At 44.5% G+C, this 576,716-nt stretch overlaps 8 protein-coding genes and 1 long non-coding RNA gene across 14 annotated transcripts in view; 7 read left to right on the forward strand and 2 right to left on the reverse strand.

Moving 5' to 3' along the window:
• The window catches only part of LOC128095448 (uncharacterized), a 6,020-nt gene extending 3,234 nt beyond the window's left edge, over positions 1-2,786 (reverse strand). The window contains exons 1-2 of the long non-coding RNA XR_008213247.1: positions 2,681-2,786; positions 1,797-1,951 (exon numbers count right to left, since the gene is read on the reverse strand). This is a non-coding gene — a long non-coding RNA (uncharacterized LOC128095448). The remainder of the gene's footprint in view (positions 1-1,796; positions 1,952-2,680) is intronic.
• Positions 1,432-35,675, forward strand: Onecut1 (one cut homeobox 1). Its single transcript, XM_052714400.1, has 2 exons — positions 1,432-3,020; positions 34,231-35,675. Exons 1-2 carry the CDS (start codon positions 1,916-1,918, stop codon positions 34,521-34,523), a joined length of 1,398 nt encoding a protein of 465 aa, XP_052570360.1. The 5' UTR covers positions 1,432-1,915; the 3' UTR covers positions 34,524-35,675.
• A 62,190-nt stretch (positions 35,676-97,865) lies between these two features.
• On the forward strand, positions 97,866-174,405 carry Atosa (atos homolog A). Of its 4 annotated transcripts, none has more exons than XM_052714435.1 (13): positions 97,866-97,979; positions 98,678-98,794; positions 151,478-151,662; positions 153,020-153,222; positions 153,483-153,608; positions 154,913-156,737; positions 158,131-158,244; positions 160,856-160,935; positions 161,925-162,033; positions 162,843-163,001; positions 167,189-167,257; positions 169,261-169,457; positions 173,832-174,405. In XM_052714435.1, exons 2-13 carry the CDS (start codon positions 98,779-98,781, stop codon positions 173,983-173,985), a joined length of 3,237 nt encoding a protein of 1,078 aa, XP_052570395.1. In that variant the 5' UTR covers positions 97,866-97,979; positions 98,678-98,778; the 3' UTR covers positions 173,986-174,405. The 4 variants fall into 4 exon arrangements, 3 of the variants coding, with proteins under 3 accessions (XP_052570395.1, XP_052570387.1, XP_052570380.1); XM_052714427.1 differs by lacking the exon at positions 97,866-97,979 and adding an exon at positions 98,043-98,233; XM_052714420.1 differs by lacking the exons at positions 97,866-97,979; positions 98,678-98,794 and adding an exon at positions 119,350-119,508.
• A 5,966-nt stretch (positions 174,406-180,371) lies between these two features.
• Positions 180,372-200,845, forward strand: Arpp19 (cAMP regulated phosphoprotein 19). Its single transcript, XM_052714453.1, has 4 exons — positions 180,372-180,466; positions 180,636-180,690; positions 195,127-195,249; positions 199,395-200,845. The coding sequence occupies exons 1-4, from the start codon at positions 180,378-180,380 to the stop codon at positions 199,563-199,565; spliced, it is 438 nt and encodes a 145-aa protein (XP_052570413.1). The 5' UTR covers positions 180,372-180,377; the 3' UTR covers positions 199,566-200,845.
• Positions 200,846-219,916: 19,071 nt separating this feature from the next.
• On the forward strand, positions 219,917-376,804 carry Myo5a (myosin VA). 2 transcript variants are annotated; one of them, XM_052714473.1, is made up of 40 exons: positions 219,955-220,086; positions 264,862-264,972; positions 270,358-270,529; positions 272,484-272,628; positions 278,945-279,101; positions 287,094-287,237; positions 291,472-291,553; positions 292,089-292,196; positions 294,399-294,505; positions 297,215-297,480; positions 298,201-298,282; positions 301,199-301,339; positions 302,781-302,906; positions 305,230-305,313; positions 310,557-310,718; positions 311,221-311,318; positions 314,194-314,280; positions 314,366-314,474; positions 317,362-317,573; positions 318,197-318,353; positions 320,922-321,161; positions 323,663-323,911; positions 326,821-326,914; positions 330,675-330,823; positions 333,276-333,389; positions 335,421-335,564; positions 335,733-335,786; positions 337,228-337,455; positions 341,390-341,490; positions 345,864-346,062; positions 348,095-348,169; positions 349,680-349,773; positions 353,696-353,842; positions 356,764-356,918; positions 361,920-362,009; positions 363,865-364,015; positions 365,867-366,149; positions 368,113-368,287; positions 370,659-370,739; positions 370,990-376,804. In XM_052714473.1, exons 1-40 carry the CDS (start codon positions 220,060-220,062, stop codon positions 371,140-371,142), a joined length of 5,553 nt encoding a protein of 1,850 aa, XP_052570433.1. In that variant the 5' UTR covers positions 219,955-220,059; the 3' UTR covers positions 371,143-376,804. The 2 variants fall into 2 exon arrangements, with proteins under 2 accessions (XP_052570424.1, XP_052570433.1); XM_052714464.1 differs by lacking the exon at positions 348,095-348,169 and having other exon boundaries at positions 219,917-220,086.
• Positions 376,805-389,672: 12,868 nt separating this feature from the next.
• Myo5c (myosin VC) lies at positions 389,673-461,731 on the forward strand. Its single transcript, XM_052730203.1, is given in 42 exon segments — positions 389,673-389,777; positions 394,629-394,739; positions 398,465-398,630; positions 400,133-400,277; positions 403,521-403,566; positions 403,568-403,678; positions 404,919-405,062; positions 405,885-405,966; positions 406,914-407,021; positions 410,304-410,410; positions 412,224-412,489; positions 416,433-416,514; positions 417,160-417,300; positions 419,602-419,727; positions 420,648-420,731; positions 422,990-423,124; positions 423,592-423,689; positions 424,844-424,930; positions 426,238-426,349; positions 427,504-427,715; positions 429,204-429,369; positions 429,631-429,777; positions 430,583-430,747; positions 432,389-432,482; positions 433,799-433,862; positions 435,189-435,369; positions 438,863-438,956; positions 439,184-439,247; positions 440,694-440,774; positions 442,230-442,410; positions 444,336-444,429; positions 444,897-444,960; positions 445,063-445,213; positions 446,818-446,905; positions 448,623-448,721; positions 450,924-451,078; positions 452,164-452,253; positions 453,028-453,178; positions 454,418-454,700; positions 457,485-457,659; positions 458,070-458,150; positions 460,073-461,731. Coding segments are annotated over 42 exon segments (5,289 nt in total). The 3' UTR covers positions 460,226-461,731.
• An 8,780-nt stretch (positions 461,732-470,511) lies between these two features.
• Positions 470,512-504,955, forward strand: Gnb5 (G protein subunit beta 5). Its single transcript, XM_052714488.1, has 11 exons — positions 470,512-470,771; positions 482,526-482,662; positions 487,093-487,134; positions 488,028-488,104; positions 490,340-490,472; positions 493,070-493,213; positions 495,025-495,116; positions 497,536-497,584; positions 500,622-500,718; positions 502,234-502,400; positions 504,054-504,955. Exons 1-11 carry the CDS (start codon positions 470,660-470,662, stop codon positions 504,063-504,065), a joined length of 1,062 nt encoding a protein of 353 aa, XP_052570448.1. The 5' UTR covers positions 470,512-470,659; the 3' UTR covers positions 504,066-504,955.
• Positions 504,956-505,262: 307 nt separating this feature from the next.
• Bcl2l10 (BCL2 like 10) lies at positions 505,263-510,812 on the forward strand. Its single transcript, XM_052714498.1, has 2 exons — positions 505,263-507,490; positions 510,186-510,812. The coding sequence occupies exons 1-2, from the start codon at positions 507,044-507,046 to the stop codon at positions 510,309-510,311; spliced, it is 573 nt and encodes a 190-aa protein (XP_052570458.1). The 5' UTR covers positions 505,263-507,043; the 3' UTR covers positions 510,312-510,812.
• A 26,545-nt stretch (positions 510,813-537,357) lies between these two features.
• Positions 537,358-561,084, reverse strand: Mapk6 (mitogen-activated protein kinase 6). Of its 2 annotated transcripts, none has more exons than XM_052714511.1 (6): positions 560,972-561,084; positions 547,449-548,620; positions 545,284-545,428; positions 543,102-543,266; positions 541,255-541,456; positions 537,358-539,569 (listed from the first exon to the last, which is right to left on the reverse strand). In XM_052714511.1, the coding sequence occupies exons 2-6, from the start codon at positions 548,001-548,003 to the stop codon at positions 538,468-538,470; spliced, it is 2,169 nt and encodes a 722-aa protein (XP_052570471.1). In that variant the 5' UTR covers positions 548,004-548,620; positions 560,972-561,084; the 3' UTR covers positions 537,358-538,467. The 2 variants fall into 2 exon arrangements, with proteins under 2 accessions (XP_052570471.1, XP_052570482.1); XM_052714522.1 differs by lacking the exon at positions 560,972-561,084 and adding an exon at positions 560,237-560,501.
• Positions 561,085-576,716: the final 15,632 nt, after the last annotated feature.

Consider the following 576,716-nt stretch of genomic DNA (forward strand, 5'->3'; position numbering starts at 1 on the left):
TGATGGGATTTCGTCCCCAGGGTTCACCACACCGAACTTTTCTCATAGAGCCCCACCACCACGACTCAATCCTAGCCTCTCTGAAAAACGGTTATGGGGAAGGAAACACAGGCGGTGGTGGGCTCTGTGTTTGGCGACTAGCAGGCCTCAGACACTTTGTTCAGTGACTGAACCCTGGAAGCCCAGCTTCGAGGCTATCCTTATTGTGAACACCGCTAGCCCCGGGCTGAGGCTCGGCGCTGACCCGGCCGTAACTGCCACGGGTCTGACAATGGGCACATCTGTCCTTTCTCCAAGGGATAAAAGCACCTAAGCAGACAAGGCTCTGCCTTTTGTTACGGACTTTTTTCTTTCTTTCTTTTGTAAATAAAAGAAAGCCGCGGCATGTGGCGGCCGGGTGTGTGTCCCACACTGGGGGCCTCCCCACGCGTCCCCACCAGGCTGAAGGCCCGGGTTCAATTCCGGATTGGAGCGTGACTGTGACAAGGGCGCAATTATGCCCAGAGCTGAATTGATTTTCAAATCTGGAGGCTTCTTGCAGGGACGCCGGGAAGAGGAAGGCGTCCCTGCGGGCCAAGCGGAGACCCGCGCGGCCACGTGCACTCTGCCTGAGTGGGTACCCCTTCGGAGCAGCAGCAGCCTCTAGGTGCTCTTCTAGGAAGGCTATGAAGTAACTAAGAGACCGGCCCCCGATGTTAACCAGGGAGCCCATCCAGGCACTCTCTGCTGTCCCCCTCACGACCCCCCAAGCAGGCTCAACCGAAGTGAAACGTCGCCTTAATAGGGAGCATAGTGGAAGACCTCCTCTGAAGTCTGGAACAGCGAGGTGTGGCCTCGATCCGGACTCAAGGCACTGAGTGCTCCTCTGCCCATGGCTCGGATGGGGAAAGATGGATCTAGGAGTACCAGGGAGGATGCGGCCACGCTAACATAGGGCTTGAAGATATACACCTCCCAGGCCCCATAGGCCAGGCATTTAAGGTTGGAGAATGGCCTCCAGCGACCCTCCAGGGAATAAAGCCCAGTGGGCGAGTGGGCGAGGGCCATGGCACAGCCCCCCCCCCCCCCGGCTCCTCGCGGGTAACCTGCACCGGGAAACAGCCACTCAGACCCAGGGGCTTTAACTCTCTAACCTAACTGGCCCACAGTGACAGAAGCTAGGCAAGAGAGTCGGGCTGGGAAGAGAGGGGAAGGCAGTGAGGAAGACCAGGGGGAGGAAGCAAAGCCTCCCGGGACAGTGGCAGCGGCTCCAAGTCGCGCTCTGCGCGCGTCCCGTGCACGTGCGCACCGCCCCGGGGCCATCCGGCGCCGCCTCGAAAGCTCTGCTCCCCCCACTCCAACCCTCCCCCCCCCAACCCGGTTCATTTGTACTGGGACGTCACGGAGCCCGTGCACTGGGGCCGAGGGGGCGGGGCCTGGGAGCGCGCATGCGCGCTGCGCCCGGCGGGCGTGAGGGCGGGCAGCGGCAGCGGCGGCGGCTACCGAATCGCGGCCACAGTCTGCAACAGTAACCGAGCCATGGCTCGAGCTGGCGGGCGGCGCGCCGGGCAAGCAGCAGCCGCGGCAGGCGCACGGGCCGCGTCAAGGGAGCCGGGGTCAGCACGATTCTAAGAAAGAGAGGGGCGTGAGGGGGCCGGGCTGGGCGGGCTAGGGGCACCGCGCTCTCCCAACAGCGCGGATCCTTTTTTGGAAATTAATATTTAAAAAAAAAAAAAAAGCAAGCAAGCAGAGGGGAAGGTGGGAGCAAGAGAGAAGGCGAGACACACAGAGAAAGAGCGAGACACACAGCTCCCCACCGTAAGAGGAAGAAAGGCCACAGTCGCCGGCGGCTGCCGATGTGAAGACTGGACTCCGTGCGCCCCTCGCCGCCTCTGCCCGGCCACATCGATGTTGCAGCCCGCTCGCCCGCATCACGATGAACGCGCAGCTGACCATGGAGGCGATCGGCGAGCTGCACGGGGTGAGCCATGAGCCGGTGCCCGCCCCTGCCGACCTGCTGGGCGGCAGCCCTCACGCGCGCAGCTCCGTGGGGCACCGCGGCAGCCACCTGCCTCCCGCGCACCCGCGGTCCATGGGCATGGCGTCCCTGCTGGACGGCGGCAGCGGAGGCAGCGATTATCACCACCACCACCGCGCCCCTGAGCACAGCCTGGCTGGCCCCCTGCACCCCACCATGACCATGGCCTGTGAAACTCCCCCAGGTATGAGCATGCCGACCACCTACACCACCTTAACCCCTCTGCAGCCGCTGCCGCCCATCTCCACCGTGTCCGACAAGTTCCCTCACCACCATCACCACCACCATCACCACCACCACCCACACCACCACCAGCGCCTGGCGGGCAACGTGAGCGGTAGTTTCACACTTATGCGGGATGAACGCGGGCTGGCCTCCATGAATAACCTCTATACCCCCTACCACAAGGACGTGGCTAGCATGGGCCAGAGCCTCTCGCCCCTCTCTGGCTCCGGTCTGGGCAGCATTCACAACTCCCAGCAAGGGCTTCCCCACTATGCCCATCCTGGAGCGGCTATGCCCACCGACAAGATGCTCACCCCAAATGGCTTTGAAGCCCACCACCCTGCCATGCTCGGTCGCCACGGAGAGCAGCACCTCACGCCCACCTCGGCCGGCATGGTGCCCATCAACGGCCTTCCTCCACACCATCCCCATGCCCACCTGAATGCCCAGGGCCACGGACAGCTCCTGGGCACAGCCCGGGAGCCCAACCCTTCGGTGACCGGCTCGCAGGTCAGCAATGGAAGTAATTCAGGGCAGATGGAAGAGATCAATACCAAAGAGGTGGCGCAGCGTATCACCACCGAGCTCAAACGTTACAGCATCCCACAGGCCATCTTCGCGCAGAGGGTGCTCTGCCGTTCCCAGGGGACCCTTTCGGACCTGCTGCGAAACCCCAAGCCCTGGAGCAAACTCAAGTCCGGCCGGGAGACCTTTCGGAGAATGTGGAAGTGGCTGCAGGAGCCGGAGTTCCAGCGCATGTCCGCGCTCCGCTTAGCAGGTGAGCCGATGGGCGCGTGGGCGAGATAAGGGATTGAAGGTGGGAGGGAATGAGAGAAGGCTGGGCGCGCTTCGTCCCGCTCCGCCTCCCCTTTCTTCCCTAGACCTGGAAGAGCCAGCTTAGGCAGCCGACCTTCTCCTTCGGGAGCTCAGTGCATTGGGCTGTGGGAGGCTTCAAAGACTGAACAAGGCGGCCTCCGTGACTTTGGGGTCGCATTTGTGCTCGGGGACAGAACTACAGGGTTTTGAGCCGCAGGCCGAGAGACTCTTGGAACCTGGTGGAACACTGGGTGTGTGGTTCTCAGCGGAACACAGCGGGTTTAGGAAGGGACGAAGAACGCCTAAAACTGGGTCCGGTTGCTCACGGCACACACCCGGCGCGGGGCTGGCACTACTCAAGCTACCAGTCAATATTTGGCTGAGCTGGCCGCGGCGACCCACTCTTGCCCCCCAGTTGTATTGGCGCCGCGCGTCCGGGGAACCGCACTTCGATAGGGTGTGTGCAGATTCCAAACCTGCAGGCGATGTGTGCATGGCGGGCTGGTTTGGAAGGGTTTCCACACATGCGCTGCGGCTGTGGAAAGGAGAGGGACGGAGACAAACAGTGACCAGGTCCCCAGGAACCTCCCGGTTGAGCCCAAGGACCACCGCTGACAACTTGCTTTTTTGTTTTCGTATTTTTTTTTTCATCTAAATCTCGGTGCTACTGGGTAGGAGTGTGTAAATGTCGCCCCCCCACACCCCCAATCAGCAAGCTGGTCTCCCAGTTCAAAACCCCCAGCAGGCTGTTTGATGTTTGAGCGTTGAAAGTCTCGGCTGCCAAGTGCAAGCGCCAGGCCTGACTCCTCTAGTGGGCCAAGAGACCTAGTGGACAGCTGAGCCCAGATGATGAACCGCACCAGGGATTCAGACACAGCCGGCGACCCTTGAAGACGCGAGAAGAGGGCAGCCTAGGGGCGGACTGTGTTCATGAGACCTGGGTGGAGGTTGCCGCGTTGATTGACTCCTGCGTCCGCGTCCCCCCACCCCCCCACCCCACCCCCCGCCTCAAGCCACACACAGCCTCCTCTGAGCCCAGAGCCCAGGTCTGAGTCTTGGTGAAGGGAAAGGTAAACGCTGGAATCAGGGTTTGTTAATTAACTGATCGTTCTCCATTAATTCGTCCCTAGAGAATGAGAGACAGTCAATCCGCTCTGAGCCGAGGGCACTGAGCCGTTTCACGGACTAAAATCAAAGCATGAGGCCAAACCCCCCTCCCCCCCACCCGGTGCCTGCCAATGAGAAGCTGGGAAGAGGCAGGTGCGGACGAGCCTGGGATCCTAGCCCGCGAGGCTACCCTAGTGTTCCCTGCATCTGGGCTCTAGAGGCCTTTGGTGGTAGGTGCCACCCTGCTTCGGCCTCTGACCGCCCAGAATTTCCGGCTTAGCTCACTCAGTCCTTTGCTCTAAAGTTCTCAAGGCAGGCTCGGGTTAGTGCGCCCAGGATTCTGGTGAGGCGAAGGACAAGGGAACCTGAGCCGACCGAATGCTGCGCCTAAGCCTCACGGTTGCACTATGACTTTATGTAGCGGTGGAGACCCTGGTGGGCTCATTGATTCCCCGCAGGATAGCTGATTCTTGCTGCTCTCCCAACTGCTCCACCTTCAGAACCTTCCATAGCACCGGTACCTTCGCTGGAAGCCAGTGCTCCGGACCTTCCAGGCAGGTAGGGCTCTGAGGCTAGCCAGTGTGGGGGCACGGGAAGTGTGGATAAAAAGCGTACTCCCTCACGAAAGTCCCATCCCGCCACTTGGTGAAGACACTCCAGACATCAGTGCCACTTCACATAGTCTTCTGTCACACCCTGGAAGGAAGAACGGATAGGTCCTGTGCTGAGCTGAGTACCTACCTAGTCCTGGAAACCTAGCCTGTCTACCCTGAGCAAGACCCTCTGACCTCCAGATAAGAAAACTGAGCTGGGGATGGGGGTTGCTTGGTGCTGGGGAGCCCTGTGAAGGAAGGCCTGAGTTCTAGAACCTGCACACCAAAGGCACGAGTTGGGTGCTGAGCAGGTGCTCATGGGACCCAGGAGGTCATCAAAAGGTGTCTGTACACTAGGTCCCAAAGGCTAGCTCTGTTTGTTACTCTTGGCTCCAAGCATGTGGCCTTTTCCTAGAATGTGTGGAAAATGGGAGGCTCCTCCAGCAGACACCAAACCCAAGGACACTGGGTGTCCTGAGACAGAGCCAAGCACCACCTTTCATTTTTGTTTCTGTAACATCCAAGAGTGAGAAGGATCGGGCCTAAGTCTTCAGTGAGGGGGCGAGGTGCTCATGCAAAGAATCCAGAACCATCTATTCTGCCTCGAAAGTCAGTCTATTTTGAGTCACTAAAGAACAACCAACCTGGCTGGCTCGTTGATTTTTCCCCCCCTTTCTTAAGAGAGGTCGGTTTCTGGTCCTTGGAATGGTGACTAGCAGGTCTCAGTGATGGAGTCTAAGGACTGACAGCCTGATGCTTTCCCTTGGCAACTGCAGGAACTCAGGGCCTGCTAACCAGCCCCCGACACACACACACACACTGCAGCTTTTGCTAGTTGTTGCTCTTAAGACTAAACCCTCATCTTTTCTCAACCCCCTTTTAAGGCCGGACCTAGTTCCTTCACTCTTCAGTGGAAGGGCGGTTTCCTCCATTGCCTCTCTGTGCCCCCGTGTTCCACGCAGCATGTTTGGAGGGTCAAAATCCCCTGCACGTGGCAGTATGTTTGGGGAGGCGCCAGAAGGGTGTATAAATTACAAGCGCTGGTGAAAGACTGGAGGAAATTCTCACCAAATTAACTACCTTTTAAAAATCAATATATGTTGCCTCAACGTAATGCTTGCTGCTGCTCATTAAAACGCAGCGTGACCAGACGCTCGCCGCTTCTGGTCCCGAGTGGGGTGGGGAAGCTAAGCTGGGTGCCCCGCCTCTGACGTGGGCGTCTATCAAGACAGGAGGAGATTAGCTTCCAATTAAATATTCCAGAAGGCTTTGGCCCCTCAGCGGGAGCTGACAGCGCAAGAAGAGACTGCAAGAGACCCCCACCAGTGAGTGCCTGCCGCTCTAGCGCTGTGCACCCAGGAGATGGTGGCGGCTCAGGTCCTCAGCCCAGGCAAGGCTGTGTGCTGGGCACACAGAGCCTGCCAGAGGTGAGGAGACCTCCAGAGCCCTGCATGAAGATGGCCTGCCCTTCAGCACCCGGTACTTCGCCCCCTTGCGGTTGGGTATTTGCTCCTCTGTGCTAGAGGCAGATCTAAGCTGGGGGCAAGGGGGGGGGGTTTCTACCTGGAAGTGGCCCTGAGAAAGTCTTGCCCAACCCAACCTGGGCAGTGTTTGCAGTGAGGTGGCCTTGCGGCCTGGTTGATTGATAACTGGCTCTGCACACGTCCATTTGCTTTTGTGTTAATATTTATCCCGATCAGTGACATTTCAAGTGTCTGGTGCTGCCAGGTAGGAGTGCTAGGCTGAGCCCTAGGAACCGCATTTGTTCAACCCCTGAAGAATTCTGGGTGGAGAGAGAGAGAGAGAGAGAGAGAGAGAGAGAGAGAGAGAGAGAGAGAGGCCAGGACTGGGTATGAGAGATGCCAGGGCTGGACCGGCTCCTGGGCTCCCGAGTGGGAGGAGAAGGCGGCAGCACCACACCGATTTCCTGGCGCCCTGCTCTGTGGCTCTCCCGTGATGCAGCTGCTGCTAGCCCTCTGCCGCTTGAACAAAGGGCCGGCAGGGCGCGACCGAGCGTGTCCGCCTTGGAGGCTGAGGTCAAGGCCTGGGATGGCTTTCTCCCAGCATGGCTAAGGGATAACCCGTTATCAGGAGGCAGCCGAGAGTCCGAGAGCCTCCAGGGATGAATGGTGGGGGTGAACTGGGGTAGTCGGAACACACACACACACACACACACACACACACACACACACACACACACACACCAGCCGGTTATAAAGTCAAAAGGACTTGGGGACAGTTACCAGAAGGCTCTGAGCAGCATCTTTCTCACAGACTTTATCTGTCCCCTTGGTGGGACAATAGTTGCCTTTGTGCATTTTTCGTTGGGGCAACTACATCCCATGAGGAGAGGAAGCGCATTGAGGCTGAGAGGTGCCTGTGGCGATAATTAGCGATTGTAGTTTTTGTAGCGAGCTAAGCCTGCTTTCTGAGGCTTAAGGAGACCTGGTGGTTGCGGTGTGTTGATCTTGTGGCTGTCACAGAAGGACACCCACCACAAACAAACCGAATGACATGTTCAGAAGGTGCCTACCTTCCCGCCCGTCCCCCACCCCCACCCCCCAAATGCAGCCTGGAGATCCTTGAATAATTCTGAGTATCATTTCCGAATTCCCAGGGTCAGGGTACTGCGGTCCCTCCAGACCCAGCCGCTTACAACTGACAGAGAACCTTACCAATAGTACAGGTAGGTCGTGGCAGTAAAGCCATCCAAAGCCTACAACGTGACTGTCTTCGAAGCTTTTTGCCCCGCGTGAGCTCGGCAGAGGCAGAGATGAGCTGGCTTCGCTCCCGGACCTTGGAACCTAGGTTCGCTTTGCTGCAGCTGGGGTGGCTGTGCTAAGGACGCTGCGCGTGCCCCCTAGTGGCCGCCTGACGAGGGGACAGGAGATAGATGTTACGCTGGTTGAGGCTTTGTTTTTAGAGCATCCTTGTCCTAAAGATTTTTCTAAGCAGTATTTTGATAGGAAGAAAGTGTGGAGGAGGAAAAGGATGCCTAACAAAAGGCCCATCGAGGAAGACACAATTTCCTTCCCTACCAATTATACCCGGAAATCTAACCTACCCAGAAAGGGTGACTGTTTCTGTTCCATGCCCGAATTATGCTCTCTGACATATTTTTACCTAAGAGGAGCAATGAGTGCAGAGGTGACCCTGGCAGTCTGAAGTCCAGGAAGCTGGGACCAGTATTGTCTGCACAGATTAACAGTTCCTTTGTTTTGCTTACTTCCCAGCAAACTGGCCTGAGTGAGTCTGGAGGCAGCCCCCGGGCCTTAAGCTTGGAAGCCTTTGTTTTCCCATCCCGCGGGGTGAGTGAAAGGGCTGTCGGAGCCTGCAGGCATGGAGCCCTGGCCCAGAGTCAGGACCCTGGACAGAGCCCCACGGCCTCGCTGCCTAAGGCTGAACTCTGTCTCTAAAAAAGCTGCTGGGATGGTACAGGATTCCACGCTGTAGCAAAGAAACACTAAGAGCTAATATTCCGAAATTTGTGAGAGCAGGAAGCCCCTCCCAGAATAAACACTGGCCCTGCCGGGTCGTCGAAAAGATCAAAACCGTCGTCAAAGATCAGGGGCTGATTGGTTTGTCCCTACGTGGCATGGCGCGTGCACACCAGCATATAAAATCGGAATTTGCGTCCCTGTGGGTGTGACAAGAGTTGGATCATTAAGCTAAAACGTTCAATTCAGTCCCTTTGATCCGTGCTGGGGAAAATCTATAGTCATCTCTAATCTACGAGGTCTTTAAGGAGGTTGTTACACTAGCTGTTTGATGTCATCATCTTCCACATCCGTGGCAAATTCAGCTAATCAAACACGCTGGTCCCCCAAGTTCTCCCAAGCAACAGTTCTTTACAGAGCATACTGGTAAAAAAAAAAAATCCATTCTTGGTTTTCTTGTAAAAAGGAAATATTCAACTCTAGTGGCTGTGGGTAATTTAGAAGGAGGTTCCCAGGTGTCTCACTCCTCGGCTTCCATAGTTAGTGGCAGCCATGTCCTTGAAGTGATAATGCCCAGTGTTCTCAGTAAACTGCATAGAGTAGAGTATTTAAACACACACTCGTTTCTGTAACTCAACCTCAGTAGCTCGAAAGTGAAATAACTGGTTTCATTTCAGACCCTATTTAAGCACTAAGATTTTTCACGCTTTGGTAAAATTGAATGCCCCCCCCCCACACACACACACAAACCATGGGTCGCTACAGAAAGAGGATCTCATGAAGCTATGCTTGTTATCAAATACATTTCTAATAAAAAATTCAACCCATATGCATCACAGATCATTTTCTGTGTGTCAACATTTGAACAAGACCAGTGAGCACCTTCAGAAGACTGCCATGTTCTTTCTACATGGAAAATGTCAGTCTCATAGTCCATGAAGAAGGAAGGTCTTATTTCTAATGTAAATGAGTTTAGTACACAATCATATATTCCTATTTCATCCACTTTACAGGTTTTTATTTTGAAACAAGTATATTCACTCTGATAAAGCTTACTTTCTTGCTGAGGTGACAGGTGACTGGGCCAATCATGTGACAATCTGACCATTTGACACAAACATGCAATTATGTATCAGGTCTTACTGTTCTATCATCTACATATGTCTCTTCCCAAAGATGTTACAATGGAACAAATAGCTTCTAGAACATTTCCATTCCTTTAATGTGTTGATTTAATAAGACAACAGCTGAACACAGCCCCGCCCTGGAGGATAATTCATCAGGGCTGCCATACAAGTGAAAAAGGAGAGAACTGAAGTTGGTTGTTCACCTATTTATTGCATGCTGGGGTAGGCATTCCCATTTAATACTCTGTCTATGCCAATGGCTCACAAGTCTTACTACACATGGAAAAAACTTAAAGACTTAAACAACTAATGTCTGGCTGCAACCCCAGATATTCCAGTCTAATAGAGTGGGATGTGACCCAGGCTCCCAGGTGATCTTAATGTGCATGAAGGTCTGGGAATCTATATGGTGTGTGGTAGTTACTTTTGCTTTCTCTGACGCTTTCTGTAGTGGAGTTAAATAATTTGTCTTTAGTCACTCCACTGGAATGTACTGATGTCCTGGACTCAGTTTCCCCAATTTAATGACACTGGCCAAGCATATCCTACACCACTGGCTTCTGTTGCCAGTTCCAGACCATAGTCAATGCTCCCAGAATGTAGACATCTGACTCACTATCTTTTTTTCTTCCTTCCTTCCTTCCTTCCTTCCTTCCTTTCTTTCTTTGTTCAAGACAAGATTTCTCTGTGTAGCCATACCTGTCCTAGAACTCACTTTGTAGATTTGTAGACTAGGCTGGCCTCGAACTCACAGAGATCCGCCTGTCTCTGCCTCCTGAGTACTGGGTTTAAAGGCGTGCGCTACCACCGCCCAGCCTGACTCTCTATCTTAAGCATCCGTTTAACAAGGTCCATGCATCACAAAGCTCTTGAAATTGGAGAGTAAATCTTTTCTCTCAGGCTCTCAAGGAAAGTTTTTGAAACATTCTTTCTTCTCAGATGTATAAGCAAGATTTCTGTTAATTGCTCGGCTCCAAAGAAGCAGCCAGAGTGGTAACAGATGTGAAGCTCACATCTCTCATGGATATATCCACTTGTTCACTTAAACAATTATCGATGGGAAAGGCCCATCTCATTAGACGTGCTCTGCGGGTAAGCTTGGCCCTCTGGGACCCATGCCTGGAGGAAGGCCCAAAGGCCCGAGGCCACCCGTACTTCCAAGGCTGATGTTCTCATCTGCCTTTGGCTCTGTTCTTCCAAAATCAGCTTATTTTAGGACTCTACACATACTTTAGGACTCTACACACACACACACACACACACCCCACATACACACACACACATCACACACACACACACCCCACATATACACACACACACACACATCACACACACACACACACACACACACACACACACACACACACACACACACACAAAGCAAACAGACAAAAAGCTCTGCGTGTATGTTCATGATTGTCTGAGAGCAACTCAGTTTCAGCCAGGCTCCAATGTACCCGCCACCCTTGATTCTTTGCATATGTCATGGGGTAACGAGAATGGACAGTTTCTGCAATAATTCCTTTCTTTTAACAGCTGATGATGTTTAAAAAAAAAAAAAAAGAGAGAGGTTGCCAGAAGAACACAACAAGCTATGTGCTTTTCACTTTCTTTTCTTCTTGCCTTCTTAAGCAGAGGAACTGGGGGGAGGGGGAGGGAGGGGAATAGATATACAAGTGTGTGAAGCAATGCCACCTAGTGACAGTGGCGCTCATCACAGGCGTCTTGATGAGTGGGTGAGGAGCGGCTACCGTGATTCCAGTATTGATGGAGTCACAGAAATCGTTCATTAAGGCAATTTAATCTTTGCTATTAAATGTCCTTTCAATTCATTTGGGGTAATTAAGATGCAGTTAAAGTGATTAAATTCTAATTACTTATGCTAGAGAAAGACATATTTGTCACGCTAATGCTGTGAGACGAAGGACTCAGAAAGAAAGTTAACGTTTACTTCGAATGATGCAGCTGGAAAAATCAGTTCCTCTTTTCATCATTAATCTGGCGAGCTGGGCGATTATGTAATGGCACTACAAGCTCATTAAATAGGAGAAGTGCTGATTAAAATGACTGCCAGGAGGAAAACTTGAACAAGAAGTAACTCAGGACAGTATAGTCAGCATTCTTGGGCAAAAGCACTAGGTGTTCTTTCCCTCCAAACCCTCGCGCCAAAGTAATGAGCACCTGGAAAGTTTTATTCTGGCACTGAGAGAGGGGTGGTACCCAGAAGGCTTTATTACCAAACCAAAGACACTGTCAAATGTAAACATTACCCCCCCCCCCAAAAAAAAGGCAGCAGGATCTCATGTACCCCAGGCTGGTCTTGAACTCACTATGTAACCAAGCAGGACCTGAACTTCTGACCCCCCTGTCTCCACTACCTGGGCGTGTGCCACCATGCCCAGTTTGTGTCGTGCTGGGGATCAAATCCAGAACATTCCAGCATTTGAAGCAAGCCCACGACCAACTCAGCTCCATCTCCAGCCCGGAAGGAATGTTTTTTAAAAGAAGAATGACTCCTTGGAGTAGAGAGAGGAGCAAGGCAGATGAGCAGGAGTGAAGAAGCAGAGAATTCCCAAGGTCGACACGAACCAGCATTTCCCCTGTAGGCTGCGAGCCGCTTCCCATACCGATTCCCAGCCTGTTGCTAGGGCTCTTCCTCCCTTCCCCAGGTGGATTCTTTTCCCTGTAGTGAGCAGGTCAGAGTCGTCTGCACTGGGTTACAGCACGATCAATCTGAAGAGCACTAAGTATCTCCTACATATTGGTCTCTTTTCGATTAGTTTTCCGTGTCCCAGTGTAAAGTAGTTTTACATTATAAAGCTAAAGTTCACTGAGGATGTCCTACCATAATCTCATGGCCCCTAGTCTCTTAGGACAGCTTAATTTGAATGTTCATAAAGGAGAGCTAAATTGAAACTTAAGAATTTGAAGTTTGTTTTACACACACACACACACACACACACACACACACACACACACACACATACACTTTTTAAGGAGATGCCTTCACTTCACATTTTCCTGAGAAGGTGACCCAAAAGTAAGAATCATCAATGAGATAATTGGGGATTATTTTATTTTCCTCAAGAGACCCATGTCTTTTAGTACAGTTAAATTTGCATATTGAAACCATAATTGAAGTTGTCTCTGTCTTCTATTCATCCCATTGAATATTACTCCTGTGCACACCATAAGCAAAGAAGTGCACATTATCAAATTCATCAGTCATTTAAGTTAAACAATTGCCTTTAAAAATAAATCGATTATTTGAATATTTAAAGTCATTATAAATCACATCATGCTGTCTTTTTAATATAATATTTTAATTAATTCTTTGAGAAATTAACACATGACATCATGCTGTCTTCAATTACTAAACGTGGGCAACTCTGGATTAAGAATCAAGTGCCCTAGAGAAAGGTTCACGTAGTAATTACTTCTTAGACTTTGCCAAGTAATTTAACCTTTGTGAGCCTCCGTCTCCTTAAACGTAAAATGAAGGCTTTGGCCTACGGGTCCCTTCCAGGTTTCACTCTGTCATTGATTGCCTCCTATCACGACTGTGTAACCATGGCAAAGCCCAGCAGGCACCTTCATCTCCTGTCTCCATTCAGTGTCCTGTCCACCTATATTAGGGTTAGACAAGATGCAGGCCACGGTTGCTCAATCTGGATGGCAGTGTCTTAGGCTGGCCTCTCTAGTCAGGTGCTTGGGAGCTAACAGCCCATGCAGCCAGGAGCATTGTCTCTCAGCACAGAAGTACTGCAGTGTGAAATTCTATATTGCCTGTGTTCCAGTAACGCAAGCTGACAGGGATAACATGGGTTTTCATGGACACATATACACTACCCTGGGAGTGTAAATAAGCATCTTTGCTACAACAAATTTGTCGTCATCATATAACCATGGATCCACACTCATTTAGTAATTCCACTCATAATTCTAACTCACAGCATTCCTGGAAATGTGAAAAGACTGCTCCTGGAGCTTTTATTCCAAAGAGAAGGAAAAAAAAAACCAGAAACAGCCCAATGTAAGGTGTACACATATGAAGCAGAATGTTCTCATATAAGGCAAAACTCAGAAGCAAGCAAGGCTAAACAATTTTATTTAGAGATGGATACATGATACAAACTATTTTTTTAAACACAAATGGTAGAATTTGAGAGGCTGAGGCAGGAAAATCATGAGTTCAAATCCAGCTGGGACTACAAAAACAGTCCTTGTCTCAAAAGGTTACTAAAATAAATAAATGATAGTTAGATAAGATAGAAGATAAACAGTTGGGTGGGTAGATAAGTAGGTAGATGGCAGATAGAAGATGGTAAATGAATAATAAACAATAAATGATAGGTGGATAGATGATAGATAGATAGATAGATAGATAGATAGATAGATAGATAGATAGATAGATAGATAAGTAGGTAGATGGGTAGGTAGGTAGATAGAGGTAGATGGTAGATAAATGGACAGATAAACAATAGAATATAGATATATTATGTGGGGAGAGAGAGAGAGAGAGAGAGAGAGAGAGAGAGAGAGAGAGAGAGAGAGAGAGAATGAGCATGGATGTAGCTCAGTGGTGGAGTGCTTATCCAAGTACAAGCAAACCCTTGGTTGTATCCTTGGCATCTCAAAAAGAAAAACAAGCTCCCTATGTCTTTATACAACAGCTGTGTTCCAATTCTCCTCTTGAGTGGTGGGTGGGTTTAAGAGCTCATGTTGTAACCTTTTCAGATCTTATATACATGATGCATAGTCTCTTTGAAAACATTAAGTATTAAAAAGCTTAAACATTGGGTAGGAAGATGATGGTTTGGGGAGGTTGTTTGTTTGTTTGGGATGGTTTTTCGGTCTGGTCCCCCAACCTACTTTTATTCTAATACACCCTGAGCATTCTGTATTGTCATTTTTTTCAGGACTTGATCCTTACTAGAGACGAGTTTTGTCAGGGAAAGGTAGTCCATAATGGGCCAAGTGTAGGGAGAGACAGAAGATCTGGGAAGAACCATTGATTTCCTCCCTTACCTGAGCCCCTACTCTATGCAGTCTGCTCAGGCAGACCCAAAGGTACTGCACACTTGTCCAGGAAACAGGACTAGTGGAGAGAGATGACAGGCTATTCATATGCTTCTTCCAGGAGCTGAGGGTGTTCAGCTCAGTGTGTGTTGCAGGAAGAAGTCTAGGTGTAGTGAAAGAACACTTTTAAAGACCTAGAGAATGAGATAGGATTAAGTCCAAAGTCAGGGTGACAGGAACAGAATGCATGGAGCCTGGGCTAAAATCCCTCTATAGGCTTTTTCTCTTTCTTTCTTTCTTTCTTTCTTTTTTTCTTTCTTTCTTTCTTTCTTTCTTTCTTTCTTTCTTTCTTTCTTTCTTTCTTTCTTTTTCTTTCTTTTTAAATAATTTTCTCTGGTGTAGCCCAGGCTGGCCTCTGACTCACTCTGTAGCCAAGGCTGGCCTTGAACCTCTGATCTTTCTGCCTTCATCCCCCCAGTGCTGAAACTACAGGCATGAGCTGCCCATACCTTTTGTTCTCTGCAGATTTCTTGGATCTGAATTAATACAAAGCTGGCAGCTTCTCTCTTCCCCCAGCTCAGCAACACCTTCCCATCAGCAACACCCAGGCTCTGATTTCAATGGTGGAGACCAAAGCACCATACATTTCACATTCCTCCAAGGGAGACAATCAGATTGGTGGAGAAGGGGAGGAGAGGAAAGATTCCCAGGTGCAGCATAATGTAGTAATAACGCACGTCTGTAACCTCTGCAGTCTAAGGCTGAGGCAAGAGGATCAGGAAGAAGCTCAAGGCCAGCCGAGCTACATAAGACCCTGATTTGTTAAAAGTGGTACTGTGAATTTAATACCAAGTGACTTTTACTTACTTCTCTCTTTTTTCTGGAATAGCCTATAGCCTTGCTCAGTGTGCACAGGGTCTGAATATAAAATCTCTAACTTCTTTTCATCTTTTTCAACTCTAAAGTTCACTCAAGATTTTGAGATCCCTGTAGAAGGAGCTAATTCCAAACACGCACTCTTCCAACTTGGAAGCTATTACGATTCTGTGCATCCTTTCTTCTCTGAGTGAATCTCAGAGACCAGCAGCATCACCTGGGAACTCTGGGTTCAGCCCTGACCTCCTGCATCTAAATCTGTATTTTCACAGGGTCCCCAGGAGGTTCCTATATGTGTACAGTCTGGGAAGGACTATAGAAAACCCTTCAGCATTTTCCTATTCCTTCATTTGCCCAAACACTGACTGGCTAGAGACTCATGCACCAGGCACTGGGCAAAGTACAGGCACACAAAAGAGGAACCTTAAAAGTACTGATGGAGCCGGACGGTGGTGGCGCACGCCTTTAATCCCAGCACTTGGGAGGCAGAGCCAGGCGGATCTCTGTGAGTTCGAGGCCAGCCTGGGCTACCAAGTGAGTCCCAGGAAAGGCGCAAAGCTACACAGAGAAACCCTGTCTCGAAAAACCAAAAAAAAAAAAAAAAAAAAAAGTACTGATGGAGACTCTTGTGTCTGTACAGGCCAAGGGCCTCTGGCAGCAGGGGCTAAAGGCAGCCGTGGCCAGTTGTGAAATGAAATGATCAGGTTTGTGGTTTTGAAAGCATGCTGGGATGGAGGGGGCAGATGAACAGCTGAGCAGTAGCTAAGAGAGATGGGCTGCTGCACATGGCAAGTGGTAAAATTTCAGAGCTACCTCTAAAGTAAAATGGAGCGGGGCTCCTGGGAATGGTATTGGTGAGGATTAACTTCTGTGACCCTGCCTTGGGAAGCTGGGCATTTGTGTATACCATTACCCACAGAGAAGCTGTGATGGTGTGGTAGTCAGTCTTTCCCACCCTGGGCCAATTGCTGCCTCCGAGAACATAGGACCTTTAGAGAACCAATGCAAGGGATCAAACACACCCACCCCTGTTGTGAAGGAACAGAAGTAACCCCAGGAACAGGGAACCAATCTGTCAGCAAAGACCATGAGAGGAGAGACTCAGCATGGGCATGTGTGTGTGGTGGGCATGTGTGTGTGGTGGGGGATGTGTGTGGGGTGGGCATGTGTATGTGATGGGGCATGTATGTGTGGTGGGCATGTGTGTGGTGGGCATGTGTGTGGTGGGGCATGTGTGTGGTGTGGGTATGTGTGTGGGATGGGCATGTGTGTGGGGTGGGCATGTGTGTGGGGTGGGCACATGTGTGTGGTGGGCATGTGTGTGTGGTGGTCAAGTGTGTGGTGGGCATGTGTGTGGTGGGGCATGTGTGTGGTGTGGGCATGTGTGTGGGATGGGCATGTGTGTGGGGTGGGCATGTGTATGTGGTGGGGCATGTATGTGTGGTGGGCAAGTGTGTGGTGGGCATGTGTGTGGTGGGGCATTGTGTGGTGTGGGCATGTGTGTGGAATGGGCATGTGTGTGGGGTGGGCATGTGTATGTGGTGGGGCATGTATGTGTGGTGGGCAAGTGTGTGGTGGGCATGTGTGTGGTGGGGCATTGTGTGGTGTGGGCATGTGTGTGGAATGGGCATGTGTGTGGGGTGGGCATGTGTATGTGGTGGGGCATGTATGTGTGGTGGGGAAGTGTGTGGTGGGCATGTGTGTGTGGTGGGGGATGTGTGTGTGGTGGGCATGTGTGTGTGGTGGGGGATGTGTGTGGGGTGGGCATGTGTGTGTGGTGGGGGATGTGTGTAGAGTGGGCATGTGTGTGGGGTTGGGCATGTGTGTGTGGTGGGCATGTATGTGTGGTGGGCATGTGTGGTGGTGGGGGATGTGTGTAGAGTGGGCATGTGTGTGTGGTGGGCATGTGTGTGTGGTGGGGGATGTGTGTGGGGTGGGCATGTGTATGTGATGGGGCATGTATGTGTGGTGGGCATGTGTGTGGTGGGCATGTGTGTGGTGGGGCATGTGTGTGGTGTGGGTATGTGTGTGGGATGGGCATGTGTGTGGGGTGGGCATGTGTGTGGGGTGGGCACATGTGTGTGGTGGGCATGTGTGTGTGGTGGTCAAGTGTGTGGTGGGCATGTGTGTGGTGGGGCATGTGTGTGGTATGGGCATGTGTGTGGGATGGGCATGTGTGTGGGGTGGGCATGTGTATGTGGTGGGGCATGTATGTGTGGTGGGCAAGTGTGTGGTGGGCATGTGTGTGGTGGGGCATTGTGTGGTGTGGGCATGTGTGTGGAATGGGCATGTGTGTGGGGTGGGCATGTGTATGTGGTGGGGCATGTATGTGTGGTGGGCAAGTGTGTGGTGGGCATGTGTGTGGTGGGGCATTGTGTGGTGTGGGCATGTGTGTGGAATGGGCATGTGTGTGGGGTGGGCATGTGTATGTGGTGGGGCATGTATGTGTGGTGGGGAAGTGTGTGGTGGGCATGTGTGTGTGGTGGGGGATGTGTGTGTGGTGGGCATGTGTGTGTGGTGGGGGATGTGTGTGGGGTGGGCATGTGTGTGTGGTGGGGGATGTGTGTAGAGTGGGCATGTGTGTGGGGTTGGGCATGTGTGTGTGGTGGGCATGTATGTGTGGTGAACATGTGTGGTGGTGGGGGATGTGTGTAGAGTGGGCATGTGTGTGTGGTGGGCATGTGTGTGTGGTGGGCATGTGTGTGTGGTGGGGGATGTGTGTGTGGTGGGCATGTGTGTGTGGTGGGGAATGTGTGTGGGATGGGCATGTGTGTGGGATTGGCATGTGTGTGGGATGGGCATGTGTGTGGGATGGGCATGTGTGTGGGGTGGGCATGTGTGTGTGGTGGGGGATGTGTGTAGAGTGGGCATGTGTGTGGGGTGGGCATGTGTGTGTGGTGGGCATGTATGTGTGGTGGGCATGTGTGGTGGTGGGGGATGTGTGTAGAGTGGGCGTGTGTGTGTGGTGGGCATGTGTGTGTGGTGGGGAATGTGTGTGGGATGGGCATGTGTGTGGGATTGGCATGTGTGTGGGATGGGCATGTGTATGTGGTGGGGGATGTGTGTGGGATGGGCATGTGTGTGTGGTGGGGAATGTGTGTGGTGTGGGCATGTGTGTGGGATTGGCATGTGTGTGGGATGGGCATGTGTGTGGTATGGGCATGTATGTGGGATGGGCATGTGTGTGGGATGGGCATGTGTGTGGGGTGGGCATGTGTGTGGAATGGGCATGTGTGTGTGGTGGGGGATGTGTGTGTGGTGGGGGATGTGTGTGGGATGGGCATGTGTGTGTGGTGGGGGATGTGTGTAGAGTGGGCATGTGTGTGTGGTGGGCATGTGTGTGTGGTGGGCATGTGTGTGTGGTGGGGGATGTGTGTGGGATGGGCATGTGTGTGTGGTGGGGAATGTGTGTGGGATGGGCATGTGTGTGGGATGGGCATGTGTGTGGGATGGGCATGTGTGTGGGATGGGCATGTGTGTGGAGTGGGCATGTGTGTGTGGTGGGGGATGTGTGTGTGGTGGGGGATGTGTGTGTGGTGGACATGTGTGTGTGGTGGGGGATGTGTGTGTGGTAGGCATGTGTGTGTGGTGGGGGATGTGTGTGTGGTGGACATGTGTGTGTGGTGGGCATGTGTGTATGATGGGCATGTGTGTGTGATGGGGGATGTGTGTGGTGGGCATGTGTGTGTGGTGGACATGAGTGTGTGGTGGGCATGTGTGTGTGGTGGGCATGTGTGTATGGTGGGCATGTGTGTGTGGTGGGGGATGTGTGTGTGGTGGGCTTGTGTGTGTGGTGGGCATGTGTGTGTGGTGGGCATGTGTGTGTGGTGGGCATGTGTGTGGAGTGGGCATGTGTGTGTGGTGGGGGATGTGTGTGGTGGACATGTGTGTGTGGTGGGCATGTGTGTATGGTGGGCAAGTGTGTGTGATAGGGGATGTGTGTGTGGTGGGCATGTGTGTGTGGTGGACATGTGTGTGTGGTGGGTATGTGTGTATGGTGGGCATGTGTGTGTGGTGGGGGATGTGTGTGTGGTGGGCATGTGTGTGTGGTGGGCATGTGTGTGTGGTGGGCATGTGTGTGTGGTGGGCATGTGTGTGTGGTGGGCATGTGTGTGGTGTGGGCATGTGTGTGTGGTGGGGGATGTGTGTGGGATGGGCATGTGTGTGGGATTGGCATGTGTGTGGGATGGGCATGTGTGTGTGGTGGGCATGTGTGTGTGGTGGGCATGTGTGTGTAGTGGGCATGTGTGTGGTGTGGGCATGTGTGTGGGGTGGGCATGTGTGTGTGGTGGGCATGTGTGTGGTGTGGGCATGTGTGTGGGGTGGGCATGTGTGTGTGGTGGGCATATGTGTGTGGTGGGCATGTGTGTGTGGTGGGGGATGTGTGTGTGGTGGGCATGTGTGTGGTGGGCATGTGTGTGTGGTGGGGGATGTGTGTGTGTTGGGCATGTGTGTGTGGTGGGCATGTGTGTGTGGTGGGCATGTGTGTGGTGGGCATGTGTGTGTGGTGGGGGATGTGTGTATGGTGGGCATGTGTGTGTGGTGGGCATGTGTGTGTGGTGGACATGTGTGTGGTGTGGGCATGTGTGTGTGGTGGGGGATGTGTGTGGTGGAGAGAATGGTTTGTATCATCTTACAACTGACAGTCATCATGAGGGAAAATCAAGGGAGGAATTCGAGGCAGAAACTGAAATAGAAGCCGTGGAGGAGTGTGGCTCACTACTTATCACTAGCCATAGATTGCTCAGCCTGCTTCCGTACACAACCCAGGACCACCTGGCTAGGGATTCTCACGATGGGCTGACCCCTCCCACATCAACCATTAATCAAGAGAATTTCCTGCAGACTTGTCTACAGGCCGATCTGGAGGAATTTTCTCCACTGAGATTCTTCTTCCCAGATGACCCTGACTTGTGTCTAGTTCACAAAACTACCCAGCACAGTAGTTATTTGCATGATTGTCCCATGAGCCCCAAAATGAAAGAAGGATTGTTTCCAATTAATAAATATGTATTTTACGTATACATCGTACAGTCATAATTTTTAAAAAGTTACACATAAATAGGCATACAAAGTTTTCTTCCTAACCCATTCTCCTGTCATTAAAGTTGACACTAAACTTCTGCGTGTTTTCAGATACTCTATACTAAAGTTAATAAAACAGGACTTTAAATTTGAGAACGTATCATCCCACCAGGAATAGGCTGGAAGGATATTCACACACAAAAAGGATTGGTTATCCTTACGGGGATGAGGGACAGGGATGGGGTGGGGGTGGGGAGCTTCTGAAACTTGGGGGTCCTTCTGCACTCTCCAAAGATAACCTGTGGATTTTAAAGCCTATGAACACGTGTGTGTGTGTGTGTGTGTGTGTGTGTGTGTGTGTGTGTGTGTGTGTGTGTAGGGAGGATGGTCTTCTTTATAAATAATTAAAGGCTCTTCATCCCTCAAACTATGAGTTTCCAGGGCAAGTGGAGAAGGCTTCGTGCTTTAGTTCCTTTGGCTGACAGTCACCTCTCTAGAAACGTTTACTCCCACATCGGGCCGTGTGCCAGTGCAGTGGGCTGAGTGACAAATAGAGAGGCAGTGTAGGGTGATCGTGCTCTCGGGAGGTGGAAAGTAATCCCAACTTCAGTGGAGTTTCCTTTATTCCAGGCCAGCTTTGAAAAGTAACTCAGGGGCTGGAGAGACAGCTCACAGGGTCAGAGAGCACACTGCTCTTGCAGAGGAGTTGAACTTCCAGCACCGGCATCAACTGACTCACAGTCACCTGACGCTCTAACTCTAGGGAATCTAACGCCCTCTTTTGGCCCCCACGGGCACTGCATCCACATGCACCTACACACACAGAGGCACAGAGATATACACCTAAATAAATAAATACAGAAGTTTTGAATAAAAATATCTCATGCTATTGCATTTATGGTGGAGTATTTGAAAACACATGAAAGAATAACAGAGGCCATATTAATCCCTAGTAATCCCACCATTACCCCTTCCCAAACTATTATGAGTAGCATTCACTCATTCATTCATTCATCCAATAGATATGTAGAGATAAGGGTGTTCACAATCTGCAAGACAAAGCAGACACTCTGCCTGTGCTCTCCGAGTGCTTAATGCCAGAAAACATTTATGAATCTTCGATTTTATAGTTGTGCTATAATTTATTTAATCAATCTCCTATTTTTAGACACTTACATTGGTCTATAAACTGCTCAGGGAAATAAAGTTTTATGGTTTTATATTTTAGAAGTATCATAATTCACAAGTCCTCGCCAACAACCCTTCCTATCCTTGAGTGTTTCACGGTATTCAGGGCTTTGGCTCGATTTTGCTATTATGGGATGACCGGGCAGCCTGCAGTGTTATAGAAGAAGTTTTACCAAAGGTTTGGTTTTCTCTTTCAAAGATGTTTTTTTTCTCTAAGTATTTGATGCCCACATTAAAACTTTAGAAAACCTGAGATTATAACAAAGAAACAGGAGGAAATTGCTCATTATTCTATAACCAAGAGATAATACCTTTCTATATATTAGTTTAGTTCTTGCTTGCTTGAAAAAAAACTATAACATTGTTAATTTTGAGAATTTCAATTAAAAACTGTATTTCAATCATATTCACCCACACGCACTTCCCCTAACTCTGCCCAGGTTCCCGTTCCCCTCCTTACCCTCCAAACTTCATGGCCTCTATTAAAAAAAAAAAAAAGACACTGAGTCCAATTTATGCTGCCCACATACTTACAGGTGTGAAGCCACCCACTAGAACATAGTAAACCAACCACAACCCCACACTTAAAGGGAACTGACCTCCCTCCCCTAGAGGCCATCCACAATTAATAGCTCCTCAGTTAGAGGGCGGGGCTTGGGAACCGCTTCCCACACCATGCTGGAACATTGACTGGATGATCTTGTGCAGGTCTTATCTTGGCAACCACAGCTGCCATGAGTTCACAAGTGCAGGGGTCCCACCATGTCCAGAAGACATGGTTTTGCTCCAGTCTTCCCTGACCTCTGGATACCGAATTCTTTCCTTCTAGCTTTTTAATAGCATATATATGTAAACAGGTACTTGCCACAAGCCAGATGACCAGAGTTCAATCTCCTGGACCCTCATGGTGGGAGGAGAAAACCAACGCTCCCATATTGTCCTCTGACCTCTACCTACACCCACTCACACGCACGTGCACACGGGCTCGTGTGTGTACACACACACACAATAGATAGATAGATAGATAGATAGATAGATAGATAGATAGATAGATGAGATAGATGATGATGGATGGATAGATGATTGATAGATAGATAGATGATGGATGGATAGATGATTGATAGATAGATAGATAGATAGATAGATAGATAGATAGATAGATAGATAGATGATGGATGGATAGATGATAGATAGATAGATGATGGATGGATAGATGATAGATAGATAGATAGATAGATAGATAGATAGATAGATAGATAGATAGATGAGATAGATGATGATGGATGGATAGATGATTGATAGATAGATAGATAGATAGATAGATAGATAGATAGATAGATAGACAGATGCAATTAAATAAAGGTGCATACGTAAGATAGACCTTAAGTTTTTATTTTATTACAAAATTAACTCGATAGAGTATTTAAAATCAAACATGCCTCAGGGTCATTAAATACCATTCTGAAGCTGTTTAAATTCTTATTTGAAACTCATTTCAACTTATGAAAATCTTCAAAGATAAAGTAGGACAAAGGCCATCAGGATACCCTCCTCACCAGTGAACACTGGCCAATGGTTAGTGTCCTACTTTATGTTTGCCCTCTTCCCATATGGGTTTATTGAAGGCAGGCTACATACATCATGGCCCCTCACCTCAAAATACCCGAGCGTTTTCCTAAGGACGAGGATGGTCTCTTGTGTGGTCACTGCTCAGCTTTGTTAGGTGACTCAGCCATGTCCTCCGAGCGTGGTCCTCCCGTACAGAATTCCGTCTCGGGCTCTGCTGTCATGGCTCCTTTGCTTCTTTTACTGTCAAATGTTCCTCTTCCATCTTCTGTCTTTTACAAAACTCGCATGTTTGAAGAATTCTATTCTCATTTTTTTATCTTTATCCTTATTACATTCATTCATTCGTTCGTTTGCTTGTTTGTGGGTGTGTATTGCACGCGTGTATGTGTTGGGGGTGTGAGCATGCCAGAGCACCTATGTGGAGGTCAGAGGACAGTTTGCAGAAGTTGGGCCTCTCCCTCCACCGTGGGGGTCCCAGACCTTGCACTCTGGTCAAGTGGCCTTTATTATCGGCTCCCTTAGAACGTGCTCGTTTTCCTGTGTGTGCTTCTGCTGTTTCCATTGAGCCTCTGCTCTCTTACCCAGAAAGCGGCATGGGTGGCAGTGTGCCTTCTCTGAGGATCACATCTGGAGGCCCCCAACTGTCTGTTCCTCACTTACCTGGTGAGTGTGTTTTCTTTACCCCAAGTCTTATCTAATTTCTATACTGTGTAATCACTGGGCATTTTTTTTCTCTATCTTCCAACTAAAAAGCGACCCATGGGAGATATTTTAAGACAATGCAAATATTCTACTTCTCCTCAAAATCCCCTGTTTAGTGCCTGTTGATCTTTGCCTGGTCTAGCTTTCCATCCTCAGCATTTCTGCACGTTGGACGATCACTCCTCAGCCTTCTCTCTCTCTCACACTTACTTACCCATTTACTGTTGGTGTGGACTCGCACATTCCTTTTTTTTTTTTTTTAATCAACAATTTGCAAACGTGTTACTTGCTTTTAAGTATTTTGGAGCTCAGGTTGTCCCAGACAACCTGATGGGAGTCACTTTAACATCCTTGGGTGATGGGGGCCCCTTCTATGTCCTGGGACAAGTTCTCACTATTTTTCCTTAAACTTTCCAACATAAAAAGATATTCCAAGTTCATCTGATACCCTCCCTGCCCCAAGCCTTGGGTTTGTGGCTGCTTCGATGGCCCGTGGCTTGTGATGATGGATAAGGTGTTAGAGACTGAGAAGAGCTGGGTACTATGTGCGCATGTGCCTTTAGCATGGCTTTGTTTCTCTGCTCTCTCAGATAAAGCTGGGATGTGTATACATAAATATTTACACACAGATATGCATAGATGCATTCATGGACATGCTGAATATTTACATTTGTATTACATTTGTTTATTTTTATGTGTGTATGTTTGCACTCATGATCACACATACACGTGTAAAGGTCAGAGGACAACTTACAGTAATTAGTTCTCTCCTTCCACCATGTGGGTCCTGGAGATGAAACTAAGGTTGTCAGGCATGATGACAAGCTCTTTTACCCTTTGAGCCATCTCACTGGCTGTGTGTGTGTGTGTGTGTGTGTGTGTGTGTGTGTGTGTGTGTGTAAAATCACAAGTTTATACCAATACCTGCACCCACATAATTGTGAAATATTCCCATGGATTTTTTTTCTTTTGCCTTTCCTCATATCCTAGTTATATATCCTTCAGTCTACAATCAGAAGCCTGATACCCAATAATCAATTCTCTCTCTCTCTCTCTCTCTCTCTCTCTCTCTCTCTCTCTCGTGCGTGCATGCATACACATACGCACGTGCACACATATGCCCGCGCGCGCGCGCACACACACACACACACACACACACACACACACACACACACACACACACACACCCTGCATTTGCTCAGTCCCATAGCACATCTGGAAACAAACCTGTTTAGCTGTTTTTTGATGGGAATAACTCCCAGCTCTTCCTTCAAGCACACACACACCCACGTCACTTGGCTTCTTACAAACCACGCTGAACCAGAAGCCCTGAGGCAGATCCTCCTCATCCATATTTTAACAAGCTTCAAGGTGACCATAACGTACACTAAACTTTGAGAGCTCAAGACTGTAATGTGGGCTCACCCTGTTTGTCTGGTGCCAGCCTGGCAGATGATAGTCACGCCAAAACTGTTCCTTGTCCCTCTGATCCTGAAATATGTACCCCACTCAAGAAGCTGCTTTCTAGTCTCCCTGCTCGCTCTCCTCCTTAGGTGCTTGGCAAAGTTGGGGAGGGTCCATTAGTTAGTGCTGAAAAACTTCACAGCCAGGGGCTGGACTGTGGGTCAGAGGTAGAGTATGTGGTCAGCATGGTGAGCCTTGGGTCCAATACCCAGCATCGAAAGCCGGCACAGCTCCCAGCCATGGCTCTGAGCATCCCAACTTCCACTTTCCTCAGAAGCACCTGGTCCAGGGTAGCACTCAGAATCTCAGGTCCCATCATGATCTGCTCAGGCAGAATCTTCACCTGACTCAGGTCTAAGAAACAGTGGCTTAGAGCATCTCAGCAGTAGCCATGTGACTGAATCACCTGGGTCCTCTGTGAACTGGATACATTGCACATCGAGAGCCAGGTCCCAGGTACCAGCTTCTAAGGCTTCTCAGTTGTTCCAAATTCTAGCCACCATAAGGACTCCTGAAGGTTCCACTACTAGCTGTAGCTGGAGAATTTCTCTCCAGGTCCCACCAAGCCCCGCAGTCCCACAACCCACGTATAAAATAATCACTCAGACACTTATATTATTTATAAACTGTATGGCCGTGGCAGGCTTTTTGTTATCTACTTCTTCTATCTTAAATTAACCCATTTCTATTCATGTATAACTTGCCACGTGGCTCGTGGCTTACCGGTACCTTACATCTTGCTTGTCATGGCGGTGGCTGGCAGGCCTCTCCCCCTCAGCCTTCCACTTCCCAGAATTCTCCTCTCTCCTTGTCCCGTCTACACTTCCTGCCTGGCCACTGGCCAATCAGTGTTTTATTTATGTAGAGCGATATCCACAGCAAATAGCCTTTCTCACTGCAGAGTGCAGGCTAGTAGAGCGCAGGAGAAAAACATGATGCCATCAACCCTGGATGTGGGGAACCAGGAGTCAGAGGGTCCCAAATGGCGAAGTGTTCAGTGACATGCAGCTTCCAGAAAAGAAGCGAAATGGCGTCTTCACGAATTTCCAGCACATGCTCCATGTGAGCACTTCAGTCCCAGAGGCTGAATTTCTCCAAGACTCCTTTCCAGGGACCGTATCATGAATGTATTGTTACAGTTTCCACTACAAAGGAGGTAGATATGTGCTGTCCACATGCACAATTCCAATTCTTGGGCTAAAGATATGGCTCGGTTGGTAGAGTACGAGCTTTGTTCCCCATCATTGCGTAAACTGGGTATAGTAGTTCCAGCACTTGGGAGGTAGAGGCAGAGAGATCAAAAGTTCAGGGCCATTCTCAGATACATAGCAAGCTTGAGGGCAGACTGAGCTATGCAAGACCCTGGCTTAGGAGAAAAAAAAAAATCCAGTTATTTTCTTCTGTACCCTTAACTAGGGATATATTGATCAGTTACACTCCAGGCTTAGCAAGGAAGATCACAGTGTATCTTAGCCTTCTGGGGCATAGAACCTCAACTTGCACACCAGTTGTCTGTGAGAGGTGTGGTTACTTTACTCTCAACTCATTTTGGAGTCTCAGACCAACTTAATTCCTCTTCACCTTCTTCTCAAGCTCTATCCTTCCAACTTGTTCCCTGTCTGGCTCTGAACCCCCTCCTGATTCAGGGTATCACAACTTCCTTCCCCCAAGGACTCAGCTGACTTCCACTGATTTCTTATTCTTTCGTTCTTTCTTGATTTATTTATTTTATTCTTTTATGTGTATGAGTGATTTTCCTGCATGTGTGCATATATGTACTTGGTGCCTGCAGAGGCCAGAAGAGGGTGTCAAGTCAGAGGGGACTGGGGTTACAGACAGTTTTGTCACCACTAGGGTGCTGGGATTCAAACTCAGGTACTCCACAAGAGCAGCATGTGCTCTTGACCACTAAGCCGACTCTCTCCAGCCCTCCACTGATTTTCTAATGCCACTTTAGAAATGTCTCCTCGGTAGTATTAACCTGTTTCAAGAGAAACTGTCCAGGAAAAGGACTTTTGAAATTTGATACTAAATTTTATTTATCTTGAGTGTCTCTACTTCACACAGGCCCACATCTAGCTCATTTATGTAACAAGAATGCTAAAAAAAAAAAAAATTAAAATCTGTAGTCTAGCCCTTTCTTTTCTTTTCTTTCTTTCCTTCTTTTTTTTTTAAACCATGCAAGAGATTTTCTCCATTCTAGTGGGAGAGATTGATGGAAGGTGGTCTGTCATCATAGGAATCAACAGTTTTCCCTGGGACAGAGGAAGCATAGAAAAAGGGGAAATGCTGGAACTTGGTCTTTGCTATGTAAGGAATTCTTTATATGGAGAGAAGGAAGAAATGGCATTCTGGGTGGAGAAAACAGTGTAGGTAAAGATGTTGAAGCATGCATGTGCCTAGTGCATTTAGGCATGGCTTCTGAATGGTGCAATGGGCATGGGGAGCGTGAGGGGCGTGGGGGGTGTGGGGGGCATGCTAGGCAGTGGGGGGCATGCTGGGCAGTGGGTGGGCAGTCATGGGGAGAAAGAGGAAGAGTGGTTGAGGTCAGAGTACCAAGATCCTTGGATGCTGAGGTAGAGTAGTCATTGAGCTTTCTTCATGGGCTTCAGGAGACCTCTGTGAAGTTCATTTTTAGTGCACATTATTGGCATATTATAGAAATTTGCAGTATGATCATATAGACATCTTTCCAGAAATGCAAACAAGGCAAACTTCACTATAAACTATAGTTAATTTGAAATTAACTATAGGCAATTATTTTTATTTATATTTTTGTGTGTATGGTGTATGTATTTGTGTACAAAACTGTGCACAGTCACGCTATCTAGACTCAGAGGCCAGAGGAAGACATCGGATGCCCAGATCTACCACTCTTTACTTTATTCTCTTGAGACAGTCTCTCACTGAACCTGGAGCTAGACTGGCAACCAGTGAGCCCCAGCAATTCCCCTGACTCCACAGCGCTGGAGTTAGAGGTATATGGAGTTAGAGGTAGCCATGTTCATCATTTTATGTGAGTGCTGGGATTCAAACTCAGGTCCCCATGCTTGTAGAACAAGAGCTCTTGCCTGCTGAGTCTTCTCTCTTCCTCGGAAACTGATTTTTATTGTTCTGTTGTTTTGTTGTTGTTGTTGTTGTTTTACCATCTTTGTTGTTATGACTACTATAAAATATATAGCTATTAATTATAAAAAGTGGATCAATAAATTTTACAATTCGCAATAGACCCACATGAACTGAAATGCAAACTAAGCATGGAGTTCATCAGGTCAGCTATATATCTTGCCTGGCTTGTATAACAAGCATCGTTAACTGTAGAACCATACCAATGATTGGACTCCAAACGATCGAAGGGCTTTTTAATGTTTTTTAATTGTGTGTATGTGTGTGGACATGTGGACATGAAGCCCTCAGTTCCCCATCTCTCCTCTTCCACATGGAAGCTAAAGGGGCTTCTTTTCCTAGTCTGTCCCACCTCAATGCTCATCTCTGCCCCCAGGACTAAGGCTGAGGTTGAGGTTGAGTTACGTGAACAGTGAGACAAAGGGGATAGGGAACAGAGGGGCTGACCAGCTGATCTGAGAGATGACCGTTCAACCCACATTTCTTGAGGAGTCCATTTCTTTTTTGGAGTGGGGAGAGGGTTGAGACAGGATCTTGTAATACAGCCCGGGCTTGCCACCCTCAACAATTCCTATAACCCAGCCTAAGTGCTGTAATTCCAGGCATGTGCCACCAGGCTGGACTCAAGCTGTCCATACCTTACACAGAGGCAGACAGTCCTTGACAGGGTCTGCCTTGTCTGCTGTGCCCTGAGGTCATGGTTGGCATCATCAAGCCATGTAGCTGCATTTCATTTTTTTTTCCCTTGAAGAACCTGGCCCAGGTTGTTAGAAGGATTTGATTAGCTCTGCAGCAGAATGGAAGCTTCTGGCAGAGTGGTGCTTTTCTTATGATGTGACCGCCCAGGCCCCTCTGGATTTACAGCACATCCACACTGAAAAAGGGCTTCTCTCTACCCACACAACTCCTCTGTGTGAAGCAACCAGCCCTGGGACAGATAGACTAAGACCACCAGCCAGCACGCTTCAAACCACTGTTTCACACCTGCAATGCAAAAGTAGAAACTCGGCTTCAAAAAGCAGGCACATACGCATACCTATGTAACACGTGTATGTGTGCATATATATTTTAAGACTTGTTTTTATTACTTTTAATTAGGTTTATGTGTATGTCTCTGTGTAGGTACACAGGAGTGCAGTTGCCCTAGAGCTAAACTTACAGGTGTGAGCCTCCTGACATGGGCCCTGGGAGCCAAACTTGGGTCCTCCACAAGTGCGACATGTGCCCTTAACTGCTGCGTCATCGCTCCAGCCTGTTTTCAGTGGTTCAGAGGTCTAGGAAAACAGTGTTGGACTGATAATGGAGTCTGTGGCTTGTCTTTGCTTTAAGCTCTTACAGTCATGAATCAGGAGGAGCAAGAGTCTGTTTTACCACCTTCATCTGGATGAGACTGAATCTGGACTAGCTGATCGCAGAGCCCTCATTGGTGTCTTTTGTTGTTGCTGTTGTTGTTTGTTCCTTGGAGGGGGACAGGATCTCCCTTTGTAGCTCAGGAAAGCCTTGGACAGACAATAGGTGTGTACCACAGGACTCATGGCTTATTTGCTCTTTTTCAAAAACCGCACAGGAGTCTGGGGATGTATGCAGTCAGTCGGTAGAGTGCTTGTCTAGCATGCACGAAGCTAGGCTCAATCCCCAGAACCACATAAATTCGATGTGATGGCACAAATGCCTGTAAACGCCGAACTTGAGAGGTGGAAGCAGGAGGATCTCTGATCCTCATTCTCGGTTACAGTGAGTTCCAGGTCAGCCTGAGAAATTAAATCCTGTCCCAAGCAAACAATAAGAATAAAGAATAAAAATCCATACAGGTCATAGATGGTACAATGGAAGTCAATGGAGTAGCTCTCCACCCCAACAGAGAGAAGGATTACCTTGGACATTATTTAATTAAGGTCATAATAGACTTTGGAAACCAGAAGAGGAGCTTCAGCTCTGAGTGGTAGTTTCAGGGTCCTCAGAGGCCTTGCAATGCTCTTTGTTCAGTTAAAGAGGTCTCCAGGGTCTGTCAACTTTATAACAGAAGTTCAAGTCAGCAAAGACCTGAGCCCAGTGTCTGACTTGCATACTGACTGAAGGAGGAAGCTTGGTAAATGCATATGCAAAATAATTCACAGTGATGGGGATTGAACTCAGGGCCTTGTGTTTGCCACTGAGCTGCATCTCCAGTCCCTAATTTGCTAACTTCTGCACTATTTAAGAGCTCAAGGTTTTAATCACATCTATGCACATATTCTTATTTAAAATGTATTACCATCCTGGGAAGTAAGAAACCAGCTGGAGACATTAAGCTTAAAAAATGGTAAGAGTCTTGCACAGAATTACATATCTTTAGTGACCCCAAGATTATCCACTGTATCTTCTGAGTCCAGGTTTATCTAACAAGTATTCCAAGTCCATCTGGCTTTGTAAACATCCCCCAGGCCAAGATATCCATGCCCACGTATTCCCAGACAGATTCCTGGTAGATTTTTGCACAACTCAGCCAATGCTTCAGACTTAACTTTATTTTTAATTTCTGTGTGTGTATGTGTGTCTTGTGTGGGTATACATGCTTGAGCACAGTGCCTGCAGAGGCCAAAGGAGGGTATCAGATCACCTCGAGATGGAGTTAGAGGCAACCCTGACCCTGCTGTGAGTTCTGAGAGCCAAACACCCAGCCTCTGGGAGAGAAGTATGAACTGTTAATGCTGAGCCATCTCTCCAGTCCCATCAGTCAACACTTCCCATGCAGGATAGGGCTTTGGGTTGTTAAGGAAGGAAAATGGACAAAGTGGTTTTTCAGCCACTGGCTCAGAGCTGGTTCTAGGGTACCACCCCACACCGTGCTTGTAAAGTGTGTTCCAGGGGAAAACACCTTAAAATCTAGGTAGGAGAGCACTACTTGTTTGCTGGGTTTGTTTGTTTGTTTGTTTGTTTGTTTGTTTTAATCCGCATGTGTCTTGTGCCTGCAGTTCTAGAATATAATATGGAAAAAATTTACTGGTAGGAATGCAGTCATGCTTGACCATCCCAGCAATGTCAAGCATCTATAGACAGTTCTTCCTGGTCACTCTCAATTTCCTGCCGTGATCTTGTTGTAGGTCAGTGACAGGTCATAGACCAGTTTGAGGGCAGCCAACCACATACTGAGAAACACTCTTCCAAGGGAAACAAGTCCTAAAATTCCCTGCAGAGAGTGCTTCCTGATAGCGTGAGCTGGGGCACATTCCCACATTACAGGCTTGGAGTGGTGGTAGTGTCTGAATCGAATCACTGCACTTGATCAACTAGCGTTTCCAAACTGACTTGACCTCAAAACTCTGTTCACAGAACATCTTTGAACACCCGGAAGACTCGTGTTTTTCAAAACACATTTGGCTCTGCTTTGCACATTGCAGGCAAAACAAGGCTCCAGACATGGTGCCTCTGGCCTTTCCCCACCTTGAGCTCCCAATCCTCCGGCCTCCATTCCCTGAGTGCTGTAATCACAGATGTGCTACCTGCACACGGCTCTTTTCCTCTTTCTTCCTTTCTCCCCAATGGGCACAATCCATGACTGCATCTGCCTCCTGCACAGTACTCACATGAGTGACCACACCCTAGCAGATCAAAGCTACCTGTATGGCTGAGGCATCTCCCACTACAATTTGCCACAGAATCCTGAAAGCATGTTGGCTTGCCTCCTTCCTGGAGGGGACTCATACTGGGGCCTTCGTGTATCTGTAGTAACCCCTCAACCCAGTTCTGCCCCCTCCCACTGCCTGTGTATAGCTTGTGTATGCCTTCATGTGTGAGTACTTCCCTGCACTGCAGTGCCCCGGCTCCTTCTTCCTGGTTCCCGGGTCCCTCCCCGAACCCCCACATACATATGTGGAGACTCAGACCTCCAGCTGCAGTTTCCTTATCTTGGCCTGGGTTGTCTTATGCTGCAATATCTCCCACAGACATCCCAAAGCATTTCTCTCATTCCTGTGGTCTCTCAAGGACTCTAACAGTTATAATTCTATGTAAGCTTCCAGAAGTAAGACTTTGTTTCTGTAGGCTGTTCCTCTTCTCCTCTGGTAACCTCCTAATCCCAAATGAGCTTGGCTGTTCTTTGTTCTATTGAGTCTACGGTCTTCGTATTTGGCTAGTCTGACTTCTGCAGTGTTCTCTCCAGATGTAACCACATGCACTTACAGGTACCATCTCTAATAGCCCCCCACAGGCTCTGAGCTCCCCTTCCAACCTGCATTGTTCAGGACACTATAGACAAATAAACAAAAAAAAAAAAAAAGAAAGAAAGAAAGAAAGAAATAGAAAGGAAGAGGCTAGCTAGGTCCCTGATCCAGCAGACTTTCACCTCGCTGTTTCTGATCCTACAGTATCTATAGCACTTGAAACCTTGAGGCAAAATATACTGACCTATATTTCCCTGATATGAGTAGCATATAATTTATGATAGACATGCTCCACCACAAAGGGTTTGGGGTTGAATGGACTTGAGAAACAGTTAGGTATGCTAACATACATTGTGAATCTTGAGGAAGCAGCCATTTAGGTAGGGTTTTTCTAGGTGCCCTTGACCTGTAAACCCTCCTTTCAAAGAACTTCTGTGGAAGAGGTTCTTGCTGCTCTGATGCCACTTGGAAAACACTTGCTGTGGGTAGCTACAGGCCACAGAATTCTGCCAAGTACCCAGGACCTCTTAAAGTCCTTCAAATGTGCTTCCTGATTAACTGGAAAATGGACATCTCTTTGTGGGGATTTTCCTTAGCTCTGCCTTTTGAATGATAGATAAGTTGAGACTTTGCCCAATACTGTTATTTACTTTTCCCTAAGTATACGTTGTATAATTTATCATCTAGAGCCCTAATGACTTCCAAGGCTGTATTTCTAGCTCAGACCTCTCCCCTGAGCTCCAGGCTCCATACATCCTGCTGTCTTCTGGACAAGTACCTATCGGAGATCTTTAGCAGAGTGGCCAGCCAGCACTTCCAATGCACTTTGTCCTATATACAAGTAATTACACCCTTATAAAACTCCTTTTTCTGTGTGCCACCATCTAACCAGAAACCTGGAAGTATCCTAAACATTTTCTACCTAGCCCACCCCCCCCACACACACACACTCACCCAAGGCCAGGTTCTCAGTATGTCCCCTGGATGCCACCAGTGGAGAAGTGTGTCCCACTCCTCAGTGGCCACTGTCTAACTTTGGGTCTTCCCTACAGAGTCTGTCATCTGGCTCCTGTCACTGCACAAGGTTTCTGGGGGACAGACTTAGTGTTTCAGAGATTTGCATGCTGGGAGGAGATGGAGAGTGCTTTACCTCCTGTCGGGGGAGTGTGATGTTAGCAGAGTGTGGTGGAGTTACACCACACACACACACACACACACACACACACACACACACACACACACACGCAAGTAAATAAAATTTTAAAATTAAAAAAAAAAAAACCTAAAGACCACATTAGTAGCTAAAGAAACCAACTCAGTGGTTGAGAGCATTTGCTGGTCTTCCAGAGGAAAACCAAGTTTGGTTCCCAGAACCGATGTCAAGTGGTTCACAACCGCCTGTACCTCCAGCTCTAGGGGATCGAACGCCCTCTTCTGACCTCCATTAGCACCTGCATTCATGTGTACATACCCACACACAGACACACACATAATTTGTAAAGAATTAAATATCCGTTTAGAAGAAAAACTCAAGCCTGTTGGTTCGTTTAGCCAGAGGCCTGATGGAGCTACCTGACCTACCTAAGACACAGTGCCGAAACGGAGGGATGCCAGGACCCACCCACAGTGCACAAAATTCCACCTGTCCTTCAGCTCTCTGTACCTTATTACACTTCGTCCCAGCCATCCTCGGTGCTTTAGTCAGGGGTCAGCGGACGAAAAGTGGGCCCTGAGGAATGGCTGGCCAAAATCCCCCACAGGGAATTTGTTCTAAACATCTTCTGTATTTCTTTGCAGCGTGCAAAAGGAAAGAGCAAGAACACGGGAAGGATAGAGGCAACACCCCCAAAAAGCCCAGGCTGGTCTTCACAGACGTCCAACGTCGAACTCTACATGCAATATTCAAGGAAAATAAGCGTCCGTCCAAAGAATTACAAATCACCATTTCCCAGCAGCTGGGGTTGGAGCTGAGCACTGTCAGCAACTTCTTCATGAACGCGAGAAGGAGGAGTCTGGACAAATGGCAAGACGAGGGCAGCTCCAATTCAGGCAACTCCTCCTCTTCATCAAGCACTTGTACCAAAGCATGAAGGAAGAACCACGGACTAGAACCTCGGTGGAAAAGCTTTAAATTTAATTTAAAAAAAGAAAAAAAAGTTTTTAAAGACCAGGACCTCGAGATAGCAGGTTTATACTTAGAAATATTTGAAGAAATAAAAGTGGTATTTATAGTCCAAAGAAACCAAAGACTGGAGCTCACCTGCATTCTGACTTTGTTCCGAGACACTTCAGCGGGGCAAAACTTGGCAAGAGAAAGGATCGGGAAAACATCGGATCTCACGCCTTCAACCCTTGCGCCGCACTGTGCTTGGCTGCTCCGTGGCTCGAAGCACAGTAATGTCTGAGCCATTGAGCGGTCATCTTTTAAGATCAGACATTCTCATCTCTTCCACTACACCACAAAGGTGTATCGTGTCTCAATATCATGTGTGGGCGGGTGTGCGGGTGCACACCCACCCACCACCACCAGTGGTTAGGGACTCAGGCAGGGCTGGTCTTCAGGAAGGGTTGCACCATAGGAGTGTGACCCACACAGTGTGGGATTTCCAAATTCATTGGATTTAAGGTGTGATTTCTCTCTTCTAGCCTAGCGTTTGAACCTGCCAGGCCCACAACCTAAATGCAGATTCAAACCCAGCAAAGATCATTTGAATGGCGCCTAAACCAGTGCACTCTCTTTGTTTGTTAAGAAATGTTCAGATATTTTTTAAAGAAAAGTGAAACAAGAGTCCATCCATTAAAAAAAAAATCACCCAGGTACCAAAGAACACACAATATTATAGTACAGGTATTTTATTGCAATGATTTTAATAACCAAAGCTATTTTTACACAAGATACTATGTAAAGTTATACGTATGAACTGATCTAGCTGTAATCCACATGCCACGTAGATTCAGGACTATTATCTATGACTCTTGAGGCATTTGAAATATGAGTTTTCAGAACTGGCAAGAAAGAATGTGGCTTCGGGGAAGCAGTTACCACCATGGCAGAGAGGTCGACGTGGTGCACATGGGATCCATAAATGTCACTTCCATAGAGAAAAGACATAATGCATCATCTACACGTAGCCAAGATGTGAGGACTCTTCAGAGTAGGTCCCCATATAAACACTAGGAAACTAAAGCTTACCAGGGCAGATAACTGAATTAGAAAAATTGTCCGAAGTGATCATTTTTAGTAAATGCCCCACCCCACCCCACCCCACCCCACCCCCAAAAAAAACTTAGACTAATTTTGCTTAAATTTACTTTATGCATTTGGCACCAAATATTTTTTTTAAATCCTTCCCAAACACGAATGAAGCAAGCAGACCAATATTAATGACAATTAGTTATCTCATGTGTTGTAACCATCCCAGAAAACAATTAAACTGACTTTTTTCCGATTTCAGATGTCCTATCAGGCAGATGTTAGGAAAACAATAGGGCCACTGAGAAATGGTAGCACAGGAGAGCTGCAAACAAAAAGCCAGCGCTCTGGTCTCACACAAGCCTTTCGGTTCCTTCAGAGTCAAGAGGCGCATTTTACTAGGCATAACCTCCAAAGCGTTAACATTCCTTCCTGCTCTAAATGAACCTGGAAGATTTTATCTCACGGCTTCTACTCTCTGGCAGGGACAGATTAAAAATTAAGCCCAAGCTTCCTAATCAAAGTTTTCAATTTTGACTTTTTCTGAACCATTTCACTGGGGCCGCACAGACCAAGGCAGGAAGCCAAAACAAAGTTTTTTTTTAAAAAAAAAAAAAAAAATCATTTGGCATCCAGAAACACTCTGTCTGAACTTGGTAGAACTACAACTGATCTGAACAGATACCTACCTGCTGCACAGGAAAGTCAAGAATGGGGTACCCTCAGTTAATGTCACTCCTGACTAGAAATACAGCACCAAAAGCTATCCTAATAGTAGATGTTCAATACGATTCACTAAAATGCCAAATGAAAAAAAAATAAAATTTTATAACACAATATCTCACTCCTGGGGGTCAAATGTCAGGTACCTAGAGAGAGGCGCCTAACCCAACCAGGGAACCATCCGTCTGGCGATTGAGGGAAGGAAACCAGCATGCACCCCGACATATTTTGTCGCAGTATTTTTAAAAGTTCACCCAAAATTCCAACTTAAAAGTTTTTCTTCTAAAGATGGCACAATTCTAGTTCAATCATGAAGAATCAGTAAATTGCCACCCTTCGAGATTTGCTCAAGTTTTCTGCAGCATGAACAAAAATTAAAAATAGAAACATTATTTTCCCTCTTGAAAGTGGAGGGAGCTGGGGAGTGTAGGTGCATTTATAATTTAAGGGGGGGATAGCCTTATTTACTTAAAACAAGGGAATTAAAAATTCAGGGGAAACCTAATTGTGTCTATACACAGTCTTACCAACTTTCAGTACTCCAAGAACCAGGAAAAAAAAAAAAATTCAGTGTCTTTCCTTTTTTTTACCACGTTACTTCCACGATTAACCCAACTGCATTTGGCATTTTTTCAAACCAATCATTTTGGTACTGTGGAGGCACAGTCTTCAAAATAAAACATGACTACATTTTTAGAATCCCACCATGATGGTTATCTGAGAAATAACCGTGACCCTACTTGCTGACACCAAAGATGATTTCATACCAGCATTAAATTTGCACCAATGACACATTTTCAGGGCCTAGAAATGTATTTTCTCATAAACAGAGGCACAAGTCAGAGCCTGAAAAGCAATTTTCTTACTTGACTGAGCATACTCCAAACTTTCACTTCTTAGAAACCGTAGCAGACACACTCAGCTTCCATACGCAATACCTTCTCACACCCTGTAGGAACAACTCTTTCTTTGCTTTGGAACCAGCACTCAGAGATCATGCTTCCATTCCTGTTTTATGTAGCACTAATTGATGGCTCCCCTCATGTTCTACAGAGCAGATCATGTCCTTTCACACCATTCACCCCAAAACATTATCTCTCATCGCTATGCATATTACAAACAAAACCAGACTTCAAAGACTTCCTTGTTTTCTTTTCCTTTCTCTTTCTGTCTTCCCTCCTTCCTTCTTTCTTTGTTCCTTTCCTTTCCTTTCTTTTCTTTTTTGTGTAAGTTTTTGGCCATAAGTCATTCAGGTCCCAAATAACAGGAAGCTTTTGCTGAAAGTCAACAGGGATGTTTGGAGTCTGGAGACTGTAAAACTCAGATCTCAGAAACTGTCCAGATGGAGGAATTCTGGATACTGGGGACTGAGTACTCCTGTCCTTGAGCGCCTTGGGAATTGATTCCAAAGACCAAAGAAAGGGAATAGGGAGATCTATAAGTTTTGACAGAACTTGCCACCCATCATGCCCCTCAGCCCCCGAAAAACATACTTATTTTCCCAGAACTACATAAAAGCGCTTGCTACATTTAGATCCATCCCACTCCCTTTGCTACCCCAGGTGAAGAACCCGTCTTTGCAGGTTAAATGCAACTTTGCTATACCAAAGAGTCTAAGGACATTTTCCTTACGGTCCGCCTCCCTGCTTTGTACATACAGGATGAAACTATGCATTTAGCAAACAAAGAGAAAGCACTTCTCCCTTTTCTATCTCGTTGTTTAGGGTGCATTCAAATACCAGAGGCTGTTTGGGGGATGCACTTGGCCTTCTGGATTATAACTGTGGTGTGGGTTTGCTCTACAGTGCATTTGGTAACTACTTCCCAAATAGTGTGGACAAAGAAGCAGAAGGTCAGAAATAGTTACTTCCATGTGTTTAAAAAAAAAAAAAAAATAGAAAAAAAAGGAAAAAAAGAGAAAAGAAAAAGAAAAAAAAGTGTAAAGATCTACTATTTATAGTGTGAACCAAAGACGCTACCTCACTCAATTTCCATTGGTGATTTTAATCACATTGATATACCAAAGAATACCAAAGATATTTTCATGCACGGCCATGGTCTGCAGAGGGAACTCCGCCCCTTCCCTTCCCCGCCTCCTCCCTCTTCACTCAGTGTGTGACGTTGTCTTCATTCTTAATAACAATACAACACCGACGACAACAACAACATTAGGAACGCCTACTCTTACGACTGCTACTTCTTGTAAATCTCTAGGCAAACACGTTGCAAAGTTTGTAAACTCCTAGGACGAGTGCCTTGCTTGAACCAAAGTGTTAAACCGCTGTTAACCTCTCTCACCTTATACTCTTTGAATACCTCAGCCTCTTAGAAAGGCCACTAATGAAGAAAAAAAAAAAAAAAAAAGGAATAATTATTCACCGTGGTGCTTTTTCTGCGCAACCATGCAATGAAACTTTCTTTGATACCAAAGGATGACTTCCCCCACCCCCAATTCTTGCTGATAAACCAAAGCTCCTCCTCTTGCTCCTTCCTCCCTGAGGCCCTCCCCAACTCCTTGACGGAGTCCCATCCCCAGGCAGGCCGTGCGTCACCTTTACCAATTCCTCCAAATACCTCATAGTAATAAAGCTTTAGGGTTATGTTGTATAGAGACTCTATGTGATAAGGCAGAACTTACTAGTTTGTTAATTGTTAAGGTTACTTTAAAGAAAAAAAAAAAAACCTTTATAATTCTTATTTATTTTGTAGCTGTGTGTTTGGGTGTTCCCTCCCTCCCCACCCCACCCCACCCCCCACTTTGGTTTGGGGTTTATTTTCTTGGCTGAACTGCTCAGTTGCTCAAGGAAGAGTTAATTTTTGGGAATGATTCCCCCAGTGGGTTAAAAGTTAAGGGTTGTGTAAAAAATGCAAGAATGGAATAAGAAATGATTTTCGTTTCGATCATTACTTAAGAAAGTTTGTGTTTTGTAGAAAATTTGTTTCCACAGGGTAAAAAAAAAATTATATATATATATATAATCTTTTTTGTGAAACTGGTTCCTATTTTTCTCTATAATGTGCTGTGATTTGTTTTAATTTAATTACATTTTATATGAACTTATTTAATCACTTCGTTAATTTATGACTGTGTACTTTTTACAGTGTATATAGTACAATGAAATGGCCAAAACCTTACGTTACAATCTCTTTTGTCCTTGACGCTAAGCTGAAGAAAGAGCCTCTCTTGCCGCCTTCAGAGTGTTACCTTTAGTTTATTCTTGGTGAGCACAGCCGCGTGTGCTCTGAACACTGCCAGCTCCCTCTCAAAAACTTCTCCATGCCAAATGAGTGTACCAAGGTAGAAAGATGGAAGGCATTACCTGTGGTTTTCCTTTAATTTATTATTATTTTTTTAGGAAAAAAAAAATTACTTTGCAGGTAAGACCTGAAATTTCAAAGAGCTTAAGACCTTTCTTTCCCAATGCCTCGCGGCACCTGTGTTTGTGGGACACTGTGTTTCACCCCTGCTTTGGTTTGTCTGTTTTTAACTATCCAAGCATGGGTATAAGAAGTCAAAGTATAAAAACCTGAAGAGACAAGCTAACTTGAATCTGGAAACCCTCTCAAGGCCCTTGTTTCTACACTTCTGGGTGGAAGGCAGCCTCACCGCCAAGCTGCTTTGAGAGAAAGAAGGGCCTGGGGCCGCCAACCCCCGGCAGCCCGTGCAAGAAGCAAAACAAATTCACTTGGCTTACTGCTCACCCTAATTTAGGAAATGCAGTTAAGAGCACCACACCCCTGATCCCCACAGCTGCCCCACCCTCGCCTTCTCATGTGTGCCCTACCCAAACCGGAAGGACTCCAAGGGTCCTTGGGGGAGAGTATACCGCGGAGCAATTTGAATTTGTGCTTTCTCGCTCTCCATCTCACAGACATGAGCCTTGGCCAGGCCCCTTAGCCAAGGCAGGTCTGGTCCTTGATCAGCACACACAGAACCCTCGAGGACCAGGGCCAACCTCCACAGTCAGCTTTACTGGCGTCGGTTGCATAGACTCATTGGGGTACCCAACATCCCCCTCAACACAGGCATTTAGCCTTCTTTTCTTTTGCAGGCGTGTTTGGGGTGGGGAAGGAGAGGGGAGGGTGCAGGTTTCAGTCAAGAGGAACATTTTTATACTGATTATGTATATGAATAGGGTAACAAGTCTGCTCTGAGTCCCAGGAGGCAGTGCGGAGTCAGGATGCTGAGGAAAGGCTTTGAGAGGTCAGCAGTGAAGCTCAAAGCAGAATTATCTTTACCAGGTCACACTTCTATTTCTATGTTAGTGTTGTTTTTTTTTTTTTATATATATATAGTATGTTCTGCATTTATTACATAATCATTGTGGGCTCATTTTAGAATTGCCGTCTGAACCAACTGACAATTAAAAATGAACACTAATAAACTTTAAAACACTGCCTTCCACTTGTTCTGCTAGCTGTTGTCATATCTCGCCCCACCCCACCCCCATTTGCTGTCCATCTGTCTGTCACTCACTGAGACTTGTCCCTTCCCCCCTTTTCTATTTTCAGCACACTTTTGACCTCAGCTACTGTAAGAGTGTGACTCAGTTTCCCTGTTCAAGTTAGCTTGATGGTTTATTATATAAGGAGGGTGCCTAAGACAATCATCAGGTAAAAGTTAAATAAAAGATCAGTAGAGTAGAAAATCTTCCAAGGGCAGGGGGAGTTCTTCCTTAGCAATGAATAAAAAAAAAAAATCAACAGAAAAAGTAAATACGTAATTAATTAACTACACACCTAACCAGGAGGGGCTTAGGAGATTTTTGATAAGAGACAAATAAACGTTAGTGTCCTTCTCTTTGTCAATTAGAAAATGGTGGTCGTGTCTACACCGCATCAACACGTCAGATGAAATGGTTATTGTACCCAGTTACAGTCATTTGCTGATACTTCGTCTGTCTTTCTCTCTGTTGACGCTTCTGTATTTTCCGTGCGTAGCGACAAAAACGTGTCATGTGTTAGGCATTCTTCTGGTTTGTACTGCATTAAGGTTTCTTCCCTTTTCTTTCTCTTCTAATTTTTTTTTGAGCTTCAATACTGTTCTCTCTTTATGCCGTGCAATATCATCTGCTGTGTTTGCTAAAGAAAAAGAAAAAAAAAAAAAAAAAGCAAGTGGTGATGTCATCATGCTCCCAGTGTTACAATGTTCCCGAATTTGTGTAGTCACGAAATGTAGTGAATAAAATGTTGGATTTTCCAGCACTTTACATTTAGACGCTCCTTGCCTGCTTTCGTTTTATTCCACCTGAGGTGCTGAGGAAGCCGTCTGTGGATTTTCCTCTGGAGGAAGGGTGGAAGTGAGAGGGTAGCGTGCTGAAAGAAAGATTAAGGAAACAAAACTTTAAATGTATTTTTCTGAATATTTTTGAGAAGGCCCTACAATGTATTTCAATCATATCCACACCCTACTCCCCTCTTAACCCCTCCCACAGCCACCCCGCCCACCGCTCCATCTTTTTTTTTTTTTTTTTCAAATAGCCCACTGAGTCCATTTCGTGCTCTTCAGGGATGTGAGCTTGGGCGAATGATTCCCCGCGTCCCAGTTTCCTCTCTGTCTAATGGACCTGCCTGTGTAGCAGGGTTGTTATGGGAGTTAGAAGCACGCAGACGCTGGCACGGCCTCTGGTGTGTAAATCCTCAGTGGCTCTTCGTTTACCTGATCAGAGTAGATTTGGTTCGTCTTCTCATTCCCACCCAATCCCTGGCATAGCCACAATGTGAAATGTTTGATGACATTTCTATTAATTTCTTTTATGTGTATGCGCACATACCACACCATTCAACTGGAGACCAGAGGACAACTTGGGGGGGAGGGGGTGGCGGTCAGCTCTTTCCTTCCACAGTGTGGATCCCAGGCATGGAACTCAAAGTCATCGACTGGGCTTGGCAGCAGCTGCCTTCACCCTCTGGGCCATCCTCTTAGAATCAAGTTTTTCATATTGTAAACATAAGAACAGAATTGCTTTCTTAGGCGTGATGGCTCACGCCCTTAAACCCAGCACTTGAGAAGCCAGAGACAGGCAGATCTCTGTGAGTTCAAAGCCAACCTGGTCTGCACGGTGAGTTCTAGATCACAGCCAGGGCTACACAGTGAGACCCTGTCTGAACAAAAGAAGTCAGAAGAAAAATAGAAACCTTCCAGGAATGGTCAGTGTGTCTCTGTCTAACCCAAAGTACCAAAGTCCAAATTCCTCCAAACAGAAACATGGTCAGGCCTACCACAGCAATACCCCAGTCCTGGTACCAACTTCTGTCTTAGTTAGGGCTTCTATTGCTATGAAGAGACACCATGACCACAGCAACTGTTGTAAAGGGAAACATTTAATTGAGATGGTGTCTTGCAGTTCAGAGGTTCAGTCCATTAGCATCATGGCAGGGAGCATGGTGGCGTGCAGGCAGACATGGTGCTGGTTCCATCTGGATCAGAAGACAACAGGAAGTAGACTGTGACTCTGGGAGTAGCTTGAGCATAGGAGACCTCAAAGCCCGCCCACAAAGTGACACACTTCCTCCAACAAGGCCACACTTCCTAGTAGTACCACTCCCTTTGGGATTATGGGGGCCATTTACATTCAAACTACCACAGTCTCCTATCTTTCTTTTTTTAAAAAAGTATTATATTTGCCAGGTGGTGATGGTGGCACACATCTTTAAGTGCAGCATTCAAGAGGCAGAGGCAGGTGGATCCCTGTGAGTTTGAGGCCAGCCTGGGCTACAGAGCAAGTTACAGGACAGCCAGGGCTATACAGAGAAATCCTGTTTTGGGCGAAAATAAATAAAGAAACAAACAAACAAAAAATTACTCTGTGTGTGTGTGTGTGTGTGTGTGTGTGTGTGTGTGTGTGTGTGTGTCACAGTGTACTTGTGGAGGTTAGAAGACAAAACTTTACAGGAATTGGTTCTCTCCTTCCATCACGGGGGTCCCAAGGATTGAACTCAGGTCATCAGTCTTGGCAGCAAATGCCTTCACCTGCTGAGTGATCTCACCACCTATTATTTAAAGCACTGAAACCAGTGTAAGTTCTGGCTGCAGAGAGCAGTCCTTCTAAGGTAGTTCATCCCTGTGTCTACTCTAGGCAGGGCATCAACCGTGTGCAGGGAGGAAGGTCTCCCCCTTCTGTCTTTCTGGGTGCTTAAGGAGCCACCCCACCTTGTGAGAGCCTGTTCTCGGGTTCCTCGTGGCTTTACCCAGCAGGTCCGCATAGAGGATGATTAGACCACGGGCCTGAGTGCAGGTATCTGGGATGGTCTGCACTTGGCTGTGCTGGGGGAGGAGATCTTTTGCTCCACCCCTTGGCCTTGGCGTCTGAATAAAAACCCTGGGGCAGAGACAGTTGGGGGCCGTTGGAAAAGGTTCCAGGCCCTCTCGAGGCTATCCTTTATTTTCTGTTTATCTCCGCAATATAAATCTTTCTATCTAATATTTCCTGCTGCTCGCACTCAAGAAAACTCTGGGGAACTGTGGGGTTGGTGGGTAAACGCCCCACACCACCTTCAGCCCTCTCCTCTAATCTCAATCCAATTGATGAGTTCAGAAACACACAGTGATTGTGGTGTCACCCAGACCCTTAAGGAAACCTGAGGCAGGAGTATTTTGCATTGGCTTCATCTTTAAAGATTTTTGTTTAGGGAAAGAGGCCCCAAAAGACACTGTAAGAACTGTCCTGCTCCTGCTCTTGCCAGCTTGGGCTACTCCCCAGGTTTATTCTCTCTTCCCTCTCTGCCTCAGCCTTTGAAGCCTTCTACCTGGAGTACTATCCCACCTTTCAGCTTCCATCACCTGTAAAACAGCCAGCCACCCACACCCCATCCTTAAGGTACCTTGACTGCCTGAAGTTTCCCATTCCCTCTCTGTGATTGTCCAGCACAGCATCCCACCCCTCATCTCAATACCTGCTTATGTTGAACACATTTTATAACACATGCACACAGGTGCCCACCACAACTCCCTTTAGTGAGTCAGCACAGAACCTGTGTCGTCCGGATAGACATCCAGTGAGATCTTCTTTACAAAAAAACTGCCACCCACCTTGCTTTGCTATGGCTTGGATCTGACACTTATAACAGGGCTTCGTCTAGAATGAATGGACCAGAAGATGTCAGAATCTCAACACAGCTCTCTCTAGGCCGTACAGAGAACCGTGATGTTCTCAAGGAGTGAACTCAGGAAAGGATATATGGAATCCATTTCCCCAACACACTGCTGGGTTACACACTCACATGAAGACACTTGTGTTCGGTCCTGGCAGGAAGACTCCGGCATGAGGAAGGCAGCCGTGGACAAGTATCAGAGCCTTGAAAGAACCTCTGTTCTCTGAAGCTGGTCTCCACTGACCTGCAGCCTAAAGGGGGTCCTGGGTATACCAGGGAAGGCAGAGAGACTCCCCAGGGTCTGTCCTCCATCAAAGCAACAAGGACACTAACAGAAACAACCCAAACAGCTTAGTCACGTGACAGAAATTAGTCTCAGGTCTGCTGTGATCTGAGTAATGTATGTTTAAGAATATCCAAGGGCTGAGAGATACCCAGTCAGCAAAGCCCTTGTCTTGCAAAAACAAGAACCCTAGTTTGATTCCCAGAGCAGTGAGTGTTACCATGCTGGGCATGGCGGTAGGTGTTCATAAGCCCAGCACTGGGGAGGCAGAGACGAGAGGTCCCTTGGGCTCCCTGGGCAACCTAATCAGAGAATTTCAAGCCAGTGAGAGTCCCTGTCTCAGGAAAGGTAGACAGCACCTGAGGAATGATGCCCAAGGGTATTTTCTGAACTTCACATACAACTGTTACACATGCAGATGCACCCACATACATACATGAACACATGAAGACAACTAGATCAACCATCAACTTTGTGATGCTTTAGTGTGGCTGAGCCACTCCAGCTCTCCATTAGCCTTAAGAACCAATAGCTCCCCAGTCAGTGAAAACCAATTTCCTAGCCATGGCAGAAGGGCAGTAGGCTATTGCTCTCTCCCAAAGTGCAGATCTCTGTGAACTGCCATTGTCTGACCTCTCTGGATATTCCCCAGAGATCTCCATTCATAGGAATTGTGTTTATTTGGCCCAACTCAGAGCTCACCCTGATGTCCTAGGGCCATTTGTTGGGAACAGTGAAAAGTAAGAGTTTAATATCTCAGCTGCCTGAGGCAGTAGCCACACAGAGAACCCATAAAGCTGGGTTTAAAACTAAAAGGGAAAAGGCAGATATGACATTCATAACAGGCTTTGGAAAGTTCCGGGACACTGCTGGGAATCTGGACAGTGACATACATCTACAGAGAATAATCTCACTTATTGACATTCACAAATTAGGAATGATAATAGCATGAAGAAAACACCCCTCGATGAGTGCTTGACTGAATGGGACCTGGAGCCAAGCTGGGAGAGTTCAGCTTTAACAAAATTAAACACCTTTGCACTGGTGACTGTTGATACTGATTGTGAACTTGACAGGACCTGGAATCACCTAGGATACAGGTCCCTGGGCACATCTTTGAGCTCCCACCCCACATATGAGTAGCAGCATTTACTGGATTAGTGCCGGGAGTTACATCAAAACAGGAAAGTGAGTTGAGTGCTCCTATCTCCTTGCTTCCTGACTGTGGATACAATGTGACCAGTCGCCTCTCTCCTGCTGGTCCCCACCACGGTGATCTGAAACTATCAACTGAAATAAATATTTCCTCTATTCAGCTGCTTTTACCCAGATATTATATCACAAATATGTTGTGGGATATTTTGATTGCACTCTGATACTCCCAAAACTGCCAATAAAGGTTACCTCAAATCAGAGCTGGCTACTGGCTGACCAGTTTAGCCATAGAGGTTTGAGAGGACCCAGGACATATAGAGAGATGCCGGAAGTAATAGGGAGGGGCTTAGAGAAAGAGGCTCAGCCCTTTTGAATCAAGGAAGGAGAGAGAGGAGATCACTCGTTGATTCTCTACTGCTTCTCTGATCAATCAGATTTTTTACTCCAATATCTGACTCCTGAGTTTTTATCGATAAAAGAATAATTAGAAAAATGTTTCACAACTACAGGAAAAGTAACTTTCCCATTATGCAGAGACTAGACAACAAATGATACAGCTACCTCTCCCAGAACTTGACAATTAACCCAAATTTTTCCTTTGAGGATCCCCTAAGGATGCCGTCACCCCCAGACAGCAGGAAGTAAATTTAAGAACACAACACCCACCTTCTCAAGAGGTGGCGTGGGTGGGTTTTGGTTATTCAATGGAGTATGGATATTTGTCATTGTTTAGGGGGGTTGGTTACAAGTTGTTATTGGTAATGGTCAGGAAAAAAGCTGAACAAAGGAATTTAGATTCAGGAATCTTGTTTTGAAAAGAAAAAAAAAGGGAGATATAGATATGATAGGATAAAAGGGTAGACTGCTGAATCTACTCTTAAAAAGCAACTATTTGTTTTAAATAGTTTACATTGATAAGGATCTTTGTATATTGATACAAAGTTGAGATTATTTTTGTTAGAACATACTGTACATATATTTCTAATCTTGTTCAAGGTATTGTACCTATACATCTCATTTAACAATGTAATGCGAATTGCTAGTCCTTGAAAGTTATAATTACAAACTATTTAGGATAATAAAGAAATGCAAGTTAGTAGTTAGTCACCTATTACAGTTAAACTTGTAGTCATGTTACGTATGTTTTCAAGGTCAAATAGATATATTTTAGGTAGACAGGTGGTCTTCAAACAATTCAGAGGTCTACAGAAAACGGCATTTAAGATGTTTTTAATAATATAGGTTCTTTTTTTTTTTTTATGACAATGAGACGTGTCTGCTCCTGGCAGCACCAGTCTACTTCAGAGAAGATGATGGGCATAGAAGAAACTCCATACGGAATTTGCTTTCTTTGTGGCAAAAGTTAGCCAGTGGGCAAGAAAGTGCCCTTGCCTTGACTACTGACAGTGTACTGTCCAAATGGACAAGCAGGACACGAAAGAAAGGAATGCCAAGCTTTGCCAAGACAATGTAGGACAGCCCTTCAGAAAATCCTGCTTCACAGATAAGTCTGTCAGATATTCTAGACCTGTAGACTGAAGATAGATATCCCAACATTGCAAAGGAACCTTGGGTGACTGTCCAGGTAGCCAGCTGTTTCTGTCATTTCTCACATTTTTTGGAAGTTACTTGCTTGCACTTCCCGCTTACTCAGGTAATATTATTTCCTTCTCAGGTCTATGATGGAGTTGAAGACTTTTTAGTTATAGTTATACATTTCTTTGTTACCAGAGTCAGAAAAAGAAATTCACTAAACAGTTGTAAAGTGTATAGAGTTGAGAGACATTAAAAGATAGTTTTGGTAATGCAAGTAAGATAGAAAGTGAATTAGGTACAACCCGTTGGACTCACCAAGATAGGTGATAGATAGGATAGATAATGGAGTATTTTTTCTGAATTTGTCAAATGTTAATGGATTGGACATTGTTACGTAATTATTGCTTGTATATATTGTATATGGTTATTGTACTTATTATATATAGTTTTTCTTATATTAGTTATAACCTTTTTTAAATTTAGATAAAAAGGGGGACATGTGGTGATATTTTGTTTGTGCTCTAACAAACAAAGCTTGCCTGGAGATCAGAGTGCAGAACTAGCTACTAGAGGCCAGGCAATGGTGGCACACATCTTTAATCCCAGCACTTGGGATTTCATGCCTTTGATCCCAGTACTTGGGGGGCACAGACTTTAATCCCGGTACTAGGGAGGAGGAAACAGGAAGCGATATGGCTGGACAGAGAGAAGTGATGAGGCAGGGTGGAGACAAGAACTCAGCCCTTTCAGTCTGAGGATTCCAAGAGGTAAGAAGACTCTCTAGTGGCTGGCTGCTCTGCTTCTCTGATCTTTCAGCTCTCACCCTGATATCTGACTCTGGGTTTTTATTATTAAGACCAATTAGAATTTGCACTACAAGTAACTTACACAACACTTTAGAAGACACCACCACAACAGTTAAAGACAACCCAGCCAGCAAGAGACATTTGCAAGTCATACCATAGAGAACACAGCGGCTCCAACAGCACAACATATATAGAAAATAACTCAGAAATGCAAATACTAGTCTAAATGGCCAGACAACCTAGGTAGATATTTCTCAAGACAAGACACACAAATGGGTGACAAGCACATAAAATATACTTAACATATTAAGTCATTCATGAAATGAAAATTGAAACCATGATGAAACATCACTTTCTGCCTGCTAGGATAGCAATTTTTTCTTAAAGTCAAGACTTGTGGCATATTCCTGTCATACAGCCCTGGGGAAGCAGGGGCAGGAGGATCACCACAAGTTTGAGGCCAGCCTGGTCTACGTAGCAAGTTCCAGAGCAGCCAGAGTTACTTAGCAAGATCTTGTTTAAGGACAAAAGAAAGAAAGAAAGAAAGAAAGAAAGAAAGAAAGAAAGAAAGAAAGAAAGAAAGAAAGAAAGGAAGGAAGGAAGGAAGGAAGGCAGAACTAATACATTGGAGGCTCCCTAAAGAAGTCTAAATTTTTTTATGCCACTGACAGGAACATTAAAAAGGTTCAGCTGGGTGGTGGTGGCACACGCCTTTAATCCCAGCACTCGGGAGGCAGAGGCAGGCGGATCTCTGTGAGTTCAAGGCCAGCCTGGTCTACAGAGCGAGATCCAGGACAGGCACCAAAACTACACAGAGAAACCCTGTCTCGAAAAACAAAACAAAAGGTTCAAAAAAATCTTCATACAATTTCCATTTGCACTCGTGACTAAAAGACCGAAAAAGGCCTAGTCACCCAGAAGCACGCACACAACTGCTTCTGGCAGTATGGGTTACAACCACCAAAAAGAGGAAGAAGGACTGCAGAGGGTTCAAGGACACCACGAGAAAACAACCCACAGAATCAACCAACCAGGGCTCCTAGGGGCCCACAGACTGAACTGACAATCTGGGAGTCTGTGTGGGTCTGACTAGGTCCTCCGCACACGTTATGGCTGTGTAGCTTGGTGTTCTTAGGGAACTACTAATAGTGGGAGCGGGGGCTGTCTCTGACTCTTTTGCCTGCTTTGGGGACCCTTTTCCTTCTACTGGGTTGCCTCGTCCAGCCTTAATATGAGGGGAAGTGCCTATTGTAACGTGTTTGGTTGATGTCCCTGGGAGGCCTGCCCTTTTCTGAAGGGAAAGGAGGAGTGGGTCTAGGGGAGAGGGGAGGTGAGGAAGAGGGACTGAGAGGAGAGGAGGGAGGGGAAACTGCCAATGGGGTGTAATATATGAGGGAAGAGTAAACAAAAAAGAAAAACAACAAAAGAGAAAAAGAAAAAAATTTCAGATTAAAAAGGGGGGAGCAATACACCCGAGATAGCAATAAACGAAAACTGGAAACACAGTCTGGGCAGTGGTGGCGCACACCTTTAGTCCCAGCTCTCAAGAAGCAGAAGCAGGTGGATCTCCTTGAGTTCGAGGCCAGCCTGGTCTACTTGAGCGAGTTCCAGGACAGCCACACCGGTTATACAGAGAAGCCCTGTCTTGAAAAACTGAAAAAAAAAAAAAAAAGAATGGAAACACAGTTAAAATATTATGAGTTCTGTGGTGTGTGTGTGTGTGTGTGGTGTGTGTGTGTGTGTGTGTGTGTGTGTGTGTGTGGTGTGTGTGTGTGTGTGTGTGTGTGTGTGTGTGTGTGTGTGTGTGTGTGTGTGTGTTTGGTTTTAAAACTGCAGCGTGAACTTTGTAAATGACCACGTGTCCAGGTCAAATGGCTGGACATGCCTGGGCCCTTAATCTTTTCCAGGCTTAGTTATATGTATTTTGGCCACTAGATGGCAGCACTTGACCAACATGCCTGTCAGCAAAACTGGGATGAACCAGGGATCAAAAAGAGAGCTTTATAACAATGAGATAGCTCCTGCTCACACTGGAGCAGGTGACATCATTGCGTGATGTATAATCACTACCAGAAGATGCCGTCTTTAGAGACACTTAGGTGACGAGGTAAAGAAGAATGAGCCAGTAAACAGGGATGTAAGTTCAGAGGCTAAATCCTCCACCCCACCCATTCCCACCCTTCTTCCTCTTGCAGCCTCTAGGGTCCTGAAGGAGCCCCAGGCAGGACTCCTCCATGCTCAAGGAGGGCTCCTCAGGTGCGCAGGGTCACACTGCTGAAAAGTAGCCAAGAGTACTCCCAAGTGTTTAAGTCCAAGAAACTATATACCACGTCATTTTTTCCTGAAGTCATTTTTAAAGCAAAATTATAAACAAATTTATATAAGTTTATATTTGTATTATATATAGCTGTCCTACATGTACACACACACACACACACACACACACACACACACACACACACACACACACCTTTTCCCCCATAACTTTACACCTGAGATGGGTTCATTCTCTCACAAACCCCAGACCTGCTCACTGCAGCATGTGATCGTTCGAGTCTGCACCTGGCCCCGAGAGGTCAGTTCTTTGTTAGTTGCCCCAGCGAAGCCAAAGAATTTCTTTAAAACACTAAAGCTGTCTGGGCATGTGGTGCACACCAAAACTGGAGACTGAGGCAGGAGGATCGTTGTGAGTTCAAGGCTAGGCTGGGATGCGTGGCAAAACGCTCTCTTAATGCCCCATCACCACCACCTCCACCACCACCACCACCACCACCCCCCACAAACCATGCAAGCTCCCAAGTGTCAGATGAAAGATTTAACCTTAATCTAGCTAGGACATCGGATAAAATCACTCCTTGCTCACAACACAAGAACGCCTTGCTTGGTCTTGTCTTTGTCCAGGAGACCCATGCTTTCCAGCCCTCTCAGGACAACTGAACCATAGCTTGTTATTCCTGTTGCTTTTTGTTTGTGGAGCTTGAGATGGAAGCCATGACCTCACACATGCTGAGCAAGGGCCCCCACCACTGAGCCACACTCTCAGCCCTGAAATGCAGGGTTTTTTGTTTGTTTGTTTGTTTTTGAGACAGGGTTTCTCTGTGTAGCTTTAGAGCCTTTCCTGGAACTAACTCTGCAGACCAGGCTGGCCTCGAACTCACAGAGATCCGCCCGACTCTGCCTCCCCAGTGCTGGGATTAAACGTGGCGCCACCACTGGCCGGCTTCTGAAATGCATTTTACTAGTCTTGCCCAGGCTGGCTTTATTGCACTGATTTCCTCTCTTTCTCAGTTTTGGACCCCACCCTGCCAACCTTGTTCTTTCCCCCACTGAAGTGGAAGGGTAATTAATGGTGGTGAAATGTGAGCCCGAAGCCTCTACCCAGAGCCTTCTACTACGTTCCAAGCTCCTCCCAGAGTGACCTCGATCACCAAGCCTCAAACCAAACAAACAAAAAAGGAAATCTATTTAAAGACATCCTTTCTGCCACTCCTAACCCACAGCCCGATGCTAACTGGTGGAGGGGCATCCCTGCTCAGAGAGCCGTCAGCGACCCTGGAATACTCAGCGTTTCCTAGCACCATGAAACACCCAACCCGCCCAGCAAAACCTTGAAGAACAGCCAGAGGACCCAGCCTCTGCGTCAGCCAGAACCCAGGGTATCCGGGAGGCCAGCCTGGGGGGTTTTGTTTTTATTGTTTTCATTTGCGACTGAGTCTCACTACGTGGCTAAGCTGGGCCACTGTGTAAGCCTGAGTTGGCTTCCAATTCTGGATTTTCCTACCCTGGCCTTGAAGTGCTGGGATTTCAGGGGTGCTCGATCACAGCCAGCAGAGATGGGCTTTTTAGATTAGTTTTAATCAGTTGTTTCTTGGTTGGTGTTAAGAACGTCCAGAGCCTGCCCGGCGGTGGTGGCGCAAGCCTTTAATCCCAGCACTCGGGAGGCAGAGCCAGGCGGATCTCTGTGAGTTCGAGGACAACCTGGTCTACAGAGCGAGATCCAGGACAGGCACCAAAACTACAAAGAGAAACCCTGTCTCGAGAAAAAAAAAAAGAAAAAACATCCAGAGCCACTGTCTCTCGGTAAATCTCAAGGTTTGTTCCAAACTGCACAGTCCAAGAAGCTGGCGCCCCAGTTCATATGCGCTCCCTCCTGAGGTACTTGTTAGAGGTTGAAGGCGTTGCTCTGAGGTCTACACGCCTGGAGGAACTAAAGCCCCCAGAGACTTCATCTGCTTTCCCGTCCACGTGTGAGTCCTTTGGTAATATTAACTCAGGGCTTCCTGCTACCTCTGAAGCAGGTCCCTGACTCGGGAGGCCTGGAGCACAAGGTGCAAACAAGGGTGTGCCTGCCTCCCTTGCTGTTTCAGGGTGCCTTGCGGTATCTCCAGTGAGTGTGATAGGATGTGGGTAAGAAGAGAACTCCAAACTGTGGAGCAAGAAGCCTGACTTTGCGTAATGCAGGCCCTGCCTCTGCCTCCCGCTGACTGTGCAGAACTCACGGCTCACAGAGACGGCACAGGAGGGGTGTGTGTGTGTGTGTCCACAAACATTTCAGTTTGCTCTTCTTTCTCTCCACAAATCCGTCCCCACTTGTCAGTAACGCCACCTGTTTTCAAGTAACCAGAACAAAAAACGAGCCCGCAGCACAGCCACACCTACCTGCCTCACCTGGTCACCTCCCTTTTGAAGGCTGAAAATTCCAGGGAAAGGTGGGGGGGGGGGGGGGGGAAGAGGTTTTTTAAAACTCAGTGTACATCTTTTAGAAATAAAAAACACTTTGAGTCAAAATATCACCTCTCACAGTTAACCAAATTAAATTGTATAATTATATCTTCAATACTATATAATTTGCAGTAAATTCTGAAACTTCCCACATTGTCTTTATAGCATGTTTGTGAAAACTAGGATCCGTAGGAAGCCACCCAATGTGCCTGCTCTTTATATACCTGTAAAACTGTCTGTCTGTCTGTCTCAAACCTGAACACGCCTTTTACCCACGTTCTGACTCCTTGAGGACAGGGTCAAGTGACCCTGAGGACGCCAGGCCACGCAGTTGTATCCACTGGCCTGCCTGTGATGCTTCGCCTGCTTTCTCTGTTGACTTCCTGCATGCCGGAAGTTCTGTCTACACATCCAAGTTAAACATTTCTGAAGTGCTAGAATTTTAAGCCCTTAGGCAGGATCTCATGTAACCCAGGCTGGGAAAAACCTATCATCCAGCCAAGGCTGACCTTGAACTTCGGATCCTCCTGCCTCCACCTCCAGAGTGCTAGGGTTACAGGTGCACATTGTCACTCCCAGTTTCTTGTGGGGGACAAGCCCCCACCTTGATGACCAGGGTACTCTTGAGCAGGGAGAAGTGGGAAATATTTAGATAGAAAGAGAGACCTAGATGACGAGAGGAAAGACAGAAACACAGGATAGCCTCGGGAGGGCCTGGGTCAAAACCCACCAGCCCAGAACTTTATTCCAAAGGGCTTTTTATAACAATACGGGGGGGGGGGGGGGGGAGGCAAAAAGATCTCCCCCTGCTAGATACAACCAAGTGTAGACCCTTCCAAACACCTGGTGCCCAGGCCCGTGGTCCAATCATCCTCTTACGCAGTCCTGCTGGGTAAAGCCCCTAGGAAACCTCAGTGGGCTCCAACAGTTTCTGGGGTGCTAGGGATCAAACCCGGGGCTTCATGCACCCTAGATAAGCACTCTGCTGGCTTAGCCACATCCTCGGCCCCTCTGAGAATGTTTTATGAGTAGAAAAAGTACTACACAGAAAAGCTGACTTCCATTTAAATGACAATGTCTGTCTGTCTGGGTCTGTCTGTCTGCCTGCCTGCCTGCCTGCTTGCCTGTATGTGTCTATCTCTCTGTGTGTCTGTGTGAGGAGGTAGATGTGGACATTAATCTTTTGATTTTTTTTTCAATACCAGGGATTGAAACGCATGCTAGGCAACTGTCTGCTGCTGAGCTACAGCCCCAGCTCTTGGTGTCTACTTTTTTGACTCACAGCCTTAACTCCACTCCTAATACTGCTCCTGGGCCAACCCCTCCAGCAGCCACACACCTGTAAGTGACAGACCCAGATACAAGAGAATGCGGGTAGGTGAGGATGGATGTGACACTGTGGTAGTCGGAATATACCTGGCCCCCATAATCTCATAGGGAGTGGCACTATTAGGAGGTGTGGCTTTGTTGGAGGAAGTGTGTCACTGTGGGGTGGGCTTTGAGGTTTCCCATGTTCAGAATAATGTGCAGTATGACAGTTATTTCCCATTGCTTGCAAAATGTAGGACTGGCTTCAGTACCACATCTGCCTGCATGCCACCATACTCCCCTTCACGATGATAATGGACTGAACCTCTGAAACTGTAAGTGAACCACCCCAATTAAATGTTTTCTTTATAAGAGTTGGCATGGTCATGGTGTCTCTTCACAGCAATAGTAACCCTAACTAAGGCAGACATTATACCTTATTCTCCAAGTTTACAAAGTTTCTAGAGTCTTTCTTCTTTGGGTGGTGCTGGGGATAAACCCAGGGCCTTGCACACATCAAGCATATATTCTGCCACTGAGCTATATGTGAGGCTTCAATAGACTCTAACTCCCAAGCTTGGTATGAATCCAGTTATAAACATTTGGTCATGTTTTAGGGAATAAACAATCTGTTCTGTGAGCTTGTGTCTTTACTAACACAGGTCACCTTACAGTGACCTGCTAGCGCTGCCAAGACTCAGCACCTTGGATCACGAGGGCTGGAAACCCCCTTTGTTTCCAGAGTGTGGTGCCTAAGCCTCTGGGTCATCCTTGAGCCAGGCCAACATCTGTGCTCTGTAGTGGTGAGCAGGGAACCAGGCAATGCTGGAATCCCCAGGCATGAGGTGTCTTCTGAGCAAATGAAGCTTTGAAAATAAACAAGAAAATAAAGGGTGGTGGGGTGGGCACAAGGGGTTTCAGGATGTTCTCACACATGGACGAGAAAGGGAGGGCAATAACAGTGGATATGTGCCATACATGTGCCTAAATATATGTACAATACTTCTGGGAGTGGGCTGGGGGATGACTGTGGGTAAAGTGCTTGTCTGACAAGCGTGAGGACATGCTGAGTGGACATCCCCAGCATGCTCATAAAAAGCTAAAGAAGAGGCCCACGTCTATAAATCCCCATGCTGGCAAGTCGGAAAGCATAGGATCCTCAGAGGCTTACTGGCCAGCTAGTCCAGCCAATCAGTGAACTCCAGGTTCAGTGAGTGGCTGAGCCTCAAAGAACTAGGTGGAAGGGCCGGAGAGATGGCTCGGCAGTTAAGAGCACTTGCTGTTCTTCCAGGAGACATAGGTTCAGCTTCCAGCACCCATATTAGGGAGCCCACAACCTCTCATGACTCCAGCTTTGGGGGATTTACTGCCCTCTTCTGGACTCTAAGGACACTACACACACAACTCTTTATCTATCTATCTATCTATCTATCTATCTATCTATCTATCTCTATCTATCTTTCTTTCTTTCTTTCTCTCTTTCTATCTATCTGCATATAAATAAAAATAAAATATTTTTAAAAAGAAGATGGAGAATGATGGAGGAAGACACTAGATGTCAACCTAGATGTCACTAGACGTCAACTCAATGATACTAGATGTACGTCACACAGAGAACATTTCTAGGAGGCTCTGTATGATTCTGATGACTGGTGGGAAGGGATGAGGGGGCAACTGAGGGGACTTGGTGTGTGAACTAGGAAGACTAATTTTAATAAATAGACTTTTGTACTGTTGTGATATTTTTACTGTGTTCACTGTGGCTTTTTGGAAAATGGTAAGTTGAGGTTTTTTGTTGTTGTTAAAATACATTGGTAGAGTTATCATTATTGGGGAGATCTGCATTTTTAGCTTCTGGAAGATAGGGTGTGGTGGGTTGTGTTTGGATTTGTGGTACTCCTGACAGTGTCCTGGCAGGAGTGTGGCTGGGGTCTTTAGGGCCCTGTGCAAGGTGAAGCCCGGCTCCCAGATGGAGAGAGAGAGGTGTTTTTAGCCTTGGGTTTGGCTTACATATAGTTTCAGGCACTCTCTGGGATGTGATATAAGTAAGAAATCTGCGGGGGCAGGGGTGAGGGGTGGTGACAGGTCAACTCATTTGCTCTACCTCTCAGGAAGCAGGGTTATGGACCTTAGAGGACAGGGACAGGAGCTTTCTGAGTAAGAATTATTAATTATGCTTGCCTAGAAGCACTCCTCTGCTCCCTCCTACCCCGTGTGTGTGTGTGTGTGTGTGTGTGTGTGTGTGTGTGTGTGTGTGTGTGTATTGTTTTGAGAGATGATCTCATGTCACCCAGGCTTGAACTCACTATGTGACCAAGAATGACTTTGATTTCCCCCTGCCTCCACCTCCCAAGAACTGGGATCATACCCCACAGTGCTGGAGACTAAACCCTGGGCTTTGGGCAGACTATGCAAGCACTCTGCTACCTGAGCTACACTCCCAGCCCCCTCTGCACAGAAGCAGAGTCTGAGTAGCTAACCTCATCCATGCCCCTGTAGGGCAGAAACAGGAAAGTTACCTCAGCATCAACTGCCTCAGCTAGATGAGGAAGAGAGACCAGACGTGGGCCTATTACCCAAAAACCCGAATGGCAGGTCGGCTATGTAGGGCTGCTTAAGGTGTGCGTTAGTCATAAGGCCGGCCGGCACGTGTCTGGGGCAAACCAAATCAACAGGAAACTGATCACTGTCACAATATGGGCGTATACCGGAGCAGGTGTGCTATCCACGAAAGAATTGGGGGAGGGTTGTGATTTATCTCCCCAAAATAGAATGAAGAATTTGGGCATGGTGACACATGCCTATAATCCTAGGAGATGGAGGCAGAAGGATCAGGCCAGTCTTGGTTACACGGTGAATTTGAGGCCAGCCTGGGCTACAAGAAACCCTGTCTCAAAAGGCAGAGTGAAGGAGTGATGACTTAAAATTGTCTTTTTTTTCCTTTTAGACAGGGTCTCACTGTATTGCCCAGGCTGGCCTCGAATTCCTGAACTGAAATGCTCTTCCAGTCCCCGCCTCCAGGGTAGCTGGGGTTCTGGTGTGAATCACCACCCTCAGTTTTGGTACAGAAGTATCAAGCAAGTGTGTCTCTCCACAAGACTCCCTCAGCCCGTGTGCTGAACTAGAAAGTAATTTTGGTTTGTTCCCAGTCAGTAACAATTGTATTTTCTCTTAAGAGAAAAGCAGGGAATGGCTTTGATTAAAAAATAATACCATGAAACCAATTCTGATTACAAAGTTATGTGACCCCTTAACTCAGCAGCTCTGTGTGTGTGTGTGTGTGTCTGTGTGTATGTTTGTGTGTGTGTGTTTCTGTCTGTCTGTATGTGTGTATGTGTCTGTGTGAGTGTGTTTCTACTGTATGTGTGTGTGTGTATGTCTATCTGCCTCTATGTGTCTGTCTGTGTGTGTGTCTATCTGCCTCTATGTGTCTGTGTGTGTGTGTTTCTGTCTGTCTGTATGTGTGTGTGTTTCGTCTATATGTATGTGTGTATGTGTGTGTATGTCTATCTGCTTCTATGTGTCTGTGTGTGTGTGTGTTTCTGTCTGTCTGTATGTGTGTGTGTGTTTCTGTCTATATGTATGTGTGTGTGTTTCTGTCTATATGTATGTGTGTGTGTTTCTGTCTATATGTATGTGTGTATGTGTGAGTGTGTGTGTGTGTGTGTGTGTGTGTGTGTGTGTCTATCTGCTTCTATGTGTCTGTCTGTGTGTGTGTCTATCTGCCTCTATGTGTCTGTGTGTGTGTGTGTGTTTCTGTCTATATGTATGTGTGTATGTCTATCTGCCTCTGTGTGTGTGTGTGTGTGTGTGTGCGCGCGCGCGCGCGCGCACGCGAGCACTGGATCCCCTGAAGCTCGAGTTACACGTGCTTGTGAGCCACGTGACCTGAGTGCTGGGCCTCGCTAACTGCTGAGCCATCCCACCTGCCACCTGGCTGGAGCTGTGGTGCTACCACACACAGCCATTCAAAGGCCTTTCAGGAAACAGTCCATTCCAGAGTCTAAGTCAAAGTCAGTCTAGGTTTGGGGGTTGACACTGGTCTCAGGACAAGCTGAACTCTCAGAAATCTTTTTTTTTTGTTTGTTTTTTGGGTTTTTTTGTTTGTTTGTTTTGTCTTTTTCGAGACAGGGTCTCTCTGGGTAGTTTTGGCGCCTGTCCTGGAACTCACTCTGTAGCCCAGGCTGGCCTCGAACTCACAGAGATCCGCCTGGCTCTGCCTCCCGAGTGCTGGGATTAAAGGCGTGTGCTACCACAGCCCAGCAGAAATCTTTCACATAAGCTGAGGGCTGGCTTCTGTACTGGAGACATTGCTGGCCCTCTGTGGCCCCACAGGGATGGGTCATACATAGTTCATAGGTCTCTCTCATTCCAGATTCCAAGTGCCTGGTTGGAACCCCTCAGGGAGGCCCGCAGGCTGGAGAGGAGGAGGGCTGTTCCCACATTTCCAACTTCTCTCAGCTGCAGACCCTTCTTCCTGACCTCCTTGCTCTCTACCCACTCCCCCAGCTTCCTCCCTGCTCAGCCTTCCCCAGACGTGTTTTATCTGGTAGCTTCTTAGAAATGCAGTTCCAAGGCCTAAGACTGCTATGACTAGAGGCTATACGGCCACCGAACCACTGAATCTGTCACTTAAGTTCCTGTTTATTCCTTCAACAATATCAAGTGACTCATTTGTTTTCAGACCCCACAACAGGGTTCAGTAATTTTTATTTTCTAATTTAAAAAATTATATATAATGTAGTATTTCTATACAATTTAAAACACAACTACTATATTAAAATATATATTATGTAATATATAAATAATATATATCAGCTCACAACCACCTGTGTGTGTCTATGTATGTATGTATGTATGTATGTATGTATGTATGTATGTGTGTGTATAGATAGATAGTCTCATGGGGGCTGGGTTGACCTCTCTGTGTAGTCAAGGATAACCTTGAACTTTGGAATCCTCCTGCCTCCACGCCTGGTTAGGCAGTGCTGAGGACTGAGCTCAGGGCTTTGTGCATGCTAGGTGCTACCAACTGAGTTGCATCCCCAGTCCCTGCTTTTAAAGATCAGAATTCATTTTCAGACTAAGTCCCCACGCTGGGAGTGACCTCATGGACTCATGGTCTGAACACCTGTTGCCCCACAGGCTCAACCAGACAACCTCTGTCCTTCTGTTCAGCTTCTTAATTGGAAGGCAAACCCGGAAGCCATTACCAGACAGCCCGTGTGAGTCACAACAGGTGGCTGTGCTTTCCCTTCCGGGGGAGCCAGTAACTTCAGTTTCTGTGCCCTGTGCTGTTTCTCAAGAAGACCAGGGCTTGTGGATGATTCGGGGTCACCCACCTCATCCGTAAGACCCTTTCCTTCAGGAACGTTTCTGACCAGAGTGGAAGGTGTTTTCATTGCCTTTCAGAGGCTCCCTGAATCAGGCCCAAGAGAGACAGGACCTTTCCATTGTTGAAACACACTTAGCCCGCTTAGTTAACCACAGCCTACCCTGTGGTTCACGCAGCCTGTGTGACGCAATGTTGACAAACAACAGATGTCTGGTTGTTAAACACGAAGTCAACACACACTGCAGCTGGGATTGCCTTATGGGCTGTGTGAGGGGAATTGTAAGGGCTGACCTCTGTTTTCACGGCAACAGTTGGTTGCTAATTCTCAGGAAGCCTATATGGTAACAAATAAAGTCTGTCCAGGTCTAAGAGCATAAGGAAGGAAGGAGTCCCACAGGGAAGATTACTCAGGATGATATCAGAGAGGAAAGCTAGAACAGAGTGCTCACAGAAGCACCTGAGACAGCAGAGCTTACTATACTCAGATGCCTATGAAACAGCAGGACCGGCCATAAATCCTGCTTTCTTGGGATCACTGGACTGATAGAAGGTACTGGAAAATTCTCAGGGATGCAGCCAAATGTGAGCTGCGTCCATATGTGGAACATTAGGGCACAGGAAAACTGTAGTCAACTGAGGATGGGAATCCCAGCAAACTGTGCTGGAGAGCCTATCTGCCCGAACCACCATTAGGTAGTTAATGCCTGTAATCCCAGCACTTGGGAGGCTGAGGCAGGAGGATTGACGAGAGTTTGAGGCCATTCTGGACTATGTGTTGAGTTCTAGAACAAGAGAGGAAGAGGGGTAGAAGAAGGGAAAGGAGGGGGAAGAATGGAAGAAAGAGTGTAAATGATAAGGCCTTTTTTTCAAATAGATAAAATTCAACCATCTGCGATGGTGGAAGGAACCAACAGGAAACTACTGGGTAAGGAGAGGCTGGAAGAGGGGTTCATGCAGCAGGAAACACTGGGTAAGGAGAGGCTGGAAGGGGGGCCCATGCAGCAGGAAACACTGGGTAAGGAGAGGCTGGAAGGGGGTTTCATGCAGCAGGAAACACTGGGTAAGGAGAGGCTGGAAGGGGGGCCCATGCAGCAGGAAACACTGGGTAAGGAGAGGCTAGAAGGGGGGTTCATGCAGCAGGAAACACTGGGTAAGGTGAGGCTGGAAGGGGGGTTCATGCAGCAGGAAACACTGGGTAAGGAGAGGCTGGAAGGGGGGCCCATGCAGCAGGAAACACTGGATAAGGAGAGGCTGAGGGGGAGGGAGTTCATGCAGCAGGAAACACTGGGTAAGGAGAGGCTGGGGGGGAGGGAGTTCATGAAGCAGGAAACACTGGGTAAGGAGAGGCTGGGGGGGGGGGGCGCGTCCATGCAGCAGGATCTCACAGAGCCGCCAGTGCAGTGGGTACTGGTGGAGGATGGCTGGAGAGGCAAGAAGATGACCTAATATTTGTCTTGTAGATCCAAGAGCCCCAGTACCTTCCCAGCTCATAAATAATTTATTTCTGTGGTGCAGAGTTTTAATTCGGGGTTCATGTTACTAAGCGTATATTTTTGAACCAATGAGACCCCTAAATAAAAAATGTTTAAGTATTTGTTATTCCTGGAAACAATATTAATAGATTAAATATGAGCAGCGAGGTGGGTAACAATCCATTATTCTGAGCATCTCGACCTGCGGAAGATTGGTGTGTTTTGACATGGAGTTTGAGGGGCTGTCAAGGCTGATGAATGACACCTCACCAAGGTAAAGCAGACCCAAAGGAATCCATGTGTTCATAAATCATGATAGTTATTTTTCAGCCCCGCATCCCCATTATGCAAGCCACTTTTGCTGAACTCCAGCTTGGAAATTTTCCATAATGTTCTGATTCAAATCAGCAGGAATAGGCTACTGATCAGAAAATGTAAAGGTTTTTCTTTTGCAAATGAGCCTAAAACTCATTGAAAATTCTTATCGGAATGATTTTTAAGCAAATTCTGTTCCTCAAGTGAGTCCTATTGGGCGCTCCTTATAGACTTCTGTAGGAGGGGTGAGGGACTCACAGTGGAGAGGGGTTGGGAATGAAGGCTGGCAGACAGAGCTGGCTCAGTACGTGGCCTTGGGAGAAGGGAAATAGAGAAGGGGATCCGAGTGCCTGAGTTGCTGCCTTCTTTTTTATTGTCAGCTGCAAAAATGGCTTCGATTGTCAACTTGACACAAGTAAAATCGCCTAGGAAGAGAATCTCAGTGAGGGACTGTCTAGATGAGGGTGCCCTGTGTGCATGTGTATGCTGGCTTGTCATGACAGCCTTCGCTGATGTGGGAAGAGGCAGCCTGGAAGTGAATGGTTGTTTGACTCTTAGACAGTCTTTTAATAAAAAACCGGGAGCCAGATATTGGGGTAAAAGCTGAAAGATCAGAGAAGCAGAGCAAGCCACAGCCAACCCCACTTTGCCAACTCCTCAGCCAATCCTGTTTCCAGGAATCCTCAGACTGAAAACCTTTTCAGTGCTCACTGGAAAGAGTCTCAGCTGAACTGCTTTAGTTCCTGTTTCCTCAGGCCTTATATACCTTTCTCCACCCTGCTGTCACTTCCTGGGATTAAAGGCATGTGTGCTTCCCAGTACTGGGATTAAAGGTGTGTGCCACCACTCCTGACTCTGTTTCCAGTGTGGCCTTGAACTCACAGAGTTCTCTGCCTCCCAAGTGATAGGATTAAGGGTGTATGCCACCACTGCCCAGCTTCTCTGTCTAATCTAGTGGCTGACCCTGTCCTCTGATCCTCAGGCAAGTTTATTAGGGTACACAATATATCACCATAGTGTATGGCGTCACTCCTTGGTTTGTGGCCCTGAACTATACAGGAGTAGAGGAAAAACAGCCAAGCAGTAAGTACCAGCAAACACTTCTTTCTGCTCTTGACTGTGGCTGTGACGTGACTACCTGCTTCAAGTCTCTGATCCCATGACTTCACTCCTGGGCTGTAACTGGAATTATGCGTTAAAACACACCTTTCCCTGCTAAGCTGCGTTTTGGCATCTTGTCCAGGTATTCTATCACAGGAAAGGATGAACGCACTCTCAGAGGACAGGACTTACTTCTAAGGGTTTGCAAGAGAACAGCTCCGCATTCACACTGCCGTCTTCACAGACATCACCTGTGATACTTCAAGATGCCACACAGCCCTGTCACCCAGGATCTCTGCAGCAAGCAAGTCTGCAAATCTGATGTCTCATCATTTGGCCCCTACCCACCAGCCAGCAGATGACCTGACTCTCCCAGCTAGCCCAGCCCCTCCCACCCCAGGGTGCCCTCTCCTCCTGGCTGCACTGCTTTCATGAGGAGTCTCACAGAGCAGTCTGACTGGGCCAGTCATAGCAGTGGTCAAATGGCTCAGCAGAAGCATTCTGCAGGTCACCAGCCAGTCTTCAGATGGCCTTGGCGCTGGTGCCTCGAGTGGAGGGCATGTCTCCACAGCCCACATTAAGTAATCTATAGATAGAGAATTCCTGAGATGAACTGTGAGCTGGCAGTCAACTAGAGGCTTTGAGAACCTTCCAGGACCAGCCCCTTGCCTGTCAATCACAAGCCAGGACAAAAGAAGATGAGATTGTGGATATGGCTTGCTATAGAACAGTGATCAGGGGTCTGCAAGCATGTATCTCATTAATATCCCAACTTTTACCTTGGGTTTTAATATCGGAAGAAACAACTAATATTATTATTGTTGTTGTTGTTGTTGTTGCTAGTGGTCATACGTGAATCTTGAGATTCTATGTGGTTAAGACCACAGTCTTGCAGAGTGTGATAGTACATACATATAATACCAGGACTGAAGCAAGAGGATTGTTGTGAGTTCAAGGTCAGCCTGGGCTACAGAACCTTGCCTCTGCACTCCTTGGGATTACATTTTCAGTGCTGTTATTTACTGACTTGTGTGACTTTGGATAAATTGCTTAACTGATCTGGGCTATGACTCCATTATCTATGAAATGAATAGACTAAAATCTAACTCATCGAGTTGGCAAATATGTCAATATGTTTAAATTGCTTGAGACAACACTAGGCATGTTCCTAACACTATAGGAGACCTTGCTGTTTTACCCTCAAAGACCAGCTGAATGAATCCAGACTGCACACCCAGACTGTGCACTGGGCCCCATTCCATATATCTGCCTTTTTTTTCTCTCTCTAACTTAAGGTATAGTTTCTGATTGCTTCCCTGACTGTCTGATACGATTTTATACCTTAATATATATACAGGAAGTATTTTCATACTTCACACCAAGGCTGGTCTTGAACTTTCTATGTAGCAAGGATGGCCTTAAATTTCTGACCCTCCTGCTTCTACCTCCCCAGTGCTGGGATCACAAACCACCACACCCAGTTTATGAGTGCTGGGGATCAGACCCACAGCCTCATTCACACCAGGCAAACACCATACCAGCTGAGCTACACACACACACACACACACACACACACACACACACACACACACACACACAGACACCTTGTACTTAGAATTTCAAACTACTTCTTAAACTTTCTCAGCCTCTAAGACTTCCTAGTCTGATGTACATGAGGGAAAAAATTCTGGAGAATGAAATAATCTTTGTCATCATAAGCATATTATTTCACCAGCTCTTAGTGTTTGTTCAGAACATTCATTGCTTATCATAGTTTGATTGATTTCCCCACAGAGAAGGTCAAGTTCTCAGGAACATTTGATGTCTTAGTTAGAAATGAAGTAGTTGTTACATGTTTATTAAAAGTGATCTGGGGACTGGGAAGTGTACATTGATAATTTTGCCTCAGAAATCTTGCTGGCATGCTTCCATACTCAACTTGGAATGTGGTTCAAATTAATCTTTTGCACAGTGATCGATACTCAGGATTTACTCCAAGTACTGAAACTTTAATGTCCCATCTATTATGTTTACAAATGTAAATCTTAGCAAATCTTTCTGATGCCATTAGAAGATTGCATGTCCTCACTGTGGGACGCAAGTTTATGTGGCAACAAGCCAGTAGATACACCAGCCAGGGCCTCCAACATCCCTAGGACACACAGTCGGTCCATTCTCAATCTGCCCTCACTCAGTCAGTACAGAGACTTCAGAAGGTTCACCTTTAGGAATGGGACTTGGAGCAAGTGCAGGGGCCTCTCTTTCCTCTTATCCAGGGGTGAACAGGAGAGCTAGGCTGATGACCCACAGGCCATCTCTCTCCAGCTAAACCCGAGGAAAGAGAAGGCCCATCTCTTCCTCCCCAGGTTCTCTCTCAGCCAGATAAATGAGCAGCAGGATACCCAGTCTTCCCAGCATGCCTTCTTCATTATCACCATATTCATCTGATGGCAGAGACATTTTGTTCCTTCCCATCTGGATTCCAACATTGAAGAACTTTTGATTAGTAATGAAGCTTCCATCTCAGAGTCCTTTGAAGTCTCCACACTCTCCATTCCCTTCAACACCCAAAGGAGGTGAATAGACTCACTCAGGAAGTTCAGTCTTCCACACTCACACATGCACAGGGTTCTCCTCACCACAGCAGAGTGTTCTTTCTTCCTTCATTGCTGGTGTATAACCCCTGACCTCCTTCATGCTGGAGGAATGCTCTCCCACTGAACTTCACCCCTAGCTCAGTGAGGCACTTTCTAAGCTCCAATTACACATTTGCTACAATTCTAGAAGCTGAGAAAATACAAACAAAATAAAAACCCTAGTAGAGGTTTCCTGCCCTGAAGAAACCAGTGATCTTACTAGAGAGTCAAATTAGCAATGGGAAAGAGCTTAAAAACACTACAAGGGGTGTGTATTTGAACATCTATATGCTGGAGACAAGGTCTTGCTAACTTACCCAGGCGGCTCTCAACTTCACTGTGCCTCTCCGGCCCCAATCTCCTGAGTAGCTGGGATTGCAGGCATGCACCACCACCCCCGGCTTCTGCAAAACAATCAGAAACTACCAGTTGTGTTCAAACTTCTGACATTGCAAAATGATGTTGTCACCTACAGAGAACTGCCTAGTTCAGTTGTGAGAACAAAACAAAACCCTCAATGATTTAAGTAAGTTTGTGATGTGTTTGGCCACAAGCATACCTGTCCATAAGCCAGAGAGGCCAAAATGGAAGGATGCTGTCTTAGCTTTGGTTTCTATTGCTGTGAAGAGATACCATGACCATGGAAACTCTTATAAAGGAAAACATTTAACTGGGGTGGCTCGCTTACAGTTCAGAGGTTCAGTCTATTATCATCATGGTGGGACATGGGGGCATGCTGGCAGACATGGTACTGGAGAGGTAGGTGAGTGTCCCACATCTTGGCTTGCAAGCAACAGGAAGTGTTCTGACCGTCTGAGCTGCTGAGGGAAGCCTGAGCAAAAGAGATCTCAAAGCCCACCCCCACATACTTCCTCCAACAAGGCCACACCTCCTAATAGTGCCACTCCCTTTGGGGGCCATTTTCTTTCAGGCCACCACAGGTGCCTTACCATCTTCTGAAAAAATTTATTCTTTCTGGATCTCAGTTTACATGTAGAATATTTTAATTGTTTTTTTTTTATTTTTAGGCTGTAATCATACTAATACCTCATCTTTTGAACAATCACGTAACAAATGTAATAGCATGTTGTTGCCATTCTTTGTAATATTCCAACATTAAGGCCTCATTCTTATAGCCATGATCATTATTACTATGAGTGTTATTATTGTATCGCAAGTTCAGACAGAGCTGGTGGCACACACAGGGTGTAATCCCAGATACTTGGGTAGAATGAGCCAGGAGGATTACAAGTTCAAGGCCTGTCTGAGCTACAGAATGGGTTCAAGATCAGCCTGAGCAACCATATGAAACTCTGTCTCAAAGAGTGGAAAGAAGTCTGGGACTGTAGCTTGTTGAGAAAGTCCTTGCCTCAAATATTTAAGAGCCTGAAACTCAGTCCTTGGTATTATGCAAAAATACATTGAGGATGAGGATGATGATAATGAAGATAGATAGATAGATACATACATACATAGATACATAGATAGATAGATACATAGATGATAGATTAGATAGATACATAGATAGATGATAGACAGACAGATAGATAGATTAGATAGACAGATAAAAAAGTGATAGAACCTCAGAGTTCAGAGATCAGGAGTGGGGAGTCCTGGTACTTAAAGTGCTGGAATCTTGAGCAAGCTTTGAAGGATGTGCACTGTTCTGAGGGGCAGAAGGCGCCTTGCTGGAAAGGTGGAGGAAAGCCTAAAGAGCAGAGGTGAGGAGAGAGGAAGGAAGGCTCTGAGGTAAGAATAGAGAAGCAGTGTCGTGAAGGGGAGGGGTTGCCTGGAAGGGAAGGTGTGCTTGGCTAATCTGACCAAGTGCTTACATCAGCAGAAGGGCCACAAGTCCATGAGTTGGCAGCAAGGGGCAGATTCACTTTTCCTTAGTTAAAGACTAAAGGTTTGCTTAGAAAAAAGCAGTAAGTTCAGCAGTTACATGTCCAGGTTAAACTTGGTGACACATGCCTGTAATCCCAGCATTCAAGAGGTAGAAGCAATAGAATCAGGAGTTCAAGGCCAGCCTCAGCTACATAGCAAGTTCAAGGCTATCCTGGAATATACAAGACCTTATCTTTAAAAAAAATATCCGCCGGGCGGTGGTGGCACACGCCTTTAATCCCTGCACTCAGGAGGCAGAGGCAGGCGGATCTCTGTAAGTTCGAGGCCAGCCTGGTCTACAGAGCAAGATCCAGGAAAGACGCAAAGCTACACAGAGAAACCCTGTCTCAAAAAACCTATAAAAAAAAAAAACAGTATTCTAAAAGTTTTTTTTTCCTGACCTCTCAGAAGCGACATCCTATTATTCCAATAAGTATGAGTCTTTCTTCTCTCCAGACTGTTATATGAGCCCAGGGCTTAGCAGACAAACACCCCAAACTCCCAGCTAAATCAAATTCACATGGCATGTTCATCATCGACAGTTTTCCCTAGTTCTTTTAAGTTATCAGTGACCTCATTCTGCACAATCAGTGGTCATCTCTGTGTCTTCACACTTGACCTCTGCCGAGTCTGTGACTGGTCCTTACTCACTCACTGTTTCACAGAAGGCTGTATTGTCTATCAGGGCTGAGAACAGACCTATCTCCCATTCCCAGACAAGCAGCTTCAGAATTCTGCCTGGAACGTAATCCACTGAGCTTATCCCACTGTTCTTTTAAAATACAAATGTGTCTTTGGTAGCTTAGGAAACCTAGGAGTCACACATCACTGTTCATTGCTTTTAATTAATTAATGTTTTAATTTTATTGAATGCTCTCCTCCATCTACCCATGAGCTCCATGTGAAGGGATGAAGGGATGCCTGAAGCCGACTAGCTCAAATGCAAGGAAATGGAAGACTGCATAGGCATGCAGGAAGCTAGGGCCAAAGGGAGGGCAGAGAGACAGGATTAGAAATTTGTCTAGTTTTCATGCTTCTGCCAAAAGTCCAGCGCATTTTTAGGTACCCCATCCAACCCCAGGCTTTTCTCTCTGACGTGCAGCCCCAGGAGGGACACAGTTTTCCTTCCGTCCACTTCAGGGCGAGGGGGATGGGAGGACTGGAGAGATGGGTTTGTGACTAAAATGCTTGCTGCACAAGTATGAGGACCCGAGTTTGGTACCCAGGATCCTCATTAAAAAGAAGAAAAGGCAGATGTGGCGGTGCGTGCTTGTAATCCCAGCACTGAGGGGGTGGAGACAGGACAGTCCCTAAGGCTTGATGGTCTAATCAGTGAGTTCTGGGTCTATGAGAGACACTGTCTCAAAATCCAAGGTTAACAGCCTCTCAAGAGTAACACCCAAAGTCGACCTCTGGTCTACACACACACACACACACACACACACACACACACACACACACACACAACTTTCTTCTCTGCCTCTGGTCTAACACACACACACACACACACACACACACACACACACACACACACACACACACAACTTTCTTCTCTCCAATCCAATTGTGTGGGGCTCCCAGTAGGAAATTCTTGGCTATTTTCCAGAACTGATACCAAGAGTTTCAGCTGCGACAGCCCAGATTGCAAATTACACATGTCCTCTCTTGTCTGCCTCATTCACCCACCAAGAGCCACATGGAGTGGATGCCAGCCGGCCCCATTCTTGTAAAAAGTGGAGCTTGTTTAGAAATCTGGTTTCCAGGCCCCACCTGTTCTAGAATGTTCTGAGAGGGTAAGACTGAGTCGGTATTGGTTGAGGCAGCACTTCTTGTCTCTTCTGCCACCACTGGCCCCGAGGAAAGTGACTTCTGCTCACCCTTTGCCCTGCAGTAAAGGAACAAAAGATGCTCTGGGCTCTGGCCCTGGGGGAGGAGTGACTCATGTTGGGGACAGAGAGGGGTGAAGGTCTATTGTCCGTTGACTCCCTCTTGCTGAGCTCATCTGCACCTTGCCCTCTCTGGGTTTGTTCCCATGTGCCAGGCAGGGATGACAGAGACCAATGGCCTCCCTTGGAGACCTCCCACATCCCTCTGAGTCTCCTCTTCGAGAGGGAAGGATCAGCACTCCCCACCCACAGGAAGAACAAGATGGTAGGATGCTGGCTGGTGGCAGTCCCCTGGTCACAGGTGCAAGCTGTACTCCCTGCTCTCATTAGTGAAGTTGGGGTTTCTACTGGGCTCTTGAGACTGTCCTTCAGCTGATTTAGAGCTGGAAGTGACAGTGCATGTGGCCACCTGGTAGGCCTAATTTGTTACCGGCATCTGCAGGAGAATTACTTACCCAGGAATTCTGTTCCTTTGCTTCTCAGCACTCTCTAAGAAAGAAGAATCTACTCTGTCTGATAGGTCTGTTGCTAACCACTACTGCAATACTATTTTTGGGCCCTGGGATTCCTCATCAAGGCAGTTCCGAGCCTGTGATAGGAGCCAGTTAGCATTTTTCCTGGGGTCCACCTTTCTAGCACACACCTCCTGGTCTGAAGGGTGGACTAGTGTGGGTTTTTCAAAGGGAATGTGGAGATCCAGTTTGAATATGGAAACTGAGGTAGCCAGATACGTGGAGGAACCTTCCTAGTGCAGGCAGTGTCCACAGATGAAGAGTGAGTGGGCTATAAGCGAGGGCCAGATGCCTGGGCCTGGGACCACGTTTGATTTTTTTTCTGTGATGCCCCATTGTGTGTGTGTGTGTGTGTGTGTGTGTGTGTGTGTGTGTGTGTGTAATTCTGAGAATTTTACATTCACACAGCTTTCTAGGTTATTATGAAGATGTATTTGTCATCAGAGCAAGATAGAGAGTGTTTGTTAAAACACAGATTTACTTTCCACTTCTCTGTACTTAGACACAGGGTATGTGAGCCCCTACTTGTACTGTTGCCCTACAGTGTTTGTGGCAGGCCTATGTAACCGGTCTCACAACACCAAGACTATTCAAGGCAAACATTTGATCCTTCAACTAGTAAGCACAGTGGAGAGATAGCTGTGCATGCTTGCTCTCTAGCTCCAAGAGTCCTTGAGCAAGTGCTTTGTGGATTTGCTCTCTTGAGCAAGTGCTTTGTGGATTTGCTCTCAATTATTCATTGTGTGTCATTGACAAAGGGAGAAAAAGAGAATGGCTACTTTGTGGGTTTTTTGTTTTTTGTTGTTTTTTTTTTTGAGAAGATTTCATGTTGCCGATGTTGGCCTTGAACTCCCTGTGTTAGGAGGATGATCTTGAACTTCTGATCCTCTTGCCCCAGCAGAGTTCACAGATTCCAGATATGCACCACCACACCCACCTTTCATCCCAGGGCTCTGTGCGTGCTAGGCCAGCACTTCACCTCACTGAACTACATCCCCAGAACCACAAAGTTTATTTAAAGTGTTTCCAAAGCATTACCTCATCTGACCCTTAGGATTACTCCACAAGTCAGCTAGGTCCAGAATCAATACCATTTTATGGACAAGAAAGCAGAGGCTTGGGGAAAGAGAAATGATGTGTACAGCATCTATAAGATCTAACTGTTAAGTGGAAGGATCTCTTCAGAACTGATGTAATCTAGCTTCTGGTGCTGGAGAGATGGCTCGGTGGTTAAGAGCATATACTACTCTGACAGAGAACCCAAGTTCAGTTCCCAGCACCCACATCGGTCGTCTTACAACCACCTTTAGCTCCAGCTCCAGGGGATCCACCATCTCTGGCCTCTCTGAACACCCGCACTCATGTGCGTATACCCATCCCCCATATACATAGGTTATTAAAAATAAGAAAAACAAATCTACAACCATAACGCTTTGCTTCTGCTGGGTAAGGATCTAGATCTTCCCCCAGCAACACACAAGCACACCGGTTCCTGTCTGGAAGAGCTGCATTAGGTAAAGCGCACTTGGCCCTCGCTTCTGGTTTAGCTGGCATCGACAAATGTTTTCTTGGGGAAGTCGCCCAACAGTAGCTAAGCCTCGGTTTTCATCCTTACAATGAAGGAGCTGAAGGAGATAATCTCTCAGGTTTCTTCCAGCTCAACGGTTCCTTTTACCGTGTATACCCCAGATTGCTTTTCATGTTTGTGAAAGCAGCCTGGAAACCCGGGCGACACAATTGTGTTATATTAATGAGCCTTTATCAAGTGGCCCCAGGTGGCCTTGAAGTCTCCAAATGAATCAGATCAGCTGGTACCGGTTTAATCAGAAATTAAAAATGAACACAGAGCAAATGGCAAGACAGCTCCACTGCAGCCGCTGGTGTTAGTTCTAGAGCTTTCTTTAAGGATGAGACCCACAGCAGTGTTCTCCACCGTTCCAGGAGACAGCAGGGAGATCTCTTTGAAGGAGGAGTCTTTGGCTTCTGGGTTCGAACGTCAAACACCTTTGCTCCTAGCTTTCCTTCTAAAGTCAAAGCTCCCTGACGAATTCCGTGCTGTACCCCAGAGCTACTGCAAGCCCAGCTCCACAGATGTGTTTCCTCTGTGGAGATGTTTTGATTCTCAGTTAGATTTGTCATTAGTTGGATCTGGGAGGAGAACGTCCCATCTCCAGGAACTAATGTTTTGCAGAATAAAGTTTTAGGAAACACCATCAGAGAGCATTTGGGTCAGCCATGGTGGCGCATGCCTGTAATCCCAGCACTCAAAAGGCTGTAACAGGGACTGCGTAGATGGTTCTGTCAGTAGAGTGTGTGCCACACAAGCATGAGATCTGCATTCCTAGCCCCAGCACACACATGAAAGCCAAGGATTGGAGCTCATGCCTTTAACCCTCACTCTGGTCCAGCAGAGACCAGAGGATTCCAGGAGCCCTCCTCTGGCCAGACAGCCTAGCCAGTCAGTGAACTCTGACTAAAGAAAGACTCTGTCACAAAAGCAAGCTGGCTGAACATAGTGGTGTGTGAACCTTTAAGCCCAGCACTCTGGAAGTAGAACCAGGCAGATCAATGTGAGTTCCAGGCCAGCCAATGCTACATAGTGAGACCCTGTCTCGAAAATTAAAAAAGAAAAATTTAAATAATAAACAAAAATTTAAAAATATAAAGTGGAAATAGAGAAAGACATACAACGGTTGACCTATCAGGTTACACATATATGTTTAGTCACATGCACACATATACTCACAGATACACACACCCCAACACACAAATACAAGTAAAAACCCTAAAGCTGTAGTGAGAGAATTGCCAGTATTCCAAAGCCAGCTTGGGCTACCTAAGAACACAGGCCAGCCAGCGCTATAGAGATCCTATCTCAGAGAGGCGGGTCGAGGGAGAGGACACAGGAGAGAGGAGAGGGAGATCAAGAAGAAGTGGGACCTAAGACAGATGGTGGAGCACCCCTTTAGTCCCAGCACGCGGGAGGTAGAGGCAACCAGATCTCTGTGAGTTCGAGGCCAGCCTGGTCTAGAGTCAGTTCCAGGACAGCCAGGGCTACACAGAGAAACCCTGTCTTGTCGAAAAAGGAGCAAACAACATCAGCAACAACAGCAAAAGTGAAACCAGGCTGGACATAGCTCAGTGTGGTACTTGCCTAGGAAGACCCTGAGTCCTTTCCCCAGCACCATATGTCCTGATGTGTGTGTGTGTGTGTGTGTGTGTGTGTGTGTGTGTGTGTGTGTGTGTGTGTAGCACCATAGGTCCTATTATATCACCTATAATCCCAGCAATCATCCAGAAGATCAAGATCATCATCAATGCTGTATAGTGAGTTCAAGACCAGCCTGGGAAGCTTAGGCTACATGAGACCCTGTCTCAAAGAGACCAGTACCAAAGATAACCCAACCCAAACCCTCGTTTATTGATCTATAATATCTCATCTCTACAGAAATTAAAAATGTCCCATCCACAAAATCCCCACAGTCTAGAGGCTCTTGTTTATGAACATGGCTTTTTTTTTTTTAAATGGCATGAGTGTGCCAGTCCACCGGGCAGCTCTTCAAGTGCTCCTGAGAGGATCGATCCTAGGTCTGTACAGGGCCAGATCAACGTGGCCACAGTCACCACTGGAGTGCCACGCTTTGTCTAAAAAGTTTTGTGGGTGTGGGTGTTTTGTCTGGTTTGTTTGTTTTGAGGCAGGATCTTGTTAGCCCGGAGCACGTCCCCACCCTTCCCTGCGATTACAGGCATGTGCCAACAGGCCTGGTTTATGCAGTACTGTGGATTCAACTCAGAGCCCTGTGCGTCGTAGGCAAGCACTCTACCAACTGAGCCACATCCTCAGCCCATAATTCTTAGTTTATAATCCAAACAACTTCATTCCTCTCTATTCTTTATCAAGCTTAACTCCCAAAGGGGTTTTAGCTGTTTCTGAAAGTCAAATCTACAGTTGTTTATTCTGTTCTACCAAGGATGACTGCAATACATCATCTCACCCCACATTCCGATTTTAACATGAGACCTCAAGCCTGGACAGAAATATCTCACATGCCTCTGGCCCTCATCTCTGGGGACACTGGTTCTTGGAAACCAGCTGCTATGTTCTGAAGTCCAAACAGTTCTGAGTAGAGACTCGACTGAAAGACCATGAGTAGATGTGTCCAGCCATCAACTGCCAGAAACATGTGTGAAACTGTCACCAGTGGGTTCCAGCTTTCAGCCTCTGTTTCATGCACCTTCTTCCTGGTGAAGGACCCAGATCTCACAAAACAGAGTTGGGCCATGCCCTTTCTCCTCTGTAAGATTTCCTAACACAGAATCTGTAAGGACAATAAAATCAATCTTTTGCTGGGTATGGTGGCACATGTGTGTAAACCCAGTACCAGGAGGCAGAAGCAGGAGGATTACTTACTTGAGACCAACCTGGGCTATACAACAAGATTGTATCTATAAAAAGCATATACAAAACAAGTCAACATTCCAGCACAGAACAGGAAGGCTACCCCATAGCGATGTCCATGATCTGTGCCTTCCCCGGGGACGATTGATGTCAATGACCCAAGTTGCTTCTGGAAACCATGTGGAAGTCCGTGATTCATGCCGCCACCAGCTGCTATGGGCAAGGAAGCCTCTTTTGCAGTGGTGTTGACTGAAGATTCGTAACTGAGAGTGAGAGACGTTGAAGGTTTCTTCGACAACCTCTCCCCACCCAACCCCCCAAAAAGAAACATTCTAGACAGGAAGCTATTGAAGAGGGTCCTTAAAAATTGTGGTGAAGGTGCTGGAGGGTATCTCTTTACAGTCGTTGGCTTCTGGTGGGGGGTGGGGAAGGACTCAGTTGTTTTTTAAGGGGCTGGCCACTGGGAGTTTGATCATGCTCCAATGAGTATACGGGTAACACAAATTGGACTTGGTGAGGGGTTTTTTTTTTTTTTTTTTTGGTGAGGGGGCACAAGGGTGGGAGGATGGACCTGGTAGGAATGGGAAGTGAGTGTGATCGGGCCGTGTTGTATGAAATTATGAAATCATTAATAAAAATATTATATTGGGGAAAAATTCTCAAAGAATTAATAAAAATTATACTAAAAAAACCACAAAAACAAAGAAACACAACCATTCTTTTATATATAAATCTTGGGGATGGTTTATTGTGCAAACAATTATAACTAAACAAACTATCAAAGATGAAAATTTACTCCTTCAGAGGACATTCAGAGGGATGTGCCCAGAAGTGTTATCTTATGACTCTTTAGATGTCAGAGAGGTAACCCCAGCATCCTTGAGGTTGATTTTTAAGTAAGAATTTTTCCTCCTCCTCTTCTCCCTTTCTTCCTCCTCCTCCACCCTTCTTGTCTTTCTGCCGCCTCCTCTCTTCCTGATTATTATTAGTAGTAGAAGTAGTTTTGATTTTTTTTTTGTTTGGGGTTTTGTTGTTGGTTTGTTTCCTTTTTTGACACAGTTTGTCTTTGCGTGACGCTCCCTGGCTATTGTGTTGATTTTTGAAACAGGAAATTTAACTGGAACCCACGCTGGAACTCCATATATAACCCAGGTTGGCCTTGATCTCAAGGAAATTCTCTTGTCCGAACCTCCCGAATGATTGGACTACAGGTGTAAGCCACCACTCCCAGCTCAGTGAAGGCTTTTAGAATGTTGCCAAGTCACCAGCATGTTAAGGTCTGAGTGTCGTCAGGAGACAGAGGACACAAATGATGGTTCACTTGCAACTCAACAGAAACTTTCCAAGGACTTCCAAGTCTTAAAATGCTCATGATGCTTGGCCCAGTATCTAGAAAGAATGGCTCACAAAGCCAATGCCTTTAGGAGCCGAACTGGTACCGGCTCATATAGAGACCCAGACACCTAGAAAAGAAAGAGGCTTTCAACTGGATGACTGGCAGGTGATTTTGCTTGGAGCAATGTAGCCTGTCTGGTCCTCTCCTGGAGCTTTAAGGGCAGCATATTGACCTCCTGCAATCCCTACCTCCTGCCAGATCTCCCTCACGAGCTCCAAGGGACACACGGAGCCCTAGAACATTCTCAGTATCTGTGTTCTCTGGATGTTGAAATATGGTTTCAAAGGTTATTCCCAAGTCAAATGATCCACCTCACTAGCACGATGTACTACAGCCCGAGCTGGCCATGGGCTCCTGACCCTCCTTCATTAGCCTCCTGTGTTACTGAAAAAAAAAAAAGTTTTTTTCCAATGAGGGGATGCTAGGAATTGACTCCAGGGCATTGTGCATGCTAGGCAAGCGCTCTCCCGGTAAGCTGTGTTCTCAGCTCTCACATACTACTTTGTCTTTTTTGCTGTTTATTTTGAGCCAGAGTCTAAGTTGCCAAGGCTGGCCTTGGACTCACTCTGTGGACCCGCAGGCCTTGATCTTGTGATCCTCCTGCCCAAGTCTGCAGACTAGCTGTGATGACCGGCCTGGGCCCATGGGAGTTTCAACTAAACCTCTTGGTAGAAAATGGGTCTGAAAATTGAATGTGGGTATTTGTTCCATGAGGTCCCATCAAGCTTCTGAGAATAAAATCCTTTTATTCATTCGTAAGCTTGATTCCGTTTCGGAGCTCCCAGAGGTACAGTTTAAGAAGAGAGAATAGGGAGAGAGGGAGGGAGGGAGGGGAAAGAGGGAAGGAGAGGAATGGAAAGGAGAGAAAGGGAGGAATGGAAGGAGGGGAGGAAAATGAGGAGAGAGAAAGGGAAGGGAGACAGAAGAGAGAGGAGGGGAGCGGAGGGGAGGGGAGGGGAGGGGGAGGGGAGGGGAGGGGAGGGGAGGGGAGGAGAAATGGAACTTCACAGCTGCAGCTTTCTGCACTAACTGGCAAGCTTCCCACTGGGCCTTGGCACTTCAGAACACTTTAATGCTGCCTCTCTTTGGGCTCAGTGCCAGCAATACAGCACAGCATCCCATGCGTAGCATTTCTGTAGCTCTGGGCATTTGTAGTTCTGTGGGGCGACTATCAACTCATCAACACAAGTATCAGGGTGTAAAATCCAACACCATTACCTCGAAAACAACAACAAAACATCCCAGAGGGACTTAGACCAAAGGTTCTCAACCTGCGGGTCGTGACCCTGTGAGGGGGTAGAACAACCTTTTTACAGGGGTCCCATATCAGATATCCTGCATATCAGATATTTACATTGTGATTCACAACAGTAGCAAAATTCTGGTTATGAAATAGCAACAGTTTTATGATTGGGGGTCACCACAGCATGAGGAGCTGTGTTAAAGGGTCGGAGCGCTAGGAAGGCTGAGAACCACTCTCTTAGGGGAGCCGGGCCTGAACAGCAGAACTATTTTGGGAGAGCCAGGCTAGGATGGTCAAGGGCCTTCTCCGCTTCAGGCAGGCCAGGGTTCCCTGAGGAGCAGGTCTCTTTTAATTTAGCTCCCTCTGGGCGTCTCCCTGGAAGCCTTGCCCTCTTCAGGATGTAGGCTGCTCTCCTGCACCTGCCCTCTCAGCTCTCAGGCCCCCAGCTCTCCTCCACAGCACAGCCCCTGGCTGCTGTGGTGGACGCCCGGTAAGTAGGAGTCTAGAGAAAGCAGGACCTGCAGTGGGCTGATGGGGGAAGGAGATAAAAGTCAGGAATGGATCAATGTGGTAAAGAGGTCAAAGAACCTGACCAAGATGGAAGATTCGACCAGCTTGGTTACAGGATTAGGTGTCCAATGCCTTTCATCCCAACACAGCTGAGGCAGGAGGATTGCAAGTTTCAAGGACAACAGTGAGACTCTGCCTCAGAAAAGAAAATATAAAAAGGAACTAAACACACTCACACGCACGCACACACTCCCGCACGCACTCACACACAAAGACCCAACTCACCCACATTGGGGTTGACTTTTCCCCTTTCTAATTGAAAGGTATCAGAATTCTACTTCTGCCCCTGAATCCCAGGGTTGTTTTGAAGTGTCACATTTGTCGTGGAAGGTGGCCTGGAGTCTCTCCCAGTGAAGTCCCTGCTCTCTAGAAGTGGGGGGTGCCGACACTGAGTCAATTTACATGAAACAGAACTCGTGCTGTCAGGAGCTCACTTAACCTCTTTCTTTCTTTTGTTCTATTCATTCATTTTGTCCTATTTATGACCCTTCTAAAGTTCTAAATTAATATGCACAGCAATTATTTTCCCAGGACAACTCCATTCTCTCCTCCTCCTCCTCCTCCTCCTCCTCCTCCTCCTCCTCCTCCTCCTCCTCTTCTTCTTCTTCTTCTTCTTCTTCTTCTGTTTGTTGTTTTGTTTGGTTTTGGTTTTTCAAGAAAGGGTTTCTCTGTGTAGCCCTAACTGTCCTGGAACTCCCTCTCTCTGTAGACCAGGCTGACCCCTTGCCTGCCCCTGCCTCCCAAATTCTGGGATTAAAGGTGTGCACCACCACACCCAACCCCATTCTCCTTTCTTGAAGTCCCAGGAAAAAAATCCTGAGCCTCCTATGACAACAACCTCTTATAAGAGGGTTGCTGTGGCATGGGAAGAGAAGTGAATCAGGACAGGATTTTTCCAGGCGACCCAAAGCAAATTTGCACTCAGGGGCTCATCTATAAGAGGCAGACATGGGTTGATTGGTGACGTGGCTCAGTTGGTAGGAAGCCCTGGGTTTGATTCTCCTCTGCCCACACTGCCCACCAACACTACCACTGTTCTGTTTTGTTTGTTTGCTTGCGTGCTTTTGAATAACTTGAAAGCAGATGGAAAGTATACGGTCCCTCAGTCTAATTTTTTGATAAGGAAATTCCTCTGTGTGTGGGGGGGGGCGGGGGAGTGTGTGCTCACCCATGTGGTGGTGTTGAAATGTCCTCCCCCATGACATCTTTATTTTATGCATTGAGACAAGGTCTCTCACTGAACCTGAAGCTCCATATTTCAGCTAGACTGGCTGCTTAGCAAATGCAAGGACTGCCACCCGCCAGTCTCTGCCCCACTAGTGTTGGGAGGGTAGTTTCTCTACTGTGCTCAGCTTTTGACATGCCACTGAGGATCGGAACTCAGGTCCTCACACTTTCATGGCAAGCACTTTCCCCACTGAGACATCTCCCTAGCAGCAAATACATTCTTTTATATGCCACGTGAGCATTAAGCTCTAATTTTTTATAGCAACTTATTGTTTTTATGTAAACTGCAGTCCATATTTCAATTTTGTCAGTTGCCCAAATGATCATTTTTTCCCTCCCACCAGGGTAGCATTTGATCATGTCTCTTTTCCACCCTTAACTTGGAATATTTCCTGCTTCTTGTCACTCATGACATTGACAGTTTTGAAGATTGTGGGCCAGTGACTTCATGCATTCTTGAGTTGGTTGAGTAGTTTTATGTCCTCAGAAGGTCACTGATGAGGCACAGGGTATCTGTCAGTTCCTACGGTAGGATGTCATTTTCCTTCACCTGTCACTGTCTGTGATTCTCTGTGTATCTGTTCCTTGTCCCCTTGTAGTCTTCAAGCAATCTGTAGAGGCAGTAAGGTTATACAAATACCCCGCTCCCCGTGTGAGCATCCCCTCTGGTTTTGCATCCACTCTCCTCCAAACCGATCTCTCCTGGATGTCTATAAACATGGTCACCTTCCAATGGTTGTGCTTAACATGCACAAAGCCTGGATTCAGCCCCCAGCACCAAATTCTAATGATGCAAATGATTGTAATAAACACTCTTGAATTGCCTTTAGTTATGTTTAGAAACTATAAGCACTTTGGGCTGGAGTTTGTTGGATATAAGTTCCTCTAGTGTGTTCTAGGTAAATATGAATAATAATCACTTTGGGTATAAACAATAGGACCAGTCCCAAGGCCTGTTTGTTTGTTTTTGGAGGAACCATGAATCCCGCTCAGCATTGGACTGAAAGCTACTGCTATGGTTCAGATGTGAAATATTCTACTAAAGGGGCTTTGTATCCAGGTGGTTGGTGCTATTTTGAAAGTTTCTGGAAACTTTAGGAGGTAGGAGATAATTGAGGGAAACGGGTCACTAGGAACAGACCCTCGATGGTGTCTTGTCCTGGCCCTTCCTATATCTCTCTGTGTTTCACATCTGCCATGAGTCGAAGACTCTCTTCTGCCATATGCTCCTGCCAAGAGTGTGGGACCAAGCCACCATGCACTGAACCTTCTGAAACTGTGAGTTAAATGTCTCCTTCCTTAAGTTGTTCTCTCAGATGTTTTGGTCATGGCTATGGAAAATGAACTAATACAGAAAATTTGTACCAGAAGTGGGGTTGTTGCTATGGTAGATCTGGTTTGGGGGTATTTGGAGGAGTAGAATAGACACACCCTAGAATGCTACAAGCTTAGACTGACATGTGATTCTGGTGGAAGCTCAGAAGACCAGAATACCTATAACAATACAGACAGTTGAAAATCAGCCTCTGAGGCCTTCAGATGGGAACAAGGACTCTACAAGGAACTGAGCTGCCAGGGGCCATGAATGCTACAATGAGGCAATGAATTTGTTGACATCTTTTCCATGTCCCAAGACTTTGCGGAAGGTTGAGCTTTAAAGTGGCAAACAAATTAACATAGCAGAGGACATTTCAAAATAGCCTCGTATGTCGACTGTGGCATGGCTGTAGCTAGCTACCTTTAGCCAGATTCATAGTGAGATTGGCAGCAAAAGACAGAGGAGAAAGCCTTGAAAATTTGTGGCTTGGTCAAAAGTACTCATACAAAGTAAGGGCTACAAGCAGTGTGATTTGGGGTTGGGGATTTAGCTCAGTGTAGAGCGCTTGCCTAGTAAGCACAAGGCCCTGGGTTCGATACTCAGCTCCAAAAAAAAAAAAAAAAAAAAAAAAAGCAGTGCAATTTTAGAAGTGAGGAGGGCTATTAAGAGGAAGTCAACCAAGTTTCATCAGGACAACAGGGGAAATGCCTGGAGGAAATCTCAATAATTAGCTAGATCATACCTGCCCCAGGCTCAAGGGTATAGAAAATTAAATTAATCTGAGAAACTTTTGGTTTTCTCAGAGAAAAGAGAATACTTTCAAGGGCACCCCACTCACAAAGGACCACCTATGGAGGTGGTTCCCCATGCTCAGCTGCCCAAGCACCCAGAAGTCACTGAAGCCATGCTTCAAGTGGACCCATCTACTGCTCAAGTTGGCAGTAGACCTTGGCATCATCTGAAGAAGGAGAATAAGCATCTATGCTGGACTTCCACGGAGAGTTAAATTGTGAATCTAAACTTTAGGGGTTGGAGTATAACTCAGCATTGGAGTAATTCTCCAGCATGCACAGGGCCCTGGCTTGATCTACAACATCAGAGAAAGCCAGAAAGAGAGAGACAGAGAGAGAGCAGGGGAGAAGGAAGAGGAGGAAAGAAGGAAAGAAGGAGGGAAGGAAAGAAGGAAGGAAGGAAAGAAGGAAGGAAGGAAGGAAGGAAGGAAAGAAGGAAGGAAGGAAAAGAAAGAAACTTAAGGAATCTAAATTTTAGATTTGTACATTGAGAATGCACATACTGTGAATGTTAAAAAAGAGACAATTGTGCTTTAGAATACCTCATGCTTAGCGGGTCACATTTCTCTGGTTGGAAAATCTTGCTCTAGAGCTGACTTTTCTAACAAACAGAATGCAAAAATCTAATTGCTCCTGATGCCTCCAGTGTCCTTCAGATTCTTACAAATACTAAATCAGACTGACACACAAAGGGGAAATAATAGTACTCATCTCGGGAACAAGGAGATAGTTCAGTCTGTAAAGCATAAGGATGTAAATTCAAAAGCATGTTTAAAAAAATCTGGGCATAGTGGTACACACTTGCAATCCCAGAACTCAAGCATCGGAGGCAGGGGAATAGTGAGCTTAAGGCCATCTCAGATGACATAGTAAGACCTTATCTCAAAAAACCAAACCAAAACAGAAAGATTAGCTACACTGAAGGACACGAGCATTCTAGACCTGGAGGTCACACAGGGAGAGCCCTTCTCCCCTAGCCCAAGGATGTCTCTCATTTTCCCGTCTCCTGCCTGACAGCAACAAGGATATGGTTTTCTTCAAACCCAGACACTATCAGTATGAAGACACAGACAAGAAAGAGGAATACAAGGTAGGTAGTTAGAAAAAAAAAAAAACTGCTGGTAGCTCACTGTAGGAGGCCAGCCTACCATGGTGCTTGGTGACTGAGCCTTTGGGTTTAACTAAGCTCTTGTTCACCCAGGGCCAGGGAAAGTTTCTGCTAATACTCCACATTTATACAGTGCTTCTATTTTCAAAATACTTTTGTTTTCACTCCCCTGTTTTACCCATCCAAGAATAGCTTTCTTATTCTTTCCACTAGGTCAAAGGGCAGTTTGTTTTGGACTATATCAAAACCCTTCCCCCAAATTTTGCCACACATGAATCTCCAAAACCATGACCACTGCTGCTGACTTGTTTATTTATTCTGTTGTTCCACGAGTAATAGCATCTAAATAGTAAAGTGACTACATGTCCAGTCCACATTCTCTATCTAGATCGACAGCCACCATCTAGATAAACTACAGAACATATTCTGCATCCATGAGAGTCCCCTGGTATGCTTTTTATTCTGTGCCCTGAAAGAATTATCCCATAATATGGCTTCTATAAACATCTTTTAGATCTGATTTTGCTTAACTTTTATATAAAAGGAATCATAGACTAGAACTCTTTCATGTCTGGCAGGTATCATCATTATTATCATTTTTAGTTGGCACAGAAAATAAAAAATACGCTCCATTAAGACTTTTGCAGGGGTTGGGGATTTAGCTCAGTGGTAGAGTGCTTGCCTAACAAGCGCAAGGCCCTAGGTTTGGTCCTCGGCACTGAAAAAAAAAAAAAAAAAAGACTTTTGCAGACATATGTATTATGTACTTTTTGTTCATCCCCATCACACTCCTTTGTCCCTTTTCTCCCTCCAAATAGTCTCTGATATTCTTTCTCATATACATATATATGCTACTAAATGTAGATTTCACATATGGAAGAAACTGTGAGCTTTATCTTCAGTTCTTGGTGTGTTAAGCCTGCTTTTATTAGATTGCTCAGGCTGACCTTGAACTCCTGATTCTCCTGCCTCTGCCTCTTGAGTGATAGAATTACAAAAGCATAGCACTATTCTCAGGACATTTATTTTTAATGATGGCGTGGTGTTCTTCTCTGTAAATTTACTATCGTTTGTTTTCTGATGAAATTGATTATTTCTTCTTTTGGATGGTTTAAATAAAGCTGTGACCACAGTATTATACAAATGAGAGGACATGTGTATTCAGTTCTCTTGACTGCAAAGAATAGAATTGCTGATTCAGGCCTCAGGGTGCAGGCCTTTAATTCCAGCTGTTGAGGAGGCTGATGCAGGAGGATTCCAAGTTCAATGCTTGGCTGGACTACAGAGTTCAAGTATGGCCTGGGCCACTCAAGGAGACACCATCTCAAACTAATAAGAAAAATAAAGACTGGTAATGTGGCTCAGTGGTAGAGTGCTTGCCCAGAATGTCTAAGGCTGTGGGTTTGATTCTCAGCATTAAATAAATTGGGTGATAAAATAGAGGCAGGTTTAACTATAGTAGAAACTAACGGGTAGTTTGGAAAAAATATAGCATCCTTTTACACATACCTGCAGCAACAGATATGAATTCTACATCCTTGAAAATATTTGATATTGTCAATATTTATAATTTTAGACTTTGGGGTTTCTTCAATCATCTTTTGTATTTTCTGAGTTATTTGTAAGACAGGATGACCCTCACTAACTTTTTTTTTTAATTATTTTTTCTTCTTATATTTTCTTTTAGCCACGTGAAAAGTTTCTTTTTCCAAGTTTCCAGTCAAGTCTTTTGCCTAAGTTTTCTTTAGTATGGGAGACTGAATCCAGGGCTACAAACACACAGAGTAAACACTCTACCACTGAACTACACACCCTTGCCCATTTTTTGTACTTGACTGATTTTCTTTATTTCTTTTTGTTGTTGTTGTTGTTGCTTTGGGTTTTGTTGTTGTTGTTTGTTTGTTTGTTTGTTTGTTTGTTGAGACAGGGTTTCTCTGTGTAGCTTTGTGCCTTTCCTGGAACTCACTCTGTAGCCCAGGCTGGCCTCGAACTCACAGAGATCCCCTGCCTCTGCCTCTTGATTTTTTTTTTAAACAAGTTATAGATGCTTTTTTTTAAACATGGTGGTTCTGAGACTTGGGATAGAGCTTAGTTGGTGGTGTGTTTGCCCAGTATGCACAAAGCTCTGGGTTTGATCCCTAGCAACATGTAAATCAGATATGGTAGCACGTACCTGTGATCCCAGCACTTGGGAGGCAGTCAAGAGAATCAAGAGGCTCAAAATCATTTTGACTACATAGCCAGTGGGAGGCCTTTCCAGACTTTGAGATTTGTCTCAAAAACAAGCAGTGAATCCTATGAATCCCAACCGTCTTCTAGTCTATGTCTTACAAATAAAAATTTACTTATAAAGCAAATAGAATTGCATATAAGAAGATAGGGGCCAGGCAGCAGTGGCGCACGCCTTTAATCCCAGCACTCAGGAGGCAGAGCCAGGCGGATCTCTGTGAGTTTGAGGCCAGCCTGGGTTACAGAGCGAGATCCAGGATAGGCACCAAAACTACACAGAGAAACTCTGTCTCAAAAAAAAACAAAAGAAGAAGAAGAAGAAGAAGAAGAAGAAGAAGAAGAAGAAGAAGAAGAAGAAGAAGAAGAAGAAGAAGAAAAATACTCAGGTGCAGTCCATCGTATCCTTGTGAGCTAAAGAAGTGAGTCAAGGGAGGTGGGAAAATTTCTTGGCGGGTGGAACACATGTCGTGCAAGCATGGGGACCTGAGTTCAGATCCCCAGCAACCACAGAAGTGCTGGTCAAGTAATTTTAGCTGCCTGTAATCACAGTGCTCAGAGAATAGAGATGAGATCACTGTAGCATGCTGGCTAGTTAGACTAGCTATGGTGAGCTCTGGGTCAAACAACAGACTGTGCCTTAACATATAAAGTGATAAAGGACGGAGGATGACAACCAACGTCAACTGGCCTCTACATGCATGTCCATGTATATGCACACACGTGCCCACAAACACTCATACACAACACATGAGCCACATGCACACACACACACACACACACACACACACACACACACACACACACGGAACTGAATCATGTTCTCGAATCAATTATCTAAAAGGTCATAGTTTAATTCAGTTCCACTCACCATTAAAACATCTGTTGACAACCTCTAGGGATTCCAAGGCATGTCAGAGAGTTTCTCTCCATGAGGTGTTACTGTTGAGCAAGCATAGGCAAGTAGGTCAACCAGGACTCTGAAGAGGATGTTAAAGAGCGTGCATAATGTGATGAAGGGAGGAGGAGAGGAGGAGGAAGAGGAGAGGCAGAGACTAACTCATCCTAAGTGGGCGGAGGGGGGGGGGGGAAGGGCACTCCTGGCAGAGGAGAACCCTGGAAGCTAGAACAGGAGTTGTCCATAGTTGGACAGGCTTTGCTGGATCAGGAAACACCAGAAACACCCAGAGAAACAAAGTGGCCAAGGGCCAACAGGGATCTGAGATGGCCAGAAGAGTCTTCATTTATTTCTGTTTTTCTGTAGCTTCAAGAGCCAAGTACTGATGGACGACTTAGCAAAGCTTCTCTGGCTCTTCTGAAACCTACTGAGTTTCCGAAGCAATTGGAGTAGTTTTATTTTCCTCTCACATTTGACTTCTGGCAAGGACACTCACATTGAGAACTGTGGGATTTAGCCATCTGATGCTGTGAGTTAAGAACACCCACGGAGTGCTGTATGAGGACTTATTTAAAGGAGAAATGCTTCTATCAAATACAAGTAAACTAAGTGCAGATGCGGAGATCCCTGGCAGCATTGAAGAGCATGGGACTTGCTAGCTATGGTGGCGATTTTGGAAACTGAGGCAGGAGGATCACTTGAGTTGGCCTAGGCCAAACAACTGGATAATTTTTTGAATGTGGTACAGGCATAAAATGGAATAGTGTATAAGAGCAAGAGTTACGGCTTAGTGGCCGAGCTCTTGCCTAGTGTGTGAGGCCCTGGCTTTGATCCCGAGTCCACACAAGAAAACAAAAGAATCTAGGGATGTGTCCTGTACACGGGCAAGTGTCCGAGGAGCTCCAGGCATGGCACTGCTAAGATCAGGCCAGCAGAGATTTGAAGTGACTGTCACAAAACTTCAGTCTGTTCCGGACTTGAGTTCCTTTGGCAACCTGGTAAAGCCCTTAAGTTCCACAGAATATAACTTCATTATTTTTTTTCTTGTTAATGTTTTTCTTCTTTTGAAATAAGATTCCACTCAGTAACACAAGCTGGCTTAGAATTCATAATGTAGCACAGTTTGGGCTTGAAGTCACAACCATCCTCCTGTCTCAGCCTCCCAAGTACTTAGATTACAGGCGTTGGTCACCATCCTTGGCTGATATTATTTTTAAATGTACAAATCAAAATACAAGATGAGTGTGGCAGCACACCCTAATAATCCCAGCACTTGGGAGGTAGAGGCAGGAGGATTAGTAATTCATTGCCAGCCTCAGCTCCAGGAGACTCTCTGATAAGTAAGTAAATACATAGAAATTAAAAGAAACACAATCTGGTTTGGGTGGTACACACCTGTAATCCCAATACTAGGGAAGCTACGGGAAGAGGCAGGAAGATCTCTCTGAGTCTGAGTCCATCCTTGTCTACATAGCAAGTTCCAGGCCAGTCAGAGCTATATAGTAAGACATATGAAAGAAATACAAAGGGCTGATGTGATGGTTCAGCAGGTAAAGATGCTTGCTCCCAAGCCAACCTAAATCTAACCCCCATATGGAAGAACTAACTTACAATTGTCCTCTGACATCTACAGGCATACTGTGGCATGCATACACATACACACACACACACACACACACACACACACACACACACACACAATTAATGTAAAAAAATTTAAAGACATGCAAAAATGTTCATACACACAAAAAATTTTTTGACAATCTCACTATGTAACCAATGCTGGCTTCAAACTCCCTACATCAGGTGGTCTGACCTGTGGTCTCCAGCTTTCTGCTTCAAGCTCCTGAGAGCTGGGTTACAGGCACATGCCGCCATGCTCAGCTCTGAAATATCTCCTAGGAAAGTTGCTCCATTATAAGCATATGAAAATCTAGCCACAGACCTAATGTTATAATTTCCAAGGGACAGTAAGCAGTTTCTTGGGACAAAAGTGACAACTTCGTTGTAATATGAGGATATCTATCATACCTGCTGGTGACAGGGGCAGGAACTGCTGATATGTTGTGGTCTGGTACATATATACATAATCAAAAGAAATTCACTTCTCATTTCTATGTTAACAAAAATGAAAACGGGCCGGGCGGTGGTGGCGCACGCCTTTAATCCCAGCACTCGGGAGGCAGAGCCAGGCGGATCTCTGTGAGTTCGAGGCCAACCTGGACTACCAAGTGAGTTCCAGGAAAGGCGCAAAGCTACACAGAGAAACCCTGTCTCGAAAAACCAAAAAAAAAAAAAAAAAAAAATGAAAACGGGCCTCTTACAGACTGTGTATATTACACACACACACACACACACACACACACACACACACACACACACACACACACACATCCCAGTTTCAGATCCTCTGTTATCAGAACACCTTTGCCTACCAGAAGTGGGGACAAGCAGGAAGCAGAACAGCCAGTGAGGAGGCCTCGGTGGTCCAGATAAGTCTGAGTGGAGGCTGATTCAGTACAGCATCGAGGCAGGAGGTGGACTCAGGGGGTTGTGGGTTGGAAGACAGCTGGTGTCATGGTTTGAATATGAACTGTCCTCAGCTTGCTTACGAGTTGAACACTCAGTGCCCAGATGGTGGTATTCATCTTTTGGGAGGTTTAACAGCCATTAGAAAGCCTAGCTAGAAGTAGGTCACTATGGACATGCCTCTGAAGATCCCACCTGGTCCCCAATCCCTTCTTCCTCTGTATCTTGTCTCTGTGCAGTGATCTGTTCTGCTCCACCACACCCTCCAGCCTGGTGGATGGAAACGCACAGAAACGTGAGCGAGATCAGTCTTTAGTCCCCTATGATGCTGTCATGGGTATTTGGTCTCGGCAACAGGAGAGTGACTAACACAGATGGGAGGTGGCTGGGTAAACGGCAGAGAAGGATGACTGGGATTGTTCACTGAGGTTTCTAGCTTGGGTAAGAAGGGGCATGGCAGGCCAAGCCATACCAGGTCATTCAGAGACTCTAGTCATAGCCTACTAACCTGCCCTTTGGATCTGCCCTTGTCCTACTGGAGTCTAATTTCAACACAGCAGTTAGAGTGACTTCTACAAAGTACGTAGCTCATATAATGTCAAAGTCAGCTCTGTTGTCACTGAGACCCCCAGGTGATCTAGACCCCTGTCTCCTCAGACCTCATTTCCAACTGTCCTCCATTCTCCTTCACAAAGTTTTCTCCGTCATTGTTGGCCTTAAGCCTTTGCAGGGAATAGTCCACGTCTGGGACAGTTCCTGCCAAGAACCCTCTGCTGTATCCCTTAACGCACCAGGGTATCTGTACCTTTGACCTCCTTCAACTCACCCCAGTTGAGACAGTCTGACAACTCTACCTGAAAAACCCTCTTTAGGTTAAGGGTGTAACTCCGTGATAGAGCGCATGCCTACAGTCCTCCACACTGCTAAATGTAAGGAGAAGGAAAAAACCTTGCTTTCAATAACTGGATAGTCTGGAGGTCAGGGGCTCGGAATGTGAACTTGGCAGCAGATCATCATGAAAACGTTAGTGAGCTGGTCTTGGATTCACTATGTAGAGGAGACTGATCCTGAACTCTTGATCCTCCTGTCTCAACCTCTCAAGTGCTGGAATTATAGGCCTGCACCGCCATGCCTGGCAAGAGAAAATGTATTTTTGAATTTGATTTGAAAGCATGTGGTAGGGTCTTTTCTAGTATTTTGGCACTGGTGTTGTAAAAGAGTGACATTTTTGTGTCATTGATGGTTTATTTTGGCCTTCTTTGTGTATGTGTGTGTGTGTGTGTGTGTGTGTGTGTGTGTGTGTGTGTGTTTCCCCTAAGTCATTTAATACAAAGATGCAGGTCAAATTTCCATGAATTATTTGATCTCAAAGGAGAAATGCTAATAATACCTGCTTTAATTCTAAGCAATCCCATATCAAAGACTTTTGATATAGGGTCTTAAGAAGGCCATGCGAGGGTGGAGGGTGTGGCTCCAGCTGGTAGAGTCTTTGTTTAGCGTGCACAAAACCCTGGACTCCATCCCAGCAGTACATAAACTAAACATAGTGGGCCTATTGTCTATAATCCTAGCATTCGGGAGACAGAGGCAGGGGGATCAGAAGTTCAGTGTCATCCTCGGCTACATAAGGAGTTTTGGACGGCATGGAATACATGAAACTATGTTTCAAAAACTGAGAAAAACAAGAAAAAGAAGGAGGAGGAGAATAAGAAAACAGAGGAGGAGCATACAGAGACTGATACCCAAAGTTGCAAAATTCTATGTGATGTATTTGGGCTGTGTGCTGGGGGCAGGAGTTGTTTTTGTTGATGCTGTTTTGTTCTGGACACTCTAAAGTCCAGGCTGGCCTGAAATATGCTGTAGAGCCCAGGCCGGCTTCAAACACACAGCATCCCGCTCCAGCCTCCTGAGCTTTGGGATTACAGGCATGAGCCACTATGTTGTGTGTGTGAAGGGGCTGCCTTGAAATGAAAATTAGTCATGTTGTATAGTGCACTTAATTTAGAAGCTTTACGTTATTGAACAAAAGAACAATTGAAATGGCTAGGCACACATGTACAGCAGGCCCATTTTTCTATTATCTTTTTTTTTTTAAGTTTCTCTGTGTAGTTTTGGTGACTGACCTGGATCTTGCTCTGTAGACCATGTTGGCTTCGAACTCACAGATATCTGCCTGGCTCTGCCTTGAAGTGCTGGGATTAAAGGCGTGTGCCACCACTGCCTGGCTCTAGTATCTTTCTTGTAAACTTGATTTTTATATGTTCTTCCTCTCTCTCTCTCTCTCTCTCTCTCTCAGACAGAGTTTTCACTATGTGTAGTCCAAGTTATCCTCAAACTCATGATCCTCTTGAATATTGCCATCATCTCAGTCCTGGATGACAGGTATGCTCTACCATGAGATCTCTTCGAGATCTTCCAAGGGAATGCGTATTAAATTTTGCCAACTGTACTTTCAGCCAATGATGGTCATTTGGTTTCTCTTTCCTTTTATCAGATACATCAGTGACGTATATGAATGTATGCGAATGGACTCCACATTGTTAAGCAGCTCTGTACTCCTGTAATACTCAGGTAATACACTACCACTATATTTTTGAGACTCTTGACAGATAGCACAGGCTGACCTTGAACTCCATCCTCCTGCTTCGGCCTCCCCAGTGCTGGGATTATGCAGGTGCACCACACTTGCCTCTACCTAGTTTGATCCCGTTTTATGATTTCCATTTCACTCATGCACCTTAATTTTCCAATGCCCTTATACATAAAATTATAAATGACATTTTCGTAATTAAAGTGAGCAGTCCTCGTCCCTTTCATCTCTAAGGTTTGTGCTCTCTTCGTAGAATGACGCAGACTTTCAGACTGCAGCCTATTTAATTAAAAGCGACAAGAGAGAATTCCCACAGTGCTGCTGTCGCAGGCAGATTAAGTCTCATGCAGCCATTAAAAGCGCTGGTGTTTAGGGATTTGGGTATTTTAGAAGGAAAGGATATAACTAACAGCATTTGTAGTCCCTCGAAGCTCAAATAGTTTAATAGCTGATGAGTCTGAGCGACTATGAACTGCTTCACAGGGTGACCTTCGTGCTGCACCCCCAAACCTCTGATGCTGTACCCCAACTCTTCAAAGCTGTATGTCAACCCCCTGAGTACTGGAACCCAACCCCCTGGGACCACTTTGTTTCCTCTGGGGAAAACTTTCTTAATTCTGTTGTTATAAGAAACAGAGCATTTAGATTTTTGGCTTGGCCACTGAATCACAGCAGGGTCATCTTGGAATGCATCAATGTCAGATCCTGGACATTTCAATTTCACCAAGTATCAGATCCCATCTCCTCCGTCTTCCTTAATCTAGTTTAATGAATTACCCATCTCTTTATTTTTTCAGCCCGTTATCTTGGGCAATCCATGCCATTAATTTTCAGTTTATCTCATTCTTAGGATGAGGAAGGAAGACTTATTACTCCCTGGATTCCCTTTCATTTGTCAGTGGCACTTTTCCATTGATACAAAATGCTAGCCCTAGTAAGGGTCGTCAGCTAGCTCGTAATTGATTTCTGCAAATTTCATCATATTTTATAATTCCATTTCTACCGAGGGACTGTGGTCTAGTTAATAGCTACAGGTTTACTGAGGCTGCTTTCTCCTGCTTGCTTTGTTTCAAATATGTTAGGTTTCAGAAAAATCTTGGCTAAGTTTTATAGTGATTGTAGAAGTATTCTAAGACATGAGTCTTGATAATATGCTGTGGATGTGTCTAGAAAACTATATACATTGGAAAAAAAGCAAGTGAGTACATATGCCAAGATTCTGAGCTCTGATAAGTTAAGGATGGTCCCCAGGGTGCATAGCCTACACATTCCTGCAGACGGTAGCATCAGGATGCAGGGATTACATCAATTTCATTCACTACTAAATTCCTAATGAGTGCAGGTATCTGCCACATATTAGGCAACCAGACATATTGCTGACTGAATAACAGATGTGTGTAGAGAACTAATTCAGGAGTGTATTTTAACTTTTTCATTCATAACTTGAAATTGTGCAAAATTGTTTTACTTATATTTATTTACTTAGACATGGTCTCTTTATATAGCACAGCTGACCTCTAACTCACCACCCTCCTGCCTCAGACTCCTTAGTCCTGGTTTACAAATGTGCACCACCATACCTGGTTCAGATGTTTTCAAGTTTCAGGCATCAGAGATGTTCAGGCTGCCTTTTTCATGGGGGTTTGGTGGAAGGATTCACAGTGTCTTACAAGAAAGAGACACAAGATGCTCAGTAGTTACAGCATCCAAGCCACAGAACAATGGACCATCCATCATCCTCACCATCTGGGCCTGGCACCTCCAGTAGCCTAAGATGGAAGCTCTTAGCTTAAGAGCAATTGGTTTCAGGGCTGAAGAGATGGGTCAGGGTTAAAAGCACTGACTGCTCTTCCAGAGGACCTGGGTTCAATTTCCAGAACCCACATGGCTACTTATAACCTTCTGTAACTTTCGTTACAGAGGATCTAAGGCCTTTTTCTGGCCTCCATGGCACTGTATGCACATGGTGCATATATACACATGCAGACACACACTCTTGCACATAAAATAAAAAATGAATAACTTCTTTTTTAAAGATCACTTGGTATTCTTGGAGAAGTAGGTGTTGTTGTTTCCTTGTCTGTTGCCTACTCTCAGGGAGGGTTCTGTGTTGGAGAGTTAGCTGGTACTCTCTGAGTATGTCTGGAGCACACCCCAGGGCTCCTACCACCATCATCCAGACAAATATGTGTAGTTAGTCATTAATCAGAATAATGCACCTCTGCCTTAGCCATTCACTAACCAGTGTAACACACTCCTATCTGGCTTAGCGAGTCACTAACCAATATAACCCTTGTCTCTTTAGTTTAGCTGTCACTTAACAGCACAACAGACTTCTGTCTGTCTTAGCCAGTCATTAACCAGCACGATACACTCCCTATCTGGCCCAATGCTCTAGCAACAGGCCACTCGGCAGGCCACTGATGTGGCAGAGGGTTGCTTCAGGTCAGGCATTGATCCTTGGATCAATGCCAGTGGCCGGGAGCATCGGAATTCTGGCACAAAGAGAGTCACAAGCAAGGCAGGTATTCTGAGGCATCTTGCAAGGATGAGTGCTGCCTTCCTGTTAAAGGCCATAGCCAGGGCACATGTCTTGTACCCAGGTCAATAACCCAAAGAGCCATGCTGACTTCATGACATACCCATATCTTCACAAAATAACTCTGCGGTGAGATGATCACTGGATGAATAGGACATGGATGCCCAGCCATGTTCCCTGGAATCATCCTGAAGTGTTCTGATGAAGAGCTAGACATGAGTCAGAATCTACTGGGAGGAAAGTACATGTAGCACGATGAAGAGAAATCCCACCCACAGACATTTGTGAGTGAGAGCTGCAGGAATCCTGTAGCTTTCAAAATGTGGCATTCTAATACACCAGGAAACATCTCCCAAGTACATCACTCTTAGAAAAATACTTGCTGTAAAATTTCTGGATGTTAGATTTTCTTCCCAAAGATTTATTTTTAAGTGTGTGTGTGTGTGTGTGCGCGCGCGCGCGTAGATATCTATGGAGGCCAGAAGAGGTCATCTGGTCCCCTGGAACGGGAATAAGAGGCTGCCGTGAGGTGTTTGAGGTGAGTGCTGGGAACCAAGCTCCAGTCCTCCACAATAGCAGCCAGCAAGCTTTCCTAACTGCTGCACCATCTCTCCAGCCCCAACATGTTCGATTTTTTTTTTTTTCTGGAACATTTCACCAGACAATAGATAATAGAATTCCTGTGATTTAGGACAAATGATGTTGAGTTCCCAAAATATGTGCTCAGGATAAACACAGTAGCTCTTCTCATGTTTATATCACATTGACCAATCACATCCACAGCAATGCATGGTAAATTTCCCAAACATGGATTATTCACTGAATGTGTACCCAGTTCCTGTCTCTCTCTTTGTAAAAGCAGTTTCAAAACTGTTCCTTTATATGTGATGTGACCGCCAAATCAAAGGACGTTTTTCAGTCCTTACCTTATTTGACATCTCTGCCACAGCTGAGGTAACTGAGCACCCATTTTTCTAGATACCCAACAGGCCTGCTCATTTCTTCTTCTCCCATGGAATCACCACCATGGTTGCTTAGAGTGAGACCCTAGCCACAGGTCCCAGGGCAGAATATTTTTCTGTTTCTGAATTTCTGTTTAGATGCTTATGGGTTCTTCAAACACAATATGCCTAAAACAAAATTCTCCTAGTCCCCCTTTCCCTTCTCCCCAGCCAACCTGATAGTTCTCTTATATTTCACCTAGATTTTATTCTTTACATTTTATAAATGCACACAATGAAACATAATCATATCTACTTCTATTTCCTCCTCCAACTATTCCCATGTGTCTTCCAACACGCCCCCTTCACAACTTCATTTTTTAAATAACTCCTGTTTCACTCATTAAAAGTAGGTGTTTAGGAGCCTAGAGAGATGGCTTAATGGTTAAGTGTGTGTACTGCTCATGCATAGGCCTAGTTAAATTCCTAGCATTCACATGAGGCAGATCACTGCTGCCTGTAACTCCAGCTCTGGGGGATCTGAAACCCTCCTCTGGCCTCCTTGGACACCTGCACTCACATGCACACCAGCTCCCCATTCACAGAGAGAGACACGTTATTAAAAATAAAATAAGTCTTTAAAAGAATATGGGTGTTACACCAAAGGAGTCTGTGCTCTACCACAGAGTCTCTTTATACCTACCTTTTCATAATAGCAAGACACCAGCTAAGCCTAGATATGTATCAACTGATGAGCTGGTAATGAAATGTGGTACATACACATACTGGAATTTTATCCAGCCAAAAAGAAAACAACAAATTTTTTTGTAGGGAAATGGATAAAACTGAAAAGCAAGTTAAATTATACAATCCAGGTTTAGGAAGACAGATGCAACACATATTTGTGGATGGCAGACTAGGGAATGATGCCCAAGCTTGACTTCTGACCTCGCATACATGCTCACACATGCCGTGACACAGAGACCTCCCATAACTCAGCAAACCTGCAGAATAATTAAAAGTTACCAGGGCTTTAACTGTAGAGGTGTTTGTGTGTCTAGGTACTACAGTCACTTCTGCAGGCAGGAACTGGAACCAGTTTTCACTTCCTTATACCTGTGGTCACAGGGAGTAGACAGTGTCACAAAAGGACAGAGCAGCCAACCAGTGGAAGGAAAGGCACAGGATTGTTTGTAGAAGCTGGTGTCTTGGATATGACTCTACAATCCTTCACTTTTGGAAGGAAATGAACATGGTGAATTTAATGAATGAGCAGAAACCGTTTAAAAAAGACAGCTTACACTTCAGAGAGGAAACATATACAGTTTGGTCTGTCTGTTGTTAGTTACCGGGCAAGACCAGATTTAGCCATACATTCTAATTAACTTTGCATTTCTATTTCCTTATACTTTATGATGAAAAAAGCTACCAAATGCTATATTTAAAAGAGTATATTTTTGGGTACGGTGGCACACAACCTGTAATATCACTTGGGAGGTTGAGAAAGGAGATCTTAGGTTCAAGGCCAGCCTGGGATACATGGCCAGACTCTGCCTCTAAGCAAACAAGCAAGCCCAGTGTATTTGCCTGTGATGATTCTTAAGTATTCTTTTATGATCATCATTTAGCTATAAATAATAAAATTACCTTTAAAAATTATTTTTATTTCATGCATGTGAAATAAAGCTGGAGTCAAAAGCTGCATGTATGCCTGTATATCATATGTGTGCTTGGTGCCTTTGGAGACCCAGAAGAGAGTATCGGATTTCCTGGAACTGGAGTTATGGATAGCTATGAGCTGGGTCCTCTGGAAGAACAGCCAGTGCTCTTAACCATCTCTCCAGTCCATAGACTTACATGTGATATCTGAAAGATTTTCTTAACATTTTCAGCTGGTTTATAATAAATTTTGCGGTATTAAAGACCTTCATGTTTTAGTGACCAGCCTCTGAACTTCTGACCTCTTTATCACATGGCCAAGCTCCAGCCTATACCTCCTTTGTCTTCATTACCTCTTCCTTGCAGTGATGGGATCTCAGGTCAGATAAGCTCTCTACCATGGAGTATATCTCCAGCCCTTTCAAATATGTTTTGTTTGGGTTTTTAAGATAGAATCTCAGCTGGACATGGTGGTACACGCCTTTAATCCCCCGCAGCTGGAGTCAAAAGCAGGCAGATTTCTGTGAGTCTGAGGCCAGCCTGATCTACAAAGTGGGTTCCAGGACAGCTAGGACTACACAGAGAGGTTCTGTCTCAAAAAAAAAAAAAGCAAAAAGATAGAATCTCACTCTGTGGCCTTGGTTGACCTGGAACTCACTGTGTAGTCCAGGCTAGTTTAGGCTAGTCTCCAACTTACAGCAATCCTACTGTCTCAGCCCCTGAGCGCTAGGATTTCAGGTGTTCTCTCAACATCTTTCTATTCTTGCATATAATTATATTTATTATTGCAGAAGGATGTGTGTGTGTGTGTGTGTGTGTGTGTGTGTGTGTGTGTGCATGTAAATCAGAGAATAACTTGGGGGGGGGGTCAGTCTCTTCTTCCACCTCGTGGGTCCTAGGGCTGGGGTGATAGTACTCAGGCCTGGCAGCATCTAAGTCATTTATTTCATCAGCCCGTTTTTCTGTCCTTTATGCTTCCTACACACTAAGCAGGGTGGTGCTGCCGAATCACACCTCTTGCCACCTCTTCATCCACAAGCCTTCTGCAACAGCTGTTATCCGACCCCAGCTGGCGTGCTAAATTATTTTGGATTATCTATAACTGTTCTGTCTCCCATTACTAAGGTTAACTGAAAAGCGATTGCAGAAGAAGTCAAACTTCTGTTCCCATTTTTAAAAAATTGCACAAAGCATTGTTAAAGAACATATATCAAAGAACTCTTTCCATTGCCCAAACGTTCACTTCTCATGGTGGAACATTACCACGACTAGAGTATGCATCTTTCCATCTCTCTTCTGCCCTGCTCAACCCAGCTTTGGAGCTAAAGTTAATAACTTCAGTTGTGTATGTTATTTTATGGTACATGTCTAATCATCTAGAAATATATTACTTATTCACAACAGAAAGTCCATGTATTTGATCTGAAGCAAAATGATGATGATGATGATGATGATGATGGCTGGAGAGATGGCTCAGCAGTTAAAAACACTTGTAGAGGACCTGTATTCAGTTCCAAGCTCACAACCTTCTGTAACTCTAGTTCCAGTAGATCCGACACCCTCTTCTGGCTTCTGGATGCACTGCATGCATGTGTTAACAGACAAAAACACAAGCAAATACTTATATTGTTGAGTATGTATTGTTATTTTACTTTTCCTTTGGTACTAGAGATTTGAACCTTGTACATACTAGGCAAGCGCCCTACCACTGAGCAGTATCCCAAGCCCTCACTCATATACAAAAAAATCAAATCAAATCTTCAATAATTATAGTAGTAATAATAATAAAATTGCCAATTTCGTGCTTTACAAAAACCATGGGTTAAAAATCATACCTCTAGCCGGGCGGTGGTGGCGCACACCTTTAATCTCAGCACTCGGGAGGCAGAGCCAGGAGGATCTCTGTGAGTTCGAGGCCAGCCTGGTCTACAGAGCGAGATCCAGGACAGGCACCAAAACTACACAGAGAAACCCTGTCTCAAAAAAACAAACAATAAACAAAAAATCATACCTCTAAAAATTTAGAAACGGGAAACTATAGAGAGATGAGAGAGAGTCGACCACAGTTCGCTTTAGTCCTTCCTGTTGTGATTCTCATATGCAAAAAAAAAAAAAAATTCTTAAAAAAAAGTGTGTTTTTTTCCAATGAAACTAGAGTCTTGCAATGTTGTACTTCTTCATTTGGGTTTGTCTTAAACTGAGTGGCTAATAGCTGCAGCCTCGGTGCTTTTTTTAGCGACAGCAGATTCTTGACATCTGTTTGTGTTTAAGGGATGATACAACATCGGAACACGCAATGTCACCGTGTCACATTGTTATAGCACAACAAGAAAATTACAGCTCCCTAACAATAACATGGTGTCAGAAGTGTCCGCTTGGCGGTGAGTCAGTGCTTTAGAAGTTACACCAGCTATTTTTAGCTCTTCCAGTGTTTCTGAAGCTTGGGTCCTAGCAGATACGGAAAAATCTAGGGGTGCAGTGGGAAGGGGCCTTCCCTGGTCCCCAAGCTCCTTTCTCTGGTATGTATGGCCCCCATTTTCCTTTCCCGGCCACATCAAACACGGGCTCCATGGGGGAATAGCATGCATTGAGGGCTGGATTCCAGCTCTTCTGCGCCAGGCCAGCATCCCTGTGGAGGAGGAGACACTATAATTATCTTCCCGTCTGGGGTAAGCCCTGGGGTGACATCTCCCTGGTGACCCTGGTGCACTCGGGGCGCAGTTCCATGGCTGCTTAGGTGCGCGGTGCAGGTGGCCCCTGGGGGTCCCGCGTCCTCTGAGACACCCCCCTCCCCTGGGAAGACCGGTCCCCCAAACTCCAGCTCCGGGGCTCGCGGCGGCGGCGGCGGCGGCGGCGGCGGCGTTGCCATAGCAACCGGCGCGCGCAGCTTCGGCGGAGGAAGTGACGAGAGTGGGTTGGCTGTTGTTGGGACACGTGACCCGGGTAGTGTTTTGACAGGGCAAACAGTGAGAGAAAGAGTGGAGAGCGAGCAAACGAGCGAGCGAGCGAGGCGGGCAGGCAGCGAGCGGGGCCGGTGGATGCGCCGGGCGCGGTGGCGTCTGGGCGTCGGGGCGTCTCGGCGGCGGCCGCGGGGTCGCTGCGCGCTGCGCTCGGGGAGGCGTGGCCCGGATCCGGCGGCACGGAGTGTGATGTGAGCGGCCGGGCGGCCGCGGAGAGCAGTGCCGGGAGGAGGAGGAGGAGGAGGAGCGAGGGGGTCCCGGAGGGCGGCGAGCGGGCGGGCCATGGGAGCCGCTCCCGGGTGGGCAGCGCCACGCGTGGGTCGGCGCGGCTGAGGACATGCCCGGGCTCTGCTGCTGCTGCTGCTGCTGCTGCTGCTGACCGGCTCCGGCGGGAAGCCGGCTTACCGAGGCCTCGGCGAGGCTAGCCAGAGGGGAGACCCCGCAGGTGAGGCCCGGGGGCGCTGCGGGAGCTGCTGCGCCCCGGCCCCCGCGGAGGTGCCTCGGTGCCCCGAGGGTACTTGACCGAGGGCTGCCTTAGCTCCTGTAGCCCGACTCTTCCTCCTCCGTGCCTGTACCTCCAGGGCATAAATAGATCCTGCTTGTGCTTCCGAGAGACGCTGTGTCAGTGGAGGACACCTTGGCCTGGAGAGCGCAGGGGCGGGGAGCAGGGGTGCTAGGCCCGAGGACGCCGGGGGAGGCGGGACCCAGACTGGAGCTTTTTTTTTCCTTCAGACCTGCCCAGGGTTCTGTCACTGCAGTCTGCACCAGGAAGAGGCCTAACTTAGTAGTTTTCTTGCAAGATCCGGGGGCTAAAACAAGACCCGATTGTTTCCTTTTTTTTTTTTTTTTTTTTTTTTTTTTTTTTTTTTTTTTTTTTTTTATCTCTTAGCGTTTGGAAAACGAAGCCGAAGCCGTTGCGTCAGCGGGGTGCCGGTTGGAAGAACCCACACCTGTGTTTTACAGCGCTTTGGGTGGAAATTGGATGCGAAAATGAAGCCGGACCGAGGTAAATGATTTATTGAAGTAGGGCCCTGAGTTGTGTTTTGTTTCTCTGTCTCCTTTTAGAGGCGTTAACCTAATTTTCCGCAGGATCAACTATTCCAGTGTCAGACATGACGAACAGTTTCTGTGAAGATACCAGCTGCTCAGGAAGAGATGGGCTTATGGAGTAGGTGGTTGAAGTCAGACGGGAAGGACCTGTCCTTAGAGAGTGTTTGGTCTGTGGCAGAATGTAGGGTCAAGAGTAGCATTTGTGAGCGGCCACAGGCTGAGTATCCGTTTTAGGTGCGGTTACTCATTTTTTAGGTAAAGTCAGTCCAACTTTAGAAAAGTTTCCTAACTTTTGAAACTCGAGTTTGAACTTGATAAAGAGTATTATTCTGTAATCATTTCTGTTTCATGAGCTGTTTTTTGTTTTTTGTGGGATTTTTAGATAGGGTTTGCCAAGTTGTCTAGGCTGGCACTGATCTCACCATGTAACCCAGGCTGGCCCAGAACTCACAGTGTTGGCATTACAGGCATGCACCACTGTGGCCCTTCATTGGTTCATTTTTGTGCTCTCAGTGAATTCCAGTTGTTTTTAGAGTACCCCAGCTTCCGTCTCTCAATGGACAACGAAGGGCCCAATTTTTCCATTCTAAACCTGTATTATTATTATTGTTGTAGTCGTTATTATTTTTGGATTTTTGGGACAGGGTTTCTCTGTATAGCCCTGGTTGTCCTGGAACTTGCTCTGTAGACCAGGCTAGCCTGGAACTCAGGAACTCAGAGATCCACCTGCCTCTGCCTCCTGAGTGCTGGAGTTAAAGTCACCACTGCCTGGCTCTAAACCTACATTTTTCAAGACTTAGAAAATAATGTGTATACCTTGCTCCTCCCTCACCCCATTTTTTGAATGAACAACAAACAAAGAGTGTCACAAGCCCAGGAGATGCCTCCGTGGGTAAAGGTGCCACCATACCTGATGATCTGAGTTCAAACCCTGGAACCTACAGGGTGATGGAGAGAAGCAGAGAACCAACCTGAAAGTTGTCCTCTGGCCTCAACCCATGCACATGTGCACACAGTGCACATCCAGGCCCAGAAAGTGAACATTTTTAACATAATAAAACATATCTTAAAAAGGAAAAGCGTATCACGATGTACCCCTAGCCTGGGGTACATCGTGATTCTCCTGCCTCAGTTTCTTACGTGCCAAGATTACAGCCCCACAACACCACACCAGCCTCGTTTTTCTTTTCAAAGACTTCAAAAGTTGTTTGTTAGCCTTCTGATTAAGGATAAGGACAGCTCTGAGGAGTGTTTGATATAGTATTAGTGGTTAGGAGTGAGCTTCTCAGTCAGATGTGAGTTCGAGTCCAAGAAATTGTGCACTAGGTATTATCGTGTTTGGGAGGAAGGACTAAAAACAGCACTCATTCAAATCTGAGATCTCAGGACTGGAAAAAGGGATTTATCCTCCCGAAGTGGATTTTCAAGAACCCGTGCATGAAAACAATTATTTTTTCATATATATATATATATATATATATATATATATATATATATATATTCTTTTCAAAATGATTAGAAATACAAATTGTCTAGTTTAAAATATGTCTTCTGATTATGATGTCTATTAAAATATACTAGGAAGAAGTGGGAGACAGCTATATTTAAGTTCATGCTCTACATTAGTTTTTGAGTGTTTTACTGTTAATTCAGCTAAGTTTATAGTTCTGTCTGCAGACATATCTATCGGGTGCATTGCCGATGAGAGGGTTGCCTGTGTCCCATGCCAAGTTTAGATTTTTAGATTACATCAGTGACTGTGGAAAACCTGGTACCAAGGTCAGAAGCTGCATCTCAGAATAAACAAGCAAATAAACTCAAAGTCACTGTTTGTCTTGGATTCTTGTTAAAAAGTTGCTTTAAAGCCACTGCAGTCCAATAACAGCATTGACAACAGCAACTTTATAAAGCTTGTTTTGTCTTAGGTAAAACTGTAACTAAACAATAAAAGGTTTAGTTAGGTACTGATACAAGTTGATACGGAAAAGAAATCCACTTATCAAGATTCCCAGAGAAGTAAGAGTGAGTTTCTTTCCCTTGACAGTTGTTGCTCCCTTTTATCATTCTCAGGTTAAAAAAAAAATGAAGTAATCCCAAATCCAGTGTTGTGATTTTATTCCAGAAAAACGTGAACTGTCACTGGGAGGTGGTGGTGAATGCCTTTAATCACAGCATTTGGGAGGAAGAGGCAGGTGGATCTCTTGAGTTCAAGGCCAGCCTGGTTTACAGATCAAGTTCCAGGACAGCCAGGGCTACACAGAGAATCCCTGTCTCAAAACACCAAAACCAAACAAACAAAAAAACCAAACCATGAACTGTCTGGTTCATGAATTTTTAAAAAAAAAACAAGATTCAGAGTAATTACAAAGTCTTACTTAACAAACTACTACAGAAACACTAAAGCAAGTTTTTCATAGATCTTTTTATTATTATGTGCAATGTGATCTTGTACTGTCTCATTTAGCCCAAGCTAGCCCTCAGCTTCCTTTGTCACTGTGGCTGACATCGAGTGCCTAACTCTCCTGCCTCTACCACCCTAGTACTGGCCTTTACTTTAGCAAAAACCAAGAGGGACTGGAGAGATGGCTCAGCCGTCGAGAACGCTTGCTGCTCTCCCAAAGAAATTGAGTTCAGGTTCCAGCACCTACATGGTGGTTCACAACTACCAGTCACTCCAATTCCAGGGGACCCTCTTCTCCACCTGCCCCCCCTCCACCGAGAGAGAGAGAGAGAGAGAGAGAGAGAGAGAGAGAGAGAGAGAGAGAGAGAGAGAGAGAGAGAGAGAGATAAGGGAGCTGCTGACAATTGCAGCTGTGTGCCACGGCAGGCTCTGGAGAAGCTAGGTAAGTTTGTGGTATTTTCTTGGTGTCTCTTCAGCCACTCCGCCATTTCTTACCTGTTTGTTCATATCTGGTTTTATGGCTCCCTGTATCAGCAGTCTCTGATGATAATATACTTATTCTTGTTCCTTTAGTTTTTCTGCTTTTAGTCTGTGTCCTGGAGAACTAGATGATCCTACCTGATGCCAGGATCTCTGTAAAATGAAGATGAATAGGAGACTCTCAGACAGGCATGCAAGAACTAGTGAAGTGTCTGTTTTAATGTAGAGACGTGAAACTATTTGCTTAGTAGGGTACAGCTGTGTCCACCCTCATTTTGAGACAAGAGCTCACTGTGTAGCCCACACTGCCCTGGGACTTGCTAGGATGTCTGTAAGTAACTGCACTGGGAGGCCCTTACCCTGTGACTGGGTGTGGCATTTGGTTAGCTGATAAAAACAGTTCAGTGGGAATCACAGAAAAATCACAGTGCTTTTCATTTCATATCCTCTGTTTTTTCTTCTTCCTTTCCTGTTTTCTTTTTCTTTAAAAAACTTTATGTGTATGGGTGTTGTGCTTACATGTATGTTCCTGCATCATGTGTGTACCTGCTATTCTGCAGAGGCCAGAAGAGGATATCAGATTCCCTGGAACTGGAGTTACACACAGTTGGTTTTTTGTTTGTTTGTTTGTTTGTTTGTTTTGGGTTTTGGTTTTTTGAGCCAGGGTTTCTCTGTGTATAGTCCTGGCTGGCCTCAAACTTGCTTTGTAGACCAGGCTGGCCTAGAACTCACAGATATCTGCCTGCCTCTGCCTCCCCAGTGTACCACCACTGCCCAGCTACACACAGTTTTGAGCTACCATGTAAGAGCTAGGATATGAACCTGGGTCCTCTGCAAGAGCAGTCTGTACTCTTAACCACTGAGCCATGTCCTCGGCCCTTCATTTTTTCTTTTTGGTACTAGGAATTAAACCCAGGGCCTGTACACTCAGTACCCTTGAGCTATACTCTATCTCTGTGAACCTTTGGAGGGTGAAATGGGTCTGCTTTTAGAGTTGGGTGTAATATTTCCTAAGTAAACCAAACCAGGACACAGGTAAGATCTCTAGCTCTGACTTCTATAAAGTGGAAGAAGACTATGCAGGGCAGTCTAAGGTGGGAATCTCACATTTTCAATTATTCCTAATTTTTACAAACAATTTTATAGTTCTTTTGTATGTACATAAATCGTAAGTTTGTTTTAGGGAGGGGGGAGTTTATGTTCATCAAAAGTGTATTTTTGGGGTTTGAGGTATATAGCTCAGTGGTACAGTTAATACACTTACAAGGCTCAGGGTTCAATCCCCGTGCATATGGATGAGTGAATGGATGATGGATGGATGGATGGATAGAGAGATGGCAGGTGAATGATGGATATATTTATGGATGGAGAATGGATAGGTGGGTGGGTGGGTAGATGGATGGATAGATAGATTGGCTGGCTGACTTGTTCCAAAGTGTTCAGTTTGCTTTTCACAGTAGTAGTTTTTGAATGCATGGTTCCTTGGTTTATTTTAATGGAGAGAGTGGCACAAATGGGTTTAGTAGCAAAAGACCAGATTCTTCTAGATTTTTGTAAATTATGTATCTCAAGTAGTAAAACAGAAATGTTCAGGCAACCAGAACATGCACATTATCTGCTGGTGTTGAGTGTATGCATGTGTAGGTAGGTACCTTATATGGTAGGTAGATGTAGTCAACTCTGCCTGTTAAGTAAATTGAAGCTGGAGGTTTTGTTTATATACTCAGTTAACATGTTACTGGGTAGCAAATAGCTACATTCCACTATCTTTGTACAGCAGTATTTTACTAGTAGGTGAAGCATGATCCTAATTAGTCTCTATGAATCCTCAGACTGAATTGGGGTTGGGGAGCTCCTGTCTCCTCCTGCCTTATATTCCTGTCTCTACATCCCAAGTGCCGGGATTAAAGGTGTGTGCCAACACTGCCTGGCCTCTATGGTTAACTAGTGGGTAGCTATGCCCTCTGATCTTCAGGCAAGCTTTATTTGTCAGAACACAAACAAAATAGTATAGAACAAGTAGGCAAAAATATTTTTCAAGTTCCAAACAGTTTATAACATACTTGGGTAACAATGGCAACATAGGTCCTTAATGTTAATTGTTAGCGTGCATTCTGGAGTCAGAGTCTCCTTTCTCATTGCTGCCTGTTCTTCCTCCCATCCGCTTCTGTCTTCTCACATATGACCTCTGAGAGTTGTTGACACATGGTAGGAACTCAGTACACGACTTTCACTGTGGGTGCTGACATGTTGGTCAGTTGCAAACTGCTCAGCAGAGGTAAGAGTCAGTGTGCAGTCAGGAGCCCTTTGTTTTGTGTTTTGTTTTGTTTGGTGTGGTTTTTTTTTGTTTTTCAGATTTCTCTGTGAATCAGTCTTGGCTGTCCTGGAACTCACCCTCTAGACCAGGCTGGCCTCAATTGTTTTGTTTCTTCAAGACAGGGTTTCTCTGTGTAGCCCTGGCTGTCCTGGAATTTTCTCTGTAGACCAGGCTGGCCTTGAACTCACAGAAATCTGCCTGCCTCTGCCTCCTGAGTGCTGGGATTAAAGGCGCCACCACCGCCAGCCTGTAGCCTTTTAATATATAGCTGTCTGGGAAAACATCCAACCTATAAAGAGACACATGACGTAAGTGTGTAGTTTATTTCTTTATACCGTCATCTGCTGTTAGAACTACCTTAATATCTGTCTGAGGAGTACTGTGGTTAGAATAAGTTTTTCTGGATTATAGGTTTTTAACTGGTGTTACCTGCTGAGCCCAGCTGGTTAGCTACAGAGGGTAAGCTGCTCTGCCTTGGACTCAGGGATGTACAACTTGGACCTGGCCCCAGTTATACAAATATGGAGTGTCCGGTGTCTCATGGGAAGTCTTTCAAACATGATCTTTGTGTGGAAGTAATTAAAGCGTATTCCCACATGTTATAAAATACATTAATTTTGTCTATTTTAAGTACTATTTTGGTTCACAGAAACTTATTAAAAAGTAAGACAAACTTTAAGTATCAATAAATCAGTTACTTAAACATACTGTGTTTCAAGTCATAAACGTTTTGCAGATCATGTCTGATGCTTGAATAAGTGCAAAATTTGATCTACAAACAAAACTTCAAACAATTGGATTTTTTTAAGTTAAAATGGGAGGAATATGCTCTGTCTCTCTCCCTTTTGTTCCTACCTTACACACTTTGTCATTAGTCTTTGCATTGCCGTGGCTTTGGACCTGCTTCTGTAGACACAAGCAGTCCTGTTCTCTTCCATTGGTGCTCTGCAGATAGCTGAAACAGAAGGAAGACGTGGTTAGGTCTAGACAGTGTGGCAGGGGACTCAGGTGCATTCCTCTTGTGGTGCGAAAGGTCCATTGTTGGCCTGTGTAAATCAAACAGCAGAAATGACAGATGCCGGAAGAGAAGAAATGCTGGTTATGTTAACTGCAGTCTTTGGCTGAATTCCCGGAGGAAGGCAGTAGTGGTGTTAATAACAGCTGAAACTTGGGCCTTCCATGCAGAGACCATGTTCCGTGTTCTTTCCAGGTGTAACTCATTTCCTCTGCACAGTTACTCATGGATGTATCTGTTAGCACCTTTGTTGTGTAGAGAAGGGAAACTTAGTCACAGAGAATTTGGTTTCTTTTTCTTCTTTGAGACAGTTTCTGTGTAGTCTTGGCTGTCCTCAAACTCACAGAGATCTGCCTGCCTTTGCCTCCCGAGTGCTGGGATTAAAGGCATGTGCCACCACTGCCTGGTCAGAATTTTAGTTTATTACATAAGGTATCCAGATAGTAAAAAAGGTGAGCCCGAGTTCAAAGTGAGTTCAAGTATGTGTTCCTAGCCTCACTGGTAACAGTAATTTACATTGAAGTGTTATAAGATATAACTTAATTGGTGGGGGAAATAGGCTTGAGGGAGTCTGCTTTAAGCCTGACCACCAGAGTTTCATCCTTAAGACCCACATGGTGAAGGGAGGGAACAGACACATGCCCCCCTCATACACACCACAACAAACAAACAAACAAATGCAGATGCTGGGTAAACCAGCAAGTTATCTCTGAGCTGCGTGACTCTGGACGCTGCCTGCCTCTTGGCTCCCTTGTCTTTACAATGGGCTTTTTAATAAATAGTACCTTGGCTTAGAGTTACCCTGAAAATTCAATAAGTTAACATACATAATGTGCTCAGAACAGCAGCTGCCACTTAGGGAGCATGCAAATGTGAGCTGCTGTTGTTGCTTTTGGACATTTTCTAAGGACGAAGCCAGGCATTTAGAGAAAGCTGGGAGAACTGAACAAAGGGGCTGATTCAGCTCCTGCTTCGGAGTGGAGGTGATCTGAGCTGAGAGCCGGCCACCCCGTCAGTCTGTCATGCACTTATGCTGATGAGCCTCGACACAACAGGCGCTGTCAGATAATTGCTGGAATAGTAAAGGGGTGGACAGAGAGGTACCCTGTGTTTTTCTTGTCATCCAGTGAAAAGGAGGTGATTTAGTGGACTGAACACTGTCATTTCTCTGTCCAATGAGGAAAAAAAAATAATCTGAGGGTAGACTTGAAAAGCTAATGTATATGTACAGTGAATAATTTAAAATTTCATTTATCTGTAAACAGTGATGTATCTGTGTGTTTTGAGCATCTTATGTAAAGAAGCCCAGGAAAATTTTAGTTGTTTAATCAAACACCATTATTTCTATTTCTATTTCTTCTTCTTCTTCTTCTTCTTCTTCTTCTTCTTCTTCTTCTTCTTCTTCTTCTTCTTCTTCTTTTTGTTTCTTGAGACAGAGTATTACTATGTATCTCAGGCTGGGCTCAAGCTTAGAACAATCCTCCTGCCTCAGTTTCTGGCGTGTCAGGATCACAGGTTTGCACCACACCTGGTTTTATTTATTCTTTGGCCCCTCTCATCTTTACATCTGATCATGGCGGTGTCTTCTTTCCTTCTTTTTAAAGTGAGAACACTAAACTTAGAGTCACCTACTCCTGGTGTGTGTATGATGGAAGGAAGGTACAGTCTTCCTTTTTTTTTTTTTATTCAATGACTATTTATGATATTAATTACATTAATTGTATTGATTTATTACATTCATGATATTTTGTCCTGATACTGCTGTCCGTTTGTGGGGCTTTTCCATCACACAAGGTACAGTCTTTCTTTGCAGGTGATTCTGTCCTTGCTTAGATGGGGGAAAATGCAGAATAGACCTGAGTATGCCAAGTCAAACATCTCCCAGTAAGTACTCAGGAGACTGAGGCTGGAGAATTGTCACAAGTTCAAGGCCAGCCTGGGGCTACAGAATGAGTTCCAGGCCCGTCTCGACTGAAGAGGGAGGTATTATATCCAAAGGAACAAAAACAAACAATAAAACCAGAGCAGTTCCATGATTATGTCTGAGGTTCCTGTTGGCCTGCCTGGCACAGAGTGCATTTCTTTTTTTTTTTTTTTTTTGGTTTTTCGAGACAGGGTTTCTCTGTGCAGCTTTGCGCCTTTCCTGGGACTCACTTGGTAGCCCAGGCTGGCCTCGAACTCACAGAGATCCGCCTGGCTCTGCCTCCCGAGTGCTGGGATTAAAGGCGTGCGCCACCACCGCCCGGCCAGAGTGCATTTCTTAACCAGAGCCACATGCAACACCTAAACTCCAGGTAGAAGTCTGAGGGAGTTTCCTCAGCAGATAAAATACAACAAGCTTTGTTCACGTCTTCCCTTTGTTTATACCCAGTGCTACTGGCCACCTTTTTGGATTTTGATTATCACTCAGGGTCTTAGATACATTTTTCCTTTTATTGAAAAAGCCCTTCTCTCCAGCATCCCATGGTGCTCCTTGTTTTTCTCTTCTATGTCATTTTTTTCAGAGAGGTTGTTTTTTTTCCCCCTGACTACCCTAATGTTCCCAACTCACATTAACTGTTACTGTTGATATGTCTATTAAACTAGATGTCTCTTGCTATTCTGTGTCAGCATTCTGTGTTCCTTTGGTAGCATTTGCCAAACTTTGTAACTAGTTATCTTTTCCTTGTTTGCTGTCTGTTGACACATGAAGCCATAGCTATATTCCCTGACTCATCAGTTTTGCAGAAGGAAGGTGTATTGTAGGTGCATAGCCTGTACTTAATATACATTTGTCAAATGAACTAACAAATGAGTGAATGGCTAGTACACATCAATGTGGAAGAAATGGGAGCAAGAAAAGGTAGTTATCGTTAACACCAACTGAAATTCTTCCATTCTAGGTGTTTGAGTTATAACTTTGAGGCTATTATCACAACTTTATACCTGATTTTTTTTTCCAACTCATTTTAAAACATTTCTCCATTCCAGGATTGAGGGAAAAGGTTTCATGTCTCTCTCCAGGTCTGGGAATATAGGATGTGGCCACCATGCAGTTTCAGGCAGTGCTAGGGATCAGATCCAGGGCTTCTTGCATGCTAGTTAGCCAAGCCCTCTGCTACCAATGGGCTACATCAGCAGCCCAGGAGCTTCCTATTGAAAAAAGTGTGTGTGTGTGTGTGTGTGTGTACAAGTGCGTGCGCTATAGAGCCAAGTTGAACTGAAATAAAGCAATATAAAATAAGAAGTAGGCAAAGGCTGTTTGGTGTCAAGTGTCAGTGGTCTCCAGGTTATCTGATTAGCAAGTGATCACAAACAGGTATGTAGCGGAAGCTCTGATCACCATCCCCATGCTCAGTTTTTTCCTGTTGTTGTTTCAGGAGGGAGGGAGTAAATAGGTGAACTTCCTGTTTCTAAGCACACGAAGGCAGGGGAGTAGATAGAAGAGCAGGAGAAAGACTTGAAGGATTTAGAGTTGAGATAGGGGCTGCCCTGTCACTTACTGGGTTTTGTGACTTGGGTCAAATCCCAAACCTGTTTTCTCATCTGGAAAATGTACTTGGCTCAGTATCGTTTCTGAGCTCAGGTGAAATGATGCGACAAAGGACTTTGTAAGCTGTGGAATGCTATAATAACACTCCTGGTTTACCCTGAGGGTTGGATCTTTTGTAAGTAGCTGAAGTGTTCCCAAGGGCAGTCATGTGCTTCACAGTTGGGGCTACTCTCCTAATAGCAAATCACACATTTTAAAAAATGAATTACTCCTTGTTCCCTGACTTAAGTTACACCAAGTATAGAGTCATTTAGATTAGTAAATGCATATTTAATTATACTTTTTCTTTATTTTTAAGGTTTGAGACAGTGTCTTATGTAGCCACTTGGACTGGCCTCGAACTAGCTTCATAGCTAGCTAGGACTTGCCCTTTGTCTCACCTTCAGAGTGGCAGCCTGGTTAGATGCTTTTCTAGGAGTAAACTGTGGCCATCCTGTAGTCAGGCCATTTGGACCCCCTTAGCTGTGTGATCTAATGTAACAAGAGTGAAGAACCTGAAACTTCACGATCAAATCTGGACTGAAATGCTATCTTCTGGGGCTGGCTGGAGAGATGACCCAGTGGTCAAGAGCAGTTGCTGCTCTTGCAGAGGACCGGGGTTCAATCCTCGGCATCCACATGATGACTCAGCTTTTTTTTAACTTCCATGCACTCACGTGGTACACAGAGAATAAATAAATGTAATATTCTAATACCAATATTTGCCAGGCCAAAATGACCTTTAGACAATTACATTGTCTGAGTAACAGCTCTTTTTGCTCTAACACTGTCTACCTGAAGCCTTTTGGAAAGTGAACTGAGAATTTGGCAATGGCAGGGGCCATATGCTTCACACAGGCAGGGGTGTGGTTAGCTCACTTGGCTCGTGGGTTTCAAGACCTAGCCCAAGCATGATACAGGAAGGGATTTAGGGCTGGCTCTGGTTTTTGTTTTTCCTCAGCTGTTCTGAAGAACTGAGTATTTCAGAACTCTGTTATAAAAACTAGTTTTAACAGGCACAGAGGCCAACAGACCTTCTGTCCCCATCAACATTGGGTGCGCTGTACAAGCTAGAAGTAGAGACCAGCATTGACTGTGCAGTTTTAGGACAGATGCCACAGGAAAGGGGAAGCAGGGTAACTCGGGACGCATCCAGCTGTTTCTGGGTAGTGGTGATCAGTCTAGAGTAACACTAAGGCAGAGAGGTTGGGGCAGTGGTGGGCACTAGGAACTTGGTGGAAAATACAGAATGATGAACTGTTAATGATTGACAGCATTACCTAGGATTCCAAAGGACTTGGACCAGGCTCCTTTCCTTCTCTAAGCCCAGAATTCAGTCTTGTTTCATGGTGCTGTGAGTAATAGCCAATGTCAGTTAAAACCTTTGGGGGAGAGGGGCACAGAACTGGTCATTAATGGGAATTTCTATGTGTCATTTTGTGATTTGTTAGGGTTGTAATGTAAAATAAAATACTTTAGTGTTGGGTTTTTTCTCTTTTAAATGGGAATATTTATTCCTATAAGGTTATTTGTGGATTGAATGAAATTATATGATAAAGAAGAACTATACACACACACACACACACACACACACACACACACACACACACACACACACACATTCAGCCTTCCTTGATTGTGGAATTCAAAATTTGGATTTTGTGGCATTGGTTTAATGTTAACTAGCTACTTCATCTGTAAAATCCCAAATGATTAGGAATCCCTTCAGTTTTTTGAGGTCTTGCTAAGGAAAGTTATGGTTACATTGGGGAGCATCTGCAGCTCTGACTGTCTATCTTGCCGCAGTCTTCTGAAATGAGCTGATAGCTGAGTGAGTGTCAGAACAGTGTCTCTGTCAGAGTGCTTTGGGGTGATTGATTGCAGCCAGGAAGAAGGATTTAAAGATATGGATCGTCTTTAAGAAGACACAGCAGCTGTGTTGAGCCTTATTTGCATAGACATAGACAGACTTTTTTTTTAAACATAACTAGTAGTTAGTATGCTCTATTCTGAAAGTTCTTGAACTACTAGTGTGGAGCACAGTACTAATAATCGTGTGTCTGCTATTTTATGATACTCGTGTCGGAGCAGTAAGCTGCACTATTATTCAGCCACAGGTTCTAACATGTGAGGAGAAACACAGATGGTAAGGTGGGAAGGGGAGAGGTTCCTTCTCCCGGTCTAGACAGTCGTTTGCAGAAGCTCAGATAAATTCTGTCGAGTTAGATGCCCTGTGAGCCCTGAGCATGGCCGTCCCTCCAACACAGGTAAGCTTCCCTGGCTGTGTTGAGGAGAGGACAGGCACGCATCATTCCTTCCCCAACTACAGAAATCGTCTCACAACAAAGCTTGAAGGAAGGGAAGCTGGTGGCCAGCGGAGGAGGCTTGTTAGGGTAGGAAAAGCGGGAAGCAGGAAGGTCCTGGGTCTTAGTTCTCTCACTGTCTGTGCAAATAGTCACCACCTTCTTTAGCCCTGGCTAAATCCCAAATGATTCGGAATCCCTTCAGTTTTTTGAGGTCTTGCTAAGGAAAGTTATGGTTCCATTGGGGAGCATCTGCAGCTCTGACATCCTCTTCATCTGATGGTTAGATGAGATGACTTCAGGGGGCCCTCTCGGTTCATTGTCCCTTCATTCATAACTCCTTTCTTAAATGTTGTTTCTCTGGACATGTCTACTTAGAAACTGGGAAGGATCTAGACAGACTGTTGAGAGAGTGTGTTTTTATCTTAGTACTGACTATGCAGAGGGAACACTGGTCCTGGAGGTGTAGTGTGCTCTAGCTTCTCATCTAACCTTGACCTGTGCCTTTCTGATGACTTGGGTTGTAGAGTGCAGCTGTCTACCAGGCACTCTGAATGGCTCAGATCAGAGGGAAAGCCTCGAGTGACATGCACAGTGGCACAGATTAAATTCCATTATGAGCATCTCAGCCCCTGAAAGTGCTTTTGTTACTCTGAAATTAGTCTCAGAGTCATTCAGCTTCTAGAAACCCGAGGGAGAAAGGCTTTTGGAGAACGTGAAACTCTAGTTAAGAAAACTAGAATTTGGCTAGGCGGTGGTGGCACACACCTTTAATCCCAGCACTCAGGAAGCAGAAGCAGACAGATCTCTGTGAGTTCAAGGCCAGTCTGGTCTACAGAGCGAGTTCCGGGACAGAAAGAAAGGAAAGAGGGAAGGAGGGAGGGAGGGAAGGGGTGGCGAGGACAAGGTTGGAGAAAAGAAGTATGCTCTCCAGCTATTAAAGCTGGTCTCAGATTTCCAATCTGCCCGGCAGTTTGTTGCAGGACCTGCTTCCCGACAGCGCTGTTGTAGCAATCGGTGGAGGGGAGCTGTGGAAAGTGTTCAGTCTACAACTTGATTCTAGACAGTTTGCAGTTCTGTTGTCTACTGCTGTGAATGTCAGCGTCTCTTTAGTACATAGGTTGAACACTCTGAAAGAAGCATACAAAGGTCAAAAGAGGCTGAGATCAGAGAGAACGTGGTTAAAGAACAGAGGGCAAGAGGGAGTGAGCTGTGCAAGCAGTGGGGCAGAATGTTCCAGGGCAAGGTGTCTTGTACATAGGCGCTGAATTTAGGAAGAGTCTGGCCTCCTCTAGGAACTGAAGGAAGACCAGATACTGACCACACTTTTTTTTTTTGCTTCTTTAATCTGTCTTCTCCAAGGGAAGAGAATGTATCCAAGCCCTTGGCTGTGTCTCTCCTTCCAGCCACAGAATTGGCTTTATATTGTGTTTATAAACCACTCACATGCCCATCTCTTCCTTAGTCAGCAACAGCCAGCACCTTGAATGAGTACTTTCGCTCCCTTTAGACAGGGGTAGGCAGGATGCAGTAAGGGGTTTGATTTGCTTAGCCTTGGTGTGTTTTAGAAGGATCTCACATTGCCTAGCGTGGCCTTGAACTCCCTACATGGCTGAAGATGGCCTTAAACTCCTGATCATCCTAGCTCTACCTCCTAAATCCTAGGATTACAGGCATGTGTTGTTATGCTTGGATGTTCATATGGTACCTTGAAAAATAAAATGAAGATATTAGATCACCTTTTTAAAGCATATTCAAATAATTTCAGAGATAAATAGTCGACATTGCTGCCCTGAGACAACATTTTCTCTGCTGACAAAATCACTTGTGAGTCTTTGTGCATGCAGTGGTGGCTAATGTCTTTTTCCTTATTTATGAGAAAAAAAAATGGAGCCAGAGAGATGTCTTAGTGACTCCTAGCACTTGCTGTTCATGCAGAGGACCTGATTGTGGGTCCTGGCACCTAGGCCAGGAGGCTCATAGGCACCTGTATTTTCAGCTCCTGGGGATCTGGCACCTTCATCTGGCCTCTGAGCACATCCACACTACACACATACAAAAAAAATATATTTCTTTTTTAAATGACAGTTTTGGTTTCTTGGTTGTTTTTCAACACATTAATTCTAGTATCTGCTCTCTGTGGCTTTTTTAAAAATTAGTTAACTAAATAATTTAGTGCAGCACAGTGCAGTGCTGGAGGTGGAGCCTAGGGCCCTGTGCATGCTAGGAAAGTCCTCTACTATTAAGCTGTGTCTCCATCCCTGTTTCTTTTTGTGTGACCCAGGCTGACCTTAGGCCGCCTGCCCTGTCTTCCTGTCTCAGGGTTCTAGTGCTGAGATTACAAGTGTGTGCCGCCACACTAGGCTCAGTAGGTCTGTGTAACTGTTGCCCTTACTTGATTTTTGCTAAAGTTCTTCCAGAATTTAACATACTGAATCTGTCACTGACATCAGCCCCTGTTAATAGAGGTGACAGTATATACATCAGTGACAGGCATAGGCCTTGGAGTTGTCACTCACCAACTGCTTTAGTTTCTTTAGGCAGCCTTTTAATCTTCAAAATACTGTTTCAGGAACAGAAGAATAGGTAATTATGGGCTCTTAGCTCCATGGAAAAGCTTTCAGGAAAAACATCGATTTACCAGCATAAAAAGTCTTTATTGGTTCTAGCTGACTTGAAAGTAGCATGCTTTGCAGTAACAGGTCATTAGCAAACCCCAGAGTGCACCTGTGAGGAAGTAAAGGGGGATCCATGTGCTCCTCAACACACATTTTATGTGATAATGCTGAAATTAACCATGTGTTATAGGGTATTAAAAAGAATTCTTATGCTTGATCTTGACACTTATTATATGTGACTAATGTGTGTGCAGATATTATTAGACAAAGTGTTTGCCCGGTAGCTTAGATTAAAATAACCCCTGTTCTAGCTCATTTTAAACAATGTAGTATGAACGGTGCCAAAAGAACCGGCTAGAACATTTTCTTCTCTCCAGGATCTCAGGTCTTGTAAACAAGGCTCTGCTCCTGCAGCGCATCCAGGTCGTCGTAACCCAGACCGTGCCCAGATGAGGATGCCAATTAGGTCCCTTTGAGTCTTATTATTATTTATGTCAAAAATGCTGTTGGCTCTTAATAACGAAGTATTTCAGGTGCTCTTTTGCCACTCAAACCATCTCAACAAACACAACTCAGCGTGTGCATGGAAGAGGAAATGAATGTGACTGGCATCTTGACTTATCCCTAGACTGTCCCAACAGCATACTATTGCTTTTAATTTTCAGAAAGACTTAGCTATGTCTATAACTGTTAACAATGTTGAATTTTAACTATTTTGTTACCTTTCTTGCAACTTAATCATTGTAAAGTATTTTATGTGATGCTGTTTAAGCAATGTAAAAAATAAGAATAGAAACCTTTGACAGTCAAGATCAGCCTCATCCATTTGTTATTTATCTGTATTGCTCTGTGTGTATGTGTGTCCGTCAGTGTGTGTCTGTGTCTGTATGTGTGTGTGTCTACGTCTTTATGTGTGTGTGTGTGTCTGTCTGTCAATGTGTGTCTGTGTCTATATGTGTCTGTGTGTATGTGTACATGTGAAGAGGTGTTTTGGGAGGAGGCTCTGGATTCCTTTATTGTAGCATGGACCTCATGTATCCAAAGGTAAGGAAACTTAAAATACTTGGGTGGCTCTGGAAATCCATTCAAGGGCACTGTACAAGCACTGACTGCTACTGAGCTGTGTCTCCCTGCCCAAGAAGAGACTTAACATTCTTGAATTGCTTGAAAGCCAAGCACTGGGCTAGATGGTTTGTGGCATTAGAGAAATCATTTTTTATAACTTTATAAATAAATAAGCTCAGGTAGTTTTGCTAGGACAGTGTTTAAGTGGAAATATTGCAAATCCTGAGAGCATCTGCCCTGAGTGATCTTCCCAGTGAGGTTGGAGTTTGTGGGAAGGTGCCTGCACTTCCCTGCCTGGGCTGTCTCAGAAGCCCACCGTGGGAAGTTACAGATTGTGTAGCGCTTTGTAGCTCTCCCGATTGTGTCTTGTTTGGCCTTCACCCTCCGCTCCTGGAGCATTCAGAGCTGCACTTCATGCACAAAGCTGGCTGGAGGCCAAGTTTAAATCTGGGGCTCTCAGGTCAGTTCCTTCTCACTTGCTTCACTCCCCTGGACAGAGGGAGTGACCTCTGTCATGAAGTGCAAGGTTCACCAGCTGACCCTTTTGTGTCCAACTCATGGTCTTGCTGCATCCAGGCTCCCTGTGTCAGAACTGGTGTTTTAAAGATAGATGGTTGGTTGGGTTTCTGTTTTCCATTTATCCTCCCCTTTTGGCTTGGCCCTTGCAGGAGCTTGGAGCACTCTGCCTATGAGGTGCATCCCAGCCTGTTAGCAGCTTTGGTGTGTAATGGGCTGCTATAATGTCAAATATTGGTTAGTCGATAGAAAATACCAATATGAACATTCTGTGTTTAAATCTTATCCTTGCTGGGCGGTGGTGGTGCATGCCTTTAATCCCAGCACTCAGGAGGCAGAGGCAGGCAGATCTCTGAGTTCCAGGCCAGCCTGGTCTACAGAGCGTGATCCAGGACAGGAACCAAAACTACATAGAGAAACCTTGTCTTCAAAAAACTAAAAAAAAAAAAAAGAAAAAAGAAAAAAATTGTATCCTTGTGTGAGGCTGTATTTGCCTTATGGATAGATGAATGCATGTATATAAGAAACATTGGTCCAGCCTGGCGGCACAGGCCTGTAATCATAGCTACTCATCATTCAAGGTCTGCCTGTGTGCTACAGTGAATTCAGGGTCAGGGTAGGCAACATTTTGAGACCCTGTCTCAATTTAAATAAATAAAAATTGCAATGTGATGAGCAACTGTAATCCCAGCACTTATAAGACTGAGGCCAGGGGTCACTATAATCTCAAGGCCACCTTGGCTGTACAGTGAGTGTGAGGTCAGCCAGGATTAAATAGCAAGACAAAAAAGAAAAAAGAAAGAAAACTGTGGCTGTATTTCTGTGGTAATACACTTGTCTAGCATACTCCAGGCCCTCAGTTCAGTCCCCAGTTTCCTCATCACACTCAGGTTCTGGGAAGGATAGCTGTGTTTAAGCTCGAACATAAGACACAGAAAGAACTACATCAGAACCCTAGTTTTGTCTACTTGACTCTGGTTACCTGGGCAGGTAACAAGTCAGTTTTCTCAGTTGGATAAGAACTGCCTGAGAGTGAGAGGAGGTAGCTATGTAACAAGTTGGGTGGCAGCTCCTGTGTAGTGGCTCCCTAATGTATACATATGCATGGTAGTTACTGAACATACCCACATTGAAAGGTCCTTTTTGTTCAAGAAGTATCAAAGCTTGTATCCAAAGTATCTTAGCAGTTATTTCTGCTAGCAGGAAACAGATATCTAAAACAGTTGGCTTTTGACATTCTTCTATTTTCTATTTGGAACGAATACATTGTTTTAAAAACCATCATAAAAGATGAGCTTGCCTGTCAGTTTCCTTGCATGAGGATAACAAAAGTAACTTCCTGAACTGGACCACATAGAGCGCATGCTAGTGTGTGTGTAGGTGTGTGTAGAGGGGGGGCAGAGACCTAAGGACAGAAGCCAGCCCTTGTGTAGCATCTCTGTGTCTAGACTCTTGGCCTACAGATGGAGATCTGCAGAGTTGACGCGTGCTGTCAAGCATATCCATCATAGCTTTGTTTACTAAGATTAGCAACCCAGGGAGAAGCAAGATTCCTTCAGAAAGATGGAAGGTGCTCTTCAAGATGTACTGGACCAGCAGCAGCACAGGGGAGGAACCTTGTAAAGTAGACTTTGTTTGGTTAGTTTTTATTTGTCTCTCTTTTTTTGTTTTTTTCCAAGACAGGGTTTCTCTGTGTAGTTTTGGAGCCTGTCCTGGATCTCGTTCTGTAGACCAGGCTGGCCTTGAACGCACAGAGATCTGCCTGGCTCTGCCTCCTGAGTGCTGAGATTAAAGGTGTGTGCCACCACCACCTGGCTAGTTTTTATTTTTCAAGGTGGTGTGCTTCTTGGAAAAGATTATTAATTTATACTTATAATCTGACTAAATAAATATAATGTATTTTCTGAGTTCTCCCTTTTTCTTGTTTAGTAGTTATTTATTTACTTATTTTGGTCAGAGTCTCGTGTAGCCCAGATTGGCCTCAAAATCTGATACTTCCTGCCTCAGTCTCCTAAGTGCTGGGATTATAGGTGTGCAGTACACCTGAGTTGGGAATTCTTTATGCTGTTGGTCCATACTATAATATCAGTAAACACTCAGTAGCATAAGCCGTTAATTACAGTGCTCAACAGCTGTAACTGAAAGGAAGTGGTCCCACTCTACCTAGGGGTTACTAGTATTGAATTTATTTCCAAGATAGAGTCTCACTGCCTAACCCAAGATAACCTAGATATTGTGACCCTCTTGCGTCAGCCTCTGGAATGTTTATATAGCCGTTGTGTTCTACCATGCTCAGCTATGTTTTATGTGGCTCTTCTGGGTTGTTGTTGTTGTTGTTGTTGTTGTTGTTGTTGTTTTAGAAAGATGAGAAAAAGTTAATTTTGAAATACAAATTTATTAATCCAGATTTTTAATGTGATTCCCTTAGATGAGTCAGTTTTCTTATCTGAGTAGTGGAAATAATACTCTCTATTCATTTGTGTTTTATTCATCTCCAGTAGTTTGGAAGTAAAATTAAATTATGTGGGATTTAAATTGGCATGATGCTGGGTGAGCAATTGTAACATGCAGATGTGATACTGCCATTTGCAGGGCATACAGTGTGATGGAGGAGACCCCATAAAGTGGTCATTTGTCAGCAGCCTAGGTGCATTCTAGGTCCAGTACTTAGAGGGGGCTTGAGACTAGTCTTGCATCAGGGAAGTTTTTAGTGGCTTAGAAATTTTCTTTCTCTTACTGTTAGTGAATAGAAGATTCATGTTTTGAACCCTTTGAGCTGACTTTAAAACCCTGCCTTCTCTATAGTAGCATCCCCTGAGTTGCCTGTGACACAGGCTCATTCTGTGTTCTCAAGCATACCCTATGTTGTTTCTTGGGAGAGTTGGGAGCTCTCCATGCCTAGTGGAGGAGCTAGCAATAGGGTTAGATTTAACTCTTTGGTTGTGTTTACTTGTGTGTTATGAACCCCTGGAATCTAGACGCTTCCTTGGGGTGGTAATCTTGTGGATTCTGGGGCTGTTATGAAACCGCCTGCCGCCGTGCTGTTTGTGGCCTCTCGTGTAAAAATAGCCTCGTGGTGCTCATGGGGTGCTTAGTGGCCAGTGTTTCCATCATCCTGCTGCACTCCCCCCCCACCTAGGACACTTGAGGTAAACAAAGCTCCCAGTAAGAGCAGATTGCAGCAGCTGCTCTACAGATCTCAAAGCTGCCACCAAGAATTCAAAAAGGTTCCGTTGCTTTAACACTCAGAGCCCTGTGCCTGGTTGATGAGATAGATGTTCAGAAAAGCATTTCTGAAATAAAACCATTTGTGATCCTTCCCGTTTGTCCCTTCATACCTGTGTTGAGTTTCCCAGGTACTTATAGGGGTTTGGGGTCTATCTTAGTGGCAGAGTGATTGCCTGGCAAGCAAGACCCTAGGTTCAATCAGCAACACCACTAAAAAATTTAAAATCCAAACAGCTTTGCAAACTGGGGAGGTAGGTGTTTTTGCTGTTGATGTTCGTGGAGATGATGTGGACTAGTATACATGAAACCTGAAAAATATCAATACCTTCCCATGTCCAGGTAATTCTAAGATAAAAGTAAATGAATTTAGAATATGTGTCTTGCTTCATGTAACAAGAGACCTATGCTGGAAATTCCTACCTCCTTCCTACACTGTAAGAGTTTCACTAAGCAGCTTGTGGCTTTTCCCTTTTGGATCTTACTCAGCGACCTGTTAACCTGTTCTTGCCTCTTAAAGGCACTGGGACTTGTGAGGTCAAAAAGATAGGCCCTTCCTGCCAGTTCAGTGCCTCTCTGGTAGTGCCAATCTAGGAGTTTGCTTTAGAGCTCATAGTAGGTAGATTCAGGTCCATGCTGCATTCACATGGTTACTATTTCTGTATTTACACGTTGTTTGAGGGTTTCACTTGGGTGAGAACCTGATTTCCTTGAAGTGGAAGGTAATAAATGTTTCCCCTCACTTCCCTGCTTTGTTCTGGGTTTTATGTGCAACCCTACCAGAGATCAATTTTATCTTACACACTTCTGGTCTTTTAAGAGCAATTAGAAGTGCACGTGTTGGGGCCCCGTGCTGGTCATTGTCAGTTCACTGATCTTCCCTTTCAAGTTGCCTAAACACAGCTGAGTTCTTAAGAGGAGCAAAGAAAACATGACCGTGCTGCCAAGTAGACAGGAAGCCCAGCGAGCGAGTAAGCAAGCCGACCCAGGAGTGAGGCTGAGCACAGCCTGCGTCCAATCAGCTGAGCGCACTGTTGCTATGTGCGCCCTACTCTGCCTTTGTGAGAAGCCTGCCCGGGGAAGCGCTGCGCTCCGCTCTTGCTCCCGTGTTTTCCACCGCTGCCGACATCTGGATCCCTCCGTGGCTGACAGTGTAGCAACTGACAGCCGGAGGCTTCCAGCATGGTTTTCAGTGGGAACAAAGGGCTCCGAAGACAAGGTGTGTAATGAGGTGTTTTCAGTGGTTTTGTTGTCAAGCGGCCAGTTTGGGGTGGTTGTTGCTTGTACGGCTGGTTTACGTGGATTTTTAATAAACAGGTCCAGGGATATGATTGGACTTTGAGAGTCATGGGACGTAGGGACAAATTGTCCTCTGCTTCAGATAGCCTGTTTCCTTTGAACGGCATTGCCTGAAGGATTATTAAAATGCTAATCTGAACAATGAGTGGGAAGAAAAGAAACCAGATACAGTGTGCTCACTTTAATGAGGAAAAATGTGATAGAAATGAGACCATCGGGGAGGGAGGGTGGTTAGCCAGGAGTCCTGGCTGTGTGCACAGAATATATTTTAAAACAAAAGCTGCCAAGGAGTGTTTTGAAAATCTGTTATATATGTTTAGTTGAATTAATTATTTCTGAATGAGATCAAAACTGTCAGGGATTAGCTTAGTGGTTTTTGACAGGAAGAGATCCATCCTGCCCATCCATAATGCACTTATGGAGATGCTCCCCAAAATTATGTAGTCTCTTAATTAGGTCTCTTGACTAGTTTTGTGCAGTTCAGATAGAAAACAGTGATGTAATTCACTAGTAAACCTGGTAAATGTCCATCTAGAAAATAGAGCAAGAGATTTTGAAGCCAACCTACCAATGTTTACAATAGTATTTTAAGACTAAAGTTAGCCTCCCAAGTATAATTCTACACCTGATGAGCTAATTGCAAATGTTAAAAAATTATTAATTAAGCAACACTGATTTAGTAATTGAATAGGATATAAGGTATAGTGTGTTTGAGATCTGAAAATGCTGTCCTATATAATGAAGGTTTTTATTTTTGTTTGTTCTTTTTGTTTTGTTTTTTGACACAGGTTTTCTCTGTAGCCCTGGCAGTCCTGGAACTCACTCTGTAGACCAGGCTGGCCTCAAACTCAGATCCTCCTGCCTCTGCCTCTTGAGTGCTGGAACTAAAGGCATGTGTCACCCCCCACTTTCCCCCGCCCTCCCTTCAATTTTTCAAATACTGTGAAATTAAAATTTATATAATTGATGTAGGTGATGGCTCTTTTAAGCTAATTAAAGCAGGGCAGAACAATTAGCATATTTCCTATTTTATGAGCAGTCAGTGTTGAGCTGTAACTACAGCTCAACAGGTTTTGGATGTGGTTTTGCTTTTATCTTGTGGTACTAGGGATCAGAGGCAGGCCTTGTGCACACTAGGCAAACACTGTCTGAGCTACCTTGTCAACCATCACATTTTCTTTTATGTAATTGTGTAAGTCATCCCTTTTAATTCATTTTGAGACTTGTGTCTGAACTTTTTAATCTTTATAAACATTCTTTGGAAAAGAATGGTTTTCTCTTCTTTTCAAAAAGTCCTTGTAATTAGAAAGTCATAGCAACCAGTATCAGCATTTTTGATAAGTGAGGAAAAAATGTTTCTTTCCTTTGTAAACAACTTAAAACATGTTGGTGCTTTTGTGCCTTTTGTTACTTATTGTTAACAATACGTATATTTGTGTCAGGGTAAAAGCTTGCTGGGTATGGTGGCACACTCCTATAATCCCAGCACTTGAAAAGCTGAGGCAAGAGACTCACAAATTAGAGGCCAGCCTGGGCTACAGAGCCAGACCCTGTGTTTAAAAGAAGAAGAAAATGACCACCTGGGGTCAACCTGGTTGTTTTCTCTTTTTGAGCTCAATCTCATCAACTGCTAATTCCATTATCTAAATTACACAATCAGAAACCCAGAGCATTATTTAAAGTGTTCTGCTCTCCAGTTCCCTTTGGTTTACTTCCTAAGAATTAACTGAACTCTAGGTGCAGGCTGTTTTCACGTGCTATAAAAGATGGGAGAACACAAGGCCGCAGACAGAGCTGATCACACGTCCTCGTCACATAGGCTTTGCTGTATCCAACAGGGATGTTCCTGGCAGATCCATCCACTGAGTCCTTGCTGAGCATCTGAAGATGCTTTCTGTCTGAGAGCACTGAGAATCCTGTTCACTGTCAGAATCTCTGGATGACGGACAGCTAGAAACCAGTGATTAGAGCAGTGTTGCCAGCTAGCTCAACTGAGTTTATTATTTGATGGTAGGAATTCCCCTGCCTTCTGTGTCAGATCTGTAAATCGGCTATATGCCTTTGCACTTTGCTTTATTGAGGCAGACACAGTTCTGTTTATCAAGTACAGTGATGTAGAAATGTACCTGTATGTTTTGAAATCTGTAAGCTGTGATATGTAAATACATCTATCTCATTTCCTAATCCTAAATTCTGTCCCTGGTTGTTGGAAGGAGGGGGGTTGGTGGTGGTGCTGGGGTTTAAGCCAAGTGGACAAGCTAGGGAAGCATGCTGCCACTGAGCCCCTTCTCCAGCCAGGTTCCTAAATTCTGTTATGTAAACGTTTGGGCCAGATGGGTACCAATCTGGCGGTGGTGACTTTTTAGTTTAGGCCTGTGAAATCATTGCTGTTCTAAGTGTCACCACAGATGTTTGCTTCTTTGTCCTTTAAATGTCTACCTAAATGCTGCATGATAAACCTTCAGCTCTCCCCTGCAGAAGCTCCTTCTTATCTGTAGCCTGAATCCAAGAGAGATTGGTTTACATAGTCAGCTAGGCAGGGCAGGTGGATCAAAAGTTTTTCTTTCTTTCTTTGGTCAGCCATTTTCTTCTCTCTTCCCCCTCTTGTTCGTGTTCTCTCTCTGTCTCTGTCTCTCTGTCTCTCTGTCTCTCTGTCTCTCTGTCTCTCTCTCTCTCTCTCTCTCTCTCTGTTTTCCTTGAGACAATGTCTCACTTATTTCCAGTCTGAGCTCAGATGGCCATCCTGCCTCAGCCTCCCATGTTGAGGCCCAGCCTCCAGCGTGGCAGCTCCTAGGCCGTTGCTGAATAGTTTCACACATCAACTGTGCTGCTCTATAGACTTGATGCTTTTGTAAGAACAGAGTGTGTTTTATTTTAGCCTTGAGACGTCACTGTGGAAAGTCAAAGACTAGGGAAATATACCTGTTAGTGATATTAATTGGGTCTGGTTATATAATCCTTTGTGCCAAGACTGTGTTACGAAACTGGCAGCAGAGGACTGTTGGCAGGGAAGCTGGAATTATTACCTTCTTGTTCTCATTCGGAGATTCTGAATATCAAAGGAAGTAATGGTGCACACTGGAACAATGAAATTACAAATTACAGGAAATAGTAAGCATATCAAAAATAACCAGCCAGGCCTCAGATTTTGCTAGGAGTTTCTTGGGTAGTATAAGAGGGAACTGAGGCAGCTGGTTATACATGCCCTGTTCTCCAACTTGTATTGCTAAATACATGGCATTAAGATCGAAGTTGGAAACTGGGCATGGTGGGACAAGCCTGGAACCTCTGTAGGTCGAGGCAAGAGGATTGAGAATTCAGCACCAGCCTGGGCCACACGGTGAGACAGTGTCTCAACTAGTAATGATAATGATGGCAGTAATGATAATGATCTGGCCTGTCTTCCTGTGGAGGTTTGGGGTCTGAGGTATGCCTTGGTGGACCGTGGACACTGGTTCTTCTTCAGTGTAGTGATTTCAATGAAAAAATGTACAAAAGTACCCAGATTTATGGCTCAGTTAAAATACTCAGTGAAGTCTGACATAAATGCCCAAGTGTGAACAAGTTTTCTCAGGATTAGGTAGATGTCAGTTTTCAGTTTTTAAGACTTTGCCCCAAGCTTCACATTTATAGAAATGATACATTTCTTGATTTTCTGAGCTGTGTCATGCTTTGGAAAGGGACAGGAGGACTAAATCAGAAAAGGGAATCAGAGAAGATGGCTGTCAGAAGCTGTGGCCCTAGAGAGCAAGAGAAGTCAGGGAAGGGAAGGAAAGGCCGTGCCAGGGCAGTCTGCTGTGGCCTGTGCTGTGCATGCCCTGCCCTGCAGATGTCTGGCTGCTCTGACCTCTGGGTCGTCACTTGTTTCTCTTTGGGGTTCCTCAGCGGGAACTTAGTAGGGTGACATCGCTGTTGCCTCCCGTTGCCAGCTGTCCAGGAGCCAGAAAGTGAGTATCACAAATGAGTTAATAAGACCATCTCAGTGCAGAAAGTTCCAGAATAGAACTGAATAGAACTTGGGTGCTACTGTGAGGCTAAATTTTGAAAACTCAAACTTCAAAGTGAAAACATTCAGAAAATGTTCTTTTAAAAGATCACTTTAATTCATTTGCAAGATTTTTAATGACTACAATATTTTCACTGTTTTGAGCTATGATAATTTTATTGTGTTACAGGCAAGATTTAGTATGGGTCCCATCCTCACTTGTATGTTTTCTTTTAATACTAAGGTGTGGGGGGGGCGCATGTGTGTGGGGGCCTTATGTATGCGAGATAAATACTCTACTGCTGAGCTACACCCAGCCCTAGTGCTGAGGTGATTCACAGAAACATAAACATCAGTTAATCTACAACCTGCTGAAGATCACGTAGTTTATTGAGAGCCAAGAAGCAAGCAAATTTTAAAAGGAAGCTGATGCCTTCCATCAAAGCCCATCTTTTCACCTTCGGTGAGTCCAGTGGTTCTGCTAGGCGCTGTCTATATCAGGCCCAGGGATTACTTTGCACTTAGTGAAAAAGGAACACAGCCTTTCAGAAGCTGTAATCCCAGCATTTGGGAGTATGGGGCAGTAGGATTGTCACAGGTTCAAAGCCACTCGAGCTATGTTGTTAGTACCAGGCCCTCTAGGGCCACTTAACAAGACCCTGTCTTAAAGAACAAACCGAAACAGCAAAAATATGGCGTGAGTGATTCATACTTGTAATCTCAGCACCTGGGGTTAGAGGCAGGAGTTAAAAGTCAACTTTGGTTACATAGTGAATTCAACCTCAGCCTGGACTACAGGAGACTGTCTTCAAAAATCAAAACAGTGCTGAGGAAGAAGACTCAGAGAGTAAAACACCTGAGTCTTGGTGCTCAGAGCCTGTGTAAAGCTGGGCATAGTAATGCATCTGCAACTCTTGTGATATGAGGTAGATTCATGGACCAGTTAGCCTGGTATACGCGGCAGTAACCATCAACAAAAGAGAAAGGTGGAAGCTGAGAACTGACACCTGAAGTGGACCTCTGCCCTCCACATGCATGCTGTGGTGTGGTACTCTCACACAAGTGTACACACGTGCATACACATACATATATATCATATATATACACACATGCTCACAGACACAAAATTCAGGCTTAAGACAGCTGAGTAAGGATTTCAGGACATGCATGTAAGAAAAATATTAGGTTTTGAACACCTGTGTGGATTTTGTAGCCTCAAAGGAGATGGTGGCATGTGCCAGAGTGTCCTGATGAAACCCATTGTCTGCACTGACTTCTGCATTCTGGGTGAGCTGTGGCAAAGAATCAAGCACAGAAGACCACTTTGGAGCAGCTCTGAGCTGCAGGACACCCGAAGAACACTTCCTTTGGCCTTAGACTGCCATCTGAACTCTGCAGAAATGGTCCTGTTCTAGAAATGGAGGTCCACTGCAAGAATATCACCTTCCTCCATCTTTGTTTAAGACCGTCCAGCTGAGCTGCAATTGCTCTGTGTGGTAATTAGAAGCACGTCTGTATCCCATTATCTTTTGTATTTCTCCAGGAGTTTTAGGTTTCACACATATAAACACACACTCGGTGGAAAATGTGAGTGCTGAGAGTGCTAAGGAGTGAAGGGTCGCCCATGTGGCAGAGGGGTGAATGTTGAAAGGACTGGGTGTGTTTTTTGGGACCAGCCTATGCTGTAACCGTATTCCCACGAGGTAAAAATGCAAGACTAAATTAGGTTAGGCTTAAGGATAATTTTGGAAAGTTATGTGCCAGTTATCAGGGATTAGTAAGGCCGGAACAAAACAAAACAGCACTAGAATAGTAGATGGTTGCCTTTTTAGCACAGACTATTCTCTGAGCACTCAGTTAAATCTAGAGCATGTGGTTCTGAAAGGGGGGTTTTGCTTTCTTCTGTGACAGTGTTCTCTCAGCAACTGCCTCCACGTTCTTTCTGCGTGGGCTGTGGAATAACAATACCAGGCAGTGGGGATGTTTCCACAAAGGACAGTGAAAAGGATACCGTCTACTTGAAGCATTTCAGTCTGAAAGAGCGATATCCTAAGGCTGATGCTTTACTTGGAACATAGAGAAGTGGTATGATGTGGGCTTAGTGCAGGAAGGACAGCGGTGAATCAGAGCTGTGTAGCCCCCCAGTGTAAGTAAGCCCAGGCATATCTGTGACACATAGATGAAAGCATAATTCTCAGCCCAAATTGTAAGGAGGCAAAACTGTATCCTTTAGGATACCAGCAGATTCCCTGAGTGACAGCTTCCTCTGATAAGTCCAGGTCCTTCTGTTTCCCAGTGCTTTGATGTGTGTCCCTGTTAACTTTCATCACATCCCAACTGAGCCAGTCCTTGCCAGCCTCACAAGATGGGCCTCTCCTTGGAGGTTGTGATGGTGCCTTGCTCTGCCCCCTTGGAGGTGGTGATGGCGGCTTGCTCTGTTTTTGCTTTCTTTTTTTTTTTTTTTTTTTTTTTATTTTTTTTTTTATTTTTTTTTTTTTTTTTTGGTTTTTCGAGACAGGGTTTCTCTGTGTAGCTTTGCGCCTTTCCTGGAACTCACTTGGTAGCCCAGGCTGGCCTCGAACTCACAGAGATCCGCCTGGCTCTGCCTCCCGAGTGCTGGGATTAAAGGCGTGCGCCACCACCGCCCGGCTGTTTTTGCTTTCTTAAGAGCTGAATTTTACTCATAGTTTTTCACACCTAAACATTAAGTTTCTCGCTTCTACTCCAGTCTTCGAGCTAATCCTTCGGATTGATTTGAGTTCAGAGGGTTTTCCTGGAGCCTTGGTCACCCCCAACTCCTTACATAAGCATTCAGTAGATTGTATGGTGTATATCTGCAGTCCTGTCAAAGATTACCCAGGAACTAGGAAGAGCTCTCTCATTTTTCATTTTTTATAGATTTGAATGCCTGTGACCCTTGTGTTAGAGACTTCATGGGTGATTGCCTAAAGCAGTTTGCTTATTTTAAAAATGAATGTTTCTTTTTCCCATTTCAGGGAACTTTATTGATAGAATAGAAAGTAGATGACTAGTAAAATACAAAGACCATGAGGATAATAAGGATCATTATTTGAAAAGTTTGATGTCCAAAACCCAAGTAAAGATGGAAGGAGAAAACTTACTCCATAACGTCATCCTCTGATCTCCACATGCATGACATTCACACACACACACACACACACACACACACATTCAGGCACATTCAGGCACATTCAAACACATGGACACACTCACACATACATCATGTACACACAGGTGTGCACAATATACACATGCACACATACAAACCTACACATACACAGATGGTGACCTTATTTCCATGGAGTTTCAACTTAAGGTGTGTTTTATTCATGCTGAGTTTAGCAAGGAAAAGTGCACAGTGCATGCAGTGAGTCCTTCCAAAGACAGTCAAAGCTGCAGCAGAGGGCACAGGCTTCAATGAGATGGGAGACCCAGAGAAGGATAGTGTCTGTGAGCCGAAATGGAGACCTTCTGGGAGTTTTATACCTACTCACCCCATTTTCAGGAAGATCTCATTATATAGCCCAAATGAGCCTTAAGCTAGTCATCCTCTTGTGTCACTTTCCAAAGTACTGGGATTACATGGGAGAGCTACCACACCTAGCCCATAGCATATTTATTGATGTGTAGAATATGAGGAATTTTCCCTTGCAAAGAGAAACTATGTTAGGAAATATAAAGGGGACGTCTGCTTGCAAGAGTAGCTTTTAAACCCAGCTTGATCCCCTCTACATGTTGTGAGAGCTTGACCTTAGAGTTCCCTGTGTGTGTCTTAAGAGGCTCTCACAAACGGTGAGATCTAAGCCCCCATGGCTTCTAGAAGTTGATTGAAGTAGTTTTCATCACTAACTATAGTTATAGGGAACCACTAATGAGTTCATGAAGCATCTCAAGAAAAGCAGGATGAGGATGCTAAAGAATGGGTGTGCTCTTCCAATGCACAAGAGTATGAATTACCTAGGTCTCCATGGTGCAGCTTATGAGACCTTCGGGAGCCAGTGCTGGGAACAAGCAGTGACTAAGGAGGCTAAAGATGAGGTCCATGCCTTGGGGCTTGGTGGTGCACACATTAGATCCCAGCACTCTGGAGGCAGAGGCAGGCAGATCCCAGTCAGGCTGAAGCCAACCTGATCTACATAGAGAGTTCCAGACCAGCCAGGGATACACAGATTCTGTCTCAAAACAAAACACTAAGTAAAGAAAAGATTAGGTTGGGGTTTGGATTTTTCACCCCATGCCTCATTACTGTGCTTCAGGCATCCAGTGCTCCAACTGTCCTGGAAATGGTCATGGGTCAGAATTGCTGGAAAGAGAGCAATCAGACTTCCCCCCAGATGGCAAACTTGGGACAAAGATGGAAATGAAGTGTAGATCAGTCTTAGGTTTCAAGTCACAAAGTGCAAAGCAACTGTGGTTGGGACAAAGGCTTCCACTCCAGCTAGCACCCCTGTGATTATTTTTAGTTTGTTGTGGTAGGATAGACTTAGGGTCAGCCTGTGCCTGTGGCCAAAGTGGTATTAAAAACAACAGATGGAATGGTGCTGTTGCTGATTGCAAAGGACTGAAACTGGAAGAAGCCTGTTCAGTTTCACACACCTTAAATTGTCAGTGGACACAGGGTCAGAGAGTTTGACCTTCACTAAGGACTCGAGGCTCGGTGACTACAGAGCCTGACAGGTGGCTCCAGAGCAGCTTTTCCCATACTGGTCAGTAACTTGAAAGCACTGTGGGAAATGCTGCTTTTATTTTTTTTTTATTTTTTTGTTTTTTGTTTTGTCGTTGTTGTTTGGTTATTTTTTGAGAGATCTATGAATTTCAAGATATTGTACAACTACAAATACAGGCCTAATGGTGTGTTACTTAGCTGTCAAAATTTAGGGAGAGGCCATGTGAGGTGTCACATGCCTATAATCTGAGCACTTTGAAGATGGTGGCAGAAGGATCAGGGGTGCAAGGTTATCATCAGCTACACAGCAAGGTTAAGACCAACTTAAATGATATGAGACCCTCTATCAAAAAACATTTCTTTTTTAATTTAGGGAGAAAGAGCTAAGTATGGAAGTGGAATGTGGGCTTTAAGCACATTGGCACACTTATTGTCAAGATACAGTTTGGACTAATAAACAGTAAATGACTGCTTAATTATAAAAGCTGTGCACATTTGATTGGCTGGCCTCAAACCAGTTTAATCTGGTTCTAGGAAATAGTCAGTGCTTGACTGCCTGAAGTTGATTATAATGACCACTGTGATCCAATAAGACATTAATTAAAAGTGTTGCTTTGGAATTAAATCCCAGGACTTGACCATTGTATTTAGCAAAGGATCCCACCTCTGGCCTCCACCACTCTATAGGGACGATAGTGCAGTTGGAATGGTGTTTGAAGAGAAGAACTGAAAGGAGAAAGCATAGCTTCAGTTCTTACCAACCTGACAGTAAGGTGATACTTTTAAAAGAGAAACTGTAATTAAGCTAAACTGTTTCATCCTAAATGATTGATCTCTGTGGCAGTGTATAAACAGGAATGAATGACTCCCTTGAGTAAGTGAAAGGTTAGTAGACAGCATGGCCTGCCTTAAGTAGTTCAGTCATCATTGGAACCTATGCTTCCTCTTCCCAAATGCTGCTGTAATGTCTCGGTTTCTTTTAGAAAACTTGTTCTCTTTAAAATTTTATTTTATGCATAGGGATAGTTTGCCTGCATGCATGTCTGTGTACCACATGTGTGCCTTGTACCTGCATAAGCCAGAAGAGGGCATTGCATCCTTGGAACTTCAAACAGTTGTGAGCCACCATGTAGGTGCTGGGGATTGAACCTAGGTCCTCTGAAAGAGCAGCCAGTGCTTTTAACCCCAGAACCATCCCTCCAGTCCCAGAAAACTTACCTTTCGCACTTCTGACCTGTGACTCCATTGTTTTGGAATTGGCAGTTTTCCATCTTGGGGAGTACAGGTCTCTTGACCTTGGTCGGGGTTGCAGGTGAGGTGAGTAGGCAGAAGGACCCCACAGTAATGCTGCCCTGCTTCTGGTTACTTCCAGCCTCAACCTTTCTGTGCTTTACTGGGGGATGGCCTGATGTCCACAGCAAGACAGGCCAGCCCATCTTGATTCTGCCTCCCAGCATCTATTCTAAAATACCTTTTCATTTATGAAATTATGGTGAAAGTGAAATTTAAAACACTGCACTTTAAATCTCCTTCTTTTTGTAGTCCTGTACTTTTGCTCAGGAAGTAAAATAGTACATCTTTAATAAAGGTTATTAATCCTGAAACTTTGCAAGTTTATTTTATTTTAATTTTTTACATTATCCCTTAATGCTACTTTTTTCCTTCGTTTTTGTGACAACCTCATATAGCCTAGGCTAGTCCAAAACTCACTATGAATCTGATGCCTTGAATTCCTGATCTTGCTGTCTCTATCCCAAGTTCCAGTATTACAGGTATGAACCACCACACTTGACATATCTTTAGGCATTATTTGAAAATCATAAGAAATATGAAATTGTATTTCTTTTTTTTTTTTGGTTTTTTTTTTTTTTTTCCCCAAGACAGGGTTTCTCTGTGTAGCTTTGCGCCTCTCCTGGAACTCACTTGGTAGCCCAGGCTGGCCTTGAACTCACAGAGATTCGCCTGGCTCTGCCTCCTGAGTGCTAGGATTAAAGGCGTGCGCCACCACCGCCCAGCTGAAATTGTATTTCTTTTTAACTGAGTGGACTTCATCAGGCATTTTGCTAAATAAGATTCTTTTTAAAAGTATCTTTAGCAAAATGTAAAGTCTGCATTGATGTAGATTTTTGTTGTTGCTTTGGTAAATCTCATTTGTCTGTGACTTTGGAAGCCTTGGAGCCAGATAGACCTGCACATGTGTTTGGTGTCTACCATGCCCCAGCTCCTTAAGATTTGATTTAAGGCATTACAAAATGCTGCATAATGTTTGAAACAAAATTAAAACAAGACAGCGTGTCATCAAATAGAACTGACTCCTTTTTACTTCCTTTTCTGTTTCTCAGGGCTAGTGTCGGCAATTTGATGTATATACCTCCAGTTTTTCTAGCCACTTGTTAGCCACATAAACTCACATGGGTTTGTATGCCTTACAACTGGTAAAAACAAAAATGAGGCCATACTATACATACACCACCAACTTCTTCTTTCCCTGCAGAGCAGTGACTGTGCATGTGTAGAGATACTGACCTAACTGTAGCATAGTCTTCTGTGTAGGAATGTAGTTGTTTTTGATGTAGCTTTGTCACGTTTTGGGGTGCTAGGGAAAGGGCCCAGGGCCTTGTGCATGCTGGGCACATGCTGTGTTTCTTAGCCACACTGCCAGCCTTGCTCATTCAGCTGCACATTGTAGGAAATAAATGCATCATCTAGGTACTTTTGTTAGAGTTGGGGTGCTGTGTAGTATATAAGGCACAGCAATCCTAGATGCAAAATATAAATGTCTGAGTTCAGACGTTAGAAATATGTGATAGAGGCTTGACCAGCAGTGTCGTTTTGTAAATATGCCTCATTTAAATCTGAGTTTCAGATGAATGAGTAATTTCTCAGCACAAGTATATCCTGTATTGAAGTTCAAATGTAATTGGGCAAGTTTTATTTTTATTTGTGAAATTGAGCAACCATAATTAGAATCTTATATAAAGTAAATGGCCTCTCCATTACCCTGTGTCATCGCCCCTGAGTTTAGGATGTTATTTTGTTTTTATAAATAACGAAGTGGAGAAAATGCACACATGTTGCATGCATTTTAAAAATGAAGGATCATGGTTTAAACTTTGCTTTTCAACTTCCTCCACTGGATCTGTCTCAGCAGCTTCCTCATGTTCATGTCAGAATCACATTTAGTAGTGTAAATGGTTAATATTTTGATTTTTTTAAAGTGAGGTTATAAGAAAGTACTTGTTTCCTTGTTTTTAAATGCTAGTGAAATATTTTCAATGGTGTAAAATTACTGTCATTTGTAACAAATACATTTAGGATCAACCCAGTACAAAGTCCTTGAGACTTTTAGGCTGCAGCTGGACCAACTCTGATTCAGTTGTTAAAGACAAATTAGTAGTGAGGTCTGCATTCACCTCTGTAGGACTTTATTGATTGAAGAGCCAAGTACTGAAATGGGACCAAGATGTGCTGGTTGGAGACATTTCCTGTTTATTTTGGGGGAAGTTGCATAACCTGTCTAGACTTCCTCTTCTTTAATGTTTTATCAGGGAGAATTAATAAATAAACAGAGATTGGCTTGGTTTTAGGAACTGTCATTTCATTTCAGCTACTATAACAAAATGCACTAAACTGAGTAATTTATAATGAAGAGAAATTTATTTCTTAGAGTTCTGGAAGCTGGGAAATCCAAAGATCTAGACACCAGGAGATTTAGTGTCTGTAAAAGGCTCACTTCTGCTGCAGAAACAAGCCTTCCTGTTATATCCTCAAGTAAAGGGACAAACAGGATCCCTTGGGTGTCCCCAGAGGCCCAGCTCTGACTACCGTCATATTGGGAGCTAAGTTTCAATAAAGAATTTCAGAAGGACACAAGCATTCAGACCATATTAAGAAATCTTCTATATATTTAGAAAAGCCAAATATAACTTTTACTGGCTTCAAGGTAAGAGGAAGAGAAGGTCTTAAATGTTTATAAAAAGTTGAAGACATTCTCATCACTTAAATTGATATTTGAGCCTATTCATTGTCTTCCAGGCCTCTCCTCTCACAACTGCATAAGGATAAACACATAAAATTGAAGTGGCTAGCATAAATTATTTTTAGTTACAATTTAGAAAAATGATTCAGTAAAAAAATTTTCATTCACAGACATAGTCCCCATACAATTATAAAGCCAAAGATTTTAGCGTTTTAATATATTTTTAGTTGAAATAGAATTATCTTACCCTCCTTCTCCCTCTAGCCCTTCCTAGCCACCCTCCCTGGAATTCCTCTTCTACCCCCTTCCCAATTTGATAGACTCTTTTTCTTTGATTATTTTTGTTACATATTTATATGTGTATGCACAAGTATATAAAAATACAGCCTTCTGAATCCATTTCTGGGTGTGTATATGGTTTCAGAGCTGATCACATTGCATTGGATAGCCCACTAAGAGGCTCATTCTTAGGAGAGGCTAATTCTCCCTCTTCCAGGAGTTGTTAGTTTCCTGTAACTTTTAAAATGTCTAAGGGTAGGACCCTATGGAGTTTCCCCTTCCACATTAACATGTCTTCTGATGTTGTCATTGTTCTGGTCTTCTTTATGCAGCCATTTCTAGGAGAGACTGTTCGACAGCAGACTTCCTGGTGCTCTGGCTCTTACAATCTTTCTGTCCCCTTTTCTTTGATGTTCCTTGAGCCATAGATGCAGAAGCTGTGATGGAAGTGTATCCACTAGGGCTGGGCTCCCATCATCTGTTGATTTCTACATTGTGTCCAGTTTTGGTTTTCTGTAATGGTTTCCACTTGGTTGAAAGAGAGGCTTCTTTGATAGCTACACTTAACAAGGAAAGGTGGCTGGTTCTTGTGGGTCATGCATCTGGAACTAGGCTTGTAGGTTTGTAGATGATGAAGGGCCAGAAGAGTGGCCCTCTAACAATTTTACAGCAAGTCAAATTATAGAACCAATACACTATAAGTCATTGTGACATGTTACATTTATAAGTTACTGATCAAAGTATGAGCACAGTGATTGGTCCAGTTTTAGGGGCCAAGTCTTTCAGAGTTAGGAATATTTGTGATACTGTATGTATTGATATTTGCTTAGAGCAATGTCAACTCTTAGTCTTCCAAGCCACCATGACATTTTGCACATGACACAAATGTATCACCTGTGTTTTAAGTACCCCTGTCCACTGAGCTGTTGAAATCATGCAGTTTGAGCAGTCTATCTGTAAATGCTAATCACAGTGAGCCTGACTGGCATTGAAGTGTGAAGAAGCCCTTGTTTTATGACACTGAGAGGACTCAGGATAGGTTTATGAGGATAGATTTGTATTAGTTTGCTTTTTTTAATGATTTGTTGAAAAATAAATCATCTTCATTTGAAGAGCAAGAGCATGTCAGTTCCCCAGAATGTCAAATGCTCCAGTTTCAGAAATACCCTGTTACAGTACTTTCTCATTGGGACCACCAGCTCACAAATAATGACATGGAAACTTACTATTAATTATGAAAGCTTGGCCTCAGCCTAGGCTTATTGCTAACTAGCTCTTATAACTTAATTAGCCCATATTATTTAGTCTACATTCTGCCACGTGGCTCATTACCTCATCCCTTACTGCCAATCCTCCTTCCTTTGTGTCTGTCTGGCAACTCTGCCTTTCTTCTTCCCAGAGTTCTCTCTCTGCCTGTACCTCCAACCTAGCTGTTGGCACGTCAGCTTTTTATTACACCAATCACAACAATACATCTACACAGTGTACAACTATCCTACAACATTTCCCCCTTTTGTCTAAATAAAAAGGAAAGGTTTTAACTCTAATACCGTAAAACTATATACAATAAGAACAACTATCAAGTAAGAATTACATTTAAAATGTAATTTGGTGAATTTAGAGAAAATATTCCATTATCTATCCTTCCTTGGTGAGTCTAAAGTTTTGTACATAATTTATTGCAGGAAAACTGCAACTGTAACTATCTAGCCTTCAACCCCATCAGAGACCTGAGAAGGATATAATATTGCCTGAGTAAACAGGAAGCTCATAGCAAGCAACTTCCAAAACTATAAAATGACAGAAACAGCTAGCTGCCTGGATGGTCACCTGTGGTTTCTCTGCAACATTGGGGCATCCATCTTCAGCCTACAAGCCTAGAATATCTGATAGACTTTTCTGTGAAGCAGGAATTTTGAGGGACTGTCCTATCTTGTCTTGGCAAAGTTTGTCAGTCACCTTCCTGTAGCATGAATCTTAAAAGTTCTTATTAATAAAATCAAACCTGAGCCAGGTATTGGGTTGAACACTGGAAGATCAGATAGACGGAACAAGCCACAGCTAACCTCACCTGGCCAACTTCTCAGCTGGTCTTGTTTCCTCAGACTGGTAGCTTCTGAGTCCTCATCCAAATGGCTCTCAGCTGAACTGCTGCTCGAAATCCTGACCAGCCAAATGCTTAGCCAGCCAAATGCCTCTAGTTTCTGGTCCTCACGCCTTATATATCTTTCTGCCTTCTACCAACACTCCCTGGGATTAAAGGTGTGAGTCACCATGCCTGGCTCTTTCCAATGTGGCCTTGAACTCACAGAGATCCCAGATGGATTTTTGCCTCTGGAATGCTAGGATTAAAGGCGTGTGCTACCACTGCCTAACTTCTATGTTTAATATTGTGGCTGCTCTGTCTCTGATCCCAGATAAGTTTATTAGCATGCACAATATTTGGGGGAATACAATACCACACCTTCCCTTGTGTCTTGCTTGACCAATTTGGACAACATATTGTCAGCAGTAGAGGGAAGTTCAATTTCTTGCCCAGTGGCTAACTTTGCCACAATAAAAACAAACTCCATATGGATGTTATTCGATGCACATCACCCTTTTTTTGAAGTAAATTGGTGCTGCCAGGAGCAGATGTGTCTCACTATAATGAAAAGCCTTATGTTATTAAAACATATTAAATTCTACATTCTGTAGGTCTCTGAAGTGTTTGAAGACCACTTATCTATTAAAGTCTGTTTAACCTTGAAAACATACCAAACATGACTACAAGTTTGATTATTATAAATAACTACCAACCTATATTTCTTAATTATATATTACATTTTAAAATGAGCTGCATAGGTTCAATACCTTAAACAAGAGTAGAAAAATAATGCAGTATAACAAAAATGACCTGAAATTTGTATCAATACACAAAATCCATACCAATATAAAATATTTGAGATTAATAGTTGCTTTTTAGTTTAAAATACATTCAATAATTTAGCCTTTTAGCCTATTATTTCTGTATACCCCGTTTCTTTCCAGAACTAGATTCCTGAATCTAATCTCCTTTGCTCAGCTTTCTCCCTGACCATGACCAACAACAACTTGTAACCAACCTCCCTAAATGATAAACATTCATAATCCATTGAACAACCAAAAACTACTCACTCTACTTCTTGGGAATGTGAATGTCATGTTCTGTGGACTGCTTCCTGTTATCTGGTGTGACAGCATCTTTAGGAGTCCTGAGAAAATTGGGATAATGGTCAAGTACTGGGAGAGCTAGCTACATTATTTTTTGTTTAATCTCTGTGTAATGGGAAAGTGTAGAGCTTATCTAAAGTTTTGACTGGAGTAGTCTGTGAGGCTGGACCATCTCAACTAGCAGCTTTGAAGTTGTTCTGGATGCAGAATTTTGAGGAAACTGTAACAGAGGCATTTTAAGAGGCTGAATCACCTGGGATACTTGTTTTCATTGGTGCCTGGTATTTTTCTTCTGAAATCATATACACTTTTAAAGGTAAAATACATATCTACATTAATACAAGTATGAAATGTGTGGTGTATATAAGTCAGCTAAAGATGATTTTTTTCTTTTATATTTGAGCAGGTGAAAGGCATCTGTCAACTTTATAAGTCCATCTGGACTATATAACCAGACCTCTATCCATGCCATAGCATGTAATTATAAGTCATGAGGACTCTGTAGCCAACAAGATTTATCATGTCTCACTCAGTCTCAGAGCTGTTCCCATGTTGAGGGATCAGCAAATGCATCACCTGTCTTGTAGGGAATTTTTGTTTGTTTTTTTTTTCTTCATGTCTGTAGCCAAGATTTTCAGGAGGTCTTCCTTTGTCAAATCTCATCTTTATTAATGTTGGAGGAATCCATAGCTTTTTTTTTCCTGTAGAAACAAAAACAAAACTTCTCCCCCAACACAACATGTTTTCTGACTTCCATTCTGAAGTAAGATATTTTAAAAATATACAGGTTGGTTTAATTTAGCAGTTTCCATAGTCCAGTGTCTCTCAGCAGTGATTTTTTTCATAAGCATTTAAAAAATTTAAAATCAGCAAAATACCATACAAGATCCAGACATCCTGTGTATTCTATTCCTATATTGAGGGATAAGCATATACATCACCTGTGTTACAGTTTTTTGTTTTTGTTTTTTGTTTGTTTTTCTTGATGTCTGTAGCCAAGATTTTCAAGAGATCTTCCCCAGTCAAATCTGATCTTTATTAATTTTGAATGAATCCATCCTTCTTGTTGGATTATCTTTGGGCTGCCAACCTGCAAATAATGACTCAGAGACTTATTATTAACTATGAAAGTTTGGCTTTAGCTTAATTTTTTTTCTCAACTAGCTCTTAGAACTTAATTAACCCATATATTCTTTTAATCTACATTCTGCCACATGGCTTAGTTACTTCTCCTTAGTATGACATACCCAGTTCCCTCAGAGTCTGCTGGTGAAATCGTGCACCTAGATTCCTCCTCCCAGTTTCTCTCTGCATGCAAGTCCCACCTATACGTCCTGCCTAGCTGTTGACCATTTAGCTGTTTATTACACCAATTACAGCAGTACATCCTCACACAGTGTACAAATATCCCACAGCAATGCCCATTCCTCACTTAGGTGTTCTTAGTTGGTCTATGCGGTTTGTTACTACAGCCGACACAAGACTCTGTTTTATACAGTGACTATGGTACTCTCATGATGGCGTAGCTCCTTCCGCCCTTTCTGTGTCTCCCTTGCTTGGTTGTCACTCTCTTCTCATTACCTGGTTTCAAGGTTCCATTAAAAGCAGGGAGTCTGGCAGAGGCAGGCTGAGTTCAAAGCCAGCCTGGTCTACAGAGCAAGTTCCAGAACAGTCAAGATACATAAGGAAACCCTATCTCAAAAGAAAAAAAAAGAGCAGGGAGTCTTAGGGGCAGGAGAGAGAGCCCAGTGGTTAAGAAAACTGGTGATCTTTCAGAGGACCCAAGTTTGATTCCCTGCACCCATGTGGGGAAGTTCATAATGATATAACTTCAGTCTCGGGAGATATGATGCCCTCTTCTGGCCTCTGTGGGCACTGTACTCACATGGCATACAGAGAGACATATATACATATAAATAAAAATTTTTAAGAAAAGCAAGAGTTCTGAATCATTAAACATTATTCTACAGTGGAGTGGCTGCACATCAAAATTTCCTAGGAATCCTCTTTTAAAGATATAATGCTTGAACAAAAAAAATAAGAAAAAATGATATAATGCTTGGCCTTAAATGGAGTCTTAGTATTATTTTGTTATTGTGTTTTTGTTTGGGCTCTCAGAATTGGATGCAGGGCCTTGAATATGAATCACAAACTCTGCCACTGAGCCACATGCCCAACCACTATTTTTGTTTTTCAAAGATTTCCAGTTTATTCCATGTGTTGCTAAAACTCAAAACACAAGATTCAAACTTTTGAAAGTTTCCTCTGAGATTAACAGCAGAATCATGTTACATAATAGCATGTATTCCATAATCATGTTCAGATAACATACTTTACCTCTGAAGTGAACAGTGCTGTAAGCTGTGTATTGTCTCCATCTTTCTCAGGAACATAAGCTTTAAACAGACAAAACCTATTTTCTTGGCTTACACAGCTCAGAGTACAGTAAAGACTCAGACTGTTGATATGATCTTAACCATGAAATCATAATTTGTCATCATTCTTGATGTCTGTGGATATTGAACCCTGGTCTTCTCCAGACTAGGCAGCCACTGTACCAATGCTGTATACACCCAATTCTGAAATACAGATTGATTTTTTTTTTTTTTTTGGTTTTTCGAGACAGGGTTTCTCTGTGTAGCTTTGCGCCTTTCCTGGAACTCACTTGGTAGCCCAGGCTGGCCTCGAACTCACAGAGATCCGCCTGCCTCTGCCTCCCGAGTGCTGGGATTAAAGGCGTGCGCCACCACCGCCCGGCTAGATTGATTTTTTTGAGTCAGAGTTTCTCTGTGTAGCTTTGGAGCCTGTCCTGGAACTCACTCTATAGACCAGGCTGGCCTTGAACTCACAGAGACCCACCTGCGTCTGCCTCCTGAGTGCTGGGATTAAGGGTGTGCGCCACTACTGCCGGCTAGATTGATTTTTTTTTTTTTTTTTTTTTTTTTTTTTTTTTTTTTTTTTTTTTTTTTTTTTTAAAGATTTATTTATTTATTATGTATACAGTGTTCTGTCTGCACATATCCCTGCAGGCCAGAAGAGGGCACCAGATCTCATTACAGATGGTTGTGAGCCACCATGTGGTTGCCGGGAATTGAACTCAGGACCTTTGGAAGAGCAAGCAGTGCTCTTAACCTCTGAGCCATCTCTCCAGCCCAGATTGATTTTTTTTTAACTTATCTTTGTTAAGCATTCTTTCTGATGACTGTATTTTTTACTTTGGTTCATATACACAGTTTCCTTAGAAATATGTACAGCTAAGAGCTCACTGTAATCCTAGCAGGTAAGAGGCTGAGGCAGGAAGAGTGGGAGCCCAGGTCCACCCTGGGTTCCTTGGTAAAATTGAGGCAAGTCTGGGTTACGTATTGAGCTCTGCCTACCTGTCGATCTGTCTGTCTATATGTCTGTCTATGAATATATCCATCCATGACATACATTCATGCAATACGAATGCAGTTCTTATTTTTAGATTCTTTTTTTTTAAGATTTATTTATGATGTATATAGTGTTCTGCCTGCATGTATGCCTGCAGGCCAGAAGAGGGCACCAGATCTCATTGCAGATGGTTGTGAGCCACCATGTGGTTGCTGGGAATTGAACTCAGGACCTCTGGAAGAGCAGCCAGTGCTCTTAATCTGTAAACCCCAGGAATGCAGTTCTTATGAGCATCTATGTCTGCAACTTTTGTTTTTTTTTTCTTCAGATAAAACATTTGTTGGCTCAATGGTTTCACTCAAAAATTGAGTATCTTTTCAAAAGGAGCTGAAAAATATTCAGCTAATAGAGTTTGCTTACTTTGGTTTTGGTCAATCATGCTATATTGCATGTAAATCAGAATCAGATAAAATTCATCACTTTACATTTCTACACCTGGTTGATTTTAACAGGCACATGTCTTCCACTTCCTAAATGGATTCTTGATGGAACACAATAGTTTAATTGGCAGGACTTTTTTTTTCTTAACTGGTGAAGCATAAAATAGTTGTGTATTAATTTGAATGTAATTGGCCCCCCATAATCTCAGGGAGTGGTACTATTAGGAAGTGTGCCCTTGTTAGAGGAAGTGTCACTGTGTGGGCAGACTTTAAGGTTTCCTATGCTCAGGATACCGCCCAGTGTCTCAGTCAACTTCCTCTTGTCTGCAAGGTGTAGGACTCTCAGCTGAACCCCAATTAAAAATTTTTTTACAAGAGTTTCTGTGGTCTTGGTGTCTCTTCACAGCAACAAAACCCTAAGACAAGTTGTTTATCTTAAAATTAGTGACATTACAGATTTGATGAAGTAACAATGAATGGCCTCTTCTTGGAGGTACAATGTGACCAGGGCTTGGCACACATGTTTTTAGATTCATTTTTATCTTTAATTATATGTACATATGTGGGTTTGTGTGTGAGCATAGGTGCCTGTTGAGGCCAGAGGTGTGAGATCCTGGGAGCTGAGGTAGTGTGAGCTAGCCAACATGGTTGCTGGGAACAGAGCTTCACTCTCTTTAAGAGCAGCTCACACTCTAATCCACTGAACCATCTCTAGCCCTGGCACACATATCTTTACATTATTGTATTAATATCATTGTGAGATTAAATGAGATATAATGTGTATCATGGTCCAGCATCCAGAAAGCACCTCAGTGTGAATTATTATGGCCTTTTAGCAGTAAAGCTGTGCAGGAGGTCCACACCAGTGCAGAGAACAGTGCACGATGCTCTTCAGTGTCAGCGGAAGAGATGGGCTGTTCTCACAGCTTTATGCTGCAGGCAAGTCCTTCTGCAAGCAGAAATCTGCCTGACGCTGGGGGTGTTTCCTACACTACTGCACTGGTAGAATGCCGAATGGCTGTGTTGCAGTGTGGAGTGCTGCTCATTAAAAATTTGCTCTGACATTTTTCCAAAATACAGAAATGTAATACCCACTGTTCTAATCCATGGAATTTTGTCCAAGAAATTTGGCATTAGAGGTTATACAAAAAGAAAGGCTTTTCATAATAGACTCGGAGAATGTAAGTTGTTTTAGGAAGGCCCTTCCCTAGTTGCTTAACGGCTCTTTGCTTGCAATACAAGTCTAGTAACAAGTAGTAAAGATACAGCCCTTCCTCCTCTCGTACTGTCAAACCTTTCCTGGTTTTAGACGCTGAAGACAGTGGTAAGTACTGTCTGTTCATACTTACCAGGCACTGAAATGGTTTAAGTCCTTAACTAGGACTAGACATGTAACTCTGTGGTAGAGCACATGCCTAGTACCTGTAAATCCCTGAACTTAATCCAGAACCCTACAAAAATGAAACTAATTGAAAGCTGGTCATGATACATACCTGTAATCCTGACCCTCAGGATGCTGAGGCAGGAAAATTTAAGGCCAGCTTGGGATACATAACCAGTTCCATGCCAGTCTGGGGTGCATAATGAGGCTCTGCCTCAATATAAAAGATATAAACTAGGGGTTTGGGATTTAGCTCAGTGGTAGAGCGCTTGCAAGGCCCTGGGTTCAGTCCTCAGCTCTGAATATATATATATATATATATAAACTAGCTGGGCAGTATGGAATAATAGATGCCATTTCCATGAGGATTCTATTTTACATGGCATTTATCAAATCAAGATAACTTATAAACAAACCTTCTTGACCCAACAAATGATGTATGTGAAAAATATTCACTTATTTACTATATTTAGTTGTGAAATATTAAACACTGTTGCCAAGGTTAGAAATAAAATGTTCACTATTGCCACTTCTGTGCTGTGTTGTGTAACTAGCCATTGTAATATGGCAAGAAAAACAAGTTAAAGCATAAAGACTAGAGAAAGAAACAAAACTCATTTGCAGTAATTATGGTTGATTAGTTAGAGCAGGAACACCCTGGTAACCAGCCTTAGTAACAGTGCTGTATCCTGTATTCAGTGATTTTAGATGCTTGCTCTCTCTCTCTCTCTCTCTCTCTCTCTCTCTCTCTCTCTCTCTCTCTTTCTTTTTTGAGACAAAAACATAACAGTCACTTTATGGCCTCAAACTCACAGAGATCCGCCTGCTTCTGCCTCCCAAGTGCTGGGATTAAAGGAATGTGCTACCATTGCCCAGCTAGACTGTTTAACAGAAATTTGGACATTAAAAATAAATAGTAGGAACCATTGTGTAGATTTGATCCAACATAATCATATTTATACTGTATAGAGAATTCTGTTGAGGAAGCTAGGAATGGACGGAATGGAAGGAGACTAGATGCAGAGAGCCACCCATGGTACTATTGTTACCCTGGAAGAGATTCCAGCCCTAGAGTGGAAAGAAAACCAGCTAGAGCTCGGCTCCTTGAGCATGTGTAGTGTTAGAACATAGAGAAAATGTAGAAAGAATAGCAGGTTTGGGGCTGGGAGGACAGGAGCAGGAGAAGGTGGCAGGTGACACTGGACTTAATGGACATTGTGGTTGTTTTTCTTTTCTCTCTGCCTCTTTATGGTTTCTTTGCTCTCTCTGTCTTTGTCTTAATTTCATTATGTATCCTACCACAGAACAGATTCTTCTTCATTTAAGTGAGACCATCAATGCTTGGCATACCTTATTTCTAACCATTATAACTATATAGTAGTTGGATGATTATTAAAATAACAGGGAGTCAAGATGTCTTAGTTTTGTACTATTATGACAGTATCTCAGGCTTCATAATTTAAAAAACTTACATTTATTTGTGTGTTTGAACTCATGTGAATGTGTGTGTAGGTGCATGGGTATACACATGCCACAGCACATGTGTGGAAGTCTCAGGACAGCTGTGGAAATCAGTTCTCTTTTTCTACCATGTGGGTCCCCAGGAAACAGAATATCAAGCCTGCCAGCAAGTATCTGTAGCTACTGAGTCATCTTACTAACCCTCAGAATTCAGAACTTTAAAATAATATACATTTAGCTTGGCACAGGGGTACGTACACACCTTAGTTTCAGCTATGTGGGAACCTGAGGCAAGAGAATTGTAACAGCCTGGGCAACATAGACAAAATAACGAGAGCCTGTTGGAGTAGACACGGGACAGACTTACCTCCTGCAGTTTTGCGACTAAGAAGTTGAAGATTGAGGAGCTTCTGTCATCTAGCAAGATCCTCTGTGCTGTGTCAGCCCACGATGTGTACATGGTGGATTACGTGCCTGGATGTGTGTGGAGCCTAAAGGACAACCTGGAGTATCTATACTCCTCAGGTGCTGTCTAGTTTTTGTTTGTTTTGTGACAGGCTCTCTCACTGGCCCAGAACTTACCAAGTAGGCTAGCCAGCAAGCCCCAAAGATCTGTCCCCCTCTGCCTTCCTGGCGCTAAGATTGCAAGCACATGACACACCAATGAGCCTTTTTTTTTTTTTTAATGTGAGTGTGGATGTCTTCTCTGCATGTATGTCTGTGTACCATGTGTGTTCTTGGTACCCACAGAAGTCAGAAGAAGGCATCAGATCCCCTGGAACTAGAATTAATAAATCATTGTGAGCTAACGTGTGGATGCTAAGAATTGAACCTGGGTCCTCTAGAAGAGCAGCCAGTGTTCATAACCACTGAGCCATGTGTCCCAATGGACATTTAAGTTTGTTTTTATTTTTTATATTGTGTGTACATGTTTGTGTGTGTTTGTGCATATGAATGCAGTGTCCACAGAGACCAGAAGAGGGCATCAGATCTCGAGCTAGAGTTATAGGCAGTTGTGAGCTACCCATCCTGTATACTTGCAACCAATTTTGGGTCCTCTAGAAGGGCAGTGCATGCTTTTAACCACTAAGTCAGCTCTTCAGCTGTTTTTGTTCTGGGGATTGAACTCAGGCCTTTGTGCTTGTAAGGCGAGCACTTGACCTACTGAGCCATCTCCCGCCCATCATACTACATGAAGAATAGTGTAAAATGCTGCCTCCTGATCTTTTCTTCTATTACACTCTTTATAAGGTCTATGATATGCTGTGGTTAATTTCCCTTTAATCAACCAGTTACATTTAAAACTTATTGTAGATTTAAGTATAGTGGTATAGGTATCTGGGTGTAGGAAATCTGGGTATAGTGGCAACACAAATGATCCCAGTACTTGGTGGATTGAGGCAGTAGGATTGACATGAGCTCACCTAAGCTACACTGTAAGTCCTAGTTAGCCTGAGCTGCATACTGAGACTATCTCAAAAAACAAAAAGAAGTAAGAAAAAAAAAAAACTGATTTAAAATGAGAACAGAGCCAGCAAGATGGCTAGGAGGGCAGGGGCATCCACTTTTGAGGCTAACAACCTGAGTTCAGTCCCTGGGACCACCTGGTGGTGGGGCATTATCTCCTGAAAGTTGTACTCTGGCCTCAATACTGCATGGAATACACATGCATACATGTTCACACACAAAGTCAAATGTAAAAGATTTTAAAACCCTGAGACTAAATTATTTACATTTATCTGCATTTCTGAGGTTTCCAGTGCTATTTGAATGGATCAGATGATACAATTCTCTTCTGCCAGGAGGGCTTGCATATCTTCTACAGGTGAATTATCTCAGGACAGCTTGCTTCAACATCTCTGGTTATTCATGTCTTCTGAGGGCGATTTGTTTCAGGTTTGCTGTGTATGTTTTATTTTGTTTTGTTTTGAGACAAGGTCTTACTGTAGAGCGCTAACTAGCCCCAAACTCACAGAGACCTGCCTGCCTCTGCCTCCCAAGTGCTGGGATTAATGGTGTATGCTACCACATATGCTTGGCCTTGCTGTATTTGAAAAATCATTCTGCCTTTTTTTTTTAAAAAAAAAGACAGAGTTTCTCTGTGTAGTTTTGGTACCTGTCCTGGATCTCGATCTATAGACCAAGCTGGTCTCGAACTCACAGAGATCCGCCTGGCTCTGCCTCCTGAGTGCTGGGATTAAAGGTGTGCACCACCACCGCCCGGCTTCTGCTTTGTTTTGTAATGGTCCCTTGGTTGAGAAGGTTTTGTGTGGTGCCTTCCGGCTCCGTGTTCTCACCTCCGCTCTCTGGTGGCTAGCCACCCTGACTTCCCTTCTCATCACTTTTCCCTCCCTCCTGAGGACTGCTGAACGCTGCTTCTTCCTGTGCCTCAGCATGGAAATCTACTCCTGTCTATTTCCCTGTCAGAGATGCCCATCCTCTGAATTGGTTTGTAGTAATCCACATCCCTCTTCCTCTGCCTTGGCTGGAAACAGCCCAATGGCTAGCAAATAGAGTTCCCTGAAGGGATGAACATAGAAATCAAGTTTCCCTTCAGTGTATCCCCTGGAGAGAGGACAAGACCTGTGGGAAAGTCCTGCTTTCCCCCAAGGACAGACAAGGTCTTTATCTCATAACATTTTTCATTCCTCCATTAGAAACAAAGAAATTAAATAACAAGTCTGAACTTGCCCAAGATTGGACTCTCTGGATATTACTGCCTCTGTGTAAAACTGAATTCTCCAATGAATCTTTTTATTATTGTTCCAAAACAGATATTAATTAAAGGCCAGTTTTGTGGCTGAGACAGGATTGCTTGGAGTGAGAGGCCAAACTGGGTAACATAGCGAGTTCCAGGCCAGCCTAGAGTACAGAGTAAGACCTTGCCCAATCCCTGAAAAAGAAAGAAACTTCATTTGCACAGTTCTTTATGTGAATTTTATTTCTGCTTCTCTTTGGCTATTAGTTTTGTTGAGTATACTCTAGCTTCATTTCTATTTTTATTTTATCTGTGGGTGTTTTGCCTGCATGTCTCTCTGTGCACCACATAACTTCTGTGCCCTCAGAGGCCAGAAGAGGGCATCTGATTCCTGTAACTGCAATTATAGATGGTTGTGAGCCATCACGTGGGTGCTGGGGATTGAACCGGGGTCCTCTAGGAGAACATCCAGTTCTCTTAACTACTGAGCATGCGCCCCAACCCCCGAACTTCATTTCTGAAGGAAGGAATATATAATTCCTCGTAACATTCCTTCAGCCAAATATTCATAAAGGAAATACTCATGAAAATTATAGTTTCTTAATTCACACTCTGGTTCTTTGTGCAGAAAAGCCACTAGGAAAGTCTTTCTGACTGTATGAACAAGTACAGTTAGAGTGTGTTCTAAAGTAAGTGTCTATTCACTGTACTGGGTTTGCTGTTTAATAGTTGACTGTTAACTAAAAACAAACCTTAGCTTCTAACATAGCAAGATATTCCAAAATTCAAAGGGCAGTCTTTTTCTTTTTTTCTCAGAAGTTTCTGAGGTAAGAATTTTTATTTCATTGGCTAGGGATGAGACTTAGTATTTGAACACCTCTGTATCAAGATTGAGGCCCTGGCTCTGATCCCCAGCACTGGGAAAATATCATTCCAACTTGCTCATTCACTCAGTAGCTGAACTTACAACTGTTTGTGCCACAGGGTTCCACTATCACATTGTAATAATCCAGGTTCAAAATTAATTTAGGCATCTTATTTAACCCTTAGTGCATACAATTAATGTTTAAAATATTGTTTGTCAGAAGCCAACAGAACAGGGCCAATGAGATGGCTCAGAAGTAAAGGCACTTGCCCAACAAGCCTGAGGTCCATCCCCAGAAACCACAGTAACATGGTAGCAGGGGAGACTTGACTCCAGAAAATGCCATCTGATCTCCACACATGTGGGACACATAAGCTTGCACTTGGACACATGCACCACACAAACACACACACACACACACACACACACACACACACACAGAGAGAGAGAGAGAGAGAGAGAGAGAGAGAGAACAAAAACGAAATAAAATAAAAAATACAACCAGCAGACGAACTAATTATGAGCTGCAGGTTTCTTAAACAATACCTTATTTCTTAATCAAAGGAACAAGAGAACTGTCTAAGTTATTTAAGACTAGGACTTCCTAGAACCCATGCCATAAGTTAAGATGGTTGCCTTTGAGTTTTTTTCTGAAATAAAAATAAGTCAGAGTTGATGAGAACTACTGTTGGAGAGCAACCTTCAAGATGGTTCTCTTCCTGGTGATCATGTGTGTAAGTTTGGGAAAATGACTTTAAAATTTAGTTTTATCTAGGGAGGCAGAAGCAGGAGGATCTCTGTGAGTTCAAGGCTAGCCTGGTCTACAAAATGAGTTCCAGGACAACCAGGACTGTTACACAGAGAAACCCTGTCTCTGAAAAAAAAAAGTTTTCTCATCCATAAAAGGGGGAAGTAGTGTCCAGTAGTATTTATTATAAATTTAATGAATAGTTATGTTGTGTCCCTTATGTGCTTGGCAATATTCTAAAAAATTTACAAGTAGCCCTTGTGACTAGAGTCTGGAAGATGGTACTGTCTAAGTGACAAGAGGGGTAGGGAGATGGCTCAGAGGGTGAAGAGCTTGGCCCACATAAAAGCCTGGCCGACGCCGGGCGGTGGTGGCGCGCGCCTTTAATCCCAGCACTCGGGAGGCAGAGGCAGGCGGATCTCTGTGAGTTCGAGGCCAGCCTGGGCTACCAAGTGGGTTCCAGGAAAGGCGCAAAGCTACACAGAGAAACCCTGTCTTGAAAAACAAAACAAAACAAAAAAACAAAAAAACAAAAAAAAAAGCCTGGCCGACACCCACCTGCAGCTCCAGTTCAGGAAGTGGAGACAGTAGATCTGCCGGCCAGCTGGCTAGCTACACTCCCTCAATGGTGAGCTCTGGGTTCAGCCAGAGAACCTACCTCAGAGAAAATGGAGAGCCGTTGAGGAAGACACCAGACAACAACCTCTGTCCCCTGCATGCACCCTCACACACATATGAGCACTCACATGCGTGCAAAGACACAAATAATAAGGGGAAAGCTGAGATAAAGAAGTTGTATATGGGGCTAGGGAGGTGGCTCCGTAGTTTAGAGAACTTGCTGTTCTTCCAGAGGACCAGAGTTCAGTTCCCAGCATCCATGTTGGACCACTCACAATAGCCTGTAACCCCAGCTCCAATGGAGCCAACTTCCTCTTCCGGCTTCTGAAGGCACCAGCACTCACCTGCACATTCCCACACATAGATACAATGAAACCAAAACCAAGTCAATCCATGGTCCGTTTGTTACTGCCATTTCTCATGATCATGTATTGAAGATTTAAAGATTTTTGTTACAATTGAGAAAACACAGTGTTGTGTGTACATGTGCAGCATACATATGGGAGTGTGTGTGTGTGTGTGTGTGTGTGTGTGTGTGTGTGTGTGTGCATATACATAATGTGCACAGGGAGGTTAGAGAACAACTGTGGGTGGTTGGGTCTCTGTTTCACATTTCCATGGGTTCCGAGGATGAAGTGTGAAGACTTTCACTGTGAAGAAGTAGATTTGGGGTGTAACAGAGCGGTCAGGACAGTTCATCTGAGTTTATCTGTAGTGCCACTTGGCTTCTTCAGCCTGTGCTTTCTCCTGGTCACATTAGTGGTCAGTGCCCCAGGTTTTGGAGAAGGTTGTCTGAAGTAGTCTGTCAGTCCACGGAAAATGGTGACATGTAACTGTGTGGATGGGGAAGGCATGGCTCTAGGCTGAGTGCCAGCATCTTGCCACAGCCATTCACAAAGTCAGTGGCTTATGCAAGCTCTGGGCAGAGAAGCAAGTCGGTAAGAGGTCAATGTAGAGAGCAGGTAGGACAGAGGCCTCTCACGGACAACATAGGGAACAGTTCTTCACAAAGCTGTGGTAGATGAAAAGGAGAGGAGAAAGCCATGCCTGACGGGTTGGAAGGAGAATGGGAAGGACAAGAGCTCTGTAGACGGGAGTTGGTCTGGGGTGGAGAGACTATGCAGGGAGCTGTGAAAGCTGAGTTGACCTGGGACTCGGGCAGCATCCCTATCAGAGTACATGTCATATTGCCAGCTAGAATACCTGGCTCTGTGTGGCAGCTGCGGCCATGGTCAAGCTTGAGGGGTTGTAAGTGGATTAATTAGGAAGCCAACCAGTGAAGAAGAGTGACAACAAACCTTTGTACCCTGAGGATTATGGTGGAGTGGGTTCGCACTATGGTAGGAGATGGAACAGGGTCTCTCACCTCTGTGCACTCTGCTTGCAGTCTGACTGGGAGCTGGGGCTGGGCTGGGACTTTGGAGAACCATGTTCTTGAGACTCTGGACTTGAGCCCACTTCAACAAGAAAAGTAAGCAGCTTAGACACTTGGGAAGATCCAGAGATGAAATAGGCCACCTCTCCACTAGATGTACAAGGACAGGCTGCTGACAGTTGCCAAGGCAGCATCTGAGCGCTTATGTGGGTGATTGAATTAGACTTGATCGAGTTTGTGAATCTCCGCTCTTGAGAAGCAGTGGAGCTGGGTGTGTGATATAGCACACACCTCTGTCCCTGCATTTGAGAAGTAGAAGCCGGAAGATCAGAAGGCTAAGAACAGCCTTGACTGTGTAGTGAGTCTGAGACCTGCCCATACTAAATTAGAATTCATCTTTTAAAAAATTTAAAAAAAAAACCCTAATGAACCTACAGAAAGAGAGAGGGAGGGAAAGAGGGAGGGAGGGAGGGAGGGAGGAAGAAAGGAGGGAGGAAAGGGAGGCAGAGGGAGCTGGGGAAAACCCTAGGAGAGATCACAGCCTTGCCTCCTGAGAGACGCAGAGTGAGCAGAGCCTCCGACTGCACCAGTACCCGCCATCACACATCGGGGGTGGGGGGGTGGGAGGAGTGGGGGGAGGGAGGGGGCTCTGTCCTTCCCAGGGCTGGCTGGGCTGCTCCACATGCTGTCTGACTTCTTTCTGCAGCCCGCCAAGGTAGTAGAAAGAGTCCAGGCCACTCATACCACAGAGTAAGATGGAAAGGAGGCCAGGGAAAAACCTAGGAGATTGCTAAGAAGATAATTTATTTAAGATAATTTTTTTTTAATCTTCATAGAGGGCAGTCTGTTAATATGAACAAAAATTGTTCTTTTGTGAATTTACCCCCAAAGAAATGATAGTGAGTTCAGTTTTCTAGCATATTTATAAAGATTCTTACGTCTGTTTAGAAAACAACTGAATCATCCTATACATCCAACAGTATGGGACTGATTAAGTAGATCATGCCATAGTTATAGCTAAATAGCTAAATAAAACCATAGACCTACTTTTGAGAAGAAAAGCTGTCTGCTACATAAGGAAACATAGGATTTTTAAAAAGTTAGAAAGCAGAGGGCAGCAAGATGACTCTGCAAGTAAAGGCTTTGCTACCAAGCCTGATGACCTGAGTTCATTCCCAGGAACTCACATGGTGAAATTTGCCCTCTGACCTCCGTTTGCACTGTGGCATACACCCCTGCTCCATAGGCACCGGCACACACGCACAAATAAATTAATAAAATGTAATAAAAAATTTAGGGCCGGGCGGTGGTGGCGCACGCCTTTAATCCCAGCACTCGGGAGGCAGAGCCAGGCGGATCTCTGTGAGTTCGAGGCCAGCCTGGGCTACCAAGTGAGTTCCAGGACAGGCGCAAAGCTACACAGGGAAACCCTGTCTCGAAAAAACCAAAAAAAAAGAAGAAAAAAAAATTTAAAGGTAGGAAGTATGATTGTGTATCTATAGGATTATCTGTGAACACCCTTGATTTATGACCTAATTTCATTCCCAAAGGAGATTTGAGACCCTCTCTTCCAATCAGCACATTATTATAATTTATAGTCCCATTTCCAGAAATACAGAAATTTCTGTATTACAATAATACCAAATGAATAAAAATGTGGGTCAGATATATATATATTTTATATTTAGGAAACAAAGTATGTAATAGATTTCATAGTCACAGTGAACACAGCATTATTATGGTGGTTAAGAGCCTAGTTTCTGGAGCCAGACGTCTGTCCACGTTGCAGATTGTCTGGGGTAAGTGTGGGCCAGCTCACCCCCGGGCTTGATTACCTGTAACATGCAGGCAGGAGTCCTCACCCTGTAGTGCTCTGAGAACTGAGCTTATCTAGAGGGAGTACTTAGTGCTGGTGATACTTGATGGCACTTAAGTCACTAAGTGTTAGCTGTCATCCTTCTGCCTCAGCTTCCCCAGTGCTGGAATTTTAGACCTAGACTACTTACTACCCTTAGTTAGAGATAACTAACTAAGTTATTGTTAGTTGGAGGTAATGGTTTGGGTTTTGTTTTTTTGGGGGGGTTAGTTTTTAGATTTTTGAGATGGGATCTTGCTTTGTAACCAGTAGTAGCCTGTAACTCACTGTGTAGCCCAGGCTGGCCACAAAATTACAGAAATTGTCCTGTCTTAGCCTTCTGAGTGCTGTGATTATAGGCATGTACCATTGCACCCAGCTCACATGAGCTCCTGTTAAGTACTTTAGGGCTAGAGGTGTATCTCAGTGACAGAATAAGCTGGAGTCGCCAGGCATAGAGCTGCACACCTGTAATCTCAGCCCATAAGAGCCAGAAGCAGGCCAGGCAGTGGTACATGCCTTTAGTCCCAACAGAGGCAGGCGGATCTCTGAGTTCAAGGCTGGCCTGGTCTAAAGAATGAATTCCAGGACAGCCAAGGCTATACAGAGAAACCTTGTCTCAAAAAAACCAAAAAAAAAAAAAAAAGGAGCCAGAGGCAGGGAGGTTAGGAGTTCAAGACCAACCTCTACCACTTGTGAACTCAAGGCCAGCCTGGGCTACATGAGACCCTATCTACAATTAATTAATTAATTAAAAATTAATGAACTCGGGATATAGCTCAGTTGTAGAGCACTTGTTAGCATGGCAAAGTGCTGGCCTAGTGTGTGTATAGCCCTGGGTTCAATCCCACAATGACAGATAAATAAACAGAAACACTGTAAAAAAAAATGTGATTAATTCAAGTGATGGAATTTTTAATACAATGCAGAATTTTCCTTTTTTTTAAATGCCAGATGCCCTGGATGAGTATTTTGAATATGACGCAGAGGAGTTCTTGGTTTCTCTGGCCTTGCTGATAACAGAAGGACGGACACCCGAGTGCTCCGTGAAAGGTCGTGCTGAGAGCTTCCACTGTCCTCCAGCGCAGTCGCGCTTCCCAGGGACAGCTAGACATGAGTGCAGTGACAAGCTGGCCCAGGTGAGCTGTTGAGGTTTGTTCGTCCTTTGTGTGAACCGGGTCGGGTTCGGTTGCTGTTGGGGTTTGTTCGTCCTTTGTGTGAACTGGTTCCAATTTTTGCGTCCCTGCTGTTCTGTCGCAGTGATTTTTGTATCAAGTGGGTGCTTGAAAGTGCAGTAGGTGACGTCACTGAGAGGAAGGGAGGTTGGCAACGCTGCTTGCTGTGACTCCTTTTTCTTTAGTTGTGGAGTTACCCCGACGCTTCCCTTTTATATTCTTATCCATTAGATAAGCTGTTACAATGGTTTTCCTACTTCACCTGTTCCCCCTATAGCTTTTCTTTTTTTTAATTTTTCTTTTTATTTTGTGTACATTGGTGCTTTGCATGTATGTCTGGGTGGGAGTGTTAGGTCCCCTGGAACTGGGTTACAGACAGGTGTGAACTGCCATGTGATTGCTGGGAATTGAACCTGGTTCCTCTGGAAGAGCAGTCAGTGCTCTTAACTTCTGAGCCGTCTCTCCAGCCCCCTTAAATATATTCTTGAACTTTAAATTTTTTATGTGGTGGTGGTTGTTTTCAGACAGGGTTTCTCTATGTAGTCCTGGCTGTCCTGGAACTCACTCTGTAGATCAGGCTGGCCTCAAACTCAGAGATCACCTGGCTCTGCCTCCCAAGTGCTGGGATTAAAGGCATGTGGCACTATCACTGCCTGGCTTAAAATTTTTTTTTATTTTATTTATTATATACAAGTGTTTTGCCTGTGTGTATGTCTGTGGACCACTTGAATGCTGGGTGCCCACAGAAGCCAGAAGAGAGCCTCTGATCCCTTGGAACTGGAATTTCAGATAGTTGTGAGTCACCATGTGGGTGCTGGGAATCAAACCTGGGTCCTCTGGAAGAGCAGCCAGTTCTCTCAAATGCTGAGTCATCTCTCCAGCACTCTAATTTTTAAACTTAAGAAAAATCTTTAAAAAATCATCTTTTTTTGATTATTTAATGAAAATGAATTGTTTTAGTATTTTGGTCTTTAGGTTTCAGAATCTTCCCTATGAACTGATGAAATTGACAAAGTAGGCACACTGGGAATACTCAGAGACCTGTCGGACATTATATTTGACATTCTTCCCATAAAGTAGAGCAAAATTGCCCTTCCCCAGAAACTGTGCAGCACAAACCTCTACCTACCCTGAGCCCTGTGCACAAGAGCTTTCTATCTGGAGTGCATCATTTAACAAGAAAGTGAGACCGCCAGACCTGAGCAAGCACTACCATATAGGTCACGCTTCTTATGCAGATGTCTGCAATTACAGTTTTGAAATTTAAATACAGAATTAGAGCCATCATTGAGACATTTGTTTATTTTCATTTTCTCTCAAGTGTCGCCAAGCCAGACGGACCAGATCTGAGGTCACACTGTTGTGGAAAAACAATCTTCCAATCATGGTGGAAGTGATGCTCCTGCCAGACTGCTGCTACAGTGATGAGGGCCCTAGCACAGAGGGGCCAGACCTGAATGACCCCGCCATTAAGCAGGATGCACTGTTACTGGAGAGGTGGATCTTGGAGCCAGTTCCCCGACAGTGAGTTGTTAAACTTGGTGTCAAGTTTTCCAAGACCTCCTACACCTTACTGGAATACTGCAGTATGTCTCTGAATCCCTCTTTTTTATGTAGTAGAGTTGAGATGCTTACTGTGTACTTATAACACCAAGTGACGTTAGGAAGTGCATGTGTGCACTGTCAGAGCACATGTCCCAGGAGATGCTTGTTCCCGCTTATCTCTGCAAAAGTGGTCACTCCATATTTGCTGACATGTGATTGTACCTTCTTCCTCCCCTTAGGAATGGCGACCGATTCATCGAAGAGAAGGCTCTTCTGCTGGCTGTCCGATCGTTTGTGTTTTTTTCTCAGTTAAGTGCTTGGCTGAGTGTTTCTCATGGTGCTATTCCACGAAATATTCTTTACAGGTATGTCCAGGGGGCGGGGGAGGGGGGGTATTGGGGGACAGTGCAGAGTCACTGGCCGGCTTATTGAATGGTGTCTTAGCTCTCACAAGCATATTTCCTTCATTTGTAAATAAAAATCAGTAAAAGTTGAGGTTTTTCTCAAAACAAGTTAAGAGAGTTCTATTATATGGGTAATCTTGTTGGGTTAAATCTCATTAGGATGGCTTGGTGGGTTAAATTTGGTGTAGAGGAAGGTTTCGAAAGCATTCAAGCTTAGTTTAGGAAGCCGATCCAGCCTTAGTGTCATGATGAAGTGGAAACAGAGGTCACCTGGGTTTGTGACTTCTGTTGATGACCTGGAGTTTTCTATCTAAAACACATAAACATTGTGGGACATAGTGCTGTGTGCCCACAGCACCAAGCTACTTAGGATGCTAGGAGATGCTAAGATGCTTAGGCTAGGAGAAGTGAGTTTGAACCTGAGCAAAATCTTAAAAAAAAAAAAAAGTACATGTGTGTTTTTGTGTGTGAGTTCCTGTGTGCATGTGTGTGTGTGATTGTGTATTTGTGTGTGTGTGAGTTCCTGTGTGCATATGTGTGTGATTATGTATTTTGTGTGTGCATAAATAAACATGCACACTGCAAAACGATCATTATTTCCTTATGCAGGTGACAGTCTCTAAATTATCTTGCTCAATAAAATGAACAGAACCCACTTATTTAATAATAAACACAAAGTCCTTTTTTTCTTTCCATTTTGGTAAATATGATTAAATCCTAATATTCTTTTAGTGTTTACGTTTTTCTTTTTGAGTTCTTAAAAAGATACCTCAGCTGGGCACAGTGGCTCATGCCTGTAATACCACAGAAGGCTAAAGTAGGAGGATCATTGCAAGTTTGAAACCAACCTGTGCTACATAGTAAATTCCAGGATATCCTGGGCTACAGAGTGAAATTCTGTCTTGTTTGTTTTGTTTTTATTTTTGTTTGAGGGGACAGAGTTTCTCTGTGTGATCCTGGCTATCCTAGAACTTACTCTGTAAACCAGGCTATCCTCAAATTCACAGAGATCCTCCTGCCTCTGCCTCCGAGTGCTGGGATTAAAGGCGTGCACCACCACCGACCGCCCGGCTCTGAAACTCTGTCTTAAAGAGCAGACCTTCTTCCAAGTGCAGTCTGTTGTGCCGTGTGTTGGTTTTAGCGGTGACGTGCATGGTGGAGTGGTGGGAGTTAGTGCAGAGCTGAGTATGTGATTGCTTTTTATCCTCAAAGTGATTTAGAGAGACAGAGGGCAGCTGTGACTGACCTGTGTTGTTTGGCTCTAGAATCAGTGCTGCTGATGTCGACTTGCAGTGGAGTTTTTCACAGACTCCAACTGAGCATGTGTTTCCTGTTCCCAACGTCTCTCACAACGTGGCCTTGAAAGTCAGCGTTCAGTCCCTACCCAGACAAGCTCATTATCCGGTTTTGACCTGTAGTATTCATACTAACATTCTTTATGAGAAGAGAATTCAAGAGCAGGAGCTAAAGGCCTATCAGCACCGTGGCCCTGGTGAAATAGAGCACCGCTGTCCCAGCAGCTCACAGGGTCTGTGTAACAAACACACGTGGACCATGGCACCCGTGAGTGCCCTGCATGTAAGAAGTATCTTGACTCCTGAGTACTCTGCAGCCATTAGAAATGTCAGGCTCTGCCCAGGCACGGGCAGCAAGTCTGACCATGGGGCATCTCAAGCCAGTGTCCTGGGCTTCAGTGGCACCACAGGAGAAGTAAGGTCACAGGAGGCGTCAGTGAGAACTTTGAAATCACTCTCTGCGATCGATTCCAGTGTCTCCAGCTGTCAGAGCTCCCGGCAGTCAGTGGGGGAGCCTAACCCTTTAATCGACTCCTTGATTCAGGATCGACAAGAAGTCATTGCCAGGATTGCTCAGCACTTGATGCACTGTGACCCTAGCTCCTCTCACATGTCTGAACACCCCTTCAACACCCAGGAGTCCACTTCACTTAGTGCAAAGCTTCACCGAGTTCCCCAAGAAAGTGAGAGTGTCAGAAGATGCAAAGAGGCATTCTCAGTCTCTTTTGGGAGCCCGGAGATTAGCTCCACAGAGGACACCAGTGAGGGGAAAGCGAGAGGGAAGTCGGAAACCACTCCAGGAGAGACCTGCACCTCTCACGGCCCTTACTCTCGCCAGTCTGCTGGGGAGGCGAACCCGCTGATCGGCTCTTTGCTCCAGGAGCGGCAGGACGTCATAGCCAGGATTGCACAGCACTTGGAACACATCGACCCCACAGCTCACATTCCCCGGCCTGCATTCAGCAAGCACGACTCCAATTCCATTCCTTCTAAAGTGATCAGGAGTTCATATGATGACAAAGCCTTGTGGAAGAAGAACAGAGATAGTGCCTCTGTTTCTGCTTCTCATACAGAAGTGTCCTTACTGGGAGACAGAGGTGATGGGAAAAGCCCCAAACCTAATAAATGCTTCCAATCTTCCAAATACAATCTTCAGGAAAAGTCTCTGAAGCGTGAAGTAAGAACTCAGCATCAGAAGCATCCTGATGACATCACCCACAGCGCCAGGCAGGAGCCGCAGAACAAGGCTGCTGGCTTACTAACTTCCTCTAATATGACTCTCTGCAATGAAAGTAACTTGAGTTTGATTAGCAGATTGGAAAGTACACCTTGTAAATCACAACTTAAGGAGCAAGAAATGAGCCATGAAATTGAGAAACAGTGTTCACATTGCAACAGTATTGACAAACAGATTTGCACAAATAAATGTACGGAGAAAATAAAAGACGAGAATTATAAACCAGGATCTCTCAGTCATCTCCAATGTGATGACTCAAAAGGTATTGACTCAAGAATAAAAGTTACTATGTCGGAAATGTCTGACTGTTTCAATAAGTACAAAACTAATTGTTCAAATAAAGACACAAAAAGATCACAGACCTGTGAGCAAAGCAGTCAGCTCAGTACAGAGAGTGACCTCAGCAAAGGTACTGACGGTTTCAGATGCACAGCCTCAGAGCAGCTGAAAACAATGGAACAGGAGCAAAAAGAGGATCCCGCTGATGGAAAACCTCAGAGGAAAAGTGTGAAGCACTGTCTGTCTACAAGCGAAAGACTGAAAAGTGCAGACGTGTTGGTAGGTGACATGTAATGTTCTAAATGTAATTCCCAATTATTAGTTGTGGTTTGAACTTTATTCCCAGGAGATCTGGTTATAAAGGCCCAAGGGGCTTCTTATCTGTAGAATACCCAGTCTGGCATGATAAGCCAGAACTATTAATATCCTTGCCAATACCCCACTCTCTTGAAAGTAAACACTAGGTAATAGAAGAAGTAGATCACAGATCTTATGGTTTAAAATGCAGTGCACGGACCCTTCTTTAAAATCTACAGTTACAGCACTGAATTTTTCAAGGCTCTATGAGGTCTGTCATGCCACCTTTCATCAGTTTCTCGCCCACTGTCTAAAGGCCATGTGACCTTTTCCTCCCATTCAGAGCACCTGGACTTTGTGTTTGGTCTGTGGATGCAGGAATGGATGCTGTTTATAAAAAACAGTTGATTTTTGCCTTTTTTACAGCCTCCTCCCATTATGTCACATGATTATAGAACACTCGGTTCCTTTTGGTACTTTGCCAAGGGGCAGGTACAGCACATGAGGAAACTGAGGCTCAGAGTGTTGGATATGCCTGGAGCAGTGGCTGATCTGGCACCCCTTCCCCCCTTTTCAGGTTTCCTGTTACCCAGGGTTCTGCTGCTCCCTCATATTAATCAAGGACAAATCTGTGGGCTGTGCAAGTCCTCGGTCCACTTGGATTTTCCTGCTGCCTGTTCGTTTATTTCAGTGTTGCAAACAGTCAGTGGGAAACAGCCAGGAATCAAGCAGACATCCCCATCAGCTTCATGTGTTCTGCAAGCAGCTCCGGCCTGTCACCAATGCTGCCCAGTAATGAGCCGGGTATCTGCAGGAGTTCCACCAAGTGGTTAATCAGAGGACTTAATTCCTGGTTTTTTCCTCACAGTTTAGTCCTTGAGTCATACCAAATAACCATATAATTCTGAAAATGATAATCGATCCTCATAGTTTATAAACCTTTAACATATTGTCTAAATAGGAAGGTACACCCTAAAAGTGTAATTGTCACAAAGACTTACTGTGGCCTTAACAACACTAGATGTTTTGGAGAGGCACAGTGCCTCATGCCTACAGTTCCAGGCTTTTAGAACTGAGGGAAGAGAGATACGGATTCAAAGCCACCCTGGCAGGAATGCAGGCCCTTCAAGCATAATTTGGATGTGCTGGTAAAACAGTTATATTTGGGCTCACTTTAGAACTTTTGAAGCATGATATCAAAAACAAGCACTGTTTTCTGTGCTGATGTGTGTATGTGTGTGTTTATACATGTAAGATAGAAAGGGCTCTTCAGCCTTACCACCAAGGCTGTGTATCTCAGACTGCATCAGGAATGAATCTACAAAGTTGTCATTATTTGAATATTCCCACTAAAATCTAGTCCTTTTCCTGACAGAGGGATACGCTGAAACATCCAAGTGTCTGGAGAAAACATAACTTTCATTCCTTGGATGGGACATCAACCAGAGCCTTTCACCCTCAGACGGGGTTGCCTCTCCTCTCAAGTCCTGTAAGTTCCCTGAGTCCCCTCGTGCCCAGCACCTGCAGGCCACTGAGATGCTTGCAAGCACTTCAGCTAATGTTAATAGAAATATTTCAAAGTCTGTGAAATAAATTTTCAGTTAGAAAACCTTGTAAGTTTTGATAGTACATTTAATAGCTGTATGATAATATAGGAAAGGACTATAAGTTGAACAAATATAAAATGTATTTCACTGGTCCTGAAATTTCTAAAATTCTTTTGCCAAGCATTTTGTTAATAAGTGTAAAAAAAATTTTTAAATACCTTGATGAAGTTTAATACAATTAGTTTTTTTCTTAGTCTCAGTAAATATTAGTACCAGCAGCAGTATTATTTAGAAAGTAGTATAAATAGTTCCATAGTTTCAAGTGCAGTGGTTAAAATCTAGCTTTGGAGGGCTTGGAATATTGTTCAGAGACAGCAGATCCAAGTAGGAGGCCCTGGGTTCTATTCCAGCACCACTTGGGAGGGTGAGGCTAGATGACTGCAAATCAGAGCTATCCTGGGCTATAAAGTGAGACCCTGTCTCCAAAGAGTGGGGTTATGTTTGAAAGAAGACATCTGGATATGAAATTATTTTCCTTGAAGTATGCACACACACACATGCATGTCCACATCCATGCAACTACACACATGAACTCCATGTGGATAAAATAGTAGAATGGAATTGGCTGAGTAGAAGTTTAGTAGGTGCCTGGACAGATACTTAGAAAGAACCTAGCATGATGGACAGAAAGGGGAGGGAATGGTAATCCTGAAAGGGCCATAGACAACAAAGTGAAATGCTCAGAATGTCTAGCAGAAGTTCTAAGCACAGAGCAGGCAGGGCATGGAGAATGAAGTGAAGGAAGACAGAGCTGAGTTATGCTGAGAATTGTACAGACAAGTCCTTATTTGTTTGTTTTTGTTGGTTTGTTTTATATGGTCTGGTTCTGGGACACAATTGATTCAGAGACTTTTTCTGTGGAATTAAAAGGTTGAACCCATTTGAACACGCACATGCTAGGAAAGCATCCTACCAATCTTTTTCCCTGTTATTATTATCTTTGTCTAGGATGGTTGGCTTTCCTTTGAGGCAGGGTCTCCCAGAGTTGTCCATCTGGCCCTGAGCTTTCTGTCCTCTGGCCTCAGCAGCTGTGCAGTTTACTGGGTTGCCGTTACTCCTAGCCATGATTTCATCTGTTTCTTCTCAGACCAGTGCATCACAGACTTTTATACATGTTTTAATTCCAAAACCAATCTAATTCTCATGTTGTATGTGACTACCCTTAATTTGAACTTAGAACTTTCATTTTTTAATGTGTTTTGTAAGAAATACAATCTAGTATATGCTAGTGATTGAAACTTCAGAGCACTGTTTTTTAAAGCCATTCTCTGTAAAGTATTACATTTCTTGGAAATGTTACAGTGGGTAGAATTTCAGCACTCTTTTTCCCCCCTTTTAATTTAAGCTCTAAGTGTTACAGGCACACGTCCCCCCAAAGCAGATAAGTTAATAACAGTCCTGGGGTAGAAAGATGGCTCAGTCACAAGCCTGAGGACCTGGGTTCAGATCCTCAGTGCCCACACAAAAGCCAAGCACTACAGCAAGTGTCTGTAGTCCCAGTGATGGGGGCCGGGGCAGAGATGGAGGAGCTCTGGCACTTGCTTACCAGCCAGGCTAGTAGAATCAGTGGGACCCAGGTTCAATGAGAGACCCTGACTCAAACAGTGAGGTAAAGAGTGACTGAAGAAGATGCCTGACATTGACCTCTGACCTCCACACATATGTGCACACCTGCAAACACATACTTGTACTTGTACATGAACACAAACACCATATACACACAGAGTAAGAGTCCTTGCACAGAGATACTATGTAAGCTTTAGTTTTGGGAAAAGCCTAGTTCTACTTAAAACCTAGTCAAAGTGCTTTTATGAGTATCTAGGGGTTTTTTTCCATATTAGTTAATAAAATGCGAATGAAAGAAAAATAGTGATAAGCATCATTATTCAAAGTAAACTGTTTTTAGAGAAATACTATTACTTTAAGGATATACTTTGGGCCAGTGAGATGGCTCAGCAGGTAAAGGTGCTTGCTGCCAAACCAGGTGACCTAAATTCAGTCCCTTGGGCCCACATGATGGAAGAAGAGAACTAACTCATATATTTGTCCTCTGACCTCTACATGTATGCTCCAGCATGCATGTACCCAGACACATATAAAAAATAAATGTCATTTAAAACAATATGCTTAATTTGGATTTTCTGAGTGTTTTCATAATTTTTAAAAGGTAGTCCTTTAAAAAATACAAATAATAGCTGGGTGGTGGCGGCTCATGCCTTTAATCCTAGCATTTGAGAGGCAGAGGCAGGTGGATCCCTGTGAGTCCAAGGCCAGCCTGGTCTACAGAGTGAGTTCCAGGACAGCCAGGGCTACATAGAGAAACCCTTTCTTTTTTTTCTTTTTTTTTTTTTTTTTTTTTTTGAGGCAGGATTTCTCTGTGTAGCTTTGTGCCTTTCCTGGAACTCACTCTGTAGCCCAGGCTGGCCGAGAAACCCTTTCTTGAAAACAAACAAACAAACAAACAAAAAATACAAATAATTGTTTTGTTTTTAGGTTCCTCAAAGAAAAACGCAGTCAGGTTGCTTTGATCTAGACACTTCGCTGCTGCATCTGAGAAGCTTGTCCTCCAGAAGGTAATTACTCAAAGTGCATGTGTGTGAAGTAGAATGGCGCAGCAGACATGCTAACACTGAGTCAAAAGTGTAGTAAAATAAAATATTATCTTGGGACTGGAGAGATAGTGCAGTGGTTAAGAGCACTGGACGCTCTTGTAGAGACCCTGGTTCGATTCCCAGCACCCACATGGTGGCTTGCAACCATCTGTAACTTACAGATGGAATCTGACCTTCCTCTGGTCTCCATGGACACCAGGCACACGTGGTACACAGACGTACATGCAGACAAAATACCCTTGTGCATACATTTTATAGAAATTAAAATTTTTAATTAAAGAGCAACAAAGTCTTATTTTCATTGTGATGTTGTAAAGAGTGAGACAATGAGCCTCACTGTGTACTTGTCACCGTAATCAGAAACACATTGGCTTGAGGTTTGAAGTGGATTCATTCATTTCTACTCCTTAACCTGTCTTCTAGCCCACATTCCCTCCCTCCCTCTCTCCCTCCCACCCTCCCTTTTTCTGTCCTTCCCTCCCTCCCTCCCTGCTTCCTTCTTTGTCAGTCCTGGGATCCAGCCTAGGGCTTCATATGGAGTAGTTAAGTATTCTGCCTCTGGGGCTACATCTCCAGCCCCGTAATTACAGTCACATAATTTAGTCTTTGTTTTCAGCTGAAAGTGAGCTGGTTGTAAAATTCTGAATATCATCCATTTCCAGTAGCTTCCACTATGTGATATATTATAAATTATACCTTGAAACCTTTCAGTGAATTATGTGTGTGTGTATATATATATAATATATCCTTTACCAAATATTAGCAATACAATATTTAATCTGAAATTTCAACTACAAATTTTGTATTTTAAAATTTGATAACATTAATTTTATTATATTAGTTTGAATGAACTTCCTCTAATTCTAATCAGCTTCTAATTCATTTTACAGATATAAATAAAAAAATATTGCAGTTAATGTGTTCTTTTTTTCTTTGCTTTTTTAAAATAGCTCTCGACCATGTCTGAATATTGAAGAGGACACAGATGTTCATGAAAAACCTTTTTTGAGTTCGAGTGCTCCACCAATCACAAGTCTTAGTCTCCTAGGAAATTTTGAGGTAATGTTGTTTTGAAACTATTTTAGGAGTCAAAGAGCCTCCAACTAGGACTACAGTATCGTTATGTCTTTAATAATATTCTTTCTGAGAAGAAAATTAGACTCTTATTTTTTCAGTTAAACTAAACAAAACACCATAGATTCAGCATTTTTTTTTAAAGCAATCATTTTCCAACATGACAAATGCTTGATTTAGCTTTCTAATGCAACATCTGTATGTGGCCTGTTTAAGTCCTTCTAGCACCTTCTAGTGGGCTCTCTCATGGGCACATACCTTCTCTGGTAGAGCCTATTATATAACATAGCCCAGGCTAGCCTTGAACTCAGAGAAGTCCTGTTGCCTCAGATACCCAAGTGCTGAGATTTCGGGTGTGAGTCACTATAACATCATTTTTCATTTTGAGACATGATCTCTCTGTGTCACCCAGAGTAGCCTTGAACTTACTCTCTAGCGTAGTCTGGCTCCCAAGTGGCTACTCACAATACTCTTGCCTCGGCCTTCCAAATGTTGGGATTGCAGATGCATGCTACCATGGGAACTAGAAAGCATAGTCAAGTATTTCCTTAAATAGAAAATTAAATGAAAGCTGGACAGTGGTTGTACATGCCTTTAATCTCAGCACTTGGGAGGCAGAGGCAGGAGGATCTCTGAGTTCAGGCCAGCCTGGTCTACAGAGCAAATTCCAGGACAGCCAGTGCTACACAGAGAAACCCTGTCTTGTGTTAGAAGAGAGAGAGAGAGGGAGAGAAAGAGTGAGGGAGGGGGAAAGAAAGAAAATGAAATGAATTACTAATTGTTCTATCTTCCAGGAATCTGTTCTGAATTACCGTTTAGACCCCCTCGGCATAGTTGATGGCTTTACTGCCGAGGTAGGAGCCAGTGGTACTTTCTGCCCCACGCACTTAACTCTGCCCGTGGAAGTGTCTTTCTACAGTGTTTCGGATGATAATGCTCCCTCGCCTTATATGGCAAGTACCTTTTTCATTGTCTTTTTCTGCAAGAATCAGCCAACCTAGTAATTCACACCTCTGCTTCAGTCCTGTCCTTGAAAACATGAAGCAATTCCTAAGAGAAAGTTAGAAACCGATATAGATCAGTAAGCCAAACTCCTGCTCCATGACCTTTTTCTCAGTTGGCTTAAATAACAGGTGACCTGGTTTGCATTTGAAAATGGTGCTGAAAATTTACTCGTTTCTGCACGACTTACTGATGACTGATTGACACAGCCAGTCCAACCTGCCAAGTTCACACAAATCCCCCAGTGCTTAATGCACACTCTAATTCCAGGTGGCTACTGCCTTCTCACATATTTCTTACCTCAGTCACACTTAGTAAGATCTGGGGACCTGTGGCTGCCCGAGGCCCCTTCACCCCACCTTCTCCTGTTTGGTTTGTCTTTGGCACATTCTTTTTTGAACATGGGGTTCTAGGGAGTATGAGCTATTTCTCATTACAGCAGTGTCTTAGTGGAAAGAAAGAGAGCTTCTGGGAGTTAGAGCACAGCCTTGAGCCTGCGGTCCAGTAAATTTATCTTTCCCATTTTCTGTTGCAGTGGATTCTGGGTAAAATAAGCATTACCCTGCAGAAGTGCTTCTGAACACCGGAGTGTATATAAACACTTCTTCAAAATACCAAGGAGAAGTTTGTAGTGACGGTGTGAAGTGCAGGGTCACATAAGTCTCACTGTGAGAAGCAGAAATTCACACAGGCCTAGAACTCTACAGCCTGACTTCACACCTGCCCAGTGGCTCCCTCTCTCCTGCCTCAGGGCTTTGAAGAACACTAGTGACAATGTCTTTTGTTAAGAATAAAAGCTGTGAAAAAGGATTTCCCCATACCTGAGAGGAGGAGATGCTATGCTTTTTAGGGCCCTAAATCTGGCCACCTCATTGTTGACCCAGTTTGTCAAGGAGGCTAGTTTAGACTTACTCCATTTTTAGGGTGAAATTTTGGTCAAGGTCCTGGTTAGTGTTTTAGACTTTGATAGAAAATAACAGAGTTCTGAAATATGTACAAACAGAAGACTCTGAATAGTTACTGGAAAAGGGATAAGTCAACCTACTGAATTAAGTTAGTTCATCCTTTAAGGATGCCTGCCTTCATATCTCAGTAGGTTTGAGGCCAGCATGGGCTATGTAGTGAGTTCTAGAAGAGCCTTGGCTACAGAGGGGAACCCTGTCTCAAAAATCTAAAACAACTGAAAATCAAGGCCTGCCTGCCTTTTCTGTAATATGGTCTTCGCTCAACTGTCTATCATATTTCCCCCTAGCCTGTTTACTTAGTAGGTATGGGTTCCTTTTACTAGCAGCTCACTCCAAACATTCCACTACAAATCTTTCCTAAATTTTGTTCTATTTTGATAGTTTAGTCTTCTTTCAAAGGACTGATCATGTTTTGTTAGATGATACGTATCCCAGACCACCAGAAGTCATGCACCCTTATGTTACTCTAATAATTGTGTGACCTTTCCTCACAGGTTGAATGGTCCCCAGAGGTAAAATGTTAGGACAGAACAGTCTTTGTGGTGAGATTCTGCATCAAACAATTCTTTAAAAATCAATTCTTCCTGTTGAAGTCAGCAGTAAGAATGTGCTCCCAGAACTGCACCACAACACTCAGCTGCCTGGAAACGGTGTCAGAGAAACCAGTCTGACCTCAAAGTCTGCGTAGCTGAGGCTGACTTTGAACTCCTGGTCTTGCTGTCTCCACATCCCAAGTAATGGGATTACTGGTGTGTCGTCACACCCTACAATTCAATAATTTGAAGATTTTTTTATGTGTGCTAGGAGTCTGTCAAATTTAGTTCATCTTAACCTTTCTATGACAAAAATGCCAGAGGAGATGTTTCTTTATATTAAATAGGGTAATTTCCTAAGTGTAAATACTAACAGTCTGGCCTGTGAAACGAATCAAGTCATATTAATCAAATTCTGGTATTTTTGTGTAATTCCTAGCTGTCCAGTGCTTCTGCTGGTTTTCTATCCTTTGAGATTGTTGTTTGGAGGCTGGAGCAAAGGCTCAGCAGTTAAGAATACTGGCTGCTCTTCCAGAGGACCCAAGTTTGGTTCCCAGCACCCACCTTAGGCAGCTTACAACGGTCTCTGATGCTAGTTCCAGGGGATCCAACGCCCTCTTTTGGCCTCCAAGGGTACTGTACTCATATGCACATACCCACACAAATACACTCAATTGAAAAGGAAAAAAAATGTTTGTATTGGAGTGCTGCGCTAAACTTAAAAGACCTTTTAAATTTTTTCAGTCACTATCAGCTTAATCACATTATTGTTATGTTCTAAAAACTATCAGAACTGTATATTAGAGAAAGAAATACAGTCACAGTTGTAGTTCCAACCACCCTGGCTTTCTCCTTCTTGTGTGAGAAGGAGGTTATGAGAAAGGGCAGTAACTCCTGGCTCTACCAGTGTGACTATAAAAGTAGCTATCATTTTAATATGCTTTACTTTTCCTTTCTGGAACTAGAAAGAAGAGTGTGTTTTTCATGTAACTGTCCACACTGCTTGTTCTTGAAAAGTGGTGAGCACACGCCTCAGTGAGTATGCTGAGCACACTGTGAGGAAATACTGTTGCATTGCAGGGGCCTAAGTCTAATGTCCATGCTCTCCAGGTGAAGTTAGGATCATGTGTCAGAGTATGACTCTCTTTTCACTGTGGTCCACTCCTTTTTATTCCCAACCCGGGTCTAGTTTCCAAACCCAACAAAGATGTCACCTAGTGCCACAGTCCTGTGATATGTTACTGTCTCCACCTATGGCCATGTGGTCACCCTGGTTACTGAGAAGCTTTTGCGTGTTCAATCTGAGCTTTGAGTTTACTTCCTTTACATTTCTTCTTTCTTCCTCGTTGTTTGGACTTTGCAGACAAAATGCCTATGCTTAAGGTTTTCTTAAACTTGGTTTACAATGATATCATCAGGAAAGTCCTGTTGAAAGGCAGATTTGGTTTGGTAGATCTGGAGAGTGGCTAGGCAGACTGCTTTTCTAGCGAGATCATGTGTCTGCTGCTGCTGCTGCTGCTGCTGCTGGTGAAATGACTGTGATTCACCTTTCACCTCTCCTTGGATCTCATCTCTCAAGCCACTGTGCTCTGGTTTAGAGCTAGTTCAAAGTCTTAGATTGCTTAACAAGGAAACAGCTAAAGGGCAGTAGCCTGGGCATCTCAACACTTGAGGGGCTGAGGCAGGGGATTTTCATCCGTTCCAGCCCAGTCTTGGCTACATAGCAAGGCTTTGTGTAAACCAAAAAGCAAACCAAAAGAAACAGAAATAAATTAAACATGGTGACACACATGGTGTAATCCCAACACGTGGGAAGCAGAAGCAGGAGGATCTGGAGTTCAAGGCCAGACTTGGCAACATAGCCTGTTTGAAACCAGCCTGGACTACAAGAGACCCTGTGTCAAAAAAAATGGAAAAAAAATAAACATTCCAAGCACCTCAAGAAGATAGAGGTTAAGACACAGTGTGACCCAGCTACTTCTGAAGTAGCATTTCCTTTTGGAAAAGGACTTGTGTGGCTTTGGTGCAGAACAGGCAGCCTTGTGTTGCTGGTAGACCTTCATTTTTCACATTTGCTTTGAACATCTCTTCTGCTGGAAATTCATCAGACTGGAACCTGGGACCCTACCCCCACCTACCTGTTGTCTTAGTTCTTTTCTTCTGTCTGTCATTAGAAAATTTGATGTTTAAGTTGTTGACTCCCTGACTGAAGAATTCCTTCTATTTGGGGCCCAAAATGATACTTTGTGTACTCCAATATACTTTTCTATACTCCAAGACCAGCCACTTCTTTGCTTCTCCATTCCCCCTCTTCTCTTGGATGATGGGAACTAATCCTATAGCCTCACTTTATTTCCTTATGGCTAGGAAACCTGACCCTTAGTCTGTCTCGGTGGCAGTTCCCAGCAGTGTGGCCTTAGGTCATGCTGTATGCTGATTGTTGCAAACATGTCCAGAAGAGCAGCAGTGAATGGTTTCTTTAGAAGGGGGAGCCTCACTGTTTCATATTCACAGACTGTATCTCAATGCAATTTGAATATTTTCCCATAGAAATGTTACTGAAAGTGTAATAACGTGTTGTGTTGTTACTTTTTGTCTTTTATATACATATGCACTCAATTTGTCTTCTTTTGTTTCAAGGGTGTGATTACTTTAGAGTCCCTTGGTAAAAGGGGTTATCGAGTACCTCCTTCAGGAACGATACAAGTGGTATGTGTTTTATAGCCTACAATTGCAATAATCATTCTCTCACACACATATAGAACTTAGCCCTTTCTCCTGCTACTGCTGCTGCAACAACCTTGGTAAGTAACAGTGGGCTGCAGCTCTGTTTGGAGTTGCCATGCTCTGCCCCAGGAGTGACCATTTTGGGGACCTCCATTAAAGGAAAAGATAATTAATAATCTAATAGAGGTGAATGCTTTAGGCAAATGATACATACCATTTACATGACTTAAACTGACCTGTTTTCAATATAATTAGATCCTGACCAGTGTCTTCTATTAAATATTAAACCATATTGAGATTGACCTATATAAAAGGAGACCCCAAAATATTAGAAATGCTTTGGTAGGAAAATATGGGAAATGAGGTGTTATTACTAGTGTAATGGTTTCTAAAACTGACCCAGTACAATCTGATGATTCCAGAGCAGAGAAGGTGGCATTCCTTCATCTGTATATTCATCTAATTTGGGCTCAGAATACCCCTTATAACCAGGACAGACCTGATCTACGTTATCTTTCTATCTGATCTAGATAACACCGAAAGTCCTCAATCTGCTTCAGATTTTGCAGACTGGAAGAATCTGGCTGAGGCTGGCTGCTTGCACTCAGCCTCTGGTCTAGCCCAACAGGCTTTCTGAGCCCTGTGACCTCAGGGAGTCAGCGCTTTTGTCAGCCTGGTCACACCTTATCACGTCTGTCTCAGTGCTATGCTGAGCCTGTGCATTTATCTGGCCTCTCACAGGGGTGGGACAGTAGTGAGCAATCTGCATGTGTACCACCAAGAACGGCTGCATATTAAAATGTGATTTCTCTGTCCCAGACTGTTTGTTTAAAGTTCAAGAGTGATAGGCTTCTGTTCTCTAGCCCCTGACTGTGGAACCCATGAGGGCATGTGAATCACTGGAGAGCTAGCTGTGAGCTGCCCTAGTAATAAGACATTAACCCAGAAAGAAAAGTCCACCTCTGAGTGGTCCATTTTATTTGGATGATTTTATTTCTTACGTGGTTTGAAATTCTGGGTCTGCTTGTGCTTGTTGAATGTATCAGCCTTGATCTTAGCACTGCTAGGTTGTAAACTTGGATCATAATGTTGATATATTTCTCATTTTGATTCAGTGAGTGATGGCCAGCCCCGGGATGAGCTTCTGAAAGCATGGCACCAAGTTACCGATTGATGTGTTGGTAATTTGGTTAAAGTCAGTTCAGCAGCCTGGGTTTTTATTTAAAAATGTATATTAAAAAATAAATTATTCATAGCCAAGAACAATTGAATGACTTCAGCCTTCTCATATTTTGGTCTCTAATGATACTGATGATTTGTGAAGTCTGATCATTTGTGGATGATTCCGAGTATGAAAATATAATGTTGTTATAGACTTTGAAGCTAATGAGAATGAGCTTTATATCCTGACCTGGAAATATTTTCAATAGAAAAGTCTCCCTTTGAACATTTATAGCAATATAATTTTACAATAAGTAGTTTAAAACAGCTACTTTAAACTTAGTTTTGCTGAGCTTGTATTTTTATTTTAAAAACTGCAATCCATTAAAACATAAGAAAAATTATAATCCACCTTGAGAACTTGCGGTTGATATCACCAGCTAATATTTGAAATGACAGAACCTAGAATATGCTCACAAAATACACCATGAGAACTGTATTCTGCTTAAATTAGCACAACAGTTTCTGAAAATCTGAACAGTGAGAAAAATGTGTCTGGTTTGCTATTAAATATGAAATTTGTGGCTAAAGATTTTGACTTACTACAGGATTTTATCTTATTGTGACATAAGAAATGAAGTTGAATCTTTGAAAAAAATTTGAGTATTACTTTGTGAACTTTTGAAATGTTAATGTTAGCCTCTGAAATGGAACCTATCTAGTGGAATTAAATTACTAAACTGTCTGTTTAATTACTGGCATGGTGCTGTGAGTCATATAAACAATCATCATTGTGAAGAATAACCCCTCTGTTGTTTCTTCAGACCTTATTCAATCCTAATAAGACTGTGGTGAAGATGTTTGTTGTGATGTATGACCTACGAGGTATGCCCGCCAATCACCAGACATTCCTGCGACAGAGAACATTTTCTGTTCCTGTTAAACAAGAAATGAAGAGAAGTATTAATAAAGAGAGCGTCCAGCACACAGCACAGTTATTACGCTACCTCATACATCTGAGGTAATGTTTCAAATTAATAGGAAAATAGCCTTACTTCAGAACAATTTAACATCGTTACACTTGTTTTGTAAGGGAACTTTTTGACCAACTGGACCAGTACCGTGTACTCTGCTCATGGGGCCTCTTGACAACATGCCCGGATGGAGAACGTGTGGCATTCATTCCTCCCACCCTTGGTGCTTACTGGAGTCAGGGGCTCGCACTTGTAGCTGTTAACTGGGAAATACTGAAAGTCAGAGTGAAGCCTGATAATTGAGGCAGTAAGTTTTTAACCAGTGATGCTGATAGAAACTTAACCTGAGCCATCAGCCTGGATTGCAGTTAGCAGCAGGCATGTAGTAAACCGCCAAAGCTAGTTATGGAGTGAGCCTCTTACCTGTAATCCCGAATCTGGGTGGTCGAGGCTCCAAGATACTTTATATCTTCTAAATCAGCAATTTGTTTTACACTCGGCACAGTCCATTTGAAGTAGTCCCATTTCAGGTGGCTGTTAACCACGTGTAGCTAGTGGCCATATTGGACAGAGGAGTTCTGAAAATGGACTCTCCATCACTCCTTGACCATTTCCTGCAAGGCATGCTTCTAGACATCTAGGAGGTAATAGTGCTACATGGAGGGCACATTTCCAGGATGCCTTAGTCTCCGAGTTACTGAGCTCTAGGTTGTGGAAGGGTTTTGGGTTTTGTTGTCCTTCTGGTTCATTTTGCCAACATCCCTAAGTTGCATTTTAACCCCCACCCCCACCCCCCACCCCCCCACCCCCTGCCAATCCCTATGTAGCCCTCAGGAACACTGAGCAAAACAAAAGCAGAAGTCAGCAGCCTTGTTCCTGTAACTGTAGAACATTCTCAGCCATATCAGTGATTGGCTCTCAGGACCCTGTGGGTCCCAGCTGTCCTTCCGTGTGTAAGCCCCATGCTGCAGCTTGGGTCGGGAATGAGTTAGACATGCAGTTTCCACACCTGAAGCAGTGACTGACTGTTCCTCTTAGAATGCTGCTTGGTGGGCCTCTCCCTGTCTTGTTCTGTCCCCAGAAGACAGTGTGTTACACTCACCTTGGCAATGCCTGACAAGAGCATCATACTACACCATGTTCCATAAGCTAGGAGTATGAAAAACTGCCTGTGCAACACAAACTTGGAAAACTTTGTCAAAAGAAGAAATGTGGGCAGGTGAGATATGCCTCACGTGGTACAAGGACCAACTCGCACAAGTTGTCCCTCTGAAAACTACTTGCATGGTGGCAAGTATCCCCTCCCCTCCCCTCACACACAGATTTTTTTTTTTTTTAATGTTAAACCAAGCACTTGGAGAGGCAGAGGCAGGATGACTGACTGCTGTGAGTTCAAGGTCATCCTAGACTATGTAGTGAATTCCATGTAAGCCTAGATTACAGGGTGATATCCTAGTGTAAGAAACTTAAAAAACAAATAGATAAAATGAGATGTGAAATAAAATGGCAACAAATAAATAAAGGAGACGTGTAATGAAATCGCATAGTATAGCAATACTTCCCAGTGGTGGGCAGTGCTGCTCACTGAGAGAGTGTCTGTCTCCCTAGTACGAGAGTGTGAGGAAGGCCCTGGATTTTTTTTTCAGTGCTACCAAAATAAATAATAATAAAAAGCAATGACAGCCAAGCCCGGTGATGGAGGCAGTGATTTTAGCAGTTTGGGGAGGCTGAGGAGGGAGGATCCCAAGTTCAGCTCTGCCTGGGCTACAGTGCACAGTCAAGACCAGCCTTTGCAGCATAGTGAGACCTTGCCAGAGTCAAAAGAAAAAAGAGGGCTGAAAATACAGCTTTTTGAGAGTACTTTCCTAGTGTGTATGAGAGTCTGGGTTCAGTCCCGAGTACCGCAAAGTCAGTCTGTCCGTCAGCCTCCCAGCCCAATGGGAAGGAGGCAGTCTTCGGATTCAGCACCCATTTCAGCGTTGTCTTGACGCCTGCTGTTTGGTTGTTTGGTGGCATCGGGGATCAAACCTAGAGCCCAGTGAACGCTGCTGAGTTGCATTACCAGCCTCCTGAAGTTGAACAGCCTTAGCATGTGTAGCCAACACTCACCCCAAATCAGCGACCTCGCCTTTCAGTCTTCACATAACACGACTAAATACTTATAAGCTATACAAAGCCTAATTGGAAAAATGGCATCTTCCCCAAAGCCTTCCAAGGTGAAAACTTAAGGGAGGAGAAGTGAGCCAGCCAGTGAGATTGGCCCTGGCACATGCTGCCACACCAGGCCTTTCCATTAGTTTTGGAGTAAAGTTCATAAACACAGACCATTTCTGCTATGCCAAGGACAGTAGGAGAAATCAGCACTGGGTGGCATCTGCTGGGGAAGGGTAGTGGAAGATAGAAACAGCTCCGAGCCAACTTTTGATAGCCCCTTTTCATTTCACTACTAACTTTCATCATTACTTCTAATGGTGTTTAGGTTTGATGGTTTCATGTAACCAATTGCAAAGAATAGCAGTGATTGTCCCAAAACGTGAAGCTTGCCCAGCATAATGCTTAAATGCTTAACATCTGTAATATTTGCTGCACTAAGGAGGCTAAGACAGGAAGATTACTCAAAGTTAGAGGCCAGCATTCATTATATAGTGAGTTCCAGGGCAGCCTGAGAACAGGGTGAGACCCAGTATCAAAACAAAAACTATGGACTGGGGGGCGGGGAGTGTGTGACTTGGTGGGTGAAGCACCTGCTGCACAGATCTGAGGTTCAGAACACACATTCAAGCAGGGCGAAAGTGACAGCCATCTAGAATCTTTGCTCTTAGGAGGCCAAAAATGGAATCCCTGGAATGAGCTGGCTGGCTAGAGTTTCTGGCTAGTATTTACATCAACTTGACATAAGCTAGAGTCATTTTGGAAGATTGAGAAAATGCGTCCACCAGCTTGGCCTGTGTGTGAGACGTCTTTCTGTATGCTGTGAATAGATGTTGCTCCTGGTAGTTAATAAATAAAGCTTCCTTGGTCTACGGCAAGGCAGGATAGTTCCAAGTGGGAAATCCAAGCAGAGGTACAGGAAAAGAAGGGCAAAGCCTCACATACGCCATCCAGCTGCCCAAGGAGCAAGATGCCAGCAGACCAGTAATGCCACAGCCATGTGGCAATGCATAGATTCATAGAAATGGGTTAATTTAAGTTGTAAGAGCTAGTTGGTAATAAGCTGACCATCGGCCAAATATTTATAATTAATATAAGCCTCTGAGTGCTTATTTATAAGCGGCTGTGGGACCAGGCAGAATGCAGAAAAGCCTCAGGCTACACATGTGCGCAAGCCTGTGATGCATTTCCTGATAGAGAGTTGATGAGGAAGGGCCTAGCTCACTGTGGGAAGCGCCACCCCTGGGCTGGTGGTCCTGGGTGCTACAAAAAAGCAGGAGGAGCAAGCCATTAATCACTCTTCCATGGCCTCTGCTTCAGTTTCTGCCTCTAGGTTCCAGCCTTGAGTCCCTATCCTGGCTTCCCTGGATGATGGACTACAAGTTGTAAGATGAAGTAAATCTTTTCTTCCCCAAGTTGTTTGTGTCATGGAGTTTTATCACAGCATTGGAAACCCTAACTAAGCTACTAGACTCGCCATTCAGGGAGCTCTGAGTTCAGCAAGAGTCCCTGCCTAATAAATGAAGTGGAGAGTGAGGAAAATACCTGATACTTTGATACTGTGACAGAGAGAGAGAGAGAGAGAGAGAGAGAGAGAGAGAGAGAGAGAGAGAGAGAGAGGAATGCTCACATACACAAATACACATTTAAGAAAAACTTGACTCTTGTCTGTTTTATTTTGTTTTGCTTTGAGACAAATTATTATATTATAATCCAGACTGGTTTGTAACTCAATATGTAGTCCATGATGGGCTCAAACATGACAGTCCTCCTGTCTCAGCCTACTGAATAGTGGGATTGCAGATGTAAGCAATCATATCCAGAAAAAACTTTTAGTATTCTTCAGGTATGGAAGCCATTTTAATCTACTCTGAGTCATGGGCAGCTAATTTATATGAACTGTGTCTGTCTGTGTGTCTAGGATCTGCCTGACCACAAAGCCCAAGGCGTACTCCTATAATCGGCTGGTGTCATGGAAACTTGATACCTTAGATGAGGAAGGTGCATGTGCAGCAGAGTCAGAGGGGAGCAGGGAAGTCCAAACCCAGACTCAGAACAAAGAAGCCTTGGTCCCATTACAGAACAGGAGTGCGGTTCAGGGTGTGATGAACCAGGAGTGTGATTTTGACAATTCAGACCCTAAATAAGGAACGAGTTAATGTAGTAGTACAGCAACACTGATTCTTCCTGCTTCACATTTTAATGATTAGGTTTACTTGTTTTAAAGACTCATTCTCTAACGTTATTATTCTTTCTTTGTATTTACTTAGGTTCCAGAGTTCTAAATCTGGAAAGATCTACCTCCATAGAGATGTACGGCTCCTCTTCTCTAGAAAGTCCATGGAGGTTGATAGCGGTGCTGCGTATGAACTCAAATCTTACACTGAATCGCCAACAAACCCTCAGTTTTCACCAAGATGTTGATGGGGGTGAGGGGCAACTTAAAGTATTCGCTCAGTACCCAGGCTTGAACATGAGCATCCACAGAATGGAGGCCATCAAATCAGAGCCAGCGGGTCAGTGGCACTCCTCTTGTCCTGGACCAGACTTTGTTAAAGGAGCCCTGAAGTGAGACCTGTGACTCCGTGTGGACTGGAAGCAGCCGTGTCTTCACCCTTTCCATACCGTGGAAACCACGTCATTGGACAGTTGCAATAGCAAAATCCCCGGTTAGATTAGTGTTTACACATTTTATTTCTGTTATTTAATATTTAATGTTTTCCTTAATACTCAAGTGATGTTTGTCTCTAGTGTTCTAATGTAGCACAATCCTCTGTAAAATCATACTATGTATTTTTGACATTAATGTTGAAATCGAAATATATGCACAAGTCTTTAATTTTGTGTGGTGTGTTTTAAGTGCTATTCATTTAAGCTACTGAAAGTGAGAATGAAATGTTGGGCTTCTTGAAGATTAATGCACTATGCAAGCATGTCTGCTTTTTATATCTCTCCAGGTTAGTTTTTACAACACCCATTCAGGGGCTATCCCTGGAGTAACATGCTGTTCCTCGGTGCAGTCAGACAAAGCTGCTCTATTCCCCTGGCAAGCTCTCAGCCTCATGCCCATTCTCATCCCTTCTGAGGTCCTCCCTCCCCAAAATGTTCTATTTTTCCTGAATCACAACTGTAGAGGTTTTACTTTAAATGGCTGTCCCATGCTAGATAATTTTCTCACACTTTTAAAAAGAATATGTACTTTGAAAACAAATTAATATTTATATTGTAAATATATGCAAAAAAACCTAAAACGTGTATTTGCCTTTTATTCTGAGATGAGACATTTGTTTAACTGTTGGATTAGCCATCAGACAGTTTTCATTTTACCTCTACAGCTGCCGAGGAGAGAGAGAGGCATTTGACAGCGGGAAAGGCTACCAAGCAAGGGAGCCTGACTGGATGCATCAGAAGCCTCCTCCTGCCATGCTTGGATAGAACCTGTGTTCTGTCCTTGATATTTGTGCTGGGGTGATGGGCAGCACACCAGATAACAGGAATATTTGGAGTGCAGATCAGGATTGGGACACACTCCTGTAATCCCCACACTGGGGGTGCAGAGACTGGAGGATTGCTTCAAGTTTGAAGCTAGCTGGTCTACATAGTGAGCCCCGGGAGGAGAGCCACAACTACATAGACCCTGTCTCAGAGAGAGAGAGAGAAAGAGAGAGAGAGAGAGAGATTTCCCATTCTAACTACTCAGTACCTCACTTGGTTTCAGATAATTTTCAAGTCTCCTACTATATATCCTTTAAATTAAAAATCCGCCGGGCGGTGGTGGCGCACGCCTTTAATCCCAGCACTCGGGAGGCAGAGCCAGGCGGATCTCTGTGAGTTCGAGGCCAGTCTGGTCTCCAAAGCGAGTTCCAGGAAAGGCGCAAAGCTACACAGAGAAACCCTGTCTCGAAAAACAAAAAAACAAAAACAAAAAAAAAATCCATTCTCTCCTTCAATGAACTATAGATCAGTCATGGAGTGCTTGTCTGACATGCACCAAGCCCTGGGTTCAACCCACAGCACAGTGTGAACCAGGCAAGCATGGTACACGTTGTAATCCCAACACAAGGGAGGCAGAAGCAGGAGGATCAGGAGTTCAAGGTTTATTCCTGATTCATGGTGTTTGAGGCCAACCTGTGCTACATGTGTGTCTCAAAAACAAAGGGAGGGAAGAAAAGAAAATTCTGATCTTCTGACCTTTTAAAGCTTTTACATGCTTACTAAATCCCAACTATTGTGTGCACATTCACATCAGAACCACTGGAGGCAGCTTCGATTAGCATCAGTTCTTGGACTGAACCTAATTGTAAGAATCTCTGTCAAAAGTATGTGGATGTTCCTAATCTCTATGGCTAATTCGTTAAGCATTCAGTTCCTTGCACTAGCCACATTAAATGCTCACTGGCATTTAGCACTATATGATTAGTAGCCACTGTGTTAGATAGCACAAATGTAGACAGCCCACATCATCACAGAAAGTACTATGGAACAGCCCTATTCTGGATTGAGGGCAGCTCAGGCTACAAGGACGGAAGTGATCTCAGGAAGAGGGTAAAACTAGAGAGAGTGGGATTCAAGGAAGACATCACAATCAAGTTGTTAGGCTTGGGGGCAAGTGCCTTACCTACTAAACCATCCCACTAACTCCAAAATCCTCTTGTTAAGAGGTAGGTAAAGCCAGGTGTAGTGGTACAGGCCTGTCATCCCAACATTTGGGAGACCAAGACAGAAGACTTATGGATTAGGGCTCAATATAGACTACACAATGAGTCTGTCTCAAGACAAAAAACAAACAAATGAAGAGCCGGATAAAGGGCCAGGTAAAAAGGCAGGCATAGTGGCTCATGTAATCCAGACTTCCAAAGCCTGAAGCAGGAGGACCATGAATTCAAGTCTAGCTGTAGCTCCGTAGCAAGTTGGAGGCTAGCCTGAGTTATATAGACTCTTTGTCAAAAATCATGTAAGATGAAGGTTGAACCCAGGAAATTCATGAGTTCAAGACCAACCTGAACCATAGAGTGAGACCATTCATCTCAACAAAGGACAGGACAGAGCCAGGAATGGTAGCTCATAGCTGTGATAGGGCAATGGCACATACAGGGACCATAGAGAAGAAAAACGTATCAGGAAATCCAGTGCTGGGAACCAGAGTAGCCCAAATTCCTAAACCCCAAGGTTTCCCAAACTAAGATTTCAACCATGTTTAGCTATAGCTACACGTGCAAATTCCTTGAGTTGTGTTTCATGAATTCCATAACTTGTAGGTAGCTACAGTCCAGGTGGAGAGAAACTGAGGATTTTTCTCGATCAGTTTTGGCCCAAACTGAAAAGTGAAAAGCACCCAACAGCAGAAACAAAACCGTATTTCCTTTAAACAATCGCCATTTCTTGGTTTTCTCTTTGTTTCTTGATAAAAAGGGGCAAACAGCTGACTTGAGATTCTGGTTACATCAGGCATCAACCAGAAGAGGGAGAATCATTTAATTTGAGGCCAGACTGAGCTTTGCAGCAAATCTAAGGCTAGCCTGTTTGGCTGCATAGTAAGTCCCCATCTTTAAAACAAACAAAAAGTGGAGGAGGAGGAGGAGGAGGAGGAGGAGGAGGAGGAGGAGGAGGAAGAGGAGGAGAAAGGAAGAGGAGGGGGAAGAGGAGGAGGAAGAGGAGTGGCCAATATTTAGAGGTCAAAAGAGTATTCTGAGGGGTGGAGTATTGGGGATCAATGTGCAGTTTTAAAGATTAAAGTACATGAGTAATGATGGTACAGAATCATGTTCTAACAGGCCCTGGGAATTAAGATTTGTCAAAAGTTGCTTTTTGCAGCTCCAGCTTCCTACAGAATATAACACACTGGGAGTGAGAATGGCCTGCCCCAAACCCTGGCCCTTCTAGCTCCCAGTTCTGGTATCTTGAACATAGGGCTAAATCTGCATATGTGTATATCCTGGCTTCTATTTCATCTTCCTATGTTGGAACACTGATATGGGTAAGACAGACAGATGAAGACTTTTTCTTTCTTTAGAGATGGGTCTCGTGTAACCCAAGCTGGCTCAAACTTACTGTGTAGCTCAGGATAGCCTTGAATTCCTGCTCTGACTGCCCCTACTTCCCATGTATTGAGATTACAGGTGTGTACCACCACATCTAACTCTTCTTTTCTCCTAATGTGGGTGAGCATTGCATTGGGACCAGAGCCAGGCTTTATGGCTGGTGATCCTGTTGACAGTATTACTTGGGGAAGGATGGCTTCTTAGACAGTTCCAGGACATTGCCTCTGAGGAATTTTTTTATTTGGTCACCCTGTCTCCCAGAAATTCAGATTTTTCTGACATGAATGCTACTATCTATCTTTTAGGACCAGATATATATTTATAGTCTCTGTCTTCATCTCCCCCATATCTGTCCTCTGTCTCTGTGTGTGTGTGTGTGTGTGTGTGTGTGTGTGTGTGTGTGCTGAAACTTGCAGTTTTGTTAATGCATTTAGTTGTACAACAGAGTTATAGAAAAATGTGTAGGCAGGCATGGTATCATTAGGAGTCAGTGATGTTTAGAAGCCAACTTTTGGTATAGTGGATTACCATTTGTCATTTTTACATAGATGCTTTTTTTCATTGTAGGGACTTTTTTTGGAGACAGGGTTTCTCTGTGTTGCCCTGGCTGTCTTGGAACTTACTCTGTAGACCAGGCTAGCCTCTAACTTACAGAGATCTCCTTCCTCTGCCTCCCGAGTACTGGGATTAAAGGTGTGCACCACTACTGCCTGGTGGGACAGATTCTTTTTAAGGTCACAAATACCATTTTTTCTGTGTGCCTTGTCACATCTTAACCCAAAAATCTACTGAAGTTTACAAGTGTGTGTGTGGATTGTATTTGATTAATAAAAACACTAGTTAGATGCATCCATTCGCCTGACTAGTACATTTTTCCTTCAGTCTACAGCTCTACTCAAATGAAGGGCACTGAGACTACAGCAAGAGGTTTGCTGTGAGTTCCAAGCCAGCATGGGCTAGAGTGAGACCCTATCTCAAACTAACGAAGCCAGGTGTGGCACATGTAGGAAGGCAGATTTCTGTGAGTTCTAGAACAGCTAGGAATACATAGAGAGACTCTGTCAAAAAACAAAACAAAACAAAAACCCAGAATGGGGGTGGGGGGCAAATAGCAGAAGGTTCCTTTGCCAGTATAGAATGATAACAAATACACAGTTGTTGTTTTTGTTCTTTTTGTGCAGTTTTGGTTTTGGAAACACCATGTTGTGTAGACTGAACTTGAACTCACTCGTAGCTAGCTAAGACTGGCCTTGGACTGATGCTCTTCCTCTCTCCACTTGCAAAGTTCTGGGATTCTAGGTGTGCACTACAGTTGATTTGTGAACCAACTGAGCCATTCTCAGGGGATATCTTTGTCCAAGGGTTAGCCTTTTAAGCCCTTTTATCTTAAACAGGCACTTGGTTAAGTGACTAAGGCTGACTAACCTTTCCTTGGAAGGGAACTCAGGATTAAGACTCCTTTTGTTTTGCAAACTGAGGTCTCAGTAAATCTTCAGGTCTGAGATTCTACATCTTGTTGAGGCTTTTTGTTTGCTTGTCTTTTATGTACTTGTCTTGTTTTCTTTTATTTAAGTGACAGAGCCTCATATAGCCCAAGCTAGCCTCATGCTCAAGCTGAGGATAACTTAGAACTTCTTGATCTTTGTGCCTCTACCTCTCAGGTGCTAGGACTACAGGCATGCACCACCACACTGGTTTTATGAGGTGCTGGAAGTCAAACCCATTCCAGGCAAATGATCCATCTACTACTGAGCTAAGTTCCTTTCTCTCTCTCTCTCTCTCTCTCTCTCTCTCTCTCTCTCTCTCTCTCTCTCTCGTGTGTGTGTGTGTGTGTGTGTGTGTGTGTGTGTGTGTGTGTGTGTGTGTGTTGTTCTGGTGCTGGAGAGATCAGAATGCAGGGATTTGCACATGCTATGCAAACCCTCTACCATTGAGGAGCTACATGCCCTACTTTTGATCTAGGGCCTCATTAAATTGCCCAGGGTGGCCTTTTATTTACTCTATAGCCTAGGCAGGCATAAATTTGCCATCCTTCTGCCTCAACCTCCCAGACATCTGGGATTACAGTCCTATACCACAGGGTCCAGCTTCGGTTTTGATGGCTTCCAAATTCCATATCCAATTAGGATCTTTTGATTGTTCTCCTGCCCTCCAGAACTGCATTCATTACCTTCCAATTCCTACTAGCTGAACGTATAAGGCCACCTTATTCCAAGATGTCTGAGGGACATTTCATTGGAACCAGATGTGCCAGCAGGTATAAGATGCTTAGTAGAAAGACGAGTAGATATGAAGTCACGGGACTTGGCAATTAAGAAAGTCATTATGGAGCTCAATGTTTGGAGCTGACTGCCGTGTAAGAACGAGGAATGGAAGCTGAATCCATTCATCGGTTATTTATTACACAGGAAATACCAAGGTCTGGGAGGGTCTCAGAGTGAAATATTGGCCTCTTCCCTAGTGTGGCTAATATGAAGAGGGAAGGTGACATTACCAAAGTAATCACAATTTCTGTCTAATGATGCTGTGCTCATTATGGAACTCTCCAGAGCAGTGATAGCTTTGAAGAGGTTGAGCTAAGAAAATAAGATCGTGCTGAGACAAGGTGGAGGAATGAAGAAGTGATGGTGGATGGGGTTAAGCTGAAGTTGAGCTACTTCAGAGCACAGAGCAAGCCAATGGGTGAGTGGGAGGTCAGAGCAGTCTGGAAAGGCGGGGGGAAAAAAGAGACAGAGCCACAGGTAAACTACAATTCCCAGGAAGCACCGGGCGCCCATGGACGGAAGTGAGGTGAGGCGCGAGCCGCAACCTTTGAGGGAAAAAGGAAGTGCTTGGGCGTCGCAGGGCCGGAGGCGCGGGGATAGGTAGGTAAGGGTGCGGCGCGGGAGTCTGGCGGGCCTGGGCTGCGGGCTCCCGGGGCCCGTGTCGTCACAAGGCGGCAGCCGCCAGCCCGGCGAGCGGCGGGGCAGGCAGAGGGCAGCGGGCGGCCTGGCCACCCCGGTAATCGGTCTTTTCCCGGCGTCTCTTCTGCAGAAGGAGCACCATGTCCGCGGAAGTCCCTGAAGCAGCGTCGGCGGAGGAGCAAAAGGTGAGCGTGCCGGGCTGGCCCGGCGGGTCTGCGGGGAGCCAGGTGTGGCTGGAGCCGTGGCTGGCGGGCCCGCGGGAGCGCGGCCCGAGCGAGGCCGGCCTGAAGGAGCCCTCCGCCGGCCGCTGCCCGGCCACACCACACGAGGCGGTCGGCTCCTCCCGCAACCGCTCCCCCCCCCCAGCCCCCTAGGCGGCTTGGACAGCTAACGTTCCTCTCCGGTGCCTCGGTGTGTCACCTGAGTATACGAGGGAGCCAGGACTCGGGCCTGTGCCAGGAACCCAAGTTTTATAGTGAGCTTTTGTTTGCTTGGGACGTTGTATTCCCCCCCCACCCCCGCGCGCGCGCTCCCCCCGGAAGCGCTCCGACCACTTGTAAGCTTGCAGGTAACTCCCAAAGCGGTGTCTCCATTCGGGGGGCTGCGGGGAGCGATGCAGATCTCTAGGTTAGGATTGTGAGCCGTGTGACCCCAGGATCTGTGCCTAAACCCTTTGGGCTTCGGTTTCCCCGTTGGTTAAGTCCCGGTCCTAGTGCCCACTTCCTACGACGGCCGTGAGGCCCAAACGGGAAACTGTAAACCCAGCTCGGCTTGTGCTCAGAAATGCCAGCTGGTGGGGTTTGCATGTGGTACTTGACTAAAATTCGAGAATTGGAGCGTTACACATTTTCACTAATTTAATCAGATACTTCTCGAGACATGGGGATATTTTTGTCAGCTCATTTGTATTTCTCCGGTGAAGGGAAATGAGCTAGCAATCCGTCGAGGAATACAAGGCCTCTATGTTTATCGGGGCTATTGCCTGCCCATTCCATTATAATTAATTATTCTGATGCCCTGCCTTCCTGGGTACTTGGAGTCAGTTTAACTAAGAAAGGAGAAGAGTCCTTGGTCTCCTTTCTTAAATTGTTTATGAAGAGTTCCCAGCAATTTTTCTTAACAATCAAACTGCGCCTTTAATCCCAGCTCTCAGGCAAAAAAAGCAGGCAGATGTCTGTGAGTACCCGGCCAGCTGGAGCTACATAATGAGACCCTGTCTCAAATTAATTGATAATTAATAACAAACTGCTTTACTGTAAATGAGATTTGGTATAATGTTTAAACTTTCTTGGGCCTTATACTGAATGTTGCCCTGTAGATGAGTGCTCTGTGCCCATTCCATATGTTCCTAATCGTGTTGACTTTTTCTGTTATTTCTTCCATTACAGTAGTTCTGTTCTGAGAGTACTTGTAAATTAACAGATGAAAAAAAAGAGAACAAAGATAATAAAAGTACCATGTTGTTCGGCTGTATGATACTTTGCAAGGAAGATTTCTTCTCCCTCCCTTCCGTCTGTCCTTTTTTCTTTCTGCAGGAGGGTCTCTGGGGTAGCCTAGGCAAGGGCTTGACCACTGAGCTCTATTCCTGGGGTCTCCTTCTGTTTTTCTGAGACCAGCCAGTGAGAGAAAGAGAGACTCTGTGTGTTCACAGCGAGCACTGTACTGACTGACTAGCCACCCAGCCCCTATTTTGTCTTTCTGGGACAAGAGCTGGTGTAGCTCAGGCTAGCTGGAAGGGATGACCCTGACACTATTTGCTCTGTTGCTGTGCTGGCCTAGCCTTCTTGTTTTCAGTTTTGAGGTGATTTCATTAAATTGCCCAGGCAGGCCTTCAATTTGGTGATTCTCTAGGCTCAGACACCTAGTGGCTCAAGTTGCAGGCCTGTGCCATGAGGCCCAGCTGAGCAAGGGATTTTTGAAGCCAAAAAAAAAAAAGAAAGAAAGAAAAAGAAAATGCATACAGTTTAAGGATTACAGTCTTAGTAGTAATCTTGTATATTACCTATTCATATTGTAAACTTTGATGTGTTCATAATTGCTTAGGATTTAGGAACTCAAAGCCCATGTCTATCTTGTCTTACACACTGAAATCAATCTTGGTTTTAATTTGATACACAATGGTGTGGTAGGTTTTTTTTGTTTTGTTTTGTTTTGTTTTGTTTTGATGTTGGGGATATTTGTGTAGAGGTCAGAGAACAGCCTACAGGAGTCGATTTTCTCCTCCTACTGTGAGAGTTCCAGGATTGAACCTGAGCCACCTTGCTGGCCCTTGTTTAATGATTTTTCCCGCAGGGGCTCACTCTGTAGCCCTGGCTGACCTTTGACTTGAAGTACTCCTCTGGCCTTAAGCCTCCCAAGTTCAAGGATTACAGTCCTGCTGCCACTTCATCTGACTAAAATAATTTTGGGTGACAAGATTTGTTAGTATGTTACCAAAGTTTGAAGTATTGATTTCTAGAGTATAAATACTTTTGATTAAAATAGCCTAATACAATATCTAATACCAATGATAACTGTAATGTTTTGTCTTTATGATTTTTTTCTCTTTAAGCATTTTTTTTTAGATCTTTTTGTTTCTAGCTAATGTCATTAATATAAATTAGAGGGTGTCAGGAATATAGTGTCCCTTTTTGAATTGAAGATTGGCTGTAGATTTTAAGTGCCTGAGGCATGAACAGTATCCTTAAACAGGAGGAAAATGTGCAGAGTCACTTCTGTGTTCTTATGAGCCAAATCACCTGTTTCTTCTATTTGGAAGAACAGTTACATGACCTAAAAAGTTGATTATTGTCTCTGTTCCCAATTGACCTTTCAATTATAGTCAAAGTATTCAGTTAAAAATACTTATAAGATTTTATGGCAGCTTGTTGTCTTATAAAAGTTGAAGATAGCTGGACCTTGCAAGGAATAGGGCAAGGTCACCTTCTACCCCTTATGAATGGTATACACTCATGTTAAGAGACCAGTGGAAATAAAATTAGAAAGCAAAATTTTAAAAAGAGAAGGAAATCAGATAGGCACCTGTTTTTAACTGCGACATTAATTAAATATGTGTGAGCATTAAGAACACAGATTATCTGTCTCTCAATTCGTATCAGTCTTAAACAGAAACACAGCCTATCTATAAACTATTCATTGTAGCTGGTATTGTGTTGAAACTAAATATATTGAGAAATGGTAGCAGCTGTTAAAGGTTAATTATCCCATAGGCCATGTGATGACTAAGTTCTCCTTTTTAATATAAGCTATGAGGTATTAACTATCTAGAACTAAGATAACTTAACGTTTTAAAATTAGTTCTAGCTAGGCATAGTGGATCACACCTAATAATCCCAGCAGTCTGGAAGCAGAAGCTGTCCAGTATAATAAAGCCCATGGTGATATAGCATAAAAACCTTAACTTTGGCCCACTTTAAAAATATGAACAAGCCGGGCGGTGGTGGCGCACGCCTTTAATCCCAGCACTCGGGAGGCAGAGGCCGGCGGATCTCTGTGAGTTCGAGGCCAGCCTGGGCCAGCAAGTGAGTTCCAGGAAAGGCGCAAAGCTACACAGAGAAACCCTGTCTCGAAAAACCAAAAAAAAAAAAAAAAAAAAAATATGAACAAAACTAAATACATAATGCATATGTGTGTGCTGTGGCTTTGGTTTATTTGTTTGTTTTAAGATGCCAGTAGCAAGTTTTCTAGAGGTTGTTTCAATAAAAGTAAATGAAGTGTCTTAGAAAGACTAGCTGAAGTAGAACTCAGCTGAAGTAGAACTGAAATACTGTGTTTAAAGAACACCTGGCCAGGCCGGAGAGGTGGCTCTCAACCACCTGTGACTTCAGTTTCAGAGGATCAGTGTCCTCTTCTGACCTGTGGGCATGTGAGTAGTATACAGACATACATGCAGACAAAACACACTAACTTAAAAATAATTCTTTTTTAAAAAGATATGGGCCAGGCATGGTAGCGTACACCTTCAATTCAGTACTCTGGAGGCAGAGGCAGGTGGATCTCTGTGGGTTTAAGGCCAGCCTGGTCTACAGAGTAAGTTCCAAAACAGCCAGAGCTATGTAGAGACCTTATCTCAAAAACAAATAAAAACCCCAAAATACAAAATTTAAAAAAAAAAAAAGTCCTGGTGTTTTTGTGCATGGTGGAAAAGGAAGAGAACTGTTAACACAGAATGTTTCAGAGTAAAACCTCCAGTTCATTCCACTGCATGTTCTCTCAGAGGCTGCCTAGAGGTGGATGTTATGGGGATGACCTTGGACAGTCCTGGCTGGGAGTAAGTTTATCTGCCCCCATTATCTGTCACAGGGTGAAGTCCAAGCTCACTAGCCTGCTGTTCATCACATTCTCTTGCTTCATCTCCCAGAAGTCCCCTTCTTGCCTACACTGCCCATTCTCTTATTGATGCTTCCTCTCCATCCTCAGACAAAACCTGCTTGTCCAAGTCTTTTTTTTTTTTGTTTTTTTTCTGTTTTTGTTTTTTGAGACAGGGTTTCTCTGTGTAGTTTTGGTGCCTGTCCTGGATCTCGCTCTGTAGGCCAGGCTGGCCTTGAACTCACAGAGATCTGCCTGGCTCTGCCTCCCAAGTGCTGAGATTAAAGGCGTGCGCCACAGCGGCCCAGCTTGTCCAAGTCTTTGTGTCTAAATCCTGCATGCTTTTTATTTAATCAGAATTATGCTTGGTTACATGTGACAGGAAAATGAAACTAATAGTTTAAACGAGATAGAAGTTATTTTTTTCCTCTTGGCAAAGAAGCACAAAAAGCTAGCCCAGGAGTGGGAGAATGGTTCTGAGGTTTTCAGGATTCATGTCCTTGCTGCTCCACCATTCTTAACACCTCAGCTCTTAATGCAGTATGGCTGCTCCAGTTTCAGATATCCTACGCTCATTAAACCATGAGAAAGGACACAGAGGGAAAAAATGTATTCTCTCCTTTATGAGAGGCTTCTTAAATCTTACACATGACACTTATCTTTTATTGTTTGTTTGTTGTTTGTTTTAATGTGTATGGGTGTTTTGTCTCCATGTATGTCTGTGTATATGTGTGCTGCTTGGTGCCCTAGAAGGTCAGAAATGTGCATCAGATCCCCTGGGGTTGGAGCTACAGACCATTGTGAGCCACTGTCTGTGTAAGTGCTAGAGGTTGAATCCAGGTCCTCTGGAAGAGCAGCCATTGCTTTTAACCATGGAGCCATCTTTCCAGCCCCACTCTGATGTCTTCTAATGACAAAACCTACCTAATACATTTTCCTAAACATCCCTAATCATATGCATAACATGCTGTTTCCTTATATCAGTGTTTAACAGTAGATATAAAAGTACTTCCCCACCCATTACCCCCCAGGTTTTAAAAAATTCTAGTTAATCTTGGTATTTTCTGGAGCTGTTTTATTATACCTTCTATCACTGGTAGGCTTAATAATGTTCTTTTTTTCTATTCAGATTTTTCTGTCTTTTGTTTGTCAAATGGGGTCTCTTATCCCAGGCTGGCCTTGAACTCAGTGTGTAGTCAGAATGAGTTTGAACTCCTTACCTTATTACTTCTACTGCCTGAGTGCTGGGGTTTCAGTCATATTCCATCTTGTGGTGCTGGGGATGAAACCCAGAGCTTTGTGCATGTTAGATAGACGATCTACCACTGAATTACATCTCCAGTCCAACCAGCTTGTTAGATTTGTTTCTGTTGTTGGTATAAGATTTTTTTACTTTATAACTTACATTCCTGAACCTATTAATTCTGTTGCATCAATGTTCTTGAGCTGATGGTAAAACCAAGAAAGTTTCTTGGTTTTATGGACACAGTTGAAGGACATTGTGTTCATTCTGGAGACTTTTACTTACTGTCATTGAACGCCAAGCACTGGTAAATAGTAAGGATTTACAGGACAAAAGTGATTCTCTATAAAATGGTAACAGTAGTTGAACCTTCTTCATAATATCTGAAAAGGTCAGTTGGCCTTTGTTAATTCATCAGTACATTAGTGAACATATTGCTCAGCAGACAGAGAACTTATTTGAGTGCTCAGGTTTTACTGCTGAGCTATATAACATAGCCACAGGCTGAAAAATGACATTCCGATGAAATTATCAGCTTATTAGAATATAAAATAATCATTTTTAACTTTTTTTTTAGGACTAGAGATTGAACCTAGGGCATATCATGCATATGTTAAGCAAGCACTGTACCACTGATCTACATCCCCAGACCTAGTCATTTTCAAAGGTTTTTTGCTATTGTTGGTGCTGATCTATTGAACCTGGGACCTCATGAATTTTAGATTGTGCTTTACTACTGAACCCTAGCCCTTGAATGTTTTTGTATATGTATTCAAAGCTTATACATTAGTAACAGAGGGTTTCTAATGTATTCTAATAGTAAAACTCACAGAAATACATGTGTTAATCTTAGTTCATGTTTATATTTGATAAAGATTAGGTTCTCTTCTAAGTGTATACTATAGGAAGACAGTTTGATACCCATCCCACCATTATTTGTCAAGAATGTATAAATACATGTATTTATAAATATATAAATATATATATGTAATTGCACTTTATCTCATCATGTATTGTTAAAATATAGAAACCTATGACAGGAGTTTTTATAGAATAAAATTTCAAAATCAGCTTTGAATTTGTAAAGCTATTTTTCTTCTTGAGTTTGACATTCCTTTTTAAGCTTTTAAATTTTATTTTATTTTATTTTATTAGTGGATGAGTGTGAGTGTGCAAGCTCCCGTATATAGCTGGAGTTTTCCTGTGTCCTACCTGGCCCATGATCAGGACAAATCTCTCTCACTCGCCAGTCCTGCAGCCACTCGGACCCAAGTAAACACACAGAGACTTATATTACTTATAACTGTATGGCCGTGGCAGGCTTCTTGCTATCTAGTTCTTATGTCTTTTGTTTTGTTTTGGTTTTGGTTTTTTGAGACAGGGTTTCTCTGTGTAGCTTTGCGCCTTTCCTGGAACTCACTTGGTAGCCCAGGCTGGCCTTGAACTCACAGAGATCTGCCTGCCTCTGCCTCCCGAGTGCTGGGATTAAAGGCGTGCGCCGCCACCACCCAGCTAGTTCTTATATCTTCAATTAACCCATTTCTATAAATCTATACCTTGCCACATGACTCATGGCTTACCGGTATCTTTACATCTTCTCATGGCGGCAGCGGTTGGTGGCATCTCTTGACTCAGCCTTCCACTTCCCAGAATTCTCCTCTCTGCTTGTCCTGCCTATACTATATTTCCTGCCTGGCTACTGGCCAATCAACATTTTATTTATTAATCAATCAGAACAACACATTCACAACATACAGAAAGACATCCCCAGCACCCGTATGCCACAGTGCATATGTGCAGAATAGAGAACAACTATGGGAGTCTGTTCTCTTCCTCCTGCCATCTGGGATCCAGGGACTAAGCTTGGTGACAAGTGGCCCTTTACTTTTGTGAGGGCTTTTGGGAGTGGTTTCGTTGGTTGGTTGGGAGTTTTGTTATTGTGGTTATTTGTTTGGTCGGTTTTGCTTGTTTGTTTGTTTTCTGAAACTCTTGATATAGACCAAACTGATCTTGAACTCTAGAAAGCCACCTGCCTCTCTCTGCCATTGCCTCCTGAGTGCTGGGATTAAAGGCTTTGTCACCATGCCTGCCCATCTTCCTTTACTATTGTTTGTTTTTTCTGAGACAGGGTTTTTCTGTGTAGCCCTAGCTGTCCTGGAACTTGCTCTCCCTTTGCTGTTGTTTTTTAAGGCTTGGTTTTATATATTGCATCCTGGCCTGGAACCCCTGATCCTCTTGCCTCCACTTTGTACATGCTGGGTTTTCATTTGCCCAGCTTTTAAGCATTTGTTTAACAGGGTTAATTTTGTAGCCCCCGCTTGCCTGTAACTTTGAGACTGTCTGACTCTTACTAGTTTCTTTGCTTATTGCCCTTCTGACCCCTGCTGTGGATTAAATTCAGGTCTTCATACATCCCAAGCAACTGATCTACCACTGAATTAAGTCTACTACACACATGTGCAGTCTTTGTGTGACTTCCTTTTGTTTTGTTTTAAAGCGGGGTGTACCTGCCAAGGCAGCCCTGAACTCACCACAAGCTTCCACAGACCCTTGAATGCTAGAAATGTTGGGATACATAGTCACACCTGATCAGTCTTCTCTTTTCTTCTTTAAAATATTTTATCAGGGACCCATAAGGTGGCTGAGTGTTAAGGTTCTGGCCTTCAAGCCTACAACTTTAGTTTGATCTCCAGATCCTACTGGTGGAATAAAAGAACTGACTCCTGAAAGTTATCCTTTGACTTACTTCCATACTTCCTCTGTTATGACATGCACATGCCTCCGCACAGCATACATACATGTAAAAGAAATTACTAGGATCTTTTTTGTAAAACCAAGTACTTGTAAGATAAAGTAAATATAAGTTAACACTGTCTTCTTTGGGGCAGGACACAGTGAGCTCTCAGTAAGTTTATCCAGACTGTCCTTGAACTCATACTCAAGTGATCTCTAGCTCCATGACCAGGAGTAGATGCACCTGCTAGCACACCCAGTAGATGTCTGCCTGGTACATAAATGTGCTGGTTTCAAGCCATTTTTTTATCATAATAAGTTGATAGCTGCTCACACTGATTAATATAGGAAAGATCAGAGTTCTAAGATCTGTCTTAATTCAGACAGAAATTATCCTTTGTAGCAATAAAGTCCACAGTAACCAGAACGGCTTCTCTGCTCCTGACACTGCTCATAGTTGAAACAGCAGAAATGATCACCTAAGCCTTGCTGCCACCCCAGTCACCTCCAAGGGGGAAATTCCAGACCCCTGACTTTCATTCCTCAGGGAAAACAGCCCTGTTCCTGGGTGGGCTTCTAGTGCCTGTTAGATTTCCTTCAAGGACAAAACAGTGATTGTCTTTGATCCCTATTGTGGTGCTGGGACCTACTTTCAAGGATCAGGCACCTGTGTGCAGGTTATACAGCACACAGGTGTGTACCTTGTCATTGTTCGGGACCAGTAAGTAGCACCTGCTATCCCGTGCCCACCATGGGAGCTGCACAGAAAGCAGGGCCTCTGTATTTCTTTGTTTCGTTTTGTTTGTTTTTTTTTGAGACAGGGTTTCTCTACGTAGCCCCAGCTGTCGTGGAACTAACTCTGTAGACCAGACTGACCTCAAACTTAGAGAGCCACCTGCTTCTGCTAGGATTAAAGGTGTGTGTAGCCACCACCTGACTGGCCTATATATTTCTAATAATACGTTTGTCTTAGTATCTATGTTACTCAGTATAGGTGCACTAGCTCTTACTTGATTAGGGTTGACTAGCATGTTATTTCCCTTGTGTTTGCTTTCTACCTATTTCACTTTAAATTTTTACTTGGTAAGTGACTAGTTTTTGTTGTTGCTGTTTAAAATCTGGCTCTGAATTTATATTTGTTTATTTTGGCCTTTTGAACAGGCTCTCCTGGAACTTCCTATGTTGACCAGGCTTGTGAACTTGGTGGCAATCCTTTTGGCTCTGTCTCTCAAATACTGGGATTGCAGGCGTGACTGTCTCCGTTGGCTTCCAGCTACAGACTTAAATGGACAGGACATCAGTCCTTTTATGGTTATTGTGATCATTGGCACTTTAGTTTTTTTTTCCTTTCATCTTACCCTTTGTTACTGCTGCCTTTTTTAAAAAATGGCATCACATCTTTTCTGTTCCTTTGTTATTATTGTGCTCTGTGTGTGTGTGGTATCTAGTCCCATTATTTCATTAACTTCCCCCATTGATTTTCTTTTCTTCACTACTAAACTACCAATTTGGCAATTTTATGCTTTATTTTTGTTTAGTTAGCCCCATTTAAAACTTTATTATGCAAACCTGGTGGTGATGTCGCATACCTTTAATCCCAGCACTTGGGAGGCAGAGGCAAGCAGATCTCTTATGAGCCTGGTCTACAGTGCAAGTACCAGGACAGCCAAAGCTACACAGAGAAACCCTGTCCCCCCACCCAAAAAAAATATGATCACTTGTATATTAATTTATTTTCTCATTGCTCTGACTCAATATCTGATAAAAGTAACTTAAAAGAAGGGTTTATTTTTGCTCAGAGGTTGAGGATACAGTCCATGATGGCTAGGAGTGTATGGCAACATGAGCCAGTGCAGCAATAACCAGAAGCAGAGATGAATGTTGGTGTTCATCTTTCTCCCTTTTCCCCCTTCTAATATTTAGTGTATGTGCATGTGTGTGTGCACTTGTGTGCATCTATGTGTTTTGTGTAAATGCACATGTGAAGACTAGAAGAGGGCTTCCTTTGGAGCTGTAGTGACAAGTGTTTGCACAATACTTGTCTTATTACATAGTTGTTAGGATCCAAACTCCAATCCTTGTGATTATACAACTTCTCTTAAACCACTGAGCCATCTCTTTAGTCCACTTCCTTTTTTAAATTCAGTCCCTAGTACCCCAGCCTATGAAATGATACGAGTAGATCTTGCCACCTAATTAATCCATCTGCAAGCTCCCTTACAGATGTGCCTAGATATTCTGGTTCCTGTCATGTTTTGACAGTCATTATAAACCATCATGACTTCCAAATTGTAAACATTTAAATTAAAAATACTATCCTCTTGTGTGTTTTTCTTTTTTGTCTCTTTTTATTTTTACAGCACTTGGAATTGAACCTGGGACCCTGCCCATTCTTGGCAAGTGCTCCATACTAAGCCACACCCCAGCCCTTTATTCTTGCCTACCCTCCTTCCTTCTCAGATGCTGGAAATTATGAGTCCAGGGCCTCTGTGCCCTCTGACATAGGGTACATCCCTGGCCCTTCATCTTCTCCTACCCACCCCGTGCCCCCTCCTACAAAAGACATTTATGATATAATATTTGATGCATGCATATGTAACCTATTTTGTTTTATATTTCCTTCTCTTTATCTCAACACACACACACACACACACACACACACACACTGCCCTTCTTCATTTTGTTTTTTTTTTCTTAGCTAAAGTAAATGTTCGGAATATCTTTGATGTTCAAGAAACTGTAATCATAGCAAATTTTGTATCCAATTCTATTTTTAACATGACTGTAAGTATAAATTATTCCACTTGATTTTTTTTTTTTTTAACCATCATATAAGGAGGGCAAGAACAAAAGCTACTTGACATATTTCAAACAGAAAGGAAATGGTTTGGGGTACTAGATTACAAATTCTTGAAAGGGTTGGAAGAATAGAAGGGGAAAAAGATGTTTTCAGAGGCAAGGATTGAAGAAAGTCGTGTTTGGAGCCTTTCATCTACTTCACTGCCATGTAGCTGCTACAAGAGCCCCTGATTCTCTGTGGATACCCCACTGGAGGAACTCACAGGGGCCTGCTGCTCTGTAACAGCATGATCAAGAGAAGAATGGGCTCTTTTCTTCTACACTTTTTCATCTGTGGACTGCCTAATTGGAATACAGTTGGGGAAATGTAGTTTTAGCCTTCTGTGTGTACTGTTTGGGGAAGCATGTAGAGAGGAACAAAAATGGCTAAATGCCAGCAGCCACTGCACCCCACCCCACACGTTTATATCTCTGTAAGTCAGTCTGTAGCTGTGTTAGAATGTTAGTGAACATTGTTAGCTGGAGTTATTTAATGTAAGGTCCTAAAACTTCGGCAACTGCAGTAGATTAAGAATGTTTTATATGGTTCTCGAAAAGTATTGTAGAAGTCTTGATAGTGCTTAACTTCATTTTAAAGTGTACCTTAGGTCTGTCTTTTCATATCTTTCCTTCTCCTGTTAAATACAGAACAAAGTTTGAATTCATCTAGGAAATTATACTGATAGCACTTATTAATAATGTGTTATGTACTGACAAGGACATTCAAGGATTGGATTCTCCTCCTCCTTCATCCTTCACTCCCTCTCTTACCTTTCTCCTCTCCCTGTCCTCTTCCTTGTTTTGAGATGAGGTCTCGTTGGTCTCAAACATTTGAGATTCTAGGTTCAAGGAGTTATCAAAAGAAGTGTGTTTGGGTTTGAGGGGTTGGGGGGGGGGGGAAGAATGTCTCTCCGTATAGACAAGGAACTGGATATGTAAACCAGCCTAGCCTCATTATTTTTTCTTATGTGAGCATGAGTGTGGGTGGATGTGTGCTATATCTATACATGTGAAGGTCAGAAGGCAACTCTCAGACTTGGTTCTCTCCGTCCACCATCAGAATCAGAGATTGAACTCAGGTTGTCAGGTTTATGTGGCAAGCTCCTTTAGCTGCTGTGTAATCTTTCTGGCCCAAGAAAATCTGATTCAGACAGGAAGGTTTGAAAGTGCTGAGACTAAAGACCAGCAGTTGACTTTGGCTCCTTTTCAATAAGCATTATTTAAAATGGGCTAACTGGACAGGGAAACCCAAGAATAGGGCCTTTCATCAATTTTTCATCTAAGTTTTGCTTTGAAATTGCAGCTCTGAGAATGCCAGTGAGTTGCAGTAGATTTGTATAGTGAAGGGTAAGCAGCCAGCCACTAGATGTCGCTAAGGCTCTAGCACACCTTATTTTTGTATTAGTGTCTCCAGCGTTACTTAAGTGCAGTGTCCTTATATCTTTACCTGGTTAGGTTCTAAACTTTGTAAGACAGAAATCATGCATAAAATAAGATTTGAAAAACTCCTTAAAGAACTGCTGCAACACTCAGGAAACAGGCAGGTGGATTTCTTCTGAGTTCAAGGCCAGCTTGGTCTATATAGTGAGTTCCAGGACAGCCAGAGATACAGAATGAAACTCATCTCAAAGACAAACAACAACAAAAAGCACCATAAAAAAATGATGATATTGCACTTTGAATACCAGCTGAGGTGGTGTGGCTTATGGAGGCTTTGTGTGTAGTGGTTTATGGAGGCTTAGTTTAAATGTGACAATAATCAGCAGTGTGTTGATATGCTTACACACTGAAAGTTACCAGGGTTTAGATTGTATACCTCACACTTGAACTTTTGGACATGCCGTTCTTAAATGTAAGGACTGGAAAAATGGTCATTTAGAGTCTTACCTGTGCTGGATACACAAGTAAATTTTGTATAGAGCGTATGTGTGGATGGCCACAGTAAGAGATTGTCAGCATAAATACATGAAACTGCAGCCTAGAAGGGGGAAGCAGGACATCTGAATCAGAAAAGACAGGTTTATGTAAAGAGATTAGAAAACAGCCGGGCAGTGGTGGTGCACGCCTTTAATCCCAGCACTTGGGAGGCAGAGCCAGGCGGATCTCTGTGAGTTCGAGGCCAGCCTGGTCTACAAAGCGAGTTCTAGGAAAGGCTCAAAATCTACACAGAGAAACCTTGTCTCGAAAAAACTAAAAAAAAAAAAAAAAAAGAAAGAAAGAAAAAGAAAGAAAACAAAGGATATCTGCCATTAGCAACTGTTCCTTCAAAATCCTCTAAGACATTAAATGTGGGGTATAAGGGAGTTGTTGAGGGTCAGGTGTTGATGATAATACAGTAGAATATGTATAAATGTAATTTTGAGGAAAATCTCCAAAAAATACATGAGCTTGAAAAGTTCCTAGATAAATTATTTACTTGTTATATAAGAACAGTTGGTTTGACATTTATAGATTTAACATTTCTGCTATTTTACTTCATAAATAACCTTAGAGATTCAAAATGTGCCAAAGTGTGATTTTGCCAGTTCAGAATGAGTCCCATAGCTAAAAGTACCCTTGCCAGCTGTTCAGCCTCCCATCATAGAAGACCTGTGAGTTTTTCATGATTCATTGTTCCTGTCGAGGTGATAAATTCTTTCCTGTAAGATAGTGTTTTGAAGAATATAGATTTAATCAGGATAGGTATTTGAGAAAATGGTCTTGAGACAGTGACAGGACTAGAGGTATAACCGAGTACCCCAAGTTTAATCCTTAGCACAGGAGGGGTACATTTAATGACAGTCTTTTTAGGAAGCTGACTTTGAGACCTAGAAATGTGTGACATGAACAGAATTGCCCTTTTTGATGGTGGGAGACAGGGACTCACTGTAGCCCGGCCTTGAACTTGCTGTAGTCTTCCTCCCTCAGACTCCTAGGTGCTATGATTACAGGCATGAGCTCTTACACCCAGCCAGATGTGAAGATTGCTGAACGTATTTCTGTCCTTTACAGATATCAAGGTCTTCTGAATTGATTTAGTTAGGAAAAATATGCTAGTATTTGGGCAGCTGTTAATGTCTAGTAAAGAGTCTAAAGAGTTTAAAACCATACGTAATTTTGAATAAATAGGAAATCAGAAAGGTCTTTTAGATTTTGGTAATATTAAGAAAATTCTCTAAATATAGACAAAGAGCTGAAGAGTTCCATAGAAGGTGACTAACTATGAATGTATTATACATGACTGGAAAGTAACTGCAAGCAAGACTTGAGAGCTGAGCTATCTGGGTATTTTTATCCACTGTGTGGGGTGTTATACATGCATCACAGCTATAATAGAGCTATCACATGGGACATTTGAGAGGAAAGACAGAGGCGTTTGAAAGGGTTCTGTGCTTGGTTTCTTAGTCAGAGGCTGTATTACTTGGCATTCAACAACGAAAGTCAGAATCCAGATATTAAGAGGTGAATTATTTTCAAAAACTGAGTTGTAACAGAAATAATTTACTTGAAATTATTTCAGGAAATGGAAGATAAAGTGACTAGTCCAGAGAAAGCTGAAGAAGCAAAATTAAAAGCAAGGTATCCACACTTGGGACAAAAGCCTGGCGGTTCCGATTTTTTAAGGAAACGATTGCAGAAAGGGGTAAGTTATTGAGTATCTTCACTCATGGGGAAATGAACTTAGTGTGCTGACAGGCCATGAGATGAATATCTGCATTTTTAATCTCAGCATACCAGGTGCGTGTGTCTGTCTTTGTCAATATTTTACATAGTTCATATCATGAATATGTATGAAAAGAATCAATTATGCTTTAAATTATAAAATATTCAAGTATGTAGCATAGTACAGATAATAATGTAAAAGAATTCCTGTGACCACCACCTTCATTTAATATTGATATTTTGTCATCTTTGTAATTAAAGTAAATGTAGATATAACTCAAACCTACCCTGTCTTTTCTGTATGGTCCCTTTCCCTCTTTTCAAAGAGAACCGATGTCTAGAAACTGGTGGTGTACCCCACTGCCCTTATTAAAGCATTTACCATTTGGAAAGCAAGTCCCATGTAACATCCAGAGGCTTAAGACCCTTTGTATTTGGATGAAATGATCACTTGTAAAATCATCTAATTTGCTTCGTAGTTCATTCCTTTGATCTAATTTACATGTTATAATTTTAGTAGTTCAAATTACTGAAAACATTTCATTATTTCTTAGCATTGAAACAGTAGTGCTAATTTTCTCTCAACCCCTTCCTTCTTAGAAAATTAGAGTTAAAACACATTTGAATTCTTTATCATGTGAGGGTCAGAGAATGGTGGAGTATATGTGGAAGATAATTACTGTATAAGATGCTGGGTTTTTATGTTTCTCCTTAAGTGTATTGGTATTGGCTACTTATATACAAAAAACAAGTCTGTGGGTGTGCACCATAGTTACATATGGACTGTTTTCTCAACTCAAAACGCTGAATGTGATTTTTACAAATGATTTTTAAAGGTATCAACAAATAACATGTTTTTTTTTAAATGTGTGAAATGAAAGGATTCACATATTTCAAATAATAATATATGGGCAATTATGTTAAATATAGAAAAATGCAAATTTTCTGTACCATAACACAGAATCTAATAGGGAAATTATTCCAAATATCAGGGACCTTAAAAAACATTAGCATGATCCTAAATAAAGGAATTTAACAGAGGAAATAGAACTATTAAAACAGACACTGTTTACATCCATGATAGAAATCAGTGAAATTTCATCATACTAAATTCAACCAAAGTGGAAAAATATTAGAATAATTCCTACTGCTGAGCTTGAAATTAAATGTAGTTAATGAATTACTTGTCTGTATAAACATTAAAATCATTACTCTTAATTTTGAAAGTTTTATGGAAGATTCATGGAAATATTTACATTTGACTAATCTCTTATAAATTAATGTACGGGTGTAATTGAGAGAAAAATACCTTCAAATTTGAAGCTTTTTTTTTCCTTCTTAAAGCTTTTACTGTAATTAGAAGCAGCATCATTGTTCAGCATCAGAGAAATAGAAGTTATAATCAGTCAACAAAATAAAATATGTGGTTATTTGAAATATCAGAGTGAGAACTGCATTCATTAGGAATCTAGTTATGCAGGATGTGCATGGACTGTCCACTTACAGAACCATACTGTTAGGTATATTTTCAGCTATGACCTAATCATGTATAATCCTGGGCATCAGATATCTGTTTGCACTTGACTGGTTACTAGAATTTAGGAGACAGTTTCTTCACAACAGAATTAATATATCTTAAAGTTGGTATCGTAGATGTAAATAGTTGGAAATGAAGTAAATGCCTCTTGAATCAAATCTATAGAATTTGAAATTGAATGTTTGAATGATTCTGTATTTTCCCAAACTATCAGTGAAATAAGCCTTTTTGTTGTTGTTCTAGAATTTGTTTCAAGTCTGAGTTACAAGGTTCTAGGTTTCAGTTTTTCTCTGCCTTGATAGTTGACAAGCTAAGAGACTTAGTTTCTACATTATTTGAGAGGGTTGAATTAAATTTAATTACCGTATTGGATCTTTTTCTATATTGTTCCCATTGGTGATATTATGAAATTAATGTGTTATATTTTCACTGGGCTTCTAATAATAATATCATGTCCATGGTGAGTTATAGCCCATCAGAGTGGGTAAGGATTTGAACAGTCTAGCCCATGATTTTCTGTATTTGTAAGGTTTGTAAAGTACCAAGACTGAGGGCCAAGTTCTAATAAACATGACTTTAAGGTTTGTCATGTTAGGTGATAACGTACATAGTGTCAGTGCTGCTCAGTTTTAGTGGGAAATCAGGTGTGGTGTAGCACTTGGGAGGAGAAGACAAGAGGATCAAGAATTCAAAGTCGGGTTGGGGATTTAGCTCAGTGGTAGAGTGCTTGCCTAGCAAGTACTAGGCCCTGGGTTCGATCCTCAGCTCCAAAGAAAAAAAAAGAATTCAAAGTCATCCCTGCTACATAGCAAGTTAGAATTTGAGGTCAGCCTGGGCTACATGAGACATTGTCTTGAGTGAGTGAGTGAGTGAGTGAGTGAGTGAGTGAGTGAGTGAGTGAGTGAATGAATGTGATGAGAGACTTGTAAGATTGCCTCCATATGATCTAAAGTATGTTTTATTTGGTTTTAAGGGGTTTATTTTGCTTGAGATAGGGTCTCATTATAGCTCACACTGGCCTGGGGCTTACTAAGTAGCCCAAGCTGGCCTCAGACTTGCTCTGATACTCCTGCTGCACAAAGATTCCAAACTGAGGATTATAGGAAGTAATCTAATATATATGGCGTGTGTGTGTGTGTGTGTGTGTGTGTGTGTGTGTGTGTGTGTGTGCATTTATACACACACACACACACACACACACACACACACACACACACACGCACACACGCACACTCTCTCTCTCTCATGAAGTTTAGAAATTGTTAAACATCTAAAAACTGCTAGACTATATCTGTTGGACCCTAACCTGAGAAAAAGCAGTCTCCTTCACCTGTACCACCTGTCAGTGTCTGTTCTGCCGGGTTTTGTTTTTCCAGTATCTTTGTTCAGATTCTCTGGGCTTCACTGTGAGTTTAAACTCTAGCAATAGTAAAATGTAACTTTTATTCTCTTCAGCAGAATATCCCAGTATGCAATTAAATGAGATCCTTTTCTGATTAAATTTTTCTAGTTAGAAACTGAGTTCCATTAAATTGGAGGAAATTATACAGCCTACAAGATGAGAGAGAGAGGGTAAAGGCTCTTGTTGCCAAGACTGGCAATCTTAGTTCAGTCCCCAGGACTCACGAGGTGGAATGAGAGAAGCAGTTGTAAAAATTGCCCTCTGACCTCCACATAGACTCTGACACACATACCCACTAAAAAAAGTTTTTTAAAAAAATTGTTTGTTTATTTATTTATTTATTTATTTTAGCTTGCAGTGTTTCTTATTTTGTACATTAAGTAACACAAGAAATTTACCAGGCTGCTTTGTTGTCCAGATGCCAGCCAGTAAAAGAAGCAGTGCTCCATTTTCCTTTTTAAGACAGGGTCTCGTAGTTGAAGCAAGCTTTGAGTGTCTGTCTTCCTGCCTCCGCTTCCTGAGTGCTGGGATTCCAGGTGTGCCACACATAGTTAGCTAGAAGCAGCTTCTTGATTTGGGGGCATTAGAATTCCACACTCTTTTTAAAGCATCACGCAGAAATGATACTGCAGCAACCTCAAAAGTGCCTTGCCCACATTTCATTGTTACTGCTCCATATAAAACTTGTACAGTGCTATCCAAAAAGTAGTTTCTAATCATAGATCCATTGGCTTTAGGCCAGATGGGGCTCATCAAGAGACTAGTCAGGAGGAACCAGCTAATAAGACCTGCTTCCTAGGCCATTCAGCAGTCTTACGCTAGCTGTGAGTCCCAGCTACTTCATTTTAGGGTCTGTAAAGTCTGTGACATTTTTTCTTCTCATTATTTATCTAGGCCATCATTTCATCACTGTATCATTTGCTTTTGCCAAGCCCAGACTTTAATGACCAAAACATCTTTGATTGTAAAAGTTACTAGGATGGTTGATATAATTGGTCATTTTTTAATCTCTTGCTAGCTCTTGATATATTAGTTTATGTATAGCAGACATTCAGTAGAAATCAGCTAAACATGATGGATATAAGCCAGGACTCAAGCTATGGTTTCTTTATTCTTCCAACCAAAATCAGTCTAATGGTATCAAGAACTTTTAAACTCTAATCTAATTTTTTGTTTTTGTTTGCAGCAAAAGTATTTTGATTCTGGGGATTACAACATGGCAAAAGCAAAGATGAAGAACAAGCAGCTTCCTGCTGCAGCCCCGGATAAGACAGAGGTCACTGGTGACCACATTCCCACTCCACAGGACCTTCCTCAGCGGAAACCATCCCTGGTTGCTAGCAAGCTGGCTGGCTGATTAAAAGAGCTGAACTGCATGGGTCTTCTAATGTCCTTTATTTCTCCTTACTGCGTTACTTACCCACTTTCTGTTTCCTTTCACTCACTATGTCATTGGAGACTGACAGCTTTGCAGGTAGTGGTAGTGTGTGCTGCTGTTGTAAGGGAGCATACATGTGTAGAGGTTTGGGTTAGTTTAACAGTGCACTGATGCAAAGGACATGTAACAGCAACTTAAGTAATTGACGTTACAATAATTGTACATATTACCTAGCTGGTGTAGGGCTGGCTCCAACAAGTAGCAAGCAAGTTTTACAGCTTTAATGTTCTGGCTTTCCTTACTTCCTCGTAATTACAGCTTTGTATGTTACTCTTATTTAATAGAACCTCTGTTGTATTGATTTCTTCTGTATTTTCCTTTTGAGTTTTGTAAGACAGAAGTTTAAGACCACAAGTTGGAAGACAAGTCACATAATTCAGACACAAGTAAATGGGCTGCAAAAGATTTGAATAACTGCTTGGACTTGACGGCCTTAAACCTGCTGTTCCAGCTTTAACAAGAGCATCTTACCTGGGCGATATTTGCCCGTTCTGGTGTGACTTGTGTGACTCCAATGCTTACCAGCTGTCATTGACGCTCATGCTCTTCCTCGGGTCTGCAGTGCTGGGACAGCTTTCTTTGTTGAAGACGTGAATGGGTGTGCATGTGCACTGACTATTGCATTCACTTTTGTGCCATTTTTGTAAATACAATAGTTTTGCACAACCTTTTACAAATGTCTGTATTAATTTCACCATATTAGAAAGTAGATAATGTGCCAACCAGAAGCACAAGACTTCCTACACAAATCTGCCCACCATTACTGCTTTTGTATAAGAATAGTTTACAATCTTGAGCTTATTAGAATACCAAACTGAAATTACTCACCCTGATACAGAATTAAGCATTTTCATTTGTTATTAATATTCATGACTTTCAGTGGCCTTGTACAAATATGATATGTTGCTTAGGCATATCTTTTGTTCTATGCAGAGCATTTCATTTTGACTCTTTACAAAAAAATTACAATTCATGTAATTTATATAAACTTCCTTAATGTAGAAACTTTTTACTTTCACACTCAACTTTGGGGATACTAAAGTTAAAGGCTTGCATTCTCTGCCTTCTATGTTCTTCTCAACCCCCATCTTCTCTTTACTTTGCTTCTGTGACTCGTGTTGGGCTGTTCCATTTATATGAGAGCATACATGTCTATCTCTACTTTTTAAACTTGCTTAAATAAAAGGATTTTTGTGAGGGTTTTTTGTTATGCTGAGGATCAAACCACTGTCTCATACGTGCTTAACAAGCACTGTACCACGGAACTACACTCTTATCCCTAAGGGAACTTTATAATGAAGCAAGTAGTTGAAAAGATTGGTCTAGGAAACTATCAGGATAAGCTGAATTCTGGTTAAATAATTTTAAATAATTAGGATGAACTAGGAGAATTGGGCTTATAACAATTACAGTGATTTATGTGATAGGTAAAACATTCATATTAAACTATTTAGGTATCTCCTATACATGTCATTTTAATAAAATATCAATTTACTTTACTTGTGGTTTATGTGATAGTGAAAACATTAGCACACTTTGTTGGGACACGTTTACTGTTCTCTTAGAGCCCTTCCTCCAGGATGTCAAGCCTAGGGGAAGCATATTGAGCTGCAGCAGCCTGAGCTGATATTGTTCTTTCTCTTCATCTTGGGCTGGGATGAGACCTACCCCACTATGGGAATCCAGGCATCATTTTGTATTGTGGCTATATGCACCTGCTTTCCTATGGTTTCACACTTGTGATTAGTCCTGCTCCACTCAACCTGAAAGGAAGAAAAGCAACACACTCTATACTCTACATTGGTAATTTTACAGCTTAGTTCTATGTCAGTGTATTTGTAATGAGCAAATGAACTATTCTGTAATATGTGTAATTCACCATAGGATTGATATCTAGTCTTTTTTCCCCCCATGGATATTTGCAATCCCATCACCATTAAGTTCAGATTAGATGAATCTGAAATCAGAGTGGCCATGCTCTTCCTGACCACCAGACTCAATTTATGACAAGTGAGTAACACCTGCTTGAGTTTTGGTTTGTAAAATAGGACACTGATATTTAACCTACCTCAAGACTTGAGGATCTGTGAAATACTAAGTGCCCCAAATAAAATCACTATCAGAAGTAAGTTTCCTCACTAAACCAACCTGCCTTCTATAAAGTAGCAGTGCTTAAATAAAATCTCAGGATTTTCCACGAGGAAAGACCTGTTAAGGATTTGTACGTATAGCTGCATAGCTTCCATTATTGGTGCTTGAGAGGAGTTTTACATTTTCCTGTTTTGTGTTCTGCTTCAAAGCTCAGTTTATTATAGACATTTTTGTAGGCTCTTTGGTCATCATTTAGTGAAGATTTTGATTAAATGAGCTTAATTGTCCATTTCTGTGTCAAAGTTGTGTCTAAGGAATGGCTAGTTTTAATGTTAGAGTAAACTGAAGTTGATAAAAATACTAAAGGCAAACTGGCTAAAGTCTAAAGTCTGTTTTGTTCAGTAGCTCCTATGAGAAATATCTTGAAGGCTACATCGACAGTTGCAGCTCGTGTCTAGTTGGAATAGCATTTGGATAGATTGGAGGGGGCATGTTTGTAGTCTACAAGTTGTTAGATAATTTTGTACTAATGAAACAAGTCCAAACTATTCAAGGCAGTCATGACAAGGCCTCTTCTTGTTATTACTTCCACAGTTAGAATTAGTTGCTCTTTTTACTTGATGTACCCAAAGTATACCTCTGAGTATTGATAGTTACTAAGTCAGACTTGTATTCTTAATCTGAATATCACAGTCTTATCAAAACTGAACTATCAACCCAAACTCTGCTCTAAACTTACTATTTGATGGTCAGAAACAGGTAGCTTGTGGGAAGAGCAGTTCTGAGTGGCTACCAAGGCCTTGTCTGTGATGGCTTCATCACATCCCCCAGTGTTCAAACTCACTACTTCATTGTAACCCATTTCTGTCACCCTGTCCCTCCCTGAAGCCCACTGGAAGCACCTACGTTTTCTAAAGCACCATCTTGATCTCTTACCTGGGTCCCTTTCTCCAACTTCTCACTACAGCGTTTAGAAATCAGAATCAAAGGAGCTTAGTGTGGCTTGTCTATAAATGACAATTGGATACTCTTAACTAGTTGTTCCAGCTTTTGAAGTAGGTAGACCTGTGGGTTTCAGTTCTATAAATTCCTGGTGGTAGTGACACCCATTCGTGTATGTTTGTATGGTATTTATCAACTAAATAGCAGTAGAAATAATCTTAACTCCTTTAGTACCATGCCCTCAAATCTGTCACTGCTTTTCCACCATTTGGTATGCAATAGGACACTGTATGCAAAGGGCCAACGTAAATGCCTTTTCTTGTTAAAGATGTCTGTAGAGTTGGCGGTTAATGCTGAAGTTTGTCAAATAGCCCTTCCAAACTTATACTTGTAAAATACACCCAAAATAAATGGATCTACCTAATTTTTATTGATTTTAATATGCAGTTTTGTCTTATTTGTTAATGTTTTTCAGTATGTTTTCTGAAGTTAAGCCACTATAAAGAAATTATTTGTGATCTTAGATTTTGTTTTCATTTAAGTGTGTTAATGAAACCCTGCTGTTCTCATCTTGCTGTACTACAGTAGTAATATTAGATACAGAAAAATGAAAGAGACAGGTGGAAATAGTTTCAGGAAGTCCACAGGGCTGAGGATATAGCTTAGTTGGTAGAGTGCTTGCCTAACTTGCACAAAACTTGGGGTTCAGTTCCTAGTGCTTTATAAGCCGTGTCTGCATGCACATGCCTGTAACCTCATAGGGAGGCAGGAAGGAGGACCAGGAGTTCATAACTTCATAAGACCATCCCAGAAAAGTTCTAAGAATTCTATAGGAATGAGTGCTTCAGTGTAGAACAGCGACAAGTTTTCAGATGGAATTAGAAATCAGGTGCTGTGAAGGTAGGTAGAAGGAAGAAAAAAGTGCATTAAGGGTGAAGGAAACTTCATTCTCACAAAAAGAAGGACTTGGAGAAAGGTGAGCTTATGTAAGGAAGTTGGTTGAAAACAGCATGTAGGCAGCTTGGTTTTTCTTAAATTTGGTCCTCTCTACACTCATACTCTCCAAATACCTCCATGATTTCACCAACTCAGGCATTTAAGAGCTCTGAAGTTATCTTCATTTCCCCCCTTGGGGGAAGTAGTGACCAACACCCATAAACCCTTATTTATTATACCATACCCAAAACCACTAATGTTTTTTGTTTTATTTCTTGAGGCAGGATGTCTAACCTAGGCTGGCTTCAAACTTACTCTAGGCTTCATTTGGACTCAGGGCAGTCCTCCTGCTTAGCCTCTGAGTGTTGGGATTACAGGTATGAGCCAGCATGCCTGCCACCACTACTGTAGCTGCTAACTCTTCTGCTCTCTGCCCTCCTACCCTGACCTTCCACATTCATTGCTATGGAAGCCACAGTGGTTTTCTTAGAGATCTTGTTTCGTTGCCCAGGCCTGCCTTCAGTCTTGGGCTCAAGTAATACACTTAAGCATCCTGAGTAGTTGAATGCCCACCTGGCAACACAGTGATTTTAAAAATGTGAGTCTCATATAGCCTCTAGAGCTTGGGTGTGGAATATTACAGAATGCAGTGTTCGGAGGAGGGTCTTTTGGTTATGAGCTCTTATCTAATTGACTGATGGATTCATAATCCAATAGACTTGTGAGGAGGTGGATACGATGCATGCTTATGGAGACTGGGTTGCTGAGGACATATTTGGGACACTCTGGTTCTGGGTCTCTTCTTGTCTGCCATGAGGTGGGCCACTGCTCCATGAATATGCTTTTCACCACTGTTTGCTTCACCATACTCAGACCCAAAAGTAAGAGAGGGGTGGGACCCTAAGGATGCAGTAGTGGCATGTATACCTTGTTGGTAATCAATATCTCTATTGGACTTCTAACTCTTAATTGTTTCCTTGGATGTTATGTCACAGCAACAAGAAACTGTGCCCTAGTTTTGTTTCCTATTGCTGTATTGATAAAAATACCTTGACAAAAGCAATTAGAGAGGAAAGCATTTATTCTAGCTCACAATTCCAGGTTCCACGAAATCATTATAAGTCACAGTAGCAAGAGCTTGAGATAGCTGGTCACATTGTATTCAATTAAGCAGAGAGAAAGCTGGGTGGTGGTGGTGGTACACACCGTTTATCCTAGCATTTGGGAGGCTGAGGCAGGCCAGCTTGATCTACAAAGTGAATTCCAGGACTGTAGTAGGACAGGCCCATAGGGTCAAGGAAATTGGCTCAGACCAGTTGCCAAGGCATGCACATAAAGTACTCCTTATGAGCCAACCTGGAGTCTGCCTGAGGGCCTAGCAACAATCACTATCAGAGTTCCTGATTGTGCCCAGTCAATGAGGGATGACCACACAGACTGTGTGCTGGGAGGAGGGTATATAAGGCCTTCCCTGTTATTGGATAAATGAGTTCATTATTTGCCTTCAATGGACTCCTGGTGTGTGTGCCATTGATTCTGTGCCTTCTCAACCCCTCCCCCAAGGGAGCCTTTAGAATCCAAGCAACACAAGACAAAAACAAAAATAAAACAACAAAAAACAGGAACATGCATTCTAGTGCTCAAATTATTTTCTTTACTTAGTTCAGTATTAGCACTCTGCCTAGGTAATGGTGCCACTCAACAGTGGATGGGTCCTTCCACTTCAATTAATATAATCAGGATAATCCCTACAGATTTCTTCCACAGACCAACCTATCCTAAACAGTTCATTAAGATTCCCTTCCTAAGAATCTCAAATGGCTTAAAGACATTTAAGGAAATGCTCAACATCCTTAGTCATCAGAGAAATGCAAATCAAAATGACTCTGAGATACCACCTTACACCTGTCAGAATGGCTATGATCAAAAACACCAATGACAGTCTATGTTATAGAGGATGCGGAGCAAAGGGAACACTCCTCCACTGTTGGTGGGAGTGCAAACTTGTACAACCACTGTGGAAATCAGTATGGCGGTTTCTTAGAAAATTGGGAATCGATCTACCTCAAGACCCAGCCATACCACTCTTGGGCATATACACAAGGAATGCTCAATCATACCACAAAGGTACATGCTCAACTATGTTCATAGCAGCACTATTCGTAATAGCCAGAACGTGGAAACAACTTTGATGCCCGCCAACTGAAGAATGGATTAAGAAAATGTGGTACATGTACACAGTGGAGTACGACTCAGCAGAGAAAAACAATGACATGAAATTTGCAGGCAAATGGATGGAACTAGAAAATATCCTGAGTGAGGTAACCCAGACTCAGAAGAACAAACATGGTATGTACTCACTCATAAGTGGATACTAGATATAAAGCAAAGGACAATCAGACTGCAATCCACAGATCCAGGGAGGCTACCTAAGCAGGGGGAGACCCTAGGATGACTGACTTAAGTTTTGGGTTTACCCAATCACTGGGCAAGCTTTAATGAAACATTTCACTATTAGGATAAGAATTTGTACTATATCAAGCTGATGAAAGAAAATGCTAGCCATACTTTCAGGAGGGGAGGCTAAAATCTTTTTAGATTATGGATTAGCCTATAGAAAAATGTCTGCTGTAAATCAAACATTGCAGGGGAAAATGAATAGGAATCTCACACAACTTATGTAAAACATAGCTCTCTGAACAGATGAAAAAAAATAAATGTTTTGCCTGCATGTAAAATAATAATAATGGTCTTACTATTGTAAAAATAAAAATTAAAAAAAAAAGACTCCCTTCCTAGGTGATTCTAAATTGTGTCAAGTTGACAAAACTATCCACACTAATGTGCTTTTAAACCCCACAGCTAATTTCTGATCCCCTTCATTAAACACGCTGGTTCAGAACTTACCTGCTTTTCTTCATTCTTCATTCAACTTCTAACTTATCAAAAGGAAATTTATTTCATTGCTGTGACCCTAGCACATAAAACTGGTGTATACATAATCAAATACATGAATAGAGGCTGGGTGTGCTGTTGCTTGCCTTTAATCCCAGCACTTGGAAAGCAGAGACAAGTGGATCTCTTGAGTTCAAGGCCAGCCTGGTCTACAGAGTAAGTTCTGGGACAGTGGAGGGGTGCATAGTGAGACCTGTTCTGGAAAACCACAACCTCCCAGATATTTGAGTAAAAACAGTGATATGATGTCGAGATGAAAATGCAAGTGGGAACCAGACTGCAGACAAATGCAACAAGATCCTGGATGAACAAGATCCTGGGTGCCGGATCTAGGCCCTTAAGCTCAGTTTTCTTCATGTGAGGATGTGCCAAATAACTCTGTTCTCAAAGCCCAGGCGTCACTGAAATTGCTCTACACTCACATGACAGGGATACGTGTTCATTGCTTCTAGCTTGTGGTTAAAACCTTGCAAGTAGCCTCTATCTGATCAAAACTACTCACTGCCCCATTACCTCATTAAGTTGGGCTGTGTAGAGCATGGTGAGCTCTTGCTTTCCTTCAGCATCTATACATGCTAGTATTCCTAACCACTTTGTATGTAAGTTGTCAGTTATTGAATACTGTATAGTCACAACAGAGCATCCATGTTAGTTGTACACCACTAGCCTTTCATATTTTCCTCAGTTCTAAGCCACCTTAATAACAATATCAGAAACAGTAATCACTATGACTTCTTGCTAAAGGACAATTTAAAAAAAAATAGATTAGTGCTATGGATTATAAAACTACTGGTTGAGACATCTGACTTGAATGCACTGTATTCTACTGCTTGCGTTGCTAGCCATGCACATTTAAGAGGATCGTGTGTAATAGTGTTCCTATCATTTGTTTTGTAGTACGTTTATATGAAAACTGGTGAGTGAAGGTCTGTGGCTTAGATGTAAAGCATTTGATAAGCATTTTTGAGGCCCTGGATTCCAAGTCCCACAATTCTAAAAAGAAAAGAAAAACCCCATGTAAACTTGGAAGAGCTACTTTTTTTTTCTTGGTTTTTCAAGACAGCATTTCTCTGTGTGGCCCTGGCTATCCTGGAACTCACTCTGTAGACCAGGATGGCCTCATACTCACAGAGATCCACCTGCTCTGCCTCCCGAGAGCTGGGATTAAAGGAATGTGTCACTACCTCCTGGCTGAAGAGCAACTTTTTATAGTTGTTTGACATGTTGTTACTTGTAGATCTGTTCTGTTATGATATTGTTGACCCCCAGTATGTTTCATTCTCATGGAGAGCTCTTCTACAAGTGTCTGAAGCTAAAGAGGGGGAAGTTTTAGGATGAAGACAACCATGTGCAGCCTGGTGGACAGTGCAAAGAGTAGGATCTGGGAGAGGGTCTTGATTTGGGAGTTTGTGTCAGTTGTCAGTTGGAGAGCAGCATTCCCGTAGAGAAGGAGATCCCTGTCTGAGGCAGAGGAATGTAAGAAGGGAAACTCTTGCGGGCCGCAAGAATATATCATAGAGATTCAGCTGTGTATTACAGCTATACTTTGACCAGCCAAGGGTCTGTCAAGAGGCAAGCCATTTATTATGAATATTTGGTGCTATCCAACCTTTAATGTTCCAGCTGTCTTCTACTCTGAAATTCTTCTGTGCTCGAAAATTTCCAGACCTGCTGAACTTCTAGGTTACTAACTCCCCTGCTGAGCCTAGGAGACAAGCTGGCTGGAGACACATAGCTTTGCTTCTTGTGCAAATGAAGCTCAGACCATTCCCCTGACCTAGCGGCTCTCCAGAGCAACTGACTGACAACAAAAGAGGTTTTTACATATCAAGGTGCGAGGCAGAATAACATTCCTGAGGAGGCAGAGAACTGCATGCCCAGGCAGGCATTTTCTGTAGAAAGGGACAAAATGGCATGGTAAGAGAAAAGAGAGGAAGACAGAGGTTCCCTAGAGGGTAAGCAGATCTTGGGTAGAGTTTTCTGAGTGACAGGAGTAGAGAGTAGCAGAGATGGAGAAAGAGGATACAGAGGATGAAGATGAGTTTAGTCATTAGTAGGACTATGAGCTAGGGAAATGGATGGAACTGAAGCTATGGAGACAGGATTTCATCCCAGAGAAATAAAGTAGACAGATACAGAGCTTGGTGTATATAGAGTTATTCCTGCCTTAAATACCTGACAGAGTTATACCTGTATTGATAGAATTTTGTCTTAGAAGAGTAAAGTTAACAGACATAAGACCATAGCGTACATACAATTTTTCCCTCAGATATCCCACGCTGGACACAGCCAACCCCTGGGCCCCTGGGTATTCCAAAGGTAGCAAGTAATTTAAGATAAATTAGCATTGAGGGGCATAGTCCTTTTGAGAGGCTCTGACATGTAACAAGATTCCAGTTTGGAAGAATTGTTTTTGCTGATAAATGTTTGGAAAGTTTTGAATATAGTCATTGTGTTAGTGATCTTTGTACCAGGCTTTTTCTTTTGGGCAACCAATGAGCTCCCAGATCATGACACAGAGACTTCTTATTAGTTTTGAATGCCTGGTTTAGCTTAGGCTCATTTCTGGCTAGCTCTTTTAACTTAAATTAACCTGTTTTTCTTTATCTACCTTTTGCCTCGGGGCGTATTACCTTTCTTACTTCTGTGTCTTACTTTCACTGCTTATCTGTCTGCCTGGTTTCTTGCCCTGGGTGTGTCTCTTGTCCCCTCCTCTTCTCTTGTTCTTCCTCATTTTTTCTTCTCTCCTATTTATTCTCTCTGCCCACTAGCACCACCTATCCTTTCTCCTGCCTAGATAGTGGCCATTCAGCTTTTTATTAAACCAATCAGGTGCCTTAGGCAGACAAGGTAAAACAAATGCAACACATCTTTACATAATCAAACAAATGCAGCATAAACAAATGTAACCCACCTTTACACAGTTAAAGTAATATTCTTCAGCATAAACAAATGTAACACATCTTTGCCTAGTTAAAATAATATTCCACAACAGATCTTTCTGTTACTATAACAAATAGCTGAGATAGTCACTTTCTACAGATGGAAGGTTTATTTGGGCTTATAAGTTTGGAGGTTTCAGTCCATCATCATTTGCCCCATAGCTGTGGGGTCTTTCGGGAAGCAGCACATCATGGCAAGGACCTTGTGGCAAAGCAAAAACTGTTCCCAGTGGAGGAACAAGAGTGAGGAGGGGCCCTGGGCCCCACAATCTTCTCTGTGGGCACGTCTCTGACGACATTAAAATCTCACACAAAGACTCACCTCTTCAGTTCCCACCATCTCCAATAGCCAAGCAAGCTGGGGACCAGCCCTTTTAATTCATGAGCTCCAGATTCAAACTATGCCTGGCATGGGCAAAATAGAAAGTGAAAAAAAAAAAAACAATATGCTTTGGACTTGACCTGCCAGGAAGTGGTAGTGACTATTAGAGAGTGTTCCCCTTGGTCCAAAGCTGTCTGTTTGGAAATATATATGTGTTAAATCCCTGAAGAATTTACACTCTCACCCATTTAAAAAAAAAAAAAAAAGTGAAGAAAGCAAAAATTCAGGAGAGGCAAGAGGGCAAAAACTGAGATGGAGATCAGTCTTGGCAAGTCTTTGAAAGTGTCAGCAGGTGAGTCACTAGAGGTGAGGCTGAGGAGGGGAACACTGAGGGAGAGTGCATCCTAATGACAGTCCTATTCAGGAAGGGATAACATGCTAATCCCTAAGTGTGCTTGAAAGGAAAAGTATGGGCCCAGGACCCCAAAGAGCCTGGCAGTGGTGGTGCACTCCTTTAATCCCAGTACTTGGGAGGCAAAGGCAGGTGGATCTCTGTGAGTTGGAGGCCAGCCTGGTCTACAAAGTGAGTTCCAGGACAGGCTCCAAAGCTTCACAGAGAAACCCTGTCTCAAACCCCCCCCCACACACACACAAAAAAAGGACCCCAAAGACCAAGTTCTCAGCACAAAGAAGATTTATTTTCCCCAAAGGGACAGATGGCAGGGATAAGGGACAAAGTCAGGAGATAGAGGAAGAAGGGAAAGGAAACAAGAGAAAGGGGGTAGGGGCATTAGTGCCAGAGGATAAAAAGCCTGCCCCTGGATAGAGAGGAGACAGGTGTAGCACGTAGGAAAATGGCAGTTTACAAAGGTCCAAGGGGAAACCCCTTGTTAGGATGAGGTGTTTAATTTTAATTGGGCATGTTAATTAGGTGAGCCAAAAGGGGCTTTTGATTGTTGAACTTCAATACCTTGATAGCTGGGGCCTTGGTAGTCAGCCTCAGGAGGAGGGATTGGCCAAATAAAGGTGGGATCTCTCCCCCTATCCCTGGTCTTGGGATTCCTCTTCCTAACACCAAGACCATGAACCTAACAGTTTCAAATGTACATCCAAGATTTTTTTTTTTCTAAACTCCTTAACGTCACCCCTGTCCCTAGTCTCTGTTCCAACAGATTTCAAGTCAACTACAGACTGCTCCAACAACTCCAGAGCCAGCTCCAGCAGTCTCCTCAGAATATCCAGCCTCACAGACTACACTTCTCTAGCCTCAGATGATCCTGCAGAACTTGGACGTTGGCTGACACAGCCTGGAACTTCCCAACCTTGACCCCTTGGTCCCTTAAACAACAAAGCCCCATTTTCTGGGTGGATTCCATGGATCCCAGGCATTGCCTGGCCTCTTTCTTTTATTTTAAAACGTAACAGCTTGCTTTTCTTCAAGAGAGCCCAGGTTTGGTTCCCAGCACCCATGTTGGGTGCTTACAACTGCCTGTGACTCCAGATCCTGGGGACCTGACAGCCTCTTCTAGTTTCCTCGGACAGCTGCGTGTGCGCGCGCGCGCGCGCGCGCTCACACACACACACACACACACACACACACACACACACACACACACACAAATAAATCTTAAAAATATTTGAGTCCATGTATAATAAATGTTTCCCTAACTCGTTTTTCTTAGCTGGAGTATCTATTCTTACACTTACTGTAGCAGTTAACTGATCTGTAGGGAACTGTGTTCCCCTGCCCCACACCAAGTTCGTTCTTTCATCCTGAGACACACTCAGTTTCCACATAGCATTGTGCTACCACTTCATCACAATGCACTGAAGAAACTTCCCTCCATTGGACTCCTTACAGTCAGAGTGATTGTTATTATTTGCCCTAGCACTTGGCCCAATGCCTGGCCATAGTGAGTACCTCATAAATGTTTTTCTGAAAGAAACTGTACTTTTGAGAGTGTAGCCACTTCCATTCAGTTTTGCTGTATCCCTGTAAATGGTCACAGTTCTTAATCACAAGTATAAAATTCTGAGTCATTTAAAGCTGTAAATAGGATTTATCAAATGCTGTATATCAGATTACTTACAAAACGGTTAGGAAGGATGGAGACCCGGGCTCAATGTCCACCTAGGAACAGCCCCATGAATGTGTTTCAGCAGCTGCTTCTTAGTGGGAAGTGCTGCTGTGCCTCTCTGCTGCTCTAGCCACTGTCAAACAAAAGCCAGGAGCCTGACCTTGATGTGACCACTGCTTGGTCCAGAAGTGGCCCAACTCTGTTGCTGTGCGCGTAGCAAACAGAAGTTCTAAGTAGCTTCAAAGTCTTGTGCAGATGTGTTTTCACAGTACAGTACAGCAATGCTGTCCATCGGGTGATAATAGTGAGTTGAAGCTAGTGATGGAGGCATACACCTGGAATCTCAACATTTAGGAGATGGAGATAAGGGGATCAGGAGTTCAAGACCATCTCTATCTATATAGAGAGTTTGAGGCCAGTCTAGACTACACGAGATCTTGTCTCCAACAAACCATTCCAACCAACCAATCAAAAACAAAATAATTACAATTATTTCATAATTGTAATTACAGTCACACCACACCACCGTAGCCAGTTTACACATAGTACTGGGAATCAAACCCAGAGCTTCAAGAATGCTAGGTATGCACTCTACCAACTGAACTACATCCCCAGGCTTTGACTCTCTCTTTTTGTCCACCCCTCCCAGGTTCACATGCAGCTCAGGCTGGCCTCCAACTCCTTATCATTTCTTCATCTCCATCATGCTCAGATTATAAGCATACACTGCCATACCCAGCTCTCCAGTACACATTTTCACTTACCTTATTTGAACCTCTTAACAACAATATACATAAAAGTTTCCCAGAGAGAGAGGAGGGAGAGAATGGATGAGTGAGTGAGAGGGAGGGAGGGGGGGAGGGAGGGAGAGAGAGAGAGAGGTGTTATGGGGGCTGGTGAAATGACTCAGCAGGTAAAGATGTTTGCTGCCAATGACCTGAATTCCATCTCAAGGACCCACATGATGGAAAGAGAGACCCAATTCTCACAAATTGTCCTCTGACCTCCACATGTACCCATAAATAAATAAACAAATGTAGTTTTAGAAATTAAAAAAAGGGCTTACAAGTTGAGTATGACAGTGAATGCCTATAATCTTAACAGGAGGCAGGTGACATGAACATTGCTATGAATTTGAAGACCATCTAGGCTACAAAGGGAGGCTCTATATAAATAAAAGAAGTATGGTGTGGTAGTTTGAATATCATTGGCCTCCCATAATCTCATAAGAAGTGGCACTATTAGGAGGTGTGGCTATGTTGGAGTAGGTATGGCCTTGGAGGAAGTGTGTCACTGTGGGGGCAGCTTTGAGGTTGGCTGTGCTCAGGATAGCGCCCAGTGTCTCAGTCCACTTCCGTTGTCTGCAAGATGTAGGGCTCTCAGCTACTACCCCAGCGCCATGTCTGCCTGCATGCCACCATGTTTGCCGCCATGATGATAATGGACCGAACCTCTGAAACTGTAAGCGAGCCACCCCAATTAAATGTTTTCCTTTATAAGAATTGCCATAGTCATGGTGTCTCTTCATAGTAGTAGAAGCCCTAACTAAGACATATGGGCTTCTCGCTGTTTGCGAGTTTTAAAAAGGAAGACAAATTGGTTAGGATCATACATGTAGTAATAAATTGAGAACTTCACACAATGTGAACTTATGGTTGGCTTAACATAGATGCAGGTAGCTACATTTAAAGATATTTATAGGCTACTATACAGGCACCAATTAGTATACATACTTATTTCTTTTTGCCGTAGTACCTAAGAGTCTAGAAGTTAAATACTCCAGCAGCAAGAAAGCCACAAATTCTTGAATAAAGGGAGGCCAGATATCTTGAAGAAATGGAGGAGGAAATAAGTACAAGATGAGCCTGAAAAGTGTGCCCAAAAGTAAGGAAATACTTCAAAAACAAAACAAAACCAATCACCACAATGGAGGTATATCAAGGACAAAGGGGACAACTGAAAGCTCTCTGTAGTCAAAGTTTCAATGACTTGAATAAAGAAGTTGGCACTTTATTAAAATCCGAAGTACAAAATAAAATTCATGAGCTCATGCTGGCATAAACAAATCACCGTGCCAGGGGTGGTGAAACATACCTAGTGCCCAGCACTTGGGAGGAAGAAGCAGGAGGATCATGACTTCTCAGCCATCTAGAGCTACTGAGTGAGGCCCTGTACCCCACCTCCCAAAAGAACCCCTCCAAAGTAAGTAATTTAATGAAGCAGTGTATGGGAGGACGAGTTGTCTCCTAGTCAGAAGAATTCTGAATTATTGATACGGAAGAAGTGAGGATGTGGAGCTGCATACCATATGGAAATTGGGATATTTTATTGGTTGGTTGGGTCTGCCATAACAAAGGACCACTGGCAGGTGGCCTAAATAACAGAAATTAATCTTATCATTTCTGAAAGCTAGAAGCCTGAGAGCAAGGTATCCACAGAGGTCGTGTCTTCTGAGGCTCTGTAGTTGAGCATGACTTTGAACTTCTAATCCTCTTGCCTCCATCTCTACAGAGTGCTGGGATTGCAGGCCCAGCTTCTTTTTTCATTTAACTAGTAAATAATCTGTTATGATCACACCACAGTAACTAGCATTTGTAGCTGCTTCAACATTAATCACTATCTGTTTAGAATCTTAGACCTTTTTTCTAATTTTTAATCTAATAATAGTTGTAGACTGAAATTAACTTAAAGTTTAACTATTCTACTTTTTCAGGCAGGGTCACAATATGAAGCCTGGTCTGGCCTTGAACTTGCAGTGATTTTCCTGCCTCTACCTCCTGAGAGCTAGGGAGAGAGAGAGAGAGAGAGAGAGAGAGAGAGAGAGAGAGAGAGAGAGAGAGAGAGAGAAAGAGAGAGAGAGAGCGCTTTCTATATCAGTGTTTCATTCCCTCAGGCTGTTCTTCTGTCTGTCCTTCAATCTGAAAAGACCTCCCATCCATCAGGACTTTTTCATTCACCCAAATTTCACCTATGCCCAGTATCCAGTCTTTAGAAACATTTAAAAATTAGGATAGATGTAGCCGGGCGGTGGTGGTGCACGCCTTTACTCCCAGCACTCGGGAGGCAGAGGCAGGCGGATCTCTGTGAGTTTGAGGCTAGCTTGGTCTACAGAGCGAGATCCAGGAAAGGTAAAACACTACACAGAGAAACCCTGTCTCGAAAAACAAAAGACAAACAAACAAACAAAAATTAGGATAGATGTGAACACTGACTGATTTCAACAACTGGGAACTAGTACTTTGTTTTTGCCTCTAGACTTAGGCCAGGCCTGTAGCACTAGAATTATTAATTTATAAGACAGTGTTGAAGACTGTCCCTTTCTTACCCCTGCAACCAACTCTTGCAATGAGCTCCCCACAGGCCAGTGAAAATTCATTTTTGTGTTTTTATTATGTTAACTGCCGAAATCTAATGAGTCCTCATTTTTAAAATGTTTTGAATACGGCAATGTGTGCTCTGTGTTCAGTTTCTGGTCTCCCCATACTCTCTCTTCTCTCACCCTCTCTGCTCAGTTTTTCTCCAGTGCATACTGATATGGGTTGAATTGTGTCCATTCAAAAGGTGTGGATGTCCTACTCAACCCCTGAACCTACACAAATATGATCTTATTTGGAGACACCATCTTTTGCAGGCAACCAAATTGAGCCGAAGTCATAAAGCAGTATTCAATTCAATATGCCAGTGTCCTTGTAAAAAGGGGACATTTGGATATAGAGACATGTATGCACCATGGGAGAATGCCACATGAAGACGAAGACAAAGATGGAGTATTGTATCAATGTAAAGATGTGAAAAAGTTGGGTGTAGTGGCACACTCTTGTAATCCCAGCACTGGGAGGCTGAGGTATGAGGATGGGTTCCAGGGCAGCCTTGCTATATAAAGAGACTCTAGGTCTAAAAAAAGAAAAAGGGAAAAAAAAGTTTGTGAACAAAACACCAGAAGCCAGGAAAAACACATGGGACACATTGTCCCTTACAGTCCTCAGAATGACCCACATGCGGGGACCTTGTTCTGGGATTTTCAGTTCTAGAGCTGAGATGATACATTTCCACCGTTGAAGCATATTTTGTAGCACTTAGGTTACTCTAGCAAATGAATACATACACTTAACACCTTCTAACTTTCTATTTGTCTCCCCAACAAGAATGAAAGCCCATGAGGTCATAGAATTTTCCCACGAATCCTGGACATGTAGAATAATGTCTGGCACACTGTAGCTCTGAACAGTCATTTATAAAAGCAGCATTTATGAATATATATATATATTATATTCCTTTGTGGAATACTCCTTTACACTGTGTGAATCTATGTCACTGCGATTGGTTTAATAAACAAGCTGACTGGCCAATAGCGAACAGGATAAGGTTAGGCAGGAGAGCCAAACTGAGAATGCTGGGAAGGAGAAGGGCAGAGTCTGGAATCACAAGCAGACACAGAGAAAAACAAGATGGGCATGCCATACTGAGAAAAGGTACCAAGGCACATGGCAAAGCATAGATAAGAAATATGGGTTAATGTAAATGTAAGACTTAGCTTTTAACAAGTCTGAGCTATTGACCCAGCACTGAATCTCCATGTCGGTTATTTGGGAACTAGTGGGTGGGAAAGAAAAGTCCATCTACAGTTCTTGACTTGGAATGGTTCAATTTACAATTTTTTGACTTTACATTGGTATGAAAGTGGCACATATTTGGTAGAAAATGTACTCCTTCTCTCTCTCTCTCAATCCCTCTCTTTGTTGATACTGGAGTGGACCCCAGGGCCTCATACATGCTAGGCAAGTGCTGTAACAGTTACTACAAACCCAGTCTTAAATTTTTGGAAAAGTTTTCATACTTAAAAAGTTATTTTATGTGTATGTGTGTTTTACCTGCATTTATGTGTGCCTAGTACCCATGGAGGCCAGAAGAGGGTGTCAGATTCCCTAGAACTGGAGTCACAGACAGTTGTGAGCCAACATGTGGGTGCTGGATATTGAATCCACATGAATTGAATTAGCAGCCAATGTTCTGGTTTTTTGCTTTGTTTTTTTTTGTTTTTTTTTTTTCCCGAGACAGGGTTTCTCTGTGTAGCTTTGCACCTTTCCTGGAACTCACTCTGTAGCCCAGGCTGGCCTCAAACTCACAGAGATCCACCTGTCTCTGCCTCCCGAATGCTGGGATTAAAGGCATATGCCACCACCACCTGGCTGCAGCCAATGTTCTTAACCACTGAACCTCTAGCCCTGAATTTTATTCTTTTTTTTGACCTAGTGACATTCAGGAAGATACTGCTTTATGTTGCTGAGCAGTTGTAAGCTGTGGCTCCCAATCAGCCATGCTCTCATCAAAGTAAATGACTGATACCTACAATACAGTAGCCATCATTTTCCCACAAGTATGCAATAAACTACCTAAGAGACTCACCTATCATTAGCTGTCTTTGTGTTAGATGACTTTGCCCAACAATAGGCTAATTTAAGTTCAAGTTAGATGAGGCTAAGCTATGCTGCTGCTGTTCAGTAGATTAGGTGCATTAAGTGCATTTCAAATTAACAGTATTTCTAATTTATAATGGGTTTGTCAGGATATGACTCATTTAAGTTAAAAATGGAAAGTCAAGGGGCACCTGAACTGTGGAGGAAAGGCTTTGTTTTTGTTTGTTTTTCATTTAAAGTTGGACAGTGTTTTCATTTGAAAACAGTCCACAAGAAAATGTTAACTTATAAAGCAATAGCTGAAAATTTTATCAATTTACAATAAAATACACAATACCTTATGGCTAATTCTGGAGTGTGGACCCTACTCCTGGTTTCCAGACCTCACTCGTGACAGAGTGCCTTGATGTGTGTGTGTGTGTGTGTGTGTGTGTGTGTGTGTGTGTGTGTGTGTGTGTGTGTATAGATGCATATGTATAAGAGTCCATCCATCAGAATGCCCATTGCTGGTTGTGTGTGTTTTGTTTAAGTCTGTTCTTTTCCTGAATGAAGCAAGAGATTAGTGGTCAGAGACCCATTTCCCAACTGTATATGGTGGTATGCATCTGTAATTCTAGCACTCCTAGTACTCAGGAGGGAGAGGTAAGATGGTCCCAGGCCAGCCCCAGCTCCATAAAGAGACATTACCCCCATCACCACCAAAAGAGAAAACCTTTCTCTTATTCCTCATCTGGTTCTCTTACTACAGCCTCAAACATCTGGGTGATTAAATGCATGTGTCTGAAAATTATCATTCCAATTTTCTTTTTGTTCATGTAAAACAAATCACTTTTATAAGAATTCTCAGGGTTTTGTTTTGGGTGTTTTTGTTTTCCTCCATCATACTCAGTATATCTCAACAGTTCTGACAGATAGTATTATCGGGAGGGTAAGGAAACAGACACCTTGTACAGGCACGAAGGAAGTATAAGAGACAGGAGCTAAGTCTCCTAATTCTATGTTTTGTATGGTCTGCTGCTCAAAAGCGCATTTTGTCTCTTTTCACAGCTGGACAAAGAAAGGATGGAATCCAGAAACATCAAAGTGACATGATTTCAGGGCAGGAAATCTGTGGCCATTCTCTCTGGCATTCTAAAGAAACTGTGGGGTAGTGAGCAAATGTGGGAGAGACTGGATTTATAGAAACTGAAGACTCGCTCTGCCTTCCCTTCGTGAACAGTCTACCTTCAAATAGTCATCCCTCAAGCTCAGGCACAGCCAGGGAGCCAGCCTTGTGCATTGACCTTGATTGGACTGGGCTCAGAATCACACCTCTAAAATTTCAACGCTTGCAAGGCAGAGGCAGAAGGATTGGAGAGTTCGAAGCCAGCCTGGGTTACTTAGTTAGACCTGTCTCAAAAACCAATGAACCAAACTAAATCTGGTCCCCGTTTCCCATGACAGGCACTGGCTACCACTTACAGCTTAAAGAAATAAGATGGGCACCCCAAAAGGCTGGAATTTAAAGACTATTCCAAGTGCGTGTGAAAGTGTGGGTGGCGAGAACATGGAAGGTTGGGACGAAAGGACCACATTCTTGTGCTTGTGCTAGGGCACCGAGTAGAACGCGTCAAGATTGCAAGTACTTGAGTTTCTCTCAGTCAGCTGCCTCTTCCAGGTGACTTCAGGATCAGCATCAGGTAGTACCACCGAGCCTAAGAGATCAGCAGAACGAAGGAGTTGTTCTGAAAGGTCGGCGAACCCATGCAAACACACAGGTCGAAGGTGGCCGTTCCCCTTAGGGCCATCTTGTTTTCAGGTTCATTCGTGTTTCTGGGTGTTCTTGGATCACCGCGCGACCCTGCTGCAGACCCAAGTTCAGAGTGACCCTGGGCATCCTTCAACCCAAATGCCGGAGGTGCAAGGCTCAGCTTCCCAGCCCTGCCTGCAGCGAGCAAGGTTCCTCTGGAGTTTTACGTTATGGAGAGGCCTTCCACGAACCCTACCCTACCCTAAATCCTCCCCGGAGCAGCCTTCAGGCTCCCGGGTCCACGCGGACACTCTCAGCAGCACCTGCCACCGCAGCCCCTGGCGCGGATCGCGGACCCTGGGGACTCTGCCGAGGCAGGTTTTGGATGTCAGCCGCGTGGGTGGATGCTGCTCGGTGCCCGCCGCCGATGGGAGGCAGCGTGAGCCCGAGAGAGCCGGGAGCAGTCGCCGTGGCCGCGCTCGAGCGCAGCCTCCTCCCGCTCCCACAATGCACAGGGCGGCGGCGGCGGCGGCGGCGGCGGCGGCGGCTGCATCGGGGGGCGGCCGAGGAGACCGAGGAGGCTCCGGAGACCAGGCCTCCCGGGAGACCTCCGAGGAGGCGGAACAGCTGGGGCAACCGAGGAAGCGAGGGGGCTGAAGACACGAGGCTGCCGAGGGGACCTCAAGGGCGGTGGAGAGCGGGCGGCTGGGGAGACTGAGGCGGCCCTTGGCTGCTCTCCCCCCCGAGTCCGCCGGGCACGCGCGTCGGACTCCCGCGGGCGAGCCCGCGGGTGATGACCGGCAGACTCCCGCCCGCCCGCCGCTAGCTAGCGCCTGACGAGCCCCGCCCCGCCCCGGTCCCCGCCCGCCAGCGCGGCCCGCCCTGCCCGGCCCGGCCCTTCCCCTGCTCCCCGCCCGCCCGCTGCCGCTTCACCCGCGCGGGCGGCCGCCACGCGAGCTGCGGCCTCCGCCCAGGCGGGGGGCGTCGGCGCCGGGCCCACCATGGCCGCGTCCGAGCTCTACACCAAGGTAACGCGCGCGCGCGCCGCGCGGGGCCGCGCCCTGGGGAGGGGTCGCGCGCTCGGGGGCCCGGGGGTGGTGGGACCTCCGGGTTCCGCCAGACTGCACCTCCCTGCCCGGTTGCACCTCCCAGCCCGGCTGCACCTCCCAACCCGGCTGCACCTCCCTGCTCTGCCTCCTGGGCCCATTTCGGGTGGGATGCTCTTGGGCAGATGCTCGGGCAGCTCTCCGGGGACGCGCGCTTAAAATAACGTCCTGTGCCGGTATGCGCCAGGCAGCCTCTCCCGGGGAGATTATTTCGGATTCTGCAGATATGGCCAGTCCGCTTTCACCTTTGGCTGCAGGGTTCTTGCCATTGCCCTGGGGTGCGGAGGCTTTGGGAAGATGCAGCCTGGCGATGGCGAGCTTATTCTCAGGCTCGTTGGTGGCTGGGAGTTTGCAACCTGCGCGGTATCCCCGAGAGCCTCGTTAGCTCCGTGTCCTCACCCTCCTTTCCGGAGAGCCCTTTCCTTTTGGTCTTCGTTTAGGGGAAGTGGCAGTCTTTTCGGTCTTAAACCGACGCCCATATTCTCTGAGTCTGGTAATCTCTCTCTGAATGGCGTATTTTGGAGAGACTTCAGAAAATCTGTGTTGGCCAGTATGTGGTGTATGCAATCGTGGTATCTTTTATTATGGTTTCAATGGGTGTTTTGCCAGCTATTGATTATTAATGATCTCTAATTCCACTCAACAGAATTGCCTTAACTTTTCAAGTACACATTTTCAAAAATTTGCCAGAATCGCTCTTCTTGTCTCTCTCTGTTTCTGTCTTTGTCTGTCTTTCTCTCTGACACTGGAGATTGAATGTAAGGGCCTCAAGCACACTAGGCAAACCCTTTGCCACTGAGCTATATATTCATAGCCCCAGCTCTCTGGACTCTTCCTTGAGCATTTTGAAATCATTGCTTGCACACATGACTCCAATAAGCCCTGAACCCAAGTTGCAGCCTAGAGGAAAGAACTCTAGATGGGGCATCCAGATACCTGCATCTGGTTGAGACCTTTTCGCCAACTGTGTGACCTTGTGCGCCCTCTCTGGTTCAGCTTTCTTACATGTAAATAGAGTTAATTATACTTGTCCTGCATTCCTTACAAGGTGTTGTGAGGATCTATTTTATTTTGTTTTGTTTTTTGAGGCAGAGGTTCTCTGTGTTTCTCTGGCTGTCTTGGAACTCGCTCTGTAGACGAGGCTGGCCTCAAACTCAGTGATTCGCCTGCCTCTGCATCCCGAGAGCTGGGATTAAAGGGTGTACTGCCACCGGCCTGGCTTTGAGGACCAAATTTAATACTAGTTGTGAAAGCTTTCTGTGACCTACAACCTTTTTCTACAAATATGAGTTATCTGATTAATTTCTTCCAGCCATGAAATGAGGAGCTTGCGTGAACCTGGGACTTCTTTCTTAGCCCTAGATTTAAGAAGTGTACAATTAGAATGTTTTTCTAAACCTAGTAATTTCTTTAGGCATGGTAGGTATCTAAGATATGGGTGACTATCATTGGAAACTGATTGAAAGTTACCTTATTAACTTATATAGTACAATTATAAGTGTTTTGCAAATATTAACTCATTTAATCCTTACAATTAATGTATGAGGTAGATACAAGTAGCAGTTTTGTTGGTGTGAAGAGTTGTCAGTCTGTAAACATTGCTTAGTTACATTGTTCTGTCCTGTCTGGCCCCTTACAAGGCTGGCCATCAGTCCCATCTTGAACCTAATTGTAGCCTGATGAGGAGAAATTGGGTGGTAAGTTGTTGGACTTCTGGATCTGCTTTTGTGCTCAAAAGATAAATTTGTAGGAAAAAAATGGGAAAGGTGTTGCCATTTTTAAATAAGGTTTTGAGTTTCCATCACAGCTTTATGGGTAATATAATTCATCTTTTAATCTTCCTAGATACAGACTGATTTAGTCACTGAAAGTGAAGATGGGAATTAAGGGGCTTTCTCCTAAATTCACATATACTGAAGAATAGCCTGGTTCCATACTTGTTAGTGGGCCAGTTCTCTGAGTGGGCCTTAGTTTAATGACAGGCAGGGATATTTATTGAGGACCCTGTATACCAAATACTCTGCCTGATGTGTGGAGTTTACAACAGCAGACAAGTCCACTTTCTCTCATAGGGCTCACAGTCGGCTTCTCATATTCTTGACCCACTTTGACTCTTCAAGGGCATAAATCACCTGCTGTTACCTTAACACCAGAGGCAGATGTGTTAGCAGGAGTTAGGGCTATGGCAAAGGTTGGAGTGATTTTATAGAATGGAGTAGTAACTATTAGGAGAAAGAAGGTAGCCATTAGAAGAAATGTCAGTGGTAAACACAAGTATCTTTTCCTTGCAGAGGATTATAGAGAAGGAAGTTGTGGATAGATTACGAGGAAAAACATTTTACTGACATGCCATAATTACGATATTCAGCATTGTGATTAAATCTGAAAAATGCCCTTTTAGAAGTTGTCATCAGACTTTAAGGCAGATTTTGATGTGTGATACAGATCAGCTCCTATTACACTGAAGGGCATGGGGCTGTTCAATTTATTTTCTTAAGTTAGAATGATAATGGTTTTGTCATCACAACTTAGCGGGGTTTCCATTTCATAAAAATTTCCAGAAGTTTAAATATTTAAGAACAATAACTTAGTGCCTGGATATAATGTTTCTTAAGACTGACATTTGGGTTAAAACATATTTGTTAATTTTTTTTCAGAGGGGGTTGCTAAGGAGCTGTTGAATTTTTTAAATTACAGCATTGTTGAGTTACTCTATACTGTACAGTTCACCAATATAAGCTATCCGGTTCAGTAGTTTTAGTATATTCACTGGGTTGTGTGATTTTAGTTAGGTGTACCAGGCAGCTGTTATGTTATTGCTCTGAGGAGAGTTGTTAGTCTTCACTTGCCAGTAGATGTCTATGTGGCAGCCTCATCTAATGATACTTTTAATAACTTCAGAGGTTTAGCATTGTGGAACCAAGTTTATCAGTAAGACCTGGAAGGATCATCTGCAGCAATCTAATTAATTGCATATTGATCAGCCATATAGACCATTGATAGCACATGGGTGTTATGCAATGGACAAAGGTACCTGAAGCTGTTTGAGTAGAAGTCCCTGTGATACATGAAGATGCTAAGTATTGTAAGAAAGAAAAAAAAAAATCAGATGGATACTTCAAAGCCATAAAACTTTCCCGGAGGAAGACAGCTTTGTGGGGCAGTAGATTGCATGTTTGCTGCCAAATTTGCCTTCTCCACATTTTCTTATGTACCTACATGAAGCCATAAAACGTGTGTGTGTGTGTGTGTGTGTGTGTGTGTGTGTGTGTGTGTGTGTGTGTGTGTGTTTGTGTGTGTGTATGGTGTAGTTCAGTTAGATATTCAATAGCATTGGCCTCTCAAACCACCATTCCTGGAGATTCTAATATTTCGGTGTTAAAATCCATTATTTGATCATTTGCTCTGATCTGGAGTTTGGCAAGTACACCCTTCAGTCACGCTCCCTGTGTGTCTTTTTCCTTCGCATGTCCCTAGGCTTGTTAATGGCACTGCTCATCTAGTTGTACAGGTTAGGAACTGCAGCATCCTTTCCCTTGGATCTTATATTTTATTTCTTTACCAATTCTGGTCCAATTTGACATCCAGCTGTTAAGATTCCGAACCACTGCTAGCATCTTCTTTTTTCTATGTCTCAGTGACCTGGATGCATTTCCATCTTACTATGTAGTTGTATGTGTGTTACCATTGTCATAGTACTACAAGCCCCATTGAGATGCTATTTTGTTTAGCTCCCATTTTTTAAATAAATGAGTGAATGAATACTTGAACAGGAGGAGGTATAGACTGAAAATTATAGTCGGGCAGTGGTGTCCCATGCCTTTAATCCCAGCATTCAGAAGGCAGAGGCAGGTGGATCTCTGCTAGTTCAAGCCTAGCCTGGTCTATAAAGCAAGCTCCAGGACAGCCAGAGCTGCAAACCACAAGAAGAAGAAGAAGAAGAAGAAGAAGAAGAAGAAGAAGAAGAAGAAGAAGAAGAAGAAGAAGAAGAAGAAGAAGAAGAAAAGAAAAAAGAATGGCATGGATCAGGCATAGTGATGCACTTCTGTAATCATAGCACTTGGAAGGCAAGGGATTACCATAAATTCAGGGATGACTCAAGCTATGTAACAAGACCCTAGTCTGAGAAAAAATAAAAAGCAAATTATAAAAAGGCAGTTAAAGAAGTAAACATTTGCTGGGCATGATGGCACACACCTTTAATCCCAGCACTCGGGAGGCAGAGGCAGGCAAATCTCTGTGAGTTCGAGGCCGGCCTGGTCTACAAAGGGAGTTCCAGGACAGCCAGGGCTGTTACACAGAGAAACCCTGGCTCGAGAAACCAAAAGAAAAAACAAAAAGAAGTAAACACATCCTAAGGTATTTTGAAGAGGGTGAGTAATAGGGAGTAGAGAGGAGAACTGGGAGCCGGGGAGACCAAAAAGAGAGCTGTTTCAGGAAACAAAATGTGAACTGCAGAGGTCTGGTGGACCAAAGTCAGCATAGAAAGGTGTTTAAAGAAGGAAATAAACCTGAGAGACATTTCTGTGAAGGATTAGCTAGTGGACAAGAAGGAGAGGAGCTCGGATAAGGGCCCTGGAAGCTGTTCCTAGGGACTGCACATGGAAAATTGCTCGGGATAATTCTCTGAATTGCTTGACCAAAGCAAAGTGATCATGAATTGCTCTAGTAATGTGTCAATGTCTCTTAAATTGTGATGGTTCTGTATATTATCCAGTGGCTCACAGATGACAAAAGTGTTCTAACTCTAGTAAGAGTTGTCACTCCCGGACCAGTTGTTTAAATCTTAGCTTTTTAAATTAAGGGAAAACTGGAGGAACACACTTTTTCCCTGTGTGCGTGCCTGCCTCCCTCCCTCCCTTCTTTCCTTTCTTTAAGAGGGGGGTCTTACTCTACAGCCCAGACTGCTCTGGAACTTTTACACTTAGACTGGCTTCAAACTCATTGGAATCCTCCTGCCTCAGCCTCCTCAATTTTGGAATTACACATATGAGCTACCATGCCCAGCTTTGATTTGTTTCTTGACAAATGTATACCAAAACTAGAGAAATTTCAGAATAGAATGATGAGACTAGAAAAGAAGCCAGACATATAAGAGGGATAGAACTTGAAAAATACAGCTGATCTGGAAACATCAAGAATCATAGAAGTATTAAACATCAAGAATAATAGAAATTTGGCCAGCAAGGTAGTTTGGTGGGTAAGGGCGCTTGCTGCTGAGCTGATGACCTAATCTCAGTCCCCAAGACCTACATGGTAGAATAGAGAACTGAGTCCCTCAAGTTATACACCGACCTCTGTGTGCACTCTGTGGCATGTGTATGCACACAGTCACACAAATAAATAAATGTAACAATATTTTTTTAAAAAAATTAAAAAGCATAGTAGAAATTTGTAACGGGTTAGTAGCTGCTAGCTTATTAGAACTTGAAATAAATGTATCATTTTAATTGAATTCCTATTGTAAACATTAACATTTATGTTTATGTAATGGAGTACCTCAAGTTAGGATATCAGCCTAGTTGTAGTATATAAGTTAGAATCTAAGTAGTCTATGAATGATGTTTCTTCCTTTTTTCTATCTTTCTTTCTCTTTTTGTGTTGTTTTATTTTGTTTTTGTTTTTTTCAAGACAGGGTTTCTCTATATAGCCCTAGCTGTCCTAAAACTTGCTCTGTAGACCAAAACTTGCTGCCCTCGAACTCACAGAGATCCACCTGCCTTTGCCTCCCAAGTGTTGGGATTAAAGGTGCACACCGCCACATCCCACCTCATGAATGGTATTTCTAACACACCAAACTATCAAACCCCAACCTTTCTTTGACAGAGTTAAGCAGTTAACCAGCTAGAACTAATTTAAATATTTATTCATTTTTATTTATATATGTGTGTGTGCCTACACACCTCTGCATGAATTTATGTGAACAACATTTGTGCAAGTCTCAGATGTCAGAGGATATCTGGAACTGGAGTTACAGGTAATTGTGAGCCACCCGATTCAGGTGCTGGGAACTGAATCTAGGTCCCCTGCAAGAGCAATAAGCACTCTTAACCTCTGAACCATCTCTTATTTTATTTTATTTTTCTTTATTAAGAAATATTCTACTCATTCCTCATGCTATCCACAGACTCCCCCTCCTCCCTCCTCCCAACCCCCAGCCCTCTTTCCCAAGCCACCCCGCATCCCCATATCCCCCAAATCGAGGTCTCCCATGGGGAGTCAGCAGAGCCCAGCTCACTGAGCCTAGGCAGGTCCAAGCCCCTTCCCACTACACCAAGGCTGTGCAAGGTGTCACACCACAGGCACCGGATTCCCAGAAGCCTGCCGATGCACCAGGGACAGATCCCGATCCCCCTGCCTGGGAGTCCCCCAAACAGCTGAACCATCTCTTTAGCCCTGTAAAGTTCATTTAGTTGGAAGTAAGAGAAAACCTATTCAAAACCAGAAAGGGATTTTATTCACTTGTGTGACCTGAAAGTTTAAGCATGGCTTGATTTACAGCTCAGGTATATCTTTGAGACTGTGTGTCACTGACTCTCATGTTTTCATGTTCAGGACAACTGTTTTAAGAGTGACTAGAGTAGCATCTGCAGATCACATGATTGTACAGCTCTGGGCCTAGGGGAAGACAGCCTGATAGAGAAGTTCTCCTTGCCCTTTCTTGGAGTCATGTGCCTGTTCCTTTCACAATACCCTGTTGGAAATGTGGGGGCAATACCATGAGTGATCAAGTTTATGCTTGCCCAGAGGCTTGAAGGAGGCCAGGCATTGAGATTGATAGTCTCACTATGACCTTATGGGATGGCTGAGAGCCATTCCCCATCAGAAGGAATAGTGCTGAGTAGACAAAATGAAAAACCACCCTCAATCAATGTCATCTATGAATAGATCACCAAAAATAATGGTGATTGAGTTCTACTGCTTCTGATCTCTGAGTAAAGTAAAAAAAGTTTTCTTTTACCTGTCCAAGAAGATATTAGCTATGTTTCCCCTAGAAAATCATCTTGAAGTTTAAAAGCTATGGAAAATCTATACAAGCAAAATTAGTAATAACATATCAGAAACTGAAAGTGTGAAACATCCTTTTATCCAGTCTGTGAGGACTTGAGGAGTTGTATGTTGCCTTTCATGCTATTTTTTCCGGCTGTATTTCCTCAGCATTGTGTTTCCTCTTCTTTTCTTCACATCATTGGTGGCTCACATTATTCTCTTCCCTCATTCCACCCAGTGACACATTGGCATAATTTCTCCTTCTTTTTTTTGAGACAAGGTCTCATGTATCCCAGGCTGCCCTCAGATTTGTTATGTCAACAAGGATGATCTTGAACTTCTGATCCTCCTGCCTCTACCTCCCAGTGCTGGGGTTACAGTGCCCCCCACCACAGCCTGTTTAAGCAGTGCTCAGGACTAAACTCAGGGCCTTGTGCATGCTAGGCAAGCACTTACCAACTGAACTTCATTCCGAGGCTCCATGTTGTACAACTTCTTAAGTCCTTTGTTTTGCCTGTCTAAATTGCCCAGTTCATCTCTAGCGGTGGTGTATCTTCTGTTCTCCCTCCCCGTCTTCTTTTGTCCCTATTACCTATAAGTCCCTGGTGCTCAGTTCTAGTTTGTTATAACTGAGCACACATACAACCCTATAATGAGCTAATTATATTGCTGTTGTAGGAACCGTTCCTGAGTAGCTCAGTGTGTGCTTTACTCCGTCAAATCCTGTGCCTTTCCTTTCTTTACCACTCCCTGAATCTGACATCATAGGAAGTAATTTTTATGAGTTTGCATAATCATTTTCTGTGTGCATGAACAAACACTTTTGTGTTAGATTAGTTTTCAAACTAGTTAGCCTAGACTAGTTCAGTCTTAGTTTTTCAGTTTACCAGAATGTAGTAAGAGACCATTCTTACTTTAAAACATGTTGTGTCAGTACTTAGACAACTCACACAGGACTGGTTTCTATCTGCCCAGCTAAGAAAAGCATCGTTTGACAAGCTACCTCCTTAGGTTAGGATTTCTACAGATGTTTTCCATAAAATCAGAGCATATGTATTTCAATAATGTGAATTTGGATCAAATTATGGATTAAGTCTTTTATAATTTGAAGTGGATATTTCTTATTTTCTGAGTGAAAAAAGTTAAATTTATGGTAGGTGACAATTGCATTTTAATGCTCTGCTACTATTTCTAACTTACTTGTTTCTGTCCTAGACCAGGATTTCTCAACCTCTGTACTAATAGTAAATTGAACAATTTCCCCCCAGATGTCTGTTCTTCACACTGTAGGATGTTTAGCCAAATTCCTGACCTTCAGCCACTAGTTCACTAGTACCCCCTACTTCAAGTTATGCTCCAGACATTGCCAAATCTCCCCTGGGGGGAGGGCAAGGTGAACCACTACCCTGAAGCCAGTGCCCAGACCTTAAGACTTAGAGTAGGGTAGGAGGGAAAAGTAGAAAGAGTTAAAAACAGAAGCAGAGATTACTTCTAAAACATAGTTGACTTGAGAGCAGGAATTGTCTCATAGACACATTACCCTGTGAGCCAGGTCTGGTGGGCTAGGCCTGTGGTTCCAGCTACTTGACAAGCTGAGGCAGTTCAAGTCATGCAGGGCAACCTGGTGAGACCCTGTCATAAAGTAAAGCATATTAAAGAGGTCTGGAGATAGAGTTCAGCCCACCATGTGTGAAGCCACAATCCCCAAGCTCAAGCTCTAGCATTGCCCTCCCCACTCCCCAAAATAAATGAGAGACACTGTAGCCAGGTGGTGGTGGTGGTGAAGCCTTTAATTCTAGCCCTTGGGAGGCAGAGGCAGGTGGATCTCTAAGTTTGGGGCCACCAGCCTGGTATACAGATCAAATTCCAGGACAGCCAGGGCTACACAAAGAAACCCTATATCAAAAAAAAAAAAAAAAAAAGAAAGAAAAAGGCAAAAAGATACATTGTAGATAATTTATAATAGTCAAAGGATGAAAGGTAATTACCACTAAGAGTATCATGGTCAACTTTTTTGTGTGATGCTAAAGATCCTATGTAGGGCTTTGTATAGGGCAAGCACTGAGTCATTGCAATTTGCTTCTTTAATTCTTTTCTAACTGTATAAACAACAATGATTTTGAAGTATTTTAATAACTTCTCAATGATTTAAAGAACAATATGTATTATAAGTTTTTATATCATTATATACTTATTGAAAAAATTGAATATGTATTCTAACATCTGGAGGTATCATGATTTCTATACTGCAAGTCCTCACTGTTAGAAGTCAGTTGTCCTGATGGGCAGCTTTGCACATAAATCTTTGCTTGTGTTAAATCAGTTTTAGAAAATTTCAGAATCCAAGTCTCCTTGGTGAGAATTGGCATTTATATATGGGTAGAACATTCACATTCATCTTTAAAAATAGCACCTTGTATGCACATTACCTCAAGGGTAGGGTGACTGGATGTCCCACTTCTCTGGAAGATCCCTTCAATACCTTTATTTTGTTTGGAGAAGTTTTCCTCAGTGGAAATATATAAGCTTGTTCAGAATAAATGTTCTGGAAACCTAAACTCCTTCCTTCCTTTCTTTAAAAACAAACAAACAGACAAACAAACAAACAAATGAAAACAGAATCTCACTTTGTAGCCCTGGCTGGCATGAAACTTGCTATGTAAACCAGACCAGTGTCAAACTCACAGAAAGCCCCCTGCCTCTGAATGCTGGGATTAAAGGTGTGCACTACCAAGTCCAGCTTGAAGTAGAATTTTGTGAGGGGAGGAGGGAGAGAGAGAGAGAAAGAGAGACAGAATGTAGCTTCTGTGTTGAGTGTAAATCATAAATTTTAACTTGAAAACTATTAACTAATAACTGATATTATGCTGCCATTTCATTGTAGAGAACATGTCTTTAATTCTAACAAACTGTAACACTTGTCTGAAGTGGTGTAAGCATAGGTTTGCTTTCGGGTGTGTCAGACCTTAGGGCTCTTCAGCATCAGCAGCTGTTCCCAGCCACACTGAATGCAGCATGCCGGTCCTAACGCTGACTCTAATACTCAGGGCTTGGGAGCTTGTGGGGCCTTCTGGTCATTCCTTGTGTGGGACTAAGGATTTCTGTCAATTTAATGGTAGCCACCAAGCTAAAAGGAAATTGTTCAGGAAACTGAGTTGAGCCTTAGCATCCTTGAAGTTTCTTTATCTTTTCCTCATGCACTAAAATCTTGATTTTTTTTTTAAACTCTTAGTTTCAGTTATTTTCTTCTAAAAATTTGGCTTGGACAAATGCATAGTTATCCTGTAATAATGATTACTGTGTACTGAGGCCTTGCTGTGGTCCAGATAGCCTTTAAAAAGAGTTCTTTGCCAGGCCTGGCTGCAGTAAGCCTGTAATGCCATTTGCTGAGGAAGCTGTGGCAGTTGCAAGTTCAAGGCCCACCTGGGCTATAGAGGGAATTTAAGGCCAGTCTGAGCTGCATGAGGTGAGACCCTTTCTCAAAATCAGCCATTTTAAAAGGTTGTGCTGGGTATCTGGGTGTGGTGACTTACGGCTGTATCCCCAGCGTTCTGGAGGCCACCTTGGGCCACATCCTAAGTTCCAGCTCAGCCTGGGCTCTAAGAGTGAGAGGCTGTCCTGGCAGGCCTGGAACTCACTGTGTCGATGGGGCTGGCCCTGAACTTGTGTCCGAGGGTCCTGCTGCCTTTGCCTCCACCTAAAGAGTGAGACTAAAGGCTTGCCTTACCACAGCTGGCTTACCTAAAAGAGAACATTTTTAAAGAAAGACTCCACCTGCCCTGTTAGTGTTTCAAGCAACTCCTAAATTTGCCTGCATTCCTCACAAGCCAGACAATCTAGCTTGTTATGAGTGCTTTCTTCCTTCGCTTTGACTCATCCCTTTTCCCTGAAAGAGTGGCAGCGTATCATAGCAACTAAGGCATGGACACCACACCTACAAAACTGGATCCTGGTTTTGCTCTCTTCCTCCCTCCCTTCCTTTCCTTCAATCCCTTCTTTCCTTTTTATTTAAAGTTTTTATGTGTATAAGTGTTCTGCCTGCATGGATGTCTGTGTACATGCGCATATCTGGTGCCCATGGGGTCAGAAGAGAGTACCAGTTATAGACAGTGAGCTGCCATGTGGGTGCTGGGAATCAACCAGGGTCCTCTGAAGTAGCAGCCAGTACTCTTACTAGACAGCTGAGCATCTCCCCAGCCCTGCTGCTCCCTGTTTTCTGCTGTTAACTTTGTATGTGACCTTTAAGCAGGTTACTTGCCCTTTCGTACTTCAATTTTCTCATATTTATTTGTTTATTTGTATGTGTGTGTTTATGTATGTGTGTGTGTGTGTGTGCATGTTTGTATATATATGGAGGCTAGAGAACAGCCTTGGATATGCTTTTCCTTGGGAACTGTCCACCTAATTTTTTGAGACAGAGTCTCTCACTGACCTGGAACTCACCAATTAGGCTTGGCTGGCAGGCCAGCAAGCCCCCATGGATCTGCCTACATCTACCTACCCAGCATTGGGAATACTACCATGTGCCACAATGCCCAGCTTTTTAATTAATTTATTTATTTATTTGAAATGTGTGTGACTGTTTTGCCTGAATTATGGACGGCTCACCACATGTAGATCAGAAGAAGGTGTTGGAGACTCTGGAGCTGGAGGTACAGATGGTGATGAGCTGTCATATGGGTACTGGGTTCTGGTCATTGAACTCAGGCCATCACACTGTAGCCCAGACTAACTTTGAAGTTTAGGAGTCTTCTTGCCTCACCCTCCAAATGCTAAGATTGTAGGTGTGAGGTACAATGCCTGCTGCTCCTGGATATCCCTAATATTTCACTTTATTAATAGAGTATGTGAGGAGACCTGGCACATGGCAGTGACCTAGTAATCCTTTTTCTATTTTTAAGGACAACTAAGAAAACTGGCTCCTTTATATTAAAACATAATTGAGAATTGTCTATTCTCCTATTAATAGGTCTGAAATAGTAAAGGAAATGACTTGCAAAATTACTTTGGAAGACATTCTCTTAAAATATATTTAAGGTCTCAGTATGTAGCTCAGTTGATAGAATGCTAGCCTAGTATGTATGGAGTCAAGGTTTGATCCCCAGCACTCCATAAACCGGGTGTGGTGTTGCATACCCATAATTCCAGCACTTGTTGGTGAGGGGCAGCAGCAAGATCAGAAGTTCAAGATTATTCTCATCCACATAGGGAATTTGAGACCAGATTGAGCCAAAGATACGCACACACTCTCTCTCTCCCTCCCCCCTCTATAAAATATAGTATAATATGTATACATTAAATGGTAAAAATATAGTAAATATTTATTGTAGAAGAGGAAAATGCAGGAAAAACTTCAAATACTCTAATATTTGATGTATATCCTCCTAGTCACCTATTTCTGTTTATGTTTTCTACAGAAAAATGGTTTGTGTTCAGCCATAAATGGGATATCTGTATCACTCACCCTTCCCCCAGAGGCAGGGTGTGTGTGTGCAGATTTGAAGAGCCAAGGGTTGGGGAAGATTAGGATAAAGCAGTGTCTTCTGGGACATGACTGAACTCACACCAGCTGTGGTTTCCTAAGATCTGCTCAAGAGCAAGCCAGTCACCCTCCTAGCATGGATGGGGGAGTCTCATAAGCCCCACTCTAGCTAAGGAACTAGGGACAGTTGGGGGCTGCTGGGAGAGGAAGAGTCAGTGTTGGGTTTGGCCCCTGGTAGGTTGACCATGCTCCAGTGAATGGCCCCCATCTGTGAGGATATGGACAGCACAAATTGGACTTTGATTTATAAAAATAGAAAGGAGGACTTGAAGTTGGGACTGACTGGGGTCGGGGATGGGGGATTAGATCTAGGAGGAGTTTGGGGGAGAAATGGGAGTGAATATACTCAAAATACATTGTATCCATTTATAAAATTTTCAAGAATCCATAAAAATACTATCTTTTAAAAATGACTTATTTTATATGTACTACTTTGTAAGCATGGTTTGCTTTCTCTAAGTATGTTGTGAAGATTTTCCCATGCCGATACATTCTTCTATATTATGGCTTTATTTTGAGAGATTCTATCACTGAGTAGACCAGGATGCCCTCAGACTTAAGGAAGTCCTGCTCAGCCTCCCAGAGGGCCAGGATTACAGTTGTGAGCTACCATGCCTGACTTATAAAATGTTTTTAATGGCTTCACAGTGTTACGATGCAGATAGTACTTACCCTGTGTTAAATAGTTCTAGTTTTTTGGAGTTCACACATGAACTGAAGAAGACCAAAAGTTTGTGTATGTTCCTGTAGAAATTCCGCTGTGGTTTTCATTGAGGTTGCCTGGCTGCAAAGTGTCCCATTTTCTGTAGTAAGTAATAACAATGGTATAGAAACTGGGTGGTGGTGAGATACATCAACATCAAGAAAATTAGTCTACTTAGAGCTTAGAACACAGGCTACAGGGATCTCACCTTCTCAGGAATAAATTCTTAAATATTAGTACACATTTGTGATCTCAGTGTGCCAGTCTTAACAGCTTACTAGAAGAAGATTCCCTAGATGACAGAGATGATAGACTGCTGGAGTGGTCAGAAGAAGTCAGAGTCTAGCTTGAGCATACAAAGGATCCTTTCCAGTGCTTTGGAAGCCATATTGCAGGGTGAGGAGACTACTCTGACTAACCAACCGCCTAGGATCTGTCACACCACTGCACCAGTCTTTAATGTGGGATAGCCTAGCTGCTCAGCTGTTGCCTTTCAGTTTGGAGAGGCTGGCTGGGTAAAAGGGAGAACAATACAGCAGAGAAGTAACATGGGAAATAATCTCCACAACAACAGTGAGATCAGTTAAGCTCTGAAAAGGAGTATTATAGCTAATGCATTTCATGTCTTTTGGTTTGTAAATGTTGTAATTAGTTTCTTATAACAAGTTTCAACTGAAATGTGTCTAGGAACCTGGCCAGAGGTCTTAAAAGACCTGGTCCTTCAAAAGATGTCCATTTCTGTTGGATGAGATGTGATCCTTTCTGGAGTTGATGTTCCTTGTGTGTATCAGGAGCAGTGGCTTAATCCCAAGAAAGTAGACAGATCTGTGTGGGAGCAAAAGTTGCCATGGCACTTATCACCTGCAGAGTCATCTAGGTCCAGTTGGTCTTTGGAGCTGGGCCCCCACTAGGGTGTGTTTAAGAAGCATCTGGGACAGCAGTGGGAGGCTGACTCACGAGGATCACAGGTTTGAGGCTAGAAGTAGCTCTACACAGTGAGTTGGAAGGCAGCCTAGGCTATGTAACGTGGCACTGTCTCAGTAGAAACAGCACTGAGCACAAAACGTGTGGTGGAACTTAACTGGTTGGGTTGAGATGGGGATGTCTCATCTGAGTTCATGAAAAATATCCATGATGTAGCTAGTTGGCTCATGCATGTAACCCCAGTGCCTGAGAAACCAAGGCAGGAAGTTTACTGCAGTTTGAGGTTAGCATGGGTTACCAAGTAAGACTTTACTCTGTCTTAAAAAAATGTACTTATGTGTGTGATAGGAATAAACACCCGTTTAATCCATAAAATGTAGCAAGTCTTTCTCTGTGACGCCAGCTCCCAAATAATGACATGGAGACATATTAATTATGAAAGCTTGGCCTTAGCGTAGGCTTGTTTCTAACTCGCTCTTATAATTTAAATTAACCTGTTTATTTTAATCCACATTCTGTCGTGTGGCTCATTACCTCATCTCTCCATACTACTCATGCTGCTTTCTCTGCATCTGACTGGCAACCCTGCCTTTCTTCTTCCCAGAATTCTCTCTGTCCCCAGAGGTTCTGCCTAACCTCTTCCTGTCTAGCTATTGGCCATTCAGCTCTTTATTAAACCAGTCACTGTGACACATCTTCACACAGTGTAAAGGAACATTCCACAACAATAAAACTCAGTTGTTAAAAAGAAAAAAATTAAAGTAAAAAATAAATATAAAACAAAACTACATAAACCAGGTGTGATGGTGCATGCCTGTAATCCCAGGACTCAGGAAGTGGATCAGAAGGTGATTCCAAATTAATTAATAAGACCCTGCCTCAAAACAAAAACCACACAAAGAAAAAACCCCATGAGACATGATTGTGATTGAGCCATTTTATACATTAGTCTTAGCGTCTTAAGTAATTTTCTTTTTAAGGTTAAACAACTCTTTCTTGTCTTATGACCAGATGTAGTGACATGTGCCTATCATCCAAGCTACTTAGGAGGCTGAGTCGGGAATACCACTTAAGCCCAGGAGTTTGAAGCCAGTTTGGGTTACATAGTGGGATGCCTTCTCAAAGTAAAAATAAAAAACCAAAAACCTCATGTGTTCTTGACTTGCTTAGGAATTGATTTTTTTAAGTCTGAATTTGCATAGACTGAGTTTCTTTGGAATGGGGTCTGAATACAGAGTGCCGCCAAGAACCCCGGAGCTGCTTCTGTGAGCATTCTCTGTTATCAGTGAGCTCCCTCAAGTAGCTGCTGTCCTTTAGATTTCATGAGCAGTGACATCAGATGCAGCTGGCCCTTAATTCCAGTGAGACAAAAAACGTAATTAATGGGATAGCCGCCTCATTAAAATATTTAGAACTTTCCCCCCCTGTGCTTCTTCTCCCCTTCCCCAAGAGACCAGAGAGAAAGAATGGTAGAGATTGTTCACTTGGGACTATGCTAAGCTATTGATCTGTCTTAAGGCCCATCTAATGGGGCTGATCTCCACGTGAATCATTCATGCTGAACTGTGATTTTTCTTATTTCCTCTGGTGGCTGCTCTTTGCTGTTAGTGACAGTTTTCCAGAGATCACGGTGTGTGTGACTTTGGCTTGTCAGAACTAAATATGCCCCCACTTTATTGTTTCGTAGCCATCTTATTATCTAGTTTTAAATACAGTTGACTTACAAACAGACACTTGCCTGTCTAAGTAGGTGACAAGTCCTAGGCAGGGATGAGAGAAGAAGAGGACCAGTACTTTCCCATCGCTGTTTCCTTCAGCTATGTGTTACCTGTCAGCTGATACTGCTAGTCTGTAGTTTGCATTTCACAAGAATTAAAAAAAAAGATATGTGATTAGACACAGGTAGCCAGAGTCAGAGAAAATCAAGGAGAGAGAGAGAGAAGAAAAATCATTTTGTAATATGTGATCATCAACATTAAGACACTACTTTTGAGAAAATTGGAAAAGAGTTTTTATTTGGGATGTTTATATCTGTGTATAATTTGATATAGGGTCGCAATCTGCAGTCTAGCCTAGCCTACAACTCTTTGTAGCCCAGGCTAGCTTTTTTGTTTGTTTGTTTGTTTTTTGTTTTTTTTTTGAGACAAGGTTTCCTGTGTAGTTTTGGTGCCTGTCTTAGATCTCACTCTGTAGCCCAGGCTGGCCTCAACTCACAGAGATCTGCCTGGCTCTGCCTCCCGAGTGCTGGGATTAAAGGCGTGCGCTACCACTGACCGGCTGTAGCCCAAGCTAGCTTTTAACCCACAACAGTACTTCTGCTTCAGCTACCTCTGAGTGTTGGGATTTCAGACATGAGCCATCATGTACAACTTAGAAAAGACTTTAATTTTATTTTAATAGATGAGAGAATAAAATTAATGTATAACATACAATTTCCAGATTTTGACATGTAGGGTTTTTTGCTGTTGTTGTATTGGAACATATGTTCTGAGGCTAAATTTCTAAGAACAGAAAAACAAAGATCTAAAGAAAAATAATTACCTATGTTAGTAATTACCTTTCTGTTCCTGTAATGAAACACTTGTTATAATCAGCTTGAGAAGAAGAGTTGTTTGTTTGTTTGTTTGCTGACAGTTGTAGAGGCTTCAGTCCATGCTCAGTTGTCCCATCGCTCTTGGGCCTTTGGCATGGCAGTACATCACGGCAGGAACATGTGGCAGAGGTTCTGCTCTCCTCATGACAGCTGGGAAGCAAGAGATAGGAAGGGGATGGATTCCTGCTGTCTCCTTTAAGGACATACTCCCCGAGACCTAAGACCTTCTCTAGGCCCTACCTTCTCAAGGTTCCACTGCCTTCCAGTAGCGTTGAGAACCCAGCCTTTAACACATGAACCTCTGGGGGACATTCCAGAACCAAGTCGTAGAATCAGCCAAATCCCTGTCTCTTCTTCTATCCTGAAGTGTGGAATACAGTGTGCTGGAACTGTGGCAGTAAGGGTTACAATGATGAGCAGCGTCTGTGCAGGTCAAAGGCTGACTTGTCAGACGGAGTCAGTTCTCTCTTTCCACCAGGAGAGAGTTGGTTGTCAGGCACCTTTACCTGCTCTGCAGGCTCACCAGCCCCAGAGCCTGGGTTCTTTTCTAAAAAACACTTATTTTTATTTGATGTGTGTGAGTGTTTTGCCTACAGGTATCTATGTTCACCATATGAATGCAGTACACATGGAAGCCAGAAGATAGAACGCTGGATCCTCTGGATCTAGAGCCACACACAGTTGTGAGCTGCCATATGAGTGCTGGGAACTGAACCCAGGTCCTCTGGAAGAGCAGCAAGTGCTCTTAACCACAAGTCCTCTTAACCACTGAGCCATCTCTTTAGCCCCAGAGCCTAGGTTCTTAATGATATTATTAGGCTGAGATAACCTTCTCTAGATTTCTTGTTAAATATAAAAATAAATTCTTGGTGGTATAAGGTACTTACACTTTTATGATCCTTGTAGCAGAAAGCATTCCCGTCTTAAATGTAGCAGTTTTGGGCTGGGGAATGTAACTCAGTGGTAGAACTCTTGCCTAGCAGGCCTAAGAAGCTCTGGGTTTGATTTCCTGCACTGCAAGACTTTGATGTGAATAAGAGTGTTATTTGTACACAGAACAATTCAGGTATGTGGTAAACATCAGGAGGTTGAAAGATGAACTCTAATCATGCTCTGAACATCTTGAACTTTACTAATATGAAATAATCCAGTGTTAATCATAATTCCTAGCTGCTCTGGCTATATCCCAGAGTCTTCCTACTGTACATAACTTTTTTTTTAATTTATTTTAATTTATTTTGCAATACAATTCAGTTCTACATATCAGCCACGGATTCCCTTGTTCTCCCCCCTCCCGTCCCCCTCACCTTCCCCCCAAACCCCCCCATTCCCATCTCCTCCAGGGCAAAGCCTTCCCCACAGACTGAGGTCAACCTGGTAGACTCAGTCCAGGTAGGTCTAGTCCCCTCCTCCCAGGCCGAGCCAAACAATCCTGCATAGGCCCCAGGTTTCAAACAGCCAACTCATGCAATGAGCACAAGATCTGGTCCCACTGCCTGGATGCCTCCCAAACAGATCAAGCCAATCAACTGTCTCACCCATTCAGAGGGCCTGATCCAGTGGGGACCCCTCAGCCATTGGTTCATAGTTCATGTGTTTCCATTCATTTGGCTATTTGTCCCTGTGCTTTATCCAACCTTGGTCTCAACAATTCTTGCTCATATAAACCCTCCTCATTCTCGCTAATCGGACTCCCAGAGATCCACCTGGGGCCTAGCCATGGATCTCTGCATCCAGATCCCTCAGTAGTTGGATGAGGTTTCTAGCACGACAATTAGGGTGTTTGGCCATCCCATCACCAGAGTAGGTCAGTTCGGGCTGTCTCTCGACCATTGCCAGCAGTCTGTTGTGTGGGTATCTTTGTGGATTTCTGTGGGCCTCTCTAGCACTTTGCTTCTTCCTATTCTCATGTGGTCTTCATTTACCATGGTCTCCTATTCCTTGTTCTCCCTCTCTGTTGTTGATCCAGCTGGGATCTCCCGCTCCCCCAAGCTCTCTTTCCCTCAACCCTCGCCTTTCATTACCCCCACTCATGTCCAGGCTGTTCATGTAGATCTCATTCCATTTCTCTGTCATTGGGCGATCCCTGTGTCTTTCTTGGGGTCCTGTTTTCCAGGTAGCCTCCCTGGTGATGTGAGTAGCAGACAAGTCATACTTGTTTCATGTCTAGTATCCTGCTATGAGTGAGTACATACCATGTTTGTCCTTCTGAGTCTGGGTTACCTCACTCAGGATGATTTTTTCTAGATCCATCCATTTGTCTGCAAACCTCATGATGCCATTGTTTTTCTCTGCTGAGTAGTATTCCATTGTGTATATGTACCACATTTTGTTTATCCATTCTTCAGTTGAAGGGCATCTGGGTTGTTTCCATGTTCTGGCTATTACAAACAATGCTGATATGAACATAGCTGAACAAGTGCTCTTATGGTGTGGTTGAGCATTTCTTGGGTATATGCCCAAGAGTGGTATAGCTGGATCTTGGGGGAGATTGATTCCCAATTTTCTAAGAAAGCGCCATATTGATTTCCAAAGTGGTTGTCTACTGTACATAACTTTTTTAAAGTGTTAATTTCCTCAGGCCTAGAAACCTGAACATGACAAAGGCAAGAATTGAAGTTTCAATAATATGGGAAAAGTGGGTATGAGTAAGAGTGAGTGGGTAGAAGACCTCAATTAAAGCATGAGTGAAGAGAGGTGCTCCAGGCTTCCAGCCAGGGCTGGCCTAGGACACCCGAGTTTACAGCAGCAGCGCAGCAGCAGCAGCAGCAGCATGTTTTTGAGTTTCATCAGGGGAAGAAGAAAACAAGATACTAAAATGACAGAGTAGGAACATCTAGGCAGCCATTGAATGCTTCCAAGTGTTAGAACTCTGTGGCTCCCTTATGGAAGGTGTATAGGGAAGCTATGCCCTCCACATACTTAGTACAGTCCTGTTAAAATGTAGATTGCATGTCAAAGTTAAATTGTTTGGAAATTTGTTATTTGGTGAGTAAAATTTAAAGTGTAGACAGACAAGGAAGAGAACAAAGGTAAGAAAATTCAGAACTTTGTGGGAACTAGTAAGAAATTGAAGTGTGTCAGATGAACATGGTAATATTTGCTCTTTAATTTTATCATTTGCTGAGATGGGCAAGGCAGTGTCTCATTTACACCTTTTCAAAGTTACTCATGAGAGATCTCCATAGATAGATCATCTCGGCAGACTGTTCATTAATGAGAACCTTTGGGCAGCAAAGGACAAGCTCTGTTACACCTGTTAACTAGTTTCTACAACTGACAAGAATGATGCTTAGGGATAATTCACAGATAAGTCAGGAAGTCATAGTTTTGACACACCAACTCATATATTCCCCAGAAAAACATATGTGAGGTATGACCTGCCTGTTCTCTGATGTCTCCTAACCTTTTTAAAGATTTATTTTTAAAAATTTATTTATTTGTGTGTGTGTGTGTGTGTGTGTGTGTGTGTGTGTGTGTGTGTGTGTGTAGAAATGTGCATGTAGTGCAGTTGCCTGCAGAGGCCAGAAGAGGGTGTCAGATCCTCTGAAGCTGTAGTTACTGGCTGCCGTGGGTACTGGAGACTAAACTAGGGTCCTCTGCAAGAGCACAACATTTTCTTAACCCCTGAGCTACCTCTCCAGACCCATCTTCTTTTTTTTTTTTTTTGGTTTTTTTTTTTTCGAGACAGGGTTTCTCTGTGTAGCTTTGCGCCTTTCCTGGAACTCACTTGGTAGTCCAGGCTGGCCTCGAACTCACAGAGATCCGCCTGGCTCTGCCTCCCGAGTGCTGGGATTAAAGGCGTGCGCCACCATCGCCCGGCCAGACCCATCTTCTAACTCTTTATTGTTGAGATGAAAGCTCATACCAGGAAAGAACCAATCATATGTAACATAAGTAAGGTCATTTTCTTGAGAAAGGCCGGTCCTCTTCCCAGGCCCCATATTTACTTTTTTTTTTTTTCTTTTTGAGACAGATTCTCACTATGTAACCCTAGTTGGCCTGGAACTCATTTTGTTGATCAGTTTGGCCTTAAACTCATAGAGATGTGCCTCCATCTGCCTTCTGAGTGCTGGAATTAAAGGCATGTGCCACCATGTTTACATTCTAAACTTGAGTATCTATTTCTCCTACATGCTGCTTTAAAGGATGTCTTTATGCGGAGTCTCCCACAGAGCCTCTGTTGTAAGCACATGGTGACTTAGCAAGCTCGTTGGTGGTCAGGCACATATCCCTGGCCTTTAGCATGGTCCCATGGTCCTCTCAGGGTTCAGTGGAGCAACAGCAGAGAAACTGGGGTGCTGGTGTTCTTGTACCCTCACGCTCATTTTCCTCTGCCTGCCATTTCCTTCCCTTTTTTTTTTTTTTTTTACCTTTTCCTTCTCTTTTTGAAGAATTTCCCTAAGGGATTTTTTTTTTTTAAGAAAATAATATGAAAGTTTTTTGTTTTCAACCAGTGAAGACTTGTCTTTGGAGTTTATCAATGTGTCCAGTTCTTTATAACTGTGAAGGAAATAAAGGTACTGATTTTAAAAGATGGGCTTTCTGAAAATATAATATTTGAGCTGTAGTCTGAATAAGAAAGATAAAGCATAGTTGGTGGGGAATGAAATTTGAGTCTAGACCTCTTGTTTTGTTTATACTTTTTAAAGGGGTGTATTTATTTGTTCATTCGTTTTTATGTGTATGTGTGTGCCTGCCTGGGTTTACATACACCGTATGTGTGTAGGTGCCTCCAGATGACAGAGGGCATACATTCCCTGGAACTGGGGTTCTGGGCCTTGTGAGCCATCTGGTGTAGCTACCTAGTAAGCGCCGCAGATGCTTTTAAATGCTGAGCCATCCCTCCAGTCTTGCTTTTGCTTTTTTTTTTTTTGGTTTTTCGAGACAGGGTTTCTCTGTGTAGCTTTGCACCTTTCCTGGGACTCACTTGGTAGCCCAGGCTGGCCTCGAACTCACAGAGATCCGCCTGGCTCTGCCTCCCGAGTGCTGGGATTAAAGGCATGCGCCACCACCGCCCGGCTAAAGATCTTGTTGTTTTTTTTTTTTTGTTTTTTTTTTTTTTTTTTGGTTTTTCGAGACAGGGTTTCTCTGTGTAGCTTTGCGCCTTTCCTGGTACTCGCTTTGGAGACCAGGCTGGCCTCGAACTCACAGAGATCCGCCTGCCTCTGCCTCCCGAGTGCTGGGATTAAAGGCGTGCGCCACCACCGCCCGGCCTGCTTTTGCTTTTTAAGACAGGGTCTCATTTTGTAGCCATGCTGGCTTGAAACTCACTGTGTAGCTTAGGCTGGCCTCAAACTCATGGCCATCATCCTGCCTCAACCTTCCAAGTGGTGGGATTACAACTGTGAGCCACTACACCAGCTAGAGCCAGACATCTTTTCATTCAGTACTAATTTTATGATTTACCTGACCATGCCATTCTGACCAAACTACTTAGACTCTTAGAAATATGGTTTTTTTTTCTTTATCCATCTATAAAAGAGAGAGTAACGGCAGTGAGGAAGTTATTTGGCATGATTTTTTTCCCCCTTTGAAGGTGATCAGGCAGAGGCCTGGGCCTGGCAAATAGAGAGGAGAAGATGCCTTTTCTTCCTTGTTCTGTCAACTGCACAGTTTCATACAGGGCCTGACTCCTAAGGGGCTCTCAGGAACTGTATATTGAATTACTTTGATTTGGAAATAAGTAGGTAGACATAGAAGATAAATGTGACTTAAGCCACTCATAAAGATGAAGAAGCAAACAGTTTACTGTGGAAATTTTTGTTTTGTTTTAAGAGATTTGCTGTCATGTGACTTATTCTAGCTTTGAACTCACAGTTCACTTGTCTCAGCCTACAGGGTACTACAGTTATAGGTGTTGACCACCATGCTTACCTATCATGGGAATGTTGATTGAACTGTTTGTTTATGGTGACAACTAATGGTAATTTTATGTAGTTGTCTGATGCCAGGCTCTTGAAATTATTCCTCTTCTGCCAAAAGAGAGAGAGAGTGAGTGAGTGAGTGAGTGAGTGAGTGAGTGTATCTGGATATGTGTCTGACTCTCCCATCTAAAACTCTTCCTAGGTGTGATATGTAAAATTATATTATTATAGAAGAAACATGTACTGCTAATATCTATAAAAGAAGTGACTTCATACATCTAAAGAAGAGAATTGTAAAGGTTATGATGAGTTTTTTTATTCCATCTCAGTAACACTGGTCAGCACTATTAAAGGTTAGGTAAGGTTTTCTAAACAGAGACCTTGTTATCCTAGATCCCAGTATCCCATGATTTCATCACAGGCCTCATGTAGACATCAACTGACTTCTTTTAAACAGGCTCATGTGACAGAAAACTTGGACTCTCTTGGAGTCCAATTGTCCCTTTAATTCCAGTATTTGATTATACTCCATGTTGTTCAAATTCAGTTTGACATCAGCTTATCACCTGACAGCTTTTTTTTCACTTTTAGTTTCTTTTTAAAGATTTTATTTTTTGTCATTTGCAGATCATTAGTGTAGAAGGAACAATTTAAACTTTTAAAAGCTTCCATATCAGTTGAGGATTGATTAGAAGTGAGAATCATTTGTAGTTACCTAGGTACTAAATGGCTGTGAAAAGTCGTTCTGTAATTACTCAACACTGCTTTTTTTTTTTTTTAAGAGTAAAGAGTTTCAATTTTATTCTTTTTCCTGCCTTTAAAATTAATTAAAGTATAATTATATTACTTCCCCCCTCCTTTTTCTCCCTCCAGCCTCTCCCATGTGCCCCTCTCACTGCCTCTCAAATTGATGGCCTCTTTTCTTTGACTATTATTTTTACATGCATGCATATATACATATATACATACATACATATGTACTTGCTGAGTCTGTTTAGTGTTGCTTGTGTGTATATGATTTCTAGGCTGAACATTAAATACAGAGTAGTCTGCCTCTGTTTTTAGTGATGACCCGGAAGAACAGAGATTTCAATTTAAAAGACAGTACTGGCTGGGCATGGTGGCACATGCCTTTAATCCCAGCACTGAAGAGGCAGGTGGATGTTTGTAAGTTTGAGGCCAGCCTTGTCTATATAGTGAGTTCAGCTAGGGCCACAAAGAGAGACCCTCTCTCAAAATAGCAACAACAAAAAGTGTTGACATTAGGAAGTATTTAGAGTATAGTGGATCATGCCAGTAGTCTAGCTATTTGGCAGGTTGATATGGGAAGGTCACTGGAGCCTAGAAGTTTCAGATAAGGCTGGACAACATAATGAAATGCCATCTCAAAAAATTACCTGCTATGATAATAATAAATGCTATTGTTTGTTTATTTTAAAATATTTAGGGGGAATAACTGAAATTTTTGTTCTGTCTTCCAAGTTTTTTTTCTTAATTTAGGCATATAAGGTACCCTTCTATATTCTTTATTCCTTAGTAGCTCATATAATGATAACCTTGGAATATTTTAGTCTGCAGAAGTCTAAGAAGACTAAAACAGAGGTCATGGTTAAATTTGATTAAGTCCCCCTCTTGTTCTGGTAATAAAAGAGCCACAAGGGTAAAAAGTATTCTCCCTGAATAACTACTCCACTCTCTCTGGCTATTGGAATAAACCCACATTTTTTATTTTCTTGAGGCAGGAATGAAGAAGTTGTATGTAGTAGCTGGTGCCTGGGTCTTGGGAGGTAGAAGAGGATTAGGAATTGAAAGTCAGCCTAGGCCACGTAAGACCCTATCTCAAAACAAACAAATAAACAAACAGAAGAAAGAGTGTGTGTGTGTGTGTGTGTGTGTGTGTGTGTGTGTGTGTGTGTAACTAAACTAGCTAAAAATCTCTTGAATTCTGGTTGTTTGTATTCAAATTCAAATATACTTTCCAGGAAAATGTAATGTGTAAAATCAGGGCACACCTATAAAATGTTCAAGTCAGTACAAGTATCATAGAATGATTTGGTTGTATTTGTATTATAATTTAGTGAATAAATCTAATTTTTTAGAGGTCCTAAAGATTAATTACATTTTCCTGAGTCCCCTTATTCATGTCAGAGCTCAGCAGTTTCAGGGTCCAGTGGGAGTATTTGAAAAGAGATAAAGTGGCTTCCATAGTTTTATCTGACTCAGGGAAACTTTCAGAATACCAGCTACTGAGTGCTTGCTGACTAGGAAAAGAGGTGCTTGTAGCTGTTTAAGATGGGATTAACACTACCACAAGCAAGAGTTGTTTGTTTGTTTTGCCAGAAATACTCATTTCTCTGATGTGTCAGCTGGGTAAACCAGACTGTCTTCCCAAATCACTGTATCATAAAATAATAGAGGTTCTAGAACTTTAGTTATGGTTAAGATCAAGGTGTAGACATAGGGAAAAGTTCATCTAGTTTAGAGATGAGCCTTTAAATCCTTGCCATGATCTCTATTAATATTTCATTTTGCTCAGGTAAAAATACTTAGTCCTAGATACTTGGGAGGCTAAGGCAGAAGGATAACAGATTTGAGGCCTGCTTATTTGTATAAGAAGTTCAAGGCTAACCCAGGCAACTTAGTCGAGACCGTGTATCAAAATAAAATAAGCTGAGGATGTACCTCAGTTTTTGAGCACATGCCTAGCATTTGCAAAGCCCTGGGTTCCCTCCCCAATACTGTATAGTAAAATGAAATGAAAATGGCTCCAGTTCTTAGAATAATGAGGCATGAGACAGATGTCTTTCTAAAGTATGCCATTAAAGTGAGTGGAGATGGAATACTGCCTGCCGAGAGTGGAGTTCTCAGAATGTCTGGGTGTCATGGCTGCTATAGGCCTTGCATGCTTCCTTTATGTTGCTAAGTTGCTATTACTATCCACATGCCTCTTTTTCTATTCCCCACTCCTGAAACTTGTATTAAGGTATTGTTACCATCAACCATGATCACCACTACCACCACCACCACCACCACTGCCATCATCATCATCATCATCATCATCATCATCATCATGTGTAGCCAAATGAATTCACCTGCTGTGGGATGTTCTGTATGGCAAATGTGTTGCTCTGATTGGTCAATAAATAAATCACTGATTGGCCAGTGGCCAGGCAGGAAGTATAGGCGGGACAAGGAGAAGAATAAAGCTGGGAAGTGGAAGGCTGAGTCAGAGAGACACTGCCAGCCACCACAATGAGAAACAGCATGTGAAGATGCCGGTAAGCCACGAGCCACGTGGCAAGGTATAGATTTATAGAAATGGATTAATTTAAGCTGTAAGAACAGTTAACAAGAAGCCTGCCATGGCCATACAGTTTGTAACCAATATAAGTCACTGTGTTTACTTGGTGGGGTCTGAGCGGCTGTAGGACTGGCAGGTGAGAGAGATTTATTTGTCCTGACCGTGGGCCAGGCAGGAAAACTCTAGCTACATTCACCCATGGTCCCTTCTGTGGATAACATACTTACCAATCCAGGCTCCTGCTGAGAAACCAAATGATCTATCTAAGATAGCCTAAGTCAAACAGACAGGACCAGGGAGATGTGTTCTGTTCTCAAAAGGACATTCCAAACACAGGTAGTGAATGGAAAGATGGCTCAAGTGGGCCAAGGCCCTTGCTGCAAAGCCTGTCAACCTGAGTTTGATCCCTGGATCCCATGGTGGAAGAAGAGAATCAATTCCTGCAGATGTCTTCTGACCTTCACCACATATGCACACATGCTTTCGGGTACACATATATAATATAATAAATACAGGTACTGGTGTGTGTGTGTGTGTGTGTGTGTGTGTGTGTTTGTGCTCAGGATAGAACCAGGCCTTGGACATGCTAGCTAGGCAAGTGTTCAACTGCTGCATTATAACCTGAGCCCTGATGGAAGTAGTATTTATGCTGCTTAGAGAGTCTGGAGAATGGCGTCCAAGGAATACAAAAAAGAGGAGCAAGAGAAGAGTGATGTAGACAGTGATAGAAATGACCCCATCTCAAAGAGGATATATTTTCCTGAGCATGTATTTTTGACACTTTTTCCAAGAATTAGATGACTGATGTCTGCCTCCCTTATTAACCTTGTTGCAATCCTGTTTATCTTAATGAGAAAGAAACCATGGCTCAGAATTCTACCTGCCTGTAATCTCAGTGCTAGCAGGCCCAAATTACTTCCCCTTTTTTTTTCTTTCTGCATATGATTTTAGCCTCTGTCTTCTGTGCAGAAACTACTCTAGCTCTTTTTTCTTATGTAGTAAAAAAAAATATCAGAACAGTACAGCTACTTCCTCTTTGTTATACCGGAGTCTCCCAAGTATCATGCTGAGTGAGCTTTGTTCTTGCTGAGTTTTGCTTTTTTAATTCTACTGATTCAGAGTGATACTAACATTCCGATCCTTCTAACAAACACAAAATATACCTAACACACCTAACCATATCCTGATACCTTTCCATGGTGAATTCTAACAGTCCTTCATCAGTATTTATGCTGATTATTGACTTTACCTAGAACAGGTAAATATTACCTAGAACCTTGTAAATTATTTTTAAATATAATATAAAAATTTTATTATATTCTTTCCTAGTTAATGCTTATTAGTTGTGTATATATTAATGGATTTATGGTAACGTTTCCTTATATGCAAACAGCACATGTTGATTAATTGCTTGTATTTGCATTTGTTTGTTAGTGAAGGGAACATCTATCTTTTTGTGTGTTTAATTTTTTTGTGATGCTTCTTTTACTTGCTTTTTTTTGCCTATTCACTCATCTTTTCCTAGTTATTTGTAAGAATTCTTTATACATCATGGGAAATCATTTTATTTGGTTAGTTTTGTTTTGACTTTGCTTATTAAGTGTTTTGCCATCTAGAAGTTTTCAATTTTTTCTTTAAAATCTTCCGTCAACTTTTCTTCCAAAGGTTGACATTCATTTCTACTTTCCCCTACAATTAGCTACAATCAGCTAAAAGGATGCTATAAAAATGAGACAGGGGTATGTTAGCAAGCAGACATCCTTGCGGCTGAGAGATGGCTCAGAGGATAATAAAAGAGGATTATACCTCTATTGCACAGGACCAGAGTTTAATCCCTAGTACCCACATCAGATGTCTCACAATCTTTTGTAACTCTAGTTCCAGGGGATTCGGTACTCTCTTTTGGCCTCCACAGTACATGAATTCATATGTATATACTTATACTCGGACACACATATATACACAGAATTAAAAAGAAGTTTTCAAGGAGTCCAAAGTTGAGCAATTCTGTGGGCCAGTGGGATTCTTATGCTAATGGTGACTCCAGACTCTTGTTTCCAGGGTACATATCTCCGGCTAGCTCCCATCATTGGTTGATGAGACAATACCAGTTGAATTACTTTTTGTTTTTAATCTTAGGTAAAGCTTACTCCCAGTACCTCTATGCAATCCCATCTATCTAATACAAATGACATTGTGTAGCAATTATGTGTATAGTATGTAAATCTTGTCCTAGGCAAAATGTGTGTGACAGTAATATACAAAGAAGCAGAGAGAGAACAACTCATCAGCCAGGAGTTGTACAAGATGTGCTTTTGATTATGAATAAAAGACTTCTGATAGAACTAGTGTATTGGAAATAATCTTTTTCATTGCTCTTTTTAAAAGCCTTTGGCCCATTATCTTCTGCAGGGTATAAATAGGACAGCTTGCCTACAAAACCATTTGAGGTCATTCACATCCTTGTCCTAACCTGTTTTTTTCAGCTAACCATTTGTTAATGCTTTCATTTCACACATTTAAGTATTTATTGTTTACTAGATAACACTGTTCTAGACTGTGGAGTTGCAGTGTTTTCTGCTTTCTCAGGCTTCAGACTAGTTGGAAAGACATGCAATCCCAAGTTTTAAAAATCTCTATAGCAAGTTAAGCAGGACTCTTTTGAGCAGGCATCAAAAATGACCTAAATATTGAGAAGGAACTGGCCATAAAAACAGTTAGGAAGTGAGGGGAATATGTTCTTGGCCGAGTACACAGGAGTGGCTTTCAAACTATAGCATTTGGGATGTTCCAGGGACAATAGAAGGCTGGTACATCCAGAGCGCAAAGAAAGGGAGAAGACCCCAGTGAATCATTAAACTAGAGGTTAGAAGATGAATCAGTGTATTTTAGAATATAGAGGGCAGATTCCAATGAAGAGGCACAATGAAGTTCTTAAATCTGGGTTGGCATAAGGTAGGTGATATCATAGTATGGTGATCTTTAAACTTTACTTCACTTATCTATGTAGCAGCTCTTGGAGGTAGGTATTTCATAACTGGGGTTTGTTTGTTTGTTTGGTTTTATTTTTAGGCAGGATTTTGTTACGTAGTTCAAGCTTGCCTGGAACTTACTATGTGTAGCCAGTTGTGCCCTGAAACTCTGGATTCTCCTGTCTCAGACTCCCGTGTTGGAACTATAGGCATGAGCCAACATGCCAGTCTTAATATCTGGTTTATGGATGAAGGCACTGTGCAAAGGGAGTTGGGTAATTTGTTCAAGGTTATATATGCAGTGGGAAGAATAGGAACCACTAGCTCTGTCTGACTCCAAAGCCTACATTCTTAACCTTATCTGTAGATTCTATACTGTTGAATTGCTTTGTCTTGAAAGAAAATTGAGATTTCAAAAATATTTTAGAATGAATAAGATGATATGAGGCAATGTTAAAAAATTTAGACTCTTTAACTGAAAAGAAAAAAAAAAGAGCTTTCTACCTCGTAGAAACTTAGACAAGTATGAAGTACCTGAAGAAGGCAACGTGGATTTATTCACTCCATAAATAAGAATCCAAGGGCATCTCCTGAAGCATCAAAGAAGTAATTATAGGTCAAATAAAGGCAAGTACTTTTTTATAGTGGGTAGCCAAGTATCTCAGTTATAATGAAAACTACTTAGAATGGGTTGAGGAGATGGCTCAGTCAGTAAGTCTTTGCTGTGCAGTGAGCAGGAGAATTGTGTTGAATCCTCAGAACATATATAAAAAACAAAACAAAACAATTTTTTGTTTGTGGTGGCATGCACTTATAATCCCAGTACTTTAGAGATAGAGATGGATGGATCCCTGGGGCCTGCTCCACACCCAACTTAGTTTGGTTGTTGAGTTCCATGTCAGTGAGAGAGAAGATGCAGAGGACTTCAGAGACAGATCAACAGTCAGGAGTGTTTGCTGTATAATCATGTCAGGGGCTGTATAGCAAGCCCAGCAAGCCCGAAAATGCCTGTCTTCAATTTCGAGAGTTCTGTGTCCTATCTTGGCCTCTGCTTACACATAGGCAGACACACAGGCTTACACACTCATGGACATATATTCAAACACACATATACACACCACACAATAGAATTTTTAAAAAATTTAAAATTTAGTAAAAGATGGATGACACCTGAGGATGACATCTAACAGCATGTGCATGTGCATGACATGTACCCATGTACACAGACAGATAAAAATTAAAGTGTTAAGAATGGTTTTATCAAGAATGTATCAAGGAAGCTGGGGTTAGTTGCACACATCTGTAATCCTAGCACTTGGAAGAATGGGGCAAGCGGATTGCTATGAGTTCGAGGCCAGCCTGGACTACAGAGTGAGACTGTGAAATATTATCTCCAAAATAAACAGAACTAAACACCAAAAAGATGCAATAATTTAAATTATTTAAAATTATGCAATAATTTAAATTAAATTTGCAAAATTTAACATTTTAGACAGACATGGTAGCATACCTGTAATTCTAGCAATTGGGAAATGTAATTTTAGCAATTGGGAAGATCAGAAGTTGAAGGTCATGCTTGGCTACTTGAGACTATGTCTCAAGCAAGCAACAAATTTTAAAAAAAAAGGTTTTTTTTTTTGAGACAGGATCTGTGCTGTCTTTGGCTTTGTGACTTTGACACAAATCTAGACATAGCTAATAAGAGAGAATCCTATTTGAGAAAATACCTCCATAAGATAGGCCTGTAAGCAAGTCTGTGGAGTATTGCCATGATTAATGATTGATGTAGGAGGGACCAGCCCATTGTGGATGGTACTGCTCCTAGGCAAGGTGGTCCTGAGTTGTATAAGAAAGCAGGCTGAGCAAGCCATGGAAAGCAAGCTAGTAAACATCATTCCTCCATGGCCTCGCTTCAATTCCTGCCTTGAGTTCCTCCCTTGATCTCCTTTCATGATGGACTGTAAGCTGTAAGGTGACATAAACCCTTTCCTCCCCAGGCTGCTTTTGGTCATGGTCTTTATCACAGCAATGTAAACCTAACGAAGACAGGGTCTTCTATAGCAGGCTGGCCTCACTCACCACATAGTAGAGGATGGCTTCAACTCCCAGTCTTCTGACCCTAACTCCCAAATGCTGGAAATATAGAAATGTGCCCCCACAGTAGGCCACTTTGTTTTAGTCTGTTTGGGAAAATACATAAACTTATGAATGATCTAAATAGAAATAATCACAAAAGAATAATCAGATAATATTACAGGTATAGTGAAATTCTTCCAGAGAAATCCATTTTTAGTTGCTGGCAGAGTGTGGTCAAGTTGCTGCCAGGATGTTGGCTTGACATCCGGGGAAAAAGCTGAGGCACAAGTTCTCAGAGTCTGCTTGCTTTTGCTGCACTTCTCTTTCAGAAAACTCTTAGCATTGACAATTAGTGTAGCTCTTGCTCAAGAACAGATGTCCGTAGTTCATGAATATGAAAATTTTACAACCTGAAATAGACTGGCAGCTGATTTTGATCTTTCTGTTGTGATCTTCGTTGTCCTGTCCATTTGTCTCCTTCGACTCAGGTATCTTGACCAGTTTAACCACTGCTTTTAACACGTAAGGACTGTCATAGTTTGGGCAAGGAAATGCACTCTTCAGATTTTGGCAATTGCTGATTCAGAATCTTATAACTTTCATATTAAATTATTTCTACTTCTTAGTTCTAAAGTAACTGTATTAATATCATCGAGATACAGACATGGCCAGCAGTTGGTTTGGGTCTAACACTACTTCTGTAGTGTGACTGGGGCAGCTACTTTTTTGGGACTCGGATGCATCTAGTTGTGTTCTCAATATATCTATGAACACTTCAGTCTTACATTATAGCCTAATTTGTTAGATATACAATTAAAAGAGCAATACTACAGAGTACAATTCAGGGTGTGGGTCCTAGTAATTTTTATGGGGATTCTACTGATTGAAAGTTTCCTTAAGGGGTTAAAGAGATGGCTCAGTGGTTAAGGATACTGGCTACTCTTCCAGAGGACCCAGGTTCAATTCTCAAGACCTGCATGGCAGCTCACAACTATCTATAACTCCAGTTCTAGAGGATCCAATGCCTTCTTCTGGCCTTTGTGGATACTACATGCACACAATGCACATACATGCAGACAGAACACCCATATGCATAAAATAAAAACAAATCTTAAAAAATCTGTCTAAGCCAGATGTTTTGGTGCATGCCCATAATACCAGTAAATGGGAGACAGGGAATGAGAATCCATAGTTCATTCTTGAATACATAGCAAGTTCAAGGCCAGCATTGGGTATATAAGTTCCTGTCTCAGAAAACAAACAAGTTTATGTCAGCTACTCGAACAATGGGCAGAGAAACATATAATCTATAAATATGAGTGGATTTTAGTAAGTTGGAGGGTTTTTGTTTAGCTATGTTCTGCTTATCTTCAAGAAACCTCCTATTATGACATGTTTCATTTGGGCAGCCAGCTTTGTAGCTTTAGCATGGCCAACTGGGTTACTGGTTTTCACTTGTGCTTCTAGTCGACAGCTACATTCTTTTTCATTCCTTTCTATGATGTTTTTAGAGATTTTCTGTTTTACCATGGCATTCTGTGTAAGCTCTGTGTCTTCGTTAGGGTTTCTATTGCTGTGAAGAGACACCATGACCACAGCAACTCTTATAAAGGAAAACATTTAATTGGGTGGCTTATAGCTCAGAGGTTCAGTCCATTATCATCATGGTGGGACAAGGCGGTGTGCAGGCAGACATGGTGCTAGAGAAGGAGCTGAGAGTTTTACATCTTGATGTGCAGGTAACAGGAAGTGAATTGAGATATTGGGCTAGGCTTGAGCATATATGAAATCCTGCAAAGCCTGCCTCTACAATGACATGCTTCCTCTAACAAGGCCATACCTACTCCAACAAAGCCGCACCTCCTAATAGTGCCACTCTCTATGAGTTTATGGGGGCAATTACATTCACACTACCACACTCTGTGATTCCTCAATTCATTAGTTCACTCACACAGTAGACATCTCATATGCATCTACTGTGCTAAGCACTGGTCTAGGTGTGGGGTTGATGCCAAAGGATAAAAGTACACTGTTCTAAGATCATGGTCTAGTCAGAGAGGGGCCTGTGAAAAGATAGCATACTGATAAAAAGCAGGTATTTTAGAAGATGTAATTAAGAGGCCTGCAAAGACTTTTGGGGGGTCATAGCACTTAAAGCAAGTTTTAAAAATGAGGTTTTTTATTTGTAAAATTCTGCCTTAAAATGGTTCTAAGTGTAAAACAAAAAAAATTATAAAACTATAAGTTAAACAGAAATTTAAAGAATAGAAGAGGATCTGGGGGTGTGTCTAAGTTGTTAGAATGCTTGCTTAGCCTGTATGAAACCCTGAATTTGATCCCCACAACTGCATAAACTGGATATGGGAGCATACACCTATAAACCCAGAAATTGGAAAGTGGAGGTAGGAGGAACAGAAGTTCAAGGCCATCCTCAGCTAGCAAGTTCAAAGTTGGCCTAGGATACATGAGATCTGGTCTCCGCAATATGAGAGAAGAGAGAAACATAGAGATATAATCAAGTCATGGGGTCATAGACAAAACTAAGAACCATGCCCGTAGTGATCTGCTGTATCTACTCAGTTCTTAATGCACATTATGTCCTCACATTGAGAATGCATCTTATGGGTTATTATGCCTTTGGTTTGGCGAATAGAACATTTCTTGACACAGTAACACCTATTATAGCTCAGACCCTATGTCGAGCTCAGGATGTCAGTTTAGAGCAAAAATAGATTTCAGTTTCTGACTTCATGGTGCTTACACTCAAGTAAAGGGTTTTGTGAGATAATGTAACTGTGTGGCTTAATTTAGGTATACAGGTCAAGGAAGGATCTTAAGTAACAGGTGTTCAAGCTCAAGGCCTGAAGGATAAACAGAAACCAGTCATAACTCAAACCAGGGACTTCAGAGCAAGGCCAAGCCTGAGAGAAAGTCTCAGAGCTTGAGGTAGTATGGGTCTTTGGTTGCAGATTGTCTTTGGTTAGGCTCATAGAGGAGAGCTAAGTAGTGGGTCAGTAGGAAGCAGCATGTGATGAAGGTGCTACTCTAAACCAGAAGGCAGGTGCCACTAACTAAGGCTCCAGGGGCATATGTGAATATTTTATATTGTTATAAAGGGTTTTAAGCAAGGGCGAGACAGGTTCAGATTTTTCCATTTCAAAAATATCACTGTGGCTGCTGAATAGAGAATGGGGAAAGAAAGCGTTATAAACAGGTTTTTTTGTTATTGTTGTTTTTTGTATTTTGTTTTTCAGTACCGGGTAAGGTAATGACTAGGGGTAGAGTACTGACTGTGAAGATGCAAGGGGGCTGCTAAGTCTAGCTAAACATCACTGGTAGGACTTGATTGACGAAGGTAAAGGTGAGGGCAGTGCTAAGGACTAGTTTCCTCCAAGAGCAAGTAACTTGCTGGGAGAGGTGAGCTTCTGCTACTCAGAGGGTGCTCTGGGAAGGACATACTTAAAGAGAGGTGGCAGAGCTGTTCTTTTGTTAGACTTGTTAAAGATGCCTCTGAGACAAGGGGAGATGTAGGTGGTTTTGTGAGCCTGGAGTCTGGAGTTCATTTGAAAGGTCTGAACTAGAGAGAAATAATTTAAGCTGAGGGTGGATAGGATATATTAGAACTATATAAGAACAAAAATAATGCAATCTAAAGAGCTTACTGTAATATTAATGAGAGTAGCTACTGCTTACTGTCTGGCTGTCTGTTGTGGAAGACCTGGAACATACTCTGACCTTAGTAACCTTGTGATCTCAGTCTAGGAGTATCTGTCCTCAGCCCTGGGGACAAGGGAGCTACTTGTTACACATAGAACGGAACTACATTCAGTGCCTGTTATTTGTCAGGCTCTACTTTGAGCATCTTAAGCACATTACCTCATGTAATATGTGTAGTTTAACTCCACTGTTAAAAAAAATTCAACATGTAGAGTATTTTATTTAAAACATTTAAAAAATTGCCCATGACTTCATTCATTCCTAATTCTGTTAGAGGATGATGTTCTAAGTGAGAGGGAGACATCTCTGAATTGAGGCCTATACATATTTAACATGACCCTCATTTTATACTTTTCTCTAAGTTGAGAGCCAAGTGTTAAATGACAGGAAGGTGTGAGTTCTTCTGTTGACCTGGGTGACTTTGTTCTTAGGAGAAAGCAGTCCATTGAGATTGTCCGTGTTGTGTCCAAAGCATTGTGAAGCCTGTGTTCATCCTGGATTTGAACATGATTCTGTTGTTTGTTGATGGCTTTCGGACTAACTCTCTCAGTCTTTGTTGAAGAAGGGTTTCTTTAGTGACAGCAGTCATGGAGCACGCTGTACGGCTTGTGCAGCCAGAACTGCTGCTCTCCTAATCAAGCCTTATGATGAACATGAGCAGCCTGGTCCCTCTGTCTGTTGCAGTCCTGCTCTGCTCCATTGATTTACTTATTTACAATTTTGTAATTTATCTTCAATACCACTGACTAATTGTAGGTAAAAATAGTAAGTTTTCTTGGTGTGTATCTTAAAGATGTTCTTACAAAATTAGCTGTAGTTCCAAAAATAATCTTTACAGGAATATTAAAGAACTTAAGTGTCTAAAAATACTCATTCCAAACCTTTCCATCTCACACTAAAATTCTAGGAAAATAAAATCATCTAACTTTTGATACCTGAGTATGATTTAAAAAAAAACCTCTATTAATTTTATAATTTTCATTTTCCTCATAAACTTAGAAGAAGTATAATTCTAATACTCATTAGAAGTTGTCTTGAATTTTGGTTCGTGTGTGTGTGTGTGTGTGTGTGTGTGTGTGTGTGTGTGTGTGTCAGGGTCACATGGAGCACAGGCTGACTGGCCTCACACTCACTGTATAGAGGAGGATGACCTTGCTCTTCTGCCTCTTACCTCCACCAATGCTGTGTTACTATTGTACCCATTTATAGGTGCTGTCAATTCAAACCTGGGCTTCCTGCATGCTATGTAAGTGCTCTGTAGTTTAGCTACACCTCCAGCCCTGATTCAACTTATTTACTTATTCTTGGGAGGGAGCTACTTTATTGCTAAGCAGTTAGATAAAGACTTGGATACCTGCCTTATCACCAGACCCTTCTGCTTCATTGATCTCTGAGATGGGGCTGACTCAGGGTCAAGACCTGTAGCTGGATAACCAGGGCACCACAGGGAGCTGAGACTACCACCCACACAGTCATATGATCCTACCTCACATTAATCCTGAGAGCCTGACTTAATTTTAAATTATGCACATTTCATTGTACAAGCAAGATAATTTCAAGAATTACAAAGAAATCTTAAATCAGCTCTATCATTGTGTTTATTTAGTGAAGTTTGTGGATCAGAAATTATTCATTTGTTAAGTTTTAGTCCATAACATCAGATATCTTCTTACTGATGCTGTTTGTTACTCCTTGGCTAAGCCTCATCTTGAGGTCCTAGCCAATGGAGCACTGCAGGATGGATGTCAGACTGATTGGTGTGGTTTTGACATGTTATCTTGGGTGAAATACTCATAAATTCTGCCTGAGCACATAGATCACCTTAATGACTATTTCCATTATATGATGTTAACAAGAATAATTTGGGGAGAAGAAATTAATCTACTTTTTAACAAGGGGTACATCTGGAGTGGAAAGAATCTGTACCTTTTGGCATAGACACATTTGAACACCATTTTTACCACATTTAAGGTCTGTCTTTGTATGTGTTAAAATGGGTTAATAATGGGGGCTATTGTAATGTTATTACATGTAAATATGGGTAAAGTTATTCATGTGAAATCCCAAGGCATACAGGACATACTCAATAAACAGAGCTCCATGGCTTACAGATCTGTGGTGAACTCCATTAGACAGAGTTGGTTGTTGCTGTTTAGCTCATCATCCTTTCTACCCAGATGTGACGGGCACAGAACACTTGTATTCTTCCTTCTAACTCTACACCAGATGCACATATTTCCACACCCTAGGCCATTCTGCTCCCCTTTCTTTTCATTTTAGTATGATTCCTTGCCCTGATTTAGACGCTGGCTTTCCTTCACCCCATCTCTTCTGCTCCTCTGCTGTTCTGGGGGATTGTGAGGATAGTGGTAGAAGTTGTAGTTCTCTGTCTTTTCAGTGAGGACTTCGTGGTAAAGTTAGGCTGGAGCCAAGTCTCTGCTCCATACAGGTCTGGCTCTTTTTTCTTATGTCATTCCAGCATTTCCTACATGGTCCAGCACTGCAGGCACCTTTCTGTATTTCTGAGAGGGTTGGGAAAGATCAGTCATTCCTTTGTGTACCCTCATGGAGTGTGTCATCTGAGGCCAAGAACAGTCATATGACCGAGTTCATGAAAGATTAGTAAGGGCAGGCCTGTGTAAAGTTCCAGAGACAAAGGTGAAAAAGACAAGGAGCTCACAGTCTCTGGACTTGGACAAGTCATCAAGAAGTGGGATAAGGAGCCTAGAAGAAGGCTGTATGGATGATACAGGAGACATTGAGAATGGAGTGCCAGATGACAGGAAAGGAAAGGCTTCTGGGAGAAGATGGCATGGGGACAGATAGCAAGGACAAATAGTGTTCTACTGGTTGGAGATAGAGAAATGGTGATCTATGGAGGAAACAGATAAAGCAAAGGCATAGACATGTGAGTGAGCAAGGCCCTCCCTCGGTACAAGAAACCCTGGCATAACTGGAAAATAGTGGCGTGAAATAGGGGGATAATGTGCTGAAGCAACTACTACTTTGCTGAAGGGTTCAATACAATCACTGATATTCTACTCCTAAACCTAAATGATGGCTGTATGAGAATTCATTGGATCATTCTTTTGTTTAACATATATATAATTAATTATATAAGTGCACATATATACATACATATAAATACATATATATGTACATACACATATCTTCTTTTATTTGTATGAGATAACTCAAAGTTTTTAAATTAAATATACAATTATTAAGTGTAACATTTTTTTAAGATTTCCTAGTTTCTTTAGTAGTTTCCCCTTTACCTTAGAAAGCCCATTGTGTACATTTTAGAGTAATAGTACCTGAATATTTCACCCTAGACATTCCATAATTGTTAGTAGCCATGTAAAATGTCATTAATGTGTCAGGTTCAAAGAAGGGGCATTGATGATGATCTCTCTCCTCAGCTCATGTGTCAGAGGGACATAGACACGCGCATGGACACACACACACACACACACACACACACACACACACACACACACACACATACTTATACCAGACTTTTTAAAATGGTACAAAATCATTTCACAAACATTCAGATTGGGTGAATACACCAACACAAATTGAATTATTGAGATGCTAATAATTTAATGTGGACTGTAGGAAAGATGCTCATAGACTATGTGAATTGAATAGTGTATGAAGGAATTTAGAGGGAAAGAGAGGATCATGTGGGTAAGGTTTGCTGGGTTTCAAGGTTTGGCTGGTTCTTGCTAATGCTGTTGATTTTATTCCTGAATGTCTGAGGCATCAGAAACACAGCTGCTTTTGGTGTCCCTATTTCTGACTTCCTTGACTGACAAAATGCAAGTTAGCACAACTTCAGTGAGTCATTTGTACTAATCAAGGATCTTTTCAGTATTGTCATTATGGCAGGAAACAAAAAGATGACTGGTGCCTCCTTAAGCAGGAAGAGATGGGTCTCCCTAGAAGGCGTAAGGGTTGTGCTGCACACAGTAGCATGGTCTAGTGCCCCTCTCTCGTGCATACCTGGGCAAGCATGTTCTGGAACCTGCCTTTCCGGTGCACTTCCATTAGATTGTCAGAATTACATCATCACTGCCAGGGAGGCCAATTAAGTAGTATTGTGAAAATTACAGAAGGCTTTTATTTTCCTTGCATGCTATATTATGCAACTTAAATCTGTGCTAACATTATCTTCTCAGATTTTGCATATTACAAAGTTTAGCCTGTCTCATTTTATCCTTCCTCTTATTTCTTACTTCAACCTTAGTTATTTCAATTCAAGTAGATCCAGTTATTATAATTCTGACGTGTTTACATTAAAAAAATCTTTATTTATTTTACAGTACTGGGGATTGAACCCAAGATGTTGTGCATGATAGGCAAGTACTGTGTCACTTAACCCAACTCATGTGTGTGTGTGTGTGTGTGTGTGTGTGTGTGTGTGTGTGTGTGTGTGTCTCCATGTAGCCCTGGCTGTCCTGGAACTCACTATGTAGACCAGGCTGGCCTCAAACTCAGAGATCTGCCTGACTCTGCCTCCCTAGTGCTGGGATTAAAGGCGTATGCACCACTGCCCAGCGCCCAATGTCTATATATATATATATATTTTTTTTTTTTTTTTGGTTTTTCGAGACAGGGTTTCTCTGTGTAGCTTTGCGCCTTTCCTGGATCTCGCTCTGTAGACCAGGCTGGCCTCGAACTCACAAAGATCCGCCTGCCTCTGCCTCCCGAGTGCTGGGATTAAAGGTGTGCGCCACCACCGCCCGGCCCAATGTCTATATTTTAATTTGATCTATTTTAAGCTTTTACTCATTCCTTCATCTTTTGCAGATTTATAGTGAACTTTTTGTTGTTGTTTTGCTGTATTCATAGTATGTATCTCAAATCCCAAACCCTTGTTTTGACTCTCCTACAGTTCATATCATTGTTTACCTTCTTGCTTTATGAATTTCTCTATTTAAGTACTTTACTCATGTCCCATCTCAAACATGCTTGTGACCTTACACCATAAGGTGGCTCCATGGAGAACCCCAAGTTAAACCTTTAAAGTTTACCTTTGCTTCTTCTCATCCAAGCCTTTTCATCTCTCATCCTTTGATCTTAAATAAAATCAACATGTGTGCTACCCAACAACTGGTCCAAGTTGCTTTGTCAACATTCAAGGGATTTGAAGATGACATTGAAGGAGTATATAGTCTAATGTAGGAGGTAGATTGATCCACAGTATGTATCTGTCCTATTTCTGATGGATGCTGGGTTCTCACTGCACTGTCGCATTGGAGGTTTTCCCTGTGATCTAGAGGCCTTGTCTTTTTGCCTTGTGTCCCTTGATCCATGTGCTGGATGTAAGTGAATGGGTTAAGTCCTGTTGCTTGGGGTTTCTGTGTGTATTTGCATTGGGTCCTGGGGAAGGAGTGGAAGGTAATGTGAGAAGTAACAGAAGCATGTTAGGATGAAAGTTGGGTTCTCACTACTATGGAGAAGAAGCACAAGGAGGCAATTGTAAGAATATACAGGATTCATAGCTGTTTCTCCTTGGATGCTTTCTTAAGAGGTAGCAGTAAGGTAAAAGGAGTTGATTATTAGAGAAGCCTGTATAAATATCTTGCCTCATGTGCAGGTGAGGGCATTAGCCATCCAATTGTATGAATGCATTATTGCCATGCTCTGGGAATGCAGCTTTTGACAAGTCCTCATTGCAAAGCCCTGTGGAAATAGGAGCTGTTAATGCACAGGTGCGTCTCTAAAGTCTCCTCCTAGTTAGGTAAGGCCGGTCACTCCTCTCCAAGCTTACCCGGTTCATTGAGGTTTTCTGTTTTCATCAGTCAAGGTAGTAGGTAATTTCATGACTGTGAATGTCAAATGTTTATGGGTTGTTTTATTTTGTTTTTCTTTTCTGGAGCTAGTAGATCATTTTAGAGAAAAATACAAAATATTAACTTTGTAAAGTAAGAGGTGGAGCATGTAATAGATGCTTTCCCATTGCTGTGATAAAACACCTTGACCACAGCAATTTATAAACGTGCTTAATCGGATTCCTAGAGTGAGAGTCTATGCTGGAGGAATGAAGACATGGTGGAAGGGGGCTGGAACGGCAGCTGAGAGCTCACATCTTGATCCACAAGCACAACACAGAGCACACTGGGAATGGCACAAGTCTTTTCAAACCTCAAAGTCCACCCCTAGTGACACAGTTCCTCCAACAAGGCCACACCTCCTCACCTTTCCCAAACAGTTCCACCAACTGGGAACCAAGTATTCAGACATGTGAACCTCTGGGGCGGTTCTCATTCAAACAACCAGAAAAGTTACATAGAAATTCTTGTCGAATTAGTGATTTTTAATTTTATTTCTCAGTTTATAGACTGTGTACCAGAGAAAAAGTTATAAAACAAATTTCATTAAACATTTTTTATTTATGACATTACAAATCACTTCCTAAGGAGAAAAATTAGCAACCTTACCTGTCCTGAACATTGTTAATACTTTTTATTATACGTTTACAAAGCTTCTGTGTGTATAACCCTTAAGACAGAGACTGCTGTTGCTGTCATCTCTTGTTATAGTTGTCTGAAGTAAAGGCTAAGGCAAGTATGGTAGTTGGACTAGAACTTATAATTCTAATATGATATAATATGCCAATGTAATGTAATATAGTATAATATAGCTCTAACATCATACTCTGTCATACTAAAAATTTCAGTACTCTTTCCTTTGCAAATTGTTTTCTTTTATGATTCCATAATCATAAAAGAAAAATGAAAAAATTGAGTGAGTTTTAATCTATATAAAATATACTATTTTCTGTTTTGTTTCTGTCTTCTTTTTTTGAGACAGAATTTCATGTTGTTATCCTTACTGGCCTGAAATCCACTATGTCGCCCAAGATGACCTTCACCTTAGTCAATCCTCCTTCCTCAGTCTCTCAAGAACTCAGGTTACCTGAGTTCACCGCTACACCTAGCTTTCTAAACATCACAGCCATGAGCAATGGGTGTTTTTTTGTTTGTTTGTTTGTTTTGAAAGTACTACATTATGTCATAGTAGTTTCTCAAAAGGAAGGTTTAGAAATCTGTCAGTACAGAGGCTCATCTGTCTTGTACAGGGGTGGGCTGAGATAAATGTTTTCCTGCCCCGAGACCTTCCCTTTAGGCTCTCTGGAGGCTTAGATCTCCTCTGCTTTCTGTCACCCACAGCCTTTTTATTCTCTTTCCCCACCTTTAAGTTTATCACTAGATCATTTACATTGCTCTTTTACTAGGGAGTGCTGTTGGTATAGGTTTGCAGAACTTGTGGCTAGCACTTAGACTATTGTCACATTACAGCTACTCTGGAAATAGCTCTACATGGTGTACACCTAAATCCAGATGTCATTTCAGCTCGAAACCCAAGTAGATTATACCTTGTTCACTATTGACAATGAAACCCAGGGCCGGGGAGATGGCTTAGCTGGTAAAGTGCTTGTCATATAAACAAAAGGACCCAAGTTCAGGTCTCCAGCATGGACATAAAAAGCTAGACCATTAGTACATGCCTGTAATCCTAGCTCTAGGGAGGTAAAGACAGGCATATCGCCGAAGTTTGCTGGCTGTTTAGTTTTGATGACTTGGTGAGCTCCAAGTTCAGCTACAGACCATGTCTCAAAGCAAAAAGATGGAAAGCAGTAGAGGAAGATACTTAATATAAACTCTTGACTTCCACACTTCCACATACATGCACATGCATGTGCACCTATACACACATACACAATTCAAGTCTAGCTGAGCATGATGGTGCACACCTGTAGTTCTAGTGGCTTGGTTGGCACAGCAGGAGGGTCATAAATTTAAGGCCTGCCTTATTTACAAAGCAAGTTAAGCCTTCTTAGTGAGCCCTGTTTCCAACTGAAAAAGGGTTTGGATGCAGGTCAGTGATAGTGTTTACGTAGCATTGGTTCAGTCTTCAGTACGGCCATTCCTGGAAGGAAGAAGGGAAGGAAGGGAGCGAGGAGGGAGGGAGGGAGGGAGGGAGGGAGGGAGGGAGGAAGGAAGGAAGGAGAGAAGAGAGAGGTGGGGAATAGGGAGGGAGGATCTAGAGATGGTTTTACATAAAATGAGAATATAAGTACAGGTCAAAGAAGAGATTTAGTTTGGCCTATATCAATGTCTCCCTCAGCCAACTGGATCTAGCTTGTCCTACATTATGATCTATTCATAAAACCCAACATTAGAACTTAAGACTATTTTTTTTCTTCATTTCCTCTGTGGTGTGTGTGTGTGTGTGTGTGTGTGTGTGTGTGTGTGTGTGTGTGTGTGTGTGTGTTGGATGTCAGGGAAGCTCATGCCAAGTGGCAGTCAGGACAATTTGCAGGAATCCCTTCTCTCATTCTACCACATGGGTCCCAGGGATTGAATTGATATCCTGGGGCTTAGTGGCAAGCACTCTACCTGCGGTACCATCCTCACAGCCCTGTACTCATATTTTCTTTCCTTTCCTTTTTTCTTAGTACTTCTTTTTTTTTCTTTATTAAGAAATTTTTTATTCATTTTACATAACAACCACAGATCCCCCTCTCATCCCTCCTCCCACTCCTCCCCAGCCTTCCCCCACCAGCTCAACCCCCCATCTCCTCCCCGCAAAAGGTAAGGCCTCCCATGGGGAGTCAGCAAAGCCTGGTATATTCAGTAGAGGCAGGTCCAAGCCCCTCCCCCCTGCATCAAGGCTGTGCAACATGTTCCACCATAGGCAATGGGCTCCAAAAAGCCAGCTCATGCACAGGGATAGATCCTGATTCCACTGCCAGGGGCCCCTTAAGCAGGCCAAGCTGCACAACTGTCTCACTATGCAGAGGGCCTATTCCAGTCCCATGCAAGCTCCACAGCTGTTGGTCTAAAGTTCATGAGTTCCCGCTAGCTTGGATAACAACCGAGACGACAGTACTTATATTTTAAAGGGCAATTCCTTCTTGGAGAGTCTAAGCAGACATTGCATGCTGCTTCACTGTGGTGTTAGTAGGATTCATGCATATTAATATATATTGTACTTTTTCTCAAAATCACCTGTCTGGCTTAGATCCAGAGAACAACTAGTTGAGGCTATAGTCTTAGGACTTTGTGGTGATTATCACACATTTTCATGATAGTGAGGCTACTTGAGCCAAGTGTATTGCTAGCCAAATACCATTTCCATTAATCTTCATAAAATAATGTGTGCAAATTTTCAAATAACAATGTTTTCTTCAACTTTTAAAATAAGCATCGAAATCATTTTTCGAAGAAAATTGTAGATATATAGTCTATAAGTCACCTGTGGTTTAAGGCCACACGCTTATTTCTCACCTCCCCACTAGAATAGTTTCTGAAGGGTATCTGGGAAGTCACCAAGGCTTTGCAGATGATGAAACCACAATGAAAGATTTAGATTGCAAATGCTACCACAGAGAGATGACTATGCTGTCGAATTACCATCCTAGAACTTTGAAAATAGACATTATATGTAAATTTTTACCCCAAATTACATTTACTATATAAAGCAAAGCCAGGCTTTAATTTTAGTTATTTTTTTCAGAGCATATTATTTATATACTTTGGGAACGGTAGTAGTACTGGGGCTAACCTACTTTTCTAATTTTAAAAGTAAGTGTCATAGCAGGCATGTTATATACCTGTAATCACAATACTCAGCAGGCCTTAGCAGGAGGACTGTGAGGTCAAGGCCAAGCTAGACTATGTAATAAAATGCCGTCTCAAACAAACTAACAAACAAAATGCAAATTTCATATAGCCCAGAGTCTTTTTTTATTTTGTTTTGTTTTGTTTTGTTTTTGAAACAGGGTTCCAGGTCTTACTATATAGCTAAGATTGACCTTGAATTTCTGATCTTCCTTTTTCCTTCCAGTGATGGATTGTAGACATGCACCACCATACCTTGCTTAAGATGCCTTTTCAATAAATTAATTATAAGTAAAGTTGTAATATGGCATGTTATATATATGATTGTTAGGTGATTGATTTTTGCTAGCTTAAATTTTTTCCTTTTTGTCTTCTAGTTTGCCAGGGTTTGGATACCTGATCCTGAGGAAGTGTGGAAGTCAGCAGAGTTGCTGAAAGATTATAAGCCTGGAGATAAAGTGCTCCTGCTTCACCTTGAGGAAGGGCAGGTAAGGACTTTACCTTCATTTTGTGTTTAGCCTGAAGAGCTGGAGGGTGGAAGAAAAAAACCTTACTATAATTCGCTTAATCTCAGTTATAGTGTAAATGTTGGATTACTCTAATATTGTTATTTACTATTTTGATAAAAATGATACTTTTTCTGTACTCTACACAGAGGACAGTGAAAACAAGACATGCTTTAAAACAGCATCATTTTAGCTTCTACATTTATCATGATTATCAAATTTGCCTTAATATCTAATTTTAATACTAAAGATTTGACTGTGCATCCATATTTTATGTTTAGGACAGCATTTCACTTATTTCATATTAACTAAGTGCCAGTGTAAGATTTGGTATTTTGGAAATAGTTACTAAGGAGCTGTTGTATATGAAGCATTTTGCTAGTCACCAGAAGACCTTACAAGCAGCCGTGCCTCTGACTGGCTGCATTATGAGTGAGTGAACTCATCTTGGTTCCAAAGCATTTGACAGGATATGTCACACTTTTTCATAAACAGAACTTTGTGACATTCATTTTCTTTAAAGAATTTACAGTCCCAGGCCGGGCGGTGGTGGCGCACGCCTTTAATCCCAGCACTCGGGAGGCAGAGCCAGGCGTATCTCTGTGAGTTCGAGGCCAGCCTGGTCTCCAAAGCGAGTTCCAGGAAAAGGCGCAAAGCTACACAGAGAAACCCTGTCTCGAAAAACCAAAAAAAAAAAAAAAAAAAAAAAGAATTTACAGTCCCAGTGTTGAGTGCTCAGCCCTATATGGGGATCTATATTACCCTGTCTAAGGCTCAAAGAACATTACAGAAGAGGAGAGAGAAAGAATGTAAGAGCTGGAGGATGTTAGGATAGGGTTTCTATGAAATGCTGTTTTCCTGACATAACATGGCTATTGCACCTTGAACTCATAGCAGTGACTGCTTGCACAGGACTAGGTCTAGAAACATTACAGCATGACGGAAAAAGATTTTATAAGGCCCCACCCCTCCCTGAAGAGTTACAGATAGTAAATGGTGTCTAGGGATGGGGAGTCATATTCCTCAGTGGTGTAGCCCAAGGAATATGCTAAGTTGCTCTTCCTTGAGTTAATAACCCCCAACCCATGGGGTGGATATTTAGAAAGGTATGTGTTTTCATTCAGCAAATACATATTAAGGTAACTGCTATTAGGTACCATAACCATGCTAAGAACTGTCAAAAGGCATGGGTTTTGACATCATTTCCTGGTAAGAGATGAGCACACTTGCAATAGTACGGCACAAGATATAATACAAACAAAATTAAAAATAGGTCAGAGGAATGTATGATCAGAGGGAGCTAGTGAGTCAGGTAAACACTAAATGAAGGATGTGCACAGGTGACATTTCATTTCAGGCACCCTGGAAAGCGTGGCCATTGACTGGGAAGACATACATAGTCACCCTGGAAAGTGTGGCCTTTGACTGGGAAGACATACATAGTCACCCTGGAAAGCATGGCCATAGCCTGGGAAGACATACATAGTCACCCTGGAAAGCGTGGCCATAGCCTGAGAAGACATACATAGTCACTCTGGAAAGCATGGCCATAGACTGGGAAGACATACATAGTCACCCTGGAAAGCATGGCCATAGCCTGAGAAGACATACATAGTCACCCTGGAAAGCATGGCCATTGACTGGGAAGACATACATAGTCACCCTGGAAAGCATGGCCATAGCTTGGGAAGACATACATAGTCACTCTGGAAAACGTGGCCATAGACTGGGAAGACATACATAGTCACCCTGGAAAACATGGCCATAGACTGGGAAGACATACATAGTCACCCTGGAAAACATGACCATAGACTGGGAAGACATACATAGTCACTCTGGAAAGCATGGTCATAGCCTGGGAAGACATACATAGTCACTCTGGAAAGCATGGTCATAGCCTGGGAAGACATACATAGTCACTCTGGAAAGTGTGGCCATAGACTGGGAAGACATACATAGTCACCCTGGAAAGCGTGGCCATAGCCTGGGAAGACATACATAGTCACTCTGGAAAGCATGGCCATTGACTGGGAAGACATACATAATCACCCTGGAAAGCGTGGACATAGACTGGGAAGACATACATAGTAGAGAACAAGCTGTGTTGTTAGGATGTGAAGTGAGGGTGGCATGCAAACCAAAACCAAATGGACTGGACAGTGCGAGTGTAATTCCTACCTGATAATTGTTCTTTTATGTATAGTTCACTGTGTTGGAGTTAAACCCTCTCCTTTTTTTTATTTAGACAAAAAGGGGAAAATGTTGTGGAATATTTATTTATGCTGTATAAAGATGTGTCAGAGTGCTTGGTTTAATAAAGAGCTAATGGCAGCCGGGCAGTGGTGGCCTTTAATCCCAGCACTTGGGAGGCAGAGTCAGGCAGATTGCTGTGAGTTCAAGGCCAGCCTGGTCTACAGAGCAAGATCCAGGACAGGAACCAAAACTACATTGAGAAACCCTGTCTCGAAAAACCAAAAAAAAAAAAAAAAAAGCTAATGGCCAATAGGTAGGCAGGAGAGACTAGGTAGGACTTCCAGGCAAAGAGAGGAACTCAGGCAGGGGGATCCCAGTGAGACACTGAAGAAGTAGACATACGGTACAGAGGAGAGGTAACTGAGCCACATGGCAGAATAAAGATTAATAAAAACAAGTTAATTTAAGAGCTAGTTGGGGAAAAGGCCAAGCTTTCATAATTAATACTAAAAAAAATACCACAGGGAACTTGGTATTTTTGATAAAACTCTTGTACTTCACTAGTGTATGGGGAGCAATTACAGTGTTTTAAAATACAAATAGTGTAGTTTGTGTTTCAGAGAAGGCACTATGAACATGGATTTCAGGAAAACATCACTGAGACAAGGAGACTTGGTAGAGAATTAGACCAAATTAAGAAAGCCCTGAATGTCAAACTACAGAATTACAACATCCAACATTTATTACTCATCTGCTTCGTAGTATTAGACACTCTGTTTGACCTGCTGGGCTATATGTTCTAATGTCAGTTCACAGCTCTATGGGTTGGTAGGTGATATTGTTACTGTTTGCCAAATAAGGAAACTAGGGTTCAGAGGCATCAGATAGATTTGCCTGAAGTCAATGTAATTAACAAAAGCAAGGCATCAACCTGGTATATAGTCAAGCACACTGTAGTCCCAGCACTTGGGAAGTAGAGTGGAGAATCAGAAGTTTGTGAGTTATCCTGAATTACTTAGGGCCAGCCTAGGATACATGAGATCCTGTGTTTCAAAAACAAAAACAAGCTGGGGCAGTGGTGGCCCATGCCTTTAATCCCAGCACTCAGGAGGCAGAGCCAGGTGGATTGCTGTGAGTTTGAGGCCACCCTGGTCTACAGAGCGAGATCCAGGACAGGCACCAAAACTACACAGAGAAACCAAAACCAAAACCAAAACCAAACAAAAAGAGAAGAGAAAGAGGAGGAAGAGGAGTAATTCTTAGAACAGGGTATAAGTAAATAAAAATAGCCAAAGTCTCCCTACAACTAACCAATGTCTTTTTTAGGAAATACAGTATTTTAGGTCCTAGAATACAATAGGAAAAAACATGGTCTTTGCAATATTAGAAATGCATATTTATTTGATAATGACTAGTCATTTCAGAGAAGCAGATTATATCCATTCCAAGAGGAAATTTTCATAAATATGTTATAGATGACCCTGGCCTTGTTAGTGTCTTCTCTAATATCCAGTTCCATTTTCTTCCCACATTGACCAAGCAACTGCCCATCCTCCCATGAAGACTGAGAAGAACATTCTGGGATGTCCTTCTGCTGTTCTGAAGTCATATGATGAATTGTGTTATCAAACCATGATGATCATGAGCATTTCTAAAACCCCACACCCTCCAGGGCTTGCTATCAGCCCATATTTTCACACTATTTAGACATAAACAGAAAAGGTAAATGAGGTTCCTGACCCCAAACATTACATTGTAGGTGAGCAGGCAAGCAGAATGTAGTGAGGGGAATTTAGAGGACCCGGACTGGAACAGTGAGGAAACAGTTGTAGATTGACGGTCAATGCAGTGAGCAGTCAGCCACAGAAAAGGACAAAACACAGAGGGAAAGGCACAAAGTGTCATGCCTGTCCTGTACTGTAACCCGTTCATACCTGATTGAGTATTTGACCTCTCTGTGCATCTTCAGTAGTGACAAACTAGCAGCTTCCATTGTAACTGAACTTACCTTTCCCCCTTCTCATCTGTCCTATGCTATTTGTCCTTAATATATAGTAGAGTGGCAGCTTCCGTCATTGGCATTGTCAAAAAGTCCCATATGCCTATGATTTATAATGCATAGTACTTCTTAAACTTATTTTGACATTTAGTGTGCATATTCACGTATGTGTGCACATATGCATTCCTGCCATGATGTGTGCATATGGCGGTCCGAGGACAGCTTCAGGAGTTGCTTTCCTTTCGCTATGTGGGGATCGAGCTCAGGTCATCAGGTTAACTGCAAAAGCCTTTACCTACTGAGCCATCTTACCAGCCCACATGGTACTTCTTAATGTTTGGGTCCAGGAACCTCATTAACATCTAATGAAAAGTATACATTATTGATCCCAAATATGTACATATAGTGTGACACATAATTTCAGAGGATTCTTGGAGCTCTTAGGGGGTCGTAGAGCATGCCAAGTATTGCTTCTTTAACTTTTGCCACAACTTTTTGAGCTATTTTTGTTAAACCATCTTACAAATGAAAGCTTTAGTTTAAATAATGCACACAAAGCCACATGGAAGTTAAGGGTTTGAACCTAGGTCAGTCTGACTCCAGAGCTGAGCTCTTGACCTCTTCTATACTATCTTATCTCTCCCCATATGTGGAGTGAAGAGGGAGATGAGAACTCATCTAATGGTTCAAATTTTGGGGTTAAAATCTCTAGGCTCTGACTTCTTTAACTATATTAACAAAAAATTATTACAGTGGGGCTGGAGAGATGGCTCAGTGTTAAAAGTATGTATTGCTCTTCCAGAGGACCAGAGATTGGTTTCCTGCACCTGCATTGGGCAGCTCATGCCTGTAATTCCAATTCCAGGAAATCAAATGTCCTCTCTAGACTCTGGACAGCTGCATCATGTACACACATACACCCTTACACACTACACACATGGTGCATAATTAAATATAAAAATAAAACCTTAAATTATTTATGCATACTTATGTCTGATGAAAAAGCCACTCTTTATTGTTTGCCATTTTTACCAGTTTTTCTGATAATGGAAAAATGACAGGAAACACATACATATAAAAGCCAAGAGGCAGATCAGAAAAAGGAAATAATCAAGTGCATAGGTCTGTTTCATGTTCATCTTTATTGGCATAGCTGTTCCATCCTCTGTCCTCAGGATTTGGAATACCGTCTAGATCCCAAGACCAAGGAGCTGCCTCACTTACGGAACCCAGACATCCTTGTGGGTGAGAATGACCTCACCGCCCTCAGCTACCTTCATGAGCCTGCGGTGCTGCATAACCTCCGAGTTCGCTTCATTGACTCCAAACTCATTTATACGTATTGTGGTAAGTGCTTTGCTCATGAGCCGCAAGCTTTCCTTTGGTGGATGTAGTGATGGAAGTGCACACAGGCAAAGCCAGCTTGGTTGAATCTTTCATACATACAAAAATCACTTCAAAGTTACCAGAAAGGTTCACCAGTATTCACTAGCTAGTTACATTTCATGTCAAATAAAGTTATTTGTGATTTCACTCAACATAAAAAGAACAGGTCCGTCTTTGGGACCCTCCCCTCCCAGTCACGTCAGAATCAGTGCTGAAGTCACCCGTTCTTTTCATCTTGTGAAAACCCGCTCCATGAAGAGTAGAAGTCCCCAGACTGGCATTTGGTGCAGGTGCAGGGTCGGTGCTGCCTTTATCCTCACCTGGACACCCCAGACGGACACATTGTGGTGAGCCTGTCTCCTTCCCGCAGTATTAGCTGTCAGCAGCCCAGCTCATGACGGTTTTCTCAGAACTGAAGCTTGAACATGTGTGCACGGCCTCAGTTCTTCTCCCGGCCCATCTGTCTGTGTTTTTCTCTGCTCTACTTTGTTCGTATTTTTTTCCTCCCACTTCTCTGGCTCTTCTCCCTCATGACCATCCCTCTATCTTACTAATCATGGTTCTTCTGAGGTCCAGATCTGGTGTTCATTCATTCCCATGTGTTCGTTGGCTTGCTGACCCATGTCATGTTTATCTTGTCTTCACTGTTGTCTGTTTAAGCAGGCACAGCCATTTTTCCTCTCAGGAGGATTTATGTCTCATATATTCTTAATGATAACCTTTTTTTGTCCCTATTTAAATATTTTCCTTCAATTTATATTTTTAGACTTATTTTATTTTATGTGTAGGAGTGTTTTGTCTGCATGTATGTATGTATACCACATGTGTAGTGTATCAGGTGCCTGTAGAGGTCAGAAGAGAGTATTAGATACCCTGGAACTGGAGTTATGGATGGTTATGAACCACCATGTAGTGCTGGGAACCAAACCCAGGTCCTCTGCAGTAGCAGTGCTCCAAACCACTGAGCCGTCTCTCCAGCCCCTCAATTTACTTTTTTGCACATACGTCATATTTTTCTATGTTTTTTTTCATTTGAGGCTCATATAGCCCAGACTGTTTTGGTACTCATTAGGTAGCTGAGGATAACCTTGAACTTCTGATCCTCAACCTATCTCCACTTTCTATGACATTTAATGTTCTTCAGAAGCATGTGTTTTGTGGTGTGGAAAAATGCTCATGTAGAATCACAATGATTATAGTATATATTTTGTTTATTTCTGTTTTTAGTGTATGACTGACTACCAGTGTGATGTCCTTCTAAAAGAAAACCCTTTGAATGAATCTCTCATTACTTCATTGGATAAATTTCTAGAAATGAGCTTTTAAAATTTTTATTTTATTGTTTGTATGTATAGGGAGTGTGTGTGTGTGTGTGTGTGTGTGTGTGTGTGTGTGTGTGTGTGTGTACACATGCATTTGGGTGCTTGCAAAGTCTAAAAGAGGGTCTGATTGCTAGATGTTGGAGTTACAGGCAGTTGTGAGCTGCCTGACATGGGTGCTGGGAACTGAACTCAGGTCCTCTGCAAGAGCAGTGATCTTTACCCCTGAGCCATCTCTTCAGCCCCCAGTTTGTTTTAACTAAGCCTGAAGATATTTAAATTGCTTAAGACATTATTACTTTTTTTTCCACAATGGAGATAAAACCCAGAGCTTTCCAAATGATTGACAAGACCTCTGCTCTGAGCTCCATCCCTATCCAAGTCACATTATTTTAAACAATCTAGTCCAGATTAGTTAGGACTATGTATAATAATTTAGAATGCCAAAGACTGTGGTGTATTTTGATTTTTGAGCAATTCATTAGTTTAATATGAACTAAATTGAAACAAGGTTTTGTGCTGCCTTTCTTTACCAAGTTTGATGTGCCCATTGGGATGTCATTGACTTCATTTTCTTTCTCCCCCTTCTCCCCCAGGAATAGTCCTAGTAGCTATAAATCCCTATGAACAGCTGCCTATTTATGGAGAAGACATTATTAATGCATACAGTGGCCAGAACATGGGTGACATGGATCCTCACATCTTTGCAGTAGCTGAAGAGGCTTATAAGCAAATGGCAAGGTTGGTAGGAACTTCTATCATCATTTCGTGGCTCTTGTTAGATAAGGTAATTTATTCTTTGCTGTGTTATGAATATGTAAAAAGAATGAGGACTTGTAAATAGTTATTGCCTAAGTACCTTTGGCCAATTTGTCTCAGACTGTCTGGACTGTTTAATTAAATATTAACATCTCCCATTTATAAACAGATCATATAGCTTGTTTTTAAGTTGCCTTCAGAATCTCATCATGCTCCTGTGACAAAGCAGGGACAGGTGAGAGAGTCAGAGTTTAGTAGTGACCTTAGTAAGAAGTGACTTCTCTAATGTCACTCAGCAAGGACCAGATAACTAAGAGACGTAGGAGCTGGCAAAGGAAATGATCTGTTTGTAGCAATTAAAAATATATGTGTGTATACAGAACATCTGCAAAGTGTCTCCCATCACCCACAGAGCCCGAACCTTTGAGGGCAGAGACTGGGAAATAAAATAAATGACATGTTGTAATGTGAAAGGGTGGGTACATAAATAGTTAACTAATTTCTTCTGCTTAGAAGGAGGAACTTGGTAAGATATGCCGTGGGAAACCCCCAAAGCAGTTTATAGAATAGAAAAGAAGCTAACATTATAGAGGCTTTTATTTTCGCTTTTGCAACCAATGTACATTTTTGGGCCAAAGAATGACATAATTTTAGAATTATTTCAATGAAAGAGCCCATTGAAGTTTTAATAATAATAGTACATTTTAATAATAATAATACTTCTCATAAGAGCTAAAGTTAACTATATACTTTCAATTTACTAACAAAATTTATCTTCATAACTTTTTGAGTTTGGTGTTGTTATTAAATTTAATATTACATTAAAACTTCATTTTTACAAGTGGTAAAACTGAGGCTCAGAGAAGTTGTATAATTTTTCTAAGGTCTCATCAATAGGAAGATCATCTTTCAAATTCAATTAGTCTGACACTAAAATATTAGTATATTGAATATAAAATTACTAAGTGAATTAACAGTATATAATATGCTACATTATGCCTGATAAATGCTATAAAATGGTAATGATTATCCAAAGTTTAAAGCTTAACATTGAGAAAGTTCCATCTGTCAGTGCATCCTCCTCTAGGCTGGCAGTGCCATCCAGTACTTGATTTTTCTAGTTCCAGAGGTGCAGCCTGAGACCCACAGGTCAGAGAGGAAGTCCGTGGACTGCTAGACTCTAACATTGATCTCTGAAGAATTTCATAATACTTCAAGAATTATACGACTTCTCGGAAAATGCTTTCTTTGACTCAAGGGATCAAAGCAAGAGCTTTGCATATGCTAAGCATATCCTCAGCCCCAATGCTCTTCTTAGATCTGAAAGCATGGTTCTTTCCTCATTGTGGCAACCCTCAAATGTCAGTAGATTCAGCTTGCTTCCTGGCATTCTCCTCATCCCACGTGATATTCCCCATGAGTCAGTCAGTACAATTTCTTAACTGAAGGTTGTTAGTTGCTTTTTTTTTTTTTTTTTTGCCTAGTTTTCTCTTATAGTTTGAAAATATGCTTCAGTTAGTTAGGATATTTATCACTTATATTAATAAATCTGCACCCACAAAATCTGCTACAGTCACCAAGCAGAGTATTTGCTTTGGCTTAGTCAGGAATCATTTCTTACCTTTTTTTCCCTTACCCAATAAACATGCCCTCTTTCCCAGATATGAATCTTGGTGTTTCCCATCACCACTGTTCCTACAAACCCCTCACATCTTTAGGAAAGATACATTCATCTGATAGAAATTTCATAATCACAATCCAAAAGCCAACCACTGTCCTGGACATGATGTAGCAGCAAACTAGATAAAAGTCCCACCCCACAAACAAAGCCTGGAACAGAATAAAAGTAAATAAGGCTTAGGCTTGTCAGCTGTCACTAGGACGATTGATTATAGTGATATTAACCTTCCTGATTTGTGTCAGTATAAATTGGTGAGAACAAAGCTCTACTTAGGAACCATCATGAAGGAGGTAGGAGTGTCCATATTTACAACCTACACTCACAATGTTGCCGACAGCATTAGACTGAGAGAAACAGAGAAACACGGCGAGTGGACAGCTCCTGCATCGGAGGGAAGCATAAGCAGGACTTCGTTTTGCTAGGTGTGCTCTTTTCTACACTTTGAAATCACATCAGAGTAGCTTTACAGTAACAAACACAGCAAGCTGGGGTAGAAGTCAGGAGATGGGGTAGGAGCTGAGAAAGGACAATTTAGTTCAGAATATTAATGAGGATGGTGAGAAGAAATAGGTTCTGGATATATTTTTAAGATGGAACTGGGAAAAAAACTGGCTGATGCAGGGTAAGAGAGAAGTGGGAGTCAGGATGACAACAGGATTAGTTCTGAGAGCTGGAAAGTGAGCAGTTCCCTTTCTAGAGATGAAGAAGTTACAGGACGAGTGGGTCATGTGTACGTGGTAGGGGTGGGAGGTAACATCTTAGTTTATTTCTTTATTCCATGTGTATGGGTATTTCACCTGCATGTATGTGTGTGCTTCATGTTGGCGCAGTATCTGAGGAGGCCAGAAAGGGGTCTGGTGGCAAGTGCCTTTACCTGTACAGCCACCGTGTTAGCCCTGTTATAGGTGTTTTACTTAGAATGATCAGGCCCCATCTCCATTCTAAACATGCTCCTTACAGGACAGTGCCCTTGTGACATACTGTCACACTCTTACTTTTAGTGACCCTGTTGACTTCTAGAGGAGAAAAGGCAAACGGAGTTCGTGTCTTTTTTTCCTCTTGTATTCCTTTTCTCACATTCTTACTTGTCTTTTCTCATCTTAAAACTATTTATTTGTATGTGGTGTGGTGTGTTATAGTGTGTGTGTGTGTGTGTGTGTGTGTGTGTGTGTGTGTGTGTGTGTGTGTTAGCACAGAGGAAAACTTACGGGAGTCAGTTCTCTCTCCATGTGAATTTCAAGGATGGAGCTCAGTTCATCAGACTTAGTACCTAGCCAACTGACTTCACCTTCTGAGCCACCCCACCTTTACCAATATCACAGTATTAGTTTCATTAAAACATCAAAATTTAGTTTTGTTTCCTTATAGCCATGTGGTGGGGTATTATCTTAATTTTATATATTTCCTGTCCTTTGTGAATCATAGAGAGCAATGTTCCTAAGTTTCATTTATGGTTTTTATTGAAAAAAAAGTTAGTATTGTCTAATTAACCTGGATATAGTTTTTTTAAAAAGCTGTTTGTACTAATTGCTTCTCTCCTAATAATCACAGAACTTAAATCTCAGGATCTCTGTTTAATCAACTATAAGATGGAACAGTTTCACAAGTGGTCTAGCTTGACCGTACAGTGTAGTGTGAAATGTATTTGCTATTGTTATGTATGATAGGATTAATGCATGGGCATTTTGCTTCTTCTTAGTGAAGGACAGACCATGCTAAGGAGCAACATAGCAAACCAGAGGGAGTCTACTAGAGACCTCCCCAGATCTCTGCAGTTAGGCTGTGACCACCCGCCATTGGCATCCAGTTACCAACTTTAGTCAAACTAACTCCTCTGTTGTTTTCTCCAAAGAGAACAAGAGAGTATCTGTCCTTCTCTTCCAGGGTTTAAAATTATATCAGCTGATAAGTGCAGAAACACTTTGAAAAATACTAATTGGAATTCAGATTCAAGTTCTTCCTTTCATCTTTGTGAAGCATCATCTCTTCAATCTTCTTCCATCCATTCAGACATTGTCACTGCTTTTATTACTTCTGACTTTATTATGACCAGGCCTTTCTTAGGCCATCCCTTCTTTCATTTAGTTATGTGGTTTCTGAATGCTCCAGTATCCTGAGGTTCATTGGCTAAGTGGAAAATTACTCTTATGGATGATGAAATCTCTCCTGTTAACAATGGTGACTCAGCTACCATGTGGTGCCAAGTGTCCTCGTTATATAATGGGTGTGGTGTAATGCATGCTACCTTATAAGGATGGTTTTATACAGATGCTTTATGACTTTCAGTCAGTACATCCTAAGTCAGGTTTTGTACCACATGTGTATATGCCCTATGTTATAATATTAGTATACAATGGCTCAAAGGTTTGTGTGCTGAAGATTTGGTACTGTTATTGAAAGACAATTGGATAATGAATGCACTGACTTCTTCAGTGAGTTAATCCATTGATGAGTTCCAAACTGAATCTGCTATTAGGAAGTACAACCTGGCTGAAGGAAATAGGCTGCTGGGAATATATCTTTCAAGGGTTTTTCTCATCCCTTTCCCTTCTCAGTTTTGTCTGCTTCCTGGCTGCCATGAGGGGAGCAGCTTTGCTTTTGCTTCCTTGTTCTGTGCTGAGTCAGCATGTCCCAGAAACAAGGGACCCAAGTGAATATGGACTAAAATATAAAAAAATTTCCTCTCTGCATCAGTTACTTTTTTTTTTTTGGTTTTTCGAGACAGGGTTTCTCTGTGTAGTTTTGGTGCCTGTCCTGATCTCTATAGACCAGGCTGGCCTCGGAACTCACAGAGATCCGCCTAGCTCTGCCTCCCAGTGCTGGGATTAAAGGCGTGCGCCGCCACCGCCACCGCCACCCGCCACCGCCACCGCCACCGCCACCGCCACCGCCACCGCCACCACCACCGGGCCACATCAGTTACTTTGTTGCTGTAACAAGGCACGTGACAAAAGCAATTTGAGGAAGGAAGGGGTTGTTTGGCTCACACTCTAAGGTCTAGTCCTTTGTGGCAGGAGGTCACAGCAGAAGAAACCACTTTGCATCACCAGCCAGGAAACAGAGATAACTGCTGATGATCAGCTCATTTTCTCCTCAGGACCCCAGCCCCCGGAGTTGTATTGCCACACTTGTGTTAGAATTTACTCAATTAACCAAGTCTAGATAATCCTTCACAGACATAACCAGGGATTCTAAATCTGATCAATTTAACAGTCAGTTTAAACATCACAGCTTTACCCATTGTCAATTTGACACCAAACACATCACTTTAAAACCATAACCTTTCACTTCTTGTCCCCTTGGCTCATAGCTAGCTCATGATGTAAAATGCAATCAGTCAAATTCTAAAGTTACCATAGTATTTGGCAGTCCACACACTGTTTAAAAATTCCAAGTCCAAGTCTTGTGTGAGACTCAAAGCCATTTCTTAACTACAAGCTCTTATAAAATATAAAACAAGCCAGGCGATAGTGGCACACACCTTTAATCCCAGCACTCGGGAGACAGAGCCAGGCGAATCTCTGTAAATTCGAGGCCAGCCTGGTCTACAGAGTGAGTTCCAGGACAGGCACCAAAACTACGCAGAGAAACCCTGTCTTGAAATACAAAAACAAAACTATATATATATATTTTTTAAAAACGAGTTACATACTTCCAGTATATAATGGCACAGAATGAAAATCTCCTTTGCGGCAGGTAAGAATGGGGGCATAATAAGGAATGGTCAGAACAAAGCAAGACTAAAACTCAGCAGGAAAAATACCAAATTCTGCAGTTCTGTGTCTAACATGGTTCCAAAGGCTTGGGTAGCTCCATCCTTCCAGCCCTTCCAGCTCTACCACCCACAGGGAGCATATAACTCTCTTTTGTGGTCACTCCATTCTCTGCGTGCAGCTTTCCGTAATCAGTGCCTCCCGGTCTGACATCTCCAACATCCTGGGGTCTCCATTGTAGCTTAGGCTTCATCTTCACACACACCAAAACATAATAGTGGTATTCTATTACTGTATCTTCAGCCATGAATGATGGCATTTTTTAAATGAAATTAGCCAACAAAATGGATTCTTACCTGGTACTGTGAGTGATTGGTAGGAACAGGAGCTTATGGGAGAGTCTACTTCACAGATCATTAGCAGATAGATTTGAAATATTTCAAATGATTTTATACAACTTTAATTAAGAATTTTCCCCCCTAAATTCTTCTTTTGTGGATCCAAAGAATATTCCTCTTTTATTCTATGGTAGCTGACGATATTATAAAATGCCAATGAACATGTCCATGAATAAAATACTGTAAGATACACACATGGAAAATTCAGAATGCCTGTAATACAGAGTTGTTCTTAGTTATATAATTCTCGTAAGTTAATGGTATATCCTTCTTTTCTGTCTTGTTTATAGGTAGTCATTCTTATTATGAAATACGTTTTTAAATATAGTTTCAAATAAATACATTTATTTGTTTCAAATACGTTTATATGTTTCAAATAAATATATTTGCTTCTACCTTGTATATATGATCTAGCAGAAACTCACTCTGCCTCATGGGGAGAAAGGCACGTAAGTCGTCGCATTCTGAAGTAGATGCACTGGCAGTCACGCTTATTTGTTTTATAGGGATGAACGAAATCAGTCCATCATTGTAAGTGGAGAGTCGGGCGCAGGAAAGACGGTCTCAGCTAAATATGCCATGCGATACTTCGCAACTGTAAGTGGTTCTGCCAGTGAGGCCAATGTCGAGGAAAAGGTCTTGGCCTCCAACCCCATCATGGAGGTAAGAGCAGCACTCTTGGCCCTTTGCTGTAGTCTCTGATTAAGAAAGGAGCTGAGAACTTGATTACTGTAGTACATGTCAGAAAGTCGAAGGTTTCCAGCCACTAAAACTAAGGGAATTATTTTCTGTCTGTTAGTAAGAGATCTAGGAAAAGTGAAAATTCTGAAGGTGGGTGTTTTGAGTAAATCCTAGATGTAGAGGAATCTTCATTACTCCATAATGTACTTTTAACTTTCAGAAAGAATTCTGCCTATAATACCAGGCAGCACTTCTTCATGTCTATTGTTCCTTGTACAGAGGTAAAGTTACTCATTTCCTCCCAGTCCTGAGTACTTGTTTATACTCCTTCCAAAACAGGGTTTGCTCTCACTCAAGCAAGAGTGAGTTCTGTATCCTTTTACCCATGATACATTTTCTATGCTTAGTTCAACCTCTTTAGCTACAAATTTTAATTTTTTCCCAAATCTGAATTACATATATAAACCCTAATCACATGAGCATTTTTTACTTTTAGAAAAAAATAAAACTGTTGCCAGGCAGTTGTGGTTCGTACTTTTAATCCCAGTACTCTGGAGGCAGAGGCAGGTGGATCTCTGTGAGTTTGAGGCCAGCCTGGTTTACAGAGCTAGTTCCAGGACAGCCAGGGCTACAGAGAGAAACCCTGTCTCAAAAAAACCAAAAAAGAAAAGCAAATGTATTATACAGGTGTGTCTTAGTAAAGAAATTCAAAATTATAAATTCTTGAGAAAGGAAATACCATGAAAAGATAATGTACCTTCAAAAGTCGGATGGGTACGATGGTTTATGCCTGTTATCCCAGCATTGGGGAGGCTTAAGGGAGGAAGACCACCATGAGCTGGAGGCCAGTGGGCAGCAGAGTAAGACTCTGCCTCAGAAAAACCAAACCAAGCCAAAGTCAAGGCCATGTACAAAGTAGATGCCTTTGTATATGTGCCAAAAACAAGGGGATTGGATGTATGACAATTTGATGTTTAAAGATTTGTAGCTGGAAGAGAGTCCCTTGTTACTAGTACTTCAGGGAGGTTATAGCTTTGTGAAAAATGAGAAAAATAGATTTCGTTAAATGGAGAGAAATCAGGACAGGCAGAAACAAACCCTTGGTGTGAAAATTCACACGGGCATGATTTCATCCCTGTCTTTTTCCTGTCAAGTTCTCGTTCTCAGCCACACACAGATGGACTCAGTTGACTGATGCGCCTTGGTACGGGTGGTTTTTGCAGTAAACTGACGAGAGGTAATTGTGCCTGGTTTGCGGTGCTGTGTGTAACATCTCTAAACCGCTGCTGTGACCTCTGTCTACATGGCTGCCCCTTAGAGCAGCAGGACTCCCATCCTGGATGGCCTACACAAGATACTCTGAGGAAGTGGAGAGGCTTCCAAAGCTAGGTGTGCTGCAGGAAGGAGGAGGAGGTTTCTGTTATAACATGAGCAGGAAGGAGCAGGTGGCTGTGCCACAGGAAAGTAGTAAAATCTAAAATTAAGGTTTTGAAAGGATTTAGCTCTGTATATAGGAGTGGATGCTACTGATGTTTATATATATATATATATATATATATATATATATATATATATATATATATATATATATATAAAATTATATAGGAGCAATACATTTTGTGGAGCCAGTTTTTAACTTGAGTTAAAAAACAACAGGGCCGGGCGGTGGTGGCGCACGCCTTTAATCCCAGCACTCGGGAGGCAGAGCCAGGCGGATCTCTGTGAGTTCGAGGCCAGCCTGGTCTCCAAAGCGAGTTCCAGGAAAGGCGCAAAGCTACACAGAGAAACCCTGTCTCGAAAAACCAAAAAAAAAAAAAAAAAAAAAAAACAGGGCTTATTTTAGGCTTTTATCCATTTTCCCCTAGTGCAACAGATTCCTAGATTTGACAGAGCCCTAAGACATCCTAGTTCCTAATATTGGAATATCCTAAAATCTTGATTGTTGGAGCTTTAGGAAGTCCCAGGCCTTCTGGGATAAATCACCCAAAACTAGAATTTGAGTTTGTTTTGGGAATACGTCCCAATGACCTTTTTAAAATAATGTCAAAAGCAATTTTCTACCTCTTTCAAAAAACAGCTACATTGTTTTGTTGTCATGGTTTACAGTAAATTTGAGTTTTGTTGGTAGGAATGATATTAAAATTTTAAAATGGACACAAACACTTTTTTAAATAAAATGCATTTAAGAGGAGTTTACCTTGTTTGCTGAGATGAGCAAAAAAAAAAAAAAAAGATAAAGGTTCTCTTTCTGTATTACTGTTTACTTATTTGCATTTAGATCAAGAGTTCCCTTGATAAAGGACCATTGAGGGATGTAGTTCAGCAGTAGACAGCTTCATTACAAGCCCCTGGGTTCAGTTCCCAATACCATATACAAAAAGTAGAGAATTTTCTAGCCTGAAGAGATCACTCCGAGTCCTCGCTGCTCTTGCCAGGCATGGTGGCTCATTACTGTGATCCAAGCTCTTGGAGACCGAGGCAGAAGCAATAAGAGTATTTTGTGTTCTTGCAGAGGGCCTGGATTTGGTTCCTAGCATCCCATAGTGGTTTACAAGCACCTCAAACTCCCATTCCGGAGAATATAACACCCTCTTCTGTTCTTCTCTGGCACCAGGCACACATGTGTTGCATGTACGCATAAAATAAAAATAAATGAATTTTTTAAAAGTAGAGAATTTTTAGCAACTGCAAACAGGTTGTTTTAATTTAAAAGACCAAAAGAGAATGTGGGAGGCAGAAGTAGTGGCATACCACCTGTAATCCCAGCATTTAGGAGAGGGCCAGGAGTTCAAGGCGAGTCTTGGCTACATGGTGAGTTTGAGGCCAATCTGGACTACATAGCCCTTGTCTCAAAAAAACCAAAATAAACCAGGTGGTGGTGGTGCACGCCTTTAATCCCATTACTGGGGAGGCAGAGGCAAGTGGACCTCTGTGAGTTTGAGGCCAGCCTGGGCTACAGAGTGATTTCTAGGAAAGGTGCCAAAGCTACACAGAGAAACCCTGTCTCGAAAAACTAAAATAAATAAATAAATAAATAACAATTTTGATGACTCATATCTATAATTTCAGCTTTTAGGAAGTTAAGGCAAAAGGATCAATATGAGTTGGAGTCCAGCCTGGGCTAAACAGTGAGTTACAAACTAGCCAGGGCTACATAGCAAGATCTTGTCTCAAATTAAAAACCTAAACATATATACACCAAACATAGAGGTATCCCGTTTTATAAAAGAAACACTGTTTGATATAAAAACACAGATTGACCACAACCTAGTGATAATAGTGAGTGATTTCTACTCTCACCAATACACCGAGAACAAAAGAACTCAGCCAGGAAACTGGAGTCAAATTGATATCATAAATCAAATGAGCCTAGCAGATATCTACTAAACATTCCACCTAAACATTAAAGAATATATATTCTTCTCAGCAGCTCATGGAACTTTCTCCAAAATCAATCACATATTAGAACAAAGCAAACCTAAACAAATAGAGGAAAATTGAAATAACTTTCTTCATTCTATCTGATCATAATGGAATAAAGCTGGATATCAACAGCAATAGAAACCACACAAATGGCACAAACTCATGGAAACTAAGCAACACACTCATGAATGATAATTGGATTAAAGTCGAAATAGTGAAGGAAATCTAAAAATTCCTAGAATTGAATTAAAATGAAAACACAGCCTGCCAAAATCTGTGACTTTGATATAATTAAGGGAATCCCAAAAGGAAAGATTATATTACCTAGTGTCTGCATCAAAAACATGAGAGATCTCAAATTAATAATTTAAGGACACACTTGAAAGCCTTGGAAAAACAAGAACAAACAGTTCCCAAAAGAGTAGTCAGGAAGAGATAATCAAAATCAGGGCTGAAATGAATAAAAGAGAAATGAAGAAAAATAATACAAAGAATCAATAAAATGATTGTTCCTTGAAAAGATTAACAAGATTAACAAACCTCATCCATATTAAGTAAAGAGAGAACAAATCCAAATTAATAAAATTAGATATAGAAAGGGAGATATTACAACAGACACTGGGGAAATTCAGAGAATCAAAATTGGAAAAAATCACTTAAAATGAATTTCTAGATATATATGGTCTACCAAAGCTATATCAAGATGAAGTTAATAATTTAAATAGACCTGTAACCTCCAATGAGATAGAAACAGTAATTAAACAGCCCCCCCCCCCAAAAAAATAAAAAAAGCTCAAGACCAGATGGATTCAGGACAGAATTCTACCAGACCTTGAAAGAAGAAATAATAATAATAATATCAATACTCCTCAAATTATTTAGTATAATAGAAAATGAAGGAACATTTCTAAATTCTTTTTACAAAGCCAATATTACCCTGATACCAACATTAGGGACAAAGGCTTAACAAAAAAGAAAATTATAGGTCAGAATCTCTGATAGATATTGTTGTAAAAATTCTCAATATAATACTTGCAAACTCAATTCAAGAACACATCAAAAAGATTATCCATCATGCTCAAGTTCACTTGGTCCTAGAGAAGCAGGGATGCTTCAACTGAACCATAGCCATAACCTTCCTATAGCATAGCAGTTTCTTGTTGATTGAAATGAAAAGAACATTGGAGTCTTGTGGATATAGTACTTAAAAGACAGAAGAAAATACAAACTAGAAAATACAAACAAAAGATACATCTTTCCATATTAAGTCTAAAGGTTAGAATCTTGTCATTATTCTTTAAATTTTTATTTTATGTATATAATGTTTTGCCTGCATGTGTGTAGGTACACCACATCCTTGCCTGGTACCTCCTGAAGCTAAAGGGCATCAGTTCCTCAGGGACTGGAGTTAGAAACAGTTGTGTGCTACCATGTGGGTGCTGGGACTCAAACCTGGTTCCTCTGGAAGAGCAGCCAGTGTTCTTAACCACTGAGCCATCTCTCCAGCCCCCAATGTTTTAATTTTTTAAATTTGTTGGTTAGCATATAACATGATAAGCTTCCTTATGGCATTTTCATGCATAATTATCTTAGATTGAGCCCCTGCTCCTCTGACACATACCTGCTCCTCTCTCCCATCTTCCTGTCCCTGACACCTTTCATCCCCAACATTCCCCTTTTTACTTTCATAAGCTCATCTCTTCCTCTGGGGATGCTAGTGCTTCTCAGAGAGATTGAATGGGCCTACTCTGACACCCAAGCCTTCAAACTGACTGCATTTGCTCCGTCCATCACTTGTTGTTCTGTTTAAATGTTTTACTCAGAGTCAAAAAGGCCTGCTTTAGCCTTAGCCTGCCCACTTCTCACAGTACGTAGCATTGCTTTAGCAAGTTGCCAGTCTAGTATGAGAGATGGACAGTACATACAAGCTGAGGAATAGAAATTGTAGACCACTTCCCCCTTAGATATAGACATGAAATTACTCAGGGCAGGGCCTGGTAAGCACTCAATGATATCATTGATACTGCTGCTTTTACTACAGGTAACCTTGTATTTACTTTTTGACAGAATATATCCTTTCAACTGAAAATTCTGTATTTATTATTAATCTCATATTTCTAAATAAAACACCAGAAAATGTATGGCATACTAAGTTTTTTATAACGTCAAGAACGGTGAGCTAAGTCACAGTTTATCAGAATGCAGAAAATAAATGTCTGTGGAGTGAGTGCTCAGCCCTAAATGGGACATCTGTGTTCACACTCTTCCCCAAATGCTCAGGAACATCACAAAAGAGGGAGTAGAAAGATTATAAGAGCAGAGAATAGGGAGGGCTGCCATAAAACGGTGTCTTCTAGACATAGCAGGGCGACTGCAGTCATGAACTCTCAGCAGCTGTGGTTGCCTGCATGAGACCAGTACAGGGTCCGAGCAAGTCAGAATCCCAGCCAGGATGGTGGAGGAGTTCATGAAGCCCTGCTCCTGCCTGAGAGCTCTTTGTAGCTGATGGCTGCAGATGGCTGGAGACTCAGTTTCCTTCAGGGGTGTGGCTCCTGGTAGATTGTCCATGAACATATGGGCAGCTCTGATCAAGTTCACTCCGTTTGAAAAAAGGACATTTGAGATTTTTTTTGTAGTGTAACTTTGCTTTTTTGAGTATAGCACCATACCCAAGAATTAGTCACTAAACAATTCATGAAGTTATCACCTGTGGAGCACTTTAGAAAGTTACTCTAAAATACCCAGTGGAAATCAATCCAACCAGTATCCATGATCATTCATTTCATAAAGCTGTAAGTTGAAGAGGAGATAAGTCTGAAGCAATATAGAATGCACTAAAAATGTTAACCCAAATTCTAATAATATCCTCATTGCTGACACAAATTCTGATGCTCTCTTCCTTCTGTTTGAGACAGTGAGGACACATTTTCTTTGACTGTCAAAGCATCAAGTATGTGGACTCTGTGGCTACGGTCCTGTTGTTTTATCCCTGGTATTATTCTTTCTCTTAACATTCTGCACTATTTCTCTTCATTATGGTTTTGATATACTAATCCTAACAGAGTTTGCACAAGGGGCAAATGTTAATCTTTTATGAAATAAAGTTATTGAGTGTTTAATATATATATAATGTGAATGCTTGCTCTTCTAACTACACTTGTTTTTTGTTTTGTTTTGTTTTTGCCTTAAAAGGGAAATTTACAGAAGCATGTCACTTTCTACTAAATTAAAAAGCAGACATGTGCCATTAAAATTTTAAGGTTACATATAATATTAAGAAGAAAGTTACATTCTCAGTATTTGGTTGAAGATATTTTACAAGTTAGATAAAACCATCAAAACCAGTGCTGGACTGGAGATGTTACTCAGTTGGAAGAGTACCTGCCTAACATGAACAAAGCCCTGTGCACATGCCTGTAAGCCTAGCACTCTACAGGGAGAGGCAGGAGGATCAGTTCAAGGTCATCCTCAGCTACATAGCAAGTTCAGGGTGAACCTGGACTACATAAGATGTCTTTAAAACAAACAAAGAAACAAACACAACCCCCAAACAATAACAACAAATAATTGGGGTCTGAGGAAGTAGCTCATGGATAAAGTGTGAATCAGACTTTAGGTCCTAAGTACCTACCTTAAAAATCTGGGTTTGGTGGCTTGCCTGTAATCTTAGTGCTTAGGAGGTAGAGACAGGGGATCCCTCGGGCAAGCTGGGTAGCTAGACAAGCTGAATTATCAGCTTTGGGTTCTGTGAGAAACCGTACCTCAGTAAATAAAGTGGACAGTGGTCAAGGAAGTCACCTGACATTAACCTCTGGGCATCATGCACAGTACAACTGCACATGTGTACTTGTACACATACACACATTCACATTATATTCAAGACAGCTCCCTTTTTTTTCTTCTGGTTTCTGAAAATGGCATTCAAATTGAGTGAGTAAAGCCAGGCATGTTGGCACATGCCTATAACCTCTGTACTTGGGAAGTAGAAGCAGGAGCATAAGAAGTTTAAAGGCATCCTCAGCTTCATCAGGAGCTCATGGCTAGCCTGGAGTATGTGAGATGCTGTCTCAAAATGAAATCAATCGGTACAATGGATAATACTAAAACCTGCTAATAAGCAGTCCCATTTGGCCTCTGTTGCTATAGGATAAGGTGATAGAACTGTCTAGTTCTAAAGAGACCTTTTATACCAAACCAGCATTTCCAGGGAAATTTCCCTTTGTCTTAATGATTTCATTTACAAGACAGTCTTCTGAATTTTTGATGGCTAATGACAGGATGGTGTATGAAAATCTCACCACTGCTGCATCAGTCCTGCTACTCCTGAAATTCATTTCTATGAAATGACAAGACTAAGATAAACTGTTGGCATCTACCTGTGCAGTCGGGGTCCAAGCAGACAGTATGCTGCCTACAAGGGAAGAATTTGTTTTCATATTAAAACAATCAGTTAAAACTAAGATATATATTCTAATCCTTCTCTCTCTGAGTAAGCTTTGTAAATGGCATACAGTACCCTTCTAAAATCTTGTCTTCTCTCTTGCTTCTTAGTCAATTGGAAATGCCAAAACAACCAGGAATGATAATAGCAGCCGGTTTGGGAAATATATTGAAATTGGTTTTGATAAGAGATATCGAATCATCGGTGCCAATATGAGAACTTACCTTTTAGAGAAATCCAGAGTGGTATTCCAGGTAAGCTGGATGTGCACACACATTCAAATACTTGTGTGGATTTTTGGATTACTATATAAATTACAGTTATGTGAAGTTTTCCTGGGGAGATGGGAACAAGCAGCCCACAGTGGGCACCAATGACAGAATAAAATAACTTTTATGGAAGTCCAATTTGATGGACCAGTGAGTTTATTAGGCTTATTTACATAGCATGGTTGACCCCAAAGCAGCTGTATTACTATGAAGTCCCATCCCATCATGAATGACAACCTCATAGAAGCGGCATCATAGAGCCTCCCTTTCAGGTAATCTTCCATTTTTATATATTTTAGCATCTCCCAAGATCATTTGCACTGGGGGAGGACAGAGCAGAAAGTAATTGCTGCAATCCCAGCTGCAGCTCCTGTGACCCCACCTCAACTTTTTCTATTAGTATATATCACAGCTTCATCACCATTACCTAGGACCTAGCTACATCTTTGGGGTTCTGCTCAATTCGTTTCCATGGCTACAAGAGCTAACATAATCTCCTTTCCAAGATGATGGCCATTTATTGCCCAAGGAAAAAGCTACACTACAACAGTTGTAGAGCCCTTGCTTGCTAGTGTGATATACCTCATTTCTCAGTACTCTTGAGCATATTCTCACAGTATTACCATAAACCACCCTTGGATAGGAACATAAAATGGTTACTGCCACAGGTAGGAACTACTGCTTCAAACTAGTAGTTCTTGAGAGTGGGCATTGGTTTCAGTTTATTGTTTTGTATTTTACTAACTTTTTAAGTTACTGTACAAGATAATGGATTTCATGATGACGTCCGTGTATGTACATTGTTCTTAGCTCCACACCACTCCTCCACCCTCTGCTGTCTTTCCTGTCTCTTGCTGGTGTGCTTTCTCTCCCCACAGTGTCCTCCTGCTTTCATTCTCAGACATATATGTGTGCATATCCATCTACATATATCTGAAAGCTGGATTTCTGCATGTGAAAGAAAACATGTTGTTTTTCTCCACTCCATGACCTCTTGTTTACTCCCTCCCCCTGCTTTAAACATCATAACTCATCATAGTCTCTATTCCGCCTTCATGTTGGGTGTTCACGTTGCTTCGTGTGTGTGTGTGTGTGTGTGTGTGTGTGTGTGTGTGTGTGTGTGTGTGTTATGCATTTATTTATGTTTAAATCTATATTCTGCATGTAAAAGAAAATATGCACGGTTTGTCTTTCTGAGTCTGGTGTAGTGATTTTGACTTTTGCTTACAGATGCTTGTTGAAAAGCTTAGTTAAGAGGAGACATTATTTAGTCTTGTCTTTTATAGTTCCCAGTTGACAAAGAAAGCATTTTTTAATCTTAGGATATAAAATTTTTTTGAGTAGAATAGTGATGTTACCAGAGAAATTGAGAGAGGGAAGTCTCTTTGAGCTCTTAGTCTTATTGATAAAATAATTTAAAAACAAATTCAGGTGCTTGAGGATAATTTTACTGAAGTTTGGAAGTAAAACAGCAATAGACGAAAGCTCACAATCCCAGCAGCCACCAGGAAGAGGGAAAACAGAGAACAGTCAGGCCTTTTAAGCTAGGCTTGGAGGTCAGACAAGGCCCAGAATATAAGGAAAAACATGCTTAGGGGTGCTGAGTCTCATCCGAGTTCAGAGGTACCCAGTTCTAGGCACTTGTACCCTAGAGCAAAGGATTGCCAAGGGAGGCATGGTTAGAAATAGAAACAGACAGCTCATTAAGAAAGGAAAAGTATCCAAAGAATGGAAGTGGGCTAATGAGCTAAGGAAAGAGCTCAACAAATACTGGGCCATGTGGCCCAGATCCATTACAGACTATTTACATAATACCGCTTCCAAGTTTGAATAGGCCGGGCTTCTTGTGAGCATGCTCTTTAGAAGAAGACCAGTAAGGAAGGGCTTCCAGCCCTCTTTTGCAGACTGGCATTCCTCCTGTTACCCTGATGTTTCAGCCCAGACCCTGTTCTCCTGCCACAGTAAGAGCTAAAAACAATCTGCCATAACCCAGCTGTAAACTGCAATCACACCACAGTTGAACATTCGTACAGAATTTTTGTTGGCACTTACATTGCTGTTCCTTTCTGATGGAAAGACCTACTGTATACTTGCAGCACTAGAAGGCGCACATTTACACGTTGTAGGCGCATTGGGGAATGTAGATTATCATCAGAAAATAGCAGTATGTGGCTCCTGGTAACCCACTGCACACCTCATCCTAAGAGCCAGAGTTTCAATGGCCCATGTGCTGGATGCCACATCATTAAAATTCAGGCAGGATCCAATCTTCTGTTGCCAAAGTCTGTTGTGGCTTTGAAATTATCTTATATACATCAAGAGGCATGAGTTAGGGGAGCCAAGAACCCTGGCTTTAACTTTGGGATTGTGCCTGATTAAATATTTAATTTTAAATTATAACACTTGATATGTATAAACTTAAAATGTAATATTTGAGATGTATAGTAAGACAATAACCACCCTCCTTTTAAGTTACAAACAACAGTACTATTCCACACATTAATACTTATATAAGATTTTAAAAATTGTCAATAGTGAGAAGAAAGAATGAGTGAAATATAGATAGGTTAAGTACACGCAGAAATATGTAAGAACACGGGGCTGGATAAATGGCTCATAGGTTAAGAGAGGACCTGGGTTCAAATCCCAATACCTATATGGTCTCTAACAACTGTCTGTAACTCCAGTCCCAGGGAATTCAACACCCTTTTCTGGCCTCTACATGCACAGCACACATGTGGTGCACAGACAGACATGCAGGTAAAACACCTATGTACATAAAATAAAATTAATCTTTAAAAAAAAGAAATTTGTAGGACTGTGAGCAAAGATAATACAGATAGGAAATTGACCTTAGTCAGTATGTAGACCAGTGGCTAAGACTGCCTAATGAAGAATTTGGTAAAGCTTAATCTTTATCTTATAGGTGTGGTAGTAAGTCTGGCAGTTCCCCAGTCTTCAGGAGTATAGAACATTGAGAATATTTGTTATATCAAATGAATCACAGTCAAAATAAGTATGCTAGGTATTAGCTATTCTGTACAAAGATGACCACAGTGTTTCTGCAGACCCACCTGCTTTTCTAGTTTCTGTGTGCTGAACCACCTGATCTCCTACCTAATCATGCTTGTGATCATTGGTATGTTTGTTCAGTGTCCTGTGTCCCTGCAGTAGTCATTGACCCCTTTAGGCTTCAGAACCCCCCCCCCCCACACACACACACACACTTAACCTTATTAACACTAATCTTTATTCACGTGAATATACTCCAAAATCTAAGAGTCTGTTGATTGGATTTTAGTATTCAGCTTCATATGTACAGTAACTTTTGCAGCTATACTCTAGATGTATGTGTGGAAAAAAAGACTAAGGAAATACTAAAAATTGACCTTACATTATAAATTATTTTTTTATTTTATCAAACTGTTGTTAATAGGAAAATATATATGTTACATAATGCAAAGTATATAATATATAGATATATATAGAGAGAATATAGTACATTTGTATATTTATTACAGTTATATAAGAGATCATTATCTCTAAAGTATGGCAAAGATAAGATTATTCTCACTTAGTCAAAGTATTAGGAGTACCATGAATCTAGAAGTTATTAGTAGAAAATAATGGTGAGCCTTGAAAAAAAAATCATTTCAGCTTCCCCAGAATCACTGGTGTCTAGTAATTGTGGCCATCTCTCAAGCCATTCACTAATTCAGAAAGCGTTACTAAGACCGGGCACAGTGGTACAGGCCTCTCAGGAGGCCGAATCAGAAGACTCACAAGTTCAAGGCCTGTCTGATCTACAAAGCAGTTCAGAGCCAGACAGGATGTCTAGTGAGACTATCTCAAATAAAGTTAAACTGGACTTGAGGTACAGTGCAGTGGCCTTGAGTTTAGTCTATAATGCCAAAACCCCTAAAAGCCTTGCTAGCTGGTATTTCATACTGAATATGACTAACACATTTATACTTATTTATTTTTTATTTTTCAAGAGGAAGAGCCTCACTGTTTGCCCAGCCTGACTTCAAGTTTTAAGTCTCAAGCTCTCTTCCTACTTTGTATATGTAGTATAAATCATAAGGTTTAATTATTTAAATCAGTATTAGAAAATATGGGAATTTACTGAGATAGTTAAATATTAAGATTATATGTTGTAGTAGGTTTTCCTGGATTTTATATTAAAATGCCACAATTGAAAGCTCTTCTTATTTCAAAGGCAGAAGAGGAGAGAAACTACCATATCTTCTACCAGCTCTGTGCTTCAGCAAAGCTACCTGAGTTTAAAATGCTGCGATTAGGTACGGATATGACACTACATTTATTATATTGGTGTTCTTTTCTGTTAAATTTTGAGTTCTTCAAGCTTGTCAAAAAATATCTTACTTCACACTAAAATACTTAGGAAAATAATGATTCTTGAGGGTCTGCAGCAGGCTTTAGAACATCCCACGGGTGGGGGTGAGTGGCTCTATCAGGGACAGGATTGCCTGTGGCAGTCGGCTAAGGTAGGTGAGGAGTAGATGGGACTCAGCGTTTGAGCCTCTCTACTTTTATACATGTTTCAAAACTGCTTTGATGAAAGTGTTTGAGGAAACATATTCTAGCATTTTGTTTGGAATTAAACCCAAAGAAAGTATAATTTATTTTGCCAATTAACATAAAATCTGCAAACATTTTAGTTTTGGATCTTACATTAGGATGATTTTAAAACTGGGCAGACTCCAAACCCTACATACCAGCGTGCTGTCACAGCCTCTAATTCAACATGTTTGTAAGGGTGGATGTCCAAGCTTCTCCTCATGGACGAAAAACCTTTTACCTCCTTCACTGCAGGAAACGCAGACAGTTTTCATTACACAAAGCAAGGAGGCAGCCCTATGATCGAAGGAGTGGATGATGCGAAGGAGATGGCACACACCAGGCAGGCCTGCACTCTGCTGGGTAATGTCATTCGTTTCCTGAACTCTATAAGTGCTGGTCATTTGACTCGAGTAGACTTTGTTTGGAATATTGGCTTGACTTTGTGTTAACTGGTAAACAGTGCTGGGAGAGTTCACATATATGGAACATGTGCGGACTAATGGGCATAAGGTTTCTTAGGATGGTTCCAGGATTAGATAGTGGGGTAACAGCTGCTCAACCTTGTAAATTTACTGAGGATCATTGAATTGCACTTTCAAAGCGTATTTCAGCACAAGGAGAGGTAAGATTAACTTTTAGCTCAAATTTTTACAAAAATCTAGGGTTTGAAACTAAATGAAGTGGGTTTTGTTTTGTTTTGTTTTGTTTTATAAACTCACATTTTGTGGGTTTTGTTGGTTGGTTGGTTGGGGACTTGCTTGTTTGGGTTCTTCTGTTTTTATTTGTTGGTAATTTTTGGATATAGGTTTTCACCATGTAGCCCAGCCTGATCTAGGACTTCTGATCCTTCTGCCTTGGCCTCTGGAGTACTGGGATGGAGGGTAATGTGCCACAATGCCCAGTGCAGGGTTTTGCTTTTGTTGTTTTTCTTATTATTTTCAGGATCTTTTATAGCTAAGAAGCATAACTAAGTTGGCATGGTGACATAACACATGTATCTAGTGTTTTCTTTTTGTTGTTGTTGTTTGATAAAGGAGTTGTTAAATCTCTTATTGTTTGAAAATTTTATGCATGTACATAGCGTTATTCGTGTTTTTGAAACAGATGCCACTGTTCTCTCTGTGATTTGAAAGTGTTAAGTCCACAGATGAATCAGTTCATACTTAGAGTTATACAACTTTTAAAGATGTCCCCCCCCCATCTTTTTACAAAACCTCAGAATAGAAGTAACTCAAATATTGTATTTTAGTATTTAGAGACATACTGTCAAACAAGAGAGCTTAGGTCCTGAACCACTGTAGGACTTGCTAAAAATGTAGACTTTCATACCACCTCACAAAGATACGGCCTGTCAGTGATCTATGAACATATTAAGAGAACACTGCTCTCCTTAAAGAATTTAAAAAGGCTAGTACAGTGCTGGGGTGTGGTAGCATGTGCCTTTAATTCCAGCACTCGAGAGGCAGAGAGGCAAGAGAATCTGAGTTCAAGGCCAGCCTGGTCTACAGAGTGAGTTTCAGGATAGCTAGGGCTACACAGAGAAACCCTGTCTCAAAAAAGCCAAAAAGGAAAAAAGAAAGGAATGAAGGGAGGGAGGGAGGGAGGGAAGGAGGGGAGGGAAGAAAGAAGGAAGGGAGAGAGGAAGGAAGGCAGGAAGGAAGGAAGGAAGGAAGGCAGGAAGGAAGGAAGGAAGGAAGGAAGGAAGGAAGGAAGGAAGGAAGGAAGGAAGGAAGGAAGGAAGGACCATTATGTAATGTAGGAGATAGCAAAACTATTCACCATAAGGTAAATTCTCAAATGCCTTATAGAAAAATGTTTTGAAAATAATTTTACTACTTTTACTTATAGAATTATGTTTAATATTCTGGAACTTATTTTCTTCACTGAGAAAATGAAACCAGATCTGTTAAAAGCTAGAAAGTATCCAACTTTCTAACCTCACCATATCATTTAGGTCCTGTTCTATTTTGTGTTTGGACTTTCACTTATTAGCTTGGAGTATAAAACCATCTGAATGCTTCTGATCTTGGGATCTCTTTGATTTCTAATTAATCTATACTTAGAAGTAATTCAATAATCCAACTTAAATCAGCCTTATTGGGCTGCAGTATCTATTTGGGGTAGGGATAGATAGTAGCAATAATATTAATAAAATACCTATATATCTAGGATGTGACAATGATCACTTTTTAAATACCTAACGTGTCCCAGGTGTACTCTGGGTACTATCTCATTTAATGTTTCAAACACTCTTTGAAGAATTATCTCCTTATCTCAAATAAGAAAGCCAAAGCATAGATGGATGAAGTTACCTGTCTGTGGAGGTAGCAGGTTGGTAGCAGTGGCAGGACATGAAACCCGATCAGGTACACTCTACAACCCACAATGCGAAACTGCCTAGTGTGTATTGTCAACAAAGATAAAAGTATTGTTATATGTGACTATGTATATAATATGCACATCTGGCAATTTTCAAGAATTAATACTGGACTTAAAAAATTGTCTTATAATTACTTTGTTGCTAGTCTGCCATAAATTGCTTGTTTATTTGCTATATTCCAGGAATTAGTGAATCTTACCAAATGGGAATTTTTAGAATACTTGCTGGCATCCTTCACTTAGGCAATGTTGGATTTGCATCTCGAGATGCAGACAGCTGCACAATACCTGTAAGTTCACAACGAGCTAATGTGAGGGTGGACTGACTGTCAGATTTGTTTTACTGCTGGGGATAGAACCTAGGGCTTCACACACGTGAGGCAAGGACTGTGTTTGTGACATGTGGTTCTTGGGGTCAAATTTGTGCTTTACCTGCTGAGCCATCTCCCTAGACCTACAGTAGGTTTAATTTTTTCATTTATTTATTCATTATTTTATTCTGTATGTTTGTGCACATGCATAATCACACAGGCACACAACAAACCTGTGTATGTGCAGAGGCCTGAAGCGGGCATTGGCTAGCTCAGAGCGAGAGTTACATGATTGGTTTGCTATTTGAGTGCTGGGACCCAGACTCCAGTCCTGATAATTGTATAGCAAGCACTTTTAACAGCTGACCTATCTCTCCAGCCCCAGTGAGTGCGTGTGCGTGTGCATGTGCGTGTGCGTGTGCGTGTGTGTGTGTGTTGGCATGTATGTGCCACACACATGTGGAATCCAAAGAACAACTTTTGGGAGTTGGTTCTCCCCTTTCAGCCCGCTGAGACAAGGTCTCTCTTGTTGCCGCCCGCTCCTGGCACTCTAGACTGGGAGCCTTTGGCCAGTTCTCCTGTCTTTGCTTTTCCATTCCATCATGGAGTGCTGGGATTGCAGATGATGGCCACCCATCCAGCTTTTTCCCTGGGTCCCAGCGATTGGACTTAGGTCATCGGACTGAATCATCTCCATAGCCCTACTATTTTTTTTAAAGGAGAAAATGGTAGTTCTGATTTAAACCCTTAATTTCTTTTAAGGAAATATTAGCTTTTTTTTTTTTTTTTTAGATAGAGTCTTGCCTGGTGGCCCAGGTTGGTCTCAGACTTGTGACAATCCTCTTGCCTCAACCTGCTGAGTGCTGGGATTACAGGTCTGAATAATCATACCTAGCACCAGTTGTTTATTTTTTTCCAAAAGCAGCTTTATTGAGATACAATCTATTTACTACCAGCAATGCATGGTTGTGAGTATGCTCATAGATATATGCAACCATCACCACAGTGGGTTTAAAATACTTTCAAAACGAAGCCTGGACCCCTTACCTGTTTCAACTTGTGCCCCCAACTCCTCGACTCAAACTGTCATGCGTTGTTGCCTCTATAGAGTTACCCATTCTGGACACTATTGTAAATTGAATATGTGGTGTTTCAAAGTCTATCCATGCTGTAGGATGTATCACTCCTTAAAGATCAGTATTGTTGTTAGTCAAGACACTGATTTGTATCTGAAACGATTACTGTCAGGGAAAGGCTGCTTGACTGGGAAGGGTCCAGGGACGAGGGCATCAGGAAACTCAGGTTTTAATGGCAATGCTGATATAAACTAGCATGTGATTGTTGTCAAGGTGTTTGTTCTTTTGGATCTCATTTCCTCATTTTTCAATGAGAAATAAATGTATACCCTGCCCATTCCCCAAGAATGTTGTCAAATGTAATTTGATGCATATGGAAGACAGGGGAAAATAAAACACACTGATGTGGATTAAACAAGACAAGTATTTATCAAACATCCATTCATATAAGGTCCACAGAAAACATGTAAGGTATTATTCAGGGATATGTTGATCATTAAAGAATTCTAATCCAAAAAGTCCCTCAAGTGACATCAGACTGTCTAGTTCAAACCTTCAGTGGCCTGAGGATAAAGGTCAGCCATGGTCTTTGTAGCTTCATTTTACCTATTTTCTGCTTTACTTAGCTTCAGCCCCTCCTCTTGCTGGTTTCCCTCCTATTACAGAATTGCTTTTCTCTCATGTTCCCCCCAAATTAGACAACGTTCCTCCTCTTCTTGTCCAAGAAGTACCTGCTGTTCTTTCATATTCTAATCAATGGTCTAAGGTAATTGTCTCCTGCCTTGCTGGACAGAGTGAACTCCTCATGTGGACTCTCAGCACAGTGTCTGCCTCTTTGCGGTGTTTCACACTTCAAGAAGCAATCAGTCATATCTACTTCCTCTGAAGACTGCAAGCACTTGGTGGGAAGGGGCTGTCCTCGTTACTTGTCTGTTGCTGTGATAAGACACCATGAACAAGGCAACTGTAGAAGAAGTCATTTATTTGAGGCTTACAGTTTCAGAGAGTGAGTCCATGACTGTCACAGCAAGGAACATGGCAGCAGGCAGACAGGCATGGCACTAAGGCTGTAGCTGAGAGCTTACATCTTGACCCACAAGCACAAGGTAGAGACAGACACACTGGGAGTGGCGTGGGCTTTTGAAACCTCAAAACCTGCTCCCAGTGATACACCTCCTTCAAGAAGGCCACATCTCCTAATCCTTCCCAAACAGTCCCAGCAACTGGTGTCCAAGTACTGAATGAAATACATGAGCTACTGGGGGCCATTCTCATTCAGACCATCACAGGGCCATGCCTGTTCTTGTTTACTGACACGGATTTGTTGACTAGCTGACAGATTTCTGACTGAGTGATTGAATATGTCCTAAGAGAGATACAGACAAATCTATGAAGCACCAAGAAAGTTACTTTGTTTCAAATGAGTCCTACAAGAAATTGCAAAGTGACATTCAGATGCTGGGTTATGGATGCTTCTGATTATCTCACTGATGAGGTGTGAGTGATGTTGATGTCCATATGACAGAGATATTGCAAATTTCCTTACTTCCTTTTGCAGGACTTACTCTTTAGCTGATCTGGCCATAGGCAATAACACGTTCTCTTTTGGCAGCCCAAGCACGAGCCACTTATCATCTTCTGTGACCTCATGGGTGTGGATTATGAAGAGATGTGTCACTGGCTCTGCCACCGAAAGCTGGCTACTGCCACAGAGACATACATCAAGCCCATCTCTAAGCTGCAGGCCACAAATGCCCGAGATGCTTTAGCAAAGCACATCTATGCCAAACTCTTTAACTGGATTGTAGACCATGTCAATCAGGCTCTCCATTCTGCTGTCAAGCAGCATTCTTTCATTGGCGTGCTGGATATTTACGGGTAAGTGCATTTGGCTTCCTGCCCGACCCTGCTGGAAAACACTTGTTTGTTGGGAGTGTTTTTTGTAACTTGGAGCACTGTTTAATTTTGTTTTGTAGTGGAGAAGAAAGGAAATTCTACTTATGACCATTTAGAAGTGTCTTTGATGATAGAGATATAATGATGCTTTAAAAAAATTAAATATTGCTTAAACAAAAATTAGCTCAAATCCAGATCCTACTTACTAAGCCAATAAGTAGAATTAATTGGTTTCAGACTCTTACATGATAAATTATTGAATTTCTAAAAAGTATAATTTCTAGTTGCCTTATCTGGTTACTGGCAGCTAATTTTTCACTCTCTGGTTCAGTTTTTCAGAAGAGCCTATAACATTACTATTTCTGTCCCCCTTCTCTGTGTGTAATGTTGATAGTATACATTGAGAGGAACTGTGGCCTTAGCTTAGGTCTGTTGTTTCGTACTGAAGGGTGAATGAACCTCAAAAACCCAAAAACCCAAACTGCACATCTGTAGGCAGGGCCATACAGAGGGAAGCTTTGTCTCAACTGATGCTCATCATGTTCTGTCTTTCCAACAAACCTTTATCTGATATATAAATAAAATGTGATAGTGTTAAGGAACTTCCCGTTTTTTCCTTCCAAGTATGCATATTTTAAATATTTTTTTAAAGCTATTTATTCTTTTTCTTTTCTTCCTATCTTACTTTTTTTGGTGTTACAGATTTGAAACATTTGAGATAAATAGTTTTGAACAGTTCTGCATAAATTATGCAAATGAAAAACTACAGCAACAATTCAACATGGTAAGAATTTTCTTTCTTGAATAAAATTCTGCTTATAAACTTTTGAATTTTTAGTCTTTGTTAGAAGCGTGGTCTGTGAAATAAACTCCTGAGCTATAATTATCATGTGGGTTTAGAATAGTGAAGCCGCCAGGGAACTGAGCATTACAAATTGATGGATCATTAAAAACGTTTGTCAGCTATCCCTTATCGAGGATGATGAACATTTGGGACAGATCATTTGAATGAGAGAGGCAAGAAGTGGGGCAGGCACTACCACCGAGTCCTTCTGCTTGCTGTTTGGAAGCCAGCAGTCTATGGAGTTGTAACCACCTTCACCACCGTTTCCTGGGTTAGCAAGAGGTCAGAATTTCCCAAATCCTTTTCAGTGGGTAAATTCTTCAGGGGCTGGAGAGATGGCTCAGAGGTTAAGAGCACCAACGGCTCTTCCAGAGGTCCTGAGTTCAATTCCCAGCACCCACATGGTGGCTCTCAACCATCTGTAATGAGATCTGGCACCCTCTTCTGTGTACATAATAAGTAAATAAATCTGTAAAAAAAAAAAAAATTCTTCACTGAGCAATGGCACTGGGCATATTTTGGAAGTGGCCCATATTGGCTTTGAGCTAACCTCCTGCCTCTGCATTCTAAGTACTGGATTACAGACTTGCCACCACCATACCACCCAGTTCAAACAAAGTTTTTTGTTTTTGTTTTTTTTTGCCTGAAATGAATGATAAATTTCCTCAAAATAATCTGTACATAAATTGTCATAATAGTGAAAAACAGTAAGATTGCTGAAAACATCTTGTTTTATTTTCAGAGAGAACAAAAATGATTGCATTAGATAAAACTAGACATAGCATAGTTCATTTTTAGGTTTTGTTGAGTCATTTAAAGAAGAGAAAAGTTTCAACTGTGATAGAATACTATGCTATGTTTAAATGCTACTTGTTTTCAAACTTTATTTTCTGGGATATGAAAACTTTTTACATATATATGTATTCAGCAATATGTATATATGTATATATTGCTGAATAAAGACCATAAAATGGAGAAAACAAAGAAAAAATAAAGTTTAAAATTGAGAAGTCAATAAAAGCTGATAGGCATATTATTTTAAAATACATACTTTTCAAATATATTCTCTTAAAAAATACTAAAAAAAGTAGCAAAGAAAATTAAAAATATTTGCATAGAGACAGATTGGGGTTATGTACATTTGGGACTACAGTTTTAAGCTTTTAGGGTATTTGACATCAAATATTATAAGTACTTTGATAAACAAAGCATCTTTGTTTAGCAAGTAAAGCTGTTTGATACAATGAAATAATGTAGACGTGAACTTTAAAACCTTAAGGTTTTCCATAATAACAGGACTGGTTTTTCACCGTTTAGGGACAGTTGTGAGCCACCTGTGAGTACTGGGAAATGAACCCAGGTCCTCTGCAAGAGCAACAAGTACTCTTAAATGCCGAGCCATCTCTCTAGCCCCTCTAAATTTGTTAATTAGAATTATAAGAATTATATGGATGATCTTTTTGACCAAGAATTATTACTGTAAATGAGCTAAGATAATATTTTTATAAGTATAAAATATAGTGGGAAGGTATCAAGGGCAGAGAGAGAGAGAGAGAGAGAGAGAGAGAGAGAGAGAGAGAGAGAGTGAGTTAGAGTTTGAGTTCTAAAACTTGGGGTTCTAGAAGATAGATATTATTAGTAGCCACAAAAAGCTACTTTTTCTAGAAAAAAAAACAGCAATTAAGAGTGAGCCAAAGGATCCAGAAGAAATAAGAAATATTGAAAAGGCAGTAGTGGTCATTAGCATCCGTAGAGGCTAGAGGCCATGTTGTCAGCCAGCAGGCCAAAGCTCAGACAGTGCTTTGATTGCTCTGCCCACCTGGACCGGTTCCACGTCTGTTCATATTCAGAACTTGATGGCAAGTTCTTCCCCAGGGAAGCCTGCCCAAACTAGATGAGGATGTTTGTTTTCTCCTTTGTAATATCATTAGCATTTGTAATTTTATTCTTTGTGACTATTTGATGTATCCCAGTTCTCTCCCAATTCACAAGTGTGGCTTCCATGTCTGTGTTGTTGACCACACGCAGTGGCTGCCATGGAGTATAGACTCAGTACATAAGCTGAGTATAAGACTCAATACCAAGAGTGAATGGAGATAAGAAGCAGTGGTGTGCATGGCGCCTGGAGCCTTTAGCAGAGGTATCAGTGGGTTGGTAGTGCTTGTAGCTGCTTGCAGTATTCAGTGTACATTCCAGAAACGTGAGACTCCTTGTCTGAGAAGAATAAACAAGGCAGATATACAAGGACAACTGTCATTTAATTCTGAGGCAACTGTACTTCTGAACACAGCAACTTGGAAAAATCAGTTTTTTACATTGAAATCACTGCCTAGCTGCTAAGTAATCTGGAAGGCATTCATTCTGTATAGCTGATCAATGCCAACTGAGGCATTCTTGTCTCTCATGTTAAGAGTTCTGTACAATAAGTTCAGGGAAAAAACTTGACACAGTTTTGGAAATGTACATTAAAAAAGTCACATGGACTGTTGCATTTATCTACTATTCACATTGTTTATAGGCCTGGTATGGTGATGAATGCCTGTAATCCCAAAAGTTGGGAGGCTGAGGCAGAGTACAAATTCAAAGCTGGGCTGGGCTACATAGAGAGCCTCGGACTAACCTGGTCTACATTGAGACCCTGTCCCAAACATAACAAAAATTAATAAAACACTTACATGCTTAGATATATTTGTTCATGAGGAATACTTTGAGCTGAGGTTTTCTGTACATGATTTCAGCCACACTTCTCCATAGTCTCGTCATGTTGGTATCCTCGGTATTCCATAGACATGTGCTTCTTGATTATATTCTTCATGGTATGGTCTGATAATGACTACCATTCTCTCTCTGTTTCAGCATGTCTTCAAATTGGAACAGGAAGAATATATGAAGGAACAAATTCCATGGACACTCATAGATTTCTATGATAATCAGCCTTGTATCAATCTTATAGAATCTAAAATGGGCATTCTAGATTTGCTGGATGAGGAGTGTAAGGTGATTATGATTTTCTGGAGTACTTTAGCCTGTCACGATAGATGCATCACAGCTACACAAGTGGGTGCAAGCAGAGACTCTTCAGTATAAGAGACGTCATTGTGACAAGCCGGGTTCGCTTTTTCATTTTGAAGAGACACTAGACCCCAAGGGGTCCTTTTATTTTTTTATCCTTAATGTTTTCTGTTCAGCAATAGGATATATTGAAAGAAATACAAGAGAAATTGCACAAAAATTATTTTGAATTATAGTTCTAAATAGCTGTAAGTTTTGAATATTGGCTAGTTCTTTGCTACTGACATAAATAATAGTCTTTAACATTTATAGATTCAGCATGTTAGAAAATCATTGGATCCTTCACTTTGTTACTGAAGGACCTTAGGCAAATCTATCTTTTTTCTTAATTTTCTTTCAGTTTATCTATAAGAAATCACAGCCTACTTACTATATGTTGGCCCTCATAAGGCGCCATACTTAGTGTGTTAAAATATATGTGGGACTGCTGAGATGGCTCAGTGGATAAAAATGCTTGCCATACAGATATGACAACCTGAGTTCCATCCCCAGATCCAACAGTGAAAGGGTATGACATGTACTTGTCCTCAAATACACACAATAACAATAAATTAAAAATTGTGTGTTTTACAAAAGAATGTATGTGATAGATAAGTAGTCATCTGTACTTGAGATTAAAAATATGAAAGCAAAGCAAAAATGGTATCCTGAGGTTACTTTAAATTTGATACCTTTCTTTTGTTGAGACTAAGTTAATATTACATGTTACATTTGATGAAGGGTAAAAATTCATACAGATATATTAGAGGAAAGCAGAACCATAAACATGCATGCCTTTTGACCTGGGAGTTTAACCTATAAGTATACTTGCAAATATATTGAAGGTATGTATGTATTTAAGAGGAATATGACAGTTGTCATAACAAAAAGTTAATAACATCCTAGACCATAAGTAAGAGGAGAAAATGCAAGGAATATATATATATGGAATATATATATAGAATGAGCCCATTCAAGCACATGTCTTAAAAATAGGAAAAAATAATAAAGTTTCTAGAAATGGCAAGAGGAGACTATCAGTTCATACCTTTCTGGATTAAATTACTATTTCACTGTGTATAAATGTTACCTCCATTTAGCAAAAAATTAAAAGTATGCCTAATAGTTGTATTTCATCTTTAACTTATAAAGCCTTTATTGTGCTAAAAAATTAAGTATTGATTTGATAACTCCTGGTATAGGCAAATGATCACTGAAATGTACTGGGTCACCCCCAGGAAGGCCTCAGCCATGCTCTTCATTGGTGGTTCACTTGTGCTGATGAGAAGGAAGAATGAATTCTTAGTTGAGCATAGGAACTGGTCTCTTGTTGCTGATATTCCAGAAGACCCTTAGTGCTCAGTCATTTCTCTTTTTTCTCCCCAAGATGCCTAAAGGCACAGATGATACCTGGGCTCAAAAACTGTACAACACACATTTAAACAAATGTGTCCTCTTTGAGAAGCCACGTATGTCAAACAAAGCCTTCATCATCAAACATTTTGCTGACAAAGTAAGGCAACTTTTTGTCTTTTTCCTTTTTAACACTTTATAGGAGTTATAATAAATATAAATAAATATATTATAATAAATAAATATAATAAATATAAATAAAAATCAGTATTCAAGTATTGTCTTTCTTTGCAATGCTTGCTTTCTTTAAGGTCGTTTCAGGAAAAGCAGTCTTCAGTGCTGGTTTCTTGGTTTTGTCTTACTTTAACTTCAGTTGGATTATATATTAAATAAATACGGGTCAAAGTCTTTTGTCTAAAATGTGATCCACGAACTGAAAACCACAAGTGCTTTCATAACTCATTTAGCAGTGAAACCTGATCTCTGACTTGAACTAGCATGAGATATATTTATAATTTTTAAGCCCAATTAAGGTGGGTACTTACATGTTTAAGTATGGAAATATTAATGTTTATGTAATATATGGTATAGATGACTATTAAAATTTTCTGGTAGCATTTAAAATGGTGTATATATATACTGCATCTCTAAATGCATGAAAAATTATAAAATTCTAAAGATCTCACAGGCTTCAGAATAGAGACTGGATTTTTGTCACCTTCTGTAAAAGCATGGTATTATGTTTTTCACAAGTTCTATAGTTCACTTAACAAGTCAGGGATCCGGTGACTAGTTTACATTTCAAAGAAGTTGTAGGATAGGCTGTGTTGTGAGATTTCTGGAGGCCTCTTTATGAACAGTCTTCTGATTGTCTAGTTCTAGCTTGAAACCTTTGAAGAACTAAGGTGACCTAAGGAGTACAGGATGTAGAGCCCCTTGAGTGGCAAATGGCTGACATTGTGGGGTTTTAGAAGAAAAGGAATTAGTTCTCAAGTAGTCCCATTTTACCAAATTATACAATATTTGCCCATCTTCTCTCTGTCCATCATCAGCTCCTCACCTCTTCCCATATTCTCTCCACTTAATCTTTTCTCAGAGTAGTGGTCCTCAATCTTCCTAATGCTGTGACCCTTTAATACAGTTCCTCTTGTTGTAGAGACCCCCAACCATAAAATTACTTTCATTACTACTTCATAACTGTAATTTTGCTACTGTTGTCAATTGTATTGTAAGTATCTGTTTTCCAGTTGTCTCAGGTGACCCCTGTGGAAGGGTACTTTGACCCCCAAAGGGGTCCTGACACACAGGAGGAACACTTCTGCTTGATGCAGATGCTGGACTAGCTTAGAAGATATGCTGGGTCAGCCTGGAAGGGGCTCTCTTTAACCTGGGGGAGGGCAGCTTGCAAGCCTGCTTGCCCATGAATTGATCATTTTTGAACACAGTTTATCAGCAGTCACTGCCACACTTATCTAGGAAATTGGTAATTGTAGACTTTTACTAGGTTACATATTTCTCTTTTTATTAGTTTTTTTAAGTTAACATATAAGGTAATGGATTTTTGTATTTTGAGATAAGGTCTGTGTAGCTAAGGCTGGTCTTAAACTTACTGTGTAGCTGAGGCCAACCTTGAATTCCTAATATTCCTACTTCTACCTCATAGTTGCTAAAATTCTTGGCGTGTGCTATGGATTTCACTTGATCCTTCTTTCTTACATACTTTGTTCTTGTTTATCCCTTCCTCCAGTCCTTTCCACTGTTCCCCGCCCTTCTCCTGGGTTCATACTCCATATCCCACAGCCACAGTTCTGCCTTCAGGTCACATCTATTCCATTACCTTTTCTTTCTTCCCAGTTGAGAGCTCTTTTTTCCTCTTATGTTCCCTTCTCTAGTTTCATGACCTATATTCATATCTGCATGGAAACACACACACACACACACACACACACACACACACACACACACACACACACACACACACAGAAATCTAGGATCTACAGATGAGGGAAGACATGAAGTATTTGTCTTTCTGGGTTTGACTTATTTCACTTAACATAGTGATTTCCAGTTGTATCAGTTTTCCTACAGATGTCATGATTTCATGACATTTTATTTTTTACTGTGGCTGGATAAAATTTCATTGTATATGTAAGTACCACATTTTCTTTATCTATTCATCTGTTGATGGACATTGAGACTGGTTTCACTTCTTAGTTATTATGAATAGTACAGCAAGAAGCATGGATGTGCTGGTAGCTCTGTAGTAGGACTTAGAGGCCTTTGTGTGTATCTTCTCAGGTTTACTATAGTGAATTACCACACGTCCCCCTGGAAATGGTACTGACCTCTTCGAAAAGACTGGGAATACCATTTGCTGAGAGCTAGTCATAGAGCCTGGGCAGAGAAATATGCTTTGCTGATGATGACGGCATATATTCAAAAGTGTTGTCAGTTAAGGAGATATTTTTTTCATGTGATTTCAGGTAGAGTACCAGTGTGAAGGCTTTCTTGAAAAGAATAAAGACACCGTTTTTGAAGAACAAATTAAAGTCCTTAAGTCAAGCAAGGTAACCATGAATAGACGTACTCTTATCAGGATATGTTCTGTAAAATGTAAATTACTTTAGCATTAGTCTTTTAATACTAATAATGATTTTTCTAACACGATTTTTTATCAAAAGTTTTAAATTTATCAAATATATAGTACTTGCTTAATATATGTCTGGTCCTGTGCAGAGTACCTTTCAAATGTTGACATATCTGATTCTTACAGTGATGTGGTATTACATTACTCTCATCTACAGATGAGGAGCTGAGGTGTAGGGACTTAGGACTGGTAAGTTCCCAAGTTGGGTTAAACTCAGGCTGTCTTGCTTGCTTAGAACCTGCTCCTAACCACTCTGCCATGTGGTCTTCCAGCTCTAAATCCTTGTCTCCACAGTGGCTCTACCCTCCCTGTGCCTTTGTGAGAAACGCAGACAAGTGGATTTTTCTGCTCTGTCGTTTTGAAGGGATTTGTTAAAAACATGCCCATTGCACTCCATCTATGTGGAGACTGACTCTAGGTCATCCTGGGTGTGATTTCAGATGTGACCCAAAGGGTTTGAATTACTTTTTCAGAAGAACAAATGCTAGAAGCACTGCTTTCCATTAGGAGAAAGAATATTCCAGATGGCAAGGAAGTGTGGCTAGTTAAGTTGTCTGTACCGCCAACTGTTGGCCTCTATCTGGAAAGGATGGGAGAGGGGCGCACAGTCAGCCTACGGGAGCAAACCAGGAAGTCAGTTACTTGATGCTGCAAGTAATCACGTAAAAAGTAAAACTATTCATGTGAACCTTATAGATCACTGATTGGCAGGCACCCTTGTTTTTCTGGCTTATTTCAAGAGAATCCTCTTAACATCTGTGATATAGTATATAGATAAGAGGATTCTCATTTTTAAAATAACAACTTTTTATATTCAGTTATGTTCATAATATAAAGATTACATGAAGGCCAAATCCTAGTTTTAACTCTCAGAGATGAGTCAAATGTTTATAGAAAAATCAGGTTTTTTTAACCCTAACAAGCATTGAGTGTTAGTACTTTTTTAACATAGAGGATTGATGTGCAAGGCAAACTTTTTTTACAGTGACAGTCATAAAGTGTGATTCACAGGTCTTTACCACTTTAATCTATCATGTAAGCATGATGTTCTGTTGTTAATACTTTGTCAAAATAATTTAGCTCAAACAAAGCACAGGTTCTCATTCTAGACATACCATAATCAGCTCTGTCTTTATTCTTAATTTCCTGTTCGACTACTGGGTCGTTAATCATAAGGTAGCAGTGTATTTGAAGAGTCATTGGGAAAGCCAGTCTGTGAACTATTGTTGGAGTTGAAGTAGGGATAGTTTTTGATTTGCATAAGTTCGAAGGCCTTTCTTGTTCCCAGTCTTTGCGGCAGTTCAACCAAGAGACCTGAATTTTATCATCTCTCTGAACCTGGTATAAAACAGGTGTAATGCAGTACTAGTTTGTTCTTTTGGAAGGACCAGTTTGCTGATATTTATGCTTTGTGTTTTGAACTGAAACTTTGGTGATAATAATAATGTAAAATCCATTTGTGTCTGTTTTAGGTTTATTTTGCTTAAAATGTGAGTTGGAGATAGCCAGGTAGAAATGTCATATGGGAAGTGAGATAGCCAGGTATAAATGTCATATGGGAAGTGAGGAATAAAGGCAAGTCAAAGGGAAAGGCAGAGCAGTGGTAGAAATGCTGTGGGCTTCAGAACTCGGTGCTTTTTAAAGCATGAGACTGAGAGAGCATGTAGATAAAACCTACGAAAGCTGAAGCCAGATATTCCAATTAACAGAGGCAGCCGGCAGAGGCACCAGAACAAGATCCAAGAAAAACAGCCTATGAAGAATACATTATAGAACAGTTCCTGGTGCAGTAATTCAAAGTATATGCTCCGCGAGCACCAGCATGCACACAGGGACACATGTGCTCAAGTGTATGAGTATGTGTGCGGAGGCAGGAGGACAGTCTCAGGCTGTCCTTAGGAACACTGTCTACTTCTGAGACGCAGTCTTTCATTGATTGGGAGCTCAGCAGTAAACATAGAGTGAGTGACCAGTGAACCCCAGGGACCCTCCTGTCTTCTCTTTGCTATTAGGATTACAGGCATGTGCCACCTTGCCCAACTTTTTATGTGGCCGGTGGAGCTCAAGCTCAGCAAGACAAACACTTTACCAATTCAGTCATCCCCCAGCTTTGTTTGATTTTACTATTGTGTGCTTATTAAGACAGGATGTCGTTTAGTCCAGGCTGGCCTCAAACTATGTAGATGGGCAGCTGAGGCTGACTTTGAACTCTGAACCACCTCCATTTACCTCCTAATTCCTAAGACTATAGACACATGTGCTACCACACCAGATTTCTTAACCAGGTTTTGCTCTATAGCCCAGGTCATCACGAAACTCACAATCTTTCTGCCTTCTCAAGTACTGGGGTTGTGAGTGTGTCACACCATGCCTGGCAGTGCACTTTCTTCAAAAGGGAAAGTTATACAGGGAATTCTAGTTTAGAATTTCTATTAGAAGTAGTCCAGCCGGGCGGTGGTGGCGCACGCCTTTAATCCCAGCACTCGGGAGGCAGAGCCAGGCGGATCTCTGTGAGTTCGAGGCCAGCCTGGGCTACCAAGTGAGTCCCAGGAAAGGCGCAAAGCTGCACAGAGAAACCCTGTCTCGAAAAACCAAAAAAAAAAAAAAAAAAAAAAAAAAAAAAAAAAAAAAAGAAGTAGTCCTACCCTCAAGTGTGTGTGTGTGTGTGTGTGTGTGTATTCTGAACTCTGATAACTAATCTGTTACCTGGTGGATAGTATAGATGCCAAGTTAAATTGTAGCACCCACTGGTGAACATGGCATGGTAGCCTAGTTCTATGAAACCTTTCACAGGGAAGAGATAAAAATGAAGTTTTGGCAGCTGCTAATGTGGAGCCAGCAATTTATTGGGAATGATAGCAGAGCTAAGAACTTGTAGTACATGGCTATCACAGAATGGTCTCACTTTTTTTTTCTTTTTCTTTTTTCTGAGACAGGATTTCTCTGTGTAGCCCTGGCTATCTTGGAACTCGCTCTGTAGACCAGGCTGGCCCCGAACTCACAGAGATCCACCTGTCTCTGCCTCTTAAGTGCTAGGATTAAAGGCGTGCGCCGCTGTCGCCGCCACCGCCGCCGCTGCCGCCACCACTCAGCTGAGGTTTATATAGAGCTTCTAGGAACTAATTTTTCTTCTTTGTAATGTGGGTTTAGTTTTGTCTTACAACATAATGTTAAAACAGTTCTTTACTTCTGTATAGCCAACCATGCTAGACTACATTAATTATTCTGTAAAACAGGGAGTATTTGTATTTGTTTAATAGGCTGACATTATTAGGTTAGACTCATCATGGATAACTTCTTTAACTACCCTGATGGTTTTTCTGAGTGTTTACTTTTCTTTTTTCTTTTTTTTTTTTTGTGTGTGTGTGCGTGTGCGTGTGCGTGTGCGTGTGCGTGTGCGTGTGCGTGTGTGTGTGTGTGTGTGTGTGTGTGTGTGTTGCTAAGGATTTAGTCTATGGCCTTATACTTGCCAAAGAAGCACTCTGCTACTAAACGGTATCCCAGCCCCAAACATTTATAGAATATGAAATCACATGACTTTATTTTTATGACTTTGTTTTTCTCATAGGAAATTTTTTTTCCTAAATTGTAACATAAATCTTAAAGGATCTTATTAATAAAAAACACGGGAGCCAGGTATTGGGGTGAATGCTGAAATATCAGAGAAGCAGAACAAGTCACAACTAACCTCACCTTGCCAATTCCTCAGCTGATCCTGGAAGCCTCTGTGTCCTCATCTGAATGGGTCTCAGCTGAACTGCTGCTCAAAAGGCTAAAAGCTTAACCAGGCTAGTTCCTGGTTCTCACACCTTATATACCTTTCTGCTGCCTGCCATCACTTCCTGAGATTAAAGGTGTGAGTCACCATGCCTGGCTGTTCCCAGTGTGGCTTTGAACTCACAGAGATCCAGATGGATCTCTGCCTCTGGAATGCTAGGGTTAAAGGCATCTGCTACCACTGCCTAACCTCTATTTTAATATTATAGCTGTTCTGTTCTCTGACCCCCAGATAAGTTTATTGGGGTGCACAATATATCAAACTACACTAAATAATCTGAGATTAGTAAATAATTGGTGTTTACAAGTGTGACTTGACTTGCACAGATGATTACTTTTATTTATATGGAATATAACAGTGTTAGAAAAGTGTGTCCATATAGCAAGATGTTGCTGCAGACTAGTTTTAGGTCTTTGTTTCAGAAATTTTCATCCAACTACATTGTCTAGTATCCACTCACTTATATAGTGAGTGCCTTCAATCTCAGCACTTGAGAGGCAGAGGAAGGCAGATTTCTGAGTTTGAGATCAGCCTGATCTACAGAGCTAGTTCCTGTGGTAACATAGTGAGACCCCATCTCAAAAAACATATAGTTATGGTAATTGCACTAAAGTTTTAAATTTCTTGAAGTCAAATATAAATACACACAGGATAATAGCTGGGTTTTCTCCTTTTTTATACAATCCAAATTATTTCCTTAAAATTATTAATTCATCATTAACTTTTACATTTCAATATTGAAAGCTTGTTCATAGTGCCTGCCTGCTGAGATTCTCAGGTGTTTTGAGTTAGTACTTACAGCTTCAGACACATGCAAACCTGGACTAGTCCTTTGCTTCTGTTACATAAAACCTCTTATAGACCTGAGATAATAAACTCAGTCTCTTGATAAATATTTTTCTCATAAAATAATTATAGTTCAAAACCAGTTGTATGTTTAACTGACATTTTCTTTGGATTAGTTAGATCTTCAGGTCTGTATTTAGTACTTTGTTTCACCCCAAATATTGTTATAGAATTATTTTATTTTTCCACCATATATTTGTGACATTTATATGTTCTTTCTCTTATATTTTTTGGCTCCTGAAACAGGACTTATTTCTGTGGGTCTTACTATAGCTATCTACAAAAATAAGTGTTTATCGTCTGTAACGGGGCTTCTACAAAGGCTTACTTTCCATTTGGGGTTTAGGGTATGCATTTTTGTTGTTTTGATTTAGTTTTTTGAGATAGTATCTCATTTGACCTTGAAGTCACATCTTAACTGAGTCTGGCCTGGAACTCATGTTCTTTCTCTCTCTGTCTCCCAAATACTGGGATTTTAGCTGTGTTGCCTCCACACTTGGTTCTAGAATACAATTTTCTTTACTATTTCGGACTTACAGTTTAAGATGCTACCAGAACTATTTCAAGATGACGAGAAGGCCATCAGTCCCACCTCCGCCACCTCTTCAGGGCGCACGCCTCTCACTCGAGTTCCTGTAAAGCCCACCAAGGGCCGACCTGGCCAGATGGCCAAAGAGCACAAGAAAACAGTAGGACACCAGGTAGGTTCAGGAGCTGCCACTGCCAGACTTCTTCCCTTCAGCTTCAGCAAAGGGCCGACGTGGGTCCACAGCTCCAGTCTTGACCCGTGTCCTCAGTGATGCTTCCTTTCTGTCTGTCCTTCAGAATGTTCTCGGCTCATTTCTTATATAATAGTAAGAAATCTGCAGCTTATCTTGGTATTATATAGCAGAGTTCGTGCCTTATATGATTAAATGGCCTTAGTAGCAAAATGATAAGTCACATATAATGGAGCTCACAACAGGAAGCTACAGAGAAAGGGGTAGAAGAAAGGTACATGCATATTTAGCAGAACGAACATGTAGAGTTTAGGCAAATGTAAACAAAAGCCCTAGAACTCTTGTTTAGTAACTGTGCCCCCCCATGAAGATGGCTTTAAATTCGTCGTTTAAAAAAATCACCTCCATTTATGTCAAAGAAGGAGCACTTTTAAGTTGTCTTTGGCCTCCGACAAACTTGAATTTTTAACCCTTTCTCATGCAGTTTCGGAACTCTCTTCACCTGCTTATGGAAACCCTTAATGCCACGACTCCTCACTACGTACGCTGCATTAAGCCTAATGATTTCAAGTTTCCATTCACGTAAGTCAAACCAAAATGAGGAGAAAGACTTCTACAGAAAATCTTCATGTCTTGTAGAGGGAATCAACTACTTGATAAAATTTTTAGGTTTTGTTTCCTTTGGGGAACATGAAAGCAAATTAGCAGTTAACTCTCTAAGGATTTGAAATTTTGAGGCCAACCAGTTATTTCTGATTCTGTTTTGACTTTATCTCTGTTGGAGATCTTTCTAGGCTTTTTGATAATTTGGACATTGAAAACAGAGCTAGCTGAGCTAAGGCTTTTTTGGCCAAGGCTTACCCGCTGCTTTATTTTATCTGTTGGAGCCAGAGAATGTATCAAAAATCTCATCCTACTTCACATACCAAGTCAGAGGTGAAAGTGAATCTTTCTGGAGATGATTTCAAAAATATAAATATTTCTCTAACTTTAATAATATTTTTGGTTGTTGAGCCTAGCCTTTAACGGCTGAGCCATCATAGCCAGGCGGTGGTGATGTGCACCTTTAATCCCAGCACTCGGGAGGCAGAGGCAGGCGGATCTCTGTGAGTTCGAGGCCCGCCTGGACTACAGAGTGAGTTCCAGGAAAGGTGCAAAGCTACACAGAGAAACCCTGTTTTGGAAAAAAAAAAAAAAAAAAAAGGAATAATATACATTCTTGTGATGGTTTTCAGGAAGATAAGTAGAGAGATAAGTAGTGGGAATTGGCACGTGCTGGACTAGTTAGCTTTCCCTCTTTCCCTGTGTGTGTGGGGGGGGGCAGGGGACGTGGGGGAGACTGAGGCTAACAGGATGGGGTCTCATGCTGTAACTGCTATTTCATCTCCACTCGCACTAGCACTGATTGTTCCTAGATGAGTATATATATATATACATATATATATACTACATATTGATTGAGTGGCTGCAGAGTATCTGATGATATAGATGCTCCATAATCTATGTAAATCATTTAGGTTGTTACAGCAGCCCTTTTTTAGAAAATATGGTTTAATAAAGTACAGTTACATCATTTTGCTCCCTTCAGTCCCTCCCAGTTACCCTTCCTTAAACCCCTCTTATTTCTCATAACAATTTCTGTCAAGTATATTTTGCCAAAGGTTTCTGTACCTCCTTAGGATACACAGTTCTAGAAGAATCTGTGGGCCAAGGATCAAGTGTATGATTTGATCACTATACATATGTATTGAAATACCACATTTTACCCCATAAATAACCACAAATATTGCGCCAAATAAGAATTTTTGAATACATTTTGTTAAAGACCAACCATGAGGCTATACAGATAGCTCAGCTGTTAAGAGGACTGCCCTTCCAAGGTACCTAGGTTTGACTCCCAGCACCCACATGACAGTTCACAACCATCTGTCACTCCAATTTTAAGTCATTTGACACCCTCTTCTAGCATCTGAGCACCAGATACTCAAGGGTTATACAGATATACATTCAGGCTTTTATATATATGTATATATGTATGTATATATATATATATATATATATATATATATACATATTAAAAGACTAGCCATATAGACTCAAGGTTGCACCCCCACTCTACAGTGTATCAGTGAATATCCAGATGGTCTTGCTGGCCTCCTCTGCAGATTCTGCCTCTGATTTGAGGGTAGTCCTGGAAGTGTGCCATCCTTATCATCATCATCAAGAGCCTCTCTCTGGAGGAAGTGGGGAGCAGGAAGAGGTTTCCACCTTCACTGTGAACTTGCACTAGCAAGCCCCATCTCCTAGCAGCGCTCCAAGGCCTGAGAAGACAGCATAGGACGGGCTTGGGTAGATACTCAGAGCTTAGTCATGAAACCAACAGGCAGTCATCTGGCTAGAAGAGGAACTTTCAGCTGCTTCATTTAGTGTCATTTTAATGTTAACATGCCATTTTTTTCTTTTAGTGTGTTAGTTCACTTTATATTTGACAAGACAAAAATATGACCAAGGCAACTTACAAGAGATGAATTTGGAGCTCACAGTTGCAGAGGTTTAGAGTCCATGCCCATCATAGCAGGAGCATGGCAGCAGACAGGCAGGCATGGTGCTGAACCCATGCTGAGAGCACAAGGCAGAGAGACAGAGAGAGCTAGCTGGGAATGGCAGGGGCTTTTGAAATCCCAGTGACACCTTCTCTAACAAGGCCACATACTTCCTAATCCTTTCTAAGCATTTCCACCAACTGGGAACCAAGTATTCACATATATGAGCCTATGGGGGCCATTCTCATCCAAACCACAATGCTTCGGATGCAATAAATGTGAAATGTAATAAAATAGATATATTTTCATTGCTGTGGCTACATAAGTATGTGCACAGTAAGCAGCTTGTAGAAAAACAAAGTTGTTGCTTTTTTGTTTTGTTTTGTTCTGAGACAGGGTTTCTCTGTGTAGTCATGGCTGTCTTGAAACTCACTCTGTAGATCAGGCTGGCCTCAAACTCACAGAGATCCACCTGCCTCTAAAAAGTTGCTTTTTTAAATAACTGAATGGGGCATGTTTAATTTGTCTTTTCAGGTTCATCAATCTTTATTTATCCTAGGGGAGGTCTATGTACTGAGCTAATGAAATCTGAGCATTTTCAGTCAAGCTAAGCCATGATTGCACACTCATTACAGGATGGGCAAAGTGAGAGAGAATTCTGTCTTCTTTCTTTCTAGTATGCTCAGTGGACTTTCTTAGGACACTGTAGTGTGTGAACTGGAGGAGCTCTCTACAGCTCTATTTTTACTGCTACATATCTCTTCCCTACTGTTTCATGGAGGTCTTCATTTTGATCACTGTTCTAGCTTTTGAATGCTTTCTTTTCTATTTTATCTATGTGGCTCCTGACAAAAGAATCTTACCTTGGACAGCCTGGGTCTTGTGGGCTAACAGCTTTTGTTTTTTCCACGCAGATTTGATGAGAAAAGGGCAGTGCAGCAACTAAGAGCATGTGGTGTCCTGGAGACCATCCGAATCAGTGCAGCGGGTTTTCCCTCACGGTGAGCCCACGGTCTGCAGATGTAAGGGAGCCCTGTGGGAGCAATTTTGCTTGAATCTTTAAGCTGTTGTGGGCTTCTGTTCTAGGTGGACTTACCAAGAGTTTTTCAGCCGGTATCGGGTCCTAATGAAGCAAAAGGATGTGCTGGGAGATAGAAAGCAAACGTGCAAGAATGTATTAGAGAAACTGATATTGGTGAGAATGATTTTCACTTAATGTTTCTGTGAGGTATTAGCCCAAGGCCTTGTCATTATGAGCTGTAAAAGCCCTGCAAACTTATGTGTTAAATACCATGCCCCACGTTATTTGGGGTTGGTTAAGTAGGGAAACACCTGACCTAGAGGTCAAGTGAGACTCACTGTGTTTAGTGTGCTAGAAGTAATGTGGGTACTGACAGCCAACACCAGGAAACTATTTTGAGAAGGGCTGGGCTCAGACTTTGGGTGCGTTTTAGATAATTTGATCATTGTCAACAAAATTAAGGGGAAAAGTCCATTTTTATTTTAAAGACAAGTAATGCATTTTATAGATGAGCAAGCAGATGATTATGTCTACATCAAATATTGAGTGAGGACTGGAGATAAGGCTCAGTAGAAGAGTGCATACTGGACTCCAGAGGACTTGAGTTCCGTTTCTAGGACCTGTGTAGGATGGCCCACAACCACCTGTTACTCTAGCTCCCAAGGGAGCCAACATCTCTGGCATTCTTGGATAGTTACATTTTCATGCACAGAGACACACACACACATGCATATAACTAAAAATCTTAAAATCAAAAAATGACAAAAAATGCAGAGGAAGCAGGACAGATATCAAAGGAAGGCAAAATCATATCCCATCATGAGAAGGAAGAATGCTTTCATGAGGAGTGGGATTTGAGTCAGGCCCTGAAGAATGGGTATGTTTGGATAAAATGGAAATAAGCTATGAAAAAAAGTAGAAAATACAGGATTTACTAAAGTGGTTGGAGAAGCACTTACGAGCTCCTGCTGCTGTTGCAGAAGACTGTGTTCAGTTCCCAGCACCCACATTGGGTGGCGTGCAACTGTAGCTCCAGCTGCAGGAGATCTAATGCCCTCTTCTGACTTATGTGGGCACTCGTACACACGACATATACTCATATAGATGCATTAAAAAATTAAATCTTTAGGGATAGAAAGAGGGCTCTGAAGTTAAAAGCACCTACTGTTTTTCAGAGGACCTTGATTTGGTTCCCAGCACCCACATGGCAGCTCACAACCATTCTTCAAGTTCCAAGGATCCAGCACCTTCTTTTGGACTCTACAGACACTAGTCATACACATAGTACACATTATGTACATGCAAGCAAAACACTGACACACATAAAAATTTTTAAGAAAGGAAACAGTAAGGTGGCCTTTTATAGGGTAAGAGTTGTGTATCAGACAATAGAGAAATTATTGGAATAGATAGATAATTGGATATCTGTCTAAGAAGCTCTCAGACTATTGTGTGTCGTCACCTGGAGGGCTTGCTAGACACAGATTGCTGGCCTCTACCCCTAGAATTTCTGATTCAGTAGGTCTGGGATGGCCCAATAATTGAACACCATTTCCCCCACACTTATTTATTTATTTGTTTATTTACTTACTTATTTATTTTCTGTGCTGGTGATAGAACCCAGGGCTTTGTATATGCTAGGTAAATGTTTTACCACTGAACTAAATCCCTTATAATTTGCATTTTTAACAGTTCCCCAGGTCCCCACAGTACACATAGAAAATCTCTAATCTGAGTCTTTATGAGTTTGAGATCATGAAAAAGTTGTTTAAAAATTAATTTTACTTGTGCCTCACTATGAAGTAGTTAGTCATAATTACTAACTATTAATTAAATGTAATTCTTCTTTGATGACTTTTCCCCTTTGAGAGAACTAAGGATCCCATCTGTAACTAAGGATCCCATCCTTCTCTAAGGATGTGATGCTTTTTAAGATCTAGTGGGTTTTTTGTTTTTGTTTTTTGAGTTTGGCCCAATTCCTTTCTAATTTGGGTTCAGATGGGAATATGGAACAGAAAGCTGAGACAATCATGCACCTGCCTCCTCACCCAGACCACTGCAGGCCTGGATCCAATGGAGGCAGAGGCAGTAGCTGCGGTAAGATGGGACAGTGGGAGAGGACCTAGTTAGGGTTCCTCTGCAAAGTTATTAATTGATTTTAGACTTTTCAGATATATGTTACAGCTTCTGATTTTTTTAACTTCATGTTTAAAGGGATATGTGCTTATAGCAAAAACTGAGTTTCTCTATTTTTGCTTAGAATTTCTGACAGAGTAGTGATTAGTATATGTAAGTTCCACTGTTCTTTTTATATGAAAATGGTTAATGATTTGCATGCTTACATCTGAGGTGAATCACCCTAAATCACATGAATATCTCTATCTACTCTATAGCTCTGCTTATGCACAAAAGTCAATGCAATATAAATAATTGTATTTCTTATGAAAAATTGGCAATCTGTAAAAGATTTTAAACACATATATGAGGTTGCATTTGTTTTTTAGATACTGTTGAAGCAAAGTGATAACTATTTAGAAGCATACCCTTAATATGAACACAGGGATTTGGAGGAATTGTTGTTGGTTTGTTTTTTTTTTTTTTAATTTTTATTTTATGTGCTTTCTTCCTGCCTTACTCTTCACATTGGTGTTTTTGTTTCTTCAGCTGCTCATGGATTATACAGACTGATGTAATCTTACAGCGGGTCAGTCAGAGGGACTGTCAGCATCTCCATCTCCTTAAGAGGTTTAAAATTCAAACAAGCACATAATAGCTGCATAAAACCCACAGCCAGTTTGGGGCCCAGATATTAATTCCAGGTAGAATAATTCTGGAAAATAACTCTTAGGCTACCATCTTCTCTAAAATCCTTTCTATTTACACAACTTAAGTAGGATTTAAAAAAAAAAAAAATCTGGCTCCATTAGTTCATTGAGATGTAGCCCAGGTTTTCGATAATAGATTCATCCTTTTACTAATTCTGCTTCTAGATTTTCTTTTCCCTATCTTGAATTTCTTTTATAAGGCCATTGTATCTCTTTGTATTTTTCCTCTAAAATAGGACAAGGACAAATACCAGTTTGGTAAGACAAAGATCTTTTTCCGTGCCGGTCAAGTGGCCTATCTAGAAAAATTGAGGGCTGACAAGTTGAGGGCTGCCTGCATCCGGATCCAGAAGACCATCCGTGGGTGGCTGCTAAGGAAGAAATACCTGTGCATGCAGAGGGCAGCCATCACAGTGCAGCGATACGTGCGGGGCTACCAGGCTCGATGGTAGGTCTCCTCATCTGACTCATGGTCCATCCAGGACAGGTAGTCTGAATGACTGCCCTACCTGTGAAGATAGCATCTCACTCGCTATTCGTGTCAAAGCACAACAAGTTAACTTACAAGACAATTAAAAAGAATAAAATTTCACATAGACTTATAATAATTCAGATTTGAATTGCTACAAACTTAGGTCCTTAGAATTTGTAACTCTTTTACCATAACATGGAACTTGAAGAAATTGTATATAAATTGAAATAGCCATGAATATGAGACAGTTAATCTTGACTCTATGGAGGAGCAATTAACAAAAATGTTCTAACAAATAGCTATATTTCAGTGTGATTACATATACAAACAGTTTTAATTTTATGAAGTTTTAAGCTTTATGAACTTCCTTTTCTTTATTGTGAAATGTGACAATATGGGACATCCTGCTTTTCAAAATTAGGGAAACTCAGTGAAAAAATACTTCAGAAGCTACACATGTAAGTTAATACAAATGCTTATTTGCCGTGAACATTAGAATAACGAACAGTGAGGTTCTGCCCAGGCTACCTGAGCAGACATTGACATTGATGTTTTGCAGTCTCCATGACTGACAGTACACCGCTGTTTTCTTTGGCCAGCTATGCCAAGTTTCTGCGCAGGACCAAGGCAGCAACCACCATTCAAAAGTACTGGCGCATGTATGTGGTCCGCAGGAGGTACAAGGTTCGACGAGCGGCCACTATTGTTCTTCAGTCTTATTTGAGAGGCTATTTGGCAAGAAATCGATATCGCAAGGTAAGATGCTGTTTTCAAGTTTGTTCATGCATTCCAGTAACATTAATTATATTTTCTGTCTGTACAAAGTACCATAGAGACTGCTGTGGACAGAGAAGCCATGTGGAGGAAACCAACAATTGAAATGCATGCTGGTATTAATTAGATATACTTGTTAACAAGATAATAGAAAAGAAAATTTACTTCCCTTTCCATTTGTTTGTGTAGTTTGTAAAATTAAAAAAGTAAATGTGAAATAAAAATCACCAACTTGGTTGATGAAAACAACAGAACTTATTTTCTCAGCTTTCTGAAGGCCAAAAGTCCAAAACCACTGGGTTGTAATCAAGGTATCAGCAATACCACATTCTCCAAAGCCCCAAGACAGAATATATTCCTTGTCCCTTCCAGTGGTGGCCTGCACTCCTGTACCTGTGGCCACATTACCCCTCTCTCTGCTCTGTCTTTATATCATTTGTCTCTTACAAAAAATAATCACGGGCTGGTTAGATCTCTGGAACCCACATTGTGGAAGGAGAGAATCAGCTCCTCCATATGCCCCCCCCCAATAATTGTTTTTTAAGGTATTTTTTAAATTATGATGATATTTAGGTCCGACCTTCATCATCAAAGATAATATCCCTATCTCAAGATCCTTAACCTAGTCACATCTACAAAGCCCCTTTTTCCAAATAAAATGACAACTACAAGTTATAGAGATTAGGACATTGTGTTGTTGAGGCCCATTATTCAGACAGCTACAGAGAGGTAAAGTACACAAATAGGTTAAATATATGACGGGGGACAGAAGGTCAACCTGAGAATGGGAAAAGATTAGGAGAACTTTGCATGGTGAAGAGGAAATAACTGTAACATTTGTATGATTAAAATACATTAACTGGAATGTGGTACCTTTTTTTTTGATTGTGTGTGTGTGTGTGTGTGTGTGTGTGTGTGTGTGTGTGTGTGTGTATGTTTTGCAGGCTTGTCAGTGTGTATATATGCAAGTTGTGCATACATACGTAGAGACCAGAGCAGGACTTGGGTTGTCTTACTTATTGCCTTGAGACAGCCTCTTACTGAGCCTGAAGCTCATGGCCTTGGCCAGGCTGGTCGGCCAGTGAACCCCCAAGATCAGCTTCTCTACCTCCCAGTGCTAGGGTTACGGGGACATGTATCCATGTATCTTATGTGGGTGCTGGGAACTCGAGCTTAAGTCTTCATGTGTGTGTAGCGAACGATTCGTACCCACTAAGCCATCTTACAAGCCCAACAAATAATCTTTTTACATGAGGCTCTGGGGTTGAGTTCAAGGTTTCATACATGCTAACCATGCATTTTCTGCTAAGCTACGCTCTCATCCTGACAAGTTCCTACTCTTTCTATCTTAGAATCACTGTTACCCTGTAGATCATAGATCACCTGCATGTGGTTGTGTGTGTGTGCATAGAGAGGGTGTACACACGTGTGCCACAGTGTCAGTGCAGGTGTTAGAGGAGATCTTGTAGGACTTGATTCTTTCCATCATGTGGGTTCCAGGGAAAAAACCTCTTTCCTAAAAATTGTTCACATTGTCTCTGCTTAATGGCCTTTGGTGACAAGAAATTTGTCTCATAAGGTAGCCATTTTCTTCTAAGTTGTGTAAAACTTTAAGAGATTATCATGACTTTATAAGAGTCAAAGGAAGATTACTTTGTTGTACATTTCCTGTGTTTACCTTCCCCTTTCAAGCTTTGTGTCTTTACCTTGGCATCCACAACAGATTCCTGGGTCATTAGAAACAACAGCGGTAAGAAATCACACTAGAATGATAAACCTCAAATGTGGCAGACAAGAGCAGCAGCTTTAGGCTGAGGGAGGTGGCACATGCCTTTAATCCCAGCATTCAGCAGGTGGACCTCCATGAGTTCAATGCCAGCCTAGTCTACGTAGTGAGTTCCAGGTGAACCAGGGCTACCCAGAAAGACCCTGTTTCAAACAAACAAAAAGCTTGTCACCTTCTGAGTTTCAGGAGTGAGGTCAATAAGTCATTAATAACCTTTACTATCTCAGGTGTCAGCCTCTCAGCTAGCTTGCTGGCCATCCCACGACCTCAAGTTCAGGCCTAATATATAGTGAAGAAGTGTAGCAGGACAATCTTTTATTTTAATAGCACATCGTTAATAAAGTACCTGGTTCTTAGTTTTATAAGACCTCTTACCAGCAGAAATCATACACCAATAAGGAAACTGATATATTTTTTATGTTCTTTGTAGAATTTTTTCCCTTTTGCAATCTGGTTCCAATTCTATGTATTTTTATTTATAGTCCTGTGTGTGTGTGTGTGTGTGTGTGTGTGTGTGTGTGTGTGTGTGTGTAATGTAACTAGAAAAGTGGACATTGAAAGATGATTTGAGAAATATGTGTATGTATATATTTTTTAATTGATATACCTTTATATTTCTGTGATGTATAATCCACATAAAAACACTGTTGATTGAATTTTTGTCCTTCTCTCTGGGTATGGATTCTCAGTGTGACATACATAGGTGGATAGACTTGAATTTTGAGTCGAGTCTAGAGCCTCAGGTTATCTGTCTTTTTCTGCAGATACTCCGTGAGCACAAAGCAGTCATCATCCAGAAACGTGTCCGTGGCTGGCTGGCTCGTACACATTATAAGAGGACCATGCAAGCCATCATCTACCTTCAGTGCTGCTTCCGGCGAATGATGGCCAAGCGTGAGCTGAAGAAACTGAAAATTGAGGCTCGCTCTGTGGAACGCTACAAGAAGCTCCACATTGGCATGGAAAACAAGATTATGCAGCTGCAGCGCAAAGTGGATGAGCAGGTGTGTTTTTAAAGGAGCCCTAAAGCTAGAGCACAGCGGAAGAGACCCACTGGGTTCTTTCTAGTGGCCTCTCTTCTTGACTTTACCCTGAAGGAAAGCAACAGACAGGAGTTTACTTTTTAAAACACCCTGCTCCAGACCTCTGTGATCATGGATCATATGATAATGTACGCTTGGCAGAAGAAGTCTTTCACCACTGCCCCTTATCTGGTTTTTGCCTCTTAATGGTTGTTTGGTGCAGCAGTCGAGAGAGAAGCAGGAAGATGTACAGGCTTCTGAGGGGCCCAATCTATTGGCAGAGGAAATATCCTCTTGCTTAAGAGTAGTTACTAAATAGTATTTTAGTACATGCAAATAATGTAGAGATAGTTAAGAATATGTAAGAGATAAGGATAGCAAGGAGAGATGGGTCAAAATGAAATGGGCTTCATCAGAAAGGTTTTATGAGGGAAATAAGAGGAATTTTAAGATTTTTAGTCTACTTTATCATTCTTACTCATCTTCTACCTAGCTCATGCTTATTTTTTTTGTATTAGCCCCAAGTTCTGACCTATGGTAGGCAGATACTATCACTGAGCTAAAATCTCAAGCCTTAAGATAAATGTGGTGGCTTAAATCTGCATTATAGGTATGCAGGAAGCTGAGATGGGAGAACTGCCTCAAATTCAAGGCTACCCTGGGTTACAGTGTGAGATTATGTCTCAAAACAACACATAAATATAAATTCTTATGTATATGTATATATATATATATATCCATAGTCTTGTTTGTTTTGTTTTGTTTTTTTGTTTTTGTTTTTTTCAAAACAGGATTTCTCTGTAGCTCTGGAGCCTGTCCTGGAACTCGCTCTGTAGACCAGGCTGGCTTTGAACTCACAGAGATCCGCCTGTCTCTGCCTCCCGAGTGCTAGGATTAAAGGCATGCCCTACAACTGCCCAGCTTTTTTCTTTTTTTTTTCTTTTTTCTTTCTTTCTTTTTTAAAGAGAGGCCCTTATTGAATTACACAGGCTAGCCTTAAAGTTGTAGCCCAACAAGTAGCTAGAATTGCAGGTTTGTGTTACCACACCCAGGTTTAGTACATGGTTTTTAATATTACTCTAACATAGTTTCAAAAGGCAAGTGTCCATTCCATTAATTTTTAATTAATTATTATTTATTTATTTTAATTTTATGTGTATTGATATTTTGCCTGTATGTATGTCTGTGCACCATGTGTGTGCAGTGCCTGTGGAGGTCAGAAGGTCAGATTCCCTGAAACTGGAGTTACAGATGGTTGTGAGCCCCAGTGTGGGTGCTGTGAATTGAACCAGATTTGGAAGAACAGCCAGTGCCCTTAACCAGCAAGCCATCTCTCTAGCCCCTTCCCTTACTTCTGAATTAAAAATTAGGAAACTCTGGGGCTGGAGGGATGGTTCAGCAGTTAAGAGCACTGGCTACTCTTTCAGAAATCCTCTGAGTTCAGTTCCCAGCACCCACATGGAGGCTCACAGTCATCTAGAGCTATAGTCCCATGGGATCCAATTCCCTCTTCTGGTGTGCAAGTGTATATACAGACAAAACACCCGTATGCATAAAGTACATAAATAAATCCTTTTTAAAAATTAGGAACTTAAGAATTTACTGTGAAACTCTATGATTATGAGAAAATCATTCATGTTGCATATCATATAAAGCAGAATTAATTGCTCTGTGCTGTTAACTATTTGTATGATGAAGAAGCCATTGGTTAGATTATGGAAAGTGCTGAGCATAGGTAGAACTAATGCCCATATCCTTAACTACTTACACTAAGGAAATGTATTGTTACTATGTCCTGGTTCTGATGCTCAATGTTATTGAGGTTTTTTTGATTGTGGGTTTTTGTTTTTGTTCTTGACACAGTTTTTACTATTTTTGCTCTGGCTGTCCTAGAACTTACTCTTTAGACCAGGCTGTCCTTGAATTCACAGAGGTCCACCTGCCTCTGCCTCCTAATTGCTGGGATTAAAAGGGTGTACCACCATGCCCAGCTCAATGTTGTTTTTAATGCCAGGTATATTATGATCGTTTTAGTATAGCAAATTTGGCCAGATTCTATCTCAATACTGTAATGATGTAACAAGAATTCATAGCTTGAATGGCATGGTATAACATTCCTTTAATCCTAGCAGCTCAGAGGTAGAGGCAGAGACAGAGGCAAGTGGATCTTTATGAGTTTGAGGCAGCCTGGTCTACATAATAAGACCCTGTCTCAAAAAAAAAAAGGAATTCATGGCTGGACTTGGTGGTGCACACCTATAATTTGAGGCAGAGGACCATGAGTTCTAGGCTTTTGGGTTACACAAGTTCTGGAGCAGTTGGACTAAATAGTAAGACCCAGTCTCCAAAACAAAGCAAAAGGAAAAACCTAAAAGAATGTAATTAATCAAAGCCTAGAAGAATCTAATCAGTATGGTTTTCCTGCTGCATACATTTGGTTGTTCATATTATAAGTATTTACTTATTGAAGTTTGTATTTAAAGAATAAAGACTACAAATGCCTCATGGAGAAACTGACCAATCTGGAAGGACTATACAACTCTGAGACTGAAAAACTACGAAATGATGTAGAACGTCTTCAGCTAAGTGAGGAGGAAGCTAAGGTTGCCACTGGCCGCGTCCTTAGTCTACAGGAAGAAATTGCCAAACTCCGCAAAGACCTGGAACAAACTCGATCAGAGAAAAAATGCATTGAAGAACGAGCAGATAAATACAAACAAGAAACTGAGCAGGTAGGAGTAGTATTCTTATCCCCATTGCCCTGTGTACAGAGTAAATGCTGTCATCCTGCCCTGGCCCATGTGACTCTATATTCATTTTAATCAAAGACATCATGTAAATTCCAGAGGGTTTATAGTTCATACTGATGTTTCCCAAACATCTCGGCCCCATAATCAACTAGTGGGCCATAGTCTTGAGGTGTAGAACATTTAGCTCTAGTAAGAACAGAAACAAAGCAATGTTTCAGCAAAGTGATGTCTATGTACTATCTTAGTTTTCTGTTGCTATAACAAAATGCCTCAGACTAGGTATTTATAAAGATTAGAGGCTTACAGCACCATATTTCTGGAGGCTAAGAAGTCCAAGAGTATGGTACCAGCATCTGGTGAAGATTTTTTGGTTACATCATAATATCAGGGGATCACATAGCAAGGAAGAACAGGTATGCCACTTTTATAGCAAAACCACTCCCTCAGTAATATATTAATCCATAAATAGGTTACCCTGTTCATAAGGGCACAGTTTTTTTTGTTGTTGTTGTTGGTTTTTTTTTTTTTGGTTTTTTGAGACAGGGTTTCTCTGTGTAGATTTGCGCCTCTCCTGGAACTCACTCGGTAGCCCAGGCTGGCCTCGAACTCACAGAGATCCGCCTGGCTCTTCCTCCCGAGTACTGGGATTAAAGGCGTGCGCCACCACCGCCCGGCTAAGGGCACAGTTTTTATAACCCAGTTGTCTCCCTAAGGTCCCACCTGCAGATATTAACAGTGAGTTTAAGGACATTGAGAGAAGACAGTCACATCATAGCATTGATTACAGACTCTTCCAGTGTGAACTTCATGAGATGTAGAATCCTTATTCTTGATAAGGGATGCCATGATTCTGAGATACAGCAGTGAACTATTAGTCCCTGAACTTATGTATAGTTCGAATTCCTATGGAAACCTGTGTTAAACCATGTTAAGTCCAAGTTAGAGAAATCTAGGCAGGAGCTGCTGAGCAGATGGAACTCCCCAAATGTTCAGTCTCATCCATGCTTCCATGCTATGAATTTAGCTTATGTAAAAACTCGTTGAACATGGGAAATTGCAGAGCTCCCAAGTAATGGTAAAAAAAAAAGTATATTTAAACATTTCTAAAAGACCCTTACAATTGGGCTGCCTGAGAAGTAGTAATTGATTTGAATGAGTCCACAGGGATCACCTTCTCTAGATGAAAACAGCTGAATTGTCAGCAGCAACTGAATAATCCTCACGTGCTTCTTCTATACTGGATTCTGAACATGGATGGTAACCTCTTCAGGAAGAGCTTAGATGAACTGCAGGCAAAATAGTGTAGCCAGGAAGACTGCTGCCCTATCCTCATGGTGCTCGGGTCCATAGAATTCCTCTGCATCAGAGTGAGACCCTGACACCATACACAGACAGGGCAGTGCCACTGTGCAGCGTCCCTTACCATGGTGGGTTTGTTCTTAAATAATTCAAATATGCGTTCTAAAGGATGCCCTTGAGCACTTACGATCCCTTTCTTTCCTCAGTCTCTGAATGCTTCCACGATTCCTCTGGAAAGATGCCTTTTTCTTCTTTCTTTCTTTCTCTTTCTTTCTTTCTTTCTCTTTCTTTCTTCCTTCCTTCCTTCCTTCCTTCCTTCCTTCCTTCCTTCCTTCCTTCCTTCCTTCCTTTCTTTCTTTCTTTCTTTCTTTCTTTCTCTGTGTGTGTGTTTTGCTGGAGACTGACCTTCTTAAAACCCCATTACCCTCTCAAAAAGGAAGGAAAGCAAGGTCCAAATGTAACACATCTTTGCCTGGATAAAGTAATATTCCACAACACATAGTGCAGTGACTTGGCGCTGCACCCATGTTTATAATTCATTGTATACATATATGAAATTCTCAGAATAAATAAAACATTTTATTTTTAAAAGAATTCATGGGGTTGGAGAGATGTCTCAGCTGTTAAGTGTGTTGTGTCTCTTGCCCTTCCAGAGGACCAGAGTTTAGTTTCTGGCCTGTACATCTGTAATTCCAGCTCTGTAGGGTCCAGCATTCTCTTCTGGCTGTGGACACACCCACACATGTAGCATGCACTCACACATACACATAAAACAATTTTAAAGACTCATATCTCTAATCTCTTGAATCTGCCCATTTGAATTGTGGTACTCTAGTGGTACAATGAGAAGGTGTTTGATGGCTAATCTTAGTTGTCAACTTGACACACTGGAATGAGGGAATCCCAAAGAATTGCCTCTATCAGAATTTCCTTGAGCATGTCTGTGGGGTGTTTTCTCCATTGCTAATTGGTGTGGGAGGGCCCAGCCCACTGTGATTGGTGTCATCCCTAGGCATGTGGGCCTGGGCTGTATAAGAAAGATAGCTGAGCTGAGCCTAGGAGCAAGAAACTCTGTGGTTTCTTCTTCAAACTCCTGCCTTGGCTTCCCCTGATGATGGACTGTGACCTGGGCATGTAAGATGAAATAAACCCTTTCCTCTCCAAGTTGCTTTTGATCAGAGTGTTCTATCACAACAATAGAAATCAAAATAGAGCAAGGTGATATCATTACTTTGGGAACAGATGTTTTGTAGATGCTAGCCAGATGCTAAGTGTTCATAGTACAGAGTAAAACAGACACCATCACAGTCCTTTTCCTCCAAGATATGTCTAGTTTATTGGAGAAGGCAAAAAAAAAAAAAATAGACCATTCATATGGACTGTAAAGAGGCTACACAGAGTTTTGCAACAGCCCAGAGAAAAGGTCTGTAATGGAGATGGTTTTCAAGAAGTTTCTTTGGAGGGAGTAAATTTGGGACAAGTATGCCAGGTGACAAGACGTAACTAGGTGAAGACAGGAGGCATGGACAGTGACTGTTGTGTGGGACATCTCGGTCCACTACGGCATCTCAGTTCGGTGTTTCATTTTATAGCTGGTGTCAAATTTGAAGGAAGAAAATACTTTGCTGAAACAGGAAAAGGAGACCCTCAATCACCTCATTGTGGAGCAGGCTAAGGAGATGACAGGTAAGGTTTGTGTCAGTTCAACCTAGCAAAAAACAACCAATTTCAAACCTAGGTTTTATAAGTTTGACATTATGTTACCAGTTACACAGTATTGCTTAGAGCTGAAAAAAAAATTTAAAGTTTTGGCTGTCATCTACGTTTACAAGCAAGAGTCCCAAATATTTAGTAAAATTAGTCAACTTATGAAGTTGATCTCTGGTGTCTATGTACTAATGTGAAGCTATTCAGTAATAACATGTGTAGCTTTTAAAACTTTGCTTTGTATGTATGAGTTTTAGCTTACAGGATTCTTACTGATCTAATAAGAATTCTTGAGCTAATTTATGGGTCAATGTGTGTGTGTGTGTGTGTGTGTGTGTGTGTGTGTGTGTGTGTGTGTCCTTTTACAGACACACACACACACACACACACACACACACACACACACACACACACACACGTGCATTTGTTTTTTTGAGTCAAGTCTGACTTGGAACTTGAGATCTTCCTGCCTCACCCTTCCAAATGTGCCTCTACACCTGGCTATTCGCATATTTTCAAACTGATGTAATTGGAAATATTTGTAGGAACAGTACAATAATTGGTATATGTGTAATGATCAAATCAAGGCAACCAACATTTTCATCTCCTCAAAATCTGTCATTTGTACTTATGGGGAACCTTCCCACTCTCCTACCCAGCTGTGCTTTGGAACCTTTATCTAACTTCTCTCCAACCTCCTCTTCTGGCTTTCCCAGTCCCGGTGACCATTTTTTGTATAACTCTTTTCTATCCAATCAGTTTTTTAAAAGCATCTTTATTAATTGTTAACATATACTGTTTGTCTTTCTGGGCCTCACTTATTTTTTAATTTATATTTTACTAAAACAGTGGGTGCCATCCTGTTAAGTTCAACTCCTTTTGCTACCAAACTAAAAATGAAGACTAATTTTTAAGATAAAGAACTAAGTAGATATGCACATTTATTCTATTCATTGATTGTGGGGTTGATTAAAATGGTCCATCAGATTGGCCTATTAGCATGTCTCTTGATTGCTAACTGATGTAGGAGGGCCCAGTCCACTGTGGGTGGTACCATCCCCAGGCAGATGGGTGCGGACAGTATAAACAAAGGGAGCTGAATGTGAGCCTGCGAGCAAGCCAGTAAGCAGCATCTGCTTCATTTCCTACCTCTAAGTTCCTGCTTGAGCTCCTGCCCTGGTTTGCCTCAAAGACAGACTGTAACTTGTAAGCTAAATAAAACCCTTTCCTCCCCAAGTAGGTTTTAGTCCGTGTTTTATCACAGTAACAAATGGAGGCATTGTGAAAGTAATCCAGAGTAAAGATTAGAGAGATAGTAAGGAATGAGTCAGAAGTTTTCCCTTAAGACCATGGTGATAAGAGCCCTCTGTACTTCCCCTCACATGATCTCTTCCATCCAATTAAAGATGATGTAGAGGAACAAGAAGCGTCCTGGAATTAATAACCTTAACTTAAAAATAAGGTGAGGACAAGAAGCCAAAGGAAAATGTTAAAAGGGGCAAAAGAAAATAGTATGGAAAGAAGGATTCCAGGATGCAGATTGTCAGGGAAGGATCCAGAATGATGGAAACATTTCTAAGGAAATATACAATATTTTTTGAAATTGACTATAGGAATGAAGAAGTAAGAATGGATTTGTCTTGAAATTTTTGTTGGAAGACTTGGACTAGCTTCTATAAACTGGTGGGAATAAAGGATAATATATAGAATGTCTTTGAAAATTTTCTCATTTATTAATTCATAATTTATGGAATCCCTCCCCTAGGAAAGCATTGTGGAAGGCATCAAGGAAACAGTAGTGACAGACTCTTGCATCCCTTGACTCATGGAGCTGGCAGAGAGTTAAATGACAGAGCAATAGAATCAGCTAGGGCAGTTTGAAACTAACCCCCAAATATAAGAATACAAAGAGCATATTGGTAGGAGACCAATTACATTATAAAAGTAATTGGTTGAGCTACTGGGTTACACTGTATACCTTCTTTTAAGAAGTATTTTTTTTAACTTAATTTAATCTTATGTGTATGGGTGTTTTGTCTGCATTTATATCTGTGCACCATGTGTATGTCTGGTGACTGTGGAGGTCCAAAGAGGGAGCTGGATCCCAAAGAACTGAAGTTACAGGTTGTAAGCCACCATGTGGGTCCTTGGAATTAAACCTAGGTCCTCTAGAAGAGCAGCCAGTACTCTTGACTACTGAGCCTCCACACATAGCTGCTTTATTTTTTTAATTACCTGTAGTCAGTGGCTAATCTCTGATCTCCAGACCATGTCCAGCCAAGAGCAAGCTACTGGCAGAAAAGGCAGTGAGGTGGGGAACTGGAAAAGTTAGGATACTTAAGCAACACGTGAGAGATGGCACAGAAGTAATTAGCACCGTGGGCAGAGCCTAAGCAGTCATCTAGTTAGAAGTAGAGGGGTAATAGGATGACAGGGCTATGAGATTATATGATAGAACATGGGACTGAGACACACAGACAAATATAGAGTAGGAGGGCAAGTCCCTTAAAAGTCACCCTTCTCTTGAAGAATGACTTTTTGAATCATTATTTAGCTGAAATAATTTATGAATATCAGAATTTATTAATAAGATGGCTCATTTCCAGGCCTAAGGACCTAAATTCAATCCCTGGGCCACATGGTGAATGAAGAAAATTGATTCCCATAAGTAGTTGTCTTCTGGCCTCCACATGTATGCTGTGACATGCACACACACAAAAAAATTTTTTATTGGATTTTATGAATATCCTAAAACAACACTATTTGAATAAAAATATATGTGCCAATACTTACATGAATTACCTAAGAGAATACTATGTAAATATATATATATATTATATATATATATATTAGTTTATTTGTTATTGCTTACTAGACTAGTACGTAGTGGAAGTTTATCCAGAAGTTCTTGTAATCTGGGTGTAGTGGTGCACACCCATAATCCCAGCACTGAGGAAATTGAAGCAGGATGGACTGTATAGCCATGCATGCATGCATACTATGCAGTCATACCAGGTTAGGCAGGGCTACATAGCAAGACTATCTCAAAAAAATAAGCAAATAGGAATGTGTTGTAACCAGTGCATGGACTAGTGGGACCAAAGCTATAGTACATGGAGAGCTCCATAGATGAGCGCTGTCATTTGTAAGAAATTTAATTTGGATTATGCTTCTTTCTCTTCCTGCCTTCACAAAACTCTCTCATGGGGCTAAAAGTTCAATTCCACTAAGAGAAACGGAAGTCAGCATACCTGTTTACATTCTTGAATTCTATGGAGTCACCTATGTATACATATTCCCCTTCCAGTTTTGAGGGGGGATTGTTTTTGTTCTGTTTAGTTCTGAAAAGGTTTATTATAATGTAAAACAGATTCCTAGGCAATACTTCATTCTAGGTTGAGTAAGGATGCAATGATGGAATCTAGATGATAAATAAGAATGGAATTGCCATCGTCTCTGGCATAAGGAACAGCTTGTTGTTGTTTTGTTTGTTTGTTGTTTGTTTTGTTTTTTAACTGATTTCCTAATCTCACCTGTGGCCAGGGGCCCTTCCCAGGGACATTTGCTTTTAGCCCCTGAGTTTCTTCTCTTATCCCTTGGCTTCTGATGGAAGGCCCAGCTTCCTCATCTGTCTCTTTGGGCTGCTTCAAGGGCTTTTTCTTGCCACCTCTGTGGCCTGACGTGTCACCTGTCACCCTTTATCCGGGCCCTATCCTCTATACCCTCTTGTTTATTTCAGAAACTATGGAGAAGAAGTTAGTAGAAGAGACAAAACAGCTGGAGATTGACCTGAATGATGAAAGGCTGAGGTACCAGAACCTTCTGAATGAGTTCAGTCGTCTGGAGGAGCGCTATGACGACCTCAAGGAGGAGATGACCCTGATGCTGGTGAGTCAGTCCAACACTTGGTTTTTTAAAGAGTCTTTCTGTGTAACCCAGGCTAGCCTTAGGCCCATGATCCTTCTATTTTCTACCTCCTGGGGATTATAGGCATGGTCCGTCATACCTGGCTTCTGCTTTTTTTTTTTTAAGATGAGAATATTTAGTCATATATAAAAGTAAGTAGAATCATAGAGTGAACCTCAATATATCTATCACCCAGTTCCCTAATAGTCAATGTATCTGTTTTCTCTCCTATTCACCACCTTCCCCACTTCATGGATTATATTATTTAAAGTAAATCCCAGAAATCATGCAGTTTTATCCATAAATACTTCAGTAAAGTCAGATACTTAAAGATGGGGCTATATAGTAGTATAAAATCAGATTATCATGATTGTGCTTCCTACATTAAATGACAATGTAAATTTTGTATATTTATATTATTTTTATATAACTATTTTCTTCACTGGAGCTTATAATTTCCAATTTAAATTTTCATACCGAGAAAATTCAGTCTCTGATAATAATAATTTATGTTAACAGTGTCAAGGGCTCTTTGGTCCTTGCCAATGCACTTTCCACACGTAGAGCTGTCCTACTTATTGTCAGGAAACTGATTTCTCTGGCTCTCTTGTTCCTAAAAGGTAACCTAATGGTATGTGTGGCTAGAATGCTCTGAAATAGATCTTGTAAAAAGCAAACTAAGTTGGTGCCCATAGGAAAGAATATTTACTTCAAAATTTTTTGATAGAAAGATCTGCTTGGCAGAGATTTTTAAAACATGACATAAAACTAATATTTGCAAGGCTCACAGATGAGAAAGCCTGGTGTAAGGGAAGCTAGAAAGCACATTTAAATCCCATAGTAGATGATTGCCCTACACTTTACCAATCTGTAAGGATTACTAATCTACAAGGAACCGTTTACAGTAGGAGTGGGTCGCTGTGATCCCTGGTTGGCAGCTCGGAAGAACCTTGATTGAGCCTTGGCTTCCTTGGCTTCCAGGTTGGTAGGTCCTCTCGAACCCCCCCCCCTCCCTTTCATATTCTGTCCCCTTCAGCTTTCCCAGCATCTGGTTCCTCTCTCTCAGTGCTCTTGGTCCCCACCGTTCTATTCTTTGGTGTATTTTTATTTACTCTATGTATTAGACAACTGTACCAACCTTTACATTTAATCTGTGTTTCAGTTATACTTAGAATTAAGCTCTGGATCTTACTGGATACTTTGGAGGCCACTGGTTACTTAGAAAACTCCTGAGTAACAGTGGAAACAAAATGATTCTTTGAGCCTTTTCTGTGTATTAGGTACAGTAGACTGTCCCGATTTGCTTCTTCATTCCCTATGAGTTTTCTAAACACTGGTTGATATGGTATCTATGCCCTAAAAGTATCTTCCAGATCTCCTGAATCATCATGGTCATGATTCAGGGGTCTTCAGTGAATTCTGCAAGCGTCTAGCTTACCTGCCCTGCACTTTCTAATCCTCACTGCTTACTCCACAGATGGATGTCATGTGTAAAGTGATAGAAATTAGAGTCACCTATATAACTCCTACTTATTTTTTATTTTATTTTATTTTAACCACGTATACTTAATTACCATGTAATGAATGGTTATGTCTGTCATTCAGTGTAATTTATAAACTTTCTTGTAACTTTTATTTTATCACAACACAAAGAATTACTTGAACAGAGTGGCTGAATAACTCAAAACTTTAGGGAAAAAAAAAACAAAACAAAAAAACAAACAAAAAAAGAGAGAGCCTTGAAGAAGTCCCGTTGATAGACTCCTTGCTTAGCATGGATCTAAAGGCCTGTGTACCATTCTCAGAACTCATAGAGTGTGGTAGCTCTTGCCTGTAGTCCCAGTACTCAAAACAAAGTATACAAAGTTTCAGCCCAAAACTTTGTATACTTTGTTTTGACAAGAAAGCTACCAAGAACTTGTCTTTTTCTCTGAGAACATCCTTAGCTGAAGGTTCTAGCTTATCTGATTCGGGCACTAGTTCCAGCCTCTGTTGTTTCTTTTTACAAACTCTATTTCATCTAATAGGACTTCACTCTGAACAGGAACAGGAGGTAGCAGCCCCTCAAGCTACAGCTATAAAGATTGTGAACTCTAGAATCAGTCCCAGTAATCAGAAATTCAAAGTCATCTTTAGCTACAGAGTGAGTTCAAAGCTAAACTGTTGTACATGAGACCCTGGGGACTCTGCCAACAGTCACAGGTGATCTACATTGGGCCATGTGGTTTTCTTACCATGCTGGCACGCCTTTCTCATTGCGGAGACCACCTGCTTATAAGAACTTGGTCAAACTAAGATGGAACCCTTGAACATTTGGCCATCAGTGCAAATTACTGAGTAGAGATTGTAATGAAGACGTTGTGGATGCTGTTTCCACTGTGCACTGTTCCGTTATGTTAAATGAATTGTCTTTGGGTTATTATTTACCTCACAGAATGTGCCTAAGCCAGGACACAAGAGAACGGACTCTACCCACAGCAGCAATGAGTCTGAATACACCTTCAGCTCTGAATTTGCAGAAACTGAAGACACTGCACCAAGGACAGAGGTACATTTATCTATCACTAGAAGTAAGATGTGCTTGCTTCTGTTGATAGGCAACATTTCTAATAATTGACTTATGTATTCTTAATCATTTGTATATATGCATACCCATTGCACATGTTTTTGACAATACATGTACTAGTTTTTGTTTGTTTGGGTGGTAGGATTGAACCAAGAACTCTGTATGTGACAAGCGTGTGCTCCATCACTGAGCAGTATTCCCAGTCCCACAGTATACATTTAAATGGAAGCCTTATAGCAGTAGTTTCTTTGCTGTCTCTGTCATGGTGGGACCCCAGGCGGTTTCTGCAGAGAACTCAGCTGCTGCCTGCATTTGCCCTGGAGTCCTCACAGTGTCTAAGGCTGCTGTGTGCTGGTTTGAAACCATTGCTTTTCCATGCTGCTATAGGCTGTTGGAGTCCTGCTTTTTCCCTGAGCTTCCTCACAGCTTCCCAGCTGGGGAAAGGACCACCATGACTTGCTCAGCTGTGGTAGGATAATTTCAAAATTAAATTAAAACCAGTGGTGGTAATTTCATTAATGATTCTATTATTTTGTCTTCAGTTGTGAGACTGTTTTAAGGTTAATACCAAAGTTTCACTCACTCATACTCCAGGTTTGGGTGACAAAGTCCTTACTAAAAAAGGGAAGGAAAATAAGACCCCACAACTCCTCTCCTCCAGATGGCCCACTCTTCCTCCTTTCCTATGTGATCAGAGAAGTCAAATGACCTTGCTAGAAATAGATATGCCACTGGCACTAAGGACACCATCTAGCACTCTTAAGTGACTACCATTCATCACAGCTCAAGTTATTTTGTGTTTTGGCAAGTATTACCTTCTGTGCCCCTGCCTTTTCCTGTTCTCTTATTCCTAGCTGTAGAATTTCGTTCTCACCTAGCAATCAGTGGATTCTGCATATAGCATTAACTGAGAGCCGAGAAATTACCCAATCCTATTTTAATAAGATTCCTTTTTACATGCCCAAAGCCCAAAGGAATAATTTCCAGTTAATAACATTTCACGTGCCGAGAGTGAAGTACTATGTTTGTTTATAGAATGGAGGATCCTGTTACAGTGGTTTGAAAGTTAAAGTTTCAGGAACATATGCATCACTAATAAATGAACAGATATTAAGATATTTAAATGGAACATTTAAGTACTTGTAGGTGTTTTTGGTGGGCCAACACAATAGCTCACTGGTTAAAGTACTCAATGTAAAGCCTGCTGACCTGAGCTCAAGCCCCAGAACTTATTCTGGAAGGAGAGAACCAACTCCTGCAAGTTGTTCTGTGACCTCCATACATGCACCCTTTAACCTTAGGAAAAGCCAGAGAATAAAATTTAAGACAGCATTGAAATGCCACCTTTGGGCAATCAACTGAGGTGAAAACGTTTCTTTGTTGAGTTACAGCAGTGACCATTGTCCTAGGAATGATGTAGCTGTTGATGTAAGTAGAAGTTGCCCCAGCCCACCAGACTGCCAAGGGTTATGTTCAGATATTTATGTTCTTGAATGTGTATTGAGAAATTAGAAACCATCTCATTGCCCATCAGGAAGACAAAGCCTAAGCTGGTGGTTCACCTGGCTATGCAGTTAGACAGATAACTGGAAAATGACTACAGCAAGCACTTTTGCTTCTGAGTCATCTCCCAGCCATGTAGTCTTAATTCTTGAACAGATGTGCTAGGGTAGATATTATTATACATCTACAGCTGTAATAAATGCACGCAGATTTCCACAGGCTTATTCATATGCCACCAGTATAATAGGGGACACAGTTGGCTAATATGGGACATTATTAACTTTGAAATGCCACCTGTGGGCTATTTGCCAGTCAGGTAAGAGAGAAGTAATCCCTTACTATTGTTTAACTTGTATTTATTTCTCCAATCGTTAGCAAGGGTGAACATGTTTTTTGTTTTGTTCTACACTTCTTTTGTGAGTTTGTTTTCCTATTGAACTGTTTTTACCATTTTCTCTTTGGCTTGTGAGTCTCTGACTTTACTTGATTCTTACAATTTCTGGGTTTTAGGAGCCAAGTGAGAAGAAGGTGCCTCTGGACATGTCATTGTTCCTTAAGCTCCAGAAGCGTGTCACAGAGCTGGAGCAGGAGAAGCAGATACTGCAGGATGAGCTGGACAGAAAGGAGGAGCAGGTGTTCCGCAGCAAGGCAAAGGTGAGCAGCAGTGAGGGAGGGAAGGCTGTCCCATTCTGTGGTCCCTGAGTTCCTTAGCTGGGCGGCACTCACTTCGACACTTCACAGCCCTTTGTACAGCAGCTAACGTTCTAATAGTAAAACCTTGACAATTAAAATACAAAGTTTTTATTTTATTTTTCTCCCCAGGAGGAAGAAAGACCACAAATTAGAGGTGCAGAACTGGAATATGAGTCCCTCAAGGTACTGAAAATTTCAGCCCAAAACTTTGTATACTTTGTTTTGACAAGAAAGCTACCAAGAACTTGTCTTTTTCTCTGAGAACATCCTTAGCTGAAGGTTCTAGCTTATCTGATTCGGGCACTAGTTCCAGCCTCTGTTGTTTCTTTTTACAAACTCTATTTCATCTAATAGGACTTCACTCTGAACAGGAACAGGAGGTAGCAGCCCCTCAAGCTACAGCTATAAAGATTGTGAACTCTAGAATCAGACTACTTGGTTCAAATGCTCCCTCCCATCTGTTACCATAAACATCTAATTAACGCTGAGGGGCAGATAAAGGCATAGGGTAGCAGTCTGCTCTCCAAAACATCCCCTGCCTCACAGAAACATAGATAAGTGAAAGTGTTTTCTGTAGTATGAGTGAAGCCCAGATTCGTTCTGTATTGGGTGAGTGGTTCTCAAAGTTCACCCCTATATTATCACAGTCACTGTCGCCTAGTTCCTTGTTGGAAGTACAAAATTCTCAGCCCTCACACCACTAGACATAAGGTCAGAATCCTGTAATTGGGGCTTAGAAATAAGTGTTTCAACAGGAACTCCAAATGGCTGTGATACATGTTAAAGTTGGGGACACATTGTATCAGAGTCTCAGCACCAAAGTAAAGACATTGCCTTGTTTTCTGTTCCCAAAATGAACAATGCAAAACTGATTACTAATTAGTAGATTGAAAGAGAGCCCTGCTGAGGTTTCCAGAGGTCTGCCCAGATGACCCAGTCATTGGGAATATCCTGAGCAGCTGTATGCTTGGGTTTGCCCTTACATTTACCTCCAAACAAAGCCTGGGCTTCCCAGGATTGGGACTCAGCAGTTTGCATCTGGGAGTATTCCCTGAGCAGATCAGAGTCAATTTGCCGCTGAATTGGAATTGGTGATGCAAACTATCATTTACATTGCTCAGTCCCACTGATGTCACACTTACTTAAGAGTGGAGATTGATGTCCTTTCTGGTAGAATTCTTCCGTCGCTTAGGCGAGGTTCAGTTTTCCAATGTAAAGATGAGAATGAAGCAGTAAATGTCTTAGTCAGTGTTCTGTCGCTGTGAAGAGACACCATGACCACAGCAACTCTTATTAAAGAAAACACTAAGGGGCTGGCTTACAGTGCAGAGGTTTAGTCCGTTGTCATCATGGTGGGAAGGATGGTACACACAGGCAGACATGGTTCTGGAGAGGTAGCCGAGAGTTCTACATCCAAATCCAAAGATAGCAGGAAAAGATTATGACACATTGACTGGGCTTGAGTATCTGAGACCTCTAAGCCCACCCCTAGTGACATACTTCCTCTAACAAGGCCACTCCTACTCCATCACGGCCATACCTCCCAATAGTGGCAGTCCCTGTGAGCCTATGGGGCACCTTTCATTCAAACGGCCACAGTAAATTTGTCTGTCTTTTCACTCAGCGTCAAGAACTGGAATCAGAAAACAAAAAACTGAAAAATGAGCTGAACGAGTTACGCAAAGCTCTCAGTGAGAAAAGCGCCCCCGAAGTGACTGCACCAGGTGCTCCTGCCTACCGTGTCCTCATGGAACAGCTGACCTCCGTGAGCGAGGAGCTCGATGTCCGCAAGGAGGAAGTCCTCATCTTGCGGTCTCAGCTGGTGAGCCAGAAAGAAGCCATCCAACCCAAAGTAAGCTTATGTGTACATGTTGAGTATGAAGCATGGGGACTGGTTTTCACTTCTCCTTACGTTTTTCCTCCAGTTTGTAATGAAAAGGGCAGTTGCAAAAGCCACTGGATTCCAAAGTGTCTTTCAAAGTTTTATTTCTCACAATCAAAGGATTTCTTTTAAAATACTTTTGTAGTAATCTTGCCTCAATATATTCTGAACTAAAGTAAAATACATTGAATATGAAAATCTACAAATTATTTTGGTATAAAGAGGCATTAAGTCTAACTAAAATTACTTGTTGGAATTGGCCTGCATAAGTGTAAATGTAACAAAATGGTTAGAAAGGAAATCGGTTCATGGAGATTACATGGAGATGATTCCTGTTCACTCCCAGGAGCTCCCTTTACTAGGGAGAAGGTAGGAAGGGCTGTGTTCATGGAGTCAATAGAAAGCGTCTACACACTGTCACCTTTCTTGGTTCAGTCTCATCTGGTTCCAAGACTTGAACAGGCTGGCCTTGAAAAGAAAGCCCTGTATGCCTCCTAGACAAAGACTAAATCAGTATTCTCTCTCTCTCAGCAAACTGATAGTCTCTCTTTTTCTTTCTAAATTTACAAATAGTTGGATGTATTTGTGGAGTACAATGGATATTCTCATAGGAAGCTTTAGTGAAAATTAAGAGATTGGAAAATAAAAATAAAGCAGAGGGCATAAATCCAACCTCACTAGTAGAGCACATAGTTTGGTTACATACCTGCCCACTCACTAAGTTCACGTAGCCCATGTGACAGCTGTTGTACATAATGAGCTGGCCCTATCTCAACACAGTCCTTGCTTGCCCAGCCCCGGCCTCCGTGTAGCACACCCTGCCTGTTCTGGAGGTGCGCAGTGTACTGACACTTTCTGAACACCTGTGTCTGTTTGTCATCCTGAGTTCCTCGGTTTCTTGTTTTCAAGGCAGTGGTGAACAATAGTGAACACATAGTGAGCTAGGGTGTGAGTTAGCACAGCCAGCGCTGGTTTGTCTGTTCCACCTCCAGAGAGCTCTGGGAGGCTTTCCTGGACAGTCGCCCTCCCAGTGCCCACTGCTTGAACTCTTCAAAGACCTAGCATGAAATCTCACCCAGATATATCAACAGCAGAGTCATTCTTTCATACATGCAAGCATTTTACAACCAGGAATATTTCAAAACAAAACAACTCAGAAAAGAACTTAAGCATTAGAAACAGCAGTTCCAGCTGGGCAGCGGTGGCGCACACCTTTAATCCTAGCACTCGGGAGGCAGAGGCAGGCGGATCTCTGTGAGTTCGAGGACAGCCTGTCTACAGAGCGAGTTCCAGACAGGTTCCAAAGCTACACAGAGAAACCCTGTCTCAAAAAACCAAAAAAAAAAAAAAAAAAAAGAAAGAAAAAGAAAAGAAAATAGGAGTTCCTATCTCAGACATATATATCAATGTCTACCTTCTGACAGTTTTGTGAATGCTAATGCATTTAGAGTTAGTTTTAGAAGAAACAAGTCCTAGCTTTTAAATGAACTCTTGTCTGGATTCAGTGAATGTATCTGTTCATGAAGCTAAAGATTTATTGTTTTCTGCATTTTTGTGCTTGCCAACATGTGATTTTTCAGGATGACAAGGTAATTATACATATTTTTAATATTTAATAAGTACTTCTGTTTAATCCTAACATTGGCTTGCAGGTCTCCTCAGTTAATGTAGCTGGTGCTTTGTGACCAGGTCTAGTTTATTTTGTACTGTTTTCTAAGATGGATTGATTTATTATTTGTGTTTATGTGAGTATGTGGAAATGAATGCCCCAAGAGGGCATTGTGTGCCCTCCTCCATCACTCTCCATCTGTTCCTTTGAGGTAGAGATGGCTTTTATTTCCTCACCTCGGCTAGAAGCCAGGAAGCCCAGCAGGGCCCTGGCTCCACCCCTCAGAACTTGGCTTACAGACATATGTGGAATGTCTAGCTTATTGCATGGGTGCGAGATCTGAACCCTCCCTCTTAAGTGCTGCTGCATCTCTCTAGCCCTTTACCTTTTTTGCCTTAGGAGCTCATAGAGCCCAAGTTGGCCTCAAACTCACTGTATAGTTGAAGATGTCGTCCTGCCTCCTCCTCCTGAGTGCTCTGAGCACAGTGTAAGCTGCCATGCCCTGCTTCTTTCTTACTGACTAATTTCCTGTATGACTTTTCACTCACAGTCACCTCTGTGACTCACTAGTGTAGCTCTGGGGTCATGCAGAAGTTGGGGGAAATGCCCTTCACTTAGAGCACTCCTAAATGGACAGTTCTCCCAGGCATGCATTCATACCAAAGCAAACAAGGTGGAGGAGAAATGGAAGAGCTGAGCAGGCCTTCTTTACTGCCACGTTCCCTCCCTAAGGGCAAAGCCCGTAGCTAGACTAAAAGGTAGCTCCTGTGAAGTTGCAGTTGAATTTCTCTACTCATCTTGGGGTCAACTGTTGAGCGATAGTAGGGTGCTTCATATATGATACAGCCTTTTCAGAGCTTCATGTGGGAGCCACATAGAACAGTGGGACAAAAGCTTCTTGGTGCTGCAATACAGATCTGACCCTGTCTCCCAAATACTATACCCAAGACAGGCAGAATGAGGAAAGAACCAGCTGCTCGTTCCCCAGGACACCAGCAAATGGAGACCCCATCTTCCCCTGTCTTCATGCTAGCTGAATAGATCAAGTAACCTAATTTACTAGACGTTGAAAAACACCCCAGAAAAGTCCTAGGATATTCAAGTACAATGTATCATTATTTGATTAAAAAAAAAAAACTTGAGTCATTGTGAATCATATTTATAGGTCTTAAAAATGAGAATATCAAATAGATTTTTATCAAATAAATTTTTTTCCTTCAGGGAAAAAAATTAAACTAGCTGAAATATACTAAATATATACACTTTATAAAATAAAGCTAAAGAAATGTTTATTTGGGGCCAGGGATGTAGTTCAACTGGTAAAGTGCTTACCTAGCATGCACAAAGCCCTGGGTTAGATCTGCAGCACTCCATAAGCTGGGCTGGTTCAGTGGTGCACACCTATGATCCAGGTACTGAGGAAGATGAGGCAAGAAGACCAGAAGGTCAAGAGTCTGAGGACAGCCTGGGCATGAGCCACTGTGATATTGTGTGTACCTAATAAACTTACCTGAGGGTCAGAGGACAGAGCCAGCCATCAGATTAGACAGAGGTCAGGCAGTGGTGTACACGCCCTTAATCCTATCATTCGGGAGGCAGAAATCCGTCTGGATCTCTGTGAGTTCAAGGTCATACTGGAAACAGAGTCAGGCAGTGGTGGTACACACTTTTAATCCCAGTACTGGGAAAGCACACAGGCCTTTCATCTCAGGAAGTGATGTCTGGACAGAGAAAGGTGTATAAGGTGTGAGGAAACAGAACTCACTTTCTTTAGGCTGAGGATTTCATAGCAGTAAGAACTAGTGCCTGGCTGCTCTGCTTCTCTGATCCTTCAGCTTTCACCCTGATATCTGACTCCAGGTTGTTTATTAAAAGACCATCTAGGAATTGAACAACAAGTCGCCACACCTAGCTTAGAACAAAAATTGAAAGATTAGACATGTTTCTTAGACAAAGAGAATGAACCTTTAAGGGTGCTAAAGTTGTTTTTCTTTAAAGACAATAAATTAGTAATTTTATTTAATGTTTTTGGTTTGTGTGTGTGTGTGTGTGTGTGTGTGCACATACCAGAGAGAGAGTGCATGTGTTTGTATAAGCAAACACATGAATGTCAGATGATAATTTATGGGAGTAGATTCTTTCTACCCTATGGATTCTAGAGATTGAACCCAGGTCATGAGGCTAGGTGGCAAGTGCCCTTACCCACTAAGGCCTGAGATGAAAAGAATGTGTTATATGTGATCCCCAGCTACTGAGTTGAGCCTTCATGTGGAAATGTGTCATTTCTCCCTTCAGAACACCATGACAGATTCCACAATACTTTTGGAAGATGTACAGAAAATGAAAGACAAAGGTGAAATCGCACAAGCATATATTGGTTTGAAAGAAACCAACAGGTAAGTTGATCCTTTCATCCACCTTGGTTTAACTGTATGAATTTGAGGCTTCAAGCCAACCTCTTATTCAGGAAGTCAGTGTGCTGACTCATTGCTTTATTAGACATCAGCCAATCTTCAGGAAGAACCTAAGGTTTCTGGTGTAAACCACCTTAAAATCCCATTCATAATATCAGGTAATTGTTGATGATTGGTGGCAAAGGAAATGTTATTCACATTATAGGAAGATATTTATGTCAAGGGCCTTGGCCTTAAGCTTCCTGGAGAAGAAAACCCACTGCTCAGTTTAGGCTGTCCTGGGTAGATCCTTTCATAGTAAGGGTGTTGTTCAAGATGGCCATTTGAAGGTTCGTAGAGGCAGCTACAGTGTTCAACAATTGAAATGTAGCATGAAGAGAAGTGGAGATGTATGTGCCTGGAATTCCATCAGTGGAGCCATATAGCTCTAGAAGCCACAACTTTGAAGATGGGAGAATGGAGACTCATACCTTCAATTTTCAGGCTTACTGCCAACCTTATTTCTGAATAGAGATTTAGTGCCATTGTACTCTAAACAGAAAAAAATTACACACTGGACCATTTTGAGGGAGCATGGCCTGTAGTGAAAGACCGTTCTGGAGTCTCCTAGTATCCTATCTTGATGACACAGCTCCAGGATTGACACACATAAATACCCACAAATTAAATATATATGTATATACCTTACAAAACATAAGATAGTTCTTTATTTACAGGCAAAGGTACAGAGGTACATTTTAAAGGTACTTGGTTAAATGTAAATTTAATGAATTAATTATAAACTTTTTTTTTTAAAGATTATTTATTATGTATACAGTGTTCTGTCTGCACGTATCCCTGCAGGCCAGAAGAGGGCACCAGATCTTATTACAGATGGTTGTGAGCCACCATGTGGTTGCTGGGAATTGAACTCAGGACCTTCAGAAGAGCAAGCAGTGCTCTTAACCTCTGAGCCATCTCTCCAGCCCAATTATAAACTTTTATATTTAAGATTATCTTACTAGCCTGGCTGCTGTTGTGGTATATGCTTTTAATCCTAGAACTCAGGAGGCAGAGACAATCAGATCTATGTAAGTTTAAAGCCAGCCTGGTCTACATAGTGAGTTCCAGGCCAGCCAGGGCTACACAGAGAAACCTTGTCTCAAACAAAACAAAACAAAAAGAACATCTTATAGAAAGGGTAGTAGTATGCTGTCCATCCATCCACTCACCTGTTCCATCACCAGGTCTGAAATGTGCCTACCTCATGCCAGACACTAGGCCACATAATGGGAACCTAGCAGAAGACAGACAAACACAGTTCCTTCTCACAGAGGTTACAGGCTCCTTAGAGAAATGACTGAGAGTGGTGGAGTTTTAGTCTAAAGATATTAGAAAGAATCGTTTTAAATAGAGGAATGATTGTAATGGAGCAAGATTGAAAGCACAATAGCAGTTAAGAGGCTTTGCCATAATCCATTGACTGGTCATGGCAGCGCGAGCTTGTGTGATGACATTTGGGATGAAAGAAGTGGGAAATTTTGAAAGATGTGTATGAAGATGAGGTCAATAAACCTTGTGGTCTGTTGGGTGTGTGAGAGGGTTCTAGAGAAGCTTGCAGTTTCTGCTGTGGGGACTCGGATGTGCTGATGCCATTTCATGATCATGAGACCAGGGTAGAGTGATAAATGGATTCACACATACTGAATTTTAGCAGACAAGAAGGCATTCAGGGAGAGAAAGCCCACTAAGCAGTTGAGTTATATATAATACCAATCAATACACATGGCCTGGGATATAAATTTTGAAGTCATAAGAATATAATAATATAATTGAAACCTCTGAAATAAATAACTCTTTAGAGAGAGAGAGATGGTAAATTGAAAATAGAATTCATTCAAATTCATGTTATGTAACGTAGTAACAAAAGTATGTCAAGATTAAGAACCTAGACTCTCAAATCACATGGCACTGGACTCAGATACTTCCTTACCATCTATTAATACAACGTGGGTGACAGGGAGAACAGATAAGGTAGTGAAAGAGTGAAGAACAGCATCTGACATTTAGCAAATCCTCAAAACGTGTTGTTTACACCCTAGGTAGGAAAACTGTTACTAAATAAATGTTGTCTATAAACTCCACTATTTTAATAAGAGGTGATAGATACACCTCCGAAATAAAGGCAGTTTCTCCAGATCTTAAATTTAATTTTATCCAAAAATTTAAAACCATGTCAAGGGCCTGGAGAGATGGCTCAGCAGTTAAGAGCATCATCCGCTCTTCCAGAGGTCCTGAGTTCAATTCCCTGCAACCACAAGGTGTCTCATAACCATCTGTAATAGGATCTGATGCCCTCTTCTGGCGTGCAGGTGTATATGCAAATAGAGCACCATATACATTAAATAAATGAATTTTTTTTAAAAACATGTCAAAAGCTGAGAACTTTGGATATTGTCTGATGTTATTTGTACAATAATTTTTGTAAAAGTTTACATGGGGAATCAGATTATGCTGAAATAAATTCCTATCAAGAAAACTGAAATTGTTATTTTGAAATAGATTATGAAAATTGCCGTAGAGTTTGTCTTTTCATACATGTGTAATGGTTAGCCTCAATGTAATACTTGATTACAAGTCATCTGGCTAGCCGCATGAAACATTAGAAATTGAATGTCTCACTTTCCAGTCATTTCTTTTCATTTCTTCATTTATCTATGATGCAACTTCTTACCCATTTGTTTTAATTAACCAAGGTAATTTTGTGATTATGTAAAGTCATTTGTATACTAAAAATGGTCCTATCCACTTAGTAAAATGCTGGAATGTTATGTGCTTTTCTTGACCACCATCGTCTCATTTCCATCCCGTGTCCCTTTGTGTTTTGCATTGTGTTCCTTTACATGGAAGATCATCTGCTATGGATTACCAGGAGTTGAATGAGGATGGAGAGCTCTGGCTGGTTTATGAAGGGTTAAAACAAGCCAACAGGTTATATCTGTCTCCTCAAAGGGGATTGTTATTAACTGTTTTCCTTACTAACAGAGGACTCACAACTTTGATGCGGTGTGTCTTGTGCATTTACTGCCCTCCTGGACAATTAGTCTCAATAAAACGTAGAATCTGCAGCCAAATACCTTCTTTAAAATTGTCTCTACTAACAGATACTGCTAAGGCTCAAGTTGATTTTAGGTGAATACAACTTGCTTCATATAACCCACAGTGCTGTCAGGAGTGAGTGTCTAAAAATTATGATTCTCTAGGACAAGTTATTGGAGCATGGCCGCTAGTCCTTGTGACCTGGACAGTAGCTTATTTGTAATAAGTGTCAGTCTGGGATACACATTCCTGTAACAGATATGGCCACTTTCTCATTATTGTGATGCTGCCTAAAAGTGTAGTCAGGTGCCTGATTCAGCAGTCTCTGTGGTTATTGTGAGATCCAAAGCCAAAGTCAGGATAACCACCTGAGCTCAGAAATTTACTTCCAGAAAAAAAAAAAAAAATAGAATTAGCTGTGTCTCTCTTTAACACATTCATCTTCCCTAATGAGGTCTCTGTGTTAAAAATCTCATAAAAATTCCATTTTAGTGATTATAACTTTAGAATCCTTACCCTATTAAATGGGCTCTGCTTGTTCGGCTTTGTTCTAACCATAACCAGTGGCATTAACTTCCGTGTTGTTGGCTAGCTTTCTTGAAATTTCATAACTAAAATATTTTAGTCTGCTATTAATAGTTTGCTCACAATGGCATGAGTAAGTTTTACTCAGCAGTTAATAACAAAGGAAATCAGGATTAAGTGTCTTTTTTTCATGTTAGTTAATTCTTGACTATAACTTTGTCCAAAAGCTGTATCTTGTTAGGATTCTGTTAGATATGTAATTTCATGGGGAGAGATGACAATTCTGTCTACACACACACACACACACACACACTTAGAGAACTACTAGACTCCATTTGGGTTAATCTATGGGTTTCCAAGTAATTACACACCAGCCTGTCTGTTCTTGGATAACTGGACAATATTAAAAACATGATTCTGGTTCTACCTTTGCCTGAAATTAGTGACTGTGCTTTAAAGGTCTATTTCATTAGATTTGGGTGTGTGTAATCTTGCCCTTTACAATGCAGCTATTTATTTATTCATTTATTTATGGCAATGATACTATCTTTGCCAACTTAAGGACAACTTCATACAATTCAAAAGGATGCCAATGTTTCTGGCATTTGAGTTTCATAACATTGGAGTCAGGAGATGCACAGACACTAGAGTATCCGCTTATCCTGTTCCTGCAAAGGAACATGTAGCTTTACACCCATCAGTGTGAACTTGGGGTGTTTTATCCCCTACAAACCTGTGTGGCCTCTCTGCAGGCTCTTGGAATCCCAGCTGCAGTCGCAGAAGAGGAGCCATGAGAATGAGGCCGAGGCCCTCCGTGGGGAGATCCAGAGCCTGAAGGAAGAGAACAACCGGCAACAGCAGCTGCTGGCCCAGAACCTGCAGCTGCCCCCCGAGGCCCGCATTGAGGCCAGCCTGCAGCATGAGATCACACGGCTGACCAACGAAAACCTGGTGAGCAGAGTGGTGGTGCCCCAGTCCGCTGTGTGTTGTTTTTGGATAAGCACAGCTCTTCCTTGTTGGGAAAGATGCTCTTCTGTCTCTGATAGAGACAGAAAGGGAAACATGAATATGTTGGTAGAAATGATTCAAAGTAATGAAACTACACTCAGGCTGTTTCTCACAGCAGTCTCTTGGAGAATTGAGCCCTCTCAGACCTTACCTGTAGTGTCTGGAAGAAAGTCTCCTGACTATGTGCTAGGCTTTAAATACCAGAGAGATACAGCTACAGGTTATTTTCCTTTGATCCCACGCATCCAGTGAGGATGCCATCCAGCCTGTCCAGCAGACAAGCCAGGGAAGGTTCTTGGTTGAACTAAGCATGGACTATGGGTTGACACTGGACAGAGCTTCTAAAACACGGTAGAAGACCTAGTATTGAGGTTGGCACATTTTATTCTTTTAAGCAAAACTTGTACAATAGTAAGGAGGGTACTTTTGCTTTTCCCCTTACCAGATTCTGAATGCTGACATGGACTCCAAAGACTTTTCCTTTTTTTTCTCATTCCTTTAAAATGTTTTTACCTAGAAAAAAAAATTATTTTCTATAATTTTTCTTTCTCCATCACATTATAACTTTGATTACATATTTGCAATTTTTAAATCTATGTAAATTTTACTGATATACTTACTGCATAAAAAAATCAGTGAGATATTATAATTGCAATTTTTACATAAAATCTGTTCTTTAGTGACATGAAAAAATTAACACCTTTTAAGATCTGTGATAAAAGCGTTTGAATTTCTCTAAAGGTCTAATTTCATTCGTGATAACTGCCAACACAGAGTATTTTCTCTCCAGTCTGTCTTATGTGTGAAGCTCCATGGTAGGAATGGAGAAGAGGGTGAGGGTGTTGTCTGGGCTCTTCCAGCGTGACTGAACCGTACTACTCAATGGGGAGCCTTCTGAGTCACAAAGTGTTCTTTAAAAGTTGTGCTTTACTCTCGTTGCTTAAATACCTAACAGTGCTTTTGATGATTAAGAATTGACCAATGTGTGGAATAATATTGATTGATCACTGTGCAGATTCTTTGCTTCTGAATCATTGTCTAAACCACTAGGTGATCTGTGAAATAGGTTTGTTTCTGGGTGGTAGGTTCTCAGTTTGTTCACTAAGATAAGTGCTGCCCTTACAGCCTGTCTGAACTATTAACATTCTTGGCACAGTTTGTACCTGATGCAGAAACAATCAATCCTGCACTCTAAATAGAAGACTCTAATTAGTTTGTTTTAGGCTACCCTTTGCAGATCAGCTACTTGTGCCATTACACTGACTGCTAATTCAAAGAATATGATCAAACTCAAGTGTATGGAAAGATAGGCCTTTTCAGACTACTTGGAGTTTCTCAGTCTTCATTATGCATTTTTTAAGGATGCACTTGAGCAGAATATTAAGGCAACCGTATGTCTAGGCTTAGTGCTTCTGAAGTTTTACGTGGCATACCCCCCAGACACACATGTACTCACAACACGCCAATGCACATGGGAATGGCTTCCTTTCTCCACTGTGCACAGGCTGCACAGGTCTGCCCCATGCTGCCTCTCGCCGGCGCCATGGTTCCCGATGGCAGTGGGGTGCTCACAGCCCTCCTGCCTTTTTTATCGTGTTGCCTCCCTTGCCCTTGCTGCTCTGCTGGTAGCTGAGCAGTGTAGCAGCTTGGGAGAACCACAAATGAGGGAGGAGTATAGGGCTGGGAACCGAAACATCGGCCTTCTCTGGGCACCACGGTCCCCTGTTCTGTTGACCTGCTGAATGACAGCATCCTGGCCGTCACCTGTCTCCACTGGTCATGCTAACTAGATCTGCAAATACGAGACTCCTCTATACCAGAAAAAAACGTGGTAATGGCAGGTGATAAATTGGAACTTGTGAGTAGATATAGTTTCATTACCTGTGTTTTAAAGTAATTTTAAGTTAATTTTGCTGAGAGGTAGCATTCCCTCAACAACACAAGAAACAAATATCCATTGTACCTGTTTTTTCAGTATTTTGAGGAATTATATGCAGATGACCCTAAGAAGTATCAATCATATCGGATTTCACTTTACAAAAGGATGATTGTATGTAAACCACAGTGCTTTTCCGTTGTCTTCTGCTACTTCTAGCCTTCTCTAACTGAAGAGCACACTGCTGCCTGCCGCTGCCCAGGAGGCCTCTTCCAGCGTCTTCACAAAACCTCTCCCTCAACCTCCACAGCTCTCCTTAGCCAGTGTGCCGTCTCATTCAGTGTCCTGTGTCCACTGTGTGTGGTTCGATCTTAACCCAAGGCTTACAGTGTGATGGAAGCCCAGCCCAGCCCTGGGGACCTTAGCAGCTGGTCCCTTGAATCCCCAGTCTGCCGTCTGAATATCCACTCTTGTGCAGCTGGAGAATGACCCAGTGGTTTCTAAAGTTGTTCTCGATAACTTAGTGACAACCGCCAGTCATCTTCACCACCTCGTGTTCCTTCTAAGCCTTCTTAGTCTGTCCTGTCCACTTCCCTCTTAGTTCCTGAGTTCTAACTGCCTGTCTTTACTAAATAGAGCCAGTCGTCACAGATGTCGTCTTACCTGTGCTTTAAATGTACAGATCTCTCTCTCTCTCTCTCTCTCTCTCTCTCTCTCTCTCTCTCTCTCTCTCTCTCTCTCATTTTTTGCATTAGGCATGCAAAATTAGTCTCTTTTTTCCTCTTTCTTTTTCTTTTCTTTTTTCTTTCTTTTTTTTTTTTGAGACATTATTTTCTCTATTGTAGCCCTGGCTGTCCTGGAACTCACTCTGTAGATCAGACTGGCCTCAAACTCATGGAGATCCACCTGCCTCTGCCTCCTGAGTGCTGGAATTAAAGTCATGGGCCATCACCTTGAGGCAGCTTTTTCCCCCCAGAGACACTCTCACTGTATAACCCAGGCTGGCCTTGAATTCTCTCTCAGAATTCCAGGTACTTGGGTTATAGGCGTGCACCTTTGTGCTATGTATCAGAAGCTCTTTATCCTTTTTCTTACTGTTTTTTTGTAGTTTGGTTTGGTTTTTAAGACAGAGTCTTGCTATGTAACCCCAGTTAGCCGTGAACTCACAGAGACCCAGCCCCTGCTGCCTCCTCAGTGATGGAATCAAAGGTGTTTGCCACAACATCTGGCTCAGCTTACCTTTCGTTTCCCCAGACTTCTTTATGTTTCTTAAGCTTTAAGGCTAAGTTTAGAATTGGTAAATCGTAACAGTGCTTTGCACACGGAGCGTCAGTCTTTACGGAAGTGCAGCCGTCCTCAGATCTCCCACAGAACCTCTTGTGCGCTCGTCAAGACTCTTTGCTCAGTCCCCCTTCACAAGTCACTGTGTCCGTGAGTCGTTTCGCACAGGCGTCTGGGGAAGACTTCCATCACGCTGTAAAGGGACGTATGCAGTGTGTTCTGGCATTGCCCCCGTGTAGCCGCACCTCCCTTGTCTGCCCCGAGAGCCCGGCGGTGGCTCCACTGTGACTCTTGCGCAGCTTTTATGTCAACTAACAGTGCTGTTGCTGGACTGTGTCTGTGCTCCCCGTGCCTGTCCCGAGCCTGTTCTGATCTCTCTGATATAATTCTCACTTTGATTTAGGATTTGATGGAACAGCTTGAAAAGCAGGATAAAACTGTCCGGAAACTGAAAAAACAACTGAAAGTCTTCGCCAAAAAAATTGGTGAACTAGAAGGTACTTAAATATATTTGTACAGTATTTGTGAAATTTTACTTCCTGCTCGGGAGGTTTACAGGTGAATTTTCAGAGAAATAACCAAAATGACTTTTGACAATCCTGGCCTCTGTGGAGTGGAAATTTCTACTTCTACATGTGGGGATAATTTTCATAGTAATATAACAGTAAGTTACAAAGAGAGAAAATTCATTCAGCAAACATCTAACAAACATCTCTGATATGCCAGTATCTGCCCTAGTCAGTACAGCATGTGCTTAAGAGCAAGGATTCTAGAGACAGCTTCTTAGGTTCAAGTCCTGTCTCTCCTACTTCCTAGTCTCAGAATATTTGCAAATTGCTGAACCTCTCTCTGTCTCAATTTTCCCACATTCTCACTGGGAATGATAATGTAAGAACTGAGTGAGTTCATGTAGGTGATGCATCTAGAATAGTACTAGTAAGTGCTATACACAACCTACTTGTTATTACTAGAGATACGAAAAGAAATGTGGTAGAGTTTATCCTTAAAGAACTCATGATCTAGTAGAGAGAAAAGTGTTAATCAGAAACCATGAATTATAACTACAAAGAAACACAATTTAAAAATAGAATTATTTCTATATAAAATAGATAAGCTCCTTGAGAAAAAAAATCCAATGTTAAACATACTAGTCTTGTCTTGTGGGTTAGTTTGTTAATTCAGTAAGTTTTATTGAATGCTTCCTAGGTGCTAGACACAGTTGAAGCGCTTGAGATCTAGCTGAGAAAGACCAAGAAATGCTAACTTCATTCCAATAACCACATCACTGCTCAGGCATTTTAGAGACCTAGTTTCAAAGATGAAATGACCACAAGTGATATGCTCATCCTGGCCATCTGTCGTATTTTCTAGTTGTCATCTTTATGATTCTCATGGCACAAAGGGTAGAGAGTCCCCACCACTTGAGATAGTCAGGAGATTCTATCCAGTGACTTCTCTGTGCTTTGCCTCACTCCATCACATTACATCATGACTGTTCTCTTTGACTGCCAGGGACCTGCTCAAGCCCTGCTCAGTCTTTGGGATCAAAGGCACCTGTCACCTCCTCAGAAGCACCCTGATCACACCATAGACCACATGACCCTGCCCCCCCCCCCCCACCCCGTGTTTGGGTCATACTTTCTGTGGTTTTTCACTGTCATATTTTTAGCAGTTTTTCTGTTTGAATTTCTGGTCTCTAACCAAGAGCAGCATTCTGAGCATGGATATCACCTCTTATTTCTTACAGTTACAAGGAACACAGTGTCTGACCTATGATAGAGCATAGTATCATGGTTGTTAACTTTGAAGAGGATATTACTCTCTTTAATGTCCAGATATTGAAATGGTTGCTTAGATGTCAGAAAGATTACAGCCATATATTTCATATAGAGCCTTAGCATTACATGATTCATATACTACATTAAAACTGCAGCAGTTGGGGAGATGTCTCTGCATATAAAGCCCCTCCCACAAAACTATGAGAACCTCATCCCCAAAACCGGCATAAAAAGTTGTCAGGCATGGCAGCTGCCTGCAATCCTAGTTTTAAAGAGACAGAGACAGGGGATCCCCAGAACAAGCTGGCTAGCTAGACAAACTGAAACAGCAAGCTCTACATTCGGGGAGAGAGACTCCACCTCAATATATCAGGTAGAGATAGATGAAGGAAGATGCACAATATAACCTCAGGCATACACACACACATGTACACCCACGTGCATGCATACATACATGAACATGCACACACACCATACATCCAAACACAAGCAGAAAAATCTTTTGAAACTCCAGGTCTGCACACATGAGCTATAATGTTCATTGGCAGTACTTAAAAATCTAGTTTCTTTTTTCAGAGAACTTTTACACTGAACTGGGCATCATGATAAGACAGCAGAGGATTTGCTATAAAAACAAGGGTATTGTTTAAACTAGTGGCTCTTTGCCAACATTAGTGAATATGAATATATATAAAAGCCATTGTTATTTCACATTTTAAATCAGTTTTCTTTAAAATGTATGTTTTACCAGTGAACTAAACCCTTAACCTTTGAAATGTAATTGAAGAGAGAAGTTAAAATATCTCAAGATGCTATTCATTTTTGGCCACTGTCAATTAGAAATCTACCTTTTCAGTTAAACTATCCTGAAAGCCAAGCAAAAAACATTTGTGCTAGTGTGGGTTAAACAAGAAAAGACTTGTTTGTTCTTAATGTAAGTCTATATTTTGAGTTAAATGATTTATATCTAGAGGATAAAATGAAATAGACACAACATGACAAGCTCTTCCAACACGTCTTTCTTCTTCTCCAGGTCTGTGTTTTACAGAAAAATACCAGAATCTTTGTGTAACAAGGCACCTCCTAATAATCAAAGTTTGTTTGTTCTTTAAAAGTGTTAAAACATATTTAAACCCTTTTGCCTTAATTTAAAACAGCAAGACTCTTGCCTCTCCTGTGGATTTTATTTAATTAAGAACACTTTTTAAAAAAGCCAACTTTTTAAAAGAAAAAGTACCAACATGTATAATTTTTAGCAGAAATTATACAGCTAAGTAGAGAGTCTTTCAAAATCTGGTCTACATGATGCTCTATTTTAATCCAGGAGTGGGTGTTACGCCTTGGTTTTCATTAAAAAAAAAATCAGACCTGAAAGTATTCTAGAAGGCAGTAACTGTTTTGATCCAAGACAAACAGAAGCCCAGAAACCACAGTGACTTACCCACACCCTGTCTGATATGTTCTAGTCTAGAACCTCAGCCTTTAGGTTCCTCTACTTTAGATCAAACTTTCCAGAATTTCTCTGCTTGTAAGAAATTGTCTGACAACTGGTTAAACCTGAGATTAAGATCTTCGTGGTACTTTGGAGAGAAGAGGCAAAATTTTAGAGACTCTTTTGAATTGCTTTCCTTTTCCAGGAAAAAATAAAAAAGTTAAGGAGTGTTTTCCCTTTTTGGTGTGTGAGAATCTTAAAAATGAAACTAGAAATTGCTGCAGGTTCTAGAAGAACGCCTGGACCACAGCAGCAGGCTAAGTGACTGCTGACTCGGTCTGTCTGTGCTGCTCTGGCTGGTGATTTATACGCAATGCAAATACAGTTCTCACAGGAAGTTATTTCTCAGAGGGATAGAGGTTCAAGAAGATACCTGCAGGTTCAGTGTCTGGGGAAGGTCTCTGCTTCCCAGATGGTGTCTCATTGCGCAGCCCTCCAAAGGAGACATCATCTGTTTGCACATGACTGAAGTAAGCAGAAGAAAGGTGTTAGCCTTATGAGGGAGGCCCTTATAAACCTGATTTTAGGCATTTTCACATCAATTTGTGCTAATAAACACTGTCTTTACCAACTCTCTTGATGTGGTTTGAATTCGAGATAGTGGTAAATTTTAAATCAATGCTCTTTTACTTTTAATGACTAGATATTCGATTCTTAGAACTAACATGTGCTTCTGCCGTCCCCTTTAGAATGCTTTTCTTCTGTTTGAGAGATTTGCTTGTTTGCTTGCTTTTGAGACAGGGTCTCGTGGAGCTGAGGCTGACCCTGTATGATTGATCTACCTGACTGTTTCCCAAGTGCTGGGATCACAGGCATGCTCTGCCGTTCCCACCCTGTTTTTCCATTCTGCGAGCGAAAGTCTGAATCTGTTTAACTACTTTTGGTTGCTAAAGATCCCTTAGAAAATATGCTAAATTGCATATGCTGGGGACTTTTCTGTTGTGCTGTGGATACTTGATCTTATTGCAAAGTAAACTTGACACAAAACAAACAAAACCCTTGCCAGCTTCTGGGTAGCTTTTTGATGTTACTACTTGTGTATCAGGCTCTGTGGCTGTTAGAGTAGACTTACCCTGTGATGTTGCTGTTTACCCAGTTCCAACTATTCTACCTGACGAACATTTCTCTCCTGTTTTGTTTCTCCGGAAGTGGGTCAGATGGAGAACATATCTCCAGGACAGATCATTGATGAGCCTATCCGGCCAGTCAATATTCCCCGGAAAGAAAAGGATTTCCAAGGAATGCTGGAGTACAAACGGGAGGATGAGCAGAAGCTTGTTAAGAACCTGATTCTAGGCAAGTGCTTTCTGCTTGGGTAAGATCCCTTCCAGCCAGGTTGGTGCTGGAAGGGCTAGTCACTAGGTTTGAAACTGATGTCGTAGTCTTTAAAATTATTTTCTTGACTGGCAAAATGGCTCAGTGGGTAATGGTGATTGCTATCAAGCCTGATGATCTGAGTTTGGTTCCAGGGACCCCTATTGTTAAAGCTCGGTATCAGCTCAGGCCCCCCAAGACCAAGTTCTCAGCACAAAGGAGATTTATTTGCCCCAGAGGGACAGAGGGCAGGGAATAAGAGACGAAACAGAAGATAGAGGATGAGGGAGAAGGGGAAGGAAACAGGGGAGATGGGGAAAGGATAGTTGTCCCAGAGGGACAAAGGACTGCCTCTGGATAAAGGGGAGACAGATGTGGCCCATAGAAAAATGGCAGTTTATAGGTACAAGGGGAAACCCCGTGTTAGGATGAAGTGTTTGGTTTTAATTGGGCATGTTAATTAGGTGAGCCAAAGGGGGCTTTTGATTGCTGGGCTTCAGTACTTTGTTAGCTGGACGTTGGTGGTCGGCCTCCTGAGGAGGAAGTGTTCAAATAAGGGACTAGACCTTGGTGGCCAGCTTTAGGAATGTAATCTAACGGTTTGGAGCAAGGAAGAGGGAATGGGGGGCAGGACAAGGCCTGCCAGAGCCGTGCCCGCCATGCCCCAGCCTGTCAGTCCCTTCACCTATGGTGGAAGGAGAAAGCAGAGTCCTGTAGGTGGTCCTTTGCTGTCCTTTGCCTTCCACAAATACATTGTGTCACAGGCCCTCACACAGCACACACAAAACAAATAAATGTTTTAAAAAATGAAGTTCAAACACTTCTGGTTTTTAGACAGTGGTCCTGTCGTGTCCATGCTTATGTTAAACTCCTGGGAGTTACCATCCAGTTTCAGCTTTCTGAGCAGCGAACGCCATAGATGTACGCCACTGGCAGGTCCAGCTCTGAAGTTTTATGAGTCATCATTTCATACTGCATTGTAGTGCTGTGGTAGAATCCTTACTGAGCATTCATTATCAAAGTGGAGAACGTGTGTCTAGGATCCATCTGCAAGGCTCCCTTGAAGCAAGCCTCTCAGTTCTGGCTTCATGTTAACACCACTTAGGAATTTTGGGTTGTTTTGGTTTGGCTTTGAGACAGGGTCTCATTGTATATAGCCCAAGCCAGCCTAGAACGTGATATGTAGCCAAAGCTAACCTAGAATTCACAGTACTCCAATCTCTCCCTCCCAAATACTAAAGTCTGTGTGTGCTTCCACTAAGACCAGCATGTGAAGGTCGGGTTTCGGGGGGTGGGGTGGAGAGCAAACCCAGGGCCACATGAATAGTAGACAGATACTGAGCCACTTAGGAAGTTCTTTAAAAGTGTTAATAGCCCCCGACCCCAAATTAAGTCAATTGAAATTTCCAGGGAAAAGAGCTTGGCCACGTCTAGTACTGTTCTGAAAATGTCTCGGGGTTTCCCAAGTATAACCACAGTTGGATGCCACTATTGTAAGCCATTTAGGTTTTTTAATTTCTGTTTTCATTCCCCAGAAATGTTTGTGACTAACTGTATTTAGGACAACAATTCAATAATATGGAGGGAAAAAATACTAAGGAAAAAATCCCAGCAAAGTACAGAAAAGATGGGATAATTGAAAAGGGAATGGAAGAAGCATTTGGAGGGGGTCTTAAGGCCTTGAGTGTGAGCCCCTTAGAAGAATGTATGGGGGAGTAAAAGAAGGAACGAACACGTGAACCCCTAAGTAGTTGCGAAACTAAAACCTTCAGCCTCTGCCGGTGTCTCGTACCAGCTGCCATGGTGACAGCAATGGGCTGGATGATCACACCTGATTTAACATTCCCCCTTCGTGGCTCTCAGCTCAGTGCTATATACAGGTTCCAGGTGCTTCAGTGTCAACATGATCTTCACTTAGCAAAAATGCTTAGGAGCTGGTGGTGGAAAGGGTGAAAGGATAGAGAGGAAAGACAGGCGTACAGTTTCTATAAAATTGTCAGGAAACACTCTTTGATGCACAAACCTGTTCTGTGCAGTGGCTAAAGAGAACAAGGAACAAGTTGTGCTTCTGAAGAAAGAACATCCAAGGCAGAAAAGGTGCAAGGACGTGGGCCCTGGGTGGGAGCCATGGCACGTTCAGCAAACAGCAAGGAGACTTGTTTGGAGCAGAGTGAGCTGAGCATGGCGAAGAACAGGGCTAGGTGATGTGGAGCACAATTCAGGTTTGGAATTTTATAAGCGAGTGAAGAAGCTCTTTGGAGAATTCTCAGAACAAAAGTGGTAGAACCTAACATGCATTTTCTTAAGTAAATAGCTGTAGATACTTAGAAATGATCTGGGACTAGGGGCTGATAGGAAGCTATTCCAGCAACCCAAGAGGAGGTAATAATGTCCTCAACTGGGGAGTAGCAAGTAGAAGTAGAAATAGTTAGATTCTGGCTGTATTTTTCAGGGAGCACTAATAGGATTGATAAATTGGGCATATGGTGTGAGAAAAGTAAGGAATTTAAAAAATGATGAGGTTTGTGACCCAAGAAACTGAAGATGGAGAAGTCCATTTGTACAGTAGATTCCATGAGGAATGGAGAACTTGGCTTGGGAGAGGATTGATTTGACATGCCTGAGCAGAGACATCAGGAAGACAGTTGATAAACAAGACTGGACTTCAAGGGAAAAATCAGGGCAGGATATATGAATTTTATATAGACAGGTGCCCATAGTCAATAATTTCACTAGTGAGCTGTTAAAATACTGTTTTGGGTTTTTGTTTTTTTTTTTTTTTGGATGACTTGCCCTGAATGATTGAGCTCTTACACAACTGTGCTTTTATCTCCCACAAAACATGCCTCACAAAGACTTTCAGGGTTATGTAATTTTGTTTCTCCTTTTTTTTCTTTACTCAGAATTGAAGCCACGTGGTGTGGCTGTCAATCTGATTCCAGGGTTACCAGCATATATCTTATTTATGTGTGTGCGACATGCTGACTACCTGAATGATGATCAGAAAGTAAGATCATTGCTGACGTCAACCATTAACAGCATCAAAAAGGTCTTGAAGGTCAGTTCCATGTTCCACAGTGCTCACGGTTGTTAATGATGAGTCTGTGCAGAGGTACTGTGTCTTCTTTAGACTTGGACAGCTGCTATTCACAAAGCCTTTTCAGTCTTAACTACAAATTCCCGTTGCAGGAAATTTATGTAACCTTCCTGTGCTCGCTGCCTTCTCAGTACTACGGCCAAATGCCTGACAGAGGCACTTAAAGGAGGAAGATCATTTTGAGGGCTCAGAGCTTAAGGAGGTGCAAGCCCATCTCAGAGGAGCAGAAAGCAAAGATGAATTCAGAAATGGGCCTGGACTGTAATCCTCAAGGCCTGCCCCCTTTCCTCCAGCTAATCCTTATCTCTTAAGGATTCCACAGCCTTTCAGAAACCACCACTAGTTGGGGACCTGTGGTAAACAGGACACTGTCCACATGCCTTCAGAACAGGTTCCTGTTGGACAGTAATCAAGATGAATTTGATATTATTGCATTTAATTGTGGAGCAAAGTAATTCTTCACAGACAGTAATAGTCTGCTTTAGGTTTTATTGGGAACAAATTTAAAATGTTTAACAGAAGACAGGCATAGTGGCATACATACATCTTGAAGATCTCTATGAGTTCAAGGCTAACCTGGCTTACAAAGCAAATTCCAGGCCAGCCAGATCTAACAGTAAGACCCTGACTCAATAATAAGTAAAATGTTCAAATGTTTAGTGGAAACCAATTATATACATACATGTTAATATGTGGTACATATATGTAGAATATGATGCTGATGTTGAGATAAATGTCAGGTTCAGTAATATGTAGCTTATTATTATAAAAAGATGAGTGATGTGACATTAATTTTTTTCTTTCAACTTTTGTTCCCCTATTCTCCAATTCATCCCACGAATTATCTTGTTACCTAAAATCCTTGTGAAAACAACATGGAGATGGTAATCAGAGAAAAAAGGTTTGGGAAAGACAGTAGCTTTAACAATGGAGGAGAAGCCCTGTTATTTCAATGACTCCAGAGAAACACATCTCACTTTTAGCTCAGTGTTTCTATGAGAAACTAGGATGTGCTCCAGGCACCTTGCCTTCTGATTACTCAACTTAACAGAGCATCTAGGATGAAGATCCAGTAACTCTCTTGCATCTAAATGGGCTTTTTAAGTTTTTATTGTAAAATCCCTCCCCTCAGGGCTCAGGGAACCCTGCAGAAGAGGAGCCATCCCTGGCAGTGAGCAGGTCCCTGCAGAGGAAGTAAAGAATTGAGGGGGCAGTGGAGGTGAGCCAGGCCATGGTACTGGTGAGAATCTTGCAGCCTGACTCACTAGCAGCCAGAGTGCTTCTTTATTTATACAGAATTTAGTAAGCAGGGATACATTCATGATGTTCCAAAACATAGATCATATCCTTTTTGTTTTTGGACATATATTTCACTTCCTCTTGCTTATCTTTTAGTCATCCATAATAAACTGTGACAGAACAGAATTATATCCAATCATTTTCCCTCAAGTTTTGACATCATTAATAAACAGAGTTATAAATTTTACTCATTAACTCAAAACCCATTTTTTAAGAATCTAGAGGCATACAACAGCCTATTCTCAGGCTGGTAGCTCAGGTTGCTTCAAGTACGCTAGACCAAAACAAAATTTCCAAGCCAGCCTAGGCATATTACCATGTCCCAAGCAGTGTATTATTAACTCTTAATAGTCAGAGTACCCAGGAAAAATCCTCAGGCTAAAGCTGCTGCAGTTATTACTCAAATTATTGCATAGTACAATGTTTATATCTTTATAGAATTTGTCTATATGTCTAATCCTGGCATTCTGTTGTTTCTTGGTCATATGACACCACAGTGGCTCTGCATGTGCTAACTTTTCTAAGAAAGGGGGGTCCTGACAGCTCATTCTTTTATCATCTTTCCACTCCATTCTTTGCTCATCAGTATAAGTCTCTGTATAGAGAGAGGTAACTTCAGATAGTCTAACTTTGTTGCTGTATATGTCAAGTAATTGCCTGAGTGTACACTGGGAAGAGGCTTGCAATCTGAACTGTGGCCAGCTCCTCTAGCCTACCAAATCTTGTTGACTTTTTTGAGTTTACTTTGTTTTGAATATCTTGTTCCTGCATAAGTACAGGGATGGATATTTCAACAATGTCTCATAGCCTCATAAAGAGACCTCTGGCTTCCTTATGTGTGTCACAACCTCCAAGGTGTAAGGAAGACCTTCAAGTAGATAAGGATATCTCCCTAAAAGCGGGAGGGGTAGTATGTTCAGAACTGTCCCAGGGAAGTTTAGAAGCAGCATTCCTGGGAGAAGGCATAAATGATTCATAAGAAAATTTCCCTCAATCCAATGTCCCGAAATGTACAAATACTAAAAGTGCCCCAAGTATGCAACAGATGGAGATGAAAACCAAAGGTGGCACAGCAGCCATCATGAGACTCAGCTCTGCTGGATCTTTGTCAAGCAGCTGTGCTGGCTTTGTGACTTTTGCTGTTCCCATCAGATATGGCTGTGGCAGTAGACCAGGCTGGCCTTGAATTCACAGAGATCCCCCTGCCTCTGCCTCCCAAGTGCTGGGATTAAAGGTGTGTGCCACCAACTCCCAGCTATAATTCTGGCAATATTATTTAAGCTAGGTTTTTTTCAAAGTAGAGACCTGACCTCAGTTCTCCTATCTCAGCTAAAAATACTTAATTGGACTAATACCTTGTAGGATTTCTTTCTTAAAGTCATTTCAGAATAATATTCTCCAAATATTAAGGTTTTTTAATGTGTTTTATGCATACTTAAGGATATAAATTGTATTATCTAAAAAAGTGATCCTATAAGAAGTTAATCATTCTTCATAGGATACCCTGTTCTGGGTACACTTGTACTATATAAAGTGACAACCAGGATCAAAGACAGATGCTCTGTAGTTTCTAGAAATCCAGGTTGTGCTCTGATGTACCAGTAAGAAATATATACCCTTTTAAACCAGGTAGGTGGCGCACTTGGGAGGTAGAGGTAGGAGGATCAGGATTGAAGGCTTAGCGTCAGCTATATAGTGAGTCTGAGACCAGTCTAGGCTGCATTAGACCAGAGAGAGAAAGAGATAGATAGAGAGGTATGTAGCTAGAGAGGTAGGTAGGTAGGTAGGTAGGTAGGTAGGTAGGTAGACAGACAGACAGACAGACAGACAGACAGACAGGAAGGAAGGAAGGAACGATACATAGATACTAAATATCATTCTATCTATCTATATGTTTGTATGTATATAGAGGACAGATAGATACTAAATATCTATATCTTTGTGCGTGTGTGTGTGTGTGTGTGTGTGTGTGTGTGTGTGTGTGTAAAATTATGTGTATGTATATGTACGTGCACATGTTCTACATGAAGGCCAGAAAACAACCTCAAATGTTGTTCCCCAGGAGTACCACCTACCTTGTTTTTTGAGACAGTTTCTCACTGGGACCTGGGACCCACTGATTAGGCTAGGCTTACTAGAGTAGGCCTTGAAAGGACCAAGCAGTCGCCGTAACAGGCTGCTCAGTCTTCTCTCAGAGATCAGGCCTCAATTTCAGTTTCCTGAGACTTGAGCAAGCAGTTTCTCGGAGGGCCATGAACAAAGGACATAGTCCTTGCAGTAGCTCCCTTTCTGCACGTACTCTGACCACTCAAGGTTCAGCCAGTTATTTACTGTCTGGGACCCCTCACCAACTTAGAGCTATGTGCATAGGTCAATGTGAAGGTGCTAGGCCAGCCAGCCTCCATGGCAGCTCAAGGACAAAGCCTGGGCCACTGAGTCAGCCCCCACAGTCAGTACATGCAAGGCCAGCCAGCCTCCATGACATCTCAAGGACAAAGCCTAGGACTTGTCCAGGCCTGCCCAAAAATGGATAACTGTAACCCCCAACTAACCATAGCCAATTAAAAGTTACTAACCACCTGCATAAACCAAACCTGAGTCTGTTCCTATGTAGTCTATAGACCCCAAACCCCCTTGCTTTAAAAACCCTGTCCCATTGCTACTCAGGGTCTCTCCTGCTCTGCTGCTGCGTCAGACAGATGGACAGAGAGTCCCGAGTTAACTCATAACAATACAGACTCTTTGCTTTTGCATCGGATTTGGTCTCTTGGTGGTCTTTGGGGGACTCTGGGTACAACAGCCTCAGGGAATCTCCCATCTCTGCCTTCCCAGGACTACACCCAGTCTTTTACATGCATGCTGAGGATCAACCTCAGGTCCTCAGGCTTAGGCAGTAAACACTTTATAGACCCAGACACTCATATCATTTTTTAAAAAGAATTCCTAAGATAAAATCATAGTTATTTAATGCTAGGCACCTACCCCAGGTAATTATTTTAATATTTCTTGTGCAAAATACAGGTAAACATTGATGATTCTGTGACTTTTCATGTCTGAACTAATATCAAAGGTTCATTCACAAACTCATAGCCATCTCCACTGTGTCTCCTCTTTGACCTCTGAGAAACACTTCCGGTGCCAGAGTCTCTTTCAAGCATGAGTCTTTTTCCTCTCTCGTCCTCATCCCATTGTGCTCAAGAGTCAACCGACTCCCCTGTCTACTCAGTGTGAGCCCTCTGCCAGCTCTGCTTCACTGCTCGGAAAGTTTGTCGTGACATGTCGTGACAAGAGCGTTCATCCGAGCTGCCTTTGAGGGTGTCAGGCTCTTTTTCGTGTCCTTCATTACAGAAACTGCTATAGCCTTTGTGCCTTTAGCTCCTTCTGACTCCTTTCAGTAATCCAAGCAAAGTGAGTCAGTCTGGCCCAGCTGTGAATCGAACCATTTTCTGCACACAGGGACAGCTAAGTTAACTGAGTGGGAATGCTTTAAGAACAGAAACATCTGGGGGACCTAGTTAAACGCTGCCGATAAGATGTAAAACTAAAATGTGGTTTACTTGTGTGGTACTTTATGACGGTTCATGAAAGAAGCGGGTCTTCTGTGTCTGCTGAGCTTTTTTCCCTAAGGACAAGAAAATTTAGACTTACTTTCTTCTCTTTCAGAAACGAGGTGACGATTTTGAAACTGTCTCCTTCTGGCTCTCGAACACGTGCCGATTCTTGCACTGTTTGAAGCAGTATAGTGGAGAGGAGGTGAGGAAACCGTGGCGGTAAGGACAGCAGGCTGTGCTTTCCCTGACCTTTCAAAGGGAGAGTTGAGAAAACGTTCGAGACATGTTAATTCCCAAACCCCCAGGCATGTGACTTAATGTACTGTTTCATTGATGCTTGCTGTCTTGTGGTAAACTGAGCAATGGTGTAGTTTCCTCCTTGCTAGCATTTGAGAAAGCGTGCCAAAACAAATCCAGCATCAGTCAAGTGAATAATTACCAGAAAACAAAATCTTTTCTTAATATGTTGTGGTGGTCTATGTAGAATTAAGATTAGGATATAGAATTATTTAAAGAAATGAGTCTGTTTAGGCTAACCAATGGTACCTTAAAGGCAACCAACAAAAAGGCATAATCAAAAATTATATATGTAACTGGGCATGGTGGTGCATGCCTTTAATCCCAGTACTCTGGAGGTAGAGACAGGCAGATCTCTGAGCTTGAGGCTAGCCTGGTCTATAGAGCAAGTTCCAGGACAGCCAGGGCTACACAGAGGAACCCTGTCTTGAAAGAAAAAAAAAAATCACATATGTATCTTTGGGTGTGTCTAAAAAAATCTATACTGATTTTGTTTGTAGTAAAGTGTTCATTCATTGTTGGATATATTTCAACCAAGTGTAAAACTATAAACTGTTGCCGGGCGGTGGTGGCGCACGCCTTTAATCCCAGCACTCGGGAGGCAGAGCCAGGCGGATCTCTGTGAGTTCGAGGCCAGCCTGGGCTACCAAGTGAGTCCCAGGAAAGGCGCAAAGCTACACAGAGAAACCCTGTCTCGAAAAACCAAAAAAAAAAAAACAAAAAAAAAAAAAACCTATAAACTGTTGATTGTTATCGAAAGCTGCTTACTATGCATCTGACAGCACTTGATATACAAAATATGTTTGCCATTTGATGTTTCTGTGCTTAGCAACAACATCTCATGTGGTTAGCATTAAACCCATTTTACAGATGAGGACACTGAAGCTCAGTGGGGCTCATTCATTAGCTCATAGCATCTTGGCATAAGGAACAGAGCTGTGACTGCATCCGCACAACTTGGAGACCTGTGGCCTGACCCCACCCCTTCCAATCCCCAGCCTTTGTCAGGAAGGCAGACAGAGCAGCTTAGTCAGTAGCAATCTCTGGCACTCAGAGCAGAGGACTGTCGTGGCAAAAGGACAGGCTATACAGAGACAAGCAGGACACGCAAGAAGGTGGGCCTGTGAGAGCAGAATCCTGGGAACAGGGTGAAGAAGATCCTGGCTGGCCCCACATTTCTACTGTGTCATCCAGTAAGCAGCTCCATCGTCAGGCAGGGCTGGTGAGCAGTGTGCTTAGGTCCAAGTGACGGGAAGAAGTGCTGCCTGTCTGGGGAGTTCTCCTTTTAACCAGTGCTACTCAAAGACTTCTAAGATCTCAATGAAATCATTGTGTAGATTCTGTGAGTTAGACTAAAATGACAAAGTTCATTCAGTTTCTAGTGCATAAAAACTGGTCTATTCAAGAAGATTATGCATATGTATCCCTCTGGGTGTGGTGTCTATGAATAGGACTATGTTTTAAGAGCTAAAGAGTACTTTCAGTTATTTATTTAGTGTTTGGCAGTAGCCCTGCTGTTTCTTTTTCTTAAGTTAACCCCCCCTCCGTCTTGCTATTAGAAAGCCTGAAGTATAGATGGCCAGGGTCATCTCTTAGTGAGAGCTCTAAGTGGAAGAGGGAGACACCAGAAGTGAAAACACAAGAGCAGTGTTGAGGATGGTCATCCCGGCACTGGGCATGAAGGGTGCCGAGCAGTGTGCAGAGGGAGGCGGACAGAGGCACTGGCTTCCCGGGTACCACTAACACTGTGTTGATTCTAGGGCTTCATGAAACACAACACATCTCGCCAGAATGAACACTGCCTCACCAATTTTGACCTTGCTGAATACCGGCAAGTGCTGAGCGACTTGGCCATTCAGATCTACCAGCAGCTTGTGAGGGTGTTAGAGAACATCCTTCAGCCAATGATAGGTAAGCCCGGTGTCCCTGAGCATCGCATGTGCTTGACAACAAAGGAGGCCAGTGGCACATGTGTCAGACATGTATTCCTGTGGAAAACATAAAGTAGTTAGTACAACAAAATTCACTGTCTCCACAGGACTGAAGCACTAGAGTCTGTTTAATTCTCTCTAGAGCCTTAGCTGCGCCTTGTTTCTAGCAGTAGACTCTGCCCTTTTGTCCAATGTCAAATAGACTTCAGACCTCCAGCTACTGTGACACTACTGCACAGGGCTCTGGGGGGCGCCAATGAAAACCAAGGAGGCTGGATGGGTTTGCACTTGGCCTACTGGTCCACAGTGAAAGGGCTGGAACGGCCCTGGAGCAGCAATACAGCTGTCATGGGTTTGCACCAGACACTCCTTGTTGGAAGCAATGGTTTCCCATGGCCTGAGTGGTTCATGTGCTTCTGCCTATGTATGTAGATGGACTGGGAGCCCATGCACCTCACCTCTCTCTATACTCATTCTGAGTTCTTTTATAATTTGTGTTGTCTGGTTCCCTTGGGATGTATAGCATGCATGATAGGAATTAGTCATGTCCAAATTGCAGGCTGCTGATTTTTAATGTAGCAGATTGTTTTGTTTTACAAGTTACCGAACACTTTTATCTCAAGGCAGATTTGAGCCTTTTCAACTCTTCAGACTACATCAGGCTTCCCTTGCTTTCTTCCCCTGACCATGTGTCCTCCACATTTTTACCTTTTCACCTCCTTTAGTAAGTTGTAGATTTCATTTCCTTTCACAGGCCCATAGTTAAAACAGCTGGGGACATAAAAGTCTGAGGACGTCATATGAGATGGCAGTTATTTCTTCTCTTGTGCCTTGAGAAGTTATAAACTTAAAACACTCTAGATTGACCAAAATGCAGGAAGTAACACAGAGGCAAAGAAGACCAGCTTCCAGCAATCTTTTCTGTCTTTGCCCATGGGTATTGGCTGAACAAGAAGTTTGCCTCGACGCTGTCTTGTTCTTACTGTCCCCATCTCCCAGTCAGTTAATAGCAACAACTGTTCCTGAGTCAGTATAGGGTTTGTGGGGAGCTGAGTTTAGCACAAGGGAAAAAAAGCAAAACAACCCAGGTCTGATCACTGCTTTCAAGGGCCTCCCAGGCAGGGGATGGGCTTCTCAAAGTGGACATGTCAGAGTGGGTATGTCAGAGTAGACTTGTTAGAAGCTTTCTAAGGAGGCAAAGCTAGACACACATAGAGAGAGAGGTACAGGAACAGAGACTAAGTCTGGAGAAACAGAAGCTATCCCAGAGTCTCATGCAGTTGTGGGGATCTCTGGACAGGGAGGGGCTCAGTTCTCCAACTCTATACCACTGACTCTAAGATCTTCTCCAAGACTGCTTCCCAAGGCCATGCCTTTCTTTCTTACTGTCTTCTTGTTACTGTTTTGTTCTTGTTATTTTGTTGTTTGATTTGTGGTTGTGTGTGTGGTTTTTTTGTTTTTTTTTTAGTGTCTGAGAACAAATACAAAGAACACTTATTTAACCACTCTTAAAAACTTCTCAGATACCACATGCCAGTGCAGTCCCAAAGCTGCTGTGTATTTTAGAAAATACAGCAGTAAGGTTACTTAATACTGCGGAAGATTTTTATTTAAAGAACTGACTACTTGTTAAAGCTTAAAATCCAAAGGCTTATTCTTGGGGCAGTTTCTTCCCCCACTGTCTTTATTCTCAGATCATTTCCTAAAGTGTGTGTGTGTGTGTGTGTGTGTGTGTGTGTGTGTGTGTGTGTGTGTGTGTGTGTGTGTGTAGTGTGTGCATATACATATGCACTCCCTCTGAATCCTCTTAATAACTGAAACACTTCTACAGTCTCAGGCATGCTGGAGCATGAAACAATCCAGGGTGTGTCCGGGGTCAAGCCCACAGGGCTCAGAAAGCGCACCTCCAGTATCGCAGACGAGGGCACCTACACCCTGGACTCCATCCTGCGGCAGCTCAACTCCTTCCATTCAGTCATGTGTCAGCATGGCATGGACCCAGAGCTAATCAAGCAAGTGGTCAAGCAGATGTTCTACATCGTGGGTGCCATCACCCTAAACAACCTCCTCCTGCGCAAGGACATGTGCTCTTGGAGCAAAGGCATGCAGATCAGGTGAGCAAACACCAACACGTGGCAGCCTTGCCCTGCTTGCTCTTGAGGGCTGGTGCCCTGTTTCCCAGCAGTGCAGCCAGTGTTGGTGCCACATGGCCGAGTGCATGGGGCCAGTGGCGTAGAACCGGGTCTCTCGCTTGGGTGGCTTCTCTTGCTCAGGAGGAAACCCTGCTCCTCTGTTCAGCCCCCTTGTTCGTAGGAGTGTAAGGATGTGCAAAATACACAACAACAGACATTTGTTTTCTCTCTTTGTTTGTTTTGGTTGCACAATAAGAAAACATTAGGAAAAAGATGAAACTTTCTAGTATTTGGTGGTTGTTCTAGAAATATCTTTCCATATTAGGAATATGAATGAGAATAGACCCAACAGGAGCTGGAGAGATGGCTCAGGGGTTAAGAGTACTTCCTGTTCTTGCGTAGGACCCAGATAAGTTTCCCAGCACCTATATGGTGGTTCACAACTGTCTGTAATTCCAGTTCCAGGGGATGTAACTCCCTCTTCTGGCCTCTGTGCACACTGCATGCATGGTACATATACATATATCCAACCAAACTCATACACTTAAAAAATTTTTAATTAGAAAAGGTTTTAAGTTGAAGAAAAATAATAGGTCCAAAGAGATAGTCTACTTACAGTTGAATTTGAAGAAAAACTATATTCCATTTTTAAATTTTAGTTTCTTTTTTATTTTAGAGAAAAGGTCTCACTGTATAACCTAGCTGGTCTTGAACTCACAATCCTTCTGCTTCAGCTAGGAATGCAGGCATGCACCAGCCATGCCCAGCAGCAGCTAAATTTTGTACCCACTGCTCATCATTGTCTCATTATTGTAACATAAGTGAATTGGGGGGAGGGCAAATTGCTATTCTGATGCAGCCAGTATATTCACTGAAAAAGAGAAAAGGGTTTTTCGACTAAATCTTTAGTTAACTACTAGAGAACTTTAGTGTTCTATATTGACCATTCTTATCCACATTTCACTTTAAGGTATTACCTCCATTCAGGGAGTCTAACTTTTCATGAAGTCATGCATTTTCTTTTTTTTTTTTCTTTCTTTCTTTCTTTTTTTTTTTTTTTTTTTAATGACAAGGTCTCATGTAGCCAGGCTGATCTCAAACTCACAGCATACCCAGTGATAACTTTGAACTCCTGATAGTCCTGCCTCTACCTCCCAAGTGCCAGGATTACAGACATGTACCATCACAACCAACTGAAGTCGTTCATCTTAATATCATAATGCCTCCATCTGCCTGATGACTGAATTCTGTCTGTGTGTCCATCTGCCTTAACTGTAGTTTAAAATCTATGGTCAGATATCTGGCCACCTAAACCCTAGCATCTGTGTGATTTTCTTCTCTCTCCAGTTTGGAGTCTTTGTCCCTTCCAGGGGCTTTCCTTTGCCCTCTCTTCTTCTGTCTCTGGATTTTCTAAGGCCACTGTTCCCATTGTCAAGGCCCTTCCCTAGAGAAGCTTGAGTCCAAGGCACATGGTGGGGTCTCTGGTTATTCAGTCACCCAGTTTGGAATCTTCTTAATTTGGAGTGCATGAAGAATTAAGAGGATTATCCTGCAAAGGGAACCTGTATCTGAAATTGCAGGAGAAGCCAGAAAGTACATTTTAGTCAGCTGTTTGGTAAGGACAGAGTCATACGATGTATTCAGTTTTGTTTATTAGCAAGTCTAATAACTTTCCCTCTGATGAATTTGTTTCCATCTTCCAATAAAGACTTGCAGTCTATTGTCATTCAGTCTTACATAATTACAATTATAAGCCTCATGACTTTATAATGATAAATGTTAAAGCACAGCTGATTAGATTTTAGAAAATTGAACAAAAATACTACCTGTCATTTTAACTGACAAGGCTACATACACAAAATTAAGACACTTATGACAGCATTCAGAAAATTTGCATTTTCTCTTTTATTCTCTCTTACACTTTCTCTTTTTATTTTTGGCGTAGGTACAATGTCAGTCAATTGGAAGAATGGCTACGTGACAAGAATCTAATGAACAGCGGGGCCAAAGAGACTCTGGAACCTCTCATTCAGGCTGCTCAACTTTTGCAAGTGAAAAAGAAAACCGATGATGACGCCGAAGCCATCTGCTCCATGTGCAATGCCCTGACCACTGCCCAGGTACCGCCTCCTAGGGTGGCACACCGTAGTAGCCATCTCAGAGGAATTCAGAGAAGGCAGGCCTGGCTGTTGCTGTCCTCTGCACTCACCTCCTCCCTTGACAGAAGATACATGACTATGTAAATCTAGAAGAGTGGAGATTTTATGATCAGTTAATACATTTCAGTGCTATAGCAGTCATCTATAGAATATACAGCAAAGAGTAAGTGCCCAGTACTCTGTATAATGGTCTCAGCCTTGAGATACAGCCTGGAATACGACAAAGTGCTTGCTCCCTTGGGGCATATATTCTGTGGTGCTCCAATTCATGAATCCAGTTCTATGTTATCTAATAATTAATGGTTCTTTATGTTTTTCTACTTGGGGCCAGCAAGGTGGTTCAGGTAGTAAAGACGCTTACTGCCAACCAGATGACCTGAGCTTCATCCCTGAAACCCATGTGGTAGAAGGAGAGAACCAACTCCCAAGGCTGTCCTCTGTCCTCTACATGCATGCTCTGGCACTGCCCATACATGTACACACATACACAGAATAATTCTTCCTCTCTCAGTTCTTCACATGATTAATTCCCATCACACAGTATCGTACTTGTAGGGGAAAATACTTCAGTTAAGAAAGATCTCGGACTGGAGAGATGACTCAGGGGTTAAGAGCACTGACTGCTCTTCCAGAGGTCCTGAGTTCAATTCCCAGCAACCACATGGTGGCTCACAACCATCTGTAATGAGATCTGGTGCCCTCTTCTGGCCTGCAGTCACATATGCTGTATATATTTAAAAAAAAAAAAAATGAAAGATCTCTACCTTAGGGGCTTACAGTTCAGTAGGGAAACAGAAATGCATGAAGCTGACACTATCATAAAAATTCTAGCAAACTCTGCTCTTACGCTTTACAAGAAGCATTGGAGGTACTGACAGCCTTTTTCTGAGAGGTGCATTGAACTTAAGGACAGGGACCAGATAGGAAGGCTGTTAGTGGAAATCGCAGCAGCTGCAAGAAGAGCCCACTGTTCTCTTTGCCTGGTATTCCTGCACTGAGGCTTCATCTTCCCAGTGCTCAGTCTCCAGCGGTGGCCAGTGTCATTCACTTTGCTCAGGGAAGACGGTCAGAACCATCATCTGTAACTTCCTAGTGTCAGACTCACGTTTGCAAAACCTGCTGGGAGCTTCATGTAAGTGTAAATCTGCAGGACTGGTGAGGTCTGGAGACCTTCCCCATTTCTGCCAAGTACAGAAAGTAATAGTATAGTGGTGAAACCCAGTTTATAGATGTTTCCTCTCCTCCAGCTTTTAAAGAATATACTCTAGTACTTAAATATTTCAACTTTAGTACATGCCCCCAAAGATTTAGGTGTTATAGAACATTACACACACACACACACACACACACACACACACACACACACACACACACACACACACATATTCATTGAGGATTAAAGTAACTTTCTACCTTACATAAACAATGATGTTCTTAAGGTTAACCTGGGCTACATAGTGAATTCCAGGCCAGCCTGGGGTACACAGAGATGCCCTGTCTCAAGCCCTCTAGCACCATAAAAGGAAAAGAGGACTGACCATTTTGTGAAAGAAATTTGATTTTTTTTTTTGAAGAATTCACTACTAAACTGGATGCTGGTAACACACGCCTTTAATCCCAGCACCTGGGACGCAAAGGCAGGTGGATCTCTGTGAGTTCAAGACTAGCCTGGTCTACAGAGTGAGTTCCAGGACAGCCAGAGCTATACAGAGAACCCCTGTTGTAAACAAACAAACAAACAAACAAATAAAAAAGAATTTACTCCTTAAGTTATTGGTTAAATTTTTTTAAAGACCTTGTTTTTTTGTGTAATTCATTTATAGTAAGTAATTCATTTTCTAGACATATGAGTTTTTAAGATTGTTTAAAGTGAATAATATTTAATTCTGCTATTTTTATATGCCCATATGTACTTTTATATAAAGACAGCAAGTTGCAAAATAGCAAAAAAAAAAATCAATTCATTCCATTTGTACAAAAATAGCAGAAGCCAGCATGTATAGAAAGTAGCTCAGTGGTTGCCCAGGATGTGGTTAGCTGTTGTTTTAGGAGGTGGAGAGGGTATAAGTTGGGGCACTTTTTTTCCATGCTGTATTTTGTACTGTTTGAATGTCTTTCTATTTTTTTTTCTTCTTAAAATGTTACATAACTACATTCTTCTTCTAAAACTTCAAACACAAAGGCAAATGTGCCTTTCGGTGTCTCCTTCCCTCTCCCAGCCTCCCCCAGGTAGAACTCAAAGGGAGGTACACAGGTCCTTCCCACTCACCAGGTCATGAAGAGCCAGCCTGTTTGTGAACTATGCCCAAAGCTTTACCTTTTATCTCTCCAGATCGTCAAGGTATTGAATCTCTACACACCCGTTAATGAGTTTGAAGAAAGGGTCTCTGTTTCATTTATCCGCACTATCCAGGTAAGGTGCTTTTTCTTTCTTACGGTTTCACTGCATGGTCATTTGAGTAGAATACTTACGGTGTTTTTATCTTTTACTTTTCCATCTTACTTGTGTTACAGTGCATTAACTTTTTTATATAAGATTATAGCCATAAATATTTTTAAACAAAGATTAACATTTTTCATTAAAGTTTTTTTTTTATAGAAATTTCGGTAGATGTCTCACAAATTGGAAGGGCTGACACCCTGTTTGTTCTTTTTCTTCTCAGATGCGATTACGAGACAGGAAAGACTCTCCACAGCTGCTCATGGATGCTAAACACATCTTTCCTGTCACTTTCCCCTTTAACCCATCCTCCCTGGCCCTAGAAACCATCCAGATCCCAGCCAGCCTGGGCCTGGGCTTCATTGCCCGGGTCTGAAGCACTGTCCAGGCAAACAGAGCATAAGAACAGTCGTTTCCGGTGAGCTGGTGAAAATGCATTTCTAAAGAAAGAGCACTGATCATCTCTAAAGGAAGACGTTATTAACTGGAAACCCCCCTGGACCCTTTCACTGGGAAGAGACGCCGTGTCCTGGGTCACCTTTAAAGCACCGTTCTTCTTCATCAGTTGAGTTTACATACAGCTAAATAATGGCAAGGAGGAATGAAAGGAGGGGAAGCAGTGTGTGTCTTCAGCTGACAGCATTGATTTTAAATCTTTAGTGCTGCACTAAGTGACATACAAAAGTACAATTCCATATGTATGAACTGTTGTTAGCAAGGCACAGAGAAAGAACCGAAAGACAAATCACCACTGAACACATATCATATCAGCTTAGGAGCCAATCATGTTGATATTGTCAAACTGGATCAAAAAAATAAACTGGCAATATGTAAAGTAGTTGCCCAAGTAACGTCCTTCTGTGTGTCGTCATGGTACAGCAACTGTAAAGATGCTGGTTTCCTGGGTAGCGTAGCTGACCTTTTGTACTGTAGCTTACCAAGCATCTGAAATTACTGCTGTGTGCCGTCTCCTGACCTAAGTGATGCTCTTATTAGGCACTACACAGTGAGCTTCTCTTTCATCACTCAGTTTACAATTCAACCAGATCAGTTTTAACTGGAGTATATGCAATTATCCACAGGTTCATCTGCACAAGGAACAGACACTGGAAGTCGTGTAGTAGTAGGACAGGTTGCTTGATGTTTAGTGTAGAGTTAGAGTGGCTGCCGATGTCATTGCTGATCAGGATGTGTTACATTGATATGCTAATTAATTTTACCTGTGTGGATATCACATCATGGTATAGTGTTCTGTAAAATTACTTATTTTTAGTTCCCAAATCTGATTCTTGCCATGCATATATTCAACCTTAACAGGTTCTATTTTTAATTTATTAAGTGTTAGCCTCAGTCACTATCTAGAAAGGACTGTCAGAATATTTATGATTCAGATCTTGAAACTTTGATTATCCTATTAAGTTATTCAAAAAAGACATAATAAATCATTATAATTCAGGGGGTTCAGGTGTTGCAACCTCTATAAATGTTCTCAGATATCACTGGATACTTTAAAAACATCATATTATAAATACATTAAGAAGATTTATGTAAGAAATATAAGAAGATTATTACATTTTATAGAGGATTTGGTTTAAGTAAGACCTAGATTCTGTAAATTTTCATTATGAAATTCTAATTAAGCATATTCTCCATTTTTTCCCTGGAAATCTTATATAATAAATCCTTTGGGTTATGCAAGGAAAAATTCTTAGCTTTTATTCCTCTGTTCTTAATTACAATCATCAGTTTATATAGTTTAACTGTAAGATGGTCTATAATAGTGACATTTAAATATGTGCAATATTATTGATGAGAGCTAAACAGTTTCAAGTCAATGATAAATACTGTTATTAAACAGCGGTTATTGTCCATTATCTGACTGGAGCCTGAATGTCCTTGTTTATAAAATAAGAGGGTGGGACAAGTGGTTGTTCCAGCCGCTTCCCCATTTACAGTTCCCTGTGCTTGGTTCCTAGAGGAAGGAACCATAGTTACTCAGTCCATCCTGTTGGAAAGACCAGTGTTTAGTGCCTGTCAGTTCCCTAGGGTTAATACAGTAATCACAAGTTTATATAGCCACAATGTTTTCTTAACATACATCATTTAGATACTTAGAAAAATCCTAATATATTTGTATTCTTTGAAAGTTACTTAGTTGAGGTAATTTTTGTTACATGATGAACTGCTTTTTTGTTTGGAGATTTTGTTTTTTGTAGTGCTAGGAATTGAACCCAGGGCCTCGTGTATGTTAAATAAGTACTATCACTGAGTTACAGTCTCAACCCTTTATCAGTTCTAATACATTTATTTATTTGCAGAACCTAAAACACTAATTCAACCAGATTCAGTTTTCATGGATTTTCCACCTGGTTTCAGTTACTGCTCCGAGCCGTAACTAACCACATTAGTGCTGTGTGTCACACCACAGAGGCGTGCGGTGGAGAGTTGCTAAGCGAACAGAGCCATGTGTAGGCTGTCTTCCCTCCGCCCCAGCAGTCCTCCACACCCTGCTCCCAGCTTAATCCTGTGTAGACGGCTGATGTACACCCTGAGTTTTGTCTTCAAGACCACGCTATCATAGCCACTGTCCCTGCGGCCCTTTTTCCTTACTCCAGACATTGGGTCCTACAGCTTCTGGCAATTTCTCTCATGTATTTTTCTCTGCTGTCAAGAACCAGAGCTCCTGCTCCATAGCTGTTCCCTCTGCAGTTTCTCCTGTTCAGTGACAGTGGCTCAGAGTTTCTATGATTCCAAGCTCCAACTCTTTCAAGCTCAAAACCTGGTAGGACACTGTGTGTACTTTGTTAAGGAGGCACCAGGTTTCCGCTGACTAGGTAGGATCCCCTCCACTCTGTCATCAGTATCCCCAGCTTCAGACACACACCCAGCTTCCCTCTGCCTGGCCCACTTTCCCACCTCTTCCCTCAGCCTAATTTACCGGCCGGATGGCTTTCTGTGGCCCTGGTTGGCATGCATGGGACTCACCGTTTGGTGTCTGCACACGCCTTTCTGTTCTCATTTTTGTACTAAGGATATCATTATCACAAATTAGCCTTTCCATAATTCAACAGTGACACACTTGGCCTCCCGAGAAGGAGCTCTTGAAAGGCATGACAGCCCAGCACCTCTTCCTCTAGCAGCCCCTGCCGGTACCCACCCACTTTCCCTGCTTCACAGCAGCTCGCACCCTTGGAATCCAAGGTGAGAAGCATCAGTTTACCCTTTCCTTCCTGCAGCTTTTCTTAGCCTGAGGCTTGAGTCTGCCTTAGAGTAACTCCCAAGCGGGAAAGATGAGCATGGAACAAAATGCACAAAGGACAGCTTGATGGTTCCTCTGGAGGCTTTGAGCATTCCACGTGACCTGGTACTGCTTTGAACGCAGATAGACCAAACTAGACTCCAAAGCCAAGTGGTAGGACACTTAGATTTGTGCCACCTTAGATGACCTGCTTCGTTACTGATCCATTTCAGTAGCTAAAGAAAGACTCCTTATGGGTGAGCAAGTGTGTGTGATACACACCCTTTAATAGTGTATACAGGAGACTGGACATCCTTTGAGTCTCGGTGTCTTGATTATTGTGAGAAATTACTTTTCTGACAGTTCTAGGAAAAGAGGAGCTATCACCATTCTGAGAACCCCACAAGGAATTCACACACACACACACACACACACACACACACACACACACACACACACGCAGTTGAGAGTTCTTCAGGAGGCGTAATCCAGGGTCCTCTGGGTAAGACCAACCTCTTAGGATAGAGAGCAAAGGCCGTGTGTGACCCTGCACGGTCCTGTTGAAAGTAGCACAGAAATAGTACCACATGCATGTGCTTCACGCCAGCACTCTCCTTTGTTACCTCACTTCCTCACAGCGTTGACAGGAGATGGCTCCCACAATCATTGTGAAGGTAATTCAGGACAATGAGATGGTCAGTGACTTGCCTAGGGTGGCCCTGCCCTCTAGCAGGAAGGGCAGAGGCTGTTCTGTCCCTCCAGATGCCGCGGGGTGACCTGGGCTAGTAAAGGTGTTCTTCATCTTTACTGGTATGTGGAATAGACAGTGAGCACCCACTTACTTCTCGGGAAGCCGGGGCACAGTGCATATAGCACCAGCTGTGACTCGACTTGCCTTTTGTCACGAATCAGTGCTCCTTGACAGGGTATGGACTCTCAAATTAGAGGTTGTCCGAACTAAAAGGGCAGGAAGCAGTAAAAACCTCAGATGTGAAGAGGCAAGGCAGGCCACTCTCCACAACCCTGAGGTTTCCCTGTGAGAGCCTGTGGCTGAGCTGCATGGCCTACAGAGAACTCTCCTCTAGTTTCAAGCTGCTGCTGCTGCTGCTGCATAGAGGAGCCCAGGACACTAAGTACCTCCTTCCCTGGGGCTGTCCACCCTAGGTGAGTTGGTGTAAGCTTGGAAGCGCCACAGCACGCTGCAGGGGAGGAGCTAGGAGCTGTGCTGTGGGCTTGCATGCTTGAGCCACAGGCACTTTGTGCTGTGAGTTGTAGTTTGTTGACAGACTGTGCTGTGAGGGCCGCCTTAACCCTTGCCCCCTCCCTTTTAGAGCTGCCTTAAGTCCCCAGAACTTGTCCTCAGTGAGGGATATCTTGCCATGTTTCTTGAGGTTTTGTGAGGATTTGGATGGGATGCGGCTTCCTGTCACTGATTTCTTCCTCCCTTTCCTGCGTCTCCCTGCCACCTCTGTACTGTCATTTCCAAACAGAGACTAGAGTTTATGAAGCAACCAAGGAAATGTTAGCTTTAAGAGTGTTTCTGGGGTAGGGTAACTCCCGATGACAGTAAGCAAATGCGCACGCACCGAAGCAGGACAGAGGTCAGAGTATTCGTGGGGGTCTCGCCTTTCACTAACCCTTTGGTAATAAAGGCAAAAATACAACTCTAAAAACTTTTTGTGGACATCCTTTTAAAATGTAAAGGTGCCCTACTGTGAAAGGCTGAGGAAACACAGAGAAGTAGCTGTGTAAGTTCTAATCCATTAGAGTACCTAAATTAACTGTAGAATTCTGGTCGGTTTCTCATAGATCAAAAACTGAAAGATGCCATGTCAGACATCTCCCAAATGCATTTGATACATTTTTTTATTTTATAATCTGGTCTAGCTAAAAATGTTAATTAGCTTAATGTCATGAGTAGAATTAGACTCATAACATATCTGAAAACAACTAACATTTCCTTGGCATTGTGATATTGCTTGGAATAGTTGGGAAAGTTTTGGGTTTCTTTTTGAAGGTTGAAATTGTCATATATAATTTAATGCTTAGAAAGCTAATGCATTTCCATGCCTTTTCCAGAGTCAGTAGTTTCAAATAACTTACTGTTATTATGTGTTATAAAATCTTAGCCTAAGTCAGGCAAGCCATTATTTTTCCTGAAAACAGTGATTTCTCCTTTAAATCTGGATAAGTGTTGTGATTTATGTTCCCTAATGATGTTTTTTTGTGGGTTCCTGAGGTAATATCGATTTTCTTGTGTTCTTGGAAAGTTTCAATTGTCCCAACAGTATTGCACAGATGAGTCCATGGCATTTAACTTACTGTGTGTTTATTTTAACTGTTTGTAACTAACTTATTATGAAATGGACCTGCCTTTCAATACAGTGAAATGGGACACTACAGTTTTCAAATCTTTTTCTTCTTTGGATCTGGAGAAAGAATTTTCTTGATCTACACAGTTAATCTCTGCAAAGTGGTTAGGTGAGGAAGCAGAAATGCTGAAAGGTGAGAGGCATTACCAAGCCTCTTCAGGTCTGAACTGAGCCCATTCCAGAGTGTCTCACGGGAAGTCTTCTAGAAGGTTAACAATTCACCTCATATCAACAAAGCCTTGGAAACATGAGTTTTTCACTGGATATCACCTAATGCTGAAAGGAAAGCCAAAACAATATCAGAATGACGTTTTATGCTCTGAATTTGTAGCTGTCCAACGTTGTAGTTAGTGTGTATCTCTCATTAGCACTGTATTCTCCTAGCTATTGTAGAAAATTGTTGAAATAAAGATAAGGATATAAAGAAATTCTGTCCATGTCTGTAAACCCACTTCACATTTCAAAACAACAAAACAAATTGTTCCTCTGAAGATTAATAAACGTTAGTCTGCAAATGAGAATCTCAAAGGGTCTTAGAAATGGAAAGGTTGATAAGTTCTCCGTCTGTACTGGAAAACAGTGAAATGCAAACTGCCAACCACAGAGGCAAGCAGGGTGACTAACCAGCTGAGGAGCAGTGGCCTCTTTCCTTCAGGAGAGAGGCATGCCTGGGTAGCCTTGGAGCCTCCGACAAAACCAGAGCTGAGGCTTTGGGGATGGAATGTGGGTCTTCAAAAGCTTAAACAAGATTTGTGTCAAAGTTCAGCTTTTAGTACAGAGGAAAAGACAGCTGTACAGACGAGGATGGAAATGAAAGGGTGTGTATGGGACACTCCTTGGGATGGAGAAAAAAGTCTGTGATTGACTTAGTCTTATCTTTAGTCATACTGTGGAGCGTGAATATTAGGCTGTATGATAGCTTGTATCCCACTTTCACATCATGACAAGTTCTCCTCAGGCTCAGTTAGCAAGGACTTGCCTTCCTGGAGCACCACAGCAAGGCCCCAGACAGGCAGCCGCAGGAGTGACATTAGCCACTAGCCCAGGGGAAGACATGGTCTTGTGTACATCAACATGTTACAGAGTCATGGGAAAACTAACATTTGCTAACAGTCTCTCTTTCTAAACAGATAAGAACTCAATCAAGGTTTTTCTCTCCAAAGTGAAACCACTCTCACTGTGGCATTTTATGATTGTTAGAATTCTTTTCTGAGATACAGGATAGAAGTCAAACTAGCTCGACCCCAAAGGGAATCCATTTCCTGACATAACTGAGTTGGAATGTATCTAGGTGCCCAGTCATTGGCCTTGCAGATAGTCACATTACTTTCCTTCAGTTTGGCTTCATTCTTAGCCAGGGTCTCCCCAAGTGGTGACAGAGCCCTAAGAAGCACAGCTCTGCCATCTAGCCTCTTTGTTAGCATTACCAGTAACATGTCAGAAGAGAGTCTCATTGACCAGTTGGAATTCTACATGCTTTTTTTGTTTGTTTTTTGAGACAGGGTTTCACTCTGTAGCCCTTTTGGAACTCGATCTGTAGTCCAGGCTGGACTGGAACTCAGAGATCCACCTGCTTCTGCCTCCCAAATTCTGGGATTAAAGGTGTGTGCCACCACCGCCTGGCTCCACATCCCATCTTAATCACTGTCTAGGGGAACAGAGCCTGGCCAGCCTGAGCCACACCCCACCACTGGACCTCGAGTCACTACAGAAACAAGGCGGGTGTGATGGCAGTGCCGGACCAAGGCAAGGACCGGAAACAGTTAACCAGAAATGAAAGCACACATCTGCTCACAGGAGAGGGGAGCAGCGGCTGCTTGTACCCCTGGAGGTGTGCCTCATTCCTCAAGCGTGGGGCTGCTGGGCTCCAGGATGCTATCCCCAGTGAGAGCACAGAGAGGTCAGGAAGCGAGGCACTGTGCAGTTGAAGGATTCCGACATGGCATTTGCCACCCAGAGCAAGGCCTGGGAATCCATGCAGTTGTCCCCTCAGCATGGCCTACAGTGCTGCTGGAACCAAAGCCTGGGCCTTGTGGGGGAAACCGCAGCGTAAAACCTTGTCACGTGATCTTACTAGCATGCCGTCAGCCACTCTGCTGGGCCAGGCATTGGAGATCAAAGAAAACACAGGCTAGGTGAGGTCCAGAAGAGAACTCAAGTCCTCGGGCAACTTGACCTGGGGAAGTGGCAAAGGGAGGCAGGGCTGGAACATGTGGTGAGATATCCCAGAGGTCAGAGGCAGGAGAACTGCAAGTTCAAGTTTAGCCTGGGCTACATCAGTCAGGTGAGCATGGGCTAGAGTGCAGTTTGGTCTGGGAAACAGTGCTTGGTATCCCTCGGTGCAGAAGGTCCTGGGAAAGGGAGGTGGAATGGACAAGTTCTGTGAGACCAATAAAGAGACCATGAACTATTCATGAGACCTAAATATTACCTAAATTACTAAACACATATTTCAAAACATCAGCAAAGTTACTACTGAGAAAACAAAATACCAAGTTTATTTCAACGGTAGTAAAGTTCTGGAATTCTGTATTACTAAGTCTGTATTACCAAGAAACTTGAATGAATGTGAGAGAATTCAGCTACTGTTAACCTACTCTGGGAAACACACACACACACACACACACACTGAGAAGAGCTGGGTTATGTCAAAGATTCAGTCCCTAACCCAGGGAGATGTAAAGATACAGGCCCCCTTTCACATATATCCTGGTTAAATTCAGGATTCTAAGTGAATAGCCTGAGCTAAGTTGACGAACACTGTGTAGAAGGATGGGACTCCTTTGTGGGAGAAGAGAAGCCTGTGTGGCAGAGGCCAGAGGAAGACATCAGGTGTCTCCTTCAGTCACTTCTTACCCTCTTTTGGAGACAGGAGGAATTCATCCATTCATATAGTTTGGCCGGCCAATGAGCCCTGGGGATCAGAATATATGTGAGTCCTGGGAATCTGAACTTGGGTTCTCTTACTTGAGCTACAGATATTTTACTGACTCAGCCATCTCCCCACCCACAACCTCAGGCAAATAGAAGAGAGAGAGGGAGGCAAACATGGGTGGGAATGGAGTTACACAATAAGAAGTGAGGAGACAGACCGAATTATCCTTGCAAAGCCAAGCCAATCTTAACACTAAGTATTCCTCAAAAGTAGACTTTAAGAGTTACATTCTAGCCCAACAGCATCAAGGGCTCTATGAACTCACTGCCTGTGGAAACTGGTGACAATATTTAAAAAAAAAAAAAAAAAAAAAAAAACAGGCCTTCTAAGCTGGGCCGTAGTGGCATACACCTCTTTAATCCTAGCACTCAGGAAGCACAGGCAGGCAGATCTCTAAGTCTGAGGCCAGCCTGGTCTACAAAGTGAATTCCAAGGCAGCTGGTGTTACACAGAGAAACTCTTAAAAACAACAAAACAAAACAAAAACACAGAAAGGGAGGAAGGAAGGAAACATGCTAAATGTTGATGAGTAGTATATATTATTGTATTAATTGCTTTTCAATTGCTGTATGTGCCGGCTAGTCTTCATGTCAACTTGACACAAGCTAGAGTCCCTTTGGAAGAGAGAGCCTTAACTGAGAAAACGTCCCTAACAGACTGGCCTGTGGGCCAGGCAGTGGTGCATTTTTTAAAACTGATAATCGATGTGGGAGAGCCCAGCTCACTGTGGGCCATGCCACCTCTGGGCTGGTGGTCCTGGATTCTATACGATCGAAGCAGCATTCACACGTGGCCTCTGCTTCAATTGCTACCTCCAGGTTCCTGCCTTGAATTCCTTTGTCCCTTCCCTGACTTCCCTGGGTGATGGACTGTAATCTTCTAATCTTTGAAGTGAAATAAACTTTCGAGTTGTTTTTGGTCATGGTGTTTTATCACAGCAATAGAAACCCTAAGACATCATGATAAAACACCATCATCAAGGCAATTTATACAAGAAAGGGTTTGAGTTTTCAGTTCCAGAAAGAACCGTCATGGCAGCGGGAACAGCAGTGAAGAGCTCCCATCTTGAACAGCAAGCAGGCAGCAGAATTCTAGAACAAACTTGAAATAATGTAACTCTTTAAACTCTGAGAACCTGCCTCCTGTGACACACTCCTAACAACTCCTTCAAATGTCTGAGACTACAGAGGACATCTCATTTAAACCATCACAGTTATTTAAAGCAGTATCTACACACACACACACACACACACACACACACACCAATTTCCCAATCCAACAAGACATAAGCTTGACGCTAGCCTTTTGTGGCCAAGAACATGGGGTTTCATCTGCCCCAGCTCCCAGGTGGAGTGTGCTCTCTCTGGGAACAGCCAGGAGTCAGCATTTCTCATCTGGCCTTCAGTATATGTTGATGAGGCTAAGCTTCAAATGAACACAGCCAAGAGGAAGGGACTCCCTCCTACCCTGTCCCAACTCAGGGGTCCCCCATGAGTACTCTACTGCTGAAAATGTGAGATCCTCAGTTGCCCTTAGCTAGGCTTACAAGAGAGTGGTTTCATGTGGAGAAAAGCTGCCCTGGAGGACTTGTCTATTACTGACCCTCATGTACCCAACACTGGGCTCTAATGAGGGCATCTCTTGGTGACAAGTGCACCATTATCCCCACTCCATCTCCAGAGCCTTGGCTCTGAGGTTTCGCTGCAAACAATGCAGATCATGAAAGTTTCTTTCAAAGGAACTGACTTCATTTGCAGATGTTTAAGAGAAGTTCAAGCCCAAATGTGGTGGAGGTTAAGGAATGGGAATCGGGAAATCTGGTAGCTTGGCTGGAGACAGACTGAAGTGTAGGCCCTGGGTTTTCTGTGAACAAAATGGAGGAGAGACAGCTGAGAAGAGTCTGTGTGATCAGATAAATGTCAAACATTGACCTTAAGAATTATCCTTCCAAAGGAGCCCAAAATTGATTGGACATTTTCCCAGTGTGGAAAGCAATCTATGCTTGTGGCAACGCTAACAGCAGGGCAATGGGAGCCATTGGTGGTGCCCAACAGATGAATGTGTTCAGGGAAGAGACACAAAGTGCCAAAAACCCTGCCGTGCTGGGCTGACAGTGGGCACAGGCAGGCTACAGATGTGGGGAAGGTGGAAACAGCAAAATAATGTCACTGAAAAAACCTGAGCACTAAAAAATAACAAGTCTAGTTGATTAACAGTGAGAAGGAACAGTACCAGAACTGCTACAATGTATCTTTAGAAACATTCAGATTCAGAAAAAAAAATCAAGATTTGTGAAGAAATATGAACGTGTGGTCCATGCCAGCCAGGGTTTGAATGTGAAGTGTCCCCTATGGCTTTGCACAGTGGGTTGGCACTGGAGAAAGAGTGGACACAGATTTGCTATCTGACCCAGGTAGGTAAGAGGAACGGACTCACTTCCAAAGCAGGGACCTCCCTCTCTGATGATGGAAGCACCAGGACTTTATTGAAGAGCCTGTATCTCATATGGGGGCCCACCCATCTCTCAGCATGCTCAGTTAAGGACTACATCCCCTAAACACACTCAGTTTAAGATGGAGCAGGCATGTGCAACCTGCAACCTGCCAGGAGAGTTGAGAATGGAGCCCAACACAAAATCATAAAATTCCTTACAACAGTATTTTTTTTTTGTAACTAACTCAATTGCAGTTCTCAAGTATGGAATTTCTAGAAAGAGAAATGACAATATTTCCAATGTCCAAAGGTTAAACAGTGCCTGTGGGAATGCCTCTGAGCTTGGTTAGCCCATTATAGTCAGAAGTTTCTGTCCCACCCTGGCAGTCACTTCCAAATAACTGACTCAGAGACTTAAGATTACTTTTAAATGCTCGGCAGATAGCTCAGGCTTGTTACTACCTCTTACATTTAAATTAACTCATTTTTTTTTGTTTTTTTTTTGTTTTTTCCGAGACAGGATTTCTCTGTGTAGTTTTGGCACCTGTCCTGGATCTCGCTCTGTAGACCAGGCTGGCCTCAAACTCACAGAGATCTGCCTGGCTCTGCCTCCCAAGTGTTGGGATCAAAGGCGTGTGCCACCACTGCCCTGCTAACCCATATTTCTTGTCTATGCTTTGATATGTGGTTCATGGCTTGTTACCTCATTTTTCTACACGTCTTGCTTCCTTGGTGACCGACTGGCTTCTCCTGACTCCGCCCTTCTTCTTCCCAGAGTCCTCTGTGTCTGGCTGTTCCACCTATACTTTCTGCCTGGCTATGGGCCTGTCACCTTTTTATCAACCAATGGGAGTAATACATATTCACAGTGTACAGTAGGATTATTCCAAGGCAGCCTGTACCACATAGTTTTATCTCAAAAATAAAGGACATTTTGAAGGTGTATTGTAACAAGAATCTGCCTCTGAAGGTGCCCACCTCAATCAGCAGCCAACATCTCATCTGTTAAAGGCTTGATCCTCAGCTGTTGTGGTTCTTAGGGGCAATGGTAGAAACCTTAGGAGGTGGAACTAGCTAAAGAAATAGAGCAACTGGGGTGTGGACCTTATGTCTGAAAGGTTGTCTTTGTACCCTTTCTGTCTGCTTCCTGTCCATGATGAGGTAAGCTGCTTGTTCTGACTACCCTGTGCTCCTGCTTCTCTGAGATGTTCAGCCTCCCCTTGGGCAACAGAGCCAACCAACTATGGGGGGAACCACTGAACCTGAGAGCCAAGATAATTCTTTCTTCCTTTCAAATTGCCTCTCTTAGATATTTGTTGTATAGTGTAAAACTAACATACATGTTAAAATGCTCCATTACAGGCAGAGGCAGGTGGATCTCCATGAGTTCAAGAGCAGCATGGTCTACATAGTGAGTTTCAGGACAGCAAGGGCTACATAGAGGGGCCCTGTTTTTAAGAAAAAGCACTCCATAGATACAGAGATCCACTGCCAGGCACCAGGCTGAGTTCCGGGAATCCAATTGATGAGAGAGATGAGAGGTACTGCAGGCGAGGGACGTCGAGATCATGATGGGAGGACGTGCAGAGATGACCGGCCACACTAGTGGAAGCCCATGAACTGTGGACTGGTGGCTGTGGAGCCCCCATGGGACTGGACTAGGCCCTCTGGACACGGAAGACGGCTGTTTGGCTCGAACTGTTTGGGGGGCACCCAGGCAGGGGAATTGGGATCTGTCCCTGGTGCATGGGCAGGCTTCTGGGAATCCAGTGCCTGTGGTGTGACACCTTGCACAACCTCGGTGCAGTGGGAAGGGGCTTGGACCTGCCTAGGCTCAGTGTGCTAGGCTCTGCTGACTCCCCATGGGAGACCTCGATTTAGGGGATGTGGGGATGCGGGGTGGCTTGGGAAAGAGGGCTGGGTGGTGGGAGGAGGGAGGAGGGAGGAGGGGAGTCTGTGGATAGCATGAAGAGTGAGTAAAAAATTTCTTAATAAAGAAAAAGAAAAAGGACTCCATTGGAGCCACACCTGACAGAAAAGAAGTGGAGACAAAAACATGAGGAAAGGCCAACAAACAGAGCAAATATGGTAGAACTTGGGATCTCCCTGCCTCTGCCTCCCAGGTGCTGAGATTACAGGTGTGAGCGGTCATACTTGGCTCTCCAAGATTCTTCTAATTTTATTCAGTTTTTGTTTTTGAGACAGCATCTCCACAGAGCATATAAATTTGAATCCCTATCAGAATAACTAAAACAATTATTCAAGAAATAAGATTAGGGCTGGAGAGATGCACACACTTCCTGACTCTCTAGAGGTCAAACAAAACACTCCGCAGGGAAGGCTGTCTCACCCCTTGCAAGAACAGTCACACTACCCCTAACATAACATCACACACCAAATCAGCAACATATAGTGAGGGCCATACACCCTGGTCAAGTGGGGCTTATCCCAGAAGTGAAAAAATAGTTTAACGTTTTAAAAAAACTCAACCATTAGGCTCTGGGATGTTGTCTTACTTAGGGTTATTGCTGTGAAGAGCACTATGACCACGACAACTCTTATAATTGAAACATTTAATTGGGGTGGCTCACTTAAAGTTTCGGAGGGTCAGTCCATTATCATCATGACTGGGAGCGTGGAGGCAGACATGGTGCTGGAGCTGAAAGTGCTACATCTTGCGGGCAACAGGAAGTTGACTAACTCACTGGGAGGTCGGTACTCCAAGCATGGGAAACCTCAAAGCCCACCCCCAAAGTGACATACTTCCTCCCACAAGGCCACGCCCACTCCAACAAAGCCATGCCTCCTAATAGTGCCACTCCCTGTGAGATCATGGGGACCAATTACATTCAAACGACCTGTAATCGCAAACACTTGAAAGGCTGAGGTAGGAGAATTTCAAGTTTGAGGACAGAATGGGCAACCTACTGAGTCTCCCATCTCAAATGTATATCTATTCATAAATTAATAAAATATCCTATTCGAAAATCTTTATTGTCATACAGCATATCAAATAAGAACAAAACACAACGGACTGGCCCCAAGCTTGGTCTCTCCCTGCCTCAGTCTCCCCAGTGCTAGAATTACCATCCTCTGCCACCATACCTGGTTATTTATAATTTCTAACCGTGAAGCTGTATGTTGTTTTTTATTTTCCATGGATCTGCTTTTGTTGCTTTTCTATGTCTCACAATGTTGGGCTCTGCGGATGGACTCCATTATTCACGTACCCATTCTTACATGAGTACACGCTGTTTTACTGGCCATGGCTTTGTGCCCATGAATATACGATATGGCAGAACAGGGCTGGGGCTCAAGCTATGGAGTGTTTGCACCGTGAGCCTGAGGACCTGATTTAAAAAGCAGGTGTGCTGGCGCCGTAAAGCCAGGAGGAGGCAGACACAGTAGGAGCTCCGGGGCCACCGGGTCAGCCTAACCTACTCAGTGAACTCCAGATCCCAGATCCCCAGATCCCAGATCCTTAAAACAAAAAGTGGACTGCTCCTGAGAAAGGACAGCAGAGATATCTTGTCTCCTTGTTGTGAAAATAGTCTTAGCTATCCACGGACTTCTAGCTCATATAAAATATAAAAATAAAGTCCATATACAAAAGTGCTGCCAGGATTTCTAACCCAATATACTGGGCTCATGTGTTAATTTGGGTGGAGCCAACACCTTTCGAATGTTAAATTAATCCCATCGGTCCAAACAGCGTGCCCATACTTATTGAGCCCTCCTTGTGTGCCCTTTAAGACAGTTGGAAGCATGCTCTCCTTAAAGGTCAGATGAGGTTTTTATTGGCGTAATCGTAATCTCAGGATGCATTTTCCTTGATCTTGTATCTTATTTTTTATTGCATATAAAATGCTCGCAGGACAAAGACCTTTTCTTTTTTTTTTTCTTTAATCCGACCCCTTCCTCAGTTTAGAAATTCAATTGACTCACTGATTCTTTGGGGTTTTCTGTGGAAGCCTGTCTGTGCTCTGCCCGCTGCAGTTAAGGGAACAGGAACTTGGGCGGGACCCCTAGAAGTTTCACCTGTTACCTGGGCCGGGCCAATGGCAGCGCGGGCCTGCAGGCGAGCACCAATCCCGCTGCCCTCCCCCCGCCCCCGCCCCTACTCCCCACTCCCCGCGCCCGAGCCCTCGGGGAAAGGAGCCGTGGCACTTGAGAAAACTTGGCAAGATGGCCCGGCGCTGACCGGCTGGGCGCGCACGGTCCCCTGCAGCAGCAGCAGCAGCAGCGCCGAGGCCCATGGCGGTGGCCGAGCTCTACGCGCAGGTAGGGGTGCACCTGCCCGCACGCCTGGAGGGGCGGAGGCCAGGAGCAGCTGCGAGCTCGGCCCTGGCGGGTGGGCACAGCCAATGGAGGGCCGCTGTTCCCACGTCGGGTGGCTGGACCACCTGGACCCTTCCTCCTGCAAACTGATGGAATCTGAGTCCCGCACTAGGCAGGAGCTTCGATCTAGCACGTCTAGCTGCGGGAACCTTCCAGGCCTCCAGAGCCTGGAGAATTCCGGCAAGATTGGCCGCGCTGTCTAGAATGCTGGCGAAGTTCCTCCGGGGCTCCACCTGGAGCTGCCTGGTCTGAGCACATACATGGGTGCCGCAGGACTCTCACCAGCCAGTCTAAGGGGCCTAGCTCAGACAGCACCTCCGACAAGCCTGACCCTGAGCAATGAGAGCACTCTAGGAAACTTCCAGGGCTTAAGAGCTTCCCCCTCGCCCAGGAAAACATGTGTAAAAATAAAATAGCCGTAAAAACAGATCCTGCTACACTGTTGCAGGGGAAATTTAGACCCCTTCGAGACAGATGGGACAAGTATGGATTCTGTTGGAACATTTTCCCACACACGTGAACTTAGCTTAATTTGGCAGAGGGTGGGGGGTGGGGGGGTTATTGTTTGGGTTTGGGTTTTGTTTGTTGAGACTGTGTCTCACTGTGTCACCCCAGCTAGCCTGGACATCACTATGTGGATCTGGTTGGCTTCAAACTCACAGAGTTTTGCCTGCCTTTGCCTCCAGAGTGCTGAGGTTAAAGGTGTGGCGTCCATGCTCTACCCTGTTTTGAAGACAGGGGCTAGCTTTGTATCCCTGGCTGGAATGGTACTCCCTTGTGTAGCTCAGGCTGGCTTCAGCCTTGTGGAGGTCTCACTTCAACTACCCAAGCGCTGGTATTACAGGCGTACCCCACCATACCCATCTTTTGTTGTTGTTTTTGTTTTGTGTTTTGAGACAGGGTTTCTCTGTGTAGTTTTGGTGCCTGTCCTGGAACTCACTCTATAGACCAGGCTGGCCTCGAACTCACAGAGATCTGCCTGGCTCTGCCCCCCAAGTGCTGAGATTAAAGGCGTGCGCCATCACTGTCCGATAGCCATGTTTATACCTTAAATTTAAAAGGTATTTTATGATTATCTTTGCATGGTGGGGGTGGATTTCCTTCTACTTTGTTTAGCTAATAAATTACAAGCACACATCAAAGAGGATGTCCCTCTGATGCATTCAAACCATGGCCTAACTGTTTTGTGGAGCGTCTCCTTCCTCCCCTGCCCCAAGCTGGGGACTGAACCCAGGGCCTTGCTAGCTAGGCAGACACTCTACCACAGAGCTACACCCCTCATCTAGAACAGTTTACCAGAAACAACGTGAGACATCAGAGGTACCCAGCAGTATTTCTAAGCCTTCATGTTACTAACAATAAAAGAAAATTCTTGAACAAACCCCCACCCTATTGGGCATTTTGGGGACAGACAGCTGGTCATTGACCTGTTTTGAGTAACCATTTTTCTTGAAGCAAGACTACACAGGTATATTTACCCCTGTCTCCGGTGCCTGTAATCCCAGCACTCAGGGGTCTGAAGCAGGAGGATTGCCATGGGTTTTAGGTTATCCTGGGCTGAGTTCCAGGCAGCTAGGGCTAAATACCAAGGCTTTTTCTCAAAACTAAGCGAGGACATTGTGGGGTGGAGGAAGGGAGGATAACTGGAGTGTGCTGGAGTCGGGATTGGTGCTTGGGGGAGCAGAGAAAAATGTTTAGTTTGATTCCAGTTGTTATTTTGCCTGCCAAGGCATTTTCTGGTTCTCTGACGTGAGATATGTCAAGTAGATGTTTGCTGAGGCCTAGGGAGTATGAGGGGGGTACAGAGCTGAGGCAGAAGGGCCTCACAGGTGGGGGTTTTGAGTTGGGATGGGGGGATGGCGTGGTGGTTTAGGAGGATAGGTGAGTTGCCTCATCAGGATCCCAGCCATTCAGGGCTCTGGATAGATCTGCAGTCCTGGACATGGAGGGTGGAGACAGACGAGGAGAAAGTGGCCAGGGACTATTCAGACAAGGGACACACCAAGGATGACATGGACACTGGTGTCTGTGTGATTGAGAACAGGGTGTGTGGGGGTGGTATTAGAGCCATTAGGAGGAGGAAGTGTTTCTGAGAGAGGTCATGAAGCACATTTCTTTTTTTTTTAACCAGCAACGGTATTGAAGCTTGAGAGGACTTCCAGGGAAAGTGAGTGGGGGGTGCACGGCCTGGGTGTCTCTAGAGAATGGGCTCAGTTAGGGGCAGGGGTGTCCTCTACCCAGGTTTGGTCACTGAAACCGAGGCCGGAACACCCCATTGCAAGAGGCCCAAGGCCAGAACAGAGGGGTGCCCACATTCCAAGAGAGAAGCAGCCAGCTGCCAGTCCAAGATGAGCCATCACAGGGGAGGAGGCAGGAGGGCTGGGCAGTACCAGGAAGAGAGGTCCCCAGAGGGAGAGGGGACTCCTGAGAGAGAGCCATGGTACAGGAAGTGTAAAACGACCCAACCTCTCCCCACAGCAGCATGCCTCAGAAATGTTCTAAGCAGTGTTACTTAAAATCCCTTTGAGAAAAACTGGTCTGACCAATCCCCACTTAAAACCTTCATGAGGCCTTTGTCATTTTCAGATCCCAACTCTGCCATAAGGCTCTGCCTCTGCACCCTCCTCCAGACCCTTCGACTCTCTCCTGCCAGGCATGTTTTGTCTGTCCTTCCCAGCTTGGCCTGCGTGCTCACCACTGGCTCAGTACGCTGCTTTGTTCAGGAGCAAGCACACCGTTCAGATTCCGTCTGAGCAGACCCTTGAGAAGCCTGCAGCCAGCCCTCCATCCAGCACCCTGGCCACTGTTAACACGGTCAACCATGCATCCCCTCTACTGACCATTAGCTCGTAAGGACCAGGGTGCGGTGAGCAGGGTGCGGTGAGCGCACTCTAAATACTTGCTCTGTGCACACATGCAGGAGCGGGTGTTTGTGTTTACAGCCACAGCTGTGGGCAGGATGCTTATTTTTATCTTGCATGATAAAGTTGAATGTTTCTAAGTACCAGACATCATCCTCAGAACGTTCTCTCCATCTGAAATAATCTATGTGTTAAACCTTCACACCCCATTCTATACAGAGCCAGATCAAGGAGGTTTGTCTAAGTTACACAGACTTCACAGAGTCAGGGTTTTAATGCCTCTCGATGCCCTGACCTGGGCCCCACCTTTATCATATTCAAGGAATCGAACTTTTTCCCATACGGTGGACTCATGGGAAGTCCATCTCTTTTCTAGCTACCTGCCCACACCTGCTAGCTTGTCGCATTATTCTTTATAATAATTAGACGGAACCAACCCCAATATCCAGCAGGAGAGAGAAAAGCTAGTCACACCCACATGATGAAGGACAGAAAGCCACATAAACACTGCCTCCGAACCTTCACAGCCGCATGGGAAAGGCCTGTGAAGAGCAAGCCCAAACCTATTCGCGCTGTAGTGACAAACGCAAATAATGTCTCGGCAAATGACTAAAGACGGGAGGTTAGTTCTGCTGCCCTCAGAGACATCAAGGGGGACGGCCCTGAGGAAGGTCCTCAGATGTCTCCCATTGGACCAGGGTGTTGCCTGTAGGAAGAAAGGCTTCTGACATGGCTGAGGGGAAGGGCCAGGAAATGAGTGCAGTGTACGAGAGTAAGAAAGGCGGACACTGTGCACACCACAGTGAGGAGATGGTGGAGGTCCAGGATGGGAAGGTGGGAAGGTGTGTAGAGAAATGAGAACGTCACAGGGGCGCGGCCACTGTTGAGAAGGTGGAAGAATCAAGAGCTGTTCCGGGCCCTTCGCCAGCCAGCCCCTCTGGTGAACTCCAGTGTGTCCATGTCCATCCTCACGGTGATGTTGCTTTCCACCAGCTGCTCAGGCTGTGGGCTGTGGGATCCACCTCCTGCGCTGCCTGTTTGTGAGCAGAGCTGGCATATGCTTCCCCCCCAGAAAGGTACAGTCGTTTAGTAGTGCTCTTGTCTCGACCGTGTGTGAAGAACTCACAGGGGAGACTGGGAATGCCAGGATGGTGTGGCACATGAGGAATTCCTTGGTATTTTCAAGGGTCGGCTGAAACCCAGGGAGCAAGGTCAGGAGAAGTACCTTGCAGACTCGCAGTCCAGGTCCCTATCTCATAGAAGGTCAATGTTCATGCTAGTGATATTCCCATTTGATCTTTCTAACAGTCTTCTCATCCAGTGCGATTGCCCACCGTTGTCTGACCTATGGGTAGTTCAAAAACTTAAAAACGAGAAAGAGTCAACAAGCCAAATGCCAGCTTTCATTTTTTTTTTTTTTTTTTTTTTTTCTGGTATAGTGGAACTGCTGGGCATTTGAACTTGCCTTGAACGGAGCAGACCCCATGCTGTGTAGGGTCCCAGGCACAAAGATGAGGCTGGTACCACTCAGATGCTGGTTGCGGGAGTGGGAGCTTTTTAAGAGGATTCGGTCAAGCCCGTTGGGTAGGGACCAAGGAAGGAGCCACAACTAGGGACTCTGGGTGTTTGCCTGCTCATTGGTGTGGGTGGGTGGGTGGGGTTAGGGGTGGGGGGAACAGCAGAACAGGCAGAGAGTCGGGGAAGATTTGGAATGCTCTAGAAAGTGCTGGTGGTTTGTGGTGACTGCGGACAGAGTAGATTGGGTAGAGGAATCGGCTAGCAGGGTGGTTCCCAGGCTATTGGTCAAAACCTTTAGGATGGCTTTCAGCTTTTCTCCTGCTGTGGTATGCTGTGGATGCTGATGTGGGTGAGGGTGTCTGTGTGTGTACAGCTAATGGTGCATGCTGAAGATTGTCCGTGGTTGATGAGTGATGGACTGCTTAAAATCTCAGCTTCGCGGCACCTAGGGATGACTGGGCAGGGACAGGCAGAGAACCCACAGTTCTGGGTTCCAACTGAAGAGAAAGAGTGTAGAGAGGGACAAGCAATGTCACCACTCGGTCTATGTGAGTTGTCAAGGATGTTGAGGTCTGGTATCTGAAGGTGCTGGAGATGCACTTTAGAGATCCATTGTAAGATCTTGGCTATGAAGCCAGACATGGTAGTACACGCCTTTAATTCCAGCACTTGCGAGGCAGAGACGAGCAGATCTCTGTGAGTTTGAGGTCAGCCTGGTCTACAGAGTGAGTTCCAGGGCAGCCAAAGTGACACAGAGAAACCTTGTCTCAAAAAAAAAAAAAAAAAAAAAAAAAAAGAGCTCTTGGCTGTGGTCTCAAAGATGCAGGTGCTGGAGCAGTTGAGAAAGTAGCTGGAACTCTCCAGAAACACCTTAGCCTTTCTAAAAGTCTTCCCTTTTCTCATTTAGTCTAGTCATTCGCCCACCACTGTCTGCTCTTTGAGTAGTCACATGGAAGGGATGGAGATTCCGGGGAGGGGCCTCCAAGGAGAGTGGGGAGGAAGATAAAGAGGTATGATGCCCCCCTGTCTGGTTCAGGTACCCTGAGCATGGAGATTCCAATCCAGGAAGTAGGGGCAGGAGAAAGCTCCGTCACTCCACATCCCATGTCAGCCTTCAGGCCACGTGCATGGTAAATGCCAGAAGACCCCTCAGACAGGTGGGCCACAGCTCACCTGTGCATGTGACGTGGGAGGAGCTGGCATATTCTTGAGCCCATATTGCTTCCACGGCCTCTCTTTTGGCTCTTGGCCCTGCAGCGAGCTTGGCTGGCCATTCCAGGATGGAGACTTCTGTCTCACAGGCCAGAAGCTCACAGGAGTCATGTGAGAGCTGGTCACTCTGTTTGCACAGCTTGTGTGTATTTATCTAAACGCTTCAGTTAACTCTCATTATGGTTTAACGTGTTGCCTTGTGGGTAGAGGAATGTGAGGGAGGAGAGGCAATAGACTGTCCATGGAGCGGCGTGAACTGGAGTGTTTGCTTGGCGGGGCTGGGTTTCAGGTGCAGGATTCTAGATCTCAGTGAATTGACAGGGACACAAGGACCAGCAGGTATGGTTACCTAGGATACTGAGGGGCAGCAAAGAAGCGGAGCGGGGTCACGTGCATTTTAACGCTGCCTGCCACTGGATGATACTTGTAGCTGAGATGAATCCAGAAGTCACTAGAAGAGTCTGGACAGTCAGGCAGACAGTGTGTCAGGGTCATCCTCTGGGCCACACTCATTTAATTAGCCAGTTCAAGGCAGGAGTCATAGGCCCTGCTGGCATGGTGGTCCTTTAAGATTCTTTCTGGTGTGCTCTTGGACTCTCGGGGTTTGAGTTGGAACATCAGTAAAATGAAAGAATTGGCCAGCTCAGTGATCATTCAGAAGCTCCCAGGGCCCCATGTGCTTCTGGAAGTTTGAACCAAAGGGACCCCATCCTCCAGCAGGGCTCCCATCTGAGCACCTCAACTTTCTCCTACCTCACACAGCATCTGAAATAAGCTGTCTGGAACTCTCAACTTGTAGTAGATCATCCTGAGGATACTTACAGCCCTGAACATTTTTTTATAATGGCCAATTCTTGATATGTTGGGATATTGTACTTTAATAATTTATGATTTATCAGGTTATTAAAAAAACGTTTCTAATAGCTGATCTGAGGTAGGAAATGTGTGGTCATGGCGACAAAGATGTGTGTGGTGGGTGTGTGTATACCTAAGAGGCGTGTCTGTGTGCCGAAGGCTCCATTCAGGCTCCATACAGGTCTGGGTCATTGCCTGATTGCTTCTAGGTAGTCGTCCATTCTCATTTTCTCTCTCTCTCTCTCTCTCTCTCTCTCTCTCTCTCTCTCTCTCTCTCTCTCTCTCTCTCTCCCTCCCTCCCCTCCCTCCCTCCCTCCCTCCCTCTCTCTCTCTCTTTCTCTCCCTTATGACATTCATTTAATTGTTGGGGGGTATGTGTGTGCTATGACACATATGTGCAAGTCAGAAGAAATTTCCAGAATCGGTTCTCTCCTTTTATCACGTGGATCCTGGAGATCGAACTCAGTTTGTCAGGCCTGGTGGCAAACACCTTTACCCACTGAGCCATCCTGCCAGCCCTACTGTATCTCTTCTTATAAGGGCTATTCCTACAGTCCCATTAGGTCAGGGCTCTCCCTTAGGACTCCATTTACCCTCTCGGGCTCCAATCTTCAGTCACATCAGGGATCAGGACTTTGGTGCATGAGTTCTGGAATGTCACGGTTCAATAAAGCACAGTAGGATCTGCTCCACAGAGCTGAGACATGTGCACCAGTAGCCTGCTGGGAAGAGAGCTGAGCAGCTGCCTAGGGTCTTTGCCTTTCCCAAGGTGGGAATCCTCGGCTGCTGTGATGTAAACCAGCGATAGCTGAGCGATACCCAAGTCTGATGGTTGTGCCTATAATCCTTGCCCCAGAAGGCTGAGGCAGGAGGATTGCCAGTTTCAGGCCAGCCTGGAAAACATGCTTGAGACCTTGTCTCAAAATAAGAACAGTCCTGCCGGGCGGTGGTGGCGCACGCCTTTAATCCCAGCACTCGGGAGGCAGAGCCAGGCGGATCTCTGTGAGTTCGAGGCCAGCCTGGTCTACAGAGTCCCAGGAAAGGCGCAAAGCTATACAGAGAAACCCTGTCTCGAAAAACCAAAAAAAAAAAAAAAAAAAAAAAAAAATAAGAACAGTCCAAGATAATGCTGCTGTAACAATACTTCCTCGTACTGCATTTATTTGCTTGTTTTGTTTTAGAAACAGGGCCTCATGGATCCCAGGCTGGCCTCGAACTCACTGTGTAGCCAAGAGTGGGCCTAAATTCCTGATCCCCCCACCTCCACCTCCTGAGTGTTATGATTACATGCGTGTACCCCCGTGTCTTGTTTATCCGGTAATGAGAATGGAACCCAAGGTCTCATTCATGCTAGGCAAGCACTCCACCCTCTGAGCCAGATATCCAGCCCCCAAATGCTTTCCAGTTCATATTCTTATTTAGCACCCCTGTGGAGTGGACTTTGTACCATTTTATGAGTAAAAAAGGAGCGGTACAAGAAATTAAATTAGTAGTCTATTGATGGATGCCAAATCCCTCTGCCCGAGTCTCGCAGAAAGCCCCAGCTTCTACTAGGGAGCTCTCGCTTTCCTTCCCACCCCAAGCTACAGTTTTCATGGTGTATTTAGGAAACTTTGAGTTCTGCTGCCTATGAAACCAGACTGTGAGCCTGGTGGTGCACTGTAGATACACCACCTCCTCATGGCAAGAAAGGAGGTGAAAGGATTCTGAGGAGAAGGGGTGTATGTGTGTGTGTGCGCGCATGAGAGGCCAGAGGTGTACCTGTCATTTCTCTGGAGCTATCACCTTATTTATGGAGACTGGGTCTCACTGGGATCTAAGCCCACTGTTCGGCTTGGGTGGCTGACCAGCCTGCCTTAGGGATTCACTGCAGTTATAAACACCTCGTCTGGCTTCTTATGTGCGTGCCGGGATTGAACAGGTCCTTGTGTTAACATGGCAAGCACCTTACCCACGGAATATCCCCTAGCTCTAAGTGTCTTCTTAATCTGGGACTTGAACCAGTTGTCAGAATGAAAGCTTTCTGGGTCTGGGGAATCGGATGATTTGTGTTTGGGGTTTTCACGTGTTGAGATTAAACCTGTCTTATCCTGTGGTCAGTACAACAGGGTTTGGATCCCTGATCCTGAAGAAGTTTGGAAGTCGGCTGAAATTGCCAAGGACTACAGAGCTGGTGACCCGGTCCTCCGACTCCTGCTGGAGGATGGAACGGTAAGGGTCTCTGCTGCCCATGGCGTATAGTGACGTATACGGCTGTGACACAGGGGCAGAAAAGTCCTGAGGGACCGTGCAGGCAAAGCAGTATAGCAGACACCACATCCAGGAAGGCCAGCCAGTGCTGAGGATCCCCTGGTGTACGTGTGCCCTCCTGCTGCCCCCCACCAGCGGCTCATCTATAAGGGCTTCCATATTAGTCACCAGATACGTGCCCTTGCTGTGTTCCAAGTGCCCAGTGTGTTTAGTGAAAAGCCATCCGCTGTTTGGGTTCCTGGGTCTCACTCAGTAGAGACTGGGCAGGGGAAGAACTTGAAGGGAAGTGGTTTGATCCCAAGGCACAATCAAGATGGCAAGAGGGAGCTAGATGTTGGGGAGAGGGAGGAGGTGCGGGAGGAGACTGGAGAGCTGGAAAGTCAGTCTAGGATGTACAGACCACACAAGGGTTGGGAGGGTGTGTGGAGGGCACAGAGACAGAACCGGCAACAGCGAGAAAGAAGGCAGTTCAGGCTTCAGCCAAGGCTCCAGTGGGGTGTGCTGCCGTGGGGTGTGCTGCCGTGGGGTGTGCTGCCGTGGAGTCACGGCCAGAGGCCACCCCAGTCTTTTGATGTTACAGCAGCTGGAGATTTTGTATGGGCTTTAAGAAGTCACCCTTCTGGGTTCATAGCCCAGGCTGACTTTGTGCTTTTAGACTCAAGTGTTAGATGCAGAGCTGGGCCAACGATGTGCGTTCCATTGGCTCAGGGGTGGTCATCTGGGAATTGCTTATAAACACTAAATGCTGGAATTTACAAAATACACGTAGAGACACCACATGCTACTTCCAGGCATCTGGTCCCGGATACCAGGCATTTCCTGAGATCTCAGAAGTTGCAGAGCCGAGGAAGGGCCCATGCTCTGGGGTCAGGCATACCTCTTGCTAAGTCTGTATCTCTTCCTTTCCACATACAGGAAAGGAGCTGATGACCGTGCTGTCACAGGTCCTGAAGGCCAGGGACCGTCCTTGTGAGCCCATACAGACATAAGAGCACAGCCGGGGTGTTGCAGTGCAGGGCATCTCGCTCTTCGGTAGCCCCCCATAGTTCTTACCGAGTGCCACACAGGCTTCTTAGTACCTCAGGTCGCTGACAGGGCATTAAACAGGTGGCTGGGCCCAGGGAGGGAAGTCTTGGGACAGCAGCTGCTTGTGCTATTAGCAGGCTCCAGGTGACTGTGCCCCTGGCCAGGGAGGCAGAGAGAATGGCAAGCAGCCAGGGTCTCTTACCTTAACCCTTCCTTGTACCAGAGGACAAAGCTTGCTTTGTGTGGAGAATGTCACCTCTGCCTCTACTTGACAATCTCCTGTTTTCTCCTCCTCTAGAAATGGATCTCTCTCTCTCTCTCTTTCTCTCTCTCTCTCTCTCTCTCTCTCTCTCTCTCTCTCTCTCTCTCTCCTCATATTACAGCTGAACTGAAAATGAGATTGTTGTTGCATTAAAACAGACAAACGGAAGCACGAGAATTACAAGCTCCCCCGGAGGGTCTCCTTGTTGATAGTATTCTCAAACACAGCATGGGATTAGGGTGTATGCTGGCAGGGCAGATTTATCTCGATGAGGGTCATCAAGATCTGGTCCAAGGACTCTTGTTCAGTGTCCTGAACTCCCCTAGCTTCTCTCCTAATGGGAAACTGACCAACTCACAGGGCCAAGCCCTGTGGATGATGTGAGGTGTGGAGAGAGTGTGAGCCAAGCCCTGTGGATGATGTGAGGTGTGGAGAGAATGTGAGCCAAGCCCTGTGGATGATGTGAGGTGTGGAGAGAGTGTGGGCCAAGCCCTGTGGATGATGTGAGGTGTGGAGAGAGTGTGAGCCAAGCCCTGTGGATGATGTGAGGTGTGGAGAGAGTGTGAGCCAAGCCCTGTGGATGATGTGAGGTATGGAGAGAGTGTGGGCCAAGCCCTGTGGATGATGTGATGTTCTCAGGGAGTGTGACTGTCTTCCTGGCCTGTCTTGTTCAGTGTTCACCTGGCCAGCCATGCCTTCCTCAGAAGGCAGAATGGAAGCATACATAGACCATCAGGTTTGAAGGCCTAGCATTTCCCAGGAGGCAGCTGGTCCAGGACTAGGCATCCAGGGTAGAAGCTTGAGAATGAGAAGGTAGACAGGCCAGCTAGCCAACCTCCCTCAAGGCCCGGAAACTCTCTGGCCTGAGCTTCCCCTGATAGTAAAACAGGGGTGGAGGCATCGACATGCTGTTGTTACTGTGGGGTCCATTCTTCCCTAGTCTGGATGCCATGAGGGACCCCAACATCACCTTCCTCTGCTCAGCAGATGCTTTGGGGAATTTGAGATTTAGCTCCAGACTGGGGAAGTCATTCATCCACAGTTGAGGGTGACAGGGTAGCCCTGGCACAGACTGCCCCATACAAGGGCTCCTTCAGACACTTCTCATGCCCCAGTGTGTCACCTGAGGAGACACTTGGCAGCTTCGAAGCCATGAGGCACCTTAGCCTGGGTTGTCTCAGCAACAGCATCTTTCCAGGTGTACATTCCCATGGCCCCTACGGTGGACATAGAGTGGGGCCACTGGATACCTGCTCATTGGCTTATCACCCTTCATTACAGCCTCTCCAGCTCTGAGGACCCCTTCACAGAGGAGGGAAGTCAGGTGGGGGGGGACTTGCTTTATGACACACAGTCAGACTTGTTCTATGACACACAGTCAGACTTGCTCTATGACACACACAGTCAGACTTGCTCTAAGACACACACAGTCAGACTTGCTCTATGACACACAGTCAGACTTGCTTGATGACACACACAGTCAGACTTGCTCTAAGACACACACAGTCAGACTTGCTCTATGACACACACAGTCAGACTTGCTCTATGACACACACAGTCAGACTTGCTCTAAGACACACAGTCAGACTTGCTCTAAGACACACAGACTTGCTCTATGACACACACAGTCAGACTTGCTCTATGACACACAGTCAGTGCTTCGGTTCCTGGCTCCCAGTTTTTCATTACCCAGAGTCACCTAGGAAGGTTATTTCCTTTTTTCTCTACTTAACATTTCTAAGACAGGTGTGCTGACACTCACCAGTAGTGCTGAGGCAGGAGGATAGAGGGTTTAAGGTCAGTTTGGGAGAGCTATGGAGAACTTGTCTCAAAAAAAGTTGTGGGGGCTGGAGAGGTGTCTCAGTGGTTAAGAGTACCAGCTGCTCTTACAGAGGACTGAGCTTCAATCCAGGCACCCACATGGTGGCTCACAACCATCTGTAACTCCTGTCGGATCCAACACCCTCTTGTGGCTTCCGCAGACACTGCATAAATGTCATGCATATACACACACAAGCGAGCAAACACCACCACCACCCCACACACATAAATAACCTCTTAAAAAGTTGTGGAATATTGGCCGGGCGGTGGTGGCGCACGCCTTTAATCCCAGCACTCGGGAGGCAGAGCCAGGCGGATCTCTGTGAGTTCGAGGCCAGCCTGGGCTACCAAGTGAGTCCCAGGAAAGGCGCAAAGCTACACAGAGAAACCCTGTCTCGAAAAACCAAAAAAAAAAAAAAAAAAAAAAAAAAAAAAAAAATTGTGGAATATTGTTGTTTGGGTTTGGTTTTTGTGTGAGGAATGCCTCTGTGGGAGCTGGATAGGAGAAAGGAGACTGTTTAGTGGACACACCAAAGGTCTTCTCTTTCCAGGAGTTTAGATCGGTCTTTGTTCCCAGGAACTGGATTACCCTGTTGACTCAGGGTCGCTGCCTCCACTTCGGAACCCGGACATCCTTGTGGGTGAGAATGACCTCACCGCCCTCAGCTACCTCCATGAGCCGGCAGTGCTGCATAACCTCAGAATCCGCTTTGCAGAGTCCAAACTCATCTACACCTACAGTGGTAAGGAGTTCACGTGACCCCGAGGCCTGCTGTCTGGGTGTCCCGAGCATGCCAGAAACCGTGTTTATGCCGAGCATTGAGAGTGTGTGTGTAAAAAGACCCATTTGCGTGAGGAGAATCTCTCATGGGAACAAAGATAGATTATGAAGAAAGTGAACACCATCGGCTTGTGTTTGAGTTTCTCACTAGATCCCACACGTGTATTACTTCCTAGGACGTTGTCATTATTGCATTTACATTGGGAATTGCAAAAATGTAGTTCATTTCCCATGTGTCACCCCATCCAGCCATCAGAACAGCCCAGAGATGAAGGTGACTTGTTGTGAAATATTAGTTTAAGATGTGTTACATTCTTTTATGCTATGGAGTATTTGTTTAATGATGCAAAGCTGTATTGCATTCCTTTTTTTTTTTTAATTGAGGATCGAACCCAGGGCCTTGTGCTTGCTAGGCAAGTGCTCTACCACTGAGCTAAATCCCCAATCCATGTATTGCATTCTTGTATGTTGCATTTGTTTAACTCTGTAAAGCTGTGTTACTGTGCCTGCCTAAAACATCTGAATGGTCTAATAAGGATCTAAAGGGCCAATAGCTAGGCAGGAGAAAGGATAGATGGGGCTGCCAGGCAGAGAGAATAAATAGAAGAAGGAAGAAGGAAGAAGGGGGAGGCACAAGAAAAGGAGGAGAGAAGGATGCCAGGGGCCAGCCACACAACCAGCCATGGAGTAAGAAGGAAGGAAAGGTATATGGAATAGAGAAAGGTAAAAGCCCAGATAATTTAAGAAAAGCTGGCCAGAAATAAGCCAAGCTAAGGCCAGGCATTTATAAGTAATACTAAGTCTCTGTATATTTATTTGGGAGTTGGTTGGCAGGCCCCCAAAGAGCCAAGAGTAGAAAAACCAACTACAGTGACTGCCGGGTAACCAAGATTCAGAGCAATCAGTGACCTGACCCAAGTCAAGCAAAGGCTTTAGTGAGTGGCAGAACAGGCCTTCTGGAAAGAGTCTGCGGGGGATGGTGTCTTTGTCTGTGTTCTGTTGCTGTAATAGAGTATCTGAGACTGGACAACTTACAGAAAGCAGGAGTTTGGCTCATGGCTCTGGAGGCTGGGATGCCCAAGAGTGTGGTTGGTAGCACCTACTGAGCATCTGGTGAGGGTGTCCCAATGCGAGACAGAGCAGGTGTGTAGACTCACGGCCACTGTGGGTCCCCACCCTCAGGACCTCATCTGATGTTAACAATTCTCCGAAGACCATCTCCAGGTGCTGCTAACATGTGAAGGGGGTTAAGTTTCCAACCCACTGACTTCTGGGGGGGACAAGAGTGGACGAGGGAGGACAGTAAAGCCAAAGGCCTGCCATCCTCTATGTTTCCTAGCCTGTTTGCATAAGCATCAGGAGTCTGATATAAAAAGAAGTGTATTCAAGGAGGGTCTCCCACAAAGGAGCAGACGGGGTGAACCCCGTGAGAGTCCGATGACCATGCCTCACCTCTTTCCTCAGGAATCATCTTGGTGGCCATGAATCCTTACAAACAGCTGCCGATATACGGGGATGCCATCATCCATGCCTACAGCGGACAGAACATGGGTGACATGGACCCACACATCTTTGCAGTCGCAGAGGAGGCCTACAAGCAGATGGCCAGGTATTTTGCTTCCAGACTGGCCCTCCTCAGCTCTCCCAGAATTCCCTGCATTTGCTCAGCCCTCATAGTGAAAGGATGCTGTTTTGAGTTCACCTCACTAATAGGGACTGTGAGGCCGGGTGGGTGCTTTGCTGGATAGATGCAGGTGACAGGCACAGGGTGGCTGGCCTGTCCAGAGACTTTCAGGTTTTGTTTCTTGGTGGTCACAAGTCAGGCCTTCCATCTGTGTTTTCCTGCATCATGTTTGGTTGGGGAAGGACCAACTGACTCTGCACTGTGAGGTGTTTATGGTGTATGGTTTGGTTTTTATCTACTTAGGGAGGCAGAATCCACTGCCAGAGAAGCACAGGTTTTAGCCACAGGTTTGGATTTTAACCTGATTATCCTTACTTTGCTTTTCATGACCCTGTAGAATTCTGATTTTGCTACTGAACGTTTACATAAATCCTCCTGTAACAGAAACACCAGGTTCATATTTCCAGCATCATCTCCATACCCTTGGGACGGTCTGAGAGATCCATGTAATCTAACTCCCAGAGTGCTGTCTACCTCCAGGTAGGCAGTGGGCTAAAGGCAGAGCTGGAATCTGGGCCCAGATATCCTTGATTCCCATGACTGTCTTCTTGTGGTTCCATTGCCCTTGTCTATAAGATACTAGACAATAAAAACACCATCCTAACTTTGTCAAACACTTTACAGTTTGCAGAGGAGTCTTTCACACACAGTGATCTCCTTAAGGTTTTGCCACACTGTGTAGTTTATTGTCGTGCTATCATTACCCCCATCTAGCATGAGAAACTGAGGGATGGGCTCTGCTGTGTGCCTCATAATTCCAAGTACAGCAGCTGCACGGTCCTCATCTGTGAGCCAGACTCTCTAGCAAGCTCATTTCTATGGTGGGCTTTTGACAAAGGAAGCTGTGACATAAACGAGGCATGGTTCTCCCCTACAGGGAAGCCTGATGGACAATCTGAGCCTAAATTTCACCTCTTTCAAGTCGTCAGAGACTGAATGATACCCCATTCCCCTGTCCCTTCAGTGAGAGCCTTATCCACAGGGCCAAGCCAGTGCCCAGCCATCTCCTCCATATTCTAAGTCACATGGATCAAGAGAAGGGGTTGTCCTCCAGGTGACAGAGCCCCCACAGAGCAACACCGCTCATGGGACATACCCACATAGCCAGATAAGGCTGGCATACCCTTTCACTCGGGCAGTCGCTCAGCCTCTAACAATGGGGGTCATGTTCCCAAAAAGGAGGGAAGGATGGATGTCTGTGCTGCACCAAGACTGCTTCCAACCATAGCACACCCTGCCTCTGGAACTTTCTGTCTGCTAAAGACCTTTCAGAAACCCCTAAAGCACAGTCTGATGACTAGCATCCGAGGTCACAGTCTGGTCATGAACAGTGTGAGGTCAAGGACACTGAAGGGCTATGCCAGGTCCAGCTTGAATCTGTGTCACTGGGATGAATGGACTGAAGACAAGCAGGCTCATGATACACCCGCTCGGTGCTGGGCACAGCCATCTGCCTGTCTTGAGAGATGCATGTCTGGTACCTTTCTAGATTCTTTCCTCTCTTTTGAAATGAAAGGACTGGACCAGGGACTCCAGTGTCACCACAGGAAGTGTATGTCATGTGCCCCAGGTCATCTCATATGACCCCCGAGTTCCTGTCTCACACAACTGTGAAATTATGATAATTGTGCCTTTTGAGAAGCAAAACTGAGAACATATGTGAAGTGTCCACCCAGTGTCTACCACATAAGGAGTGCTAGCACCATGGTAGCATTATATCACCATAGTCCTGTGGCTTGAAAAGCTTACAGTATTATTTTTAAAGTAGCTACATTATGTAACAGTGTGTAGGCTTATAGAGCACATATGTCCTCAAATATATTTTGAATCGTTGCTCCTAAAATAATGTCAGTAGGATGTGCAGAAGTTGCTAACAGGGCTTGAGGGAACTGTCCTTAGAGCCCCCTTGGAAAGCTTGTCTGAGGCTGACAAATTTCGGGACAGTTTACTCTCTCATATAAACATGGCTCTCTGTACCTAAGCTTACACTTTATCTAAGCAGCATGTTTGATACTGGGAACCTGCTTTCCTCCTGGAAGGCTCAACTGCCAGCCCTCTGGGAAGCACAGAGCCCCTGATGTATGGGTTCCAGGTAAACAGAACTTCACACATGGCCGTGAAATCCATTCTCCGAGGCAGGAACGTGGCCACTGTAACACAATGCTGGAAGGCTCCTGGGAAGTCTACACCCGGTTTCCTGTCTTCACACCTTGTCTTCTCCCTTGGCTGATCTTGCTCGGAATCCTTTGGTGTGGTCGATTCTAGCTATGGTTTTGACTGTGAAGCCTCATCCTTCTAGTGGCTGCTGACCTTGGCCTTGGGAACCTCAACACACAGGGACAAGGGATATAGCAGGAACAGTGTGTGTTCTCTGTGATCACATATAAGAAAAAGCTAGGAAGCTCACTGTTTGAACCCATGAGATAGTTCCCTTCCAGTTTGCCAGACCTTTTTATAAATTAGGTAGGTAGGAAGGTAGGTAGATTAGATAGATGATGATAGATAGATAGATAGATAGATAGATAGATAGATAGATAGATGATAGATAGATAGATAGATAGATGATAGATAGATAGATAGATGGATGGATGATAGAAGATAGATAGATAGATAGATAGATAGATAGATAGATAGATAGATAGATAGATAGATGAAAAGAAGATAGATAGATAAGTAGATAGATAGATGGTTGGATGGATGGATGGATGGATGGATGGATGGATGGATGATGGATAGATAGATAGATAGATAGTAGATGGATGGATGGATGGATGGATGGATGGATGGATGATAGGGCCTTTTGTTTTGCTTTGGTTTGTTTTTGTTCTTATTGTTTCCTGTTTGAGACAAGGTCTCATGTAGTCCAGATTGGCCTCTAACATCCAGTATAGCTGAAAGATGACCTTGAAATTGAAATTCTCCTGCTTCTGCTTCCTGGGTGCACCACCATGCCTGGCTTATAGGGAGCTGACAGTCAAACCCAGGGGTTCACAGTCGCTAGGCAAGCGCTGCACTAGCTGAGCCGCATCTCCACTCCCAATCAGTTTCTTTTCCAGAGACAGATCTTGCTATGCTACCCAGACTGGCCTTGAACTACGCTGCCTTTCCATGGAGAAAAGTTAACCTGTCTCGGCATATCTTAATGCATCTCTTGTGTGTTGGTTTTAGGAACAATAGAAATCAATCCATAATCGTGAGTGGGGAGTCAGGAGCTGGGGAAGACTGTTTCTGCACGCTACGCCATGAGGTACTTTGCCACTGTCAGCAAATCCAGCAGTAACGCCCACGTGGAGGACAAAGTCCTGGCATCCAATCCCATTACTGAGGTGGGCAATGCACCACTGCAGGAGATGCTGCGGGTTGGCGGCTTGGGGAGGAGGTAGCCCTGTGCGTGAGCTGTGCTTGCCATAGAACTTCCTGCCTTTAAAGACCAAAGAAGCGGGTGTGGGGGAGCAGGGATACGAGTTCTGGGGTAAGACTGGAGGAGGTGAGGCAGAGTGGTGACTGCCAGTGTTCTCTACCTACAGCTTGGGAGGGAGGGACCCGGCGCGTGGCTTGGAAATGGAGTCTGTGGGCAGGATCTGAGCCAGTGGGGGTAAAAGGTTAGCTCAAGTGGAAGTTTATCTGCGTGAATAACGGCCAGGGCCCACCCACATTGGACTTCAGATATGGGAGAAATCCACAGAGTCTGCTTAAAGGGCAAGGAATTTATTAGGAGATAAAAACTCATGACAGCATGGGGTCCTGGAAAGCTGAGCTTTGGTCCATGCTGTTCTTCTGCCTGGTCCATCTCAGCATCCACAACCATGAAGGAGAGCCAGCTGCCTACAAGCATCCCAGGTCTTAAGGGTCCACGAGGCCACACCCCAGAAGCGTGTACTTCAAGGTCATAGGCAGATGGAGCAGTTACCTGCTGCATCTCTACGGGCAGTGCTTCAAGGTCATAGACGGAACAGCTACCCACTACAAGGGACCCCAAGGCCAACTCTGTATACCTCACAACATGAGAAGAGGATTATGGAGAAAGGGCTGAGAGTGTAGCCTGTGATCCCAGAGCACTCTCCCTGGTCTCCAAATCAGAACCTTCAGAGACCTCCACTGCCTGCTTTGTTTAGACCATTGTAGGGCAATATCCAACATAATGGAAATAAGTAAGACCCAGTCTGTAAGATCTGTGCTAACGGAAGCATGTTTTTAAATGGAATAAACACACAGACAGAGAAGGAACTGAGCAAGCCTTAAGTGCACGGCAGAGGCACAGGCTGGCACATGGAAACATAGATTACCCATCCAAGAGAGTAACAGGAAGGCAGTCCAGAGAAAGTGTCATGTGACCTGCTAGTGAATGACTGTAGAGCTATTTAAGGTTTGTGTTCCCACCAGACTGTAAGCGCCATGAAAGTGGGACCACATGGGTTAGGGTCACTCTTGCTGACCAAGCCCGGAGTCCATGCTCCTTCAGACTCAGGGGAGCCAGGCTGTCCTTCCGCAGCCTGCCCAGCCTCGCTGCTTGAGGCAGGACTGTCCCTGATCAGCGCTCCAGGGATGCTCAATGCTGTGTTCTAGGCTGTTGGAAACGCCAAGACGACCCGAAACGACAATAGCAGTCGGTTTGGGAAATACACAGAAATCAGCTTTGACGAGAGAAATCAGATCCTTGGCGCCAATATGAGAACCTACCTCCTGGAGAAGTCCAGAGTGGTCTTTCAGGTAAGGACGAGTGTCAGGTCCCCTGTTGCCAGCTCTAAAAGCGTGCATAGGCTCGTGAGACAACCCTCGAGGTCTGCGACCTGAACAACCGGGTTTGGCTGCCTGTCCTTTGAGTTTCTCCATAAAGCCTGGCTGTCCTGGAACTAGCTCTGTAGACCAGGCTGGCCTCGAACTCATAGAGATTCCCCTGCCTCTGCCTCCCAAGTGTTGAGAATTAAAGGAGTGCGCCAGCACTGCCAAGCTTGTTCTTTAAAAAAAAAAAGTTGATACGTAGATGCAACCTCGTGTGTTGAAGAATTAAGAATAAAGGTTACTGTTTTTTTAATTGGGGAGAAAAGAAAAGTCTTACAGTTTAAAAATCAAGTGTATCTTTTTCAAACACAAACACTGAAGCAGGCAGAGCCGCCTGCCTAGCTTTCCTGTGGGAGGATTAGAGCTGACCCGTGGGGGCGGGGAGGGAGACAAGCTTTTCTGTGATTAAAAGGGAGAAACTCCTTAAACACATTGGTCAGAGCAACAGGAAGCCTTGAGCAGCCCAATGACATCTCAGAAGTTGCTGCTCATGAAAATCACACCATTCCTCTGCATGGGCTATTTTCATGTAATAAGGTTTTCTGGGCCTTCTGCTTGAAGATCATGTCCTGCCCCCCAGTTCTTACTCAGTGACAAGGACAGCCAGCTGTGAGCTGGCCAGAGGAAGCTGGGTCCATCCCCCAGGGAATCAGCCATCCATACTGGCATCTAGGGGCCTCAAGTTGAAACCCTGGCATTTTCATTGGTTAAGGGGTTGGTGTAATCTGGGACCTTTTCTTTCTTTTGCAGTCAGAAAATGAGCGGAACTACCACATCTTCTATCAGCTCTGTGCATGCGCACAGCAGTCAGAATTTAAACACCTGAAACTAGGTATGTGGCGGGGGGGGGGGGGGGGGGGGGGGGGGGGGGGGGGGGCGGATGAAAGGGTTCTTTTCTGAAGGCGTTTAAATTTTTAGTTTATTATAACACAACTTAAAGAACTATTTTCTCTAAAAATATAGGACGAGCTTTAGAGCTGAAATGAATGCATTAGGAAAATCAGTTGGGCCAGCTGTAGCATGTGCATTGATAGTCTCAACACTCAGAAAATAGAGGCATAAGGATCACCACAAGTTCAAGGCTACCTAGGACTACAGAATATAATACTGTCAGGGAAAAAAAAGGAAAGAAAGAAAAGAGAAAGGGCTAGGAATATATATATACTATATTATTCTTAATAATTTATTTTTATTTTATGTTTCATTAGTGTTTTACCTGCATGTACATCTATGAAAGGGTGTCAGAAGCCCTGAAACTGGAGTTACAGACAGGTGTGAGCTGCCATGTGGGTGCTGGGAATTGAACCTGGGTCCTCTGGAAGAGCAGCCAATATATCTCAGTCGAGTGCCCACCCAGCTGCATGAAGCCAGGTTCAGTCCCCTGCCCTGCAAATACCAGGCATGGTGTGCATGCCTATAATCCCAGGAGAGGTGGAAACAGGAGCGTTGGGAACTAACACCAGAGCTTTCACTCAGTCAACCCTGCTTTGCTGTCCAATGTGGGACCCTGAGTGAGGCCTTCGATTTCCTGATTCTCAGATTGTAAAATGTTTGATAGTGCCCATTAAATATGAACTTCCTTTCTTGTTCCTTCCTTCTCCCCACCCCCATCTTTCTCCCTCTCTCGGACAGGATTTTATGATGTAGTCCGAGGCTAGCCTTGAACTTAGTTCTGGGAAGTAGAGGAAAGCCACCATGCCTGGCCTTTTCTTATTTCTGATGGCCATGTATGTCCAGATTTCTGAGCTGTGGGTGGAATTAATTGTCTTGTCTGCCCAGGGAGCGCTGAAGAGTTCAACTACACGAGAATGGGAGGTAGCACTGTCATTGAAGGTGTAAATGACAGGGATGACATGCTGGAGACGCGAAAGACCTTCACACTACTGGGTAAGTGGCGACATCATGCTAGCCAAGGAAGTGCACACACTCAGGGCATGGAAGAACATGGCTGGGGCGCTGGAGAGGTGGCTCAGTGCTTAAGAGCATTGGCTGTTCTTCCAGAGGACCCGGGTTTGATGCCCAGCACCCAGGTGGCAGCTCACAGCCACCTCTAACTCCGGTACCAGAGAATCAGAGTTGTCTTCTGAACTCTGAGGGCACGGCCAACACTTGTACACATAAAATAAGCAAATTTTAAGATAAAGAACATGATGGGGGACACTGACTTGGCTCTCCTCCAGCGCCAGCCCTGCACACAGGCCTAGAGTCATAGACACCGTTCCCAGCCTTGTACAGAGAAGCAAAGACCATTGATCTGCCACCTACGAGGGCTGCTAATGAGCAGGTCCACCACTGTACTGCGTGAGGTGTCAAATGCCTCAGCCAGTGACAGGGATGTAATCTGCTGTTTCCAATGAGCTTGCTACTCAAGGCTATTGCCTGCTGGTTGCTCTTTCCTCGCATTGCCTGGGTACCGCCACATTAGACACACAGAGATAGAAGGTTGCCCCCGTTTCTGCCATCTGCCGCCCTTCCCTTCCTTCCCTGCCATGAACCGCCACTGTGACCCTTGGTCTCTGTCAACAAGTCCACACCTCAGGCTCCAGGGACGAGACCTGGCACGCTCATTCCCTGGTGTCTGATATTGGGATGACTTTGTCTCGGGAGACATTGTGACCTACCGAGGTTTAAAATTTGTCCACATACGGTGCTGGTGAGGCTGCATGTTTTGTCTCTGAAAGGCCTGGTGCCAAGAGATTTGGCTAAAGACGACAGCATCCCAGTGGGGTGCTCCAGGCTCTGCAGTTTCTTTGGTTTTCTCGGTCATTTATGTGTCATTTATCATATCAACCACCTGCAGGTTCTCCAGGCTCACCTGTTGTTCAACTCCCAGACTCATGAGCTGAAATCCTCTATGTGTTTATGGGCTGATATCTTTCATCTTTGGAGCAGAGAAGGTTTTTTTTTCTTTTCACTTTGTTTATTCTTTGTGCCGTTCACATCATGCATCTTGATCCCATCCATCTCCCTGTCTCTTTGTATCTGCCCTCTGCCCCTTCCACCCCTGCCCCCAAATAAAACAAAATAAAATTTAAGAAAATAAAAAAAGAAAAGAAAAGAAAAAATCTCATTGTAGAAGCTGTAGTGTGACACAGTGAGTCACACAGTAAACCCTTTAGTCCACACATCTTTACTTGCATGTGTTCATTGCAAAGAGTCACTGGTCTGGTTCGAGGCCTCTGGTTTCTGCTACACTCTCAATGCTGGGTCCTCACTGGGACTCCTCTTGGAGATCCTGTTGCTGTCCTGTGTCATGGAGATTCTGTAGCTTTGAGTCTGCAGGACTAGTCCCTTCACGTGCTCCAGCAGATCCTAGATGGGATGGATGTTGGGCTGGGTCAACTCATAGCCCTGGTTCTGGACCTGGGTAGCAAAGCAGAGAAGATTTGCAGATCCTTTAGGAATCTGACCTTGATGATCCAGAACCCCAAGGTTCCCTCCACAGAAAGCTTAGGTGGCATCAGCTGCTCTTCTCTGGCACTCAGGGCCTAGTGTTTTGCTGGGTAGCAGGGATGGTGCTGGCCTCCATTCTGCTCTCTCTCCAGCATGGACCAGGGAACTTGGACAGTGATGGGAGGGCCCCAGCATCTCCTCATGCTCACAGATTGCCACAAACATGCATGGCTGCACCCCGATCAGCACAGCCCACTCCACAGCTGGCAGCTAGACACATGGTCCTCCTAGCAGCTGGCTTGGTTTATTTTCGGCACCAGAAAATGGGCCAATTCCCTCTCTGTGTATTCCACATGTATCAGTCAAGACCCCAGGGGTATTATATGGCAACATCAAGACAGGACCAGAGAGGGAGAGTTTATGAAAGGACCAACACAGAGAATGTGACTGAGGTCCAGAGAAGCCTCCACAGACAGCAGGGACCCAGGAAGAGTGGCAGAACTGTTCTTTGCTTCTGCCTGTTCAGTTCATTGCTGTTCTATGAGCCTGAGAGGAGACTTAGGTAAACTCAGTGCCAGGCCAGGAACAGAGACCTCTGTCTGGGAGGCCACACTGCTCTGAAGAGCCAGGGAGGACATGCTCAGAGCTTCCTTCTCCGGCTCTGACTTCTGCTCATCCTTCTCTTTCCTCTCCTTCTGCTCTTCCTATTGGTCCTCCTCCTCTTCCTCCTCTTCCTGCCCCTTCTGCTCCTCCTTTATCTCCTTCCAAAGCTCTCCACTGAGCAGACCCAGCCAGAGACCCAAGGACACAAGAGCCCATTGCCTTGGGTCCACAGTGGGTTGGTCTGTGGGGCCTGGGGGCAAATGGAATCCTTCCATCATTTCATCTTAAGAAGGATTCTGGGAGCTCGTGAGCAAAGAGAAAAGAAAATCTTTAAAGTGAAGTGTAGAAACTGCACCAGAGCCTAGACTCCTGGGAACCTGACTTAAAATAGCTGCTTAGATCGTTGGTTTTGTTGTTGTTGTTATTGTTGTTGTTGTTTTGTTCTGGGGTTTGTTGTTTTTTCTTTGAGATGGGGTCTTAGGGTAACCTAGTCTGGCCTCAAACTTGCTGTGTAGGATGGTCTTGAACTTCTAACCCTCCCGCCCCCACCTCCTGAATTACAGGAATATTCTACTGCACCTGGTCCATGGGATGCTGGGAATCAAGTCCAGGGCCCCTTGTGTGCTAGGCAATCACTCTACCAACTAAGCTATACCCTTAGCCCCAGATATACATTGAACTCGCCAGCATTCCAGGAGAGAGGAGGCCCCACTGCAGCATTCTTTATAAGGGAGGAACTGGGAACAGCTTGTCACTAAGCCCACTTCAGATCCCTGCCTCATGACAAGTCCACTTCAGATCCCTGTCCCATGACAAGCCCACTTCAGATCCCTGTCCCATGACAAGTCCACTTCACACCCCTATCCCATGACAAGCCCACTTCACACCCCTGTCCCATGACAAGTCTACTTCAGATCCCCTGCCCCATGACAAGCCCACCTCACACCCCTGTTCCATGACAAGCCCACTTCACACCCCTGTCCCATGACAAGCCCACTTCACACCTCTGTCCCATGACAAGCCCACTTCACACCTCTGACCCATGGCAAGCCTACTTCACACCCCTGTCCCAGTCCTGGCACTGGAACTGGAGAGTCTTGGGAGAATCCAGGGGCTGTATTGCAAAGCACAGAAGAATAGCAGTGCCCTGACTCGGGGAATGTTTGCTTTCAGGTTTCAAGGAAGATTTTCAGATGGATGTTTTCAAGATCCTCGCTGCCATCCTACATCTGGGTAATGTGCAGGTCACCACCGTGGGCAGCGAGAGGTCTTCAGTCAGTGTAAGAGCCTTGTTCACTTTGCTCTTCCTGGGTGCGAAGGTCAGTGGTAACTGCTCATGGCTCACTGGCCTTCATGGACGAGCACCAGCCATGGTTGGACCTGCCAGGCAGACTGGTTTAGCAGGAACGAGGAAGAAAGCTTACTCGGTTGTCACAGTGCGTGCGTGCGTGCGTGCGTGCGTGTGTGTGCGTGCATGCTAGCTATATGTTCTTTTATTCGACAACTATCTATGGAGCCTACCTTGTGCCAGGGGTTGTTGTAAGCTCTGTGAAGCAACATCAAACGAAAGAAGCCCTGACCTTGCAGGAGGTGCAGGATCTGCAGAGAGTAGGGAAGCCTGCCATAGGCTGAGGGTAGGTACCCAGTTTCCCTCCTCCTTGCAGCTCTGCCGTTCTCCTGGTGACCAGGTGACCAGGATGTACTTCTGCCCCTCCCACCAGTGTCCAGACCTCACAGAGTAGTCCTCAGATGACTCAGATATTGGGAGAGCTGTCTATAATGTCGTTATGACTCCCTCAAAGAAGCTGGCCTCTGACCTTTTCCTCTCAAACTCCCACAGAGTAAACATGGTTCCCATCCCACAGACACAGTCACACCAAGCTCTGTCATTCCAGGTTTGCCATGGAGGCAGCATCTTGGAGAGGGAAGAATACTAAGACTTTTTTTTAAAAAGATTTATTTTTATTTTATGTGCATGAATGTTTTGCTTGCATGTATGTCTGTGTACGCTTTGCATGCCCGGTGCCCCAGGAGACCAGTAAGGGTGTCAGATCCCCTAGAACTGGAGTTGCAGACAGTTACGAGTTGCCGTGTGGGTGGTGGGGCTCAGACCTGGATTCTCAGGAAGAGCAACCAGTGCTCTTAACTGCTGCACCTTCTCTCCAGCCCCAGTTAAGACTTTAGAAAAGGTGAAGCTTACAATTATTGGTCCTGGCTTTGGTACAACGTACAACTCGTTTGTCTCAGGAGCTTAGAACAGCAGACAAGCTGAGCTTGGGTGAAGCTCCCCTCTGAAGTCAGCAGGCTGCTGCCTCTGCGCATCTCCTGCCCAGCAGCCCCTCTAATGAAGCTTTTTACTGCGAGGCTTTGGTCCCTTCTTAGACAAGGGCTCTGCCAACCCCTTCCCCGGAGAGGAGGTCAGGCTTGGCCAGAGGGAAGTATTGTGTTGGTGTGGTTGGTGTGGTAGCAGTCGAAAGGGTATGCGGGGCGGGGCGGGGGGAGGGGGGGCGGGGCAGGGAGGAGGTGGCAGGACCCGTTTGGGGTTTAGATTTCTTTTTTCCCCTCCACTTTCTGGGCATTTAAAGGGCAGTCACGGTGTGAGATTCTGCCTGCCTTGGGAGGAAGGTTGTCGTTCAGTCACATGGACTCACACTCCCTGGCCAAGTGACAAGAGCTGGAGGCGGTGCATGCTGGCTCAAGGCAAATACCATCCCCTGACGCCTGCTGCAGGCCAGTAGGGCATCTCTCATGTCCAGACTCAAGAGAAAAAAGTCGTTTTGTGTGTCGGGAGAGTCTCCCACCAGCCCTGGTGTCAAATGAGAAGCTAGCTGAGGCTGGGGACTCCCACCAAGTCCGTCCGGTGGCCATACCTAGGCATCTTTCAGGGACGATCACTTAGGGGCCACATTAGGTGGGGTAGGGTTGTTGCACAATCCTTTGCTGACCAGAGTGTGGCTGAAGAATGGAGGGGGCAGCGTGGACATCTCACACAGCTTCGCGTCTCTTGCACAGGGAGGGGCCTTGGCTAGATGGGGCAGTATTAACTATGGACGGCTGGGTGGCTCTGATGGGGCTTGTGTTTGTTTCTTGAAGGAGGATGACAGGCACCTGACGGTGTTCTGTGAGCTCTTGGGCCTGGAGACAAGCAAAGTGGCTCAGTGGTTATGCAATAGAAAAATTGTGACCGCCTCGGAGACCGTGGTAAAGCCCATGACCAGGCCTCAGGCCATCAATGCCAGGGATGCACTGGCCAAAAAGATCTACGCTCACCTGTTCGACTTCATTGTAGAGAGAATCAACCAGGCACTGGACTTCTCAGGCAAGCAGCACACTTTTATTGGTGTTTTGGACATTTATGGGTAAGATTCTCTTCTGTGTGCCCGCCTTTCCTCATTGAAATGTCAAATGCCCTGTTATTTTTAGGTTGCTTCTTTCCACTTGTTTTGCATGATTTGAAGATGATTTTTTTTTCTTCTGTGTTTCATGTAGAGATGTTAAGTACAGCTCTTGGGTCATAGTGTCCTTTCTGTAGAGAGCATTAAATAAATGATGAACAAGGGCTAGGGGGCTTTCTCAGCGGGTAAAGCGCTTGCTATGGGAACATGCATTCGGATCCCAACACCCACATAAAAGGCCAGGCTCAGCAGAGCACGGGGAAGGGAGAGGAAGGCCAGCCTTGCTCAACAGATGGGTTCTGCATTCAGCTAAAGACCCTGTCTCAAAAAAATAGGCTGCGAGCTACAGAGGGAGATACCTAACGTCAGCCTACAGCCTCCATGTGTGCACACAGATGAGCACATACATACACATACATGAGCACACATATACAATAAATGCTAAAGTAATGATGGCCAGCAAACCTCACTGGGTAACCGTTCCTGTGGTAAGTGGTTTCTCGGTCCTCCTGGAAGCACCCCCACTTTAGAGATGTAACAACCAAGGTTTGGGAAATTAAGCTGGTCCTTTGGCAGGAGGCTGTGGTCTCTCCTTCCATCCCCTGCAGGCCGGTGAGCTGCAGAGCCCTGGAGTCCCTTCCTATGCCCCCAGGGAAATGCCAGTTAGGGTAGGCTAGCATCCTCCCAGTCTCCTGCCCTCCCACACCTACATTCCTGTCCTTTCCTGGGTGATAAGGGCCCTGGTTCACCCCACCCCTCCTTCAGTCGCTCCACCCCTCCTTCATACAACACAACACTTGGGCCACCTCTCTCTGCCCTGTCCTGCTGCTGAGGGACCCCAAGGAGCTTTCTGGCTGTTAGCAACTGGCCTCTCATGTCCCAGTTTCTGCCAGTCTCCAGCACCACACCAGGCTTCTCGGGGGAACACTGAAGACTTGTCCCGTGAAAGGCATTGTGGTTTCTACCAGCTGGGGTCTTCCCCACACAAAGGGAAGGGCCTGGGCCTTCACACGCCTGCCGCTGCCCACAGAGAGAAAGAGCAGAGGGCAGAGGGACACGGGGCAGCGCTTTGTCCTTGAACTTTCACCCAGGTAGAAAGCCAGCAGCTGTTCCTACACCTGTTCCAGGTAAAATGAGATACTCAAGGGAGTGACTGTTTAATGTAGGTCTTTAGTGACTACTCATGGCTTACAATGGAAACATACCAATAGTTTGAAAATACTGATACATTACTGGGATAGGCTAGTAAATTATTTACCCTATCTTAGCCCAAGAAACAATTTGAGTAACCAGTGAAAAAATTGAAAAAAAATTAGTACCTGGTTTAAAATTCTTACATTGAGGTGGGAAGTGATTGTTATATTTTCTTGAACTTGCCTTTAAAAATAACAGACTTTTTACTTTAGGAGTATATTTCTTCATATGTTTAAAGATGTATGTTATTTTTATAATTATGTGTGTGTGTGTGTGTGTGTGTGTGTGTGTGTGTGTGTGTGTGTGTGTAGGTTTGTGCATGTGTGAGTGCTGATGCCCATTGGGTCTAGAAGAGGGCGTCAGATCCCCTGGCGTGGAGTTACAGGCAGTTGTGAGCCACTCAGCATGGGACCCAGGGACTGAGCTCTGTCCCTTGCAAGAACAGTGCACAGTCTTAACTGCAGAGCCATCTCCCTGGCCCCTTATTTTATACCTTTATCTAACCAATAAGTACTTACCAGGTACTATGTGGTGAAAGGTCCTTGACCTCTGCGACGCCATTTTACTGGTGAAGGAGGCAAGGAAGGAGGCAGGGTGACTCCTGTGAGAAGAATAAAGGGTGTGTGTGTGTCTGTGTGTCTGTCTGTCTCTGTCTGTGTGTGTCTGTTTGTCTGTGTGTGTCTATGTGTTTGTCTATGTGTGTGTCTGTGTCTGTGTGTGTATGTGTGTGTGTGTTTGTCTGTGTCTGTGTGTGTCTGTGTGTAGGATAAGTAGGGGTAAAGACAGAAGAAGAGAAATGGGTGAGTAGCAGGACAGAAGAGAGATTCAATCCACAGAGTTCCAGACCACTGTAATGAAGAATTTGGATTTTGCAGCTAGGTGGCCTATTACATGATAAGAGTACTTGCAGACTGAAAAACTTGTTAGAGTCCATTAAAATTTCTAGACTAAACTCTTCTATAGCTGTTTATAAAAATGGTGCATGAATTCATGGCTCCCCTCTAAGTGGCAGGTTTGTGCCAAGGGTGACTCCTTTTCCAGTCTCTGGCCTCTGTGTTCATCCGGGTCCTAGCGTATCCTGTGGCTCCTGAGGGAACTGAGCTCAGCTTAACTGGAATGGCAATGGCTGCCAGGAAAGTTAACACCCTTGAACATAGCTAAAACTACAGCTGGGAGCTTTGAGGTTCAAAGTGAAGGATGATTTCTGATGCCCTGGCCTGCCCTGGGTTTATGTTCTTTGGACCAGGGTTGGAAATGACTGGGTCTGAGGTTAGACCTCTGGGCTAAGCTCTCCAGAATTCCAGCTACACGTTTTTAGAGCTCTGAGGGCCTCTCCTGCAGGACTATCAGGAAAGTCATTTGGAAGAAGTCCCTGAGGCACTTAGAGTCTTAGGTCCTGGTCCCAATGCAAGCCATTGACACAGACTTCAGCTCACAGTGCCTAAAAAGAATCATCATCTGACAGTCTGCCCTATTATGGGAAGCCAAGCTCTTGGCCCTGGCCTGAGGTGCCTCCAGGTCCAATCCAGACTCCACTTCAGGAACTCTAAAAATGATGTAAAAAACTGGTACAGTCAGCTTTCAGTTACCCTGGACTGTCAGGAACCTCTGGTGGGATTGGCAGTGGCCCCATAGGACCAGAGCCATGGGGGAAAGCCTTGAGCAGGGGGAGGAGGGTGGAGGACAGGGACTCAAGCTGCCTTTTGGGCACCATTTGCTGCTACCTCCGTTGCTGCCTCTGGAACTCTGACCCTCATGTGTAACAATGAAGTCACACAAATCCTCCACCTGAGGCAGAGTTAGAGCAAAGAAAGGTGGGGCGTACAATGGCAGGCATCTCTTCAGGCTTCCTCCCAGCAGGGTGCTCACCTGGCCAGGCAAAGGACTTAATGTACACCATAGCAAAATGAACACTGCTGTGTCCTCTTGAGAATCAGCTCATGGGAAGCCCTGGCCTGGCTTCATCCGTGGCCACAGCTGGCAAGAGCTAAGTGAGGCTGTTCTTAAGACACAATTCTGTTTGTCACAGGACCCAAGGGGTTCACTGCTGTGCAATAATAACCAGCCAATCCCCCATTGCTGTCTCCTGCCGGGCTGCTCCAGGCTCTGGAGTTTACAACTCCCTGGTAACCTTGGAGACAGCTATTAAAGCTTGAAAACAAGGCGGAGATGTGTGTGGCTTCCTGCTGGGCTGAGGTGTGAAGTGACCTCGGAGTTTTGTTCCAGGAACTCTGAAAGCCAGCCTTGGGAAGGCAGAATTGTCCTGTGTGTCCCCTCGATGGGCAGGGAGAAGGGAGAGACTGTGTCTCCGACTGAAAGGCGTCACTGCCAGCCAGGCTCAGTTTACTTACTCTCGGATATTTCCCCTTTCTGCAGAGCAAGGCCAGTAATGCTGACACCCGTGTTCTCCGGATTAACCGATACACCCCATGTGACAGGCCTACCGTAATGCCTGGCTTAGGGAAGGTGAATCATGTACAGTCAGATTCCTTCCGGGGAAACAAGCAGGGTGGGAAAGGGTAGTTTGTCAGCTGACTCTGACTGCCAGTTTAGTAGGAACCAGTCACTTTGAAGTGGTTTAAACTTGCCCACAGCATAGCAAGCCTCTTAAGCTATGGAATCATTAAAAAAAAAAAAAACAAAACTGCTAAGCTATAATGAACGTCTGGGTCCTGTGCTTGCTTTCATTTTAATTTGTTCCACTGTGTTTCAGTTTTGAGACCTTTGATGTCAACAGCTTTGAACAGTTCTGCATCAATTATGCTAACGAAAAGCTGCAGCAGCAGTTTAACCTGGTAGGTGACGTGTTGTCTTCCCGGGGCCAGCGAGGCGCGGTTCTGATCCCTGACTCAAGGCTGCACGCATCCCTGGAGGGATAGATAGAGTTGTACAGGGAGTTCCTGTGCCACCCAGTGGTTGTTTCTTGAAACTGCAGCCCCATCTTCGGCTTCTTTTTTGAGCCAACTTAGGACGTTTTTCCTCCCCATCTGTAACCTGTTTCCTTCATCCTCCGGGAGGAGCCCGAACCAGGTCCCAGGGAAGCCTCCTTGACACCCTGAACTCTAATATAGGTTTTGCCCACTGACTGCATAGCCAGTATGCTCTGTGGTTGCCCTGCCCTGGCTGAGCTGCTCCAGGCTATGGAGGCTGGTTCTGTCCCCAGAGAGCAGTCCACAGCCACAGCAAAAAAGACTCAGGGAGCTGTGTTGGTGGTGGCACATGGTGGCCCAGGCCTGAGACACCAGGAGTGGAGAATCCACTCAGGCTGGTGTCGGGGTGACAGCCAGGCCCCACGGGAGAAGCTTGGTGGCCTTGTCCCTGGGAAGGGCAGGCCCGTGTTCCAGGGTCAGACCTCCATCTGCATCTTTCAGGCTTGATCCTGCCCTTCATATACTCTCTTTGATGTTATTTAATTTCCAATTTATCTCTGGGATCCCCAGCACGTCTTTAAACTTGAGCAAGAAGAATACATGAAGGAAGACATCCCTTGGACTCTGATAGACTTCTATGACAATCAACCTGTTATTGACCTGATTGAAGCAAAAATGGGCATTTTGGAGTTGCTGGACGAAGAATGCTTGGTAACGTTCAAAACGACCGGCTTCACGCACACACCGCAGAGTAAAGTCGGGATGACTTACCCATTTGGTTGGCTATTAACTCTGAGATCCTAATGTGGGCCCTAGGGCCCTCCTACCCTTAGCACACGTATACCCTTGAGTATGAATGAAAAAACACGTGAGGAGATGACACTCCTAGGCATGGTGGAGGAGAAGGTTTATTGTAGATGTGAGGGAGAGAACAGCCAGAGTCTTCTGGGAGGGTCCAGACTGAATTGGGTCATGGGAGGAGGCGTGGGGGGAGCAAGAGGGGAAAAGAGCCGGGCGGTGGTGGCGCACGCCTTTAATCCCAGCACTCAGGAGGCAGAGCCAGGCGGATCTCTGTGAGTTCGAGGCCAGCCTGGGCTACCAAGTGAGTCCCAGGAAAGGCGCAAAGCTACACAGAGAAACCCTGTCTCGAAAAACCAAAAAAAAAAAAAAAAAAGAGGGGAAAAGAAGAGAAAGTCGAGCAAGAAAGGAGCCAAGGACCGAAAGGCTAAGAGGCCAAGACCACGTGACCAACATGGCTGGGTTATGTAGGGAAGAGCAGCCGGGGGTGGGGCGGGGGGAGCTGGAGAGGGAAAGGATGACCCTGTAACAGGTGCTGGTGAGTAGAGACTGAGGGAGGACTGCTGACCAGAGTCCACACTGATACGGTAAACAGGCACCTCAGTTAGCCATTTGTCCTGAGTCTGAGACCTCACAGGGTCTCGTGCACAATCCCTAGGGTAACAATCCAGCAGGCGGGTGTCTTTGAGGCCAGCGTGTAGGTGGGTGTCCGGGCACACAGTGAAGGGCTCCACCCTGTCTGTGTTAACTGCTAACCGATGACATAGTTTCCTTCTTCCTGGTTCTATGAGTCACCAGGAGAGGGAGCGAACAGTCAACACCATCGATTCCAGGGAGTCTCTAGGGGTTGTCTTGTTATTTTTGCCCTTTGGGAGGAGCAACCGGAAGGAGGGCCAGCCAGCAGGGTGCCTGCCCCAAGAACAGATAACCCCCAGGACAGTCTGAATGGGCTTCGGACAGTAACTTCTGACACTTGAGCAGCCATTTCTCCCCCAAAGACTTATTTGCTTAAAAATAATGATACAATATGTCAGGTCCAAAAGAAAGAGCTAACGGGTGGTGCCTATTAGCGTACCCACCGCATTCTGGCCTCCGGGCTCTCTCAGCTCCTCTCATCCTGTCCTCTACCCTAAACCTCTCCAGCTCGGGGGCTGCCCTTCCCCCAGCTTCTCATTCCCTTATTACCCTGCCAGCTCTCTTGGCCCCCTCTCCCTTAGGCCTCCGTTGGCTTCCTTTCTTCTCTCCCCCTTCCGCTCCCCCCGCCCCCCACCTCCTCTCATGGCCGGGTTCGGTCTGCTGGCTGTGTTCAGTCCACTACTTTCTCCCCGCTGCTCTGGACTCTTCCAGATGCCTCTGGCTGTTCTCTCCCTCATAGCTACAATAAAAACCTTCCCCTCAACTGTCCCTTGGATCCATCGTGTCTTCATTTCTGTACTGCTTCTTGGTGGCTCCTTCCTGGAATACTTGGTTCCACGGTTCTTCCTGATCGTTTTTTCAAGTACCACCTGTGCACCAGCTGTGGCAGGCATCCAGCCAGTGTTCTGGAATTTTCTAGAGGCAAGAGTGTAGAGGACAAGGTAGACTGTAAGTATTTGTAAGTACTGAAGTATCTCCTAAGGTGACCTGGACGTCACTGAGACTCAATGGGGTATATAATTCACCCTGTTTGGGTTGAATTTAACTAGTAGCATTTAAATGCCTGCATTAAAAACAGGGTTTTCCAGGAGCTTAGCTGGATCTTGGTTCTGGGAGGCAGAAAAGCATATATATATATTCATTCCCAGGGATGGGGTAGGGAAGACACACACCTGGTTCTGTCCTTCCCATCACTCAGAGTCAAGTCAGGCTCCCTCTCTCCTTGAACTGTGAGGCTTCTGTGAGAAGAAGAATAAAATGCTGCCTATTCTGTATTACACAAGCCTTTATTCCTAAGTCATGACATGACCATTTCCCTTCTAAATAACCATTTAAATACTGTAGTAAATATTTCATATATTACCACAATTATTATCTGTCCATAATAAAAGATAGCTGTCTATAAAGTTTAAGGTCCCATGAACGCTCAGAGCTGCTCAGAGGGAGAAGCGCCCCTGACTTGGAGGGGCTCCCTGAGGGAGCAGACGGCCTTGGTGCCCCAAAGTCAGCCTCTTCCCTCCCTCCAGTAATCTTTCACCTTGTGTCCTCACTTGAGTTGTTCTCTGCCTCCTCCTCCAGTTGCCTCATGGAACTGATGAAAACTGGCTTCAGAAGCTGTACAACAATTTTGTCAACAAGAACGCTCTATTCGAAAAGCCTAGAATGTCAAACACATCCTTTGTCATCCAGCACTTCGCTGACAAGGTACAGTGAAGACCAATGTGCGCTATCCAGGACGGGGTGTCTCTGCTGGAGTTGGGTTCAAGTCCCACTGAGGGGAACTGGGGAGAGAAGGCAGTAAAGTGCTCGCCCTATAAGCATGAGGACCCCAGTTCAATCCCAGAACCCTTTGTGGGTTTTTTTGTTTTGTTTTGTTTAAATGCAGGCATGGTGCCGCATAGCTGTAATCCCATCATCCCCAGGGAATTAGGGACCGATGGATCCCTGGGGCTCAGAGGCATCTGGAGAAGTCCAGAGCAGAGAGTGAAAGAAGCAGACTGGACAAGGGGCCAGAGCTAACTTCCAAAGAAGGGAGAATGTAGGAGAAGGGAGTGGAGAAAGAAATAAAATAGCAAGAGAAAGGGAATAGTGAGATAGCAAGAGAAGGGATGGTAGAGAACAGCTGGGGAGGAAGCCTGTGAGCTGGAGCAGGCCTGGGAGTTGGGGGGGGAGGGGGGAGGGGCGAGGATGCTAGCCTGGGAGCTTTGAAAAGTGTAACAAGTGCTTGTGAGTAGGGACTGAGGGAGCCTGGAGCAGCGTGGGCTTTGATATGCTGATAGCTGCCATAGGTATATGTCAACGGAGCCAGGTGCCCCTTCTGCCAGAAGCAAGAAGAATTGCTCCTTTTACAGACGGGAACATGTTTCACGAGTTCCTGAGGAATGTTGGCTTTTATCTAACCACCAGAAATCCTTTAGTCCAGATCGAGCTCATTTCTGGATTATATATCTGCCTGAGACCTTACAACACACACACACACACACACACACACACACACACACGCACACGCACACGCACACGCACACGCACACACACAAGGGGGCCTGGGAATATAGCTCAGGTGCATGTACAGGAAGAGGTGAGCTTGTAGCTGATGCTGTGGGCCCTGGCCTCTCTCTGCACAGGTGGAGTACCAGTGTGAAGGGTTCCTGGAGAAGAACAGAGACACCGTCTATGACATGCTGGTTGAAACCCTCAGAGCAAGCAAGGTTGGCAGGGGCCCCGGGGCACAGGCTGCGGCTGGCTGTGTAGCTGACACAGGAAGGGTGGGGTTGGAGAGAGAGGAGCCGCTGGGTAACAGCGGCTCGCAGCTCTTTTCATTACATTCTTTTTCACGGCTGAATAGGATTCCAGTGTGTGCACGTACCACATTGTGTTTGTCTTAGAGCTGGAGGTAAAGTACACGGTAGTATCTGAAAGCTTTGTAAACTGTGTACATGAGGTGGGACAGGCAGGTGACAGAGAAGGAGGACCGCTAACAGGGCTGGTTGGGAAAGCACAGTTCACATCTGGCTCCTTCATTCACACAAAGGATTGTGGGTAAGGCCCTATCCTCATTTCTGGGGACACCACAGTGAACATGACCGATGAACAAGTCTTTCCAGGGGCACCCACATTCTAGGGGAAGCCATGTCCCTTAACACACAAACAAGCAGTGTGAGGTACTCACAGCACTCCAGGAAACAGAAACAAAGGAGCTGGGGAGATGTCAGTCAGTCCAATGGCTGACCAGAAGCCTGAGGGCTTAAGTTCAGTCCTCAGCACCGACGTCAAAAAGCCACTTGTAGCGCTGTGCACCTGTCGCCATGGCGCTGTGCACCTGTCGCCGTGGCGCTGTGCACGTGTAGCCCCAGCACCGGGGAGGCAGACAGGCAGGCAGGGCTCTGGAGCTGGCTGACCAGCCAGAGTAGCCAAGTTGGTAAGTTCCAGGTTCAGTGAGAAATCTTGTCCCAAAATATAAGGCAAAGAATGACTAGAGAACATACCCAGCATCAACACACACACACACTTGCGCACACACACACACCTGCACACACATACCAAAAGAAAGAAAAAAAATCAAACCAAGTGTGGGGATGGCTGAAGGAAGTGTGGCCGGGGACACTAGGTCCTAGAACCCACTGCTCTGTGTGATGAACACTAGCTCCATCTGAATGACTCGTGGCTCAAACATTTCCTTATAACACTTTGAGAAGACGGTATTTCATAGATAGGCCTTCATCTTATAATAATTTGACCTATATTTATTTCCTTCTTCTAGCAGATCCAACCCACTGCTTAAAAAATGCTCAAGTCTTTTGACAGGTTCCTAAGTGAGGCCAGGCCTTTGCACCAATGATCATAAGCAAATGCCCCTTGGAAAACCACTCTCTTCCAAGTGGCTCACACAAGAGCGAGCATTCAGTGTTGAGATGGACTGCGTCTTGTGATAGAGTTAGTTGACTTGATTTGCTGATTATTTACTTAGCCCCAAGCTTCCCTCAGGTCCTATCCAGAAGATACAGAAGCAGCAGGGTGTCGGTCTCCTGAGCTGACAGGTAGGAACTCCAGATGCAGTCACTGCCCAGAGGCACAGTGAAGAAATGATGACAGAAGACAGACACTTGACACACCTGATGGACAGCAGAATACGGATGCCTCAAAAGAGGAGCAAATAAAGATACGAGAACAGAGGCAGGACGAAGGCTAGCCTGGGCTGTATATTAATAATAAGGTCTAGGATAGCCTGGGCTACATAGTGAGACCCTGCCTCAAAAAACGGAAGGGTCTGAGGAGGTAGCTCAGTAAGTGTTCGCCATACAATAATGAGAACCTGAGACTGATCCAGAACCCATGTAAAAAAAAAGCCAGGGACAGCAGTACACACACGTCCATAACCCCAGCAGGTAGGGAGGTGGGAACGCACTTTCTGGTCTTCCTGTATTCTGATTTGTGTAAGCCCCAAGCCTAAGGTTGTCCTTTGGCTTCCATATGCATGTCTATCATGTGTTCATGCACCTTCAAACACATAAACACACACAATAATACACATAAACACATCCACATATAAACACTGAGGTAGGGGTGTGGGTTCAGTACTGTGAGTAGGGCGTGGCTGGAAGACGCTGTCACGGCCTTGATTCTGGAGCAGGGCTTGGATCTGTAGGGGAAGTTAGAGGGCTGAGAAAAGTCTAGCTGAGCCAATGGGCTCGGTAGGGGTAGTAGGTGTCTCTTCTGCCGGATGGAGCAGTGCATACATGTAGACACTTGCACAGCTGTCCTCTCTCCCAGTCCCAGGAAGGAAGCCATAGCTGTCACCATCAAGGAGGCTCTGCCTGTTCAGTGGAGCTCTGGCTGTCGAGGTGGCTGGGGCTGTCACTCTGGGCCCTCTCATTTAGATGGCTGTTACAATTGTGAATTTGGTCTGTGCTGGGGAGGACTGTCGGCCAACGCTTGGGGACATTTAAACCCTCTCTGTTCCTTCCAGTTTCATCTCTGTGCCACATTTTTTCAAGAAAACCCTGTTCCGTCTTCTCCCTTTGGGGCAATGATCACAGTTAAATCTGCAAAGCAGGTCATCAAACCAAACAGCAAGCACTTCCGGACCACAGTAGGCAGCAAGGTACACAGGAGCGGGGTGGGAGGTGGTCGCCGCTAGGGCCGGGCTCTGGGGAGCCAGACACCTGTGGGACCCACAGTTCAGGCCTGGCTGCAGACGACAGGCCTCTTCCAGCCCATCTGTTACACTCCCAACTCCAGTTCAGCATGTCCCAGCCCCCTCCCCATCTGTGCGTAGTCATATAGTTCATTAGTCCTCTGCTGCAGGGGAGCTTGTCAGGGTGTAGGGGTGTGTTGCGGGGAGGGGTACACAGGTACTCACAGAGGCCAGAAAAGGGTGTTGGATCCCCTGGAGCTAGAGTTACAAAGGCATCTGTGAACCACGTAAATGTGGGTGCCGCTAACAAAACTCGGGTCTTCCTGTAGAGCCCTGCCCTAAAATTACCTCTTCTTACTGATCAGTTTTATTTGCCTTGATCTAAGCATCAAATCATAGCAGAGCGACCTCTGACCTCTGGTCCTGCTTCCTAGTTCCGCAGCTCCCTGTACTTGCTCATGGAGACTCTCAATGCCACCACACCCCACTACGTGCGGTGCATCAAGCCCAATGATGGGAAGCTGCCCTTTGAGTAAGTATTCCTGTCGAGGATGCCCTGCCAAGGCGCCATCCTACCATGACCAACGGTAGCTCAAGGGAGAAAGAATTCATTTGAGCTAAGGCTTCTGGAGGGGGACTCTGGAGGGTGAGGAAGGCCTGGCAGCAGGCAGCCAGGGCAAGAAGCTGAGACCTCATGTCTCCCTTCACATGCAGGAAGCAGAGAAAGTGAATTGGAGATGGGCCAAGGCTATAAACTCTCAAAGCCTGCCTCCACCCCTGTGGTTCCTCCAGCAAGGCTCCAGCTTGGAGCGATCCCATGACCTTCCCAAACAGGCTACACCCTGATCTGAGCCTGGGGGAGGCTTTTCGCATTCAAGTGACCAGGATTTTGGAGTTTGCTGAGATTCTTCATGAACCTTACACTGTTTCTGAGTTCTTTGATGATTGAAACTGTGTTGCCTTTAATGTGTTAGCGGGACTTCTCTGGTTAAACCACCTCAACCCCAGGGCTGAGCAAAGGAGCTGAGTTTGAAATGATTGTCTCCAAGTGAGTGAGACACCCAGAACCCAAGCCCCTCTGCTTGTACAGGGGGCATGAGTGCATAGGAAGGAGGGGGACTGAGGGTCAGAAGCACCCTGATATGTAGCATGAGACATCAGATGTTCTCAGGGACCCTGGGGTAAAAGCCCCTAGCCAAGAATGTAAATCGTGACTTCCTTTTTAGCCTACTGGCTGTCATTGGAGGTATTAAGTGTGTCTGTGGGCTACCAACAGTGTTAGACCTGTGCCCTAAGCCTCTGTAAGGTGTTTGATAAATGGCATTCCTCCATTAGATGGGCGCTGGAATGTAACTACCTGTGCATCTCTTTTTACCTGGAAGTTCAATCCAGGTGTTTCCCCCACAAGGTGGCCTTTTCCCCTTCACCTCCCTCAGTCAGAGCTCGTTCCCACACCTACCTACACCCCCAGCTTCCAGACTGTTTCACAGAGAGGCTGTTCCAGAACATTCTGTAGATGTTTCTGCAGATCTGCAGTGTGCCTGGCACTCTGTGTGTGTTGAGGATGAAGGGACAACAGTGTTGGATCCTGCTGTCCGGGATCCTCAAGTCCAAGCCTCCCTGCTGCACATGTTCTGGGACATTCAGTAGCTCCGAGGCCTGAACACACTGTAAAATTGCTTCAAGGTTTGACTCCAAACGAATTGTCCAGCAGCTGCGAGCCTGTGGCGTTTTAGAAACCATTCACATCAGTGCCCAGAGCTACCCTTCCAGGTAGGTTGTTGTGAGCTAGAACACAGTGAAGTCACCAAACGGGACCACATCACTGGTAGAAAGTTTACTGGTGTGTGTGTGTGTGTGTGTGTGTGTGTGTGTGTAGAACAGGACGGGGTGGGGGTGGGGGGAAGCCTTGTCAGTTTTATGGGGGCAGGTAGAGGAGAGATACAGGGGAGATGGGAGATGGGGTGTGGGTCTAGCCTGGGGGCCAGGGTGTGGACTTTGACCTGTTGTGGACTTGTTTGGGCTAAACAGGAACTGGATGCCCTTTGCCAGGGGTGGTTGGCTGTAGGGGACAGACAAGGAGAGCAAAGGCTTTTTCCTGACAAACAGAAACTTGCTTCACAAGATTTCTGAGGAAGGCTGTTTAGATTTTTGTTTACTCAATAGTAGTCCTTCTGTTTATCCAGTCAGAGTCCAGCCTGCTGCCATCTAAATGGCATCCTAAGGCACTGCCATTTGGGGGGGGGGGGGGAGAGTTCACTTTGGACCTAACCATTGTCTTCATTCAAGTGTTTGCTGAGAACGGAGGGTGCTGTGGCAATATTTTTTAAACATGCTTTGCATTTTGTAAGATGCATTATCCTAGAGGAAGGTCGGGGGAGAAATACCCGCCTTTCATCACTGTGACAAAATACCAACGTTGTTCTGGCTCATGGTTTCAAAGGTTTCGGCCCATGGCCACTTGGCTTTGTTGTTTCCGGGCACAGCCTCATGCCAAGGGGCACATGTGGACCACAGTGTCTCACTTCACAGTGGCAGGAGGCAGATAGAGGGACAAGAAGGGGTCAGGGACAAAGCCAGGCCCACAGTGAACTACATCCTCCAAATTAGCCTCATGTCCTTTGTGGTTCCCGACCCCTCCAATAGACTCGATCCGTGGGTTAATCCATTAATTAGGCCAGAACTCTCAGGATCCAATCCCTTTCAAGAGTCTCACCTCTGAACACTGCAGTGAGGACCTAGCCTTCCACATCCGAGCCTTTGGGAAACATGTAATGTCTGAACTGTGACAGACATTATGGGTATCTCAGAAGCACCCCAGGCCCCCGTCTCAGGTGCTGGTGCTGGTCCCAGCTGCCTTGTCAGGACAAGACAGGAGCTGATCGAGGACAGGGGGACAGAGGGTTGGTTGAATCAGTTCCCATAGAAGGAGCACATGCTGGGTACTTCTGGCATTGACACAGGGGAAGGACGCCAGAGCAGACTCTACCACCTCCCCCACTGTGGGGGGGGGGGACACAGTCTACTGCATGAAGAGCCTCCTCCCTGACACACTCCCCCAGGTCTCTCTGATGTTGCAGGTGGACATACCTCGAGTTCTACAGCCGCTATGGCATCCTCATGACCCAGCAGGAGCTGTCCCTCAGTGATAAGAAGGAGGTGTGCAGGGCAGCTCTGCACAGGTTCATCCAGGTTGGTCTCGCCTGCTGGGATCTCGGGCTCTTTCCGGCAGGTGCCTCTCAAACGTGTCCCTTCACATGCTGGTGAGTCAGCAGCGGCCATGCTCACTCAACAGCGGGCATCTCTTTTGGGGATCCAAACCCCTGGATTCCACTGCCATCTCCCTCACCCCCCTGCCTCATTCTCCCTTGATCCAATACCATCCTCCGTGGACCTGGGTCACAAGACATGGCCAGATGAGGTGGTGACCAAGCCTAGTGGTCACGTCACCCAGCATGGATTGAGGTTATTGCTGAAGGGATGAGTTAGGGTGGAAAAGAGATGGCAAGCCATGACAGTCAGGAAATGGGACAGGGACATTAAGATGACAAGCCATGACAGTCAGGAAATGGGACAGGGACATTAACATGGCAAGTCATGACGGCCAGGAAATGGGACAGGGACATTAACATGGCAAGCCATGACAGTCAGGAAATGGGACAGGGACATTAACATGGCAAGCCATGACAGTCAGGAAATGGGACAGGGACATTAAGATGACAAGTCATGACGGCCAGGAAATGGGACAGGGACATTAACATGGCAAGCCATGACAGTCAGGAAATGGGACAGGGACATTAACATGGCAAGCCATGACAGTCAGGAAATGGGACAGGGACATTAACATGGCAAGCCATGACAGTCAGGAAATGGGACAGGGACATTAACATGGCAAGCCATGACGGCCAGAAAATGGGACAGGGACATTAACATGGCAAGTCATGACATCCAGGAAATGGGACAGGGACATTAACATGGCAAGCCATGACAGTCAGGAAATGGGACAGGGACATTAACATGGCAAGTCATGACGGCCAGGAAATGGGACAGGGACATTAACATGGCAAGTCATGATGGCCAGGAAATGGGACAGGGACAATAACATGGCAAGTCATGACATCCAGGAAATGGGACAGGGACATTAACATGGCAAGTCATGATGGCCAGGAAATGGGATAGAGATGTGAACCCAAAACCAAGACAGAAAACAAATACGCACCTTGAAGTAGAAGTTTCTAGATTGTGATTTTGGGTTTTCTGTCTTGTGCCTAGGTAATAGCAATGGTGTAAAAATCTTTTGACTCAAAAAGGCCTTATTTCTAAGTTATATCTTTCTTCTCCTCCAGGATTCTAACCAGTACCAGTTTGGTAGAACCAAGATTTTCTTCAGAGCAGGACAAGTGGCTTATTTAGAGAAACTCCGCTTGGATAAACTGAGGCAGGGTTGTATTGTGATTCAAAAGCATGTGCGGGGCTGGCTGCAGAGAAGGAAGTTCCTCCGAGAGAGACAAGCTGCCCTGACAATCCAGCAGTACTTCCGGGGGCAGCAAACAGTGAGGTAAGTGGATAAGGAAGGTGGCACTGGGGTCATACTGATCATTCCCGGGTCAACAGTGGGGTATGCTGGATCCATGGAGAGCAGCTAGATCATAGGGCTTTCTAGCTGATATACCCAGAAGGAGGAGCAGCTAAGGACAAGACCTTTCTCTTGCTCCTTGGACACAGGTGTGTGGGGGAGGGGGTCCCCACCAGTGACCATGAGCCTAGATATGAAAAGGGCCTGTCCTGTGTGCCAGCTCTTCCCAGGAAGGATGACTGTTCTTTTTCATATCATCTAATATGGAGATTATTTCATAGTTGTTTTACTTATATTTCCTGGCCATTCACAAATCCACTTCCTCCATGGGCTTATGCGTTCTGAAGGGAAGAGCCTACGTTCACCTCCAGACCTTTAGGCTGATGTTAAACTTTCCTGTACTGAGCCAGATAATAACTCTTTGAGGCTTTAACCGTTCGTGATCTTTGATGCAGCTTCTGCTGCTATAGCCTGAAAGCAGACACATTCGTCTGTTTTCTTTTGCTGTAAGGGAGGGCCTGAGGCTTGACACTTTATAAAGAAAACGTTTGTTCAGATTACAGTTTGGGAGTATGAACTGTTTTGGCCTCTGATAATGGCCTCTATTGCTGTGATACAGTGCAAAAGAGGAAGTAGCCAGAAACCGCCGTGTGGGAAAGGGGCCAGGTTCGTGGGGCTCCCTCTCTGTGTATAAACCCACCCGCATTAAGTGTGGTGGTGTGTCCCTGGAATCCCGGCACTCAGGAGACTTCCATGTGCATGTGGGCACGTACCTGTGCACGTGCATCACACTCACACATACACACAAAAATAAAGTAAATTTTAAAATAGAAAATAATAAGGATAAAAACCTCCCCTTAGCTCTGACTCATATTAAGCCATTCAGAGGCCATCTTCAGTGACCTACCTTCCACCAGGCTACCCCTTATATCACAACCAGGGCCAGGTGTCCAGCATATGAACTCTGCGGGGACTCACTGAAGGCCAGCTCCGGCTACATCAGCTGCTGTCGGTAGTGTGTGTAGAGCAGTCACAAGTGTGTTCAACCGAGGCTTGAGGGTCTCCGCAGAGTTGACCCTTAGATCATAGTCTGCCAACTCCAGATCCGCAGCTTCCAACCCATCTCTCCACGAATGGATGAATGAATGCGCAAATGGGGTTCCAGGTCACTGTCATCCTCACAGTCTGGACGTGTGCTGTGCACCTGTGCACGTGTACAGTGCCTGTGCATTAGCTGGCTCAAGCAGACACATGTGGGAGATCTCACGTGGCTCCTCCATGCCAGAGTGACCCACACTGAAGTCAGGTTACGCACAGACCGGCCTGAAGTTGCGTTTGGACAAACCACTTAATGGTAGAGAAGTAATTACCTGAGAACTCCCCTCACTGAAAGATGCTGCCCACGCTTTTGGTTCACGGTGAAGGCTGAGGCTCTGGCCACCCACTCACACTGCCATCTCTTCACCCAAGGAAGGCCATCACTGCCACCGCTTTGAAGGAGGCCTGGGCAGCCATCATCCTCCAGAAGCATTGCCGAGGGTACCTGGTCCGCAACCTGTACCAGCTGATCCGTGTGGCCACCATCACCATTCAGGCCCACACCAGGGGCTTCCTGGCCAGGAGGCAGTACCGGAAGGTATGGAGTGGATTCAGGCTGCTGTTCCTCACTGTACCTTCCAAAATGCAGGGGTTCTGGTGAGAGAGGCATCCTCACTGCCCTGAGGGTTGCCTGAGGGGTTGCTTCAGAAGTCTGGGATGAAGGGCTGGGTGGGTCAATGGTGGGAGACTCCTGTTCTGCACTGTGGGAATGCTCCTGGGCTGGCTCTCCTGGTGATGAAGGACCTGGAGAGAGAGAAACAAGAGGTCTGGCTGACATTTCACGAAGCTCCGTCTCCAGTTGCTGCAGGAGCACAAGGCTGTGATCCTTCAGAAGTACGCGAGGGCATGGCTGGCCCGGCGCAGATTCCAGAACATCCGCCGATTTGTGCTCAACATTCAGCTGACTTACAGGGTCCAGCGTTTGCAGAAGAAGCTGGAGGACCAGGTAGGCATGTGTGTGTGTGTGTGTGTGTGTGTGTGTGTGTGTGTGTGTGTGTTTATGCGTGTTCATATGTGTAAATGTATGTGTGTGTGTGTGTGTTTATGTGTGTTCATATGAGTAAATGTACATGTGAGTGTGCATGTGTGATCACTCTGTGCCTTATTCTCTTTGAAGCAAGGACTGTCAATCAAACCCAGAACCCACCCATATGGCTAGTGGCGTCTACTAGCCAATTTTCTTTGGGAATCCCCTGTTTGTACCATCCAAGGCTGGAATTACAAGCAGGCCACCATGACTATCTGGCATTTTGTGGATCCTGGGAACCCAAACTCTAGCACTCTGGCTCCGGAGGCAAGCATTTTAATCCTGGAGCCACCTTCCCAGCCCTCTACCGCCTGCCTGCCTTTACCTGCCTTCTGTGAGTCCGTCCTGACCCATTGAGTGTGCCAGCTGTATTGCCCAGGGCCCACCCCGTGGCCTCCAGAGATCCCCAGTTCCCTCTTTGGAAGTCCTTTTTTCAAAGAGTCATCCCCCAGGCCCATGGAGGAGGGTCCAGCATATGACTCTTGAGTAAACACAATTCAGCCTCTAGTAGTAAAGTTCTTGCAGAGTCCCAGGAGCGGATGGGACCCACGTGAAGAGAGTCGCCGCCGCCTCGGAGAGAATCCACCTCACTCAGTTCCCGTGGGAAGATGCTAATAAATGTCACTTGTGGCCAGTGTGACTGTCGTCCACGTGGCAGTGTGAAGCATGAATGCAGCAGCTGCTTCGCTCTGAGCAAACCTCTGACCTTTGAGTCTTTCTCTAGAGCAGAGAGAACCACGGACTGGTGGAGAAGCTGACCAGCCTGGCCGCTCTGCGGGCTGGCGACCTGGAGAAGGTTCAGAGGCTGGAAGCCGAGCTGGAAAGAGCAGCCACCCACCGACACAGCTACGAAGAGAAGGGCAGGCGTTACAGGGACACAGTGGAGGAGGTCAGGAGTGTCCACACGGGGGAGTCCACACGGGGGAGTCCACACGGGGGAGTCCACACGGGGGAGTCCACACGGGGAGTCCACACGGGGGAGTCCACACGGGGAGTCCACACGGGGAGTCCACACGGGGGAGTCCACACGGGGGAGTCCACACGGGGGAGTCCACACGGGGAGTCCACACGGGGGAGTCCACACGGGGGCGTCCACACGGGGGAGTCCACACGGGGGCGTCCACACGGGGGAGTCCACACGGGGGAGCCCACACGGGGGAGTCCACACGGGGGAGCCCACACGGGGGAGCCCACACGGGGGAGTCCACACGGGGGAGTCCACACGGGGAGTCCACACGGGGGAGTCCACACGGGAGAGTCCACACGGGGGAGTCCACACGGGGAGTCCACACGGGGGAGTCCACACGGAGGAGTCCACACGGGGGAGTCCACACGGGGGAGTCCACACGAGGGAGTCCACACGGGGGAGTCCACACGGGGGCGTCCACACGGGGGAGTCCACGCCCCCGCCTCTGCAGGGGAGGCAAATGTTGCCCGTGCTGAATAAAGCAGGACTTCACAGCCCCGACAAAGGGAGCCCAGAGGCCTGGACTCTGGGGGGAATCGTGTGCTTAGGGACAGGATCAGCTGCTCTCCCTGTCCACCTTTCCAAGCAGACACAAGGCCCGAACACGGCTGGCGCCTTCCTCTCTTCCCTCTGCCCCTTGTCCACCTGCGCGGGCCCTGGAGGCCACCTGTCCCTGACCTGTGCTGCAGAACTTGGGGAAGATTTTATCTCTGTGGTCTAGTGAGGAATCTCAACATCCTAGATGCGTCTCTTGACTTGGCTGCTGGCTAGTGTGCAGCTTGGCCAAGTCACTGACCCTTAGCTGAACGTTAGCTTCCTCGTATTTAAAACAGAGGTGCCAAAAGGGGGCTAGAAAAAGATTCATAGTGACATTTTCATGGGAAATCACTTAGCCGGTGCCCACCATGGGCCCCGCACCGGCACGAGCAGGTGCATTCTAGCATATTCTGAGTCTCTTTCATTACTGTCTGTTCTCCCGTGCGTTCCAAAGGCGTTCCACATTTGGTAGCCATGAGCACCCAGAGGGCTCCCTTATGCCCTCCCTGTGACCTAGTGCTGGGGGGTGGTGCCCACACTGCTGCTGCCGCCCTTGCCGGCTCTGCCAGTCATGGCCATCACCATCAAGGTGCCCACACTTGCAGCCCCGCCGGCCTCTCTCATCAAGAGAAACTGAAATAGCAGATTCTGCCCTGCCCCCTCCCTTCTGAGTCACAGCAGTCTGAAAATGTGAATCCTGTGTGTGCTGTGCACTAAGCCGTTCTGGCCACAGTTAATTAATAAACTGCCCCGGGTATCCAGAGCTCAGGAGAGGCCTGAGACAGTCCTCGGACTTGGGCTCTTCTCCCGGGTGTCAGCTGTCAGTCGTGGCTGGGGAGGTAAAGTGGGCCTGGTGTCTGCTTTGAAGTCCCCTCGGGGCCCCTGATTCTGTCACCGGTGCAGGCTCTTCACTCCGGACATAGACTGAGCAAGCACGTGTGACTGAAGAACCTTGTGAAGGGCTCGTCACAAGGGCCTGTGGCAGGGACTTTACCAAGGTCTCCTCATGTCCCTTCCTTTTGCTAGAGGTTGTCAAAGCTGCAGAAGCACAATGCAGAGCTGGAGTCGCAGAGAGAGCAGGCCGAGCTGACGCTGCAGGAGAAGACTGAGGAGCTGAAAGGTAGCCAGTGGCACTGGGTGTCACTCAGCGGTGTGGGTGTGGCCGGGCCTCGCGCTTGCTTCACCCTGTCTGCGCTTCACAGCCAGTAGCCCTGAGGTTTTACCCAGGGAACAGAATGTGAACGTGTGGTGCACGGTATGCATGTGTGAACTGTGTTGTTTTTGTGTGTGTGAGTGGTGAGAGTCTGAGCGTGTAAGAGTGTATGTGAGAGTATATTTGTAAGAGTGTGTGAGTATATGAGAATTTGTGTATGAGTGTGAGTGTGTAAGAATATGAATGGATGTGAGAATTTCAGTGTGCAGAAGAGTATGAATGCAATAGTGAGTGTGCACATGTTTGTGAGAGAATGCATGTACTAGAGTTTATGGGTGTTCATGAATGTAAGTGAGGTATGTATGTGTTTAAGAGCTTGCAGTTGTGCATGAGTGTGAGGATGCGTGTACATAAAAGTATGAACATGTGTATGAGTATATAAATGTAAGTGTGGGGACACAAGTGTGGTAAGAGTGTGAGTGTGTGTAAGTGTGTATAGTTTGAGGTGTATAAGTGTGTGTGTTTAAGAGTATCCATAAATATATTGAGTGTATAAGAGTGTGAGTGGATGAGTGTATGTGTAAGAGAGTGAATACGAAGGAGTATTCATGAGCCTTCATGAGTGTGTATGTGGAGATGTGTGTATGAGTGTGTGTTTAAGAGTGTCTGTGAGCATATGAGTGTATGTAAGTGTGTTAAGAGCCTTGTGAGTGGCCTGCAGGACCTTGCACACGCTCTGCCCAGCATGTGGACTAAGGGGCACCAGGCCTGGGGTACAGGGCAGAGTGGAGGAGCAGCCCAAGATGGAGAGGAAGTCAGTCAGTGCCTCCAGGTTAGGACAGGGCTGTGGGGTTCCAGCAAGAAGGCACACCCTGACTGTGGCCCAGCCTTGGAGCCCACTGAGGCAGTGAGGAGCAGAGAGGTTAAGGAGTAGCTGGAGCCTGAGCAGGAGGGGCTCACCTCCTTGCATGCTTTTTATTACACTACCCTTGAGTAGTTGGGGGGGGGCCCTAACTTCTGTACGTGAAGGTTGCCACAAGAATAATTAAGTTCTAAGAAGTGTAGCTGGAGAATTGCCTGTTTGGTGCCAGTGGCACGTTTGGATGGATCATTTCAGTAGAGCTGCTATTTTGAAGCCCCCTCACCTACGTACCTGGTTTACGAAGGGCAGGCGCCCTCACTCTGAGTCTGAGCTGCACAACCCTCCGTGGTGATTCTGAAGCATGAGACAATGAAGACATTGTCTTGGCAGGTTTGTTTCAAAGAGTGTTCTCTGTCCACAGAAAAGATGGACAAGCTCACCAGGCAGCTGTTGGATGACGTGCAGAAAGAGGAACAGCAGAGACTGTAAGAGACCCTAGCCTCCGTGCCGCTGCCCACTCAGCTGCCCTTCCCTTCCCTTTCTCCTCTCCTCTCCCTCCCTTCTCTCCTCTCCCTCCCTTCTTTCTTTCTGACATGGTCTCAGGTATCACTGGCTGGCCTTGAGCCTCCTCCATTAGCCAACGATGTCCTTGAACCTCTGACCCTCCTACCCCTCCCTCAGCAGTACTGGGATTACAGCTGTGCCCCACCACTGCTGGCCAGCCCTCCAACGGGGCTACAGCCCCATCTGCTGTCTGCTGTTTTCTGTTTGGCTCCTCAGCTTGCAGCTAGCATAATCCAGATCCAGGCGGGCAGGGTGTGGATATTATTAAGAAGTGGGGATTTTAGTCTTGAGGGCTTCAGTTCTACAGCGTACAGCCTCAAATGATGCCCATGCTCTGGAGTTGTCCATGCTCCTCCTGCTGATGGACCCTCACTGGTCCCCATGGCCTTGGGTTGGACCAGCCTCCTTCCTATCTCAATTATAAACCATCTGCTAATTCCCCGAGATTCCAGTCTGGGCTCCTCTTCTCTGAAGGAGTCAGTGGTTTATAGATCTAGGTGAGGGGCATGATGGAGTGATGGGGAGATGTGGGATACTCTTGTCATGTTCCTTGGGAGACAAACATCTCAGGGCAGCCTGGGATGACGAGGTTCCACTTCCCCATGCAGTTAGCGGAAAAATCACGGTCTAGGTAAGGGGGTGGGTAAGGAGCCTTCCAGAGACCGAGGAGCCAGCTGCACAGGTCACCCTGAGCTCCTCAGAAGTGAGCAAAACTGTATCGGTCTGAGCCCTCCTTGCAGCTCCATTTGGCCGCTGGTCACCTACCTGTGTATGCTTGACCTGTCGCAGTCCCCAGAGGCACAAACGACTGACAGACCCAGCAGGTTCAGGATGCAGGTCTGAGGTCCGTCGTACCTCAGACTCCAGGGTTTTCTTGTTTGTTTGTTTTCTGGCCTCTTGAGAATACTGTAGTGGATTTTGGGTTTGTTTGTTTGTTTTTTGCGGGGGGGGGGGATTTACAAAGTTTAAAGGTTTTTTAATATCTACAAAAGGAGATGAAACAAAAATTGTTGTGGAGCATGGCTCTTCCTCAGAGCCTCTTCCTTGGTGCTATTAAAGCAAATTGATCAAGGTTCTGGGTCAGCATCCCAGCAGTGTGAGGCTCTGGGTATGAGGCTCTGACGAACCTGTCTCCTCCTTTGGTGTGGAGGTGTCTCCCCTCAATATTTTCAGAATATTATATATTTTATTCAAAGACTATATAAGCAAATCTAAGCTAGTTTTTCTTTTCTTCTTTTGCTGTCTAGACTTCTTGAAAAGAGTTTTGAGCTGAAAACGCAAGCCTATGAGAAACAGATAGAGTCTCTGAGAGAAGAAATTAAAGCCCTCAAGGACGAGAGGACGCAGCTCCATCATCAGCTGGAGGAGGGACGGGTCACTGCTGACAGCCTGAAGGGGGAGGTGGCCCGCCTAAGCAAGCAGGCAAAGGTGGGGTGTGCTGGCTTTAGATCCTCTGGTGATGCCCTGGATCTGCACGGAGATAGCGGAAAGGCCTCAGATTTGGGGTTCAAGAGGGACCCCAGGTGGGCTGTCCTTTTGGCAAGATATTTATAATATCATAGACAGCATGGTGGGGGTGTTCTGAAGAGAGCTCAGATGAGGATCTTACAGATTCGGGCAGCATGAGGAGATTCCATGCTATGTGTTGATGAGGAGCCAGTACTATATGCTTGTAGTCAGGTTATCTCAGATTCCTGGGTGGCAGGGGCGGTGGCAATGGTTCAGCCCTTCAGCTAAGTAGGGTGTGTCCACCATCCAGGAGGTACCACTGCAGCCTCTGCTCGCTTAGGGTGCTTGGGAACATCCTTGGGGACGTCAGAGTCAGAGTCATGGTCACAGTGGTGTGTCTGCCGTCTCTTCTGCAGCAGCTGAGAGGGTGAAAGGGAAAAGGGCTGAGGCAGGTTGAGTGTGGCCCTAGCAGCTCCCAACTCAGTCTTAGAGCATCTCTGTGTTCCCAAGACATCAGACAACCGGAACAGCCACACAGACTGAAGGGCACACCGTCCCCGAGTGTTCTGTTCCCCCACGTCCCAGCCTCTGGGCTGTCTGAAGCCGTATTTCATATTTGAAAAGCCAGTTTCTATCTTTCAGGTTGTAATTATACAGTTATTTAAATAGGTTGACTAAAAGAATACTTCCAATTTAAATTATAAATTCGGGTGAACCCTTATTATTTATCGTGTTATAAACTTACGAATACCTGTACGAAAGTGAAACTGTTAGGATCTCCCCCTTATCAGAAAATTCACAGGAGTCATGGCCCAGGCCTGGGGATAGCCCAGTCAGTCGAGTTCAGGCGTAGTGTTTCACTCCTGTAATCCCAGCCCTGGGGAGACAGAGGCAGGAGAACCAGAAGATGCTCAAGCTATCCTCAACTGCAGAGGGAGCTAGAGGCCAGACTAGACTGTCTGAGGCCCTGTCTCAAGAAATCTGTTCCAGAGTGGTAATAAGTACAGTTAATAATAGAGTATTACACACTTGAAAATTGTTAAGAAAATAACTTTCAATATTCTCAACTGCAAAATGTTTGAGAGAGATATGCTGGTTATCTTGACTTAATTTCCCACATTACATTCATAAATCACAACCTCACTTTGTCACCCATATAATAACATATATATACATATATGGTTATACCTTGTCAATCTATAATAAAAGTTAAAAAAGTGAAATTTACAAGCTGAGAAAGAAAACTCACTTAGAAGAATATTTTAATTACTTACCAAACATTAAAATACTGGTGCTGTCTATATTTTCATAAAATATATAAATATTCATAGAAATTTAATAAAAAGTTCTTGAGAGAAATAAAATTTAAAAACAACAATAAGCCATGTGTGAGCTGTGTACAGACAATGATTCCTTACTAGAAATCATAACCAAATGTCTCCCTATTGTCTTGAGGATTTGTTTATTTTGAAACAAGTTCTCAATATGTCACCCCTGGCTGGCCCTGAACTCAGGATCCTCTTGCCTCAGCCTCCCAAGTGCTAATGGTAGTGCCAGTCTGATCGTTCAGTACAGAGTATTGTTTTAGAATGCAGATCTCCGGTGTGTGCAGAGGACAGGAAGAACATACCAGCTTTACAGGGAATAAACATAGAGCCACGCCCACCTGCATCCTGTTCTCAAATGCAGAGCATTTCACTGTAAAGTCAGAAACATGTCAAGCTTCCACTAAGCATGTAAAACACATGTTAGAAAGCTCTGTGGATGTCCTGTGTGACCGTGGGGCAGGCGCGTGTGCTCTGTAAGAGCTTCTTCCATCAGAACTGTCTGTCTATGTTCCTCTGGGTTTCCATCTTTTTATATAAGTACCTTGTTCTAACCAGTGGTCTACTGGCTCTCCTTGTCCAACTGGTCTCCTGTTGTTTAAATGTGGGGGACTTGGGGAGACTGGATCACATGATCATAATCCTTTAACTTGTCCATTCTGGGAAGTCAATTCTGTGACTGTTGGGTTTCATACCAACTGGATAATCTTATGGGCATTGGTGTTTTTGCCTGAGGGCATCAGATCCCCTGGAACCAGAGTTACGGACAGTTGTGAGCTGCCATGTGGTGCTGGGAATTAAACTCAGGTCTTCTGGAAGAGCAACCAGTGCTCTTAACCTCTGAGCCATCTCTCCAGGCTAATCTCAAATTGGAGGAATTGTGAGCCTGCACTTGGTGTGAGTTGCCAGTAGATGTCACTCACTTCTTCTGATGCATTGAGAGGTCCAGCTTACAAAGATCTTAACCATCATCATCAAGCTCTCTGTGTTACAGGCAGTCTGAAGATTGCAAGTAAATGCAAACATTACCTAAAATATGTAAAGAATCACAGAGAACGGAGGCTTCAGATTGGACAGTCTTGGCTCCCTGTGTCTTTGGCATATGACCCCAAAGATGTCATTTGGCCTTCAATTAGTGTAGATTCATTTTCTAGTCAATGAGGGCTTGGCTTCTCCTCACCGGACGGTTAGGTGTCTAGGTTGAGCTCTTAATGTTTGATCCCCTTCCTCTGTGGAGTCAAGAGCTGCGGCCTATCAGTACTCAAGAGTACCAGAGTATTCTTTAAAAAAAAAAAGATCTTTTATATATATATATATATATATATATATATATATATATATATATATATATATATAGTATTCTACCTGCATATGCCCCTGCAGGCCAGAAGAGGGCACCAGATCTCATTACAAGTGGTTATGAGCCACCACATGGTTGCTGGGAATTGAACTCAGGACCTCAAGAAGAGCAGTTGGTGCTCTTAGCCACTGAGCCATCTCTCCAGCCTGTACCAGAGTATTCTAAGAGGGCTTTTCACCTCTGCTATCCCCAAGAATGTTTCTAGCTGTCTTTAAAGAAAAAAAAAGAAGCCTATGGTCTTCCTTGAGCTGAGCTTGCAGTATGAACAGCAGTGGGTGCAGCCTTTTGACCAGCAGAGATGCTTGTAGGAAACTGTCCCCAAGTGGCCCTCCCAGGGTGCTGAGCCTCCCCCGACTCTGCACTTGCTCCTCCTCTTAGCCTAGCTGAAGACAAAAGCTTCCTAGGAAGGCAGCACCCTTGACTCCACCCCCCTCGGCCCCCCCACCCCTGTCTCTTCAGGCTTACTGTCCACTGAAAGACGGTCTTAGTACCTGTTCACCTCAGCTTGCCCCCAACCCTTCTCATGGCAAACCCATAATTGTTTTCTTCCTTTACAGTAGGGAAGCTGATTTCTGCAACCTGGTAGATCTGGGAACAGTTGCATTTGGAGCAGTTGAGCTGCTTCAGGGCAAGCTGTGAGGCTGTGAGAGCTGGCTAAGATTCCAGCTGGGAAACTGCACGGAGGCCGCTGGGTTCCATATGCCCCGGGACAAGGATGTGCTCTTGTCTGATGAAAAGTGTAACGGCTGTTTTCTCTGCCCTTGGTTTGTTCATGCCTCTGATTTAGACCATCTCTGAGTTTGAGAAGGAGATAGAGCTGCTGCAGGCGCAGAAGATAGACGTGGAAAAACACGTGCAGTCACAGAAACGGGAGATGAGAGGTACCAGGGCACGGGCTGGTTAGTGGGCAGGGGAGAGGTACTGGGACATGGGCTGGTTAGTGGATAGTCTGGACAGCTTGGTAGTTGGATACCCAAGAGGGTATTTAGTGGGTTGGTAGCCAGCTGTTTGGTTATTCAGCAGCAGACTGTAAGAAACCACTCTGGAGAGGCCATGGGGAAGAAAGTCATGCTCAAATTCCATTTATGCGCTCTCCCTTTCCTTCCAGAACGGATGTCAGAGGTTACCAAACAGCTTCTGGAGAGCTATGACATTGAAGACGTCAGAAGCAGGTAATCAGTTTTACATTATCAGACATTTACAAACATAAAACAGGTTGGAGAAGCTGGGCGGTGGTGGCGCACACCTTTAATCCCAGCACTTGGGAGGCAGAGGCAGGCGGATCTCTGTGAGTTCGAGGCCAGCCTAGTCTACAGAGTGAGATCCAGGACAGACTCTAAAGCTACAGAGAAACTCTGTCTCGGGAAAAACAAACAAACAAACAAAAAACAGGTTGGAGAGGTGGGCTTAGCAAAGTGTTAGCATGTGAGTTTGATCCATACAACCTATGCTTTTCTTTTTTTTTTTTTTACATAATCAACTCTGTTCCTTTATTTATTTGTTTTTCTACAGGAAGGTTGTTTTTTATTTTATTTTATTTTATTTTTTCTTAACATTTATTTTACAGTGTTCTGTCTGCATGCGTGCCTATATGCCAGAAGAGGGCATCAGATGTCATTATAGATGGTTGTGAGCCACCACGTGGTTGCTGGGAATTGAACTCAGGACCTCTGGAAGAGCAGCCAGTGCTCTTAACCTCTGAGCCATCTCTCCAGCCCAAACACTGGTTTTTTTTGTTTGTTTGTTTTGGTTTTTCAAGACAGGGTTTCTCTGTGTAGCTTTGCGCCTTTCCTAGAACTCACTTTGTAGACCAGGCTGGCCTCAAACTCACAGAGATCTGCCTGGCTCTGCCTCCCGAGTGCTAGGATTAAAGGCGTGTGCCACCACCGCCCCAACCTATGCTTTTCTAAAAAGAAGAAGAAGAAGAAGGAGAAGGAGAAGGAGAAGGAGAAGAAGAAGAAGAAAAGAAAGAAAGAGAAAGAGAAAAGCTAATCAAGGCATTACATGCTTATGATGTCCCAACCACTGGGACAGTAGAGACAGACGGATCCCTGGGCTTACTGACCAGCTAGTCTAGTCTAATCAATGAGCTCCAGGCCAGTGAAAAAGCCTGCCTCAAAAAAAAAAAAAATGGAGCCGGGCGGTGGTGGCGCACGCCTTTAATCCCAGCACTCGGGAGGCAGAGCCAGGCGGATCTCTGTGAGTTCGAGGCCAGCCTGGACTACCAAGTGAGTTCCAGGAAAAGGCGCAAAGCTACACAGAGAAACCCTGTCTCGAAAAACCAAAAAAAAAAAAAAAAATGGTATTGGAAGTTGGAGGGACAGATGATTCAGTGGTTAAGAGCGTTTGCTGTTCCTGCAGAGGACCAGGGATCAGCAGTTCCCAGTATCCACGTCAAATGACTCACAACCACCTGTAACTCCAGCTCCATGGGGGAATATGACACCCTCTTCTGGTCTCCAGCAGCACACACACACACACACACACACACACACACACACACACACACACACCCCTTTTAAAAAGCAAGGTGAACAGTACTATAGGAATGACACACACAGATCATGTAATGCATGAGCAAGGTTGGACATGTGTGCCTTCTTTGTTTTATTTTCCAGGCTCTCTGTGGAAGATCTGGAACACTTAAATGAGGACGGAGAACTTTGGTTTGCCTATGAAGGACTAAAGAAAGCAACTCGGTTAGATGTTCCCTTTGGGCTCTGTTTGTTGTTGTTGTTTTCCAGAGACTATACAATGTTGGGAAGTTCATCTTACCTAGATTTGACATGTGAATGAAATGCTTATGGTAAAATTATCTAGTAACCCCTAGAAAGACTTCTCTAAGAATTCAGTCATTTGCCTGGTGATCAGACCTGTAATCTGTTTGCTAAAAACTGGTTACAGGGCTGGGTATGTAGCTCAGTTAGGAGAGTGCCTGCCTAGTGTACATAAAACTCTGGTTTCCATCCTTGCACTGAATAAATGGGGTGTGATGGGGCTCACCTGTAACCCCAGCACTTGGAAATCAAGAAGATGGGGAAATGCAAGGTCATCATTAACTACCAAAGAAGTTGAGCTAGCCTGGGCTAGAGACCCTACCTCAAAAAGCAAAGAAAATCTGTACTGCAGAGATGGCTCAGCAGTTAAGAACATTGACTGCTCTTGGAAAGGACCCAGGTCCGTTAGATTTCCAGCACCCACACAGCAGCTCACAACCATCTATAACTCCAGCTCCAGGGGATCAGATGCCTCTTCTGCCCTCCACAGGCAGTGCACACACATGGTATACATGCACACATACATGCAGGCAAACACACACAAAATAAAAATGCATAAAAATTTTTAAAGGGAAAACAAAACATTGTTATATAAGCACCTACTGTATTATGATTGAACTGAGGATGCTTCTGCATTTCTTTAAATTAATAAACTTTGTTGTCTTACAGAACCTTTAGGTCCACGGCAAACTGAGTTGAAAATAGATTTCTCACGGGCATAATGGCACATGCCTTTAATCCCAGCATTAGGGAGGCAGAGGCGGTTGGATCTCTTTGAGTTCAAAGCCAGCATGGTCTAGATATGGAGTTCTAGGACAACCAGGGCTACAGAGAGAGAGAGAGAGAGAGAGAGAGAGAGAGAGAGAGAGAGAGAGAGAGAGAGAGAGAGAGAGAATGAACAAAAGAGTTCTTATATATACCTCAATATCATGCGCAGCCTCCCCACTGACTCATATGACCGTGTGTGGTGACCTAGCAGGGCCCTCTCCCGACAAAAGGCTCACATTAAGGATTCATCTTGTACACACTCAGTAAATCCTCACAAGTGTGCAAGACACATCATTACAACTGTATCATGCAGAGCAGATAGAGGTTTTAAACTAGTAACTAAAAGCATAGCTGAATTGCTGAAATGAAATGTCTTTGTCGTTCACTGCGTGTTAACCACACGCGCTGTTTTATAACAGTGGGCAGGGTCCTTTGATTACTGTTCCTGATTCCCTCCCTCCTCTCTGGGAATGCACTGTCAGCTTTAGTCCTGAGGGTGAAACGCTGACCCTTCTTTCTCGGCTGTGGCACGATGGCCCCTCTGCGGTCAGCCCAGCAACAAGGAAACACGGAGACCGTGGGCTCATTCCTCTCCCCTTCCTCCCACAGCGTTCTGGAGAGCCATTTCCAGTCTCAGAAGGACTGCTACGAAAAAGAGATTGAAGGCCTGAACTTCAAAGTCGTGCATCTGAGCCAGGAAATGAACCACCTGCAGAAACTGTTCAGGGAGGAGACGGGCATCAGTGAAAGCATCCGTCACGAAGTCACCAGGCTGACGTCAGAGAACATGGTAGGCCTGGCCACGGCGTGCAGTCACTGTCCACTGTCCCAGACATTATTCACTGGTGGAGCAGAAATCAGTTCTTTGCAGCAAAACAATTGGTTTCAACTAGTTCTCTAGTGGTAAATAACTCAGTTAGAAGATAAATCTATACAATGTCCCCAGGCTGGAGAACACTCAGATTAGACTTACCATGTGTTTGGTTACCACATAATGGGTTCAAATTCTGTGAATGTGCTTAAGTTCATAGATTTAATTCTAGCCCCAAACCCCCGCAAAGAAACCCAAACAGACCAAGGCAAAAGCGTGGCTCTTGAGAAGGGTAGATGTTATGTCAGTCTGTTTGTTCATCCCCTCTGTCTGCCCTGGATCTTCTCCTTCTTATTGTATTTATCTGGTTCTTTCTTCTCATTTGCACCTACTGAATGCTTTCAGGATCTATAGACACACACACACACACACACACACACACACACACACACACACACACACACACAGAGAGAGAGAGAGAGAGAGAGAGAGAGAGAGAGAGAGAGAGAGAGAGAGACATACAATGTTTTCAAGATACACAGACACACACACACAGACACACACAATGCTTTCGAGATACACACCAAGTGCTTTTAAGATACACATAGAGCCGGGCGGCAGTGGCACATGCCTTTAATCCCAGCACTCGGGAGGCAGAGCCAGGCCAGGCAGATCTCTAGGAGTTTGAGGCCAGCCTGGTCTACAGAACGAGAACCAGGAGAGGCACCAAAACTACGCAGCAGGCACCAAAACTACGTGGAGAAACCCTGTCTCAAAAAAACAAACAAACAAAAGATACACACAGACAAGCATGCATACATATACAGACAACAGTTTCAAGATCTACACACACACACACACACACACACACACACACACACACACACACACACTTCCTTATCCTTATCCTTCGGTCACCATCTCACTTCTTTGTGAGCTGATGGGTCTTCTCAAAGCTCATTAACCATGCTTCTTCCACACATCCTTCATTTTTCTCTGCAGCCACCCCATTCTGTCATGTGCCCCTCAGCAACGTGTGGTGATGCTGGCTGCTCCTCTGCCTCCGGGATTCCAGGGGATCACACTACCTCACTAGCCGCTGATTCTCTGCTTCTTCCCTCCTTCTCTGGCCAGACTATAACTTGGGACTCTCAGGGCATCACCCCCAGGGAGGATACAGGAGCAGTTAAGGGGCTTCATAGGCTTGTGTATCCCTAGGATAAACTTTAATGAGGAACCCACAGTGAGATCCACTCCGAGGTATTCTTTGCTTGGGCTTCGGAAGCCTGGGTGTCTGTATAAACTTAGAGAACAGAAACACAACAAAGGAGAAGGGATTGTGGAGCGCCCTGGACGGTTCCCGCAACAGAATGTCCTGAGATAGTAGTATGTCCTGTTCCAGGTGAGATGGCATTGCTAGGCATGGGTGCAGTTCGGCACAGGGCAACCTTCCCTTCCCACAGTGCACCTCCTTCCTTCCCAGAATAGCCATGTGAGAACTGTTCTCTCTGAGCATGCTGGGATTTTTGGAGATCACTGTGTAGGTCTTCAGATGAAGGGGGAGGGGATATAATGTCAATAAATCCCAGTGCCTCTGCTGGCCTTTTTACACAACTGTGTATTCTACAAACTGAACAGGAAGACAGGTGAGTGTTTGTTTGGGAGAGTGTAAAGTCCAGACTCAAGCATTGGATATTCTTTTTTTGGTTTTGTTTTTTTTTGTTTTTTTCTGAGACAGGGTTTCTCTTTGTAGCTTTGCGCCTTTCCTGGAACTCACTTGCTAGCCCAGGCTGGCCTCGAACTCACAGAGATCCGCCTGGCTCTGCCTCCCGAGTGCTGGGATTAAAGGCGTGCGCCACCACCGCCTGGCTGGATATTCTAATAATTATTACTCTTCTCTGAAGATGATCCCAGACTTCAAGCAGCAGATTTCAGAACTGGAGAGGCAGAAGCAGGATCTTGAATCCCGCCTGAAGGAGCAGACAGAGAAGATGGAAGGTAATGGAATCATCCTGCCCTACACTTAGACTCCAGCATCTAGGAATGCATGGGAAGCCACGGCATTGGGGTTGTTAAGCTGTGGTCTCCGGGGCCAGGCAGGTAACACAGGGGTCAGAGGATCGCTGTGTGGAGGACAAGAATGGGTGCAATATTAAAGGGGCAGCTTCCTTTAAGTTCCCTGGGTGTCTGGCACAGTGGGAATGTAGCCCCTGGTCCTGCTATTACTATTTTTAAAGAGAATCCAGAAATCTAGATGTTCAAATAAAATGTCATTCTTAAATAACACTTTACAAAAAAAAAAAAAAAGAACAACAAAAAAACTAAGCCTTGCTCAGACCAAGCAAAACCTAATCTCTGACTGGATGTGGATTAGGACCTTAGAGCTGGGAAAATAATGACAGCCTCAGATTAGAACTCAGTGGTACGGCTGACCACCGACAGCACTGACAGGTTTCTCATGATAGGAAAACTGGAAGAGCCGTTCGGTCACCTAAATCAAGCCCGAGAAGAGGAAGGAGCGCAGGCCAAGTAAGTGTTCTGGTGGGAACTGGCCAGGAGCTCGCCCATCTGTGCAGCCACCAACACTAGGGTGGTCACACCGACGCCCAGAGCACCTTGTCCCTTCCTCAGGGCGGTGGAGGCTCCAGGAAAAGAGAGGCTGAGGGATAAGATCCAAGAACTGCAGGAGGCCAGTGAGTTCCTGAGGAAGCATCCAGAAGCTGACGGGGAGGTCAGGAGTATCCTCCACCAAGAGGCGTCCGGGCTGTCTTTGGAAAACAGGGTGAGGAGTACGGATGATTGGCTCCTGGGTGGCGATGTTGCTGAGCAGGGAAATGTGCCGCCTAACAGGCTTCCCTCAGCGCACTCTGGGTCCTTATCTCAAAGACCGGTGGTTATAAAACTCAGAGGAGAGTGCTTGCCATCTGCAGAGCTGCACAGTCCGGACATGGTGGTGAACACCTGTAATCCCAGCACTCGGGGGTGGAGGCAGGAGAATCAGAAGTTAAAGGTCATCCTTGAAGGAAGTTTGAGAACATCCTGCTATGTGTGAGACCCAGTCATAAGGAAAAGGGAAAAAAATAACAGTAGTCACTTTCAGAAGAACCGGAACACTCTTCACCCAGAAGGAAAGGGAAAGCTGTGCCCAAACCTCAACAGTCTCTCTGGCGCTCTCTTCTGACAGCCAAAGAGCCCATTTCCCCTGCTATTATTATTATTATTATTATTATTATTATTATTATTTGGTTTTTTGAGTCAGGGTTTCTCTGTGTAGCTTTGTGCCTTTCCTGAAACTCACTCTGTAGACCAGGCCTCGAACTCACAGAGATCCGCCTGGCTCTGCCTCCTGAGTGCTGGGACTAAAGGTGTGCGCCACCACCGCCACCACCACCCGACACCTGCTCTTATTTTTAAAGTCTGAATTGGACGTTAATTTATAATCAAAGAAATACATCGAGATGTACTATATCCATAGAGTAGGAAGTTGCAAAAAGATATTAACCATATGAAAATGGTGCTACGTGGATGATCAGAAATAAAATGCCATATCTTGTATAATTTCTGTGGTACAGAATAGCTAGAATAGGAAAACCCACAGGGACAGTCAATTGGTGACCACAGAAATAGACGTAGCTAATGGCTACAGGATTTTTAATTTTTTTTTATTACATTTGTATGTGTCTTATTTAAGGTTCCTATTGGTGAGATAAAACAACATGTCCAAAAGCAACTTGGGGAAGAAGGAGTTTATTTCAGTGTACAGTTACACATCACAGTCCACCATGGAGGGATGTCAGGGCAGGAACGCAAGGCAGAAACTGAAGCAGAGGCCGTGGAGGAACATTGCTTACTGGCTTATTGCTCGTGGTTTGCTCAGCCTGCCTTCTTCTATCATCCAGGACCACCTGCCCAGGGGTGGTACCACCCATGATGGGGTACATCAGTCAGTAATCAAGAAAACTCCCCACAGGCCAATCTGCTGGGGGCATTTTCTGAATTGAGGTTCTCTCCTCCCAGTGACTCTAGCAAAAAACTAAACTAACTAGAACAGTGTGTGTGTGTGTGTGTGTGTGTGTGTGTGTGTGTGTGTGTGTGTGTGTGTGTGTGTGTACAGCATGCAGGACCCACCATGTGGTATTGGGGATTGAACTCAGAGCACAGGCTTGGAGGCAAGCCCCTTGACCCTCTGAGCCAGCCCAGATGTAGTGTTCACTAGGAGAACACTGAAGATATCTGGAACTGGATAATACAGAAAGCAGCTGCTGTGCAATTCCTGTGTGTGGGTGAATTTTACAGTATGGGAAATATACAGCCATAGAGCCATTAACAAAATCAAAGCCAAAGAAGCTATTTCTAAGAAAAGTCCTTGTTTCTGGGTTTCTGAAGGACCTTGAGGAAGAGTTAGACATGAAGGACAGAATGATTAAAAGGCTACAGGATCAAGTCAAGACTTTGACCAAGACAATTGAAAAAGGTAGGAGGGGTATGTACTTATTCTTCTGAGCTTTCGGGTAAGGTACTGTGTTCTGAAGTGTGTGTCCAGTCCCATGTCCAGAGTACACAAAGCCAAAGGAATGATGCTCAGCTGGTCAGGTGAGGACCCAGGGGCAGGCTAGAGAGCCTTCGAGGTCTAGAGAAGCTCTTGCACCACATAGCAAGAACACTGACGTTGTTTCAAGAGACACCCAGAAACAAATACGTTATCCCCTTCCTCTGTTAGTGCCTCATTTTCAAAATGAAATTGTGAAGGAGCATCCAATTAATCATTTTGAAGGCCACCTCTCACACGCAGATACTGGATCCGTGAGTATCCATTTTTACTAGTGGAGAGAAGTAGAGGAGAAGACAGACATGGCCTCCTGACCTCAGCTGAATGGCATGTGTAACCTGGCCCCATGAGGCCCACGGGAAGGAAGCACCACGTTTCTTCCCTCTGCTTCAGAGTCCGTGCCCATGCCAGTCTTCGGCTCTTGCCGCGTTCCTCACTTTTCCTCTTCGTCCCATCTCTGCTTGCACAGGCGGTACCTGTCAGCCATCTTTCTCTTTCTGTGCTCAGTCCTTTGAAGACCTCCTTTATTTCTTAGGTACTCCATTTTCAACTTAAATTTGAAATATCTTCAGTCAAATTGAGGCTCTTTCCTCTTCAGTACTAGATGTCTATTTCGGTTTTGGTTTTGGGGTTTTTTGGGGGGTGCGGGGTTTGTCATTGTTTTTCAAGACATGGTTTCTCTGTGTAGTAGTGACTGTCCTGGAACTTTCCATGTAGACCATACTGGCCTTGAATTCGGAGATCTGCTTGCCTCTGCCTCCCAAGTGCTGGGACTAAAGGTGTGTGCCACCACTGCCCAGTCAAAAATAGATGTTATGTGCCAATCTGCATCATGGGAGCAAGGGGCAGGTCTAGATGTCCTATCCTTATGTCTCTACTCTTAGAATTGCTGAATGGACAGATATGTGGCTAGAAGATGAATTGATGGATGGATGGATGATTCATGAATAGATAGATGACAGACCATAGGTGGATGGATGGATGACAGATGGATGATAGGTGGATGGATATATCAATGGAGGATGGAGGATGGACAGATGGACAAAAAGGGGTAGATGGACAAAACAATGAGCTAACTTCTCTATATAATGTCTACCCAAACCCATATTTAATCTTCTTTTCCTGAGCCCCAGATTCGTTTGTCTCTTTCCCTACTTCCTTTCAGCTCAACACATTTAAATCAGGACTCTCTTCTGCCTGTATCAATTATCCATCGTTACATAACGGATTACCCCAAACTTAGCAACCCAACATTAATACCACTGAGTTTGTGGTGGTTTATCACAGGGGCCATAGGAGATGGGCAGCCACACCCCTGTGGCCAAGACACGTGTCTCAGCACTTTGTTCCCCGAGTCTTGCACCCTTCACTGTAGATAACATCCGGGCACTGTCTTGGGTTTCTTTCCCTCCCCACTGTACTGGAGACGAATGAGGCCTCGTTCAAGGACATCTTGGCCCTTTCAGCGTGGCCGTACTCACAGGCAGAAACCAGTATAGGGAGAAATCGGAAGCATCCAGCGGTCCTAACGTAGCTGAAAGCTGCAGTATTCACGAACAGGGTAAACTCAGACACTAGCCTCACTATGAAACCGGGGCGTGTGGTTTAGTGTGTGTCACTGACTGTTTGCCTTTGTCTGCAGCCCACGATGTGCACCTGCCCTCGGGACCCAAGGAGTACCTCGGGATGCTGGAATACAAGAAAGAAGATGAGGCCAAGATCATTCAAAACCTCATTCTTGGTAGTCAAAGTCATATCCCTGGGTTATGCTATCTCTTTGAGAACTTGAGTGTCAGTTCAAAAGCCCTGGGAAGGGGCAGTTCCTTCTCTCTCTCTTCCTTCATGGTTTCTTCCCTAGCTTGAAGCTTCCCAGCTTCAGCCCTGACCAGGCGATTCTTGGTTGAGGGAAGGGTCTGTGCACTATGAACCACAGCACCATATCCCTCGCTTCTGCATACACTAGAAGCTGGTGTCAAGTTCCAGGGTTCACAGACACTGTCGGTGTCCTTTGGGGAACCAAGATAGTCCTCAGCTAAAAATCACTGCCCCAACCTTCTCCCAAGTCTAATCATAGGGTCAGGATGGAAGACAGAGCTCCTGGTCCTGGGCATGGTGGGGAACACCTGTAATCCCAGCACTCAGGCAGAAATATTACGAGTCCCAGACCAGCCTGAACTACATACGAGACTCCCTCATACAAAACCAATGGCCAGAAATGTAGTTCAGTGGTTGAGCACTCAGTGTGTACAAGGACTGAGTTGGATCATCAGCACTGGAAAGAAGGGAAAAAAATCAAAAGCACATTTCATCATCCTTGTTTCTCAGCAGAAACTCCATGCTAGAGGTAACGGTGGCCCTCTGCTCTATTTGACTTCTGCTGAGAAATCCATTTGCAGCCATCAAATGGCTTCCCAGTTATACCCTAGATACAGAAATGTCCTAAAGTGCTTCCTCAGATGTCAGTGGTCTCGGAACCAATCTTACTACCCCGTCTTCACCATGACTCTTCCAAGGGAAGAAAAGACTGCCTTCCAGATGGCTGGTTCCAAGACCTTTAGGGAAAAAAAATGTTAATGCATGTGTGTACGTGTTTGTGTGAGTGCACAGGCATACGCATGCCCCCAGAGGCCAGAGAGGGTATCAGATCCCCTAGAGCTGGAGTTACAGGGAGTTGTTCACTGCCCAATGTGGGTGCTTAGGAGTTAAACTCTGGTCTTCTGCAGAAGAAGTGTGTGCTCTTGGCTGCAACGCTATCTCTCCATCCTCCCCAAGACCCTTAAAGAAAAAGATGCTGCCTTGATTCCTCCGCTTTGCAATGACCCCCCAAGAGAACAAGAGCATCGGGCTGTTGATTGCTTTTCAACCACTGTTAACAAAATGCCCCGATGGAAACAGTGGGAGGAAAGATTTATTTTGGCATGGCGGACCTGCTGAGTTCCTGGTGGTAAGAGTGTGAGGTAAAACCTGTTCACATCACAGCAGCTGGAAACGGAGATGGCAGCAGGGATCATAATGACCTAATTTCGCCAGCTAGGTACCAGCCTCCCCAAGTGGCACCATTAGCTGGGGAATAAGTGTTGAAAGCATAAGGGTCATTTCAGATTCAGACCCTAATACAGCCCTACCCGTGTCGACACAAAGGGACCTCTTCTCTGTGGCTGTCTTCACTCGGCCACCGGAAGGTCCTGTTTTCCGTTCGTAATCTTCCCTGCGAGGTTTCTCTCTTCACCCCTGCTCTGTCTCTTTGACATCTCTCTCTTTAAAAGACAATTTATTTAATGTGTATGAGGGTCTCCCTGCACGCATGTATGTATGTATGCGCACCCTGAGCATTCTTGGTGTTCATGGAGAGCAGAAAAGGATGTCAGGTCCCATAGAACTGGAATTAACAGATGGTTGTGAGCCACCACATGGATGCTGGGAACTGAACTGAGTCCTCTGCAAGAGCAGTCAGTGCTCTTAACCTCTGAGTATCTCTCCGGTCCCACTCTGATATCTCCTATGCTGAGGCTAGCTTGTCTCCTCTACAGTACTGCTGGTCACTAGTGTCTCTGTTCAAGACAGCTTCCTGTGGCTTGAGATTGCTCCCATCCTTACCAAAGAGATTGGGGGTGAGGTACCTGGGCCTTGGGTTCCTTTCTTACACTGGGGATCCAAGGTCTAGAGCCTCTTCACCAGGGAAAATTACAACTTCTTTCTCCTATCGAGCCTCTTAACAGAGAGAGCACTTGACAAATGGGGTGTGAGGCAAGCTGGTGCCCCACCCCCAATGCACTTTTGCTAAGTAAGAACCCAGATTGAGTTTATCAGAGAGAAGAGACACTGTGCTCTCAGGTGCTGCCCAAGCACAGAAAGGCCAGGAAGCCCACCGCACCCCCTCCCAGCAGCAGTCATAGGCGAAGAGATTCACCAGCAGCTGAGACCATGTTTCTTTCTGCTACAGACCTGAAGCCCCGAGGCGTGGTGGTCAACATGATCCCCGGGCTGCCAGCTCACATCCTGTTCATGTGTGTGCGGTATGCGGACTCCCTAAACGATGCCAACATGCTCAAGTCCCTCATGAACAGTGCCATTAGCGGCATCAAGCACGTGGTTAAGGTAGGAGTCGCCTTTGAGGTTGGTCCTTGGCATGGTGTCTGATTCCGAAACAGCTCTGGGAAGTGCCCAGACACCCAGTCTTTGTCCACCCTTGACCTCTGACCTTTCCCCCAAAGAAGCAAAGCTACTAAGGAAAGATAAATGGGTGAGGCTCCGCCAGTGATCCTCAAAGACTCGGGGAGAGGCTCCAGCCTGGTAGCCCCCAGCCTCACCACTGCATCCCCTCATGTGTGAGGGATATGTGTGCTCCACCCATGTAGCAGTAAGGGAAATGGAAAACTGGAAGATCATTGACACGTATATGATTATCCTGCCTAAAACATTATTATTGGGGCTGGAGAGATGGCTCAGCAGTTAAAAGCATTGGGCGCTCTTGCAGAAGACCTAGGTTTGCTTCCTAGAACCCACATGATAGCTCACAACCACCCATAACTCCAAAGTTCCAGGGGATCCAAGGCCCTCTTTTGACCTCCATGGACACTGTGCACACACACGGTGCATAGACACACATGCCAACGAAACACCCATATGCCTAAAATAAAATTCTAAACGAAAACCTAGTATTCCTGTTTTTCCTGGACTAGAAAAGAAGAACCAGGTGTTCATTAGGTCAATGACTTCGTACAGTTAAAACACTGTAGCTGAGACCCCTCCCGCCCCACCCCTCCCCCACTCCTGTGCAGTGCGTTGAAGAAGATGGGGAGCCTTCCTGTGCTCCTAACCTTCCCACAATGAACTCATCCAGGTTGGGGGGTGGCTCTGCCCCCACACAGTTACATGGGGCCCCAGGCTCTGCTCAGCCTGCTGAATGCCACTCCTTAGCTGTGCTCATCAGAATGGCCGGACAGCTAGACAGTCCACGTTGTCTGCTCCGTGATTAGGGACCCGCATGGGTGTGGCCCACAGATCAGAAGTCACCAGCTAAGCTTGTTTTTAATGTCTGTTTGTTTGCTTTTGAGTGAGGGCTTCCCTGTGTAGCCCAAGCTGGCCTCAGACTTGGAGATCTACCAGCCTCTGCCTCCCGAGTGCCGGGATTAAAGGTATGTGCCCCCACGCCCACCCAGCATTATCTTCTCTTGTCTAAGGAACATTTTGAAGATTTGGAGATGCTCTCCTTCTGGCTGTCCAACACTTGCCATTTCCTCAACTGCCTGAAGCAGTATAGCGGAGAAGAGGTAGGGATGCACGTCTGTCCTGCTGATGGCATCCTGGGACCACCTCACAACCTGGCTCCGGGAGCCCTTCATCCGTGACTCCCTGCTCCACACAGCCTCTGTGCGGGCTGGCTCCCTGGTCTGTTTTTGTGTCACCTGCCACGTGCCTGGGTGGCACTCCGAGCAGTCCAGACCTAGGGCTTAGTGGGAAGCATCACTCTCCTCAGCTTTTGAATCGATGGAAGATGTGCTGGTCTTGTTTCCTTCTGATGGTGATGTTCTGTGGGTTTCAGTACGAGGACCCAAAAATGCAAGCTCCGGTTCATTTTGCTAAGTTTACTCTCTAGAGGACTCTGATTATTCTTCCGTAGTCCATAAATAGATGACCTCTATACCCCAGTTCTTCTTCCAGGAAGCGACACCATGAAGGTGTCCTTCAAGCCTCACTGGGGCATTTTTCACTGAGCTAAAACAACAAAGTGGCTTTGGGGCCGTTTTTACTCCATGTGCAGAGGCCAGAGTGGGACACTGAGCGTGTGAGCCTCTGTAGCTCTGTGCTTCGGGGCCAATGCTGTGATTCTAGCTGTGACTGACTGAGGTTAGACAATAAATTCCTGGGGGGGGGGGGGTTGTCATATAAAATAAACTTGAAGAACTCCTTTAAAAGCAGACATTAAGTTTTAAGCTGTGAAAGTTACCCTAGGTGCTGATGATGATAGCATCCTTAGTATGGACAGCATTTCCGTTTCCTCCCTGTCTACAGCACACTCATGTTTATGCTCACGTTGGTTTCAGGAATTCATGAAGTATAACAGCCCACAGCAGAATAAGAACTGCTTGAACAATTTTGATCTTACAGAATACAGACAAATTCTGAGTGATGTGGCTATTCGGATTTATCACCAGTTCATCGTGGTAATGGAGAACAACATCCAGCCAATAATAGGTAAGGAGAGAAGTGATGGCCAAGAGACACTTAGAGCAACATCAAAGCCGTTTGTTTATTCGTTGAGACAGAGTCTCCTGTAGCCCAGGCAGGCCTTGAACTTGATATGTAACTATAGCCAAGGCAGGCCTTGAACTCATAATTCTTCTGCCTGTACCTCCTGAGTGCTGGGATTATAGGTATAGGCCACCATGCCTGGTTGAGAATCCAACCAAGGCTTCATGCATGCTAGGCAAACATTCTCCCAACTGAGCTACAATTCCAGCCCAAGGGACTTTTTAAAATAGAAACTTGGTATGTGGTGTATGTGATTGTGAATAACATAGCTTGAAAAACTAGGAAAACACAATCACCATGTATGTCTACCTTTTAATTCTTAGCGTGCTTTAAGCCACTCCATAAATAACAGCACACAGTTGACCATTTTCTTTGGGTAAGGATGCCTTTTCCCGAGGGAACCCTGTGGAGAAGCTACAATATTTATTTTATGTGCTTCTCTGGGTTCTTGTGTGGCTGTACCAAGTATTTCTGAAATCCTCAAATCCCACTCATATTTGTGTAGACTTTACTCAGCTCTCTGAAACTTAAATACCTCAGGCTTTGATGATTCCAGACTCTGAGCTGCTTGCTGATCTCTTTCCCGTGGGGACCACAGTTTCAAGCCTCCAGGAGGTACTTCTGCCCTTCTGTAAGCCGAGGTCCATGCCCTGGTATCTTATGGTACCCCAATATACTCAGTTCCTTTTTTTTTTTTTTTTAAGTATTTGGACTTGTTTGTTTGTTTGTTTGTTTGTTTCTATGCCAAAAGCAACTTAAGGACTAGTTTACTTTGGCTCAGAGTTTCAGGGAACACGGTCCACCAAGGCAAAGATGGCCACTGGCAGGACCATGGGACAACAGGCCATCTTGCATCCACAGTGAGGAAGCAAAGAGAGACAATCATGGGTCATCAGACGGCTTCCTCCCTTTTATTTGGTCCAGGACCCCAGTGCGTGAATGCCGCTGACCTACATGTAGGGTGGGTTTTCCCACCTCCATTTACCTGATTTGAGAGAATCCCACCAGCAGCCCAGAAGTTTGTCTCCTAGGTGGTCCTAAACCCCACCCAGCTGACAACCAAGATTAACCACTGCGCTCTATCACAACCGTGTCCATCGACTATAAAAAACAGACAATGAGGTTGTGGGGTGTGCGTCCTGATATGACCCCTGTGTAAAGAGCCTTCCACCCTCCCGGCAGTGCCAGGCATGCTGGAGTACGAGAGTCTGCAGGGCATTTCCGGCCTGAAGCCCACTGGTTTCCGGAAGCGCTCATCCAGTATCGATGACACCGATGCCTACACCATGACGTCTGTCCTGCAGCAGCTGAGCTACTTCTACAGTACCATGTGTCAGAACGGCCTGGACCCCGAGCTCGTGAGGCAGGCAGTGAAACAGCTGTTCTACCTGATTGGGGCGGTGACCCTCAACAGCCTCCTCCTGCGGAAGGACATGTGCTCCTGCAGGAAAGGGATGCAAATCAGGTAAAAACCCACACGCCACACCTCCCAGCTCCCGGAAGGCCGGCAGGAAGGAATACTGGACCCTCAGCCATCCAGTGTGCTGATGCTCGACCTTCACTGCCATCCTCTGTACACTGCAAACCCCCTCCCGCCCCCCACTCCACCCTCACCCTCCTATCCCCCACCCCCCCCACCCCCTGCCGAGCCTCTTGAGTGTTGGCTTGTTGGTGGCTCCACACCAACCCCCTCATACTCTACTGCTCTGGCCTATGAGAATAGCCTTCATATGTTGTAGATTCTGATTTTCCAGGGTTATCATGCACTCCACCAGTCACTTGGTGACTGGCCCAGTCAGGTAGAGAACCCAGCAAAATGAGGAGAGGCTCAAAACAGCTGAGTAGTGGTCCAAGACACCGAACATTTAGTCACAAGCAGGTGGTGCAGGGATGCTCAGGGGTAAATGAGCCTGAGGACAGATATACTGAGGACGCCAGAGAGAAGAGTATTAGGTGACAAGGTTGAGAAAAAGGAGCATTCCAAGCAGGAGATGGATGAAGGCAAAGGAGTGGTCCATCTCCGGCTCCGCCTGGAGTAAGCAGCAGCCGTGGTCCATCTCCAGCTCTGCCTGGAGTAAGCAGCAGTGGTCTGTTTGGCAGGACCCAACAGGACTACTGTAGAGAGGAGGGTTGGATCCAGACCAGGAGCATCTCGAATACAGTGAAAGCATTCGGGGTTCATCTTGAAGACAACACAGAGCTTTAAAGACCCTAGACCCTATCTTAAATTAAGGAGCCACGGAGCCTGTGATTAGGAAACACATAACATAGGAGAGATGCTTAAGATAATGTGTGTATATGTGTGTGTGTGTGTGTGTGTGTGTTCAGGCAATTGACACCTGTGTGTGCTATAAGGGACTGGGGAGGTGACCATAGGTGTGTGCTATGATTTGAGGGAGGAGATAAAGTATCTTATGCCAAGAAATAAAATACCTGTAAAGAATCCACCATGCCTTCTTAGCACTTGTGAATGTTGGAGTTGGATTTCCCATAAACCCCATGGACAAAGTCCCACGACACCATATTGTAGTTTTGAGATGCAAAGGGGCACTCGCAGGGACCAGCCTTTGCACATCTTTGCTCTTCACTGAGAAAGAGAAAAGAAGCTCTAAGCATTTCACATTTAAGTAGATGGCTATAAGCCTGAACAAGCTTCTACCGAAAGGCAAGGCAGAGGGGCTGGGATGTGGCTGGGCTGGTAGAGTGCCTACCCAGCATAGACAAAGCTCTGGGTTCCTTCCCAGCACCACAGAAACCTTGTGCTCACCTTCCTGTTGTATTAAGTTTAATTCCATTGTGGTCCTAGATCATACTTCATTAAACACTTAGAAATAAATTGGAATGTTTCCCAGGGACCGAGGCACTAGATCACAGCATTAGAGCTCTGGGTGAACTGGCCCTCTTGTCATTATGTAATGTCCTGATTATCTCCTCCTGGTCATTTTCTCTAAAGTCTTCTTTAAAATGATTGGAGCCATTCCAGATTTATCTGATTAGTATTTTCACAGCATATCTTCTTCTATACATTTACTTTTAACATGCTTACATCATGTTTGTATTTCTTGTAGATAGACACACAAATGTCTTGGTTTTTGTAAGACTTGGTTTTTAAATTACGTGCGTGGGGGGGGGGGGGTAGTATGTACATGTGATGCAATACCCACAGAGGCCAAAAGAGGGCATCAGATTCCTCTAGATGGGTGGTTCTCAATCTGTGGGGCCAGGACCCTCTTAGAGTCACACATCAGCTATTCACATTACCAATCATAACAGTAGCAAAATTACAGTTATGAAGTAGCAATGAAATAATTTTGTGGTTGGGGGTTAGCACAACATGAGGAACTGTATTAAAGGGTGGCGGCGTTAGGAAGGTTGAGAACTGCCACTCTGGGAGTTCCAGGCAATTGTGAGCTGCCTGGTGTGGGTGCTGGGAACCAAACACAGATTTTTCTGTAGAGCAGTTATCACCCTTAACTACTGGGCTGTTTCCCCAGCCCAGGTCATGTTTTCTTTTTCAATCCAGTCTGGCCAGTGTGCTTCTTAATTAAGGAATTTAGACCATTTTAATTTAATGTAATTCATGAGATGTTTAGTTTTTTCTACTGTGTTATTTTCTTCCTTACAATTTATTTTTACTGTTTTTTTTTTAATTATGTGTATGTGTGTGTGTGTCCGTGTTGGGGGTCTGTGTATGCAAGTGTAGTGCCCACAGAGGCCGGAGGCAGTGATGCCCCTGGAGTCGGAATGAGAGAGTTGTAAGCCTCCCACATGCTGGGAACTCCCATCATGCATGGGGTCCTCTGCAAGAGCAGAAGCCCTGACCATCTTTCCAGCCCCTGCCGTATTATTTTATTTTGTTCCTCTGGTTTCCTTTTCCTGCCTTTCTGGTGTCCCTAGAACATTTTGTTATCTTTCTAATTTATTAATTGTGTTGTTTTTTAGTGGTTGCTCTGGGGACCAAAGTCTACATACTTACCTCTTTCACAACTTATTTAGAGTCAACATCACTGTGTCCGGTGGTGTGTTCGGCATCTTCCACCACACAGGGCTCTTGACACGGTCCCATTATGTCACAGCTGTGGTACAGATGAACGATGGTGATCTGGACAGCCGTCTCCCAGTCCCTCCCCTCCTGTTATAAGTGAGACTGCTGGACTTGGCTCCTGGGCACGCAGTGAGCTCTGCCAGCCTCTAGGACGTACTGAGGGATTTAACGCTCTTCCCTGAGGTGTCCTCTGACTTCCTCCAGGTGCAACATCAGCTACTTAGAAGAATGGCTTAAAGATAAGAATTTGCAGGGCGGCTCAGCCAAGGAGACTCTGGAGCCTCTCTCTCAGGCAGCCTGGTTGCTCCAGGTCAAGAAGACCACAGAGAGTGATGCCAGGGAGATCGCTGAATGCTGCACCTCCCTGTCTGCTGTGCAGGTGAGCAGGACAGTCTAGCTTCTCTCTGGACCTTGAAGGACAGATCCTGAGGCATTTGCCGGCTTAGCCGGCTGTGTGGTGCACCTGACCCTACGTGGCTTCTCTTTCACCTGGTAACTGTCTGGTGGATACTGCCTGCAGGCTTCAGGGCATAACTGTGTATATGCTATTTTCCTGTGCACTAAACTAGTGGGAGCTGGGAGGCTGGAAGGGGAGAATCCCTCACTGCCATCTGACTGTGCGGTTGGTCCGTGTGCACTCAGTACTCTATTCTCTTGGGAACAGACAGCACAGGGCTCCAGAGACAAATGATAGTATAGAAGAACCACCTGTGTTTCTGGAAGGTTCTTAATGTCCAGAACTGTTTGCTCATTTTCTTGGTCTGACCCCATGTTCTGTAATGTTCACAGATCATAAAGATCCTTAATTCATACACACCTATAGATGACTTCGAGAAAAGAGTTGCTCCGTCCTTTGTTCGCAAAGTACAGGTGAGACCCTTATGGGTGCGCATGTTAATCTGACCCCAGTACACTCTATCAGACATTGGTACCCGATTAAAATGATGCAGCCCAAGATTAAGGCACAGTGGGCAAGCGTGTGAAACACCAGTTCACAGACAGCTGGTGTCTTTTGACTTGTTCCAATCCTGATGAGAAGGAAGAATGGAAACACATGAAGCGAGACCCCAGTGCCATGACCTTCAGCCCTCTTAAAAAAAAAAATGTGTGTGTGTGTGTGTGTGTGTGTGTGTGTGTGTGTGTGTGTGTACATATATGCCACAGTGTGTGTACATGCATTCCACAATGTGTGAATAGAGGTCAGAGGACAGCCTACACCAGTCAGTTATCTCCATCCATCTTGTGGGTTCCTGGGATTGAACTCAGGTTGTCAGGTTTGGCAGCAAGCACCTTTTCCCCATAGAGCCCTCTCACCCATAGGGCTGTTTTGAGAAGTAGAGCAGAAACCAGTGGAAACAGACGTATGGACCCATATTTCTGTGACCATCCCCAAAGTTTCTGTCCCAGAGAACTAGGGGACCTTGGGGATCCTGTAGACCCTTTCAGGAGTCCGCAAAACCCTTGCTTTTTGCCAGAGCTGTGCCTGGATGAGGTAAAGTTTCCTCATACTTAATCCAGACCAACTTATCTCAGCACACTGAATACAGAAGCAGGAGTCGCACACAAGTCTCACGCCTGCTCAGGCATCAAGAGCTTCACAGAACAGAAAACTGCCTGCTCCCACTGTGTTGTCTTTTGGGTTTTGTTTTTTGTTCTGAAAATTTAGCTGTGTTTCAACAAAAAATGTTATGTTCAGTTTAATGAATTTATTAATATTTAAATATTGTTTTAATTACTAATAAGGTAAATACCACTAGTTATACCCACATATACAAAAGCTCTTTGGAGTCCTCATAATTATTAAGAGTAAACGTAAGGCTAGAGAGATGGCTCAGCAGTTAAGAGCACTTGCTGCTCTTACAAAGGACACAAGTTCAGTTCCCAGCACCCACGTCTTGAGTCTCACAATTGCCTGTAACTCCAGTTCCAGGGAATCTGATGCCCCCTTTTGGCCTCTGTGGGCACTGCACTCATGGGTGTACACACATAGACACATAGACACATACAAATTTTTAATTTTTAAAAATGTGATTATTATTTGGTTTTTTTTCCAGACAGGGTTTCTCTGTGTAGCCTTGGCTGTCCTAGAACTCACTCTGTAGACCAGGCTGGCTTCAAACTCAGAGATCTGCTTGCTTCTGCCTCCTGAGTACTGGGATTAGAGGCATGTGCCGCCCACCCGGAAATTTTTAAAAATTTAAAGAGTAGAAAGCAATCCTGACACCAAAATTCGCGAATAATAAAGACATAAATAGATTTAAAAAATAAACAAACACAAAACTTGAGATCCAGTCATGTCTGAGCTTAGAATTAGACCTTGCTATGTACATAAATACATAAGAATACAATGTACCAGCAAGATGGTTCAGCAGATAAAAGTGCTGGCTGCCAAGCTAAAGACCTGAGCTGGATCCCCAGGACCTTTATGGCAGGAGAGAAGAGACTTCTATAAGCTGTTCTCTGATGTCCAACCACCACCACCTCCCAACACACACACACGAATAAATGTAATTTTTTTGAAGGGTAAAAACATTTAGTCAGCCTGTCCTATGGGGGATGAACTTGTGGAGTGAAACAGTGAGTGGCTTCCTGGGCACTAACTGCACCAGAGGCCCGAATAGGCTTGTCTCCCTGGAGCTGTGTGTTCAACCACCCAGGGCGCCCTCTCCTCTGATTGCTAGAGTTCTCTCAAGGAGACAGAGCTGTTGCGTTTCCCTGGCTCTGGACCTCCCAGTAGTGGTGAACCAGAAAGCCCCTGTTCCCTGACTCCCTCCCCTTGGTTCTGACCTCAGGCTCTTCTGAATAACCGGGGTGACTCATCCCAGCTGATGCTGGACACCAAATACCTTTTTCAAGTGACATTTCCTTTCACCGCCTCGCCGCACGCCCTAGAGATGACCCAGATCCCCAGCAGCTTCAAGCTCGGCTTCCTCCGGAGACTGTAGCAGGAGAAAAGATGGATATAGGTCCCCCTGGTGAAGATCCAATGGAGGGAGGGATGTGGTTATTCACCAGAGCTGGACTTGTGATGGACTGCCGTTTAAGGAGAAAAGCCCACGCTCACCTGTCTCCAGAGATGCCATGAGACCCCGGCTGGGCTGGAAAAGGCTCTTGCTCCTGATCTCAGTAGCTGTTGCTGCAGCTCCCAAAGGCTCCATTTTGTCCCAGTGCCTTTTTGGGGGGGGGGACCTCCCCCACCCACACAGACAAGGGTGAAATCTGGGGGCGCTGTGGCTCCCCAGGTTTTTAAGTTTCCTGTGAAGTCAAGAGCTAGTTCCGAAGCCACAGGTGAGTTCCCTGCCTACACCTTCCAGGAAAGAATCCCACTTGGCCCCTGGAACAAAGTCTTCTTGCCCCGTCTCTGCTGGCAGGAAGGGCTCGTTAGCTCTTCTTACCAAAGACACCCTTGGATGAGAAAACTGTTCACTTTAGACTATCTCATTTCTAAGTGAGTATTCATCTGAGAGATGGGCATGGGAGCACACACCTGTCATCCCAGCACTCAGAAAGGTGAGACAGGAGGATTACCTTGAGTTCAGTGTCAGCCTGTGCTACAGAGTAAGAACCCATCTCAGAAGAAAAAGTGTTTTATGTAAATATCTATTTAAAACAAATTTACTATCAAAGCTTACTTTTATGCCATTAATCATCTTTTGTGAAATTTTAAAAAACTGTACCAGCCCCAACATAATTTGGGGGGTAGGAGGGGTTCGAGACAGGATTTCTCTGTGCAACAGGGCTGTCCTAGAACTCGCTTTGTAGACCAGGCTGGCCTCGAACTCACTGAGATCCACCTGCCTCTGCCTCCCAAGTGCTGTGACACCACAGTGTGGTCACTGCCCAGCCAACATAATTTTTATAATCTCATTTAAATTTTTTTTAAATGCAACTACTTCTTTTAAAACTAGATTTAGTTGTAGGGTTGGAGCTCAGTGATGGAGCAGTTGACCCAAATACCACACACCCAGGCACACACATTCGCACACATGCACACACATACCACTTGTGAGGGTTTTTTCTCTATCTAATCAGTATTCTAATGTGCTTTTTAAATATTTTCATGAAAGAAACTGAAGATTGGGGCAAGTTCTCCCTTTGGAGAAATATAATCTTCCCTCATCTTGTGAGAACTGGCTGCTCCTTTCTCCAAACTCTTCCCCTTCCCTTCAGAATACAGGCCTTTGATGAGCACCCTGCCCCATAGCTGAGACCCAACACTTCCGTCGCCTCACGCCACCTGACCACCCAGACCTCCAGTCTGATGGTTTCAGGCAGTAGCTGTGACCCCACAGTAGGATCATCTCTGGGGAGATTGGGGGACTAAGAAGCAGTGGCACAATGTGGGCCACCCTACAGGTGTGTGATGCCTTTCCAAATAGTCCCCAAACGACAACAATAGGACCTTACAATACTTTAATAAAATAAATTATTGAGCACATTGCATGCAGTTATTTCCACCATTGCCGATTACATATCTTCTCACCGCAAGGTTCTGTGCCCTTCCTTGAGGGTTATAGAGAAAGATGGGAGACTCCTCCAATGCACAGTGTGTCACTTGAAGTAAGTAGACACTGGGGGCGGGCTGTCTACTGGCTGTGTCTGGGGCTCCCTGGCTATCAAGTGAGAGGCTGCAGGATGGAGTTAGCTGGGTTTCTGCTCCTCACTCATGACCTCAGTGCCCACTCCTGTCCCCCTCTGTCCCAGGAGGAGTCATTATGCTTACATTCAGCCTCAGGATTCACACGCACTTTCTAGTCTTTACCTGGGTTGTACACCAATGACCTTGGCCATGCCTTCTGCTGGCCTGTGAGTTCCTCGAGGGCGGGACCCCATCTTATTCTACATTTTATCTGTATGCTAGGGTGCTGGGAGACAAGTGAATTGGCAAGGTCCCCTGGAGATGGCAAGGGTTAGAGTGTAGGAGGAGTCAATGTGGGGACCTTGCTTGAGGACAAGGGACTTAGGATGCTGATAAGTTTTACACAGGAGAAAGAGGAAGGCACTTACCCCATGGCCTTGATCACTGTAAAGGTGAGAAGGAAGACCAGTGCTGAGACATGATCTCAGCACAAAAGGTGGGGGATGGCAGGCTTGCTCCACGGAGAAGAGGTAGATTCACAAGGTCAAATGAATTCCGTCTCCTTCAGGGAGCAGAGACACAGGCCCAGGAAGGAATCTATCGGGGTTAAGAGAAGTCCAAATCATGGGGAGAGGCAGAGGGTTCTAGAGGCTAGTGTGTGCCAGTGCGTGGCCCAAAGTGAGCGTAGGTGTGCAGATGGGGAGTCTCTGAGCCGAAATGTCCAGATAAAGAGATTAGGTGATCAGTGGCTCAAACCTTCACACCACCACAGTAACCTCCCTCCTTTCCGCCCGACCGCCCCAGGAATCTCTTGCTCTGTAAGGTATGTACTCTTTAACCTCAGGGAACTTGGGCTCCCAATTATGCAGCCATGTCTGGATTCCTACAGACCAAGGAAGGTCATGGGGATCTCTCTGTGGAGGGTGCCCAGTGGGGAGTGTGTTTGTTACTCTGTGTGTGTATACTTTAATTTTTCTACAGCCTTCATGACTTTATTTCAAAATCAGAAAGAGATTTTAAAAAAACAGGTTAGTGTTGGCATCAGTAAACAAATTAAGCATCTAACTTAAAATAATCTAATATAAAATAATTTAATTGGTCTTTAAAATAATCTAATTGGTCTTCAAAATATGTACAGCTGCAGTATAACAACCAAAGCCCCCGAGTGCAGCTGATGGAACAGATGAGCCACCACAACAGGTCCACGGGATCCACCCCCTGCCTCAACCCCAGTTCGTTACATTCTGTTGCTTAAATCCAGTCCACTCCTGGTGAACATGTGGATTTTTCCAGTTTGGGGCCATTTGTGAGCAAAGCTGTTACAACAGTCTTACCTTTTTTAAAGAAATAAGTGTGCATTTCTGTTGAACACATACTCAGGAGGAGGATTGCTGGGTCATGCAACACACACACACACACACACACACACACACACACACATACACACACACATACACACACACATACACACACACATACACACACACACACACAATGTTTGTTTACCATTAAGAAGTCCTACCAGACAGTTCTCCAAAGTAGTTGTACCACTTTGTGACCCACACTGGCAGTGAAAGACGTTCCTACATCCTCGCCCACACTTTGTACAGCAGGGGGGGTTTGTTCTAGATTTATTCTTAATTAGGCATCTGCCCAGGGGTGGGTGAGTACAATACTACATTTGCCTGCCGAGACCAGAAGAGGTTGTTAGGTCCCCTGGAGCAGGAGCTACAGCACTGGTCCACTTTCCAGTATGAGTGTCCGGAACAGGACTTGGGTCCTCTGGAAAAGCAACACGCGCTCTTAACTACTGTGTCATCTTTCCAGCCCTGTGTATCGGTTTTTTTAATTTTAGGTATTCTAACCTAGTCAGCCAGATGGCTCAGCAGGTAAAGACACTTGCCACCAAACCCGAGAACCAGAGTTTGATATTGAAGACCCACATGGCAAAAGGAGACAAGTGACTACCAAAAGTTGTCCTTCCACCTCCACTAAATACAGTCAATTTCAGGAATTCTCATGTATCGCTAATAGTGTCACATTATGGTTTTAATTTGTGACTTTGACAAATGATTCTATGTATTATCTTTTTGCACCAGATTTTGCCTGGCTAGCCTCATTTGAGGAGTACCTATGCAAATATCCTGCACATTTTAAAAATAATTTTTATTGAGCTGTACTGCCCCAAACATAAAATTCATCATTTAAAATGTTTGGGTGTTTTTTTCTCCTGTGTGCAAGGATGTGTATTGGTGAAATCCATGCTGTCTTGGCTGTAATTTGACTCCAAGTACCCCATTACCCCTAATCCCATAGTCTCTGAGCAATCACTAAGAGTTCTCCATTCACCAAGCCCATCACCTACAGCTGGACTTTGGATGGTCTTGTGTGTCCTGGACACTCATGTAATGGTACCATGTGGACTTTGTGTCCAACTCCAAGATGTTTCCAGGGTTCATCACTGCAGGGAGAGTCAGAGCCTCACTTTTCATTACTGCCACGTAACTGCTTCCTGGACAAACCATGTTTTGTTTGCCTCTTCTTCCCTTGCTGGACGTTTGAGTTGTTTGCATTGTTTACCTCAGAATAATGCTGCTTCAAACACTCTTATATGTTTTCAATGCAGGGGACACTTAGTTTTTGTTCTGCATTTTTTGCAGTGCTGGGGACAGAGTGTAAGGAAGACCGGGAACCGGGCTGACACTGGGGATACCTGGGAGGGAGCGTGCTATACAGATGTCACCACAGAGCCAGAGAAGGAACTAGAAGCTGTGGGGTTAGCCACCACAGTACCTGAAGATGAGGTGACAAGGGAGTGGAAGGTGGACCCTTAGGGACAGAGATCACAGGGACCAGACACTGACTGCCACAGAGGGCTTAACTGACACCTCCCACAGCCTCTTCCCGGGAAGGCAGCCATGCTGTGGAAGCCAAGGGAACTGAGGGAGTGAGCAGTGGTCTCAAAGTCAGAGAGAGAGAGGCTGAGTCTGAATGATAGTACGGCTCACAGAGCTACCACAGTCAAACCGTGAGGCTTGTCACGAAGAGTGAGTCACAGAAAACAAAAGGAGGCTGGGATGATAGCCCCATCAGTGAGGCTCTTCCTGTGTAAGCATGATGGCTTCACTTCCATCCCCAGAATCCAAGCAGGGCCAGTGTGGTGGTACACACATGTTACCTCAGAGCCGAGGAGGCAGAGAGAGGCATAGCTCTGACGCTCACTGCCCAGCCAGCCTAGTCAAAAGCCAGAGAGAGATCCTATTTCAAAAACAGGTGGATGGTATCTGAGGAAAGATGCCTAAGGATGTCCACATATAGGCATACACATGTGTACCCATGAGCACACACCCCCACCCATGACACATGCACCCATGAACACACACACACACACACACACACACACACACACACACACACGCAAAGAGCTCGGGGCTTGGTGAATGTTTCTTACTTCCCAGCCCTGCAGGGGCTCCTGCCAGTCTCAAGGTCAAGCTGAGACATCAGGTAATAGCATTAGGGAGCAAAGTTACTCAAGCTCATCATCTGGGATTTGCTCTCCCAGAAGTAGGTCGGGGAGAGAACTGCCACAGAGAGAGACAACCCAGAGGAAGAGCTTATGTTCTAAGAGGAAGTGACTCTCAAGGACTGACGGCTGAGAGCATCTCTAGGGACAAAAGCCATACGGGAATAGGTTGGGGAGGGATGGTATGGGAAATGACACTCTGGTCTCACGCACACACGCACACTAGGCAAGCGCTCCATCAATGGATACACCCCCCAGCCTCACCTCCCCTTCTTTTCTGACATTTACATTTTCTTCTGTGTGTATGTATGTGTGTGGACATGAGCATGCCACACATGTGGAGGACAGGACAACTTTTGGGAGTCAGTTCCACCGAGTGGGTTCTGGGAATCAAACTCGGGCTTGGCACCCCCACCTGCCTGCTCAGCCATTTCACAGCCCTTCCACACCCCAGTTGTGAAAACCGGCTATGCTCAGGAAGACACAGCAAGAGAATGTGAAGGGGGCGGGCCCAGGTCCTGCTGTTACAGGGCAGAGGCCTGGTTACTTCCATGTCCTTCTGTGTCCAGTTATTATAATGAACATTATAAACACCTCCTATGGCTTGGAACTTAGACTATTGTCTCGATTCAAACTTGGGCTGTTAGCAATTTTTCAAGGTCTCTTTTTCTTTGATTCCTCTGTTCCCTTGGCTTCCACAGCATGGCTGCCCTCCGGGAAGAGGCTGCGGGAGGTGTCAGTTAAGCCCTCTGTGGCAGTCAGTGTCTGGTCCCTGTGATCTCTGTCCCTAAGGGTCCGCCTTCCACTCCCTTGTCACCTCATCTTCAGGTACTGTGGTGGCCACACCTTTGCCTAACCCCACAGCTTCTAGTTCTTTCTCTGGCTCTGTGGTGACATCTGTATAGCACACTCCCTCCCAGGTATCCCCAGTGTCAGCTTCACCCAAAACACACCTCTCTCAAATTCTCCTCTGTTGGCATGTTCAGTCCAGTGCCCCTGTAATATGCTCACGGGTAATTTCCTTGAGTCTTAAGGTGGGGCTGTCTTTGGGACAGCTATTAAATCAGCAGGACTGAGCTGTGTGCTCCCTTCCCTGTTAACTTCCCAGTCCTCCATCTCCAGCAATGCACCACAGTCCCTCCCAAAAGAAACTGCAGCTGTCTCCAAGCTGGCTCCCCTCCAAGCCCAGTTCCCCGTCTTCCCTACACTGTCCAGTGTCTTAGCCAGCCTTCATAACTGACCATAGCCTCCTCTGGCTCTTTCCTCTTCCTTCCTAAGGCTGCTGCTACCCCTGCCGTTGTTCCCACCCACCGGCCGGCAGGGTTTTGAATGGTTCACAGCTTCCAGCCTGGAGCTGATTGCCCTTCATGTACTGTGTCTTATGAGTCCCATGCCAACCCTACAGGGGTTGGTTTAAAGATATTTATTTGATGTATCAGTGAACAAAGCTTCAGGGGAGTCATGCCTACTGGCCTCAGCAAGGGACCCGAACCTGGGCAGTCAGGAGCCCAGGTCTATAGCTCCCTGGTGGAGCTGTTTCCCAAAGCCACCGACCTCTTAGGTGTAAGCCAGTCTGCTCACACAGCCACAGGCTGGGGCCCTGAGTATTTGGCTGCCATGTGTAATAGATACAAATGCCCACTTTGCAGGAAGCCAATACCAGAAAAATGGCCTCTTCCCTCTGGGCTGGGCTCAGGCCCATTTTCTGATTTGTCTTTAATCCAATATGTTACACCAAGGGGAGGAACATTTGTGTAAGTTTTAAAACGGCTCTCCAGGCTGGAGATAGCCCGGTAGGTAGAGTGCTTGCCTAGCACAAACAAAGCCCTGTGTTCCACTCTTAGCACCTGCCTAAACCAGGTATGGTGGCGCATGCCTGTAACCCCCCGCACTCCGGAGTGAGAGGAAAGAGGGTCAAGAAGGTTAAGGTTACCCTCTGATACTTAGCAAGTTCAAGGCCATCCTGGGTTACGTGAAACCTTGTATCAAAAATAAGAAAAGGCTGACAAGATTGTTCAGTGGGCAAAGGTGCCGGCCATCAAGTCTGATGACCTGAAATCTAGTCCCTGATTCCTTCAAGTTGTCCTCGACCTTCACCTTCTGTGCCGTGGCTCATGAGAGTGTGCACACACACACACCAATGAAAACATATAAAAAATGAAAAAATAAAAAAGAGATAATGTTAAGACACTACCTGTATTAGGCATCACAATGTGTTCCACTGTGCTCCACAGATCAGTTGTAAGGGTGAAGGCCAGCTGCCCAAACAACCAGTTCACCCTGTGTACTTCTGAAAGCTGGCTGTCTGGCTCTTGTTGATCAAATAAGTCGGGTGTTGCAGTAAACCAGAGGTCAGCACTCACCGTGAGCTCTGCCCAGACGTGGAGGTGTGGATCGGCAGCGTGAGGAAGAGGCTTAGGTCCCCAGAAGCACTCGTCTTTCCCACATCCGGCTCTTCTTTCCTGTCCTTCAGCCCCATCTCAGGCGAGATGTGCGACCAGACCTTCCTGGTGAACGTGTTTGGCTCCTGCGACAAATGCTTCAAACAAAGAGCCCTCAGGCCCGTGTTCAAGAAATCTCAGCAGCTCAACTACTGCTCCACGTGTGCAGAGATTGTGAGTGTGGTTTTCTTTCTGTTTTGTTCTTTCAAGTTTCCTGCCTTAAAACCATGTCTAATGCAAGCCTGTGGCAGACAAGTTTCCTAGAGTAGGTTCATAGGATGTGTCCCCAGGCTCCTGGAAGCCTGGTGTGACCCTGGGTCCCGGCCTGCTTGTTATCCTAGGCAGTGGGGGCACCAGTCGTCACCCATCTCCAGAGGCCTGTTTTCCCACCTGTGAAATAGGTAATGCTTTGTACCCCAGAACTCTGTGAGGGTCATGTGAGGTTATGGCAAGGCATCCAACACACTCCTAACAAGCTGTTATTCCTGGGGCTGATGAGTTTTGCTTCTGTCTCCTCCCGGTCTGTCCAGCAAGCCACCAAGCTAAAAGAAATTCTGGTATATAAACAGTCCCAGGAGACCTGTCTAAACACCCTGTCTTAGCTGTTTAGACAGCCTGGCTGATCTTGCCCAGCTTAAGCAAAACCAAACTCCAGTGTTCCTGAGCCCAAGCCTGCTGGGCCGGGTAGGAACTGGACAGAAATCCTGACTTCTTTTTTCAAAGTACATCGAATCCTGTCCTTGCCAGAGGTGGCTATTCTCAGGCTTCAGATCACCACCAAAAATGTCCTCAGCCCTGGGAATCACTGTCACTGTCTCAGAAGATCCACCAGGCTGCGCTCAAAACTGTGGCTCACCAGAGCCCCCATCTGGTAACAGGTGGTAATGCACTGTCTCATGATCCAACAGGAGTAAATGCTGCACACACGTGGTACACAGACAGACATGTAGATGAAACACTCATCGACATAAAATAAAAATAGGCAGAGGCAGGCGGATCTCTGTGAGTTCGAGGCCAGCCTGGGCTACAAAGTGAGTTCCAGGAAAGGCGCAAAGCTACACAGAGAAACCCTGTCTCAAAAAAACCTAAAAAAATAAAATAAATAAATAAATAAATAAATCTTTAAATTTTTAATTCAAAAGGTGTGTTTATTTAATGTGTATTGGAGGTTTGCCTGCATGTATGTCTGTGCACCACAGGCCATAACTGGGGTCAGTGAATAGGGCACTGGGTTCCCTGGAATTGGCATTTCAGAGGGTTGTGAGCCACCATATGGGTGTTGGGAATCGAACCTGGGACCTCTGGGAGAGCATCAAGTGTTCTTAACCACTGAGCCATCACCCCAGCCCCTTCCTCTCTATATATGTACACTTTATATGCATACACTTAGACTTGTGTAGCCTGTTTTATACATCCATTTAATAAGCTAGCATTAACTGGACTATTTCTACATGCCAGTGTTCTGTTACACTCTGAGGATAAACTACTGCTGGGCATGGTGGTGAACATGTTTAATCCCAGCACTTGAGAGGCAGAGGCAGGAAGAGCAATATGATGTCTGGGCCAGTGTACTCTACAAAGAGAGTTCCAGGATAGCCAGGGCTACGGAGAGAGACACAGAAAGAGAGAGAGAGAGACAGAGACAGACAGAGAAAGATACAGAGACAGGCACAGAGACATAGAGACAGAATAAAGATGGACAGAGGATAACCCTGTATTGAAGGAAAAGGAGAAGGGGACTGGCAGCCACATCTGGAGAAGTGGCCTAAAGTGTCCTACATAGTATATAATTCTCATAAAAGCCCTGGGATGTAGATGCTAGGAAATAGATTTTCCAGATAAGGACATGGAGGCTCTCAGAATTTTACCTAAAAGGTAACAATGTATTCATTAATACAAATTCCTTCTTGGACTGAGAACGCCCAGAACTGGAGGTGGGGGCCACACTGGAGACGGCTTTGGCACTGTTTCATCCAGAATTTTCAAACTTGATCTTCCTTGCCATCCTAAAGGTCACAGAGGAAAGGAAGGAGCCTAAGTACGGAGCCTGTTGGTGAACCCAGACCGCCTGGGCCCAAACCCTACCTTCCCCTCTTTCTGGAAGTGTGAAACCCTAATGATCGCTGCCTTTTGTGCCTATTTTGAATCTGAGGGGCGGGGGGATGTCTCAGATTCCTTTCAGAGCGACTCTGGTGGGCATCAAAAGAGTCGCCAAGGAACCTGAGCCCAGGGAAGTGTAGGTAAAGAGGGACCACATTCTTAAGTTTAAGGAAACATAAGCAAGACCTCATTCCAGAGAAAAGGACGCCCCTGACCCCAGCAGGGTGTGCCACCGACCCCTGCTTTTGCTGCCCCATCCCAGGACCCGGGCAGCCAGAACTCATTTTTAAAAGAATGTTTCTGGTTAGTGAGTTGTGGGACAGGTTTCTGAAAGCATCCTGCCCCAAGGCCCCGGGGATGCAGAGGGCTGGATTGTATCATTCCGACTTCACTAGGCTCCCCTGGAGCGAGGAAACCAGGGTTGGGATCACAGCTTGTCCTCTCAGCCTCAGTTCCCCACCCCCACCTCCAGCCTCCACCCCCAGCCCTCCCTACTCCCCATCCCCACCCCGCATCCCGGGCATAGCCCCGCCTGGTTCTCAGGGAGGGCGCGGAGGGCGGAGCCAGGGAAGTCGGTCCCCGCAGCGGTCGCGTCACCGCCGAGGGGGCGGACCCGGGGAATCGTTCGGGGTCACGGTGGCTGCGGCTGCGCCCGCCCTCTCGGCCAGCCAGGCCCCCAGCGTCGGCTCTCCCATCTCCGGCTTTGCGTTTCTCTCCCGGCTGCATCCCGACGAAGATGGCAACCGATGGGCTGCACGAGAACGAGACGCTGGCGTCGCTGAAGAGCGAGGCCGAGAGCCTCAAGGGCAAACTGGAGGAGGAGCGGGCCAAGCTGCATGACGTGGAGCGTGAGTGCGAGCCGGGTAGGGGTGGGGGCGTGGGGGGGGGGTGGAAGGGAAGCTCTCGTGGGCCCGACCCTCCGAGGGGCTGGCGGACCCGCGTGGGACCCGCTCCATCGCCCGGGATGGGAGGATGCCGAGCCCCTCCCAGGGGGCGGGTGGAGAGGCGCAGCCAGCAGGTGTGCCGGGGCGGGACCGCTGGGCTGTACCTCGCGGGGACTCTGCCCCCGGTTAGGTCCCTTTCCCATGGCTCCACTGTCCCTGGGCAGGGCAGGGAGCCTGATGGTGGAGGGACGCAGAGACGCGTTCTGCATCCACAGGCCCTTTAGAAGCGTTTGATGGATGCCGCGGTTGACAGAAAAGGGCCAGCGCGGTGTAAATAAACCAGCCAGCGTGCCCGCATCCCGGTTCACAACAGGGCCAGGGACTCTCGGCTAGAGGAGGGTCCCCCTTCTCAGAGAGGGCTGGTCCTCCGCAGAGCTCAGGATGGGGACCCGGCTTGGGCAGTGGTCTTACCCGCTCACCCTCCCTTAACTGAGCAAAGCTTGCCAGCCCGCCCCACCACACACACACACACACACACACACACACACACACACACACACACACACACACACACACACATACACACACACCCGCACACACTTATGTGCGGTGTCCTCGCCTTTCTATTGGTCACAGCCTTAAAGTTCCATTTGCAGAAGGATCCTGGGGTTCAGGATGGGGCCTTGAGCATTTAGTTTCCTTGAAACTTGCTGGAAGTACAGAACCCTGGTTGTGCCTTCCAGGGGCCTTCTCTTGTTAGAAGGGCAGCACACTCCTGTGTGGTTTAGAAATGTGTCCAGATGTAATTAGCTAAACTGTGAGTTGTTTTTCTGGTAACAAGATCAGGTCTGGTGCAGCTGCTTGGTGCTCTGAGGGACCCAGGCCTTTCCACACCTTCAACCATTGGCATCGACCCGGTGACTCCATGATGACTGCCACGGCTCCACACTTTGCCTCTGTATCCAAAGCAGGAAGAAGGGAGAATGTGGCTTCCTGGGCTCGTTTCCTTCTTAGGGAGAAAGCAAAAAATTTCCCAGAATCCCTCTCCTCCCAAGATCTCTGTGTGGACCTCATTGGCCAGAACTAGGCCCTGTGGCCCCTGCCAGGGAATCTGGGAAAAGGGGAGCCAGGCTAAGCACATTGCCACCCCAAAGTTGAGAGGTGGGGAGTAGGTATCAGAGGCGTGGGACATGGGGTCTCTCCTTCCCTTTTCAGAGCCTTATATCCTGCAGATGGTGGTGTTGCCCCAAGCTGAGTTTAGTGCCTCAGACTGCTCCTTTTGACAGCGGAGGAAATGGAGACATTTCTTAGCCCGGAGGCTTGGGTGCTCTTTTTTTTTTTTTTCCCCGTTTTTCAAGACAGGGTTTCTCTGTGTAGCTTTGCGCCTTTCCTGGGACTCACTTGGTAGTCCAGGCTGGCCTCGAACTCACAGAGATCCGCCTGGCTCTGCCTCCCGAGTGCTGGGATTAAAGGCGTGCGCCACCACTGCCCGGTGGGTGCTCGTTTTGAAGTCCTACAGAGGTGGCCCTTGTGCCATGAGCCCCTCACTCTAGCACAGCCCTGCCCCCACACGGGGAATCTTGTCTTGCATCCTCTCCATCCCTTACTTAGGGTCCCACTCTGGCATAGACTCTCCTAGATCCTCAGGAGTCCTGGCTGTCCCCTGCACCTCTCAGCCCTGTCCTGTCTTCCATCCCTTCCCTGGCATCAGCAGATACTTTGATCAACTTCTGAAAGTCTTGCCAAGAGACCCTGACTCTGGTCCTCCTGCTGCCTCCTCAGCCCTGGATGGCTCCACTCCCCCACTCCCACCCCCTCCCCCACTCCCACCTCCCCCTCCCCCTGCTGCTGAACTCCTGAGGCTGCTGAAGAGGAGGCACCAGGAGGCCTTTGTGGCCAGTGGCTAAGTCACCCTGCAGTGTCTTTAGACAGCTCTCTGTCCTGGCAACTGTCAGCCATTTACCATTCTGTGAAGGTCTTGGACCCTCTTACTTCCTCCCACACAGAAAATGGAAGGCAGAAAGCTGGCTCCTGAGTTTATAGATCCAAACCCCCTTGCACACCTGACCCCTCCTGTCTAGGGTCTAGTGTTAGGATCCACCCACCTTGTCTTGGATTTTCCCCTCCATCTCTGCCCCCTGCCTCTCTCTGTCAACAGTCTCTCTCTGTGTCTGTGTCTGTCTCTGTCTCTGTCTCTGTCTCTGTCTCTCTCTCTCTCTCTCTCTCTCTCACACACACACACACACACACACACACACACACACCCCTTTCCTTCACTCACACAGTGTGCCAGCCCCTGGTGTGTCAGGCTCTGCTTGACCTCAGTGATGCTGCAGTGAACAAGCCGAGAACGTTCCCTCAGAGGGCTTTGGTGCAAAGCCGGGCATCAGGCATTCAATAGGTAAAATAAGCGGTAGGCTGGATATGTGCTCTGGAGAGAAGGGAGGAAGAGAGGAAGGAAGTGGGAAATTGAGCCCTGGGGGAGCTCAAAAAACTCCCCCCGGAGACCGTGACCCAGGGTGGCTCCTGGAAAAGACGTCTGAATGCGGATTCCTTACCTGTAAAAACAATGACTGTCACAGGGAAGAGGGTTTAAAACAAAACAGCAGTGCAAAGCTGTGTGTAGGGGGTGGGTGTTTGCTGTAGCGAGCCAAAGCTGAGGCAGGGGAGTATGTTTGCTATACTGAGGGGAAGCCGGGACCCTGTCTGGAGAGACGTACACAGGGGTAGAGTAGGCGGTGGGTTACAGTGGGGAGGCTGTTGGGGCCTGGTGGGACATGGTGAGGTCTTGGGTGCTCTGTGTGTGTGTGTGTGTGTGTGTGTGTGTGTGTGTGTGTGTGTGCATGTGCATGTGTGTATAGAGGACCTGAGGCCAGCCTCAGCTTTCCTTGTTCAGAATGCTGTCCACCATGCTCTTTAAACAGGTCTCTCCCCCTTACCTTGAGCTTGCCATGTAGGCTAGGCTGGTCAGTGCCCTCCGGGGATCCTCTTGTCTCTGCCTCCCCAGCATCAGGATTACAAGGACCTGCCACTGTGCCAACTTTATTTACACTCAGGTCCTCACATGGGTGCCATCTCCTCAGAACTAGGACTTGGGCTTTTAAAAAGCCTGAGTCAAGTGAACCACTGGGACATTTGTTTCTTAGTTCTTTAAGTTACTTTTCAAATCTTCACTTGTGCATGTACACTCCCACAGAACACAGAAGGCTCGGTGGTCCTTTTTAAGTCAGACTTGTTTTAAAACCCAGTGAGATGGCTCAGCAGGTTTGGGCCGAGTCTGAGGACCCTCGTTGTGTCCCTAGGACCCCTGGGGTCGAAGGAAAGACCGACTCCTGCGAGTTGTCCTCTGAGGTCCACATATCACACGCACACACACACACACACACACACACACACACACACACACACACACAAGTAATAAATAAATAAATGTAATTTTAAAGGAAATTTAAAGACGAATGGAAAATCAATCAGGAGCTGGAGCTCAGTTGGTGGAGGGTTTGCCTACCATGCACGAGGCCCTGGGTTCCATTCTCTGCCCCACATAAACCAGGCACGACAGTGCAGGCCTACGATCCTAGCACTTGGGAGGTCGAGGCAAAAGGATCAGAAGGTCAGGGTGATCCTCAACTACATGATGAGTTTGAGGCCAGCCTGGGCTGCATGAGACCCTGTTCAAAAACAAACAGATACGTAAATAAATATTAAGTCAGAGTAACAGATGGAGACTGAGAAACAGGAAGGGAATGAGCGATTCCTGAATCAAACTCTCCTCAGTCCCGTCACTTCAACACTCAGACCCTGTCTTCCCTGTTAGACTTCATCCCCAGCCAGATCCTTGGCCAGCGTGGCATGCCTGAAGTAACTCAGATGGCTTGTAGAACAGGGAGTAGCCTGCCTCAGATGCACAGCCAGGAGCTCCTGCTGCCCTAGCCTCCTGCTGAGTTATTCTCCCCAGAGCCCCCCAGCTCACCCTATCTGCTGAGAATGAGGGTTGCTTGCTTCGTTTTACGGTCATGCAGCTACAGCTTGTGTTAATTTTCTCTTTACCCCATGCTGCACAGATTGCCAGTCTGACAGCTGTGAGCTCAGGCAGTCAGAAGTCCAAATGGGTCAGTGGGTTCAGAGGCTCTGGGGAGAGCCATTCCCTACGTCCACAGCCTGAGGACATCGTGCTTTGGGCTTACAGTTTATGTTCTCAGTTTCTAGAGGCTGTTCCGTGGCTTGCAGGCCACTGTATTCTGACCACTGCTTCTGATATCACCCTCTCTGACTCACTCATTTGTCCCCTATGAGAAGGACCCCTGGGGTTACACTGGGTCCACCCAGTTCACAGTCCCATCTCAAAATCTTTGACATCCTCCCATCTGCAAAGCCCCTTTGCCTCATAAGGTGACACCTTCGCAGTTTCTAAGGATACCATGAGCCTCATCGGGAGCCATGGGTTTGGCCTGCCAATGGCCCTTAGATCAGGAAGGATCACCTTCTCCAGCCTCAGGCCCCAGATACAAAGAGCATTCTTCTTCTACCACCCATTCTAGATGAGAACACATGTGAGGCCCAGGAGGGCAGAGGGGTAACACTCAGGCTGGCACTGCCAAAGCTGCTGGAGGAGAGCCAAGGAAGATTTCTGGTACAGGTCTCCCCTCTCCGTGTTTCATTGTGTTCTTGAGTGCAGAGATGCTTTTTGTTAAAATAGCAAAATGAATAAAGACCAAGTACTGGACAGTATGTCCACCGTGGTCTAGTCAGCGCAGAATGTCTGTGAGGATGTATTGTTCTCTTGAGAGGGCTCTGGGATGTGGAGGTGCTCTTCACGTTAAGACCCCTCCCTCATGTGCTGTAGGAAGGACTGAGTCAAGACAATGGGAGGGGGTCACAGCTCAACATTAGAGTCTCACGTTAGAGTGAGGAATGATCTGGAAGGCAGGCTGACAGCGGGAAGTGCTGGCGGGTCACAGCATCCTGGGCTGTGGGAGCTTTATCCAGAGTCCCAGCTCCTCTGAGACAGCTATGAATTTTGTTAAGGAACAAAGCTGCGAAAGCAAATTTATGTAATTTTTCAGTGTACAAATCCAGACTCCATTTGAGTTAATCCCGGGATTTACCAGTGAGGGCCACTGACTTTTCTGTCTGTTCTAAATGTGGTTTAGGGAAAGGTTTTACTCTCACTCTATAGCTGGAACCCTGATCTCACGGATTAAGGGGAGATCTAGGCGAAACCATACTCTAGACAGACCTGAAGCAAGCATGTCAGTTGCTTTTCCATGTTCTGAGGAAATACAGCCCCAGTACCCAGGCTGAGAGAAAGCCAGTGCCCTGCAGACGGCTCCCTGCCTACTGCTCCACCCTCCGGTGCCTGGAGAGGGAGCAGGACGCCAGCCTGCCTTTCATTTCCGGTCCTCTTCCCTCCGCTGTGCAGTCATAGCTTGGAGGGAGCTCACCAGGGAAGTGTTTCTAATGGATCCTCCCAGCATCTACACTCACTGTGGGGCAGCTGGATAAAGCAAAGGAGGCCAGTCTTTGCAAGCCCCACCTGCCGGCACCGCTGTTCATGTTTGGATGTACATCGTGGCTTGCTTTTACGCTTATAATTTGGTAAGCTCTTAGGAGATCGTATTAAATGTATTTGAGACACACTTTACATTTAACCCAATAGTTGCTCCTGTTATGTACAAGAGAAACTATTCTGGGGAGAAAGCTGAGAGATGGGATCTCATGTATCCCTTTCTGGCCTCTAAGTATGCTAGGTAGCTGAGGATGACCTTGAACTTCTGATTCTAATGCCTCCACCTCCCAAAATGCCAGGATTCCAGGTGTGCACCCCCATGGCCAGTTATTCCGTGTTGCCTGGAAGCTGAGAGGCAGTTCTGTCCTGATGGGAGATTAGTCTTCCAGGGTGAGAGATTATTCCCACAAGCCCCGCTTGATAACTCGAATACTTTCATTTCAGAGTGGGCAGCAGAGGCTCAAAGGAGCCTATTGCTTCCATGGAATTGAAAATGATGCCCTTCCATTAGCCTCGCCCTCCCCTGAGAAGTAAGAGAGCGGTGTAGATCAATGGCCTTCCCCCTTGCTGGCGTGGCTAGCCTTGGATCCCACCGCCCTCCCTCGTGATTTCGCAGCCCAGTTTCACTTTTGTGTGTCTACACTATCGTCTAGTAAGTTTTCACCTCCCAGAGAAAGTGGAGGGAGACTTCTGCAGCTGAAATGGAAGTTTGCAAACCACTCTTCCCTGCGTGTGTCTAGTATTCACCAAATCTCAAGCTCCATGCTGCTGGGACTCACCATCACGTTCAGCCCTGCCAACCTGGAGCTCAGCACAGGGCTTGGTTACTGCAGGAACTGAGTATCGTGCATACTGTGGCATTCTGATCTAACTTCTCATAACCAGATAGAGGTCAAGCTAGGACCAAGCAGTCTCTTGACTAACCCTGTGACCCACTGATCTGGCTCCCATATGGGAATCCATGGTTAGGGTGTCTCCCATGCCTGAGTGTCATCATCCTTGATTTTCCAAGAACTCCCAGACACTGCATAAAGTTGATCCCACTGTTGAAGGTGTATACCTGTTCTCAAGGGCCGAAGTATGTGTACAGAAAGTCCTCGGCACCTCTGAGTTTTGCCTTCCTCACCTGTAGAAATAGAACTTTAAAACTGTGTTCTCAAGCTGTTGTATAAAGCCCTCTGCCCAACCCCAGTGTAATAAACGAGGGATATTGTCCAAATACACCAAAAGTCTTGGTGTGGTGGCACATGTCTGAGGGAGAGAGGGAGGGAGGGAGGGAGGGAGGGAGGGAGGGAGGGAGGGAGGGAGGGAAGTAGGTTCCTACCTGTCCTTTCCTTATCCCAGTTCTTATACCCCCTTTAAATTCATGCTCTTAATGGCATTACCTTTGACAGCCTGCCAGCAAGTGATGTGGGCCACGCTGTGGCTCCCTGACCTCATATGACAACCTGTTAGTCACCATCACACTACAGAGTGCTTAATGCCTGGGTGTTGCCCTGTCTGTTAGTTCCAGGCTGTAAGCCTACTTAGAGCAGGGACAGTCCTCTTCTTCTCCCGAGGTGTTTGGCGTGGTACTTAACACCAGCTGAGCACTTCCTAGGCTCCCTCTTTCGGGGTCCCATCTACAGCTTCTGGTTCTGACTACGCTTGTCCTAAATATTCAGTAGTTTAAGCTGCACGGGCTCCAGCCGAGCAGGCAGGCAGTGGTGAAGGTAGCGGACACCCTGGACGTGGCTCAGGGAACAGGTTCCTGTGGCTCAGCTTCTAGGCTGTTGCAGGCGTGTCTTAGAGGGACCACAGGAGTGTGTCCCGGCACGTGCTGTGGTCTCTGCAGAGGGCTCTGCCAAAGAGAGGAGTCCCCTGGCTGGGTTCCCTCCCCTGTGTCCTCACTGTTCCGTGCTGCAGCCAGGGACAGGCACCAAAAGGTAGATCTGCGTCACTCTGACGACCGTGGCCACTGTCAGCGGATATCAGCCGTTCACAGGGGGGTCCAGACATTACATCACTCTGCTCTCTGTGAGGAGTCCCTTTGCTGTCCCTGACTGCAGCACCGCTTGGGGCTTTCCGCTTTCCTTAGCTGAGAACACCCACTGAGAGCCCCTTATGTAGTCTCATTCTCTGAGGCAGACATCACCCTAAAGCCCAGTACAGCCCCTGTTGTCTCTGTGTCCCAATTTCTGGTTTAGCAAGAGTCCCCTCTGCGCCAGGCCTGAGTAGCTCTCAAGAGGGACTGATAAAGGACCAAGCCATCAAGAGGAGAGGTGACTTGCTGGAAGGCAGATAGATGGCTGGGTGTGGCCAAGACAGGGTTCTTAGTCCCAGGTGCCTCAAGCTTACCTGCCAGCCAGATTTCCTAACCAGTTAGCATTCCTATTGTAGAAACCAGAGTGTTCAACACTTCTTAAAATACATATATCATCCTGGAGGAACAATCTGTCAGGAGGCAAAGTAGAAATCATTCCTGCCTCCAGCCCAGCCCCACAAATACATATTTAGCTCATTTCCAAATTTTCTTTTATTTTCCTGATATTTAATTTTTTTGTAATTCTTTAATTCAATGCTTGCAAGATTTGGCAGATAGAAGCAGGATGGAGTGGGTTGGGAGTGAATCTGTGTGGGAAGGGAAGACGTGAAGAGAAAGGATAATTGATAGTTGGAATGTGTTAAAATTGGAGTTATATAACGAGGGCCCTCTTTTAGTTGGTGAGACGTCTTGTTTTTTCAGAGGGATGTTGAAAAGCTAGGCTTCCCCTAATCCTGAAGCAAGAGAAGCTGGGAGAGTATGGGTAGGGGTTTCAATATAAAATACTAAACAGGCCAGGCCATGGTGGTGCATGCCTTTAATCCCAGCACTCGGCAGAGGCAGGCAGATCTCTGTGAGTTCGAGGGCAGCCTGGTCTCCAAAGTGAGTTCTAGGAAAGGCACAAAGCTACACAGAGAAACCCTGTCTTGAAAAACCAAAAAAGCAAAAAAAAAACCAAAAAAACAAAAAACAAAAACAAAACCACTAAACAGAACTACAGAAATGACTCAGGGGTTACACTGACTGCTCCTCCACAGGAGCCCAAATCAGTTCCCGGCACCCACACAGCAGCTCACCCCAGTCTGTAACTCCAGCTCCAGGGGATCTGATGCCCCCTTCTGGCTTCTGCCGGCACTGCGTATACTTGGTGCATATACATAGATGTAGGCAGACACTCATACACATAAAGATAAATAAATCTTTAAAAGGAATTAAATAGGACATGCTCCCTAACAGTGGAGGCTTGTGTAAAAGGCCTGTAAGAATTCAGAAAATTGAGTCTGTTTTTTTAACTTTTCCAGTATGTCTTGAAAGGCCTGTGTCTGCAGGAGGCTGGTGGTGTGCTGTTTGTGGAATAGGCTCTCAGCATTTCGGTGGGTTCTTCAGCATAAGCGTTGAGCACCGTCACAGTATTTTGTAATGTACAATAGTTTTTACCATTGAGGTTTCCTTTTATTTCAGTATGTTTGTTTGTTTGTTTGTTTGTTTGTGGGCCAGGTTCTCACTATATAACTCTGGCTGGCTTCAAACTCACAGAGATCCACCTGTCTGGGCCTCGTGACTGCTGGAATTACAGGCGTGCACCACCATGCTGAAACAATTGGTGTTTTCATAGGGACTTCTTTGCATGCCTTTGCTCTTTCTTCTCAAAGGACACTCACAGGGGTCAGGCTTTCTTGGAGAAATGACTTGATTTCATGGTTGGCATAGTGCAAGACGCCTGGATTGGGAGCTCCCAAAGATAATGAAATGTGGCAGGGAGTCATAGGTGCCTGCATGATAGGCCCTCTCCTGGGTCACGAGGACAATTTGGGCATTGGAGTACAGCACAGTCAAGCCAAGAATGTCACTCAGTAGTAGAGTACTTTCCTGGCACACCCAAGGTTGAGGATGTGGCTCAGTGGTAGAGTGCTTTTAGACTCATTCCCAGCATGGGGAAAAGAAGTAATAGGAACTGATTGTGACTTGGTTAATACAGTGGCATCCATCGAGTCCACACTACTGCCAATAATGAATCACTGGGCCCGGTGGGGAAAGCAGCCAGTGAGTGTAGAAGGAATGAAGGGCTTAGAGAAATCACCAGCTGTCAACCAGCAGTGAGGTAACAGCTGTTAGTGCGTGGTACCATGAGGGCGTTGGAGCTGGAGAAGCAGAGGTCTGGGGGTAAAGCTCAGTTGGCAGGGTGCTTGCCTCCATGTACAAGGCACCACATAAACCAGGCATGGGGGCACATGTCTGTCACCCCAGAACTGGGGAAGTGGAAGCGGGAACATCAGAAAGTCAAGACCATCTTCAGCTACACAGCAAATTTGAGACCAGCCTGAGGTAAGCGAGACTCTCTCTCAAAAAGCACTCCCCCAAAAGTTGGAGGAGAAGCACCCTATTTAGATAGTCTCAGAACCCATCCCCATAAGGTACTTTTTCATGCTGGAAGGTGGGATGGTATCTGGTGGATCACCTTCACCAATTGGTCAAAGTCACCGTCAACAGCAGAGGGACAGATGGTAGCATGTCCCTCTAGAAAGTCAATTGTCTCCCTGTGGGGTTTCTGACAAGAGTACCTGGGCAGAATCTCATCATGAGTGAGCACCAGACAGGGACCGAAGGGCCCCAAGGGATGCAGGGAGTGACCTTAAGCTTACCTTTGTTGTGAAGGGTGCTGTTGGGGTAGTGCAGCTCAGCAAGACCTGTAGATTAGCCAGCATTACTTCCCGATGTGGCTCACTACACTATGGTTCTATAAGACAGCTCTTTGGACTCAGAGGGGAGGTGAGAGCACAGGAAGGGAGGCAGGGAAGATGTCCATGAGGAGCACAGTTGTCATAGCCCTGGCTACAGGAAGGGGGCGGTCCCCATCAGCCTGCCCCAGCTTCCTCCCATGGAGGAGCGGCTCAACATCCCACTGCCCTGACCGCAGGAACCAGGCCTTCCCTGAACAGTCCCATCTTCCCCCTGCCTGCAGACAGGCTCAGGAGCCCAGGCCTATCCTGGTTCAACCACTAACCAACAAGAAAGTGGTACCCCTCAGCTGTCTCCCGTGGAGGGGAGCCCCTGAACCCTGCAGAACTCGGTCTCCTATCAGCTTCATGATGGACTGTTCATTTCCTCGCCATTACTTGACTAGCATCAGCCACACCTCTCTAAGCCCATGAGCTGTCTCTTGGCCTCAGGAAAAGGACACAGGTCCTAGCCCTCGAGAGACTGCTGTGTAGAGCTCTGCCTTGGTAGAGTGATGTCATGAGCGGATTCTGTCCTGACTTTCAGGACAGTGTCAATTTCTGTGAACTGTGAACTTGATCAACCTCTCATGGTCATCATTGCTCAGCGCTTGTTTGGTGATTCCTACAGCTCCCATCATGCCCCAGGCCTTGGCTAGGCACAGGGACAGTTAGATGCAGCTTACTGCCAGGCAGCAAGGTGCATAGTGTGGGTGGTTTTTAATCAAGTCAGCTTCCCTTGTGAGTAGAAAGGGGTAGGGTCTGGGAATGAGTGGTTCCTTCCATAAAGTGCTTGCCATGGAAGCACTAAGACCTGAGTTCAGTCCCCAGCATCCCTAAACTGCCTGGTGTGGTAGCATGTGCTTTTAATCCCAGTGCTGAGGAGGCAGAGACAGGAGGAGCCCTGGCAGCCCATCTAGCCTAACTGGTGAATTCCAGGCCAAGTGAAAGACCCTGTCTCAAAGACGTAGATATTATTCCTGAGGATGACACCCGAGGTTGTCTTCTGGCAAACACAAGCACTCGCACACATGCACACACACACTGCACACACACATGCACACATGCACACGCACACCAAAAGGTAAAATCCTCAAGTTCCAGCCTGGCTCTCAGCAAGTTGTATGGACTTGTATTATCCAAAGAGTCTGCATGAGCCTTGGTGTCTGCCTGTTACACGGAGATAGCGGCCTGACTCTGCTGTCTGCTCTGCCCATCTCTCTGGGCCAAGAGGAAAGTCTACATAGTGCTCTAGAAATGTGAAGTAGTCTTGTTAGTCTTGGGACCCATGCATGCAGAAATACAAAAGAGAGCCCCGTGGCTCCTCTGCTCTCTAACCTTAGAAGAAAGCTTTGCAGGACCTAAAAAAATAGGAAGAGGATGCCAGGGAGCCCAAGGCATTCCTGGGACAGCTGAGGCTCGCAGCCTGGCCCTGGGGGACAGAACTGACTGTGGCATTGTCGTTACAGTGCACCAGGTGGCCGAGCGGGTGGAAGCCCTGGGCCAGTTTGTCATGAAGACCAGAAGGACCCTCAAAGGCCATGGAAACAAAGTCCTGTGCATGGACTGGTGCAAGGACAAGCGGAGGATCGTGAGCTCCTCACAGGTACTGTGCGAGGCCGCCACATTGCACTCGGTGTGAGGCTGAGTGGGTTTCCAGTCACACAGCTCAGGAAGAAAGAGCCGTCCTGTCCACGGCCCGTCTCCTCTTTAGGACTTTGCTTACTCTCCAAGGGATGTGAGTCCACAGAGCATCCCCCTGCAGCGTTGAGAGTGTATGTCAGTGTCAGCGCCCCTGTCTGACATGCGCTGTGCCTTGGGGTTGATCCCCAGCACTGGACAGACAGGTGCTCTGGCACCCTGGAGATGCCACTGATTTTGAATCAGTAATGGAAGAAACACTCCAGGCTATGCCCGACTCCTTTGATGAAGCATGAAAAATCATTTCTCCCTAGGCATATCACAAGGTCTCATTTGTGAGTGAAGCCATTTTTAAAAGTCTTTCCCTACCTTGAGGGGGCCATAAATGATTGAGATCCCGCTAATGGCTTTTTAAAATATAACAGTGTATATTTTTTGTTGTTGTTTGGTTTTATTTTATTTATTTGTTTGTTTGTTTGTTTGTTCGTTTGTTTATTTTGGTTTTTCAAGACAGGGTTTCTCTGTGTAGCTTTGCGCCTTTTCTGGAACCCAGGCTGGCCTCAAACTCACGGAGATCTGCCTGCCTCTGCCTCCCAAGTGCTGGGATTATAGGCATGCACCACCACCACCTGGCAAAGTGTATTTTTTTTAAACAGGGTCTCAGTATGTAGCCCTGGCTGTCCTGGAACTCACTCTGTTAGTTCTTTGAACTTAGATCCACCTGCCTCTGCCTCCTGAGTGCTGGGATTAAAGGTGTTCGCCACCACACCCAGTGGTTTATTAATTCTTATTGTGCTTAATAATAAGAAATGTAACATAACTCTTTGGAATGTATAATTTCTTGTATACCTTATGCAGTTTATCTTTGTGTCTTATATGTTCATTGCTACATAACACATCACACCAAGAAGATGTAGAAGATGTAGAAGATTTAGCTCTGAGGTCCAGCCTGTTCCTGACAAGCACAAAGCCCTGGGTTCCATCCCCAGCACTGAAATAAATTACCCCCAAATTAAACAGCCTAGCACAAGGACGTCATATATCACAGGATTCTGAGAGTTGGACACCTGGGCATTGGTTCTTACTCCACGATGAGGTTGCTAAGGATGTAAGTGTGGCTACAGTTGGCTGACTGTGTGACAGCTCCCAGGATGCCCTGCTCTTTGTTTCTGACCGTGTGGACCTTCTCATAGTTTCTGCTCATAACTCGGTAGCAGACCTCCCTTCCAGCAGATGACCTAAGAGAGGGACACGGAAGCAGAGCAGTGCTCTTTTGTGACCTAGCCTTGAAACTGGCATTCCATTTTTCTGTTATGTTGTATTGGGCACATGGAATGTCCCTGATAAAGTAAGGAGGAAGACTGACTCCCTCAGCCATATTTTTTTTTAATGTATTTTTAGGTTAGATATTATCTTAGTTGGGTTTCTATTGCTATGATAAAACACCAGGACCAAAAGCAATTTGGGAGGAAAGGGTATTTCAGCTTAACCTGCTCCAGCCACAGTCTACTAGGGAAAGGCAAGGCAGGAACTCACAACATGAGCCTGGAGGCAGGAACTGAAACAGGCAACGAAGAATCACGGTTTACTGGCTTGCTCCTAGACTCAAGTCAGCTCCACGCCACAGCTGCTGTCCTTGGTGGTTGTCTCATGGTACTGGCATCTCCAAAATGTTGGTTTCTCCTCTGCTACTTGGATGCACCTTCACCAGTAGCCTCTTCTGGGCTCTCTTCAGGGTCTAGAACACTGCCGCATGCCGCATGGTGGCATGCCTTAACTTCTCTTTATGACCCCTTCAATCCTGGGCCTTCCACTGCTACGGAGGCTGAACCTTCCCGATGGCCTCTCCTTCGGGGACTCCAGCCTTGTTACATAGTGTCAGCCCTCAGCTGCTCTCCATGACCCCTTAGTGCCTTCAAAGCCAGTACCACCTGAGTGACTCTGACACATTACCACGTTCAGCTGCCAGCATGAGGTACAACCTTGGCTGCCTCTGGACCACAGCCTCCATGTGCTAAACCCTCAGGAAACACTTCCAGAAAGTTCTGTTTCAGGGGTGCTGGTCTCTTATTAATCACCACCCGGTATGGTAGCACGTACCTACAATACCAGCACCTGAGAGGTGGAGGCAGGAGGGTCAGGAGTTCAAGGTCATCCTTGGTTACATGAGTTTAAGAGCAGCTTGGGCTATCTATGACCTTGTCTCAAACAAATAGAAACCTATGAACTAATATAGTCTGTAGATCAGACTCTTATGATCAGTATAGGTTTTCCCACACATCTGGCTGTGGATCAGGTCTTTCAAACAAGGGTTCATCTTTTCTTAATAACCTTTGTAAGTATGGAAGTGTACGTGTTCTGGGGTGGGGAGATTTGTATTGCTTTTGCAGAGGACCTAGGTTCAGTTCCCATCACCCACTTCAGGTAGCTCACAATGCTCTGTAACACCAGCTCCAGGGGATGTAGCAACCTCCTTTGGCCTCTGTGAACAATACACTCACATGCACATTGTCTCTCTCTCTCTCTCTCTCTCTCTCTCTCACACACACACACACACACACACACACACACACACACACACACACGTAAAAATAAAAATCTTACTAAAAAGACAGTGTACATGCTCTGGATGACCCCTGCTCTAATGTCTCTGTCAGGGTCATGCAGGATAGGACAAGTGTTATTAACTTGCTGCGTGACCTGTAGATCTAACATGTCATGTTGCACTTGCTTTTTATTTTATATCCATAACAAATTTATCCCCCATGCATATTAAAAACACCAGAAGTGGAGCCGAGTTCTCACTCCTCTGTGTCAATCATTATCTTAATTAAATTTATTTATTGTTCAGTTTTGTTAGACAAGGTCTTGCTTTGTAGGCTAAACTGTCCTCACATGTGCAATTCCCCGGCCTCGGCCTCTCAAGTGCTGATTCATGTTGCCATATCCAACTTACCATTTTTAGTGCATTTCTGTCTAGTCTTTACTTATATAAAGTGGTTGCTACTCAGCTATTTGACTTTTAAATCTTTGCCAGCATCCAAGTGTGGGGGATTTCCTGTCACTCACCTGCCTCCTTTTTAAAGACAGGGTCTCCAGTTTCCCAGGCTGGCCTCAAAAATCACTGTTACCCTGGATAACCTCGAACTTCTGACCCTCCTGCCTCCACCAACCAAGTGCTAGGATTACAGGTGTGCACCACCACACCCAGTTTGTGAAGGGCTGAGAACTGAACCCGGGGCTTCATGCATGCCAGGCAAGCAGTCTAGTGACTCACTTACATCCCCAGCCCTCGTGTGCCACTCTTACTGGAGAAGGAAGGGGAGGCAAGGCTACATGACCACTTCTGAGTACCCTCCGTGCATCCACCGCTGCTCAAGAGAGGTAGGGGGAGATTCGTGGAAGTGTTGGATGGAGGCTGGAAACACTGATGATTCTGGAACAATCTTTGGATTACCAGCAACCTTCTCCCTGTAACAAAGGAGATTGATCACCCTGGTGTGTGGGAATAGGGTTTGGGGGTGGAGGTACATTCTCTCCAGGTATGTGGGCGCCTGACAAGTACATCAGCTTGTGGAAGAGCACATTTAGTTTAACGAGACTTCAGAGTGCACAGTGGCTAGGCGGTGGGAAAGGGCAGGCAGCGAGGCAGAGGAAATCGCCACACTGAATCAGCGGCCCTGTCTACAGAGTGTGTGGCTTTCCTAAACCATCCTGTGCATCCTGTTTGGCCATTTAGCCAAAAATTAGGTCCTATGACACGTGAGCCCAGGGATCTTAAAGGGCCACAAACATTGCCCTTTGACCTCAGCCACTCTTCGCATTACCCTGACCCCTCCCACCAGATGTGGTCCAGAGAGATTCTGTCACTTTAACAGCAGACCTTGCTTCTGCCTCGGGGGGATTTCCCTGCCCATCCCTGGGCCTCCTTCACCACCTGTACTTCCAAATGGCTTGAGAAATTACCAACCTGAGCCTGAGCCGGCTTGGTGGTGCATGCCTGTAAACCTGGCAATCAGAGAGCAGGCAGAGCCAATGTTCAAGGTCATCCTCAGCTGCCAGTCAAGGTCTAAGGCAGCCCAGGCCGCGTGAGCCTCTGTCCAACAGGAAAGAAAGTATCAGAGTCTTGCTTTCACTCATGCCATCCAGAAAAAAAAAAAAAAAAAAAAAAGAAGAGTGAAACAGAGAGCCACGCCTTCATAAAGTTCTCTGGAAAACCCAGCCCCCACTTCCTCACCCCCTTCATTCACATAAGTGGGAGGGTCTTGATCATCCTGATTTCGGCTGCCTCCCTTGCTGCCTATCAGGACACCACTCTGAGGACTTCCAGGCCGTTACTGGTAAGAACACGCTGGCAGGTGCCCACCCCTGAACTGTTGTTTCTTCTCTCTGCAGGACGGGAAGGTGATTGTGTGGGACTCCTTCACGACTAACAAGGTGAGGTGTCCCTCCTAGCCACATCCTGGGATTCTCAGCCTGACTGCCCTCTGGGACCCCTGTGAATGACCATGGAAACTCTGCCAGCGCCCCCAGCCTGACCCCCAGAGGACCACATAGGTCCACCCCCAGACCAGATCGGGCACAGCGAGAGAACCCTGTTAAACCCCCACACTCGACCCTGCTTTGTATTTTTCCTCTGAGCGATCATGAAAAGGATCCAGTTTCTGTCTTCTCTCCCACCTCTGGCCAGAGCCCATAAAACTGTAGAAATGAGCACACGTCAGTGAGGAAGGAGACTACAGCCGGATCAGACCGACACACTGTGGGGGTGGGGCAGTCTGAGTCCAAGGCAGGGGTACTCTTGGCACACACACCTCAGGTAGAGCTAAGGTTAGACCGTTTCCATAGGATAAAGACCAAAACTCTAAATACAGGTATGATTGCAGGCCAGGGGCCCCCCCAGCATCTGTACAAGATAGTGCCATGTGCTAAGTATGGGCGTCCATATCTGTCTGGAAAGAAAGGCTTGTTTCTCACTGTAGGAAAGGGAACCTAGTGCATAGTCTACATTATTAAACATGTCAGCAGCCGGGGCATGCCATGGTCAAGTGAGGGCCATTTTCCAGGGCAGAGTCCCTCATGGTCAGGTCCCTGGCAAATGGTAAAAAATAAGGAAGTAAAGCCTTGCCGCTTCTTACTAGCTGAGACCTGGTTTGTACCGGCAGGCTGAGCCCCCCATCAGTGTGAAGTCCGCTTTCATCCGGTGCCACTGCCGTGTAAACAGTGACAAATCGGTGGCGACTCGGTGTTTGTTATTTTGTAAAGGCTCAGACAGTAAGACCTGTGAGGAAGTGCCTGTTGTTCACTCCTGCTTGGTGCTAATGTTTCAGGAGCATGCGGTCACCATGCCCTGCACGTGGGTGATGGCGTGTGCTTATGCTCCATCGGGATGTGCCATCGCTTGTGGGTAAGTTTTTCAAATGTCCCATTAGCCACAAAATACTGTTTTGCTTTGTATAGGCAAATATTCCAAAATCCAAACGACCCGAAACATTTCTGACACAGGCCTTTACTTTCTTTTCTTTTCTTTATTTTTATTTTCTTTCTTTCTTTATTTTATTTTTTGGTTTTTCGAGACAGGGTTTCTCTGTGTAGCTTTGCACCTTTCCTGCAACTTGCTTTGGAGACCAGACTGGCCTTGAACTCACAGAGATCCGCCTGGCTCTGCCTCCCAAGTGCTAGGATTAAAGGCGTGCGCCACCACCGCCCAGCTCTTTTCTTTTTTTAGAGGGTTTCTCTGTGTAGCCCTAGCTATCCTGGAACTCACCCTGTAGAACAGGTTGGCCTCGAACTCAGAGATCCCTGTACTTTCTAACCATGAAAAACAATTAAGTCCAGAGTAAGCGGCCCTTAGAAATGGCTGGCCAGCCGAACGGTGGTGGCACACGCCTGTAATCCCAGCACTCAGGAGGCAGAGGCAGCTGGATCTCTGTGAGTTCGAGGCCAGGCTGGTCTACAGAGCTAGTCCAGGACAGGCTCCAAAGCTACAGAGAAACCCTGTCTCGAAAAACCAAAAAAAAAAAAAAAAAAAAAAGAAATGGCTGGCCAAGAGCTGTCCTGAACAACAAAACCAGTCAGAGGCCCAGGGGTAGTGGTTCAGGGGATAAATGAATATGAGGACCTGTAGCTCGAGTTTTCCTGCCTGGCCCACAGTCAGGACAAATCTCTGACACCCGCCAGTCCCACAGCCGCTCAGACCCGACCAGGTAAACACAGAGACTTATATTGCTTACAAACTGTATGGCCGTGGCAGGCTTCTTGCTAACTGTTCTTACAGCTTAAATTAATCCATTTCCATTAATCTATACCTTGCCACGTAGCTCGTGGCTTACCGGCATCTTCACGTGCTGTTTGTCATGGTGGCGGCTGGCAGTGTCTCTCTGACTCAGCCTTCCACTTCCCAGCTCTATTCTCCTCCTTGTCCCACCTATACTTCCTGCCTAGCCACTGGCCAATCAGTGATTTATTTATTGACCAATCAGCAACACACTTGCCATACAGAACCTCTCACAGCAAGGACCCAAGTTCAGACCCCATCACCCACATGAAAAACTGGACAGATGCCCACGAGACGGCTCAGAGAGTAAATGTGTTTGCTGTGCAAGCTGATGACCTGAGTCCAGTCCCTGGATCCCACTGTGGAAGGAAGTTGTCCTCTGACCTCCACATGTATGCTGTGGTGCATTCCCCTGTCTCTCTCTCTCTGCCTCTCTCTCTCCTACACACACACACACACACACACACACACACACACACACACACACACAGCGCTAATAATACTTTTTCAATAAAAAAAATTTAGATTTATTGATTTTATTCTGTGTAAGTGTTTACCTGCATGTATGCGTGTACACCATGTGCGTGCCCAGTGCCCACACAGGTTAGAAGAGGGCGTTGGATCCTCTGGGACTGATGTTACAGATGATTGTGAGCCAATATGTGGGTGCTGAGAAATGAACCCAGGTCCTCTGCAAAAGCAATAAGTGCTCCTTTTTAAAAATAAGTAAATAAATAAATATCCATTTTTCTAACAGTTTTGTTGATATTTTGCAGTTGCTAATTTTTGCCTCTTCAATTTTATTATGAGTGTTTGTATAGTCTATGCATCACATGCGTACCTGGTGCCCTCAGAGGCCAGAAGAGAGCTTTGGAGCCCCTACAATTAGAGTTACAGATGGTTGTGACCTGCCCTGTGGTTGCTGGGATTGAACCTAGGTCCTCTAGTCCTCTTAACCACTGAGCCATCTCTCCAGCCATTAGGTCCTTAGCTCCTCAGCTCCTTATTAGCTGATAAGGAACCCTTGTTAATCTCTCAGCTGTGATAAAGATGCAGCAGATACATAAGGAATGTTCTTATTTGGGGGAGACGTACATGTGCACCTTGATCTACGTAGACGTAAAATACCATGTTTGCACTTAGATGGTTCTGCATTTGCTCCTGCACACTTGTTTGTGAATCCAAGGAAAGGAATTTCCAATTTCATATTTGTGGGTTTGACTGTAGATCAGAAGGTCTTCAGAGTCCAAAGGGAGAGGTTTTAATGTAAGATACTGCTGAAGAAAAGCATTTGCAGAGTCGGTAACAATGAGAAAGGATGCATGTCTCTCATCCTTCCGCGTCAACCTCTGTCTTCTGTGCTAGGGGTCTGGATAATAAGTGTTCTGTGTATCCTCTGACATTTGACAAGAACGAGAACATGGCTGCTAAGAAAAAGTCGGTCGCTATGCACACCAACTACCTGTCAGCCTGCAGCTTCACCAATTCAGACATGCAGGTGAGCGCTCTTATCACCCTGGGACACTCCCCTGCAGAGCACATCCGGGAAGTGCACAGTAAGTCATGCCCGGTGTGGTGCAGGCTCCAGAGGTCGTTTCTCCTTGGTCACTGTTCTTAATAAAATCAGAAAGAGGAAAACCAGGAGCACTGAGGTAGAGTTAAGATGGGCTCTGGGTGTTGTGGTCAGTGCTCTGCTTTGGTTGGGTGGAGGGCAGAGTGCAACCTGTAAGGCAGGAGCCTAACACTTCACAGCTGCTGGCCTTTGGGGCTGCGCTCTGCATGCATCTCCCTGTCCAGGCTTTACAGTTTCATTTTGAAATTTCATTTGAGATTGATTTATTTTATGTGTATTAAGTGTTTGCCTGCACGTATGTCTGTGTACCACGTGCATGCAGTGCCCACAGAGGCCAGAAGAGGGCATCAGATCCCCTGGAGTTATAGATGGTTGAAAGCCATGTGGGTGCAGGAAACCAAACCCTGGTCCTCTGCAAGAGCAGCCAGTACTCTTAATCTCTGAGCCATCTCTCCAGCCCTTACATTCTAATCTTTAAAAAAAATAAAATAAGCCGGGCGGTGGTGGCGCACGCCTTTAATCCCAGCACTCGGGAGGCAGAGCCAGGCGGATCTCTGTGAGTTCGAGGCCAGCCTGGGCTACCAAGTGAGTTCCAGGACAGGCGCAAAGCTACATAGAGAAACCCTGTCTCGAAAAACCAAAAAAAATAAAAATAAAATAAAATAAAATAAAAATTGGGGCTGGAGAGATGGCGCATAAGAAGCTGGGCATCCCAAAAGATGCCTATTACTCCAGCTGCCAGAGATCTGACACTTTATTTTGACTTCAGCACTCAAAGACAGACATGTACACACCTTCACACACACACACACACACACACACACACACACACACACAAATAAATAAATAAATAAAGTCTTTTAATTTAAAAAAGCAAGAACAACATGTTACGGCGTTAAGTCTGTGCCCTGCTTTGCATCAGCCACAGCAAGCGCAGTACAGCTCTAACACTCCCACTGCGCTTCTCTGGCGGGTTGTGACTGCTCCCACAGTTGGTTTAGTCATACAGACCTGCGAAGCAGGCAGAAACCTGCCTTAGGACCTGACAGTGCTGGACTGGAAGCCCAGCGAGCTGAGGGTCTTGAAGTGAGACCTGGTGTTCAAGCTGTTGACCTAGGTAAGTAAGTTGTATGGCTGGCCTCCTCTTTTCTTCCAGGTACAGTATTTCCTAGCGTAAGCAGCTAGGGTGTGTGTGTGTGTGTGTGTGTGTGTGTGTGTGTGTGTGTGTGTGTGTGTGTGTGTGTTCATGCATGTGTACACATGTATACACATGGAAACCAGAGGTTAGACTCAGATGTTGATCCTTATGAGCCAGCTATCTTATTTTTTGAGACTGGGTCTCTCACTAGGCCTTGGGGCTCCCCAGTGAGGGTAGGACGGCCATCCAGCAAGACCCTGAGCCCCACCTGTCTTCGCCTCCCCACACTGGATTACAAGTGTGTACCACCATGCCTAGCTTTTTACACAGCTCCAGTTCAGGTCCCCGTGTCTGCATGGCAAGCGCTTTACCAACTCAGTGATGGCCCCAGCCCTAAACAAACCAACCCTGGGATCGAACCCAGGCTTCATGCCTGCTAAGCAATGAGCCTTGCCTCCAGCCTGCAGCTAGGTTCCTCTTTGCTGGGCCTGTGTTGCATGAGATAGTAACAGGAAAGCCTGTTGAGTCCCAGGATCACTTGGCACAGTGACAGGAAGTTATGTTGCACTTATTCTCACTGCCTCTAAGCATTGCAGGAGAACAGAGACCAACACACAGTCTTCCTGCAGACACGAACACCTTAGCAAAGGCTGGGCAGCAGCAGATGGCAGAGGTTACATGAGGCTGTGGACAGGAAGCCCCAGAACAGTGCTCTGCTCAGAGAAAAGCAGCCACAGGAGTGTGTAACAAAGGCTTCCTCCACCCTCGATGCTCAGTGGCCCTCAGCAGCCTCATCATGGAGTTCAGGGACAAGCAGATGCTCAGGTCCCAACCAGATGTGTGACATCCACAAAAGCCCTGCAGTTTGTGTGCAAGCTGATGTCTGAGAACACTTGAGTGTCTGCACCACAGTGGTGCAGGCATGGGGCCCTGGAAGCACACCAGCGAGACCACTGGGATTTCAGCTCCTGGGAACGTGTGTGACCCACGACTTAGGGACTGGGGATGTTAAAAGCACACCGGGCTGGACGGGCCGTGGTGACACACACCTTTAATCCCAGCACTCAGGAGGCAGAGGCAGGTGGATCTCTGTGAGTTCGAGGCCAGCCTGGTCTACAGAGTGAGTTCCAGGACAGGCACCAAAACTACACAGAGAAACCCTGTCTCAAAACAAAACAAAACAGAACAGAACAAAAACAAACAAACAAAAACCACCACTCACACATTCTGGCCTTCCAAGCTCTCTGTGTGTGTGTGTGTGTGTGTGTGTGTGTGTGTGTGTGTGTGTGCATGTGCGCACGCGTGCGATGCATGTGCATGGCCTGCTGTACTGTGGAAGGGTAAGCCTTTAGCTAACCTTCCCCAACACTCTTTCTTCACGCAGATCCTGACAGCCAGTGGCGATGGGACATGCGCCCTGTGGGACGTAGAGAGTGGACAGCTGTTACAGAGTTTCCATGGGCATGGGGCTGATGTCCTCTGCTTGGACCTGGCCCCCTCAGAAACTGGAAACACCTTCGTGTCTGGGGTAAAGACAAGGAAAATCTCTGGGGTGCTTTGTCCACTAGGGAGGTAGTAGACTCTGTCAGTCCTTTTCTGCCCTCGGGTCTGGTCCTGTCTCCCTCGTCTTCAGCTCCCTGCCGCTGGAAACCCCAGTTCCTGCGGCCACATCAGCTGCGGCCACGTCAGCACTGTCTCCAGGCTCCCTTCCTTCTGTCACTGACATCCAGAAGTCTCTATAGAGATCTGGAATGTTCTGTTTGAATGCTACAACTCGGGGTGCGTGTCTGTCACCGTGTATCTAAGATTCCTCAAATAAAGTTTGCACCATAGCTCAGCCAGAGGCCGCTGGGCATGCGCAATGCATGCTAAGATGAGCCAGTGCTGGGATATCACTGGGCGGGCGGTAGTGGGGAGGTGGGGGAGGGGAGGAACACACCCTTCCCACATCTCTTGGCTACCATCCTCCTCTCTCACCCTTGGGTGCAGGAAACAGAAGAGGAACTACAGGAATCAGCATACTTGGACCCTAACTGACTTCATCTAGAAGCTTAACATACTTCACAATAGCACCCGCTGTCCCTTCCCCCCAGATAGTACCCACAGTAGATGAAAGAGTTTCTGGCGTGTGTTGTGTAGTTGGGAGGGGTGTTTCTGGGCAGATTTGGAATAATACAGCTAGACTGACTGTACCAACCCCCAAACCTGCCTCCCATGTTCAGGAGATGGAGGTGATTTCTGTAGCTCTCTACGGCAAGCTGCCCAGGCCTCAGCCCTGGAGTCGAGCCCCTGGGAGCCTCCCATTGCTCACTGGGAGAGACCCTGATTTTCTTCTCATCTTGGCCATCCATGTATGTCTTCTCCCTGTGCCTTCGCATAACTGCATCATCCCTGCTCAACCACACTGCTTTCTTGAAATGACCATTCTCTCTGTAGGTGATATTGTCTCTTTGCATACATGAGCTCCATTCGCTTTAGCATCCCCTAGGAGGTTGGAGATACTTGGGATTATATTGTCTTTGTCCTCAGTGAAACTCTCAGGGGGCTATACGCCATGACAGGTGCTCCTAACATGGCACCGTACCTCTTTATACCTTTGAAACCGACAAACTTGAATGCTTTATGCCATCAATTCATCTAACTGTTGAGAGAATGCCTTTTGTAGTCAAGCTCTGTGGGAATGTATCAAAAAGCTCCCAGAATCTTGATAGCATGATATGGAAAATCTTTCACTTATAGTTCTCTGGCTTGTGAATGACTCAGAGAGAGCGTGCAGTTTTCACGGTTGAGGGATGGGGGGGTGACTTTCCACCCTCTCCCCCAGTTGTTCAATGGCAGGCCTATGAAGAGGCCCTGGGACAGCTGTTTCCCAGGTTGGCACCCCGCTGAGGTGCAGGTGGCCCAAAGGAACCCGTTCCTAACTCTGCTGAGGGCTGGCTCTACAACTCCAGCAAAGCTGAGGCTCTTGGGCGCCACCAACCCGTCCCTTAGTGTCACCGGTCTGGGCATCCCCACCCCCTCCACGAGCACCAAGATCTGCTTGCCTTTGGTGTGCGCATGCGTGTGTGTGAGTGGGTAGAAGGGAGGAAACGGTAGAGGGGTGAAGGAAAGTGAAATGCCCAGGAGGAAGTGGGGAGGAAACACCGAAGGTCAGAGACACCCAAAAGAAGGAAACACGCTGAAGGGGGAAGTGTAGAGAAACCTGCCTGCTCTTCTACCCTGAGATCAGTCGGGGCTGCCTCCTCGGGCTTAGCGGGTGGAGGAGAGTCGTGTGTTAAGGGTCATCCCTGGCTGTACATAGTCCCTGCAGTGTATAACCGGATGGCTTTCTGTTTGCAGAGCTGTGACAAGAAGGCTATGGTGTGGGACATGCGCTCTGGCCAGTGCGTGCAAGCCTTTGAAACTCATGAATCTGATGTCAACAGTGTCCGGTCAGTGAGTCATATGCTTGAGATCCTCTGTCCTGGGGCTTTACCCGGGCTTCGATCACACACACACACATACACACACACACACACACACACACACACACACACACACACACACACACACACCAGAGGATACCTGAGGAGAAAGCGCTCCTCAACAGGAAAGGCTCCAGGTCCCAGGATCTCTTAATCTACTTGCTTTAGAGACAACCCACGTCCTCCCTAAGCGAGCCAGTATTTCTTGGCCATTCTTCACATACTTATTGAGTGTACACATGGCAAGGATCTCCTCAGAAGTAGGGTTACAGCATGGTAGGTAGACAAGGCTGATACTGCCCTTCAGGAAACAAACCAGATACAAAAGATGCATGTACAATGGGGGAGGGGAGAACAGAGGCACGAATGGACGGGCTGCTCCTTCGAGGCTGAGGGCCCATGAGACTGAAGCCAGGAGAATGAAGAGCCAGGCTTGCAAATTAGCAAGGAAGGGCACTGAGGTGAGATGGGCCACACGGTAAGAGCTCCGAGCTCAGGAAGCCCCAGGCAGTAATCTGGACAGTAAGCAGTGGCCCATTTGTTTAGACAGGGAAGGCTAGAGAAAGTATAGAGGGGAGCTGGGCATTGAACCCGCACAGGGTTACTGCAGTTGAGAAAACCCTCGGCAGCCTGGTGGAGATGTTCGGTCGGTAGCAAGCTCTGGGAATGAGGTTCCAGAAAAGGGTTGGGACTTCACTTGTTCAGAAGGAGCCACGGCCATGGCTAAATATAAAATGTCTTTCTGCTCAGGGTCCTAAGAAATCCATTGTTCTTGATGAGAAAACACTAGACATGCTCCTCTGAGTTCAGTTCCCAGCACCCACATCAGATGACTCACAACTGCCTCTAATTCCAGCTCCAGGAAATCCAACACCTTCTTCTGGCCTCCTCAGGACACCTGCACTCACGTGAACATAACCTAACACACACACACACACACACACACACACACACACACACACACACACACACTCGTCCATGCCATGGTGTGGGGCAGACAGAGCTCAACATTGCGGGCATTTTTCTTCCAACCTTTCTGTTCTCATCCCCTTCCGTCAGACCTTTTTAAGGTAGTTAATTACACAGAACCAAGCTTGCTGGGGCTGAGGGGTTGTTAGCTCATCTAGTAAAGCATTAGAGGACCCAACTTCAGTCTTTATCGTCCACATAAAAATGCATAGTGGCAGGTGGCTGTAACCCCAGCCCTGAGGAGGCAGAACTAAGAGGATACCCTGGGGCTGACTGGCCAGCCAATCTAGACTGATTGGTGAACTCCAGGTCACTGAGAGCACCGGACTCAAAGGAGGGGGACATGGTCCTGAGATTGACACCTGAGGCTGCCCTCCACCTTCTAGATGCACACACACACCTCCACAAATGCATGCATTAAAAAAATTAATAAACTTTCCTATTCATTAGCAATTTTTTTTTACTATCATCTCCCTAGGACAAGCTGTAGGGTGGAGGCCATTTGTAACCAGAAAGAAGACGCCTTGAAAGGGATGGGACGCATCTGAGTGTGGGCAAAGTGAAGGGATTAAAGACACTTATTCAGGGGATGTAGCTCAGCTAGTAGAGTGCTTAACTAATGCACACGGAACCCAGACTTGTCTCTAACATGGCATAAAACTGGGTGTTGTGGCTCACTCCTGCACTCAGAACAGAGGAGGTGGAGGCAGGGCTGTCAGAAGTTCAAGGCCATTCACATACGGAGTTCAAGGCTAGCGTGGACTACATGAGACCCCATCTGTAATAAATAAGTGAACACCCTCGCTCCACCCCTGCTTCTGGTTCATAATCTAACATCCATACTTCCTACTGAAGCTGACGGCGGGAATAGCCACCGTTCATTGCTTTTTATTTGGCGGCAGACAGGATTCTTGGGACTCACTACCTTATTAGATCTTGTCTGTGAAGACAGGCTCTATTACCCTCACTTTTCCGAAGAGGAAACCAGGCTGGGAAAGCTGATGTCATTGCCCAAAGTACTGCTTGTCGTGACAGCGCCAACAGCTGATGTGGCTCTGTCCGTCTGACTCTGTTGTCCCTGTGCTGAGCCGCACTTTGGGAATTAGGTGCATGATAGGGCTCCTGCGTTGTTGGGTGCCTAGGGTGAATGTGGGTTACGACATTTGGTTCTCAGCAGGCCTCTCTGCAAGGCAGTGCCACTGTCCCGGGTTTACCAGAGGAACATGAGAGGCTGGTGGTCAGGACACGTGATACTCCCCTCTGGCCTGTGCAAAAGTCTGCCTGCGTCCCAGAAGTGGAGCTTCTGGGTCTGAGACCCTGAGCCAGGACGCCATCCCAGGGGTTCTGGGAGTGAGGGTGTCAGTGGCTAGGGGTGACTGTTCCCCATTAACAGGCTTTCTACCAACTCTCTCTGCAGATACTACCCCAGTGGAGACGCCTTTGCTTCTGGGTCAGATGATGCCACGGTAGGTTTCTGAGTTATTGAGAGCCCTTTCAGGGCAAAGGGGAGAGATAATAGTTTGTTTTTATTTATTTGCAAAAGTAACAAGGAAATGTTATTTAAAGCAAAGCAAAAGAAGGAACTAGAAAACACCACAGGAAAGCATCAGGCTTTAATTTTTTTTCAAATTGTATTTAAGTATTTTTATGTGTATGGATGTTTTGCTGTATGTACATCTACACACCACATGCATGTTTTTTCCCCTTGGAAGCCAGAAGAGGGCACTGGGATGCCCTGAGACTGGAATTACAGATGTGAGCTGCCATCTGGGTACTCAAACCCTGATCCTCTGGATTAGTAGCCAGTGATCTTAACAGAGGGGCCATCTCTTCAGACCTTTATCTTTGTTTGGTTGGTTTTGGTTTCCGAGTCAGGGTTTCTCTGTGGAGCAGCCCAGGCTGTCCTGGAACTCACTTTGTAGACCAGGCTGGCCTCCAACTCACAGAGATCCACCAGCCTCTGCCTTCCAAGTGCTGGAATTAAAGGCGTGAGCCACCTCTACCACCTGGTGCTTTATTTTTTAAACAACTTCTTTTCTGGTCACAGAAGTCATAGGTAGTCAATGAGGGAAAAAAAAATGAAGAAAATTAAATTACTCTCCTAAGGAAAGCCACACACAGTTTAATGAATCCTGAATGCGCTTTCTCTTTGTCAGCACAATATCTATTTGTATATTTGTCTTTTCCACATAACAGCAGCTCGTGTACATTCTGTGCCTATCAAGCATTTCTCACTTGTGTATTCTCTTAATATTTGTCTGGTATTTCATATTATTAGCATGCTGTCATGTACTCAGTCCTTGATCTGGAGAGAGCTCTTCCTAAGTCTCCCCCTCACCCATTAAGAACACTGCCATAGGGCCGGGCGGTGGTGGCGCACGCCTTTAATCCCAGCACTCGGGAGGCAGAGGCTCTGTGAGTTCGAGGCCAGCCTGGTCTACAAAGTGAGTTCCAGGAAAGGTGCAAAACTACAGAGAAACCCTGTCTCGAAAAACCAAAAAAAAAAGAACACTGCCATAAAGCCCAGCATGGTGGTTACAGTGCTTGTCATCAAGGCACAAGGGAAGTAGGAGGAACAGGAGTTCAAGGACATCCTTAGCTACCTAGACATAGCAAGCTCACGGCCAGCCTGGGCTACAGAACAAACTTTGCTGTAAGTAAATATTTTCATGCCTCTCACCATTTACAACTCTCGGGCATTAGTTGCTTACCTAAAAACAGATTCAGTTCTCACAGTTTTGTTGCTAGTGGCAAATTATGTCAACATATGTTTTTAGGAGAAAACATAATGCCATTTCTTGTTGTCCTTAAAAATATCAAATAGCCCATTAAGTAATAGGCTTCACTCTGAGCTGCTGCTGTGGGAAGACATTACAAGAGAAATTTAGTTTTGGTAATAATGAAAATCTTAGGGCTGAAGAGATGCCTCAGAGGTTAAGAGAGCTGGTTGCCATTCCAGAGGACCCTAGTTCAATTCTCAGCACCCATTTCAGGTGGCTCACGACCTCCTATAACTCCAGCGCGCGCGCGTGCGCGCACGCACACACACACACACACACACACACACACACACACATCCATATTCACATAAATAATTTTTAAAAACTCTTATGTGTCAACAAAATATATATATACATATATACACACACACACACATTTTGGCCATGCCATTTTCTGGAAATAATTCTATTCTAAGGGTTCTGCTCCTAAGCTAATGTAATTTTATTTCAGATATCAATATGTGTATAAAGATTTTTACATAAACATTTTCATCACGTAGCTATGGGCACTGTTGTCACTGCCCAGCCCATTGCCCCTTGTAATATATTCAGAAATCAGTTTTCCTCCCACAAAAAAATGTTCATCATAGAATTATGCATAAAAGAGAAAATTAGTCATAAGAAGAACATTTAGCTGGCCATGGCCTGACAGATTGTGACAGAGCCACATGGAGAATATTGAACAGACATGTAAATCATCTTCTTTGAAGACTAATTTTGGAAAATGCTTACCACATAATGTTGACAGAGACGGTAGTGCAACACCCACCCCATCGATTTCCACACAGTCTTAGGGTTTCTATTGCTGTGATGAAACACCATGGCCAAAGAGCACGTTGGAGAGGAAATGGTTTATTTGGTTTACACTTTCAAATCACACTGTTCATCATCAAAGGAAGTCAGGACAGGAATTCAAACAAGTCAGGAACCTGGAGGCGGGAGCTGATGCAGAGGCCATGGAGGGGTGCTGCTTACTCCCTTGCTCCTCATGGCTTGCTCAGCCTGCTTTTTTATAGAACCCAGGACCACCAGCCCAGGGGTGGCCCCACCCACAATGGGCTGGGCTCTCCTCCATCAATCACTAATTAAGAAACTGCCTTGCCTACAACCCAAACTTTTTTTTTTTTCTTCTCCCAGAGCTGAGTACCTAACCCAGGACCTTGCACTTGCTAGGCAAGTGCTCTGCCACTCAGCTAAATCCCCAATCCCTACAACCCGACCTTATGGAGGCATTTTCTTAATTGAGGTTCCCTCCTCTAGGTTGACTTTAGCATGTGTCAGGTTGACATAAAAGTATCCAGCACATACACATAAAATAGAAAACACACACAAAAAAAGAACATCATAGACATTAGCAAATACCTCTAAAACTGGGGCGGGGCGGGGGGCACTTTCATCTCCTCGTGCACGAATTTCTAAGTGTTTCAGAATGTTCCAGGATGACTACATGTGCTTCATCATGGAAAAGTAGGGCTCTATGTTTATCTCTGTACCTGAAGAAGTTTTCTAGATTTGCTGTTTCTTTGAGTCTCCGATGCCCCATGGAGATTAGCAGGAAACCTGGCTGAAGGATAAAATAATAGGGGAGAAAAGTAAAGAGGTTTTCTCCTGTCATGCCTCAAACTGCAGAAGCTGCTGGGCCCACATCGTAGCTCTGTGGTCTGCCCTTTGAGAAACTGAAGCCAGGAGTAATTGACCTTTTGTCTGTTTCTTCCCACTCCAGTGTCGCCTCTATGACCTGCGGGCAGATAGAGAGGTCGCCATCTACTCCAAGGAGAGTATCATATTCGGAGCATCCAGTGTGGACTTCTCCCTCAGTGGTAAGATTTCCTTTCAGAAACTTCTCTGGGACTGTAAGACTCGACCTTAAAAAACAAACCAGCCCTCTGCCTAGCTTCTCACTGCGGGGCGTTTACCCACCAACCCCACAGTTCCCCAGAGTTTTCTTGAGTGCCAGCAGCAGGAAATATTAGATACAGGGATTTAGATTGTGGAGATAAACAGATAGAAAATAAAAGATTGCCTCGAGAGGGCCTGGAACTTTTTCCAACAGGCCCTGACTGTCTCTGCCCCAGGGTATTTATAGAGACGCCCAGGGGCGGAGCAAAAGACCTCCACCCCCAGCACAGCCAAGTGCAGACCATCTCAGACACCTGCACTCAGGCCCGTGGTCCTAATCATCCTCTCTATGCGGACCTGCTGGGTAAAGCCACGAGGAACCTGAAAACGGGCTCCCACATCCCATCACTGAGCTTTCTGTGGAGCAGTATGCTCAGGCCACATCTGACCCTTCCGATACCCCTCCCTTCACCTCATCCCCTGGCCCTTCCCCTGTGAGTTCTGAAACTCCCTGCTGCCCCACCCACAGCCGGGAGGCAGCTAGCAGAAACCAAGCCACTGTTGATGGGACCCCCTGTTCTGAGTTTGTGCCTTTGCACACATAACTGCAGCCGCTTTACGGCACCTCTACCCAACTCAAGTGCTCAGCCCTCAAAAGCATTGACCGCTTTGCTTTCGTCTCTGTAAACTCAAGTTGAAGGTTTAGGAATGGCAGGAGTGTGCCTGCTTCCTCTAAGGCCCGGCGGCATCCTACACACATGTGAGCCTGGCATAGTGGCTCCTGCCACCTGATGCTACAGTGATATTCATCTCTGTCCCGTGCCTTCCACAGAGAATAGTGACAGCTTTCTCCTGAATTGGAAAGGCAACATACATTGCCTGCCACACAGTGGGCCTAGATGAATCTATGTTTTATTGGATGGATGGATGGGTGGATGGATGGGGTGGGGTGGGGGAGTGGGTGGATGGATGGATGGATGGATGGATGGATGGGGTGGGGTGGGGGAGTGGGTGGATGGGTGGATGGATGGGTGAATGGGTGGATGGATGGGGTGGGGTGGGGGAGTGGGTGGATGGATGGATGGATGGATGGGTGAATGGGTGGATGGATGGGGTGGGGTGGGGGAGTGGGTGGATGGATGGATGGGGTGGGTGGATGGATGGATGGATGGATGGATGGATGGATGGGTGAATGGGTGGATGGATGGGGTGGGGTGGGGTGGGTGGATGGATGGATGGGTGGGTGGATGGGTGGAGGGGTGGGGTGGGGGAGTGGGTGGATGGATGGGTGGGTGAGGGTGGGGTGGGGGAGTGGGTGGATGGATGGGGTGGGGTGGGGTGGGTGGATGGATGGATGGATGGATGGGTGGGTGGGTGGAGGGGTGGGGTGGGGTGGATGGATGGATGGATGGATGGGGAAAATTCATTAGTGAGTGATCGACAGTCGAGGGAGGAAAAACAGGACCTGGTTTAACCATTGTATCTTCTGCTTCCAGGTCGCCTGCTCTTTGCTGGGTACAATGACTATACCATCAATGTCTGGGACGTTCTTAAGGGCTCCAGGGTCTCCATCCTGTTTGGACACGAGAACCGTGTCAGCACCCTTCGAGTTTCTCCTGATGGGACAGCGTTCTGCTCAGGATCATGGGATCACACCCTAAGAGTAAGAGAGCTGTCCCGTTTTCCTGTGTGGGAGGAAAGGAAGGACCTTCCTGAGACGGCTGTCAGCCAGCATTCTCATGGCCAGAACTCCAGATGCCACGGGGGTGTCTCTGGGAGGTTAGGGCCTTCGTCCACAGGCGTTCCAAGAGACCAAGAGCATCAGCGTGGTGCTGAAAGAATAATGGAGCTAGATAACCCAAATGTTTTGTTTTGCCCTAGATGTCTGATCTTTTGTGATTCTGGCCTTGAGTAAGCCACAGGTTCCTAGTCTCTGCTCCCTATGCTGAAGGGGTTTCCATACCAGTACAGATTTCCTGTGTCAGGTCACGGGCCCCTGTGGGGCTGTGAAGGCCCCTGTGAAGACTATCCCAGGAAAGGGGCCTCGTGACTTTGATTAGACTTGCAACTCCCCTAGAATACCACCACCATAGCTAAAAGCAAGGAGGTGGGCATTGGTGTGGGAGACCAGCTCCAACCTGTCACAAGGGTTCCTGTGGGGAGGAGTGAGAAATGAAGTATTAGATAGAAATATAGACATAGATGACAAGAAAGACAGAGACACAGGATAGCTTTGGGAGGGCCCTGGGTCAATACCCAGTTGCCCCAAGTTTAATCATGATGGACTTTTTATACATCAGCAAGGGGAGGAACAAAAGACCTCCCCCTTCCAAGGTCGAGGTACAAAGTACCAACAAGTGTAGACCCTTCAAAACACCTGGTAACCACACCCTTGGCCAAATCATCCCATTATGCAGCCCTGACGGGCAAAGCAAGCTCAGACTTTCTGACCTTGAGTAAGGCCTTACTAGGGAGCTCCTGTGGGCCCCCACACATCAGGTGTTCCCAGAGCATGTGAGTGCTAAGCACATTGCTCATTGCTATGCAAGATCCCATATCTGACAGAGACTTGTGTGGGGATTTAGGGGACTACTTTGAGATGGGTCCTTGGATAAAGACTTGATTAGGTTTGGACATATTTGGAGCATAATAATTTTAACATTGCTGGACAGATGGTAAGGGCCAACAAGATGTCTCAGTGGGTAAAGGTGCTTGCTGCCAAGCCTGACAGCTTGGGTTTGATTCTTGGAACCCACATAGTGGTAGGGGAGAACAGATGCCCCCGAATTATCCTTTGACCTACTCATGCTCACTAGAGCACACATGCCCATGTATATAGACACATACACACCAAAGCCTAAATGAATGAAAAATATTTTAGTAAGGTCTTAGAAAGTAAGCAGGCCTTCACGTTACATTTATTTTAATGGGAGTAGGTTGAATGCCTAGTTTCAGGACACATAGATAAAAAGATTTTTTTTTTTTTTGCAGTGTTAAAAAAACAAAGTTTAGTAATGAGGTGTTGATAACAACAGTGAGCCATGAAGATACACATGGTTCAGGTCTCAATCTTAGGGTGTCACCAGTGGCTGGTAAGCAGGCTGCAGAGGCCCTGCACACAGTTAACTGAGGGGTAGGTGTCAAGCATGCTGAAGCTCTTGAGAGTCCTGTTGGGTGGAGTGTGTGAGTGAGGGGTGTGTGTGTGTGTGTGTGTGTGTGTGTGTGTGTGTGTGTGTGTGTGCATGCAGCCTGATTTCCTCTTTTAAACTCAAGTTTTATGAATAACTAAGGACTAAAAATGATCTGTGTCTTCTAGGTTTGGGCATAATCCTCTCCCAGTGTGCGTGAAGAACATGTGTCCTCCCATGTAGATATGACTTCTAGAGGAGCCCAGGACTTCCCACGGGCTAGCTTATGGGAGCAACTTCACAGCTCATTGCTCACTCGGCCCCTCCAGTGTTACCATGAAAAACCGTCCCCTTCCTGGAAATGTACTCCTGTGGGTCTTGGCCCTTCAGCTGTCCCTTCGAGTCCCTGTTTCATCTCAAACACTTTGTAAAATTTGTTTTTGAAGTTATTCCAACCGATAGAATTCCACATATATCAGCATTTAAAATGTCCTCCGTTGCTTCTGTGAATTTGGTCTGTCTTCAGAGCACTTTAAACTCTACCTTTTCTTGGTGTGGACTGTTCTAGAACCTTCCTCTGGACATGCCAGCTACATGGACTGTAAGAATGACTGTTCCCTGGTCTGTCATAGAAGACAATTCCAGTTCCAAATGTGGCTACACAGAACCACTTTTTAAAACTGTTTTTATGTACAAGTATCTTTTTCTCCCAACCTGTTCAGTTGTATTTTTATAGATGAAATGTTTTTGTCTGGGAGAGCCTTTAGAAATGAAGCAGACATGTGCCGAAAACAGGCCATATGTTGGACTGTGTGATGCTCTGATAGATGGTGGTCTAGGGTGGGGCATTCCCCTACATTGAGGGGGAAACCTGGTTGCCATTTGTAGCACAAATGCTACTGAGAACAAACAGAACCTTCTGGGAAGACAAGATAATAAATTGGTTTAAAAGCCTACTAGTAGTGTTATCAGAAATGCCTACATTAACATGGCTGTTACCCATATAAATGATATTTGAGTGACCTGCACAGCAGCTGTACTTACACAGACTGGTGGGCAGGTCGTGAATAATAATGTCTTTGCTATCAAAGGAGTATCCTGTCTTTATTTGACTCTGCAGTTCCTTCTAGATGCTACTGGCTGCTGCTTCTTACAAGGTCCCTGCTTTTTCTTCCTTTTTTCTTTTAAAGGTGTAGAAGTTGGTTCTTTTAGAAACACCTTATGTAGTAAAATGTCATGTTAACAGAAGTAATGGTACACACTTGTAAGTCCAGGTACTTGGGGGGCAGAAGCAGGAGGATGGCTTGTGCCTAAGAGTTTAAGACTAGCCTCAGCCAGATAGTGAGCCCTCATCTTTTCATTTTGTACACACATGGGGGGGGGGGTTCTCTTTTTTTTTAATATTAATTTGTCCATTATTTGAATCATTTCTTCTGTGTGTATGTAGGTGAATACACATGCCACAGAGCACATGCAGGGGTCAGAGTACAGCCGGTGGGAGTCTGTTTGCTCCTTCCACCATAGGGTGTCTGGGCATCGAACGCAGATCCTCAGGCTTGGTAACAAGAACCCTTACCTGCTGAACAAGCTCACTGCTCCCGGCCTTATTTTTTATGAGACACAATACCATGTCTCCCAGGTTGCCCTCAAACTTGCTACGTTTCCAAGTGTGATGGTAAACTTCTGGTCCCTCTGCCCTTGCCTCTCAGGTGCTGGAATATTGGGTTTGCCAGCGTGCACCACACACTGGATGCACTAAAATTGTAGGCACACTGCTGGAACCAAACCGAGACTGTCCGGCATGATTCACCAGCACTCTCCAACTGAGCTACAGTCCCAGCCCCAAGACCCCATCTTTAAAAAGATTTTTTTTTTTTTTAGTACTGGGAATCAAAGGTCACCTTGGACCCTGGTAATCATTCCTGGGTAAAACTGGCACTGTGCATGGCCTTGGGCATCTGACTAGCCAAAGATTTGCTGTCCCTAAGAAGCAGGGGGTAGGGTGGGTCGGGTATCCCCAGATTGTCTGGTCCCCTGTCTTATCCTTCTCCGCCTGACTCTTTGCATAGTGCTGACTTTACTTTTGTAGGCCCAGCTCCAGACCTTTGCTCCCCAGAAAGACCCTCAGAATGCAGAAAGGACATTCTTCCAGCCATCAGGGTGCCATGGTCACTTCAGCAGTCCCTTTGGAACTGAGAGTGAGAAATGCCCCATATATTTTTGTTATGTCCTTAGTATTATTGAAACGTCCCTTAGAGTCTCAGAGACACACAATGGTTCTGGGTTATACTTTGACACCCTAGAGAGCTCTCTTTGCCCCTCAGGGAGATGGCCCTGAATTAAAGCAGGTCTCTAGAGAGTGTGGACATAAAGAAAGGACCAGGACAGCTGGGCACAGGTAACCCCTGGGAAAGGGCCTCAGAGGAAACTTTGGGTAGCATCACAGAAAGTCGAAGTGGAGCCCCAAGAAGGCCCACAAGGGCTAGAACCCAGCAGACCTGTGACCTACTAGAGCAGTGTTTCTCAACCTGTGACCTCCTTCGGGGATCGCCTAACAGATATCATACATATCAGGTATTTACAATTCATAACCCTAGCAAAACTACAGTTATGAAGAAGCAACGAAATAATTGTATTGTTGGGGGCCACCCCAGCGTGAAGGTCGCAGCATTAGGAATGTTGCGGACCACTGTACTGGAGACTCGTTCAAAGGAGGACAGCAGGGTTTCTAGGGAGCACAGCTGGTGGGTCAGAGACAGGCAGGAGTCAGGGGCTGGGGCCACATTGCCTCCTCCAACCTAGGACAGCCACTTTGCAAAATGAGTTATATTTCCTCATTTTCCAAACAAGTCAGCCCAGTCAGTAGCAAGTTAAGATACGGCTTCTAGTGGGGCCTGATGGCACAAGCCTGTAATCCCAGTGATTCAGGCGGCTGAGGCAGGAGAATGACAATTCCAAGGCCTACCAAGCTCTAGAAAGCTCCAGACCCTGGCTGTTTCTTAATCCGGAAGGTAAGAAGTAATCCATGGGTCTCACGTGGCTCCTGCTTGCTCCGTCACAGGCCTCTCTCCTTGCAACAGGTGTAGGTGAGATACCCAAAGGTCTGGGAGGGGTGGAGGCAGGAAGCCGCTGAGCCTAGAAAGCCGGCTGGGGTTAGGCCGGGTGCAGAGGCCAGAGGATGGGTGATCCGCTGCTGGAACGCACCAGAAGGCTGCTGACTGACTACTTGACGTTCTGTGCGCGGGAGCCGGGCACCCCCGAGCCACCGCCCAGGTCGACCGAGGCGGCCTTGCTGCGCACTGTGGCAGCCGAAGTCCAAGAGCACTACCAGGAATTCTTCTCCTCCTTCCTCGGCTACCAGGGCAACCGCCTGGAGCTGGTGACACGGATGGTGGATGTGGTGCTCCCCGATGACCAGGACATCAATTGGGGCCGCCTGGTGTTGGTCTTGGCCTTCGCGGGGACGCTTGTGAATCAAGGCCCTTGCAAGGCTACCAGGCAGAAGAAGAGTGGTCTGAGGAGGAATCAATCCCAAGTGACCCGAGACTGCCAGCTCATAGTGGACTTCCTGTGCAGTCGGATCCTGGGGCAGCATCGTTCCTGGCTGGAGGATCAGGATGGCTGGGTGAGACCACGGAGCGAGCGTGGGAGTGATGGTGTGTGGGGGTGAGGTGGAGGGTGCGGGGCTGAGCACCTCTCAGAGACGAGGAGCGAGTGCTTCAGCTGTACTGTGCAGTCCGATTTTATTTCCTTTCTTTACTACTTTTCCCCCCCTTAAAGTCAGGGTCTCGTGTAGCCCAGGCTGGCCTCACTCCATAGCCTCCTGCTTCCAGGAGCTTTAGGATTACAGGCTGTGTCCCTATGATGGGGTTCTGTGGTGCTGGGTGTGGACCCACAGGGCTTTGAGCATGCTAGGCAAGCACTCACTGAGCCAGGTCCCCAGCCCAAGGATTTCTTTACAGGCACTCAGACTGCCCTTGCTCCATAATTCTCATAAAAATTCATTCAGGGGTGGCCAGGCACACATGGCTTACCCTAACCCTTACCCTTGGGACTTTCAGGGAGGGCTTATTAGGTCAGATATGCCCAAGTAGCAGAAAGGGAGCTGTGGTCTTGCCCAAGCTCTCCAGAGTTTCCTCTCCTTTCTCTAACCCTTCAGGAGACTGAAACCCTAGGGGTTGTGAAATGTGTGTGACCACCAGTGGGAACCCTGACTAGACTCTACTTCTGGTCCACAGCACTTTTCCCCGCTGGGCAGCCTCCAGGCCCCTGGCTTTCTGTTGGTCCTGAATCTCTGGTGTAAGCGAAAAAGGCAGCTAGCTACACAGAGTTAGCGATCAAAGAGAACGCCCAGGATGGGAATAAAGGTTGATAGCAGACTGTTAACGTCTGTGAGGCCCTGGGTTCGATCTCCAGCACCACCAGAAAAGAAAAAAGAAGAGCTCTACCCTAGTTTAGCTCACATGCCAAGCCTGGCCTCAGGTTTCTTTACTTTCCTCCTCATTGGGGTTGGATCAAAACTGAAGTGACCCGTGTTATGGGGATAGATGTAACTTAACGATTAAAACCTGTTACACAAAAACAAAGCCGCCTGTCAGCAGTCTGCATTTAAACCACCTGATAAAGAAAGGTGGTGTGCCGTGTTAGCAATTCCTGATGTATGGGGCTCCACTGGGCCCGAGGACTGCCTTCAGCTGGGTTTGTGAGAACCCTCTCTGAGCCCTCTGAAGAGGTCATAAGACAGTATTCATTTTTCCTTCTGCCTCCTGGCTCACTCCTCCTTTCTCTCCTCACTCCCCCCCCCTCCCTCAAGTTCTCAGACTTGGGTGGGTTCAAGAGGAATAGTGAGGCAGATTTTCTTTGGGGTAAGAGATTCATTCACAGAGTAATACCATGGAAAGACAGCATGGCAGGGACTCTGTGTAGAGTTAGGTCTATGAGACAAAGCCAGACTCCCCTCTTAAAGGTTCCAGAGGAAGGGGAGGTCCCATGCCACATAGTGGTGACTATGTGCTTGTAGTTGGGATGTCACTGATTCCAGAGCAATGGGGAAGAGGGAAAGGCTGGGTCCTTAAGTTAATGTGTAATCATCATACAGGATTTGCTGCCCATAGTCCCTGATTGCTTAGGGTCTCGGGTAGCCTGGAGTTCATAAACACCCTTTGGGGAAGAGAGGCTTATAAATTCACAGGCTGGCTTTCAACAGAGCGTCTACTATTTCTTTTGTCTAAGCTGCGTAGGTAGAGAAAGCAGCTTCTGCAAGTGAGCATGGCTTGAATACACTCTAGTCCCAAATATAACCTTCCCAGACTCTTGGTTTTGGGGGTAGCATTGAGGTCAGTCTCTAGTTGCTACATCCTGACTTGGGGTGGTGTAGACGCAGCATGTCTCCCATCTCGGGGTATCTGAGTCAGAGATGATTGATGCCTGTATGGGCACAGTGGAAGGATGTTGAGCCTGTGTGACCACACAGCAGTCTGGATGAGTTGAGATGGGCAGGGTGCTAAAGAGGGGGACTACGGATGTAAGAACCAAGATCGTTATTAAAGGGGTAACCCCAGGTGTGACCCAGGAGGTCCCTGATGAGTTTGGAAACCATTTTGAATTTGATTTGTAGAGGGAAGGTCAAGGTTAAAGAGATGAGCTAAAGACAGACAGGTGCCCTCAAAGGGAAGGCCCAAGGCTTAAAATTTTCAATTTTATTGGAGGTTGTGGGGAAGGCATCAGAGAGTAAAGAGAGGCATTAGTAGAGTTCTCCTAGATGTCTTTCCTCAGTGTTGAGGTAAAATATGAGGTGTTATGAGGAGGCATCTCCGCCATATAGGACAGTCAGGTGGTTGCTTCTATGCAAGTTGAACTGCTGTGAACACATCCTACGAGGTGTCTGGTAGCCACATGCCTTTCATTTTATGGCATGATCTAGAACTTCCTATGTATTTTGGGGTGTTTTTTCATACTGGAGATTGGCCCACGGCCTTGTGCGTGCTGATCACGTTTGACGTCCAAGCTCCACACTAGCCCTTCCTGTGAATTTTCATTTAGATATTTTTATTGTGTGTGGGATAAGTCCCTGTATGTGTTCTGTGTGCCATGTAATGCAGTGCTCAGGGAGGCCAGAACAGGGTGTCAGATCCCCTGGACCTGGAGTTAACAGAATTGTGAGCTACCGTGTAAGTGCTGGGAACTGAACCCAAATCCTCTGCAAGAGCAGCCAGCCCCCTCAACGGCTGAACCGTCTCTTCAGCCCTGACTTCTGTGTATTTGGAGCTCAGGTTTGTTCATGGGGAGTCGGTCTAATTCTCCTCTTCTGCCCCTTGCAGGATGGCTTTTGTGACATCTTCAAGCGCTCCTTTCCACTCAGTTTTTGGAGACTGGTGATCAAGACTCTTCTGTACTGCATCATTGCAACGGCCGTCCTGTATGTCTGGAAACAATTTCGGTTTTAAAATTGTAAAAACGATTTTACCTGCCTAACTGTGATCCTCTAAGGGACAATTTTAGATGGTTGGATAAGAACTGAGGAAATCCTCCTGCCTAGAGACATTTTAACCTGCATGCTACGTGGAGTCCTGGGGTTGCGATGGGGCCAGTATTTGGGGAGGGCCTGAGTGGTTCTTCACTAAGTGGGGGAATGGTCTTACAGACCAGACATCACTCCAAAAAACTCCAGAAGGAACTACAGCCACTCACTTAAAAGTGCTGCTGTCTGTGTTTGGCTATAAGCACGCCAGAGCCTCTCCCATCTGTTCTGGGGTTCTTGAGCAGCCGCTGTTCAATAACCAGGGTTCCAGGGCAGAGACTCCCAAAGCGCCAAAACCCCAGAGCAATGAAGAATGCCAATAGGAAACCTTAAGGACTCCTTGAAAACCTAAATCTTTCTGTGCCTAATTCCCAGGACTTCTGAATTTATAGTGTGAAGTAACCGTGTTTTTTAAAGTAACTTCAAATTTTTAATAAATGTATGCATTTTTCAAAAAAAAAAAAAACCTGGGTTTTTCTCTAGTTCAGCAAGACTCTTTTTCTTGAGAGTAATGAATTGGTGGCACTTTCCTTTTGTCTCGTTTAGTTTATATAATGTATATTCACATTATGCTGGTATGTATATCCATGTACCACATATGTGTCTGGTGCCTATGAGGCCAGAAGAAGGTGTCGGGTCCCTGGAACAGGAGTTATAGTTGTAAGCACCATGTGGGTGCTGGGAATCAAACATGGGTCCTCTGGAGGAGCAGCCAGTGCTCGCTCTTCAGCCTTAACAATGCTTTGTTTGAAACATTTAATCTACATGTAAGTTCTGAAATCACTCCTCTTTTCCCCCTTCCCCTCTCCAGTCTACTCAAAACATGCAGGGTGGTAGGGAATGTGCCCCTCCAAGCCTCCCTAGCTATTATTAACTCGCATTTCATAAAACTGAGTCTGGTGTGTGTGTGTGTGTGTGTGTGTGTGTGTGTGTGTGTGTGTGTGTGTGTGTGTGTGTGTGTGTGTGATGACAAGGTTTCTGGCTGGAGATGTAGGTCTCGGGGATCAGATTTGGGTCGTTAGGCTTGGTGGCGAATACCTTTACCTACCAAGCCATCTCATCAGCTAAACTACGCTTATTATTTGTGTAGTTATAGTGTGTGCATGTGCATGTGCCACAGTACAAATTGGAGGTTAGAAGACAGTTTACAGGAGTTGGTTCTCTCCTTTCACTACGTGGCTCCCCAGGATGGAACTCGGGTCATCGGGCTTGCTGGCAATCACCTTTACCTGCTCAGCTAGCTCTTTGGCTGCCTTTTCCTCTTCCTACCATGAGATTCCTTGGGAAGTTCCAATCTTATGAGTCCCCTGAAGGGAAATCAGGACCCCTGTGGCAGAAGTGGGGGTCTCTTTGATACCTTTCTAAGAATGGGGGAAGGTACAAGCCTACGGCTAGACTGATTGCCAGGCAGTAGGCAGGGAAAAGGGTGATGAGCAGGGGGAGTACCCTCCGTTCCCCCAGGGGAGTCTGTTAGCTAGAGATTCACAGTGTCTCAGCAGGTGCCTGTTTGTCTGTAACTGTGAGAGCAGAGGGACTGCTGTAAATATTGTGGCCTGGGCAGAGGCTGGATTCTAACATCACATCCTGACAGTTCTAGTCCTTGCATTTGTATTGAGAGAGAATTCACACCACACACAATTCTTTTCAGCATTTTAAAGCACGCACTTCAGTGGATTTTCGTGTGTTTACAGTATCGTACACCCATGACCTGTTATTTAATTGCGTCACTCAAAGAGAAACCCCACACCATTAACACTCTTCTGATCCTCCCCAACCCCAGCAACCACAAATCTACCTTCTGCCTCTGGATCTGCCTCTTCTGGACACTGCATATAAATGGAACCAGACAGCTCATGGGTTTGTGTCTGATTTCTTCTTTAGCCAAGAGTTTTCTAGGCTTCTGCACGATGTAGCATGCCAGGACTTCACTCCTGCTCAAGGCTAATGCTACATCGTGTTTTACCACACACACAGCTCACCGGAATGTGGGTGGCTCTCACTTGTCGGCTAGTGTGCATGTGACGCGCCGAGCGTGCTTTTACGTGTTTTTATGCAGACGTAGACTCTCAGCACTCCTGGGTGGGATTGCTGGGCCCTGTGGTAACTGCAGGCTCAGCGTGCGGCAGATCTACTGAACTGTTCTTAGCGGCACCACTCAACATACCCAACAGAACGACATGGGGTTCCAACTCCTTCCATGGTTGGAACCGTGGAGGTACGGTTCCAACGCTTCCCAGGGTAGCAAAGGGAAAATGGAGAGAAATACCTGGGCAAGACCTGGGGAAACACAACGTGTGCGTTTTTTTAAAATACAGACGGCAGACGACTTCTTTCTCCTTGGCTTTCCGGACACCATGCAACCACGTGCCCTGATTTGGTGGTACCAGCCAGAAAGTAGTAGAGTCTTCTCCTAGACAAGACCAGGGGTCCATGTTATGTCCTCAGCCCTTCTCTGCAGCCAGGTAGGGCTTCTGTGAAGCCATCACATGGCACTTCGTGCCCTGAGGCCTTCAGTCCTGGCCTTGAGCTAGTCAGCTGTTTTTACAGGCTCTGCTCAAATGGCTAGAAGTATCCATTTGTGGGGGTTTTGTTTAAGATTTTATCTTGATTTTTATTTGTGTGCATGTGTCTGTATCTGTGCACACACATGTGTGTGGGTGCCCATGGGGACGAGAAGAGGGGTTTGGATCCCCTGGACCAGGAGTTATAGGCAGTTGTGAGCTGTCGGAACCAAACTCCCGTCTTCTGCAGGAGCAACAGGCTTACCAGCTGAGGTGTCTCTCCAGCCTGTTTGTGCCTGACTAGTTAGTTTCCTTGACCCTGACAAGATTTCGGTCACATTTTAAGATACTTCAAGGTATCTACTGTGAATTAGCTGAGGGTCTTTTTTTTTCCCCATAATTATATGTAATTTAATTGAAAGAATCAAACAGTTCAATATGGTCTGTTACAAGAAATGGCAGGATCTAGTCTCCCCTCGCCCCCTAGTCCCACAGGAAGCTGCTTGTTCCTCTCATGGATTATTTTACTTTCTGCCTCGATCTTTATTTTTGTTATGTTTTATTTTGAGACAGGGTCTTTAGGTAACCCAGGGTGGCCTTGAACTTGACATGTTGCCAAACATGACTTTGTCTTCCTTTGAGCTTCTACCTCCCAAGTGCTGGCTAGGATTGCAGATGTCCTCCACCACCACCAACCCAGCCAGCTCCCGTATCTGTAAATAGAAGGCTTGTCTTGATTTCCAGCTTGAGGCATTATCTTTATCTTTACACTCCCAACCCATCTCTTGCCATCCCCTAGCCCCACCCAATGTAATTATATCATAATTTTACTTCAATCACTATTCATTATCCATATTACCAGTTCTCATGCTATTCCAAACTGAACCATGTAATCAGCTAAGATTGCTTCTTTCTCACACTTTCTTTCCTGGAGCTAATAATTGCCTTAATCTTTCTGGCTCGATTAGTTTTATATAAACTTTTTTGATGACCATCCTTGAGTTCTCTAGCAGCTGCAGCGATCTCTTCTGGAGAAACTCATTTCCATCCGGTTTCTCATATGTGATCTTGCAGGCTCTCCCAGTGTGCTCACACCTGTCCTTATCTCCCGTTCCAGGTACACAGTTACCCCACCCCGAAGTGTCCCTGCAGTGTCCAGACTCAGGATCCCCACCCCCTCTCCTCCTCGCGGTGGAGTCTCCTGGTTCTGGCCTTACTCCTCTTTTGTCGGCCTTCCTTGTTCTGCTGGAGCACATCCTGCTTCCTGACCAGGAGTAGGTGGGAAGGGACTGCTTGCTTGCAGTCTTTCATGTCTGAACATCTTATGTTACTTCCCATCAACACTCCATCCAGATGCACAGTTCTAGATTGCTCATGGCTCCCTTCCAGGATTTGCAGTGCACTTTCCCATCTCCTTCCAGTTTTTAGGATTTTCCCAATACATGGAGTGAGAAGGGGGCCTGCTTTCTCTACCAGAAGCTAGCAGGGCCTTATATTGGACATGATTTTGAAATTCAGGTGCAGGGAGTTTTTCAATCAGGGCTCATCTGTTGTCCTCCTCTTGTCCTGATCCACTCCCCTGATTTCCTTCCTATAATTTTTAGTATTTAGATTTCCATCTTTTTTTTTTTTTTTTGGTTTTTCGAGACAGGGTTTCTCTGTGTAGCTTTGCGCCTCTCCTGGAACTCACTTGGTAGCCCAGGCTGGCCTCGAACTCACAGAGATCCGCCTGCCTCTGCCTCCCGAGTGCTGGGATTAAAGGCGTGCGCCACCACCGCCCGGCTAGATTTCCATCTTTTAATGTTTGTTATGTTTTTGTTTTTGTTTTGTTTTTTTTGAGGGGGTCGTGGTTCGAGACAGGGTTTCTCTGTGTAGTTTCGGTGCCTGTCCTGGATCTCACTCTGTATCTCAGGCTGGCCTTCGGGAGATCCGCCTGGCTCTGACTCCCGAGTTCTGGGATTAAAGGTGGCTTAATGTTTGCCTTCCCACCCCTCCCTGGGGAGCTAGCTGGTGGAATGGAGTTGTTGCAATTATGACAAGGAAAACGTTGTGTGGGGCAGCAAAAACCAGAAGCTGAAGATTTCCGGAAAGAAATGCATTTCAGCATGACTGTGATACTGTGTTTCCATCCACACACCCACAAAACAAGCGGCTTCGTACAAGAGTAAATCTAATTTAAAAGATGTGTATTTAGCCAATTGCACACCCAGAAAAGGCCCAGCTGGCTGGGAAAGTCTGCTGAATAAAAGCAGGTCAGATAAAGGAGGGCAGGGCCATTACCCACCCTCAGGCCCCTGGTGTCCTCTGTACCCCTCTGGGAACTGGAGCATCCCCCACTAGAGGCTAACCTGCTATAGGACAGCGAAGACTGTTTCTCAGAAATCAGTTGTCAAGAAGGGAGAAAGTGAGTTCCCTGTGTGTCACAACTCCGACCACAGTCCTTACTGCAGCTATTTCTATTTCTGAAGCTGCTTTCCTGTAATCCTAGGCAGCTCTCTAGAGTGGCAATTACCCTCAGAGGCCTGTGACCGCAGAGGCTCATCTGCTGGGGCCCAGGGCCTGACCCTTGAGGAGGAAGCGGGTGTATAAAGGGCCAAAAGATAGCAAAGGCTAGGGTAAGTACAAGAGAACGGAGGCTGTCCCACCCAAACACTCTCTGCGCTCCCACACAGCCTTTCAGTGGATGCTGCAGACCTCAGGGAAAGTGCCCAAGTGGGAATTCTCAGTGACCCTGGCTCCTCTCTCATTTGGGGCAGAGTCACAAGCCTGGCTGACTGCCTCCCGTGGTGCATTTCCTTGCATGAAGGAAGTGCTGACTCCCCCCAGCAGCCTGGATATGTGGTGGCAGCAGGGCAGGTCACCCGTGTCTTCTGCCCCACAGATGTGGGTTTTGAGAGTTCTGTGGGTACTGGCTTTGCTTCCAACCTGCTCCCAAAGGCTAAAAGAAGAGAACCCCGAGGCAGGAACACCCTCTCATTGCTGGGGGGCAGCGGGGGTGGTGGTGGTGATCTTGTGGCTTCTTTTCTTCTGGCCAGAATTTAAATTCCCTCTCAACCTTAACTCTTGACCTACTGAAGCTATAATTTTTCATTACTTATTATACTCATTAATCTCTCATCTCTGACAAAAATACATGACACACCTTTTTTAAAGATTGTGTGTGTGTGTGTGTGTGTGTGTGTGTGTGTGTGTGTGTGTGTGTGTGCAGATACCTTCAGAGGTCAGAAGAGGGCGTCAGATGCTCTGGAGCTGGAGTTATAGGCAGTTGTGAGCTGCCCAACATGGGGTGTGGGGAACCTAACTTGGGTCCTCTGCAAGAGCAACAGGTGCTTTTAACTGTTCAATCATCTCTCCAGCCCCAGAAAACAACTTTTAAAATCCATGTTTATTTTACTTTTTCTTCAGTGCTGAGGACAGAGCTCACAGACTTGTGCTCAGGAGGAGCTCTCCCACAGAGCCAAATCACCACCTAGGATGCAACTTGGAAGGAAGGAAGGAAGGAAGCATTTATTCTGGCACACGGTTTAAGAGGAGGTACAGTCAATCATGGTGTAGACAGCACAGCAGAAGGTACAGAAGACAGCTGATTACACTGTGTGCGGAATCAGAAAGTCGGTGGAGATGAGTGTTGGTGCTCTGTTAGCCCCCTCCCCCTTTTTTTTAGATTTATTTATTTATTATGTACATGGCGTCAGATCTCATTACAGACGGTTGTGAGCCACCATGTGGGTGCTGGGAATTGAACTCAGGACCTCTGGAAGAGCAGTCAGTGCTCTTAACCTCTGAGCCATCTCTCCAGCCCCCTTTCCCCCTTTTTTAATTCATCTGGGAAACTGGGGAGAGAGCTCAGCAGGCAACAGCACTGGCTGCTCTTCCAAAGGACCAGGGTTCGATTCCCAGAACCTACCTGATGACTTAAACCATCATTGAGTCCAGTTCCAGGGGATCTAATGCCCCCTTCTGCCTCCAACAGGCACACATGATACACAGACATACATGCAGGTGAAACACTCAAACACATAAAGTATTTATGGCTGGGTATGGTGGCACATATCTTTAACCCCAGCACTCAGGAGGCAGAGACAGGCAGACTTCTGTGAGTTCAAGGCTAGCCTGGTCTACAAAGTAAGACCCCCATCTCAAAAAACAAAAACAAAAACAAAAAAAAACAAAAAGCCAACCCAGTACATTTGGGACTGCAGCTCGTGGGATAATGCACCCCTATGCACAGTGGAAACACCGTTATAACACACCCACAGGTATGTCTCCTAGGTGATTCCAAATCCAGTTGACAATGAAAATTAAGCATCAGGTTTATCCATTTATACTTATATGAATAGGTCCTTGCAGTTTGTTTTTTTATGATTCAAAACTCTTTGTGCTCAACCTTTTTTTTTTTTTTTTTTTTTTTGGTTTTTCGAGACAGGGTTTCTCTGTAGTTTTGCGTCTTCCCTGGAACTCACTTTGTAGACTAGGCTGGCCTCAAACTCACAGAGATCCGCCTGGCTCTGCCTCCCGAGTGCTGGGATTAAAGGTGTGCGCCACCACCACCACCCGGCTGTGCTCAACCTTTTAACCTCCCAGTCTACATAAGAATTTCTTAAAACTGTTTAACATAGGTGTGAAGTGGATCCTTAGGATGCTTCAATCCCATGCTGCTGTTTTTAAGTATCATTATTATCCCTTCATCCCCTGCACAGAATGAAAATGGGTACAGCTACTTTTCACTTTGTTATTTTTTAGGACTTTATGACAGACAAAATACAAACATGAAAAATAAAGATGAATTTTCACACACATCTCAACCGTGCTTCAATCATTGTCGGTTTATGGCCAATCTCATACTGATTATACCTTCACTTCCCATTTTCTACACAAGCAGCCCAGCATCTCCTGCAAGATCGGGAGCCGATGTCCATGTGGTGGCCTTCCATGGCTTCCTTATTGCTGGTGTGACCAGGCACACTGGCCTCACTCTGGAAATCTGTGACCCAGAGTAGAATCAGCAGCCAGTGTTTTTAGATGGGAAAGAGACCTGGCCTCTTGAGTTCTGGCAACTGGCTGTTTTGAGGTAACAGGCCCACCGTGGAGTTCCCAGGCTCTCTAGGCCTTTGAAGATTCTTAAATACAATAACCCTCATTTGGTCTCAACTTCATTAGAATAAAGAGTCAAAACAGGATATAGAGCCTGCCAGCCAGAGCAGTCAACATTTATTTAGCCCTTTAGCCCACTGTCCCCAAGACATAATGAGCTAAAGCAATACGGAAGGCTGGTGGTAGGTAGATGGCAACTAGTGCTGTATAAAAGAAAAGCCACAGGGTGGGGAGGCAGACACATCAAGGGCTGGTGTTACGTCATTTGGGAAGAGGAGATCTTAGCTGAGAAAATGTCGCCACTAGATTGGCCTGTGGGCAAGCCAATTTTCTTGATTGATAGCTGATGTGGGAGGGACCAGCTCGGTATGGGTGGAGCCAACCCTAGGAAAGTGGTCCTAAGTAGCATAGGAAAGCCAACTGAGCTATCTAGGAGGAGCAAGTCAGTAAGCAGCATCCCTCCACAGCCTCTGCTCCAGGTCCTGCCTCCAGGTTCCTGCCCTGACTTCCCTCCGCGATAGAGTGTGACCTGAGAGTTATAAAATGAAATAAACACTTTGCCTTGATTTGTTGATGGTCACGGTGTTTTATCACAGTAATAGAAGCCCTAACAAAAACAGGTGAAGGCAGGTTTCAGGCTAACTAGGGCAGCAGGCTTCCAGGCCATGGGCTCAGCCACCTCATGGAGAAGTGATGTCAACTTTAAATGTGTCGGTTAATGTATATGATACATACAGATGCCTATGTGGATTGCTTGCATATTTCCTGTATTTTCAGAATATTGTATTGAGGACTTTGCAAGAGGGTGGTGAGCAGCAATTACTAGAGTAATGTACGGCCAACTTCGGTGTTTTTACAGAAAAAGAACAAGAGGGGTTGGGACAGGAACTCGGGAACGTGCTGGCCTTGTAAGCAGGAGGACCTGAGGTTCCATGCCTGTCATCTCAATGCTGAGGAGATGGAGACGGAGGATCCCAGAGGCTTGCAGTCAGTCTAGCCCAATGAGCAAGCTCCAGGTTCAGTGAGAACCTGCATTAAAAAAAAATGGTGGGGAGTGCAAGGAAGTCATGTGACCTCCATCTATGGCCTACATATACCTACACACACAGATAAACACACACGTATATACAGAGAGACACAGGCAGACACACACAGACACACACATACACACAGAGACACAGACACAGACACACACACACACACACACACACACACACACACACACACACACACACACGAAGAAAGGAAGAAAGAGCTGGGGAAAAATACACCAAAAACACTGCCTTTGGCTCTCTTTGGAACGTGGGAATTGTGGTGACTTTTTCCTTGACCCTTTATTATAATTCACTACAATTGCTAAATTTTATAACATGAGTAGGCACAGCTTTATTATCAGGAATGAAACAATATATATTATTACGTTACACAATTTAAACAATAATCTATCTGCCTTGTGCTCCCAGGCGAGCTTCGGTGCTGGGTGTCATGAAGTTGGCCTGGTGTTTGGTTTTTCAGAAGAGACTGTGTTCTTCCACGAGGGGGCGCCTGGCCTTCAAGTGAGGAGACTCAGCCTCAGGGTTGAGGGGAGTGGTCCAGTGTGAGTGGTTAAGTCTTGCATAGTTACTGGACACACCTAAGAACCTTACTCAGAATGCTTTGGAAGCTTTTGACATTGGAATGCCTGTCTCTAAGAATATAAAAGTCCATTTTCCCTGAAACCAGTAAAAACGTAGACTACAGCAAGACTTGGGATCAGGGAGAAAGCACATGCCTGCCTTTGGGAGGTTAGCAATCTAACCAGAGAAGCCAGTCTCACAGTGACCCTTCCCCGTGTGAGTACCCGAGAGACGAGACAAGGGAGGGACCTGATACAGGATTACCTCAGGAGAGATGCAGAGGCCAGGGTATTGTCAAGCTTGGCCTACATGAGGCCAAAAGAGATGCCCGGGGCTCATGGCTCGACACTTGGCTTGTTAGTGTCTATGTATGTGGGCAGAGGGTGGCTGGGTACACTCCAAACTATGTAGCAACAGCTAGCTTCTTTGCAGTTGTGCAAGAAAAATGGAGTAAGACCTGACCAGAGGACGGGGCGGGGGGGGGGGGGGGGGGTGTTGTCCAAGCTTCTACCAACACAAAGATGCCGTGGGAAGATGGGGAGGAGCCATCCAGCCCAGAGTGTCGGGGAGGACTTCCTGAGGGAGGTGGCCACTGAGCTTGTGGAAAAGGGCAGAGGGATGCCTGAAAGGAGAGAAGCTCAGGCAGAGGGCACGCACACACACACACACACACACACACACACACACACACACACACACACACACACACACACACACACACACGGTCCCAGAGAAAACATGGGATCTATCTATGAAATCCTCCTGTGTGGAGGGAGCCAGGGCATTCAGACAATGCTGAAGCTATCTTATCTGAAGGGCCTTATGGAGCCCTGAGGAATTTCTACAGTGAAGTGCCTACCAACCGTGGGGACAGACATTCAATAAAGTCGCCATGGTGGTCTTCATGTGGTCAAGTGGCTCCGCTTAGTTTTTTGTCAACATGACATGCGCTAGGGCAAGTTGAGAAAATGCCTCCATCAAATTGGCCTGTAGGCAATTCTATGGGGCAATTCCTTGATGAATGTAACTCTAAGTCACACCCCCAGCCTGTGCCTCCTCTGGTCCCTGCACGTAGCTGCCCTGTGTGGCTACCCGGATCCCCTTTCAGCATTCCCACGGCTTTGGATGCTTCTGTCCTACTTAGTAGTGATGACGAGAATGGGGTGCTTCAGGGGCAAGCAGAGGCTCACATCTCCTGGGTGCTGAGGCCAGGGGAGACATGTTCAGACTGTATCATGAGCAACTGTGGGAGGATCAGAACATATTGTTCGTGGATAAGCAGAGGCATGAACTGGAGGGCTAAGAGCTGCTGACAGGATAATGTCCTGGATCTGAGTGAGGTTCGGAACTCACTGTTCTCAAGGGCTGAGGGATATACTCTAAAATAAGGTCAAGTCCAAGGTCTGAGAACACGATGAATTCAGGGAGAGGCAGGAAACACAGATAGGCCCAGTGGGTCAAGGGAGACTCCAAAGTCTAGAGAGTCACCAGAGGTAAGAATCCAGGCCAGAGAACCGGGTGTGGCTTCTGGCCCGGCTCGGTTCCCTAAGCTATGTGGGCATCAAACGTCCAAGGAGGTGCTCCCAGCTTCGTAGGCAGAGAATCGAGAGTGTGTGCAGGTCATGTTCGGACCTCACCACCACATGAGCAATGAGAGTAGCAAAGTCTCAGTCCCTGCCCCAGCTCCCTGTTTCCAAACCACATCCCAAGAGGACAAAGAATGTCTCAAGGTTGTAACAGGCAGACCACTGATAAAGCAAATAGCCTTCATATCTTATCAGGAGTAAAGTCATAGGCAAAAACATCAAAATATTACTTTTAGGCATTTACAATGGGTTGGAACAGCTAGATTATTTAGTAAGTGTTGTTGGAATAATCGGCTACCCCCCTTAGAAACAAACCAAGTCAGGAGTCTATCTTAGCATCACACACACACACACACACACACACACACACACACACACACACACACACACACACAAAATTACCCCACTAACAATTGGTTTCAAAACATCCCACAAAAAGCTGGGCCCAGGCTGCTGAGATGGCTCAGAGGTTAAAGGTTGCTACCAAGCCTGAAGACCTGAGTTCAGTACCCCAAAACCACACAGTGGAAGGGGAACACCAACTCCCCAAAGTTGTCCTCTGATTTCCACACACATGCTATAGCATGCACACAGCCTAAATTAAAAAAAAAAAGCGTACAATTTTTTAAAGCTAAGTCTAGATGGTCTTACTAGGGAATTCCATTAAACATTCAAAGAACTAATAACAGTCCTTCACAAACTTCCAAAAGCATAAGGGCTATTTCCCAGTTCATTCTAAGGAAAGATGCCCTACTAAGGATGGGATATTTGCAAATCATACATCTAATAAGGGAGTTGTTATTAGAATATGAATTTTTAAGCATAATAATAAAAAGGCAATCCAATTGCAGAGCAAAGGAGCTAGATTATATACAAATTCCCCAAAGATTATATACAAATGGCCGATTAGCACGGAAGTTGTCACCTTCATTAGTTACCAAGAAAGTAGAAATCAAAGCCATGATGAGCTGGCGTTGTGTATCCAGTGGGATGGCTGTAGTTGGAAAGACTGGTAAGTGCTGGAAAGAATGTGGGAGATAGTGGAACCCTTGTTCCAGTGCAGTCTATGTTCAAAAGAGTGTAGCATTTCCTAAAATGTTGTTATCATGGGATATGCTTAAGTATATACACGAGAGAATTGAGCACATGCTTCTATCAGAAATCCTACACCAATATATGTAGCATCATCAATGATAGCCAGAAAATACAAGTAACGAACAGGCAAACAAGCCGTAATGTCCACACAGCGGAGTGTTACTTGAGGTGGGAGAAGAAATGAAGTAGTGATAGAAGGGGTAACATGTAAAGAACTGCAGCCTTGCGTTGTGCATGAGTGTAGACCATGAAACTAGAAAGGGGATATCTTAGGGAGGGAATGAGAGAGTAATGGAGTACAGGTGATAAGAAACCAGAGGGGGTATCTGGAAGGAAGAGGAAGAGGAAACAGCCAGAGTAGGCAGGTGTGGTGGTTTGAATAAGAATGGCCCCTAGAGGCTCATCTATTTGAATGGCTGGTCACCAGGGAGTGGCACTATTTGAAAGGGATTAGGAGGTGTGGCCTTGTTGGAGGATATGTGTCACTGGGGGTGGGCTTTGAGATTTCATGGGCCCAAGCCAGGCCCAGAGATGCTCTCTCTTCTTGTTGCTTGTGGATCCGGATGTAGAAACTCTCAGCTCTTTCTCCAGCACCATGTCTGCCTGCACGCTGCCATGCTTCCTACCATGCTGATAATGCTCTGAACCTGTAAGGCAGCCCCAGCTAAATGCTTTCCTTTCTAAGAGTTGCCATGGTCATGTTGTTTCTTCCCAACAATGGGACATTGACTAAGATAGAAACAGGGGGAAGGGCATGGATTATGAGAAAGTATGATTCTCAGCATGGAAATACCAGGAAACCCGTTTCTTTGTATTCTAACCAAGAAAGTTTAATGACATTTATTTATTTTATCATATCTTACTTCTGTGTGTGTGTGTGTGTGTGAATGAGATCGAGAGAGAGAGAGAGAGAGAGAGAGAGAGAGAGAGAGAGAGAGAGAGAGTCTGTGTGTGTGGAGAGAGAGGGAAGGGAGAAAGAATGTGTGTGTGTAGGCACACACATGCTAGGGTGACTGTGTGGAGGTCAGAGCACAACTCACAGGAGTCAGTTCTCTCCTTCTACCATCCTTGGGTACTGAACTCAAATCGTCAGGCTTGGCAGTAAGTGCCTGTGCCCACTGAGCCATCCCCAACCAAAAAATTATATATTTAAAGAAAGAATAACCTCAATGAACCTTGAAAACATTAAGCTAACTAAAAGTCACTCACAAAGACCAAGTGTTTTGTGAATCCACTGAGATATAATGAACCCATCTACAGAGAGAGAGGAAGTACGCTCACGGTTGCCAGGGTATTTCAGGGATGCATCCTGAAGAGTGACTGTAAGTGTCCTGAAATTCGAATTCGGTGGTAGCTGCAACCCCCGTTAATGGAGTTCAAAAGGATTTCACTTCTAAATCTGATGCCAGATTTGAGGGTGCACACCTGGAATTCCAGCACTAAGGAGGTAGAAGCAAGAAGTTCAGAAGTTTAAGGTCATCCTCCTGTGTATATAGCAAGCCGAGGATGTATAAAATCCTGTTCAAATATAAATAAATAAATAAATAAATAAATAAATAAATAAATAAATAAATAAATAAACCAACTGAAAAATATCAAAAGCACCACCAAACTAGGTAGCCTGGAATTTTAATTTCACTACCACAAAAACTTGGGCAGGTTACTTAATTATTGAATTCCTCTAGTTTGCATCACAGATGGAACTATTGCCTATCTGGTGTACTTAACCTCTTAGGGGAAAGTGAAACACATCAAGTTTCTAATATTGAAATGTGCCCTAAAGTCAAGGGACTGTGACTGAAACGGATATTCATTGTCCTGATGAGCCTAACAGAGATAACTTAGTGACATCCGTGCCTGGAGGACCCCAGTGTGCCCAGCTGGAGAACAGCTGGTTAAACATGCAGTAGAAAGAGCACTCAGGAACCTGAGTCGAGGAGGACCACAAGTTCGAGGTCAACCCGGGCATGTAGGAGACAGGAAAGCTGCATCACACACTGTTGTATGTTACAGGTACATTTGGTGACAGTCAGCCACAAACCATCCTCCTACCTTGCTCTCATCAAAAGCCAACTCCCGGGTTGGAGAGATGGCTCAGAGGTTAAGAGCACTAGCTGCTCTTCCAGAGGTTCTAAGTTCAATTCCCAGCAACCACATGGTGGCTCACAACCATCTATAATGAGATCTGGTGCCCTCTTCTGGCCTGCAGGCATACATGCAGGCAGAACACTGAATACATAATAAATAAATTAATTAATTTAAAAAAATTTAAAAAAAAGCCAACTCCCAGGACATGGTTTCTTGAAAACATCAACTGCCTCCTGGCCTTGGCAAGGTGGACCTTCCCTTCCACACACCCCCTTCCACACACCCCCACACCCCCTCACCCCCCCACCCCCACCCCTGCCGAGAAGGATGGATAGACAGCAAGATTCTAACAGCTGGAAGGATTGTATTTGTGGACCTATGGACAGCCCCTGCTGCTGGCTGTCTGTCTGCATCAGGAAACCTTTAGCTGAAAAGGGACAAGCAGAGGTGAGAATCAGCAGCTGGTGACCCTTCCCCAGCCTGGTTCCGATTCTGCCTGTGACTGGATTGAAGGATCCTAAGCGTCGTCTTTAATCATGAGAAATGTCCCCTTTGGGAAAGACTAGCCCAGGTGGTCTGCTGCCAAGGGCCCTTGGCTAACCGTGTGATGTGGGCCTTGGCTCCTGTGATAAGGAGATGGTGCACAGGGACAGTACAAGACACTTGGACACAAACTGTACTGCGCCGTCTTAACTAGGTCACGACATATTGTGCAACCCTAACAGGTACAGTCAGTCATCCGCTAGGAGCTGCGAAAACCGTGGAGCAGCTGAGTCAAGAACAATGAAAATGCTAACCTGAGCTGCACCCACATTTGAAAATGCAATTAAGGTTAATAAACCAGCCAGAGCAGGCTTACATTTTCCCAGAATTTCTAACTGCTTCTGGGACTGCAACTCAGAGCACATCTAAATAGCCCCAAAGCCTCTGGGCACCCACAAATTATAGAAAATTGAGAACTATGACTCCTATAAGATGTCTCTCCAAGAAGCAAACCCCAGAACCATCAATAAAGCATCGCTGACTGAGAAGGAATATGGGAATCTCCTTCATGCCTTCCTCCAGCTAGCAGATACCAAGAGTTCCTGTGCCTGGCATGGTTAGGTGGTGAAGAGACGTAAACAAAGCCCTGCGTCAAGGGGCTTATTCTCTAACTAGAAGAGTAGACGGTCTGGAACTGTGTAGTATCAGGGGCTGCGGGCTGGAAATGGAAATCAAGCAGGGCAGGGCACAGGGGGACATGAGGAGTGCTGTTGTACACACACTGGCAGGCACAACTGCAATAAGAACAGACTTATTTTAAATTAAAATGCATCATTTCCCCTTCCCTTCCCTCCCTCCAACCCTCTCATGCCCCCCTCCCTTTCAAAATCATGGCCTCTTTTTCCTTAATAAATATATATCTTTATATATAACATAAATATATAAAGTGTATATAAATACATAAATGTAGTTTGTATATTTATATTGCATGTTTAATTTTTATATATTTATGCATATACATAAATATAGTATATATGTATGTATGTGTTTTTATTATATAACATATAATGGAAATATATTACATAATAAAAACACATACATATACAAATACACCCTGCTCAGACTGTTTTGTGTTGCTTGTATGTATACGTCTGCAGGGCTGACCACTGAATATTGGATAACCAATTAGGGGACCCATCCCTGGGGAGGACTAAATTCTCCCTCTCTCAGAAGTCTTTAGCTACCTGTAGCTCTTTGTCTAGAGCTGGGGCCCCATGAGATTCTGCCTTCTAAGTAAGTTAGTACACATATTGACATTGTCCTTGATCAGGTCTTGTTTAGGCAGCCATATTGTTGATAGAGCATGGGTGCGGCTTCCTTGTCATGTTTAGGAGATACAATCTCATGATGGACTTTTGTATTCCCCTGGCTCTGAAAATCTTTCCACCCTCTCTTTCATGATGTTTCTTGGGCCCGAGGTCCAGGAGTTGTTTTGCAGATGTAGTCGTTGGGACTGGGCAGCCCAAGAGCAGGACTCTGCATGTTGGCCAGTTGTGTTTTCCAGCAATGGTCTCTGTCTGCTACAAAGGGAGGATTCTTTGATGAGGGTGAGAGCTATACTTGTCTGTGGGTGTAAGGACGGGTATTTAGAATGCAGATAGGAAGTGTGCTGGTCTCGTGAAGTGGTGACTGAACGTTCTCCTCTGAGATCCATGACCTCCCTAGCCCCAGATAGCTAGCTAGCCTCTTAGTAGCAGGCATGCTTTCCTTCCTGTTGAGTGAGCCTTAAGTTCAAATAGAGGGCTACTGGTTTTCACCAAGATATGAGTGCCACTCTGCACTGATATAGTCATATATCAGGCTGGTCACTGATGTGGTTCATTGGTGTCACAAACTGGGTAGGATTATTGGTTGTTTCCCTCCCTTGGCAGGTTGCATTACATCTTGTGGTACTGTGAGAGCTGGTCCTCAGGGAGGAGGCTTTCAAGTCAGATCCAGCTTGAATCCTCCAAGTCCTATGTCTCAAGTTCATGATGTCGTCAACAATAGGGACTCACCTGCAACTTCTGGGAGGCAACCAAAGGCAAGAGCAATAACCTATATAGTTTTGGGAGTCTCTTGGACACACCTAGCCAACAACTTGAAAGGGAGTCTCTCATGTTGGGTGCTGAGATTTTTACTAAATAGTCTCTGCCTCTTGTGGGGAGCATTGTCAGCCTAAGTGGCCTAACTTCATTTATAACATATATATTTGTGTGTGTACATATCCATATGTATTATATGTAACTTTTTTTTTTGAGACAGGGTTTCTTTGTGTAGCTTTGCGCCTTTCCTGGAACTTACTCTGTAGCCCACCCAGGCGGGCCTCGAACTCACAGAGATCCCCCTGCCTCTGCTTCCCAAGTGCTGGGATTAAAGGCGTGCGCCGCCGCCGCCGCCGCCGCCGCCGCCGCCGCCGCCGCCGCCACCACCGCCACCACCACCTGGCTTATTTGTAACATTTTTAAGTAAGTAAATAATATGATTCCATATGGTTTTTCAAACATCCTTAGTGTTATTCTTCCCTTCTCCATCCCACTTCTATATTGGTCCCCCACCACCATTTTACCATCTCCCCCTCATATCACTGTATCCTGCTAGTCCCCCCTCTAGCATTCTCCCCCCCCCCCCCCCCGACTCCACTGTCCCTTTCTTCTTTCCCGGATTCTGCAGTTACTCCAGGCTGTATGCTCCCATCTGAGGATTTGGAGCTAGGAACCCCAGCTGAGAGAGAACGTGCACCATGTGTCTCTCGGTATCTGGATGTCCTCCCTCGAGACGATCGTCTCTAGTTTCGTTCACGGACCTGCAAATGTCATGATTTCATTTTCTTTACACCTGCAGAGTTTTCCACCGTGGATATGTCCCCCATCTTCATTAGCCATCAGTCGAAGGACATTTAGATTCTTTCCATTTCCTAACAATTGCGAACAGGGTGGCTGTGAACACGGCTGAGCAAGTATCTGTGGAGTAGGGTGTTGAGTCCTCTGGTCACATGCTAAGGAGTGGTATAGCTGGGTCATATGGTAAGTTTTAGTTTTTTGAGCGCTTTCCAGAGTGGCTGCAATCAGTTTGCAGGTCCACCAACATTGAATGAGGGTCTCCCCTTCCTCCCCGTCCTCTCCAGCATCTGCTGTCAGTCAGTTGTTCCGTTGATCTTAGCCGTTCTGACTGCGATGAGATGGAACGTCAAAGCCTCTCTGATGTGTATTGTTCTATTTGCTAACGATAATGAACTTCTATTTGCTAATGATAATGAACTTTTTTTTTTTTTGAGATTTGTAGCCATTTTTATTTCTTCTTTTGAGAACTCTGCTCAGCTCAACAGTTTGTTTTTTGAATGGGCAGTTTGTTTTCTTGGCTGTTTTTTGAGTTCTTTGTAGTCTGGACTTCCACCCTCTGTCAGAGCCCCAGTGTGGATTTGCTCTGCTCTTTGGGCTTCCACTTTAATTGGCTGATTGCTTCCTCAGCTATGCAGAGACTTCTAAGTTCTCTGAGGTCCCATTTGTCAATTGTTGGGCTGATTTCCTGGAGACCTAGTCAGAAAGCCCTTTCCCACATCCATATCTTGTGGCCTGTGTTTTCTTCTAACACAGCGGTTCTCGACTTTCCTAATGCAGTTCACGTTATGGTGAGCCCCAGCCGTAAAATTATCTCATTGCTACTTCCTAACTGTAATTTTGATACTGCTATGAATTATAAACACCTGACATGCAGGATCTCTGATATGTGATCCCAAAGGCGTCTCGGCCCACAGGTTAAGAAGCACTGTTTGTGTTTTAGGTTTTACATTAAGATCTTTGATCCATCAGGAATTAATTTTTATGCAGAGTGATAGATACAGGTCTAATTTTATTCTGAAACATGTGGGCATCTAGTTTTCCCAGAATCATTTGTTAAAGATTCTGTCTTTTGGGATATCATTGTGAAATATCAGATGGCTATATTTATGTATGTGTACTCACACTGGAGCCTTCTATTTTGTTCAGTTGGTCTACACATCCATTTTTGTGCCAGTATCATACTATTTTTATTACTATGACTCTATAATATATCTTGAAATTTGCAATGGTAATCCCTCCAGCTTCCCCCCCCCCCCAGGATTGCTTTGGCTTATCCAGACTCTTTTATGGTTCCAAATGAATTTTAGGATAGTTTTTCTATTTCTGTGAAGAACAAGATGGAGATTTTGATGGGGTTTGCATTGCTTCTGTAAAAAGCTTTTGGTTGTAAGGTCATTTTCACAATATTAATTCTGCTGGTCCATAAGCATGGGATGTCTTGTCAGCTCCATTTCCTGGTGTCTTTCTTGATCTCTTTCTTCAGAGTTTTAAGGTTTTTATAGTAGAGCTTTGCCCTCTCCTTGGTTCAGTTTATCCCTAGATATTTCATTTTCTTTGAGACTATTGTGAATGAGAACGTGTCCACAATCTCTCTCTCAGAGTGTTCGTTTGTTGTTGTTGGATAGAAAAGCTATTGATTTTTTCCAAGTTGATTTTGAATCCTGCCACTTTGCTTAAATTATTTATTGTTTCTACAAGTTTCCTGGTAGAATTTTTGACCTCTCTTATGTGTATTACCATATCATTTGTGTGCTGGCTAGTTTTATGTCTACTTGACTGAGAAGTCATCTGAGAAGAGGGGGCCTCAATTGAGAAAAATGCATACATAAGATCCGGCTGGCAGCCGGGCGGTGGTGGCGCACGCCTTCAGTACCAGCACTCGGGAGGCAGAGCCAGGCGGATCTCTGTGAGTTCGAGGCCAGCCTGGTCTACAGAGCAAGATCCAGGACAGGCACCAAAACTACACGGAAAAACCCTGTCTCGAAACAAAACAAAACAAAAAAATCTGGCTATAGGCAAACAAGTGGAGGATTTTCTTAATTAGTGATTGATGGGGGAGGGCCCAGCCCATTGTGGGGTGGTGCCACCCTGGACAAGTGGCCCTGGGTGTTGTTTTTTTCTTTTTTTATAAGAAAGAAGGCTGAGTTGTCCACAAGGAGCAAGCTAGTAAGCAGCACCCCTCCATGGCCTCTGTCTGCATCGGCTCCTGCCTCCAGGTTCCTGCTCAGGTTGAGTTCCTGCCCTGGCTTCCCTCAGGGGACTGTGATTCAGGATAGGTAAGCCAAATAAACCTGTTCCTCCTCAAGTTGCTTGTGATCATGGTGTTTAGTACAGCAGTTGTAATCCCAACTAAGAAACTGGTACTAGGTTCTGTTCTGTGACAGCCCTGAATGTGTTTCAGGGAGGACTGTGGAAGGACTTTGGAACTTCAGGCTAGAAAAGCCTTCGAGTGTTCAAACTGGTGAACCGTTGTGAGAACTTGGAAGATAGGGGATAAAGCTGAGAGCAGTGTAGGTGAGGGAGGCCTGGCTTGTGAAACTTCAGAAGGAAGCAGAGACTCTTCTCAGGCAGGCCCGTTGCTTATTTTGAATTAGGAATCTGCAGTTTGAGTCAGCTGGGGCTGAAGACTCAGCTGTGATTAACAAGAGGGCAGCATCCCTGAAGTGACCTTCGCTTTATTGGGACAATTGATGCCAGTTGGTTGGCACTGAGACGTTATTGGTGATTAAGAGGAGACCAGCATTGTGGCTGGAGAGAAGGCTCGGGGGTTAAGAGTACTTACTGTTCTTCCAGAGGGTCTGGGTTCATTTCCCAGCACCCACACCAGGTGGCTCAAAACCTCTGTAATGACAGTTCAGGGGATCTGACTCCCTCTTTCCTCTACCTAGTACCCGCGTACAAGTGGAGCAGATAAACGCACACAGGCATGCATGCACATAAATAAATCTTTGAAAGAAGAGAAAGAAAAAGAAAGAAAGGAGGAGAGGGGAGGAAGAGGGAGGAGGAAGAGGGAGGAGACCAGCATTAATGATGTGGATTCTGGGATGGTTTCCTTGGAGTAGCACACGCAGAAGCTGTGTTCCAGAGGAATCCAGGTACTGGCAGCCAGACTTGGTAGTGTAACAGTCTTCCAGATGGTGCCAGTGTTGAAAGGCATGAAGGGGTCATGGAGAGCAGCTGGCATCCCTGAAGGGAGCCCAGGAGAGGCTACTGATGAAAGCACGGCCCAGCTGCAGCAGAGGACCCCATCATTCTGGAGATGCTGGGACAACCACCAGGAACAGCAGTGGCCTTGGAGTAAAGCCAGCCCAAGCCCAGGAGACAATGTGTGTGGGCTGCAGATGGTGGAATTGGAAAAAAGACCCGGAAGAACTCAAGAGATGAGTCCCAGACATTGGACTCTTGAGTTATCTACACTGTCTCCGCCTCCTGAATGCTGGGATTAAAGGCGTGCAGCACCACACTCAGCCTTTTGAGTGTGTAAAGTAGGCACTCAGAGCTATACATCTCCCTCATAGATCGGCTCAGTGTGTCCCAGAGTTTTGTTTTCATTTTCAATTAGGTCTCGGAGTTTGATTTTTTTTTATTTCTTTAATCCATACATCATTATGAGTTGTTTTATTTCCCTGAGTTTGTATGCTTGCCCGAGATTTGTTTTCTGTTGATTTTAAACTTTATTACATTATATCCAGGTAGGATACACTGAGTTAATTCAATTTTTCTGAATTTGTTAAAAATTGTGTCCCAGGATGTGGCCTATTTAAAGCAGCTTCCAGGAGCTGCTGAGTAAAATGGATATTGCTTGATGTTTGAGTAGTAGAGACCTGTTAAGTCCATTCAATGTATGAGGTCATTTAATTCTTATGTTTATTTTTGTTCAGATGGCCTGTCTATTGGGAAAGAGGGGTGGGTACTGACATTGTCTACTACGTCTCTTTAACTAGTAGTGCACTTTTTTCTTTTTTTTAAATTTTTTATTTATGTGCATTGGCATTGGAGTTTTGCCTGTATGTCTGTCTGTCTGTTTTGTTCCCCTGGAACTGGAGTGACAGTCTTGAGCTGTCATGTGGGTGCTGAGAATTGAACCCGGGTCCTCTGGGAACAGCAGCCAGTGCTCATAACCCCTGAGCCATCTCTCTAGCCCCAGTAGCACACTTTGTATGAAATTGGGTACATCAGAGTTGGGTGCATATTTGTCTAGGATTGTGATGTCTTTTTAATCATCCCCTTGATTAGAAGGAAGCTTTCCTTCATCTCTTCTGACTAGTTTTCGTGTGAAGTGGATTTTATCAGCTTTTGGGATAGCAATGCCCCATTGTTTCCTGGTTCATTTTGATTAGAGTGCTTTTCTTTCTTTAACGAGGCGTCCATTTTTAAAGCACAGTAATATGTTTATTTTTAGACAGCAGAAAGATAAATTCCTTTAAGAAGCGATTTGAGATTTATTTATTTTGGAGACAAGGTCTATGTAGACCTGGCTGTCCTAGAACAGGCTGTCCTGTAGAAGACCAGGCTGGCCTCGAAGTCACAGAGACCCACCTGCTTCTGCTTCTCAAGTACTTGGTCTAAAGGCACATGCCATCAGGACCCAGAAGATGGATTTGGGAGGGAGGCTGGAGGAAGGGGGTGTCACCGGACCTCTTGATTTGTTCATCTTCCAAATCTATCCCTTTTCTCCTTTTAGTATTAATTTGACCCTTCAGCAGGCCTAATGAGGGCAAATGGCTGAGCCTGGACTGTTAGGGGACTGTCCGGGCCTAAGCTGACCCTAACTCCCATAACAAACAGACAATTATTCAAATAGGACAAATGCTATAAAAAACTTACTAAGGGGGACCAGAGAGATGGTTCCGTGGTTAAGAGCATGCACAGCTCTTGCAGAGAACCTGCATTCGGTTTCCAGTACCCACGAGAAACTAACAGTTGCCAGTAATTCCAGCTCCAGGGGGCTCTGAGAGCCCTGGCCTCCGTGGGCACTGCACCCACATGCACAAACCCACACAAAGACACACAACTAAAAATAAATCTGACTCTGACAAGGTGGTGCAGAGGTTAAAAGCACTGATAGCTCTTCTAGAGGACCTGGGTTTGAATCCCAGCATCCAGATGGTGGCTGACAACTGTTGGTACCTCCAGTTCCAAGGAATCCAACACCCTCTCCTGATCTCTGAACACCAGGCACACTTGTGATCCACAAACAGGCAAAACTCATATGCATGAAAAATGTATACGAAATACCAAGCATCAGGCTAAATAGCTTTATTCATAGTGTTATTTAATTCTTACAATAACCTATGAATTGTCTCTCAGCGGCCCTGTTTTAGGAATAAGAAACCTATGCAAGGACGAGGCTGATAAGCCATAGGACAGAGCTTGAGGCTTGGACTGGACTCAGCTCTGAAGGATGCGTGCTTCGGCACCAGGCCACACTGCCCAGGGCACCATCTCAGCTGCAGCTGAAGACGGGGAGAGGTTCAAGTACGGCAGGGTTGGGGAGGCGAACACAGGCGGAGGTAGTCTAAAAAAGGGAGCTTGGGATGGAGTTTCAAACGGAAGGGCAGGGGCAGCATGAGCAGAATCCCATCGCCCGGTCTACAGCAGTGAGAGGTGAGGGCCTCTAAGTGCTGACAACTTGCACACCCTGTCACGTCTGCTGGGTGAGGTTGGCGGCACCAGGATGCATCATGGCAGACCTCTGTACTGCAAAGGAGACAGTGCCGTCTGGTGGGTGATGAAATCCCACCGCTTTCCACCGGAGCCCTGTCATTACCAGACATGGGAAGAACACCTAAAAAGCCACTCTTGACCTATTTAAGGAGACCACCTCGCCTTGTGAGCAAGCTTGACAAGCAAACCTCAGCAAGTACCAGTGCACAGGATGGGAAACTTCCCAGCGTGTTTAAAAGGTTTAGTGAGTCTAGCCCAATGCAGACATTGCAGAACCTGTGAGCACAGCCTGGTCAGGGCTTTTGTGATGTCACATTAAGAACTGAAGAGTCTTCCTCTTGGAGTAGTTTAGACCAGGAATGAGCCCAAATGCGAATTCTCTACTTCTGTGTGTCTCCAATCTGTCTGTAGTGTGTGGTCTGTCTGTTTAAAGTCTGTCCCTAACAAAGGGCTTTGCTTTCTATTTATTGAACATCACAGAAAACACAGTATGGGAAAAGAACAAAAAAATACCTATTATATGCCGGGTGGTGGTAGCACACATCTTTAATCCCAGCACTCGGGAGGCAGAGCCAGGAGGATCTCTGTTGAGTTCAAGGCCAGCCTGGGCTACAGAGTGAGTTCCCAGACAGGCACCAAAACTACACAGAGAAACCCTGTCTTGAAAACAAAAACAAAACAAAACACCCCAAAAACCTATTATAGAAATCTTTATGGGGTTAGGGCCCAGACAGACGGCTCAGGGATTGAGTACTAATCACTACTCTTCCAAAGAACCTGGGTTCAATTCCCAGCACACAAATGGTGGTTCCCAACCATCTGTAATTGCAGTATAAGGCGATCTGATCACCTCTTCTGGCCTCTACAAGCATCAACACATACATACTTTAAATCTTTAACAGTTTTACAAGAGGAAGTTACTTACTGACCTAGAATAGCACTTAAAACCACAACACATTATCAACCTAGATCCACATTACTTTCAATATTCATGGTGGATACTTGTTTTAAATTTGCTCCTAGGAATCATTCTTCTGGCCTCAGTGGGTACCAGGCACCCACATGGTACACGGATATACATGCAGCCCAAACACCCACACACAAATTTTTTTGTGATTAAAAAAGCATATTTATGTTTGTGTGTATGCCACATGGTTGCAGTACCCACAAAAGCCAGAAGAGGGTCCTGGGTTTCCTGGAGCTGGAGTTGCAGGTGGCTATGAGCTGGGGGTGGGTGCTGGGAAGAGGTCCTCTGGAAGAACATCAAGTGCTCTTAGCTGCCGAGCCATATCTCCAGCCCCCACAATTACTCTTGCTGGTATGATGGCATATGCCTTTAATCCCAGCACTCTGGAGGGAGAGACAGATAGAGCTCTGTTAGTTTGAGGCTCCTGGTCTACACAAGTGAGTTCCAGGATAGCTAGGGCTATGTAGAGACCCTACCTCAAAACAGTAGAAGTTGCTTTCAATCTGTTGGTTGTTTTCAAGTAATTACTACACACACACATCCTTTAGGGATGGGGGTTTTGCCTGCATGCCTGGTGTCTACACAGACCAGAAGAGGCCATTAGGCCCTTGAAACTGGAGTTAAAGATTATTGTGAGCCATCAAGTAGGTGCTGGGAACCAAATCCAGTCCCCTAGAAGACCAGCAGCCAGTACTCTTAACCATTCAGCCATCTTTCTAGCCCCAACACTTCAAAGAACAGAAACCAAACCAAACCAAACCAAAAACTAAAGAAAACTGTGCGTGTGTGCATGTGTATGTGCCTAAGTATATGTGTACCACACAGTATAGGTACTTCTGAAGGCCAAGTGAGCATCAGAGCCCCTGAAATTGTATTTAAAGAGGACTGTGAGCAGCCCCAGATGGGTTAGGAAATGAACATGGCCTGGAACCTCTGCAACAGCAGCCAGTACTCTTAAATCCTGAGCTGGTCTCTAGCCCCTAACCTGTGTCTTTTTGTATTTCGTATGCATTATCAGTCCGTAGGTGGCATGGTGATCCCGGCCTGCAACCTTTGCACTCAGAAGGCTGACACGGGGGACTGCAAATGAGGCCAGCTGACTCAAAGAATGAAAAAAGGTAGGGGCTGGAGAAATGGCTCAGCGATGACGAGCACCTCCAGAACATTCAGGTTCGGTTCCCAGTACCAACAGTGGTTTGTCATCATCCATGACTCCAGTTTCAGGGGATTGGCACTGTCTTCTGGCCTCCTCAAACACCGGGCATGCATGTAGTACACAAGCATATATGTAGGCAAAACACCCATAGGCATAAAAACAAATTTTAATTACAATTATAAAAAAAAGGTAAAAATTTTGACTTTGCTAACACAAGGATGGGAAGAAGTTTCTGCACATGACAGATGTGAAGTAGTTTCTGCACATGGCTGAAGTTGCTATCAGTTTCAAAGAGAATGTTACCATCAGTGTTTTATACAACTCCTTTGATAACTGTGAAGAAAATGCCTACAGAAGGAACACCCCCTCACACACACACAGTCAACAAAACAGGGACAATACAAGATACAAAACAATACTTACATAAAAATTGAGATTCCTGACTAAATGACAATGTGTTTTTAAAATCCAATTATATGCTCTATACAAGACTCATGTATATGACTATCAAGATCCATCTTACCACATAGCCTAACTGGCCTGTGACTCACTGTGTAGACCCAGCTGGCTTTGACCTTGGGGCGATCTTCTTGCCTCTGCCTTCCAAGTGATGGAATTACAGGCAGGCCCCATCAACACGCCTAGCATTCCAAGACTCATTTGAAATGTAAGAACTGGGGTTGGGGATGTAGTTCAAATACACTTGCTTCATAGGCACCGAGCCTGGGTTCAATCCTCAGTATTACCTAAAATAGGTATGGTGGCTCATGTCTGTAACACCAACACCTGGGAAGCAGAGGCAGAAGATCAGAAGTTCAAGGCCAGCCTGGCTGAGGCTACTTGAAATCCTATCTCAAAAAAGAAAAAAAACAAAACAAAACAAACCAAGAAATACCCAGCTTTGGATCCCCACAAAGCAAGCATGTTTTATATGGTTTCCAAATAGTTATCTATCATCCTCTTCCTCTGATGGCTTTAAAAGATCAAATTGGCCGGGCGGTGGTGGCGCATGCCTTTAATCCCAGCACTCGGGAGGCAGAGGCAGGCGGATCTTTGTGAGTTCGAGGCCAGCCTGGTCTACAGAGAGAGATCCAGGAACGGCACAAAGCTACACAGAGAAACCCTGTCTCGAAAAACAAAAACAAAAACAAACAAAACAAAACAAAATAAAAAAAAAGATCAAATTGTTAATAAAAATCCAACCACTACTGATGCTAAGTTGACATTCAGGAGCAAGTTTCCCAGGCAGAAAGAAACCCTTGGCTTCCCTAAGATGGGAGCATTTTACTTATTTACAGACATGTGCTCATGAAGGCCAGGTCCTTCCACTCCTGATCCTCCTGCCACCACCTACTGAACACTGGGCCTGGCATATGCCACCATGTCCAGCTTCTCAGTAAATGGCCCTTACAGAGGCCATTTACTGATACTGAGGAGAGTAGATACAGGTTTCTCTGCAAGGTTCAATGCTTCCCCAGGCTGTAAGAGCTTTGAGACACATAAAGGTCTATCCCATTTGAATGTGAAAGCATACCAGCAAAGTTTTTGTACAGACAAACCACCTTTTTCCCCAGCCTCTTAGAGTATTTCCGTTAGGGACAACTAAGCTTTTGTCACTGCGCTATTATCTTCTATAAATGTTGGGCACGTTCCCAGCATCCTGGGACCTGTGCTCAGGCTGCAGGCCGGTGCTACTTTTCCTTCTGAAGAGTCAAACAAGAGCTGTACCTGCTGTCGTCCATCTTGTCTGTTTCCTTCAAACAGGATAACTGAAGACACAGGATTCAGCAATATAAAACAGATGAAACAAACTCTAAAAGACTGAGAAGCGACATGCTACATTTAACCTAATTTTATTCATGCTTGCCTAGGGATGGGGAATAGATCATTCAATAAAAACATACAGTAAAAACGGGGGGCGGAGGGGGGAGGCTTATCATGTACAATGTTTAAACTACAATAATGATGTACCTTAATTACTTCCATGCACACAAGTCTAACATTACAAGTTTTTAAAAAATAAACACAATTAAGACTTCTAGGAGCATTTTATAATAAATTCCTAATTTTTCTTTGTAGATAGATCAAGCACCTCCAAAATACAGATTCCTATACACAGTGAGTACTTTACTTAACGTACATGGACAGCCTCATGGCAAGCTGACGTCATCAGCTTGGCAGGCAACAAACCATAGTGCCAAATGGAAAAAAGGGCAGTTGCAAATAAACTTAAAACTAAGTTAACTTTTATAATTAAATACAGAAAACATACTGATTCGCTAAAATAAATAAGATGTGATGTATTTAATACTTCACTATAAAGAATGAATACCAGGACATTTATAAACGGTGAACGGGTCTCAATAGTTTACTACGATAAACGCTGGCTAGATAGAAGTGCAGATGCCGTGGAGCACTATGGGTGGTTTATGTTTCGCCACATACTTTTGTTACCTTGAGGTAGATAACACATGTGTACCAAATTCGGCATTCGTTTTCAGTTGCTGCTGGTATCATGTGTCTTAAGAAATGTGTACAGTATGAAAAACTTGAAAATACTAATGAATGAAAAATGTTTCAGGAAAAAAATAGATCTTTTCATGCAATTATGTACAGTCTCACTGTGTAAGTTTCAAGGCAAGGTTTTGTTTCCCGTAAAGCAGGTCACTGGTCTATGAGAATGTCTGTTCACCCTAGCGCATCTGTCTCCTCCTGCACTGCATTGTTTTGCTCTATTCTTTGTGTGTATGTGTGCAAATGACATGCCAGTTCAAATGAAAACTAACTTACATGTAGAAAAAGTCTGCATTTTACAAACTGAGAACTAAGAAAACTCCTTGCAAATTAATGACACCTTCTGATTCAAGTAAAAAACTGACTTAGAACATTAGTGATAAAAAAAGACAACACATCTCATGAAGAACAAAGAGAAATGTCTGCTGAGTGTTTAGTTCAGATGTTTCAGAATGCTGCTGTATGTCTTGTGAGGGATTTGAGGGGAAGATTTCATAGCGGAAGGTGTTAACGTGGCCTGGATGGACTTGAGTGGGGACCCCACTGGACTGTGGAACTGCGGAGTGCCTATGGACTCTAGCTGTTTGCTCAGGAGGATCTCCCCATTGCCGTTCAGAAGCCCTGCCTCGCGTCCTCTCTCCCCACGCTTCCCTTCCTCGACTGGCTCAGTTTCTAGCATTTCAGAATCTTCCTTCCTGCTAAAGAACTTGTCCAGATAGCTGGTGTAAGTGTTCTCCTTCTCCACATGCTCGTCCTTCCTGACCTCACAACAGAACTGACTGATGAGGAAACACTCCTCCCCACTGCTCACAAACTGGCTGTCCCAAGAGGACTGGTACAAGGCTTCCAGCTGAGCCAGGTTAGCCATCCCCTTCTCTTGCTTCTCTTGGCTGACTGACTTGGAGATCAAGCTTTTCAATTCTAGCTGGGACACTGAGCTATTCAAGTCATTTAACTTGTCAACAACGTCAGCAGGCTCCTGCTGGGAACTAAGCTGAATAGTTCCTGCTATGAAGGAATCAAAGTCAAAGCCCTGGCTCTTCTCCCTTTCCTTCTCCGCCAGTTGCTGGGATGCTTCCTCCAGCGCTATCTGTGCTTTGACCAAGCCGTTCCTCTCACACTTTGACTTGCCTTTCTTATCGGATTTTTCTTTACTTTGCTCTTTCCAGTTGGAAAGATCTATAATAAGTTTGGGCTCATAGTAATGGTTAACTTCACTCTCCCTCCATACCAAGTTATCTAAATATGATGGTGACCTTGTTTTGTAGTTACAGGTGTGGCTACACTCCAGATCACAGTACTTGTTCTCGTGGTGATCTGGGTACTGCCAGCAAGGCTCAGCAGAGTAGCTAGTGTCAAAGGCGGGATCCTCCAGGTACTTCTCTCGGTCTCCATCCAAGTATTTTCGAGGATCAACTTGAACTTCTTCTTCCTCGGTGACATCAGACAGAGCTCTTGGGTCAAGTTGAACCTCATCGATATCAAAGTTGTTATGAATAGGCCAGTCATGCTCCGAGAACTGACAATCATGATACCTGAAGGAAACACAGGCATTACTCTATGGGGTGACTTCATTTTCAAATGCACAGTGTGCTCTCTGTGGAAGTATTGAGTGCTTTTTGTTTGGCTTAGTTTTTAAGAGCGAGAGTCTCCCTGTATAGCCAGGCTGACCTCACACTTGTGATCATCCTGTCTCAACCTCCCCAGTACTGGAGTAGAGGTGGATGCTGCCACACCCAGCTCTGAGTTGTAAAAGCCATGCAGGGTCTGGTGGGTTGGGGGGGGGGGGGAGAAGAGAAAGCTAGGGGCAGTCCCTCCCGTCAGAATCTATCATCTCCATCTGGAAGCTGTGCTACTAATTAACACAGCAGAAGGCAGCATCTGGCGATTGCCAACAGAGTTCCAAACTTCGTAAGGAAGTTCAGGACTTCCATTCTTGAGCTGGGTTGCCACCTCTCACCTCCTGTGCTCTCTGTTCTACTCTCCTCCACAGGTAATTACCTAGGAGGCTGGCACATCTGTAACTTAATCCCACCAGTTTCCCATTAACACTTTATGCCCAAATTCTGTACATCTAACAGTGAGCAGGTACTTTCCCAATCTTGGTTCCACTGGTAATGAGGTAGCTGAGTAATGGGGAAGGCTCACTGGAGTCTCCCATCAGCCCCGTCTGTGTGGGCTGTTTCTGTTTACTGACAAAGCACAGCAGGGCAACTGTACCACACCCAAAGGGAGGAGACTGAGACACCAACAGAGGCTGGAGGATGGGAAGAGTCAACGGAGATGCCGACTTCAGTGTACTGAGGAGAATGCACAGGTCAAAAAACCCTGGGTAGATGAGAACTGTACTTAGGGACCGAAAATGACAGCTAGCAGATGGGGTGAGTAGACACACACCCTGACATTTATTTAAGAGACAAAAAAATACTGCTTTAACTACTTCTGTTTCGTTTGGCATGGGTCAAGACAGGGTACTGCCCTACAGCCAGGGTGGCACCTACCTCTCCAGCTTTCAGGCAGGTGCCACTAGCTTCAGCTTGACCATTTCTTTCCAAACATAAAAACTTAAATCCCATTTGTGATTCTCAGTCCTGGCTACACATCAAACCCCTGGAGACCTTGACTCTACGGGGTGGTTACAGGTGTACCCCACTGAAAGCGTGCACAGCGACACATCCCCAGGGAGTTAGAAACACAAAGGAGGCCGAAGAAAGCAGACTGCACTTCAGTGACGTTACCATTCTGTTCACAGACCAGACCCGTCCTCTCACTGAACCTACTCTAAGTTTGCTTTTATGTCACCTAGAAACAAATTCAACTGCCACATGGACAGGAATCAGACACTGAGTCACCTCACCAGGTAAGGTCGAGTCTTGAGATTCAGAGCTAAAATGTAGGTTTATCACAGATGAAAAGCAATAGGTGTGTAATTAAATGATTTTTAAAAAACTGAATGACTTTATAAAATTAGTTTTAAATCATTCAGATTTTCAACCATCTTAAAATCTTAATTAGCATGCTTTAATGACTGCTTAAGACAGCACTGTTATCACCATTTCCTCACCAGTACCTAGTGTTGAATTCCATAAAATCTAGTTAAAGACAGTGACTTAACAAACCCTTTAAAATTTTAGGACATCTATACACATAAGCATACAGTATACAACATATGGTACACTGAAAATTCAATAAATGTTTTTCTAACTTAGGATGCATTTACCTTTCCCAGTTATAAATGTGACTGTGTGTTTCATCCATAAGCAAAATATCATCAACTTCATCTTCTATGTGAAAAGGATGGCTTGAAATTGGTTCATCCGTTGGAAAAGAGTAGATGCTCATGTAAGGATGGGAAAGCGCTTCCTCTGCTGTTAGCCGATCCATGGGGCTGAATGTCAGAATCTGTTCCAGGAAATCCAGTGCTAAGGGAAAGAGGAAAGGTTTACAAGACAGCCTGTTCATCTGAAGAAAAACCAAAAACGTTGGTTGCATTTAATACAATGTGCATAGCTGGGCATGATGGTGCAAATTTTGGTGTGGGGGGGGGGAGCTTTTTTGAAACTGTTTCTCTGTGTAGCCCTGGCTGTCCTACAACTCACTTTGTAGACCAGGGTGGCCTTGAACTAAGAGATCCCCCTGCCTCTGCCTCCCAAGTGTTGGGATTAAAGGCGTGTGTCTTTGACCCCCTAATTCTGACACCTTGATGTATCTAACTATCATGTGTGCATGTACATTAAGTGTATGTACTCAGTATGATGCTAGGGTCAAACAGAAGGCCTGAGCATTCTAGGCAAGTGGTCTACTACTGAGCCAAACTCAGATCTAAGTATCTTTCCCTCTTCTCAAGAAAAGGTTATCTTATTACAGAGAACTACAAAAGTTGAAGACTTTTGATCAAGCATGTCACTCCATTAAGATGAGAAATGAACTATCTTAGTAGTTGATGTAGAGACTTCAATATTCAAGACTGTACAAACTCTTACATCTAGCACTTCATACATAACCCACAAACTCTTACATACTTTGTTCATTTGGATCAATACTTGGACAAACACTATTTCTGCTTGCATCTTGCTCTTCCTTGCCATGAAGGTCTCTGCCTTCTCCTGACTACTCAATTCTCTTTCCTATCTAAATTTAGCCAGTGAGATGGCCAGGGAGTAAAGACAGCTCAGGTGCTTGCCGCCAAGCCCAACAACCCAAGTTTGATTCCCTGGACTCTCGCGGTGAAAGCTGACAGCCCCATTCTTCTTACAAATTGTCCTCTGACCTCCACACGTGTACCTTTGCGCGCGCGCGCACACACACACACACACACAGAGCAAACTTTTTTGAAGATTCAAGTAGTTGTTTGCTTTTATTTTAGAATATGGATGTCTGTGTGTGACATGCATGCCTGATGCCCACGGAGGTCAGAAGAAAAGGCATCAGATCTCTTGGAACTGAAGTTACAGTTATAAGCCACCATGTGGGTGCTGGAAATTGAACCTGGGTCCTCTGGAAAAACAGCCAGTGCTATAAACCACTAATCCATCTCTACAGCCCCATGAAATTATATTTTATTTTATTTATTTTTTTTTTTTTTTGGTTTTTCGAGACAGGGTTTCTCTGTGTAGCTTTGCGCCTTTCCTGGAACTCGCTTTGGAGACCAGGCTGGCCTCGAACTCACAGAGATCCGCCTGGCTCTGCCTCCCGAGTGCTGGGATTAAAGGCGTGCGCCACCACCGCCCGGCGAAATTATATTTTAATATAGAAAACAATGAGTCATATTCAAAGGCATACCTGATTAGTGTCTAACACTCACAGAACTCCATTGCAGCTAACTGAGACCCAGTCATTTGATATGTTTACCCACAGTAGGTGGGAAGATAAATTGGAAAATGGGATTAGAATCAGTGGATGGGGTATGTTTTCTTAACTCCAGGAAAGCTAAGACATAGACTATAGTCAAAAGGGGAATGCCAGAGTTTAAGGCCTGGGTCCACCTGAAGACTCTGGAAAAACACACATCTCAAGCAAAGCCTCCACACTCCAAAGAGATGTGACATTATTCTCAAGTCACATTACCTTCTCGACTAATTCCTGGAAGCAGCTGAGTTAGCGGTTTGTGTGGCTCAGTCATGTCGTTTCTAATGTAAACTGGAATCACACTGAGAAGCTCCTGACGATCTTCCTCATGCACAACAGGAATAGATTCTAAGATGAGCTGCATCTGTTCAAGTTCATGTGCACCTGAGTGAAATCAAGACATCACAGTGTAAACAGATCACCCACGGTGCCCACTTTCCCGGCAATAAAGACACCCACAGGTTCTTTGATAGTCTCCCTTTAAGAAGTCAACACCTCTCTGTGCTGAGTCTGAGCTGTCCTTGGTGAGCTGCTTTTACGAATGAGGCTGAAATGACAGTGTATAAGTTCTGAGGAAAATCACAAGGTAGTTCATGTTTATAGTCAGCTCATTTTTTTTTTTTCTTTTTACATAAAGGTGGCTTACTATTCAATTTGTAAATGAGAACTTCTTCACCAGATGGTTCAAGGACAACTGGACATCCACAAGCAAAGTAATGAAATTGGACCCCTGCCCTCACATCACACACATAAATCACCCAAAACAAATCCTGATCTAAATGTAAAAAGCTAAAACCATAAAATGCTTGGAAGCAAATATTGTAGAGAATGGTTTCTCAGATATGATATGCTAACACAAAAGACCGATCAGTTGGCCTTCAACAGAACTAAATGTTCTGTGCTTCAAAAGACACTGTCGTAAAAGGAAAAGACACACTGCACACAGCAGGGGACAAAATATAAACTCTATCTGATAGACTCCGTGTCCACAGTATGTAAGAATTCTTAAAAACACAAACGACAATCCAATTAAAAGCAAACAAGTGATCTGGGTACTCTACAAAGACAATATTAAAAGTAAGAGACTACGCATGGTGGCTCGCACTTGTGACTCTAGCAGCAGGAGGCTGAGGCAGGAGGGCTGCCTCATGAGTTCATGGTTAACTTGAACTTGTAAGATCCTATACTAACAAATAAGAGGTCAGTAAGCACATTGAGATACCCTTCTTTCACACCCACCAGGATGATCACATTCAACAAAGACAAAACCCTTTAAAGTGCTGGTGATAATGTGAACAGAACCTTCATTCTCAGTTGACTGGGGAATGTACAACACACAGCTGCTTTAGAAAACTGTCTAGTCTCCAAAAATTCAACCTAAGTTACCCTGTGTTACCTAGTTATTTTATGCCTGGGCATGTAGACCAAAGAGAACTGAAAACACGCTCACATAAAAATTGATACACAAACGTTCACAGCAGCATTATTCATAAGGGCCAAAAAGTCAAAACCAAGACATCCACCAACTGATGAATGGAAAACTAAATGAGGCCTCTATCTTCTGGCATATGCTGAGTCAAACACAGACATACACAACATGAATGAACCTCTAAAACACTGTGACGAGAAAGCAGCCTGTCACCGAGCCCAATACATGGTTCCATGCACGTGAAGTGCAGAACAGGCAATCCACAGAAAGTGGATGAGTGGGTACAAGAGCTGGGGAAAGGAATAACTACTATCACAGGGCTAGCTTCAGAAGGACGGGGACGCTCTAGAATCGACATAACCCATCCATTTACGAACACTCCCAACGACACCCTTCATTTTCTACAGTGCTAGGTTTTGAACCAGAGGCTCCATGAATGCTAGGCGGGTACTCTAACACCCAGCCACATCTCCAGCTGAAACACAGCCTTTGAGTGAACTGTATGGTATGCGAACGAAGATGTTTTTCTTAAAACACTGGCTTTTTCCTTGGTCTTTTAACAGATAAAAGTTTCTACATTGTGAGGATACCCCCACTGTCCACAGGAAACCTGGAGAAGGGGACAACAGAACTCTGGAGGATTTTCAACAATAAATTTACCAGGAAATGACTGATGCAATTCAGACATGACTTAACACCGATCGCCAACAAAGAGTATGGATCCTTAAAACACAGAGGTTTAGAAATAAACTGGCAATAACAGAACACTAGAGTTCTAACTAACCGTTAGAGCAATTTCATGAATATGTGAATAATGATGTTCTCATTTCTTAAGTAATATAAACACTGTTTTATCTTTGCATTGGAATATTCCAGACTATATTAAGCTCTTTGAAATCTTACATAACCTTGCCTTAGAGATAAATGCAAAATGACTTCTGGTATAATTCTCTGTACCCACATAATACTGACCTGCAAAGAGGGTTTTACCAGTCAACATTTCAGCAAAGATACAGCCTGCAGCCCACATGTCAATGGCTTTAGTATAATTATTAGGAGAAAGTAAAAGTCGTGGAGATCTGTACCATTTGGTAACCAATCCTTCAGAAAGATGACCCTGCAAAGGAAACAGCAAACAGACTTCAATTTCCCTTACTTTAGGGGGTAGGAGGATACTTATCCTCCAAAAAAGCCGTAAAATTCTCAATCACTGTTGATTTCTAAGCCCATTTTCAAGGCTCTTACCATCTAGATGCCGCAACCATCACTTAAGAGATGGACATGCCATCTCTCAGATGACTGTCACAGAAAGTGCAGAACAAGACATCATAAGGCCTTAATGCCAACTCTAGGCCAAGTGCAGCTTGCTTCAGAAGAGAAACAAGTTCTCACTCCAAGTTTTAACGTAATTAAGGAGCAAGCATGCTATGCTTGGATCAGAGGGAAGGTGGGGGAAAGAGCTGCAGCTCCTAGTTATCACACACACAAAATCCCCCTTCCCCCACCACACCCCACTCCTAACCAATGTCCACATGGTCTTGCTCCACCCTCAGAACAACACAGACACTGTACTGGTGGATACTGATTTGCAGGTCAGAGCACTGGGCAGATCATGGGTCTGCTTAAGGACACACCTAGGTGATTCCAGGGACGTCAAGTAAAGGTCTAGGTGTGGCTCCTTCCAGTGTTCTGTCCACACCTCACTGTGCTCAGCAGGGACTCAACCTCTATGTTAAAAGTTGTTCATTAATCTATGTGGGTGAGGGAGGAGAGAGGGAGAGCCAGCAACCACACACCACAGTGCAAGTGTCCAGGTTAGAGAACAGCTTGGAAGAATCCATTCTCTTCTACGGTCTGGGTTCCAGGGTCTGAACTAGGTTATCAGGCTTGCTTCAAGGAACCTTTCTGCTGACTCATCTTACTGCCTCCCCCTCCCCTTTTTGTGAATGGAGTGAAGACAATTAGTTAAGACACAGGCACGCATGAAGATTTGTTTCAGACCTGGGCTATGGAATGCCAAGTAACTGGACTTGCTCTCAGGGCTTCTCTGTCACCAAATCAGCTCTACCTTTATATTTGACTTACTTTATTGAGACAGAGTCTCCCAGTGTTGCCCTAGTTGGCCTGGAACTGTGTAGACCAGAATGGCCTTGGCTTACACGGGTTTACCTATCTCTGCCCCCTGAGCACTGGAATTAAAGGCATGCACGACCATACCCAGCACACTTTTATATTTTCTTTCTTCCTTTCTTTAACTTTTATATTTTAAACATCAAGATTCTACCTAAGATTTCAATTTAAAATCAAAAGGCCCAAGTTCTCCTGGGAAGATATTATTAAGTCTTATATGAAAAAAAGTTGCTTTTAAAGGGAAGTTGCTATGAAGTGAATCTTTTTGGCTGTACTTAATTGCCAGCTGTTCATGCAAATTTAAATTTTAAACTAAATTCCATTTAAATGAGGTATAACTACAGTACAGTATAGAACAGTATAGAATGGTATAGCAGCATCAAAAGGACAAAGATAACTTAAAAGCTAGGAAAGCCGCTCCGCTCACCTTCCAATAGGACGCCAGATCGAAACATAAAAATATATTCTACTTTGAAATAACTAAATAAATAAGAATCTTAATTACAATAAGTAACTCTATGTGGTAGCATATGCTTAGAATCCCAGTATTTAGGAGGCTGCAGATAGTGAGTTTGAGGTCTGCCTAGACCATACACTAGAGTCCAGGCAGCTTGATTACACAGCAACATCCAGTCTCAAAAAAAACAAAAACAAAAACAAAAACAAAAAAGGCCAGGCCATGGTGGCGCACACCTTTAGTCCCAGCACTTGGGAAGCAAAGGCAGATGTCTCTATAAGTTCGAGGCTAGCCTTGTCTGACAAAGCTAGCTAGTTCCAGGTCAGCCAAAACTACACAAAGAAATCCTGTTTCAAAAAACAAAACAAAAAAAGATGTACACCTCAGAACTTCATTACTAACAAACAGCCATGCACTCTGAGGAAGTTGTATGGACCTAGGAGTCCACTTCACCTTCAGTTCACACCCTGGAGATTATGAATGAAAGCAGAGCTGCGTCAGAAAAAGACATACCAGTTTAGAAGTTGGGTGGAGACAGCTTTCTACATACCTTATGGGAATAATGAGGATCCATGATCCGTGCCAGACCAAAGTCACCTATCTTCAGCACCAAGTCTTCAGTGTTAATGAAAAGATTAGCTGGCTTGAGATCTCTGTGCAGTACGTTTGCAGAATGGATATACTTGAGCCCACGTAGCAGCTGATACATGAAAAGCCTGGCATGCTCTTCCAGTAGAGGGCCCTGCTCCAGCACGTTCGCCAAGTCTGTCTCCATGTACTCCTGAACAATGTAGACGCTGTTCAGCTCCGTGAGAGAGCCCACATCATCTGTTAACTGGCTTCCACTGGGACCAAGAATTTCAAACACTTTCACAATGTTATCATGGTCAAGTCTTCTAATAATTTTGATTTCACGGAGAGCATGTTTGACACTCTGGGGATCGGTGAGGACAATTTTCTTGATGGCTACTCTTTTGTCACAGTCATTGTCTACAGCAGAAAAAACCAAGCCATTGCCTCCACAGCCCAATGGTTTTAAGTCCATGTACCTAGAGCCCAGATCAAAACCATGAATGTTCATGAGACTTTCAAACTTCTCTGCCATTCTGAAAGCCTTACAATTGCCTTCTCCTTTCAAATTGCTGAACTTGTGTAAACAAGGGAGACAACTGGCATCAAAAGGAAAGATCTCTCAAAAAGGGAGAAAAACAATTCCGTTTCCACAGCACGATGGTTTCCTGATGTTCATTGCAGACGCCAACCAGGCCCGCTGAGTTCCCCTCAGACTTAAAGCTCAAAAATCTCTATTCATACTGAGAATCAAAAAGATTGCAGTGCTCATAGTTCAAGGAAGGGCAGCAACTCTGCAGACATTTAAAGAAAACACTCAAGAAACTCAAACGGAATGAAATGACATACTATGCACTCAGATAGACTATGCTAACCGACTTAACATGGGACAAAACTGTGAATAAATATGCACCCGGCAGGTCTCCGTGGACATCCTCTCACAGTGCAGATACATTCAGTGTTGGACTGGTCCTGAGCAGCATCCTAAGGCGCTGAAAGCACTATTCCCTTTGCTTCCTCTCTTCCTTGTTGCTGTATTTCAACAGGAAGCCCTGGTGATGTTGGCTGACAGGTATCTTTTGTTAGTGATCAGGTGGCTCCAGCTCACCACAATCACAATCAAAGCTACCGTCCATCTTACTCTGATACAACCTGGAGTGAAGAGAAAAGAGGGAGAAATATCACCACTAGAGGAAACACTTCCTATCTGTACATGGCAGTGAGGCATGGGAAGGACCACAGCAGGCATGGTGGCACATGCCTGTAATCTGGGGAGGCTGAGGTGAGAGGATTGCCTGGGAGTTCCAGGACAGTCTGGGCTATGAAGTATCTCTGTCCGTCTGTCTGTCTCTATCCATTCATCACACACAGTCAAGTGGTAAGTTTCCCAGACCTCACAGCACTGAATTCTCTGGAAGAGGCTCATCAGGTTGGCACTTCAGTGAGAAAGGGGCTTGATGTGCAAACATTAAGACCTAAGTTCAAATCCCAAGCCTCAGGTAAAAAGCTTGTAACCCAGCATCATGTGCAGTGGAGTCAGGAGGAGCACTGGACCCTGTCTCAGGGATATAAGCCAAAGAATGATAGAGCAGGGCACCTAACATTCTCTTCTGGCCTGTGTCCACACAGGCATACAAATACGCGAGACTCAGACACAGACACAGACACACACACACACACACACACACACACACACACACACAGCACATGAAATGCCAACCAGTATAGGAAACTTCATAATATTTTTATAGAACTTTTTACAAGTAAAATTCACTTGAAAGGTAAAATTTTAGTAGTACTTTCCTTAGTTGGAGCACTGTATCATTATCAATGAACTATGTCAGTACCCAGTAAGCGAAGTCTAGCAGCACAGGCTAAACTTGCAGAACGCGCTCTGAAGCTGGTAAGAGTGGGGTGCAGGCAGCTCACTCGGGAGACTGACACCCCTGACTGCCAAGGAAATCAAACTATCTTAACATTTCCAACTAAAACACTTGGGGGGTCGCTTGCACACCCATGTGTAAATGCCACCGTGCCTGCCTTCTACATGGGTGCTGAGGAGCAGACTCAGTTTCTCATGCTTGCATGGTGAGCACTTTACTCACAGCCATCTCCACAGGCCCTAGAAAAATATTTTAATACTCCATTAATATCAAGTTTGAGGAGGGATGCAAAAAAGGAAAAAAAAAACCCAACAGAATATTGATACAATATTGGTGAAAGTTTAAAAATAGTAAAAGAAATCAGGGCTTGGTAGCTAATACTTGTAATCCCAACACTCGGGAGACAGAGGCAGATGGGTGATGGGTTTCTTTCGAGTTTAAAGTCAGCCTTGTTTAAATAGCAAGTTCAGTCCAGCCGGGGCTACAAAGTGAGACTCTGTCTCAGAAAATAAAAATTAAATAAATACAACAGTAAAAGAACTTTAACATGGCATAAACACATGAAGGGGGGAATGAACAAGTAACATATCCTTGGACACAATTATTTTTCCTTTAGGTAAGCTCCTAGAGAAAAGCTTGCTAATAAACATACAAATGCTTTCTTTTTATGTTGTTGGTTTTTGTTCATTTGGGGTTGGGGGGCGGTGTAATGCCCCCATTCTATAGAAACACTTGAAAGCACACTGGAGCTTCTCAGGGTAAAGTGCCCCTCCACCCCACCCCAGCCTGTTCACAGTGACAGCCTCTGAAAGGCTCTTGGTCACTTTGCTCTTCTCCAGAGTCAAGTGAGCAGTCTGAGTTAACTGGAACTCAGCCAGCTGTTTTGGCAAGGGACAGGCTGAGCTCTACTCTGTCCCCTAAGCCTGGCACAACTGGTGCTGTTATCAAATTCACTCTTGTCTGTGATCATGCCTCAGACTCTCTAGTTACTGAGTTCCTAGGGCCCAGAAGGCCATAACTTAGCTACTCACAGGCATTCCTGACAAAGGCCCTGTTCCTCAGGTAGGGTGGCCTGAAGAGATGACATCAAGGAGGCCAGCAGTGCAACCCAGTATTGGGTGAATCCTTGCAGGAAGCTAGAGAAAGACTTAACATATAAACGCCAAGGCCTAGCAGGCTTGTTGCACACAGTATCAGTATCTACTCAGCTACACTTAATCCTGTCATCTATCTTGCTTCTGGCCAAGACTGCATGGGGGACAGGGGAACACACAGTCTCTTATGTAGACCAGGCTGACTTTCAACTCACTGAGTGCTGGGATTAAAGTTCTGTACCACCACCCTGGCTCAAGACTTAGCTTCTAAGATGCCACATTGACCTAAGATTAAAGAAACACTGGAACAAACACAGGACTATGAAATGTTTGAGTGACTCTTCTCCAGACATCTTTGATGTCGAAGGATTCCCATCAGATTTCTGTGGCTATCAGGATAGACCAGATAATCCCCAAAACTTGGCAACTTACTCTAAGTCACAACGAAGTTGTTATCTAAGTTGTTATCAAAGACACCACCTTTACCATTGATACTCAGTACACCAAAGGATCTACAGGAGCATCTACACCCCTCATCCCCCATGACACATTTACCAACCTATTACAGACCCAAGCAGGTCACACAGTCTCACAGACACACCCAAAAGAATTGAGGAAGTGCCACCCCAACCAGGACCCAGGAGCACAGAGAACTAAGACATTAACAGTTCTAAGAGTCCGAGTCTGTTCTTATTCATCAGAGTCCTGAATGCTCACCATGGCCAGCACTGTCTTTGGGCATTGAGATGTAATGGAAACAAGAGAAACAACCTGTTTCCAGCCCTGACTCAGAGAAGCCCTGAGTCTGAGCACTTCCCTCCTGCTCACTGTTTCCTACTTCCTGTCGCTCTCTTACAGCACTGTCAGTTTCCCCAAGGTTATCTTTCAGATCGTCTACTCTTCCTCTCCCATGACACCATCCCTCTCCACTTATGGTGGCTATCTGCTTTAAATCAAAAGGTTTGAGATTAAGCAGTTTTACTAGCATTTGCTGAGCACAGAATCTGGCAGTTACTAGGTGCCCTATAAACTGTACTAAATGAATAAAACAGCCTATCCAATGAGGTGATGAGACATTTGAGAGGGGATAAGCCCTATTCTCCTATTTTTCCAGAATCAGAGGACTAGCCTGGCCACTGATGATTGATTATCTGTGAAGATGCACCTCCAGCATTTGACTTTCCAGGCACTCCCAGGAGCCTCACCCCACTCACCCCACTGAGAATGTGCAAGTTTGTCAACAGGAAAAAGCAACTGGTTTCCAGCCCTGGGAGAGCAGAAGGAAAAGCACTCAGCTTTGTTACACTCCCCCTTTCCCGTGTGGAGGTGGAAGGACAGACTGCCAGGGCACTGTGCTCTGCAGAACCACGGCAGCAGCCTCTGGAAAGGCAGAGCCTGTGTCAGTCAGCCCTTCACACACAGTGACCCACCCCAGCAGGGTCGAGGGCGCCTCGGCCATACTCCACAAACAACAGGTGAGACCCAGCACCGCTGTCCTGCAGCTGAGCCTGGTCACCAGGGTATAGGACCTTACAAAACTTGTCTAGACTCAGTGGCTGACTCACACAAGCTTGTCCTCCCAGCTACTCAGGAGGCGGAGGCAAGAGGCTCAGTAGTTCAAGGCCAGTTTGGACAAGAAAACCTGTCTCAAAATTTTTAAAAAAGGACTAGGTATGGTTCTGTAGTAGCACCCTTGTCAAGCACACAGGAGGTCCTAAGATTGATTTCCGTCCTTAACTTCAATTCCAGGGGATCTAACGCATGCTTCTCACCTCCATCACCATGCACAAATGTTAGACACATACATACATTCAGGTAAAGCACTCATACACAAAAAATAAACTAAAAAAAGAAAAAAAGATTCATTAAAATGTCAAGCCTTGCCAGGTGGTGGTAACAAACACGTTTAACCCCAGTGCTAGGGAGGCAGACGCAGGAGGATCTCTGTGAGTTTGAGAGCAGCCTGGTCTACAAAGCAAGTTCCAGGACAGCCAGAGCTACACAGAGAAACCATCTAAGAAAGAAACAGAGAAAGAGAGAGAGGGGGGGGGGAGAAAGAGAGAGAGAGAGAGAGAGAGAGAGAGAGAGAGAGAGAGAGAGAGAGAGAGAGAGAGAGAAAGAAAGAAAGAAAGAAAGAAAGAAAGAAAGAAAGAAAGAAAGAAAGAAAGAAAGAAAGAAAGAAAGAAAGAAAGAAAGAAAGAAAGAGGGAGGGAGGAGGGAGGAAGGAAGAAAAGGTCACTCAATCCCTTCAGAAGAGAAGATACCACGGCTGCTCTTGTGGTTGGCAACAGAGCAGAGAACCTGGCATTTCCCACTGACAGGATTAAGGAGAATACTAACTTCTAGGGAACAGTCTCACGGCTGCAGGGGACTCATCAGGGCCACCCTGCACACCACCACTCACCAGTCCTTTCCTACTGGTCATCTTTAGTGAGTACAGAAGGCTGGGGGAGTCAGCTGGGGTGCCACACACCTCTAATCCCAGAACTCAGGGAGGCACAGAACCGATGATGGGTGCAAGTCTGAGGCCACCAGGGCTACAGATAAGAGGGCTAGAAACCCACCATTTCCAAAGCAGCAGCCCTCTGAAAGTGTGGCCAAGACAGGAAGCTGAGCTAAAGGCATCTTCAGTCTAACAAGTTCATATTCTCCTCAGGCTGAGCCAGGAAACAGGGGGCCGCACTGGAAAGCAGGAGGAAAGCTCCTGCAGTCAGCAGAACCAGAAGCCAGGCTGGAAGCAGAGGAACGAACTCCAAGGTTTGGGAAACTAATGAGACTTCAGAAATACATGTCAGGACATTTTCAAAATCAATTAAAACAAGACAAAACCAAACCAAACCAACTCAAATGAATTCACACCAAACCAGTGACACAATAAAGAACAGCTGTTAGAGCCAACCAGGAGACTCGAAGTCTGTATCAGGGAAGAAAAGGAAGACCAAGGCTGATTATCACTAGGAAGGAAAACAGCAGCGACACGAGAATGTCAGAAGAGAAGAAGGTCAAAGACTCATAGAGCATACTAACTACAGTTCATAGGATTTTCTGTGATGTTCCCATCTACCGCCCACAAGGTAGCCACAGCCACAGATGGTGACTGAGTAACTGAAATAAGACTGACTCCACTGAAGAATTCATCATTCATTCATTCACTCATTCATTCATTTTTATGGTACTAGGGATTGAACTCTGGACCTTGTGCGTGCTAGGCAAGCATTTTATCACGGAGCTATATCCCCATCTCCATCAATTAAAGGGAAATGTCTTTAATCCCAGCACTGGGGAGACAGAGACAGGTAGATCTCTGTGAGTTCTAAACTTGGTCTACATAGTGAGTTCCAGAACATCAAGGGCTACATAAAGAGACTTGTCTCAAAAATAACAAAAAAGTTGTGTTTTTTTTGGCTGTAGGTACAGCGCAAAGATAATCTGCTTACCATGCCCAAGGCCTTGGGTTCAACCTCTATAACCAAAATAAAATCAATTATTAAAATGCCTACATGTGGCTACCATATTGGACAATTCTACAGCACATTGGCATATTTAAAAAAACAGTCTAACAGAAAGGTGAAATTCACAATGCAGGTAAGAAAGAAGCCACAGGAACCCGAGAAGGAGTCAAGAACATAGGAGCGGGAATGCATTGGGGGGTGGGGGTGGGAGAGTATGATATACAGAACAGGAACAGGTAGAGCATGCATTAAGCCTAGTGAGAACCTAAACTCAGGGTTACATACAGAAGAATACAGGAGTCAAGCAGAAGGCAGGAACATAACTCATAATTTACTCTGTACCTGTATATGCCAAGCATTTTCTAAGTGAAATAGTTCATCTTACAGAGAGTCCAGATGCTCCCAAGGGTGAGGTGATCTCATTAGGCAACACGGACAGTAAAGCCAGGATCTGAGCACACCAGTCTGATTCTGGAGTCAGAATCTTCTCATTGCATACAGTTTGTGTGACTTTTGCAGAGCAATGTCCAAAATCCCCCAGGACAAGCTAAAAGGAGGAATTATTTATTTTGACTCAATTTCAAAATGTCATTCCAAGATGGAGTGCAAGACATGGTAGAGCAGGCGACTCATGGAGACTTAGTATATATAACACCAAAGCCATGCCCCTAATGACCTACTTCCTTCAAAGATGTCACCTCCCACTTTTAACCAGCTCCCAAAAATGCCACCAAATTACAAGTCAATCAAGGAATTAAGTCACTGATCAAATCAGAATCCTCATGGACACACCAGATGTAAGTTTTAGTGATCTCCTAGGCATTTCCTAATCTAATTAAATTGACAAGACAGACTACTATGTATGCATCTCTGATGAGAGCTTAAGATCTCTCCATTTCTGCACCTAGAAAAGTACCCAGCAGGTCTGCCTGGCAGTTACCTCCAGAGCCAACAAACGTGGAGAGACTAGGCCAAGGGCAAGACTACCAACACGGACCATGACGTACCTCAGAAAACTCAATTCCTTTGTGTTATTTTTTATCCAAGTGAAAGAAACAGGAAGAAATGTGCATGCATTCTTGTAACTTAGATTAGCTTTACTGAACAGGAAATTAGCACCACTTTCTAACAGTCATTAAAAGAATATCCAGGCATAAAGTAAGTTAGTCAAAAAACTACCATCTCTTCAATTTGTACATAAAGAGGGAAGGATTATTAAGTTGAGGATTGGATAATTTAAAATTTAGTTTAAAAAAAATCTAGATTAGGCTAGGAATACAGCTCAGTTGGTAGACTGTGTGCCTAACAAACAAGGGGCCCCAGCCTCAATCTCCAGCAACACAGAAAACCAAGTGTAGTGGTGCACACCTGTAATCTCAGATGCAAGTGGGAGATTGAGGCTGGCCTTGGCAACAGAGTGACTCTGAGGCCACCTGGGTTACTGCCTAAGGCCCTGTCACAAAAGTCAAACAGAAAGCTAGAAGTGATTTCACACACCTTTAATCCCAGCACTCGGGAGGCAGAGGCAGGTGGATTTCTGTGAGTTCAAAGCCAACCTGGCCTACAGATCAAGTTCCAAGACAGTCAAGACTACACAGAGAAACACTGCCTCAAAAAACAAACAAACAAACCAACAGATGAAATTCAATTTCTCAAGGGCATCAGTCACTTGTCAAATACTTAATTATCACCACTCTGGCTTGCTGAGACCTCACTGGTCAGCACAAAACTGAGCACTTCCTCATCACACAAACTCTGTCCAAAAGTGATTATATTCCCAACTTTACATTCCCATTTTTCATGAGGGCCAGGAGATTGAATAATTCATAAGACGTGGTTTTCCAAACCAGTCACTAACCAGCTGAGGGCCACTCATGTCTCCCTCAGCCAAATGACTGTGAGTTCAAATCACAATATTCACAATAATTCACTGGGTCTGGATGAGCCAGCTCCCAAGTGATATGGTTTTAGATCATACTGGGCCTCAGTTTACTTAATTATCAAATGATGTAGTTGATGTAGTTGGAGCAAAATGTTCATGCCACCCTTTCAAACATTCACATGAAGTTTTATGGTTGCAGAGGCGGACTTCCTTGAAGTAAATGTTTAAGAACTACATCCTAAAACCTTTGGTTTTTTTTTTTTTTTTTTTTTGAGACAGGGTTTCTCTGTGTAGCTTTGTGCCTTTCCTGGAACTCGCTTTGTAGACCAGGCTGGCCTCGAACTCACAAAGATCCACCTGCCTCTGCCTCCCGAGTGATGGGATTAAAGGCGTGCACCACCACCACCACCACCACCACCACCACCACCACCACCACCACCACCACCACCACCACCACCACCACCGCCCAGCTTGGATTTATTCTTTTTGTGTATATGACCTGTGCTTGTGAGAGCATGCAGAGGTCAGAGGACAACGCTGGAATCAGGTCTCTCCTTTTACCATCACAGAAATTGCTGAGATCCACCTCAGGTCACCAGCCTCACACAGCAAGCTCCTCACGTGCTAGCTCACCAGAGCAACATTCTAACAATCCTTCCCCCCCCCCCCCCCCCCCCCCCCCCCCCTTTTCTTGTTTCTTCAGACAGGGTTTCTCTGTGTAGCAGCCCAGGCTGTCCTGGAACTCGCTCTGTAGACCATACTGGTCTCAAACTCAGAGATCCGCCTGCCTCTGCTTCCGAGCGCTGAGGTTAAGGGCAGGCATGTACTACCACTGAAAAAGAAAACACACACACAGTGCAAACAACAAACTCGAGCAGCCAAGGATGGTGTCTCACATGCCTGCAATTTCATGAGGTGAAGGCAGAAGGATTAAGACATTTGTGGCAAGCCTGGGCTATGGAGGAAGCTGTCTCAGCAAAACAGAATTGGGAGAGGTGTGTTTCAGGAGAACATACTACATTTTCAAAATGCAATTCACGGAGAGAAATTCAGGGAGTCACTAGCTCCTCAACAGCATCAGCTCCCAGGAGCAGCTCCCTGGCAAGAAGCCATCGAGTACAGTAACGTCATTTTTTTTTTTTTTAGCATAAATTTTTATTTCTCCTTTAGAATATTTCTTGCCCTCCCTTCCTCTCTTCCTTTATGGTTTTTCTAGAACAAAATCAGCCTAAGCTGGCCTTGTATTCATGAATCTGCCTCCTGAGTGATGGAATTGCAGGTGCCTACCTCTGCATCTGGCTTTTTTGAAGTAGTTCTGATCGGCAGAGTAATGTCATTTTTATGTTTTTAAAGTCTGAATACTAAGCAATAAAACTGACCAAGACCCTGATACTGTAGGCAGGTTATAGTGTAAGAGTTCACAAAACAGCCTGCCAACAATGTCACAGAGAAATGACTTTAGAGGCATCTTCCTGGTTTCACAGGAGCCCTGAAGTAACATAGGCTCACAGGCTATAATGCAAATAAGGAACTGGAGAGCAGTGTCGAGAACTCCCCACCTCACAAAGCAACACCTTAGAGAAAGCCTGTTTTTAATTTCTGAATTATGTACAACAGTTAACAACCTGCATTTGAAAAGCCCACGTGCCCAACTTCTAAGTAATGTGATGCTTTGAAAATCTCAATCCTTTTACATTTGTATTTTTGTGTTTCCTTTAGTAGGTGATATTAAGTATGAATTAATCTTTGATACAATTTCAAAATGTCCCCAAAGATTTAGTTCAAATCCACAACACATTTCATTGCCCAGGAATCTTCCCAAATAACTTTCAGAAAATGAACAGTATAGAGAAAGTAACAAATGGGTGAGGAGATTTTTATTTATTTATTTCCTCACTTAAGAAACAAAGTATCTTCAATCTGTCTTGTTTCCCCTCAAATTATTTTTAGGCAGGTCTCACTATAGGGCTCAGGCTGGGCTGGCACCCTCCCCTCTTTGTAAACCGGACTGTCCCAAACTCACAGTCCTGCTGGGCTCTGACTAAGGGGGGGGGGGGGGGACTTTAAAGATGAACACAACCTCCCCCTGCCCTTCAAATTTATTTTAAGCCCATTTGTTAAATGCTGGCCAACTATTTTATCACCAAGCTTCAGCTTATGTCCTAAATTTGGAAGGATTCATTTAGTTTATCGCTTTAAAAACTACCGATTATAAATATAAAGAGTGCCTGTAACAATACAGGCTGGAGAGATGTCTCAGCAGTTAACAAGCACTGGCTGCTCTTCCAGAGGACCCAGATTTGATTCCTAGCACCCACATGGCAGATCACAACCCTCTGAAACTCCAGTGCCAGGAGATCCAATGCCTTCTTCTGGCTTCTCTGAGGATACCAGGCAAATGGTTCATAGACACACATGCAAGCAAAACATCCATGCTGATAAAATAATAATTATTATGAAGTACAGAAAATGCACAAATATCACAAGAAAGCACTGTGTATCTTTAGCAGCTCTTACTAAACTCTGGTGGTATTTGTACAACATCTAATCCAGTACCCTCTAGATGTTATAAAGATAGCTTTTGCCGGGCGGTGGTGGCGCACGCCTTTAATCCCAGCACTCGGGAGGCAGAGCCAGGCGGATATCTGTGAGTTCAAGGCCAGCCTGGGCTACAGAGTGAGTTCCAGGAAAGGCGCAAAGCTATACAGAGAAACCCTGTCTCGAAAAACAAAAACAAAACAAACAAACAAACAAACAAAAAAGATAGCTTTTACATAATCAATGAAAACCAGCCAATTTCCACTGAGACTATAATGTACTGTCTGTCCTTTAGAAATAACTTGCTAACAAATCTCTCTTAATAGTAGCCAAAGACCTGTTAGTATCCAACATTTAATTTCAGCAACTAACCAGCAATTGACTTTATCTTTTCTCCTAACAAATGTTATACAATTGTACCTTTAGGGTACTGGATAGCCTTTTAAAAGGCAATTTAAGAAGTCATTACTTTTTATTGGGGGGGGGCAGTGACTACTCTTCAGAGAACTATGATATGGACAGTAACAGTTTATCATATAAAGAGTGAGGGGGGAGAGAGAGAGAGAGAGAGAGAGAGAGAGAGAGAGAGAGAGAGAGAGAGAGAGAGAGAGAGAGAGAGAAGGAAAGCCAGCCACGTAGTAGCAGTAGTGGGCAGGGTGAGTCATCACCCAGCTCGAAACTTGCAGCAGTACTTCTGAGCCTCCTCCCACCGGACCCCAACCCCTTCACAAGGCACCCTGAGTCAGCACGCCTTACTTACTATTTGGTCAGTTACGAATTCTCACGATGCCTACATGAACTTATGTAAAATGCTGCAGCGCTTTAGCGCTCGTACTTGTCTTGAAACGGCTGCCTTTTCTACTGCAAAACTAAATGTTCTTCAAATCAGTCTTCTCCAGATTCTTTTTTAATCGCGGAAAGTGGGCAGGCTACTTTTAATCCTCTTCTGCAAATGACTAAACTCCAAAATATCCTCACATAGAAAGCTGATTTTAAAACGGTTTTTTATTTCCCAGGGTCTTTTTTCTCTGAACAGTAATACTGAAGTGACAGAATAGTCTGCTCAAATCTAGCAAGCTTCCGAGATGACAAATATTTATTAGGACACCAGTAAGCAAGATTTATGATGTAGTTAGATTAACTAGTACAACATATATGTCCAAGCACCTTACAGTTTTTAACTACAAGCTAAAGATACTTTTTCTTCCACCCAATTCAAAATTATTTCCAAACAGCAAAACCTATCATTTCTAAGAAAACTCTAAAGCTGAGGGTAATGCGCACACGTGTTAAGCCCAGCAGGAGGCTGAGGCAGGAGAATCTTTTCTCAAAGCCTAGCTGGGACTACATGGCTAGACCGTCTCCACAAACAAAACAAACCCTTTGAGGGCCGGACCCTGTTTAGACCCTACATTCTTCTCTACTCAAATCACTCTTTCCAACTCAGTTCTCCAACGTTAAAGAGACAGACAGAACGTTAAAACCCAGAATTTTACCAAAATACACACGCTAGAATAATCAACAATTTAGAAAATTATTCTGAAGCTAGCTGCTCTTCGTTGGTCTGTGAATGTTTTTTTTTTCCCTCTGACAATCATCTGTAGCCATAAAAAGTTAATACTGAGACTGCCTCGGGACTCTGAGCAACGAGCACGGGGCTGTTTCAGATACAGTAAGGCGACCTCCTGCCTCTCCCTCACTAGGTCCCTTCGCTCGATCTTTCCATAACTTTCAAACCACCAAGGTAAAACACGAAAGCGACCTAAAGGCGCCTGCTGCACGCAGCTCCCCCGGGCACCTGAGCCGGAGAGCCCACGCCGGGCAGGAACAAAAGGCGGCCGAAAGCCCTCCACTCCACACAACTCCCAAGTCGGATTATAACAAGCTCCAAGTGAGGAGGCCTGGAACCGGTAACGTACGTTTTCATCTGGGTGGTTTTTCCGGATCACACCTTAACGTCCGGAAAGGGTGACAGGAGCCCCGTCCCCGGCCGGTCGCCCGCACCTCGTGGACGGCCAGACACACAAACTTGGGCGGACTTAGGGGTTGGAGCAGAGAGCTACGCAACGTGCCGGGGGAGACTTTGCCCGGCCCGAGTCAGCTGAGGCCGAGTCACCCGGGCGGGCTTGGGGGGGAGGAGACAGGAGAGCGTTAGGGAGGCAGCGAGCCAGGAAGGCAAGGCTCCGTTGCCTCAAGCGCTCCTGGACCACCGCCCTCGCCTGCGCGCTGTGGCGGGGACTCGAACCCGCGGAGCCGGGGGCGGCGGGGGGGGGGGGGGGGGCGGAGACCTCGAACCCTCGCAACACACGGCCCGACGCAGGCGGCGGCGGCGGGGGGCCGGCCTGAGGAGCCCGCGGCCGGCTACCCGGCGAGGGGCGTGCCGGGTGGGAGGGGCGCGCCGGCCGCGCCGCCAACCCCACGCGGGGACCCGGCCCTCGCAGCCCGCCGCGCCGCCCGGGCCCGAGCGGGCAGACGGAACAAAAGCGCCTTTGTTGAGCCGCGGCCGCCCGGAGGGTCACACACAATGGACGCGGGAGCCGCCGCCCGCCGCCGCCGCCGCCGCCGCCGGGCCCTCCGCCGTTCCCTCCCGCGCCGGCCCGCACACGGACACACACACACACACACACACACACACACACACAAGACACACTCACGGGACTCCTCCGACTCATCGAGAGTGTGCGGGGCCCGCGGACAGCCCCCAGGGTCGGCTCAGGTCTCCGGCTGTGCTGGCGGCAGCGGCGTCTCCGAGGCTCTCGCTTTGCCGCAGTCGCCGCCATGTAACCCCGACCCGCGAGAGAGAGAGAGGGAGAGGGCGCGGAGAGGAGGCGGGGCCTCGCCGGGGCACGCCCCCTCACGTCACAGGCTCACTCCACGGCGGCCCCCGCCCCCGCCGGCCGGGAGTCGCACGCGCCGGAATTTCCAACGCCCGTGACGACGCGCGCCGCGGGGGCGGCGGGGAGCTGCGCGCGCGCGGGCCTGCTGGCGGGTATGCCCCGGCCTCAGCTGAACCACCGCCCGGGGCCCTGGCACCCAGTGACCCGGCAGGGCGAGGCTGTGAACGGCGTCTGGGGCCCCCGGCTGTCTGGAGGAAGTGGCCGAGGGCAAACGATCAGCTCCGGGTGGTGTCGGGAGGCTCCTGGGATCGGTCCCCCGGTTCCCCCCGAGGCCTGTCCGGGGCTTCCAGAAGCTTCCGCTGTAACCCAGGAGGTGAATGGATGAGGGGGTGTCCTGAGAGAAGTGTGAGCGAAGACCCAGGCAGGAGAGTGGCTGGCGTGTTGAGGGAGCTGGGGGCCGGGCGTTGTTAGCCGTAGGTAGTGAGGAAGGTGGATCGCTGCCCTTCCCAGTGCTTGGGTGAAATTTTTAGGAATTGGTGAAGTATTTAGGAATATTAGAGATTAAAAAACACAGGGCTGAGCAGGGCGGTGTGGTGGTGTCCGCCTTTAATCCCAGCACTCGGGAGGCAGAGCCAGGCGGATCTCTGTGAGTTCGAGGCCAGCCTGGTCTACAAAGTGAGTTCCAGGAAAGGCGCAAAACTACACAGAGAAACCCCGTCTCAAAAAACAACAACAAAAAAACCACAGGGCTGGCCTGGGAGTGGTGGCACATGCAGGAGTTTCTCTCTTGAGTTCGAGACCAGCCTACATAGTGAGTTCCAGAACAGCCTGGGCTACATACTAGACCCTGTCCCCCTCCTACCCACCAAAAGGAGCTTGTTGGTGTCCCCCTGTGATCCCTGAACTCCCCGAGTGGAGACAAGAAGGGTCAGGAGATGCAGGTAACCCTTGGCTGCATAGGGAGTTCAAAGCCAGCCCAGACTTCATAAGATACTTTTTGTCTCACAAAAAGAAAAATGAGAGATTTGGTCAGCCCTTTTTTATCAGTGAAATTGACCATCCTAAAGAAAATCTGACACACAGCAGTCCATTCTCCACTGTGTGCAGCAAACCCCTTCAGAGATGACACAGTCACTTGAAGTTAAGAGCTTGAAATGGGCTTCAATGTTTTCTAATACAGAGATACATTAAAATATATACTTTGTGAGACAGCATCTCACTATAAAGCCCGGCCTGCCCTAGCACATCCTAATCCTCCTGCCTTAGCTTCCCCAGTGCTCAGATTATAGGCTTAGGCTGCTGAGCCCAGCTCTATGATATTTAAAGCAATACCATCTGAATACAGGGTGAGTAATGCCAAGCGAACACCAAGATTTTCAGCTCGTGGATGCAGCCGGCACTGCACTGCTCTGTCTACACCCCCATCACTACCCCATTCTTCTTCAGGGACTCTTCCACGTCCATCTTCCTATAATGTCTGGACACCTGGGGGTGGTGAGAATAAAGAGCAAGCAGTATGCCTTCCCACGAAAAAGGTCATAATGTATCTCCCCTGACTTCCATCAAAGGCCAAAAGCCAACCTTATTATAGCAGTCAAGGGAGTCCGTGAAGTTAACTTACATCTTTGTAGTATCTTGAGAGAGGTCTGGGGCTAGTACAAGATTTGGGGGATTTGGTTTAAAGCGGGGTCTTTTGGCTAGGAGACTTAACTGGGATTGAGTGGTGTAACAGTTTAGGGTGGGAAAGGGGAGAGTTTTGACGCCTAGGAGAGTGTAGTGGTGGGTCAGCCCAGTAATCTTCCTGAGGAGGGGGCTGTTTACCCTGAGAGTTTGGTTACTGTTGTAGCCTTCCAAAAAAAAAAAAAAAAATGGATTTGAGGAAGTCCCTGCCTGAAAGTACAATAAAATATTTGCAAATTCATCTTCCTGGATGAGAATTTCTCGAAATTTGTCATGCGTACAAACCAGGTGTGGTGGGTGAACGCTTGTCGTCACAGCATTCTGCAGGCTGAGACAGGGGAATCTTGAGGTGAGGTCAACCCTTGGGGTTCATAAGACCTAGTCTTCAAGGCAAGCAATCAAGCAAAGTAAGAGAAAGGAGAATGAGAAGGTAATGGGGGAGAGAAAATGGCCAAAATGTATCATATACATGTGTGAAATTGTCAAAGACTTTTTCTAAAAAGGTCATGTTTACATGCACAGCTGACTTGCATTCCTGGTAATCCAGCTGGGTTTAGTTCTTAATCCTGTTGTATGGGTGGTAAACAGTCCAGTTCACTAAGGTTAGTTTTGTTTTGAAGGGGGTTATGAAACAGGATCTGTCTGTGAGGCCCTAACTAGCCTCAAAGTCTTGATCGCCCCACCTCAGCCTCCCCAATGCTCCACACCTCCACACCCAGCTGCTCCAAGTAGTTTTTGAAGCTGCATATGACAATCCTTAATGAGTAGGGAAATCATTTTTGTGGGTCATGACCCAGCAAATTTCATTACCAAAAGAGCAAAAAGCCGAATAAGAGAACATCCTCTCTAACAAAAAGGGTAACAGTGAAGCTTTCAGCTTTGTGCTATATTTCAGCAAATCAAAATGCCACCAAATATGAGCCATGCCATTATTTTATGTACTACTAAGAATGATAAATCCAGCCGGGCGGTGGTGGCGCACGCCTTTAATCCCAGCACTCGGGAGGCAGAGCCAGGCGGATCTCTGTGAGTTCGAGGCCAGCCTGGGCTACCAAGTGAGTTCCAGGAGAGGCGCAAAGCTACACAGAGAAACCCTGTCTCGAAAAAACCAAAAAAAAAAAAAAAAAAAAAAAAAAAAAAAAAAAAAAAAAAAAAAAAAAAAAAAAGAATGATAAATCCAGGGCCTGGGGGTGAAGAGATGGCTCAGTGGTAAAGAGCACTGTCTGCTCTTCCAGAGGACCCAGATTGAGTTCCCAGCACCTACGTGGCAGCTCACAGCCATCTGTAGCTCTAGTTTGGGGGATCCAACACCCTCTTCAAGACCATGGTGCACAGACACACATGTAGACAAAATACCCATATATATAAAATTAAAACACAAACAAAAAACTTGCCGGATGGTAGTGGTGCACTCAGGAGGCAGGGGCAAGAGGATCTCTGATCTACAGAGTGAGTTCTAGGACAGCTAAGGCTACACAGGAAAACCCTGTCTCAAAAAAATAAAGTTAAAATCTCAAAAGATAATTTAAGAAATGAAAACAATACTAGGAATTTTGAATAAATTTCAAGGTAGTTAAAAAAAATCGGGGCAATAGAGAAATGGTTCAGAGGTTAAGAGCATAGGCTGCTCTTCCAGAGGACCAGGGTTTGATTTCCAGCACCCACGTGGGCATTCACAACCATCTACTCCAGTTCCAAGGGTTGCATCATCCTCTTTTGGCCACCACAGGCACCAGGGATGTGTACCGTACACAGACAAACATGGAGCCAAAACATCCTTACACTTTTATTTAAAAGAATGATAAAATCAAAACCAGACAGGCCTTTAATCCCAGCACCAGCTAAGCAGAAGAAGGCAGATCTCCTTGAGTTCAAGACCAGCCTGATCTACAATAGCAAGTTCCAGGCCAGCCAGGGTTACACAGTGAGACCCAGCCTCAAAGAAGTAATAAATAAAATCGTATCAAAATGTCTCATTGCTATGTTCTGATTTCAGAGCTATTAAATAGAGGAAGAACACAATATTGAAACGTAAGGCATATAGAGCTGTGTATATTTGATCGCAGTGTGAAATGAATTGCTGTTTTTTGCTCATTGCTAGGGAAGTTTGAGAGCCATGGTTATGGTGGAAGTACACAGGAGAAGCTGAACATGGCTGAAGGTAGCAGAATGTTGAGTGCTTTCTGAGATGCAATGGACTACCTGCACAAGTTGAGCTGTAATGGAAGGAACAGTTAATGAGAGCTGGGGACATCGGGGAGCTCAACTAGGAGACAGCATTTTACCTGGCCTCAACTTGATGAGGCAGTAGCAGGACCATAGACATTCCCAGTGAAAGAGCAGACTGTAAGAAGTCATGAGCCTTCAGACCACACTCTGGAGAACTGAAGTACAGCAGGCCTGAGAAAGTTGGCTCCAGATGGAGAAGGCTTTGAATGTCCTGCCAACAGTTCTAGATTTCATGATAGTGACAGCAGGCGAGGAATTTAGGTGATGCAACTAATTATCAATGGTGATGACGATGACAATGATGATGATGATGACAGTGTATGAGTGATGCTGCCCATGGAACCCAAGGCTTCTGAATACTGAGCTGGCTCTCTGCTGGTGATCGACAGCCCAGCCTGCACCTAGTTCTTTGAAGTGAAATGGTTGACATCAATGGGAAGGGCAGATTGATAAGCAAAAGACTGAAGAACCTGAGAGGGTAGGAGAATCTATTGTTTCTGCCCAACTTACCCTATCCTGCTAATGATAGATGCTTAGAGAAGCCACGCACTTGACTTAATTCTCTGCCATCCTGACTTTCCAAATAGTTCCTGTTTGGAAGTCACGTGAGACAAAGGAGCAGGGGGTGAACAGAGGGGATAGAGACCGTATTGCATTTTATCTTCCCAATCCCCTCAGGGCATTTCTCCGTGCCCACAGTCATAGATTTCTGATGGAGCTATAGGCTTCAGAGTTCACAGCGAGGAGTCCAAGGGAAGTAGCTGTCTGTAGATGAGTGAGGAGGGAGCTGGCAGCTCCCAGAGGCCGCGCTTTCCAGTAAAACCAGAACTTGAAACATAAGCCATGTACCCTGATACTCAAAAGACTGAAATATGGTGGCATGGCCACTCTCGCTTTGTTCCCCATGCTGGCCAAGCACCTGTCCCGAGGACACTTCCAACCAGTCCCTCCTTATGCTCCGGAGACTCTCTCCCGGTAGAAGGCGTGTATCAAGAGGAAAACAGTAAGGCTGAGTAAGTTTTGTGCAAATTTCTTGCTTCCCTGGTCAGAACAAAAACATAAAAAATGTTTGAGCCCTGAGACAGAAACTGTGACACTTTGGTGAGTATATGCAAAAATTAAGTGCTTGTGGTTACATGTAAAGCTGCTTTCCTACAACATAACATAAAAATACGTAAATTTTTTTCTTTAGAACCACATAAACAAATTGAAAACAAAAGGAAGCGTTTTATATTTTACTACCTTTAGCAGCATCTCCTCTCTCTCTCTCTCTCTTCTCTCTCTCTCTCTCTCTCTCTCTCTCTCTCTCTCTCTCTCTCTCTCTCCTTTTTCTCTCTCACAACCCCTGACCACCACATTCAGCCTAATGTTTCTTTTTACACTTTCTGAACAGGGATTCAGAAATTCACCAGCATTACTAGGAAACCCCACCCCCATGGCATCTGCCCAGCCCCTGCAGAAGGTGGCTCAAAGAAGGACTTCCCCACTTCCTGGCACTCCCCTCACTTCCTGAATAAGCCAGAAGAGACTAGCTCTGCTGTCTACAGTAGATCCAAGGCTGCCTCTAAGCTAGCCGCCACACTTGAGGCACACTTCCTGTAGTGACCACACCTGAGGCACACTTCCTGTAGTGACCACACTTGGGCCCCATTATTCCAGGAGTTAGGTGGGGAGGAAGAACACGGTCGGTATTCATAACATGGTGTCTGTGGAGGACACAAATTAGAAATCAGCTCGTAAGAACTCATCTCAGTCACAAGCAAGGGCTGTCTGTCTTCCAAGCTCAGAAAAGCCAGCACGGTCAAGAAGTAAAACTGGGACAGACACATGTCAACACGAAATTATTAACAGTGATAACTTCACTCTGTCCCCTGGGAAGAGTTCAGCCCTCTGGAGTTGCAGCGAAAGAACTTGCTTCCACCTAGGTGGACGGTCCTCTGGCGACCAGTACTGGCTAGGCTGCGGTTGACTAAACAGATGGTAATCCATTTAGAGATGACTGTGCTGAGCGGGACCCAAGATTCAGACTGCCTGCTATTCCCTGGCGGTGTGCATAAAAACTTCTGGGTTTGACTCACGATCACCCTGGCGTTGGCTGTAGTAGCCTTTTGGTAAGTGTTGACAATTAAGTATTAATGCCCGCATGGCCCAGACTTAGGGACTCGGCAGCAAGTGGTTTTACCGTGGAGCCATCTCAACAGCCCCTTCCTCAGTTTTTCATGGTTGTGACAGTGGCTGACATTAGTCACGGCGTGTTATTCTGGCTGATGGCTCCTAAGGTTCCGTGGTCATCTGACTGTTGCTATGGGGCTCTGAAAGGCAGAATAAGGAAGCCAGGGACAAGACAGACCCTTGTAGCGCCACTCTCATCCTCAGCGGCCTACTCCTTCCAACTACACCCCGTTTCTAAAGTTTCTACATATCACACCCCCCTAGCACCATCTAATAATTTTGTTCCCTCCGTGGGTAACTGTGTTGACATCAGAATCCTCAGGGTCTAGTCACTTTCCAAAAGTCTGCAGCACGTGAGCCTCGGGAACAGTCCCCATCCAAACTGCAGTGGGGATCTGCCTGGTTATTTTGTCCCCTGGTGAATCTGTTAGACCCTCTTTTAAGGCTTCCCAGGAGAATTCAATGCATGATTCTGAGTAATGCTTCCTTAGTGTCTTGGACAAAATAATGCTTTCAGTTGTCGAGAGGTTGTTGTATGACACAGTAGTAACTCAGGGTCTCTTCTTGGAACAAAGCATGGCTTCCAGCTCATCCTGAGCTCACAGCACAGTAACGGCCTAAATGAATTATTGCAAACAGTGCAAAGTGGAACTCACCTGCCGTCCTTCCGTCCACTGACGTGGCTGTGGGTGCAGTTTGCTTTTTCTTCTGGGTAGATACATCTGCTTGGAGTTTATTGCTGTGCTGGGGAGCTTCGGGACATTTTCAGCCCAGTGACTTTTCATTTTCGGCCTCTGAGAGTCTCATGCCCTCCAGCAGCAGTGATTCAGGAGAGCTCCACTCTGAGAGCACCAGGAGCCGCTGGTGTCCATCTGGTGTGTTCTGACACCAAAGGCATTCACCAGACCTGGGCACTGGTTCCACTTCTGCCACTTATTACTTATTTGACTCCAGGCAAGTAATTTCATCTCAGGACATTATGAACAGAGCCGACCTCTCTCCTCTTGCAGAGTCATCCTGAGGGTTTCATGAGCTACTGTGTGGAAAGTACCCTGGCAATGTGGAAGGGGACACACACAGGGTGGTCAGGTCTCCAACCAGAAGCCTATTCCCCCTGCCGTGGCGTCCTGAAGTTGGCCTGGTCTCCCTCCACTCTCTGCAGTCATTCAGCAAGTACTCTTTGGGTGTCTACTTTATCTGAGGAAGAACATTTTCCCAGAGCTGGGGATTCAGTTCTGTGGTCCAGCACCTGCCCAACATACATGAGGTCTGGGTTGGGCGCCCAGCAACAGGAAGGGTAGATCCAACAGCTCCCCAAACCTTCAGGGTAACTTAGTTGGGAAGTTGTTGTTTTCAATGCATGTCTTACGCATCAGATGATGGAAACATTTTTAAAGTGTGGAGTGCGTTGTTTTGAACTTAATTATTTCTCAAAGGCATGCTGAAATAGTAAAGCCTGACACCTGCCCAAGCACATCTCTCAGGGACAAGGGGCCAAGCAGTCTATCTGTATCTCTCCCTGAAAGGAAGGTATGCTTTCGGCTCCCTGGGAAGCAAGGATGCCTTCTGCTTTCGGCCAGGAGAGGTAAAAGGAAGGTCAGGATGGATAAGGTTAAGAAGACCAGGAGAGCTGTGGTGGCGCACGCCTTTAATCCCAGCACTCGGGAGGCAGAGCCAGGCGGATCTCTGTGAGTTCGAGGCCAGCCTGGGCTACCAAGTGAGTCCCAGGAAAGGCGCAAAGCTACACAGAGAAATCCTGTCTCGAAAAACCAAAAAAAAAAAAAAAAAGACCAGGAGAAATTACCAGGTGATACCAAAGTGACTGGCAACTTCGCCATTCCCAGCATCCAGTCCCATCGTGAACGTGTTCATTTATACAAAGGCAGCTTTCATGCTCTGTAGTTTAGCCTGAGGTCAATTCAAGCAAAGAAACATCTCTTCTACGTTTAGAAGCCTTTGTTGAAGGATTAGCGATACCAGTTCCTGAGCAAAGGCAGAGGCTAAATATCCTCGGGGGGGGGGGGGGGGGGGGGGGGGGGGGGGAGAAACATTTAAAAAATGACTTAGCTGGACAGCAGGGCATGCAAGAATGAGAAGGAAGGAAATAAATGGCTCCTTCCTGCCTCCCTCTGTGACGCAGAGATTACCCCTAAAATAGTCCCCGTCTCAGCTGAGGAAGACGCATCTTCACAAGTCCCATGATGGCCGACCAAGGGAAAGGAACAAGGGAAGGAGGCGGGAACTGCTTTTGATTTTGATTTTTTGCCAGCAGAGAGGGGGTGGGGTTGTTTTGAGACAGGACCTCTCTATGAGGCCTAGATTAGTCTCAAACTTCAGATCCTCCTGCCTCACCTCTGCAATGCTAGGATTACACACGTGCACCAGCACCCCTGGCTGGAAACAGCAACTGTGCACCCAAACAAGAGTGCTCCCACTCCAGCTGTATCTCCAGCCTTGTTTTCCTTTTGAACTGGCTTCTCTAATAAGTTTCCCAGGCCGGCCTTGAACTCTTTCTATAGCCTGGTCAGGTCTTGAACTTGTGACTACCTCTTCTTCAACCTCTAAAGTAAGTGAGATTACAGGCCCCTGTCTCTAGGCCCATCAGAAACAGTGTTTGTGATGCAGGGGATGAACCCTGACCTCACTAATGATTGGCCAGTGCTCTTACCTCTGAGCTCTGCTCCAGGCCAGGAACAGTAACTCTGTGTGGAAATTCAGAAGACTAACATACTTTGAGGTGAGGCACAACTGGAGGGCCATCTAGTGAAATCAGCGTTTCCTACTCTTGCCCACTATTTTTCTTAAATGTATATAAGTGTATGGCCTGCATATATGTGTGTGTACCACATCCGTGCAGTGGCCAGAAAAGGGTATTGAATCCCGTGGAAGTGAGGTTGTGAGCCACCATGTAGGTGTGGGGAATCTATGCTGGCTAGTTTTATGTCAACTCGACACAAGCTAGAGTCACTGGAGAGGAGGGAGCCTCAATTGAGAAAATGCCTCAATAAGATTGGGCTATGGGCAGGCCTTAGTGCATTTTCTTAATTAGTCATTGATAGGGGAGGGCCCATGGCAGATGGTACTATCCCTGGGCTAGTGGTCCTAGGTTCCATAACAGCAGTTCTCAACCTTCCTAATGCAACCCTTTAATACAATTCCTCATGTTGTGGTGACCCCGAACCATAGAATTATTTTCGTTGCTACTTCATAACTGTAATTTTGCCACTGTTATGAATCATAATGTAAATATCTGCGTTTTCTGATGGTCTTAGGTGACCCCTGTGAAAGGGTTGTTTGACCAAAATGGGTCACAACCCATAGGTTGAGAACCACAGTTCTATAAGAAAGTAGACTGCGCAAGCCAATAAGCAGCACCCCTCCATGGCTTCTGCATCAGCTCCTGCCTCCAATTTCCTGCCCTGTTTGAGTTCCTGTCCTGACTTCCTTTGATGATGAATAGTGTTGTGGAAGCATAAGCCAAATAGACCCTTTCCTCCCCAACTTGCTTTTGGTTGTGGTGTTTCATCACAGCAACAGAAACCCTAGCTAAGAATCAAACCCAAGACCTCTAGATAAGCAGCCTGTGCTCTTAACCTCCGAGCCATCTCTCCAGCCACTCACCCCATTATTTGTAAGCTGTACACATTGTATTGCCTTAGGAAGGATGAAGCTCAACTTCTGTTTCAGCCTCGTCTCCCATCGACTCTCCTAGAGACCTGTGATTTACAACCTCAAATGGATTTTCATCTTTTCAGCTTTCCTGTGTTTCTTCAGTTGTTGAGTATTCTTTTTGGAAAAGCTTTTTATTTTTAGTATTTCAGACTTAGAGAAAAGTTGTACACCTGGGCTGGGGATGTTGCTTACTAGTGGAGTATTTGTCTAGCATGGGAGAAGCCCCGGGTTCGACTCATTTTACTGTAAAAGACAAAAGGGGCAGGGGCCTGGAGAGATGGCTCAGTCAGTGAGGGCACTGGTTGCTCCTGCAGAGGACCAGGATTTTGTTCCCATCACCCATGCGGTAGCTCATAACCATCCATAACTCTAGGTCCAGGGGAATCTGACACCTGTACCAGGCGTGCACAGAGTACACATACATATGCACACAAAACAATGCAAATAAAATAAATATAAAAATAAATAAATTAGGAAGAACTGTCCACACATAGCATAACGATTTTTTCCTGTGTTTAAGATAGAACCCAGGTTTCATTTAAGCGCTACACTGCTTAGCTGCCAGCCAAACACATCAATTTTCGCCTGAACAATTAGAGAGTAAATTGCCAACGTGACCCCTGTGGTGGGCATTCAGACCACTGGCTAGCTCTTTCTTTGAGAAGAAACTTGGTGCTTAGCTTTTGGGATTGTGGTTGCACATGGCTGTCAATCACTTCCTTCAGGATTTGCCTAATCTGCAGAGAGCATGCTTGCCCAGAGAGATACACCTTTCCTCAGTGGCCCAATCCATTGACAATCAAAGCAAAAACAGAAAGAGCCACGGACTTGAGCCCTGCTCCTCGTGACGTTGGGGGCCTTTTCTGTGTAAGGGCTCCGTGATGGGGTTAGCTCAGGCCGTCAGTCTGCATCTCATTCCAACTCCTCCTCTGCCCAGTCCTGTTTCCTTCCCCTCCCATCCACAGATGTTGATCCCAACAGCTCTCTCTAATAAATATCCTGAGCCCTGAGTCTGTCTCAGTCTGCTTCCTGAAAAATCCAAACTCCTGCAGTTGGAGCCAGGGGAGGTCTGAGAAGTCAGAGATCAGACAGGGTTTGGAGCTGGCCCATTCACCACTGGCAGGACAGACTACAGGTTCCATGAGTGACAGATGGAGCACAGATAGCCTTTGACACAAGACAAGCAATTAAAATACTTTGAAAGTATCTTTTTGTTCACTTAAAAAAGATTGATTTTGTTTTTAACGTGTGTGTGTGTGTGTGTGCGCTGCGCGCGCGTGCGTGCGTGCGTGCGTGCGTGCGTGTGTGTGTGTGTGTGTGCTCCCACACACTGTCTGTGGGTATGTGCGTGTAAATGCTGGTGCCCACAGAGGCTAGGTGTCAGGTCCCCCACTTGATGTGGGTACTAGAAATCAAACTGGAGTCCTTTACAAGAGCAATAAGCACTCTTAAACCTAAAACATCTCTTCAGGCCCCTCACCTTTTGTTTTTATTTTAAAGACAAGGTCTCAAGTAATTCAGGCTAGCTTCAAGCTTCCTATGTAGCCAAGGTTAATTTTGAACTCCTGATCCTCCTTGCCTCCACTTCCCGGTGCTAAATTATCAGCCAATAATACAACACCCATCTTAAAAATACTTTTTTTCAACACAAAATGGAGGAATAGACAGACAAAACAGACAGAAGGAATAGCAAAATGGCAGATATAAATCCCTCATATAAAATGACTCAGCCAGGTGAGTCAGCCTTTGTCATCAGCCACACCACAGTTGGCACAACAGATGCATGAGTTAAGTGACCCTGTGGCAGACTGAGACTCTTCAGAGCCCAGTAGCCCAGGTTCTCACTTACTAGGGCTTAACTACTTATTGCTCTACCAGTGTCCAACTCGACAGCCTGAGAGGCCTGTGTAAGAGTCTGGGTATGGCATCACACCCCCAAGAAACCATCTGGCGACAAAAACTGGAGACGCTGGAATCCTTCTTTGGCGAATGATTCATTCTAACAGGAACGGACAAGTATTTGGGTGAGTGTTTCAATTGTCTCATCCCTCAGGCATTACCCTGGGGTTCTGGAATATTCCATCAGCATAGAATCTCACAGAACATTGCATCAGACTCGGGGATTCAACTTGCAACACAGAAGCAATGGTGGTGGGTCGGTCCCTGACATGGCATCTTCTGTCTATGTTGCTCACAAGCTGTATCTGTGCCTGCTGGTCTGCCTCACTCTGCAGAGATGGAATGCCATTTTCCAGGCTGCATAAGGACAAAGAACCAAAGGGTTTTACTAGGGTTCTGTGTCTCCAGCAGGAAGAATATGTAGACCTGGGAAACAAACTTGCTATCACTCCCCTGGGTCCCAGATCCACTCCTGCCATTCTGGTTCTGTAGGGCTAAGGGACCTGGTTCCTAAAATGGGACTCTCTGCACCAAGTGAGGCAGCAGAAGTCCCTTTGAATAACTAGCAGTAGCTAGTTATTCTGCCTGAATACTTCGTGTGTCTGGTATCCAGAGACAAGGGGAACAGTCTCCCTGGGGTCCTCATCATCAGGACCCTCCACATCCAATAGCTGATCAAAGTGTGGTTCTAGACTCAAGGCCTGGACCAGGGAAATGGCTCAGTTGGTAAAGTGCTTGCCTACCGAGCTTGAGCCTCAGAATCCATGTAGAAGGCCATGTGTGACAGCACATGCTTGGAATGGTGGAGACGGGAGGATCTCATGGGACTCACCAGCCAGCCTGGCCTACTTGGTGCCTTCCAAGCCAGTGAGAGAGCCTGTCTCAAAAGGCAAAGTAGATAGCTCCCGAAGGATAAACCTGAGGTTGTCCTCCAGCCCTCACATGCATGTGCACACATGAGCATGTGAACTTGCACACACACACACACACACACACACACACACACACACACACACACACACCACAATAAAAATTGGTCCCATCTCTTTCAGCCTGATTGGGGCACTGTGGTCCCAGAGCTCCTCATGGGTCACTTGAGGCTGCTGCTCTTCCTTACAGCTGTGTCTCCTGCCTCTACGCTTGCTTCCTTCTCTTCCCTTCCCTTCTACAGGTGTCAATTTCAGAGGCACTCCCTAACAAACATCCTGGATGCTAAACTGTGACTCAGAGGCTTCTTCCTGTGGAGTCACAACTATGAAGACGCTCTGTTGCCCCTAGAACTGTAATGTGTTTTTCTCACAAATGAGAACACTCAGAGCATTTCAGCAAAATCATCTAAATCAGGATTTAACAAGTTTGCCTCTCATCTCCAGACTCTATTGAAATTGTCAGAGTTCTCAATAGTATCCTGTGTGTGTGTTCATGTGTATGTGGGCGTATATGCACATGGTAGGGGGCTTTTGTATGTGCATGTGTGTACGAGTGGGTGCATGTGTGTGTGTGGGGGGGGGGGGGGTGTGACACACACGCACACACACCCCCCCACACACACACACACGTGCGAGCACACATATGTGTTTGAAGGTCAGTACATAACCTTCGGTGTCACCTTATTTTGAGATAGGGTCTCTCACTGACATGGAACTCTCCAAATAGGGGAGCTGACTGGAGAGAGAGCCTCAGCGTCTCCTCCTCCCCCGCTCTGGGATTACAAGCAGACACCACCATGCCAGACTTTCCCCCGTGGGTCCTGGGGAGCAAACTCACATCCTCGTGTTTGCAAGGCAAGCCCTGTACTGACCGGGCTGTCCTTCTCGCCCTAATCACACTGTCTTTATAGTGAAAAGACCCTTCCAGACATCACACCTATGTTTAGATGGCATGGCTCTCCAGTCTGGTTTTTGTTTGCTTGCTTCATGGTTATTAACGTGTATATGTATGTGTACGTGGGAGGCATGAGGACAACTCTGTGGAGTTATGGAATCCAATCTCTCCTTCCATCTCTGTATGGCTTCTGGAGGTTGCATCATGAGCAACATTATCCACCAGCTCCTCCAGTCTTGTTCAACACTGAACAGCTTCTTAGTCATTCTTTCTCTTTATATAATACTCACATATGCGGTATTATATAATACTCACACATGCAGCAGCCCAGGCTGGCTTCAGACTCCTGCCTCTACTTCCCCAGTGCCACAGCATGCACCATCATGTATGGCTTTCCTTTGACTTTCACGACCCAACAGTTCTCAAGACCATAGGCCCCTTCTTTTTGTAGAGTGTTTTTGAATTTAAGCTTATCTTGCAGCAGAGAAACTGAGGGGAGATCTCTGCAATGGAGTCCACTGGCTGTATCACCACCACACCTCCTGCAAGTTGCCCCTGCGTCCGTTCAGGTGCCATGCTCTGCAGGCGTGGACTGCCATCTTCCAGGGTACAGAAAGACAGAACCCAAAACTGGAGTTTTATAATAATTAGATTGAGGTCATGCACCTTTGGCCAAACTACCAGAGCAGCGACTTCTCATTGCATCGTAGTGGGTGACACATGACGCCAATTTGTTTTATCACGAATGCGGGTAAACTGTGACCAGTTGATTAGGTGGTGACTGCCAGGATTTCTCACTGTGAAATTCCCTTTTCCCTTTGTAATTAAGTTTTTTTATGGGGACATACATTAAAGCTATGAGTAAGTAGAATATAAAGAGCAAATATCCTACCCTTCACCAGACCTTGAGTGTATTTATTCATCCCTTTGTATCTGCATTGGATGAAGGACTCCTGTTTCATTCAGTAAATTATAATCCATTACTTCATTATTTTATTTTTATTTTGTTTTGTTTTTTTGAGACAAAGTCTCCATATATAGCCCTAACTGTTCTGGAACTCTCTATGTAGATCAGGCTGGCCTTGAACTCACAGAGATCCACCTGCCTCTGCTTCTTGAGTGATGGGATTAAAGTTGTGAGCCAGCCACCACGGCTAACTCACTTCCTTGTTTACTTTTCCAGGGTTTCCATGGCCAGTAGGAGCCTGTGCACACTGGCCTCCTTTTCCTTTCCTCTGATTTTCGTCATTCCATTGTCCTTGCTCCCTGTGTAAGATGCTCCAAGCTTCCTCGGTATCTTCCATGCACCAGCCCTTCAGCCATTCTCTTAGAAGCCAAGATCTGGGCCTTAAATGTGTTACTTACTCTTCTGTTCTTGGGCCCATTGACACATACAGCTTGGGAATGTAGGAAATATTCACATGCGTGTCCACGTGTGTACTTATAAATAGCAATGTACACATTTAGAGGTATAGTTGTTTCTAGACTCATCTGTGTATATCCAAAATAATATCACTCTCACCTCCAATTCTTGTCCAACTTGACCAGCCTGAGTCCTCTAGCTTCCTATGTAGGCAATGACTCTCTCTACTGGTGAAAAGCTTGGGGCATGCTCTGTGTTAGCAACCTCCCAACAGCCTGTGATATTGCGAAATATAGATTTGGCCTTTACAGAGAGATCCACAAACCTGTTTAATTTCCTGAGTAACAACAGCTGCTAGAAGAATCTTTTTTTTCCCTGGTATTTGGTCATTGACCCTGGTTCCTGACTCAGATCTTCAGACCTGTGTAATTTATTGAGTTCCTGCCACATCTGACTCCGGGCCTCTAAATCCTTGGAATTTCCTGAGCTAGGTGCATCCTCTGTTGTACCAAGGCAACTCTTGACCTGTTCCTGGAGAGCCTCAGGATGGAGCTGGTTGCCAGGGGAACCAGCCATGTGATCAGATGGGGCAAGAGCTGCTTAAGGTGGATCTGGACATGAATGGCCAGTGCTGTAAACAATACAGCTTCCTAATGAAGCCTCCATAAGACTTCCAGGGATAAAGTATGAAGACCGTCCAGGTCACCAGCTGGAGGAGGGGGG

This window comes from Peromyscus californicus, unplaced genomic scaffold, assembly GCF_007827085.1.
Source record: "Peromyscus californicus insignis strain IS unplaced genomic scaffold, ASM782708v3 Scaffold_11__1_contigs__length_118956290, whole genome shotgun sequence".
NCBI classification, from domain to species: domain Eukaryota; kingdom Metazoa; phylum Chordata; class Mammalia; order Rodentia; family Cricetidae; genus Peromyscus; species Peromyscus californicus.

Coding starts and splice junctions, on each gene's coding strand:
- Onecut1 (XM_052714400.1), top strand. CDS start 1,916: ATGAACGCGCAGCTGACCATGGAGGCGATCGGCGAGCTGCACGGGGTG. Junction 3,021..34,230: donor GTCCGCGCTCCGCTTAGCAG/GTGAGCCGATGG, acceptor ATTTCTTTGCAG/CGTGCAAAAGGAAAGAGCAA.
- Atosa (XM_052714420.1), top strand. CDS start 119,472: ATGGTTTTCAGTGGGAACAAAGGGCTCCGAAGACAAG. Junction 153,223..153,482: donor TTGGAGCCAGTTCCCCGACA/GTGAGTTGTTAA, acceptor TCCTCCCCTTAG/GAATGGCGACCGATTCATCG. Junction 163,002..167,188: donor ATGCTCCCTCGCCTTATATG/GCAAGTACCTTT, acceptor TTTTGTTTCAAG/GGTGTGATTACTTTAGAGTC.
- Arpp19 (XM_052714453.1), top strand. CDS start 180,378: ATGGACGGAAGTGAGGTGAGGCGCGAGCCGCAACCTTTGAGGGAAAAA. Junction 180,467..180,635: donor GGCCGGAGGCGCGGGGATAG/GTAGGTAAGGGT, acceptor TCTCTTCTGCAG/AAGGAGCACCATGTCCGCGG. Junction 180,691..195,126: donor CGTCGGCGGAGGAGCAAAAG/GTGAGCGTGCCG, acceptor AAATTATTTCAG/GAAATGGAAGATAAAGTGAC.
- Myo5a (XM_052714473.1), top strand. CDS start 220,060: ATGGCCGCGTCCGAGCTCTACACCAAG. Junction 294,506..297,214: donor CAGACAGCTGCACAATACCT/GTAAGTTCACAA, acceptor CTCTTTTGGCAG/CCCAAGCACGAGCCACTTAT. Junction 346,063..348,094: donor GGCTGACCAACGAAAACCTG/GTGAGCAGAGTG, acceptor CTGTTTTTTCAG/TATTTTGAGGAATTATATGC.
- Gnb5 (XM_052714488.1), top strand. CDS start 470,660: ATGGCAACCGATGGGCTGCACGAGAACGAGACGCTGGCGTCGCTGAAG. Junction 490,473..493,069: donor TCACCAATTCAGACATGCAG/GTGAGCGCTCTT, acceptor TTCTTCACGCAG/ATCCTGACAGCCAGTGGCGA. Junction 495,117..497,535: donor TCTGATGTCAACAGTGTCCG/GTCAGTGAGTCA, acceptor CTCTCTCTGCAG/ATACTACCCCAGTGGAGACG.
- Bcl2l10 (XM_052714498.1), top strand. CDS start 507,044: ATGGGTGATCCGCTGCTGGAACGCACCAGAAGGCTGCTGACTGACTAC. Junction 507,491..510,185: donor TGGAGGATCAGGATGGCTGG/GTGAGACCACGG, acceptor TGCCCCTTGCAG/GATGGCTTTTGTGACATCTT.
- Mapk6 (XM_052714511.1), bottom strand. CDS start 548,003: ATGGCAGAGAAGTTTGAAAGTCTCATGAACATTCATGGTTTTGATCTG. Junction 543,267..545,283: donor TGGTAAAACCCTCTTTGCAG/GTCAGTATTATG, acceptor GATTTCACTCAG/GTGCACATGAACTTGAACAG. Junction 541,457..543,101: donor TCCAGGAATTAGTCGAGAAG/GTAATGTGACTT, acceptor TCTTTCCCTTAG/CACTGGATTTCCTGGAACAG.